General features: G+C 29.4%; 51 protein-coding genes, 1 long non-coding RNA gene and 4 other non-coding genes across 63 annotated transcripts; 29 read left to right on the forward strand and 27 right to left on the reverse strand.

Annotated features, from left to right (window-relative positions):
• Positions 1-3,196: 3,196 nt before the first annotated feature.
• LOC134828148 (histone-lysine N-methyltransferase trithorax) lies at positions 3,197-26,231 on the reverse strand. Its single transcript, XM_063841136.1, has 7 exons — positions 25,626-26,231; positions 22,499-23,243; positions 8,251-13,110; positions 4,267-7,111; positions 4,075-4,208; positions 3,839-4,014; positions 3,197-3,774 (listed from the first exon to the last, which is right to left on the reverse strand). Exons 1-7 carry the CDS (start codon positions 25,815-25,817, stop codon positions 3,601-3,603), a joined length of 9,126 nt encoding a protein of 3,041 aa, XP_063697206.1. The 5' UTR covers positions 25,818-26,231; the 3' UTR covers positions 3,197-3,600.
• A 2,138-nt stretch (positions 26,232-28,369) lies between these two features.
• LOC134826942 (zinc finger protein Xfin-like) lies at positions 28,370-30,569 on the forward strand. The gene is made up of 3 exons (XM_063839454.1): positions 28,370-29,425; positions 29,491-29,738; positions 30,247-30,569. The coding sequence occupies exons 1-3, from the start codon at positions 28,457-28,459 to the stop codon at positions 30,425-30,427; spliced, it is 1,398 nt and encodes a 465-aa protein (XP_063695524.1). The 5' UTR covers positions 28,370-28,456; the 3' UTR covers positions 30,428-30,569.
• Positions 30,281-33,065, reverse strand: LOC134826943 (nibrin). Its single transcript, XM_063839455.1, is given in 3 exon segments — positions 30,281-31,802; positions 31,805-32,835; positions 32,899-33,065. Coding segments are annotated over 3 exon segments (2,313 nt in total). The 5' UTR covers positions 32,927-33,065; the 3' UTR covers positions 30,281-30,548.
• An 88-nt stretch (positions 33,066-33,153) lies between these two features.
• Positions 33,154-35,077, reverse strand: LOC134837529 (cytosol aminopeptidase-like). Its single transcript, XM_063852912.1, has 3 exons — positions 35,069-35,077; positions 34,456-34,710; positions 33,154-34,392 (listed from the first exon to the last, which is right to left on the reverse strand). Exons 1-3 carry the CDS (start codon positions 35,075-35,077, stop codon positions 33,154-33,156), a joined length of 1,503 nt encoding a protein of 500 aa, XP_063708982.1.
• Positions 35,074-38,077, reverse strand: LOC134827115 (HIRA-interacting protein 3-like). The gene is made up of 4 exons (XM_063839666.1): positions 36,105-38,077; positions 35,717-35,847; positions 35,485-35,658; positions 35,074-35,422 (listed from the first exon to the last, which is right to left on the reverse strand). The coding sequence occupies exons 1-4, from the start codon at positions 38,069-38,071 to the stop codon at positions 35,286-35,288; spliced, it is 2,409 nt and encodes an 802-aa protein (XP_063695736.1). The 5' UTR covers positions 38,072-38,077; the 3' UTR covers positions 35,074-35,285.
• On the reverse strand, positions 35,943-36,015 carry Trnat-agu (transfer RNA threonine (anticodon AGU)). Its single transcript has one exon. It is a non-coding gene; the product is annotated as a tRNA-Thr (tRNA).
• A 119-nt stretch (positions 38,078-38,196) lies between the features above and the next one.
• On the forward strand, positions 38,197-41,365 carry LOC134827112 (ankyrin repeat domain-containing protein 27-like). The gene is made up of 2 exons (XM_063839665.1): positions 38,197-38,336; positions 38,400-41,365. Exon 2 carries the CDS (start codon positions 38,416-38,418, stop codon positions 41,110-41,112), a length of 2,697 nt encoding a protein of 898 aa, XP_063695735.1. The 5' UTR covers positions 38,197-38,336; positions 38,400-38,415; the 3' UTR covers positions 41,113-41,365.
• A 1,165-nt stretch (positions 41,366-42,530) lies between these two features.
• Positions 42,531-42,603, forward strand: Trnat-agu (transfer RNA threonine (anticodon AGU)). The gene has a single exon. It is a non-coding gene; the product is annotated as a tRNA-Thr (tRNA).
• A 189-nt stretch (positions 42,604-42,792) lies between these two features.
• LOC134827921 (D-aspartate oxidase) lies at positions 42,793-46,138 on the forward strand. Its single transcript, XM_063840811.1, has 4 exons — positions 42,793-43,010; positions 43,075-43,138; positions 45,159-45,368; positions 45,428-46,138. Exons 1-4 carry the CDS (start codon positions 42,884-42,886, stop codon positions 46,068-46,070), a joined length of 1,044 nt encoding a protein of 347 aa, XP_063696881.1. The 5' UTR covers positions 42,793-42,883; the 3' UTR covers positions 46,071-46,138.
• On the reverse strand, positions 45,581-54,605 carry LOC134827919 (protein polybromo-1). 2 transcript variants are annotated; one of them, XM_063840810.1, is made up of 9 exons: positions 54,162-54,605; positions 53,153-54,101; positions 52,803-53,014; positions 49,947-52,123; positions 49,089-49,890; positions 48,757-49,028; positions 48,072-48,367; positions 47,777-47,858; positions 45,581-46,543 (listed from the first exon to the last, which is right to left on the reverse strand). In XM_063840810.1, the coding sequence occupies exons 1-9, from the start codon at positions 54,273-54,275 to the stop codon at positions 46,321-46,323; spliced, it is 5,127 nt and encodes a 1,708-aa protein (XP_063696880.1). In that variant the 5' UTR covers positions 54,276-54,605; the 3' UTR covers positions 45,581-46,320. The 2 variants fall into 2 exon arrangements, with proteins under 2 accessions (XP_063696880.1, XP_063696879.1); XM_063840809.1 differs by having other exon boundaries at positions 52,803-53,026.
• A 796-nt stretch (positions 54,606-55,401) lies between these two features.
• Positions 55,402-57,979, forward strand: LOC134828348 (lipid scramblase CLPTM1L). The gene is made up of 3 exons (XM_063841294.1): positions 55,402-55,639; positions 55,792-57,028; positions 57,544-57,979. Exons 1-3 carry the CDS (start codon positions 55,594-55,596, stop codon positions 57,896-57,898), a joined length of 1,638 nt encoding a protein of 545 aa, XP_063697364.1. The 5' UTR covers positions 55,402-55,593; the 3' UTR covers positions 57,899-57,979.
• A 13,445-nt stretch (positions 57,980-71,424) lies between these two features.
• On the forward strand, positions 71,425-83,351 carry LOC134837530 (nose resistant to fluoxetine protein 6-like). The gene is made up of 6 exons (XM_063852913.1): positions 71,425-71,867; positions 81,753-82,009; positions 82,072-82,450; positions 82,659-82,727; positions 82,801-82,950; positions 83,017-83,351. Exons 1-6 carry the CDS (start codon positions 71,576-71,578, stop codon positions 83,349-83,351), a joined length of 1,482 nt encoding a protein of 493 aa, XP_063708983.1. The 5' UTR covers positions 71,425-71,575.
• Positions 83,352-83,450: 99 nt separating this feature from the next.
• On the forward strand, positions 83,451-87,334 carry LOC134838157 (nose resistant to fluoxetine protein 6-like). The gene is made up of 7 exons (XM_063853627.1): positions 83,451-83,556; positions 83,621-84,002; positions 84,209-84,277; positions 84,364-84,498; positions 84,563-84,987; positions 85,433-86,053; positions 86,789-87,334. Exons 1-7 carry the CDS (start codon positions 83,500-83,502, stop codon positions 86,915-86,917), a joined length of 1,818 nt encoding a protein of 605 aa, XP_063709697.1. The 5' UTR covers positions 83,451-83,499; the 3' UTR covers positions 86,918-87,334.
• Positions 87,335-87,514: 180 nt separating this feature from the next.
• LOC134829638 (methionine synthase reductase) lies at positions 87,515-89,120 on the forward strand. Its single transcript, XM_063842831.1, has 2 exons — positions 87,515-87,694; positions 87,751-89,120. Exons 1-2 carry the CDS (start codon positions 87,587-87,589, stop codon positions 88,963-88,965), a joined length of 1,323 nt encoding a protein of 440 aa, XP_063698901.1. The 5' UTR covers positions 87,515-87,586; the 3' UTR covers positions 88,966-89,120.
• Positions 88,976-92,245, reverse strand: LOC134829647 (serine/threonine-protein kinase PAK 1-like). The gene is made up of 2 exons (XM_063842843.1): positions 91,634-92,245; positions 88,976-89,281 (listed from the first exon to the last, which is right to left on the reverse strand). The coding sequence occupies exons 1-2, from the start codon at positions 92,231-92,233 to the stop codon at positions 88,976-88,978; spliced, it is 906 nt and encodes a 301-aa protein (XP_063698913.1). The 5' UTR covers positions 92,234-92,245.
• Positions 92,246-94,839: 2,594 nt separating this feature from the next.
• LOC134837532 (uncharacterized) lies at positions 94,840-97,357 on the forward strand. The gene is made up of 3 exons (XM_063852914.1): positions 94,840-94,968; positions 95,048-95,174; positions 95,238-97,357. The coding sequence occupies exons 1-3, from the start codon at positions 94,840-94,842 to the stop codon at positions 97,355-97,357; spliced, it is 2,376 nt and encodes a 791-aa protein (XP_063708984.1).
• On the reverse strand, positions 97,349-99,963 carry LOC134827147 (uncharacterized). Its single transcript, XM_063839705.1, has 4 exons — positions 99,921-99,963; positions 99,779-99,858; positions 98,459-98,824; positions 97,349-97,635 (listed from the first exon to the last, which is right to left on the reverse strand). The coding sequence occupies exons 2-4, from the start codon at positions 99,824-99,826 to the stop codon at positions 97,423-97,425; spliced, it is 627 nt and encodes a 208-aa protein (XP_063695775.1). The 5' UTR covers positions 99,827-99,858; positions 99,921-99,963; the 3' UTR covers positions 97,349-97,422.
• A 2,313-nt stretch (positions 99,964-102,276) lies between these two features.
• Positions 102,277-103,671, reverse strand: LOC134827148 (uncharacterized). 2 transcript variants are annotated; one of them, XR_010161750.1, is made up of 3 exons: positions 103,506-103,671; positions 102,866-103,448; positions 102,277-102,522 (listed from the first exon to the last, which is right to left on the reverse strand). It is a non-coding gene; the product is annotated as an uncharacterized LOC134827148 (long non-coding RNA). The 2 variants fall into 2 exon arrangements; XR_010161751.1 differs by having other exon boundaries at positions 103,510-103,524.
• Positions 103,672-104,977: 1,306 nt separating this feature from the next.
• LOC134838195 (autophagy-related protein 9A) lies at positions 104,978-109,819 on the reverse strand. The gene is made up of 8 exons (XM_063853669.1): positions 109,711-109,819; positions 108,900-109,375; positions 108,617-108,842; positions 108,437-108,561; positions 107,384-107,511; positions 107,141-107,325; positions 105,642-107,084; positions 104,978-105,577 (listed from the first exon to the last, which is right to left on the reverse strand). The coding sequence occupies exons 2-8, from the start codon at positions 109,271-109,273 to the stop codon at positions 105,389-105,391; spliced, it is 2,670 nt and encodes an 889-aa protein (XP_063709739.1). The 5' UTR covers positions 109,274-109,375; positions 109,711-109,819; the 3' UTR covers positions 104,978-105,388.
• An 822-nt stretch (positions 109,820-110,641) lies between these two features.
• On the forward strand, positions 110,642-111,031 carry LOC134837533 (uncharacterized). The gene has a single exon (XM_063852915.1). The coding sequence runs from the start codon at positions 110,642-110,644 to the stop codon at positions 111,029-111,031; it is 390 nt and encodes a 129-aa protein (XP_063708985.1).
• A 417-nt stretch (positions 111,032-111,448) lies between these two features.
• LOC134837012 (uncharacterized) lies at positions 111,449-112,923 on the reverse strand. The gene has a single exon (XM_063852317.1). It carries the CDS (start codon positions 112,805-112,807, stop codon positions 111,494-111,496), a length of 1,314 nt encoding a protein of 437 aa, XP_063708387.1. The 5' UTR covers positions 112,808-112,923; the 3' UTR covers positions 111,449-111,493.
• A 1,513-nt stretch (positions 112,924-114,436) lies between these two features.
• Positions 114,437-122,231, forward strand: LOC134828219 (ceramide synthase 6). The gene is made up of 5 exons (XM_063841248.1): positions 114,437-114,936; positions 118,835-118,955; positions 119,755-120,198; positions 120,268-120,528; positions 121,293-122,231. Exons 1-5 carry the CDS (start codon positions 114,752-114,754, stop codon positions 121,494-121,496), a joined length of 1,215 nt encoding a protein of 404 aa, XP_063697318.1. The 5' UTR covers positions 114,437-114,751; the 3' UTR covers positions 121,497-122,231.
• Positions 122,232-122,835: 604 nt separating this feature from the next.
• LOC134837534 (sorting nexin-29) lies at positions 122,836-124,688 on the reverse strand. The gene is made up of 3 exons (XM_063852916.1): positions 124,540-124,688; positions 123,536-124,477; positions 122,836-123,478 (listed from the first exon to the last, which is right to left on the reverse strand). Exons 1-3 carry the CDS (start codon positions 124,686-124,688, stop codon positions 123,049-123,051), a joined length of 1,521 nt encoding a protein of 506 aa, XP_063708986.1. The 3' UTR covers positions 122,836-123,048.
• Positions 124,689-125,654: 966 nt separating this feature from the next.
• LOC134836883 (protein-S-isoprenylcysteine O-methyltransferase) lies at positions 125,655-126,917 on the forward strand. Its single transcript, XM_063852154.1, has 3 exons — positions 125,655-125,981; positions 126,039-126,300; positions 126,364-126,917. The coding sequence occupies exons 1-3, from the start codon at positions 125,778-125,780 to the stop codon at positions 126,762-126,764; spliced, it is 867 nt and encodes a 288-aa protein (XP_063708224.1). The 5' UTR covers positions 125,655-125,777; the 3' UTR covers positions 126,765-126,917.
• Positions 126,918-128,609: 1,692 nt separating this feature from the next.
• LOC134827249 (uncharacterized) lies at positions 128,610-129,730 on the reverse strand. The gene is made up of 3 exons (XM_063839833.1): positions 129,580-129,730; positions 129,336-129,519; positions 128,610-129,277 (listed from the first exon to the last, which is right to left on the reverse strand). The coding sequence occupies exons 1-3, from the start codon at positions 129,638-129,640 to the stop codon at positions 128,719-128,721; spliced, it is 804 nt and encodes a 267-aa protein (XP_063695903.1). The 5' UTR covers positions 129,641-129,730; the 3' UTR covers positions 128,610-128,718.
• A 4,103-nt stretch (positions 129,731-133,833) lies between these two features.
• Positions 133,834-137,226, reverse strand: LOC134836857 (mitochondrial pyruvate carrier-like protein). The gene is made up of 3 exons (XM_063852110.1): positions 136,325-137,226; positions 135,849-135,889; positions 133,834-134,320 (listed from the first exon to the last, which is right to left on the reverse strand). The coding sequence occupies exons 1-3, from the start codon at positions 136,500-136,502 to the stop codon at positions 133,964-133,966; spliced, it is 576 nt and encodes a 191-aa protein (XP_063708180.1). The 5' UTR covers positions 136,503-137,226; the 3' UTR covers positions 133,834-133,963.
• Positions 137,227-140,370: 3,144 nt separating this feature from the next.
• On the reverse strand, positions 140,371-142,393 carry LOC134828662 (mitochondrial pyruvate carrier 2-like). Its single transcript, XM_063841647.1, has 3 exons — positions 142,000-142,393; positions 141,875-141,915; positions 140,371-141,177 (listed from the first exon to the last, which is right to left on the reverse strand). The coding sequence occupies exons 1-3, from the start codon at positions 142,094-142,096 to the stop codon at positions 140,938-140,940; spliced, it is 378 nt and encodes a 125-aa protein (XP_063697717.1). The 5' UTR covers positions 142,097-142,393; the 3' UTR covers positions 140,371-140,937.
• Positions 142,394-142,902: 509 nt separating this feature from the next.
• On the reverse strand, positions 142,903-145,972 carry LOC134837109 (organic cation transporter protein-like). Its single transcript, XM_063852431.1, has 6 exons — positions 145,658-145,972; positions 145,394-145,589; positions 145,075-145,333; positions 143,936-144,577; positions 143,611-143,884; positions 142,903-143,084 (listed from the first exon to the last, which is right to left on the reverse strand). Exons 1-6 carry the CDS (start codon positions 145,801-145,803, stop codon positions 142,976-142,978), a joined length of 1,626 nt encoding a protein of 541 aa, XP_063708501.1. The 5' UTR covers positions 145,804-145,972; the 3' UTR covers positions 142,903-142,975.
• A 7,610-nt stretch (positions 145,973-153,582) lies between these two features.
• LOC134837536 (larval cuticle protein A3A-like) lies at positions 153,583-154,556 on the reverse strand. Its single transcript, XM_063852917.1, has 3 exons — positions 154,545-154,556; positions 154,223-154,352; positions 153,583-154,106 (listed from the first exon to the last, which is right to left on the reverse strand). The coding sequence occupies exons 1-3, from the start codon at positions 154,554-154,556 to the stop codon at positions 153,583-153,585; spliced, it is 666 nt and encodes a 221-aa protein (XP_063708987.1).
• A 3,863-nt stretch (positions 154,557-158,419) lies between these two features.
• Positions 158,420-159,205, forward strand: LOC134837537 (larval cuticle protein A2B-like). Its single transcript, XM_063852918.1, has 2 exons — positions 158,420-158,431; positions 158,612-159,205. The coding sequence occupies exons 1-2, from the start codon at positions 158,420-158,422 to the stop codon at positions 159,203-159,205; spliced, it is 606 nt and encodes a 201-aa protein (XP_063708988.1).
• A 4,359-nt stretch (positions 159,206-163,564) lies between these two features.
• Positions 163,565-164,503, forward strand: LOC134837538 (cuticle protein 19-like). Its single transcript, XM_063852919.1, has 2 exons — positions 163,565-163,576; positions 163,721-164,503. The coding sequence occupies exons 1-2, from the start codon at positions 163,565-163,567 to the stop codon at positions 164,501-164,503; spliced, it is 795 nt and encodes a 264-aa protein (XP_063708989.1).
• A 2,665-nt stretch (positions 164,504-167,168) lies between these two features.
• Positions 167,169-167,850, forward strand: LOC134835756 (larval cuticle protein A2B-like). The gene is made up of 2 exons (XM_063850703.1): positions 167,169-167,180; positions 167,281-167,850. The coding sequence occupies exons 1-2, from the start codon at positions 167,169-167,171 to the stop codon at positions 167,848-167,850; spliced, it is 582 nt and encodes a 193-aa protein (XP_063706773.1).
• A 2,348-nt stretch (positions 167,851-170,198) lies between these two features.
• On the reverse strand, positions 170,199-171,708 carry LOC134836818 ((E3-independent) E2 ubiquitin-conjugating enzyme-like). Its single transcript, XM_063852052.1, has 2 exons — positions 171,583-171,708; positions 170,199-171,515 (listed from the first exon to the last, which is right to left on the reverse strand). Exon 2 carries the CDS (start codon positions 171,504-171,506, stop codon positions 170,289-170,291), a length of 1,218 nt encoding a protein of 405 aa, XP_063708122.1. The 5' UTR covers positions 171,507-171,515; positions 171,583-171,708; the 3' UTR covers positions 170,199-170,288.
• Positions 171,709-172,682: 974 nt separating this feature from the next.
• Positions 172,683-174,251, reverse strand: LOC134837086 ((E3-independent) E2 ubiquitin-conjugating enzyme UBE2O-like). Its single transcript, XM_063852400.1, has 2 exons — positions 174,135-174,251; positions 172,683-174,074 (listed from the first exon to the last, which is right to left on the reverse strand). The coding sequence occupies exon 2, from the start codon at positions 174,063-174,065 to the stop codon at positions 172,893-172,895; it is 1,173 nt and encodes a 390-aa protein (XP_063708470.1). The 5' UTR covers positions 174,066-174,074; positions 174,135-174,251; the 3' UTR covers positions 172,683-172,892.
• An 861-nt stretch (positions 174,252-175,112) lies between these two features.
• LOC134838103 (UDP-glucose 4-epimerase) lies at positions 175,113-178,325 on the forward strand. The gene is made up of 2 exons (XM_063853560.1): positions 175,113-175,742; positions 177,410-178,325. Exons 1-2 carry the CDS (start codon positions 175,503-175,505, stop codon positions 178,220-178,222), a joined length of 1,053 nt encoding a protein of 350 aa, XP_063709630.1. The 5' UTR covers positions 175,113-175,502; the 3' UTR covers positions 178,223-178,325.
• On the reverse strand, positions 175,736-177,295 carry LOC134838104 (endocuticle structural glycoprotein ABD-5-like). Its single transcript, XM_063853561.1, has 3 exons — positions 177,065-177,295; positions 176,806-176,997; positions 175,736-175,870 (listed from the first exon to the last, which is right to left on the reverse strand). The coding sequence occupies exons 1-3, from the start codon at positions 177,071-177,073 to the stop codon at positions 175,757-175,759; spliced, it is 315 nt and encodes a 104-aa protein (XP_063709631.1). The 5' UTR covers positions 177,074-177,295; the 3' UTR covers positions 175,736-175,756.
• Positions 178,326-180,751: 2,426 nt separating the features above from the next.
• Positions 180,752-385,540, reverse strand: LOC134831791 (dystrophin, isoforms A/C/F/G/H). 5 transcript variants are annotated; one of them, XM_063845617.1, is made up of 29 exons: positions 385,409-385,540; positions 370,764-370,918; positions 366,434-370,210; positions 364,905-365,057; positions 364,568-364,729; positions 363,587-364,398; positions 362,611-362,695; positions 361,341-362,177; positions 360,619-361,254; positions 355,687-356,758; positions 338,583-338,803; positions 336,556-336,661; positions 295,933-296,023; positions 295,709-295,829; positions 293,479-293,612; positions 291,464-291,557; positions 291,328-291,408; positions 228,769-228,941; positions 227,968-228,118; positions 212,173-212,296; positions 211,764-211,921; positions 185,342-185,601; positions 185,078-185,284; positions 184,058-184,191; positions 182,755-183,995; positions 182,565-182,693; positions 182,005-182,116; positions 181,681-181,872; positions 180,752-181,111 (listed from the first exon to the last, which is right to left on the reverse strand). In XM_063845617.1, the coding sequence occupies exons 1-29, from the start codon at positions 385,431-385,433 to the stop codon at positions 181,014-181,016; spliced, it is 11,541 nt and encodes a 3,846-aa protein (XP_063701687.1). In that variant the 5' UTR covers positions 385,434-385,540; the 3' UTR covers positions 180,752-181,013. The 5 variants fall into 5 exon arrangements, with proteins under 5 accessions (XP_063701687.1, XP_063701703.1, XP_063701678.1 ...); XM_063845633.1 differs by lacking the exon at positions 181,681-181,872 and adding an exon at positions 181,301-181,343 and having other exon boundaries at positions 361,341-362,204; XM_063845608.1 differs by having other exon boundaries at positions 361,341-362,204.
• Positions 219,242-220,317, forward strand: LOC134838420 (uncharacterized). The gene is made up of 2 exons (XM_063853949.1): positions 219,242-219,537; positions 219,589-220,317. Exons 1-2 carry the CDS (start codon positions 219,254-219,256, stop codon positions 220,298-220,300), a joined length of 996 nt encoding a protein of 331 aa, XP_063710019.1. The 5' UTR covers positions 219,242-219,253; the 3' UTR covers positions 220,301-220,317.
• On the forward strand, positions 221,547-222,846 carry LOC134827062 (cathepsin L-like proteinase). Its single transcript, XM_063839594.1, has 2 exons — positions 221,547-222,041; positions 222,096-222,846. Exons 1-2 carry the CDS (start codon positions 221,758-221,760, stop codon positions 222,796-222,798), a joined length of 987 nt encoding a protein of 328 aa, XP_063695664.1. The 5' UTR covers positions 221,547-221,757; the 3' UTR covers positions 222,799-222,846.
• LOC134831826 (cathepsin L-like proteinase) lies at positions 224,083-225,183 on the forward strand. The gene is made up of 2 exons (XM_063845651.1): positions 224,083-224,379; positions 224,433-225,183. The coding sequence occupies exons 1-2, from the start codon at positions 224,096-224,098 to the stop codon at positions 225,133-225,135; spliced, it is 987 nt and encodes a 328-aa protein (XP_063701721.1). The 5' UTR covers positions 224,083-224,095; the 3' UTR covers positions 225,136-225,183.
• Positions 352,787-353,755, forward strand: LOC134831833 (uncharacterized). Its single transcript, XM_063845661.1, has 2 exons — positions 352,787-352,986; positions 353,043-353,755. The coding sequence occupies exons 1-2, from the start codon at positions 352,844-352,846 to the stop codon at positions 353,656-353,658; spliced, it is 759 nt and encodes a 252-aa protein (XP_063701731.1). The 5' UTR covers positions 352,787-352,843; the 3' UTR covers positions 353,659-353,755.
• Positions 365,775-365,846, forward strand: Trnaq-uug (transfer RNA glutamine (anticodon UUG)). Its single transcript has one exon. It is a non-coding gene; the product is annotated as a tRNA-Gln (tRNA).
• On the reverse strand, positions 376,925-376,996 carry Trnaw-cca (transfer RNA tryptophan (anticodon CCA)). The gene has a single exon. It is a non-coding gene; the product is annotated as a tRNA-Trp (tRNA).
• A 5,976-nt stretch (positions 385,541-391,516) lies between the features above and the next one.
• Positions 391,517-392,101, forward strand: LOC134837539 (kallikrein-13-like). The gene has a single exon (XM_063852921.1). It carries the CDS (start codon positions 391,517-391,519, stop codon positions 392,099-392,101), a length of 585 nt encoding a protein of 194 aa, XP_063708991.1.
• Positions 392,102-393,122: 1,021 nt separating this feature from the next.
• LOC134837540 (snake venom serine proteinase 4a-like) lies at positions 393,123-393,945 on the forward strand. The gene is made up of 2 exons (XM_063852922.1): positions 393,123-393,268; positions 393,327-393,945. The coding sequence occupies exons 1-2, from the start codon at positions 393,123-393,125 to the stop codon at positions 393,943-393,945; spliced, it is 765 nt and encodes a 254-aa protein (XP_063708992.1).
• A 3,761-nt stretch (positions 393,946-397,706) lies between these two features.
• Positions 397,707-437,677, reverse strand: LOC134838145 (IDLSRF-like peptide). Its single transcript, XM_063853615.1, has 4 exons — positions 436,901-437,677; positions 405,772-405,900; positions 400,607-400,805; positions 397,707-399,136 (listed from the first exon to the last, which is right to left on the reverse strand). Exons 1-4 carry the CDS (start codon positions 437,019-437,021, stop codon positions 398,989-398,991), a joined length of 597 nt encoding a protein of 198 aa, XP_063709685.1. The 5' UTR covers positions 437,022-437,677; the 3' UTR covers positions 397,707-398,988.
• A 3,041-nt stretch (positions 437,678-440,718) lies between these two features.
• Positions 440,719-444,547, reverse strand: LOC134834452 (dynamin-1-like protein). Its single transcript, XM_063849123.1, has 3 exons — positions 444,408-444,547; positions 442,857-444,218; positions 440,719-442,030 (listed from the first exon to the last, which is right to left on the reverse strand). Exons 2-3 carry the CDS (start codon positions 444,193-444,195, stop codon positions 441,198-441,200), a joined length of 2,172 nt encoding a protein of 723 aa, XP_063705193.1. The 5' UTR covers positions 444,196-444,218; positions 444,408-444,547; the 3' UTR covers positions 440,719-441,197.
• A 1,949-nt stretch (positions 444,548-446,496) lies between these two features.
• LOC134826984 (arrestin domain-containing protein 4-like) lies at positions 446,497-448,792 on the forward strand. Its single transcript, XM_063839501.1, has 3 exons — positions 446,497-446,840; positions 447,796-447,889; positions 447,954-448,792. Exons 1-3 carry the CDS (start codon positions 446,570-446,572, stop codon positions 448,762-448,764), a joined length of 1,176 nt encoding a protein of 391 aa, XP_063695571.1. The 5' UTR covers positions 446,497-446,569; the 3' UTR covers positions 448,765-448,792.
• A 1,910-nt stretch (positions 448,793-450,702) lies between these two features.
• Positions 450,703-453,353, forward strand: LOC134837541 (arrestin domain-containing protein 17-like). The gene is made up of 7 exons (XM_063852923.1): positions 450,703-450,809; positions 450,961-451,083; positions 451,153-451,220; positions 451,280-451,355; positions 451,418-451,765; positions 452,201-452,688; positions 453,266-453,353. Exons 1-7 carry the CDS (start codon positions 450,757-450,759, stop codon positions 453,298-453,300), a joined length of 1,191 nt encoding a protein of 396 aa, XP_063708993.1. The 5' UTR covers positions 450,703-450,756; the 3' UTR covers positions 453,301-453,353.
• Positions 453,354-453,422: 69 nt separating this feature from the next.
• LOC134838166 (arrestin domain-containing protein 17-like) lies at positions 453,423-456,066 on the reverse strand. Its single transcript, XM_063853638.1, has 4 exons — positions 455,716-456,066; positions 455,474-455,646; positions 454,268-454,346; positions 453,423-454,208 (listed from the first exon to the last, which is right to left on the reverse strand). Exons 1-4 carry the CDS (start codon positions 455,769-455,771, stop codon positions 453,515-453,517), a joined length of 1,002 nt encoding a protein of 333 aa, XP_063709708.1. The 5' UTR covers positions 455,772-456,066; the 3' UTR covers positions 453,423-453,514.
• A 3,292-nt stretch (positions 456,067-459,358) lies between these two features.
• On the forward strand, positions 459,359-461,146 carry LOC134837542 (arrestin domain-containing protein 3-like). The gene is made up of 2 exons (XM_063852924.1): positions 459,359-459,696; positions 460,437-461,146. The coding sequence occupies exons 1-2, from the start codon at positions 459,359-459,361 to the stop codon at positions 461,119-461,121; spliced, it is 1,023 nt and encodes a 340-aa protein (XP_063708994.1). The 3' UTR covers positions 461,122-461,146.
• A 129-nt stretch (positions 461,147-461,275) lies between these two features.
• On the reverse strand, positions 461,276-462,853 carry LOC134838360 (uncharacterized). Of its 2 annotated transcripts, none has more exons than XM_063853875.1 (3): positions 462,416-462,853; positions 461,695-461,778; positions 461,276-461,621 (listed from the first exon to the last, which is right to left on the reverse strand). In XM_063853875.1, the coding sequence occupies exons 1-3, from the start codon at positions 462,660-462,662 to the stop codon at positions 461,380-461,382; spliced, it is 573 nt and encodes a 190-aa protein (XP_063709945.1). In that variant the 5' UTR covers positions 462,663-462,853; the 3' UTR covers positions 461,276-461,379. The 2 variants fall into 2 exon arrangements, with proteins under 2 accessions (XP_063709945.1, XP_063709944.1); XM_063853874.1 differs by having other exon boundaries at positions 461,695-461,781.
• A 1,440-nt stretch (positions 462,854-464,293) lies between these two features.
• On the forward strand, positions 464,294-466,847 carry LOC134827232 (arrestin domain-containing protein 3-like). Its single transcript, XM_063839816.1, has 2 exons — positions 464,294-464,863; positions 466,003-466,847. The coding sequence occupies exons 1-2, from the start codon at positions 464,617-464,619 to the stop codon at positions 466,752-466,754; spliced, it is 999 nt and encodes a 332-aa protein (XP_063695886.1). The 5' UTR covers positions 464,294-464,616; the 3' UTR covers positions 466,755-466,847.
• An 8,182-nt stretch (positions 466,848-475,029) lies between these two features.
• LOC134826908 (arrestin domain-containing protein 3-like) lies at positions 475,030-477,714 on the forward strand. The gene is made up of 3 exons (XM_063839414.1): positions 475,030-475,284; positions 475,420-475,575; positions 476,793-477,714. The coding sequence occupies exons 1-3, from the start codon at positions 475,167-475,169 to the stop codon at positions 477,650-477,652; spliced, it is 1,134 nt and encodes a 377-aa protein (XP_063695484.1). The 5' UTR covers positions 475,030-475,166; the 3' UTR covers positions 477,653-477,714.
• Positions 477,715-479,388: 1,674 nt separating this feature from the next.
• On the reverse strand, positions 479,389-483,517 carry LOC134837543 (protein PTHB1). The gene is made up of 6 exons (XM_063852925.1): positions 482,760-483,517; positions 482,044-482,177; positions 481,663-481,980; positions 480,257-481,074; positions 480,026-480,198; positions 479,389-479,971 (listed from the first exon to the last, which is right to left on the reverse strand). Exons 1-6 carry the CDS (start codon positions 483,515-483,517, stop codon positions 479,389-479,391), a joined length of 2,784 nt encoding a protein of 927 aa, XP_063708995.1.
• A 6,357-nt stretch (positions 483,518-489,874) lies between these two features.
• On the forward strand, positions 489,875-492,503 carry LOC134837544 (arrestin domain-containing protein 17-like). Its single transcript, XM_063852926.1, has 3 exons — positions 489,875-489,983; positions 490,147-490,278; positions 491,722-492,503. The coding sequence occupies exons 1-3, from the start codon at positions 489,875-489,877 to the stop codon at positions 492,501-492,503; spliced, it is 1,023 nt and encodes a 340-aa protein (XP_063708996.1).
• Positions 492,504-498,774: the final 6,271 nt, after the last annotated feature.

Raw genomic sequence — 498,774 nt, forward strand, 5'->3', positions numbered from 1 at the left:
GAATTTTTTCGAGAAAATCGGAGGGGGGTGACAAAAAATGGATATTTTAAATTTATTCGCCTAAATAAAATTAAAAAGATTTTTAAAAAATTTAAAAAACAATCAGACTTCTCCATCGCACATTTTCTAACAAGACATGTTCACTCTAATGCTGGTACCAATGGAACCAAATACCTTTTATTAAAACATCACGAAAGCTAGAAGAGATCTCTGAACACTGGCCAAGATATTTTTGGCATTTTCTTATAAAAAACGAAAGAAAAGAAAAAAATTACTTTTTTTTTGTTTCACGCTGCCACTATTTTTATTATTATTTTAATGTTCTGGATATTTTATGTATACACTTTTTTTATTGTCTCACTTTTTTTTGTTCCTCTGTATTCGTCTGAGTAATTTTTCCCCAACAACATATGACGAGCATCACGAGTTGTCTCTCTAAGAAAAATAATAAAAACAATAAAAAAAATCCCATTCCTTCCTAATTTACAAGACAAATTTATGTTTTCATAACAAACAATAGAAAATAGAAAATTGTCTCTTTCAGTTATATATTATAAATATTATTAATAAATACAAATAAAATATCCAAGACGTGCGATACAGAACACGACACATAGACGCATGCCATTATAATAATATGTCAGGTTGTCTACCGGCTGTTAAAAATATTTTTTGAAACAATTGTGTCGTTCATCGTCAATGCTCCTGTTATACCTACGCACACACGTTTTCTCATATGGATGGATTCTAATCTTAGACAGCCAGATTTTTGTTCCAGATTATAAATTTTTAGTATTTTCTTATTTTACTTATTTTTTGTTTCGGCAAGTAGCGAGCGCGACTTTTCACCAGAAAAATAATGAGACACGTTAATAGAAATTGAAGGAAACATGAAATAGAAATGCTATTTTAGTTTCGATGGAGATTCATTTGTTTCCATGTAATTAATTTAGAAAAGTCGTTTAAAATGTGTGTGTCAGCAGCGAGTGAGAGAGAGCAATAAGAAACAATTGACTGACAGATCGTTTTGGATGATGGTTTAAAATAAATGATGATCTTACGCTTTTTTTTATCTTTTGGCAAGTGTTTCATTTCGACCCTTTTGTCAGTGATGGAAAAACGATTTCGTTATCAAAACCAAAAACCGTTTTTAAGTATTTTTGATCTAAAAGGGGTTTTTGTTATGAAGACCTAAAATCGTTATGAGCCAAAAATTAATAGAAATGAACTTAAAGATGACTAATTATTCACTTTTAGCTTTTAAATTTATCGAAATTGGGTTGAAAATTGACTTGAAAAATTTATCACCATTTGTGAGTCAAAACGGTAATAAAATTTTTTCATCAAAAATCGACCAGATATTGACAGAAATCATTTTTAGCATGACAAATAATCAATTTCTTTTCAAATTTGGTCATTTTTTGATAAAAACGTTTGATGAAAAAATTTATTTTTCAGTTTTAAGCCAAAAATTTTTGAAAATATTATTTTAGGTTATAAAACCCAAAAATCGTTATGAGCCAAATTTGAAAAATTAATTAGTCACTTTTAGCTTTTAAACTTTTTGATCCACTTTCAAAATTTATCAATTTGTGGGGCAAAATTTTGACAGAAATGATCATGATTCAATTTTTAACCCATTTTTGATCTGATTTTTAAAAAAATTGAATAAATTTTCATTCTAAAGATGATTTCAATTTTTGATGAAATTTTATCACCATTTTGAAACGAAGGTTGATAAACTTTTCAAGAAAATTTAAATTTTGAATGTTCATAAAATCTAAAAATTCTTAAAATGATTTTAGTTAAATTTTTCTCATAAAACCCAAAAAATCATTACAAGCCATTTTTCACATGAAAAGTCCATAAAGTGCTTTAAAACTTACAAAAATTAGTAAAAATTTTATAAAATTTTTTTTTTTTTTTTTTTTTTGAAAATTTTAATTTTTAAAAAATTATGAAAATACACAAAAAACGGTCTTTTTTGATGAAATTTTTAACTTTTTTTTTATTTTGCCCCATTGGATTTTGGGCTTTTGAAATAGGGCATGGGACAAAAACATAGAAAAAAATTTGGAGCGGCCTAACTTGCAAAATAAAAAAAAAAACAAATTTATGTTTTATATTATTACTTTTTTGTTTCTTTATTCATCAATAATAATAATAATAAATTTTTCTTAATAATATTATACAGCATTTTTACTCAAATTGCATATGAGTTCTCCTAATCATTTAATTAATCATTACTTTACTTTATATTTCATTTCATTAATATTATTTATTTATATAAGCATTTTATGTGACATGCATCATATTCCTAGGTTCTAAGAATATTAAAATACAGAATAAAAGTATCATATAATAGAGAGACTCGTTCACAATAAAATTATTAATTCTTTGATTTGTAATGTTTTGATATTTTGTGTTGTTTGTGAATTAAATTTTTAAAAGATTTTTTAAAAGAAATAGGCCTGCGAATTATTTTACTATTACAAGGAGTTGTTTTGTGATTTTTTTATGGGTGAATTAAAATTTATTGGTTTTGAAATAAATTTGAAAAAAAAAATTTTTTACACAATTTTTTGCTCTACCCTACAGAATTTCCTATATAAATACAATTTTCTTTTAATTTAATTATTTAACATGCATCTCCATTTAATTTTTGTTGCTCACTTTTTTTTAGCACCCAATAAACAACTTTTAATTCATTCTATTAAATACTTTATATTTTATTAATTTTATTGTTTTTTTAGTACATACTTGAAAAATGCTATTATAATATTTTTTACGAGTAGAACGATGATGACCGAATTTTGTAGTAAATAAGTAGGCCTTACTTGTATAAAGATTAATAAGTTTAGAGTTTTTTTTTATAATTATTTTTTTTATTTATTTTTCTAAATTTGGTTTAATTTTGATTATTTTTCTTTAAATTTTTAAGAAATTACAGAAATGGAAAAATAAATTAAATTTTTTTCTTTAAAAAAATTACAAAAACTTAAAATTACGAAAAAATAATTGGCAAATTTTTATTTATATAAGGAACTACACACTAACAAATGATGATGAAAAAAATTAAAAATTTACAAATTAAAATACACTGACTTGACCCTAACACCTAATAAAAAATAAAATTCTTAAAATAATCATGGCGATAATTTGTCACAATATTTAAAAATAATTGAAAGCTCTCATTTGTTATTTATCAACGAGTGTGATAAACCAATTAAAAAATTATAACAAAAAATTTTTACATTCATGTCCTAAGTAGTTTTAAAAATCTAATGAAATGAAATGAATGCCATTTCATTGTTTACGTTATTTTGTAATAAAATACATATTCGTGTGATAAAAGGAGCATAAAAATATGCCAAAAAGTTTTTTTTTAAAGCATGATAAATATCTACATACAAAGCTGCGTTTCTTTGTTTTTTTTGTCTTGTGTTGCAAAACTTTTAAAACTATTTTTATCTCCAAGTAGGTCCGTATTAAGTTATTATTCTTTGTGTTAAGTATAAGTTTTTTTTTAAGTTACTTTATACTGATTTTTGTTGTAAATTCGAGAATTTTCCTGTTTTGTAATTTTTTTCGACCCTTTTTTTAGTTCAAATACTTGCGACACTTTTTGGCACCACACGAACACGGAATTTTGTCATCCTCAAATGGGAATTTGTAGTCATACGTCAACTCCTCTCCCTGTATAATGCGTCGCAATGCAAATATTATGATGTGTTTGTGTCCCAGGATGTCCACAACTTTGGAATAGCAGTTCGGCTGGATATGAAAAAAATATTTAATTTAATATTTTGGAAGATTTTAAAAAAAAATTGGCACTTACGTCGCACGAATGATTGATAAAACGAGCGGCATTGCCTCGCATGGTCGCATCAACGACAAAATTATCGTCAATTTTGAACATGTAACATCCAATGCCTTTGCTGTCGTAGTAACGTTCACGTTTATCGGTCAGCGTTGAGCGGATTAGCTCGCCAGCGTACTCGATGACCATTTCACCTACGAAAAAAAAATTAAAAATTAATATTTGATCGAAATTCAAGGCTAAAAGGACCTTACCTGCTTCAATATCTCGCACACAAAACAGTCCTCGTCCATGAATGCCACTGCGATAGACACCCACATAGTCCTTAGGTGACTTTTGGAGATTTCTATATCGCATCGCTAGAGGTAAATTACTTCCAGATCCTCGTCTATTAAAAAAAAAATAATTTTAATTTCAGTTTCATTAAAAAACAATAAAAATCTTACCTTGGAATCGCAATTTCGTCATTATTTTGCACGACAACCGGTGTCGGCTGTTTCCGGTGCCGCGACGCCAACCAACTAAACATGTCATATTCGGACCGCGTCGAGTACGGAATGAATCGCGCCACCTCATGCTTATTTTCGCGCATCTCCTCGTACTCGGATCCCGTCACATTCAAGTCGCATGCCTCACTTGGTCGATTTTTGTGGTACTTGAACTGATATTTCGTGCATTTTTCTGCGCCAGGCAGCTGTTCGGCGAGATATCGGATGGCATTTGTACGTAATCCGAGCATATTTAGTCCGCCAATTTCACTTAGCGGACCATCGGGAAGGGCTTTGAGGCCGTGCGATTTACGGGCGTGTTGCACCGACTCGAAAACTTTTTCCCAAACCTCGGAAATTGACGTGGATTTGTACGAGAAACCGTCTTGCGAGTTGATTTCGAAGAGAATTTTCGGCGTTGTGGTCCGGAGGATGTTCTGTTGCGGTTGCAGGGGTTTCAAGGGAAGGACATCCGTTTTGATATTTGGAATAATTTCCATGTTTGAAGCATTTTCCTTCAAAACTTCCACCGTGGGTTGAATATTTTCGATATTTTCCTTCTGAGACGCCGACGTCGAATCGAACATCATTTGTTCCGCATCTTCGACGACATTTTGCGGGATCAATGGTTCGTGATCGATTTGCATGGGAATTTCCTCACAAACGGAATGATGTGACGGCGACGGTTCGTGATGCTGTTGAACGGGACTAGAATGCATCTGATGCGGACTTTGGTGGATCTGATGCGGACTTTGTTGCATTTGATGCACGGGACTTTGTTGAATTTGATGAGCGGGCGATTGGTGATGTTGACTTATGTGCCTTATTGGGATGGGATGAATCTCATCTGGTTGCGTTCGGAGCAAATCAAAGGCATCGACGACCTTTTCCTGCATCGGAGACTTTTCAGCAGCCATGATTTCGTTTTGAATTGTGTTGCAAACCTCTTCGACCATTTGTTGTTTCTTATTTTCCGACGTTTGCATATCCATGAAGATATTTTCGTCAATAGCGCTGACCAATTTATTGATCGTTTCTGTGACTTTTTCATCATTTTCCATCATTTTTGTGCTGTTGAACTCATTTTCGAGCTGACAATCGTACGTTTCGCGACCCAATTTGTTGTTATTTTCCTTCACGTAGTCACTGATGTCACACAATTGCTCTTCCGTCTCGGACTGAATCTTCTCGGGAGACTTTTCGACGAAGGTCTGCATGGGTAAGACTCGATTTGTGGGACGGGTTGAAGGATTTGTCATCACAGTTTGTTGGATGGGTGACACAATGTTCGTGGGAATGCTCGGGGCAGCTGTCGTTGGAAGGACAATCGATGCTGGAGGGGCGTGATATTGTTGTTGTTGTTGCTGCGGCGTCGATTGCTGTTGTTGCTGCTGATTGAAAGAATACGTTTCTTGACGCGGTTGTTGTTGCTGCTGTTGTAATACTGTCGATTGAGCTGAAGTCGTGGTGTCAAAATAGACCGTGGGCTCATATGAGGGTTTTTGTGACGTTGTAGTTGTTGTTGTTGTATCACAAACTGCTGTGATGAAAGCTGGGGGATTTGTCTCCAAATTCATGTTCAATTTGCCGAAATTCATCGCTTGATTTTCCTCCATCATGCATGACTCGGGCGTGATAATTTTAATTTCTTGCGGTGGAGGCGGTTGGTGATGCTGGATTTGTTGTTGATGAACTTGCGGTGGCTTCACGACAATTTCTGGTTGCTGTTTGACAACGGGTTTTGCAATTATTTTCGGTTTGACAGCACTGATGTTTTGTAATTTTGCGTGATTTGTCGTTATTGGGCGAATTGCTTTCGCTTTTTGAATTGTCACGTTCTTCCCTTTTGGACTTAGCAACGCTGGTTTCGCTGGCGGTGCTTGATGATGTTCAATTTCTTCCAATTTACTCTCTTTTTCTTCGATTTTCACGACTGGAGCTGCTTGTATCGCCTGTTGCGTTGGTGCCGGAGCGATAGATTGCACATAAGTTGCTTGCTGAATCGCTTGCGGAGTCCCCGCTGGCATAATACTCTGTCCGTTGTCATTGTTGATCATCACATAGCCGGGCGGCACTTCGACAATCGGCTCAATTTTGCTCGTTTGAAAGACTTGCGTCGTTGTGGCGGAAAAACTGGCGTTCTGACAGACACTTTGCATGGCGGTCGAGACAAATTGCTGCGACGACATCACCGTGTTCTGCACAATTGTCTCTAAACCGTAGTAAACGGGTTGACTAGCTAAGTACATGAGACCCGAGGTGGGGTCTTGGACCATTTCTAGCGTCGACGTGGGGGCTCCCATGCCTCCCATGATCATTTGCTCGGATGACATGACGCCCATTTGCATCGCGGTGGCTTGTGGTTGCACGAGAGTGCCCAAAATTTGCGTTTGTTGCGGTTGGATTGCGGATAGAGGGATGACGGAATATCCTCCTTGCCCGTTTGAGACGAGAATATTTTGGTCCGTTGCTTGGGGCTGCGGAACTGCCATCTGGAAGGCGCCTCCGAGGAAAGTGTTGGGAGTTGTGGTCAAATATTGCGGCGTTGCTGCTTGCGTTTTGATGTCTTGCGGTAGTGCCATGTATTGAACCATGTTTTGGTTGTCAATGTACTGCACGAGATTGTTGGAAAGTCCGTTGTTGGTCTGCAACATCAAAGGTTGCTGATACGGGACAATTTGGGTCGCTTGTTGCGGAGTTGTTTGCATCAATGGAAGAGAATTGATGATTTGCACGGCGTTTTGTTGGTCCTTTTTGATAGCTGGTTTAATTGCAGCTGCCTTACTTTTGATTTGAGCATTGCCTGAAAAGAAAAATACATTAAAATTATTAGAAAACGAAATTTTTTTTAAGTTGATGAAATTTAATATTTAAATTTGACTGGTACAAAAAAAATCAAAAAAATGAGGAAAGAGAAAAAAAATCCAAATCATGCTCAAAATTATTGATTTTTATCCAAAATATTTATTTTTAGACGAGTGAATTTTTTTTTATCACAAAAAAAAATAAATTTAATCTAATCAGGGTAAAAAATAATAAAATAGTCAAATAATTAAAAATTGCATCAAAAAATTAAAATAATAAAATCAAGTAAAAAATCGATTTCACGAAATTTTTTCAAAGTAATTTTTTAAATGTTTGAAATTAATTACTTTTTTAAGTTTTTTTATGGAAAAAATTTTTTTAGAAAAATCGTCAAATTTTGAAAAATAAATCATTGAATAAATTGTTTTATTTTATTTTTAAAAATCTAGTTTTAAATGTTTTTAGTATTTTTATAATTTATAAAAATTTAAAATTAAAATGAAATTATAAACATTAAAATATTAGAAAAAATTACTGAGGCTTAAAAAAATTAAATAATTTTTGAGAAAAAATTTTATTTTTTTTTTTAAATTTTTTTATTTTTAATCCGAAAATCCAATGGGACAAAATAAAAAAAAAGTTAAAAATTTTATCAAAAATTACCGATTTTTGGTTTTTAAATAAAAAAAATTTTTAATTATTAGAAAAAAAAATTTTTCAATTTTTAAAATTTTTGAAACTTCAAAAATGGTATTTCGACATTAATTTTTTTTTGAAAAATGATTTTTATAATAATTATTGAATTTAAAAAAAAAACTTTTTTTCTAACTTTTTTTCCTAATTTTTTTTTATTAAAATAAATTATTTTTGAGATAAAAATTTATATTAGAGAAGAAAATCCATGTTAAAATTCTTATTTAAATTTTCAAAAAAAATCTGAAAAAAATATTAAAAAGGTAATTTTTATTTTTAAACAAATTTAAATTTTGGACTTTATTTTTGGAAATTTGCTTAAAGAAATTTTATTAAAAAATTTTTCACTAAATTTAAGATTTTTTTTTTATTTTTAAATTTTAGACAAAATTATTCGATTTTGATTTCGATATTCGATAAAAATAAAAAATAAAAATTACTCACCCAATCTCGGCAAAGCATGTTTCCGATTCGCCGGAATCAGAATTTTATTTCCCTGTGTCGCCAAATTATTTTGTACTATTGCTTGCTGGACAATTTGCTGCGTCTTCGATGCCTCATATTCGGGTCTTTGTTGCACTTGCTGCGCCGTCGTTGTTGTCGTTTGTGTCTGCATAAAGGGCGACGACGTAATAACATTCGCTCCCAACTGACTCAACGCTTGGAACGGCAACGACAATTGCTGCTGAAATCCATTCATCTGAACGGTCGGAATTTGCTGATGATTCGGCGCCAAAATCACATTCGCCATATTTCCCATGGTCGACTGCAAATTAACCGGCATCGAAGCCATACTTTGTTGCGACGTTCGACTAACAGCATAATTTGCACCCACCGTGATCGCATTTGTCGTCGGATCGATTGTGAGTTGCGGAAAAGCATTTCCTTGCGCCGCAAAGGAATTCAAGGAGAATGTTTGAACTTGATCACTGGCTTGTTGTTGTTGCACTTGTTGACCATCCATCAACATGCGGGGTGACTCTGGTTCACTATCTGACGTCGAAACCACATCACACCCGGGCAAATGCCTTTCGTAGGATTCCTGGGTGCGATAAGTGCATCGACACCGTTCACAACTGACGGGATTCTCCATTGACGGCATGAGTTGCGTCATTACCTGGTCATCAATGCCATCAAGTTGGGAGATTTTAAAGTCCAACGTGAGATTTTTCTTCCGTAATTTTCCAATAACTTTCCGCTTTCTCCGTTTCGGGTTCAAATCGAAACTTCCATCGAGTTGCGAGATCTTTAGACGTCCAAAAAGACTTTCATCTTCCTTCTTGCTCTTCATCGGCATCATAATTTCCTGCAATTTATGCGTGAGTTTTCGTTTTTTGCTGTTAATCGAGTTCACGTAATTCGCTCGAAGCAATTCCGATTTTGTCCTTTTGGAATTGTGACCGCTGCGAAGAAGACTTTCCTCGATAAAGTCCAGCGACGAGGAACTGCCGTTCGTGCCAAACTCCTCGAAGCGGAAGGAATCGTTGCTGTCGTTGTAAATGCTGTCTTTGAGCTGCTCGACATCGGTCATCGTCAACGGATACTCCTCCGTCATGAGTTTCGGCGAGAAAATATCCAGCATGGAAATACTGTTGAGCATATCGTGCGGAAGATCTTCGAAAATTGCATCTTTTATCTCGGGCGGCAGCAAATCCGCGTTATTTTGCGGCTCTTCGTCATTCGTTTCCTCCACTGGCGACGTAAATTGCGACGTTTCCTCGTCCTGGTTCAACGAAAGATGCCATTTCGAGATTTCTCCGAGGTTCGCTTGAACTGTCGCTGGATCACGACTATGATCGATCGTAAAATTCTTTCCGTTATCGAAACCGCATCCATTTGCCGTTAAAATGCTCGTTTTTATGCTGTATTTAACGATTTTCCAGGGTTCTTGCGTCGACCAGTACATCCGAACGCATTGAAAGTCCGTTGGAACAATCGCATCCGCGGAGTCACTCAACGACGGAACAATTCTCCCGAGTTTTTCGATCGACAACGACCCCAAATAGAAGCGAATTTTACTGGGATCTGCCATTTTCTTCTTTTTCCGATCGATTTCCACGTAAATTGGGCGATTTGGGTTTAACGAGTCCAAATCCAGCAATTCCGAGCCACTTGCTTCGCCCTTGTGCAACGGACAAAGTGTCGTTTGGTTATTCAAAAAGAGACATTCCGCTTGTTTTGCACACGGAAAGTGATAATGCTCCCCGCAATTTTTCACGTTACAGCCAACGGTCGCTCCTTTGTTGCCGCAAACGCTGCATTTTATCAAACGACCTCGATTGATGGCACTTTGCACATTTTGCAGCGATCCGTCGATCTCTTCGAACACTTCGGCGGAGTAAAGGGCGCAATTGACGTGAATCCACGTATTTTGCCCGCAAAAAATAAAACGTCCTTCGTCTTCGCCTTTACCGCGACACAAAACGCAGCAACGCGCATCATTTCGGGACCAAAAATCTTCGAGGCAGATTTCGTTTCGCACATCGAACATCGACGGGACTTGCCTTTCGAGACTTTCTTCATCGCTGGCGTTCATATCGTACGAATTTGCGTCGTACATGGACTCCTCAAGGGCATCTGTACATGCTTTTGTCTCATTTTGGAACCAGGGGAAAATTTCACTCAAAATTTCCTTGTAGATAACCCCGAGTTCGGACGAGTCCACGGACTGCAGAATTAAATTCATGTCGTAATGAAACTCGTGCAACGAATGATAAAGTTGTTTGGCGATTTTTTGCTTGACATCCAACAAACTGATGTTTCCCGTATCTGGGACTTGTTGTTCGGCGCACGTACATTCGCCTTTGACTTTTTTCTCGTTCCCGCTAAAGAGAGTTGTTTCTTCGTTCGTATCGTCATCGCCCGTGGCAAACTCAATGGCACGATTTGACTGCAGATTTTGCTGACAAGCGGCACAGGGAACGTAATTTTTCTTCCTCGGACTTAATTTTAGTAAAGCACATGCCTCGCGACTCTTGCTCAGGAGTTTGATGACAGACAGGAGACACGCGTTGAATTCCGTGGTGACAGCATCGCGCCACAAAACGGCTTCCGTGGGATTGTCTTTGGAGCAACGGCGACAAATGAACTCGATATGCTCCGGGAGGACGCTTAACATGTTGTACTGCTCATCCGTGAGACTTTCGCATTTGGCGTGGATCCAACGTTTGCAACTGCCGCACTCCATCATCTTCAGCTCGAGATTGTCGTTTTCGTAGCACTTCTGGCACACGGGACAAAAGTTGCCTTTTTGTCGTAATTTGAAGCAATTTATGCAATGCGGGAGATTTCCGACGAATTTACTGACATTAGTCGAAGAGCAACTTTTGCATTTTAAGCAACTCGAGCAAATCGAGGGACGATCTGTGCGATGGAGACGCTTGCTGATCCCCAAACAGGTGCTGTGAAAGAACTTTTCGCACTTTTGGCAACGCACTTTCGGACCAGCCGTCATGTTGCACGTGTAGCAGCAAGTGCACCGGGGACACAGCCAATTGAGACGCGACTTGAGGGACGACAGACCAGCTGTTCGCGACACCGTGGAATCGCCATCTTTCGTGGAGCGCACTTGTTCCGTAAAGCTCTTGTTGTTGTAGACGTCGTCGATGCAGTACAGGTGATACGGCTCGCAGCAACACGTGCAATAAAGCATCGGATCGTTACCCGCACTGCCGCACAGGAAACAAAGTGGCTGCAAACTGAAGGATTCCGTAGCAATAATTCCAAATCCGCTACGACTCACCTCCGCCGGATCATAGTTTTCCCAAAAGTCAATGGATACCAAACTGGGACCTTTTGCCATGCTCGGCAACTGTCGTTTCATAAAAACATTTAAATTCCGATGAATATTACTCGAAATATTACTTCCGCCCGGAATAGGTCGTATTTGATATTTCCTCGTTGCGGGTTTCGACTCGGAAGAAAGCTTTAATTCAATTTCCTTAAGACGTTGTTCACTCATGTCACTCGTTTGGGACTCTCCGATATTTATATCGAGCGACATTTCCGACGCCGGTGTCACCGAATTCGGTCTTGACGATGCCTCGCTCTCGTGTTCGGGCGTTTTATTCTCTTTGCCGCTCAGATTTTCATCCGTATCTTGCTTTTGGGCATCCAAAAGTCCTCGTTCTTCGTCCTCGGGTTCGTCGCCGAACGTAGCAAGGGGTTGCCCAAGCGCGATGGAGGCACTGCGACAAACGTGTTTCACGCGCGGACCTTTCAGCATGATTTTTTGTCGTTTGTCTTGGCGATCTGTGGTTGCCGGGGGCGCTTTTGGCGCCGACGAGGTACTTTCTTCGGACTTTTGTTTGGATTTTGTCGTTGTCACAGACTCTTCTTTCTTCGTTTCCTGATTTTCCGTTGCTTCTTTGAGGACTTTCGGCGACATGATTGACGGTTTATCGATGCCGCCGATATTCGGTTTGATCGTTAACTGACTGCCGAACTTGGAATTGTTCTCAGCCAGCGGATTCGGCAAGCTAATCTTGCTAATACTTTTCTTGGCGTTGCTGAACGACGTAGTTGCTGCCACAGGCGTCGTCGTTGTTGTTGTCGCGGATTCTTCTTCTTCCTTATCACCTACTAATATCTTATTGGAATGTACGGCGGTCGCGAATAAATTGCTGCTTTCGGATTTGCTCTTCTTTTGACAGCCATCCAGTTGTGCCTTGTCCTGCGCACGCAACGAATGCGGCAGCAACAAATGAATGCGATGCCGGAATTTCAGTGGCAATTTTGTGTAGGTTCGCAAGCATGACTTCAGCATGCACGCACTGCACCGATCCTTGCCCTTTTCGTATGTGATGTTGCAATTTCCGTCGCCACGAATGCACGAGACCGGCTGGACACGCGACGATGACGACGTCGAAGACGATGAACTCGACGAGGTGCCTTTTTTGAGCATCTTCGAGATAAATTTGCGACATGCCTCGCAATTGTACACGCCGAATTTCTTGCTGATTTGTGATGATGATGTAGTTTGGACTTTGCACACGGCGCAGAGGTGACTATTTAAGTTGCTGCTGTTGTTGTTGCACAGTCCGAAAGCTGTCGTTGACGACGACGACGACGTTGTTGTTGCCGGCGTTGTCGTCGATGATGTACGGAAAAGTGATGCATTTGTTTGATCGAAAATCGAGATACTGCCGTTGTTGCTGCTGCCAATGGAGCCAAAGGAGAAAGGGCCTGCGGGAATGTCCAAAAGATTGGGCGTGAGAGATGAGCCAGTGGTGAATTTCAAACGTGGTTGACGCAAGATGACTTTTTGCTGATTCCGTTCGCTATCGGCATCGCCACTGTCAACACCTGCAAATAGAAGAAAATGATTTGAATATTAATTTTTCTCCCCCATATTTATACAAATTTATTTGTTCAGAAAAGGATGTTCTAAAAATTTATTTTGTTTCGTGTTACATTTTTGAAATTTTTTTTATTTGTTTTCATAGAAAAGAATTACATATTTCATTTTCAAAATTTTATTTTTTTGTTAATTTTTATTTTAAATTATTTTTTTAAATCGTGCTATTTTTAAAAATTTCCTATTTTCAATATTTTTATTGAAAAAAAATTAACATGATAAAATTTGAATAATTTTGAACATAAATTTTTCACCTAAAAATGTTTGAAAAAAATATTTTATTTTCAAATTATTAAAAATTACTAATTGACCCTTTAAAAAAAATCACTCCAGAAATTTAGTTTAACTTTGAAATCTAAATGAAATATTTCACTTTTCAAAATTTTCATAAATAATATTTAAAATAGTTTTTTATAAAATACAAATTTTTTTTAAAATCATCTAAATTGTAAAAATGTTTTTTAAACTCAAATCAAAAAGTAAAAATTTTAATTTTTTACATATTTTTTTAATATTTTTAAAATTTTTATTTAAAATTTAATTTTTTTTTATTTTTTTAAATAAAATTTTATTATTTTTTTACATTTTAATTTTTTTGTGAATATTTTGTACTCAAGAATTTGTAAAAAAAAAATTATTTAAAATTGAACATTTTTTTTAGTTTTTTCATCAAAAATAATTTTATTTTTAATTTTAATTTAAATTGAATTGAATTAATTAAAAATTTAAATTGACACTATTTTAATTAAATTTTAATTTAATTAATTAATTTTTTTAAATTAAATTTTATTTTAATTAATTTTTCAAAAAAATGCAAAACGAAACAAAATAAATTTTTGTAACACCCTAAAAAGTAAACAGGTAAAAAAGAAATTATTTGGTCACGTCCATTGTCCTTTTACAACATTTTTCTTTTAAACAAACAACCCTCATCATATAAAAGCGAACCCCTTTCCGCACATTTCCTTGATATATTTTTTATAGTCTTACCGAATTTCACAAGGTCCCTCTCACTTAATTTCTTCAAAACGATTTTCAATTCTTTACAACAGCCGTATGGAAGTTGCGGAATAAAGGACCGCTCTTCATCCTTTTCGATGACGATTCTGTTATTATTATTATTATTATTTTCCACAGAACAGCACATGGCACACACCGGTCTCTCACTCCGCTTCGGTCTCTTGTTTAATTTATTCAACATCACAACTTAATGACCAATCAAGAATACAAAAAAAAGTTTAAAATTTAACACAAAACGACGACAAAAAAAATTATGACACCCGTATTGATGCTCTTCCTATTCAACACTAATAATCGGTCCGTCTGTGTTCTGCCGCACATCCTCCACCATGCCATCGTTAGAACGAAAAACGTGCACATACTCGTCGGAGGTAGGTTGGTAGAGGCATACGAATCTACGCTCGGCAAACAAAAATAAATAATATCGAAAAGATCAAGAATGAAATTTCACACTGGATTAAATTTAAATTCGATTTGTTCTTTTTTTTTCATAACATGCGCCTTTCAGCGTTTTTGTTGTTTCATTAGGTAAGTACTGTCTGATGTTTTTGTGAGTCACTCCTTAACAAGATGCGACGCAAAACAATCAATCCCTTATTTATTTATTTTTCGACGTCGTTTTTTTTTCAGAAGAAAAAAAAATTAAATACACAAAAAGACGTCGAGAGCGAGAAGAAAGACACATGTGTACATATAACATCATCAATTTTCGGAACTGTATTAATTTCATCTTAATAATAATATTTTTTACGAGCCGAGATGAAATGGGACTCCTAACAAGAGTCGCTTCTGTACAGAAATAAAAATAAAAATAATTTCAACGAAGGTGAGATGATTGACGACGTGCCATTGTTTGGTCAACCCCAGACATTTATTCGAGTAGAAGATGTTCCATGCCCTCTAATTATATCGCTGATGATGTGTTGATAATGTCTATTGATGCAAATAATATGATGCCGTGAGCAGTCACCCCTCTTCAATTATTACTGAATTGTTTGCGATACATCACATGAAAATAAAAGATTACTACAAAATAATAGAATATACGATCATGATATCACTTTTTAGTTTAAAATCGACAACAACAGCATGAATCATAACAATGAGCAAATTGAGTGAACTTTCAGTGTGTCGATGGGCGACGATGTAATAACGAGAACTGTATCAATTTCAGGAGATTACATCTGTTTTGTGTGAGAAAAAAAACATGGAGGAAGAGGCGTCAATTAAAACGAGTGTTTTTTGCATAACAAAGGATTACAAAATGCATTCAATTAGCGAAAAACATTTTTTCATTTTTTTTTTTAAATTTTACAATTGTGAACGAAATTTTCATGCCAATTTTCAACAAGTTTTCAGGAAATCTGGCCCATAAATCATTTGAAAAGCCAATAATTGGGCGTGAAAGTGATTGACACCCTTGGTTGCAGTAAATATCTATCACAAAGAGTTCAAATAAACATTGAATTTATCCGAATTAGCAGTTGTTTTGATAGGGGTAGTGAAAGTTTTAAAGAATTTTTATTTATTTTTTTTTTGACTAAAAAAAATAAATAATAAAAATAATTTTGAAAAAATATAATAAATTTTTTTCATTTTTTTAAATAGTATTTTAAAAATTAAATAAATTTTATTTTATTTATTTTATTTTTTTTTAAATAAATTTTTAAAATCTTTTATAAATTTTCAAAATTAAAAAAAAAAATAATAATAAAATAATTAATTTTCATCTAATTGAAATTAATAGAAACAAATTTAAATTATTATTTAATCAAAATTAAAATAATTAAACAATTATATAATTAATTACAATTTTAAAGAAATTTTTTAATTTATAATTTTAACAATATTTATATTAAAGACTTTACTCATATATTTTTTTGTTGGGTTTTTAAGAAAAAATTTTTAATCAATTTTTAGTTAATCAAATGCAAGTTATGAACTTAAAATTCATTAAAAAAAATTTAATATACTTTTTAAAAATATCATATAAGGCCAATCTAATTTTTTTTTTCGAAAAAAAAAGTTCTGAAATACCTTTTTATACAAAAATAAAAATAAAAACAATTTTTGGTCATTAATTAATATTTAAGTTGTTTTTATGCTAAAAAGATTGAGATTTGTAATTTAAAATTGATCTCAGAATATTTCAAGTTAAAAATTTAAACAAAAAAATTTTATTAAAATACATGTCAAAAAATTTTAAAACAATTTTTTTTGAAAAAATTTTTATAGAAAAAAATTCTTGTAAAAATATCATTTTTTCAACACAAAAGTTTGCAAAAATAATAAAAAATTAAAAAGTTTTTAAAAATTCCTTGAAAAATTATGAAAACAAATTTTTAGTTACTCAAAATTACAATTTTTCTGAAAACAGGTTATGGGACCTTTTTCTTAAAATTTCCTTTAAAATTCCACAACTTGTTTATTTATTTTTTTTTTTTGGTAAATCACAAAAAAATCTCCAATTTTTTAAAATAATAAAATAATGTAGGTATAAAATCTTTATAAAATAAAATAAAGTAATAAATAAAATAAATACTCAAATACTCAAATAAATACTCATAAATATTCCACATTTCAGCGCGCAACAGTTTTTTATGACCCTAACTTCAACAGTATCATGCCAAAAAAAAAAACTTTCATCTCTCACGAACACCATGAAAACTCAAATAAAAATATTTGGATTCAATTTTTCATAATACGATACAAATAGGATTTGTTTATAAAATAACCCGATGTCTACTTAGGGATTACATTTTACAACTTTAGTGAATAATATAGTAGAAAAATAAATAAAAATCCGTGATTGCATCTGATACAAAAAAGGAGTAAATAAAGTACATTTTTTTTATCACAAAGAAAAAAGTTAAATTAACAAATCCAAAAACAAATAAGTCATTCATTAGAGTTTCATGTGATTCATCTTTTGAGAAAAAACATTTCGCGGAAATGTTTTTATTAAAGTCTGAAGAGCAACGGAAAAGAGAAAAGTGCAGTTTTCTATAAATTTTCAACTTTTTTAATAAACAAACAAAACAAGGATGAAGAAAGGCAGATAATCCTTTTTGATTCTTCCTGCCTTTGTGTTTTTATTTGTTTTTATATTTTTTTTCCTTCAGCCGCACTAAGCCACTTCTTGTCAATGAACAAACAGCAGTTCGTAATGGATATGCTCAATTTCCTCTTCACTGCCTGCAAAGTGATACTTTTTCACTGGTTGTTGTGTGATTAGTAATCAATTTGTAACAAGAAATAACGATAAGCCACCATCTGTATTTATTTTTCAAGAAATTTTTCGAGTCGGTAAAAAGCAATAAAAGTTAATTGGGTGCGATTTGAAATGGATTATCAATACAAAATTTACGAGATTTTACGACGGTTCGTCGTCATTTATCGTTTAACAACGTCGTAAAACGAGAGAAAAAAAACAAAAATCTCGAATTTATCATCTTTGATGACGAGAATGTAGCTAAATGTCCCTGAAATTAGCTCACTTGGCAAGTTTTTTGCTTCTTCCTTGTAGTTGTCCCCCTCGTCATGCCTCTCGTCAACACACGGTGTAATGTAATAATAAAGCCAGCAACGCATAAAAGTTTGCATAAATTGAAAATGTTTACACGCACACACACAAGACGTCGACGATGGAGTAACGAAGTGCATTCAACAATATTTTTTCTGCATTTTTATCATACATTTCAATCAAAAATGCAAGCAATATGAAAGGAGGTTGTAAAATTGCAAAGAACGACGTTAAATATTTTGTAAAAGCGATGCAAAGTCAAAACTGCATAAAATCGTTTGTGAGGGCGCTACAAATGGAACTCTTGAAATTGTTTTGTCAAAAATTCCCATTTTAAAATTAAATCCCAATTAAATTAAAATTAGAAAAAAAAATTTACAGAAAAAAATCTTTTGGTCCTTTTTATTTTTTTAAGATTTTTTTTTCAATTTAATTAATTTTGATAAAAATTTTTCTAATTTTTTAACTTTTTTAACTTTTCCAATATTTTTAAATTTTTTAAAGGAATACATTTTTTTTATTAAAATTAAATATATTTTGAAATAAATTATATACAAGCGAATTTCAAAAAATATTGATCAAAATTTATTTAAAATTAATAAAAATTACTAACATAAATTAAAAAATTTTATTATTTTTTTTTCTACCTAATTCAAAATTTTTTATTTAAAACTAAAAATATTTAATTAAGCAAATTTCAATATAAAAACAAAAATATTGATCAATGCAAAAATTGAAAATTATTTATTTTTTTATTATTAAAATTTAATAGAAATTATTGCCTAAGAATAATTTAAAAATTGTATAAATTTGTATGAAAAAATTAAATATTTATTTTTTAAAAAAATTTGGACAAAACTGAGTTTCATTTGCAACGGCCTTAAGCATAGAAAAAAAGTTGTGAATATTATATTTATTTTAGTTTGCAACCTAGTTGGAATGGAACAAATCTCTCGCATGTACGTCGCACGTAGACAACATAAAAAAAGAAACACAGAGAACTGCTTGTTGTCATAAAGTGAACATGAATGCAATTGCACCTATTCAGGTATTTAATAAAATAATATTGCAAAGCTAAAAAGAAATAACAGCAAAAAACGTTGCATACAGCCTAGAAGCGAGCGCGCTGATTGTTGTGTCAGTCTACTTATAAATAGGTACCTGTGTGTATAAAGTCGTAAGAATACCTAACAACAAAGATTAACGATTACTGAGTTGTTGTTCGTCTTGAAAAAGTGGAAATTGATGAAAGTACATTTTAAAAGAATTTTATGTTTTTGACTTCAAGTACCTAATATCAATTTTTAATTTTCCATCATTTTAGAACTTTTTTTAAGTATTTTTTTTTTACTAAATTCAAAAATATCCTTCAACTTCAGTTAACCATTTTTGTTATTTTTGTTTTTTCGGCAAATTTTAAATTTTATTAAATAAATAAATTAATTAAAATTTTTAATTTGACGTTTAAGTAGAATATTTAATAATTTGTAAAAAAAAATTGAAAAGTTTTATTTTTGTCAACAAAAAAAATAAATTATATTTTTGAATAATAGAAAAAAAAATTAATTTTTAATAAATTATGTTCCTGTGAAAATTATTATTTTAATAATATTAATTTAAATTTAATAATATTATTATTAAATAAATATTTAAAATTTAAAAGACACTTTTTCAGAGCTAAACTGAAGTGATTTTGTCAAATTCATGAGCGATAGAGGATACTGTAATAAAATTAACGAAAAGACCAAATGATTTTTTAAACATAAGAACTGTGAAAAAAAATAAATAAAATAAAATAAATAAATGAAAATTAATTTAAAAAATTAATAAAAAAAATAAAATAAAATAATAATTAATTCGTTCGTTGATAAATTATTTAAAATTTTATTTTTTTTTATAAAAAGTCCTTGGAATGCACCCGAATGCTTCAGCCGGAATGTCATTTTCGGAATGCAGCCGGAATTTGCAAAAAATGTCAATTTATTTGCATAATATTTTAAAAATCATAATAATACTTTTTTTAATTTAAATTAATTTTTTTAAAGGACCAAAAATTAAAATGTTCGTTAAAAAAAAAAAATTATTTAAATTAAATTTTTTAAAGGTCAAAAAATTGAAAAATTTTTAAATAAAAAATCAAATCAAAAATCAATCCATTGATAAATTAATGAAAGACAAACAAACTCCTGATATCACCCTTTTCCAATATTTCATTCATCGTACAACGCACAACTCACAAAAAAAATCAGTATAACTGAAAAAGCTAGTTATGATACACCGAGTCTTTAAGTAAAACGACAACAACGCTATTCTCTGCATCGAACTCGTCGTCGTCGTTGTTGTTGCAAAAGTTATAAACTATGTTGTAGTTATTAGTGGTATGAGTGAGGTTTTCATGAGCGGTTGATAGATATGTTTGTTTGCTATGCACCAAACTTCAATGAGTGCAAAAAATTTCATCGCTACTAAACTTTACATTTAGGTACAAGAGCGCACAAGAAAAAGTTTAGCAAAAAAGAAAGAAAAACGATCGAGTAAAAGTATGTGGTTGTTTATTTTTATTTTATTTTATTAGAAAGATAGGCCGAGCACTGAAAAGAGAGTTGCATAGCTAATCGCGTTATTGTTGCTGCTGCTGCAAAAATATAATAGCGAAATTATTATTTTATTTTTGATTGGTAAAAGTTGAAATTAAATTATTATTAGATAAACATGGGAACAAACTCGTGACTTTCAATTCGTTTCGTTTCGTCTTGGAATTCGCTGCAATAAATTTTGCACACACACAAAAAAAAATCGACAAAACGACAATTAATCTAGAAGTTGCGTCGTAAATCCCGTCATTCGTTGCATTTTTTTATTTGTTTGTTCATCAACGAGCAAGCAAGCAGGCGAAAGAAAAAACAAACATGCCAGAAAACGTTGAAAAATATCAATTGTTTCGGTGAGCGAGTCGGCAAGAAGGTCGCGTGCTTTATTTTTGTGCATTTTTTCCTACAATTTTTTTTTCAATGTGCAACGTTCTCACTCTTACTTACACACTCGTGAAAAAAATGCATTTTATTTATGCTTTTTTGAAAAAAAAAAAAAAAATACAAAAAACCGTCTCAAATAATAGCAAAACGGGGTGACGATTGGTATGCGGCGCGCATATACAAACAAACACTCAAGCAAGCGACCGAGCATTGGAATACAGGTTTTAGCATTTCACTTTAGCACGAACACGTACAACGGCAACACGAAAAATGCACGAACATGCACTTCTCATGATCTTTTATGCATTTTTCTGCGCTTACTTACTCATTTAATGCTTATTTGTGGTAACAACACTAATAATGGTGATAAATTAAATGCATAATTTTTTGAAGGAATAAAGCGACACACACACACACACACACATGAAAAATGCATCACGAGTAATACGTCTTCGTCATAAAAGCGCGCACTGAATTGAAAGGTGTGCGAGAATTGTAAAGAGGCAAAGTAAGGGGACGACGACAACGATAAATATTTTTCATAAAACAAAACAACAACGAAAATAAAAATCGAGACTGGCACCTAATAAGTGCGTGTAAAAATGATTGTTGGTGTAAATTAAATGCAGGGATGGACATCTAGTGCTCTTGATGTCTCTTGAGATTTTTTTTAGTATTTAATTTAATTAAAAAAGGGATTTTTTTAGATTAAAATTTAATTTAATTTTCGTTATTTCAAAATAAATTTGGTGATTTTCAGTCAAAATTTAATTATTTTTATGAAATCTAAAGTGTTTTTTAGAATTTTTTTTTGCACCTTTTTCATTATTTTATCACACTTTTTTTTAAAAAAATTAATTGCTTTTTGATACATTTTAATAAAAATTTTGTCGTTTCAATATTTTTTCTCAATTAAATAAAATTTTCAATAATTTTTTTTATCTTGAAAAAAATTTATAGTCAATTTTTAGCAGGTTTTAGTTTTTTTTTTAAATTTTTTTACACCAAAAAATGTAATATTTAGTAAATTGTGCGTCAATTTTTCGGTTTTTTCATTTTCAAAATTTTTATTGAATTTTTTGAAAAAAATTTAATTGCTTTGAAATCCTTTTTTTAGACAAATTTTGAAATATTAAATTAATTTCTCTTTAGAAAAAAAAATAAATTTTCATAAATATTAAATTTAAAAAAGAATTTTCAGGTAACATTTTTTTAGCAAATTTAATTTCGTCAAAATTTATGAATTTTTCTAAAATTTTAATATTTTTGAGTTATTTTAAGAAAAATTTTGACTTTTTTAAATTTCAAAATACATATAAATTTTAAACATTTTCAAAAACTCTTGAATTTTAAGACAAAATTTGTGTAATTTTAGGTCAAATTTTTTTTTCAAAAATATTTTTTTAAAAATAAATATCCAAAAATTAACTAAACTAAAGCTATTTTAATTCTTTTTTTTATAAATTTTAGTAAATTTTAATTTTTTTCAAACAAAATTTGATTGTTTCTAAAAGATTTTTGTCATTTTAACAAAAATTTCTGTCAAATTTTAGCTACTTAAAAGGATTTTGAATCACCTTTCACACCTCTGCCAGAAGTGCAATGTGCAATTTTGACAAGTAAACGTTTGATATATCGTGAAGTGTGTAATTATAAAAAATATCATGTTTTCGAGAGGGGATTTCTTTCAATATTTTTTGTTTTTTTGTTCAAACGCACTCAACTAATTGAAATCGATACGCAGAATGAGGGCGAATTGTTTAAAAAAAAATCGTAAAATCGGGACAATAGAAGTGTCGTTGACAGAGTTCAACTTACCTCCATCTTCAATGCCATCCAAATGCTCTCCACTGTTCAAATACTGATTAATCTTTAGCAGTTTTCCATTCTTTATCTTTTTCAGCAATTCACGCGGATACCCGAGAAGTCGTTTGTTCGATTTGATGATGCGGCACGAGTACAAGCCCTTTTTCGGGGACTCTTGTCGCAAACCGGCAGCTGCGCGTTCATTCACATCCGACGACGTGTGCACGGCGGAGAACAAACTGGCTGCCTTCGCGAGACTGCCGCTACTTTCATTGTTCTTCTGCAGCACATCCGTGAGACGCGACGGACGCACGATGCACGTAAAACGACGCTTAATTATTGGCACTAACGGGGCATTATTATCCGGATTATAGACTTTCTTGACGATATTTTTGTCGTCACTCGTCTCGAGTGTCGCTTTGAAACTCACTGATTTCTTCTTATTTATCTTCACTTGTTTTTCTTGATTCGTTTCAGACACTTCATCACTAGTATTTGCTATTCTAACACTTTTCATTGTTTTGCTGCTGCTGCCTGTTTCTGCTGTTATTGATGATGTTGCTGTAGTTGTTGTTGTTGCTGCTGATGTTGTTGCCGCATTTGTTGATATTGTCACAGCTTTTGTCGCTGCTGCCTTGTTGTTGTCCACGGACGTTGCTGTCGACGACGACGACGACGTGTTGTCATCACTTTTAATACTTTCCTCGTAACTGGACTCTTCGTTCCCATCATTGTTGCCGATAGGTTTGACTTTGTCCTAAAAAGAAAAAACGAGAAAAAAAATTAGAAACACATGTGTCACAGATGGATTGAGCGCGAGACGATGACGCCGACCCAATTCGACAAGAAAAAAACAAATATTTATAAATAAATCATGAGAACAAAAAAAAAACAATCAAATTACATACTCGTCAAATATTTGGCAGAAACGCGCGAAAAGAATTAAATTCTTGAGTTATTCACTCAGATGGAGCCGACTGAGAATGTTTAATAATTATGATGATGGAATGACAATGAGACATTAATTTCCGTCTTTTATGTATGAAGGTAAATGGTTCAAGGCCCTTATCAAGGCGTTTATTAGGTAAAAATTAATAAATTAATTTGTCGAGTTTTTGAAGATTTTTATTGGGTCGCTCCAAATTTATTATGAATTTTTTGCTTTGTTTGAAAAAAGAAAAATCTGAAGGGACAGAATTAAAAAAAAATAAAAAATTTATTTAAATTAGCATTTTTTGTGCTTTTTTCAAGAATTTCTCAATTATTTTTTTCAAAATTTTTAACTTTTGTAATTTATCTCGCATTTTTTCTCAAAAAAAAAAAAAAAAAAAATTTAAATTTTAATTTAAAAAAAAAAGTAAATTCTAAAATTAAATGATTAAATAAACTCAACAAATGCCTCGATTTAAAATTTTTACATTTGTAAAAATAATAATAAATTTATAAAATTATTTTGGGATCAAAAATTAATAATCTGATTTTGAAAAATAAATTTAAATACCGGAAAAAATTCCATATCTTTAATTTTATTGATTTTAATTTTAACCTGATTTTTTATTTTTCAAAAAAACAAAATAATTAATTTGGATCGATTTTAATATTTATTTATTTTTAGGATTCTGCTTGTCGATGCCCTGCTGCATCAAAAAAATCAACTCCAGATCATATTAAGAGCCAAAAATCCTTTATTGAAATTTTTTTGAATATTTTGGGCTCCAATTTTTCATTTATGCTCCCAAGATTAACAACGGTGGGCGAATCACAACCTTACGACCTTCAAAGAAGAAGCGATTTTAGATTGCCAAACTATCTGACGAGAAAAATCATTTTTTTACAAAGGATTAAGTGAATACAACCGGTCCTGGAAAAAGTGCGGGAACCTCGTTCCCGGGAAATTTACAAAAATCTTAAAGAAATATTGAATTTTTAAGAGTAAAATGGGAAAATTTTATAATTTAAAAATTAAAATTTGTAGAATTACTTAAAAAATGTATAAAATTGACTAAATTTATGATTTTTTTCAATATCTTGGGGTAAATATAATTTTGGGAAATGAATTTGGTTCCCGGGAAAAAATAAACTTTTTCCATGTCTGAATACAACATAATGAAGCAAGGAGTAACACCATCGATTGACACAAGAAAATTTTTAGAGAACTTGAAAATGTATGTGAAATCCAATTTTTCGTCCCTAAAACAAAACTATTGGCCCTTTTAAATAATTTTTTGATTTTTTAAAAATTTTCCAAGAGCTCAAAATCATTTATTTTCCCATTTTAAGACACTCTCAGGTGGTCATCCATCATTTGTTTACAAAAATTCCTCTTCACATAAACAATCGATTAATCCGAATAAACAGAGAAGAGATATTTAAAGACAAATAAATCATAAAATCGATCACCAAAGTCGAAAATAAAAACCTTGTGGGACATTTAAATATCTTTAAAAATCATTCAAAAAACTCACGAGACGAGTTGTCGACACGCACACACAGACACAGACATCGATCAAATATCACACCGACAACAACGACGACAAAGAAGACGAAGACGAATTCTATAAATTCGCACATCATTATTGAGAAAAATTATACAATTTGTGTAAAAATTATAAGATATTAAAATTAAAATAATAGCGAAGATAAAGAAGGTGTCTCACATATTCTCCGACATCGACAACGACGACGACGACGAACGAACGAAGTTGTACATAAAGACCTTGTTGTGTAAATATACGCAAATTTATTAAATGAACACAAAAAAGATACATAATAAATATAATATTAATTGTACTCACATATCACACACGCACACAGAGACACAATATCGAGACGACGGAGCGTCGTGCAGATACAGACAGGTAAAAAACCTGGCAAAAAAAATCACTAAGACACACACATACACACATATCGAGACACCGAGTCAAACACACATACAGACAAGCGCACACGGCAGAGAGCGCAAAAAAATGGAAAAATAAATGACGCACAATATTAAAATGTATGTGAATGCAACATTTTTCGTGTGTATGCGTCGACCCGTACGACGGATCCTAAATAAAATTATATTTTTGTGTTGCTTTTTGGTCCCGTTTCCCCCGAATATTCGCCTGTGTAACATTATGCAATAATAATCTCTTACCTGTTCTAAAAAATTGGGCGAATTGCTGCCATTCGTGGTCGCTGCTGCTGCTGCTGCAGTTGCAGCCACAATCGCTCCATTTTGCTGCGGCTGGCTCGGTGGTGTCGCTGGCGCCTCGTCGCGCGACAAAATCCGAATTTTCTTCTTTCCGGCTAGCTTCGACGGTTTCCCAGGAAATTTTGACTTTCCCATGTTACGAATTTAGTGGTGGCTGCCAGCCACTTTGCATAGTTTTTCACTTTTCATAAACACGAAACACACACAATTTTAATTATATTTCTTTACAATTACACGCACACACAGAATATTTTAAATAATTATTATTAAAAATTATATATTTTTTCGTTCTTTCTTCTCTTGGTTGTCGTGAGCAAGTCTCCACAAATATAGATTCGTCGTATGTTTTTGTTGTGTGTTGCTTGCTAAAAAAATGGTCGATCCACTTTTGGATTTTGATATTTTGCCCATTTAAAATGAGTTTCACCGCTGAATTTTTAGCGAATCCGTCGCTTTACATGTTTATTCGTATTTTGCACACAAATTTTCCGGGTTTTTCACACGATTTCTACACGAAAATTGATTTTTTACGACGCACACACAATTCTTGTTTTCATTTCCGAAGTAATTTTGACGCTAATTCAAGATTTTCCGTACGTTCTATGGACGTACGTGTCTGCATTGTGCAATGGCGTAGAATTGTGTCTACTGGACTTGAAATTACTTTCAAATGCTCAATGGGACAGTGTTAACGGTTAAAATGATCTTTTTCACGATTTTTTTGTCATTTTTAATGGATTTTTAGATAATTTTATGAATTTAATTGAAATTATCGTAAATTTTCCATAATTTCTCTCTTTTTTTCCTTCAAAAATTTTAAATTGTATTAAAATAAAAGATTCCGATTGAACTGTTCAAAGATTTTACATATCGGAGGAAAATATTATGAACAGGGACGGACTTGGGCCCCAGAATTTTGATCAATTTCTTTAAATTTAAAGAAAAATAGAACGATTACATAATATGCCATATTTCGATGTTACAGCTCATATATGCTTTTGATAAAATTTTTTGAGTGTATAACAAATTTTCCATCAATGTCAATCAGAGTAAAGGTATTGAAATTAATGATTTATTTGAAACTTTGGACCATTCTTTGTTATAATCTTTTATTATAATAAATTTATCGAAACTTTGGAGAAAATAAAAGTTTTTTCATTAACCGACCCTAAATCAAATAAAAGACTAAAAAAAATCAAGCAAGGCGTTGTAAAGATAATGGAAACAAGCAAATATAAGGACCGCGATCTTCATCACGCGAGGAATCACCATCTTACCATGTTGTTGATGCTCTTACATTACATTATAAACTTTATTCATGAAACGATCAATTCACAACATGGAATGAAATTTTGAGTGGTCTAGCTTACTAACTACTTCAACTTTTGTTGGGATTTTTCATCAAAATAAATAGACGACATATAAAATGAGAGATTTTTGGAGAAATTTAGAGAAGGTGTTGATACTCTTGATACGAAGCTCAGTATCAAGCTCTGCATCATTCAGTTCAAGCGACAAACTAGAATCAAAATATTGATTATGAAAATAATTTTTCATGGAAAATGTTCTCGTGACGTCATCGAACTGACCTCAATGAGCCACAAGTATATGATGTTCCCAATTTTTTCATAGTTGCTCATCATCGTAATACGGGCAGATTTTTTTCGCGTTTATTTGCTATTTTGCTTAACGAGAATTTGTTGGCGGTTTTATGGCCTTTAATTTGTACGTTAACGTATATCAAATATTTTAGATTGACAAGTTTCAAACCAGTATAGGTTTTGAAAAAATGATTTTGTTTAAGGAATTTAGTATAAAATTTCGAACGACGAATAACTGAACCATTTATGAAATCATTAGTTTGTAAAGTCTAAAAAGGAAGGAGGAATGTGATTAGTGGGTTTTATGGATTCCAGGATTTTGTACCGAGACAGGGATTCGGAGTACGGAAACCGAGAACATAAAAATCTGTACCTCAGTCGTACTGAAGATCAAGTAATCCACAAAGAAGCTTTATTGCCCCCCCCCCATTTTGTAACTTGAAAATAAAGAAATTATACTTACCTGTACTTATCTGTACTTACCTGTACTGTACTTATACCTATCTGTAAAAAACTCCCGTTTTTCACTCCATATGATAAATTACGTATGTTTAAATGCAAACATGTACTAAAAATGTTAAAAAAAAAATATGGAACCCTCTTCGTCAAACCTTTGGATCCACCTCTGATTTAATTATTCACGAAGACATTTAGTACCGTTAAGAGGTGTTCAAAAATTATTATTTTTAATGATTTCTACGTGACTTTTTGGATTAATTGTTAAGCTTACATCAATTTTATATGAATTTTAATCTTCTATTTCATTCAAAAGTATAAAATTCCATTAAAAATTAGAATTCCGATCGACATTTTTAAAGGATTTGTATGTCGGAGGAAGACAATTTGAACAGGAACGGACTTAGACCTAAAAACGGCACAGGATTTTTAACCATTTTCTTCATTTTTGATGAAAAATAGCAAAAAATGTTTTAAATTGTTTAGAACAATATAAAAAAAATCATTTTTTCCGATTCCACAGTAAAATATCAAACTTTTTTAAGAATAAAAATTTCTGTTCCAAAATCGGCCCTCCTTTGAAATTTTCCATCTCAGCCACTGCGTCAAATAAAAACAAACAACAGTAGATAATAGCTCACGAACCCATTATTGGAGCGTAAATTGCTCCAAAAAACGCAGAATTTCAGTGCAATTTCTCTCAGTCGAGTGGCAAACATGGCAATGGACCAATGTCGCATCTGCTTATCCAGCGACGAAGAGTGTCCCGCAAAAATCACCGATCAAATAGAGGACCAACCAATTTTTGAAATCTTAAATTCCCTATCGCCAGTCGTCCAAATTGCCCTGGACGATGGATATCCACAGCAATTGTGCCAGAATTGCGTTGATCGACTCTCGGATGTCGTGAATTTTCGCTTAGATGTTGAAAAGTCCAATGAAATCCTGAAAAATCCATCTGTACGAGTGAAAATTGAGGAAAATCAATCGGAAATGGGAGAAGGAAAGACATCCGGTAGACGAACTAGGTCGACAAATGTGGTGTATGACACGGATTTCTTGATGGAAGAACAGGAAATCAAAGAGGACGAAGAAGATTTTTTAATGGAGGAGGAAGATGATGACACAGACGATGGGGAAACAAGTCCGAAACGAAAAAATCAAAGACCAGGAAAGAGAAAATCTCCAAAAAAATCACCAAAAAAGCTGGGAATCGATCTCGCAGCGTGTTGTTGCTTGTGTCAGACCAAAGTTAAAGATGAACACGAACTTCGATCTCATGTCGATTCCATGCATGCGACAGAAATTGAAAATTTCCTGCAATCTTCTGACTTTAACAAGCTCACTTTGCGACACAAGTACGAATGCGAATTTTGTCGACGAAGATTTTTGCGAAAAGGATCGTTGGACAAACACTTTTACACACCAAATTTCGAAGAACCACCGAGAAAGAGAAATCCATCGACGCCAAAGAAACGAACAAAGACCGGGGATCAAGGTGCTGTTTGCACAATTTGCGGGAAATTATATTACGACAAGTACGATTTGGAGTTGCACGAGTTACGGATGCATGCCACAGAAAAACCGATTGTATGTCCCCATCCGGGATGTGAAAAACGATTTGCAGCGGAAAAATTGATGAAAAAGCATTTTAGATTTCATGGAGAGAGAAAACATATTTGTGAGGTAAGTAAAATTTATAAAAAAAAGTTTGAAAAATTACGAAAAAAAAAAAATTTTTCTCGTTTTAGACTTGTGGCAAGGGCTTTATTGAGCCAAATGACTTGCGAAATCATTCCTACGTACACAAGAAAATTAAACCCCTGCAGTGTCCCTTATGTCCTCGTACCTTTACCCACAAACCAGTATTGGAAACACACATTTTATCGCATTCCGGTCAAAATGTGTTCGCATGTGAACAATGTGATAAGACTTACAAATGGAAAGAAGACCTAAGAAAACATTTTATGGCAGAACATCTTGGAATTTTTCCATACAAGTGAGTTTTTTTAAATGAAATGAAACTTAAATTTATAAAATTCTCTTAATTTGACCAAATTTTTTTATTTTTATGGATTTTTTTTATTTTTTAAGTAATTTTTTTAAAATTCAAAATCAATTTCATATAAAACCGAAAAAAAATGAAAAAAAAATTTTTTTTAAACTTTTGAAAAAAAAAATTTAATTTTGAAGTATTTTTGTTTTTAATTTAAAACAAAGAATCAAAAAAATACTCAAAAATTTTTCGAAGACAATTTATAAAAAATTTCCCAATTTGGTCAAAAAATCTTAAATTTTATTTAAAAAATTGACTAAATAAATTTTTGGTAATTTAATTTTTTTCACAATTTTTAAGTCAACGTTGAGAAAATAATTAAATTAAAATAAAAATTAATCGAAGAGATTAAAAATAATTCGACATAAGAAATTTTTTTCAAAATATAATTTTAATAAATTAATTAATTAAATTTTTCACTAATAAAAAAAAATAATTTTTGCCTTTTTAGGTGCAAACATTGCGGAAAAGGCTACACCGGCAGCTCAAATCGCACGTACCATGAAAAACGTTGTACCAATAACGTGCTAAAGGCGGAAGAACTGCCTACGATCTCCGAGGACATCACTCCTCACACAATAATTTTGACGTCAAACCATAACATGACGCTGGCTGACCTAACTGGCATCTAAAAAACCCCAAATTTAAGTCACTGTACGAAAATTAAATGAATTTATTACTCTTTGTATAACATTTTTCTGTGTTTTAACATTAACTTAACATTTAATCAAGGCGATTTTTGACAAAAGTTACTTAGAATTTAAGTTGCGTTAGTCCGATAATTTCAAATTTTTGTCCAATTATCTTGGTTTGTGGCTTGTAATTGCGTTTTTTAACAAATCCTTTGAAATTTTTGCCACGTGTCGAGTTTAAAGTGGTTTGAGGATGGTCCGTTACATCGCGACTACTCTCCAAACGGGACATCAGCAACATTGGCTTCACTTCAGTGATGAAACAATTGGCAACTTTCTGCTCAAACTCGGAAATATCCAAGTCCGGTTCGACTTTTATCGGTTGATGCGGAATATTTGAGGCGGAGAGCCAGCCCTCGGATGAAATTGTTTGATTTGCTGCGATCGAGATGTTGGGAGTTGTCGTTTTTTGTGGTCTTTCGTACTCTTTAGTGGCAGTTTGTGACAAAATCACAGGTTGCGCCGGCTTTGACGGTTGTTTGAAGAGTGCTGCTCTCGCGGGAAGCTGGAATAACGAGTCCAAGTCGTCCGTGTCTTCGCGATTTCGGGCACCGCGACTTTTTTGAGCGGCTTTTGGTGATTCGCGGAAACTTTCGAGACGAGATACGTGAGCAACGGGCGAACTGACGGTCTTTTGACGCTTTGGAGCGGGATCGAAACATGCAAAAGGGTCCAAAATGTCATCGTTATCGTCTTCAACGGCAGCTCGACGACGAGTGCGACGATTTTCCGATGTACTAGATCCGGAATTCGATTTTGCGGGAGCAGCTTCGTTGGAAGATGTGGCCGCCATGAAGGAAGTGATGAAAGATTGACTGTTACTGGCACTTAGAATTGCTTTTGGCTGACTTTCAGGAATTATTTCCTCTGCAACATGACTCGGTTGAACAACTTTTTCCTTTGCCGGTGAGGATTTTGATGATTTTTGACCTAAAAAGATTGGTGCCAACTGAGATTTTTCTTTAACTGGCTCATTTTCCTTAATTAAAGACGATTCCATGGCAGCTGGATCACTTTCAGGAACAATTTCTTCAACGATGGCATTTTCCTCTACCGGACAGTAGTCGACAGAAGCTTCTGGGACAGCTTTTGCCTTCACCGATGAGCGTCTTGTGGATCGACGACCTACTGGAGCATCATTTTTCTCCACGGCCTGCATCTTATTCGGTTCATTTTGCTCGGCAGCTTCAAGTTTTCGTTTACTTTGACGTGTACCTCGACTTTTTGGGACATCATCCTTCTCATTTCTGTTCGTTTCCTTCAACGGGATAGGCGGAACGGAATCTTCTAAAGACGCAGCTGGAAGACTTTCGGGAATAACAACTTCCGTATGCTTCGGACTGAGTCGCATGTCGATTGTGGCTCCGTTGCTTTCGCCCAAAGGTCACTTTTAACCATTTTAAGTGGCGCAAACATATCACTAAACTTGAAACGGGGATTGCAATATTTTTCAACGGAACAATGCAAGATTGCCAGTTGAATTTCTATCTCGGGAATCAATCGGAGCTTCTTTGATCGAACGTAATTTGCCACAGAATCGATACTTTGCGTCGCCTGTGATTGTTCGGAAGCTTCGTACTGAATAACGACAGCATTTTCTGCAATTAATTGACTTTTCTTCACGTTATTTGCGCGATTCACCAAGTCAAGAGCTCGTCCGCCAGCTGTTTCGATCGTCATTTTGTACGTTTCTGCATGCGATGCTCGGAAAAAGTAAAAAACTTTTCCCTCAAAAATTTTTCTTCGATTTTCGTTCACATGGAACAAGTGGTGACTTTGTGCCAGCAGCGGTTCTCCATTTTTCGGAAGAAATTTCTTCACATCTGGCAGCGGTTTGTGCTTTTTGATGGCTTTTGAGACTTCTTCCCAGTATTCGATGGTAACGAGAGGCACTCCAACAACCAAAGCTTGTAATTGCTTCGACGTTATCACAATTGACTGCATTGTCAGGTGAGTAAATTTGTCATTTATGGAATCTGTGACCTTGACTCCGATCAATTTCAGCTGATCCTCGAGTTCTTTCTTCACGGGAGGCGTCAAGGTCGACGTTAAAGTGCACATTTCGATTGTTTCCACGACAAAATTGTTCGAATACTGCCCGAAACGGATGCGATCACCTTTTTTCAGCTCAACTTCCTTCTTTTGCGGGATTCCAATTTTCGATTCGATGCCATCGTTGAGAAAAACTTTGTATTTGCTCGCTTCGTCGAGTATGAAGAGCTTGTTGCCCTTCACAATGAGACTTGCATGACGCCGACTGATGGTCTGGTCGCTTTCGAGGATGAAATCGGTCAAACTGCGACCGACAGAGAACGTTTTCTTGTCGGGAGTCAAGTAAAATCGCAAATCTACAAGAAAAGCAGCAAAAAATGAAAATGAGGAAATGTAAACAAAAGATGATGAAATCTTACCAGAACTCAAATGTCGCAAAATCCACATGATTAACACGCAAAACAGGTAACTAACAGGAAAACGAAGGACTTTATATTCCAAAATTTTACATTCCCGGCAAAATTTGATATAAAACGACGTAAAAATCGACAAATTTTAGATGGAACGATGTCGAGCGATGTCAATTTGTGTCACTTTTGGATTTCGTCAAGTCACTAAAACGCGCAAAATGATTTCAAACCAATTTTTAACGATAAATTTTAACAAAAAAAAAATTAATTCATTTCAGATAATTGACGAGCAGCTTCCTCGGGGCACGATAACTGATGCAAGAACTGGATTAAAGTTCTCGTGGGACGTCCTGTCATTCTTCCGTTCTCCAAATAGGGCAGTCCAGCTCCTCGTTTGAGTTTTGCCGTTCCATTGACGTCCAAATGCAAAAAATCCACGCAAGGCACGAATTCTTTGAGGAACGCCGCTCCCAGACACGGTTGACCTTTGCCATGTCCCTTATTGCTGAGATCGAAATTCGAGTAATTTTTGACTTTTGTCGTGAAATAATCCCACAATGGAAGTCGCCAGACACGATCACCGGTTAAAGCGCCCGCTTTACGAATTTGATTCCAGACAAAGTCGGAATTGCTGAAAACGCCTGTTGCACCGCCTCCGAGAGCTTCACGTATTTCTGCTGTGGCACTTGCGACATCAACTACCAAACGAGGCTTATGGGCTTTTTGACCGTACATCAAAGTGTCGGAGAGAACTAAGCGATGAACGTTACTCGTGTCGTGAACACCGATCGTTTTTCCAGTACAAGTTTGCAAAATGTCGCCTTGTTTGAATGCCATACCCGATGGCATGTTCTCGCACAATGGAATAACCCCGGTGATGTTAATCGGAAGAGATAACGTTGCTGCCGCGCGAATTGTTGCAACGACAATTGCTGCTCCAACCATCGATCCGCGGAATTCCGACATCGCTGAGCATTCTTTCAATCCTAAACCGCCACTATTGTAGGTAATTCCACTGCCAGCGAGCAATATAGGACGATCATTGGACTCATCGCCGCAATAACTCAGCTCCAAAAACATCGGAGGTTCACAAGAACTCTTTGCCACAGCGAGAAACGATCCCATTTTTTGTGTTTCGATCCAGTCGATGTTGTGTGCCTCAACTCCAATGCCACAAGGACACAAAACATCGAGAGCCATTTGTGCGAAATTGTGTGGCGTCATTTGATTTGGCGGTGCATCCGACAAAGATCGTGCCAAATTTTGAGCATCAGCTTTATATAAACCACGAGTCCATGCATCTTGTTCATCAGAGTCAAAAAGTTCGAGTTTTGGCACAGCAAGACGATTTTCCTTTGATTTATTTTCCTGGAAACGCCATGCAGCGAGAGAACTTCCTTCAGCTGCTTGCTCTGGATATTCCATAGGATCAACTTGGATACTCAGACATCCCTCGTCACGTAATTTGCGAGTTCCAACACCAGCAGCAACGCGAGCATTTTCCTAAAAAAAGGTAAAAATTTGATGAAAAATTTTTGTTGACGCGAACAAAGGCTTCTTTTTTACCATTCCTTCGTCTAGGGACTCAATTTCGCAATAACCAACTCCCTCTTTCCCCAATCCAACAACACAAACAGAACCAAATTCATTATCGATCCCGTTAAAAACTCGAGCTTCCCCGATTTTGCCACTTAAACCCGTTTGCTGAACGACTTCGCTCAATTTTCCTTCCAGACGTTTATCGAAAATCTCACCGCGTGATGTGAAATTGATTAAATCCGATTTTGATTCGTTTTCGTACAAGCCGAGAATGATTCCTTTCTAAAAAAAAATTTAAGAAATTTAAGAGTTTGGCAAAAAAAAGGCGAGGAAAAAACTACTTGACATCGTCCATCGTCACATCCAGTGGAGTAACTTCGATAATTTTTGAATGAATTTAAAAGTCGCAGAATTTTCCGAGATTTACTTGATAAGAGAGACATTTTCTTGCCAAATTTTAAAGAATTCGTCGGATGGACTGAAAAATTTAACGTTCTTGGAAAATTTCGTTTGACTTGTGTGTCAAAGGTTGCTAAAAGTTTTCTTTTTTATTTGACTTAAAAGAATCAAAATGATTTCGTGTTAAATTCTACACAATTTTATTTTCGTTTTTCGAATTTGGAATTCATAAATTTCTAACACTGTTCATTTTATATGACAATTTTGATATATTTACAATTTAGTGCACTTAGCCTACAAAACTTTCGAAAAGCTTATTTTAATTTTAACTTATCACTATTTTTTTATATTCTTTAATATAAGGGTCAAAATTTAAAAAAACAAAATGATAGTTATGCTGATTTTTGTTCATTAATAAGGAAAAAATATAATATTGCTGACTGACTATGGTCTCAAGATTAATCGCTATCGGTGTCAATGACTTTTTTCAATTTGTTCAGTGTTTGAACAGATTCCGGTGGAATAGATGACTGAGCTTCTTCTTCTTCCGTGTAATTTTTTCGCGCCGTTCTACGAGTGTGTATTCGACGATTTCCTAAAAAAAATCAAAAAATGAATTTCAATGAAGAAAAATTTGAATTTTGAGTAAATGCTTACCATCTTCGCTATCTGAATCGATAATAACGCTTGTATCGAGTTCATCGATCTCTCGTTTTGCTTGCATTTTCATTTTAAGTTCGCGACATTTGGCCATGGTTGGATCTCCCACAAGTCCCTTATCACGTAAAAGTCTCAGCATGGCGTTTGCTCTTTCGTTGTTTGATTTGCAGCCTGAAAAATTTCGATTTTTTAGTGATTTCATTTAAAGTTTTGAAAAAAAGCCACTCACCTTCCCATAGTTTGCTAAATTTTACTTTTTTGATTCCCGCTGCTTTCAGATAATTCTTCATAAGTTGGATTTGGGAGTCGCCACTTGGACTTACATTGCCTGCTGAATGTGACGAATATGATGTCTTGGGTCTGAAAAATTGAGAAAAAAAATAAAATAATTAAAATTTTAATTAAATTTTTTAGAGAAAAAAAATATTTAAAAAAAAAAAAATAAAAAAGTCACTTGCTCGTACGCAGATTCGAACTACGGATCTCCTGATTACTAGTCAGGCGCCTTACCAACTTGGCCACACGAGCGTTGAGTATACAGTGGCAAATTGCGATGTTGTTCCATCGTTCGAATGTGCGTCGTACGTTCTATAAATACAAGAGCTACGTGTACTTACTTGCTGTAACTTTTGTACGAGGAATATTTCGATTTGGATTTTTGTGGCATGACCTGCTTGAACCAGGCATCGTCGCTATCGGAAGACGTGAGAGCATCGCTGTTGTACGCATGCAAGACATGATCTGGCACTTTGGTGTCTCCAAAGTAGATGTCATTCGGGATCAGCAGCGAACGATCGAAAAATCTATCGTTCACCTTCTTCTTGATGTCCTTTTTGCTGTAACCCTTGATTGCCGTTCGCAACGTTTGATTTTGCTTATGCAGATAAATGGTCTTTTTGATGTGATGTGATTTCTTTCTTCGATTTCGATTATCGCTATCACTCTCCGACTCGGATGACGACGCGTAACGATCGCGTTTTCGTTTCTTACTTTTGTGCGGATACGTTGAATAGTGGTAGGATTTTTGTTTCTTTCCGACATTCGTCCACATGTTTGCCGTCCAATCTTCTTCCTCGGAACTCGATGAGGAACTGTCGCGACCCCAAAATGTCGTATTTGGATCAATTTCTGTCGTTGTTGGTGCCGTGGAGGCTTCGAGTTGCTTAATACTTGTTGGCGCTTGGTCCGTGAACTGCGCCCTGAGAGCATCGGCGAGAAATTGTTCGGAAGCCTTTTGATCCATATCGGGTTCTTTTTTGATTACTAACAGCTGAGGTGCTTTGTTATTGTCGGAAAGATCAGCAAGAATGGTAGGAGCGCCCGATGTGTCGTCCATAGAAAATTCCGTGACATTCGAGGGAGCACTCGGCGCAATCGGAGCTAGCGTCCCGTACTCTGGACTTTTATCGGGATTCAAGAAATTCTCTTGTTGCTGCAAATCAGCTAAATTTGGTTTAACATCTTCGACTTCCCTTTTCACCCTTGTAGATTCGACGCCGTCTTCTTCGTCGTTCTGTGGCAAAATTGGATTATCAAGTGGGATAATTTCCGGTATGGCATCTACTTGAACACCCTCGAGGGGTATGAAATTTGGATCGACAGAGTAATTTTCGCTTAAAAGAATATTCGCACCACTGAGACGTGAAGCATCATCATCCATAGGTTCTTCAATTCCAATCCCAAAGACATCTGGCTCTCGACTTTTCTCATCTGACTCTTCGTCTTCGCTGGCTAACACTCGTTTTGGTTTCTTTTTCTTCTTTTTTTCGACTGCCGGAATAATTATGGCATTTTTGAACAAATGCCTCGTTTCATAGTTCTGTTCTAACTTCAAATAATCGCTAGATTTTTTGGATTTTGGTCCGGGACGTTCTTTCGCAATGATCTCCGTCGCTGCAGGATCAATAATTTCCTCCACTGGTGAATCTTCGTCGTCTTTTTCTTCCTTTTCACTGGGAGCTTCCTCGTCTTCCTCTTCGTCACTATTGTTTGCTGAACTGGCAATTGGTTTTGGATTTTCTGGCGAGCAAGAACGCAATCTTTCGACCTCGGCACCGCTATCGTCACTTTCATCCACGACAATTCGTCGTCGGTTCTTTTTGTGATGATGCCTCGACTCAGATTCGGAATCTAACACACCGACATCACCTCCGATGATCATTTCGTTGCTGCTATCACACTCCTCAGGTTCTTCCAGCACTTCTACTTCGCCTTCGTGTTCTGATTCGGACTTCATTTCTAAATCACCGTTCGTTTCCTTCATTTCAGGATCTTCCGGAACAACAGCGTCTTTAACGATATTCGTATCATTCGTGATATCGGACTTCCATGCTTCGCCGGTTTCTGCTGCACTCGAATTCGAACATTCATTTCTCTCAAGAGCTTCTATTCCAACAGCGGATTTATCCTCGAAACTGGTTGTTGTTTGTTTTTCTTGCGTTTCCAATTGGACTCCTTCCCCGATTTCGTTTTTTTCATTATTTCCAAACGTTTGGTCCCCGTCAAGCGTTTTCCCGATGTCGTCACTGCTGATCTGCGTCTCCGTCGTCGTCATCGCGTCCACTCCAGCAAGGTTTTCGCTCATTTTATCTGTGAATTTTGATAAAACTTATTTTGAGAAACATTTGGGAACGCGATTCACAGTGGGAGGATAGTGACGTAACTACCACACGTCGAAATCCAGTTGCTGCGAAACGTAAACAAAGGCTGCTGACGACTCGACGACCCACGAAATTGCAACGAAATAGGAGAAATTGCTAGAAAAAATCAGTAAAAAAGTGATAAGAAGCATGTAAATCAACGCGAGACACAGAAAAGATTAAAATCTTACAAGAGAGTGAACGCGTAAAGTAAGTTACCTGCCTTGACGACAACTTTTATGGCTTCCGAAACTAACTTTTCTCTCATTTCAGCTGCTTTTGCGTTAAAATGGAGATCCAATACGATGAAAATCTGGCAGCAAATCCCTTTTTCAAGAAGATCCGGCAGGATCACTCGCACTTTATTCATCTGGCTTCCCTGCAAAATCTCGTGATTTGCGTGCCTCGTCTCGGATCGATCGCTTCCAAGCAACAATTGGACGAGCAATTGCTCATGACACACATTTTGGTGCCAAATGAAGAGCTTCCAGAGTCACATTTTACGTGTGCCAATGATGCGGGAAAAGTTGTCCTGACGACATCCAAGAAGATTTTGTTCGAAAACACGGTGGGAGGTCAACTCGAAGTCAACATTTTGTTCGAAGAAGTCTTTTACACGAAAGATTTGATGCGGTACAAGGTTTGGTGCATCGATCGTCCCTTCGTGGTGGACGAAAAATCGAGTCGGAAGAGCACGAAAGAGCTGGAATCGCCCAACGACTTGTTCTACGTGCAAAATTTGAACGATGCTGTACAGCTGATATGGACCGAGGTGCAGTCAAAGCAAATTCTGAGGAAAATTGACACCTCAATTGCGAATTTTCGCAAAAATAATCGATCATTCGGGAATACAGATCTCCAAAAATTGCGAAATAACACACATTTGTTGTACAATCACTGCGTCGATGTGCTCCTATTGAACCGGAGACTCAAGGAAAAGTGTCGCAATGACGCCTTTTTACTAAAAAATCTCAAAATCGCCGTTGAGCAATATATGATCAACGCACTTTATAGTCATTTGTTCGATGCAATTACACTGTGCACGACTGAAGAAAACGAAAAATTCAACAAAACCATTCGAAGTTTGTCCGAAATTCAATTGGCAGAGTTTAACTTGGATCCACGATTGTACGACTACATTCCCGTGATGAAGTTGGAAATCATGAAACTCGACAGTCATACAACAGTTTTGGATAAATTGAATTGTCTGAAAAGAGCTATTAACGTTATTAGCGAGAAATACAACAAAATGACGGAAAATGGAAAAATTCTTACAACAGACGACGTCATTCCTGTGTTAATTTTTGTGATAATCAAGTCCGGCATGACCCACTGGATGTCGAATTTGTACTTTTTGAAGGAATTTTCGTTCACGGATGTCGCTGGTAACAATTTTGGTGCGGAAAATTTCCTCGTAGCGACTTTGGAGGCTGCCATAACTTTCATTTTGACGCACGATTTTGCGGCCAAAGATATTTTAGGAGATATTCCCGCTGTGGATTGCGAAAAGTTTGAGAGTAAAGATCAATTTCTCGCACATTTCTTCCTGAAAATCAAAGAAAATGACGAAAAATCTGTCGAAAAACTGTTAAAGCCATTCAATAAGCTCACCGGGTGTATTGATCCGGGGACGACCAATCCTTATTACGAGATGCCCGTGCTGCAACATCACCCCTTATGTGCCTGTAGTGAGTGTGAAAGTAAAATTTCCGACTCCATCGCTTGTATTAATTCGAAAGGACCTCACGGACTTTCGGCGATTTTTATTCCTGTGATTTACGGACATCCCAAAATACTGAATTTGCTGCTGAGCTACTCGGCAGACGTCAATTGTTGTGATAGTAATGAGTGGACGCCGTTACATTACGCCGCAAGTCGTGGAGATCAAAATAGTTTGTTGCTACTTTTGCATGCGGGAGCAGATTTAAATGCCGCAAATGTTGATAAGAACAGTCCCTTGCACATTTGTTGCATGTACGGGTATGCGAATTGTGCCAAAGCCTTAATTTACTTCTCGGAACACATGAAAATCAAGTTGGCGTTGAACGGGCAAAATAAGCACGGTGACACGGCAATTCATATTGCCTCGAAATGGGGCTTCCTGGAGATTGTCAGCACTTTATTGGAGAATGGGGCGCGGATTGACATCCAAAATAAGTTTGGACATACGGCAGTTAGTGTCTCGCATAGCAGCAAAGTGCGGAAAATCATGCATGAAACATTTGTTTTGGTACCAAAGACTGTAGAACCGGAGTTGGGACCGTGCAGCGTGCAAAATATCTGCTTGACAGACGAAGATTTGATGGATAATGCCACTGATAATGTCGTCACGAAGATGGAAAAGGTCCAATGTTTGGAAAAAGCGATCGCCGATGGTGATACTCGTCTTGCACTGATGCTGCTGAACCTCCAATCAGCACTTCAAGATGTACCGTCGTGCAATTGTGACCCCTTACGCACATGCAAACGATGCATTTCGCACAAACAAGTCACGAACGCCAACAACAACAACGTCAAAAGCACTGCCCTCGACCTCAACGTACAAAATCCGGATGGAAATACACCTTTACACTTGGCAGCGATCCACGGAAATTTGAATTTAGCAAAATCCTTGTTGGAAAATGGCGCTGATACAACTATTTTGAACAAAAAGCACCAAACGGCACTTCATGTCGCTATCGAATGTGGTCGTTATCAAATTATAAAAGCCATTCTCAAACTCTCCAAAGTCGATATCATCGATGCGGTTGATTCCAATGGCGATACTGCGTTAATTTACGCGGCACTTAGCGGAGATACGAAACTTGTGGAGACAATTTTGGCCTTTGAGCCGCAGTTGGAGACGAAAAATGCGAATGGGAACAGTGCGTTGTGTCTGGCACGCGAAAATATGTTCATGGGAGTGGTAAAGTTGCTGGAACAAGCATCACTGAAGGCGTCAAAGGGAAGTGACGACGAAGGACTGAAAGTTAATGGAGATGAATAGATTTTAAAAATAATATTTTTTAGAAATACTCAGCACTTAATTACTCGTTCTCGAACAAAACGCACGTATCTCACACGAAAAAAAACTTATGAAGGCAACTAAAGCTGATAAAGTAGTTTAGAATCCAATTATTTATGGAGATTTATGTACCTTACTAAATATTTCTAAATATTTATTGTGTTAATGCCGTAAGATATTCGCTTGCTAAAACACTAACAAATTATAATTTAACGATTTTTTGTGCAATAAATAAATGAAGCTTTTAAAAATATTTAATTGTTTTAAGAAATTTATTCAAAATTTGGATATTTTTTATCTTGAAATTCGATTTAAGATTTTTTGATTTTATTTTTAAAATTTTTGTTCTTTGATTTTCGTATCCACTCTTTACAATTTTATTTCACTGATTTTAAAATCCAATGGGGAAAATAAGAAAATGTTAAAAATTTCATCAAAAAAATTCCGATTAAAAATTATTTTGATAATTTTTGGATATGACTGTCAACCGAATAATGAGATTTCAATTTTCAGTAATTTTTGTATTCAAAATTATTTCATATAAAACATAAAATTTTCTTTTAAAAATTTTTGAAAATTTTGAATTTTTTAAAAAAAAATCAATTTATAGAAAATTTTTGAGGAAGAAAAAAACCTAAAATATTCATTTTGAATTAATTAATTTTTTAAGAAGTATTTTCACAAATATTGGTAAGCTCACTTTATTTAAAAAAAATCAAAATATTTTTTTTGATAAAAATTTTACAAAACTTTTAAAAATAATTTAAAATATTTTTTTTTAAAATTCTACAATTTTAAAGGTTTTACCAATAAAAATTATTAAAAAAAAATTCTTTATATATTTTTCTGGGTCTTTTATGATTTTTTTTTTTTGATAAATATTGATACATAATGAGGTTGAAATTATTTTTTAAAATATGTATTTATTGTACGATAATTTATTAAAAAATTATTTTAAATTAAAAAATTGTTTTGCGAATAGTTTTAATTTTTTAAGCGAAATTTTAAACAAAAAATCAAAGAAAATTAAACAAAAAAGTTAAATTAAATTATTATAATATTTAAAATATTGAATTTAAAATATTAAAATTTGAATTAAATAAAAAAATTATTTCAGCAAAATGCATTCTCTTGAATTAAATATTTATCGAAAAACTTTTTTTTCAATAAAGTTCATAAGTTTCGTTAGATTTTTACTTTTTCGTTAAGTTTCGTTTAAAATTCGAATTTGTATTTCAAAACCATGCAATATTCCATTCACGCATCAATCACGCAAATGCCGTGCTATATTACACGCACATATACAACACGTAGAGAGATTCCATATGAAACACGTACGTTGATACGAACGACGAATTTTATTGTAGCATATATTAGCACTTAGCCACCGTATGCATAACGCTCGTGTGGCCAAGTTGGTAAGGCGCCTGACTAGTAATCAGGAGATCCGTAGTTCGAATCTGCGTACGAGCAAGTGACTTTTTTGCATTTTTTTTTGCTTTGTGCTAAAAATAGTTTTTTTTTTCTTAAATGAAATGTCTCGTTTGTGTCTTCAAGTCGTTATCTCAGAAAATTTTATTATCACTTTATTTAATCAGTGCGAGAGAGAGATACGTCATGTCTATAAGAAGGAACGACAAACAGAGAAACGTTCCAGTCGGATTTAATAATTTACAGAAGAAACATCTTCATCTTAGAAACAACAAGTGATTATCAAATTTTAAGTAGGAAATATTAAGTGATACAAGAAAAAATGAAACAAATTTTAGTCATCGGGGCAGGCGTGAACGGTCTGAGCTCAGCAGTAAAAATTGCAGAAAATTTTTATAATCAAGCACAAGTTACTTTAATCTCAGAAGAAACTAGTCCAAATACCACAGGTTCGCATTGTTTTTTTTATCTTATCTTGTTTTTTTTTTATAATTTTGGCAATTTTTTTATCAGGCGATGGATCAGCAGGCCTTTGGGGTCCATTTTTGCTCGGAGATACACCAGAAGAAAAGATTGTGTAAGTATTTGAAAGGGGAAAATTCCCACAGCGGTTATCATTAAAGTGAAAAAAAATCAGTGACCCCCTTCTCCGTGTGCCAATAAACAAAAATATTTACAAAATTCATGCAAATTCACAAGATTTATAGTCACATGAAATTATTTTGTTCTGATAAGAGAATTTTTTTGGATCAAGAATTAAGAAAAAATTAAAGTGAAGGTGATTAAAAGTCAGAGAAATTTTAAATGAAGTGATTTTCTTATTATTTTATTTATTCAGCAGAGTTTAATTAAATTTTTACTGATGATTGAAGCTTTTCAGCGGATATTCAGCAAATAATATTTTTTAAAAAACATTTCAAGTAAAATTAAATAACCTAAATAGTATCAAATTTTTTAAAAAAGAAAATTTTTCATTCACTTGAGGTGCATTGTGCTTTTTTAATTCAGCAAAGTTAAGAAAATAATTCTTTCAGCAAATTTAAAAAGTATTATATTCTCAGCAAATTTTCAGCAGTCAGAATTTTGATCATTGTTCTAAAATAAATTAATATAGATCGAAATCTTTTAGAATTTATCCAGAAAATTTTTTTCAGCAATTTATATTCAGCAAAATTATGAAATTAAAAACAATTTTTCAATTCAGCAAATTTTTACAACTAAATTTTAATTATTTAGCAAATTTTCAGTACTCAGCAGATTTAAATAAAAATATTTTCATGATAAAAAGAAATAATTCATTCAGCGAATTCCTTTAAATATTATTTTAAAAAATTTTAATAACATTTAATTTAAATATTCAGATTAAATTAAAAAAATTTTTGAAAATTGGGGGGGGGCAAAATAAAAAAAAAATTAATATTTTTTTTCATACAAAATCGAAAAATTTTAGAAATTTATCGTTGAAAATTTTTTTTTTTAAAATTTCTTCAGAAAATTTGATTTTCAGATTACAAAAATTCAAAAATTTTAAAATATTCAGCAAAATTATGAAAAAAATTTAAAAAAAAATTCAGTAATTTTAGAAAAATTTTTTTAAAAAAAATTAATGTTAAAATTGATTTTCAAAACAAAAATTAAAATAATTGAAATTTTTTAACTAAATTTTTTTTATTCTTGAGCAAATTATGAAAATTCAACAAAAAATTATTTTAATGAAAAAAAAATTTTTTTTTTATATTCAGCGACTTTTGACTTTAAAATTTTTATTTATTTTTTATTTAATATTCAGATAACTTTTAAACAAACTTTGAATAATTTTAAAAATTAATGAAACTCATTTTAATTCATTCAGCAAAATTTGTAAAATATTATTCAGCAATTTATTTCAAAGCAAATTCAGCAAATTTTTAGTATTCAGCAGACTTTAAAATAAAATTTGAATTTTTTTTTCAAATAAATTAAACTCATCTCCTTGTAAGCAAAAGATAGCATCACCAATCCCCCTTTAAATCACATACATAACAAAATATTCTGACGCGATTCCTATTTTTGTTTTCATCATAAAACGCATTGATAACTCAGTGAATAAATAAACTGCAATATAAAAAAAGTAGTTTGCACAGGAAAAAAAACTGCAAAGTAGATCAGAATAACAACAACTCTTGTAAACAACTGAACGAATGACCTCCCCTCATCATGCATTAATCATTGAACTTCTTTTTTTTTCGATGACATACCAGGAAAGTGCATTGACAAAAATTAATCAAGGTCCATGTTCCACATTTTTAAAACAAATAAAAAAAATTCTGATAACGCAATTTGGTCCATTGACATTGATTTTGTTCTACACTGATCTTTGTTGCTAAGAAAAAACGTGAAAAAAAATCTTATCTCGAGACTCGTTCAGAATGTTTGACAACACTCTTACTTTTTGTAAAATTCTCTCTGGCGACCCTTGGCACGATTATTTGAAAATAATTATTATTATTTATTGATGATTGCGTCAATCATTCTTCGTTTTGCAATCATATCCTACAATTTTTGTTATGTTTTTGTTCGTGAACACGTGTTTTACCGGCTTTTCGTTACTTTTACAGACAATGGTCAAAGGAGACACATGACTTTTTCAAAGAATTATGGATTCACGGCCTCGCAAAGGAAAGTGGTGTTACATTAATTCCCTGTTACAGACTCACAACAGAGCCCGGCACAAAAGAACCGTCGTGGAAACATGTCGTTTTTGGCTATAACTCGTTAACGGAACAGGAATTGAATCGTCTTCGGATGGAACATGGCAGAAATTACACGTAAGAAATTTAATTTTTCCTTTAAAAAAAATATTTTAATCGTTTTTTCTCATTTTTAGAGCCGGCGCCCAATTTATCACATTCACCGCTGAACCAACTAGTCTCCTGCCGTACCTCTACAAACGTTTCGAAAAGGCCGGTGGTCGTTTCATCCGTCGCAAAGTCTTCCAAATTGACGAACTAGCCAACGAAAATTACGATTTAATCGTTAATTGCACCGGATTAGGTGCCAAAAGTCTCCTAAACGACTCCCAAGTCAAACCAATTCGAGGACAAGTAGCTCGTGTATCAGCTCCTTGGCAATTCCATGCCTTCTTGGATGACAGCGATGACGGAAATTACGTGATCCCAAACACAGAAACTTGTATTATCGGCGGCACCCATCAAGAAAACGACTTCAACACGCAACCCTGCCCGAAAGATCGCGAATTTATCATGGTTGGATGTACGCGAATCGTGAAAGGTCTCAAAAATGCTCCCGTTATCCGTGAATGGGTCGGTCTCCGACCGGGAAGAACCTCCGTCAGAATTGAATTTGAGGACTACGAAACGCAAAAAGGTCATAAACTGCCAGTTATTCAAAATTACGGACACGGAGGCGCGGGAGTAACACTTTGCTGGGGATGTGCGACGGACGTTTTGAAGTTGGCAAGCCAGAAATTGTCGCTGCACAAAACAAAAGCAACGAATTCAAAACTATAAATTGTGTATTACTTAAAAATATCTTTATTTTTTCTTGTTTTTCAAATACAGATCACGTGATTAATGAACTCTGTTTCAATTTTGGCTCTCTTTCTCGTATCTAAAAAGTGTGTAAAAACGTATTAACGCGCGCCTAACTCAACTAATCAAAAACTCAAATATTCTCTATTATAAAAAAAAAATTGAACTAAATCTATTAACCCTTTTACGTCATAAAAATCTGATTTTTGTCTAGGTTTTTTGGGATAGTCTAGTAACTTTTGTACAGCTGTACGACATCTTTCATCATGTAGTTCCGTAAATTCCAGAGGGCATTTACGACATCGTCCGGTTTCTCGCGTCCTGCTTTGCCGAGCCAGTGTCCCGGTAAGCGCGAAACTGGCAATGGAGGTGCTGTCTCCATTTCGGTAGCCTCGATTGCTCGTTCATAGGGCGTTATGCTCGGCGTGTTCGCTTGGAGACCTTCAATGTATCTGTGGATAGAAAAAAAAAAAAATAAAAAAATAATTTTTTTTCTTATAATATATTTTTTTAACGAAATTTTGATTTTAGGTCGTTTTCGGTTTTTTGTAGAATTGATATCTGATTTTTTATTTCAAATAAAAAAATATATGTTTTGAAATATAAAATAAAATTGAACATTTTTTTGAAATGAGTTTTTTGAACTTATAAAAATATAAAAAAAAATGTCTATAATTTTTTTTAAAAATTCAGTATTTTAAAGCAAATTATTTTTTGAAGAATAGGTATAAAAAAATAAAAAGCACGTGATTAATGGTAAAAAAATTTTTAAATTTTGAAATGAAAAAGTTTTTTGTTTTCTATTCAAAAATTTTAAGAAATTTTGAAAAAAGGTCGAAAACGGTAATTTTTATTTTTTTTTTTGGTCCCATCGGGGATTTGAATTTTTTCTTTTCTAAAATAATTTCAAATAAATAACAAAAGAATTTCAATTAATTAATAATATTTTTTGCAAATTTAATTATTTTAAATATTAATGAAAAAAAAATATATCAACAATTAAAAAAAAATTAAAACGGTAAATTTTGATGAAATTTTTAACATATTTTTTTACCGATTTTTTCGATTTTTTTAATACAAAAAAATGTTAAAAAATTAAAAACAGATTTAGGCCGCTCCAAATTTTTTTCTATGCTTTTAATGCCCCATTTTAAATTTTAAAAAAATGGGGCAAAAAAAAAGTTAAAAATTTCATCAAAATTGACCATTTTTTGGCCTTTTTCCATAATTTACAAAAAAATTTTCAAAAATTTTTTTAAAATAATTTCGATTTTCAAAAATATTTTGATAAAAATTAAAATATTTTTTAAAAATTTTTTTATAAAAATTTTTGACAAAAATAAAATTTTTTTGAAAATTACTTTTACTTAAATTAATTTTAAATTACCAAATAGCAATGTGAATACCATAAAAACAATTAAAATATTCATAAAGGACCTAAAATTGTTTAAATTTTGTCATTTTGTATGAAAAAGTATTTCAAATTTTTTTTTTTTTTTTGAAATTGGAGAAAATTTAAAAAAAATTAATTGCGACAAAAACATTTTTTTCAAAAAATTTGGAACGGCCTTAAAAATAAAAAAAATTAAATATACATTTTTTTTAATTTTTTTATGTTAAATTTTTTGGACAAATTCTAATTTCTAACATTATTAATGGACTAAGCTCAAACCGTTAATACTCACTTGATATAGGCATCTGAATGCAAAACTCGCTGTGGTCGTGGAGGAACACTCACAAATAACGGGTCAGGTTGAGGAGCAGCAACTGTTAAAAAAATTAAATTCATTAAAAAACTTTTCTTTCTATTAAAAAAAATAATTAAACATTTAAATTCTCCCTTAAAAAAAATACATCGACATGCAAGTAAACATCGCAGCAAATAAAAACTATTATCTGACATTTTGTTTACAAACAAGATCCGAGCTATTTTTAGTGCTTACCCATAAAATAAAGCAAAAATTATAAAAAAAAACTTACATTGCAATAAAGACGGTTGTTGCATTTGCGGAGCGAATGCCGTTTGATTGGGTACTTGCGTGAGCATTTGCTGTCCATTGGCATACGGCTGATATGCAGGATGTTGCATAAATTGTTGCTGGCCCGGTTGTTGTTGCGGCGGATAGTATCCCATTTGGTTTGGTATTTGGTGTGTCATGTGAGGTTGCTGGTGTGGCGGCGGCGGCATGTATTGCTTGTGAGACAACGGCGACATGAGCAAATCGTTCTCGATTTTGGGCTTTGGTAAAAGTGGCGTTCGGCGTGGCACGAAATTTCTTAAAGAAGCAACAATCATGCATCATGCAAAAAATTTTATGAAAAAAAAGAAAAATAAAAAAAAATTAGTAAAAAAATAAAAAAAAAAATATTAGATTTTAAAAATAAATAAAAAACATCAAAAAATCGAAGCGGGAGACATGCCAATATGCGAGTAAAACTTCATTAACCTGGCATCTCCATCGGTTGCAACGGCGTTTCATCCGTACGATTTTCGAAAATGGTATCGAATCCATTCGAAATTGGCGCGAAACTCGATTTCGGTTCACAAAATTTCATTTTTCTTACAGGAAGAGGTTGTTTTCTCCTGACAAAGTTTCTTTTGAGGCAATTTTTAGCATAAATTGACTAAAAATTATTTTTACAAAAATATAAAACGTCAACTTACTTGTTCCGATCATGAGGTTTGACCATTTTTCCCATGTGTTTGTACACGTGAATGTCTCGTACGTGCTTCAGAAGTCGCATGGAGTTGGGGAATGGCGGAGCACCTCGCTTAAATCTTACACAACTACGCCAAAGGCAATAAAATTCAGGTTTTTCATCGGTTTGGTTCAGGTGTCTTTGCAGGCAGCCATCTTTCTCGGTGATACAATGATCTAACAAATCCGCCGGATCTTCGAACTGGAAGTCGCATTTGCGCCAACGACAATCAAATATCTAAAAAATATTAAAATTATGTCAAAAAAATATATTTTTTCGAAATTTTTCAAAACTCACTTGATTTGGTATCGGATTTTCACGATTTTGCAAGAATCCTTGTCCCGGTGTCAAGGCATTCGGGTCTGGCGGTTGATTCATCAAATGCGCATTCTCTTCGCGCCACTTAATTTTGGCAGCTTCATTCAATTTTGCCGCCTTATCTTCCCACACGGAGCGATCTTTCTGATCCATATTCCGCCATTCGTCGCCCAACATGCGCGAAATCTCCCCAAATGACATGCCTGGATTCAATTCGCATCGATCCTTCCGCTGCTCACTCGAGTACAAAATATATCCGGTGACAACTTTTCCTCGATTATGTCGTCCGCCGGGCTTATTTTTGTTGTTCGGCGTCGAAATGTATGACGATTGCGAATTATTTGGCGTATCGGGCAGACTTGCATCCAAATCGTCCTCCGTCGCTGACGTATCGTTCACGCATACCAACTCCCCATTTTCGATTTTCATGTCTTTTTGCGGCGTAATCGCCCGTTTGAAGTGATAAATTTCGTCGGGCGTCACACTTTTGGAGTGCGTAAACTTCCGAATGGCACCCGGTTGCGAGATTTTGTTAAGTTGCTTCTTCATTTCGTCGTAAATGGACTCGCAAATGAAGACATCTGACTCGGGGATCTCCGTGGCACGACGTGTCGAGTAGTCAAGGTACTCTAGAACGCAACAACGACCCACAATGGAGGCAGTTTGCGTGGTTTCCTGTACTGTCGAAAGCATGAGCTCTTGTTTGTAGCACGTCTGGATGAGTGACGATGGAATTTCCAAGGGATTTAGGAGCCAAGGTCCACGGAAGAAGGATTTTCCCCTAAAAAAATAAACAAAAAATTAATAAATTTACAAAAATTTCGCGAAAAAACTTACTCTTTTGACTCCCAAATGGAACAAATTTGAGCAACACATTGTTTTCCAGCTTCGGTAGCCACATAGACAAAATCTCCAGTCTTCACAACACCAGCAGCCACCGTATTAAATTGCTCATAGTACGTATTTCCATCTTCGGCACCTTCTACATTCAAAACTACGTTTGGTCGCTGCTTCTCGAGCGTATCTAAGGCGAGATCCAATTCAAAATTAATTTCTTCTTTGGGTGCTTCTTTCTCCTTTGACTTATTTTTGAACACAGATTGCACCCGATTTATCTCCAAAGGCTCCTCGCGTGTCGTGAATCGCACATCCGCATTGAAATTGTTCCAAATTTTGATTTTTTTGAAGGATCTGGCACGTGTCTGATACCGAGATTCGCACACATAGACATCCTTGTCCTCGAAACCCTCGGGTTTCTTTTGAATGTAGTCGCGGATGCACATAACGAAGCATCTGCCTTTGATTTTGCTCAGTGGCACCGAGAGATGTTGGTCCGTTTTGAAGACTTCTTGCTCCATAAAGCGTCGCGTCGGTATATGATATGTTTCGTACGGTCGGAAAAACGTGTTTCCTTCCATCATTTGGACATTTTCAGAGTCCGTATACAAGCGCGTTATGTAAATTATTCCAGGAACATCATTTTCCGGCAACTCGTAGTACACAAAGTCACCGGGCGAATACTTTTGCTCGTCAATTGTCATACTTTCGCCGGGCTCCTGCACATTTAGCGGTTCTTGCGACGTTTCTTCTTCCGTGGATGGCGCTTCGTCCTTTTGTTCTTCGAGCTGTTTGCTTTGACGCAACTCCTCGACGGCACTATTGAACTGTGAAATGGTGTACAAAAGGGCTGGTGACTGCAAAATATCTCCATTTTTGCATAACTCGTCTCGTTTTTTCAGGAAAACGAGCTGCATCTCGATCGAATCTTCGAAAACTTGCGAATCGGTGCGTGAAAGTCGTCGTGCGCGATCAAGCACCATGAAAAGATCTTCTTGAAATGCATCCAAACGTTTGTAAAGTCCCTTATCCAAACGACGTTTGATTAAATCCAACGAAATTGCTCGAACTTTTTTGTCACCTTCGTCCCCGTCTTGATCGTATTCAGGCAACTCGGCTAAAGAATCACTCAGGCAACGTCCCTCTTCGTCCTCCAAGTTGTAAACTGCCGTAAAAAGTGACAACAAAATCTCCTGCACGGCAGATTGGACGTCCGGAATCAAGTTATCCATGTCGCGCAGTTTTTGTTTGGTTTGCGCACAAATTTGCTGCAATGCGAGAGCATCTTTGTAAATTTGGGAGTCTGGTTCGTTGTAGGTGCATGCATTTTCGAACATCAATGCAAAATCCTGCACAATTTCGTCCAAGCTGTTGTACTTGTTGATTTTCGCCTGAATTCGATCCATGTCGATGGGATGCTTGATGATCTCATAATAATCCGGGTAGTCAGCTTTTGATGGCAACTTGAGGAAAATCGTCGACAATTGTCGTTTTGCCTTTGGTTCCTTATAATCGCGAATTGTCTCGAAAAGTTGTTGGCATCGTTGCGTCACAATTCTCGGTCGTTTTGGCGTTCGAGGCGATGACGGATGCGGTCGTTGAATAGATTTTCGCTCCGGGACCCCACTTAGTTCACGAATTTGTTTCTTCAGAGCTTTTTCTAATGTATTAGCGTCTTGATAAATTTGTGACTTGACCTCGTTATATTTGCGACAATTCGAAAACAAAAGTTGGTAATCGGCAAGAACGTCATCTAAAGTCTCGTATTTGTCTTGCGTTATGCGGTTTTCGATAATTTGCATGTCAATTGGCTCCGCGATGACTTTGTAATAGTCGGGATACAGTTTTTTCGATGGTTTTTCCAGGAAATTGATGCAAATGGCACGTCCATCGACTGTGAAGTCGATTAAATGTTCGTGAATTGCCAGTAATTTTTTCTTCATTGCGGGATTGTTTGCTACAGATTTGCTTCCACTAGCAGGCAAGAGGGGTTTTGCAGGCGTACTCGAGGCAATCGATGATTTTCTTGTTGGTTTCTTGATGATTTGTTCATCTTCTGATGACTCTTCTTCGCTTTCCTCTTCTTCCTCGGACTCGTTTTCCTCGTCGGAGTCGTCTTGATCGAGACTTCCATCGACGAGTTTTTGGTTCAAGAGTTTTCTCATCTTTTCTGCGTCCTAAATTTTCAATAAAAAAAAATAAAATTTTAATTCTTTTTGTATGAAAAAAATTTAAATCAAAATTTAATTAATTCAAATTTTTTATCCCAAATTTACAAATGGAATAAAAAATTTTTGCGGGCTTTTTTTTGGTAATTTTTCAATTTTACTATTTTTTATGATTTTTTTTATAAATTTTATATTTCGACAATAATTTTTTCAAAAAAAAAAATTCTTAAAAATTTTATATTTTTTAATATAATATTTTAAAATTGATATTTATTTAAAAATAGAATTGAATTTAATTAAAATTAAAAAATAATTTTAAAATTTTTTGCTTGTCATTCATCATGTAAGTCGATGATTTTATAAAATAAATTCTTCATAAAATTCTGAACTTTTTTAATTTTTAAAATTTGAACTTAAAATTAAAAAAAAATCCAAAAGTTTTAGTCACGTGACCTAAATTTTTTTCATTTGAATTTCAATAAAAGAGCAAATTTTTTGTATTATTTTAACGAATTTTTTAAATTTCCCATTTTACATTAATTTTTTTTTTGAAAACATCTAATTTTTTCGAGAATTTTTTTAAAAGATTTTGGTGATTAAAATTCTAATATTTGTAATTTTTATAAAAAATATTGAGAAAAAAATTTTGAAATAATTTTAAAACGCCCTAAAAGGTAAAAATTCTCACCTTGTAAACTCGATTAGTCGATGGAAACCACTTTTTCGCATTGTCCAACATCAAAAAGAGATCAGAAGTCATGTCGGTAATGTTCGCATATTCGCCTTTGATCATCTTATTCCTAATCTGTCCCATGGAAATCGGCTTTTTGATGGTTGTGTAGTAGTCCGGATTGAATCTCTTGTTCGGCAACTTCCAAAATGACTCGCCAAGTGGGGCGCCTGCATTAAGACCTTTATTATTAACGTTTCCAATACACAAAAAATCGAACGAAGAACAAAAAACATAAAAAGAACCAAAGAAAAACAAAAAAAAAACTAAAAATTTTGAAAATAAAAACACAAAAAATATGAAATTACCATTTGTTGTTGCTGTGTTGTACAAAATGTCGAACAATTGTCTCATGGGACCTTCATCTTCGTCTTCTTCCTCGTTATTTTCGTCATCAGTGCCATCTTGTTCGTCTTCCAAGGCGGCAATTTGAGCACTCAGCGCTTGACTGGGCTTCTTGTTTTGTTGCGTCTTGATGGATCTTCCGCTCTCCAACTCGATTTTCTTGGAAGTAAATATTTTCCGTAACGTCTTGGCGTCTTTGTAAATTTGCGATCCCGGTTTGTTGAAGAGACACGCATTTTTTGTCATTTGCGACAAATCTTTTTCCATTTCAGTCAAGTTCTCATAGGCATTCGTTTGGATTTTGTTGGCGATGAATTTCAGGTCGATCGGATGCTCGATAACCTGATAGTACTCCGGATAGAGCTTCTTCGATGGCAATAATTGGAACATTGTGTGCAACGGTCGATCGTCGGTGTCTGTGGCGGTCATCACAGCAGCGAAAAGTTCTTCATAAACATCGATATCGTCGTCGTCGCCATTTTGCGCGCTCAATGTTGTGGTCCTTCGAGGTCGAGAACTCGTTGGAGGCTTTGTTTTTCCCTTTGGCTCGTCTTCCACAGGCTCTACGGAACTTTTGCCACTGCCATTTGTCTCTTCAACTTTCTTCTTTTGCGTCTGGAATACTTCCCAGAGCGTTACGGCGTCCTCATATTCCTCGGAATCGGGTTTGTAGAAGGCCTTGGCGTTCTCTACCAGCAACTCGATGTCCGTTTGCAGTTCAGTTAAGCTCGAATATCCGTCTGTTTTGATTTTCTGCTGGATTTTTAGCAAGTCAATGGGATCTGTGACGACTTCATAGTACTCGGGCATCGTTCGACGCTTCGGCACACGAACAAAAACATCGCAAATTGTCGTGCCATCTTCCTTCTTAAAGTTCCGGATCGCGTCGTAGCACTGCTGACATTGTTCACTCTAAAAAAAATTTCGAAAAATTATGAAAAATTGTCTAAAACACTCGTAAAAGCCACTTACTCCATCGAGTTTCTTCCGTTTACGTGTCGAGGGTGCAACATCAGGTGTGATATACTCCTCCGATGACTCAGTCGCCACTGAACTAGCGCGACTCGCTATCCTACGCTTACTCATTCTTCTTTATTTTTTTTTTGCGATTCCTACTGTGACTTTTCCTTTTGCTTGCGTTCGCTGCCCTTCTCGGCACCGACACTCACGTCCACGTTCCGATAACTTATCAAAATAGCGATTGTAAGGACAATTACCGATCCCCAAAATATCAATAACAAACTGTTTGTGAGATTTTTCGCAGTTAATGTAAGATCATACATTTATACGAGTGTACACGTGAAACTTTGATTTGCAAGAGTTCGCGCGGCGGTTTAATCGCGATTTTTCACGGTAATTTCCTTTAATTTATTGTAAAACTTACGAAAAACGCGATTTTTAGAGAAACCCAAGCGCTTTATTTACGCGGATACAGTGACACATTTGACAGTTATGACATTTATCAATTTCAGTCGTCTCAATTTTAACGCATTCCTTTGGAAATTTGATTTTCAGTAGTGATTTCGGTGTCTGTCCGTTCAATGTTGATTTAATTTTAAATATTTTTTAAAATTAAAAAAAATTGAAAATATTTTTGAATCCAAAATAAAAACAATTTTAAAATTAAAAAAATGAATTTAAAATTTTCAATTACAATAAAATTTTAATAAAAATTTAAATTATTTCAAAACAACAAAAAATTCTTTTTTAAAATTTCTTCAAAACTTAATTAATTTTTTTAATTTAATTTTTTTTTTTTTTTTAAATTCTTTTTGAAACCTAAAGAAAGATTTAAAATTTAATTAAATAAAATAAAATAAAATAAATAAAAAAAATAATTAACTAATTCTTAAATTATTTCAAAACTTAATTTTTCGAATTTAAAAAAAATTTAAAATTTAAAAGCTAAAATTTATTTTAATTAAATTCTTTTTGAAACTAAAAAGTTAAAAATTCATTTTCAAATAAAATTTTTAATTATAAAAAAGTTAGATTTCTTCTTTTAATATTTCAAAACTTATTTTTTTCATTTTCCGAATTATTTTAAAATTATTTTTTGAATTAAAATAAAAAAAAATAAATTTAAAAAAAAAATCTGAAAAATATAAAAATTTTTAAAACTAAATTTATTTTTCGATACGAACAAAATGCGCTTACGTTACATGCCCTTTCAATCCTTTGCCCATTTTTAGAGCAATTTTTTATACCAAAACAAATACGTGGATCGGGCGTATTTTTTCCTCGTTATTCTCGTTTTATTCACAGAAAATTAGTTGAAATGTCTCAAAAGTGCTTAGAATAGACCAAAAACTTCAACGAAACATTATCCAGGAGATCAACAGAGCTGTGATTTACATTTAATTGTATCCATTATCGGCCAAAAATCAAAAGCGAGAAATCAAAAATGCAAATTCCGTCACTGTCGATGGTCTTATCAGGCGTCTTTTTGGGTAAAAATTTTGTTTTATGACAGAAAAGTCTCTTAATTTCTTATTTTCTGGCTAATTTTAAGCGATTTTTCATTTAAAATGACTGAAAATAAGAATTTTTCAATGACTGAACACGCCCATGATTAATTATCGTTCAATTTCTTTCATTGCAGCGTACATTGCTCACTCGATTTACACGCTGGCTCAACTGTTCAAGTCTCCCTCATGCAGCAGTTCACCGTGTTACACGTCATATCTCGCCAATAACCCAAAATTGCAGTTGTTGCTCTTCACATCGACGACAAGCAACCCAATTGCCAGTGAAGTAACGAACGTTTTGGTTTTGCGAGGCTTCAACTATCTCGAGCCGGTACAAAAATCCGTCGATATCGATATTCCATTGAAGACACGACGTAACGGAACGCTGTTTTTGCACGCTGTGCTCGCTGCTGACGATGGCAAAGCCGTCGATTGGCGCGAACTCAAACGCGATGGACCAACGGTGCTTCAACGCATTGCTCTAACGAACTACATGATCCCCAAAGCGGCCACTTTCAACTTACTTTCGTCGTCTGAGACTGAGAAACCGTCCAAAAAAGCATCCGCAACCACCAAAAGTGTCAAACCTGTGACGCATATCAAGCGAAAAATACACATCACGATTCTCACGGACCTCATATCGATGTCGCAGGAAGATATCCCGCCGGAAATGGCTCAACTGATACGCGTTAGTTACAAAAAGGAGTTTTTGCCAATAATTCAAAACGACTTTTTACGTACCCGGCTGTCAGATTTCGATGAAGTGACGAAAAATAGCACCAAATTGTCGCTCGAGTTCAATTATTCGCCCATTAGTTTCGGAAAATTACGATTAATTTTGCACGTGGAGCACGCAATGCGCTCGCTGGCTCACATGGGATTCACGGAGAAGGACATCGACGAGGTCAAGGGAATTTTTAGTGATACGAATGTTTATTTGTTGTGCGGTACCGTGATGATTGCCAGTGTTCACATGCTTTTCGACTTTTTGTCCTTTAAAAATGACGTCATTTTCTGGAAAAAGAAGAAAAGTTACGCGGGGTTGAGTGTGCGAACGACAATTTGGCGCGCCTTTTCACAAATTGTGATCTTCATGTATTTGTTGGACGAGAGCACGTCGTTGCTCGTACTTGTACCTGCGGGCATTGGAACCTTGATCGAGTTGTGGAAGTCAAAAAAGATCCTGAAACTGAACATTGGCTTTGGGGGCATCACGAAAAAATCGGATGCGAATGACAGTGAGACTTTGAAGAAGGCTGAATCGTACACGAGACAGGTGGATAAGGAAGCAATGCGATATTTGAGTTATTTGTTGTATCCGTTGTGCATTGGAGGTGCCGTTTATTCGTTAATTTATCAACCGCATAAGAGGTGAGTTAAATTTTTTGAAGGTCGTTTTAAATTTATTTCAAATTTTTGTCCCGAAAATTTTTTTCTGAAATTTTTAAAAAAATATTTGAATCTTTTTTTTTATTAAAATGACTGACTTTTAAAACTTAGTGATCCTTTATAAATATTTTTTGTTAAAAAAACATTAAAAAAATTTTTTCAAGATTTTTCAAAATTGAAAATTAAAACATAAATTAATTTTATTTATGTTTTTTTTTTTTTAATTAAGGCCGCTCCAAATGAAAATTTAAAAATAAAGTAAAATTTTAAATTTAATTTTTCTTTATTTTTGATTTTCATTTGGAGCGGCCTTATTACTTTTTATTAATTTTTTTTAAATTTAAAATTTAATTTAAATTTTTTTTAATTTTTTTTTTAAATTTTATTTAATTTTATTTAAACTTTTTTTTTTTTAAATTACTTATTAATTATTTGAACCAAAAAATTTGAACGAAAATTTTAAAATTTAAAAAAAAATAATAAATTTTTCCTTCCAGTTGGTATTCCTGGACAATAAATTCCCTCGTTAACGGCGTTTATGCCTTCGGTTTCCTCTTCATGCTCCCGCAGCTGTTCATCAACTACAAGCTCAAGTCGGTTGCGGCACTACCTTGGCGGGCATTCATGTACAAAGCGTTCAACACCTTCATCGATGACATTTTTGCCTTCATCATCACCATGCCGACGGCTCATCGGGTCGCTTGTTTCCGCGACGACATCGTTTTTCTCATTTATTTGTATCAGCGATGGTTATACCCGGTCGACAAGAATCGCATTGACGAAGGAACTCATATGGCGGAGGATGAAACGGAAGAAGTGACACACAACGATAATGACAAGAAAGACAAATAATAAAAAGCTATCGACGATCTTTAACATTCCAATCACACATTAAAAATATTTAATTAAATTCATTTTTTGAATAAAGACGAATGCACATTTTAGACACAGTTTTTCTTTTTTCGGCAATTGGAATTCCCTCGGATGGTGGTTTAATTAATAAAATTATTTTAGGATAAGTTTAGATTCATGGACAGAATATTTTTAATTGCTTCCTGATGGTGATCCAAAATAATTCTAAAGATAAAATTAAACTTCAAATTTAAGGTAAAGGTATTTAATTTAATTATTTTAATTTTTTTTTTAATTTAAAAAATGTTAATTAAGCAAATCATGAAAATATTTTACAACCTCCTTTATACGAAAAAATATTTTAAATAATTTTTAAAAGATTTTCTTTAAATAATTTTAATAAAAAACTAGAAATTTAATTAATTAAAAAAGTTGTACCATTTTAAGACAAATTGGAATTTTCTTATGATTTTTTTAACTCAAAAAAAATTTTTTTTCGCTAATTATTTATATCAACCTCCTTTTTACGAAAAAATATTTTAAATAATTTTTAAAAGATTTTCTTTAAATAATTTTAATAAAAAACTAGAAATTTAATTAATTAAAAAAGTTTTAAAAAAAACTTCATAAGGCCATTAAAAAAATTATTTCACTTTATGTCGCAAAAAGGATTTTTCCTTCCAGTTGGTATTCCTGGACAATAAATTCCCTCGTTAATAATTTTTATGCCTTCGGTTTCCTCTTCATGCTTTGAAGCTGTTCATCAACTACAAGCTCAAATCGGTTGCGGCACTACCTTTATTATTTTAAGTTCATGTACAAAGCGTTCAACACCTTCATCGATGACATTTTTGCCTTCATCATCACCATGCCGACAGCTCATCGGGTCGCTTGTTTCCGCGACGACATCGTTTTTCTCATTTATTTGTATCAGCGATGGTTATACCCGGTCGACAAGAATGCATTTTTAAAGAAGGAACTTCATATGGCTAAGGATGAAACGGAAGAAGTGACACACAACGATAATGACAAGAAAGACAAATAATAAAAAGTTATCGACGATCTTTAACATTCCAATCACACATTAAAAATATTTAATTAAATTCATTTTTTGAATAAAGACGAATGCACATTTTAGACACAGTTTTCTTTTTTCGGCAGTTGGAATTCCCTCGGATGGTGGTTTAATTAATAAAAGTTGATTGGCGCATCGTTAATTCATTTTAGAATAAGTTTAGATTCATGGGCAGAATATTTTTAATTGCTTCCTGATGGTGACTCAAAATTATTCCAAAGATAAAATTAAACTTCAAATTTAAGATAAAGGTCTTTAATTTAATTATTTTAATTTTTTTCTGTTAATTTAGCAAATCACGTTTTTTTTGTACTATTTTAAGACAAATTTTAATTTTTTCATGATTTTTTTAACTCAAAAAAAATTTTTTTTGAAATTTCTTAATTATTTAAATGACAAATTCCTTTTTGACCGAAAAAATATTTTAATTTTTTTTTTTTTAATAATTTTCTTTTAAATTTTTAAAAAAAAATTGATTTTAGAAGTTTAAAGTTAAAAATTAAAAAAAAATTTCATAAAAAATAACTGTGATAATTAATAATTAATTTTATTTTTGGGGAAGTGAAAATTAAAATTTTTAATAATTAAAATTATTAAATTTTATCGCTTTATACGAAGAAAAAGTTTTAAAAAAAACTCCCACATTATGACAAAAAATTTCGATTAATTTCGAAAAATTAAAGCTTTAAAAAATATTAAAAATTGCTTCAGCTTTTTTATTAAAAAAATTTTAAAAAAATTCATTGCATTAGTTTTTTTTTGTTTTGGAAAAGTACGAAAAAATAGTTTTAGAAAAAAATTTAAAATTCTATTTAATTGAAAACTTTCTCAACTTTTTTTTTCAAAAATTTTGCAAAAAAAAACTAAATATTGGTTTTCTCTAAATATTCGATTTTGTAGAATAATATTTACGCTTTTTGCCATTTTTCATTCAAAATTTGTAAAAAATTTTAAATTGACTAAAAAATTTCCCAAAAATAAATCGAAAAATCATTGAAACAGGTCAAAAAACTCCCCGCAGTTCATCCAGTCACGTCTCCTAATCGATTTCAACTCATAAAAATCAACATAATTGCGCGTCATTGGGACAACGACCTCAAGTTCATGCCTTTTTTCGATTACTTCGAACGAATTTCCGATAAATTTTTTATCCATTATCACGTCGCTCTATCCGAAATTCACACACAGCGACACTAAAAGTACTAAAATTACATAACGACGATGCTATGACTTCTTGTCGAAGAAGCAACTCTTTAAATCGGTCAATGTTAATGATGGCAACGAAAAATATAAAAATTTTGTACACAAGTCGTTAAGAACGTTCGCTGAGAAGTTGTGCGATGCATATTAAATTACGAATTTACCGAAAAAATTGTCAAATTTACTTTTTGAAACAATAAATAGATTGTTTGTGTGTGTCGTCAATAGATTTGGATAGATCAATGCCTAACAAAAAGTTGGCATATATAAACATTGGTTTCCTCTGTGAATTGTATCAGTCAAGCATTCGCTTCTAATTCGAAAAGAACTCCAATCCAAGTCAAAATGAAATTAATTTTTGTCGTTTTATGCGCCGTCGTTGCTTCGTGCTACGCTGAACCTCCTCGTCGTTTCTTCTCGGCGCGTCAAGAAGCTGCTCCCGCCAACGGTTATGGACCTCCGCCAACTCAACCACCAACTCCCAAGCCTTCCACGGGTTATCACTATCCCACACCGGAATACGGACTGCCCGAACCAGCTGAAGAACAGACCACTTCTTATCCTGAGTTGACCACTGAGGAAAATGAAGAGAACGAAATTGACGCAGATTCCGAGGCAGTTGATGCTCCCGCAGTCGAAGACACGCAAGCCGAACAATTTAGACGCGCAAATTTGAAAAAAGCCCGCAAATTGCCGCCTTTGAAGTTGGTTGCCTTGCCGGAACAACGTCAATTCCAGCAGTTGGTGTACTACCAAGTGCCCGTGCAACAAACTTTCGCACGCTTGGAACAACCGATCGCCGTGCCAGTAGCCGTCAATCAGCCCGCCGGCTTCTCCTACAGTACACAAGTCTTCCATCAATCCTTCTAAACACTCAACTCTTGAATTATAGACGAATAAAGTTAATTTTTTTACGAACGTTGATAAAACGATTTTTTTTCTGTTCGTTCACGAACGCATTCATTCATTAACTTCTTTTTTTATAATTATTTGTTTAATTTTTTTTTCGTTTCTTCATTTCACTTTCAATATCGATTTGTAACGGTCAAGTTCAGGTTCTCTCGTTGTGTAATCATTTTATTGTTTTTTTTTTGCTGTTAACAATAAATAAATAAATAAAAAAGACGAAAGCGGAGTGACAATAAATTAACCATAAAAAAATAAATCACGAAGAAAGTAATGTGGTTGCTCAATTTGAACTTATTTGTCATCCTTGGTGTGAAATTGGCTTCGTCAACCGCGATTTCGCACGTCGACAAGATTTTCGATGTTTTTGCGCCGCAATCGTTGATCCGATTTTTCGAGTTTAGTTCGGGCGGGTGGAATTTGACGGATGACTGTGCGAAAAAGTTGTTTCAGTATTTGGAAGCGTTGCAGGAGGACATGCTGTGGGCGGTGAAATGTAAGATTTTTTTTTTTGCATTTTTGGAATTAAACTAAAATGTAAAAATTTAATAAGGCCATTAAATTTAATGAGATTTCCAATGGGGCAAAAAAAAATTATTTGAAAAAGATCATCGAAATTAAACTTAATAGTTTTGTCCGATTTCCCATTTTAAAAATCAAAAAATTTTCAAAAATCTTAAAAAAGTTAAATTTTTCAAAACCGTTTTTGGTACTTTTCTAAAAAGGAATAAAAATTTTACTTTTTTTAAAATTATTTTTTAACTTTTTGTTTAAAAATGCATTATTTTTATCAAAATTTTTTTTCTTAAATTTTTGTTTTTTTTAAAAAAATTTTATTTTTGAAAAATTTAAAAAAATTTTTTGAAAATTTTGCTTAAAAAAAAAATTTAATGTAAAGCCGATTAAAAAAATATTTCAAAAATAAAAAAAAATTAAATTTTATAACTTAAAACACTTGTAATAAAAATTTATTTCAAAGATTTATTTTGACCCCCCATTTTGAAAAAAAGTTTTTGGGACACAAAGTTCGAGTAAAGGAGCCTAATTCAAAAAAATATAATTTTTCACATTTTTTAATTTTTTGCTTTTCGACTACTTTGAAATTAAATAGAATAATTTTAAAATTTCGACTTTTAAATTAAAAATAAAAATGAATTTTAGTAAATTCTTTGAAGATTAAATTTTTTTATGTGATTTCTGAAATAAAATTGTGAAGCAAAAATGTGAAATAATTTTGAAAATTAAAATTTTGAACTAAGAAATCCCAAAAAAATATTTAAAAAAAAAATAATAAAATAAAATAAAAAAAATGTTTCACTCCACTTCACTGAAAAATTTGTGGCATTTGAAATTTTAGTTTAAATTTTTTCCATTTCTAAAATCATTTCTAAAGCCTTTTTTTTTTAATTTTTTATAAGAAAAAATTAAAATAAAATGTTAAAATTCAGTTAAAAATTTTAAATAAATAAAAATAAATATTTTGCTTAAATAAACAAATAAATAAAAATTCTTAATACCTAAAATTCAATTTAAAAAATCGAAAAAAAATATTTTCCTCAAATTTCTAAATATTATTTAAAATAAAAATTAAATATTGGTTAAATAGAAATAGAAATTAAATAGAAAAAACAAAATAAGCCCAAAAACTAAGGAAAAATATTAACCTTGAAAATGCAAAAAAAAAACTTACTTTTTTAATCAAAAATTACTTTTTAAATCCTCATATTTTCATTTCCTCATTTTCCGCTCCTATAAATAATCTTTCCACCGTCTGATGATTCATTAAAATATAAAATTGCATAATTTTTCCTCATTATCTGCTCCGACTTTGCCTTTTGTGTCGGTGAATAAACTATCGGCAACATTGTACGTTAGATAATGAACATTTAAACAACAAATTACGCGTTAATCGCACTACACACAAGCATGCGAGTGATATATTTGTACATAATTTCTTCATAAGCCTCGTTCCCAAAGCACTGGTTCAACATACCTTTGTCTGGTTTATCGTTTACACGCACATGTTCACAACTCACTTTTAATTACAAATCAAATCCATACCGCATTTAATTGTTTGTTGTTGTTTTTCCTCGTTGTTAACAATTTTTTTGTTTGTTTTTTCCGCAGTGCTCGACGCCAATGGCTATTACAAAGGAGGAATTTTTCAGGGAGCTGGAATGCGGCTTGCGGACCCAGCGGAATGCTTTCGACTTAATCAGAAGGAGGTCTCGTGGTACTTTTTGAATGATTCTGTGATGCCGTTTACCGTTCGACCGGTGATCGGAAGTTACAGTTTATCGATCGAGGCATCGGTTTTTGAGAAACAGAAGATTTTTCAGTCCGTTTGTTTGCCGCAAAGTTGTACAAAAGAGGATTTGGCGCAGATATTGTCCTATAACTACGTTCCAAACGCAAAATATAATCGATTTATTAAAAATGTGGAGTTACTGAACGTTAGAATTTTGAAAAATGACTTTGATTTGTTCGAAAACTCGTTTTTTGTGGCATTTGGGTAAGAAAATTTTTATAAAAATTGATGAAAAATTATTTTTTTTCTTTTTTTTAGGATTTTGACGATTTCCATGCTTTGTATTCTGAGCTGCAGTTCACTTTGTGGCCTTACTAGAACGAAATCTCTGCACATTGATGAGTCTGAGTACTATGACGGACATCCAAGTTTGAGTGTCAAAGGCAGAATTAATCCTCAAGTCGTTCGTCGATTGTCACAGGAAAAGACAAATGTGTAAGTTTTCTCTTAATTTTCAATTTTTGACGATTTTCTCATCAAAAATCAATTTTTTAGTCCTCCAGTCGTCCAAAAAGAGGGCACAGAAGACATTGAAACCTACAGCAAACCTTACACCGCCGACGTAATATGCAAAGAAGACGAAGGCTCTTACACGAACGTCCGCATGGGTGCCAACGACCAACAAATGACAATCAGCAACTTTAGCGCCAACAATCACGTTAATTTAGTGAAAATCAAAAAACTTGATCCCGATAATCTGATAAGCTTGGATATCATTTCCGCCAATTGTTATAACGCATTTGTCTTGCAACAGCGGAAAAATGAGGCGCTAAAAGAGACTTCGTGCAGTAATCGGTTCCAGCATTTGTGCGGTTTGTTGTCGTGGGAACAGCAATTTGCGTCGCTCGATTACAATGTAATTGATTTGGATAACAAGGTGGATTTTGACCTTGATTGCTTGCATGGCATGCGTTTTCTCGTGACATGTTGGATCATTTTTATACACACTTGTTACGTTTTGATTAGTGTTTCAGGTAAGAAAAAAAAGTTTTTAGCTTTTTTATGCAATTTTTTGTTTTTTTTTTTTTCTGATTTGCAGATAACAAATTGTTTCGAAGTCAAATGATGAATTCTCCAGTTATTGGATTTTTGTTGAAGAATGGATCGTTTGCGATGGACTCCTATTTTTGGATGAGGTTTGAACTTTGATTAATTTTATTTCAAACTTTTTGTTATATTACAATTTTTTAATTTGGAAATCAATAATTATAAGACTTTTTTTTTTAATTTTTGGTCAAGAAAATTAAAATTTGTTCAAAAAAATAAAACCATGAAAAATTCTAATTTTTAATGATACAATACAAGAATTAATTCAAAAAATTTACAAAAAAAAAAATCATTAATTAATATTCTTCGATTTTCAATTCAAAATTTTAAATTGTTTTTAAAATTAAAATTATAAATAATTTAATTTAAAAAAAATTTAAATTTATTAAATTTTTTTGGTCGCTATATTTAAATGATTTTGAAAAAAAAATTTTTTTTAATTTTTTAAAAAATTTGTATTAAAAATTGTATTTTAGCATGGATTTTCTTCTCTAAAAATATTTTTCATAAAAATTGCTGTAATTTAAAAAAAAATTAAATTTTTTTTTTAAAATTCCATTTAAATTTAACAATTTAAAAAAAATTTTTTAAATCATTTTTCAAAAAATTTGTATTAAAAATTGTATTTTAGCATGGATTTTCTTCTCTAAAAATATTTTTCATAAAAAATTGCTGTAATTTAAAAAAAAATTAAAGTTTTTTTTTTAAATATTCATTTTTTCAATTTAACTAAAATGTTCTTAAATCAGTTTTAAATAAACAATTATCATTTATCAAGTAAATCATTTATCGTTTAAAGTTCAAAATATTTTTTTTCTTTTATATTTTAAAAAATTAATTGAATAAATAATCTCCAAATTATTTTTTAACTTTATTTAAAATTATAAAAAAAAAATAATATTTAAAAAAATATTTCATAAAAATAATTGCGAAAAATATTTTTAAAAAATAAATTTAAAATTAATTAATTAAAAAAGTCAAAATTTAAAACTTTACCAAAAAAATATGAAATTTTTGATAAATTTTCGACTTTCCCAATGAAACCAAAAGACAAAAAGTTTAAAATAAATTCAAAGGAACCAAATTTAATAAAAAATTTCTTACAGCGGCATCATCATGTACCAATTTTTTCATCGAACGGTCCACGTAAACTGCTCAGAAAGTGTCTACCGAGTCCTCCATCAGATGATATACTTTATCTCGACCATAATTTTCAAGTTGCTGAGACTATTGGTGCCTTATTTAGCGGTTTTGTTACTGCTGCAAGTATCCACGGAATATTTTTCGCAAGTCAGTGTCGTGGAAATCCCATCCAATGATCGTTCTTGTGCCGAAACAATGTGGCGAAATTTACTTTTTATCGATTTATTTTTTCCACTTTCGCAACGGGTGAGAAATTTTATCAATTTTTGATTTTAAATTTATTTTTTTCTCGTATTTTAGTGCATGACATGGTCTTGGTTTCTCTCGGTCGAAGCACATTTCTTCATCATTGCCGTTTTATTAAAAAACTCAAAATTTAAAATTTTTAAAATAACTTTGAAATCTTTTTCATAAATTCCTTTTTCAAACTGCCTTAATTAAAAACGGCGTCGAACAAAAAGGTTAAAATGTCAATGTCGTAACTTTTGCATGTCACATCATTTTTTATGTATCTAGTTTACTAAAATTTCGTTCGTCATCGTCGCCGTCGTTCGATACACACAATTTTGACCTGAGTCACGTGACTACGACGAACATGATCGATTTGCTAGAAAATCAGCCTTACGCGAATCAGCCCATACATAATTGGTATCATGTTTGGTTGTTTCTTGTGCAAGTTACGGGGCAAGTCCAGTCTGAATTTGCTGACAGCTTTCATGGGTGAGAAATTTTGTAACAAATAAAACAAAAGACTTTTTTATAAAAGCGACGAACCTTTTTTTTTCCAGGATGCTCTTGTATTTGCTCGGCATTCTTGTTACTGGGCCCGTCGTTCATTCAAACCAATGTCGATTTCCGCATTGTTTCGCAAGTCAGTGTCGTGGAAATCCCATCCAATTATCGGATCTTGTGCCGAAACAATGTGGCGAAATTTGGCGGTTTTTCGATTTATTGCACTTTCCATGCTCGCAACGGGTGAGAGATTTCATCAATTTTTGATTTTAAATTTATTTTTTCTCGTATTTTAGTGCATGACATGGTCTTGGTTTTTTTCGGTCGAAGCACATTTCTTCATCATTGCCGTTTTATTGCTGCTACTCTCGCAAATTCATCCGCATTTCGCGATCACTTTGTTTACATCTTTCTTCATAAGTTCCTTTTTCACAACTGCCTTAATTAAAAACGGCGTCGAACCAGTAAGCAGGTAAAAATGTCACGTATGTCGTAACTTTTGCATGTCACATCATTTTTTATGTATCTAGTTTACTACGAAATTCGTCGTCGTCGCCGTCGTTCGATACACACAAAATTGACCTGAGTCACGTGACTACGACGAACATGATCGATTTGCTAGACGATCAGCCTTGGACGCGAATCAGCCCATACATAATTGGTATCATGTTTGGTTGTTTCTTGTGCAAGTTACGGGGCAAGTCCAGTCTGAATTTGCTGACAGCTTTCATGGGTGAGAAATTTTGTAATAAAAAAAACGAAAGATTTTTTTCTAAAAGCGACGAACCTTTTTTTCCAGGATGGCTCCTTGTGATTTGCTCGGCATTCTTGATCATGCTGGGCCCGTCGTTCATTCAAACCAATGTCGATTTCCGCATTGTTTCGTTTTTCAGTTCGTTCAGTCACGGCATCTGGGCATGCATATTAACGTGGATTACATTCGCGACAATGGACAACTATGGCGGTAGGCTTGCAACATAACTTTACTTGCACTTTCCTATGCACATAGCGCGGTATGAACGCTGCACACAAGACGTGACCTAAATTTCTTCACACATTTTTCTAACAAATTGTTGCTTAAAAGGTGATTTTTGTTTGTTTTGCGTTGCGGTTGGTCAATCAATCACCGGAACAACTCAGAATTTCAAGTTCTTGGAAAATTCGCGTTAAAGTACATGGTGAACGGGTTGAAAAATGCAGTTAATGCGTGATATATTGGAGAGCGACGACGGTTGTTTTTGCAGAAAAATTACGTAACAAACTATAACGGTTTGTTTACAATTTGCTACCGTTCAGTAGATTCGAGAACGAAATTATCGGATTTTCAAGTCATTTTTCGTTCGCGAACTTATTTTATGGGGTAATCGACTTCTTATAAAAAATCTTAATGATCAAACAATTTTTTTCTTGTAAGGCCGTTTTAAATTTTTATTAAATTTTTTGATCCGCCTTATTAAAAATATAAAAAAAGTTAAAAAATTCAATAATATTTTGAAAAAGAATTTTTTTAATAATTTTATTTTAAATATTTATGATTAAATATTTTTTTTATTAATTTTTTGAAAATATTAATGTCATTTTTGTGGAAAAATTTTTTTAATTGCTTAGAAATTTATTTTTTTTCAAATTTGTTTTTTTTTTGTTATATTTTTGGTAATTTCATAAAATTTTAATATGTCAATTTAATTTAATTTCATTAAAAATTTTAACTGACAATATTCAAAAATTTGATAAAATAAATTCTCGCTGAAAAAAACTCTTGAGTTAAGGAAATTTTTTTTAAAACGTTAAAATAATTGAAAAAAATTATTTATTTTTTTTTATAAAAATTCATTTTTAAAAAGAAATTTATTGTAATTTTTTTTAATTTATAAATATACAATTTTAATTTATTTTTAATTAAAAGCAAAAAAAAAATATTTACAAATGGTCAATATTCAAAATAATAGTCAAAATAAAATTACTAAAATTCAGTTTAAATTAAATGTTTTATAAAAAAAAATATTTCAAAGCATTTTTTTAAATTTTATATCCCCGAATTTTGTATGCTAGAGATTCAGATAAAATAAAAAAAAAATATTGGAACGGCCAAATTTAAAAAAAAATGCTTAAAAATGTCAATTTTTACTTTAAAATTTTAACAAAACCGCAAATTTCCGCTTTTAAATCAAATTTCTTGTTACATTTCATCACTTGGTCACCCAGTCAATTCCATTAATTGCCCACTAACACTCCATAACTTACGGTCGTTATGTTATAACACACACTCCAAATTACGTTATTAACGTCAAATGTAAATAAAGTCATGATCTTACGTATGAAGCGTTTCTTTCATGCTTGCTCAGTTCACTTCACTTTTTATTTCATGTAAAAAAAAAATAGCAAAAAATATGAATTATTATCTAATATTCATAAGTAACCATTTCACCCATATTTCATTATACTTTTAAATTTAATTTTTTTTGCGTGCAAAATATTTTTTGTGGTTTCACCTCATAAGCTTTCATTGACGATCTTTTTTATTTATTTGTTTTTTTACGTGTCTGAAGATTTTTTTTTGCTTTGTCATTTCGGTCAAATTTCGAGCAAAAAATTAATTTTAAGACGATTAATCGTTGTTTATTCAATCAGTCAGCGGATATTTTACGTGAATTATGCGCGGAAACGAATAAAAAACAATAGAGAGGAAATATTTTTCACTTTCACGCAGTTTTGACTTCATTTTTTGCGCGTCTGGCAAAAAATTCACGCACAATTATGTCACTTTTGATTAATTTTTTTTAAATTTATTTGTTTTTCTCTTTTCAGGTCCCATCGGGAGTTTTTTGTCATCGCGAATTTTTTATCCGTTGAGCAAAATTTCGTACTGCGCCCTTTTGATCCATCCATTAATCATCCGATGCATGCTTATGAGTGGCAATGTTGTTCTTCACTTGTCCTGTGAACTTGTTGTAAGTTTTCACTTCCTCGATTAAAATGCCTGACGGATCTACATACCTTTAAATATTGACTTACTTCAAGTTAAGTCGACGTCGTTGCATACGCGAGACACTCCTACATAATAAGTAGCGTACAATTTCATGTGAGATGTACAAGAGATGAGTTTCGGCCTTGAATTCAATATGTAGTCTTTATTATTATAGAGCTGTGATGGCATGGCATGATAATTGTCAAATATTTGATCATTGATTGAATTTTTTCTCGACGCGTTTTTTTTTGTCGTTTCAGATGTTGATGTTTTTCGGATTCACAGTTGTCTCGTATTTGGGTGCTTTTGTCTTTTATTTGGTGTTTGAGTCGCCAGTTTTGTCGATGCTGAAGATGATCTATCAGAGGAATGGTGGTTATTGATCATTTTAGAGATATTTTGATGGAAGCACAATGGAAAAAGTACAAATTTGGATTGACAGATTTTCGGATCTCATTTTTTTTTTGTAATTTAAAAAAATATTTTATATAAATAAAATTAAATTTTACAATACCTAACCAATTTCGCGTGATTTTGTAGAAAAAAAAATAATTTAAAAAAAAATATATAATTTATGAATTAAAATGTCAATTTTAAAATGTCGAAAATAAAAAAAAAATTTGAAATACTATTTTCATACAAAGTGACAAGATTTTTAACTATTTTTGAGTGTTAAATATTTTTTTTTTTTTTTTAATTATCTTTTTTGAGATTTGCTAATTTAAAATAGATTTCAGAATATTACATATTAAAAATTAAAGAAAAAAAATTCATAAAAAATAACTGTCAAAAAAATTTGAAAAATAAATTCAGTTATTTTGTAAAAAAAAAAAAATAAATAAGAAAATTTATGTTAAATTACGATTTTTTTAACAAAAATTATTAAAAATTTAAAAATTTTCTGAAAAACTATCTAAAAACATCTTGAAAAATTATGAAAATACACCTAAAAACGGCCATTTTTGATGAAATTTTTAACTTTTCTTTTTGCCCCATTGGATTTTTGACTTTTAAAATGGGGCATCGGACTTTATTTTTGATAAAAAAATATTTTTTATTAAAATTAGGTATTTTTATTAAAGTTAGCTTTATTAAAATTTTATTTTTGTTAAAATATTTTTTTAATTTAAAATTTCAAGAAAAAACCTTAAAATACATATAATTAAAATTATTTTTTTTTTAATTTTTAAATTTAATTTATTTTATTTATTTAAAATTAATCTGACAATCTTTTGAGTAAAATTGAGTTTCAAATTTATTTATTATAATTTTTTTTTGTAAAATGAAAAAAATCGCCAAAAATTAATTCAAACCTTAAAAATGACTTCCGCACGTGAATATTTGACGATTAGTAATGCGTGCGTGCAATATTCACGTGTCATTCATTCATAAATCCAATAAAATAAAAAAAAGAAAGTTTAGCACGTTGCGCATGTAAACTAACGTCTTCTATAAATAAACACTTAATACAACGCAAACACATGTTCCATCGTTAAAACGAGCTTTAAAAGCTCAACATTTATTCAATGAGTGAGTGACTCCACAACACTCACAAAACTGATGAAGAGCGAATATCAAACGTAAATAAGACAGGGTGTTTAACGGTTTAAAAGTTTTAACCTGTTTGCTTGACTATATTTTCTTCAGGTATTGTCCGCATGCACAACAGCTCGTATGCTCGTTTGTTGCACGAGACAACGACGAACATAATTTCAGCAACAAAAATACTATTTTAACCTCAGAGATTCAGTTTGCTTTCATTCTTCGTCGGATAAAGTTGGAAAAAATTACGGAAATTAAAAAAAAAATAATTTAAATTTAAATTGAGTCCACCTAAAAAAAATACGGGAAAGGGGTGGATTTCGATTACCTGCGAAAAAAAATAAGGAAATAAAATTTAATTAATTAAAAAAATAAATAAAAAATTTCTAAAAAAATAAAAAAGTTATATAATCACAAAAAAATATTGTTACGTGATAAAATAATTGCTTGTAAAAAAAGTAAGACAACGATTGCGAAGAAATTACTTCAGAAAATATTTAAACAAGAAAGCAGGTTTTGTGCGTTATATTTGTTGAAACAGCAGCAGCAACATTGATGAAATAAAACGCAGACAAACAGTGAAAATTAGTAAGATCGATCAGTGTCGACGAAAAAAAAAACCCAAAATGTTCCGCTTTGAAAGTATCGATTTCTAACTTTTTAAACAAATTTAAATTTTGACACAAGACAATAAAAATCAGCGAATTTGCATAAAATTCGAAAAAACACAAAAAAGAGAAAAAAACAATCAAAAAAATGAAAGCCAAAATGTGCAGATTACTGCCATTCGTATTATCTGTGATTTTGTTTGCTTTAGCAAACGGTCAAGCTGTGACGTCACCCGCGACAATAAATTCTAATGTCACCGTCGTCGAGGAGAGAGATTTTACGGGAATTCGTTTAATTAATGACATGTTGGATATTTTTAATATGGCCTATTTGGGAGCTCAATGGTCCAGCGTTCAAGGAAAATTGACGAAAAAATGTGCCGCTGACATGACAAAATATTTCATGGGACTCGAGAAGCGGAAATTGTGGGCTTTGAAGAGTAAGTTGAATATTTTTTCTTTGAGTTATTTAGGTATAAAAATTGTAAGCCCTTGAGCTGATGCAATGAATGCACTTCAAATAATAAAATAATAGTAAAGCTAACAAAGCACTTGTTGTACTACAGAATAAATACACAATTTGTCATCTCATCGTTTTATGAAAAAAAAAATCTTAATTACTTTACTTTATTAAGTGACATAAGCAGCATTATAAAATGCAAAAATGACTTCGATCTGAGATTTATTGAAAAATTTTTAGAGTCTTGAGCTTACCTCATTGACTGTATTTTTTTAACATTTCTCTCATAATTGAAACATCACGCCTTTCGACGCATATTCAAGCAACTCTTGCGGTGACGAATATAATTAGTCAGTCATGAATATTTATTTTTACCGTTCTTCGGTATCATTCTAAATAACCTTCGTAACTGTCCATCCAAAAAATAAAATTCACCGTTTTCTCATTCAGATGCATTTCTCGGTATTTTTGAATGCAAACCGCTAGGCTGATCAAGGTTTCAATCAAAAATAAACCTTGAAATGCATTTCAGATTCAGCAAAAATGTGAAAAAAAAAATTAATAAAAATCCAAAAAAAAAAAAAATTTGGGCATTAATGACCTGACAATACATTCACTAAAAACAAGAAAAACTTGTTCGAGTCGATTCATCATAAAGTGATTTTCGGCAAAACAAAAAATTATGCTTGCCTGACCTATGTCGTGTAGGTACTTGTAATGTAATCGTCTGCAAAAAAAAAGAAACATATAATTTTACTTTCTTCTGTGGTATGCAAACAACAATAATGATGTGTCTGTGTCTGTTAATCGCATTGTTTTTTTTTCGAATCACTTTCGTTGAACAAGAGACCGTTTTTGAGCGTAAAGTAAGGCAAGTGCCGTAAATTTATTAAAAAAAGATGAGTTTCTTTCGTGTTAAAGTGTAATAATTTTAAAAAGTGATTTTTTTGTGTTACAACTTGCAAAAGTTTTACAAAGTTATGCGATTGCCCAATACAATGCCAAACAATTAATCATAAATTTTTGGCGATGTATTTCTACAAGAAAGACGTGTCAAAATCGTCCGTGATGCGTAAAAAATTATTTTTTAAAAATAGCCACCACACCTGAGTGTCTGTGAATGTGAATTTGATGAAAGCAGAGATGTGTGAAATATTTTTTTTTCACATAGAATTTTTACGAAGAAAATTTAAGTAAATTTATTTTTTCCCATATTGTCTAGTGATAGGATACTCAGCTTCAAAAGTATTTTTTATTTCCTGAAAATAAAAAAAAATATTATTTAGCATTAAAAATTTATTAGAAAATAAAAAAATATTTCTAATAATTTAAAATTTATTTTGCAGTATTTTTTATTTATGAAGTTATAAATAAAAAAAATAAAAATCAAATCGAAAAAAAAATATTAAAAAATTATTTATTCAATTTATTTTTTTTTAATTTTATTTAAATAAAAATTTAAAAAATTAAAAAATAAATTTTTATTAATTTTTTTTAATAAATTTTTAGCCAATTTAGCCAAAATTTAACTTTATTTTTTTTTTTTGCTCAAAAAAAAAAAAAAATATTTTTTTTGCAAATAAAATTGCAAGGGCCCTTTCTACCAACCGCCATCCCTGCAATTGCATTTTTGTTAAACGTTTTACACGTTACTTGGTTAACAAATACTCAAAGTAATAATTAACAGTGTTAATTGATGTCTGATTTGGTCACTTAAATTCAAACCTAAAGAGATTGTGAAAAAATAAATCCAATAAAAAACGGTTTCATGACCCACTAATTCATCAAATTTAACCACAAATGTTAAAAAAAATTTTTTTCGGTACAAGTGACTCTTTTTGTGTTTTCTTTCATCTAAAAGTACTTTGATGTAATAAAATTTAATACATATAATAATAACTAATAATAAATATAATGAGGAGATATTATAAAATATCTGTGGATCATAATAGCTATTACGACTTTTTATTTCTTTTTCTTCTCTATTACCCTTCACACGTGATTCCGAAGCAAGTTGCTATTTTTTTTTTACGAAACATACGTAATAATAATTGTACTCACAACATCATTCAGGTCTATTACTTTACTTACTTTACTCATAATAACTCTCCATGTAGCTGCGGCGTATCTCGTTGTGTACACAAAATTATTCAATCACTTTCACTCTCGCGCGCTCACTCGTTCGCAACTCGCGCGGAATTCTTGTTTTTTGCCTGGTTGTGTGTTGTCTCCTTTGCATTTGTCAGCAACGGCAGCAGCAGCTACTGCAAACTAGTTTTACGTCAAACGAAAATTGTGTGTGAATCGCACTTTAAAATGCATTGAGGTAGATTGAGTACATGAATGACTGAAATTTGATGAATGAATATTTTATTTTTATTCACAGCTGATTTTGAGTTGCCGCCGCGCCGCGAGAAACTATTAATTAAAAATGCATCAGCTGTGCATGACTTGGCCTAGAAAGCTCAACGCGAGTCTCTTTTGTGTTTTTTTCTCTTGTCTTCACGAAAAAAGAAGAAAATAACTTAAAGATAACGATCTTATTATTTGTTTTTATTGTTCAAAACTAACGAGCGGCTGTTAATAAATATTAACTTAACAGCCATTATTACATAAAAGGTGGTGTTTCGTGTTTGTGTGAACCACAGAAAAAAAAATGCGGAACGTGCCAGTGTCATTTATGCATCAATGCTGCATATTATCAACAATGGTGAACCACTTAAACTGCCAAAGAGAATCAATTTGCATACAAATATTTCCTTCGACGCTTCAAAAGTGGTTCATCAACGAAAATTTAGCAAAAATGTTAATTTTGATTTGTTTGACACCAATACAACTTATTAAATATGTAAAATTAATAATCTCTAATATTCCGCTATTTTTTTAAATAAATTCCGTTGTTTTTCTGCCTCTTGAATAGAAATTTCGTCAGTTGGTCAAGGTTGCTAATTCCACGCGTAAACAAGGAAAGTCGAAACATGTCAAGCAAGATGGTGTCAGTGTCATATCAGACAAAAAATTGATTGATTTTTTTTTTAAATTAAAGTTCGGCAATTGTCTTGAAAAATGTTGTCTTTAATTGAATAAGGTGGAAAGTTAATTATTTTTAATTAATTATGTTGGAACATAAATTGATTTAAATTCGTAAAATTAATTTCTTTGGCCTTTTGTAAATAAAATTTTGTAAAAATAAAATACTGATAAGTATGGCACATTTGACTTTGGAACGTCCGTAATATAAATGAAAGGAAATTAAAACAGGTTTTGATAAGTGTCATAAAAAAGTCACCTCTCGTTTTTGCGATTTTTACAATAAAAATGTGCGAAAAAATTGATTAATAAAAATTAAAATTTTGAAGTGCTTTAAAAATAATTTAAAATGGATTAATGAGCTTGATAAAATTAAATAAAAATTTAAAAAAAAAACTGAAAGTAATTTTAATGAGAATTATTTTAAAAATTCTATCATATTACTTTGGATCTCAAAGAATAAGAAGATGTGAAAGTTGAATAATTATAATTTTAGTTAATTAAGTTTTAGAATTAGTCAAAACTCTGAATTGTTATCCTAATTGATGTTCTCTACTACTACTACTACCGAAAACAGCAAATGCTGAAGTGGTAGTTTTAAGAAAGAAAAGAATAAATAATAATAATAATAATAATAAAAAAAAAAATAATAAAAGTTTTTTTTATTTAATAGAAAAGGTATATAAAAAATAAAAAAAAAATTTATCAATGCAAAAAAAAATTTAAAGTTTAAAAAAATATCAAATTATATTTTTTTAAATTTTAAAGTCAAATTTAGTCAATAAATGTGAAAATTTGAAAAAATTTGAATTTTTAGATAATTTTTAGCCAACTTTCGCATATTTTTAGCTATTGTAAATTTAAAAATTAAAGGAAAAAAAATATTTTAGAAATTTAATTTTAATTTTAATAGGCATTTTTTTTTAAATATTTTATTTTATTATTTTTATTAGTTATTTTACGAACAACTTTGAATTTTGTAAAAAAAAAACTTTTTAAAATTACGTTAGTTAAATCTATAATTTTTCCCATATTGTCTAGTGGTAGGATACCCACCTATTTTTTTTTATCCTGGCTAAGAAAATCCTGCAATGGTTAAAAATCGATTAAATGATATTTAAATTTCACTTTTCACTCAATAATTATTATTACATACCTTTAATCGGAACTGATTCCATATACTCGTGACCAACAACATTTAATTAATGTTTAAATCTGATTGACATTGAAAGTAACATAATATGCAATTTGTTCACAATTTGTAACGAAAATAACGCCAAGTGCTTTGCATATCAACAACATAATAAAGTCTTTCATTATCACGAACCTTTCAAAATAATGCACATAATTGCTGGTCGTCGTGCTCCGATCTGCAAAGAAATTATTACATTAATTTGCTCTTTTTTTCCTTCAATAAATAATAAATAAAATAATAAACAACAAATTAAGTTGTTGCTGGCAAAATTGACTTGTGAATTGGACAGCTTTACGGCGTAAAATATGAATAATTTAATAAATAAATTACAACATTGACATTGCAACACATTTGCCGTGATTTGACAAATGGTACCAATGAATGGGTTAATAACAAGAGTGATTTATCTTTTTTGTACAATTAATAATAAAAATAATTTATTATTTTAAGAATTGCTTTAAAATATGTTTCAAAGAAATTTCGCAAGACATCCTTATAATTGTAAGTCACTTGTTGCTGCCTTGAAAACAAAAATGCGCGTGAGATACATTCAAAATTTGTTCAAAAATTACTTTCTAAGCTTAATTTGCAAATGAAGCAAATAGGCGAGACAAATGAAACTAAAAATTAATGAAACAAAAGCCGTTTAAAATGCCCAAAAGAGATGCAAGGTCGCGAATTTTGAAATTTCTCCACGTCTTATTTTGTCATCTTTAGACATGTTTTGAAATTCGCATCCACAAATTTAAGAGAAAATTCAAATCTAAGAATAAAAGTTCATCTTCTATAAAAAAGTTTAAAATTTCGACACATTTACATATTTTTTTATGGATTTAGCTCACCTAAAATACAAACCAGTTTAGTAACTTACTAAACGCAAATGACAAACTGGTTTATTGCCGAAAATGACACGACAAAAAAGAAGCGTCTGCTTTTTTTTGCATTTTTTTGAAAACTGACTAACGGAACAAAAAAATTTCTGAAAAAAATTTCTTCACGTCATGCCGAGATGTTTTTTTGGTTGAAAGACGCAAATTTGATCAACAAACAAATATTTCTTTATAATTCGAACAATGTACGCGGTGCGCGGTGATGCAATGCCCTTATATGTAGTTACTAGCTCAATAAAAGTTTTGAAACTAAGCAAGATTATGTGAAATAAAGTTCATACACAAAGAAGTGATCAATCTCTTTTGTAAGTTACACACTTGTTCATTTCATTGGGTTTTTCATGTGCTTTGGACATGGATTTTAGCACCTTTGCACGAGCGTGCGAGAATTTATTCATTTTATACAATTTGTAATCATAATAATGAATAAAATTGATTTAGTCACAATTAAAAATTTTTATTTTAGAAATCTAGTGAGAAATTTAATTTTGCTTCTAGAGATTTCAATAAATTGTTTCTAATTTATGAGAGAATTTTATTGTTGAATAATTTTATTTAGATAATTGTGTTAATTCTTAAAATATTCAAATTTAATATTTTTAAAAATTATTAAGTGAGTCCTACAACCTTTTGCTAGTTATTGAGACAAATGGTCGTTAAAATATTTTAATAGTGTCAACAACACAATTTAGATATGACGAGTGGAAAAAAACAGACAAAATAGAACATAAATTATTTTTTCATAATACTTATATTTTTATTATGCCATTTTTTCAATGCTTGATTTTATCAGTAAATTCATGAGAAATTGAATTTTGTTCTTGATCAATCATAATTTTTATTGAGAAAAAAATGCTATTTTTTACTCATCAGTGTGCAAAATTTGGGAGAAAATATGAACATTTTTATTTAATGCTTATGCGAAAAACATTTTTGTTTCAACCCCTCCTATTTTGTAAAAAAAAAAATATTAATTATTAATGAATATAATTTGATATAATAAAAAAATAAATTAAAATGGAAAATATAAAATCAATTTTTAATAATATTAAATTTTTATTACATATTTCTTATTTTAAAAAATTTGAATAATTTCAATTTGTATTAAAATCATACGGCAAAACACATTAAACTTTTTAATAAAATATTTAGATTATTTTTTTGCTACATTGATAATTCAAAAAAAACTTTTAATTCCAGTTATTTTCCACTTATGTTTTATGTTTTTCTCCATATTTTAAAAAATTTATTTTATTGAAAATCCAATGGGGCAAAATAATAAAAAAAAGTTGAAAATTTCATCAAAAATTAATAATTTATTTGGTGTATTTTCATAATTTTTCAAGAAATTTCTCAGAAAATTTTTCAATTTTTAGTAATTTTTGTATTCAAAATCGTATTTCCTTTAAAAAAAAAATTTTCATAAAAAATTATTGAATTTTTTTTTTTTCAAAAAAATTTTGACAGTTATTTTTATGCCTAATTTTAATTTCAAAAATCAAAAATACACCTCCAAATTTAAATAAAAAAATCATGAAAAACTTTTAAAAATTTGGCATTTTGTAAAATGAATTTTAAAAAATTTGGGTTTTGTAGAGCTGAGTAATTTCAAAATTTTTTATTTTTTTTGCCCCCCCCCATTTTTATTTCAAAAATTTTGGACAAAACTATTGAGTTTCATTTGGAGCGGCCTAAACTTCTTAATAAAATATTTAGATATTTTTTTTTGCTTCATTGATAATTCAAAAAATTTACATTTTATTTAATTAATTTAAAATTTACATTTTCCACTTATTTTTATGTTTTTCTCCTTATATTGTTAATAAAATTTATTTTTATGTTATTAATTCATTTTTGTTTCAAAATAATAAAAAAATCAGTTAATAATTTAATTTACTTTATTTAAAGTTTTTATGATTTAAAAAAAATTTAGGTTTTGAAATAAATAAAAAAAAATAAATTTTAAATTTAATTTAACTAAATAAAATTAATTTTAAAAATTTTAAATAAATAAATAGTTTTATAAAAAAATAATTCTTCATATTTAAATTATTTTTAATAAAATTAATATTTAAAATTAATTAATGAATTTTAATTAATTTAATTAAAATTAATAATATTTTTAATTTTAAAAATTAAATATAAATTCAAATATTTTTTAGAAGAAAATGATTATTTTTCACATTTTAATTAACTTTATTTTTTTATTTATTATTTTCTTTAAATTTTATGCGCATCTTCATCATTTGACGTCAAGGACGTTCATCATTTCTCGTTTTATCTTACTCATAACCTTACATCAAATTTATGCTTGCTTCCTAGAAGAAGAAGAAGATGTCTAGATTTGATATATTGATGTCGTCCGAGAGTGCATTGCAAAATTATACCGCAATAAACTTTAAAAGGAGAAATGTTGAATGGATAATTGCTTCCGATCACAACAAAGTTTACAGTGGTTTGTCTGCTTAATGATCGTCATTTACCTTAACGATGCATTCCGTGCGCAAAGAAATGCAAAGAAAAAACACGCGTGAAGATGCAAAAAAGTGCAAGGTGATTCAAGGAAGGAGGAAGGTGTGATGAACATCTCACGTTATTATGGGTCCTTCCGCGGTCTTTGAACTGTGTCACCGCTAAAAATGAGGTTGATGGCTTTTGATTTACCTGCAACATGATTACATGACTTTTATTACTATGATCATATTTACTTACAATAGTCACATAAAAAAATGTCTGAGTAATTTTTATTTCTTTCACAAGACACATTCACGTCACAACATTCGCAAGAGTCGTTAAAACAAGACAAAATAGGAAAAAAAAAACTTTTTAATAACCCTTCATTAATTTATTGTTGTACCTTCGTCGTCGTCGTCAACACACGAGATTCGATGGGTTTTCTTAGATAATTATGCGGCAGACAGAAATGTTTTGCAATAATTGCGATAAATAATTAAGCCAACAAAAAAAAAGAGGTTTCACTTTCATTCGACGAATCTTCTCAAACTCGATCATGTAACAAAAAGTGGGGGAAGTGACTCATTTGGAATTTTTTCCAACAAAAAACAGCAACAACCTTGAGCATGAAAAGATAAAATATTTTTAGGTGGCTCGCAAACTCCATTCAATGATGATGCGAAAAGTGCTTGATTGAAGTGATTCAAGCCAGTGTAACGCAATATTTACATGACAAGAATAACTTTTTATGGTGTAGTTGAAGTACATTGTAAGCGATCGGTGACACAGTAACATGAATTGAAGGTGATTGATGGATGAACTCGAGTTGTATAATGATGAACTAACGCTTGAGAGGCCTTGTATAAGGATCATCTAACAATAGGATTTTTTTTAGTTTTGTTCGAAAGTTGATTTTTTATTTCAATGTTGAAATTTTTGTCAATGCATCAATGATAAAAAAAATCATGGGTCTCACCTCTTGCCATTTTTAGTTGATTTATCATCAAAATTTATGTTGATGGTAATAAATATCACAAGAAAGTTGAGAAGAAAAATCTCTAAAATTACAATTTTTGGATTTTTTTATGTTGCGCTCTCATAAACATTTATCAAACCACCACGCGTCTCCACCTTAAAAGCTCCAAAAGCAACAAAAGATCATAGAAATGAATAAAAAAAACTTTCAATTTCTACCCACGTGCCACTATTTATCAGATTTGGCACACACACAGACCGCAATAACTTTCTAGTTAAATATTGTCGGTTAATTTTTTTTAACAGTAATATTTTTTTATTGCACAATCAGTGCTTTAAGATATCACATAATAATATCCGTTAACTTGTTTTGCGTTAAATTTTTCTTTTTAATTGTTTTTTGAATGACTATTAAAGGACGTTAGATCATCTTTCTTCAGTTTTTATTTGAATTTAAAAAGGGCAAAAGTTAATTAAATCGACCTTTGGAGCCATCTGACGTCCTTCAATGAGTTTAATTAATAATGTTAATGATGACGCTTATTAACTGACGAAGGGATTTAACTAAATGAAGATGCTGAAATTTGTAAGTAAAAATTAACTGAGCTTATTTTTTATAAAAAGTTTTATTAAAGTTCAATCAAGTTACTTTAATAAAATTTATTTTAGGCGAATAATTTTTTTATTTCCATTTTTTTCACTCCCCTTACGATTTTGTCGAAAAAATTTAGGGGGAAAAATAAAAATTTTTGACATAAATTAATAATTGGAATTACATTTTAAAAATTTTTAACAAAAAAAAGTGAAATTTTTAAATATGAAAATAAATACAAAAAATAGGCAAATTCACTTAAACAAGACGTTTTCTATTGAATACAGGTGCAAAAATTTTTAAAGTCACGTGACCAAAATAATTTTTTTTTCGAAAATTTTAATTTTGTAAGATTTTGTTAGTTTTGTTTTCTTTAATTTTGAGTTCAAATTAAAAAAAATAATATGTTTAATTGATCAAATGTTAAAGAACAACGTTTAACATCCAAAAAATTAAACAAAAAAAAATTACAAATAAAAAATTAAAAAATATTTTAGAATTTTATTAAATTTATTTTTTAATTTAATTTTTATTAATTTAATTTTATTTTTTATTAATTTTTTTAAAATTTTAATTAACAATAAATTAATTATTAAAATGATTAAATCAAATAAATTCAAAAGTAAGACATATAAAAATATAAACTTTAATTTTATTTAAAAACTTATTATTGATTCATGAGATATTTAAAGTCTTGGATTTAATTTTTTCCTTTAATTTTTTTTTCAGTGAACGACGCTTCTGGCCATTACCAAAACGGCTTCTTGTACGGCAACAACTACTGGACCGGCTCATATCGCCTTTGTGAGAGCATCTACATCGAAGAGGGATCACATGTCCGTGATAAGCCACAAACTCGTCAATCGGAGATCACCTCAATTAACGGATATACCGAACAAACTGCTGTCAAACATGAAAATCCACCATTCATGCCGTCGTTTTACATTGTCAAAGTTCGCTTGAATGACACAGAAATTGCGCCAAATGTGAGTTTTTATTCTTAAATTAATAAAAAAAAAATTTTTCATATATTTTTCTTAATTTTTAGCCCCGTGTGATATCCGTTGCTGCCTGCTTGCCATTCGAATGTACCCAAAAGGACATTTCCACAATTGCTATGCACGCCGAAGTGGCCAGCGAAACTCGTGCCTTGGAAATTCTCGAAGTGAAAATCGGTCTCAAGGAGCCGTACGACTTCTGGAACGACTTTGTGTTCCAACTAGTCTTGGCAGCGACAATTTTCGTTGCATTCCTCGTGATTTTGGGCACGTCGTACGACCTGTTTCTTGCACAACGTTATGCCAAGAAGTGCAAGGCCACGTCAAACACGAACTCTGAGTCGTCGTCCGGCAAATGCACTACGTATGACCTCTCGAACGCCAGTCCAGACAAGAAGAACTCCGCTATTGGGATTTCCATTCCAACAGGTGAGACTTTTTTGCTTCTAAGTGCATGCGTAGGTCTCTTTTTAACAAAATTAGAACAAAAAAAATTTAAAAAATCTTTGAATTAACTGCTGCAAATTGTAAATTTAAGCACGCATAAACGGTACTTTTGCCTCTTTTGTACATTATTTTATTAACAAATTTTCCTTTTTCTTTTCCCTTGTCCTGTTTTTCTTTTTTTACTCAACAGGCGTGAATAATAACAACTCTGATGAGCATCTTGCCATCGAGCAACTTAGTGACGCTGAAGACAAAATGAGTCAGTTGGCAATTTTTAATTAATTTTTTTTTCTTTTTCCGCTTTTTCTCCTTTTTTTTTGCTTTTCTAACAGAATTTCTTGAATTAGGTATTTTTGAAGAGCTGATTTTATCATTTTCCGTCATCTCTAACTGGAGAACGATCTCCGACAAGAGTGTTGGTGGCGATACCATTTCCTGCATTCACGGTATGCGAGCTTTGTCGATGTTGTGGATTATTTTAGGTGAGAAATTTTTTTGATTTTTTGTTAAAAAAAATGAATTTAATTGAAAAAAATCACCTTTAACAGGTCACACTTGCATCATTCTCGCCAAATATGCGGACAACATGGATTACCGTCGTTATGTCGAAACAATTTTCGCTTTCCAGTTCATCGCTAACGGCGCCTACAGTGTCGATACCTTCTTCTTCATCAGTGGTTTCCTCGTTTCATTCATTTATTTCCGTTCAAATGCCAAAGGAAAGTTGGAAAAGCTCTCAAAGGGCTTAAATGAATTTTCTGCCGGCACATTGCACTTCTTCGGACTTCTTGCCTATCGTTTTGTTCGCTTGACCGTGCCTTATTTGTACATGTTGGGCGTTGTTGCTGTCGTTATGCGTTACTTGCAACACGATCGCCTTTGATATGCCAGCAAATGATCTAAAATTGCCCGAAATACTGGGGAGAAATATTTTCACATGTCCGTGATAAGCCATAAACTGTCAATCGGAGATCACCTCAATTAACGGATATACTGAACAAACTGCTGTCAAACATGAAAATCCACCATTCATGCCGTCGTTTTACATTGTCAAAGTTCGCTTGAATGACACTGAAATTGCACCAAATGTGAGTTTTTACCCATAAATTAATTAAAAAAAAATATTTTTTTCATATTTTTTTTAATTTTTAGCCCCGTGTGATATCCGTTGCTGCCTGCTTGCCATTCGAATGTACCCAAAAAGACATTTCTACGATTGCTATGCACGCCGAAGTTGCCAGCGAAACTCGTGCCTTGGAAATTCTCGAAGTGAAAATCGGTCTCAAGGAGCCCTACGACTTTTGGAATGACTTTGTGTTCCAACTAGTTTTGGCAGCGACAATTTTCGTTGCATTCCTCGTGATTTTGGGCACGTCGTACGACCTGTTTCTTGCACAACGTTATGCCAAGAAGTGCAAGGCCACGTCAAACACGAACTCTGAGTCGTCGTCCGGCATTGGATGCACTACGTATGACCTCTCGAACGCCAGTCCAGACAAGAAGAACTCCGCTATTGGGATTTCCATTCCAACAGGTGAGACTTTTTTGTTTCTAAGTGCATGCGTAGGTCTCTTTTTAACAAAATTAGAACAAAAAAATTTAAAAATCTTTGAATTAACTGCTGCAAATTGTAAATTTAAGCACGCATAAACGGTACTTTTGCCTCTTTTGTACATTATTTTATTAACAAATTTTCCTTTTTCTTTTCCCTTGTCCTGTTTTTCTTTTTTTACTCAACAGGCGTGAATAATAACAACTCTGATGAGCATCTTGCCATCGAGCAACTTAGTGACGCTGAAGACAAAATGAGTCAGTTGGCAATTTTTAATTAATTTTTTTTTCTTTTTCCGCTTTTTCTCCTTTTTTTGCTTTTCTAACAGAATTTCTTGAATTAGGTATTTTTGAGGAGCTGATTTTATCATTTTCCGTCATCTCTAACTGGAGAACGATCTCCGACAAGAGTGTTGGTGGCGATACCATTTCCTGCATTCACGGTATGCGAGCTTTGTCGATGTTGTGGATTATTTTAGGTAAGAAATTTTTTTTTTTTTTGTTAAAAAAATGAATTTAATTGAAAAAATTTACCTTTAACAGGTCACACTTGCATCATTCTCGCCAAATATGCGGACAACATGGATTACCGTCGTTATGTCGAAACAATTTTCGCCTTCCAGTTCATCGCTAACGGTGCCTACAGTGTCGATACCTTCTTCTTCATCAGTGGATTCCTCGTTTCTTTCATTTATTTCCGTTCAAATGCCAAAGGAAAGTTGGAAAAGCTCTCAAAGGGCTTGAATGAATTTTCTGCCGGAACATTGCACTTCTTCGGACTTCTTGCCTATCGTTTTGTGCGCTTGACCGTGCCTTATTTGTACATGTTGGGCGTTGTAGCTGTCGTTATGCGTTACTTGCAACACGAGTCAGTCTTTGATATGCCAGCAAATGATGCGGAAAATTGCCCGAAATACTGGTGGAGAAATATTTTCTATATTAATACGTTGTTCCCGGTTAAGGATATGGTAAGCATTTAAAAAAATTTTTTTTTTTATTCTTTGACATAATTTCTTCCGATTTTGTCGAAAAAATTAAAAAATTCTTCTAAAACTTGCGAAAAAAAAAGAATAATAAGAAATTAAAAAAAAATACAAAATGTAATTGAAAATCGATGAGAATTAAAGAAAAAATTAATTAAATTTGCTTAAAAAATTAAAAAAAAAATTAATTAAATTTGCATTAATTCAAAAAAAATTAATTTTAAAAAATTAATTCAAAATAAAATTAATTTAAAAAAAAAAATAATTTAAAAAAATAAATAAAAATCAAAATTCTTACAAAAATAATTATTTAATTATTTTTAAATAAATTTAATTTTTCTTCCCTCTTGTTGCGACAAACAGAGAAAAAATTAAATTTAACCACCTAAAAATTAAAATTTTTACAAAAAAAATCTTTTTTTCGTTTTAGTGCATGTTATGGAGTTGGTATCTCGCGAACGACACGCAATTCTACATCATCGGTGCCATCATCCTCATTGTCGCCGTCAAGCATTTCAAAATTGCCGCTGGTACAGTTTTCATTTTCCTCTGCTCGGCATGGGCCACAACGACCTACATTGCCTTCAGTAACGGTCACATGCCCCATTCGGATGATCCCTTTGCGCTCTTCGACAAAATCTACGACAAACCCTGGACTCGCTTGGGACCCTATTTCATTGGCATGGCTGTCGGATGGATTTTGTTCAAGACAAATTGCCAAATTAAATTTACGCGGATGCAAGTTTACGCTGGATGGACTGCGACAGGCGCCATTATGTTTGGACTCGTCTTTGGCTTGTATAACGTCGAATTGTCGCCATTGGTTGCTGCTTTCTACAGTTCCTTCAGTCACTCGTTGTGGGCCTTGGCACACGCTTGGATCACAATTGCTTGCAGTACCGGCTATGGAGGCGTAATTGATAACATGTTGTCAGCTCCCATCATTTATCCCTTCTCGCGTGTCACATATTGCGCATATTTGGTACATCCAATGGTTATTCGGTATTTTACTTTGACGTCGGATATTCCTATGCATTTGGGAAGTGGAACGGTAAGTTTTTTTTTATTTTTTAATTTTTCCAAATATTTTGTCCAAAAACCAAATAAGAAAAAAATTAATAAGGACAAAAGAAAAAAAAAGTTGGTTTTCAAAAAATTTTTGCCCAATTTTTAAAATTTAAATTTGTTGATTTCAAAGTTTTAGAATTAGTTTGCAAAAAAATTAGTAAAAAAAAATCAGGAAAAACTGATAGAAATTTTTAAAAATTAATTTTTTGAAAAAATTTTTGGGAAAAATTCCTGTGATTTTTACAATTTAAAATATTTTTATGAATTTCTTAGAAATTATTTATTTCTATTTTAAAAGTTAATCCATAATTAATAGTTCTTTAATAATTCTTGAGATATTTACTAAAAAAATTAAAATTGCTATTTTTCATAAAATTTTATTTTTTTTATAATTTTTGTCATTTTCTGTGATTTTATTGAAAAATGTGGGGGAAAAAATGCAAAATAAGAAATTTTTCAATTTTATTTTTTTTAAACATGAAAAATTATATTTCGAGGAAATTTTTTTAAATTAAGACACGACCCCAAAATTAATTAGTTTCAAAAATTTCTCTCTTAGGAAATTGTATTCGATGTTTCTTCAATTATTGTTTTAAATTTTTTAAACATAAAAAAATAAAAAAAAATTTTCCACGAAATTTAATTGAGACAAAAATTCAATTAATTAAATTTAATCACCCAAATTAATATTAATTAATATTTTTTTTTTAATTTTCAGATCATCACCTTCTTCGGACAAGCAATCATCTCGTACCTTCTTGCGTTCGCCTTGTCACTCGCCTTCGAGGCTCCCGTCGTAACTGCCCTGAGAATATTGTCGACACGTCAAAAGCATCGTGTGTCATAAGCATCTCGTTAAATAGAACAAATTTTGTAGATATTTAAAATTAATATAAAAAAAAAAATTAACTTTATACGACAACAATCAACAAGATTTACAAGAAAAGACTTTCCAGTGTTTTATACAGAGACAATAGAATTTAGATTTAATTGGTACCTTTGCACATAATTTTTTTTTTTTATTATTTTACATAATTTTGCATCAAACATTGTTGTATAATGTACTGTAATTTAACAATATTTATAAGACAATACTCCATGAGACAAGAAAATTCTCAAAAATGACATTATTATCCCGTTTTTCTTCTTTTTTAATGAGTTTTTTTGTGTGGCTGTGAATGATGAATGAATGGCTTTTCAAAATAGGGGTTTGCTGTTAATAAAAAGCGATGATTGTGTGAATAAAACTTGTTTAGATAAGTAATTCTGGAAACAAAAATAATAAAAATTTAATAAAAAAATATTTTTTAGTCGTTTTTCTTTAGTTGGAAGTCTCTTGAATGGCTTAACGGTAAGTAAAAATTGAAAAAAATCAAATTTTTGTACTCCTCGTTTTTCAAAACAATACAGAGCTCATACATTATACGACAATTCGTACAGAAATTCGACCATGTGAGTTGAGTCATTGACTGAAATCACTTTTTTTAAAGAAAAAATTGAAAATTCCCTTTAAAAAATGGAAATATCAACTGTGATAAACGCTTTTAAAGACGTTCCAACGTTGACGATCCCAAAAGCCTCTCAGGAATATTTGAAAATTACTTTTTTGGATGATGTTTCAAAGGTAATTCAACTTGTTGCTTCTTTAAAATTTCACAATTCATCAATTTCTTCTTTTAGAACCCTCCTTCGAGGCATCTTCAATCGACGTGCATGCAACCTTTTGGTGTCTCGCCAGTTATTGAAGCTGAAATCACCGGTCACAAAGTTCTTGCCTGTGGTGAAGACGTAAAAACTGTTCACGAACTCACTTTAAACCTTCCAGAGCCGGTTTCCTATCTCCCTGGCGACACAATCGGCATCTTAGCTCGCAATAAAACGAGTGAAGTGGATGAAGTCATATCGAAATTGGGATTTACTGAAGTTGCGGACAAGCCATTTTCTGTAGAAGTCACGGATCCGAAGAAAAAACTCCCGATTTTCATTCCATCGGATACGGTTTTGACGATTCGACGCGTTTTAACTGAGTGTTTGGACCTTCATGGCGTTCCAAAGAAGCTTTTTATTAGAGCATTGATGACTTTTGTAACTGACGAGCAGGAAAAACGCTTTTTGGAAATCTTGTGTTCGAAGGAAGGTGCGAAAAATTATTCAGATTTCGTGGAAAACAGTAAAAATGGAACATTTTTGGGATTAATTCGATTGTTTACGAGTTTGAAACCGGATTTTAGCGTTTTACTTGCACATTTACAACGATTATTGCCGAGACCGTACTCGATCACCACAAGTCCCAGTCATGGAAAACAAATAAAATTCGTGTTTTCCTTCGAAAATGGTCTTGTAACAACGTATTTGCAAGAAATTGTCACTCAATCGAACAAAAAAGTCGAAATTTACTTCCGACAGAGCACAAAATTCAGTTATTCTAAGGAACATTTTGATAAAAATCTGATAATGATTGGTCCTGGCACCGGAATTTCGCCATTTATTGGATTTTTGACTCAAAAACAGGAAAATGGATGCAAATCTCGAGCTTGGCTGTTGACTGGATGTCGTTACCGCGAAAGAAATCAACTTTTTAAAGATGAAGTTGAAGGATTTTTGCAAAATGGAAGTTTGACGAAACTTTCTCACGCATTTTCACGTGACCCGGACTCAAGTCTTAAATACGTGCAAGACTTAATTCGTGCTGAACAAACAGAATTTGTCAAATGGCTGATGGATGGCGACACAATTGTCTATGTTTGTGGCGAAGGAAAGAAAATGCTGCCGGATATTCAGAACACAATCGTTGCTTGCTTGGTGAATGTTAATTTAATGCCTGAGAATGACGCGATCGAATTTGTGAAAAATTTGAAAAAGACCGGGAAATATATTGAAGATGTGTGGATATAAATTGACAATTTTAAAACTTTTGTTTTTTGATTTTTTGCACAACTTTCACCAGTGGAATGACTGATTTGGCTTCTCCGTTGTTTTTTACGATGAATTCGTGGTTTAGAAGTTCATGACAAGGTGCGCGCTTGTCGACATCCACTTCCAACGTTCGATCAAGGAAGTCAGATAGCGGTGCCGACAATCCTGTGGTCTTGATTTGCGGTCTTCCATTGGCAGCGATCAAGTAGGCGGCACGGAAAGGGGTCTCGTTCATGTAGGGAGGCTCTCCGTCGAGCATTTCTATTATCATTATTCCGAGGGACCAGATGTCGACCTGAAATTTGAAATCATTAATAAGTTTGCTTCGAATGAAATTCAATAGTTTTGTCCAAAAAATTAAGGGAGGCACAGAAATTTTTCAAAAATTTGGGAAATCTCATGACCGTTTTTCTTCTTTTTCGAATATTCGGTCATGAAAATTTTTTTTTTATTTCTTCAAAAATCAAGGAGATTTTGATGGAAATCATCTTTAGAATGAATATTTATTTAATTTTAGCTTTGAAATCCATCAAAAGTTTGTTAGATCTTGACTTGAAAAATTTCATGACCGTTTTAATTTTTTTTTTCGAAAAACGGTCAATGAAAAAAAAATTTTATTTCTTCAAAAATCAAGGAGATTTTGATGGAAATAATCTTTAGAATGAATATTTATTTAATTTTAGCTTTGAAATCCATCAAAAGTTTGTTAGATCTTGACTTGAAAAATTTCATGACCGTTTTAATTTTTTTTTCGAAAAACGGTCAATGAAAAAAAAAATTTTATTTCTTCAAAAATCAAGGAGATTTTGATGGAAATAATCTTTAGAATGAATATTTATTCAATTTTAGCTTTGAAATCCATCAAAAGTTTTTTAAATCTTGACTTGAAAAATTTCATGACCGTTTTAATTTTTTTTTTTATTTCTTCAAAACTCAAGGAGATTTTGATGGAAATCATCTTTAGAATGAATATTTATTTAATTTTAGCTTTGAAATCCATCAAAAGTTTGTTAGATCTTGACTTGAAAAATTTCATGACCGAAAAAATTTTTTTTTCGAAAAACGGTCAATGAAAAAAAAATTTTATTTCTTCAAAAATCAAGGAGATTTTGATGGAAATAATCTTTAGAATGAATATTTATTCAATTTTAGCTTTGAAATCCATCAAAAGTTTGTTAGATCTTGACTTGAAAAATTTCATGACCGAAAATTTTTTTTTTATTTCTTCAAAACTCAAGGAGATTTTGATGGAAATCATCTTTAGAATGAATATTTATTTAATTTTAGCTTTGAAATCCATCAAAAGTTTGTTAGATCTTGACTTGAAAAATTTCATGACCGTTTTAATTTTTTTTTCGAAAAATGGTCAAGGAAAAAAAAAATTTTATTTCTTCAAAAATCAAGGAGATTTTGATGGAAATAATCTTTAGAATGAATATTTATTCAATTTTAGCTTTGAAATCCATCAAAAGTTTGTTAGATCTTGACTTGAAAAATTTCATGACCGTTTTAATTTTTTTTTCGAAAAACGGTCAATGAAAAAAAAAATTTATTTCTTCAAAAATCAAGGAGATTTTGATGGAAATAATCTTTAGAATGAATATTTATTTAATTTTAGCTTTGAAATCCATCAAAAGTTTGTTAGATAAATCATCTTTAGAATGAATATTTATTTAATTTTAGCTTTGAAATCCATCAAAAGTTTGTTAGATCTTGACTTGAAAAATTTCATGACCGTTTTAATTTTTTTTTCGAAAAACGGTCAATGAAAAAAAAAATTTATTTCTTCAAAAATCAAGGAGATTTTGATGGAAATAATCTTTAGAATGAATATTTATTCAATTTTAGCTTTGAAATCCATCAAAAGTTTGTTAGATCTTGACTTGAAAAATTTCATGACCGAAATTTTTTTTTTTATTTCTTCAAAAATCAAGGAGATTTTGATGGAAATAATCTTTAGAATGAATATTTATTTAATTTTAGCTTTGAAATCCATCAAAAGTTTGTTAGATCTTGACTTAAAAAATTTCATGACCGTTTTAATTTTTTTTTCGAAAAACGGTCAATGAAAAAAAAAATTTAAAATCAAGGAGATTTTGATGGAAATAATCTTTAGAATGAATATTTATTTAATTTTAGCTTTGAAATCCATCAAAAGTTTGTTAGATCTTGACTTGAAAAATTTCATGACCGAAAATTTTTTTTTTATTTCTTCAAAACTCAAGGAGATTTTGATGGAAATCATCTTTAGAATGAATATTTATTTAATTTTAGCTTTGAAATCCATCAAAAGTTTGTTAGATCTTGACTTAAAAAATTTCATGACCGTTTTAATTTTTTTTTCGAAAAACGGTCAATGAAAAAAAAAAATTTATTTCTTCAAAAATCAAGGAGATTTTGATGGAAATAATCTTTAGAATGAATATTTATTCAATTTCAGCTTTGAAATCGATCAAAAGTTTGTTAAAAATTTCATGACCGTTTTAATTTTTTTTTCGAAAAACGGTCAATGAAAAAAAAAAATTTATTTCTTCAAAAATCAAGGAGATTTTGATGGAAATCAACTTTAGAATGAATATTTATTGAATTTTAGCTTTGAAATCGATCAAAAGATTTTGATGACCGTTTTTAAAAAATACGAATTTACCTTTTTTCCATACTTTTTTCGCGTTACAATCTCTGGCGACATCCAATACGGCGTCCCACACACCGTCATCCGTTTCTCATCGCCTTGTACGTTCGCACAAAACCCAAAATCCGTAACTTTCACTCTGCCATCGAGTCCCATCAGGACATTATCCGATTTGATATCTCTGTGAATGACTCCCTTGTCATGCAGAAATTTCAGCGCTTTGAGCGTTTCTCGTGTCACATAGGAAATTTGATGCTCCTTCATCACCGTTTCAATGACAATGTCTGTTAATGGTCCGCCACTCATGTATTCCATCACGACCCATAATTGCCGCTTGAATGCCGTCTCAATGAAGAAAGAGTCCAAAAAATTAACCAAATTTGGGTGCGCAAAATCCTTCATGACCCGAATTTCGTTAATTAAAGATTCTTTCGATGGTTGTGTGTCGATATTCATGACTTTAATTGCAACTTGTTGCCGAGTTTGTTTGTCGAGTGCGATAAAAACACTTCCGGAAGCTCCTTTTCCCACTTCTTGCTGCATCTGATAGACCTCTTTCGGGTCCGAGAGACAACATAACTTTCGTAATTCCTCGAAAACTTCATCGTCGGTCATTACTTTGCGTTCTTTCTTTTCCGGTTGCGTCAATATCGCTGGGTAAGTCACCGTTTTATCGTCCTCCGTTTTGTTGAATAAGCTATTAAACATTATCGAGACCGAACTATCGTCTTTTTCCGTTATTGTTTCGAGATAATCCGAACTGACTTTGTCATACATCAAAGGCTTCAAAAATTGATCACTTTCTTGGCGCTCTTGACTCGCCAAAATGCTGTAATTAACGGCTTGCATTGCCGCTTCTGGGTTTTTATTTTGTTCATCCTTCGTCAGTTGTGTGTCAAGCATTTTTTTCCATTCACGCGGAAGACCTTCGAGTTCCCCAGTTAGGGCGTTGACGGTAACTGAGAGTTCGCGTCGCGTATTCATCGGATTACCGATTTCGAGACCGGTTGTGGGACGTGCGCCTCCAGTGAAAAAATTGGAGATCCAACTCATTTTTTGCTAGGTGTGTCTTTTGATGAAAAAAAGTGAGTCAGAATTAAATTGGAATTTTATTACGAAAAGAACGGCTTGAAAGAAATAAAGTAACTAGAGGAAAAGGGGGATTTTTTATGTTTTTATAGAAAAATTTACAGGATGTTGGCAGGATGTAAGATTTCCGTTAAGTCATGTGTAATTTGATAAAATGTTTCACAATTTTTATTCATTTTAGTAGTTTTAAATGATAGAAAATAGGAGAAATAACAGTTTTTATTTATTTTAGTAATACTTTTAAAGGGCTTAAATATTCAAAAGAAATATGGTTCCAAAAATTTTAGAGCTTTTGACTTTTTGAACGATTTTCTTCAGTTTTAATGTTTGTTTTATCAAAAATTGACCCAAAATCATCATCAAAAGATTTAGGCTTCATTTTTTGTCTCATGAGGATTTTCATGGCCTTGGGAAAACAAAAAAAAATAAATATTTGTATAAAAATTTTTTATTTGTAATTTTTTAACGTTTTTAGATGTTAAACGTTGCTTTTTTACATTTTATTTATTATTGAGGCCGCTCCAATTTTGTTTTTTTTTTTTTAACTTTTTGTCCCATGCCCCATTACAAAACTCGATAATCCAATGGGAAAAATACAATTAGAAAAATCTTTTTATGGAATAAAATAGAAAAAAAGATATATTTATTAATTTTTAATTAAAAACATTTATTTTGCATATTAAATTTTAAATTTATTATTTTTCTATTATTCTGAACATATCCTTTGACGATTTATTTTTTTTTGTTGATCTTTTAAGCAGAGCTGCAAAATTAATTAAGTCTAAAACTAATTGATTTATGATTTAAACTAAAGTTAAAGTAAAAGTCAATTTATTTGACTTAATTTGCAGAATTAAAAAAAAATTATCAAGAATTGGGTTAAAATCCCAAAAATTGACTTATTTATAATTTTTTTAATTTCTAAAAAAAATGTTCTTTTACTTTTTTGTAAGGGGCTGCAACTGAAAATGATTCAATCGAGATGCTATTTAAAAATCTAAAAGTAATAAAGAAATTAAATCCGAAATGTCATTTCTTTAAATGAACATTTCTTATAGAGTGATGACTTTCTAAGTTATTTTTGAGCTGTAAAAAAATGTTTTAACTTGAATCCTTAGATTTTTCATGTATCTTTTGAGACCTAAAATGAGAATTTAAACAGAACTTAAAATTCAAAAAGTAATTGTTGCCAAGCAGTGATGTTGGTTTTGTATTTGATAATTAATAAAAATGATTTAATGTTATAGATTCCGAAATGTCTGAAAATTTCCGAAGAAAACTGAAAATTTCTTGTTTCTAATATTTTGATATTTTTTCAGATCCTGAATTTTTTTTAACTTTCAGGTTATAAGATTCACAACTGTTTGAAATTTTAGTAAAATTTATGAATTATTTAGATCCTTGAACTGACACATCCTTCAATGTTAGTTGACAAGTTATTACTGAACATTCTTCTCCAATGTCTCTGATATTTAAAGCAACCAAAATCGCCATTTTCTCTTTAAAATGACTCATCAACTAGTTTTTAGGAAATTCCAAAATACACAGTCCAAAAATTTAGAAAAAAATCCAGAATTGACTAATCTATCAAATTTCGTCCGCTATACGTCGAGTAACTAAGATCAATATCTTATCAAATCCAGGAAATCACGTCTCGAAACAAGTCCAAGTCACGTCACTTAAATTTTCATAATTAAGCAATCAAAAAGTTGAAAATTTTGATATTAATTACAATGTTCAATGGAGTTCACGGTCAATCGCAATCAATTCCCGGTAAATAAATTAAAAACTTTTTTTCCACTAAAATTTCATCATAACAATTTCTGTTTATTTACTAAAAAAAACATCATTTTGTTACCGCATACTTTACGAAATTATATTTTTCTACCGGTTTCCGTAAACATCTTTCTTCTCCACAGTGCTTAATCCACAAAAACTCGACATTTATTTACAAAACACCGATGCAAAAAATCAACAATTTGACGAAATGCATTGTAAAAAGTTCGTCAAAGTAGTTGACCGACGACAGTTTACTCGGAAATATTAAAGGTTTAACACAATGAGCTTCCCCAAATGGATTTTAGTATCACTTCTTCTGGTTAGTAGATCACATTAAATTTTTAATTAAAAAAATGACTTCACAATATTGCCTGAAACGGCATTTTAGCACTTATGACGATCAAGCTCATAAACGAAAATGCATTTATTTTCTCGTGCTTATCGGAATTTTTATCGTTGCTTCAGTTGTTGGATTAGTGATGGTCAGCCTAGTTGAAAATTTATTACATAGTTTCAGGCGATTTTTTTTTATGAAAAATTAATTTTAATTTTTTTTTAAAGATATTTTTCGTGGATGAATCAGTTGTGGGTCAGAAATTCAGAAAAGCCACAAATTTTTTTGACATTAGAGGAGAGTTGTTCAACTTTGTTCCAGTAAAAGTTCTTTCGAAACCGGAAATTAGTGAACGTAAGTTATATTTTTCTTCATTTTTGGCTTTAAAATGTTCTTATATGAAATTTTGTTCAATAGATTTTAAGCCAGATGCGTATCTTTTTATAACTAAGCCGAAAGTGGTGACTGCTAAGCGTTCTTATCCGTCTTTGGAGGATAAATTTCTTGAAAAATCCCACATAAAGAAGAAAAATTTGAAGAATTTCCTGGTTGATGTTGATAATGAGCTGCCAAATGAAAGGTTTGAAGCCACAAGTGAAGCTTTTAAAGAGATACAACAAGTGGAAAATAGTGTTCGGGATGAAACGAAGGCAGATACTACTACAACAACGACACCTAAGAGTACCTCAACAACGATGACGACACCGACGACTACCACAAGTTCATCTACGACGACGCCGATGACGACTGCGAGCTCTTCTGAGACAACTTCGATGACGACTGCAAGCTCTTCTGTGAATACTGAGATGTCAACGACACAATCTGAGTCTTCTACGACCGTTTCTGAGTCTCTAACAACAGAAATTGGGTCTACGACCGTTTCTGAGTATTCTACGACAGCCTCCGAGTCTTCGACAACAACAGTTACACCTGTTTCTCCCTCAACGACATCACCAACACCATCAGAGACTCCTTCAACATCAACAACGACGACAGAAACTCCTTCAACAACAACTCAAACCTCCGATATTTTGGAAAAACTCGACCAAATAATCACTGACGAGGAGTTTACCGACGAAATTGCATCCGAAGTTGCCAGCGAATTGCTTGACGATGTCCCTTCTACCATTTTAACTGACGATCCAAAGGACTATTTACCGGATTACTCGGCAGAATCTGAAGAAAAAGACAAAAATGTAGTGATAACGGACACTTTCACCGAGGATAACGACATTGAGGAGTCAGAAAAAGCTGGAAAATCTCGTCGTTACATCGATACAGGACGAAGTGGCAACCTAATTGACAGCAAACCACTTGTTTCTGCTGATAAATTCTTCAAAAACTTACGAAAACAATTCGAAAAGGACATGTTGATACCAGTTGTAGCGGAAAAATCTGAAAAACCATCAAAAGAGGTTGTGACTGAGAGGAAAATGAACGCTTATGACGCTTTAACAACGACTTTGAGGCCAGTTGAGACAAAATTCGATGAAAAAATTAAACAAAAAACGTTAATAAAGGTCATCACTGAGCCAACTTTTGAAGAAACAACGACTTCTGATCCAAGGTTCAACTTTGAAACGGCTGAAAATGTTCAAACGACGACAACTGAGGCAGTTCCAACTGAAGTAGAGACAACAACTCTTACAAAAACGACTGAATTTGAAGAGATTTTAACAACTGAGGCACCAACAACGACCTTGAACCCACAATTAACGACCGAATTTTTACCAGAAACTACCACAACGACAAAATTACCTCCCAAAAAGCACAAAAAACGCGTCAAAAGTTCTTTGAATAATTTAAATTTCTTCGCAGACTTCACCGAAGAGGATATCGAAGTACTCAAATCGTTATTCCGAAGTGCCAAAAAGTCGTCACGCAGTAAAAAAGAGAAAAGAAGTCATCCGGATGACGTTGTCTATCCCTCATCAGCCTCCGATGACACTCAAACAACAATGACTGATGCCAATTTTGAAGTTACAACAACTCCGTTGCCCGAAAGTATGATCGCTGCCTATGACATCCCGCAACATGACCCCAGGGAACGCGAAATGACGTCAAATCACATCAACCAACCGTTGCATCAAAAACGCGCCGCTCAAGGATTGTTCTCAAAAACTTTAGAATCAAACGGACTTTTCTCGAAGCTCACGGTAAAAAGTGAAAAACCCGATTTGTTGGCCCTGAAAGCACCAAGAGCCCAACAACCGCCACCTTCCGACGGTTTATTCTCAAAATTGACGGAAAAAGAACGCGAAAAAGGCACTTGGCTGGATCAGGTCGGCCAAAATATGGAGAAAAAGAAGCCAGCGTGGGTGGAAAAGTTGGAAAATGAGACGAGCGAGGAGCGGGAACAACGCATCGAGAACGATTTACAAAAAATGATCAAACTTGTGGGAGTTTTGAGTAAAGTTGATGGCTTCTTAATGGATCGCACACGATCTGCCGTCCGAAAATTGAGTACTTTGCTGGATGATGACGTCGGCGGATCCGAAGCTAAGCGACGTAAGCGACGCAATCACTTTTATTATTAATTATTTTAGTAATTTTATTTTTTTTATAAGTTTTTGTAAATAAAAAAAAAGTCAGTTAAAGTGGTTTAGCTTTTTTGTTCTTCGGGGAAGTCGTGCTTTTGCTTGATCGCCATGTCAACTTTTTCCACGAGTTGGGTGGCGGTATTGGCAGTTTCTTGCACAATGCCCTTTACGGCAGTGTTGAGTTGTTCCGAGACGCCGCCAGCTTGTCCTTGCAAGGCAGTTGCGAGTTTTTGGGTTTCAGCGACGATGCCTTGGAATTGTTGGCCAACAGATTCCTGTTAAAAATTTAAAAAAAAAATGAAAATTATTTCTTTTTTTTTAAATTTTTTTATTAAATTTTCTAAAGAAAAATTTTTCGAAAAAAAAAATAATTCAAAAAAACTAAAATTTTCGTTCTGATTTTGATTCAGATAATAACGAAATTACACGATGAAAAAAAAATAAAAATTTTTAATGAATAATTTTAAAATTTTCATTCGCTTTTCAAAGTATTTATGGTCTTTTTAAAATTTTTACTTCAACGTTTTGTATTTTCAAGCCTTAAAGGTCAGAAAAATTTAATAAACTCAGGAACACAAACTGATTTGGACTCTAATTTTTATTTTGAATTAGCGAAAGAGCGATTTTCAAATTTTTAACGGTAATTTTTTGAATTGACATTTATAAAAAATTGGATGAAATTTTCATTAAAAAGCAATTTCGTGCCTTCTTCTGTACCATTATGTCTAAATTTGAACAATCTTGAACTGAAATACAATTTAAAAATACTCAAAGTGATAATTTTTTATAAGATTTTATGGGTTTTGGAATAAAAAAATCTCAAAAAGACCTTGACACAGTTCTTTGGTAAAATTTTGGTCTTGACATGGTTTTTTTATGTAAAATTTTACCTTGACACGGTTTTGAAAATAAATATGTCAAGCAATAATTTTGTAGAATTAAATTTTTTTTTAATGATTTTAGCGGTTTCATGACTCAAAAGACAAAAAAATTTAAAAAAATCTAAAATTCTTCACAAAAACTTTTTTTTAAATTTTTTTAAATTTAATTTGAAATTAATTTAAATCAGACTAAAATTTAAAATAAAAAAAATCTTACCTTGTATTGTTGTGTAGCTTTAACCAAATCCGGATTTTGTTCTTGCAACTTCTTGACGGCATTTTGTAAAGTAGTTGTCAAGCCTTGAACTTTCTCATTGACAGCACCTTGTTGGCTGGCCAACGTATCTTGGATGGTTTTAACGAACTCTCCGACCTTTGTGGCATACATTTCCGTTTTTGTCTGCACAGTACTCAACAATTGATCTTTGTTCTCAATACCAGCAGCTTCGAGGAATTTCGAGGACAAAGTGGCGACTTGTTGTTGCGCCTGTTGGAAAAGGTCAGCGAAGAGAGCATTGAAGTCCGGAGCAGCTGGTGGCCCTGACGCAGCTGTGTCACGCTTAACGATGCCAGCATAAGCGTTCTTGTTTGAAAAAAAAAAAATAAAATAAAGAAAAATTTGGACATGAAACAAAGAAGAAGAGCGACATTAAATTCGGAACATGGCATGTGACTTTGTATGGTTCTATTAAATTATTAATAGAGGAAGATGCGATGATTGTTATGCAAAATGTGTTTCAATTACGTTTTTGTCGTGGTTTTATTAAATCGTTACACACTTGTCTTGTTGACGATTTTGTGATAAAAAGCAGGGTCGAAAAAACTTTTGTGTCAAAAAAATGAAGCTTAAATTTTTGCTTGAAAATAATTCACGATAAAAACTTAAAAAGCATAAAATTGTTAAGGTAAAATTTTAATTCAAAACTCAAGTTTAATTTTAAAAAAAATTATCAAAAATTGATCAGTTAGTCCAAAACTTAAGAATTTTTGACTTAATCTTATGTTAAAGGTCAAACATATTTTTCGATTTTTTTTTAATTAAAGCTTTTAAGCCTTATATGTTTTTTAAGTTCATGCTTAAGTTTTTTAAGTTTCTTAAGTTTTCTTACGTTATTTTAAGTTTTCATATTTTTTTTTTAAGTTTATGTCATTTTTTTTAAGGAATTAAGTCGAAAATTAAAACTTTTTTAATTTAAAAAATTGCTTTACTTTTAAAGAGTAAAAAAAAATAAAGTTGGTAGAAATTTGTCATGAAGTTAAAAATTTTGACTTAATATTTTATGCACAAGTTTAATTCAACTAAATTTATTTTTTTAAAATTAATTCTCAGAAGTTCCATTAAGCAAAAATGAAATTATTTTTTTAACCCTGATAAAAAAAATCACACACAAAGACAAGTCGTCTCCTCTGTGACGAAAAATTCACAAAATAAAATAGAATCTCGTACAAAGTGATAAGAATACGGATGCTCTTCTTATCAGTAATTCTCGTCACAAATTTTTTTCACTCGCCTTCAAGTTCTTTCGTAATTTCTTACCTGCGCAAGGAACGCAACACAGATCGTAATCAACAACTTTGAATTCATGACGACGACAAACTTTTTACTATTATTCAATACTTTGATAAAAATAATAATTAATTAGACAAGACACGTCCAAGTCAAAGAATCAACTTTCTACCTGAGACTTCTTCTTCGAGCGACGACTAAACGACAACTGACTTACAAATTTTTTTTTAGCTATCCTTAATTTTATTTTTCGTGCGCGCACGACGAAACGAACAATGGATAGACGAAGGTAGGCAATATAGGCACGTTAAATTCTTTAATAGGTAATGCGAGAGCTTTGAATTGAATTGGAAAAAAAATTGAAGAGAAAGAGAGTCGCATTTCAAGCAAAAGTCACAGAGGTCAGACATTTTAATTTTTTATGACCAATTTTTGACGATTAATTGGTGATCGAAGTGACTTGTTAGAATATATTTACAAAACAAAACAAAAAATCCATGAGAAATTCTAGCGAGCAATTATAATTAATTAGCGTTGTGATGATAATTAATTGATGCAAATTACCCAGAAATATTCAAAACGAAAAAAAAAACGTTACAATGAAGCAATCGTTAGTATTTATTACAAAATCAGTGAATTTAAATTCAATTTAAAATGTAAAAAAAAGTCTAACTAGATTTTTCTCTCTGATTGTGTTGGTAAATATTTTGATGGCATAAGGTCAAGAACATTGTTATCATTTTAAAGAAACGTAGAAGCTTAGCGAAAAAAAGTTTAGTAAAAAATAAATGATATTATTAAGTTGATATGTTGTGATTAGAGCGCATTTTTGTTTGGAAACACAATTTAAAATTTATTTTAAAAAATCTTAGGATTAATCTTAAATATTTTAAGACCTTAATTATTTATAAAGTTCATAAGAATACTTTGAAATTTAATTTTTTTTGACCAATATTTAAAAACTTTCAATGTGGAAAAATTATTTTAAAAATTTTTTATTATTTTTAAATTATTTATTTTATTTATTTATTATTTATTTATTTTATTAAATTAAAATTAAATTAAATTTAAATTAATTTATTTCTTATAAATTAAATTAATTAATTTAATAAATTAAAAAATCTTTATTTATCTTTAATTAAGTATTTTTTCGATTTTTCTCCTAAAATTTGTTCATAATTTTGGTTATTTTTTTAAACGTTTTTTAATTGTTTTCCAATATAATTTTTGAAAATAAAAAAAAATTATTTATTAATTTTATTTATAAAAAAAAACAGAAATTAAATATTATGCGCTTTAAAATAAAATTAAGATAACAACTTATATTCAATTTCAATTTTTAAAAATTAAAACTTTAAATTTATTATTTTTTTCACAAAACTTTTAAATATTCAAAAAGAAAAAAATTAAATTTTAATTAAACTAAAAAATAAATTCAAAATATTAAAAAAAAATAATTTAATTTAAATAATTAAATTAAAATTAAAATATTAAAAAAAATTGATCATATTTAAATAAAAGTTCTAAAAAATTATAAGAATTTATTAAAATAAAATTTTAAAAAATACATTAAGATACAAAGAACTTTTAAAAACCCGGACAGATTCTTATTTCTCACAAAAAACGAATTTTTATTCGCAAATCAACACAAACATTAACACGTAATCGATATGTTTTCAAAATAAAAATCTTATCCACTTCTCACAAAACTTGTCACATCGCATAATACATCTACTCATCACCCAAAACATCAACAGAACCTGTTTCTTAATCCAATTTTTGGATCAAAGGACCATTGAACGTTCATTTACCTAAACTACGAAAAAACTCCTGTTGTTGTCTCTGTCCCACTCGTATTTTTATGTTTTTTTCATTAACACAAAGACACGAAAAAAACACCCGAAAATTGTTAATCTGTTCATTCTTCTGCGCAAACAAGAATCAGTTGTTAGAGAGACGTTGTCAGTTTTGGACCAACAAAAAAAAATCTTTTGTAAAAAAAAATATCACAAAAAAATCAGCATGGCCAAATTCACACTTTTGTTTGTTCTTGTTTTGTGCGTCGTCGTTCAGGTAAGAATTTTTTTTTAATGTTTTGTTTTGAAAAAAAAGCAAAAGTTTAAAGTGCAATGCGCTGATGAAAGTGTCAAGTCTTATCAAGTTATTGAGTAAACATGTGAAATAATCGTCCGGAAGCTTCTTCTATAATATTTAGTTGATAATGGTCCCTTTTTTCATTGTTTCATCATCATTGTGTTATTTTTTCAGATTGCTTTTTGTGCTCGCATCAAGCGTGAAGATGAGGCCACCACCGCTTCGTCACTCGATGTTGTTGGGCAAAAATTGAATGTTGGTTTGGATGCCACTAAGCAAGCTTTTGAATCGACTTTTACACAAGAAAATGCTGAGGTAAGATTTTTTTAAATTTTTTCACGACATTTTTAAAAATATTATTTTTTGTAGAAAATCGGAAATGCTCTCAAGGACGTTGGAAACCAATTTTTGGACAAAATTAAGAAAGCTTTTGAATAAAAAATGAAAATTTTATCCCATTTTTTTATTAATTAATATTTTAAGCAATAAAATTTGTTTCGCACACATGATAGTGATTTCTTCTCTTCTCGTATATTCTAAGATAAAATTATAAAAAACAATTAAGAACTTCCTTCAGCTTCAGCATCTCCGGATTTTGTAGCTTTTTTGAAAGCCTCACTGAGATCACCAACGCCCTTTGTCAATTTATCCTTGGCATCATCAAAAAACTTGGAGAATTCCTGATTTTTTATGTAAAATAATTTTTTTTAGTAAATTTAATATTTTTTTTTTTTAATTTAAAAATAAACTTAAATCAACAAAATTTTATTTAAAAAAAATATAAAAATATTTTTAAATTTATTTTTTTTTTAAATTTTAATAAAATTTAATAAAAATATTTAATAATGATTTTAAAAATTTAAATACATATTTTAATCAAAATTTTAAAAGAATTAATTCACATATTTAATAAATAAAATTAAAAATTCAAATTCGTTTTTACGACAAAAGATAGATTTTTACGATAAAAAGTACTTTTTTATGAGGAAAAATAGCTTTTTACGACGAAAAATTAATTCTTACTTGTTTTCGTTCGTCGGTCAGCTGTTCATTGACGAAATCTTTCGCTTTTTGGGACACTTCGCTAAACCAGTTGCTCACATCTTCCAGCGTTACAGATTTTGCTGTTGTCGTTTCCTCTTCTTCGCGCTTTTGCCGCGCACCAAGTGAGAGTGAAATGCAGCAAACTGCTAAAATTACGAAAACTAGCGATATTTTTGCCATTTTACGAGCTCTTTACTAGTCAACTGATGCCTTTGTAATGATTTAAAATGCATGATCATCGCAAATTACTACTGAGAAACGTTTTTTTATTTTGTTTATATAAACATAGTTTATTGCAGTAATGAACTACTATTGTAAATAAATAATGAAATGATAAGGTGCAATTATTTACCCTTTCAATACTGAGAAAAAATTTAATCTACTTTCACAATTATTCATTTTAATTTATTAGAATTTGTGGGATTTTGTACTGAAATTGATTAAAATTTAATTTTTATTGCATATTTTCTTCCATATTAATTGCTTGGTCAATTTTTTCCCTTAAATCGCGAGCTCCTTTCATCATTTGTTCCTTTATTCCGGTCATTGCTTGCTCGAATTGCTGATTTATAAAATTAATTAAATAAAAAATTAATTTTTTAATTAAAAAATTTTTTACCTGCTTATTATCGGTGACTTTTTGTGTAAAATTTTTCATCATTTCAGGTTGTTGTCCCATAAAATTAAAAAATGACATGGGATTCATCGAAGTTTGTTCTTCCCGTTTCACGCGATTGATCGAAGAAGCACTCGATGTTGAAAGAAAAACGCAAAAAATTGTTAGGAGAATAAAAACTTTTGCCATTTTAAGGTTTAATGAAAGACTGAAGTGAGAATTTACTGGTTTTGCATTTAAATAGCTCTCAATGCGTGCCTCGATTTCAATAAGTTCTTAGATTGAGATCGGATGAGGAACAAAAGAAAAAAAATTGTAAGGAAATTGTTTAATTAATATTTAAATGAGGTTTTTATGGTAGCACGTGTTAAAAGTGCATCGCGTGCTTCCGTCATTGATGGAATTTAATTCGTTCTGATATTTTCTGATAATTTAATGAAAAATTCTAATAATAAGGAACAAAATATAAAAAAATAATTTAAATAATATTTTTGGTGATTTTTTCAAGTAGAAAATTTAATGAAAAATAATAAAAATTAGTTTTATAACACGAATCGCTTCAAAAAAGTTACTCATGTTAAAAATTTGCTAGATTTGGACCAAAACTTTCGTTTTTTACAGAAATTAAAAAAAATAAATAATATACCTAATTTTCATATTTTTTCTTTTAGTATAAAAATTTTGAAAAAAATATTAGTAAACTTCAATGTATTTATTTATAAAATATATTTAGTTTATTTTTTTTACTATAAAAATTTTGAATGAATATTAGGCCGCTCCAAATGAAAATCAAAAATAAAGTCCGATGCCCCATTTAAAAAGTCAAAAATCCAATGGGGCAAAATAAAAAAAAAAGTTAAAAATTTCATCAAAAATTGCCGTTTTTAGGTGTTTTTTTTTATAATTTTTCAAGATGTTTTTAGAAATTTTTTTTAAAAAGTTTTTAATTTTTAATAATTTTTGTTTAAAAAATCGTAATTTAACATAAATTTTCTTATTTAATTTTTTTTTACAAAATTATTGAATTTATTTTTCAAAATTTTTTGACAGTTATTTTTTATGAATTTTTTTTCTTTAATTTTTAATATGTAATATTCTGAAATCTATTTTAAATTAGCAAATCTCAAAAAAAAATAAATAAAAAATATTTAACACTCAAAAATAGTTAAAAATTTTGTCATTTTGTATGAAAATAAAATTTATTTTTCAAAAATTTTGGACTTTATTTTCGATTTTCATTTGGAGCGGCCTTAATAACAAACAAAAAATTATTTCTCATTTTAAAAAATATTTAAAAAATAAACAAAAAAAAATAATATCCTATTTCTTAATATGATTATTTTTTTTTTGCTTAAGAAAATTATTTCTTGGATTTAAATTTATGCGGCATTAAGTTTTGTCTCGCTAGAAAAAAATTAAAACAATTCGACTTTAAAATTTTATTTCGTCAAATAATTATTTTTTTATCACATTTCTAGAAATGAATGATTCAAACTCACTACCTATCTACATAATAATATAATAATTATTATAATATATTTAATATAGTTTTCTTAGATATAATTTAAATTTAAACTTAAGTTTGTGTTTGTTAGTCTTTAATTTTTTTTTGTTTTCTTTTCGAAATTTTTTTGTTAAAATATTTTCCATTATTTGGTATTTGATAAATTTGTTCAACAGTAAAAAAAAAGAAATTTTCAACCAAAAAATAGTTTTGAAGCGATAGAAAAATAGATAGATATCTCTCTATGTACAGTTTTTAAGCTTAAACGTCTAGTTTTTGAGAAAATATGGCGTTAAAATAAAAAAAAATTTCATCTCGTGTGGGTCAAAAATCTCCAAAAATAAAGTTATGGCTGCAATCTCTAGACCCATTCAGCTTCATGCTATGACTTTTTGATCAGGGGCGTGCGTTCGGCTTGGCGTTCTTGACGTGCGGCAGCTGACATGGACGTGCCAAAGGGATGTTGAATGATGGGCGTCGACGACTGTCTCGCGGGCATTGAGCTTTCTTGGTGCGGACGTTGCCAGATGTGACGTTGGCTTTGATCGAGACGGATGCCTCGGCGTTTTACCTGAAAAAAAAATATTTTTTTTTATTTTTTGATGAGAAATTTATAAAAAAAATGAGGATCTTACATGTCTTTGGTGTAATTCGTGAAGGTACAACGTACTCAAGCACATGTCGGCAACTGTGAATTCCGGCGAAATAACGACATTTTCCGTGTTATTGCCATACAAGCTGTAGAGGATGCCATTTTGCGATCCACTAAGTGGTCCTTCGCGACGTCGCAAGCCACCACGAATGCTCATGCTGCTCAATGCGCGATGATCCAAGCTGGCATGACGATTAATTGTCTCGTCATTTTCGTGCTCCGACTGATCCTCGTCCTCGGTGATGTTGTGCAAGTATCCACTACGCAGGGGAGGTGCCGTGCTGTTGTCCGTCAAATTTTGCTGCAACATAAAGTCAAAAGATTGCGGTGACGTCATGTAATTCGCAGGTGCGCCTTGTTGCGGCGAGACAATCGGATGAACGGACCACGGATTATGCGAAGTGCCCGACGTTGGAGCCGCGTGATTACCAAACATGGACATTCCCATGTGAGATGTCGTCAAATTGTGAGTGTTTAGTAGCGAAGAAACGATGGAAGAGTAATCGCCACCTAAGCAATCCATGGCGATGAGACTTTGACCCATCGCTGTGGTGTTTGTCAAGTGTCCGCGATTCTTGTTGAGATCTTGATATGCATGCCGTTTGATTCCCTGCACGAATTGACGCGCATCGTTGGGCATTTTCCAGTCGGGATTGGTTAAGGTGAAGTGAACAAGCGACAATTCCGTCTTTCCGTGCTCTCCTTGTGTGTATTGGTTCGTTTCGGGCGGTGCCATTGACTCGCCAGTGCCATCATCTCCGGCACTTTTCGTGATTTGCCAGTCGACGTTGCCGTGTTTTCGCACATCCATTTGCGCAAATGAACAAACATCCCCTACACCGACGACAGTCACCGTAAAACTGCGGAAAAAATCGACAATATCCAGTGCTTTTGGTCGCAAATGACTCAAAAGCACAAATGGCGTGATGAGAGGACTCAACAATTCATTTATAATGAACATTGCTTTCAGCTGGAAAAAGTGTTCAAAATTATTTCGCACCTCGGAGGTATGTGCCTTGCCACACCAGGCAGACGGTAAGTAGTGAACATGCGCCAAAATATTCAGAAGCAACTGCTCGGGACACCAAATCAAATTTTCGTCCGGGATTTGGGCACGAGCTACCATCACAAGGGCCGTACAAACAGCCAACACCGTAATTACATGCTCGACATGCAACACTTGCTCGTTGTAACAACTAAAAAGCAACAAAATTCCTCCAATTCCGCCGAAAAAGAAAATTATTTGTCTCGCAATGACGGTAATTAAGGGCGACGAGAAGGAATTCATGTATTTAACGGCAGGACGATAAGCGCGATTCAATCGGGCATCTAACTCGTGATCCAGTTCGTTGAAATGACGCAAGAAAAGCTTTCCGTATTGTGACCAGCAGCGCAATCCCAAAGCTCCAGGCTCGCGTTTGATGATCTGTTGAATTAAAAATCGTAAAAATTACGAAAAATTTGGGAAAAAAATAAACTTACATCAGCGTAATTGAAGAAAAAGTACATCAACTGCCACAAAAACAAGAATGGCGAGAAGAGTAAGTTGATAATTGCTAACCACGTGATTTGCGTGGATAATTTCCTAGCTAATTCTATTCGTTTATTGTTTCGCTTGTATTCCTCCTTGAGGTTCCAGTTGTTCTCAAATGGTGAGAAAGGACCCCCTGAAAAAATTTTTATTGAAATAATTTAATTTTTAATGAATTTCAGGTAAAAACTTACAAAAAAGGATTAATTCAATGTTGTATCGCAATCCCCGACTCAAGATTGCGTACTCGCCAATGAATGGGAAGCTCATCGTTGATGGAATCAGTCCTTTGTTCATCATTGCCACCATGTAGTTTTTGAATCTGTTAAAATTATTAAATAATTTTTAGGAAAAAAAAAAATAAGAAAAAGCTTTGAATTTATTTTAAACTTCTTGTTTTTTGTCTTGTTTGAAAAATCAGAATTAAATAACAGGTTTGAGAAACACGTCGCTTTATCCTTGAGATTTTTTTTCATAAAAGATAATTTTATTTTTAAATATTTTTTAGGGGATAATTTAGGATTTTCACAATTTTTGAACATTTTTTTTTGATCCAAAAAAATTTTTTTTTCATGATCGAAGGTTTTTTTCCTTTTTTTTAATTAAGTTTTTTTTAATTATAATTTTTATGGTTTTTTAAATTAGTTTCCACAAATTTTTTTTCACGAAGAACAATTTTTTTCAAAACAAAAAAAATAAATAAAATAAAAAAAAAAATTAAATAATAAGGCCGTTTTTCCAAATTTGTTTTGAACTTAAAAGTGAAAATCCAATGGGGCAAATTTTTTTTTCAAAATTTTTTTTGGGTTTTTTTCTTATTTTTCAAAGAATTTCCCTAAATTTTTTTAAAAATTTCAATTTTTAAGAATTTTTGCATCAAAAATCGTATTTTAACATGAATTTTCTTCTTTAAAATTTTTTTCAAATTTCAATTTTCCTCAGGTTTTTCTGAAAAAAAGTTTTTGGGACAAAAAGTTCGAAATAAATTTGGAGCGGCCTAAATGAAATTTAAAAAAATAAATTGAAAAACACCTAATTTAGTTTTTCATCAGTAAAGATTAATTTTCAATAAACTTGAAAATAACAAAAAAATATTCAAAATTAAAGTAAAAAAAATCAATTGGCTTTTTTTATATGAAAAAGTATTTCAAAACCATTATTACAATTTTCCTATTTCCGCATTTGGAAAAAATGTGTCAAAAAGTTTAAAATAAATTCAAATCGGCTTAAAATAAAAAAAAAATTACCTCAAAATTCGATGATAGATATCCAATTCAGTCAATTGTTCCTTATGGATGCACATTTGTTGCTCAGACTGGACTTCTCTTACTCTCTTTTGCACCTCGTGCCACGTGAGATTATCCAAATCAGCCTAAAATTATAATTTTTAACATATTTCCCTGTCATAAAAGGCAAAAAAAACTTACATCGGGAATTTTAAGTGCTGTATTGAAGAAAAGTTTAATGTCCCAGTACTGAATAAAGTGATACAGGAACTTGATAAGGCGAAAAACCCACACAAGGGCCGACAAGAGAATCGTAAACCACGTAAAAAGTCCAATCGTTGGCAGGCATTGGGATGGGGGAATAATCACATCGGGGATTGTCACACGAGTGTGATTTTGATTTTGGTTCGGGGGTGGCGGGAAACCACTAAAATAATAAAAAAATAAATATATTGAAGAAAATTAAGGAAAATCAAGAGCTTACTTGAATAAAATATCGTAATTAACGCAATGCAGCAGTCCAATAAGTAGCGTAATCACAAAGGGAAATTGCAGTAAGCCAAACATCTCTTGCAGCATCATCACACTAAAGCCATGTCGCTGATGGTAGTTGTACATTCGCGTGAAAAACGAGTCGAGATTGTCGATATGGTTCCAGCGTGCGCCCCGACTCGCCTCAGGTACAACGTGTATCATCACGCCACTATTATGCGGCTCGTAATCCTCGTTGTCTGTCTCCCGGAAGACGTCTGCCTCATTTGTGGTGGCATTTTCGCGATTTTCCGCCTCGCTGGCCATCGCAAAGGGATTCGCGTCGTTTTCGTTCAACGCGTTGTAGCTCACTTGGGGATTTGCCATCTTGCTATTTTCTTCCAGATCCCGAAAATCGACAAAAACAACGAAATATCAAGTCACTTGTAACACATGAAGAAGAAGAAGACACACGAGCAACTAGAAAAACTGCAAAATAATCTCTCGAATTAGTTCACGATACAGGTCAGAATTGCGTCGAACGCTATTTTGTGTAGGAAATTGATGCAAAAACAAAACAAAACCGAATTGGAGCTTGTATCGACAGGCATAAACACCTGAACTGAGCTCACGAAACTATTTTTGAACTTGAACAGACAAATTATACGCAATATTCACACGATTCCCGTGCACGCTACGTACCAGCTGTTCAGGTCTGTACGGAAAAAACGAAACAAAGGAATTTTGCATAAGCTTTTTCCCTGTTTTTGGGCATTTGCATCAATTTTCTTCGAAATTTTTTATTCTGTACGGATGCGACTCACCTTTATGTACATTTTTTGCGTATTTTTACGTAAACTAAGGCGATATTTTGCAATAAAATACTCTAAATTCTAGGAGTAACACTTTTTTCGCAGTCAATTTTGTTTATTTGTGTTGAGGAGTAGTGAAATGCCCTTGCTTGAACGCCACCGATTCTATTGCCGTTGTCCATTAACGAGGTTTGATGTTTGAATTTTAATTTTAATTTTAATTTTAATTTTAATTTTAATTTTAATTTTAATTTTAATTTTAATTTTAATTTTAATTTTAATTTTAATTTTTTTTTAATTTTAATTTTAATTTTAATTTTAATGTTTTAATTTTAATTTTAATTTTAATTTTAATTTTAATTTTAATTTTAATTTTAATTTTAATTTTAATTTTAATTTTAATTTTTTAATTTTAATTTTAATTTTAATTTTAATTTTAATTTTAATTTTAATTTTAAATTTTAATTTTAATTTTAATTTTAATTTTAATTTTAATTTTAATTTTAATTTTAATTTTAATTTTAATTTTAATTTTAATTTTAATTTTAATTTTAATTTTAATTTTAATTTTAATTTTAATTTTAATTTTAATTTTAATTTTAATTTTAATTTTAATTTTAATTTTAATTTTAATTTTAATTTTAATTTTAATTTTAATTTTAATTTTAATTTTAATTTTAATTTTAATTTTAATTTTAATTTTAATTTTAATTTTAATTTTAATTTTAATTTTAATTTTAATTTTAATTTTAATTTTAATTTTAATTTTAATTTTAATTTTAATTTTAATTTTAATTTTAATTTTAATTTTAATTTTAATTTTAATTTTAATTTTAATTTTAATTTTAATTTTATTTTAAATGATTGGTTCGAAAGTACTATAATAGGTATGAATGAATGACGCCATCATATTTTCATTGCTAAAACACCGAAAGCTTCAAAAATGAAGTCAAATAAACCCTTTGAAATCATCTACGAAACGGAAAAAGTAGCAGACAAAATTATCACAAACAAGCGACACATCACAGAGCTGAGCCAGAAGAAGGAAGACACACGAGAAGCCATTCGAGAGCTACAGAAATCCACACAGACCAAGGCATGGACGAGCGTTTCGGGAATGCTCGTGAAAACAACGAAGGAAATCGCACTGGAACTGCTAAAAAAGGATCAAAAGACGTTAGAAGATGAAATAAACAAATTACGAGATGAGAATAAGTTGCTGGTTAAGAAACATCGCGACCTGGAACAGAACTCCCCACTCACCGGTTTCGACTTGAAGCCACTTTCTTCGAAGGAAATTGCCGGGTTGAGAAGTAATCTTCCGTATTTTTGAAGTTTTTCGTTCGACTTTCGAAAATACAAAAAACCTGTGACGAAAATCTTGGAAATTTTTAAAAATTTTCATAAAATCTTGAGAAAAATGAATTTCATATGTGAAAAAATTAACATAAAATATATTTTTTAATGAAAAATTTCTGAATTTTGACCTTTTTTATTTTAGAAGAGTTTTAGCTTCAATAAAAATTCAATATTAAGATCCGAAATTTCTCGAAATTTTTTAAAATGGCAAAATCAATTTTTTGGAATCAAACTTTATTTTTGACTTTCATTTGAAGCAGAAATCCATATTCGAGTTTTTATGAATTTTTCATAAAAATCAACTCAAACACTAATTAATGATTTTTTTTTTCATGATTTTTCTTTCAAACAAAAAATATTTAAAATCAAAAATAAAATTTTTTTTCCATTTTCAGATTCTCGTCAATTTTTTAATGTTTATTTTTAAAACAAAATTTTAATTGTAATACCGTTGGTTGTTGAAGCACATTTCACTGTTATACGGAGTATTTTGCACGATATCTGTGTCTGCTTGTGTTACTGCCCCGTAAGCTTCTCTGCCTCCCATGAGCAATGTGGGGTTTGTCGCTAAATTATTTGTTGCGGCAAATCTCTTGTGGGATGCAATAATGTCCTTTTCCAGTCCCAAGCAATGATCGAACTTGACAACGGTGAATCTGTAAAAAAGCTTGAATTTTTCTCGTTCCAGGACATCGAGAGAGGCATTGTCCATTGCGATAATTAAATGCAGTGCTGTTCCGGGAACAACTTCGGAAATGACTTTCCAATTGCCGGTGAAGATTTCGTAGTTTTGCGATTCAATCATGTCGAGCACCGTTCCCGTGGACAACTCCGAGCTCAGGGGGAATGTGACTTCCATGACATTTGTGAGGGCAACGGTGCTCATATCGACCACTTGCAAGTTCTCCGACTTCCAATTGTACAAGTTACCTAGCCAATTAACGGTTTGCCGATCGCGACAAATGAACATCATGTAGCCAATTTTGTGGATGCACGTCAGGAAACCCGGTTTGACGATCGAATGTTTCTGCAAAACGACTTTTTTGAGTATTTGTTCTTCGATTTCCTTCATTTTTTCGTTCGTCAAGAGGTCTACGGGGTAATTGAGGGGCAAGACACCCACACGAATCTGCTTTGGATTTCGTCCGTCGGCGATTTCGACGAAATTTCTCTCGAAAACCATGCGATTGGAGTTTTGTTGGCCATATATGATGCGAGCATTCGGTGTAAAGTTATGTGGTGGCGCGTTGATGTCCATTAACGATCGAATAGATGTCATTTCTCGTCGTTGCTTGTAGGTGGAATGGTCATATTGATTGCGATTCATCGGTCCAGGTCTCGGTCCTATGCCGCGATTATTTTGAGGCTGAAGTCTCTTTGGAGGTTGGAATCGAGTTTGCTGCCCCATCGGTTGTTGTTGTTCCATTGGAACAACTTTTGCTGCTAGTCGGGCTTCTTCTTCCGGCATTCCAGTTGCCAGCAAGACTTTGTATCGCTTCATTTGACCTTTGGTGAGTTTCGGTCCCCTGGGTCGCTGGTCTCCGTTATTCGAGTTGTTGTTTTGAGGAGTTTCGGGAACATTGTTGGGTACAGAGTTGTCGCCGCTGCCGGGATTGTTTGTATTGTTTTCATGGTTTTGCTCTGTAAATTGGTTCTCGGGAGCGTTGCCGATTTGAAAGTTTTGATCATGCTGCATTTCTTGGCTATTTCTGCGCGAAAACATGTCGTCGTTCGCAAAGTTTTCGTCCATTTTTGCGATTTTTCAACACGATTTTGTGAAATTTTATAATGAGAATTGAAAACAATTGTGGATTTTTATCCGGCGAGCAACTGCATTGAGACGAAAGAAATTGATAACGTAGCCCTACGAATTAAAAAAGGGTGAGATTGACCCTTCGAGTTAACTAAATGAGTCCTTTAAGGATAAATTTGATACTTTACGAAAAGTTATGAAAAGGGGTAATATTATTATTAATTTTTATTTTATTTTTGTCCTAATTCTCGTTTTGGAAACTCACAATTTTTGTTTTATTTTTTTCAAATTGATTTAAAAAATTTTTTATCAGATTTCATTTTGATTGTCCACCAGGGAATATGATAAGAATACCTATTAAAAAAAAAATTATATTTATTTCAAATTTCTTCTAGTGAAGACCAGTATCATTAAAACTCTTCGTTTTTCCTTAAAAATAGAACCGCTTTTCTTTTTTTTAGGGTAAACTTTATTAGATGTAGGTAAAACATTCTTTAGAAAAACAGTGATATCATCAACGTAGATCAAAAATAACAATGGTCCAAGATTTCGACCAGGCGCGCTTTGTTTTAGATTTCGCAATCGTGCCTTGGTTGTCCATACGACATAGACGTTTCCTCCAAGAAAGGTCGAAAACTTGAATGACTGAATGCTTAGGGCCCCGTTTTGCGATATCTTTTTTTTTTTGGATTTGACATTTTTAAGCAAATAAAAAACAGTGATATATCAATAGATCAAAAATAACTTGCCCTTTGTTTTACCTCGTCTGTAGTTACGACAGTTTCCTCCAAGAAAGATCGAAAACTTTTTATTTTCTTTAAAAATGACTGTATGTTTAGGGCCCCGTTTCGCGATATCTTCTTTATTAAACTTTTTAAGCATATAAATCGTATAAATGTTGCCCTTCACCTCGTCGAAGCTTTAAATTTACAATGGAAAACAAAAGTTCTCTGCTGCGATGGATCTCCATTCATGCGATATTCTTCTGGCGAACCAACGTATTGGAAACTCATTCGAGGTGGGTGGAAACTCGTTTGAACCCGAGCTTGTTTCGTTACCGCTAGCACCTGCCCAAATGACTTGGTTAAGCTTGGTTTCGCTTGGTTTGGATTAAAAACACCAATAAAAAGTAATCCTGCAATAGTTTTTTTGTAAAAATCCTTTTGTTGTTGAAATAAAAAGCAATCGGAAAAAAAAAATTTAAACGAATATTTATCATTTTCATCATTTTCCCATCATTTTCCCATAATTTTCAATTTATTGCGTAAAAAAAGAAAAACTGAAAATTATTTGCGCTGAAAATTTTGAGTTATTTTTCAACCCCCTCGTTTTCGCTGCATGCCAATTAAAAATTAAGCTTAAGGGATCAAATTTTAACTTTAAAGTGGTCAATTTTACCCATTTTTTCTCCGTCAGGAGGTTTCAACTGAATTAGCATAAGGCAATCAGCTACCCAGTATACTTTGTATAGACGTATGACGTATATCTCGTACACGAATGATACCGTAAAATGCGTATATTCCATACAGACATGAGACGTACGTCGTACCGAGCCCGTACCGTAAATCCTGAATTAGCGGACTGCAATTTTGATTACCGTCCAACGTCTTTTCAGTCGCTCGCCTCACTTCGTCGAATAAATTGTGTTTTTTCGCGTGTGTTGCTTCTGTTGCTTTTCCCGTATCTCTCTCTCTGATATCAGGCGTTATCGGTGCACCATGATGCGTACCTGAAAACCTCTTGTCGGTTGTTTTGATTGCAACAAGAGCCGAGCAAACAAATTACGCGAAAAGAAACCTAAAACGACTTCATTGACGACGGGAAAAATATCGATTTTTCCGCAAAAAGTACATCAAAAGAACTGCAGTAAATTTGGCACAGAGCTGTGACCGCGTTAGAGTGACGGCAAGACAAAAAAATAAAGAAAATCCGTGAAAAATCATGGGAATCCTCAACACAATCTCCGAAACCTTCTGGTCGACAGATGTATGGTTGCCGCCGAACACAACATGGGCCGATATTGCACCAGGATCACGACCGGATGTTCAACACACAGATTACCGGCACCTCGTTTGGCCACTACCGATGGCCGTTGCCATGCTTTTCATTCGACACTGCCTCGAAAAGTAAGTGAATCATGTGGATTATCAGTTTTCGGAAGTTGAATCATTTTTCGTGGTAGTAGTAACAGGAGAATTTAGATACATTACGTCACGTTACTATTCTCGAGTAAGGCCGCACCAAATGAAAGTTAATAGTTTTGTATCAAATTGTTTATAAGCAAAACTGGGGGAGGCTTAAGAGAAAATTTTAAAAATTGTGATTTCGATAAAAATTGATTTAAATCAAAATTTTTAATTTTTTTTAAAAATTATGTTTAAAAAAAAATAAAAAAATGTAATTTTTTAAAAATTTTAATATGCTTTAATTTAAATTAAATTAATTTAATTATTTGAACATTTTTAACAATTAATTTTTATTTAATTAATTTTATTTGAACCATTTAATCCATTTAAAAAATTAATACAATTATTTTGTTAAATTTTATTGACAATTTAAAAAAAAATAATTAAATTTCAATTAAAAATATCACAAAAGATTAATAATTCTGGTTACAATTTAGATTTTTTTTAAACTCATTTTTTGATTTTTTAAATATGATTTTTTTAAAAATCAAACAAATCTATTGACTTTCATTTGGAGCAGCCTAATGTGAGCGAATGTGTGTTTGGGGACTATAACTAAGTACGATATGGCGTGATCCACCTTCTACTAATGCAACGTTACTTTTTGTGTGACTCGCGGGCGGGCTCGTTCCGACGTCGTTTTCTTACAAAATCAGTCAAGGCCACGCGCAAAGTGATGTCATATGAAGAATGCAGCGAGAGGAATTCCATATATCTCTACCTGCTACACAGACAATCAGCATAAAAGACGATTCTTGTTTAGATTTATATTTTGCGAGACAATCAAAACATCAACAGATTGTACAAAAAAAGTCGACGACGTCTGTGTATTGGTTGATTGAAAAAGAATAGCAACAATTTTACATCTGCTACCCGTTTTCGGAGTGTTTATTCATTTCACACTTCCTATATAAAAATTTTATTTTGTCATCAATCATGCAAAGAGCGCTGGTAGTCTAGCAATCAATTGATGGACTTTTGATAAACCTGTTTAATTGTTTGTCGTCTCGTACGAAAACTTTCATGGGGCAACAAACGAGACGAGTTCAAGAGGTTATCTCGCGTTACTTTCTTCTCCCTTTCATAATTTTTAAAATATTTTTATTTTTTCAATGAAAAGAAATTACGATGAAGGTCGATCATCGTTCTTCATGCGGGCTCTTAATTGTCCGGGTGGCGTTAACCAGGCGTTTTCATAAATAAATAATTGTGAACATGAGAATTTTATTATTTTATGTTTTTATTAAAAGCCGTAAAAAAAATGATCTCGTGCCGAAATTACGAAAGATAATTTTTTGTCGTACAAACTTATCTCTTGTTCACGCAAATGTTAGAAAAAAAATGAAAAGTTGTCTTTACCGAGCTAAATCGGCAAATAAATTGTACATAAGACAGACAATCGTTTGATAATAATGCAGATAATACATCAAAATTTCATGTACAATTGTACGAAAAAAAAATTGAGAATTCACGTCGTTCAGTCGTTTATAGTCTAATAATTATACTACAGACGTGAATTTTTTTTCTCGTGCTGATTGTGTTTATTTCTTGTAAAAAAATATGTGAGAAGGAATGAATGTAAAAAAAATATTTGTGTGAATTTTTGTAATATTTTTCGGTTTTTAAAAAATTCTTCTAAAAAGAAGAATTTTAGCATGTCTTATCAGTAGACGGTTCTTATCTCGTAAAAAATTGTAATAAATACAAGAAAGTTTAACAACTTTAAAAAAATGCGTTTTAAAAAATTAAAGGAATGTTTTTAAAATTAAATTATCAAGGGACATTTAGATAATATTAATCTGTTGTGAGTCATGAGAAAATGATATTTTTTTCAATAATCGTCATTAAGTATATTGATAAGATTTCAAGGAAATTTGACGTATTTTATGAATAACATCTTTATCATAACGGTAGGAAATTTGAGTATATTTTATTTTTATGCTACATAATTTTACTCTCATTCTGATTATTTAAAAAAAATCCATATTATAACGTTAAAATATATTTTCACCCTGGAGTATTGAGCCAAAAATGTTAAATTTAATTAAGGCCGCTCCAAATGAAACTCAATAGTTTTGTCCGATGCCCCATTTTATTTTCGAAAATCCAATGGGGCAAAATAAAAAAAAGTTAAAAATTTCATCAAAAATTACCGATTTTTGGTGTATTTTCATAATTTTTTAAAAAATTTTCAAGGATTTTTTCAATTTTTAGTAATTTTTATATTGAAAATCGCATTTTGACCTAAAATTTTATTTAAAAATTAATTTTCATGAAAATTATTGAAATTTTTTTTTTCAAAAAAATTTTGACAGTTATTTTTATGATATTCATTTTTTTTCAATTTTAATTAAAATATTTTTAAATCAATTTTTAATACAAAAATATCAATGTAAAAAACTCAAAACAACAATTATATTTATTAACGATCAAAAATTTGGTATTTTGTATGAAAAAAAGTATTTCAAAATTTTTTATTTTTTTTGCCCCCCCCCATTTTTATTTCAAAAATTTTGGACAAAACTATTGGGTTTGATTTGGAGCGGCCTAAATTAATTTAATTAATTTTTTTTTAAACATCAATTTTTTATAAAAAATCTTTTTTTTTTCCAAAAAAATTAAAGTCTGAACAAAATTAATCTAAGCTTTACTCAAACGAATTTCAGGAAAACAATGTTTTTGAAAAATTAGATTTTAATTTAGACTTGATCAGTTTTTACTTTTGAGTCAAAAATCAACACTAAGTATTAAGCTCTAAGTTTTCAATTAAATTTCGACTTTGATCAGACCTTTGTTTCAATCAATCAAATATGTAATAAAATTTTAGAGCAAAAAAAGATGTTGTCAAGTAACTTTTTGTAACTTTTTAATAATTTGTAATCTCAATTGACTGTTAATGAAGTTTTTGTTTTGTTTATGCAGAATTAATTAGACAATCCAGTTTAAGATCGCAATTATTTTATTTGGAGATTGTTTGAGCGATTGTTTAATTTTTATTTATTTTTTTCTAAAATATTCCAGATCTGTTCAAGAATGACGCACGAAAAAATTAAGAATTATTTAATTTCTTAAAAAAATGGTTTCAACCTTTTTAAGGCAAACTAAAGCCAAGTGGACTAACATTCTGATATTTTTTTTTGTAAATTTCTTCAAAAAAAAAAAAAAAAATCAAAAACTGGGAAAGTTACGAAATACTTTTTTCAAACAAAATGACAATAAATGTTAACAATTTTTTACCGTTGAATAAAAATTTTACTTTGAGAATTACAAATTTAAAATTGATTTAAAACTAATTGGAGTAAAAAATAAAAGATTTTTATGAAAAATAGTTACCAAAATAAATTTAAGAAAATTCTGTAGTATTTTTGAAAATATTATTTGGGAAAAAATGTTAAAATAATTTTTCAATACAAAAGCCGAAAAAAGTTAAAAATAGACTAATAACCGGTAAATTTTACAACTTTTTCTAGTTTTAAAAAAATATATTTTGAGTAAAAAGATGAAAACATGAAACATTACACCTGTAATAATTTGTTTTCTAGCTTAATTTACTCTTAATCTAAATCTTATTTGCTTTTTTAAATTTAGGAAATTATTTCCAAATATTTTTTGTTAAGCCAGTTTGTAATTCAGCCTCTTACATCAATAGTATTTCAAAACCCAAACAATGACTTCATTCAATTGTAACATTTTTACTCGTGTTTGATACGAATTTTGTAAAAAAAAAAATATAAAAGATAAAAATAGAATTAGGTCAAATTACTCTTCTTCTTCTTCTTTCGAGTATTTAATCAAGTGTTTAATGATATTTTTCACGTGTTCTTCATGTTTTTTCTAGATATTGGTTCGCTCCAGTGGGACGATCGCTCGGAATCCGCAGCACTCGGCCCAAGCCACCGCCATTGTGTGCACCACTTGATGCTGCGTACAATCAATGCACCAGATTAAGTCACAAAACTGTAAGTAAAAGGAATTTTTCGTGCCATTTGAACTTTTGTCTATAAATTGAGGTGAATTAATCACAGAAATAATTCACAATTAATAAAATATGAATTCAATTGTTACTTCGATCGAAAAAAAAAAAATAAATAAATTGATAATGAATGAACACTTGCTGCTCGTCACTCGTCGATGTCGTCGTCACAAGTTACTTAAAATTCATCACATGCCTCCGTGGTACGGTTTGAATTCCTTCTTCTCAACTGTTGAATCGTTAAAAAATTTGGTTTCTATAGAAATTCTGTGAAACTAATGACGGAAGATGTCGATTTTTGGGTCATTTTGCGCTAATTTGAACCGCATTTTAGCTGTTAAACCTTTTTATGGCCTCTTTTCGTGCATTCTTATCCAGCGAAATCTCAAATTACTCGTGAATTACATAATGAGAACGACACATGAGACAAAATTATTAGCGTGTAGTGCATAAATTTGTGTTGTTAACATATTCTAATTAATAAAAAGGGGGTCATTGTACTTTTTTTCTACGGTACTCGTAAAATTTGAAGACGAATTTCGTCACGAGTGTGTGGAAAAAGTGAAGCGAGGTGATTTATTGGTGCATTGCGTGATAAAGCTCATCCCTAATTACTGTTATTTACACAGTTTTAATTAAATCTGATGACACTGCTAACTAGATCAACGAGATTTTGATCGAATGTGACAATTGAATGACTCTTAATGACTCTATTTTTATTGGAATTTCGCATGAAATTGATATCCGGTAAATTTTTTATCAATTTTTTCCTTATCTGATTGCAGGTCGTCGCATTATCTAAGCAAACGGACTTGTCGGAACGCCAAGTGGAGCGATGGTGGCGCCGAAGACGTGCCCAAGACAAGCCCACGACGCTCGTAAAGTTCTGCGAAAACTCGTTCCGGTGCGTCTACTACACGTACAGCTTCATCTTTGGCATCGTCGTGTTGTGGGACAAGCCGTGGTTGTGGAACATCAAGGAATGCTGGTACAGTTACCCCCATCAATCCATCTCAAATGACGTCTGGTGGTACTACATGATCTCAATGGCATTCTATTGGTCCCTCATGGCGTCGCAGTTCTTCGATGTGCGTCGCAAAGACTTTTGGCAAATGTTCATACATCACATCATCACGATTGCTCTCATTGCCTTCAGCTGGATTTGCAATTTGCATCGTGTGGGATCCCTTGTGCTCGTTGTGCACGATTGCGCTGACATTTTCTTGGAGGTGAGTGACCCATTTAAAACTTTTTTTTAGATGAAATTTATTAAAATTCATTTTTTTGTGTAATTGTAGGCCGCAAAACTGACAAAATACGCCCAATACCAGAAGATATGTGACGCGATATTCGCCATTTTCATTCTCGTATGGGTCGTTACGCGTCTCGGCATGTATCCACGCATCATTTACAGCAGCTCGTATGAAGCCACGAAAATTTTACCAATGTTCCCGGCATATTACATCTTTAATAGTTTGTTGTTGCTCTTGCTAGTCCTCCATATTGGATGGACTTACTTGATTTTTCAGATCGCTCGGCAAGCGTTACGGGCAGGACAGGTAAATTTTTAATAAATTTCATTGCTTTAAAATTTTTCATTGTTCAATTTTTCTTAAAATAATTTTTGATAAAATTAAAGAAAAAGTTTTTTTTTTTTAAAATTTAAAATCCAAAAATAAAAAAAAATTGTTGCATAAAATTAAAAATTTTTTTTAATTTTTGATAAAACTTTTTTTTAAAATGGGGGGGGGGGGGGGGGCAAAAAAAAAAAAATTTTGAAATACTTTTTTTCTTACAAAATTTTAGCAGTTTTTTTTGTGATTAATCATTATTTTAGTTGTTTTTTATGGCATCTACTTTGAAACTTTCAAAAATTACTAAATTTTTTTTTTTTCAATTTTAAAGAAATAATTTAAATATTTTTGAAGAAATTTAAAAAAAATAAACATTAAAATTTAATTTTCAATACAAAAATTTTTTTGATTAAATTTTTTTTTTTGATTTTTTGAAAAATTATTTTTTGATGAAATTTTTAAAATTTTTTTATATTTTAGCCCAATTTCAGTCTGGGACAAAACATTTTTTTTTTAAATGAAATTCCTTTTTGAAAATAATTTGTCAGTAACTTTGGTTGAATTTCATTTGAAAATTTTCAATTTTTCTAAAATTTTTTTTTTGAAAAATAACTTCATTTTGAAAAACGAAAAAAAATAAGTTTTTTCTTTAAAATTTTCAAATAAAATATAAATAAACTGTTATTTCAAATTAAATAAAAAAGCAATTAAAAAAAAAATAATTTTAACATTTTTTTTCTCAATTCCAGATGGATGGAGATGTTAGATCGAGTTCAGACGAAATATCCGATAGTTCAGTGGATAATCCGGCGACGGCCGCGACAGCAAATGGCAACGGAAAGCATCTCGCCAACACCCAACAAACAAATGGAACACCAAAGAGAGAAGCGAATGGAAATGCAAAAGCAACATCGCTACAATCAGACAATCCGACGCCGCTTACGGCTCAGTAGTGTAACGGGCACCCCGACAAAGGCTCCGCGTCTCACGAGTCGCGAGAGATCTGTATTATTAACCAGTACCAGTAACAGCAACAGCAGCAGTGAATAAAACGGACCATCTACAAATTGCTACAATTACAAGAGAAAAAGTGTACAATATGAGAGAAAAACTAACAAGTCCTAATAATTTTAATCGACAGAAAGATCAAACAACTTCTTTTTTTTTAAAGATAATATGCTTAGAAACTACAATTACAAACAAAGAATAAAATAAAAATGGAATCAAAACTTTTAAAAAAGAGTCTTTTTCACAAGATTCTTTCATTCCCGTTACTACTTTTAGCTTAGATTTTTTTAAAAAATAAATAATGGCCACGATCTGATGAAAAAAAATGATATAAAAAGAAAAATTTTAGATATTAAGGTGCGGTTACCGCTTAAAAAAAGTTTTTTGTTTACTTTTAAAAAAAAATTATCTCGTAAGCTGAGTGGATTTTCACGCTTTTTAAATGTAATTCGTTTATTTTTTTTTTACTTTTATTCCACTCGTGACCTAATCGATATTTGATGCCTTGTTAAAGCTACTTAGGTTAGGATTGCTTTTTTAAGATGATGAGAAAAAAAAATTTCAAGGAAGAATTTCACCAAAACCTAAATTTTTGAGCATTTTTTGAGTGAAAAGCTTTAAATTTAAAAAAATAAATGAGTTGAAAGAAATTTATTTATATAACGATAATTATTTTTATTAGAAACTAAAGTTTATCTATAATATATAGTGAAAAATATAAGAAAAAAGTAAATAATAAATGTTGAACAAAGTAGTTTTGTATATTTTTTTTCTCCTTTTTTGGAGGTTGAAGTATTGAATATCACATTTATTTGTCTATTTATTGTTTTTATGAGAGTTTCGAAGAAAATTAGCGCGATCAATGCAAGTTTTTATTTGTAAAATAGTCGAAAAATTTGCCAAACGTCGAAAATGTAATGATTTTCTGTTAAATATTTAATTAATTTTTTGAATTAGGTTATAAAAAAAATTAAAAAATTTAATTGAATTTTAAAATTTTATTAAAAATTATTTTTTTTAATTTGTTTTTTTTTTTTGAAGTTTAGAAATTTTACAAACTGAAATTTTATCGAGTTTTTCTTTAATTCATTGGATAATTTTTTTCAGTTTTTTTACTATAACTAAATTTACTTTTTTATTTAATTTTTTAGTAATTTTGATTTTATTAATTTTAGACCAATTTAAATAAATTTAATTTTTAATAAAACATTAATGAAAAAAATTTTTTTACGAAAAAAAAAAATTTTTTTACGTGTTTTTTTATTTTAACTCAAAAAAATTGTAAATAACGTAAATTAAATTAATCCATTGCAGTAAAAAAGTTATAAAATTTTTGAAAAAAAAACAATTTTTTTTTCTGTCAAAAAATTGTCCAAAATTTTCATAAAATATTGTTCGTAATTAATTTAAAACGCGCTCCTGTCGCTCGAAACTCTCATTAAATTTCTATAAAAACTGCACAAAAATATTTTAGAAGACTCTGTTAATATAAATATCTTACGAAAACTTAATATCTGGCTCCAAAAACGGAAACGTTCGTGTCAGCTCAGTTTTAGTACAACATTCCGCTACGTCCGGCAAAATCGTGATCAAATGTTTCAAATAAACTTGCAGTCTTTGTCGTCGTTGTTCCACAAAATTTGCATCCATGTTCCCGAATTTTTTCTTTGGCGGAAAATCCAACGTCTTCACCGTCAGATTATTTATGCTCTGTTGCTTATGCAGCTCATAAAATTCACTATAACGCCTCTTTACGATCCACTCTTCGCCAATTTCGTTGGAGGGTGTCACATGAATCTCGTAAATGTAGTATTTTTTCATGGTTGGCACCACGGCTTCGAGAAAGGCGCGCGGAATGGAAACGTTGAAAAACATCTTGGAGTTGCGAGATGCACTGCTACTAAGCATTCGAAGGCGACAATTTTCCCTAAAATTGGTTAAAAGTGAGAAATTTTATAAAAAAGGAGAAAATTCGAAAACTTACAAACTTAATTCGGCGACTTGCGATTCCAGAACCGCCACACGTTCCTCCTTTTCTTTGAGTTTTTGCTTTAATTCTTCAATGTCGATGGTTTCGTTGAAATTCGGCGAATAATCGTCAGATTCGCTGTTGATTGAGCTGCCTTTTGACGATAAAATACTGTCTTCACCGACTTCGATGCCTGTTTCTTCCGTAATGACTATTGCAATATTTTCCTTACTTTTAATTATTGAGTTTTTCCGTTCGCGATCATCCAAACTGCAAATTGACTCGTTCATTAAGCTGCCAATACTACTTCTGCCTTGACTGCGATCACATGCGAACATCAATTGTTCTTCAATAAACCCTCGATTGACTTCCACATGCCCGTTTTCCTCGATTGGCGGTATGACGGAGGGACTTGGCGTGCGATTTGGTCTCAAAATGACCTCTTTTTCCTTTGCGGTTGGCACTTTTTCCTCAAAATCAATCACTTTTCGCTTCACTTTTGGCACACGTTTATGCACTTCCAAGTTATTTGGTTCCGTCACCGGAATTATCGGTTCTTCCCGTTCAAGTGCATGAATTTTCCTGTCATTCACTTCCGGCGAATCTACCGTCAGGGCAAAAAGGATGTCATTTAAGGCATTTGCGAGTCGCGGAAGCTCATCAATGGTCTGTTTATGTAAAATGCAAGCGTACGGCTCGTATTTGTCGAAAATTGTCGGATCGTTAATCCACATGAGCACGTATCGTTCGAGAGATCGCTCGTTCAAGGCAGCACGTATTAAAGCTCGACACTTGCCACGATCCGAATTTACGTGACGCAAGCCATCGAAGCGTTCCTTTTCGTGTCGCGTCAAGTGCTCGTAAGCAATGTCCCAGAATCCGTGAGTTGGTTTGAAGATGTTGGTTTTTAAGCCGTGGAAGAGAAGCAGCTCCCAACAGTCCAGCAGTCGCATTATTCTGAAAAAAAAATTTTTTTTGGTGAATGATGAAATAAAGATAAAAAATTTCACAAAAATTACTTGGAATCATTTTCTGTCGCAAGTTCTGTTCGAAGTCTGCTGTATTTTTCTTTGCATTCATTGACGATGCTCACCAAATCCTTTGTGATCTGTGAACGTTCCGTGTCGTAATTGCGATTAAGAATGTTATTCACGTTTATGAAGGACATAATTTCACTTTTAAACCACAAAATTAATTAAATTATCTGCCTTTTCATTGTGCAAATTTGTCTCTTTTTGTTTATTTACGATTTTTTCTTTGCAGGGATGTTGCTAGTGGAAGGTTTTTGAGGGCCACAAAAAAAAATAACTTAAAACTTTTTTGAAATCCTTTTAAAATTTTTCTACAATTTTTTTTTTCCAAAAATTAAAAATAATTTAAAAAAAAATATAAAAAAATAGTTTTGAAATACTTTATCAAAAAAATAAAAAATACGGATATTTTGACTCTTTCTAAAATAATTTTTGTTAATCAAGAATGAAATTCAGAAACTTTTAAAATTTAATTAAATATAAAACTTAAACAAAGCATTTTCAAAAAGTCAAAAGAATTAAAGAATTTCAGACTTTTTTTGGTTAAAATTTTTAACTTGAAAAATCAAAAAATATTTAAAATTTTCTTTTTTTTACAAAAAATTAAAATTTAATTATTATTAAAAATTTTAAAATATTTTTATGAAATAGATTTACTGAACATAATTTTTAAAAAAAAGTTTTTAAGATAAAAAAATTTTAAAATATAAATTTTTATTTTGAAATGTCTGATATTCTGAAATCGTTTATGAATGAACAAAAATTTGGAAAAAAATAAATTTTATATAAATTTTTGTATAAAAATTGTTCTAAAATTTTGAAAAGCCTATAAATCTGTAATTTTGGTGAAATTTGTAAATTTTTAGTTTAATTAATTTTTTGACTTTTTTCGAAGTTTTTAAGGAACAAAAATGTAAAAATAATTTAAAGCGATCTTTGAATATTTTTTTTTTAATATCTGAAAAAAACTAATTTTGGGACAAAAAGGTGCCACATGAAGCCACGGACCTGAATTCATAACAAAACAGCTGACTCTGGTCTTTGTCATAAATGTCGTCGCATAAATATTGAATTAGCAATTGGCAATTTCTTTACCAATTACATCCAATATTTTGACCGACGAAATGAAACATCCAATAAATTAACGCAAATTTTGACGAAAAATACGGAAAAACTTTAATTGGGAATGTGATAAACGGAAACTTTGACTATCGATCAAGTGAAAAATGCATCAGAGAACTTTGTGCCATGAAGGATGGATCAGCATTTACGGGTTTTTGAGCACAGCTGGTCCTCCAATTATTTTCAGCTCGTACGACATGTTTTCGGACAATGAAAACGCTTTTTGGAACCAATTCCAGTGGCTGACAATCTTTTATTTTGTCGTCAATTCAATTTTGCGCCTCCGGACCAGTGGAAATGACTATCAGGTGAGAAATTTCCAACTTTTTATTGAAATTTTTTTTAATGTTTTTGTTTTTTTGTAGATTTTGTGGCGAGCAGCTCTCCTGGGATTTGTCTTTTCCACCGGATTTTACGTGATGTTGTATGCGTCAACACAATTTAAGGCATTCGGCATCTACGGAATGTTTTTGGCGGTCTTCCATTATTCCGAGTATCTGGGAATCGCATTTAGTAATCCGAGTACCTTGAGTGTGGATTCGTTCATTTTGAATCATTCGCTGCATTATCACATCGCAGCTGTCAGTAGTTGGATCGAATTTGGACTTGAATCGTATTTTTTCCCACGTAAGATTTCATCTAATTTAAAAAAAATCGTAAATTTTATCAAAATTTTCTTAATTTTTCCAGAAATGAAGGAATTCTCCATCATTTGGATCATTGGTGCCCTCATCTGCTTCAGTGGCGAAGTCCTAAGAAAAGCAGCCATGATAACAGCATCCCAAAGTTTCACGCATGTCGTTCAATTCGAAAAGGCACAAACTCATCGCCTCGTAACAAACGGCGTTTTTTCGCTCGTGCGGCATCCTTCGTATCTCGGTTGGTTCATGTGGAGCATCGGGACGCAACTGATTCTCGCAAATCCAGTTTGTATCGTCATTTATGCGGTGGCGTCGTGGAAATTCTTCAATGATCGCATCTTCATGGAGGAAATTACGTTGCTCAACTTTTTCGGCGAGGAATATTATCAGTATCAACAAAAAGTGCCTACGGGATTGCCGTTCATCAAGGGATACAAGACAGACTTATGAGAGACCGCTAGTCAACCCACGGAGGTTTTTACAATTACTACTTAACTTTAATTTATTTAATTTTGACGCTTATTTAATTTTTGGAAGCACACAAATGTTACTAACACGCGAATAAACGCACTTTTTGATTTTCATTGGAAAAAAATTGTTTTTCAGAATAAAAATATGTTTAAGAAAGAAAAATATCAAAATTTTTAATTTAAAATGGATTTTTGACCAGGAATAAATTTTTTTCCGGTCTTGAGTTTTTGAGGTTTGTAAAAAGATTCAAAAATCGACAAAATTTAAAATTGAGAAATCCAGCCAATTTTTCTATTTTGACAAAATCCGTACAAAATGCATTTAATTTTCTTAATTTAATTAATTTGTTTCGAAATTTTTAAACTTTTAGTCAATAAAAAAAATTAATTTTTAATAATAAAATAAAAAATTAAATAAAAAATTCAAAAAAATGTTAAAAGTCATTTTTAAACTTTTAGAAGAAAAAAAATATTAAACATGTGAAAAAATTTTTGAAAAAAAAATCCATATCAAATTTTTTTGTAATTTAAAAAAAAAAAGAATTAAAAATAATTTTTTCTGAATTTTTTGGAAAAGATTTTTGAAAATTTTTTTTTTTCTAAAATTTTTTTGAAAATTAAAAAAAAAAATTTTGAGATATATTTTTAAATTCAAAACTTAAAGAAAAAGAAAAATTAAAAAAAAAGAAAAACTTAAAAAAAGAAAAAGTTTTTAAAAAAAATAAAAATTTAAAAAAATTAAATTTAAAAAAAAGTTGAAAAAAGAATGCTAAAATTTTTTGGAAAAATTAAATTAATTAAAATTTTTAATTATTTGAAAAATTTGTTTAAAAATCAAATGTTTATCAAAATTCTGAAAATAATACAAAGAAAATTAAAAAAAAAAAAATATAGAGTTTTTCCCTTTGTTTAATTTTGCCTGAAAAACTTTTAAAAAAAATTATTTTTTATATGCGTTCCTGTTTTAAAAAAATGAAAAATAAAAAATTTACTAACAAAAATAATTTTTTCATCGCAAAAGTCCTGAATTTCCATAAAATTTTCTTCCGTAAATTAACTTCTTACTTCATGCCAATTTTATTATCAACTCACAACTTTCATGCATCGTGACGCAATTAGAAATTTATTCAAGATCACGGTCACATACGCCCATTAACCACTCTACGCATGATGACAATTTAATCTGATTATTCAATTGAGCATATTCCATGATTACAACTATGATAAACTTGAAAATTGTCTTCTAATCACATTATGTAATAACGAACAGTAGGTCTTCAATTATGATGTCGTTAGTTATGTCTTGTCCAGCAATTTCATTACATGCATACAAAATTATTCTAGAAAGATGACAAATGCGCTTTCAGTCAATTTAATTGATTTTTTTTCGTTTTTCAATTGAAATTGAGAATTCGAACAACATTGTATGCCAATTGAAACGCTTTCGAAGACCTTCAAAGCGAAATTTAGGCAAACAAAACAATTAAAAAGTGCCAAAAAGCTGAATTAATGAATGTGAGGTCAATAGTCGACCCACATGTTTGTTTGCTTTTTTACTTTAAAATGCACGATGAATAGTTTAAAATACGTGTCGTCTCCACACCTCCAGTAAAAAGTTGCCTGGAAACTATTTTAAAAAAACGAATAAAAACGAGTCTTTCACAATTGTCTTTAATTACTCAATTATTACGTTGCGTTTATTTTTGTGTGTGAAGCTAAATATTTTGATAGACTGTCGACGACAAGTGGTTTCCGTGACATCACACATTGAACAAAATGAAACGATAAGTGCAGTTAATGCTGTAATTTTCTAATTTAATAGTTTTGCTCGATTTTCATTGGAATTTTTTCCGTAGGAAATAAAAATGTGGTTTTGAAATATTTTTTTTTTATTAAAAAATTGATGTAAAAATCAAAAATTCCTCATTTTCAACTCATTTCTTCTTCTTCGAAGCGGAATCTCCATTTTCTGACGACTTACGTTTCTCTCCTTTTCCTTCCTTCTTTTCCAAGTAACTCTTGACCTTGTCCGGTTGTGGCGAATATGCCCAATAAATGAGCGATAAATGTTCTTCTGTCGGTTTTCCATCGTCATCGAAGTATTTTTTGCCCTTTTCCTTGATGACTTTTTCCAAATCCTTCACGTGCTTGTTCCTTACAATGTCCCACGATGTCTCCTCATCATCTTTCGGATACAAAGTTCGAAGATGTTTGTAATTTTTCTTTTCCGTATACACTTTGACGAACTCTGCGCTCAACTTGTCGCTCGGTTTCGGGAATTGCGCAACGATGTCAGCTGCGAGATATGCTCGATTGAGACGCGAACGATTTTCCGAGTCGAATTTCTCGATGAAATCTTCGAGGACTTTGACACCTTCCTTGATGTCTTCGATTTTTTTCGGGTCTTTTGTGCCGGACAACACGCGTTTCGAGCTGCCGATGAGACCTTTGACTGCAAGGCGTTGATAGTCGGGGTCACGTCCTTCCAAAATTCTAAAAAAAATAGTTTCAATAAAAAAATTTAAAAATTTTTTTTTAATAAAAAATTTACTTTAACGACTTTTCAGCAGCAGCTTTGTCTTTGAAACCGAGTCCCGGCACCGTTTCGACTTTTTCCTCGTCTCCGGATGTTTTCGCATTTTTATTTGCAGCTCCGCCGCCATTTTCTTCCAACCAATTTTCAAAAACTGCCATTGCTTCTTCGATATTTTTGATCTTGTCCGGCGCTTTCGTCACTAAAGCAACAAAAAATTACGTCATTCACATGAAATTTCAAATAAAAATCGAATACTCACTTGTTAAGACTCGCTTGGCACGTCCAAGTAATCCGCGAACGGTGAGTTTTTGATATTGCATCTCATGTGATTTTAGTAGTTCGATGGTCTCCTCGGCCTTTGCCTTGTCCTTGAATCCGAATTGGGACTCGCTTTTCTCGGAATCTTTTCCCATAATTGTCTTTTTTTGATTTTTTTCTCTTTAAAAATGATTCGTTTCTTTGACTGTCTTAGCTAAACTGAATACCTTCTCACAACACCGACACGCAGAATGTCTCATTAAAAAATTTTTTGTGCTATTTACGAAAGAGCAGATCAAAGAAGAATACCAATGGATCAAAACAGTTTTTTGGGACTTATGTACTAAATACAACGGCTGAATTATGATGTCACCGATTATTAAATACGTTAGAAACATATGGCAAAAGATGTGTGCGCATGACATACACTCACAACTCGAGTCAAGTCGTCGCAAGAAAACGGAAGGTAAATAAGTCGAAGGCACAAAAAATCATAATTTATACAGTCAAAAAGTGATATCATTTGCTTTTATTTTTATAAAATTATCATTTTTTGAACTAAATTTGTGATAGAAATAGGTTTAGGCAAGAATTATTTTATTAAAAGCGTATAAAATTGACCATCGGAGTGAATTTGTGTCAAAACAAAATATTGCGTAGCGTGATTCATAGAAAAATACAAAAATATTAGTGTGTGTTACAAACGATAAATATTAATATTTATGTACAACGATGATAGAATCTTAAAATTAATTGTGGAATTTTTCGGAGCTCTTTGTGTTTTATTAAAATATGATAAAAAATGAGTGAATAAAATAGCTTAAGAATATGAACGAATAATTTTTGGAAGTCTTTAAGTTAATTTAAATAGCAAAAATTAATAATTAAAAATAAATGAAATAAAAAAAATACTGGATTTGGTAGATAAGAAAAAAATAGCTACCTGCCCCAGAATAAATATTTACATTAAATCAAGTAAAGATAAAAGGTTCTGTTTACATAAAATATTGTGGTGTATGTGATAAAAATTTGAATTGAATGAATCAAATGAAAAATTAAAAAAAAAATTATTTAAAATTATAATTTAATATTTCCAGTTTTTATATTTTTGAATTTTTTTATTGTAATTTTTTAACATTTTTAGACTTTAAACGTTGATTCTTAACATTTATTTAATTTTACTTTAAATTATTTTCAAATTTGAACTCAAATGTGAAGAAAAATCAAACAAAATCTCACAAAATAAAAATTTTTGAAAAAAATTATTTTGGTCACGTGACTTAAAAAAAATTATTTTTCTACATTTCAATTGGAAACGTCTGATTAAAGCCAATTTCTTTTGTTTTTTTATGATTTTAACGATTAAAAAATTCCAAAAAATGTCAAAAATATTTAAATTTTTGATATTTAATTAAAATTAAATAAAAAATAAATATTTAATTTTTCCCCCTAATTTTTTTCGACAAAATCGGAGGGGGGCGACAAAAAATGGATATATTAAATTTATTTAATTATTTTTTTAATTTATTTTATTTTAATGTATTTATTTACTTAAATTTAATTCGTTTAAATATTTTATTTTTTTTTTTATTTTTACCTTTAAAAATTATTTTTTGAGAATCTCTTTTTTGAAAAATTTTTAAATTTTTGTTAAAAAAATTTGTTTATTTTTTTGTAGCTTGTCAACAAAAGTCTAATCAAGATAAAGTGCAATTAAAATAAATTATTTTTACAATTAAAAAAAAATAAAGAAGTATTAAAAATAAAGAGCAAAATGCAAGCTGACAACGAAAATAACAAAAATACATCAAAAACTGAAGAAAATACTACAAAATCAGCTGATGTATCTAAAGACGGTGAAGCCACTGCAACAACAGCTCCAGTCCGAAAACCACCAAAATCCTGTATCGATACACGAAAATGCAAAAAACGAGCTATCTTGGAGGTCAATGCACAAGAAAAGCAATAAAAATGTGTCTTTTTATGGCCTTTTTTGGATATTATGTACTTGAATAATTTAAATGCAGCAATTAAAGTAAATTTAAAAATATTTATTTATAATTTTTAGATATCTATAATTTTTAATAAAATTTAATTCAAAATAGAATTCTTCTGATTTTTTAAAAATGAGTCAAACTATTTAATTGATTTTTAAAAATATTTTATTTTTCACTTGTCAGCTTTTGTTTAATATATTGAACAAATTTCTACTGTAAGTGCAAATGTATTTTAAATTTTTGCTAATAAAAAAAATAAATAAAAACACCTACCTCAATAAAACTCTGTAGAACAAATGATTTATATCAATCAACTTCAACATTCCATATGAGCATTCAGAAATTTATATAAACCATAATGAGTGAATAAATGATAATAAAACACTCGTTTTTATTTAAATTTTTCTTTTTTTTATTTAACAAATTTTTTTTTCATACATAACTAACAATTACACGTTTTTCTATAAATATATATCATATACAATATCACTTTATTCATATTTTTTTATTATTTTTTGTTTACTTAGCTGCTAATATGTATACTTCTTTATAATATCTTCTCTATAAATAAAATTTGATTTATTTAGATTTTATTTATTTATATTTTTGATCAGTCCAGCTTCGTACATTTCTTTATTGTTCTTTCTGTTCCATTCAATTTTTGATCCTTAACCTTTTAATTTGTATTATTATCAAACATCACTCTACTTTACTTTACTCACTAAAATAACATTTTTTTTATTGTTATCTTTATTTTTTTAAATTCTTAAAATTGTTTATAAGAAACCTGATCTTTTTTTTTTAAATTTATTTACAAATGACGTAAATGTGTTGTCTATCAGGTTCAAAACCCTACGTTTTTTTTCTACTGAGTTGTTGTACATTTATGGTGATTTTATAATATTTCTTTTTTATTTTGTATTCCAAAATAAATATATTTCTTGATTATTTACTTGTTTCTCATTATTTGTCCGTTACTTGAACTTTGGATTTGTTTATTTTTGATTTATTTTAAATTGAGTGACGAACGAAAAAAATTCTAGAATTGCGAAAGAATTCAGACAGGATTCAGACGGTGAGATAATAATTTTTTGTATGTCAAAAAAATAATAAAAATTAAATTTTATTGATTTTTGTCATTTTTTTTAAATTTTTTTTCTTGACCTGCATTTTTTTTTTTAAAAATTTAATATTTTTGTTCCACTACAAAAGTACAGTCTACGTAAATTTCTACAATTACTTCGAAAATAATTTCTATAAATAGAGGTAGGTTTGAATATCGTGTCATTATTGCCTCTGAATGATAAATATTTCAGTGTTTCGTTCAATGTTGGTAAATAAATTATGGAAATTAATCGAAAAATTTACAGAAAATGTAATTTATTGTTTATTTCACACAATTAAATTGCAGAACAAACATTATTCCAAAGTATTTTAATGGCTGCCAGATAAGCTTAACATTATTTTCATTCATTGAAAATCATTAAAAAGTTGAATAGTCAGACTTTTAATGCTCATAGCGGGTTTATCAGTATCAGACTACGATTTTATGGCCTCATTTATTAATATTACAATTTACAAAATACATTTCTGTTCTCTTTTTTGTAGAAATAAAAATTCACTTTCAGTATTTTCGGTATTTTTGGATCCCACATTACGGTTAAAAATAAATCACCGGACGTCTCCACTGTTTTTTTTTATTGAAAATGAGTTCGTTCACTTTGAAAAAATTATTTCTTATCTGCTGTATTTTTCGCATCTGTTTTTATTTTATTTATTTCAATGTAACCGCAAGTTGGATGCAATGTAATCAATAAGGTCATCTAATAAATGAGCAGTGAAATGCAGTTTTGCATACAATTTTGCACACATAATACGCGGCAAAAATTCTAGAATTAAAATTACGTAAATAAATATTCGCGATACTTTGTTATGGTCGCACAGTTAGGATTTCATGGAAGATTTTAAGTTGCTTGTCATTCATTTTTAAAGCTTTCGTGATATGATTTTTATCGATTTTATTTCTTACTAAATATTTAAGGCAAGTGCAATTTAAAAAAAAATCACATTATTTTTCTAAATATTTTAAATTACATTGAAATTTGGTGCTTTTTTGGACAATTAAAAAATAATTATTTTTTTTAAATATAAAATTTTAATTTATGAAATTTATTTTGACAATTTTAATTTAATTTTTTTATTAGAAAAAAAAATTAAAAAAATTAAAATTGCTAAAATTTTTTTAAAATTGAACTTGCCCAATAATGATAAAAAAATACTCGTACCTATTTTTTTTTCTCGTAAAAAAATAGTGTAAGCAACATTACAATAATATTTTCTTTTTTTGCATTGGTAACTTTTCTAATTTTTTTTTTTCTAAAATTAAATTCAAATGACGCCATCGTGCTCTATTGCTCCAGCTGTGAGATTTCCCATCAACGGCCCATACCCACTGCCGCCGTCACTCGTAATAATGTCCGCCAGTGATATTGATGAATTAGTCGGTAATATCAGATCACCATCCGGATGATCCGTAAAATAATGATAATGAATGGCACGTCCCAGTTGCACCATTTGCGTAAGTGCCACAAAGGCATTCACGGCAAACAGCGACCAATTTTTCGGGATAATAACGAGAGAATAACGGGACCAGATGCATCCGGTGAAGAAAAGGGCGATAGTTTGTGCGATTGAGAGAGATGCGGCAGCACGGGCCAAATCTTTGAGACCGGCTAATACGAGACCCTGAGGAATTTTTTTGATAATTTTCTTTTAAATTTTGATTTTCTTTGAAAAAAAGTTGCTTTAAATAAAATTCAGTAATATTGTCCAAAATGTTTAAAAGGCAAAAAAAGGTTTTAAAATTCTAGAAAAACTTAAATTTAAATAAAAGTTGTAAAAAAATAAATAACTTTTAAATTTTATAAATAATAAAATTTAAAAACAAAAAATTTTTAATTTTATTATTTTTAATTTTACAAAAAAAAAAAAAAATAAGTAAATAAATTACTTTTAAATTTAAAAAAAAATAATTTTATAATTTTACAAATTAAAAATGTCAAATTAATTAAATAAATTACACCCCGGTACAATGAAAATTCAAACCTATGGGGCATTGCTGAAGTTAAATTTTTCTAATAATTTATGAAAAACCTGCTTTAAAATTTTTTAGATAAAGTCTGGCGCGTGGTTCCTGAGTTATTGAGGTTTGAAGTTTCTATGGATTTGTATGAATTTCATTTTTAGAATAAAAAGGTTTTCAAGTAAGCTACACTGACAAACGATACCTTTTTGGAAAGGTAAAAGAAATAGCAATCTAATAAAAATATTATTAGACTTAATTTTTAGGCTCTAATTAGGCTTTTGGAGGCTTTTAGTATAAATTTTTTAAAATTCTTTCGATTTTTTGTTGTTTTTTTTAAATTTATGTAAAAAATATATTTATTTTTAATTTAAAACTACTAAAATTTTGTTAATATAACTTGTCCATGATGATTAATGTTACAAATTGTCCAAAAACATGTAAATTAAATCATCAAATAAGGTACATGAGTCATTCATGCGTCATTCAGGCTCTAAGTATGCCACATTTTTGTCAAAAATTTATTAAATTTAAAAGATGATGCTTGGTTAATAAAATTTAATCAAAATATATAAAAAATTAAAAAAAATCGAAAGAATTTTCCAAAATTTCATAGAAAAGCCTCCAAGAGCCTAAAAGGATGCTGAAAATTGAGCCTGATATTATTTTTAGCAGATTGCTATTTCTCTTACCTTTCCAAAAAGGTATCATTTGTTAGTGTAGCTTAATTGACAACCTTTTTATTATAAATTTTCCGCCGTGTGTTTTTCGTAGCTCAAAGCTTATGAGCACTGAAATTCATACAAATTAAAACTTTGTTTTTTTTTTATTCTATTAGAAAAGTTTAACTTCAGCAATGCCCCATAGGTTTGAATTTTCACTGTACCGGGGTGTTATTATTTTTTTTAATAAAATTATTAATAAAATAAATTAAAACCTTAATATCAAAAAATCAATTTATTTTATAAAATTTGATCATTTTTTTAATTCTAAAAAATTTTTTTAAATTTTTAAATTTTTTTTTAAATTTTATTTTTATTTAATAGTTTTAAATTTATTTAATTTTTTTTATGATGAAAAATTCATAAATACCTAAGTTGAAATTTTTTTATTTTTTGAATTTCCCGCCGGACAATATTATTTTGAATTTTATTTAAAAGCAATTTATGCGTAGAAAAAATTATTATTTACCCATTTAAACGCCGGAGCCCAAAAGAAAATAGTTTTCGGACCTGAAAAAACGGTAAATGTCAACACACTTAATTAAAAATTTAAAAAAAAAATCTTGTAAATATCAACAAAGGGCAGTCAGTCATGTATAACGGGAATTTAGATACAAATACGTCGACGTCCTTGACAATTTCTACGTCACACACAAACATAAGAAGAATGTTTTTTTAATATCAAAGTTATTTTTAGAGGTGAAGAGACCCGATTCTTTGCATTATTACAACAAAAAAACGTAAATAAAAGACAAAGAACTTTTCTCTAAGTAGGTAAACGTAGCGTAGAGAACACGAGAGTGTTAATAAAAATCGATACCATGCTCTTCGTGCATAAACGACAGAGGTCATTACCGACTTTCGGGGGAATTTCTTCTTCTTTTTCTCGTGTATTTGTGTGTGTGCGTCACAAATTACGCAATTTTCCATGGAATTGTGAATTACCTGCCGGGTGGTTCCAAAATGATCCCTCCTCGAGCCATGATTTCGGGACACAACTATCAAAGATGGATTTCTCGGCGGTTTTTGGTGCAGGTTTGTCTGCTTCTCCGCCCTCCGACGATGACGATGGATTTTCTTGATCTTTGCCACTTTCAACTTTGTGTTCTGGACTTTCTTCCATTTTTTTTTTTAGATAAAAATTATCAACTTTGATGATAAAAACAAATGCAAATTATCACAAAAAAAAAACAACAACAATTAATAACAGGAAATTCAATGCAACTTGCTGGTCGTAAAATTTTTTATTAGATTTTTTTTTCAATTTTTTTATTACAAAATTTTTCACTTCACTCGATCGTCGACGTGAAATCGTAAATAAAATAGACTCTCTTGTGATAAAAATTTTTATTCGATTTTTCTCACGAATTTTTTCTCAATTTTTATTTTTATTTTTTCGACCGAGTAAACAAGACACACGTTTGCCGACCGCAAGAGCTCTAGTAACACTGAAACACAATAAACAAAAATTTTACACTGAAATTGTAGATTTTTTTTTATTTCTCTTTCGTGTTCGTAAATGCAGTTCTAGTGATTTGTCATTATTATCATATTATCGGCTTTTCTATTTATTTATTTTTTTTTATTTTTCGTTGCACTTTTTTTTTCTTTTGACATTGATGAGTCTATTACAAGACGTTTATCGACCCAATAAATTCCACACGATGTAATTTTTTTTTATTTTTGCTGAATATTGATTTATTTTTGTGGATTTTTTCACAATAAAAATTTTTTGTTACGAAAAACGGTCAATCAACTGAATTTTAATTGCAAGACTGGTTCAGCAAATTACACGAAAAAAATTATTTTTTAAAATTATACACGTCTTGCTTTTACAAAAGTTGCTGTCTGACTGGTAACGTGTTTCGTACCGCTAAATATCTTGCCATGCAAACATGTCTTGTGCATGTCGTTTGTTCGCGTACGCCGGAATTATGAATGAAATGTGTGTGATAATCTAAACTTTTTTTCTGTTGTCTTTCACGTACACGACATGCAAGAAATATTCAGAAAAGGGGTCTAATATCTTAGAGAAACACACTTTTTTTGTTCGTCAACAACTACCTACTTGTAAAATGAACGTGTTATTGTGCCAATTGAAGTGATTTCAATTGAATTGTCTCTCTTTATTTCGTCGTTTTTTTTCTCTTTTGAATTGCGAAAAGAATGAAATATAATGGATGTGAGCCACGCGAATATTTTTTAAAGAGGTGTGTATACGACGTCGACGACGACGATGGAAGCAGACGAGCCCCCTGTCATTTCTGAGATTGCGCGTTATTATGATGTTGTTCATGGATAATGTGAAATTCCGTGGAAGGACGAAGTTTTTGTGCAAACAAGGAAGTGATAGTGAAAAATGCCAAGTGACGTCAATTGGTCAACTGGAATGCATGTAATATAAAAATTTATGGTTCGTGCCATGCTTTGGAAGTTAAAATATCTGCGAGACATAAAAAATTAGAAAATTCTTAAATTTTTTAAAATTATTTTTCCAATTTTTTTTTTAACTTTTTTAAGTTTTTTTTTAAATTAAATTAAAATTAAACATTACTAAAAATACAAAATTAACGAAATAAATAAAATTTATAAAATTATTGATGTTTGATCTTTTTTTTCATTAATAAAATTTTTTCAAAAATTTATTATATTTATCAATGCAATGAAAAAGTAAAAAAAAAATAAAATTTAAGGTTTTGCAAATAAATTTTTCAAAAATATTTTTTTCCTATAGGTAAAAATTCGAATTGTAAATTGAATTTTTGAAAAAAGTGCAAAAAATTTATTTTTTTTATAATTTTTATTTTTTTTAAATTATTTTTTTTACCAAGTGAATTTATTATAAAAAAAATATTTAAAACTAAAAAAAATAATTTTTAAGGAACATAGATTTCTAATTTTTTAAGATATTTAATTTTTATTGAATTATATTTTTTCTCATTTTTAAAGGAAAACAAAAAATTTCTTATAAACATCGATTTTTGGCGATTTAATTTTTTATTTTTATAATTTCTCACGAAATCTTCGTTTTCTGAGTCACAAAAGTCTTCTTTTACATAGAAGCAATTCGACGCAAAATAAATTCAAAAATAAAAAAAAAAACCTCGAGTTTTGAAAATCATGAGAATCATAAACTTTTTTGGTTGCGAAACACCAATTTTTTATAATGTGCCTTTCGAAAACGCAACAATGGACGCTAAATATTTAATTAAATCGACTGGACTGCGAGTTTTGACCACCTGCTATGTACCTGTATCGACAGAAAAATAGCTGAAATGCAATTCACGTTCATGAACAGTAAAAATGCACTTGCACTTGATGCAATTGTTGTAACGTGGCAAGTCGCCAACTACATAAATTGTGCATGCAAAAAACTTACTATCTATGCAAATTTCTTTTTATTGAATTTTTTTTTCAATTTCATTTGCAAATAAATAAGAAATGACAAACAAACAGGTTGATTATCTCCATTTATGTTCAACGAACGTAAAATGCAATTTACGATATTGCAAATTTTTTTTATGGTTGTTTTATGGTAATAAAACATGCAATTGTATCTACTTACAACACACAACAAAATAAATCACTTTCGATTTTCAGACCATCTCGACGACGACGACGACCTTGAAGACGTGCACGTTAGTCAGGCGAGCTGTCAAGGCGGCAATTTAACGGCGCTTATAAAAGAAGAAGAAGCAAGACTCCTGCAGTGAAGTAAAATGGTAGTGATTCAAAGTGTCAATTACTGTCACGTTTCGCTTTTAATTAAACAAGAGAAATACAGTTGATAATTTAAGAGATGGCTTAGCAGATTGGCAGGTTGGCAAATAAACAACTCTTCGTGACAACTTGGTGGTTGTTGAAGTGATGGCGATAAGATAAGGCGCGGTAATGACATGAAACTTCAATAAAATTAGAGTAAATAAGTTGCGAGACAATGATTTACTCGGGGATTTGTTGAAGGATTATGGAGCTTTAATTCAGTTTTAATTGGTTGTCATCATTATTTGAAGAGGTTTTCTTATAAAATTAACGAAAAAAATAAGATTTTATTAAAATTTAAAAATTTTGCCCAAAAATAAAAAAAATCAAAAAATTTTGAATTTAAGAGAAAAAAAAGCATAAGATCACAAACTTTTAAGTAAAAATTATTTAATTGGAGAATAAATAAAATTCTTGCCGAGATGAAAAGTTGAAAATTTCACCAAAGTTAACTACTATTTTGTTTTTTTCATAATTTTTATGGACTTTTCGCATTCATAATTTTTTTTAAATGATTTTGATTTTTTTCTGAATTTTTCAAAATTATTATTGAAAGATATACAAAAATTTTGTTTCTTTGATTATTCAAATTCATTTCGACAAAATAAAAATTTTCATAACGAGATAATTAAAAGATACTAAATTAAGCCTTTAAATGTATGAATATTTTTAAAAAATTATTTTAAAAATTTAAATTAAGTTTTTGATCTCGTTTTTGATTTTTTTAAAATTTTTAAATTAATTTTTATAATACGATTTTTTTCTGATTTTTTTAATTTTTAATTTTAAAATTTTAATTTTTTAAAAGTGTTCAAAAAACTACGTAATAACTTAATTTTTAAATTTTTTAAAATTTTTAAAATTAAATAAATTTTTAATTAATTTTTTTGAAATTTACAAAAACTTGAAAAAATCAATTTTTTCAGATTTTTGTAATTTTTTCTTCTAAATCCTCTGATTGTTTTTATAAACATTTTTTTAAATTAGAAAACTTTAACGTACCTACATTTAAAAAATTTTTATTTTTTTTTCGCTAAGAAATCTCGACACCTTTTTACTTCATGGAATTCTGAAACGACATTTGAATCATATTTCTAATAAAGAAAAACAACTTCATCACTAAAAATATTCTATTACGATTAGATCCAAGGCCACATCCAAGTGTAATTCAATCCAGATGCCAAGCGTAACTTGATGATCTCTCGACAAACAAACAAACAAATAGACAATTTATTTTCTTTTTTGTTCGTTTTATTATTTATTTCGTTACATTCTATTATTATTTATATGATACAACTTTCATTTTATTATCCTCATTATTTTATTAAAAAATAAAAATAAATTATTTTTTTTTAAATCTGTCTAGGACAGAAATTTATTAACAACCAAAAGGAAAAATTATTTTTTTTTTAAATTATAATAGTTTTTTACCCGTGCTGATAAAGCAAAAAAAAAAAATAGGAATTGACTGGTGTTTTCAGGTCAACTTCGATTAAATTATTAAAAAAATAAAAATTGTGATATGTGCGTTACTGGGTCGTCTCTTTTTTAAGTACGTCACATTTTCACAACTTTAATCTTAGTTCTTTGAACTAATCACTGACAAAAACTTTTCTTTTTCACATCATTTTTTTTTTGCGCGCGGTGAGCATTTTTTTATGTGTAGAAAAGCGTTTTTTTTTAAATGATAATAAAAATAAGTAACAATTGGTAATTTTCTGTTTCTCCTAAATATTAACAATATTCGTAGTCTATTCTAAGTTTTATAAAGTTCAACTTTGTCGAATTCAAACTTATCACGGTTTCGTTTCAGCGGGTTTGGGGTTTTTTCGCGAGTAATCAAAGGCGCGGTACAGTTGCACCGCTTGCACGGCCGCCACAAAGACATTCACCGAAAAGAGTGCGTAATTCTTTGGAATAATTACTAAGCTGTAACGGGACCAAATGACGCCAGTTGCGAGCAATGAAGCTGATGTGTTGACGGAAAGTTGGTCAGCTGGTCGACGCAAGTCACTCAAGCCAGCAATCACGAGACCCTGAAAGTAATGAAAATTTATTTACGATGTGATAAAAAAATATTAGTTAAAGGTCGTTTCAAATTGAAATAAAAATAGGTGAAAAAATAAATAAGTTTTTCAACAAATTTCGAAAAAATGTCATTCGAATATTTTTTTTTTAATTCTAGAAAAAATTTTTAATTTTAAGAAAATTAAAAATTTTGGAAATTTTTTTTAAATTTTAGAAATTTTTTAAAAATCTCTATGCAACTAAAAAAAATCAAATTTAAAATAAACAAAATTAAAAAAAAATAAATTAGTTATATTTATTAAAATAATTTTTCAATGTTTTTTGATTTTTTTTATCTAAATTTTTTTGTTCTTAATATTTTTAAAAAATCTTAAAAATTCTTATTTTAATATTTTTTTATGGAAAATTTTCAACTTTTTTTTTGTCACCGTCAATTTTTTTTTAAAATATATTTTTTTAATTTTAGAATTTTTTAAACTTTCGTTGGAAACGGCCTTACGAAGAAACAATAAAAAAATTGCTGCGTAAAAAGTTTGTTTGTGCCCACTGTTTAATCACACACGTGAACAAAAAAAAAATATTTATATTAATACACAAGCAAGGTAAAAGGCACTTTTGCACTGATTATGCAACTTTTCTTTTTTTCCTTATTCGTCGTTCTGCGAAATTTGTTTGTTCTGCGCCTCATACGACGCAAATTCTTACCCATTTGAAGGCTGGAGCCCAGAAAAACACCGTTTTAGGACCTGAAACGAGAGAAAATTACACGCAATTACGACGGTTGTCAACCTTGAAATTATCTGCACGTCAACAGAATAAATTATTTTTACCTGCTGCATGGTTCCAAAGCGATCCTGGAGCGTGCCACGACTTCGGGACAACTTTGTCTGCCGAGGCAATCATCGCTGTGTACACTTTGCTGGCCATTGTGTTGCTTTCGCCTTTTCTTTTGCGTCTCTGGGAATTTTAAACTAAAATATTTACACTTCCAATTTGATCTGCCTTTTGTGCTCTACTGACACTTTTTTGCCTGGCACACTATTTACTCAGCGTTTTTGTTTGTGTCTCTCCGTATACGTTCTATTTGCAAATCGTCTAAATTTATCGTGCTCTTGAAAATTTTATGCAGGAAATGTTTTTTGATGAAACCAGGAGAAGAAAAGATAATTTTAGCAATTTCATTCAACTTTGAGCTAATCTCTTCTCTTTCGAGTGTGTGTCCACGACGACAACGACGACGTATGACGAAGTTCGAATTTTTCGAGGACGGCAGTGGTTTCGAAAATAACAGCCGTTTGGGACGAATGAAAGTGATTACAGGTCGGGCTCGATAAGATGGAAAAACAGCTGATACTTTAAAAGGAAAAACGGGAAAATTTTCTATTAACGAGACTCCAAGGACCAAGGAGGTAAGTTAAAAACTTTTAAAAAAATTCAAAAATTAAATTTCATTAAAAAATTTGTTCAATTATTCAATTTAGAATTCAAAAAATATTAAAAATCGTGCCTGAAAAAGCCCATTGAACGAAAAGTTCGAAAATTAATTTGAAGCATGCGCGAAATTTTGTTCGTTTCATTTTTAGTTTCAAATCAAATAAATTATTTGTTGTTACTAAAGCGAAACTGGAAGCAAAAGAAAGACACAAAAAAATTTTTTTTTGTATAAAATAGAATTTTTTATTTAAAAATAGTTTAACATGTATAAATATTTATGTATTTATATCAATTTGGTATTCAATTCCTTTGGTAATACTTGCGTTGTCTTTTAATTCATGTAAAAAAATTAACGATAAAAGCTTTCTTTGGTTACGATAGGTTAGTTTTTGATTCTGTCGGTTTATCAAAACAAGAAAAGTAGAAAATTGGTTCATCTTTTCCAAAGTTTTCTCCGTCTTCTAATGTTACGGGAGTTGATCTGAAACGAAAAATCAATTTTTTTAAAAAATTGCTTTAAATTTATTTTGAATTTTTTATCACAAATTAAAAAAAAAATAATAATTAAAAAAAAATAATAAATTTAAAAAAAAAATAAATAAAATAAAAATAAATAATTTTTTTTTTTTTATTTATTTTGATTTTTTTCAGACTAATTTTTTTAAAAAATTCTTGTTAAACATGATTTTTTTCTTCCATAATAAATATTTGGTACTCTTAAACTTGATGAAATATTTTTTTTTTAATTTTTTAAATATTTTTTGTTGTTTTTAAGCTATTTATAATAAATTTAATTTTAAAAAAAATAAATTTTATAAAATTTTAAAATGAAAGAAAATTTTTCATTGAAAAACAGAAATAATAAATTAAAAAACATTTCAGTAATTTTGTAAAAAAAAATGAAGAAGAAATTAAAAAAAAAACATTAAAAATAATACGAATTTTTTTTTTCATGAAAATATTTCATAAAGGACAAGTGATAAAAAGTTAAAAAATTAAAATCTTACCTATTTAACGTTTCTGGCAACAAAAGACACAAAAATGCCCCCGCTATGGATAATGCTCCCAATATCAAAGGAGGCATCGCTGGAAAGAAATTTCCCGTATACAAAATATACGAACTGAAAAACGTCAAGGCATATCCAGCGACATGAGCTGCCGAGACGCCTTGTGCTCGAACACACGTTGGAATCAGCTCCGCTGCGTATTGAGCTCCAGAGTTGTATGCTACAGTGACACCAAAGCGGCCAAGCATTGCGAGGGATGCCAGAAGAATCGGGTCTGAAATTTAAAATTATTATTTAAGAAGAGAAATTATGAAAAAAAAATTACTTTTGTCATTTTGTTGATAAACAATTGCAATTCCAGTTCCTGCAGTGAAAATTCCACTAACAAAGAGCGATCCAGATGCCATTGCTTTTCTCCCGATTTTATCCTGCAACGCCAAAAGTACCAAACATGCGGGAAAAATTGTCGCCGAACTCAGTGTAAACATGATAAAAGGTGATAATCCAAGTCCTTCGACATTTTTCGAGATCGCATCGTAGCACAGTGTGATGACCATCGATTTGAAAAACAGAATTAACGTATTCCGTCTCAACCGGGGGGTCTTAAAAAGACTTAAGATATTGACATTTTCCGATTCAGACACTTTTTCGATATTTTTAGCGTTTTCACGGAATTCGTCGATTGTTAGTTGATCCAGAATTTTGTTGTTCATTTTTGCGATTTTTTGAAAGCTCTGAATCGCACGATCGGTTTTGTGCTGCGATATTAACCATTGGGCACTTTCGGGAATGAGGAAGTAAAAGGAAGGTACTAAAAGTGAAGGAATGGCAACTGCTAAGAGGAAATATTTCCAGTCTCCGAGTGAGGCGGCAATCCATGGAGTTATCATCGAGCCAAGGCAATAAAATACTCCGATGCACAAATTGAGGCCGAACGTTCTCATTGATGGGCGAATGTATTCCATTACTAAAAAAAATAAATAAAAGAGTACGATATAAATTTGGTTATAAAAAAAATTTTAAATAAATAAAAATTAAATTTTATTAATTTAACTATTAATTTAAAAAATATTTAAATATAAAAAATAATTTTGAAATACTAAAATAGAATTAAAATGTTTTTTTAAAATTAAAACTTAATCAATTTTATTTAAATTTTAATTTTTTCAAAAAATAATTTGAATAAAAATTTTAAAAAGAAAGTTAAATTTATTTTATTAATTTTAATCATAATGTTTGTTAAAATTAAAATATTTAAAAAATCAATGTAAAAAAAAATAAAATTTAATTTAAAAAAAAAATTGAATAAAAAATTAAAAAAATTAAGTTTATCAATTTTTATCAGAATTATTTTTTTAAATTAATTAAGTTATTAATTTCCAAAAAATAATTTAAATAAAATAAATTAGTAAAAATAAATTTTACAATAACCAATAAATAAAAGCTCAACATAAAAAATCTTACCCAAAATGTACATCAGAACAAAATTACTATCAGTTGCCATTCCCGCAATAAACCGGCACAACGAAAATAGGTCAACACCTGTTGCGAAAATCGTCATGGAATTCCCGACGAACGAGATGACATACACAACAACGAGAATCGGCAAGCGCCCCACTTTGTCAGCCAAGATGCCAAACAACAACGTACCCACCACAGAACCAACGAAGAACATGGATTGACCTAGATACGATTTCCATGCGTCGTCGCAAATCCAATTCAACTGAAAGTGAAAACAGATGATTAGACGGAAGAAACGTACAACAAATTAAGGGAGACACACCTCACTCGTCATACTTTTGTATCCAAAATCATGGTCATAAATCCATTCGTTGCAGGTCGAGGTTTCTTCAAGTGACTTCCTTGAACGATGACTTTCTTCTGTGAAAATATGATCGACCGGGAAACAGGAAAAATTACTACTAAGCAATCTTAAACTCTCAATTGGAACGTTTTGTGGCAACAAATTATTGAAGCACCTGGAAAGTGTGGAAAAATTTGAAATTTTGCAATAATGATAAATGACATGCGAATATTTTTGTCTTACCAGTGAGTCGGCACAAAACTAATCATGGTCTGTGAGTAATACTGCATGGCCGAGAGGATGTTTATGATACAAAAGAGACCCATCAAGAGCCATTGGTAACGATGAAAGTCCCCACATTTGGACAACATTAAATCTATATCCAACATTTTTGCTCTGAAATTTTATTTTTTATAGCGAAATCTCTGTTTTTACTTTTGTTTAAAGATTATTTTTAGATTTTTAGATTTTTCGACCTCGCCCTTGATTAGATATTTTTTTTCACGCACAATTTTTCTGAAATTTTCTATTTTTTTTTTACATTTTTCTTGAATAATTTCACAAAAATGAAAAAAAACTTAAAATCGCAAAACACGTCTTGTCGCGTAAAATGATAAAGCAATTCTGACCCTACTTCAATAAGTTCTGTGTTGCGTTCTATCTAAACATTTCCCTTTTTTTCTACACAACTCTCACCGTATAGACACAAGTTCGCATGTCATCAAAACGATGATCATTTCTACGTTCGTTACACATCATTTGAGAGCGGTCTCGTGAGTTTTGGGTATAAATCAAAGCGCGGGAGTGAGATTTTTGATGACAAGAGCAAAAAAAGTGTAAATTATGATGAATGAACTCAAAAATGGGTCAAAGAGAGAATTTTTTTAGCACATTTTCGTCGTAAATAAGTGCATTTTAATGAATGAATTGAAATTTTTTAAAGAATTAAATCTTCGAGAAAAACCGGAAATGACTCACCAATTTCACGATAATTTCTAATTCAAGTCAATCAATCACGTAAGTGAAAGAAATTCAAATTCTTTATTAAAAACATGTGCTTTTGTTTTAAAATTGCAACTTTTTTGTTTGATGTAAGTGAATTTGATGATAATCGTAGTAATCAGACAAACTAACAACAACAATATGATGATTGACTAAGAAAATAAAATTTTTGCAAGATGATCTTGTCTGATAATAATTTTAAACATGCAAATTTTGAGTCTCGATTGGCAAGATAGTGTCTGAGAAATTTTTTTTTAATTGTGTGACAATTCGCTCAAAACTTTTGAGTAATTTTTATTAATTTTGATAGATTTTACGGAAGTTGATGATTTTTCTAGGAAGCTGAAGTTATAACTAAATATGGTTTAAATTAAAATATTTACTGTTCTAATGCACTTTGAAATTTCTACTAAATAATTTTTTTTTTTTTACTTTGTTTCATATTTTTTATGCAAAAACAATAAATAAATTAATTAAAATTCAAAAGAAAAATAAAAAATCAAAAGCTATAAATATGTCACAATTTCTTTGAATTATTTATTTATTTTTTGATAAAAAAATATTTTTTTTTAATTTAGTTTTGTTTACTTTTTTTCAACGACCTTCAATTTTCACAGCTAAAAGAGATTGATTGACAAAAAAAAACTTTTCACTGTCAAGCTCAAATAAAAAAAAAAAATGAAAATTCGCGCGCTAAATTCTAAGCGCAGGTACTCAATTACCTCACAAAACACAAACTGCAACAGATTTGTTTGCATTCTTGACGAGAATGTCGCGATGTGACAATATGCCTTTTCTGTATAAAAACAGTTTTTTTCTGTGTACAGAACGAAAATGAAAACAATGAAAAACTGTCTCATGGCAATTGTACGTACATTTCTACAGTATAGAAAGAAATTCGCGTCTATTTTATTTATAATAATAAACAATCAACAAACCTGCCGTGCAAGTAAGTGAAATGAAATGTAGGTTTAGGTTGCGGTAGACACAGGATTGTGATGTAATGTTGATAAGAAAGTAACGATCAAACAAAAAAATTTTCCTTGTTTTTTTTTTATTTTCCAGTTAAAAGTATTTTTAAAAATTTTTGATGAGTTACTGACTATAAAATTACATTAATTTTTTTAATTTTTTAAAATATTTTGGTTTGGTGTCAAAAGTCACGTTTATTGAGAATGACAATTAAAAAATAAATACAATAAAGTTGTCGCAAAGTAATGATAACGGACAATGAAACACGTGTCTGAATAATTTTGAACGATATTTTAGTGTGCAGTTCATTGCATAACCTTTAAGAGATTTTTTAATCTTAAAAATTTTCTTGAAGAATATAAGATCAAAAGGATATAATATGTCAAATGTCTAGTAAATCTCCCAAACAGGACGGATTTGCTTCGGAACACCATACATGGAACCTGTATGAATTACACGTTTCCATTCGTGTACTGCTTGGCAACAAGAAAAACTCCACTTTTTTACACAAGATTGCTTACACATTTACAGGATCGAGCCTCTGAATTCAACATGTTGTTCAATCTTCAATATATTGAATATCATTTCAAGATATATATATCATTTCGGATTTTGAGAAAGCCTTTTTAAATGCCTGCCATGAAATATTCCCAACCACAACCGTGAACGGGTGTTTGTTCCATTTTACGCAGGCCGTATGGCGCCACACGATACTAAAATAACTGAAACAACAGTACACCGAAGATGCAAATGTGCAAAAAAGTCAGCAACAAATAGAACAAATTGTTTCGTTCATAATAATTGTAGATTATTATTTTTTTCTATAAATTTTCTACAAAGACAAAATGATTATTATTATCGTATGACTTTATTATCAAATTTTTTCAAATGAAATTTAAAATTTTAAATTTGGGTTTGCCAACCATAGTAAGGCTTCTTCGGAAAGGTTGTGAAGGTCTAGCTTTGTCCCGTTAAAGCGAGTTAATGAGCATTCAAAAATTAAATGATCCATTGTTTGTATTATTCCGCATTCGCAACTTCCATTATCTGCCATTCCCCATTTATTTAATAGATATTTACATCTTCCATGATTACTTCTGACACGGTTCAATTTCACCCAAGATTCACGATTGAGGTCAAATCCTGCAAGTTTTTTATTTGGATCGCTTATTAAGCTTTTATTTATAATGTCGCATTTTTCCATTCGGTAATCCATTCTATTGTTGGGTTAAAGATTTGTTTTTCAAATGACCAGGGGGGTTTTCTTTTTATTCTTGTACTATCAGGTAGATTTTGACGGAAATTATATAGAAGTGAATTTTTATTTCTTTCACATTTAGCATATGGGTCATTTCACGACGAATCACGGAAAATCACAACTTCGTCAAATCAAAAATCTAAGATATATTCCATCTAGAGCATGAAAAAATAAGAAACTTTTGTTCTAGCGAAACTCTCTGGCGGTTAATTTTCCCAGTTTTTCTTCAAAAACCGATTTTACTGTAGAGTAAAATGTATGAAAATCGACACATTTTTGGATTTTCTGATGCAACGGTCCGTTTCCGACCATATGTTTAATGGAGAAAAATGATCTACTCGACATGACAAGCAATTCCAGTGAAAAAAATTTTTTCGAAAAAATTCAACCTGAACCTATGAAAATTGTCAGATTTTCACGTGAGCAAATCGTCAAAATTTGAATGTCAATTTTTTTGAAATTTTTTTCACTAGGATTGTTTGTCGTTTCGAGTACATTATTTTTCTCCATGAAACATATGATCGCAAATGAGCCGTTGCGTCAGGAAACCCAAAAATGTGAATACAAGAGAAATATGGAACAAATTATTGTTTTGAATTACAATAATTACAAGGAAGAAAATACAATTTTAGCATATTTGAAAACATTTAGTAACAAAATAAAATTAAATTTAAAAGAAGCACAAGAAGAACAAGAAGAATGAATGAAATGAACAAATGAATGAGAAAACGAAATTGAGAAAAAAAAATCTAAATCCTGAAGGGAAATTGATTTAACGACGTCAAAGTTGGCGGCGACTGAAATAAATGTTATGGCAAAGAACCTCGAATCCTACTTTTAAATAAATTTTTTACAGGTCATCGCCAACTTCGACGTCGTTGTTTTATACCAAAAGTGTACAAAAATGTCAGAATTACATTTATCCTTACATACAAAAAAATAAAAATAACTTCAACATACTACGAAGAAGGATTAATTGCTGATTTATTGTTCAGCCGTAAAAAAAAAACATTATTTTAGTTTTTTTCATCCGCTTTTAAAATATTTCATGACAAACCAATTTTATGATTTTTTTCAAATCTTCATAATCTTTAACTCACAAAGAGTTTCGTGTGAAACGTCACTCCTAAGCATGTTTATTTCATCACCCCAGCTAATCTGAATTCTTTCGCGTGACCAACCGCATGTCAAAATATCGTTACTTGATTGATGCTTTGTACACAACGATTGCTGCGCAAAGTGTCCTTGAACATCCCTTCTCAGCTGCTCTTGCTCTGATCCATACGAACCTCACTCAACTTCATGCGATGTGACGTGTCTCCTTTCAAAAAATCATCATCAACAATGATCGAGTCTTGTTCACAAAAATTATGACGTCGTCCCGCGTCAAATATTCAACTTCATTAAACTTAAATTAAAATCTCATTTCAATATAAAATATTTTAATTTCTTACACATTAACCTTGATTCATTTGCAGCAGCAGCAAAAAAAAGTAGAGTTCCCGTTTACACCTTGCTCTGCTTTGCATTGTAAAGTCGAGCAATGTCGACGAAAAAAAAGTTGTTACAATAAACCTCAAACAGGAAAATTTTTTAAAAAATTGAGTTTATTGCCAGCTCAATCATTATCTTGTCCTGGACAACTTTTTTTTATATTTGTCGTTGTCGCGCAATGTTGAGGCAGGGCACTTTCATTTTTTTTTGCTGCATGGCTTGACCTTGAATTACTTTTGGACAAAAAAAAAGTCTGTAATGGGTTTGTATGCAGCGGCAATAATTGGAGTGAGGAGATAAGTGCATTGCTTTGGATAAATGGAACGAACGGTGGGATGATGTAAAACAAGAAAAAAAAACAGAGAACATGAATAGCGGGAAGGTGTGGATTTATTGATGTGTGAGTGGATCTCATTATTTAACAATTTTTTTTGCTCCTCATTATGAGACACCCAAACAACTTTTTTTTTTGTTTTAACATAGGATCCATTGAATAGCTGTATATGCAACGAGTGCTTTGATTAGGCCAAAACAATAATATAAAATTTTTTGGTTTACTACGATCGAAAAACTAAAAAAAATCATGTAACTAATTAATTAAGTTTTGAACTAAAAAAAAATTGAAAACAAATAATTTGACTTTAAATTTTTAATTTAAGCTTATTTTTAGACGAAAGACAAAAGTATCATTTTTAAATATTTTAAGTAAATTTTATTAGAGAATAACTAAATCAAGTAAAAACTGAAGCAAGCGAGGGGTTTATATTGTGAGTCCGAATCCAAAAAAAAAAAAAAAAAATGTATCTGTAATTGTACTAACCATTGCATGAAAAGAATGCATCCCCATTTTTACCACTGTCTCTCCCAGTTTTTTTAGGGACAATTTGTGCCCAAAGCCCTTAAATTTTGTCACTTAGTGGGTTAAAACCGTCAAACTATTGTTTAAACATAGTTTTTTTCAAGCCAAACTAAATCACGGTAAGTCATCCTCATATTTCTGGGTAGGATGACTTACCGTGATGAGCATTTTTGTTCGTGATTTTCAATTTTTGTTGAATATAAGAAGTTTTAAAGCTAAAATTTTTATGTAAAATGGCATAAATTTATCAAATAATTAAAAACTTGTTTAAAAAGATCTTGATTTGAGTCTAATTAACCACAAAATATTGAAATTTTAAAAACACTTATTTTCTTCAAATATATTGAGCCTATACTTTGCACACATGTTTAGCCATGCTAAATAAGCTTTATTACATTGTTACAGGCTTCTAAAATCATCAAATCGATAAAAACTAAAAAATCGAAAATTTTGATTTTTTTCGATTTAGTATTTCAAAACCAACCATATTTTTGAAGCTGATTTTTTCTATGAAAATCCGGATAAATCATAAAAAGTCTTTATGGAAGTGTTAATTTACTTCTTATATTTTGCAATAACATGCACTAAAGCGTGCAAAACAAAGATTTTAAGCAATTTTTGGTGTAATTACTGTTATAACAAAAGAATTTTTAACTTTACAATGTATGAAAAATTCTTCAATGAACTTATCAAAATTAAAATATTTTGTACAGAAGAAAATTACGTTGTTCATTTTGAATTGACAGAAAAAGATTTGACGAACTTGATAGGAAAAGCAATGCACTTTGTCTTCTTTAATTAGATAATTTCTTGAAAAATTTTTTATTGTGAATCCATTGCGAATCCATTCGAATCCATTTGAATCCAATGTCGATCCATACCTAAAATTGGATTCAAGACTCACAATATAAACCCCTCGGAAGCAAGTAAACTCTCCCAGTTTACTATTATTGCTCAACAATTATTATGCTGGTTAATTGTTGATTCCAAGAAGTTGCATCATGTTTATGTGCTTCACTTTGCTCAATCATTTTGTTAAAACGTCAGCTGTTTGTTCATTAGTTGGTATGTACTGCAATTTTAAAAAATCCATTTTGATATTGCCCATAACCTATAACCATATTTAGTTATTGAGTCTATCAAAAAAGGATAAAATTTTTTAGCTAAATGAAGTCTTTTAATCATCCAAAAAGTACCTTATTTCACGTGTTTCCTCCAAGAAAACTGAAAGCAATAAATTCATAACTTCATTAAATAATGGTATAAAATTTAATTCTGATGATTTGTTTTTGTTTGCATGTCATGTCTTAATATCGCATACTTGAATGTTCAAAAATCATCATTTTTGTTTTAAGTGAAACTCAATGCGTAAAATATAGAACAAAATGGACATTTGAACAATAATTTAAATAATTTTTTTTCGATAAAATTGTCTAAATTAAAATATTTTGTCACGAAAAAAGTTATGTTGTTCATTGTGAATTATTTTTTGCGAACTTGACAGGAAAAGCTAAAAAAATTATTTACCTCTAGCCCGTGGATGTTCAATAAAATTTTCCAAAACTTTTGAATTTTGAACTAGTATAAATATTGGAAATATTTATCAAAAAATGAAAAACTTTAAATTTTTTTAAATTTTTATTGAAATAATTTTAAAATTTTTTACTTTGCAATTTTTAGTGAAAATTTTGTAAAGAAAAATATTCATCCTTCTTTAATTCCAAAATTTTTTAGAAATTTTTAAGAAAATTTTTAGATATTTGATAAACCTTTCCTGATATTTTTTGAAAGTTAATAAAATCAAAAAACATTTTCGATATTTGTATCCGCCTCATTTGTTTAATTATTATTAATTTTATTGGTATAGCACGAAATTGACTTGTCTCGTTCTTAATTTAGCAAGATTTGTTTACGGATAAGAAGAGTAAGAAGGGCATTAACGATCCAATCAATCAAAAATTAAATTATTAGGCACTTCAATAGGTCATTTACCTTGACAAGCGCCTTCGACTTATTTTTCATCTTGTTAAACAATTCGTTGATGCAATTTCAGATAATCAACGATGTTTGTTTCAACGAGAGGACCCACTTTAATTGCAAAATTCCATCAAAACTTATCTGATTTCGCGCTGACCACAAGTCGCGAAAAACAATAAATACTGCAGTTTGAGTGACTGATGAAATAATTGGACATCCAAGTCGAAAAGTAGTTCAAGTTTTCAATAATAATTTTGCGAGATATGTGAGAATTCATGACATAAATACATACAGCGCAAGTCGAAAATTAAAGGTTATTGTGACGAAATATGAGTTCACTTTCGGATCATGTAATTTTTTGGTGCGTGTCTGGTTATTATGTGTCTTTAAATTAATGTGTGCAATTATGACGCTGATGCAGGTAAAAAAACAAGAAGTATCTTCAATATATACGCAATTAAGCGTCTTTTTATTTTTTTACATAAATATTTACAATTTGCAAATAATTAAAAAAATAAATATAGTCGGAGAATTTAGGAACAGATAAAGATTTTTTTTGTGTTCGCAGGCAATGATAGGGCAGTTAATTCAAATTAAGTAAAAAATTTAATGATGGTAGTGGTTGTATGCTGGGGCAGCGTACGACTTGACGACGGCAGCTGGTTGATGGGCATAGACAACGGGTTCGGCATGATGGTAGGCATGGACAGCGGGTTGAGCGACAACAGTTTTGTGGACAACTGGGGCAGCAGCAACGACGGTTTTGTGGACAACGGGAACAGCCTTGGCAACAACGGCATGACCTTCCTTGCGGACGACGGCGTTGAATCCGTGGTGTGGGTCAGCGGTGTAGTCAACAATACGTTTGGTTCCGTCAGCTTCAACGAGGGAATAAGATCCTTCGACGGTTCCGTCGGCATGGCGGGTTTCGTGTTGGCTCTTGGCGTCACCGGTCAAGCTGTCTTGAACACCGTATGAGAAGGAGTATTCTGGGTGTGGGTCATACTCATCAACGACTTTGGTAACGGGGGCAGCGACGACGGTTTTGTGGACCACTGGGGCGTGTGCGTAGACAGCGGGTTGAGCGACAACAGTCTTGTGCACTGGAACGGAGTTGTATTGGTGGTAAGCTATGTGCGTTTTGGATTGGAAAAGTTTTGGGATACAAAAGTGTTTTATGGGACTGCGATTCGATTCGAAAGAACTTTTGGGTCCCATTTCAAAAAGAACGAGAGAAGATTCTTACCTGGGGCAGCATAGGCGACGGTCTTGGCGTATGCGGGTTCAGCATGAGTGTAGACAGCTGGTTGGTGATGGTAGACTGATGGGACAACTCCGGCTTGAGCAACGGCCAATACGGCGCAGATAGCTAAGAACTGTGATGAAAAATTTATTATTAATTTTTTTTCACATTTTTTTTTGAATTAAATTTTTAATTTATTTTTATTTTATTCTTTTTAAATTTTTTTCATTTATTTTTTTTTCACTTTAATTTTTTTTTTATTTATTATTTTTTTTGTAATTATTTTAAATAATTATTATTTATTTTTGAATAATATTCCACTCACTTTGAATGCCATTTTTCAGGTAGATGCTTTGTTGTTTACAGAACTGAAGAAATAATTGAACTGTGCCTTATTCAAAAATTGCTCGCCTATTTATATCAAACGCTTAATGGCTACAAAGAGAATAGAAATACCAACATCAACGCAGCTACCGTCAGCTATGGACCAACAACAAAGTACCAACATTGTCTGTATGTACGCTCATATTTTCTCAAAGCTCAGTCAAAACAAGAAAAAAAAACGTGAAATACAAAAAAAAACATTAAAGGGCTGTGTGAACTTGAAATCGATTAGATTTTATCTCGTCTTAAATTTAATTTCGATTTCATTTGAACTAATAACCTACCTACCTCCGTACATGCATTAATCACTTTTAGGGAAGTGGGTGACTTTATGTAATACTAATTAAAGGTAATTTCGCGTTCAGGTAAATTCAGTTCAAAACGCAAATTTGTTTTTTTTTTTGCATATTCCTCATCAGATTTAGATTTCAAGGAAATTTTTGTAGCTGCAAAATGATGAATAAGCATGAATTACTTGAGCAAGATTGAGGTCACTGTCGTACAAGACAAAAATACAACGAACCGCTGCACAGCAAGCTTCCATCAAACAAGCAACGAGTGATTGATATGACAAGACTCGTTGTTACCAACATCCTACATCCCAAAAAGCAATAATCCTAAAATATATTTTAATTAATTTTTTTTCCTCGCATAGCCAAGTTGTAGCTTTATGCGGCAACGCAACCCAAATTATGATCAAAGAGGCTCGTAGAGCAAAGAAAACAAAGAATTTCAAGTACAAGTTCAAGCACAATTCACGATTATTGTTTCGGCGATAGAGATATCCGCTTAGCTGGACAAATAAATAGACAAATTGCGATCATTTTTTACGTTCGTTAGTGAGACATAAACATTTTTTTTTTGCACACGTGCATAAATCAAATATTTAGACTAGTTTTGTGGTAAATCCACATTCCGCGCATAAAGCAACAAAAAGTATTTATTTAAATTGAAGCCAATGTCCAAAAAAATTGCATAAGGCAGTAACATTGTAATGTGTACGACGTGTAGTACATTAAACACTTATGGACAGATGAAATTACTTGCATATGTAATTTTTATGTCATTATTTTGGGTTATGCGAATGTGATAATAATAGGTATTTATAAAAAATAAATATCGAGCAATTTTTGCGTGTAAAAATGACATGAACGGGTTGCAATATTGTGACACAATCTTCATGTAGGTACAAGTCGTGTTGAAGTGCTTTTTTTTGTTGCTTTGTTTTCAGCCAAACTACTGTAAACGATTAAAGAAGATATTGCAGTTAACATGTATCCCGAGGGCAAAATGGAGATGGAAACAGTGGTAGGTAAAATATTTTGAAGTATGTTTCAAGAGAAAATTTTATTTATTTATTAAGTCATCTGGGATTTTATTTTTGGCGAACGTTGTCAAGGTCAAATTATCAGGTAATTGTTTTTTTTATAATTTAATCATAAAAATATTATTTTATAATTCTTTAAATTTTTTAAAATTTAAATTATTTATTATTACAAAAGGTTTTCAGTTCCTCCGATCACGTCGTAAGACATGTCTGCTTTCGCTTTATTAATATATTAAATATTATGGTGTGGTGCATCAACGTAGTAGGCAATGCAGTCGACGATTAGGTAATAAAATACTCTTCAAGTATTGAGTCCCCTAATAAAGACGTCAGAATTATGCAAATGAAAGTAATGCAATGGTTACTATGATTTTTACATGAATGCAAGGATTGAAAGTCGGATTAGATGTTATATCTGTAAATTTGCTTTGATTGGAAATTTCAGAATTTTTGGATTTTACGTGATGAGAATTCAACAGTTTTGATAAGAAAGAATATTTTTTTCTCTCTCATGAAAAAAACTAAAGAAAGTTAATGGTTGCCATAAAATTATTACGGTCGTTAACAACGTGACAGCAATTATTCGTCGTATGTGGACAATTCGCGGTTCACCAAACTGATTGTGGTTCATAGATGTTTATAAGGCTTTTTATTTTTGAATTGAGGATTTTTTACCTGTATGAGGCAAATTTGGACTATTTTTGTTTTCGATGTTTTCTTCTTGAAGGTTGAGGGCATAATGTTTTTTTTTTATTTTTTAGGAAAACTGTTTTAACCTGGTTTTTTTTTGCCGTATAAACCGTTATCTAACAATAGAAATTGTCAAATAAATATTGGATCAAAATGCAAATCTAATTGAGTCAATTACGAAAATTAATTTTACGATTTCAATTAAGTTTTCAATGGATTCTGCTAATGCACGCATAGTCATTTCTAACTGCGGTGGTCAAATATTGGAGTTTGCAGGATATACATAGAATCGGAAATTGTTATACCTGCAAAGGCAATTGGGACTATTTTTCATTTACGTTGTTTCTACTTGATGGTTGAAGAAAGAATGAAATTAAATTTGATATTTGGAGAAAAGACTGTTAAACCCAGATTCCTATGATCAATTTTTTTCGCCGTTAGTTGATCGTTAAACACGTAAAAAGTTCAAAATCTTCGTAAATTGTCTTTAAATACGTTAAATTTTTTTTTTGGATTTTGATGATTTTTTTTGATTTCAATAAATTGTTTTTTTTATTTATTTTTTTTTTGATTTATTGGATTTTAATTGATTTTTGTTGATTACAATGGATATTGATAGATTTTTTGGATTTGACTTATTAGTACAAACCCCTCGGATTCTACAGATATTCAGCAAATTGTAACCAAACTAGGATCTATTGGAGATGTACTGAAAGGGACGCAACATGCCAAATGAGTTATTTCATATTTAACGTTAGAAAATTTTCCATTAATTTGGTTTCCATTAATCCGAACTGAATCAAAAATAAAATTCCTGATGTTGCGCCCTTATTCTATTAAATTTTACCTAAATATTTCTCTTCTACTCAAAACCAGGCAATTTCTTTGATAAGTCACCAAGAAGGCTCGAACATTTAGAATTTGTTTTATTCTGTTCATACAAATTGTAAGATCGCATGATTTCTTCATCTTAAACGCTTGATAACTTTTTTTAAATCAATAACTAAAGTAGTGCAAGAAGCTAGAACAAGAAGCATTGTAAACATGTTTTGCATTTTATCTCAATACTAGATCGCAAAAAATTTATTGTATTATGCTCACCATTAAATTCTTGTAAAGATCATCTTTTTACAAAAAAAAAATGAAGGGGATCAATAAGAGAATGTTTTGCAGAACAAGTTTCTTTTTATAGTCTACAAAAGCTTTTAAGACAACAATAAGGTCGAAAAAAACTTCTAGTAATTTTCAACGCCTACTTTATAAATTTACGTCAACTTTAATGTATTTTTTTCTGAATTATGTTCTATAAGTTTTTTTTCTTCTAAGAATTGTTTGCATAAAAAAATCAAAGGGAACTAAGATTTCAACAAAAACCATGTCAGACATATTATATTGCAAATACAGACTAACTTGTTAAGTAATCAGCAAATTGTGTGAGTCATAAATTATATTTATGATTTGTGGTGACAAATTTTTGCTGACATAAATATTTTAATTAGCGAAAAGTGATTAGAAAGGGCAGAGTTGGTCAAGAAACGTCCTTGACTTTGGTCTGCAAGTCATTTATCGCAATTAAACCGCAATTTTACGATGAAACGCATAGAAAAGTGGATCAAAAACAGGAATCGCGCACACACAACTGTACTTTATTTCACAAGCGGCAAAAAGACAAAAGTTGCGTATTTGCCATTCCATTTTTTCAATAGGGTAGTTTTGATATAAATAGCCAAGTGAATTTTAATTGAAGCACAGTTCAATTATTTCCTCAGTTCTGTAAACAACAACAGTTATCATCAACAATGGCATTCAAAGTGAGTGGAATATCAATTGGATTATGTATTAAAAAAAAAATATTGAATAACAAAAAAGTCAATATCGATTAAAAAAAAAGTGAAAACAATGACAAAGAAAGAAATTTTAATCAAAAAATCATTTGAAAAAGAACAAAACTTACTCAAAATGTGAAATTAATTGAGATTTTTTCTCTTCAGTTCTTAGCTTTCTGCGCCCTTATCGCAGCCGCTCGTGCTGGAGTCATCCAACAAGCTTATGCAGCCCCAGCTGTTTACGCACACGCCCAGCCCGCCCTTGTTGCTCAACCAGCTTTAGTTAAATCGTATGCTGCTCCATTGGCCGTCGCTGCTCCCGTTGCCAAACTTGCTGTCGATGAATACGATCCACACCCACAATACACCTTCTCGTATGGCGTTAAGGACAGTTTGACCGGTGACGCCAAATCCCAACACGAAACTCGCAACGGAGATGTTGTCCAAGGATCTTACTCACTCATCGAAGCTGACGGAACCAAACGCGTTGTTGATTACACTGCTGATCCCATCAACGGATTCAACGCCGTTGTCCGCAAAGAAGGAATCCCAATTGTCCAAAAAGCCGTTGTCGCTGCCCCAGTTGTCCAAAAGACTTTGATCGCTCAACCCGCACTCGTCAAGTCTTATGCTCAACCAGCTCTTGTTGCCCATGCTGCCCCAGCGGTTTATGCCCATCAACCAGCTGTCTATGCTCACGCTCAACCAGCTCTCCTTAAATCGTACGCCGCTGCCCCAGCGTTGGCTTACCATCATTAAATTGAATTACTTTCATTACATCTTTAAACTTTTAGTCTGAACTTTAGTCCTATTCTTGTCCTGTTAAGCTATTTTTTAAGCTCTTTTGTATGTTATTTAAGTATTTACTTGATGTAAATAATTATTTTTAAAAATAATAATATAAAAGGCGTACTCATGCGTGATATGCAACAACATTAAAAACATTTCTTTTATTTCACCGAACAAATTGGTATCGATTAAAGTTTGTCCTTGTTGGAACAAAAGTAAAATTGAACAAAAGATAATAATTTTAAAAAGTAAAAAAATAATAATTTTTGGAATAAAAAAATTCCCAATGAATATAAAAAAAATTCATTTATTTTACAAATTTAATTTAATTTTTTTCAATATAAAAACACTTTAGAATAATAATTTACTTTACTTAAAAAAAAATTAAATTCACTTGGATAATAAATCATTAATTTTAATTCTTTTAAATTGTGTCGAAATATTGTTTTTTGTCAATCTAAAAAAATTATTTTACAATTTCACCATTTTTCGCTCATGAGTTCGTGTCTTTATTACAATAAATGACAAGTCTTTTGTCGCTAAATGACAAAATCTCTGTCTTAAAGTCTCTTTCATGTCCAAGTACATTCAAAAAATAATTTTTTGTTTTTTATAATAAGGTCAGTGCTATGTTGTGACGACGAACGACGTCGTCGAATTATGCTCAAACATGAAAATAAGCCCATAAACAAACTCTTTAAATAATTAATTATAGAGGTACCAATTTTTATTTTTTGTTGTTGTCTTTCACAACTCCATTGGCACGTTGCGAGGAGGTGCGGTGTGTGATGGTGGAATTCTTTCACAGTGGTTATTTAATTCAAAAAGTCAGCGTGAAAAAAGAAGTCGATCATCCATCTTAATACCGCAACAACGACGACAATAACAACAACAAAAAAAAAACGAGCAAATTTAGTGTCAATGTCTGACATGTGTATTTACGCGTCGTCGCTGTTTGCGTAAATTGAACCGCACTCAAATTTATTTCATTTCATACAAATTGCATGAGTAGTAAATAACATTAACAATTTTTGAACTCGTTTAAATTTAAAGTGAATAAATTGCAGGTACAACTCTTTTTCTTCGTCGTTTATTAAGATTATTAAAGGTCAAATATTTTAATTGATTTTTATGTGATATTTATTGACTCTTTAGCATTTTTTATGCCACCTGATTGTTTTTGCTACTTTTTTTTTGTTGCCAAATACCAGACACCCGCATTTTGATCTGAATTTCAAAGGAAAAAATCGTCTAACATAAAATGCGTAACTTTTGATAGTAGATTTCCGGTTACAACTGAGACACACCAAAGACATGACTTGGCACAAGTTTTATTGTTCCTTCCTTCTTGTAACAAAATCTAATTTTTATTTATTTTACGAGGTTCATAGAAATTGAAAAAATGTAAAAAAAATGACAAAGGCCAACAATGGTAAGTATCTAGTGGCATGCTGGCAAAAGAGCATCTTATGGATGAAAATTGGGTGATATTGAACCTTTAAGGGGCTAATTTAAATATTGTCCAGCAGCAGCCAACTAGGGATATGAAAATTACTTTTACGAAGTTGATGTCTTTTGTGGAATTATGTAGGCTTGTTTTCGGTTTATCTAGCTGAAATTTGCAATGTTGATCTTCAACATTTGGACCAGTGAGACGAATAGAGAAAAAAAAATTCACGATAAAACCTTTTGCCTCCGTGGTGTCCATAACCTATTATGTGTTGTTGATTTCTTGAGATTAATGACATATCTCACTTTAGTAGGACGAATACAAGTGCCGCTGACCTAAGGAATGACGTGCTGTTGTAAGTTAGATTAACGGTGACATAATATCTGTCGATAACTCGGCTGATTCATCAATTGTTTTTCAATATACAAAAAAATTTGAGCTCTTGTTAGTTCTATAAGATTTTTCTATTCTGTCCTTTTCGCTCTATATCCTTTCCAAATATTTTCTTTAGCACACATGCTTTGTGGAGTGTGAGCACTCCATTCTTATTCCTCACTTCAATAAAATGGGTTGATCCGTCTTTAGCCGGAAAAGTCTTAGTTAAAAGTTATCCTCTTAAGTTTTCTACAATAAATCAGTTCATTCTTTCCATCATTGAGAGATATGGTTTCATTATTATTTTAAAGCAATATATTCAATTTCTTTAAATAATTGTTGGTTGAATTAAAATGTCTTCACTGTTCTTCTTTTGTGATGCTAAAAAAGAAGTAAAGAAAGGGATTAAAATAAAATTTCAAGGGATAACCCTAAAGGTATTGAAATCCGTACCATCTTTATCAAATTCTCCCCTTAAGGCCTGAGAGGGGCAATATCAGCACTTTTCAATCCGCAGGGCAAGTACCGAGCAAAAAAGATGAAATAAACGACCTTGAACTATCACGTAACGAAAAATATTGTTAAGCACTCGTATCGATTTGATGGTTATTTTAATAGTTTTTTTTTGTATTTTTCGCTCTCTCAAATAACAATATGACCATCGAGGAAGTGCGTAGATTTTATCTAACATTTTTTTTTCGTGTACATGAACTTTGTTTGTAAATTGTAAGTGAATGACTCATCAGTCATCAGACATCGTCTGTAAATGCCAGACAACGCGTCAATTACAGTGTAACCGTTATTCAATGAATTGAGTGGTGATCCAATTAAGTATTTTATAACAATATCGAATTCAAAGAAAGGCTTGTCGTGTCATATTCATGTCATGTCACGCATTATTTTTGTTTTAATTAAAATAAATAATAAAATTTATCGAAAAAAAAAAATTGTTCAAAAATCTGCTTTAAATGTTATCGTTTATTGTTATTTAAAATATCACACTTTACTTTTTTATGTGTAATTGCAGTAATAATGGAATAAAGAGTGTCTCGTATGACATTTTTGCGACAAATTCGATGATTTTTTGACAAAAATATTAACAAGACAGCCTAATGGTATGCAAGTAATGAACTGAATTTATAATTTTTTTTATTTCGCTAATTTTTGTAAAATATTTAAATGAAACAAAAAGCTGTGAATGTGTCAAAAAATTGGGCCACGGCAGGAATTCACAACAAAAATAGTAATCTTGACTTAATTTTTTTCGAAGGAATAATTAATCAGGTGGTAGTCGTAAAAATTCGTTTAAAATAATTGCAACATGAAGTTAATCGTTTCAGGCGGTAATGAAAAATCAAATATTTTGCAATTCACTGCCTCTGCAATAAAAAAAAACGAAACAGGGCCGAAAAAGACGAAAGTAGGTGATTGATTCTTAAAAATTAGAACAAAACTTAATTTTCATTTTTTAAATTGATTATTTTTTTTTAATTTTAATTAATTAAAAAAAAACTTATGAAAATGAGAAATTGAACTTTGACTTATTCTTACTTTTAACTAAAAATTTTACTTTTACAAACTTAAGTCTCATGACTTAAAAAAAGTTTAGTCAAAAGTTTTTTCAGCCCTGAAAAAAAAAGAAAATTAAACAGAAATGAGAAAAGAAATGCATGAAGGTCGTGTGTAACAGACGTTAACAAAAGTGTAAGCGTTCTCAGTTCCAGACGTTTTTTTGTGTGCCTTTCACTTAAAAATTCTGCATGTTCCTTTTGTGTGAACAAACATGCGTGATCGAATTATAATAAAAAAAGTTCTGCGACCTTGAAGTAATTTTTTTTCTTCTTGCTGCTATTATTGTCGGTAATAGTTGAACCACAAAACTTTTAAGAAATATGAGAACACTACATTAAAGAAGAAAATAAAGACAAAAAGAGTTGCCGGAAATTGAAGTCGGTCTTTGTTTTTATAATCCGCAGACCAATGGTGTGGTGTGGTGAGCCTGAAATTGGATAACTTTGGATTTTATTGCTTCTGTTAACACGATTAATTATGTGTTGAGATAAAATCCAAAGTCATGATTTGCGAGACGCCTTCCTTTTTGTGAGTCGCATCGTTGTTTGTAAGATTCGTTCAAGGTTTTAGAACATCCTTAGATCATTATTGTCACACGATTTTTGCAAGTTGAGTATCTCTCGGCATTACTCAATTTTTTTTTTATACAAACATAAGGTAGATCAGTAGTAATGGTCAAATAATAAGTACGTAGTAGATATTAAAGAGAAAAAAATATCGCAAAAATTTTGTTACACTTACGTACTCGAATTATTGAAGGTAGGCAGGATAAATGAGTAACGTACAGAGAGCGGCAAGGTGTAAGTGCGAGAAAAAGTTTGCCATTCTATTTTTTCGAGGGTAGTTTTGATATAAATACTCGGGTGAATTTTGACAGAGACACAGTTCAATTGTTTCTTCACTTCTGTAAACAACAGCAGCTCTTATCAACAATGGCATTCAAAGTGAGTGGATTACCAATATCATTGGATTACCTACAAATAAAGTGATAAAAAAAGATTAAATATCTTAAAAAAAAAAAAAAAAAATATTTAAAAGAAAGAAATATCGATAAAAAAGTGATTAATTAATGATTTTTCTCTCTTCAGTTCTTGGCATTCTTCGCTCTCGTAGCCGCCGCCCAGGCTGGAGTTATCCAACAAGCTTATTCAGCTCCCGCTTACTATTCTCATGGTCATCCTTATGGCAATGACGCCCTTCATGCTACACCAACTGTCTATGCTGAACCCACATACACAAAGACCATTGTTGCCCAACCAACTCTCGTCAAAGCCTACGCTCCAGCCTACGCCAAGGCCGATGAATATGACCCCAACCCACAATATGCCTTCTCATACGATGTCCATGATAGCTTGACCGGTGACGCCAAATCCCAACACGAAACTCGCCACGGAGATGTCGTCGAAGGATCTTACTCGCTCATCGAAGCTGACGGAACCAAACGTATTGTTGACTACACCGCTGACCCACACCACGGATTCAACGCCGTTGTCCGCAAAGAAGGTACCCCCATTGTACAAAAAGCTGTTGTCGCTACCCCAGTTGTCCAAAAGACTTTGATCGCTCAACCCGTTGTTCAAAAGACTTTGATCGCTCAACCCGTTGTTCAAAAGACTTTGATCTCGCAACCCGTTGTTCAAAAGACCATCGTCTCGCAACCAGCTGTCTATGCTCAACCCGCATACGTCAAGTCTTATGCTCAACCTGCCGTCTATGCCCATGCTCAACCAGCTGTCTATGCTCATGCTCAACCAGCAGTCTATGCTCAACCCGCATACACAAAGACCGTTGTTGCTCAACCAGCTCTTGTCAAGTCTTATGCTGCTGCCCCAGCTTTGGCCTACAACGCCTATGACAACTACCATCATTAAATTCAATTGAACCATTTCCCCGATCCTCAATCCTATCCAAATTTAGTACTATTCCTCTGTTAAACTATTTTTAAAAGCCCTATGTTGCAAAATTTTATATTTTTGACGTGAACTTGGGATGCTTAAGTTCATAATTATTATTATTTAACTATTTACTCCAATGTAAATAATTATTTAAGAAAAAAATAAAAGGACGCATTCAAGCGATATACAACAACAGCAAAAATTTCGTTTTTAATTTAAACTTTCTTACTTTAATTTCTCTTCATTATTTTTTCTTTCAGGCAAGTACAATTTCAAAAAATGTTTCACATTATTTTGAACCTCAAAAAGTAAGGAGGTGGGAGTAATGAATAATGATAATGGACTTTTTTCCATATTTTTCACCATAATTTTTTTTTGAATTTTTAAAAAAAAATTTTAACATTATTTTTCTCTTTTTCTCTTGATAATTAAAAAATTGTTTAAACGAATTTTTGGATTTTCGAAATTTTTTAAACGATATTTTCTAAATAGATGATAAAATAAAAAATTAATAGATATTAAAAAAAAAAATAAATTAAATAAAAATCTGTTGAGTATTTGAAATTAAATTTAAGCCCCAAACAACGCTTTTTAATTTAAGCTTTCTTTCAATATCATTTCAAATAATTAAAACGTGACTTGTTTTCTTCTGGTTGTGACACTGTTTTCGTCACAAAATAAGCCTTTACAATGATTGTCAAAAATGTCGTTGATTTTTCGAGGTTAAGCAGTTTTTAAAACTTTTTTAACATTAACAAAAAAATATATTTTCATTGAATATTTTGTAAAGTCATAAAGACAAGCACGTGCACTCGAGTTAATTTAATAATCTGTTGAGCTTTTTGTCAATATTTTGAATAAATATTTGTTGTAAATTGTACTTACAAGTATTTTGTATTAAAAAAAATATATGTTTTTTAAAGAAAATTTTAGTTTTTTAGAAAATTATAAATTTTTTTCTTGAAATATATTCGAGAAATTTCTTTCGTAAAATTTATTTCAATTTAAAGCTGAAATATGCAAACAAATAAGGCACAAAATAATATATAAGGTTAAAAATTTTAATTATTTAAATTTAAGGTTTTAAAATCAACCAATTAATGAACCATTAATCACTTAAATTATATAAAATATTTTGAGTTTTTAAGTTTTTTTTCAAAATGGCAAAAATAAAAAAGAAGTTTTGAAATACTTTTTCATGCAAAATGACAAAATTTTTACAAATTTTGTTCCTCAATGAATATTTTAGTTTTCTTTATGGTATCTACATTGAAATTTGATAATTTAAAATTGATCTCAGAGTATTTCAAGTAAAAAATTTAAACAAAAATTTTCATAAAAATAACGGTTAAAAAATTTTGAAAAATATTTTTTTGATAATATTTTTGAGAATGAATTTTTTATGTTAAATTTCGTTTTTCAATACAAAAATTCTTGAAAATAGAAAATATTTTAAAAATTTTTTGAAAATTCCTTGAAAAAATATGGAAAAAGACCAAAAAATGGTCAATTTTGATGTAATTTTGAATTTTTTTTATTTTGCCCCATTGGATTTTCGACTTTTGAAATGAGGCATGGGGCAAAAACATAGAAACAAATTTGGAGCGGCCTTATTATTTTAAATGAATTTTAATATATTTTTAATCAATTAATCATTACGTGGCGGACAAAATTATTATTTTTTTTAAATTATTATTTGCACTTAATTAATTAAGTCGAATATAATGAAATGTCAATTTCACGATTTATCAAACTCAAAGGAATTGGAATAGAATTTCATTCATATTATGCACAATTTAAGAAAAATTTTTAATCTACAAAATGTTGCATTTTTTAACGTATTGTGCAAAATGCGTTTTTAATCTAGACTCTTATGAATTTTTTTATTATCTCTAAAGACATTTTGATATTAAAAATTAAATTCATGACATTAAAATATTTTATTGCCATGAAACTTTTTTTAATTTTTTATTCGTTGTGGATTTTCTTGATATTTCCTAGAAAATCATTGACCTAAATTAATTTCATCTTCTCAGAAAACCGCCAAGTCTGTCAAGTTTTTAGTCGATTAAGTACACCTTAATTCACTTTCAAAAAATTAAAAAAAAAATAATTTTTTGACAACTTTGTTCGCAACTCTGAACTTTTGTTGCATAATCCAATTTTGCAGTGTCATGCCACTTTTGAAGTCGAATGAAAATTAGAAGCCGGAGCAAATTGTGTCCTTAAACGTCTGTCCTTAATTCATTTTCGGGCACAAGTTTCAATGTAACACTTCCTAATTTTTTTCGAGATTGATCCACTAAACTTTGTTAATGACATTTTTTTTGCAACCTGCTTGATGCGTGTTTACACATTGCATGCGAATACGTATTGTTAAAATGTGAATATTTAATGTAAAGTACCTACGGAGAATATGTATTGTTGTTAAGGCTAAATGATTTTTAAAGCTCACGTTGGGTGTAGTGAACATAATTGCGAATGTGAGATGTATGCGTGGTGGAAGTGTGTAAGGTACGTCTTGTATGTGCAATTTTTCTTAGGCCGGTCGGTATAAAAAGGTGAGTAATTTATGAAAAAGGTACAGTTCAATTATTTCTTCAGTTCTGCAAGCAACGAACAATCATCTTTTTCAAGCAAAATGGCATTCAAAGTGAGTGAAAGGTTTAAGAAAAGTTTTCTCTGGAAGTGAAAAAACTTTAAAATTTAAGAATTTTTATGTGAAAAATATTAAAAAATTTCTCTTTCTCCAGTTCTTGGCTTTCTTCGCTCTCGTAGCCGCCACTCAAGCTGGAGTCATCCAACAATCATACTCAGCTCCTGCTGTCTATGCTCATCAACCAGCTGTCTATGCTCAACCCGCATACACAAAGACCGTTGTTGCCCAACCAACGCTCGTCAAATCCTATGCCGCTCCAGTAGCTGTCGCTCAACCTGCCTACGCCAAGGTCGATGAGTATGACCCCAACCCACAATACGCTTTCTCTTATGATGTCCATGATACTTTGACTGGTGACGCCAAGACCCAACACGAAACTCGCAACGGAGATGTCGTCGAAGGATCTTACTCCCTCATCGAAGCTGACGGAACCAAACGTATTGTTGACTACACCGCTGACCCACACCACGGATTCAACGCCGTTGTCCGCAAAGAAGGTACCCCCATTGTTCAAAAAGCTGTTGTCGCTACCCCAGTTGTACAAAAGACATTGATCGCTCAACCTGTTGTCCAAAAGACCTTGATCTCTCAACCAGCTTACACCAAGACCATCGTTTCTCAACCATCTGTCCAATATTCCGCTCCATTGGCCTACCACCACTAAATTCTCGTCGTTGAGAGGGATCGCATGGATCTACAAAAGACTTTTTTTTATTAAATTTTAATCTTTTTGTTAAAACTTTACTTGTTATTCGTCTGTTTTTTACACAGATGTATCAATGTACAATTTATTAAAAGAGCTCTCGAGCAATTTTATACAACAACATCAAAAATTCAATGTTTCATTGATTGAATGTCTTACCTTGTCATTGAAAATCATCTTAAATGCTGTGTTTACAAAGTTCGAAGCATGAAAATTTTAAAATTTTGACAAAGTGAAAAAAAAATTATTCAACTTTTGCCTTGAAATTGGTCAAAAATGGGTTGAAAATTGACTCGAAACCTTTCGTGGGTCAAAATGGTGATAAATTTATTTCATAAAATATCTACCCAATATGATCAGAAATCATCTTTAGAATGAATATTTATTCAATTTTAGGCTTAAAACTGGTCAAAAAATGACTTGCAAAAAAAAATCAGAGTTTGAACCTCTAAACTCTGATTTTTTTGTTTCGCCAAATATCGACCCAATATGATCAGAAATCATCTTTAGAATGCATATTTATTCAATTTTAGGCTTAAAACTGGTCAAAAAATGACTTGCAAAAAAATCAGAGTTTGAACCTCTAAACTCTGATTTTTTTGTTTCGCCAAATATCGACCCAATATGATCAGAAATCATCTTTAGAATGCATATTTATTCAATTTTAGGCTTAAAACTGGTCAAAAAATGACTTGTAAAAAAATCAGAGTTTGAACCTCCAAACTCTGATTTTTTTGTTTCGCCAAATATCGACCCAATATGATCAGAAATCATCTTTAGAATGCATATTTATTCAATTTTAGGCTTAAAACTGGTCAAAAAATGACTTGCAAAAAAAAAAAAAAAATCAGAGTTTGAACCTCCAAACTCTGATTTTTTTGTTTCGCCAAATATCGACCCAATATGATCAGAAATCATCTTTAGAATGAATATTTATTCAATTTTAGGCTTAAAACTGGTCAAAAAATGACTTGCAAAAAAATCAGAGTTTGAACCTCTAATTTTTTGTTTCCCAAATATCGACCCAATATGATCTCTGATTTTTTTTTTTTTGTTTCGCCAAATATCGACCCAATATGATCAGAAATCATCTTTAGAATGCATATTTATTCAATTTTAGGCTTAAAACTGGTCAAAAAATGACTTGCAAAAAAATCAGAGTTTGAACCTCCAAACTCTGATTTTTTTGTTTCGCCAAATATCGACCCAATATGATCAGAAATCATCTTTAGAATGAATATTTATTCAATTTTAGGCTTAAAACTGGTCAAAAAATGACTTGCAAAAAAATCAGAGTTTGAACCTCCAAACTCTGATTTTTTTGTTTCGCCAAATATCGACCCAATATGATCAGAAATCATCTTTAGAATGCATATTTATTCAATTTTAGGCTTAAAACTGGTCAAAAAATGACTTGCAAAAAAAATCAGAGTTTGAACCTCCAAACTCTGATTTTTTTGTTTCGCCAAATATCGACCCAATATGTACAGAAATCATCTTTAGAATGAATATTTTTTTGTTTCGCCAAATATCGATTTTTTTGTTTCCCAAATATCGACCCAATATGATCAGAAATCATCTTTAGAATGCATATTTATTCAATTTTAGGCTTAAAACTGGTCAAAAAATGACTTGCAAAAAAATCAGAGTTTGAACCTCCAAACTCTGATTTTTTTGTTTCGCCAAATATCGACCCAATATGATCAGAAATCATCTTTAAAATGAATTCAATTTTAGGCTTAAAACTGGTCAAAAAATGACTTGCAAAAAAATCAGAGTTTGAACAATTTTAAATATCGACCCAATATGATCAGAAATCATCTTTAAATGACAATTTTAGGCTTAAAACTGGTCAAAAAATGACTTGCAGAGTTTGAACCTCTAAACTCTGAAAAAAAATCAGAAATCATCTTTAGTTTGAACCTCTTGTAAAAAAATCAAACTCTGATTTTTTTGTTTCGCCAAATATCGACCCAATATGATCAGAAATCATCTTTAGAATGCATATTTATTCAATTTTAGGCTTAAAACTGGTCAAAAAATGACTTGTAAAAAAATCAGAGTTTGAACCTCCAAACTCTGATTTTTTTGTTTCACCAAATATCGACCCAATATGATCAGAAATCATCTTTAGAATGAATATTTATTCAATTTTAGGCTTAAAACTGGTCAAAAAATGACTTGCAAAAAAATCAGAGTTTGAACCTCCAAACTCTGATTTTTTTGTTTCGCCAAATATCGACCCAATATGATCAGAAATCATCTTTAGAATGAATATTTATTCAATTTTAAGCTTGAAATTGGTCATTTTTGAACACGTATTAAATTTTATTTATTAAACAGTAAAAAAACATTAAATTATTTGCATAAAAGGAACATTATTTTTTTTGTAATCGATTTCAAGTTTCGTAGACGTTAACTCCCAATTTTTTCCTAATTGCCAGCTCAAGAACCTTCAGAGCTATTTGATACTCGTTTTTATGTTTCGACATATCTATTGGGAATGACGACTCCTTAGCGTTTTGCCGAATTAATTTCTTAAATGTAGCCTTTGCTGTGGTTCGATAATACTCGAGGATTTTGTCGCGAAACATTGCCGGTGGATTGTTAATTTGGTTCGTCATCGACTGGAGGACCAATAAAAGTGTTTTGCTGTTGTAGAGTTTTGATGCATCTTTAAAGGCGCCGGTAAGACGTGCACTGTGGTAAGCTGGCTCGTTGTAATATGGCTCCGGTACGAGTATTAAACCCTGAATTGAGATCAAAAGTTGGTAAATGGTGCTGTTGGTGCTCCATCGTTCGACACTCGACTGCCCGGCCCAGGTACCAAGTAGCGAAAGACAAACGATGCCCGTTGTGTACAAATTTGGGTTTAATTTTGTGCGGCAAAATGACCAATAATGCACTTTTGGAGGCTTTTTCGGATGTTCTTTGTGCAACTGAATGTCGAACATGAACAAACAACCTTCGTACGGAGTGTCGACGGGTCCTTCAATTAAGGCACTGATGAGATCCAGACGATTTTCGAACGTTTTAACGAAAATTCCCGGCGGCAAATCGTTTTCCAGGAGTTTGTGTTCCTTGCCGATGGCCGCTAAAAAGGTTTTGTTTGTTGGCGTAAACGGAGAATAAAAATATTTTTGACAAGCTGGAGCGACGTCGATCATTTGGAACGTTTTTGGCGCTGATAAATTGTTATTTGCGTCACTTTTGCTGGTACTGGGAATGCTGGTATGAGCTCTTGATGTTGAAGGTTTTTCGACTTTTGTCACTGGAACAGGCTCTACGACCGGCAAAGGAGCTGGTGTGTCAACAAAAAGAACATCGTCGTCCATTTCCTCGAATTCCTTGTTAAAATCATCTTGCATCTTTTGCAGTAATTTCAGGTACTCCTCACTTTCAAACTCGAAATCGCCCACCATCGTGGAATTCATTGGCGCAGATGCACTTGATGTTCCCGGAATTTCATCATTGTGTGAAATCGAGTGACTAGAATGTTGGTGCGCAGTTGAATTTCCCGTGGCATATCCGCTTTCTGACCAAATTTCCACCCCAAGTGACTCCACATCGTCATCTGTGAGGTCGATTGTCAACACGGGACTCGATTTGCCTGCCATTGCCGAATTCTGTGAAGAGCAAAAAGTCAGGAATTAAGAGAAAAGTTTAGTTTCTGTGGAAAATTAAATTACTCACGTATTTCTGGTCAACTTTTTGGGAATAATTGAATTATTTTGACAAATTTTTATTAATATTTTTGCGTCAGAAATGTTAAAAATTTCACAACAAAACGTGCCGCTCAACGACTTGTAAACAAAAATTACGTTTCAATGATGATTGATAAGCGAAAGCGCATTTTCGTACACAAAGAAAGTGCAAAAGTGATTACGAACGTAATTTTTATTTGAAATGCAGTAAAATTTGAATCGTACGGTGACTTTATTTAAGAATGTGGAGTTAAGGTTATCGATACAAAAATTAAAAATAAAAAAAAAATAATAATATTTATTTTAATGTCACACATAAAATTATTAGAATTTTTTAATGATTTTTTTTAAATTTTAAGTTCAGTATCATGCGTCTCCATTAAATTTTTTAATCAAAAGTAAATAAGTAGTAAAGACTTGATAGTTTCGTTTAGGAATTACCTGACAAATTAAAAAAAATAGAAAAAATACAAAAATTGGTTTAAAAAAATAAAAAAAAATAGCCGAAAATTCATATGAAAATATGGAATTTTTTGAAATTATTTTATTAAATTTTGATCAATTTTTTTAAAAAATCAAAAAATAAAAATTATTAATAAAGATTTTGTCTGATTTTTTTTTAAATAATAAGGCCGTTCAAAATTTGAATATTTTAGTAAAATAACTAAATATTTAGTTTTATTATTTTTAGATATTTACATTAAGATTTAATATTTTAAAATTGGTCTTAATTGATTTCAAGTTAAAAATTCAGACAAAAAAATTTCATGAAAAAAAATTTTGAAAAAAAAAATTTTTTTTTAAATATTTTTATAGAAGAAAATTCATGTTAAATTTCGTTTTTCAATACAAAAATTCTTGAAAATCTAAAATATTTTAAAAATTTTTGAAAAAAAAATAAAAAATTAAAAAAGACCAAAAAATGGTAAATTTTGATAAAATTTTTAACTTTTTTTTTTGCCATATTGGATTTTTGGCATTTGAAATGGGGCAGGGGACAAAAACATAGAAAAAAATTTGGAGCGGCCTAAAGGTTTAATAATAAAAAAAAAAAAATAATTAAAAAAATTAGACAAAATCTGTAAAATATAAAAAGATTTATTTTACTTGAAAAATTTTAATTTTTTTTTTCAGCGATGATCAAAAATGTCAATTTGGTGCTAAAATTCTATTTATTCATCATAATACTTTTCTCATTAAAACTCTTACAAACATTAAAATACTATCATTAAAATTTCATTTATCTGAAATTTAAACTTTCTTTGATTGAATTTAATTCTTTTCACTTTTATTTGGTTTTTATGATTTACTTTTTAATTTTTTTACTGCACTTTCAAAACTCTCCAGAGCCCTTTTATACATTGACAGGTCACTCCAAAGATATAACGGAAACGGAGGTACGCATTTAAGGTAAGAACATAATTTTTGATGTGTAGCGATTCCTGTTGCCCGATAATAATCAAGAATTTGCTTTCTAAACATTGCTGGTGGCTGTTCAATGTGATTTGTCATCGACTGAAGTACCCATAAAAGTGTATCGCTGTTGTATGTTGCTGATAAACTGTAGCAATGTGGCACCCCTTCAAATCCTGGTTCGTTAAAAAATGGTTCTGGCACCAGAATTAACGATTGAATTGAAATTAATAACTGATAAATTGTGCTATTTTCAGTCCATTGTTCAGTTTTTGACTTTCCGATCCAGGTTCCAAGCAACGAAAGACAAACCATGCCGTTTGTGTATAAATTTGGGTTCAACTTGTTTTCGCAAAATGACCAGTAATGCACTTTTGGAGGCTTTTTCGGATGTTCTTTGTGCAACTGAATATCGAACATGAACAAACAACCTTCGTACGGAGTGTCGATGGGTCCTTCAATTAAGGCACTGATGAGATCCAGACGATTTTCGAACGTTTTTACGAAAATTCCCGGCGGCAAATCGTTTTCCAGGAGTTTGTGCTCCTTGCTGATGGCCGCTAAAAAGGTTTTGTTGCTTGGCGTAAATGTTTCAATAAAATATCTATGACAAAGAGGAGCAAATTCCTCCATTTGGAAGACAGGATATGTTTTTGACGCTGTTAAATTGTTTTTGGCATCACTTTTGCTAGTTCCAGCTTTGGGTAAGGCATAAACTTTTCGATCACTTTTTTTCCAGAATTCGATATTAACTTCGCTTTTGATGACAGGATCAACTTTCGGTTTGATTCCAGGAAAAACTTTGATGGTTTTTATGGATTTCACGGACCGTATAAACGGAAATGATTCAACGACTTGCTGATTTTCTTTTGTTTTAATTTTTTTCGAAGAAGGTTCACTTGAAGGTCCCGCAATTTCATCATCACTTAAAATCGAATAATTTGAATTTTGGGATGCAGTTAAGTTTCCTGATGAATATTCACTTTCTGAAAAAATTTCCATATCATTTGAGTCCACGTCATCTGTTATTGTCCATACAGGAATCGAATCTCCGGACATTCCAATATTCTAATAAGAATAAAAAAAATCGAATTAAGGACAATTTTAGGGCTAAAAGATATTACTTACGTGTTTCTTGTTGACAATTACTGTGCTGACTAAAGTTTGAGCTAATTTTTATTTAGATATTTTTGTTAGAAGTGATAAAATTCTTTACTTAGCCAGCAACAAGTTTCATGATTCGACTCGCAAACATAAACAAAATAAATATTTTCAAGGTTACAGAAAAGCGCATTAGGCCGATAAAATAAATTTTTTCATTTTGTGTTATTCCCCTCTATTTTTATTGAAAAAAAAATAATTAAAACAATTTTTGTTATCGTAAAAATCATTAATTAAAAAAAATAAAATAAATTTTTTTTTAAAAAATATTAAAATTATAGCAAAAAATTTGATCAAAATTAAATTAAAAAAAAATATATAATATTTTAATTTCATCATTTTAAAATTCATCAAATTTAAAGTTAGTTTTATTAACTTGAAATAAAACTCAGTTTAACGCAAAATTAAATAAATTTCTTATTTTAATTTTAAATTGTTCAATATTTTTTTTAAAATTATTTTTAAAAATTTATTTTCCTTTTTTATTTAATAATTTATTTTATTTAATTAAATTTAATTTTTTTTTTTAATTATTTTAATTCAAAAATTTAATTAATTTAATTTTATAAATATAAAATTTCCTCGTTAAAAAATAACATAAAAAATTAGGCGACCAAAAATAAAATAGTAAAATTTATTCGCCTTAATATTGCACACAAAAAAGCGCAGAATGGAACTAACGTCTTTTAATTTTAAATTTCAAATTCGAATTTCACGGTGACTTATAGCTCTAAATAATAAAAATGAATGAAATAACTAAAAAATAATTTTATTAGAAGAAATTTTTAATTAAATTTAATTTTAAATTAATAAAAAAAATCACCGAAAACAGCTAAACATGTTATTTTCAGTTGATATTTTGCATTTTCGAAATTCGAACATCAGGTCACCGCACGAAATTCCATTTTCAATTTTCGAAATTATTTGACAGCGGTTTGTTTACCATCGGAAAATGACGAAAACTCGCACGAATTTTCACGATAACTCTACAGTATTTATTTTTAAGATATAATTAGCTAAATTGTAAGTTTTAATGTGCAAAATTAGCGAAAATTGTGTTAAAAATCGTCCCCAAAGCCAGATGCTGTGAATAACAAAAAAAAAAAACCCTCTCGAATCCACGTCATTGATAAGAACTTTTTTACTCTGTCGTAGCAAGTTTTGTGTGTTATAAGCGTCGCGCTTTGCATTTATCACTTAGTTCTGACTTGCGTTCCAACGAAGAGAGAGATACGTTCTAAAGAAATCTATCACAAAGTTTGCGGACGTGGAAAAATTCATTTAGTTAAGAAAAAAAAATAATTTATTTTGTAACTAACAAAAAATTACGAAGAGATGCCTTTGACTGTTCTCGTGTCTGGTGGCGCAGGATACATCGGGTCACACACCGTACTCGAACTGCTGAATGCCGGACATTCCGTTATCTGCTTGGACAATTTGCATAATGCGTATTGCGAGGATGGCGTCAAGATGCCGGAAGCGCTGAAACGTGTGCAAGACATCACGGGCAAGTCGGTGTTGTTCTACAATGTTGACATACGAGATAAGGAGGCATTGAGTGAGGTTTTTAAGAAGGTAAGTTGATGTTTTTAGGCGATAACTGGTTGTGGGAGATGATCTCCGACGACTTGGAAGCCGTTTTCGTCGGCGATGTAGTTTACGGTGTAGGTGATGCCGTCGTCTCCGATGTAGGAATAAGCTCCCTGTTGAGAAAAGAATGCATTTTATTTATTTTTTGTGAAAACGTGCGTTATCGTGATGTTTTGAGTGTAATCACGAACATGCAAGAAAAGTTTTGTCTACTGACTAAAAATAACATCAATTTAGATAAGAATTTTCAAGTTCAGAAATTTTTTTATCTGGTGTGTTAAAAAAGTTCATAAAATCGTAATACTCTGGCAAAAATTATCGATTTTTATGGCATTTTAGCATTTTCGAAAGATTTTCAGTTTTCTAAAGATTTTTTTTTAAATTGTCGTATTTCAATTAATAACGACTGCAATTTAATTTAATTTAAATCAAATTAAAAATATAAATTAAAAAAATCAAATAAATTTAATTTAAAAAAAAATTAAAAATTGATTAAATTTTTAATTATTTTTTTTAATCCATAATTAATATTTTTTCCATAAAAATTTTAAAAATAAATTAGAAAAAAAAATTTTAGTTAAAAAATTTTATGAAAAAAAAAAAATAATTTTTTAATTTAAAATTTTTTGATATAATATTGAAATTTATGAATGAAATATTTATTTTTAATAATTAAAAAAAAAATCTTTTAAAATTCATATTTATAATTTTTTGTTGTTTTTTAATAAAATTGGAACTTATGTTTGATTTTTATTAAAATCGTTTTAAAATATCAAATTTTTTGCAATAATTTTCAAAATTTTTACTTAAAATAAAAAAATAAAAATCCATTTGAAAACTTTTTTGCTTTCAAAAATTTTTAAATTTTAAGTTTTTGAGAACGGCAAAATTTTTTAATATTTTTAGACAAAGAATCCCGCCTTTCGTCTCTTTTGCCCTTGAATTATATCACAATTAGTTCGTAATTCGCACTTATCAATTTAATTTTTTGTTATTATTCCGATGATGCATTTTATAAACAAAACAATTTCTCAAAGATAAGACTTACTCGTTGCACAAGAATCGCCCGTCCATCGGCAGTTCTCTTAAAGGAACCTTGTTCGGTTCTGGCGATGCCATTTCCCGTCGCATATCTCAACGAAAATTGCCCGAAATCGTCACGAACTTCTTCTTGCGTTAAAATTGGCACGACTTGACGACCGAGAGCGACAGCTACGCAAGCAAATAACACAACAATTGTCTAAATATTTGAAAAAACGGGGAATTTAGTTGATTGAAGGTTTAGTTTTAATGACAAAGTAACTTACGAGTTTCATTTTTTTTTGTTTTTCGATGTTGATTGTTCCGAATTTAAATGAAATTTGATAATTTTTTCGTCAGTGAAGGGACTTTTTATATAAAACCCTTAGACTTCCGGTTTTGAGTTGAGTTGAAATATTTCCGGAGTCGATTTTCGGGAACGTTATGCAATTTTTAGTTGCAATTGTTGAACAAGTTTTTATTAGAAACGAGAATGACGACAACAATAAACCTTGTTATCTATCGGAAATTAATTACGACTTATCGTAAAAGTGCTCGATAAGCTGACAATCGACTGTCACTGTTAATTGATGTCAATGACTGATTTTTTTTGTTTTTTTCTCTCGTTTCAGCACAAAATCGACTGCGTCGGGCACTTTGCCGCCCTGAAAGCCGTTGGCGAGTCATGTCAAATCCCCCTGCAATATTATCAGAACAACATCACCGGCACAAATATCTTGCTCGAAGTCATGAAAGAAGCGAATTGCTACAATCTCGTCTACAGTTCGAGTGCCACGGTCTACGGCGATCCACAATTTCTTCCAATAACCGAAGATCATCCCACGGGCGGATGCACAAATCCCTATGGCAAGACCAAATTCTTCACCGAGGAGATTTTGAAGGATATTTGTGCGGCAGACAACAAGTGGCATGTCGTGTCGTTGCGATATTTTAATCCAGTTGGCGCCCATCCATCGGGAAAAATTGGCGAAGATCCCAACGGAATCCCGAATAATCTCATGCCGTACATTTGTCAAGTGGCGGTCGGGCGTCGCAAGTGTTTGCAAGTTTTTGGCACGGACTACAATACGCCCGATGGCACGGGAGTACGTGATTATATTCATATCGTGGATTTGGCTCAAGGTCATTTGAATGCCTTGGATAAACTCGGACGTGGTGAAATTCAGGGTTTTGTCGCGTACAATCTCGGAACCGGAAACGGGTATTCCGTGTTGGATGTCGTAAAAGCATTCTCGGAAGCGTCTGGGAAAGAAATTAAATATGAATTAGCAGCAAGACGACCGGGAGACATTGCAAGTGCCTATGCCGATCCAACGTTGGCAGCAAAAGAACTCGGATGGCGCGCAAAATTGGGATTGAAAGAAATGTGCGTCGATGCCTGGAGATGGCAGAGCAACAATCCAAACGGATATATGAAGAAATGACTAACCGACAGCTGCGGTGACCAAGAAGAAACGAATATTAAATCGAATACATCGATTGCGGTTTTATCCAATTTGTGAAATATGAATTCCTTTATTGACATTTTTTTTAATTTTTTTTCTTAAAAGCATTTCCAATTAAAATCTATTTTAATTTAGTGAAATTCTGTACATTCGTGTCCATTTTTTTTCTTGTTTTCGAAACAAAAATTGGGCATTTCTTTAAATATGTATTTAAAATTATCAATTGATGCAATAAACCAAAGCCATAATCTTAGCCTGTAATTTAATTTAAAAAAAATATTTTATTAAATTAAAAAAAAAGAAAATCATTTATTCCTTAAATTAATACAAAGAATATCAAATTATGTTTAATTAATATAAAATAAAGAAATATAACAATAAATTTAAAAATAATAAAAAAAAACAAAAATTTTAAATAATATATTTTTTTAATAAAAGCTTTGAATTTTTCATCCTACAATTCATCCTACATTTAAAAAAAACTGGAAAATATATTATTATTATTTTTTGAAGGTAAAGTTGGTAAAAATGCCTATAATTTTTATTAATTTTTTATATTTTCGTGTTTTTTCAACTGGTTTTTATTTATTTTTTTTTAATTTGAACAACATTTATTAATTTTAAAATTTTAAAAATTAATTTTTAAAATTTAATTTTATGATTTTTTAAAATAATTTTAGAAAATGATTTAAATTTTTTTCTCAAAATTATTTTTTTTCTCAGAGAAAATTTTAATGAAAAGTATTCAATTTTTTTTTCGCAAAATTTCAATAAAAAAATAAATAAATAAAAAAGCACAAAAATATTATTTATATTTATTTTAAAATTTTCGACTAATATCTAAAAATGTTTTAGGATCTGAAATAAAATGAATTGTTTTTTGTTGAAAAAACTAATTTACTTACCAAAACTGCTGAAAATTCAAATAAAAACTCATTTTTTTAATATTTACGATTGAATATTTTCTGCTTTATTGACTTATCTCCATTTTTTTTGTTAATTTTTTCATGTTTATCTATGTTCATAATTATTTCCGATAATAATTTTGCCTTCATTAGGAATTCTCTTGATTTTAAGTTCTTTTCTACTCATATTTTATTTTTTTGATATTATGAAATTGTCTAGTCTACAAACAAATAATAATTAATTATTTATCTGTCGAATTAATTTTTTTCTCTTAAAATTCACTAAGAATATTTTTCACCTGTTTTTTTGTTGTCTTTTACAAGAATGATGATCTACGAATTATTTACTTTCGAGAATGAATTTTTTTATCTACGAATTTTGCTTGGAAGAATTTTTTTTAAAAGTTTTCGATGGTATGAAAGTTATTTTTTTGCGATAAAATGATAAATAAACTTGTGAGAAAAATGTGCTAAAAAAAGTTTTTTGATAAAAGCTTTAATCGTCTACTTTTTTCTATTTTCATGAAATATTTAATTTATTCATATAGTTAATAAGCGTAGTTTTTACTGTTTTTTAATACATTTTTTAGTAGTTTTCTTAATATTTATATCAAAGATTCACTCAATCAATTTCTTTACAAAGTTTCTGTCTTCATTTCTCTTTTTTTATTGATTTTTTTTTTTTGACTGACAATACTTTTAATTTTTTTTCATAATTTATGGATATGTCCATATTCTTCATTTTTTTCTTAAATATTTTTTATCACTACAAACTTTTCTATATAAACCCTACTTGATGATGTCTATGAATGTTCTGATGAAAAATTCCTTGATTTCGATATTTTTTTTTAATTTTTCTACATCAAATTCTATTTTCTACAAATTTTTAAATTTATTCTTTGCAGTAAATTCGTTTAGATTATTTTTCTACCTAAGAGTAGTTTTCATTAAGAGAAGGTCTTCAAGAGGTGTTATTTTTTTGTTAAATTAAAATTTTGGTTCATTTTTTATTATTTTACAAATAAACATGGTTCATATTACTTTAAGTAGGTGGAATAATTTCTTGTGATAGAAAAGTTTAATTTTATTTTTTTTTAGAAAGATATGAAAAAGTTATGAGAGATAAGCTTCTAGTGTGAGATTCAGATATGAATAGAGTCCGATATGTACAAGTGTGTAGAAAAAGTTCTGTTTTCAATATTTTTCTATAGCAAAAGTAGATAAAAAGTGGGTTGAAAGTTGGTTTCGGACCAACACGCACAATCAAAATTCAGACTGTGCTCACAAATTTTCGTTTTTTGTATAAATAACAACTTTTTTTTTATTATTAATAAACATTTACATGATTTGTTTTATTTTTAAACATCGATGATATGATTGTTTTACTGTGAGTACGAAGTCGTCTTTGGTCAGTTATTTTTTTTGTGCATTTGTTGAATAATTTGAAAATAAAAAAATGAAGCAAAAATTAAAAAAAAGGAAAAAATAATAAAACAACAATTTTTAATCATGGAAGAACTGAATTTTATTTCTGTATTTTAATAATTAATAAATTTAATCGTTAATTAATTAAGAGTAATAATAATAATTTTTAATAGTAAGTATAACCCATATCTATAATAACATAGTATAATATAATATTATTAGCTACAAAATAAAAATATAAATCATACATTTGTAAAAAAAATTAAATATGAAAAAAATCATAAATTTTAATGGATTTTTAAGGATTTCTTTTTAAGTTTTTTTTGTTTCATTTTTAATTTAAGGTGTTTGTTGGAAAACATTTATTTATTTTTGTTTGAAATAATTTAAAAAAATAATTTTTTAATTGAAAGTTGCTTTCAATTTATATTAACATTGCTTTACTTGTCCAGAATATCATCGAGTCCATTGCTGTGTTGCTCAAGTTCCTGTTCTGTAATTACTGTGACCAATTCTTCGACGGCTTTGTTTAAGTCACCTATTATTAAAAAAAATAATATTTTAAAAAAATGTTAAAAAATTTTAATTTTATGAAAAAAATATTTTTTTTTAATTTTTGTTAATTTTTTATTTTATAGAAAATTATTTTAATTTATTTTATTTTATTTTTTATATTTTTTTCTAAATATTGTTAGTTCACATTTTCATGCAGCATCAAAAATCTTACCTTATAAATATTTTTTTTTATAAATTATCTATTTACATTCGGCCTGTTTCCAGTTTTAGAAATTAGAAAGCATGTCAAAGAAAAATCGTTAAAGTTAATTTTTAAGTTTAAATAGTTTTTAAGAAAATATTAGAGATAAAAGCGAAAAAAAGCAAAAAATGAGAGAAAGAAATAAACAACATCAAAAATAAAAGAATCTACTGACAACAAAAAATGCGAAATATTATAGTAAAAGCAAGAAAAATTTTTGAACCCTTTTCAAACAAAAATTTAACAAAAGAAAAGTTGATACCACAACATTAAATGATAAGAAAGCACAAAACTTTTAAACCAAAATAACAAAAAAAAAACTTTTCACAACAAATCTGAATGAAATTTACCGGCCATGTGCAGAAGACTTGAATGCGGCGGAGGTGGTGGCCGTGTATCGCCGTTATTTTGTAGACCATAACCTATGTTATTAGTACCAACACCAATGCCGTTACCGTTACTACCGTTACCAGCAATGTTATTTAAATGTGTCGATTGTCCTGCATTATTTTGATTATTTTCTGCTGCTTGTTTATTGTTTACTGATTTTTTTTTCGTACGAAAAGCAAGACATAAAAGAGAAATTTACGGAAAAAAATGGTTGAATATGACGCGGGACTTTACAAAATATGGAAGGTTTTTCGGGGAAAATGTTTAATTTTTAAGATACTCACTCGAATTTTGGTCGTAATGACCATTTTGTTGCAATTTAGCAGGAGACTCGGTGTTCAACTGCGATGCTGTCACGGATCGCGTTTGGAGAGTCGATGCTTTGTTGGAAGATGGCTAAAAAAAAAGAATTTAATTAAAAAAATTTCATATGAAAATATTTAATTATTTAAGTTCGACTTGGGATTAAAAACTAAAATTCAGTAAAAAAGTAATTTTTTTGACATTTTAAAAAGTTTTTGATTGATTTAGAAAATTTTAAAATTAAATAATTTTAATTTTAAATTTTTATTTTATTTAAACTAAATTTAAAATTTTAAAATTTAATTTTATATTTTTGAAATTAATTTTAAAATTATTTTTTTAAAATTAAAATTGAAAATAATTTTTTATAAATTTCAACTACATTTTCTTATTTTTTTAATTAAAAATTTGAAAATATCGTAAAATAAAATATTTAATGTTCTGCAAAAATAAAATAAATTAATTTTTTTTGAATCTTCTCTCATCAAAATCTTTAAAAAGTCAAATAATTAAATTTAATAGCCCAAAAAAAAGGACTTACCTCGTCAAGGAGTTGCCGTAATCTTTGGAGTTGTGCTTCAAGTTGTCTGTTGTGGTCTTCCAAAATTTGCATTCTCGCTTCGAGACGTCCTTTGTGTTGTCTCAGGAGTTTCGCTTCGGCTATCATGTCCTAAAATTCAAATAAAATTCGATTAAAAATTAATTTTTATCGAAAAAATCGAGTAACTTACCGGTCCTCCCGACATTTGCGACTCGGCATCGGGCGTTGTCGAGGGCGTTTGTTTCGACTTGAGTCGTTCGTATTCGGCTTGCAGCGCGTTATTTTCCTCCTCCAAGTCTTTGATGATCGCTTCCAGCTCTTCCTTTTGTTCGGCATCCATCGCCGCCATTACCTGTATCGGTGATTTTGGTCCATTGCTCGGCAGTGACTGGCAGTATTGCGCAATCAAATGATGTTCCTCGTCGCTATCGGGCGTCGAATTGCTTCGGGTGCCCCCATACTCGACTTGCGCCAAACGCGACGCATACATTTCCAATCGCGAATGCATGTCACTCTGCAACGTATGTGTCGAATGCTGGGGACTCGGAGCGGGACTTTCGAGAGCATCACCTTCCAAGACACTCTGCACCGGCAAATATCCGACTCTGGGATGTTTCTTGAAATATTTGCGACTTTTGAATTTGTTTCGGAGTGCGCGAGTAAAATCGCGAACATCTTCCGTGGATGTCGTCGTGGTGCAATATTCGTGCATCGGATGACTTAGTTTGTGATTTTTGGCATTGCGTCCGAGGAAGAAGCACTTTTGACACATGTCAAAGTTGAAGCACTTCAAGCAACGATAACGGAACCCAATTATCGGGTATTCCTTGCAAATGTTGCATTTGGCTTGATGTTTCGCTTGTTCGGCCGCTGCGAGGCGATGCAATACCGGCAACCAAACTAAACTTTGGGGCTCGTGTTGCAACCATCCGAGGAAGTGTTGTGCCTCAATGGAGCTTTCCAGTAACTCGCCATTGGCATTTAAGCCGCCAGCTCGCTCAAAACAGGAACGCACAGACGGTTCAATGTTGGAACCACCAAAAGCCGCCACTTCTCCCAATTGACGCGGAACTTGAATGCAATCGTGCAACAACAATCCAAGCTTTCGCTGATCAACTTTGCCATCGGGATCAGCAATTAGTCGGAAAAGAAAACGATATTTCTCATCCAAATGTCCCTTGCACAAAATAATTAAGCCGACTTTGAAGCTCAGCACGCGAATCTGACCCGTTCGCTGCGAATCGTACACATTCAGTATCCAATTGATTGTTAAGTCAAGCATGAGTGGCAAATCGATATTATCAATGGTGACATATAACGAATGCAGCACCGTCGTCATGTCCGGGATATCGATCAATTTATCATTTTGTGCCCGCAAGCCATGACGATCGAACGATTCGATAGCTGTGTTCATTGAAACCCGATCAAATGCTGAAAAACGAGACTCTCATTAGAAAAAAATATCAATAAAATGACCAAAAATCAATTCTTACCTAAGCGTTTTTGAACAGTTCTCAGTTTCATGGCTGTTCGGTAGGCCGAGAATCGGACTTCGTTCAACTCACACAACGACTTCATCAATTCAATCATTTCTGGATGGTCCCAATGGGTGTTTTCGTGTTCGTGGCTGGTGAAAAAAAAAATATAAAAAAAAATTAATTAACGGGTTTCACTTTCAAGTCCAGTCCTTATATGTAAATTAGAGGGATTTAATTAAAATGTAACGTGGAATGATATGGGATGAAGGTTAATCTCTTAATTAAAGGGAATCACGCGAGTTTTTAAAAAAAAGTTGCTACAAATTTGTTTAAATTTTTTTTTTGAATCAAAAAAAAAAGGAGGACAAAAAAAATCAAATTTTCAAACCAAAAGGATCGATTTTTTAGTTGTTTTTAGTGAATTTTCGGTTAAATTAGAGTTAAAGGTTGATTTTATTTAATTTTTATGTTGAAGTTGTCACATAATTTTTAAAGGAATTTTTGTTCTCTTAATGATAATTTTTTTTAAAATGCGAATTTATAATAAATTTCTTCTTTAAAATATTTAATTATTTTTATTTATAATTTAATAATAATAATTTTAATAATAATTTAATAAAATTTTATTTATAATTTTTAATTATTTTAATCAATTAATTTAAATCTAAAAAATTAAATTTTATAAAAAAAAAACAAAGAAATAATTTATATAAAGAAAATTATTATTTTATCAAAAAAAAAAAAAAAAATAAAATAAAATAAAAAAATAAATAAAAAATAAAAATAAAAAAAATAAAATTAAAAATAAAATTTATTTATTTAATTTAAAAAATTTATTGAATTAAATTTATTTTATTTTTTTAAATCATTATTTTTAGAAAAAAAAAAATCAAATAAAAATACTTTTTATTTTAAAATAATTGAACAATAATTTTTTTTTCTCTAACCCAAAAAAAAATTTTTTTTTTAATTTTGAACATAAAATTCATTTAAATTCAAGTTCTATCAATTTTTTTGTAAATTTTTTATACTCACTTGATGTAGTAAGGCACATTTGCCGGTGTCGTTGCCCGTTCCCACGGTGGCTTCACGCTGACTGACAAATTCGGCACGGGTCCAATTGTGCCAGTGCCTGTTTGCGAAGATCTTCCACTCTCGGACATGCTTTGGCTGATTGCGCTGCCGCCCGTTGCCACGAGCACTTTGTGTCGTTCATCCATGGCGATTTGAAGTAATTTCATTCTAAAAAATTAATTTTTTTTAAATATTTGATCAAAAAATTTTAAAAATTCGTCTTACCTTGTATTCAAATCTTCCAATTTCGCGAGACACTGATTCGGAACGAGCACGTGATTCGCTGTAAAGAATGCCTGTTGCTCGTTACAGTCATCGAGGAGGGCGCCTGCGGTCGTCATTTTGTCACGTAACCTCTGTAAATGTTGCATTTGGTCAACAGCGTCAGAGGCAGTTTGTGGCGCTTGCCACGATTGGATTGTCGTTTCGGCAGATGCGACGCGGGATCCCAAGTCTTCAAGTGTTTTCTGGAATTGACGCATTTTCTGCAAAAGAAAAAAATAAATTTTTATTAACAAAAAACGTTTTGATACAGCAAATTTCGTTAAAAGATCGCATCATCATCAATTAAAAAAATTAATTTATCTGCAATAAAATTTTAATTTAAAAAAGTTGAATGAAACCTACAAAAAAAAGTCAAAATTGCAGGACATGAATCATCGTTCGTTAAATTGACTTTCAATTATTTGTCCATTATTCGTTTGAAAAAAAGAGTGAAGATTACAGTTAGTTGACATGACATGACGACCAAACAAACACGCTTCAGTGACTTTGTGTCAACACTTGAGTGAAAAGAGGCACGCTTCTTCATTTGAATTTTTTTTCACAGCACTTTTTTTCTGTCGTGCAGCAATTAAATAAATTAAACGCTTTTTAACTTTTTTTTCTGTCGACGCTGCATCGTTGCATGTAAAAAATACTGGAATTATGTTTTGCCTCCGCCTTCATCATCGACGTCAATTATTTTGTTGTACTTTAGTTGTCGACATAATGTCAAAGTATTTATTGGTGCGGCTTTGGAACGATGTTCTAAAGTGCAGTTTTGAAGTTAATTTATTGCATTGTTGGAATTTTTTATTTATTAGAAGTTTGATGATGCCACACGGAACATTGATTTCAAGTTATTTCCATTGAAACTATTTTTTTTACCAAGAAATTCAATAGAAAGAAAAATTTTACTTAAGAAAATTTTTATTTTTTTTAACTCTAAAACTTTAGATGATTTTTTTTCTTGCGAAAATTGTTAAAAAAAAAAGTAAAAATTAATTTGTTTTTTTTTTGTCAGGAAGACATTTTAATTAATTTAATTCATTTTTTATTTATTTACATTTTGAATAAAATAAAACAATAATAAAAATTTTTAAAAATAATTAATTAAATTAAATTAAAGAATTAATTAAAATAAAATAAATTTAAAAACTTAAAAATTTTCTTAATTTTTTATTTAAACTAAGATTAAAAAATTTTGAAAAAATTAAAAAAAAAAATAAATAAATAAAATAAATAAATAAATAAAAATATAAAATAAAATAAAATAAAATAAAATAAAAAAAAATTAACAAAAAAAAAATTTTTTATATAAAATTTCAGTGAAAAAAAATATTTAAATTAAAATATTAAAAATTTTAAATAGAAAATTAAATAAAATTTAAAAATCGATGATTTGGAAAATTTTTTGGAAATTTTTAATTTTATTTTTTTAAATTAAAAAAAAAATTTTTTTTAAATAAAAATTTAAAAAAATTCCATCCATTCCAGCACGAAACCAGTTTTCCGCGTCTCCAGTACATTCCAGATCATTTCCCTATCAATCCCATGCAAATATTATGACACACTCGAGTGTCTCTCTGTAAAACATGATCGTTCGTCACACAAGAGAGTTCATGCCAGAGAGGCACCTTTTCCGTTTCTAATAACTTACAACATTTACTTCATTATTATTTACTAGCTTAATCAACTAGAAAATAATGAAAGCAAATCATCGTCGTAAAGTATGGATTTACCTTTTGTATCTAAGCTCTTGAGCATTTCATACTTGACTGATAAGCAAACATGATACGTTCCGTAACAAAACGAAACGAACGACGAGACGAGAAGAGGATAAAGTTAATTTGAATAAATTTATCATCTACGATCGTTGTAAGCAAGTAATTGTACGATAATTTGTCATCTAAGCGGTTTATGGCAATTTCTCTGCCGGTTCGAGGGGTTTTTGTAGCTCAGAGGGTGCCATTCATCATCGGAAATTGATTGAAATTTATGTTTGATCTTATGACCAAACAATTATTTGCGGAATAAAAATCTCGCGAGACAATTAGCTGTCACGAGTGATTTAAAGATTTTATAAATATTTAAACAATAATTCTTTCGTTTTATAATTAAACAATAGTCACGAGTCACGAATTTGGCTAAAAACCCAAAAATATTTTTGAAAAAATAAACAATTAAAATTATAAAATTTATGATTTATGTCAAATGAGACCTCACCTTATGTTTCGTCTTTGTTCATTAAAACAATTAATTTTTCGGCTGTTTGTCTGAAATGTCTAGAGGTTGCTTGAAAGACAATCAACCGAACCCTTTTCCACCGAAAATGAGGTCTAATTTCAATTTTATTGACGACTAATTAACGATTTCCTCGAAGAAATGCGGTTTTTTTCGCTGATTTGCTTAAAATTTTTAATTGCGATGCACGAGAATGGAAGCGTTCATTCATGACTTGAACAAAAAAAAAAAACTGCAACAACATGATAAATAAGTGTAATAAAATACTTGTAATTTAATATCGTATTCTTCTTTCTCAAGAATGCAAAGTGTCGGAGAGAGGTGGATTTGCACTACCGTAAGCCGAACAAATATTTAATATAGTTTAGTTTAAGGGCATGTAATAGTAATAAAAAAATAATGTAAATTTTTTTTTCTCGCAAAAGGATTTTTCGCTTGTTATCGTCTAGCGCGTCGCTAATGGCAAAATCGCTTGATCTGGAGTCAAGTGATGAATTTTTTCTCTTCGATACGCCCAGGAAATTGACTGTCTGAGGAAAAATGTCATTTATTGTCTCTCACCATTGACAGAAGAGAGAATTTTTAATTGCTTTTCTCATGTAAAAGTCGTAAAAATTACATCTTTTTAGAGACAAAGCCATATTTTTTTATTATTTTTTTATCCATTAAGCAATAAAATTTTATAATATTTATGTGGCATCAACTACATAAATATCGAGGCATGTTAATTGTGTGATGCAGGGTCGAAAAAACTTTTAAAACTAATTTATTAATTTTACTTAAGCCAAGACACGTTAAGTCACATCAGGTCAAAAATTATTATTTTTTTTTATTTTTTAATTATTTTTAAGAATTTTTTTTTTCCTCCATAAAGAGTCAAAAATGCAAAATTTACTTATTTGTATGTTAAGTTAAAGTTTAAGTCAGGTTAAGTTAAATTAAGTCGAAATAAGTCAAAATAAAAAATTTTAATTCCTAACATATTTTTTAAAATTTTCAAAAAATTAAATGTTTTATTTTTCTTAACAGAAACTTAGTGACTTTTTAGCTAAACTGAAGAATAAGTTAAGTTAAGTCAATTTAAGTCTTTTAACTTAAAAATTAAATTAAATGAAGTCAGAATATTATCAAATTTATTTTTTTTTTGTTGAATTTTTTGTAATTTTTAAGAATTTTAATAATTTATTTTCCCATAAAAGAAGCAAAATCCTAAATTTAATTGATTTTTCTTTTAAGTTGAAGTTTAGGTCACGTTAAGTTAAATTAAGTTGAAAAGATTCAAAATAAGAAAAAAAATATTATTTAGTGAACATTTAAAATTTTCAAAAAAATTAAATTTTATTTTTTGACCTTGTGAGTTATTACTTAAAAAATAAAAAAAAATAAATTACATTTGATCAAAATTAAATTAAATAAAATTAAGTGAAATTAAAAATTTTAATTATCAAAATATATTTTAATATTTAAAAAAAAATAACAAAATAGTAATCATTCAGGAATTCACTGATTTTTAAACATTTTTTATTATTTAACTTAAGCTTAAATCTGAGTGTTTTGTAAAAAATAAATATTCAAAAAAAATGTTAAAATTTTCTTAATTCAAATTTAGGTCGAAATTTTTTTCCGGCCCTGTTGTGGACATTGACGATGATCTCTCATTTCTGGTTTTATTTTATTAAAAAAATGTTTCTTTTAATGAATGTATGTTTAAAATGCTGCATCACCTTGAACTTGCTTGCACACGAACAAATTTGAAATGCAATTAGACACACTTTGTTATGTACGTCGTTCTAATTGACAAGTAAACATAAATAAAATAAAATAAAATTTATTTATAATGGTAAACTTGCATTTCCTGTTGATGTATTTGCCTCGCGTGTCATTCACTTGTATATTTTTGTATGAATTTGGGTTGCTCATTATGCAAGGTAGTCAAAAAGTTTTTTTTTTAAATGCATCGTGTGAGCGTTGCAGCACCTTTCGGAATACAAAAGCAGGAATGCAAGTGAAACTTTATCATTCAGTTAGCATCCTTCTCCTGCTGAAAAAATATGACGATCGACGCTCTGATAAAATAAAACTAACAAATCTCGCATTTTTTATTATTTTTTATAGTTTGAGCGATGATGCTGATAAAAAATGCATCTCTCGTAGGAAACTTTGCTTGCAGCATACAAACATGTACTTTATCATGATATTCAAATATTTTATTTTTTTTGCGATTCTTGTTAATAATGCAAAACTATGTCAGTAGAGGGAGTGAGATTTTTTTTTTTATAAAATAAAATTATATATTGGTATATTTATATCACGAGCAAGGAAGATCTGCAATATTAATAATAATAATAAAAACACAGTATCGACGGTAGAATCGTGGCTCGTAGATGCATGAAGAGAGATGAGAAACGAGATAAAAATTTATCCTTTTTTTCAATCCATTATTATTATTTTTTATTGAGAGAGAGAGGAAAAAAACTGCATAACATCAGTTCGACAATAAATTCTCTGCGAAAACAGGAGTTTATCTATTTTTTTTATTTTTTAAAAATATAATAAAAGCGCATTTCAATAATTTTTTTTTTATTTTTTTAATAAATAAATTTTTAATTTTTATTTTAATTTTTTTCAAAATATTTGAATTATTTTTTAACAATTTTTATTTTTAATATTTAAGATTTTTGTCACATATATATATTTTTTTTTAATTTTTGATCAAATTTGACTAGAAAATCAGTAATTTTTTATAATTCATTATTTTCAATGAAATTAAATTATTTATTATTTTTTGTTAATTTATAATTTTTTCTATGTTTTAACATTTTTCAAAAAAAAAAATAAATAAATAAATAAATATAGTTAATTTTAAAAATTATTTTAGAAAATAATTAAAATTTTCAACTATTAAAAAATTATTAATTTATTAAATTAAATTATTAAAAAAATTAAAAAATATTTATTAAAAATTTTGAATTTCTTTCAAATAAATTTTATTTAAATTTTATCAATAAATTGGTAATTTATTATTTTTTATTAATTTAACAAAAAATAAATTTTAATTTTTAAAAAATTAAAATTTAAATTATTAATTTTTTAAATAAAAATTTTAAAATTTTTCAAAAATTTTAAAAAATAAAATAAATTTTGGAAATGCAAAAAAAATAAAAAAAAAATTATTTGGGAAATTTTGAGTTATTAAAAAAATGTTAATTAATTAAATTAAATTTTTTAAAAAATATCTAAAAATTCTTTCAATCAAAACTGAGATTTGAATGATAAAATTTTAAATAACGGACAGACACAAATTAATTGGAGTTAATTTTATTTCCATGAACACGTTTTCAGAAATATCCAATCATCACTCCACTTTTTCATCGATTCATCGCTGGCGCGTTGTTCAAGTTGAATAAAAATTGTGTGCCAACGCTTTTTCAATTAACAAAAATAAAGTTGAAAAAAAGTTCGTGCTTTCCTCGTACTTTAGCCGGCATACTTTATTTATTGCTTCAACTTTATTTTTATTTATATTTATTATTAACTTATATTATTTGGGAATTGGGAATACATTTAATTATTTAGTCAAACAAACTTTAAACTTTTTTTTTTATTTTCATCTAGAGATTCTTTGTTACGTTAAAATTTGTCTTTTTTTATTGATTGCTGCTGCTGCTGCATCGTCTCGAATTACAAAGTTGGACATTGTGTGCAATTAAATTAAATTTTTAAACAAATAAACAGATTTCTGCATAAATACTTGCACAATTTAAATGCAATTTGCGCTGCATTACTTTTCCACGCAGATGTTTATGTCTGTATTTAAAATTTTAAAATAACATCGTCAGTCGATCGTCGTCTAGGCAAGGAATAAATAACCAGGCAGCAAATTGTTCTGTTATTTACTTATGATTATTATTACATTTTAAGTAAAGACATTAAATCCGTCTACAAAAGACTTGCAAAAAGCGAGAAATTGTAAGAAAAAAAAGGGTAACGACCTGAAAAAAAAACTTCTTGAAACTATTTATTTATTATTACCGCAAAGACACACGTACCGAACATAAATAAGGTGTAATCCAATTAATGAAACCATAAATACTTGACTCCATTTCTCCACACTCGTTTTACATGACTTTTGCCGTCAGAAGTGTTTTAGAAGAACCACAACTCCATGCAAAAAAAAGTACGTCATATTTGTGTGTTTAAATTAATTTTATCATGTTTCACGTTACCGGAGACCGGGACGTCGTCGGAATGATGAATGAAAAGGAGTGTCTAGTGCATTGCGATGTTTGTTGCACTTTGTACACTTATCTCTCCGTTCATTCATACGAGATCTGTTTGTTTGTTTCCGGGAATTTACATAAAAAATTAAGTTTTTTATGAAATTTTTGTATGAAAGAACGTCGTGTTTACATCATCTTCATCATAAAAAAAATGTTCTCAATCTTCATTTTAATACAATTTTTTGTATTGAATAAGTGAGTCACTAACAATGAGATGGGTTAACAACATTACTTGAACGTACAGAAAATATTTCTTTTTTTTTGAAAAATGATTAAATTGAAAAATAAACAGACCACGCCAGACAAACATTTTGTTTTGTTTAGGTTTGTCGGTAACGGGAAGGTTGAGATGTTTGATGAATGAAGTGAAGTTCATGAATTTAAGTGAAGAAAGAGTTCATATCTTCCTGTCGTCACTCAAGATGAAGATTTTTTTCTTCGTGTAACAAAATAATTAGTTTTATTTTGAAATTTATTTCTCTTAATTTATTTTTTTTGCTTTAAAAAAATATTTAAAATATTTTTCAGTAAAAAAATAAAAATAAATTTAATTTTTAAAAATTTAAAATTTTTTGGTTTTAAAATTATTTTTATTTTTTTTTTAAATTATTTATTTTTTTTAAAATTACTAATTAATTAAATTTATTTAATTTTTATTATTAAAATTTTTATTTAAAATTATTTTATCAACTATAAAAATCGTTGATTTTACGTTTAAAACTTTTAGAAAATTGTAAAAAAATTTATCTTAACATTTAAAATTTTTTACTGCATTTTTTAAATTTTTAAAATGTTAAAAAATCGAAATGCGTCAAAATTTAATTTTTTAACATTTTCCAAAATTTTTAAAATATTTAACATAAAAAAATTTAAACGACATCCGAAAAATTCTAAATTTTTTTTTACATAATTTTCCACCATTTTGCTATAATTTCTATGAACTGGCGGCGCTTTCATAATTGAAAATAGTTCATTCCAAATAATATTTCTTAATTATTTCGCATTTATTGTAAATGAAACCTATTTTCAATTAATTAGCGAGAACGTGCCATATTCCGCTATAAATGGGTTACTAAGCACACTTCTCGTTTTTCTCCGTTCATTTATTTCCTTCTCCACAAGAAATAAATACAAAACACTTAAATTGTGTTATAATTTTGAATAAAACGAGTTGTCGTGAAAACAAAGCAAGCTTAATTAAAATATCGCATGAGACGTGTAAAAAACAAGCAATTTCGGAGCAACGACAAACAATGGAGCGCGCAGAGAGCCAAAGCAACAGGCCATCGTTGTCGCGTCGTGTTTTAGTTTTTTTTTGTTCAATTCAAATCAAACAATAAAAGACCATAAAATACGCCTCCTTAATTTCTTTTCACACCATTTTCACCTACTTATAAGGAATAAATGTTCTTTTTGTTCTTCGTTCGTTGCTGCTTGTTGTGTTATTTGTACTTTTTTTTTTGCTCTACACACATACCAATTATTGTTGTAATAAAAATGTTTTCAGCCACAATTTAATGAATAACACGAAAAAATAAAAGAAGAAATAAAACAAGGAGCCATCATGTAGCTCGAGCGCATTATATTTCGCTCCAGAAAATATTTCATTGTTCATTGTTTGGAGATTCACACGCGCATTGTCGTCATTAAGAATCTCTTGGTTGCTCGCCTGCCTGCCATTTCACGAATGGATGAATGATATAAAAAACGATTTTAATGGCTTTTTATTGTTATTCCTCGTTAAAAATGTGGCTCGTCCTTTTTCCTCAGTGCGCTACTTCCTAATTACTTTACACATCGTCTCATTATAAATTGTTGCAAGAATTGTTTTTTGTTATAAATAATGTCTTGTGGTTGTCTAAATCGTTTCTTTTAATTTATTAACAGAGCTAACGAGAAAACTTTTTTTTTGCTTTGCGTTCCTGGGAGGGAGCAGCGATAAATATCTCGGAATCATTTCTGTCATCATTGTCGTTTTTTTTTTGTTTTCTTATGCAAAATGCAACAATACTCGCTGGAAAACATGAGCTAATATTGCACGATCATCGGTCATTTATGTCAAATTCAAATGAATGAAGTCGTGGATAAATATAAAATTTCTGATCTGATTCGCATGTCATTACTCATTTTGTGTTCAGTTCGGAGATAAATGTTTCTTCTTTTACAACGAATAATATTTTGTTTCTTTTATTTAAAGAAGCATTCAACATTTCATCGTACTTGCAAAGTAATTTATTTTATTTATTGAAAAGAAAAAAAAATATTTTAGAAATTATTGTCAGTTTGAGAAAAAAGTAAAAAGTATTTGGAATTTAATTTTTTAAATTTAATTTTTTTTAATTGATCAAATTATTCAAAAATTAATAAATTCGTGTTAATTTAATTTTAGAATTAAATTAAAAAAAAAATAATGTTTTAAAAATGATTTAATTAAAAAAAATAAATAACAATTTTAATTATTTTGAATATATTTAATTTTCACAAAAGAGTCTTTATTTTTTTAAATTTCTCAAAGTTTTTTTACGAATAAAAACAAAAAATTTTTATTTCGCGACTAGTTTCGAACGTTTGTTCATCGTCAGGCGAAGGAAGACTTATTTAATTTAATTTAGTGAATTTTTATTTTACTGAATTTAATTTTTTAAAATAATTTTTAATAAATAATAAAAAAATTTAAAATTAAATTTACAAAAAAAAAAAATAAATAAATAAAATAATTATAATTTATTTTAAATTTATTTTTTAAGCAATTTAATTTTTTTTCTTTTTATAAATATTTTTTAACCAATTATTTTTGTTGAATTTTTATATTATTACGTAATTTAAGAAAAAACTTATTTACAAAAAAAAAATTCTTAAAGACCTTTAAAAAAAAATCTATAAATCAGCTAAGTTAAATATTTGTCTTTTTAATTTAAAAATTAAAATTATTATTAATTTTTTAATTATCAAATCAATTTAATTTAATTAATTATTAAAAATAAAATTATATTTTTTTTTATTTTTCATGAGAAAAAAAAAATTGTAACACCTTCAATGCATTTCATTTACATCAGAAAATTATTTTTTTTGTTACAAAACTGAATGATTGCTGATCTCTTATGACATTGTTTATAAAATATTGCCTTGGTACAGTTAATAAATTATCTCAAATGCTCGCTCTTGCTCGAATAAAATAAATGAACAAAAAAAAATCAACGAGTAAAGAGATTTATTACCTCGTTTTCGTAGCGCAACACTTCCATCACTTGAAATAACATTTTCTCGGCGTCATTACTAGGATCGCACTTGTAATCGATATCATCGACTAGCGTAACGTCACAATCCGTGTATGACAGCTCGCTGTCTGTGTCGGATATGTTTGACGAGATATTACTCTGATCACCATTTTGTCCGCTATTGTTACTGCTGCTGACCATCGATGATGTCGAACAAAGCGTACTGCTGGATTTCTTCTCCATCGGCGTTATTAACTGCATCATCTTGTCTCGCATTTGAAATATTTTTTATTTATTACGTTTTTTTTCTCTGTATTCCTGACTTGTATTCGAGTTTGTAACAAACTATTGTTTGATAGATTTTTTCGTGTCGATTATTTATTGCCTTGTTTAGATTAGAAATTTCTCACTTTTGTACATTATTTTATTTATTATGATAAATGGAGGCATCTCCTCGGAAGACGAAGTGCACGTGATGAGTCATTTATCAATATCTGTTTGTTTTGATGGATTTTTGTCCATCATTTGACAACTTTATTGATTGTGCCCTTAATTAACTCTCTTTTCCGCATTCCAGGCAGCCGAGAGAGCATCCGAAACAACCTTGAGGCTGTCTCTGCGTCATAAATGCTCCGAAGATTGAACTAAAACGCTTTATCACTCACTTTAGTTCGTATCGTATTTTATTACACAAATCCATTAACCCTTATCTTCAGTCGTCTTTCGTTCTTTCGAGCTTCTCAATAAACTTATATTTACAAAGGAAGAGGATTCTTGCCACACATTTCCACCTACACCGAAACTTTTGAGGCACACGATAATGTCAATCAATTTTTTCCCTCCTTGTCTTTGCCGCAAACAGATCCTTCCTTTGTTGTTCGCACACACATCGCACATGACAACTTAATCTAAATAACAATACATTACGAACAAATTTATTATTTTAATACTTTAGTTATCTATCGTTTTCTCGTTAAGTCGCAGCGCAAGGTGGGTAAGACGAACATATTTTACATAATAATCGTTGTTATTATTATTTTCATTAATTACGTTCGGAACATTTTTAAGATAATAATTAATGATAAGTAATTTTAAATTAACATTTTTCACTGCAGAGTGAATCACGCTCGAATCCATTATTATTTCATCTGGTAATCAGCGAGTAAAAATATTCTATTTTATTATTTTAGAAATTTAATGGAATAATATAGTTAATTATTGTAACTGAACGCGGTGGCAGCAGATGTTTATTATTTATTTATTAAAAAAGGAAAATAAGTCAATGAACGGCAGTTGGTTTGGTGTTGATAAATTGGGAAATTTTGTTAATGAAGGTCTTTGGGATTTTATTGGAAAATAATTAGAAAATTAATTTCCTCAAAAATTTTTATATAAAAAAAATTAAAAGAAAATTTAATTTTTGATATTTTGGACAAAAATTGATTTTTCTTGTAATTAAATAATTTTTGAAATTGTTTAAATAAAAACTGATTTTTTTTTAAATTTTTATTTTTTTATCACAAAAAAAAATATTAATCAAAAATTAAAATCTTGTTGAAAAGGTCTCAAAAATTTTGCCAAAAATAAAAGAAAAATAAATTTATAAAAAATTATTTTTTTTAATAATTAAATAATTTTATTAAAAATTTTAATTAAATAGCTAATTAAGTTATTAATTAAATTTATTGATTTTAAATAAAAAAATAATTTTATTTAAAAATTTAATTTTTGGCTTAAAATAATAATTTTTAAAATTTTATTTTTTGAATAATTATTTTAGATTTTTTTCTGAAATTTTATATTTAATTTTCTGGAAAATTATTTATTTATTAATTTTATTAAAATAAAATTTCGTGACGAAACATCCAAACATTCAATTTAACATTTTTTTTTGGAAAAATAACTGCATAAAAATCCCATCAATTTTATAAATAAATTCTCTGTTGACAAAGCTGCCACGCTGATTTAGATCAAAATTTATTAGAACATCATTCAAATATGCACAAAAACGATCCGACATAAATTCCTCAACATTAACATATTTTTTTTTTAAATTTTCCATGCAATTCATTGATTCGTGGCAGTTCATTCACCAGGTAGGTACCCCGAAAAAATCTCATGTAAAAAAATGTAAAATAAAAAATAAATCAGAATTTGACTGCATGTTGTGTCAGGAACATGCGACAAAATAGTTTTTGGATACAGAAATAGCATGGGCGTAAATATTATTCTGGATGAGTCTTTTATTCAAAGTTGGGAATTGATTCGACTGCCAAACACAAATCAATGAATATTTAATGTTATGATGATAAAACGGTCGAGCTCATTTAGTCGTAATAGCGAGCAGTTACTGATTAAATTTATTGTTAAAAATTATACAAAATAACAATATTATTCAATTTTTCGTTATTTAATTTATTTGTATTTATATTGGACCAGATGTTTTATTATTATATTTGCCGTAATGAAAAAGCAGAACAACACAATTGATCGGGTTCAATGACTCTGTTTGGCATCACTGCTCTACATATCAGTGGTTCGGCATTCAAAGAGTTCCATTGTTTGTTATGTCAGACCCTTTTTTCACTAGACACAAAAATAAATCTATTTTATCGTGCTTGTATTTCAATTTTCTTATGCTAATTTTCACTAATCTTTTCCCTTGTTCGTCTTCGTCTCGTTTTCATCACAAGAGAAAAAATTTATATTTCCCCACGTGGTTTGTTTAGGTTTTGTTTTTTTTTCAGCATATTTTTTTTTGTCGGTTTTCGTATCATTTCCAACGTAATTTATCAGTCTCATTTGTCATTCATGTGAAATAAAAGGTGAAACTGTTGTTTTACAAAATTTTTAAATAAATAAGCATTTTTTGCCTTTTTTGTGTGGAATATTCAAGCAAGTAAAAGTGAATCTAAAAATACATCCATCAACATTCTTCTTGCCTGTAATTGATTTAGGAAATCGTGTAATAATAAATAATTCCATGTCGCTTCAATTTTTTTTTTACTTTTTGTCTGTAATTGGCTTTGCATACTAATGACACGAAGACAAAAGTGAAGAGGAGCGTGATTATTTTATTTTTGGACCTTTCGTTCCATTCGCCACTTTGTATTACAATAAGGCGATTAATTGGTTCGTCGCTCACTGAGAAGTATTGTTTGCATTTTAGAAGGCGATGATTCATGACTTTATCGCAAGAATCGGATTAAAAACACTCCATTAAATGCCGGAAAGTCAGTGTCTAATCCTATTACTGCCTGAAATTGGCCAAATTTGAGCATTTTATGTGAAAAAAAATAAAAGTTTTTTCTTGTGTGTGATATATGGAGCAGTGTCATGGTAAACGACAAAAACAATAAATAATGCGACGGAATGTTGAGAAAAACAGACTCCTGCTCTGAGGTTCAGTTGTGACATGTTTATCTCACCCTCTCTCTCTCGTACGGTCTTTCACATGTGGATCGAAAACGTTGTTATTCAAGATTTTATTAACCATGTTCGAGACATCTGTTCAATTTCTTATGATTTTTTTTTCTTTTGGAACGTCGCACGGTGGTCCAAAATAAAAAAAATAATCAAAATTTTATTCTATTTTTTTTTTTTTAAATAATAATTCAGAGTAAAGTTGAACTAAATCTACGAAATTTATTAAGTCAAAATTATTTAACTTAAGACTTAAGCTAAAGTATAAGTGAGTTAAGTTTAAATTAAGTCAAATTAATGGACTTAACCAGGTTCGAAAATAATTTAGAATTAAGTTTATTTTTGCTTAAAAATCAAATGTAAAAGCTGATAAGTCAATTCTTAATTAAGTCAATTTCTTAAGTCAATTAAGTCAAAATTCAAAAATTAATTTTTCCAAACATTTTTGATTTTTTTCTTAAAATTTCGTAAATGAATGTTCATTCTTGCCTTTAAGATAAATTTTTGACGAAAAAAAATTTTTTTTTCATACAAAAATTGATTTTTTTTAAAATTAAATTTTTTGTTTTGACTTAAAACTTAAGAAAAAGCAAATAAAACTTAAGCTTAAGTCAAAATATTTTTTAGACTTAAAATTCAATTTCAGCCCACTGTGCATCGTTAATGGCGTTCAACAGACACACACAACATTGGTCCGAAAAAAAATGCGAAATACCAGCAAGCAAGCGACAAGTGTGCAAAAATAAATTCTTTCTGATTCATCACTATTATAATCCTTCGATGTGTGTCGTACACTTGTCGTCTTACTTGTCCTTATAAATAAATATTTGCTTATGATGATAAACGTTTTTTCTCCATTCAATTCTGTGGCTGGGTTCATGCGAGAAAGAAAAAAAAGGAAGATGATGGAATTGATATGAATAATAAAGTTGTGATCTCATGGAAATTGTCCTAATAAAGAGTAAATGGATGTCGAGAGCAGTTGTTGTTCAAATCGTTACAACAAAAAAAAAAATAAGTTCGAATTTTTCGGGGGTATCCGTAATTCGATCCTTTTTCATTCATCCTTGACGTGACGAATATTTCGAAATTTCTCGGAATTTTTTTAATTTCAATTGACTTTGACGGGATTAAGGAGTTAAGAAGACAGATTATTCAATTGATAAATAAGTTCATGCTACTTTTGCCACACCTCGAATTTTGAACCAGTTTTTTTGTATTATGTGTACTTTTGGAGTGTCAGTAGCTGTTATTAACGATCGAGGAACAAAAAAAAAACGATTCCAGACGTTCATGCGGTGAAGAAACGAGAAGAAGGTGACGAGTCCCACTCATTTCTTCCCTCGTTTTTCTTCATTCTTTCACGTTCTTTTCATTTATTGCAATTTTGTATCCAAATCCGTTCATCGTTGTGGAATTTGATCGAAGAGAACGAAAAAAAATCAGTAAATCTCAAAATTAGGTAGAAAGGAAGGAATTTGATCGAATTCCTTATCGAATGTCCCACATAACTATATAATTTTACTGCCACAAGCAAATATTTATTCATGATTATGACAAGGTTTTGTGTTTTGCTTGTTTGTCGCTTTTGTGTGAGAAGTCAGGCATGTCCTGTCACAACTTCTATCTCGCTGTGATGTTTCAAGTATGCAGGCAAGTTGCAGAAAGTTACGTTTCGTAACTTAAAATAATAATTGCGATAGGAATAAAATAAAAAAAAAATTATTAAAACAAGTTAATAATTAATAAAAATTAAATAAATTAAATTCTAGAAATAAAAAAAAAATTAAATTTTAATAAATAAAAAATTATATTAAATTTTAAAATTAAAAAAGTTTGAATTTTAATACCTAAATAATTAACTTGAATTTTTTTTAATTAAATTAAATTAAATTAATTTTTTATTTTTTAAATTTATTTATTTAAGAAAATAAAGGCTTGAAAATTTAAATATAATTTTTTTATGAATTTAAATTGATTTAAATTCATTACTAGCCTTAAAATTATTTTTTAATTTAAAAAAATCAGAATTTAAAAAAATTTTTTTATTGTTAAAAAAATCATTTTTAGTCTCTTTTATAGTCTAGAAAAAAATTATTTTCGTTGCTTTAAAAAAATTTTTCGCAATTTTCTTATATTTTGCGAAACTCCAAATTTTACAATGCAGAAAATTCGTAAGAGATAAATGTCACCTGAGTAATCTCCATATTTATTTAAATAAAACATGAAATGTTCAATAAATGTTGGTTTTTTGTCTGTGTGCCTTCGTGACGACGAAGAAGAAGAGGAAGACTCTTTAAGTAAATCGTCTCCTACACATCTTGCACACGAAAGAGACAGTAAATAGTATAAAATTTTATTACCGTCATCATCATCGATGCAACATTTATTCTGTACAAAGGTGCTTTGTTCGAAGCAACTTGTAAAATAATGTAAATTTTCTGGTTTGTTCTCAATTTCGAGTGTGTGTGTGTGCAAAGGACTGGCTCGGAGTGTGTCAATATGATAAACTTCTTGTAGCTGTTCAATCACATTTATTGTTACAATTTAATTTACTGAACACACATGCCGAGTACCTACGTAGACGAGACAAAAACAACGTCTTTATATCCCCATTTGAACAATTTTGTTATCCATATCGTTCATTCAGGCATGTATAAGGGCATATTCGGTAAAGTTGTTGTATAGTGACTTGACTCGTGTAACCATTGTACTTATCATTTTGTCGTGTTTCTTGTTCATGTCTCTCGTTTTCTTCGTTACACGTTGCCTTATGGACGAAAAAGGGATCAAATTAACCAATCAAGGGGTCCAAATAATCTCTCAAGGGGTCAACTTAACCTCTCAAGGGATCAAAATAACCTCTTATCGGGTCAAATTGACCTCTTAAGGGTACAAATTAATATCTTGAGATGTTAATTTGACCCCTTGAGATGTTTTTTGGGCAAATTAATTTCTCTTGAAGGTTTCTTGGTCAAAATAATTCATATGACCTCAAGGAGTCAAAATAATATCTCAAGGGGTCAAAATAACCTCTTAAGGGGTCAAAATAACCTCTTATCGGGTCAAATTAACCTCTGAAGGGTACAAATTAATATCTTGAGATGTAATTGTGACCCCTTGAGATGTTAAATTGACCCCTTGAGATGTTAATTTGACTTCTTGAGATTATTTTGACCCCTTGAAAGGATATTTTGACCCTTGAGAGGTTTCTTAGACTCCTTGAGATAAATTGACACCTATTCATAATGACCTATCAAGGGGTCATAATGACATCTAAAGGGGTCCGTATAACCTATCAAGGGCTCAAAATATCCTTTCAAGGGGTCAAATTAATCTCTCAAGAAGTCAAATTAATATCTCAAGGGGTCCAAATAATCTCTCAAGGGATATTTTGAGCCCTTTAGATGTCATTGTGACCCCTTGAGAGATTTTTTTGACCCCAGGAGATGTTAATTCGACCCCCTTTTTGTCCATTGGGTGGTATGATTCACAGGTGAATGCACAATTTATTGATGTGTGTGACGTTTTGGGACTCTGATTTGATTAGATTTCTTCTCGTTGAACGAGGAGACAGTAAGTCTCTTACTTTCCTCAAGTATTATCACTCAATCAACAAAATAATTGAGTAACTTAGGAAGTTCCTTAAGCACATAATTGACCGTGTTAAATCAATAATAAAGAAGAAAAAAAGCCAGGTCACTAATATTTACAAAACACTTGATAATAAAAAAAAGTTACAATAAATATTTTAAAAAACACACTTGACTTAACGGTCTAACCTTGCATTCTTCAAAACACTTATGAAAAAAAATAAAAAATAAACAGAAAGTGCTTTATGAGCACTTTTCTACCTGAATATTTTTTTCTCTATACGATTATTTACTTCTAAGAATTTTTTTCTGTCACTATATGAGAGACTTTCTGACGTTCGTAGTTGCCTCAGCATTAAATTTCAACATAAAATGCTGACTTTTTGTTTATTAGTTTCGTTTCTTAATGAGGCATGGAGTTACTCCTCGATTCACACCGAACCAATAATTGCTCCCGAAGTCAATTTATGTGACATTGGACACACTTTATGCAATTCGACGTTACTCCAAACGCCAAAATGTCCCAATTTTCGTCACATTGCCATGACAGAGGAGAAAAAAAATCTCATCTTAAATGGACACAACGCTTTACGTGATCGTCTGGCTTATATCGATCAAGCTGCCAACATGATAAAACTCGATTGGGACCCACAATTAGCTCAAATGGCCAATCAGTGGATTCTAAATTGCAAAATTGGAGAAAAAGATCCGTGGACAAATTTGACGAAAATTTTAAATGATCCGCTTATGAAATATTCGCAAATCCATCAAAACATTGCGTTCATTAACAGCAAATTTCTGCCGCAATATTACGAGTTGCAAATTTTCCGTTATTGGTACATCGAGAAATTGGATGCGAATAAAACGGACAAGCGAATTATTGGGTGGATGGATGGGTATGACGCGGTATTTTTTCAGAGAGAAAGTAATTATTCGATGATTGCATGGGCACGGATTCAGCGAGTTGGATGCGCACTTGGACATTATCGTGGGGGATTTGCGATGGTTTGTAATTATTTTCCGTTTCAGGGGTATGATCACCCGGCGTATTTGATGGGACCACCGGCGAGTTATTGTCCAAGGAGTTTTCCGCTGCGGAGTGAAATTTTTCCGAATTTGTGTACAGCGAAGGGCAGCAGAGTTAAGCCGATTTTTGTCATCTTATTTTTTGTGCTCATCAATTTTTGAGTAAAAATATGAGATAAAGAACGTAAATGTAATTTTTTTAATATTTTTTTTTTTTAAAATATGTCACAAAATCATTATCACAAAAATATTATTTTTATTTCCGTACACAGAAAACTGTAAAAAATTTGTGTTTCGCAATCTAAAAAAGTATGCGAGATTTTTTTTTGTATGAAAGTTTCTTTTTCCTAGGATAAAATATTTTTTTAGACTTTTTTTTTAATTTTAACTAAAAATCGCCAAAAAAAAATTTTATGGAAATTTTAGCTCTTGTTAAAAATAAAATCATTTAAAAATTATTTTGACAAAAAAAAATCGATTTTTCAATTTTTCTTGCAAAGAATAAAAAAATTAAATTTTTCAAAATATAAATAAATATAATAAAATTCTTTTTAGGAATTTAATAGAAAAAAATATTTTTAAAATAAAAAAAAAGTATTTTTAATAATTTTTTATTTTATTAAATTTTGATTTAATAATTAAAAAATATTAATTTCTAATATTTTATTATTTTTTTTATAAAATTTTTTATGAGTTAGAGCCACTTTTTTAAAATTAAAATTTTAAAATTTTTAGGCATTTCAATTCTTTTTCTGTTTGTTTAATACATTTTTCATTGTTTTTTTTTTATAAAAAAAAGTTAAAAAAAATCTCGTAAATATTTTAACTGACGAGACACCAATTTTTTATTGCTCAAGTAACTCTCAGCATGAGTAAGTAAAACTCCAGCAGATTAAAAAAAAGTGACAGACATGAAAAGTCACTTCTTTTGAAATTCTGCTCTGTTTGAATTCTTAAATTCAAATCACAGACAATTTTTATTAAAATGGACAGAAATTAACTTTCGTTATCTTTGGATCATTTTTTATTTAAAAAAAAAATATTTGCCTTCACTTGCACAAAAACGGCAAGCAAACAAACACATGTGCCTCCGTCTTCCGAGAAGCGCGATATGAGCTCATAACTCACTGTCAAAAAATTTTTTGGTGAGAAATTTCTAATCTGTATAATTGTAATGTGAATCAAGGCTAATGAAGTCTTAGTAAGTCGCGCACAAAATTAATTACTTCTATTTAAATAACAGAACGCGTCGTCTGTTATTCAGACTCATTTGTAAATCACACTTCATTTATTACCCGTTAAGGCATGTATTTTACTTGTTACACTTCTTTTTATTTTTTTTCCTTTCTAATCTTCTTGACTTTTCATCTCTTCTGATCTTTAAACAATTTATTTTTTTTTTTCAAATCATCACAAATATTTTATTTGTTACAATTTTTTAATCTTTTCATTAATATCGAACAGCGGAGAAAGAGAACACAATACACAATAATTGCACGATCCAAGATTTATTTGTTTTGTATTTTTTTTCTTTTGAAATCCAAATACGGAAGCAACAACGGTTCAACAAAAGAAAATTATTCCAAGATATCACGGGAGTACGGGTTAGATTATTTTTTTTCAAAGTTGCCGGTTCGAGCAGCGCGTAACCGATAGACGTCCGATTCGTCGTGGAGTTAAAAGTAAACTAAAAATCATATGGCGAATAATGAGAGAGAGAAAATAATGAATTTTTTTGTACGGGTTTATATGTTAATAAGACCACACCAAGAATTTAATTCATCGTGCGTTCATTCCCGACCACGTACGTTCGTCTGGATGCATTTTCGAAGTTACTTTAGGACGATGCGTCAATGAATGAATTTTCGAAAATGAACGATCTTCGGGTTTAGTTTAGAATGATCATGGATGGATGGATGACTGGAGGAGACACAGACATAAACATTCCGTTGTAATGAAAGAAAAAATATGCAATGCAAATGATGTGATGTCATACATTTTTTATGCAGGGCATGCATATCGAGCGCACTCTGCATAAATAAATCAAACGTAGATTAATGAAGAAAAAAAATTATTTTTTTTTGTCTTAGTTGGTTTTATCACAAAGCAAATATTTTCAAGTCAACTTTAATAATATTTACATTAAACTTTGTCATTCCGTACGAAAATTTCAACCCAAAGTGTAAACCCATAAAAATGACATGTCGAGTGTTTGTGAGTCTTTCTGCCTTGCAGTTATTTTAAAATATAAACAAAATTACTTTGCATACAAATGCAAAAATTTTCATTTAACATTATCATGATGGGACGATGATGAGTGAATGTGTGGCACGGCATGACATAAAGTTGGTTGCAAGCAAGCTGTTTCATCGTGTAATTGATACGAAAAATGTAATATAAATAATTTGATTTAACACGCAGCGTAATTGATTTAAATAAAAAAACGGGTATGTGTGTTCGTCCTGTGAGCGTTTTTGAATGGAAAGTGGCTTAATTAAAGTAACGATTCACCGGTGATGGATGGAATGGAGTGTCCTTCATTGTAGGTTACAAGTTTATGGTAGATTGATTGATTTACCGCAGTTCGATGTTGTTAATCAATCAATTTGCGGTTAACATATTTTCGGGTGATGGTACGTGATATTGGGATTATTGAGAAATTTACGAAATTGTTTCTTGTGGTAAGTGTCAAAATAAGAAATTTGGGATGGAGTTTGGTATTTTTATGTAAAAATATTTTTTTGTGAAATAATGTTATTTTTATCAAAAAAAAAAAAATAAAAAAAAATAAATAAATAAAAAAAATAAAATAAATAAATATACCTATAATAAAATAAATGAAGATTTTTTTTAATTAAAAAAAAAAATTAAATCATTACGAAAAAATCATTAATTTTACTTTCATTTTATTTTAATTGTTTTTCAATTTAATTTTAATTAATAAATATTTTTCAATAAAAATATTTTTAAATTTCTTTAATTTGCGAATATATATATTAATAATTTTATTTTTACTTTTATTAAAAAAATAATGAAAAGTAAAGCAAGGTAAAAATTATAATGATCTAAGTTTTGCTTTATAATTCGATTCTTATATGTATATAAATATTTGGATAAATTTGTAATTAATTTTTTTTTGTAAAAATATTTTTTAACATATTAAAATAAATTGACTGAATGAAACTTAACATATTTTATCAAAAAAATAAAAATATTAAAAATAAATAAATTCAATTTTTATATTATAAATTAATTTATTAAACTTTAGAATTTTGAAAAAAAAATAGCAGAAAATTTATTTTGCTAAGATAAATGCAATTTTTGTTTTAAATTTGTATTTTTCTCTTGATACTACTTATTATTTTTTTTGTCGATTTAATATTTAAATAAAAAAATTTTTAAATTTAAAAAATATTAAAAAAAATAAATTAAATAAATAAAAATTAAATTTAATTGAATAAAAATTAAAAATTGAATTAAATTTAATTAAATAAAAATAAATTATTTTTTAAAAAATATTTTGAAAAGACGATGATAAACTCAATTGTTCTTAAATTTATTATTCCGTATAATTTTTTTCAACCAACAAAATAAATCACCTTAAAATTTTTCTCAACAAACCATGAATGATATATTGCCTAAAATGCTCACTAACGACGACAAACACTTTCCCAATAAATATAAAATATGAATAATCATATTCAAATTAATGATGCTGCGTTTCGAGTAAAAGTAAAAACAACACATTTGCACGAGAAAATTCTTCCGTCTGTCGTCCGCACATAAAACATGCGCCAATAATTCATCTTCTTGTGTGAGTATGTGTCTTCTTCTTCCTCCACTTGCATGAATTATATCACACGAATCTTTTAATTTCAAATTAATAATTTTTGCGAATAATAAAATTTTTGCGCACACACGAGAAGAAAAGTGTCATGTGATGCATGCAAATTATTGGCCATACAAGTCGCTTGCATGTCGTATAACTCACTAAATAAATAATAAAATTTTCTGTCAAGTGTCTGTAGCGACATAGAAACTTTATAATTATTATTATAGTTAATAAAACGTGAGACGTGTTTAAACACTTTGCATCATAAATACATCAGAATGGCACTACAACATGTGCATCGTGCAAGATAATGAAGATATTTATATTTTTAGTTGGTTGTAAATAAATAAAAAAAAAATAAAGAAATGAGGAATAATAATGCGCTTTCAAGTTGTCATGATATGTCGTTCGAATGTAGATTAAGTAATTATGAGCATTTTTTTTTTCGAATATTGTGTGAATTTTGTCACTCACTAACCTTCTGATCTATTTTAATTAATTAATTTACATTCCACTGCATTTTAATTGAACTTTTGTTCGTTCGTCGTCGCGTCGCCGCTTAGAAAACAAAACAAATAAAAATCTAATTTGTTGCGCCCCATGCAATAGACACCTCTGAAACGCACCTATTTCGTATCAAATCTCTTGAAATAATCTTAAATGAATGAAACTTAAGCTATTTAATTCACATGCAAGCTTAATTCCATTCAATATTCACGCTGCAAAGCATCCAGCTGATACAAACGAGGAATACAAAAAAATAAAAACAAATCAATTTATTTATGATCGTTTATAGTTTTTCATTTTTATTTATAAGACAACGGCGCCAAATGCAGTATTTACTTTACTTAGTATGCCGTCTGTTTCTTAATTTTTTATTTTATTTCTCTTGATAAATGACAACATTTTGCGTCGATTAAAGTAGTGAAAGTCAATTCTCACACACTTTAACTGCACCGTCCATCGCACCCACGATCGGTGTTTTTCTGTGGCTTATTGGAACGAAAAAAAAACCGTTTAGTTGTTGAAAAATTGAGGAATTTGGATAATTTGTGTCTTTTTATGGTGTTTGGTAGCGAAATGTTGCGTTGTTGATTTGAGTTATTTATTTGGACGATAATGAGTCTGGTTTTGAATTTCACTTTCAGTCTTTGAAGAGTTTGAAAGCTAAAAAAATATTTTTTTAAAAATTTAAAAAAATTATTTTTTTTAATTTAAGTTAAATAATAATTTTAATAAATTTATTTAATTATTTTAAACACATAATTTTAAAAATTTTTAAAATATTAAAATTTTTAAAAAATATTTGAATTTATTTAATAAAAACTTAATAATTTTATATTTTTAGGTTAAGTTTTTAATTATTAATTTTTTTTGAGAATTTATTTTATTTTTAATTTAAATTTTTTTACCTATTTTGTTTAATTTTAATTAAATTTATTTTATTTTATTTTTTTTATTTATTAAAAATATTTTTAAAATATAAATTTAATTTTTCAAATATAAATAAATCCATTTTTTTTTTATACTAAAATTATTTTTTTAAAATCAAAGTTTGAATTTAATAAAATAAAATTTAAAAAAAAGAATTAAAATTTAAAATTAGAATCAAAAAAAAAAAATAAAATAAAATAAATAAAATAAATAAAAAATTAAAAAAAGTTAATTTAAAATAAATAAAAATATTTTGGATTTTATTTAAATTTAAAGATTAATATCAAATAAAAAAAATACATTTTTTGGCTCTTCTTAAAAAAAATAAAAATTCAAAGTTCACAGATCAAAAACCGGATAAATCTTTGAATTATTTGCTCTATTTGTGTCACTCATTGATTGTCTGAGTCACACATGCCAACAACATTAAATATTTATTTATTTTCTCTCCCATCTTTTTGTGTTTTTATTTCGACAAGTTACTCGAACAGCGACTTACTGCAACTAACAACTTGTAAGTCTGAGTAATTCTCCACTAATGACATTCTAAAACAACAATCACTCTGAAGTAACTGTGTTAGAAAAATATCGAAAGTGAAACATCCAGAAAATATTTGGATAGAATATCAATGCATCTGAACAAGTTACATCATGTATAATGGCAATAAAAACAATAAAACGTCCGCTTTTCGATATTTTTTGATGAAAAGTGAGAAAAAGAGACAAAAACTGATGGTTGAAAATTAATTTTAATTTGTTTACAAAAGCAACGATCGCTCGTAAAAATAATAAAAAAGATTTTTTTTACCAAATTTGGTTAGAAATTAAATTTAAAAGTATATAAAAGAAGGGTTCGCCCACATGTATTATTTTTTTTATATATTTTTTGAGGTTCTTTCATAAATCTTTCTTTTTGTTTGAATTTGAAACATACGAGAAAGTTTATTCTCGTTCCACCTGATGCTTTGAAGATATAATTTTTTATTAAATTAAAATTTATTTTCGTATTATGGTCATGACCATACCTTCTTATATGTTAATCTCATTGACTTTCTTGATGCACAGTGAAAAAAAAATTTCCTGCTTTGAAGTACTTACAAGAACACTCGTAACAATAAAATAATAATAATATGTAATAAAAATCCGCCTTTTATGATCAAACCTCATCAACATCATCATCGTCATTGACGTCGAATGTGGTACTTAGATGTCTGTCTAATGATAAATTAAAAGACACTCCATAATAAGTTGTTAATATTCACACAAATACCCGACAATATAATCAAATTATTTATATCTCTGTTCATTATTTATCATTATTATTACTATTATTGTTGCGTCGCGCTGCAAAATCCGACAAGTAATTGTATTAAAAGTAAATCTCCTTACAAGTTCATCACGATGAACGACAAAAATTAGTATTACGGAAAGTATCAACAATGACATGACACGTAAAATCGAGGAGAATGGAAGAAGTGACACAACAAACAGACATTTGAACGACTGCTTGATTAATTATTTACAATTGCAACAATTCTCTCTTTCGTGTTTTATTTATTTATCAGGTTTTGCGAGTGAAAAGAGCCACCGCATCACAAATAACGAACAATGAAAAAGCGAACAATGTTCTCATTAAAAAGTAAATTCTTATCAAAATTTAGATTAGATAAAATTTTGCACCGAGTTTTATGGACTGACAATTATTCATGTCTTACTAAGAAAGGCAAAACTTGTCTCGGTGTCTTACTGACACCCACAAAAGAACGATTTATTTATCAAGTGAGTAAGTAAATAACTCGTCGTTTAATTAAAAGATACAAATTTTCGTAAAGTTTGAGCAGGCGATTTAGCACCCACTTGACAAACATCTTGATGGGAAATCAAAGGACGACATGTTTACACCTCAAGCCGCAATGAAACTAATTTTGAATGAATTAAAAAAGAAAACACTCTGGGAAAAAGTTTTCCGTTTTGGAGTGATGTCATGATCCTCTTAATATTCTGTGTGGTGTCATGTATGATGATGGTTAGCAGTGACAGTGGTGTAGAAATTATAAAATTGTCAAATGACTTTGAAATATATTTTGAATAAATTTTATTATTTTTAATTTAAAAATCACATGGAATAAAAATATTTTTTTTTAGAAATTTCATTAAAATTTTCTTAAAAAAATTTTTCGGAACGAGATCAAACTTTTCAAATTATTTCGAGAAGTTAGATAAATTTTAATAAATTATATAAAATTCAATTTTGTTTAAAATTTTAATTAAAAATTATTATTTTTTGATTTTGTTAGTAAACTTGCTTTTAAAAATTATTCAAAATAATTTAAGAATAAATAAAAAAAAATTAAATAATTATAATTTTGTCAAAAATCAAAAAAAAAAAAAAAAATTTTAAAATAAAAAATTAAAACAAATAAATACAAAAATTTTTAAATTGTTTTAAAAATTACTAAAATGAGATTATTAATTTTTTTTAAAAAATTAATAAAAAAATTAAATAAAAATAAAATGAAAAATTAATCAAATAAAAAATTTTAATTTTTTTTTTGGCAAAATTTTTGGTGTTTATTCAAATTTTTTGGCAAAAATAAATATGACTTTTGAATTATTTATAAAAACAAAGAAAATTAATGAAATTTTTAAAAATTCCTTCAATTTAAAAGTTTTAATTTTTAATTTAATTTTAATTAAAAATTATTTTTCTGATTTATTTTTTCCTATTTTGATTAGAAATTTAATTTATTTTTTTGCCCCTTATGTATTTAAATTTAAATAATTAATTAATTTTTTAACTTTCAAATAATAATTTATTTTATTTAAAGAAAATTTACTTCAAATCCTGTAACGTCACTGACTTCCATCTCTAACTCATCATTTTCTTTTCGTTAAAATTTTCTGCCATACGATAAGACACTCGTATCACTCTCGTGCAACCACTCTCTATTAAATTATACAAGTGTTTAACATCAACAAGAACAAGAGCAAAAATAAACACAAGAGTCGGAGGAACGCTTGTGTGTAACTTTGGCATAAAAAGGTTTAAAAAGTTTTCTCCGTTTTTTTTACACATTTTTATTTTATTTTATCATCAAATATGTCAAGCATGAACACTCGTTGCAAGGATTGGAATCCAAAACCACAACATTGCCTAAGATAAGAGCGAAAGAATGTTGTGTGTGGAAATTTATGAGATTTTCATACAAATTAAATATGAAAACAATATGGGAGTGTAATTGAGTGAAAAATTCATTTTTTTCTTGTTTGTTGAATTTCTCGGATAAAAACTGATGCGATCTTTTAATGAAAAAAATAAAAAAAAAATCGACTTACCGTCATGTACTCGTCTAAACGATGTTGCCAATTATCGGAACGACCAATTAAGTGATTCCACTGTTCCGAAAGTTTCGCTACTTCTCGTCGAATGCTGCGTGTCAATTCTCGATTCTGTTCCTCGGTCGATAAATATCGTGAATCGCCGTCTGTGAGAGCTGCACGATTTTTCAACAATTTTGTGCAAACGGAAAAAGTGTTGAAGTCCATTTTTAAACATCATTTTGACGTTTGATTGATTGATTGTGGGATGCGAAAAAAAAGGAAAAATACAAAAAACATGAAAATAGTGCCAAATAAATAGAATATCATCGGAAAAATTTGTCGGAAAAGTGTTTATTATTTTTTTCTGATGATATCGATGTCGATTCCAGAAAAACATTTCCGAATATTTGATAGACTGACGTACCTTCCGTATCACTTGTGTCCGATAATGGGGGTTCATTAGCTACATATTGTCGTCCATTGATTAAATTAGTCTCAATTATGGGTCGTTTATCTTCTAATTGACGTCTAAATGCCTTGTGATCATCCTGTAACGAAGAAAAAAAAAACATAAAAAATTGCAATAAAAAAATATTATTAATGATAAAGACGCGTTTTTAATTAAATAACGTCGCTCTCTGACTTTTTCAAGTGGATTCCACTACAAAATGCATTTCCACATATTTCTCCCCAATGCGGATGTTTTTTCCCGTGCTGTAATAATTGAACTATAAAGCACTTGTTACGCTTCTTTTTAATTAACGTTTCATTTATCGCTGGATTTTATTGATTATTGCGCGAACAAAAAAAAAAAAACGAAAAAATCGCTCAATCATCATTTCATTTAATTTATTTAATTATATAGTTGGTGTGTGTGTTTTGAAATCATATCAAATTAGCAGATGATCTCACATCACACATAATCACATTTTCAAATGCAAACTGCCAGGGCACACCACAATAATCAACAAGCGTAAAAATATTTTCATTATTATATTATTTAGTTTTATATTATTTTATTATCTATGTTTGATTCCACACCAGAAGTGTGTGTGGAAATACAATTCTTAATTCAATTAAACTCGTTTTATTGTTTCATTTGATCTCTTCTCTCAACTTTTTGGTGTGTTTGTTTGTGTGTTTTATTTGTTTAATTAAAATAAACATAAAATTACATCAGAAAATGGAGTAAAATGAATTAAAATTAAGGTTAAATCATGGAGTAAGAAAATCGTTCCCCAAATGGGAGGTTGGAGGGTAGAAAATTTAACAGTTGAATAAATTAGCAAAATATTTTGATTTAATTATTATCGAGTAAGGTGAACAATTATTATGATTTCTGAAATAATTGATAAATAATTAATTATATAATTTAGTTTTTAATTTTATTTAAGTTTATTTATATTATTATATTTTATTAAATATAATTAATTTTTAATTTCGTTTAAAAAAAAAAAGATAATTTTAAATGAATTGTTTTTCTTATTAATTTTTATTTTTTAAACAAAGTTTGTCAGTTATTTTTTAAATTCATTTAAACTAAAAAAAAGTTTAAAAATAAATATATTTAAAAAATATAAAAATATTGAAAAATAATAAATTTTAAATAAAATTTTAAAAATTGAATAATTTAATATTTTTAATTTCGAAATTTAATTAATAAATTTTATTTTTACGAAAACTGACTTATGAACTCAAAGTTTGTCAGGCTAAGTATTTTTTAAATTCATTCAAAAGTTATAAAAATAAATATATTTAAAAAATATAAAAAAATTGATAAATACCTAAAATAATAAATAAAATAAAATATGAAAGAAAATCTGAAAGAAAATAAATAAAAAAAATTGATTTTCATAATTTAATATTTTTTTAATTTTAAAAAAATCAGAAAAAATCATCAAGGAGTTTTTCCTAAATTATTAGGGATTTTTTGATTTTCTTTTAAAATTTTAAAGAAAAATACCGAAAGTGATAACATCAAAACTAAATAAAAAAAAAATAAATAAATCATGTAAAATTTTGTTGAAATTGCTTCGATTAAAAAAATATTAAAAATTAAATTTTAAAATAAATTTTAAATATTTTTAACGAAGAAACAACTTTTTTAAACTTTTTTTCAAAAGTAAAATTTGTAAAAATATTTTTTTTTATTTTTTGGATTTTTTCTAAACTTATCAGATATTTTTTTATTCTTTAAAATAATATTCTATCAATAGTTTAATTTTCAAACAAATAAATTTTTATAATGTTTTCATATGTCAGAGTCACCCTTCTCAATCAATTTATCACATAAAAGTATAAATTTATAATTGAATCAGGACCTATCCTTTCATATTAACAACACGATGTGTTTATTTATTTAATAATTATCGCACAATAATGTACAAAAAAACATGTTTTTGTTATTATTTTGTTTATTTATTCTACATGCGGAGAAGGTGATTTATGTTAATTTAATAAAAAAAATATTTTTGTACCTATTTTTTGACATAAATGATAATGAATATCAACAAAGCCATGTATCACATAACGAGGCATTATTTCCGCGACTTTCCTGTTTTTTTTTTTTTTTTTTTTTGTTAAATTTAATTAAATCATGGATAAAAGCTTTTCACAGAAAAAAATGATAAAAAAGCAACAACGAGACATAATCTCGAGATATCTTTTTTTTTTTGAGGAAATCCTATCAAAAATTCTTTCTGTTAGATGCATTGTTTCTTCTTCTGCATTTGTCTGCGAAAAGATAACTTTCTTCGTCTCGTTCCCTTTTTTTTGTGTGTGCATCACTTTTTGAAGCGAAAGCGCCTTCTACACGTTTTATTTTATTATGCAAATAATACAATCTACCTAAATCCAGCCTCAGACATTTTAATAACATAACAGGATAAGCATTGCACAATTTCTGAATTCATTGAATAATGAACAGGATGTGAACAAGGAAGATTGTACAAGAGTAGCTTGTGCAGCAGTCACACGACAAAAAAAAAGTACTGAGAGAGAAAGAGAGCGAGAAACGAGAAATACGGAACAATTTGAATAATGCAAAAAATTTTTGTTCATAATAATTTGTTTAAATATCTCTCGGTACGGAACGGAGGACGACTTGCTGTGCGCGCGGGAATGACTTTCCACACACACACACACAGGAAATGAGAGATAAGGCATTTCACCTAGAATTTGAAGCTACGGCTTTCGTTGTGCATGAAAATCAGCAAATAACGTTATTATGATAAAAGATTTAAATAAATTTTTGAAATACTTTTTAATTTTAATGTTTTTTCATCGTTTTTTTCTTTGTTTCTTCTGTTTGAATTAAAAAAAAAGTGTTGCATAATTTCATGGCATTCATTAACTTTTTTTTTTGTAAATTTCTCTCTCAAACTTTAAAATAATAGCCAAAGGGCTCCAAAAAGGATTTTTTTTGTTATGAGTTAAAAATTTGCAAAACAAAAGTTTTATTTTTTTCATACTTGACCCGGTAAATTTTTGTCATTATTTTATGTGTTTTTCATAGTTTTAAAGGTGTTTTGCTAAAAGAGACGCAAACTTTTAAAATATGGAGTTATTTAAAGTTTTGCGCCGGAAGTTTCGGAATCCTTTGAGAGAAAAATGCAATTTTGCTGAAAATTTAAAAGGGATTTAAAGCTCGTTTTATTTAAATAGGTCGAAAACCTTTGCTGCGGCATGAAAGACATCCTTTTATATTAAGGGAGATTAGAATCGGAACTTTTTAAAAATTCCTTTTGTGAGGTGAGTGTCACCCCATTTTCAAAAGACAAACAAAAAAGTGTACAAACATGAATAAAAACCGGGTTGAAGCATTTTTTCGTTCCTCCGCGTTGTCGGGTAAAATTATTATGTCAATTTCTCACAACGCACGATAAATGTATTTTTTATGTCAAGTTTACATATTTAGATTAATGTTTTTTAATGTTTGAAAATTACACGGAATATGCGTGTTTTGTCGTAAATGAGAACTGGTTGCGAGTATGACAAACGATAAAACACCTGACACACGCACACACACACACAAGAGTCAGACACAATTAATTTTCTACCGTGATATTTTTTATCTCGTCCTTTGCTGCTTTTCCACTGGTGCAGAGTGGATTTAGCGAAAAAAAGAAAGCTTTCAGACAAGAACAATTTTTATGAAATTTTCATGAAACAAAAGCAGCAGAAAGGTTATTTGTGTTGTGTGTGATGACTTTAATTTGACATGCAGATGAGCAGACGGATAATTTGATTGTTGCTAAGGGTGACATTTAGGCAGATATTTTCATCTGCTGATCCACGTTTTCCAGCTATGCACGAAATTTTTAGATAAATTATATGAAAAGTCATGATTTTGCATCTGAACAGCTTTTTGTTGAAATATTTAATTAAATTTATTAATTAAATTTTTTTTTCGAATCATAATAAAAATTGATTAATCAAGTCCGATACAAATATTTAAAAAAATTACGAATAATCAAATTTAACAAAAAATTCCAATTTTTCTTGTGATTTGTTAAATTTTTGTAATTTTGTAAGTGATTATTTTTCAATTAAAGTTTAAAAAATTAAAGAAAACTTGAATTTATTTTAAGAAAAATTTTGATACTTAGAAAAATTTTTTAAAATTATGCTAAACTATTATAAAAAAATTCTTAAAATATTTTGGAAATTTTTTTCTGTTAATTTTTTCAGAAGATCAAATTTAGATAGAAGAAAATTGAACAAAATGTAACATCAAAAATGATTTCAAGTAAAAGCAACTATTTTATATTATTATCGATTGCATACTTTTGGGTGATTACTATTAAAGAAAAATTATGTAAGCACATTTAAATGTAAGCAATTTTTTCTAAGCAGAATTAACGACTCATTTTCAACAGCGTAGCAGGAAGCCTTTTTTGGTTGGAATTTATTTCCTTTAATTACCAAATTTATATTGTATTTTTTTTATTCAGAAATGAAAAAAGATCTCAGAGAGTCTATTAAAATTAAATTAATAAAAATGACAAAAATCATTTGAATGTTGAAGTATCCTGTTCAGAATTTACCTTAAACATTAATTTGTTTTCATATTTTTTTTAAATTTTTCGGTAAACTGGAAGGTTCTCAATTTTTCAAATATTTTTTTATATTTTATTTAATATTTTTTTTAAATATTTTCTTTTAAATATTTTTTATCACCAATTAAAATTGAATATCCTTAAAATTAGCAATTTTTTTTAAAGATATCAGTTGTTTTTTGCAGTGAACTTAAATTACAAGTCATCCCAAATTATCACATAACTTTGATTAAAAAAATGGAAAATGTAGCTTGTTCGTTATTTTGACATGTATATTACACTTGTTTCACACAATTTTATGTTTATTTCTGTCTCGTGTGCGAATGTGTCTCTGTTGTTGTTGTCACTGATGTTGTTGCATTTTTATTAAAACGTTGTTCATTTTTTTTTCTCTCGCAACAACCACTTTATTTCCATCATATGTGGCTCCATTGTATCTGTCACAGTCCGCAAAAAAAAATGAACCCACTCAAATAAAAGCATGATAAATACCATATTGCCTTCATAAGTCGAAAATACGTTCATCGTCCGTAATCTGGACGATTATTTGGCATTCATGTGACGACTATGTGACTTTGCTGTGACATAAATATGACATCTGCAAGAAATATAAAGAAAAAGATTGGATTGCTTTTCACATCCAATGGATTGCATATGGCTTCGTCTGGCTTTTAACTAATTTTTACTTCGACTTTGTCGTTCACTGAGCAGTGGCAATAAAAAAAAATAGTTCAAGTGATGCATTTTGATCGTCTTAGGTGTTCAACTATGTGATATTTTACATCACGCTTGAATTATTTCTCATACATGTTTAATGGTTTTCTCTCGCTTTATGAAAAGGACTCGCATGACACACACGAGAAAAGATACGCTTGTCATAAATAAGTCCAATCAAGTAAAAAAAAAATATGATATTATAAATGTCTTCATGCGCCGCCCGCCCATGATATTACATTACAAAGAAGGTTGTTGGACATTGGCATAAAAATAAATACATTGTGGGTTCGAACATGAAACTACTGCTGCGGCGATGGGAAATATGAGAAAAATTTAGTTTCATGCGTTCAATAGAGAAGAAAATGTTGGCCTAGTATTTGATTGCAAGCGGAGTGAAGAAAAAAAACGCGGGAAATGGTTTCGTGCTGTGTAATAAATGGAGGACATATGAGTTGTTAGTTGTGTTATTTGTGGCGAGAGAAGAAAAATCGATTTCATCTATTTCATTATTATCGTCATTATTATTATGAAACGACAGAAAATTTTCTTATCTTGGCAGAAACAGAGAATTTTAACAATTTTTCATCATTTTCATGTTCTTTGGAGGAGCTTTGAGAACTTTTTGTCTCATCACTTATATGCTTTTTTTGAATCTTGATTTAAAGTTTTAAATGGACAACAAACATAAAATTTATCTGATTTTTCAATTTACTTCTTTTTTTATTTGGTAATATTTTATTGACCTTTGTTTGACTTTAAGTATCTTGAAAATAAGGGTATTTTTTTTTTACCTATCATCTCAGGCAGGCGCCCTCAATTTTGAGCATGATTGGAGTCAGAAAAGTTTTTCATGATTTCGAGTCTCGAACCGACGACCTTACGCTCATCAGTCAGATAAGCTGACTCTAATGGTCAGGGACTTAAGAAATGGCCATATTTTCCTGCGAACGAAGAACGGCCGAGAATGATACCTTTGAGCAACGGATCAGGTTTGCCCTTTATGATAATTTTCTGATACTTTAAAGTTTGGAAATCAATCTGATCTCTTCAAGAGGATAAATTAATTACCTCGTAAGGGATCAGATTGGTTCATTGAAGAGTTAAATAACTTTTGAAAAGGTCAGGAAATTCTCTTAAAGGGGTAAATATGATTTCTTCAGAATGGAACCATGGAAATTGACCCATGTTAGAGACGAGTTCCAAGTTTGACAGAAAGTTCAGTTGTTAGATTACCTCTAATTAATTTTTATGTTTAAATTTTCTTTTGGCTGGACTTAGGTTAGGTTTGAGGATGCATCACCGCGGTCCGAAGACCTATTGTGATCGTTATGACAAAATGTCGTTATGACTGTTGGACAAGCTTTGTTGTTTTTTAGAAGTTGATTAATGTTAAAAAGCTCAAGAGTTTCTTTGAAACGTTATTTTCAGTAATATTCCGTGTTCCATATTCACTCTTTATCTCTTTTTGTCTTAAGCACTTCATATAAAACCTTCAATGGAATCCGACTCCTTCAAAGGCTAATCCAATCGATTTATGACACTGATTGATAAGGAAAACTTTTACTTCGATATCAATCGAGTTCAATGTTGAGCCGCGGCAGCTTATCAGTCAAGATTTGAATAAAATAATCATTGACCCATAATAAATCGCTGCACCGATATTGATTCCGATATAAATAGCGCTTGCAAATAGCTGCAAGGAATCAATCGCCAAGCAAAGCGAGATAGAAAATGAAGTCGCTCTTTGTGTTTGCAATCATCGCCGTTGTCTCAATTAGTGCCCATTCAAGTTTGGACGAGAAATGGGAGGAATTCAAAACGGACTACCGCAAGGTGTATAGCTACTCGAAAGAGGAGCAAATGCGCAAGCAAATTTTCAGCAAACATTTAGAGGAAATTGAGGAACATAACGCTCGCTATGCCGCTGGCATTGAAACCTATGAAAAGGGAATTAATCAATTCAGTGATTTGACTTACGAGGAATTTGCCGCGCAATTTTTGGGAGAAAATTCACTGTGAGTTTTTTCCACCTTTTGTAAGAAATTTTAATTGATTTCTTTTTTTAGTATGGCTGAACATGCGACAAAAATTGAAAAATACATCGAGAAGCCATTGCGACGAGAACTTGCTCCCGAGTCATTTGATTGGAGTGACGTCGATGTTCCAGTGAAAAATCAAAGATCATGTGGATCTTGCTGGGCGTTTGCCAGTGTTGCTAGTGTTGAATATCGTTACAAGAAGTTCTTTAACAAATCTTACACTTTAGCTGAACAAGAACTTGTCGATTGTGATGTTAAGGTGAATGGCGGATGTAAAGGCGGTTGGTCCGATTTGGCTCTTGAATATGTTCGCGACAATGGATTGAGCTTCGAGAAAGATTATCCCTACAAAGCTGTTGATGAACAATGTCACGTGCCAAATAACGAACCAAAAGCACCAGTAACCGTGAAAAATGTCTGTAAAACCGCAAAAGATGAAGTTTCGTTCAAGGATCATTTTTACCAATACGGGCCCCTCGTCGTCTATTACTTTGCCGATAAAAACTTCCAATCGTACAAAAAGGGAGTTTTTATGAGTGATACGTGCAACCTCCCCAGTGGCGCTATTAATCACGCAGTTGTAGTCGTAGGATATGGCAACGACAACGGATTAAAATATTGGCTCGTCCGTAACTCCTGGGGCAAGAATTTTGGTGAAGATGGTTATTTCCGCATTTTACGAGACGCAAACATGTGCAATTTGTCTAAATATCCTGCTATGTACCCAGAAGTTGCATAAAAAATGTAATTTCGATATTAATCAATAAAAAGTTTTAACTTTTGTGAGTTCTAATCCACTCTGTTTAATTAAAACTCGAGGTAGTATTATCGTCATTATTATTATGGAACGACAGAAAATTTTCTTATCTTGGCAGAAAAAGAGAATTTTAACAATTTTTCATCATTTTCATGTTCTTTGAAAGAAGCTTTGGACTTAATTTGAAAACTTTTGGTCACATCACTTAAATATTTTTATGAGGCCCGCATATATTAAAATTAAGGCAAATAAGGAAAAATTTTATTCTTTGAAAAAATTAAAATTTGGAAAAATCTCTGGTAAAAATTTTAAAGTGCCTTATTTTCAAGATCTGATGAACTGAAAAAAGATCAAATGATCAGGGAATTAGGGTACGATTTACTAGATCCTTTTCTATTAGGGCTCACACTGCGGTCTCTAAAGGGTGAGCGCTCTCGAAATTCCATCAGCTCTCCCAGAAGGTCCCAAAGGGTTTCTAAAAAATCTTAGTAAATTTTGAGCACGATTGGAGTCAGAAAAGTTTTTCTTGATTTCGAGTTTCGAACCGACAGCCTTACAGCTAAATCTAATGGTCAGGGACTTAAAAACGGGCCATATTTCCCTGCGAACGAACAACGGGCGAGAATGATGCCTTTGAGCAACGGATCAGATTTGCCCTTTCAGAGAATTTTCTGATACTTTAAGGCTTGAAAATCAATCTGATCTCTTCAAGAGGATAAATTAATTACCTCGTAAGGGATCAGATTGGTTCATTGAAGAGTTGAATAATTTTTATAGAAGACAGAAAATTCTCAAAAGGGATAAATATGACTCATTAAGGCTAAAGTGATCAATTTGACCCGTTTTTCGTCCGTAGGGTATCGCAATAAAAGGGCCAAGACCCATGTTAGAGACGAGTTCCAAGTTTGACAGAATGTTCAGTTGTTAGATTACCTCTAATTAATTTTTATGTTTAAATTTTCTTTTGGCTGGACTTAGCTTAGGTTTGAGAATGCATCACCATGGTCCGCAGATCTATTGTGATCGTTATGACAAAATTTCATGGACTTAAGAGTTTTTCGTTCGACTGTTAGACAAATAATGATGGTTTTTTCAAGTGGTTGATTTATGATAACTAGTTCAAGGGTGGTTTAAAATATGGTCTAATCCGCAATTTTCAGAAATGTTCCGTGTTTACTTTTTATCTCTTATCATTTTTTGTCTGGAGCACTTCATATAAAATCTTCAGTGGAATCCGGCTCCTTCAAAGGCTAATCCAAACGATTTATGACACTGATTTATAAGGAAAACTTTTACTTATTATTTCAGCTTATCAGTCAAGATTTGAATGAAAATAATCATTGACCCATAATAAATCGCTGCACCGATATTGATTCCGATATAAATAGCGCTTGCAAATAGCTGCAAGGAATCAATCGCCAAGCAAAGCAAGATACAAAATGAAGTCGCTCTTTGTGTTTGCAATCATCGCCGTTGTCTCAATTAGTGCCCATTCAAGTTTGGACGAGAAATGGGAGGAATTCAAAACGGACTACCGCAAGGTGTATAGCTACTCGAAAGAGGAGCAAATGCGCAAGCAAATTTTCAGCAAACATTTAGAGGAAATTGAGGAACATAACGCTCGCTATGCCGCTGGCATTGAAACCTATGAAAAGGGAATTAATCAATTCAGTGATTTGACTTACGAGGAATTTGCCGCGCAATTTTTGGGAGAAAATTCACTGTGAGTTTTTTTTGCCACTTTTAGTGAGAAATTTTAATTGATTTCTTTTTTTAGTATGGCTGAACATGCGACAAAAATTGAAAAATACATCGAGAAACCATTGCGTCGAGAACTTGCTCCCGAGTCATTTGATTGGAGTGACGTCGATGTTCCAGTGAAAAATCAAAGATCATGTGGATCTTGCTGGGCGTTTGCCAGTGTTGCTAGTGTTGAATATCGTTACAAGAAGTTCTTCAACAAATCTTACACTTTAGCTGAACAAGAACTTGTCGATTGTGATGTTGGCGGATGTAAAGGCGGTCGGTCCGATGTGGCTCTTGAATATGTTCGCAACAACGGATTGAGCTTCGAGAAGGACTATCCCTACAAAGCTGTTGAAGAAGAATGTCACGTGCCAAATAACGAACCAAAAGCACCAGTAACCGTGAAAAATGTCTACAAAACCGCAAAGGATGAAGTTACGTTCAAGGATCATTTTTACCAATACGGGCCCCTCGTCGTCTATTACTTTGCCGATAAAAACTTCCAATCGTACAAAAAGGGAGTTTTTATGAGTGATACGTGTAATTTGCCCAATAGCAAAATCAATCACGCAGTCCTGATCGTAGGATATGGCAACGACAACGGATTAAAATATTGGCTCGCCCGTAACTCCTGGGGCAAGAATTTTGGTGAAGATGGTTATTTCCGCATTGTACGAGACGCAAACATGTGCAATATGGCTAAACATCCTGCTATTTACCCAGAAGTTGCATAAAAAAATGTAATTTTGATATTAATCAATAAAAAGTTTTAACTTTTCTGAGTTCTAATCCACTCTGTTTAATTAAAACTCGAGGTAGTACCAGTCAAATGAATGTATTTAATTATCAATGCATGTTATTTTGAAAATTTTCAATTAGTTCGTGCCGCGTCTCGACAACGGTGGTGGTGATGATGATGATGGCTCAAACATAATAATAATAATGATCATAAAAGTACATAACAAATTGCTTATCGTGTAAATGATATTGCATCGGATTATACTGGTTTATGGGGAATTTATCGAGATATTCCATCATTTTATAACGGCACAGCAGTGAGTGTTGAATGGATTTATGCAAAGTGAGAGTCACGGTGAGATGATAATTTATGAAGTTTCTTATTTTTAAAACTGATGAATTTTATCAAATGATATTAAAATTTACTTTATTTTTTTAGATTTTTTCAAACTACGAATCTTTAAAGGGTGAGCGCTTAATCAGTCTCCCAAAGGTCCCAAAGGGTTTCTAAAAAATCTTTAAATTTTGAAAAATTAAATTTGGTAAAAAACGGGAAATATTTTTCAAACATTTTGAAAACGGATCAGATTTGCCCTTTCAGAGAATTTTCTGATACTTTAAGGCTTGAAAATCAATTTTCTTCAAGAGGATAAAAATTAGCAAATCGTAAAAAATAATTGAATTGAAATTTTTTATAAAAAACATTAGGGTATTAAAAGGGCCAAGACCCATGTTAAACGAGTTCCAAAAGAATATTTTCTAATTAATTTTTATGTTTAAATTTTCTTTTGGCTGGATTAGCTTAGGTTTGAAAATGCATCACCATGGTCCGCAGATCTATTGTGATCGTTATGACAAAATTTCATGGACTTAAAAAAAAATTTTTCGTTCGACTGTTAGATAAGTAACGATGGTTTGTTCAAGTGGTTGATTTATGATAAATAGTTCAAGGGTGGTTTAAAATATGGTCTAATCCGTAATTTTTAGAAATATTCTTGTTTTGTGTTTGCTTTCGTGTTTACTTTTTATCTCTTATCATTTTTTGTCTCGAGCATTTCATATAAAACCTTCTGTGGAATCCGGCTCCTTCAAAGGCTAATCCAATCGATTTATGACACTGATTGATAAGGAAAACTTTTACTCATTTGAGTTAATTTCAATGCTTATCAGTCAAGATTTGAATGAAAATAATCATTGACCCATAATAAATCGCTGCACCGATATTGATTCCGATATAAATAGCGCTTGCAAATAGCTGCAAGGAATCAATCGCCAAGCAAAGCAAGATACAAAATGAAGTCGCTCTTTGTGTTTGCAATCATCGCCGTTGTCTCAATTAGTGCCCATTCAAGTTTGGACGAGAAATGGGAGGAATTCAAAACGGACTACCGCAAAGTGTATAGCTACTCGAAAGAGGAGCAAATGCGCAAGCAAATTTTCAGCAAACATTTGGAGGAAATTGAGGAACATAACGCTCGCTATGCCGCTGGCATTGAAACCTATGAAAAGGGAATTAATCAATTCAGTGATTTGACTTACGAGGAATTTGCCGCGCAATTTTTGGGAGAAAATTCACTGTGAGTTTTTTCGCCACTTTTAGTGAGAAATTTTCATTAATTTCTTTTTTTAGTGTGGCTGAACATGCGACAAAAATTGATAAATACATCGAGAAACCATTGCGTCGAGAACTTGCTCCCGAGTCATTTGATTGGAGTGACGTCGATGTTCCAGTGAAAAATCAAAGATCATGTGGATCTTGCTGGGCGTTTGCCAGTGTTGCTAGTGTTGAATATCGTTACAAGAAGTTCTTTAACAAATCTTACACTTTAGCTGAACAAGAACTTGTCGATTGTGATGTTGGCGGATGTAAAGGCGGTCGGTCCGATGTGGCTCTTGAATATGTTCGCAACAACGGATTGAGCTTCGAGAAGGACTATCCCTACAAAGCTGTTGAAGAAGAATGTCACGTGCCAAATAACGAACCAAAAGCACCAGTAACCGTGAAAAATGTCTACAAAACCGCAAAGGATGAAGTTACGTTCAAGGATCATTTTTACCAATACGGGCCCCTCGTCGTCTATTACTTTGCCGATAAAAACTTCCAATCGTACAAAAAGGGAGTTTTTATGAGTGATACGTGTAATTTGCCCAATAGCAAAATCAATCACGCAGTCCTGATCGTAGGATATGGCAACGACAACGGATTAAAATATTGGCTCGCCCGTAACTCCTGGGGCAAGAATTTTGGTGAAGATGGTTATTTCCGCATTGTACGAGACGCAAACATGTGCAATATGGCTAAACATCCTGCTATTTACCCAGAAGTTGCATAAAAAAATGTAATTTTGATATTAATCAATAAAAAGTTTTAACTTTTCTGAGTTCTAATCCACTCTGTTTAATTAAAACTCGAGGTAGTGCCAGTCAAATGAATGTATTTAATTATCAATGCATGTTATTTTGAAAATTTTCAATTAGTTCGTGCCGCGTCTCGACAACGGTGGTGGTGATGATGATGATGGCTCAAACATAATAATTATAATGATCATAAAAGTACATAACAAATTGCTTATCGTGTAAATGATATTGCATCGGATTATACTGGTTTATGGGGAATTTATCGAGATATTCCATCATTTTATAACGGCACAGCAGTGAGTGTTGAATGGATTTATGCAAAGTGAGAGTCACGGTGAGATGATAATTTATGGGGGTTTCATTGATTTTTAAAACTAAATTTTTAATAAAGATAAAAAATATTAAAATATTTTTTTAATTTCTACGATTTTTGAATTGTTACTCTAAATAAATTAACATTTTAAATTAATAAAATATTTTTATTTAAAATAATTATTATTTTAAAAAAATGAAAATAATTTTAAATTTTTAATTTATTTTTGTTTTTTTTAACAAAAATTTAAAAAAAATTTAATTTTAAAAATTAAAAAAAAAAATTAAATTTGAAAAATAATTTTATTTTTTTAAAAAAAAAATTTACAATTAAATATAATTTTTGTTTTTTTAAAAAAAATTTACATTAAAATAAAAATTTTTTTTTATTTTGCCCCATTGCATTTTGGACTTTCAAAATGGGGCATCGGACTTTATTTTTGATTTTCATTTGGAGCGGCCTTAAAATAAAAAAAAAAAATTAAAATAAAAAATTTTTTAAAAAATTTTTAAAAATTTAAAATAATTTTTTTTAAATCAAAAAAAAAATTCTTAAATTTAAAAAATAATACCTATTTAAATTAAAATAATTATTTTTCAATGAAAAAAAAATAAATTTGATTTAAATACATTTAATGAACACTTAATAATTTTAAAAATCCTAATTAATTTTTTTAAAAATATTTTTTTTTATAAATTCTCATAAAAGTCCATCCCGATATTACCCTTAAATTCTCTTTTACACGGTTACATTTTCACACACTCACGAAAATTCATCATATTTTACCGAAAAATAAACTTTATAGCAACCGGCTGCACAAAAACACTCACAAAAACGACGATGAACGGTGTGATGCACTCTTATAGTCCCACATCACACACACGCTGGATTATACAATTATGGTTTCCAATCTAACACGCAAACAAATTTGTAATCCGTTTGGTGTTATCCAGGGATTTTAAATACAGATTAGCACGTTTTACGATTGCAGTCCCCGTGCGAGACAGCGAAACTGCACGATAAATCATCCAATTTATCAATTTTTGGGTGAATGGATTGCGAATTTACTGCTACTTTTTTTTATCATAGTGAACCAACCACAAAAGTAAAAATATTTCTTTATGACAGAATTTAATTATTGAAAAATTTTCCATTTTGTGTCTCGTGTTCGCCGGCAATGGAGTTGAAATAGTTGCCAATGGTCGAGAAGTGACACGGACTGGATTTGAATTGATTTAAATTGGAAATACAAAGTGCATGGCTTATGAAGCGGAGGAAAAGAAGGAAATCTACAATAAACATGTTGATTCAATTATCGAAACCAGTGAATTGCATTTATCGTGTACGGCAGACAGACAGACATTTACACGAAACGGAATAGATTTGTATGTTAATTGAATAGATTTTGAATAAATAAACGTGTGCGAGTCCGTTTCGTGCGTGTCCAGACGAATTTTCAATGCGACAACGGAGTGTTTCCGATCAGAAAGAGACACATTTGTGTAAAATTCTCGTACAATTATGGTCTTTTTGTCATCGTCGTCGTCGTTCATGCGGCGTCACTTCAGACAAAGAGAAACCTCGATTGAGATTAAATTAAAATCCAATAACATTGTCTGTTCTTTAAAGAAGTCATTCATTCATTGTCTACATATTTCTACCCTTTGAGTCGAAAAATGATGAAGGTAATTTTTTTTACAATTTTTCTATTTGAGCTTTAAAATTTTTAATATCACCATAATTGAATTATTTATACTTTATTTAAATATTAAATTAATTAATTTTTTAAATTTTTTAATAAATTTAATAATTGATAAATTTCTTTAAATACTTAAAAATAATTTTTAATTTAGAATTTAGTATAGTTAGAAAAAAAATATAAATGATAATTAAAATTATTTAATTAATGAATTTTGAACATTAAAAAAAAAATTAGTTAAAAAAAATTTATTGATTAAATTTTTTTTAATGTTCAAAATTCATTAAATAAATAATTTTAATTTAATTTAATTAAAATTAAATTAACTTTTAAAAATAAACAAAAAAAATAAAAAATGCCTCAATATTTTTAAAATAATAAATTTTTGTAATTGTCGTAATTCTTCTCGCTTTTTTCTTTTATATCTTATATATTTAATAATTTTTTTTATAATACTTTATTGATTTAAAATTTATGTGTTTTATTTATTTTTTTTAAATTATATATTAAATTTTCATTATTTTAAATTTTTATTAATTAATATTTAAAAATAAATGAAAAAAAATCAATGAATACCAAATAAAATAATTTCAGTAATTAATTTTAATAAAATATTTTCTTGTTTAAAATGATTTATTTTAATTTAAAAATAATTAATTATTTTTTTTTAAGTAAATAATTTTTAAATTAAAAAAAAAATAAATCTATTTTTTCACACAAAATTATTCCTTTTTTAACCCGCAGGACAGTCAGAGAGCAAGAAACATACAGAAAAAGTACAATGCAGTTACTTACCAATTGCTTCTGTAAACTTGCTGCGTCACCACGCACCGGACCTAATCCCAACGTTGACAATTCCGTGTCTTTGCGTATTACCCACTCCGTTAGTTCCCGCAACGACAACAAAAGTGCATTCCAGTGTTCCGAATTTGATTCCAAGCGATTTCTGAAACACGAGGAAAAACGTATGAAAGGAAGAAGGAAGGAAATTATTCTGCATTTCGCAACGAACGACGACGATGTGTGTGTGAAACGATTTATAAAACATAAAAGGATTAATTTAGCCTGGATTCACATAGGACGACATTTTTTTTGTTCCTTGGCTTCCTTGACCTGACACACTTTCCTCATCATTTCTCATTAGAAATACATGAGTAAGTAGCGCAAAATAGTCATGAAAGGGATTTACCTTGCCCCGGGCATAAATCTTTTTTTTTTTTAATCTCGTTGCAGTTTTATGGCATGAGGCGAAAAAAAAAGTAACATCATTTTAAATTCATGCACGAGATTAACGTGCATTCACGATTGTTTGTTTTGACAGGAATTGGCTTGAAAAGAGTCCTTTATCATCCATGTGACGTCTAATTAGAAAATTTTCTTCCTTTTTACGGTACGAGAAAAAAAGAAGAGCAGGAAACGTTTCTGGGTTGATGATGATTAAAATGATAAACTTTTCCCAACCACACACATCGTCGGTCTCTCGTTAGGATAAATTAATTGTGTCGTGAATAAATAAATTATTTTAATCATATTTAGCATGAAAAAAAAATTTTACGTCGCATTTTAATTGCGAAAATTTATGCAAGCGACACTTACCTGATTGCAATACTTTTCGTTTTTAAATGATTCCAACGTTGATTCATCTCATCGAGACGCCGTTGTAGCATGACAGCATCCTCTTGCGACGTTAATGAACTTAATAGTTTTCTGCCGGTACCGTCAAGGCGATCATACACAACACGATGAGTTTCAATTTCAGACTGCAAATCCTGCGAAAAAAAAATAAAGAAAAAAAAATCATTAAATTTTTTGTGTCACTCATTAAAATTTAAAAATGCAACGAAAAAAGTGATGAAATGTTTGGCAAGTAAGACACGATTTTTTTTTATTTTTTTTTTTTTTTGTGAATGCGATACAAAAAAGAACCAACAAAATCCAATTTCCTCCAACAAAAATATTATTAATGCACTTGGAACGTATTCACTTTATTATCGCGTCATAGAATCGTATGCCAGGCGGAATAAAAGGCGCTATTCGAGCGCCATTGAGAATTCAAGCCACACACTCACACTTTCTGGTGCACTACATTCGACGCGGCTTGCAACATGAAGAAAAGTAAACAACATGTAGTTTATTTTACTAACAACATTGCTGCGAATGTTTATGTTTGACGTTGCTTGGCTTTGGTTGCTTTTTTTTGCGCTCTTCTCTATCTTTCGCAACTCTTGCCTTTAACACATGTGTGCAAGCTGCATTTTATTTGCATAAGTCTGTTGCTTCTCGGAGTTGTTTATGCAATTGGCGATGTTTTTACGTGCCAGTTTTCCACTTTTTTGGCTCGAGATGCAATGGAGCTGACTGGTTGGACATGTTCGACAGAAATATTGAATATTATCTTGTACCAACGATAATGTATCATCATATTATTGCTAGGACATGACTTCATGTATTTGTACTTTTCACAACTATTTTATTTTCGAACGGGAAATTTTTTAACATTTTTATTGAATTTTTTTTCTGTTAGAAAAAATTTGATATTTTTGTCTGTCTGACTGAAAATACTAAGAAATTTGGGAAATGAAGTAAAAAAATAATAATTTAAAAATATCTGTAATTTTTTATAAAATTAATATTTTAATTAAATGCTCCACATTTTTTTTTTAAATTATGAAATAACTTTTTATTTTATATAACAAAATCAAATAATTAATGAGAATTTTTTAATTTCAATTTTTAATTGATTTTTTTAAAAATTTCATAAATATTAAATAAAAATTTTAAAATATTTAAAATAAAAAAATATTTAAATAAAATATTTACCAATATTCAAGATATTGTTAATTTTTTTTTTTGAAAAACGCTAATTTTATAACAAAATTTGTTCAAAATCAAAATTTTCTTTAGAATGTCATTGAAATAAAAATTAAATTGACTAAAAAAGGAAATTCTTTTTATTTTTAACTTTGCAAATAAATATGGCAAGGACTTATGAAAAATTTAAAATAAATCTGGAATGGATTTTAAAGATAATTTTTAAGTTTTTTTTTTAATTTATTATTTTTTTGATAATCATTGAAAATAAAATTTAATAAAAAATTAATTCTTTTAATACTTAATTAATTAAATTTATTTTTTTTTAAATTAAACTAATATACCTAACTAAAAAATTCGAAAAAAATATTAAAATTTAAAAGTTTAAATAAAATTTATAGAAAAATTAAAATAAAATTTTTATGCAATTTTAAAGCTTTATGAAAAATTTAAACTAAAATTAGATTAAAATTTTTGATAATTCAATAATTTTGTATTTTTTTTTATTTTTAAAAAATGCGCTAAAAATAAATTGAATTTCACAAAAAAAAAAATATTAAGTTTTTTGCTGCTTTCGTTATTTTTTACCGTTTCAGTTGAATTCCGTATGTTCCGGAGTAAATATTTCGGACTCAAGTGTCTTATTTTAATATATATTTCACAATGGACCAACTATCCTCAAATCGAACAAATACGTTTTTCTTTTGGCATTGGCGATAATGCCATGCCCGACCATGTCTGCTGATCAATTTGTGACTAAAGAATATGTATGACTTCATAAGTGGATGGCAGATATTAAATTCTCCGATATTTTACTCCTATATTTGTAGTTGCACAGCAGTCAAGTGGAAGGATATTGAGTGTCATAAGTGTGCTCGATATTTTTTTTTTCATTTCAAAAAGTAGTCATGAACACCAAGTGAACGAGAAGCAAATGATACATTTTTCGGATAGCAATTCTATCTCCGCATACACTTATATTTATCGCTTCAAGTAGTAATGGAATATTATCGGACCGAGGAGAGAGTCGTAAATATTATTAGGCAAATATGTGGCAGTCGCACGGCGACGTTGAGAGTAGTATTTAAAACGAATGTCTGTGCAATTGAAATTTATCGCAGCTGCCGGTCATAATTTTAAATAATAATTGGAAAGTTTATACGACGATGTGACTAAAAGTTGTGTTTTTTTTTAAATTCTACGAGCAAAATGTTATCGCAGGAAAAAAATTTTTGCAGGACACGAGCAAAAGTCGCATATTTTTCACACTTCAACCATGCTTCAAACCACGAATTGGTGTCGTCCCATTATCTTTATTGGCATATCGATATTATTTTTAATTGATCTCTGCAATGCATCCATTTGACATAAAACAATTAAAAGTTTATGTGTGTGTGTGGAACAAATAAAACCTCATAAAAAAAAGTTGGGTTGACTGGTTGAATGGAGCAACGTTAGCAAATGTGGAAAAAAAGTGTTGGGAAAAAAAGTGAGAATTTTATTTTATTTTATTTTAATGCAATTTAAACTTTTTCCCAGCAACTACAGGAGATGCGAGAGTATGTCATTCAAATAAAATAAAATAAAATAAATATTTTGATAGATTCTGTCGTCGAGCTACGCCGATTGGCATTATTACACCATTTTATTGTTTTATTTCACCTTTGTTCGGATCCGTTATGCAGCTCTTTTAATATTAATGCCAATCTGTTTACATTTGTGATCCGATAAATACGTAATGAAAGGACAATCAAACACACGAGGTAAACAAACATCATTTGATGGAATTTTTAATGGCTAATTATGTGACAGTAATTTCGTTTTTTTTTATTATTTTATTTTATTTTGTTTTTTTTTTTTTGCAGGACAGTTAATTAAAGTAACAAGATGATGATGATGAAATTAATTAAAATCGATGTCGTTCGAATAAAATTCTCGTTCACTAAAGGACAGAGAGAGGAGAGAGATATCATCAAAATACCACTAAATTCCCTGCTAGAAACCGAAATGTTTTGCTAATGTTTGTCGCAGCAGACATAAATAGACAGGATGGCATCGAATAGTTTTAATGTATTGATCTTTGCCATCTATTTGTGGTAAACATAAATGATGACAAGAGATAAAGCATGAACATGAAATTTTAGTTTCCAGTGTGCGTGTGCGGAGACTTGGTGCAAAATAATGTTGATGAGATTATGGTAAACCACAAATTAGTTTGCCGACAAAATATACGTGTGTATTTCAGGAAACAAGCTATTGAAAGTGGGCCACTGCTGTGTGTGTGTTTGTGTTTATCGAAAAAGGATGAATTGCCTGTGAAATTTAGATGGTGATCAATTCATGTAACATGGATGCTACTTAGTTTTCAATCAAATGGTTGTTTGAAGTTGCATCTGTTTGATTTTTTTTTTTGTAACAAAATTTATAAGCCTGATTGAAATAATCTATGAAAAGCTGTTTAATTAGTACCTAACTAGTATTCAATTGAAAAAAATATAAATGTGCTGAGGGAGTCTTTAATAAAATATCAATAAATAAAATAAAATATCGTTAATTCTAGAATTTGCATTGATTTAAAATTTATTGAAATGAAAAAGTCAATTAATCAAGTATCTGAAAAAATAAATTACAACAAATCAATTCAATTAATTAATTTAATTCTATTTAATAAAAATCGAATCGAATTATACTTTAAACTTTAATATTTTTGTAATTTATTTTATTATTTTGATTTTTTTTAACTTTGTTTGTCACAAAAAAAATGTAAAAAAATATTTATTTTTTATTACAAAATTTATATTTCGAATAAGTTTAATAAGTTTTAATCAGATATTTGACTAAGCATTAATTTTTAATTGAATTTTATTTTTTTTTTCTATTTATTTTTTTAGCATTCAAACATAACAAGCAAGTTATTTTTTGTTTTATATAATTTAATGACCTTGTTTTGTTTTAATTTATTTGAAAAAATGGTATTTTGGTCAATGAAAAACGATTTTTAATTTTTTGATTTTGCCAACGTTTCGAACAATTTAATTGTTCATCATCAGGGCTAAATAATTTTTATTTTTTAAATTAATTTATAATTTTTAAGAAGGAATTTTAGATATACAATACACATACTTATTGTTTTAAATATTTTTTAAAAAATGATTTTTTAAGACAAAAAATCTTTTAGTTATTTTAAATTTTTTTTTGAATATTTTATTTTTACACGAGATTCCGAGTTTTTTTCAAAAAAATTAAAATTTTTATTTTTCTAAAAAGTTGAAAAATTTTTATTAAAATATTTTTTCGTTTAATTTCTATTTTTAAAGCAAAAATTAATTTAGAATTGAAAAATTTTATTTAATTGTTTTAAATTAATTAAATTTTTTTTTTTTAATTTTAATTTTTTTTTTCGAATTTCTGATTTTTCCATGAGATTTAAAAATATACTAATTTCCCCGTATTGAGAAAAATTTATATTTTTAAAGTACAATATTTGCAGACGTCAAAAAAAAAATTAAAATATCACAAAAAAAAAACAAAGTCAAAAAGTCACGAATCTCACCATAGTTCAAAACAATAAAACCTAATTTTCTTTCAAGTTCCCTTCTGTTGCTCGTTCTCATGTCAAAAAATGGGTCACCAGCAATTTATGAACAACGATGTTAATTATTATAATTCACAAATTATAATCAAGATTAAAAGAACTTTAACATTTTCAACATTTTACCTTTTTTTTTGTCGTCTGAGGAAAAGACGGAAAACTTTCCATTCAACGACAGAGAATGAGTGAGTGAGATGTACGTTGATGGCAATAACAATAACGACGCCAAAAAGTAGGTAAAGTTTCATTGTGTGTGTATTGTTCTTTTGAAAAGATAAATATTTGAGGAAAAAATGAAACTGAGGAAAGGATAGTTTGTGTCCCATTGTGCAACGGGAGAAAAAAAAACTTTTTAAACTTTTAAATAAAACTTAGTGGCATGTCGTTTAAATTAAATACTTTTTGTTGCGTAAACTTTGTGTCTCTCGTTTGCGGCGTGTACGTTGGAACGTAATAAGCAATAAAAAATAAAATAAAAAAAAATATTTATAAAAGACAAAATAAGAAACATGTGTTTGTGGAATAAATTTTTTGGGCAGCAACTATGCAGCAGCTATTTTCCACATAATTAATTTTAAGCAAAATTTTCTTGTGAGAACATAAAACTTACATTTATCTCTGATGTGCTTCTTCTCTCCGGTATGACTTGAGAAATATTTTTTGTGCACGATGAGGAAGCAAATATGTACTCGAGAGTGTGGCGAAAGATAAGAAACAAGTGGTGCTTGTAAAATCTTTTAGTTAAATAGAGAATTTAAAAGTCATGAGGATTTCTTTGCATGCCAGCCGAAACTTGTAGCGAGACGAGAACAAGAAAGGAAAAATATTTGCATTTTCTCAAACAAAGTAAGTTAAATACAAGAAATATTTTTTTTTGTTGGTCTTTACTTGAATTTTATGTTATTTAATGAACAACGAAAGCTGGCAATGTGCAACACAAGGCTTACTTACATCTCTGTTGACACAGTTTCAGTTTAAAATGTAAGCCCGATATAAATTGTTGTGGTAGCCGGGCTGGTAAAATGCAACGCAACAACCACGAGCAACGAGCGTGCTTTATCTTTTAATCTTGCGAACAGATGTATCCCGGCAAGCCGGGCGGCAAATCGCACACACGAACAGAGCGACCGAGATGAGTTAAGGTTGTTAAAAGATTTTTCGGATAACCGAAATGGGTTCATAAAATTGTTTTGCATGTAGGTCAGGAGTAGAGAGATGCTCTTGATAACTTGTCCAATTTTGCTTTCGTAGTCCCAGTATCATAAAGGAGAGAAGAGGGAGTGATAAAATTAGTGTCGTATAATGATGACAAAATTTGTTCGAACAACTCATGTTGAAGTATGTAACGATATTTTAACTCAACATGAGATGATACAAGAGCTTGAATTAAAAAAATCAATGGTTAAAGTCATCGTTAAACGGAAAATTGCACCTCATTTTAATATTTTTTTTTTCTATTTTTTTATAATGTTCTATTTAGTTTTAAATCTATATTTTAGTTTTTTTTCAGATTAGTCAGCGAGTTAGGTAAGTTGTTTTTATTGATTTTTTTTTAAACTTAAATATTATTTTTTTTTTTGATCTCTTTCATGAACTTTGGGAGCTTCTGCTGGGTGCCGTTTCAACAATACAATATTAAACGACTTAATTCCGTTCAAAAACAGTTCTTATATTATTTTCTGCCTGTGAAATTTGGGTTGAAGCATCAACTTATGGCGCCATCCATTTATGGCGTCGGATAAAAAGGGACACTTTTTGAGCCCCACCCCCCTATAATCGGAAACCGTCGGAATTTACAAACCCCCCTAATTTACGACGTACTTTTTATTCACGTTCATATACCCCCCCCCCCCTTTTTCTGTCTGGTTATTTGTGCAATGATGCTATTTAAATTTATAAAATGATTTGAGAAAAATCTCAATAAATTGCGCCCTTTCACTCAGTAAGTTTACATTTTGTCGAAACAGATCGTAAAAAGTTATGAAAAATCCTTAAAAGGACTCAATTATTTCAACAAAGAATCTTAACATCCGAGACCGCTTCATTTACCCATTTAACAAGGAAATTACCTCGACAATCCCCATCGAAAAAATTGCATTAGATTTTATTGATAGTTTTCTAAACATTTTAACGCCGTTAGGCGCCATAATAGTGATTAAGGGTCGAATATAAAAAGAATTGTTAAATTTTGAGGGGAAACCGGGTTTAAATGAAAAGATGAGGTTTTTTGTGGCCCTTTTGAGAAAAAAAACAACGTGATATTTTTGGAATATTTTAAGTCTTTATTTGTATTGTAATTAAAATCAAAAAATTTGAAGCGCTTAAATGAAAGTTAAATTACAACAAAAATCTTAACTATAGAGAATTTATTTTCATTTTACCCCTCCTCCCCTACATCGAAATCCATCGGAAATTCATGGACCCCCAACCCCCTTCTCAAACTTCCGACGCCGTAAATGGATGGCGCCTTAAGGCCTTTTAAAAGGGTTTCTATAAAATTTTAGTAACTTTTAGGCGTGATTGGAGTCAGAAATTTTTTTCATGAGGTCTCATACCTCAAGCTCGACAATTCGATACACTTACCACTGAGCATAACTGACTCCTCCTCAAAGATAAGCAAATTTTTTTAGATGAATTGACGGACATTAAAACGGATCAAAAATCTATTTTTCTCATATTTCTTTTGAAATGCTGTAAAAAAAATCGAATCAATAGGATGACATGTAAATTTTTCATACACGTATTCCCTCCTATGTCCAATAATGGTGATTATTATTAGGCTCAGCTACATGATGTCGATAATTACATCGGATAAGGACAAATTTGGGGTCATTTTCCTTTTGTGCGTTGACCAAAAATAGCAAACGAGAGAGAGATAGATAGAAGAGAACCCAAAAACACATGTAGCTTAATTGTGTAATTTTTTATGTAAATATATCATTAATCATCCTTTACAGCGTGAAGAGAGCCTAGCTCACGCTATTGTTTGTGTATTCAATTAATTTATATGTTTACACAGATTTTTATCGGCAACAACAAGCTTTGTGCCATGTGAAGCTATAAATATCTCGGAATTTATTCATGTTTTTTTTATTTGAGATTTTTTCTTTTTTCCGATAGAGGAGTCGTGCAGCGCGGCGATGGAAGATTTGCACAACAATGAGCATTAATTTACATTTATTATTACTAATTACTTCCAACAAATAAATTTCCATCAACATTTTCGGGGATACACAAAAACAATAAAAGCTAATAATTGTATGCTTTTCCCCATAAAACAAAAACTTTTCGTATGCGGAATTTATGATGAAAAGCTGAAAACTGAACTCATGTGTGTTTGTTGTTCAGCTCGCACACATGTTGGCAAGTGAGAACGAGTGTGTTTCGCAATGGATACAGCAACAACATTTATATTGTTGTAAAATCGACTACTAAAGTGTTACATTGTTACTTGCACACAAATTTTCCCTCCGAGTGATACTTAAAGCACTCAAATTTGTAATATTTGAAAGTCATGTATGTTTCGTTATTGTTGTTGTTGTTGTAAATTTTCGGATGATGATATGTTGCATGTTTACTTTAATATAATATAAAATATAAATTTAAATTAATAATTACATGGATGCTGCTGCCGCTGTTTCTGCTACTGAATAAAATTAGGACACAATACGTTTTAGGCGTCATTAAATATGAATTAGTGGCGATAATAATTATTCAACAGGGCATTGAATTTGACGACAGACAGGAAATTTCGGGTACAATTTTGATGATGTGAGAGAGGTTGGGTACAATTCATTAACATTTTATTAAAATATTGACGAAAAGTTTGTCGAAATTAAGCTCAACTTATAAAATTATGATTTTAATCAATTTTTGTTAATAAAATTTTGCAAAAATAAATTTGAAAATTCGTTTAAGAATTAAGATGTAAAAAAAATTATTTAAAAATTACAAAATTAAATTTTTCTGTTCAAAAACTCTATAGATATTATTTGCAGAAATATAAAAAAATTAAATAGGATCCAAACTTGAAAAAATTAAAAAAAAAAAATGAAAATTAATTCGTTAATAAAATAAAATTCAAAATAATAAAAAAATATTGATTTGTTCAAAATGAAAAAAAAACATAAAAAATTATAAAAATTAAATAAGGCGAATAAAAAATTTAATTAAATAAGGCAAAAAAAAAATTCAGGGGGAAAAATAAAAATTAAATATAAAATACAAATATTTTTGACATATTTTGGAATTTTTATGTTAAAAATCATGAAAAATTACTGTTTATAGTAAAATTATACAAAAACTAAAAAAAAAATGCTTAATTACGACATTTTCTATTGAAATGTTGAAAAACATTTTTTTGAAAGTCACGTGACCAAAATTATTTTTTTTTTAAATTTTTATTTTGGGAGATTTTGTTGATTTTTCTTTACTTTTAAGTTCAAATTTTAAAATAATATAAACTAAAATTAAATAAATGTTAAGAATCAACGTTTAACGTCTAAAAACGTTAAAAATTACAAACAAAAAATTCAAAAATATTTATTTTTTTATTTCCCCCCTCAAGAAAATCCTCAAGGGACAAAAAATGAAAATATTAAATTTAATCGCCTAAGAAAAATTTATTATTTTTATTTATTCAATGCCAGATAGACAAAATAATGTTTTTCTATGATTAAAAAAATTTTTTTTAACAAAAATTAAAAGATTTTATAGAATTTCTATTATTTTTAGAAGAAATTAATGAAAGAAAATAAAAATATAATTGGATATAAATAATTACAAAAAAAAATCATAAAAAATTGCAATTTAAAATTTTTAAAAAATTCAAAGTAGTGCTTTAAATTTGCAAAACATTAAAAATGTGTCAATTTTAATCAAAGCTCATCCATTTTTAATTTTGATAAATGTTTTATTCATCCACTTACCCCTTTCTCAACTATTTTCTCCTTCTCTCTTTAATTGTATTATTTTTTTAAAAAAAAGTTTCCGTCGTCAATGATCCTCTCAACATTATTTGTACATTATATTGCATTAAAAAAGAGGCACTTGAAAAAGATTATTCGTTACCTTGACATTTTTTCTGCGACTTTTTCTTGTTCACAAGTAGAAAAACACTGAATATCAATGCAAAACGCAAAAGAAAAAAAATTGCAGAAAAATCACGAAGAAGAGGAAAATTACAGTGTCCATTGAACACCGAATGAATGAATAATGAATATTTTTACTTTGTGCCTGACACTTTTTCTGGCTCTTACGAATACTGTCAGGTAACTAATTGTAATGCAAAGCCTATGGAGATCTCCGTGTGTATTGACATAATTGACATCTACCTGACATTCCAGTGAATGTACATGAAAATATTTTGAGAGAGTGGCTCGAGTAAGAAGAAGACGATGATGATGCAATTCATTGAATTTATTTAATTCAAAGACTGATCAATTTAGAAATAATCGAATTTATCGTAGAAAACTATTAGGGAGGAGGAACTTGCAACATTTTCTGCCTCTTCTTATGCAATATGTACGACGAAGGAAATTATACAAGACGAAGATTGCATGCATGTGTGCATCGTTAGTGAATGAGAAACGGATTTTACGTGATTCGAATGATATTTTTTTGTTTGCATGGACTAAAGAAGAGCTTCGAAGTAAGTCCAGAACACTTCTTTGACAACAAAAAGGAAGGAAAATTGAGTTAATAACAAAATATTTGCATGTTTCTCGTTTTTTTTTATTTTTCAATCAATTCCAATGGTGATGAATTCAACGACGTCGAACGGCGACGCCTCGACAGATAAATCATCACCTAAATTTATTGAACAATTTTTTACGCTTCTAGCTATTTTTTTTTTCAGCCAAAAAGTATGACTAAAGAGTAAATAAAGCAACTCTTGAAAAATAAAAAAAAATTCACACATTTCATGCGATGTCAATGTTGCTTGTTTTATCAGCTGTACTCAATTTTTTTCGTACATGAAAAAAATACGAAAACATTGCTTCTATTTTCAGAGATGAACAACACAAAAAAAAATTGCACCCGAGTAACCACTTTTATATTTATGTGATGCATCCAATAAGATAATAACATCATACATTCATACAATTTTTTTTGTCCATATAAATTTTCGTATTATTTTGTGTTTCAAATCAACAGACTGAATGAAAATTTTTAATATTCATTTTGGTGGAAAAGTGGTTTCTCTTGCTCATTGTTGTCCGTCCAGTGGATCGACAACAACAACAAAAAATTGTTTATCGGATTTCGGTTCTAATAATAACCAACTGCGAAAATACCGGACTTGACGACCTGGAAAACGACGTTCATTGATCCACAGTCGCGGGTGAATTTGAGTTGAAATTTATGTTATTTTTTTTTGCATTTAAAACTTACGACATGAAAGGGAATTTAAGTGGCTTTTGACCTCTTTTCTTGCGAGCATGGCGAAATTTTTGTAAGGTACTTGGCTGAGAGAACATCAAAGGGTTTGTAAAGGGTGTTGCTCTGAAATGGAAGTTTTTGATGATTTTTTTTTTGTATTTGTAAGTTTTTAATAAAAAAAAACTCGTTTTGGAATTAGGTTGCCTTTTTAACTCGGGGTTTAAAAAAATTAAAAATAAATCCTCAGGTTTTTTGAGTTTCTAAAGTTTTTTGCTTGCAATTGCTTTAATTTTGTTTTTTTTTTTAAATAAAAATTTCAAGGTTTTAATATTTAAAAAAAATAGGAGATTTTATACTTTTTTATGGCACCCCGTAGACTCCATTCTACCCATCGAAAGTTTTTTTTCTTGATTTTTAATAAAAAAAAAATTCTTTAAAAATAGAATACCGTAATGTAGATAATTCTTATGGAAAAAAATAATCCGTTCTATTAACAAAAATAGGTTTTGAAATTCGTTCTATTAACATTTTTACGTAAAACTTTTGAATTTTTAAAGAAATTTCGAATTTTTTAAATATTTTTAACAAAATTTTTGAGAATGAATTTTTAATAATTAATTTATTGATTTTATGGCAAATATTTTAAAATTTGTCTGAAAAATTGCTAAAAAAATAAAAAAATTAATGGAAAAATATTGTTCTATTAACTTCAAAATTGATGTTCCATTAATTATTAGCATTTTTAAAATTTGTAACAAATTTTTTTCCATAAGAATTATCTACATTACGGTATTTATTTTTTTGGTAAATTATGCAATGAAAATTTTAATTTCAGATTTTTCCCAATTTTCAACGAATTTTCTGATTATTTTGCCGATAGACCTTCTCAAAGCTAATTCTGATAAAATACATAAATTTTTAAAGAAATTCTTGAAGCAGGATTGAAGTTATTGCGTTACAAAACTCTTTAGAATTTAAAGTTTCGATTTAAAATCTATAGATCGACAAGACAATTTTTCAAAAATACCGAAAATATTTTCACATTTTACGAAAATTCCATTTTAGTTCAAGGCTTCTGAAAGAAAAACATTCCCTAGAGACATAATTCTCTAAATTTATCACTCAATAAATGATAAACTAGCGATAATGTCACGTCTCTAATACTTTTACACCTTGTTAAACTATCAAAATGCGACAATGTTCGACACAAACTAAAGACAAATCATAGAAAATTGCAAGTTTATTTAAAAAGTTAATGTTCATCCTCACATCTTTCAGTGTGAATGAGAGAAGAAATTTCTCTCAAAATATTATTTTAAAGAACTTTCTATCTTTTCAATGATCTGTATCTGTGTGACATTTACGGGATTTACCACAAAAATATCTTTCTTCGTCGTCGTCGTTGTCGTCTTATCTCGTCTTGGTTATGTTTTCTTTTGATATTTTGTGCGAAATGCGACAGACTGCCAGCCAGCAATTCAACCGAAAGGTGGTAAGAACGACAGGTTTTTAGTTTAATTTGATAATAAACTGTTGAGGATTTTAGTCACGTCGCTGCTAATGTGGTAAATGTTCGTTCCTTCATGCTCAGTTTGATATCGTTCTTCTTAATCTTTTAAAATATGTTAGATGACTTATTAGTAAATTCGCTGAGAAAAATAAAAAAATTAAAGTCACAGAAGGAGAAATTTTGTGGCATCGTTAAAATTTGAGGTAAGGCCCTAAAATGTTTTTCTAATATTTGATTCGCTTCACTGGATTTCTTTTTATGATGCGGCCAATAATTTCATTTTTATTGCCATGATGAATATTTAAAGGCCGTCGGAGAACAAAGGAAGGGAAAAATCAATTCTTCTCCAAGTTTTGCAAAAATTTTCGAAGGAAAACAGCAAAAGTTATTGATTTCGAGAACTTTCACTTGCTTCACCGAGAGAAAACAAACAAAAACTATCGAGAAGACATATAAAATTTTAACATTTCGATGAATATAATACCCTCGATTATTATGCAAACTCATGTTTTGTCGATAAACAAGCGGCAATTTCATTTGTTTGCAGAAAATTTAGTCAAAGTAAACTTTATCCTCATCCACACACCTGGCAGTTAAAACTAAAAACTCCAGTTATTCTATTAGCCATGATGCAAAATTCTCCGTAGATTAATAAATCAGGTGTTATTTTGTAAAACGTACGTACATTCTAGAAAATTGATAAAGAACACTCCACCTGGCATGCTGCTCACACATATCCACTTTACCTACTTTTTCCCCGTATTTATGCGATAATAAATGCAATATAACAACATGAGCGAAGAACAATAAAGGATGATGCAACTTTTCTGTGTACACAAAAAAAAACACATACACATAAAAGTTGGAGATTGTTTACATATTTAAAGCTCTCTTATGCAACTCTCAAGTCAAGTTGTCTCACAAATGTATCTTTTTTTAGTTGATAAATACGCTTTTTAGGGGAATCTACATAATAATTTTTGCGTCGCAAAAGTCCCTAACTTTACGTAAAGTGCTTTTTTTGTATGTGGATGGGGAAAAAAGGTGGATAAAAGTTTTGAAATATATCTTTCAGGAAGGCAGCATTGAAATTTATATAATAATATTATGGTAAGTGTTATGCTTTTTTGTGTCTCTTTAGTGTTTTTTCATAATATTTATGCGTTTTGTGACATGATCTTTTAAATAATAATTTTATTTTGTTTGCATTTTGTGGAAGAAAATTAGCGTAAAATGTCGTGATTTTTTTGTTTAAAAAGGCTGAAGATAAAATAAATGATTTAAATTAAAATTATTTTTATTAAATTTAATTAATTTCAATTAAATAAAAAAAAAAAAAATAAATTAATTTGAAATAAATGAAAATTTAAAAAAAAATAATTTAAATAAAAATTATAAACAAAATTAAATAAAATTAAAATAAAATAAAATCATTAAAAATTTCATTTAATTTATTTTTAAATTTAATTTAATATTATAATCGTTTTAAGCTTTTTAGAATTTTTTTTTATACATCAAAAAAAAAATTATTAAATTTAATTTTTAAAGCTTGAAGGTAAAAAAATAAAAAAAAAGCTATTGAAAAAAATTAAATTATTTATTTATTTTAAAATAAATTTAACTTTGATAAAAATAAAAATAAAATTTTTCAATCAAAAGATTTTAATTTTTTTAATTAAAAATAATTAAAATAAAAATAAAAATAATGAAAAATATATAATAAAATATTTATAATAATAATATACTCAGGAAATTTTTAAAATAAATTTTTTTTCAGTAAATTCCAAAACATTATAAACAATTAAAATTCTTTAAATAACAACAACTTTTCCACTAAAAAAAACTTTTTCCTCTAAAATTATCTTCCACTGCAATAAATGGGCGTTAAAATAAATGCGTTTAATTAAATTGTAAACACCATCAAATTACAGAAACAACAACAAAAAAAAAGAATTGAAAAATATGCTAATTTTTATTATCACATTTTATCAAATAACATAAAATTTTATAAAATTTCCACATAAACACCAAACGGCACTTTAGGGCAAAAATAACAACATTTTATTATCGCATTTATTGAATTTATTTTATTCGATTCGATAAACAATCGCCGCGCGATAAAACGATTGACAAATGATCAAATTTATCAATTTCTGCCAAAACGCCAAAAATACACATAATATTATTTTGGTGATATAAATTTTTTTTTGGCGAAAAAAGGCGGAAACAACGAGACACTGCGTTAATAAATGTCTTCAATTTGCGCCCAAAGCTACGACCAGCAAGTGACTAACGAGAGGATTGCAATAGATAATAAGCGTCATAAATTTAATATTTTATTTAAATATTGGCGAGAGAGAGAGAAAGTAGTGAAAAAACGACACAGAACAAATGAATGATGATCTTTTACGTTGGCTGGCTGGATGTCTCGCAGCATGAATAAATGATGGATCTGAGTGTTTTACTCGTTTACTTTTTAAGATTGTGAGAGAAAAAAGAGGATGAGACGAAAAATTAAGCTGTAATAATAATGGAAACGATCAAAATAAATTGTTCCTTAAATGGATTGAAATTTATAATTTTTTCCTCGTGAACATTTTTTTATTCGTTTAAAAAAATTATTTAAATTCCAGCTGCTCACTGAAAGAAAAAACATCATTTTCACAAACGTTTTAATTTTTCGAATATTTTTGTGTTATTTTCGTATGAAAACGCACATTGCAAAAATTTTTATTTAAAGAATATTTTTGTGTTGCACATATTTTTAAAGTTATTTCCCTCTCGGATGCGCGCACATTGCAAAAAAAGGAGGCGGAACGTACTTTGTACTCTTGAATTTTTGCCTTTCATGAACTCGCAACATTTTTCAACTTTTGCGAGTAAATATTAAAACGAAGGCAAAGTGCGGAGATATGCAACATCTTTCATTTTGTTTATTCAGACGCGATGCGATGATATAATAATCTGAGCGAACATTATCTTATTCCGAACGAAACACATTTTTCATGCGGAAAAAAAATTTACTTTAGTGCATTTAATAAATCGTCGAGATGTTTCTCTTGTAATAATTCATCGTTCGCTGCTAGGAGAGAGACTGCAGACTGTTGATATCGCGCATTGTGGTTGGGTTTACGTGCAACAAGGAAAACCGTCTCTCAGCATGATGCGAAGATAGATTTCGCTTTTTCATCATTTTCAGATTTTTTTCCTCTTTTTCTTCGTCTTTGTCGAAAGATGTGTCAATAGTAACGGATTGATTTTCGCAACACTTTTGCATACCCGATGGATGAGAAATGGGTGAGATTGATTCCTTAAGAAATCAGATAGACCCCATAGGAGTCAAATTTATCCTTTAAGTTAGTTTTATGATCTCTTTAAGGATAAAATTTATCATTAAAACTGAAGAAGTCAACTTATTCCCACAAAAACTAAAATGAATCCCTTGAAAATGTTCAAGGTCATTAAAGGTCAAATTAGTTCCTATAGTTTTAATCTTCCGAGAGGTTCATTTAACTGTCGAAAGTCTGAAGGAGATATTTAATTGAATCCCCTTTGAAGTTGGTCATTTTTAGACCCGAAAAATTAATCTCTTCAAGAGGTTAATCTCAATCTTTAAGAGGTTCAAGGTCGTTGAAGGTCAATTTGATCCCTCAAGGAAGCAGATTAACGAAAAAGGAACCAGTGTAACCTCTCAAGCTTTTTTAAGGTTCATTTGGTCCTTTTTTGTTAATCTGCTCCCTTGAGAGATTCAAATTGACCTTCAACGACCTTGAACCTCTTAAAGTCTGAAGTCAAACGATTAATGGATGGATTAAACCTCTTGAAGATGCGAACAAGAAACTTCAAAGGGGATCAAATTGATCTTAATCGGTTAGATTGATTCCTTAAGGCTCAAAAAGTTTACTTAAGGGGTCAACTTGAGCTCAATGGGCTCAATCTGATCCCTGAAGGTATCTATCTAACCCATTCTTTATCCGTAGAGTAAATTTCCTCGTGGCACACAGTTGCGACAAGACGAGACGAGACGACAAACAAGAACGAGTGTGCCTCGATAACAAGAAGATTATTTTCCTATTTGTTATGATTTTGAAATTGATAAATTGAGTTTTAATGTTATATGTGGAATGTGTGTTACGAGAAAGAGCTCAGGTGGGTTGTCACAAGAAATTTCTTTTCTTTTGTCGGGAAAAATTCTCGACTTTGATATGAAACGAATTTAATTCCATTAAAAATTTCTCTTCTACTTTTTTTTTTGGCAAGACTTTCAAACGCTTGCGTGCTCAAAATTATGCAAATTTAAATAATAATAACAATTCATAATTAACATAATCTTAATTAATTGTACCGTTGGATGAACGTTATCGTACCGGCATGTGTGAAAGAGGGTTTAGACACGCTTTGTGGAGAACTATGAAAATTTTTCGGGGTAATAATTACAAATAAATTGTAGACGAACCCTTTTTCCGTTTATATCCTTTGTTTGAGTTTCAAAAGTTTTTTAAAGGGATTTTACGTCAGGTCTTTCGGATTAAAAGTGACCTGGACAAAGGGGTGAAAATTTCTTCGTCAATTGAGTGGAATAGAAAAGAAAAGTTTTTTTTCAAACAAAAAAAAAGTTTTTGAAATTCATAGAAAAAAATTTGCGTGTCATAAAAGACTGTTAAAAGCTTTTTTTTTGTTCTTTTTACGGGCCGACTCGCAATTATTACAATTTTCACAATTTCTATTGTTTTAATTAAAAGTATTATCGCACTTAATAAGCATTATTATTATCTTCAAGTTGAAAGTCAATTATGGAGATTACCGTCTCTCACTCAGTGTTTCGTACAATTGTTGTGTGTTGAAATAATACAAAGATCACAATGTTAATGGGATACTTTACACCACATTATGCTTCATTTGAGGCTTAACATATTATTTAAATTGGCACAAAAACATGTTTTGGAATACGAAATTGATGTGTGGTGAAGCAATAAAATCAGAGTTCAGTTCAAGAGGGGGGAATCTTTTGTGTTTCAATTTTTAAGACGGATTTGAGGATAAAACAGATTTTTTTAACTTGTCTTTGTTCGAATTTTTAAATTTTTTTAAACAATAAAAACGTGATAAATGTCGATTATTTTTTTTTTTTCAATATTTGTACAATACTCAATTGATAATAAAAAATCTCAAAATCAATATTTTTCTTTAAGAAAACAATAATGTTAGATAAATTTTTTTTTAATATTTTAAAAATTTTGTTTTTTTTGATGTAAAATTCAAAATCAAAAATAATTGTTGAAAATTTTTTTCCTAATTAAGGAAATTAATTTGGATTGTAAAAATTTTGCTTAAAATTTTTAAATAAAAAATGGATTTAAAATTAATTTTAAACTGTTAAAAATTATATTTTTCATTGGAAAACGTTTTTGTTCTCCCATCAATTTTCAAAGTTATAAAAATTTTAAAATAATTATTTTTTAATAAATATTTTATTTTATTTTCTATTTTGAAATAAATAAAAAAAAAAAAAATTACAAGAAAAAAAAATTAATAAAATTTTTTAAATCTGTAAAATTTGAAAATTTCTTTAAATCTCTCAAATCTAGAAATTTCTTCAAAAATTTGACCTTGTCTATCCTCGTTCATTGTTTAAAGAAACACGAGAAACCCGGTCATGTGATGAGCCTTCACGCACCCGTCATCACATCAGACCCATTGAATATCATTTTAACACAATCGCATAACAAACAAACAAAAAAGGAAATAATCGTGCATGCATTATAATAATTTTAGAGAAATTTTCCAAATAATAACAACACATATGACGACGTCTGCAATGCGTGCGTGTGTGTAATGTACCAAAATAATTGAATAAATTTTCTATACAAATTCTCGTTTGATTTCCTCCGAAACTTTATTTGTTTGCCAGTGGCAGCATTCGTGCCTCTTACCTCCTTGTGACGAACGGAGAGCCAACTCAATCGTTGTCAATGCGCGTTTTGATTGTGCCAAATTGTACATGTTGAAAACAAATTCAGCTTCCAAATGAACAACTTTTCTATGTCGGAGAGTGAAATGTTTACATTTTATTGAAAAGCCATTGAGGATAATTTTGCGGTGTTGTAGGTTCACAAATGGCAACAACAACAACAAGGAAAATGCAAGCAGCGTAATTGAGCGTGCATTTTTTTATTGCCCTCTCTACAATTTTCGGTTGATTTGCATAATTTTCTTGATTTGCTTTAAAAAGCTAATGATTTAAAACGATTTCTAACTGTTAGTTTTGTCGTCTGGCTTGGAAAAAACATGATTTAGCAACTCGTCTGCATAAAAAAGCCTCGAGGATTAGAATTTAGCACGCAAAAAAATAATAATCATAATTCTTTAATCGCATTCGCAGTGTTTCGTTGTCATTTTCTACAGCAGAAAAAAGCAGTCAAATCCAGTCAAGAGCGCACCATGTCATAAAAAGTGACTTTTATGATGGTTATTACATGTCTTGATGCGCTCCAATCGTTTTTTACACACACACAACTAGTGATTACCATGCATAAATGTTTATTCTCGTAGCTTAGCGGAGAACAAGCCACATTACCCAGTTTTCATCATCATCAGCATCATCGTCGTCGTCGTCGTCGTGCCTTGCATGGAACTAAAGGGGAGTCGGTAAAAATATGTTTTTTATAACGAACCAGGGATGGAAAAATTATGTGAAAAAATTTCGAAAAAAAAATTAAATATTTTTTTTAATTTTTTAAAAAATGTTTAGCTTTTGGAGTCAAATTTTTATTAATTTTAAAATAAATTAAACTTTAAATTATTTATTTTTTTTAAATTTAAATTTTTTTAATAAATTTTAAAATTTAGACTTAAATATTAAATTAATTTTAATTTCGGTAAAAAAAAATTATTAAAAAATTAGTTTAAAAATTCTATTTCTATTTTTTTTTACCTATTTAAATTATAAAAAATTAGAAAACTACTCAGAATTTAAATTTTTTTTATTTCAAAATATTCAGAAAATTATTTAATTTTGTTAGAAATTTTATGTAAAGTGAACATAAGCTTAAAAATTCTAAAATTCATGAAAAAAAAAATCATGCTTTAAAAGTAAAAAATAATATTTTCATCCCTGGTAATAACAAAAGCATCTCTCGTTAACATTTTTTCCATCATATCACATCACATATTTTTATTAAATTTCAAGACCTGCAAAAAAAGCGTACAAAGCCTCTAACAAAATAATGATAAAAATGGAATTAGGTATGTGTACTCATGTTTTTATAATAAACTTTTTTTTTATTCTACACGAAAAAAAAATTCTGGCTCGAGCACGAGTGTGAATTGAATAAAGATTTAGCAGGTTGTACCGATTGTTGTATAAACAAGACACAAAGCTGCAAAAGCCTGATATAATGGTTTTAAAGTATTTGTTATCCTATCCCCCTTTGCTTTGTGCATGCTACGGTTTGGCTTGCGTTTGATAAACTTTTTCCGAGAGATTTGCAAATATTAGAAATTCTTTTATAATAACAACAATGAAAATTATCGCACACTCACACAGAAATAAAGTAACCACAACGTTAAGTCACACAAAATATGTTTAAAAAGTTGCTGTGCACAGAAAAAGAAGAGCAAGACGAAGAATGAGAAGAAAAATGTCTCTCATGACATGAACTTTATTTGCTCGCTCAATTATTTACAATTCCATTAAACTAATGGCTCGAGTAAGTTAACGAAGAAAATACTTCTAATTTTCGAACAAAAGTCGCAATATTCACAAACTAAATAAACTGCTCCGTACCGAAAGGAGGAAAGATAAGAGTTTCCACCGCAAAATACAAACAAAAATTTTGCATTGTGAGGAATTTGCGTTTCGCATGTTGTTGGTCAACAAAATTGTGAGTTAAATATTTTTTGTTTTAAGCAGATTCTTTGAGTTAAACATTTTGAAATAAATCAAATTTATTTCTTTTCTTAAAATTTTTCGTTTCGAAAATTTTAGAAGAAAATAATATTTTTTTTACACGAAAGAATTTTTTTGTACATATCTTGAAAAAAAATATAATTAAAAAAATTCTAAAAATATTTCAAAATTTTTTGATTCAAAAAACTTTCAAAAATTTATTTTAAATTATTTTTTTTTTTTCAATAAAAATAATAAAAATTTTTTTCCATTTTTTTTTAATTTAAAAAAAAAATTTTAAATTTTTGCCTTTTTTAAAATTTTTGTTTTTCAATTTTTTTAATCATTTTTTAATAATTTTTTTAAAAAAAAAGTAAATAATTCACATATTTTGACCAATATTCTTTTCAAATGATTTAAATATTTTTTGACATAAAATATTTTTTTTTTTAATTTTCGGCGAACCACAAAATTTTCACAATGTCAGTCAATGTTATTCATAGTTTAATACATTATTCAAGGCATACTTTAATGAAGTACTGGAAAATTGTTCAGATTTGTGCGTTGCTTACTTGCCATTTTAGTACATAAATACCTGAGTAGTTAACTTTTTGAACGGATAGACAGACTCGCTTACCTGCAACGAAAGAAAGAAGACAAATAAATTATTAATTTACTTCAGACATCAGTTAAGATAAATTTATTAATGACGAGATTTTATTCATTTAGTAAGTAAAAAAAAGTACTTTTTCTTGTTTTTCTCTGCTGCGTCAAAAATTGTTAATGATTGCCGCTGGTTTTTGGAAAGAAAAAGAAAATCACGAAAAAATACTAATGAATTATGTTTTTGACACGAATATTGATTGTTCCCAGTTGTAATCTTAATTGTGATAATTATTATTATTTTTTTTCTCCCTTTTCACAATGGAAAAATTTTGCACGAAAATCAGCAAGGATTGTTAATCCATTTTCCATCAACTCTTCGGATGTGATGTCGACCAAAACAAAGAAGAAAAAAAAAAATAAATCGGGTCGATGGATTGATTGCGTGCTTCTTAATTCATCGTCAACATGCGATATTAAAGATTGGCTGATCCAGATTTCCCTTAATGACGAAGGGAGAGCTTTAAGTGCAAATCATTGCAGAATCAACAACTCACACACGTCGCAAGTCAAAATGTGGGTGGAATCGAATAACATTATTAAAATGAAACGCATCACTGAGCTAAGAGGCAATTCATTAACCATGTCAACAGTGAGATAACACACACACACAAGGTCTAATCAAGTTACAGCAATAAGATGGCAATTAAGCACTTTTGTAGTGCTTTATGTCTACCCACATCAATGTCGTTGTTGTCGTCACTGCTGCTGCTGCGTAAACAAAATGGGGATCTGGGCTACTGGTTGTGCAATAAATAAGATTCTGATTCGATGAAAATGTTACAAATATTACTTCATCAACTATTTAGGTCGATACAACTGAAGAAAACGTTTTGGATTTCAACATTTATATTTTTGGGAAATTTTTGGAGGTATTAAATATTGATCAAAAGAAAAAAATTTTGAATAATGACTATCTAAAGAATCTGTTTCAGCTGAAGATGCAATGTAACTTTCGTCGTTTCTTTTAGGTGAACGAATTACGGGCAACATGAGCAGTTGACGTGGATGTGTCGGCTCCTGAACAAAATAATCAACTTTTTCTCATTTACAGTTTCACTGGACCTGGAGGGCAATTATAATTTTTGAGTCTCGAGAAGCAGATTTAAGGCAACTGAACTCGAAATTCAACCGTCTTTGAGGTAAGAGAATTTTTTTTTGATTTGGCTGGCCCAATCGCTGGTGAATTTGTGTCCTTCTTGTATCTTTTTATGTCTTATGTGATATCAACTGTAACTCAAATCGCACCACCAAACTGGGCCAAAGAAGCAGCACTCTTGAACTCCGAGAATTTATTGATTCATTGTATTTTATTTGAAAAGATGGGTTTGTTATGCCGGAAAACGTTTTTCGATGGCTTTTTTATCCCAAAAAAATGTGACTGCCAAGGGCTTTTGCCTGTTGAGCATTTGACAAATAAATTTATGTCATCAGTTTCATGACCGTTGATTGACTTAAAAAAATTATTTGTTTTTGGCGATGATAATTGTAAGTAAAAAAGTTTAATACGATCAAGAAACGAAGTCGTTTGAAAATCTATGAAATCTAAAACATTTTCGCCTATTGTATCATCCTTAAATAAGTAACATGTAACGCAGATTGATGCAATAATGTTCGAGAGACAACCAATAAATAATAAAGAGCTCCAAGATTGATTGCATCGAAATGTTAAACATATTTCACTTGTTCAACACACATCGATATCTTATCGTATCCGTTTCTACGCAGGATAAGAGTGGAAGCAAAAAAATCTAAAGACATACCACATTGTTGATTGATAAATGTTGTTCAAAGATCGATATGCCGGATAGATAGACAGATATTCAATTTTTAGTGAAGATTGATTTAGCAGCGAATCGGCGTGAGAGAACGTGCAGTTGTTCTCTCTTCATTCCGTCGGTTGTCGGGCAAAGTGAGCGATAAGCTGTTTTTTAAGGCCGAATGATGAATGTTCAGGGATTAACGAGACATTTCTTATATTTTTTCGAACTGGTTGTTTATCGTGACACAATGAAGTGAAAGAAAATGAAATGAAATTCAGTCAAAGGTCAAGCACTTTCGATAACAATGGCGTAAGTGACATCGCTCAATGACGATAAAAGTGTGTCAAACACTTGATGACACTTTAATTGTGTTATTTTTGTTATTTACTGAGACGATATTTTTTTTCAATTCCTTAAAAAACTTTGAAAAAGTCAATAATAATGGTTTTAACCAGGTCAAATGTCAAGATTGGCAACAAAAAATATGAAGAAATTTTTTTAAGATGATACTTAACAAGCTGAGATTGCAAAATTTATTCATCCATTGACATTTTTCTCTTATTCGTTGGATTTTTCTCATATAACGGGCAAAAATGCATCCCATTCATCTTTTGCTCAACGTGTTGGCAGTGTGAAGACAATTGAATAAGTAAAGTGTAGAAAATGTTGAAAAAGAAATTTTTATTTCTACCTCACAGAAAAAAAAACAAGTGTCAGAAGTAAAGTGCCTAGGTGTGTTCTTGTTAGTTCAGAGCAAGGAAAAAATGTTCGCAGCTCACTTTTGAACTTATGAGTCGAGATCAAAGCACAAAAAATGCATTTTTGAAAGCTTATTCTTGCTTTAATGACTTTATAGTTCGTTGATTTCCAACTTTTAATTTATTTTTTATTTTTTTTTACAATTACAATTCAAACTAAATAATCCGTAAATATTTTTGCTTGAAAAACTCGCCTTTGCCAAAATAAAAAATTATCACATTATTAAGGAACAATAAAATGCAAAAAAAAATTTTATTGCCCTCTCTGAACAAGTTCATTTGCCACTTAACCCAAACACTTCATAAAATTGTAATTTACAAAGAGATTGGCAAAGAGGAAAAAAAAGTTCGCACGTCACACCGAAAAAAGCGTTAATAAATAATAAAAACAACAAGCTGGCGTTAGTGTACTCGACTATTTTAGGATGGTGATAAGAACGCAGAAAAAAACGAGGAAAAAAAGTCATAAAAGTGAGGGAAAAAAATTATGAGAAGTTTATCATATATTTTTGCGAGAAAAAATGATAGAAAAACATTTTACGTGATAAAATAAATCGTAAATCAAACGAGAAATAAAAAAAAAATGCCAAAGGCTAGTCGGGATCTGTGCGTGTATTCTCAATCTAATCATGGAAGCAGTAAAGAAGTCACTTGTGTTGGACAGGAAACACCAATAATGGTCCGTAAATTGGGTACTTTCGAGAAATATAGATTTATATGCTAATTTTCTTGTTTTCCCTCTTCTTTGACAGGGATACACACGAAGGAGAAAATAGAGATTTAAACGAGATGAGTTTATCATTTATTCCACTTGACCACAAAATGGAGAAGAAGTTGAGGAGTTTATAATAAAAGACCTTTTGATTAATTACGGTCTTATTATTTTCTTATCAAAAAAGTAAGTAAGTGGAAAAGTTTTCTCATAAAGTACCTTTTGTTCCTGAAATTGATTTTAATGAGATTTCGTTATAACCCCAAAAATTTTCTTGCTAAATGAGAAAAAGATGTAACCGAAACAAAAAATTGCTGAAACACTTTTGAATGTGGAGTAAAAGTTGAGTGGTTTTGTAACTGATGTTTTTGTTTCATCTTCCATTCATATTAAAATCAAACAAACTTTTACCTATTTCAGCTGTTTGTCTCTGTTTGTCTATATGACACACAAAAAGAGTAAAGTGCAGGACCATTATTTACATGTTGTTTTGCATTCTTCTGTCCTGTCGCTCGAAAGTGACAAGCAGTGGTGTAGAAAATTTGTGGGGAGCATATTTTTTAAAATTTTAATTGAGATTTTATTTATTTGTATTTTCTATTTTGGTAGACATTATAACAAGATTCGGGGTTCTGCAGGGAAGGTTTCTTCACAAAATGAAAAGACTAAAGACCGGTGATTGTATTAAGTGCTCTTTATTCAGGCGTTCAGCATCAACTGAACTCGTGTTTTTCTCTTCTTACGTTCATGTTCCTTGTGTGCTAAGTGCTCTTTATTCAGGCGTTCAATTTGTCCTTGGAAAATTCAGATACCATTGGACAATGCAAACTGCAGCTTTTTTTAAAAGGATTTAGCCAGTCCTGCATCTCAAAAATGAGGCCCTCAAACTTTTGCATGAAAATTTTTTCGAAATTTTTATTTTTTTGACAAAATAAAAAAAAATATATTTCCAAAAAATAAAAATCTCGAAAAACCTCCATGTAAACGTTTGAAAGCATTCTAAAAAAAAAGCTCCTCAAAAGCCATCATGACACGTCACTGTCTATCTTCCTCTCATATCCTACAGTCACTATTACACACGACAAAAAAACCTTTATATTTACAATTACACAAAATAATTAAAACAACGCTCGAGTTTTGTCGTTAGATTCCCATTGTACACTTTCGTGTTTGTTTTATAGTAAAACTTTTGCCACCCTATGCCTTTATATGCCACTATTATCATCAGCACATATCACCGACACTCTCATGGCTCGTCGTGCCACACATGCAACTCAATTCATTTATCTCAATTGTTCCATAATTTGCATACCAAAAAACGTATTTATTTTTGGAGGACGACGGACACGAAATGAACAGCTCCATGCCAAAAAAGCGGTATTTTATTTTAATGTGTGTCAGATTCTGCTGGTTTACGTATTTCAATAATGTTACTGTGGTTTTACGGGATTCGCTTGTACATCTTATCATGTGTGTACTTTTTTTTCGGTGGTTTTTTTTTGCTAAATGATAAATAACGTTCTGAGGCTTTCTTCTTGTACACATTTACTCACACGACTAGACGACTAGATTAAACCCTTATGAGGGTACATGACCGACGCCGACGAAGAAGAAGGGAAAGACGCAAAAAGCAACAAAATTCCATTTCCACTTGTTTATTTTCACTTTTTGAATATTCATGCGTGTTCTATGTGACGATTGCCAAGTTGCTGTTGTTGTTTTTGTGTCTCTTTACCCGCAACACGAATGTTTTTTTAAAACTATTTAAACATTATCTTCGCATCGCATTCCTCTCGATGAACGGCAGAGACACGTTAGATGTGCGGCAATGTTTTTTCCGATCATGTTTGATGACGATGTGTATCAATTCGCTTCCTCCATTCGTTCCATTCGCATTTGAAATCTTCTTCCCGCAAACAACTTTTTTCGGTTGCAAACTTTTTTTTTGCCCGCACGAAAAGTGTCAATTTTCTCTGTGTCTCGTTGTTTCCTTTGTTATTTGTCATTTGCTTAGACAAACAAGACAAGTCTCTTATTTACAACTTTACAAGTGAGATGCAGTCAGTCAGAGTGTCATGTAACAAAGCCACGATTCTGCGGCGGCAAATTTGTCGGAAAACTCGCAAATTTTCGATTAAAGTTGAGCGTCTGTCGAGGGAAAAGCAACTCGACGCAATTTAATGAACAAATGTGCAAAACAAAAACAACTCATTAGCGATGGCCTGAGGTTAACATGCACTTTTCCAGTACATAAAAATATAACGAAGTGCAAAAAAAAACCTTCTAAATAAATCATGTTAATGTAATTTTTTTTCTGCCGCTGTGAAACCCTAGTCGTTTACTCGTTTTCTGCGTCATGCGAACGCACCATATTCGTAAGTAACTTGTCCTTTTGAACGTTGATGCAAATTATGTGCGAGAAAATAAATTAAAAATGGCTTCAGGCAAACTTTTCATTGTTCTTCGAAAGAAGTGCAGAAAGCAAAGTTCGTGTGAAAAGGTTCCGTAATTTTCCTGTTTGTGTTTGGTACTTGGAGTGCTTTTTGTTCTACATAATTTTTTTTCTTGCTGAAGAATTGCAAGCAGCAAAAATGGAGCAACTTAATAATAATTATTATTTTTCATTTCTGAAAAAGGGCAAAAAAGAGTAAACTGAAAACAAGTAGAACAAAAAATGACAAGGGAATGACGCAAATTCCATATAAATGTCACTCGTTTTCATTTTCATTGAGATAAATCTCGCTGCATGAAAAGTGCACACATACATATACACTAGAATTAACTCATCCAGACAAAAATGTATCTCTACGTCTGTCTGCCAATTTCTGTTTGAGCTTGAATTATTTTTTGGCACAAAAAAAATAACAGGATTTCAAAGTCCTTTAAAAATAATTTAGCTTGGGCGTATTTTTATTTTTTTTTTTAATTTTAGAATAAAATTTATTTTTTTATAAAATAAAAAAATCAGAAATCTCTAGAATCAAATTTAGTTAAAACTAAAACCTCTAGTTTTTATTCAAAAAGAAATAAATAAATACCTAAATAAATAAAAAAAATAAAAAATATTTTATATTTAAAAATAAAATTGGTGAATTAAACTGAATTAAATTTCTAGATTTTTTGTATTTTTTTATTAATTAAAAAAATTAGTTTTTAATTTTTTTTAAACTAAAAATAATATTACGTAATTAATTAAAATTAAATAAAAACTATTTTTAAAGAAAAATTAAAAAAAATCTTTAAAAAAATTAATTTTCAATTTTTAGCGACCCAAAAAATCGTTTTTATTTTTAAAACACATTTTAAAAAATCAACGAGAGGAATTTAATACAACACAGTACCTCTACATAACGACGATAGACAGCCATAACTTCGGTACAGTCAAAAAATTATGCATCATAAATGAAATACAAATGCACATAGCTTGCTCATTGCTACCACTTCTCATGCCCTTTCGTGCGAAATTTTAAGAGAAAAGGGTAAAGTGAGCTGACTATCATGTTGTGTGTTCTGTGTGTGAATCAAAATGCATTATTTATGCCGTGTGTACGATGATCATCTAGCTTTTTGCATGCATCCGTTTGTTCGTAGGTACACATCGGGTCGATATTTGTTGAATTAATAATTGACGATGAAATGAAAATAAAACGCAAAAAGGATGTTTCATTGTCCGAAATTTTTGACCTTTCTTCGTTTGTTTGTTTCTGACGCATTTATTTTTTTGTTCGGGTGACAATTATTCGAAAAAGGAATGTGTGACCTAAACTAAATTGTGCTTTAATTGAATTGGAAAATCCACTTGAAACGAAATCGCATTGTGAAAAGTTTTCAAAGGCGGCGAGCATTACAACATTCAATTTCCTCATTTCCCGTCTTTTCAATTCAATTTCAATTTCTCTCGCTTCCTTTTACTGCCTATAGCTTTAATTCAATTTCAGCCTGACACCACCGAGAGACGACGAGAGCATTTATGAACTGAAAACAATCGTTTTAATACCCCATTGCCATTTAGCGCAAGTACATTTCTAGTTTTCTCCATAGAAATGTGTTTTATTAAAAGAATATAACTTTAATCACTGCCGTTTAGAAGAAAGAAGTTGCTCTGGAACGCAGTGATGCAGTAATAAAAGCAAAGAAAAGAAGTTCATTTGCAGTGATGGTGTTGAATTTTCTAAAGACGGCAGTAAAATAACATTCAACTTAAATGATGATGTTTAATTATCAAGTATTATTATTTCTATTGCCAGCTGCGAGCGAGCGAGTGAGCATCAAAGTGAAGGAGAGACTACAAGTCTCAAAGGAAATTAAATTGAATATTCTTTTCATTTCTCATTATTGTTATTATATTTCTTCCATAACTGTCTCTTTTTCCCAGCAAGCAGGAGACTTGTGCAGCAAGAAAAGCCATCACGTGCATTTGACGCCCAACTCTTCATTACTGCGCTCCTTTTTGATTTATCATTTCTCTGTCCTTCCGAGTTTCAAACTCTCTCATAAAATAATTGGCTCCGTGCCAACAACTTCTCATGAAAAAATAAGTATTTTAATATTTAACACATTTAAACAAGTGTGTAGAAAATTGTCAACTCTGTTAAATAATTAATAATAATAATAACGGCAGCCGGCTGGATGCATTAGCCGAACAATATTTATGAATGATTAAAATTATTGTTTGTAAGCCCGAGGATAATCCTGTGTCATACTCGAATTAAAATCAACAAAAAATGACGATAAAGAATCGACTTTGATAATGAAAATAATGTTAGGTTGTTTTAATTAAAATAAATCCCTCCATAAAGTGCGACAGGAAGGGAAAATTATGACGAAGTCGTTGCACCAGTCACACAAGTCAAGCTATGAAAATGTGTAGCTGCACAAATGATGATGATAATAAAAGTGTCTTGTGAGCGGGTTTAATCTTCTTCTTGTTTTCGCCTTGGTTTGTTACCATTTCTATGCGCACGAGGAAGAAGAAGACGCTCCTATGACATAACTAATAGGATTAAAATAATTTTGCATACATTTAATAAATTTGTGTGATTATAATCTTTATTATTTTATTATTAGTATTAGAAGCACGAAGGCGGAGATGGGACACAGACTTCTTTTGAGAAGTTATGTTCTCATTGGCTTAGAAGAAATTATTTTTTCTTATGTTAATCAGCCGTGTTGAGAAAGTTTAAAAATAAATTAATTCAGTGGTGTAGTTTAGTTATTGGGGTCAAAGGGATCTATGTTAAAAATTTTAAAGGCTACTAAAAACTATATTGTCATGAAAAATGTATTTTTGTTTATCTAAAAGACACGTCTTAATCCATTTAAGAATTATTGTTTTAATAAATTTTTTATCCAGCTAAATTTTAAACCGGAGCCTTCACTTTAAAAGACGAATTGGCTTTTGAATATGACTTTTCAAGCATAACTTGGTTTTTTAAAAAATGCATCGTGGTCTTACTTAAGATTCTTCCAAAGCTTGTACGGTGGTAGTATTAATTTATTTTGAAGAAATTAGAAACTATAGTGATTCCACGAGGTAAAAAAGATGCAAGCACATAACCTGAGGAAATTATGTTAGAAATAAAAACACAGATTTGGTTCATGTAAGGTTATTACAGATCCATGCTTTTTTTCATACACCTCACTCACACCTCTGTACAATTAGCGGTGGCCGCAGAACGAGTTCAGGTATCCTTATCTTTGAAAGGCTTGTTTTTGTAGTGCCTGTTAATTTAATTCCTTGTCAATCGAATTATCTTCCTAAGAAAAAAGTCATTGGAGCCTCTCGTAAGTCTTAATAGTTCAGAAACTTTGCTATGAGTTGCTTGTTAGTGAAAATTGGATCGGCCTTAGACTAGATCAACATTTGTTGTTTCCGGTTTAAGATGAATCTACTTAAATGTGAATCAGATAGAATTTTTCCTTAAAACTTGTTTATGTTAACATTCCTTCTTGGATCTGTTTTCATGGATGTATTTCGATCAGTAAAACAAGACTTGAAGTTTCTATTAATCAATTGCTATCACCAATTTAACTAATTTTTCGATTCACCATTATGTCAGTGAATTGTACATTCTGCACCCCTTTTAAAATAAAGGTACGCCACTGATCAAAATCACTATGAAAAAGAATAAAATTTTTTTAGCTAATTAATTATTCACTTTTTTAATATTTCACTATTGCTGATTAAACTAAGAACTTTTTTCCGCACTTCATTCATTAAAAAAATAAATAAAAACTTACACAAATCATCCGTAATATGACACTAAAAAGTACTTTTTTGCTCGCAAGTCAAGTAAATATATCACTTGCCATATTGAGTAGATACAAAAAAAAAACAAACTGTCTTCCTCGTTTTTCTTGTTGCGGTAGTTGAACAAGTATCGCTGGATGCCGTAACAAGACACTAGATAAATAAATTGCAGAAATCTAATAAATTCCCTTATAATTTCACAATATATTTTTCTCGTTGTAATTTTATTTTAAAAACAAGCTTCTTGCAGCGATTCCAGCAAATAAACAGCGTGGCATACAAAAAAATCTTCTGTGCGGTAAATGATACACTTTTGCACTCTTATTTCTTTGCATTTCTTGTAAATATTTCTTACGAAGGAAGAAACCAAGAGGAAATTGTCACTGTTATTATTCTCATCATTGCCAAGAAGAAAAAACCTAGCAGGTGTAGCTAAAGTGCATTTTCCAACAAGTTTCTTAGTGTTAAAAAAAATGATATTTTTTTTTTCAGAGAAATGCATAAAGGAAGTAAAGACACGGAAAGTACATGAAAAAAAAAATACAAAATGCAATAAAAATTGCAATTGCAAAGGTGTTGCCAGTTTATGTGTGGCAAGCAAACAAACAAGGGAAGTCTTCTTCTTATTTATATTGTGTTCATGTTTATTGCATGAATAATAATCTTCTTGTTGAATAATAAACGCAAGCAATTTTTTTCCCTTTTTCTTCATAATCGTCATCATCTTCGTGATCATCATCACCGTTGTGTTCGAAATGCTTCTCATCTTTTTTTTTTGCATAAATAACAACAGAAATGTGTCACCTTAAGGAGTTTTGTTGCATATTTCGAGTGTAACTGTAACATTGTTATTCCGGTTGTTACAATTTTGATGATGCGATTATTATGTATTGTTATTGCAATGCCATTATTATGCTAAATTGGAAGTACGTGATAATGATCATCTTATTATTTTTGAATGCCAAGTGGAGTCGTCAGGTATTTTACAAAGAAAAAACTTTCAAAATAAGAGAAAAAATCGTCAAAGAACGCAATCTCTTAAAAATAATCAAATTAAATAATTGAATTATTTGTCCGTCTGACAAAAAAAAAGTTTTTCTTGCAAAGAGTTTTTTTTTGTACAGAAAAAAAACATGAAATATCTTTCGGAAAGTGCATTAAAAGAGATTCGTTGCATTTTATGGTAGAAACCCATAGGCAAATGTTCAACTGGAGATTTTTTCTCTGCTTGAAAAAAAAATAATAATAAAATGTACAAACAATTTACGAAAAAGACCCGAGCGACACACGGAGCAATAAGAAAAATACGAGCGAAGAGAGAGTGACACTGAAGAAAAACATAAATTCATCTTCTCCTTTTAATATTATGTCTTTTTTCTTCTGTTTTTCATGCATGTTGTCTTCTTGTCTTCGGTGCCGTTGTCATCGTCTCGTTGCTCCACTCTCTTTCGTCGTGTGAAATGAAAAGCTGTTTTCATTTTGTTGTTATTATATTTTATTAAATGCAGCAAGTCTCATGTTATTTTATAGAAATTTATATACATATTGTCGTTAAATTGAATTCGTTTTTTTTTGCGTTGTTCCCAGCACAGTTTTGATAGTTTTAAGTTATTTTTTTTTTTGCTTTCATGTGAAGGGAGTGTGTGTCAGCTTTTTGTTGTTGTTGTTCTTTTTTTGTTTTTAAAATAAATGTTGCTTTTGTCATGATATACGAGAAGACATTTTCTGGGCAAAGAAATTCAATTTTAAGGAAATTAGATGAAATTTGTTAGGAAAATGTGTTTATAATGTTTTCTTATTATTTTAAATTTTTAATAGTTTGAGTTACTTAAGTTACATTTCATTTCAAAAGAAATTCAGTTTTTAAAGAATTTTTAAAAAAATTAAAAAGTATTACAATATTTATTTTTTTTTAATTTGAGATTTTTTTATTTGTTGAAATATTTTTTTAAACATAATTTAATTCAGTTAAAAATATTTGATTTTATTAAATAGAAGGTTAATTTTTTAAATGAGTATTTTTTTAAAAAATTTTTTAAAAAAATTTTTTAAAAATTAATTTTAAAAATTTTAATTTTTTTTTTTTAAATTAAATAAATTACTATATCAATTTATTAAAATTAAATTTAAAATTAATAAATAAATAAAAAAAAAGTTGATCAAAATTGACCGTTTTTTGGTCTTTTTTCATATTTTTTCAAGGAATTTCCCTAAATTTAAAAAAAAATTCAAATTTTTAAGAATTTTTGTATCAAAAATCGTATTTTCTCCTTTAAATTTTTTTTCAAAATTTTTTGACAGTTATTTTTACGAAATTTTTTTTGTTTAAATTTTTAAATTGAAATACCCTGAGATATATTTTAAATTATCAAATCTCAATGTAGATACCATAAAATCAACTAAAATATTGATTAATGACAAAAAACTTTTAAAATTTTGTCATTTTGTATGAAAAAGTATTTCAATTTTTTTTTTATTTTGCCCCCCCCCCCATTTTGAAAAACAGTTTTTGGGACAAAAAGTTCAAAATAAATTTGGAGCGGCCTAATTAAAAATTATTAATATTTTTTTTTAATCTTTTGTAAAATTTTTATTTATTAAAAAAAATTATTAAAAATTTATTATTATTAATTTTACAACAAATTTATTTTTTAAAATTAAATAATCTCAAAATAACAAAATTTAATCAATAATCCAGAGAAAAATAACGTTCCCTGGATCACAAGTAGATATTTTCTGACGAATCCTTTCAATTATGTAACTCTTCTTATCTCGTGCTTAGATGTCTAGTGATACATGAACAAACCACGGGATAGAAGAACAATACCGTACACTGACACAAAAGTTTCCTGTCAGATTTATCGTTTATTTTTTGTATTTTTTTTTCTGCATTACAACTTGAAATATGACGATAAAGTAAAGCTCTCGTAATGTTTCCTCTTCATGACTTTTTGTTCTGCCTGTCTTGTCTTTCATTTTTCGTGTAGTGAATTTTTCTGCTGTGTGCATTATTATTATTTTTCTCTCACTCTCTATATTTATCATTATTTTGTAGTGCTTTGTATAGTTAAATCATAAGTGAAATAAAAATAAATAATAATAACGTAGAATGATAAAAATGGAGGAGATTCTTTCATTCGGAGGAGAAAAAAGAGAAAAAGAACACACACACGAGAAAAGAAAAGCACAATAGGTGTCATTTGTATGGGAGGTCCATTTTAGAGAACCGTAGGATAAAAGTGATGTATGAAAAGAACACACACACGAGAAAAGAAAAGCACAATAGACATAAAAATTGCACAAAATTATGATGTGAAATATATGTTGAATGTTCTTTTATGAATGTGCAGCAATTTTTCAAGGCATTAAAAGGAACAATGAACCTTAAATACATGTCTCTGTTTTATTTATTTTTTATTTTTTTCACTTTTTCTACATTAACGACGAATGTGTAAAAAGGATGTAGGTGAAAAACAGAGAGTTTTACGAAAAAATCAATATTTCAACCCATATTTTAACATTAATCGGCATTTATCTATACAAAAAAGACAAGACATGAAAAAACAACAAAAAGTAACAAACAATCAAAACATAAATTTTCTTGCATTTCCGCGTGCCGCTACTAAAAGTCGAATGCATTGGAGCAGCAAAACACACAAACACTGAGAAACATTCACAAAAGAAGAGGAGCAGAAAATTTATATGACGACGTTTTATTTTACACATGAAATCACAGTAAAATGGCACGAAAATGTTTATCTTTCATGTTTTCGCCCGTGTTCTTGTGTGTGTGCATGAATTTTCATTGATTTTTTGTCTTTTTTGATCAAATCCCACATGAGAACATCTGTTTGAGTCAAGTTTAACACGCAAAACTGGCAAACACAAAAAGCGCAGAAAATAATCATAAATCTCGCATCGCTTTTCTCCAAAAGAGGCGGATTTTTGCTACGAATGTTTACAACAATCACAATAATAAAGAAAGCGGAAATACAAGAGGAAATTAGGAAAAACTACGTGAACATTTCTTGAAGGACGACAAAACTTTTTGATGAAAGTTTCGGATTTTTCCAGAAAAAAACACTAAAAATCCAATTTTATTCAAATAAATCACGACAAAGCTTCCAATAACAATAAATAGGGGCCAATAAATAACGGTGATCACATTTATTAACCATAAACTGCCTTCATTTGGTCTCCACTAACATCGTTCAGTCACTCAATAATAATGCCGTTGAAAAAAAATGTGGAAAAGCCACAAACCAAACTAAAGTTTACTCGGCTACAGAAAGAGAACGAGAGACCGCCTTTCCATTTATTTATAATTGTATAAGAGGATAAAAAATTGTTCGACTTGATATATAATGGAACGCAAAAAAAAAAAAAAAAAATATTGAAGGAAAAAAATTTAATATATCGAATCAATAATAGTCGGTGTGCTAGAAATGCTTCAATTGTGCAAGCAAAAAAAAAATAATGTCAAGTACCATGAGAGGAGAAGACGACGAAGAAGACAAATAATTGGCAACATAACATTTTTTCCCCATCGCATCGCCGCCGAACAATCGCAAAAATATACAAGAGCAATTTATGTCAATTTCCAGTAAAAACTTTTCCTTCACAATAATTGTTTTAAACTACACTCCATTTCGAGAGCAAGAAAAAAATGCATCGCCGAGAAAGAGATTTTTTTCTTCGTTTGCTTTCTAATTAAAAACTATAAATTTTAAGGATGAGAATCGTAATTTAGTTTGCCTTCTTGCTACACACAAAGAAGAGTTATCAAGAAAAATTGTCACACGAATTGACAGTTCATGGAGGCAGTTACGGATTTGTCCTTGTGAATAGTTGATTTACAGGACTGGAAAAATTTATAACGGTTTTGTTTTGAAGGAAAGAAAATTAGTTAAAAAATCAAATTTAAGTCAAAATTAAAAATTTAATTATATTTTTTTATAAATTAAAAAAAAATATTTTCTCCTAAATTTTGATCGAAAAGCCATTCAAGACCCAAAAATTTTTACTACATTTCGTTCAAATATTGAGAAAAAAATTTTTTATCAATTTTTTTTAATTAAAAATTTAAAATAATTAATTTTAAAAATTATTTAATTAATTAAATTAAATTAATTTAAATTTTAAAAATCAAATTTAATTTTTTAAAATTTAAATTTAGTTAAAATTAAAATCACTTTTATTAAAAAGAAAGATTTAACTTTTTGCCTTAATTTTTAAGTAAAATTTTTAGTAAAATTTTTAAATAAAAATTTAAAGATTCTGTCAACTTTAAAAAAGGCCTAAAAATTTTACAAAAGGCCTTTTCAAATTTTTTTGTAATTTTTCTAATTTTGCCAAATTTGTAATAATTTTTTTTTATCTTAAGTCTTAAGATTTTACTTAAGTTGGGATTTAACACTTAACAAATTTTGCAGTTTTTTTTTAATTTTCAGTTCTCTTCAAAAAAAAATTATTTTTTAAATTTTTTTTAAAAGTTTTAAAATTGTGTAAATTTTTTTAAAACTCAAGTCTTGATTTTTTATTTTTACAAAAATAATAATAATTTTTTATAATTTTGACTTTTCATATTTTAAATTATTTTTCAAAAAACAAGTCAAAAACGCTTCTTTAAAAATTTTTCCAATTAATTCAAACCAAGCAAAAAATTTTACCATTTAAAAAAAAGTCCCCAAAATCTTAAACCCGCCACTGCAATGGAAGTAAAAGACAAGAAATCCGAAGCTAAAAAGAAAATTAATAGAGATGACATTTCGAGCAATGAACAATGCAATACGATGGCAATTTGAGAAAAAGGATTTTTTGTTTGTAATTTTTTTCTTGCTCTTTTTTTTGTTTTAAGGCACGAAAGCATTAAGTGAACATCCATTGTGTGACGAAATGCGAGTCCACGCATCGCTATTTGCATTTTTCTTCAATTCAGAGCAACAATAGACTTGTTTTTGTTAGTTTTGTTTGTTTTTCCTCATTGTTTGAAAAAACAATTTGCTAACAACTCACATGTCAATAGCACACACCTGAAAATTTTGTTGCTGTTGCTGCTGGTTGAAACGATGAATTGTTTCAGGATTAACATGTGAGACAAGAAAATACGATAAAAAAAATTTTTGTTGTAAATGTAGAGTAGAGACTCTGGTGTTTACATGGGTAAATTTATCCAAACAATGAAAGTAAATCCTTGATGAATATTTGATGCGAGAACGGATTTTTCAAGGGGACTTGTTAAATATTAATGAGACATTAATTAATCTGGTAGTCGCACCTTCGTTAAAGTTTTTGAGTGAAATTCGATTTTTTTTTTGTATAAATATTTTACTTACTAAATGAAGCAATCAGGAAATTCAAACATCAGAAAAACGTACCTGAAACGAGAAAAAAACGAAAAAAAAATTTAGTTAAATTGTGGCAAATATTTAAATCTAATAATAAAAAGTCTCTCAAGCATCACAATTCACATTCGAGCATCATCGTTTACCCTGCATCTCATCCGATATATTTGCTTGAATTCACAAAATCAATAAATGTTCCGTGCTACAAGCAAAGGAGGAGAGAGATGGCAAATTTGCAAATTTGTCAAGAAACGAGCAGCCTCAATTGTTTGTTACCTAAACAAGTTAATAATATTTATCGAAGGAGACAAAATGTACATTGAGGCAAAAGACAAATACCCCAAAGGAGAAATGCATTTTGTATATTTTGGATTATTTAAAAGGCAGCAAACGACACACAAAATAGAGGCAAATAATCAAATTTTCGCATTTAACTGGCATTTATTTGATGCAAATTACATTTGAGAGAAAACTCTCGGACCGCATCGATTCATTTTGTTATATTTGCTAAAGGAATGCAATTATCGACGGGAAATTTGAATGATGACCAATAATAATGGGTTTCTTCGTATAACGACGACGACGACGATGACGAGGGAATTTCATTTGATTTTCCGTTCTGCCTCTTCCTTCCAACCAAAAACAAACAAATTGCTCCGCTATTAAACAATCATTTTCTCTCAGGACGTTCGAATGTCTTTTGTTGGATTTGCGGTCGAAATTCAATACAAATTAATGCCGGAAACGACAAAAAGAGGACGACGCTAATTAACCAATAAATCAATTTTTCGAATCAAGAAATTGCCGCATAATCCTCGATTTGGATTAGAAGACCTTGAAAATCGCATAAAAGTTTGTTAACCACGACGACAAATGATTCTTTGAATGAAACATCTTTAATCTCTCCGGTAATCCAATTATATTTTTCAAACGATTTTTCTTCTTCCTCTTTTTTTTCAGAAATTTTTTATTCGTTCATTCATTTTGCGCCAAGTACTATAAAATTGTTGTAATGTCGCATAATCTCGTTTTTATCGCATTTTTTTTGTGTAAGACTTCAATTTATTTAATGGGAAACTTGTTGGAAAATTGAGGATGGAAATTCTAATGGATGCATGAGAACTTCTGGTTTTCATATATTTTTTTTTTGAATTATTTCTGTTAACTCAACCATTTTTTTCATAATTTTTTTTTTATTAATTTTTTTATTAGATTTTTTTAAAATCATGAATATTGAAAATTATTAAATATTTTTAAATAAAAAAAAAAAATATTAAAAATAGTCAAAATAAAAGTTTTAAAATATTTAATATTTTTAAAAGTAATTTGATTTAATTTAATAATTTTAATTTATTATTTTATAATTTTAAAAAATATGAAAATCCAATATTTTCATATTTTTTAAAGTTTTCATGGGTCAATAAAATTAATAATTTATATAAAATCAGTATAAAATAATTTAATTTATAAAAATTAAAAAATTATTATTAAAATTAGGATGATTTAATTAAATATTTTTAATTATTATTTAATTATTTTTTTTAATTTTCCTAAAATTTTTAAATTTTTAAATACTTTTTGATAAAAAACTCAAAAAAATTTGAAAAAAAAAGATACAAGGGAAATATTTTTTTAGAATATTTTTTTTTTAAATATTTCCTAGAATATTTTTAAATATTTTAAATACTTTTTGATAAAGAAAAAAATAAAAAAAAAAAAATACAAGGGACCTAAAAACATGTAAAAAGCTGAATTCCTCTGAATTCTATTGAAATGTGGTTTCACACTTATTTTCACTAATTCCATTAATACACCATCATCATCATGCACCTCTTACAGCATCATCATCGTGATAATAATACCTCTCTTATGTATTTATTTATTTATTGTTATTTTCCTCCTGTAAGTGTTCCTTCCTCCGTGCAATTTTCACGAAGCACACCGTTGTGAATGCCAAAACGAACGAGCAGAATAAAAGAAAAACACATTGAATTCCGTGTCGAACAAATAAAATCGTAATCGTATCGATGAATGGGGAACAATGTTTTGAAAAGAACAGGTGGATTGTGTGCTGATACTTAGAATCCAATTCATTCACGTCGTCATTGTAACTTTTATTTCATTCTATTTGGTTAACATGCCTTATAAAATTTATTGTTCATGCTCTCGAACAAATTTCAAAGACGAAAAGAAGGAAAAAAATTGGAGCAGCGAAAGTGGCTTTAAACAAACTTTATTGACATTTTTTCCGATAAATTATATTTTGTTTAGATATTTATAATTAATTAATGAGAGTTTAATAGAAAAAGTTTATAAGCCCAAGGTATTCCCAAACTCCGGTGGTGTACGTGCTTTTCGCTTGAAAAAGTCTCATTTTATGGAACACCCACTTCTGACAAGGGAATTTATCGAAAAAAAAGTGATTTATGTTGCTTACTGGCTCCCACAAATAACGAACGGATCGACTAGCAATTTAATTTTTTTTTTTGCAGGACATTCTATCAAACTTTTTGACAATTTTATGCGTTTCAATTTGAATATAAATGAAGTGAATTTCCTCCATCCCTGCATATTTTTCCAAAAAAAATCTTAACAATAGCCCATATCACACATTCACGACTTTATTCAACGAAAATTTCAAGCAACATCAAAAATTTTATTGAGGTCGTGCAACTAATGCGCTTTAATTTATTTTTTTTTTAATTTTTCTTCATTTTTTAAAAATTTTCCACAATTTATTTTTTTTTAATATTTTATTTAATAATTCATTTTTTTTAAATAAAAAAATTTAAAAAAAAATTTTAAATAAATTTTAAAAATTAAAATTTTAAAAATAATTATTTTAAATTTAATGTTTTTAGGTTATTAAAAATACAAATTAAATTAAATTTTAAATAAATGTAAACCTGATTTTTTAATAAATAAATTTAGTCTCCTTGCCTTCATTTTTTTTTTCTTATAAAAGTAAATAAATTTTGAATAAATTATTTAAAAATTTTAAATTAAAATTTAAATAAACTGTATTTAAATTTTATTTATTTTTTTAAATTAAGTCAGACAGACAAATACAACCAGCTCCATCATTTTTATTTCAAAAAATGATCAAAATGCGATAAAAAAAATAAAAACCACACAAAAAGTTTATTTCTATTCATTCGGATTTCTTTATTTAATATTTTTTTTATATTATTAGATTGGTTTCCCAGCCGTTTTTTTCAACATTTTCCTCTCAAGTCAATTTAACCATCACACACAACCACAAAGGCCATATAATGCGATTATAAAAGCACACATTCTTTTTTGTTGTTGCTGCTAATATGCGTCGTCGTCGTTTTTTTCTGACCATATCTTACGTATTTTTATTATGAAAATCGTTTAAGACGAAACCTTTGTTGATGACGACGCGTTGGTTTGTCGGTCGTGCCAAGCAGCCTCGAGCTATTGTACTTTTTTTTTGCTACATGCTTTTGTTAAAGCAACACTTTATGAGAAATATGACGTGGAAGCGTTTTCCTAGCTGAGGACCAAGAGAAAGAAGGTAGTCTCACTTTTTATCATTGTTGTTGTTATTATAGAAAAATGAAATTTAATGGGAAACAACAATATTTTCCATAGCTCAGTAGAATTTTAGTGGAGGCGTCCCACAAAATTGATTATTATGCTAATATTCATAAAAAAAACTTTTTTTTCTCGATGACAGTTTTTTTTCGGTTATGTAGAAAAAAGCCATCAAAAATAATTGAATTTTGTGTCGGAAATCTCTTCGATATTCATTTTGAGGCTTTCTGCAAAAAAAAATATTATCAAATATTACGCATTTGCAAGATTGAATTAACTTGCGAAAATATTATCTTTTCATCAAATTCGTTTAAAAAGATAAATATAAATAATAATCATCATCATCATAAGATTTTTTTTTCTTGTAAATGGAGTCCTCCAAGGACCTCATTAAAGACTTTCTTTTTTTTCATGTCGTATTTATGACTTTGAAATAACTCTTCTTTTCATCCATTTGATACTTTTCACAAGCACTCACACAAAAAAAAAATGTTGTGAAAGAAATGTCGTTTCAAGAGGCTTTTAAGCATCACATTTTCCATTCAAACATTTATTATGATGATTATTATTATTATTTGCTGTAATATGCATTTCACAGACACTTGGTTAGAAAATGAAATTTTTGCTTGCCTCACACAAGAGTTGCCATTGTTGCGGCAAAAAGTCTTGATTGCGTATCGGCAGGGGAATTTTTCGTCGGTTGTTAATTCTGAGGAAAAGTTTGGCACGAGAACTACAAGATTTTTTCCGGGAAAAAAAGATTGACGACAGAAATAAACAAAAAAAAAAACACAAAAAAAAATAATGTTAAAATAAACTTTTCAACTGATTTTTAACTTTTTTCTAGAGCACTTTCTTTTATTGTGTTAAAGAGTAGCACTTTTTGCTCACTGTCTTATTCTGTTTCTTGAATAGTTCAGTGAACAATTTTCTCTATTTTTCCATCATCGTCTGTACATAAAAAACGGGGAGAGTCTTTTGAGACATCATGGATGAATGAAAAGTTTAAACGTTAACTTTTTTCTTGAATATTTTCATGTTTTTTGTCTTCAGAAGGATTGTTTTTGTTGGAAAATTCTTTGATCTCTTTATACTTTGCCAACTTCGTCCATTTTATTATTATTTTAAACAAAAAAAAAGGAATTTGCTTCATAAACATTTGATTTCATAAGAAAAAAATTACTTGTGGGTTGTGATGCGATTAAGTTAATAAAAAATAAAAAAAATTAAAATTTAAGGAAAACAAAAATTTTGTTTCAAATTTTGTTCGAATTCTTAAATATTTTTTAAAATTTTATTTTTAAATTTTTTAAATCGTGAAATAATTTATTTTAAAAAAATATATAAATTTTTAAGCGTAATAAAATTTTTAATTAATTATTTCTTTAAAAAAAAAATTTTTTAAATTCCGAACCTTAAGAATTGTCGAAAAAAAATATAGAAAAAAAATTATTAAAAAAAAATTAAAAAATATTTTTTTAGCGTCCATAAATAAAATTTTTCTAAGGTTTAGATGCGACAACAAAACTAGAAAATGTGTCAAAAGACCGAAAAAATAATGTAATATCGTAAAAAATTACTTGAGGCGCACTGGATGCAACAGTTTTTATGTTTGTGTGTCAAATTTTCACCCAGAAGCCATTACTCTCGTAACTTAATAATCCTAAAAAAAAAATAATCATAAAATTTCAACTCAACTCGGCAGAGACAGGAAAAAGACGAAACTTTTTTCGACAGTAAATGAAAATTTATTAGGCGAACATCGCCATAACAGTTTCATGGTCAATTTACTTCGGTAATCACCCAACACGTACAAGTTTTATAATTTTGATTTATGACATGTGGTTTCTCATCGTAATTTTTCTTTTTTTTTTCGGGGACTAGTCGTAAATTTCATGCAAATAAAGTTGTCACTCTACTCTACTCTACTTCTCAAATGGCAAAGTTTTGTTAAATTTAATTTTTAAAATTGGGACAGCAGTTTCTTGTAAAAGAAATTCCTTGCAAGAAATTGGCTTCAAGGCATTAATTACATTAAAAATTAAATGTTTTTCTTCACAAAAATTTAATTCAATTCATAAACCGCACGAATCTTGTCCCTTGGGGCGATTATCATCTTTTACATTCATTTAAATTTCTTTTTGTACAAAAAAAAATCATCTACGATTCAGCGTTGCGTTTCCAAAAACCAGGTATCCGGTTTAACCATCAACCGAATTTCTTTAAAAAAAACCTTTTAGATTAGAAACATTTTGCAGAAAAAATAAAAAATATTTATATTTTATAATAAATTTATTAAATTTAATAAAGATTTAATTTATAAAAAAAATGAATTAAGAATTTCAGATTTTTACACTTTTTTTATATTTTTTTTTTGACTCGCTGAATTTATAAAAAATTATTTTAAATTTAAATTAAATGTCTAAATTTATTTTTTTTTAATTATTAATATTTATTTGATTTAATTTATTTTGTTTTAATTTATATATTTTTATTAAAAATTAATTCAAAATTGCATTAAAAAAAAATTGTTGAAAGCCGTTAAGAGTTTCATAAAGAATAAAAATATTTTTAAAAATTTTCTCAATATTAAAAAAATATTTTTTAAATTAAGTTAAAAATTTAAGCGAAAGTTTAAAAAAATTATTTTTTTAATTCAAAAATAATTAATTTTTTCTCACCAAAATTAATTTTATCTCCATTAAAAAAAATCACCTAACCAAAAAACCACTTACTGAAATTTGTCGGTTAATTGAGATCCTCAACTCCACAGAACAATTTCAACGACAATGATTACCTTAATTTCCTCACTTAACCATCACTTCAATCACCGCACGTACCTTCTTCATAACGAGCCACACCAAGCGATAAGGAACGTATCAAAATCATTCTTGCCTGCTCTTCTTCATTACAAGCAAATTATGTGTTTCCTCCCTTTTACTCTAGTTTTCTCCTCAGACAATTTTCTTGTAACGACCGAACATTTGTTGATACTTTCTTCTCTTCTATCTTTTTTTTTATTTCCTAGAGGCGCTACCTGTTGACATTTTTGTGGCGAGAAAAAAAGCAAAGAGTAAATGTCAAAATAATTTCTGGCAATCACGAACCATGGATTCAGCAAAAAATTAACGACAACGAACGATCCCCGTTAGCATCAAATAATCAAGTTATGTCCATTTTCGGTTCAGTTCGGTTCAAATGCGCGGTGATTTGGTCACGAGAAATCAAGAGGCAAACAAAAATTATTTAATTTACTTTTCTCGTCCGTGTCAGCAAGTGTTTCACTCGTTTATTAATGTGTGACATGAATTTATTTTATTAAAACTGCGTCAAAGGCTGAGTTACAGCGTTAGAGAAGAAAATGAACGAAGCCATTCGTTATGTAATCATAAAACGAAAAACTTTGCCTTTTTATGAAATTTATGAAAGTAACTGCTTTTCATGCTGGAGTAACTGAACCAGAGAGAAAAAAAAATAATTAAACACCTATTTAATCAAAAAAGTACGGCGTTCGTTCGTTATTAACACTCACTTCCCCAGACAGGCAATTTTCGCACACACACACAAACCAACTCCTTCCATAGATATCTTCAATCAAAACTTTTTAATTACATTATTCATAATTAATTGAGTATATGGTTCTCTGTGCAAAATCGGCTCGACTTCATACAAGCTACCGATGTGGTGGCATGGCGTCGGTTTTTCGGATATAGATGACTGATGACTCGTGGTTTCGAAAATTTTCTCCGTTAACTCGGCTCGACAGTCGTGTGTTTGTATTTTTCATTAAAACGAACGGGATTTCCCCGGAGTGCCGTTCCGTACCTGCTTCGGGTTATTAGAGCACAAAGTTACGGCATTTTAGCCATGGAAAAATGTTCATTCCTCGTGATTGACACGAGCAAGGAGGAAAGTGTAACGAAGGCTTAGAAATGTCACACAGCGTGCAATGTGTTGTTATCCAGTAATGATTATTGCACATAAATCAAATTAATTGCCTTATTAAAGTACTGATCTGTGTTACGGTTTTTGGTGAAAGGGGTAGAAATTTATTTGTTTGCATTGTCGCACTGCAACTTGGAAATATCTGAGAAAACATTGCATGATGGATGTGCGTGCAATATTTTGTCACATTTTGACTGAACGACGTTGAGATGGGGGAAAATAATCACTTCCGGATTTTATATAACGAGATTAAGGAGGTTTTGGTTTTCGTGAGTAATTTTTATCTTGATCGCATTTATTTTAAGAATTTTTAAAAATTATTTATTTTGAAAATTTTTAATTATTTTAGTTTTTTTTCTAATTTTAGATAATTAATTTATTCACATTAAAAATTCACATTTCATCCTATAATTTTAACTATTAAAAAAAAAATTAGGGGAAATAAATATTTAAAAACGGCCAATTTTGGATTTTTGAGGTTCATTTAATTTTTAATTTTCTTATTTTTTTTTTTTTATTAAAAATTATTGAAATTTTATAGAAAATTTAATATTTTTTTTTTCATATTTTCTTATTATTTTAACTTTTTTTTTTAAATTAATTAAAATAAATGAATATTACATATTTAAATTAATTATTATTTAAAAGCACGCAATAGAAAGTTTTCCACTTCTTTCTGTAATAAAATTGAATCTTTTATAAAAATATTTAAAATTGTGAATTTCCAGAAAAAATTTTTAAAGTCATCATAAAATTTGTTGTCTTATTAAATATAAATTTAAAACTTTTTCTTCTTTTTTTGAATTTTTTTGTTCATATTTTTTAAAAATTTTTTTAAAAAATTTTTTGTTTAATGTTTTTTTTTACTTCAGATTTTTTAAAAATAATTTTTACTGTTTGTAAGAATTCAAGCTTTATTTTATTATTATTTTTAAAAAATTGAGAAATTTTAAATAATTTTATTTAAAAAAACAATAAAAACAATTTTTTGACACTTTCTAACATTATAATTTTTTCAGAATTAATTTTGAATTTTTTTATTTTTTTTTTTAGAATTTTAAAGACTGACACAAAAATCCATTATCATTTTCATCAAAATGCGTTAAAAAAAAATTAAGGAAGAAAATCAGACATTAAAAAACTAAGCGTCAGACACGCACATTGCAGATATTTTTAACGAAGAGAGCGATAAAAAGAGAAAAACGAAGGAAAAACCCGAGTAAATCCAAGTAGCTAATACATTTTAAACGAAAGACAAGACATTTAAAACGCAGCCCGAAAATTGTTTGCCTTATAAGCTTATGCGAAATTTAAGTTTAAGACAGAGCGCAACGAAGAACACACAGACAACACATTCGCTTTGGTTTGGTTTGTTTTGGTTAGGCTCCGTTGCCTGCGTTTGGGTGTGTGTGTGTGTGTATTTGCAGGGAATTACGGAATTATACGGACCGAAACATGCCGCAAATTTTTTTTCTCTGTTTGCTCTTTTCATGTTTTTTACTCGTACATGTGGGCTCGCAACGAGGCAAAATGAAAATGATTTTTCCTCATTTCTGGTTGTAAAAACTGTAATAAATTTACTTTTGCGAAATGTTAGACGGTCATACGGCAACGTTAAAGGCACCACGATTTTAACAAATAAAATTGTTATTCCAGCTATGAACAAGAGAGCAAGAAGGAGGAAAAACATTGTGTTTTAAATTTGACCGGATATGAAGATATTTTCTTACAAATTGAATATTTTTTTTCCTTCTTTTCTTGTTTTTTTTTAAAGCCTGTGAACTTATTTATGCGAGTGGCTGGCAACGTTGGTTGAGAGAATTCGTGTTTGGGATTTGTACATTTATTTTTGTGAGGATGACAATGTTCTTAAGAAAAAAAAAACGAGAAAAAAGGACAACAAAATGTTTTAAAGATGTTTAATGGGGTGAAATATCATCACGAATGTACTAAATTTCACTTTATCATGCTATTTAGCTGTGGAAGGGGCATCGCATGGAATTAGCTAAAAAATATTGCTGGATCACAAATTGAGTATTGCACGCGAAACTAACCGCAAAAACTTTATATCTCTTTTTTTTGTTCAAAGAGGCTTTTGGTTGTGATGTAGATTATAAACCGTGAATGTTTTGAGTGCATTTCAAAGATGAGCGAACAAAAAAACCACAAAGCTCTTTTTTTTGCACTAAAAAGATTATCTGCTTCGAAAATGTTGTAGCAGACAGCTACAGAGTGGAACGACAGGCAAAAGGAATTAAAAAAAGTCAAAAATATAATTTTTCGATTCAACTCTGCGTGTTAAATTAACGTTCTCGACCTGGTTTGTAGTACAAAGTTCATGAAAACCGCATACAAAAGGGATTTTTTTTTGCGAATTTACTGAGGCTTGAATTAAAATTTAGAGCGAAAAGTTAACTAGCGTATTTTTTTCTGTGGTTTTTTTAATCAAGTCCCGAAGAAAAAACGTGAAATGTCTGTATTTGAATCAAAGCCGTTTCAAAAAAAAATATTATTTTTGTCTAAATTTCTTGAAAAAATATAAAAAAAAATCATATAGAAATTTTGGTAAAAAATATACATCAATGAAAATTTTTCATAAAATTTACTTTAAAAATATTTTTTATAATATTAATCAATTTAATTACAAAAAAATTTCAAAAAAATATTTTTATAATTTTTTTTTGGTTAAAATTTTTTAATTAAAAATTATTTAAATATCACAATTTAAAAATTTTAATTTTTAAAAAATAGTAAAAACTCATTACTTTATTCATTCGTAAAAATCTTTAGAAATATTTGACATTTAAAAAAGAAGTTTTGAGTCCGAAAAAAATTAATTTAGTTAAAAATAATTTTAAAAAATTAATTTAGATAAAAATAATTTTAAAAAAATTATTAAAATTAAATTTATTAAATAAATGATAAAATTATTTTTTTTTATTTAAATATTAGATTAATTTTAATGAAAATATTTATAAAAAAATTATTTAAAAAAAAAATAAAAATTTAAATCGATTTTTAATGCGAAATTATTTTCAACTTTGGCAAAAATTAATTTTAAAAAATTATTTATTGATATTTGGAACAGCCTAAAATTAAAAAGAAAAACACAAAACTCACCTGACTAAATTTTTCCTGCGCCTCAATGATGTCAATGAAGACTTTCATGCGATCATCCATAATTTGGAAGCCGTTGCGTGGTTGCGCGAGCAAATGTTGCACTGCCTCGCGTATCGATCCGGGTGTCGTGGAGCACGAACTATCGTCATGAGAATCGTAAAAATTGCCGTTACCATTATTGGCAGCGCCATTATTCACCGTGCCTGCGTACTTTTGTGCATTCAAGTAGCGTATCTGCTCGGTCGTTTGCTTCAGTACTTCCTGACATTTGCGCAAATACTCGACGGAATTTGTCGTTTTCAGATGACTCGCCATCTGGTAGAAGTTATCGAGCACCTGGTCCATGTTGTACTTGGTGGTGCGTAAATTGGCGAGAGATGTGGCACTCGTGGGTGCCGTTGTCGTCAGATTTTCCAGCTGCTGATTCATGATGTTGATGTTGTCCGTGACTTTGGAGAAACTTTCGGTGGTGTTGGGACTGTGCGACAAATTTTGCAGTTCTTTCAGTTTGGGCCGCAAGCTATTGGCACTTCCGAGTCCCGGAACTGTGGCAGGTGTTATTTTGTTCATGACGTCAGCTGGATTGGCATACGGGTTGGGCGGTTTGGGAGGCTCTTGATTGGATCGGATGGCATCGAGGAATTGTCTCAGTTGATCGGATGGAGTTTTGGGGTCGTGATGCGGGGGCGCAGGACTTGGAACTTTATTCCGTTTCGAATCGATTCGACCACGTTGCGAATCATCGTCCTCCGAGTCGTCTTCTTCACGCACGGAAGACGCATCGACGTCAGATGGCTCTCGCATCGAACTCCGAATGCTATCGAGGAACAACTTTAATTGGTGGGAGGGGGTTTGAACGTCGTCTGGCACGTTACTGAGTTTCATCTCCGTCGCTGCTTGTTTCAAACGTGGTTCACTCCGAGAATTTGTCATTTTGGGTGTCAATTGTTGCTCCTGGTGTCGTTGTCGCTTCATTTCTTGCAACAATCGCGTTTGTTCGGAATAACGACGCACCCCCTCCGTAATTGTCCGTAACTGATCCGTGTAAAGTCGCAATTGGTGCTCTAGATAAACCTGTTCAGGAACTGTACCGTAGGCAAATGACATGGGACGCTCGGTGCGTTTCACGTCTTCGACATTTCCGACATCGACATCGGACGTGTTTGCAGCAGTGGCAGCAGACGGGAATTGGTACATGTCGGAACGCATTGGTTGCCCGTGGAATGTTGCTGATTGTCGCATTCCGCCAATCGTGGGGACATTTTGTCGCGGATTGGCGTAGTGAGATTGAACCATTCTACGGGCAGCCACTGGCGGCGGTTGACTAGAGACACCGTTGACGCGATCCAAGCTACGGGGACGCGAAACTGTCATGCTCCCATTACTGGGTAACGTTTGGTTGATCGTTTGGCGCGGGATCGATTGGGAGCGACGTGCAGGAACGGCGGGCGGAGTCGGTTGAATTTTGTTCGGTTGGGTCACCTGCGGCGACGATTGTTGCGAATTTTGCTTCTGAAGCGTATTCGCGGGGGATTGTGGGGCGAAATACTGATTTGCCTGACGCATGGACGGAGAATTAAACAAAACTGAGGGATTCTGGTAGATCGATGCCTTGAGATCGTTGTTGCTGTGCGATGCGGTCATCAGGGGCGATGACACCGCAATGCTATGAGGTCGATTATTAGGCCGTGTCAGGGTGCTGCTATTACTATTCGACCCGTTTCCGTTCTGTTCTTCCAAATAATTTCGCATACTTGCGCGACCCAGCGTATTATAACTCGTCGAATTCGGAATCCCGCCATTGCCAACGTAATTAGCTCCTCCCGCAAACGGATTGTTCAAGTGCAGCGAAATATTTTTCTCGTCAATTCGTAACTCGTTGCCACCGTTGAGTGCAATTTTGCGATTCATGATGAAATTCTCCAAATGGAAATCGATATCTTGCTTTGATAATGTCGCCACTTTCGGTTTGCCGCCTGTCGCTGACGGCACTGCGGTTGCATATCCATTGGGAAGTTGTTGGTGGTTGTTCGCGCCATTGGATGTCGTTGAACCGTTGTTGCCGCCGCCGCCGATTGAGTTGCCCAAATTATTGGCAGCGTTGTACAGCAACGATGACGGCTTGAAGTACGTTTGTGGTGAGGTGTTGTTGGACGTGTTTTGGGAATCAATTTTTGATTTTACGCCGCCATTCTGCTGTGACGGCGTTGTCGATGTCATTTTTTGTTTTACTTCACTCTCTTTACGTGTTTTTTTTTTGCTTGTATGTACTTTTTTTTTATTTTATTATCTCAAAACCCCTGTTATAACCATTATTAATATAACATTTTTTTTATTATTGAAAATAAAATAAATATGAAATTTATGTGCGGTGGTTTCATGGCGCGACGCGCAAGAAACAACAAATAAATTCCCACATCGGGGACTTGATATCACCAAACACATTATTTTGTGCCATGTTTTTGTGTCTGATGCCCGCTTCGTTCGTCGTCGATGCAATATTTTAACGGACACGCCGCAAAAAATGCAAAATAATTTAATTTTAGGAGTCCATCGAAAAGGGTAAGGACGTTCCAAATTTATTTTTAACTTTTCGTCTCACAGAATAAAAAAAAATATTTTTTTCGGTTTAAACAAATTTGTTTTGGTTTTAAAGATTCCATGACTTGAGAGAAAAAAATAAATTAAAATTCAATTAAAATATTTAATTGATAAAAAAAAATAATGAGGCAAATAATTTTAATTTTGTCAAAAAAAAAATTCTATTGAAAAAAATCAGAAGAAAAAATACAAAAAAAAAATAAAATAAAAATTATAAAAATTAGCTTGTTTGAATAAATGAGCACAAAACGAATTGAAATGCATTAAAATTAATAAATAAATATTATTCACAAGTCTAAAATCGATTTTTAAAATAAATTAAATAAATTGTTTTAAATAAAATAAAATAAATTTCAATAATTAGCTAAAATTTGAAAATACGTTATTTAAACATAAATTATTTTTAATTTTGGATAAAATAATTGATTAAATTATCAAAATAAATTATTCGACTAAAATTAACGAATTATAAGTAATTTTTTTTGCAATGAAATTTAATCAAAAATTATAAATTTTTTTAATAAAATTTTTTCATGATAATTTCTCCAATTTAATTTTTTTTTAAAAGGAAAAAAACCGTTAAAATAAATTTGTAGCGGCCTACACGAAAAAAAACTTCTCTTCCACATCAATGATAATAATAATATTCCTTATGTTGCTCAAATCATTCCACCTCACTGCAGAAATTCAACTTTCAAAGAGTCACTTTTACCAACGGCAGACAACAAAAACAGCAAAAAAAAACGCATGGAACGACAATAAAATTGATCACATTAAAACATTCCACTGCCATTGCCAATGAAGCAACGTAGCAGCGCACGGAACATATGGCCGTCGATAATTTTGAATTATAAATGAATTCAAAAATAACTCGTGTGTGCTCGTCTCTGGAAAATATTTGAATTTATTGGATGTACACGAGTGTCTCTCTTGCCGCGCGAGTAATGCACTTGTACCAAATTTTAAAACTATTGCATTATTAATGAATACGACATCCAGAAACGAGAGTCGTTGTTTTGTTGTTCTGTTGTTGCGGTCAATAATTTTATTGATTGTCTGTGTTGCAAAGCCACTTTTGCAACGGAAAATTGATTCAATTCAGTTAATCGGTGAATTTATTGCCGCAAAAGTAGCGGACAAGTCGCCTCCATCCACTTCTTATATTTTCATAAGAGACAATTCAAATTCAAATTTCGACTATAAAAAAGCAAACAAATCTCAAATAAATACTTGTTGTTTGCATAGCAAATATTTTTCCTTGCCATCCGAACGAAAAAGAGATTCGGTGTGTGTAAAATTATGATAATCAAATCCTTTGAATCAGAAAGACGTTCGTTCGCATGAAAGCAGAGGAAGAAAAAATTTTTTTTTGTTATTTTTCATGTTCAACAACAAAATGAAATTGAAAAGTTGGTGTTCTGATTGTGTTTTGGAGGTGTATTTTATGAATACATATTTTTGCATCTCCTATTTTTCTCTTGTGCTGACGACGACGTTACTCAGTGGTATGAAAAGGTATTTTTTTCTAAATTTTTTAATTTTTTTTTTTTTTGAAAATAAATTTTTTATTTTTCAAAAATTTAATTCATTTTTAGAAAATTAAAAAAATCTCAAAAAATTTAAATTTTAATTTTTTTAGAAAATAAAATTAAATTAAAATTAATATTTTAAAAATTTAAAAAAATCTCAAAAAATTAAAATTTTTAAAAGTCTCGTATTTTATAATAATTTTTTTTTTTCAAAAAAATGTTTTCATTATTTTTTGTTTTTTTGATAATTTTTTTTTAAAAAATAAGTTTTAATTAAATCTAATTAATTAATTTTTTTTTGTTGAAAAATTAAAACATTTTCAAAAAAATAAAATTTGTGAAAAAATTATCTATAAAAATTCAAAATTTTTATTTTTTTATTAAAAATATTTTTTTCTGCAAAAATTATAAATTTTGGATTTTTTTTCAGAAATATTTATTTTCACAATTTTCTAAAAAAAATTAAAATTTGGTAAAATTCCATTTAAAAATTAGAAAGCTTTTTCCTCAGAACCCTCAGGACGTCAAATAATTCCCATTTCATTCCATTGGATGGATGATGCAAAAAAAAAAATGTATTGTGTTATAAGGATATCAATTTAAAAATTTTATTAAAAGAAATTTAAAAAGAATTCGTTTCCCATGAAAAAAAAATAAAATTGTATCTCTTGTGGAATGAAAATTGCACACACACACAGCTCGAGATTTATTTTTCTTGTTCCAAAGTGATAATTGGACAATTTTTTACCATCCGTGTTTCCCCGATAACGATCGATTCCTCTTGCATTTGTCATGCTGCGTCGTCCCTTGTGACTCTCGAGAAGGAAGAAAATTCTCGTGAATTTAATTATCTCTCATATTTTTTCATTTTCGTCGCAAATAAAATAAAACAAACAGTAGAAATTGATTTTTACTGCAATTTACTGCCTTTGCTAAAGTATGGCTGAGGGCTCTTGGGGATAATTTGAGCTGGTTAACCTAGATTTCCTCTTTTTTCTCTCTTCGGTGTTCGTCAAATCGTCTCACCACATTATGAATGTTTCAGTAGGTAAGATATTAAAAAAAAGTGTCGGTCCTCAACTTTGTTTTGCGCGCAAAGAGGATTTTGCGGACCCTTTTTTCGCACCTTCTTGCCGTGTAATAAAAGTTCGCTCGTTGTAGCACAAAATACATTAAAACATGAATATTTAAAATAAAATAGTGTTCGTGTGTGTGTGTTTTTGACGAGTGACGCGTTAAGGGACAATGTTACCACATGAGGTGAGGAAAGAAGTTCGCAAAGAAATTTTAACATTTCAAGGAACTGCAAAATAGTTTGTTGTCACATGCAGACAAGATTTTTTTTCCTAAGTAACTCCCGTTGGAATATTTAAAAAGCATTTTGCTCGAATTTAACACACACACACAAAATAACGGAGACACACATCAGGACAAAGCCTTTTCACCGAGCAAGAGAGCTTGGCATGGCATGACGAAACACAAAATAATGGTAAAAGATTGTGTATTTTGTATTAGAAAAGAAAACAATGGAATAAATTTAAAGTCTGACAGACATGAATATGCATTAGTTATGTGTGTGTACGTTCATTTATTCTCGTTTCATGCATAAATATTCACTCACTCACTCAGTCAGAGGAGAAAGATTGAAGGTAAAAGGCATTTTACCAGATTTACGGATGATGATGACGATAATAATGCTGATGAAATGTGCGAAGAAAAATAAACAAACGCTAATACGAGCTCTTTTTCACACCGAAAAATCATCAACACAGCAGTCGGTGGTGCAGAGGTGTACAAAAATTATTTTTTTGAGGTTTAAAAATTTTTTTCGTAAAATTTTAATTTTTTTTTATAAAAAAAATAATTAAAAATTTTAAAATATTTCAAAAGCATTAATTTTTTAGTAAGTTTCATATAATTTAATTTTCTATTTTTATCATTTTTTTGAAATGAAGTTCGAATACTATTTTTTTTATTTTATTAATTATTTTTTTTTATTTAATTAATTTTTCACTTTTTTTTCAATAAATTCCTTTGAAAAAATTTTTTAAATTTTTATTTAATTTTTTTTAAATAAAAAAAAAACCTGTAAAATGCATGAGAACATATTCAAAAAATCAAAATTTGTCGAATTTTATCTTTTTATTAAGGAAAATAATTTTTGTATTTTCTTTTATTTAAAAAAATTCGTATTTTCTTTTAATTTTAAAGAAATTCAAATTTGTTCGTTTAAAAAAAAATTAAAAACTTGAAAATTAATAATTTTTAATTTGCTTAAGAAAATTTTGAAAAAATATTTTTTAATAATTTTTTTCATTCACTTCACATAAGCAATTTTTTATTTATTAATTTTTTTTTTTAAATTAATTTATTTATTTAATCTATTTTTTAATTTTTTTTTTCAATTTATTTGTTTTTTTTATTTTTATATTTATAACTATATTTTTTTTTATTTTATTTTATTAAAAAAAATAATTTGGATCCCAAGTAAAAAAATCCTTCTCCGCTTTCTAGCAGAGGGAAATTCTAGCGGAAAATTAATGAATTAAATAAGATAATGTGCACTTTTTCTCCTCTTTTATTCCTCGCCATTTGAGATAATTAAACAAAAAATGTGTCAATACAGTGACAACAACGGCGACGACGACAACTTTTCATCATCATCGCTAATTTGTCCTAAATAATTTTCACTTGAACTGAAAATTTTGGATTGTTGTTTGGCAATGAATTCCGTATGTTTGTGACGATTATTGTTTATTTATTGAAAGAAATATTTTTCTCTGCGATGTATCCGAGAGGGAACATTTAATGATAAATTATTATAATCTGTTCGTGTGTTTTGTAAATCATCTCTGTTTTGGCACATGCACATCAAAAATTTTCGTTATTTTATGCATCATTGAGTGTATAGACGGCCAGACAATTTTTTTTTGGACCAGAAACAAAATTATTTTTTTTTTCGGTTCCAACGGTGGCGTCGTCGTCGTTAAAAAACTATTAGTAAACACAAGAAAATATAAAAATATTTACAATGATAATAAAAAATAACATTTTTCCGATAATAATAATTATTTTTATTTTAAACGAGTCTTTAGAGAGAAACAGATGTTCACAGAAAATTTTGTTTAGCAATTTTTTTTTTTTCGTTGAGTAGGAGGATGAAATTTGTGCGAAAGTTAAACACACAAAAAATTTGTAAATGCCAGATTTTATTATCATCATCGTCGCTCAAAATTCGTCACAGATGTTTTTTCCACTGAACAAACGAACTTTTTCAAACCGAAATCAAAGAATTGCTTTTAAATAATTATTTTAATGTTTACTTTTTGTTTTAATGTAAATTTTAGGAAGAATTACGCAAAAAACGAGGTCGCTCAATTTTTTCATCTGCAAAAGCAGAATAAAAGAGTTTACTGTTTAAAAGCAGTAAAATTATTATTATTTTTTTTTATCATGTCAGTAGGTCGTTTTCTTGATCGCACAGATTGCAGTCATAATAATCATGTAAAAAAAATTATTATTCACATCCACAAAGAAAAAATCGTAAAAGCGGAATTTCTTTCTGCATTTGTCATTAAAGTAAGTTCAAAGGAAGTGCCCTCTTCATTTAATCGATTTTTTTGTTTCCATATTTTTTTTTTCATAAAAAAGAAAGCAGAAGAAAATTCATGACATCAAGAAGCTTTGTTATTAATTTTTTTTTGTGTTAAAAAATAGTTTTACGACAGAAGCAAGCAAGCAGACACAAAAAATGGCATTTTATTAGTTTTTAAGCGTTTTTTCACACATTTTATCATTAATTTTATATTTTTATTTTATGACAAACTGTAAAAAAGCGTTTTTCACTATTTTTAGGTTAAATTCTATCTCTATCCAACTAACACATTTTTTTATTATTTTATTTTTTTTATTGGATTAATTTCCAGACTGATATCGGTTCACCTTGATCTGCTACTTTTTATTCATTTCTCGGTCGGTTCTTGGCACGAACAATAAAGTTTATCAATTTTTACGATTTTTCAATGGCTTTTAAAATATAAATCAATAAATCGTTCGTTCATATTTTTTCTTTCACTGACTTTATGACTCTTTTTTCACGGGTGCAATATTTTTCTCATCACCCATTCATTAATTTAATGCACAAATGTTAATAAAAGTTTAATGAAACGTGTGATTTAATAACAAATAATATAAATTATAATAATGCAATTATCATTTATTGCACACCTCACACGCAATAATAATCACTTTTTTTATTTTTTGTATGTGTACTTTTTGCACTTTTCGATCGAATTTTACGTTTATTTTATATCACTTTCAATTTATTTATTTATTTTAAATTTTTTTTTCGTGTTCGAATGAATGCTCTGGCTCAGATTGATTGAGATAATTTTTTTTCTAGGTACACGTTCGTTGCTGATGATGATCAAAAAAAAAAGTCGCCTTTTGATATGATAATTTTTTTTGTGTAGCAATTAATTTCGGGTCAACGTAAAAATTATTTTTTATTATGTTTAATTATTATTTTTCATTATTTATTATCGCGAGCTAATTAAATTATTTGCATAAATGTCTCGAATGTTGAATTAATTGATTGAGGGATAACAATATGGCATAACAACGGTAACAAAATTTTTCATCAATAAATATTGTTTTTATTATTTAACGTGATTCCGAATAACGATATCGTTTCAATTAATTTTCCGTGTTTAGATAAAATTAATTTTAAATTTATTAACAATCACAAACTAATTTTTCGATTAATTTTCGTCATTTTTCGCGTTGTCGCGTATTTTGTGTGTGTATGAAAATTTTTCCATTATTTATTTAATGAATTAGTGTACCCTTAAAAAATTTTTCGTATGTCGAGTGTTGACCCGTGTGTGTGTGACTGTCTGCGCTAGTGACTGGCATGCACAGCACAGTCACATTTAAAGTTTTTTTTTCGGAGGATATGAGCTAAAACACGATGTGAATGTAAGCGATGCGGCGCTACAACTAAATCATCTTACAGCGGAAAAGTTTTAAATTTTCATACTGCATTCCGGATGCTGTGTCTGCTCCGTGCTGTGTATACGAGGAATTTGGAGAGAGAGCGAGAACTTGTCTCTCTCTTTTTACGGATTTTCCTCAATAGTACGCATGCAGCGTGCAATGTTTGTGTGAGTGAAAAACATGCGGCATTTCAGATGGAAATGGAAAATGAAATCGTTCCGGTTAACATTTCGGTGTGTGTGGCGGAGGTATGATGTAAACCTGGCTTGTGTGTAGGAGAGCATTAAATGAAACAGTAGGACAGGAATTTTGATTGTTTGTATTAAAGTAGCGCGAGAATTTGTTTTAGTGGCAAAGTATTTCAAGTTTATCAAATGTAGAACAGGATTTAAATTTACAATTTTCTATAAATTTTCTTAATTTTTTGCATTCTTTTTTACGTCAATTTCAAAAAATTTTTAAATTTTACAAGGAGGAAAAAAATTATATTTCGTTAGAAAATTAAATTCTTTAATTTTTCATTAAAAATTTTAAAACAACAAAGAAATAATGGATTTTTAAAAATATTTTTAAAAAAAAAATATTTAGAAAAAATTATCACAGAATTTGGGATAAAATTTATTAAATTTTGTAAAAAATGGAAGAAATCATAAATTTTAGTCGCGTTTTCAAAAATTTTTAAAAATGTATTTTGAATTAATTTCCCTTAAAGAGCAAAATTTGACTCTTTTGGTTTTTTGGGCCTAGAAAATTTTTTTAATTTTTTTTTATATGTTAGTTCTTAAAAATTTGATATTATTTTATTAAGAAATTTTTTTTAAGATTTATTTATATTTTATTTTATCAGATCAGGAGTTAAAAAAAAATAATTTTCTAAATATTTTTAGGAAAACCCTTCTTCAAAACTGAAAATTATTCAATTGTCTGGAATGACTAAAGGTGAATTTATAAAAATTTTTCTTAAAAAAAATATTTTTTGATATTAAAATAAAGTAAAAAATATCAGATTGTTTTTTAAATTGTCTAAACTTACATTTTTTAAAAATAATTAGTATCCCTTATCTGGGTTTGTCTGCATTTAAAAATTTAAAAAAATCAAAAAAAAAAATTCTAATTTTACAAAATATTATTTTTTATTTATTAGTTTAAAAAAAATTTCGAAAAAATTCACAAAAAATCGAAAGAAAAATTTTCTTTTCCTCAGAAAGGGATATTTTTCTATTTTTTTTTTTCTAACACACGTCAGATGATAACGATGATAATACGATTATTTTATGCACACATGATGCAATAAAAATTATCAAAAATTCATGAGCTTCATCGTTAATGTGTGAAACAAATGGTGCTTCGAAACAACATCTAGACAGGAAAAAAGATTAAAATATGATAAAAACACGAGAAAAAAGGGAAGAATTTTTATCGATTGATGCAAAATTCAAACATAAACGCGTTATTTACTCAAAACGAGACATCAACGCGCCAACTCTCCTCGAAAATTAGAACAAATTCCGATATATTTATTTAAACAAACTAAACCGAGAGCGAGAGACAGATAAGTAAATTATTTAAATATATCCTGCAGCTAATAATTGTTGTCATTTCTAGCGAAATTGCATGTTATTTGAACTAAAATATATAATAATAATCCCGATAGATACGAGTTAAATACGAGCGACGTTATTTTGTTTGTTTTAAGTGTCATTCGGGGAAATTGATATCCGATAATTATTATTTGCCGTGAAAAATATTTTCGGTGCCGTTGTTGATTGATCGGCTCACAGCAAGTGGTGTGCTGAAGCGTGAAAAAAAGGCTAATCCCAGTGTAAAATCCTTAATTGAATGGCATTTACAGCGGATTTGGAGTGTCATTGTGTGTCACTTGACGCCCGAAAATGACCAACGAACTTTTTTATTTTTTCAATCAAAACCCTGAATAATGGCACAACAAAACCAATTAAGCGCTCGTGTGTGCCGTCACAAAGGAGCACAAACCAAACTCGGAAATTGGAATTCAAATCTTTGTTTGCTCGCTCTCTATTCAAACATCAGATTTTTAGATAAACATTGTTTGTCACAGTTTTTTCTCCGATATACCGAAAACCGTCGACAACGACATACAAAGGGAATTTTTTATGGAAAAGCATGGACAAAAAACAGGCAAAGACAAATTTAAGTTGAACAAACAACGTTCTTTTTATCGCATTTCGAATTAATTTTGAGAATAACGTCGTTTTGTGTCCGGGATTGTCCGTTTGTCCGTATGTCGTGTCATTTTGCCATTTGCTAATTCAACATTTTTGTGTATTGAAGTATAAATTAGCTGTGAAGGCAAATTTTTATTTTAAAATGTCAAATTTGACAGCATGAATTAGCAGAAGGCGAGTCTTGAGGCCAATTTTTTATTTTAAAAAATTGACCGTTGGAAAAATTTAAACAGTTATTTTTCGTGGAAACTGTGTAAAAATTAAAATTCGTGGTAAAATTTGGAAAAATTGGAGAAAATTTGGGAAAACTTGAAAAACTTTAACATCTTAAAATGTTCAGGAGAGTTTCGAGCAACGTAAAAATTATTTTTTTTTAAATCCGAAAAAATCGTGAAAAATCGAAAAAAATTTCTTTGAAATGCGGTTAAGCTGCTCGTTCTGACAAATGCTTTTCATTATTTTTTCCTGTTGTGTCCCACATTCGCACCTTGTTCAAGTTAGATGGCGAAAAAAAAGGTAGAAGAGAGAACAACCAGCTGTGTAATCATCACCACGCATTCTCTTTTGACCTGCGAACATGAGCAACGAACACACACACACAAAAAATATACGCCTCGATTATCACTCACTCAAATTAATGTTGCCAACACTCACAGGCTTGACATGATGATATTCTATTTGCCACCTATTGTGCCACGACGACGACAACCGTAGTTCATTATTATTACGAGAAGAATCCATTTTGGTCGTATGTATGTGTTTATAATTAGATTATTCTTGTCCGAACGCACGAGAGATAACAAAAAATGTGCAGAAAAAATACATGAATTTGTCATTAACCGTGTCACAGATGAAAAATTGACTTGCAACGAAATTCCCTCCACATGTTTGACTCAATTTGGGTTACTTACTTGCACAAAATTTATAGAGCAAACCGCAGATTGAAACACTCAATTTCCATATTTACGATGTAATGTACACAAAAGTTGGTAAATTAACGTGAAAAGTTGCATGTAGCAACATTTATGAGCAAAATTCCTAAACAAAGTTACATTCATCAACAACAAGTGAATTTTGTGTTACACTGCAATGCAAATTCCATCCAAAATGTAATTTTTGGCATTTGGACGAGATTACAATTTTGCATTCGATTTTAGTGTTTCGCTGCGAAATAAATAGCTCAGTTTTCGACCGAAAATTATTTTAGTTTAGGAAAGTGCAATTTTTATATAGTTTTTCATGATGAAAAAAATTTAAAAAAAAAATTATAATTTTTTCAACTTTTATATTTTTAAAGAGTTTTTAAGCAAACAATTTAAAAATAATTTTTTTGAATTTTTTTAAATTTGTTTGACAAAAATTTACGAACTTTTACCAAATTAAATTAACTAATTAAATTAAATTAAATTAAATTAATTAATTAATGAATCAAACTAAATTAAAATAATTAATTTTCCAAAAAAATTTTTAAAAAATAATTTAAAATTTTAAATTAATTTATTTGTTTTTTTAGGAGTTTTAAATTTAAAAAATTTTTATTTTTCAAAATTGTTTTTAATAGAATTTTTTTTTTTGAATTAAAATTTTTATTAAAAAAAAAATAAATTTTAAATAATTAAAATAATATTTTATTTTGAAAAATTAAAAAAGTAAAAATAAACTTTCAATTAAAATCTGGGGCCTTATTTTTAGACCCAAGGAGCTCTAAAAATCAACATATTATTACACTGAATTAACTTTTTAATAAAAAAAAAGTTAACCCGGAAATATTTTTGATTACTGCACTTGCCTTATTACAAATTTCCCTGAATTACTTAGGTGAAATAAATACCAAAAGTGCAATTGTGGAGGATCATTAAAATAATTTTACAAGTGTTTAAACATTTTAATCTGATTTTAAAAGTGCTGCTCACACAGCAGAAACAACAGACAACAACAACACTCACATAAACAACATTGTTAACATTGATAGGTCGTCGGAAAAAGTGATTTAAACATCGTCGTACATGTTCTGTTGTTTACCGAGTTTACTGATAAAGTTTTTTCTCTCTCCGTATTTTCGTTGAATTAAAGCGTTAACCGGATGCAGGGAAAAACTTTCCTTGTAAAGTGAATGGTGCATTGCAGTTGTTAATTTACTATTTAATATTGAAGACTGAGGAAGATGAAGAGGAGGAGGAGCAGCGTATATATGGGTAATTAAGTCATTTTACTACTCTAAAATTTTTAGTGCAGCGGAGTTTGTTGAATAAAATGTTACAACAGTCTGTCACTTTCCTTCCGTATTGAAATAAAACAAAAAAAAAGAAAGATTGTTGACCTTTTGATACAATTTCTGTTTCCGCCGCGTAATTTAGATAAATGCAGTGAAGGTTAGGTAAATTTTGTAACAGACACGCGTCTTCTTGAGGTGATAAGAAAATCTATTTTTAGGGTGTTTTGTGTTAATGCGATTCGTAATTAAAGGGCCATGTGTGTAGTTGAATGACAGGCAAGCGGTGTTGAAAAAAGTCAATATCGATAAGGATTTTTGAAGAATTTTATTTATTTTTTTAAATTAACGGATTTTAAATATGATTCATTTTTTCAAATTACTTAAAAAATATTTTTTTTTAATTTTTCAACAATTCTTTAAATAAATTAAGTAGATTTTGAATTGTAATTTTTTAATTCGATTTATATTTTGAATCGATTTTTTTTACTTAAAAAAAATAATCTTAAAATTTTTCTTAATATAAAATTAATTTGATTAAATTAAATTAAATTATTTTAAAAATTTAAATAAATTTTTACAATTAGGTAAAGTAAAAAAATAATAAAATAAATGTTAATATTAAATCGTGAAATTATTTTTTAAAATAAATTTAATTTTTAAATTTATAATTAATTAAATTAAATTAATTAAAATTAATTTTAAAAGTTAAATAAAACAAAAAAAATAAATAAATAATTTTGATATAAAATCGGGAAAAGGAAATTTTCAACTTGATTTTTTTTTTAATTTAATATTTTTATTTAATTATTTAATTTATATTTTTAAATTTAATCATTTTATCTACAAAAACTCATTATTTTGTTAAAGTTTAATTTTTTAAGTTAAAAAATATTTTTTGTTGTTGTCCATTTTTTCATTTAAAGTTATTAAAAACATGAATAAAATCGCATCAAAAAATAAGAAATTGTCGAAAAAATAATTCCAAAAGAAAACTGCCAATAAAAATTAAAATTCCTCCGCAAAAATATCAGCAAAAGCTTCTTCCATGATAAGAAAAGCACGCAAAAAAACCTTTCCATAATGAATTTTTCCTACTTCCCCACTCAACTAACAGATGTCGCTTTTTCGTGTATTTCAAAACATTTTTCCCCTCACTTGAATTTTCACAAAATTCACCACTTTCACATTTTCCAACTGCCAGAAAATTTCAAAAAATAAAATTCACCAACACGAAAAAATTGTAATAGATTTTCACCACAAACTTTCTTTTTTTGTTTCGCTCGAAAGATAAACAAGAAATCAAGTACTGCACTTACCTTAACTCCCAATGGATTTCGTTCGATTTCCGCTTCAGTATTTTCACACAAAGACTCTGCCTCGCTCAGCCACGCCAAGAACTGAAGAAAAAAAGATTTAAATAATCGATGACAGGTCAAGAAAAGTTTCTCTTACCTGATCCAGGTGTCTGTCGAAGGACTGTAATGAATGTACTGCAGCATGCAACATTTTTCCACGTGAAACTACGGCGTTATTTAAATTGTTGTATCTGTAAGAGACATCGAGAGTGTGAGAACAGGGAAAATATTAAAAAGACACACACACACACACACGTGTGTTGTAAACCGGGCGGAAAAGGAACAAAAGGAAGAAATATGTGAAATCAATATTCGCTTCTTTCGGTTCTTTTTACACGTTTCACGTTCAATTTTTATTATTATCTCTTTTTGCGAACGCGCGGGAGAAAGAAACAGCCAAAGTTTAAAACATTTTCCATAAAACGAACGAAAAAAAACAAAAGAAAATTAAAATAAATAAGAGCGATTATTTTAGAAAACAAAGTTGGTCGTTTACTGCGGCCGAAGGAGAAAAAGTAATAAAACTGCAGAAACTACGGCGATGAATCAAATCAATTCTGCATTATTAAATCCATCACATAACATCACTTTCGATATTTTATTCTCCTCCTAATATATTGATTTCATCGTCATACAAATGGGCAATAAATGCGAAAAAAAAGTGCAAAATCTGCAGGAAAACAATGAATCAAACGGAGAGCAAAGTAGTGTAGTTTACGACAATGTCTGCCATCAATATGAACATTAATGTCTTGTACACATGAACTTATGTCGAGATTTTTTCTCCTTTGTTTTGTTGCAAGAACGCGATTGAAACGAAACGGAGTGAACGAAATTGAATATTTTATTGAATTTCTATCATATTTTTTGCTGGTGTTGCCCAAACACGTGAAGAAAAGACAAAGAAGGAGAAAAAAAAGAAAAATATCGATAAATGAAAAGGATTTGTTGAAATGAAAAGGCTTGACCGCATTTCACAGTAAAAATTTAAATTTTTGATTTTTCCGGTTTTTCATGAATTTTTAGAGCGCCTCCCAGATTTTCCTCCATAAAATTTTTAAGATTTTGAGAATGAACGAATATTTTTTAATTTTCGACGAATTTTCCTGCAAATTCTCGTTTTTTTTAATATTTCTTGGTTTTTGTGAGGTTTTTCCGAGATTTTTATTTTAAAATATATAACTTTTCAAGTTTTTCCGATTTTTTTGAAAACTTTCCAAAAATTTTCTCAAATTTTTACTTTTCATGAAAGCTTAAAAGATTTTCACAAATATTCAAAGTTCTAAAAATTACGTTTTTACGATTTTCTATGAATTTTCCGAAAATTTCTATGAATTTTCCGAAAATTTCTATGAATTTTCCGAAAATTTTTATGAATTTTCCGAAAATTTCTATGAATTTTTCGGAATTTTCAAACACCATGTTGCTCAACAGATTCTTGCAAATACTTTAAAATTTAAAAAATATTCAAAATTTCCCGGAATTTTTTTGTTTTTCGAAGTGTTTTCTCAGTTTTGCAGAAATTTTCTATGAATTTCCCGAATTTTTATAATTCTAGTTGTGAAAATTTATTTTAAAAAACTCCAAAACTTTACATCTCATCAAATATTAGAGTTCAGTGCAAATGACGGACCTAAAACCACATTTTCCAAAATAAACTTTGAAATGCGGTAAAAAAAAACGAAGAAAAACAACTGACACTTTATCAATAAATATCTTCGATCCCTTGGTGTTTTTAAAGACATGTTTCGTAGGAAAGAAAAAAAATGAGTTTTTCACATTTTTTCTCGTCTAAAATTGGAGACAAAAGCGCTCGTGTCGTATTTCATCGTACAGCAAAAAGTCTCGCCAATTGTTTATTAGTAATATTATTTATGCCACACTTGTGTGTCTTGTGCCGCACATATCTGACTGCTAGAAGACAATTTAATTCTGCCATAAGAACATTGATAAAGCATGTTAAGGATGACGGGTGTGTGGTTTGCTTATCTAACAAAAATGTTCGGATGTCACCCGATTTTTGTTGAACGATGACGATTAGATCGACAAATGGGATTGTAATGAGGGGACGAATTAATTCAAACCTCAATTTTTTCGTAAAAAGGGACTCACCTGAGATTAACAGCTTCCGTCATGCGTTTGATACGTGACGTATCGTCCGTTGGATAAACAGCAATTAATTTCTGTGTCAATTGGTTGAATAATTCAATTTGATGCTTGTACTGATGGAGTTCGGCATGGAAAGACTGCAAAAGAGAGAGAGAAAAAAAAGAAGAGATAAAAATTAACAAAATTGAAAATACATTAAAAGCAATAATAAAAGGGGTCAAAGTGTGTTTTGCATATCAAGCAGATGAAAATTACGGGATTCTCACACGTACCACAGAAATTTTGCTGCGATAATCGCTTTTTAAGCATTCACTCGCAAATTAAGCAATTTTTAATTTAATTTTAACTTTTGACCACAAAAAAACACGAGGTATGTGTGTCAGATAGAGCAACTTTATGCAAACATTTTTTCATTTTTTTTTTAACATTTCACCTAGTCAAAAAAAAAACAGAAAAATGTTTATCTAGATCTTGCTCAAGTGGTCATTTAAATGGAATTTCAAAGGTTGTGCATGAGTAAAATAAAATAATAAGAAGAAAAATGGAATGAAAAGCAAAGTATCAGTTACTCTTTTGCCGTAAAAAAGGCAGTTTTCATTGATAAATAACAAAAAAAGAAATGAAAAAGATTAGACGAAAAACGTTAAAAAGGTATCTACAACAAAAAAAATATAATAAACTGTTTTTTTTTTGCTGTTTTGCATATTTTTTTGCTTGTAAATTTTTGTAGGGGTGACAGAAAAAGGTCAGCAAAGTTTTCTTGTTTTTTGTATTAAAAAAATTAATTTAAAAAAAAACATTAAATCAAAAAAAGAAAAATAAATGTTTGTAAATTATTTTTATGAACAGAATTATTTAATAAAATTTTAATAAATTTTATTTATACTAAATATTAATTTTAAATCACAAAATTTTATGAAATTTCAAAAATATTTTAATTTTTTTTCCTTGATACATTTTCAAAAGAATAGAAGTTTGGAATTAGATTTTAAAAAATGTATTATTTTTTACTATTTCTATACTATAAAATAGGTTTTCAAACATTTTCTTGAAATAAAAAAAATAAATAAATATTTTTTATGAAAAAAAAAATCAGCAAATCAAAATTGAATCAATTAAAAGTTTTAATCACATAAAAATTTTAAATTGATGTTTAAAATTTAATGTTGATTAAAAAAATTTAGTTTAAATTAATTCAAATAATTCTTAATTTTTAATAGTTTTTTCAAAGCTTTCTTTTTTTTGTAACTCCTAACATCAGAGTTAGCTTTCACTTTGTGTCAGAGTCCATCGCAGCAAGTGAGCGAAAAAAAAAAGAATTTTTTTCCTTGTTTAATAAATAATGAATATTCATTTAAAAATGATGCTTTCAAATTATTCAGAACTCATCACAGCATGAAAACGCTTCCATGACGAAGTGATGATGATAGAAACACGAAAACATTTATCAATATTCGTTGAAAAATATTTACAAAGTGGTTTTTCCTTTTATTTGCAAAATAATAAAATAATTTTAAGTCCATGAAATTTAATTTTTAATAGGATTTCTCTCTCGAACAAAAAACCACACAAAACTTTATTTTTACTACGAACGAAAATTTTACTAGTTAACGTGCGAGAATCTGATCAACTTGCAACGTGTGTGTGTGTGTTTTTGTGTAAAATTTCATATTTAAAGTTTAAAACATTATAACTTTTTCATGGTTTGTGTGTGCGATTGTTGAATATTTCAATTAAATCAAAAAATATATAAAAACATTCTGTTGTGTCTCCTCTCGGAGGAATCATCATCACATTAATGTGATTATGGAAATTTTTATTAAAATATTTGAAAAATTTTTGTTTTCGTATGGGGCAATTTGTTTGAATTGTTTTGCAATTCGCCCCAAGTCATCAACATTAAATCATGAAATTAAGAGACTTGACTAAACATAAAAAAAATCATATTTTCAATGTTATTTGATAATTTTTTCAAAGTAATAATAAAAATTTGAGAAAAGTCGAAACCGTTCAAAAATTGAAGATTTGAGGACATTTTGGAGACAAAATTACGCCAAAATCACTTTCTTCGATGCATCTTAATTTGACCAATTTCTTAAATTTTTCAATAGGAAAGTTTACGACATCTTCTGTCAAATCATTGTATTCCGTCAGGAGATCGCAAAGTAACCCAAATGGGTTCAGGAGCAGATTCTTGCATGTTTATAAAAACTGAGTTAATTAATATCATTACCTTTTGTTCTTTTTGTTGGGCTTCCAGGACATCCGCTGTGGTAGCAACGACACCCATGCGTTCCGAGCGACTTTCCATCCGTGTCAGCCATGCTTCGATCTCCAAGCGTTTCGCCTCGAATCTAGAAAAATATTTGCATTCTTGACACAAATTTCTCTCAAAGGCATGTCGCGTCGACGTTACTGCGACAAAACGTAATATGAAATGAAGAGAGTGCCACTTACCTTTGTGAATCACCCAGCATTGCAGCTAATTGTGATTTCCTTTGAAGTACGGCTTGTGATGTTTCATCCCAATGTTCGCGCAGCCGGGAAACTGTAATGAAAAAAAAAATGTAAAAACACGAGTTAGTTGGTTGTTTGATGCTGATGATAAGAGACAACGAGGCATTTGAAGCGTTGCGAAAAAACAACATGAATGGAGTGGGCCTCAGTTCGTTGCATGCGATGGTGAAAAGCAGAAAAAACAACAATATGTAAAATATTTTTCGTTTGATATGATGATGATGATGATGATAGTGATGATAAAGTTAGTTACACGACGCACTCAAAGCTGGCAAACAAAAATTGTGAAAATGTTTGTTGCTTCGTTTCATAATTTTTGTTAGCTTTGAATGAACCATTTTTATTGATGATGAGTGTCTCTCGAATTTCACATTCAATTTGTTTGTAAATGGTGCTCTTCATTTTTTTTTTTCAAAATTTCACATAAAACTTCAAAGTAACCACTTTTTGCTCCTCTTTAAATTTTACGATTCATTCGTTCGTCGAAAGAGATGGCAAGAGGTGAGAATTACAAGTACATCACACATCAAGAATGATGTCGAGAACGACAGTTTTAAGGATGTAAATGAACAGTGTGCGCCTCATCTGTGCCATTATTTTAAGGATAACCGACATTTTAACGTTCCATAAGTTGAAGGTTACTGACAAACGTTCACTATGCCGGTGTAATGGTTCTCAATGTGATAATAAAACAGCAGGTAATTGACTATAAATTTAGCTCTGTTTTTCCATTCGCTTTCTCTGTTTTTTTTTCATACGCACACTACAAAATCAAATCTTTAACGCATTTCACAGAATTTGAGGAAAAAATTTATATTTTACGTTTTTTAGTCGTTCATTTCAAATTTTATATCCTGAAAATGGGGCAAAATTAAAAATGGGGCAAGATTAAAAATGGGGCAAGATTAAAAATGGGGCAAGATTAAAAATGGGGCAAGATTAAAAATGGGGCAAAATTAAAAATGGGGCCAAATTAAAAATGGGGCAAGTCAAAAATTGACTTAACCAAAACTTAAGATGCTTTAAGTTAGTTTTAGTTAAATTAAGATGATTTAAGTTTAATTTAAATTTTATAGATTTTTGACTTAAGATGAAGAATAAGTTAAATTAAGTCAAATTATGTCACAAAAATTGATTTTTTCCCAAAAGCGGTCAAAAAGTTGAAATTTTTCTTAATCTGGACTTAGACAATTTTAAGGTCAAAGTATTTTTCTCATTTTTTCCCAAAAGTGGTCAAAAAGTTGAAATTTTTCTCATTTTTTTTAAAATTACAGCGCTTAAGTTAAAATTTAAGAGATAAGTTAAAACTTAAGATTTAAATTTAAGTTAAAAGTTTGACTTAAAATCAATATTTTTCATATTTTAAATATTTTTCACAAATATTGAATTTTATTAATTTTTTTTTTAATCTTAAGGGCTTAAGTTTAATTTGAAAAAAATTTTGGGTCTAAACTTAAGTTTAAATTATTTTGACTTAAGGAATTTTTAGCTTTTTTCAATAAAAAAATATTTTTTAAGTTTTTTTTTAATTATTTAATTAAGTAATCCATAAAAATTGAAAATCTCAAAAAGCGCTTAAGTCCAACCCACGCAACTTTTTTAAATTTCATGTTATTTTTTTCAATTTTCCTGATTTCCTTTCTGTCCTTAACGTGAACAATAACTGTGTCAAGTGCATGCGACGCTCTTACATAATAAAAATTAAGTGTTTGATGCGAAAATAAAGTTAAAAATGTCCAGAGGGGAAAGCAAGAAGATACAGCTTGTCGTCAAAAGGCGAAATTGCGTGTGCCTCAGCAATGCCAGTTAGAAATTTTTCAATGAAAACATTTTTTGGGTACACGCCAGAACGGAGTGATAAGCGTCTATATTGTGTTACGGTTATTGTTCACTGCGAGTTCCGGCACACAAAGCATAGAGATAATTAAATTTTTGAACAAATTTTGAGTATTTGTGTTAGGGACTGGATTATGTAAAATTAATTTAGAGCAAAAAAAGGAAAAGTTTGTTAAATTTTAATAAAGTTGTTGTGCTTTTTTTTCGGTTAACTTTTATCTATGTTGCGAAACCACGCGAAGCATAACGACGACAAAAATCGATTGAGAAAAGTTTTACAACATATTTTACATCGGACGTTTCATTTATTGATGACCTGTTTTCGTTTCTAATGGTCAAAACATCACTTTTGTGGCCTTGTTCTTGATTTTTTTTGTGTTCTCTTTTTTATTTCCATTTCGCTTGATTTTATGTGTCTGTCGAAAAGCTTTTACTTTGAGACATGTAAATGGAAAAAGGGAGATTTTTGAACAAACAAACGTGAAATAGTAAGAAACAAACGACATGGAAAAAGTAAAAAAAAAGAAAAACGACGAAGAAAAGGTACCCTAATCAACTATAATTTATTTATAAGTCAGTTATTTGTTTTCCTTTTTGTGCTGCCAGTGCGGTATACGGGACCGTCTTGAATGACTAGTAAAAATGAAATAACATCGTCGTTTGAATTTATTTTGTGCGTTATAAATATAAATATGATGGTTTCGTTGAAAAGTTAATAAAGTACGGTAAAATATGGACATGGCTAGACAGCATGCTCATTTGCTTATCTGTCATGTCGTTAGGTCACGTGTCCGGAAAGTTTTTCTTAGAAACATTTTTTTTTCTTCAGACAAAGATGGAAAATTCTTTGTCTTCATTTTTTTTAGTCAAGCCGTCAAGAAAAGGAAGCGTTCCTTATTGAATTTTCTTTCTTGACATTTCTCGGTATCGCCAATGCAATAAAGGAAAATAGTAGTAGTGCTAAATGTTTCTTTTTTTTTACTAAAGAACATATTCGTTCCAAGCCAACAAAGTTTTGTTTCTTCTTTGTTGTAATCTCATTACACGCTACAACATTGCAGATACATATCCTTTGTTGTCGGATGTTTACCTAAAGTGAAATTATTTTTGTCCCAACACAAAACATTGTTATAGTTTTTTTTTTCTTTCTCTCTTTTTCACAAGAAAAAATTGTTTAGCATTTTTCTCTGTACTTTTAAAGTAGACAAGAAGTGAACTAAGATGAATGCACCTCATTTAAATGATATTACCGTACTTTTTTTTAAATCGTTTGTGGCAGTGAAACTGTGAAAAATTCACGTTTCTCCGGAAAAAAAATTAGGAAAAATCAGCCATAATTAATTATCAAATTTAAGTGAAAGATTTTTTTAAATTTCAAGGCTACTCATATCAAAATTAATTTTTTTCAAAGGTTAGTATTAATAAGGCGAAAAGCCGATTTTGCTATTTTTTTTTTAAATTTGTAAGTTTAAAAATTAATTTAAATTTAATTAATTTAGAAAAGGTCTCACAATGTATTATTTTCCCTGAGGAAAAGGGTAGGAAAATAACTTTATATTTCTTTGATTTTACCCATTAATTAATGGGTTAAAACGAAGCCTAAAATATATATATTTTTTAATTTTCTTTTTTAAATTAAAAAAATTATTTTTTCACAGAAATAAAAACAAGATTTAATATTTGAAATAAAATATTTTTTTTTTTTTTGACTTTCAACTTGATTGGCTGAAATTTGAAATTAAGAAAATTATTTTTTCACTAAAATAAAAAAAATCGAAAAAATTTTAAATCTCCCAAAATAAAATTTAAACAAGTGTACGAATTAGAGAATTTTTGTTCTCAAGTAAGGCATCTCCAAATTGATGAAAATATCGAATTTTTCGAGAAAATTTTTAATTATTGACCAGTTTTACTAAAATTTTTGATAAATTAGCCAAATATTTTATATTTTACAAAAAAATCATCAAAAACAGTAATTTTCTTTGAAAATTAAAAAAAAATAATTTCCTTTGAATTTGTCTGTTTTATAGGTTTGTACTCTTTTTTATGAAATTTTACATAATTCCAATCCAATTTTTTTTTTGAAAATATTAAAAATAAACATAAAACTTGAATTTTTGGTTAAAACCTCGAAATTTATGCTTATTTTTCAAAAATTTTCTTTAAAAGAATTTCAATTATTTTTTTGTGTTTTTCAGAAAATTGTCCCTTAAATAAAATTCTCGCGTGAAACAATAAAACTCCACAATTCATGTGTGTTTTTGTTTGCAAATTGTGTTAAAAACAACAAAAAACATTGTGAAATCCAGACATTACATATACTTTGATATCTAAAACCATTTTATTTACAGACTGTTAGAACAAGATAAATTTCGAGAGAACAAAAAAATCCAGGTTGAGTTGATTGTGGTTCTACGAAAGGATGCAAAACGATAAAAAAAAAGCAAACTGAATAGAAGTGCAATAAAATAAATTCGAATTTATATTAAAAGACTGGCTTTTGTGGTTGTTACTCCTCTTTCTCTCATGTAGATTTTTTAGAAATTTTGTTCAATAAATTTCTGAAAAACTTTCAATATTTTTCTGTTACAACGTGCATCGTACATAATTGCGCGCATGGAGCAACATGTAAATGTTGAATATTATTTTTTTTTTTTTTTGTAAAATATGTCGATGCCTTGTCATGAAAAGTCAGTGCAATATACGAACGATGTCAATCAGTCTGCCAAAAAAAAAAGTGACGTGATATATTTTTTGATGAATTTTAATAAAAAAACAGGCGTTTTGTCTGGCATTGCAATTGAATTAGGAAATTATTTATGAGAAATTACAAACATTTTTGCCGAAAGCGATCGCTCTTTTGCTCCCAAAAATTAGAGATACACAATTTTTTTCGATAAAAAATATAAATTTATGATGGAGACACTTTTGACAAGTAACCCATGTGATTTTATTGATTTATGTGGAACACCTTGGGGATATTATTGACACTGTTCGTCCAAATATTGGGTTAAAAGTCTTTTATTACACGTTCCATCAGTTTCTATTGTGTCATTTATGCTCACGTCTCTTCATTCACCTAAATTGCCATTTTGTGTGGAGCTACGAGCAGGCAAGGCAGGAGAGAAATTTAAAACTGCCTGAACAATAAATAATAAATATTGTGATGGATCGCCTTTTGTTGGATGGCAAACGACTATAATAACAATGACGAGGGATATCGGCTCGAAAAAGGCGGACGAAAAGATAAGGTAATCTAATTTAATTTAGTTTTTAGCTAAAATCACATATTTTACGGATACAAAAACATCCGTTTGTTGTTACATGCCCTTAAAACAATTAAAAAGAGGTCTTTTGTGTCAATCAAATATTTTTTTAAAACATTTAATGAAGACGGAATACCATTTCCCCATCCTTGCCGCAACAAATAAATTACGAAATACGGAAAAATCAACAAGAATCATTCGCCCCGAGGACGTTTGGACAACAACCGACAGCGAAATTGCTCATTAAATTAATGAACAACTCATCAAATTGCGTTTCAAATAACATAAAAAAGTTTACCAAGAATGCGTATCGGATCGCAAATCACTCAGCAGTTCGTGCAAAAGATAAATATTTTTGTTTTTCTTCATTTTCTTCGGCGAAAAAAAAGACAAAACAAGAAAAAATTACAAAAAAAAAAGAGAACAATCTGAGTCAAGTTTGTCGCCCCATACTCTTTGAAGCACACTTTCTGGGCGAAAAATTTGAATAATTTGCATACATTTCACCGAGACAAACAACAAAAGAAAGCGGCGGAAAATCAGAGCACTCATGTCGAGGTAGAAGCCAAAAAATTGAAATTTGACAAGGTAAATTGCGTGTGTGTGGATAGAGGTAATTGTTTTTACATATAATTTCAGGCCTAAGGCAGAGTGTTTGAAATATGAGAAGTTACGAAAAATAAAAACAAAACGTTTAAAGAGATAGAAAATAAAGTTTTCGTAAAAAAGTTTAAATTGTTGAAGTTGAGACGAAATTTGATCCTTTAGGTAGAAAAGTTGATGAAATGGAGGAAAAAATTTAATTGACAACATAATTCCAGGTATGTCATTTGTTATTTTTTTTCTTTTTTTTTTTTGGCAAAAACATGAACGAAGCATGAGATTGCATTTTCTTTGTTTATCAAGAAATATTTTTTTGTCGAAAAAAAACCTAATTTGTCACTCTTTTTTTTACTGAACACGCAATTTTTTCTCACACGAATCACATAAAAAAAAATAACGAAAATTATATCCAAACCGCATTTCAAGATTTCAATTCGCAGTGAGGACTTTTTAACAAAAAAATTAAGTAAAATAAACATTTTTAACCGATTTGTGGAGTTTTTTTCAAAGTTTTTCCAAAATTATTTAAAAATTTTCATTTTATTTTTGTTTACGAGAATCTTATAAATTATTAAAATTTTAAAAACTCTTAATTTTTCATGAATTTTCCGAGTTTTCCCGAAATTTTCCACGAATTTTCATTTTCAACGAAGCTCATTTTCTAATTTTTTCGATCAACTGATTGTATGCAATGCTTTATATGATTTTATCAAAAATATGTCACAATTGCGCCATATCTTGAATTAGCAAAAACAATTTTATATAGCATTACGGACAAATGACACAATGGACAAAATACCATATTTTTTTTCAAAAAATAAAAAATTTATGCGATAAACGTGAAAAAATAAACAAAAATTAGCAAAAAAGCATCTTAAATTTTGCGCGCAAAAATAACAAAAAAAATTCAACGAAAAAAGCAAACGATTACCTTTAAGACACATTCGTAAATTATCCATATCAGTTTCACATTGGAGGACTGGTAATGCAAACAATTCGCCTATAATACAATATATATACATTTGAGTATTTTTGTCTTTATCTCTCGTTTAAAAAAAATAATAAAAAATCAAATAAAAATTTTTGAAATATTTTTCCATCGTTTTTTGTCATATTTCATAAATTCTGCGTTGGTACAATTGTTGTTTGTCGAAAATTGTGTGAAAATAATATTTTTATTGCCAAAATATTTCTTTATTTCTCGCATGAATCATGTTGAATGGTTTATTTGGAGAGGCGGATGCATTGTTGATATGCTTGTTGTTAGATAAAAAGCAGACCTTGTTTGCAAAAGATGAGAAAAAAAAGACGAAGAGTTTGATTGTTTTTCGAGTTAACGGATTTAATATGACAATCGGATTTTTTTTATGAAATCAAAAAAAAAAAGGAACACAGACAGAGTTGATCTTTTTGATGTCTGTTTCATGAAAAAATATACAGAAAAAAATGTGTATCAATATTTAAATTACCACAATGTTTTTTTTGTGTGTCGTTATTGTCATGTCGTTAGTTTAGTTATCGATTTTTAGCGTAATTTTTTGTTTCGAGTGGAATGATTTATTTATCACACAATCATCAGCAGTGAAACAGTGAAGCAACATTTTCCGAATATTTATTTAAATTTTTATTGATTTTACATTTTCGGGGTGTTTGATTGATGATCATGTTCGTTTTGTGTATTTTTCAAGTGAAGAGTAGGCGTTAGAAGTAAATATAAATGATTATTATCATTGATGAAATATTTTTTAGTTGAAGATAAATTTTGTGGTTTGATGAAAAATCGATTGGAATTGGGGACCTTGATGAAAATTTTATTAGTTTTTGGTTTTGGAAGAATTTTTTAAAAATGTACATAATTAAAATTAGTTTTTTTTTTGAAAATTTTAAAATATTTTTTAAATATTATTTAAATTATTTCAAAAAAGCTTTAAAAAATATCGTTCGAAAATTTTTATTTTTTTTTCTTTAAAAACTTATCAGAAATTTACATAAATATTAAAATTTATCTTAGTAATTTAAAAAAAAGTGAAAAACATGAAAATAAATTAATATTTTTTTTGAAATTATAATCTTTAATTACCAAAAAGTTTTATAAAATTTTTCATATTGCTTTTACCTTGCAAAAAATTTACATTAAAATTTTGTAGAAAAAAAATCAAGTCAAAAAAACGTCACAATGTACAAAAAATCATAAATTTGGAAAAAAGGTAAAAACTCGTAAAAAGCGCATTGCTTTCTCTGTTCATTCACAAACAAACACACGCAACAACAAGAAAAAAACTTCCTTTTCCCCCCTCACCCTGCCTTGTTTGTCCTCTTTATTGTATTTTGGCATTTTATTAGGTGTGCTACGTTACATTAAGGTGTTAAAAGTAAAATCGTTACCGAGAAATTGTCGAAAATACAAAGAAACTCTATTAAAAATCATGAGGTTGCACTTGTTTGTGAACATGCTCCAATCTCTCGAATATTGATTAAAATTTCTAATCGTTTTTTTTTGTCTCTTTGTGTCAACTATCAAAACTGTTCCAGACAAAGAAATCTCCCAATTTTTAATTAAGACGACGACGAAGAAAGAGTTCGCTTTATTATTTTATTTTATCTGTTGGATTTCGGTGTACGCTCTCTCACATAATAACTGGGGATGATGCCAAAAAAACGTTTTTATTGTCTGTCGTTGCTTACGTGCGGCTACGTGTGGGAGCTCTAATTACACTAAATATCTTGATATTAAAGGGGTGTATGTCGTGTCGGTGTCGCCGTTTTCTTCTTCTTCGTCTTCGCTACTGGTGCTCCGTTAATGATTTTATCTTTGTTTCATTACAAAATTCTTCGTACCTTTTAATTATTTATGTTTATGCCATTTTTGTGAGAGTTGTGCGCGACGAGAATTATTATATGCATTGTTGAACGTTTTATGGTTCTCAAATGTTTTTTTTTTGTTTGTTGCTTGGTTTTGAGTTGCACGAAGAAATGTGAAATATGTGAAAAGTCTCAACTTTTACCTCTGTTAAATTTACATGCGGGAGACGAAATCATTAGAGAAAGTTGTAAGCAAGTTATTATCCTCCTTTGTTCGGCTGCCGCAATTTAATTGCATTTTGCAGTTTGTTTGGCTTCCTGCACAAAACTTTTTGAGAATATTTCGAAATTTAAGATGATAAATGTTTCAACTGAGTCAATTTCTCGGTCATTATTGTGATTTTTTTTTATAAAATTTCTTGTAGTTGCTTTTCACTCTGCTTGTCAGGAAACGCCAGATTACGAAGTGTGAATGATATGACTCGAGCACAGTTGGAATGATGAAAAAGTGAAAAGGGTTGCGACTGTTATGCGACATCTTATTTACGATTTGAGTGCTTTTGTGTAAGTAAAACGAACTAACAAACAAATTGACAGAGGTGGAAATGGTGCGGGTTCATGTGGCCGCATGGTGTCACTTTATAAAAACAAAAATTTTTTTTTTTCTATTCACTAAAGCTGATCCAAAGATCCATTTCAGAATCTCAAAATATGTTAAGCTTCTTGAAAAAATTTTTTAAATGATTTTTTACTAACACTTTTTTTCTTTTAACAGGAACATCGGACATGAGGATTTGCTGTATAGAAATAGAAAGCTTACAAATCTACAATTTAATATTTTCAATTAAACATCTTAGACGATACAAACGTTTGCAGAGTCAACTTTTCCCTTGCTAATCTTGGGATGCCAATATTGTTATGGACTTGCGTGAACCAATCAACCAATCGATGTAAAATGCTTTATCTAATATTGTTCTACCCAACAAACTACCCAACGAACGAACATCACACAGAGTTCTCTCGGACATCAATAATACAAGATCGAGCAACTTAATTTGAAAATCGGCATAAATGAACCCAATTCAACAGTCTTGGAGTTTTTCTACTGCATATTCACATAAACTGAGTGAAGGAGATATATTTAAGATTCCCGAGGACGGACATACAATGGATCGGAACGACTCCAGAGTGTACAGATGATGAAAAATCTTAAAAATTGTTAACTTCACTTCAAGCTTTAAAACTTCATAAATTAAATTTGGTTCACATCCACGTTCTTAAAAACGTCATGACAAGCGAAAGAACGGTGCAACAACAATGATTGAAAATATTTATTGAACGACTAACAAATCAATATAGAGTCTATATTATAGACTAGCATTAAACTTGAGCTAAAGCTGAGAGAGAAAAATAAGAAAATTAATTTAATCTTGAAAAAGAAAAAAATATGTGCTTGAAGCTGAGAGAGAAAAATAAGAAAATTAATTTAGATCCCGAAACACAAAAACTCACTTTCTCCATCTCTGCAAAAAGTCGGCAACAGTAAAATATGACATGAAAATGATATTTTTCTTACAAACGAAAAAAATAAAGCTCGTCTGCGTCAAAATGCGTGTGTTCTGTTACGATTCTTTTATTCAATATTGAATCAAGTTTTGCTTCTTCTCCGGTATTTTTTAAGTAAAAGACGAAAACTTGTGATTATTTTTATTATGTTTGGTGATACAAGAGGGACTTCAGTAGGCCTGTAACTTGTTTTCGAAAAGTGGTTCTTTGAAGTGTTTGTTATCTAAACACGCTCGTGCTGCGGACGATCCTTTTGCCCAAATCCACAGAGAAATTGGAATAAAATACGTTTTTAGAGTGAAAAAAAAATGTAGGCAAAATTTCCCAGAAAAAAGAGCTCAAAGTCTCAAAAGGTACATTTTTCAACCGACCAAAAAATGGGTCAACGAAATTTCATAAGCCATTTAACGACTTAGGCGTCTTCATTCGTTTTCGCGTTCGGAAGGTAGAGTAAATATAAATAAAATATCAAAATTTTACCATAAAAGCTAATGATGTGCAAATAATGGATCAGATATTTGAATTTGAGGATGATTGAGTGAAGTGGCATGTTTACTCAGCATGTCGGTCCTTTTTTTCCCCGTCTTGATCACGTCGAATCAAAATCAAGTGTACTTTGCATGGATTTGCGTTCGGTAAACACACCAAAAAAACGGCTTATGCGGGTTCCTTTCCAAAAATTTTATAAAATCTAGCACCTATTCGTAGTGCAAATACTTTCCAAACAAAGACGTAGTTGAATGGTAGCATCATCATTACCGTATGTTAAAACAGCAAGTCACCGGTAAAATTTTTTTAAAACTAAACACATTTTCTCTGTCGACGTCTTATCATGTAAAATTTTCACGTTTCCCCATTTTTTTTTATCAATGACAAGTTTTGCTGTGTTTTTCGCGTCGTCGTATGTCGTGTCGTACCCCAATCATGCTTAGGCAAGTTCCACGGGGTAGACATATTGTGGCGAGGAAGTTGCTTTGTGAATATTAAAATGTTTGTCACGTGATTGTTAGCACTCCACTACGTTGTTTTTTTTCTCTCTGATGGTTTTTCCGGTCTCTTTGGTGCTTTGCATGCAGAAAAACACTGTGAGAGCCACAAAATTTTACAACAACAACAACAACAAGAATCGATGAAAATGTTGATTAAATGTTGCGACTTGTAAATGACACATTGAAAGTGGTTTTTACTTTGTTTAAACTTTGACCACGAGAAACTGTGGTCGAGAAAATAAGATGGATCAAGTCCAGATAAATGAACTGACATTATTTGTTCACCATCGCATCGTCTATCTGTCCTGTCGACGATTTAAACGAGAAAATATCCGGAAAGCTGTCAAGTTCTTCTCGTGTCGTTTCTGTGAGCGTTTCTCGGAAATGAGACAAAAATGGTAATAAAAGTCAAGCAATGTTATCCAAGTCGAGTGCAAATGTAAGCGACATGTTTGTCCTTGTGTCTAGACTACAGAATAAATATAATGATCGAGTAACATACATTGCGAACAACATCACAGAACAATAAAACATTTTTTTAGTGCATTTAAGAGGAAAAATTGCACAAATGTCTTATAGTAATTTTTATTTAGAAAATTTACACAAAAAAAAAAATCTGGAAATATTCAAAAACTTTGTTCAATTCAGAGAATAAATCAATTAAAAAATCGAAATATATTTTTTCAAAAATATTTTTAAAAAATTCAAAAAGAGGAAGATCAAAAATATTTTGTCTTAAAAAAATTGGGTTACAAAAAATTTAAAAATTTCCAAAAAATTGGAAAAATTAAAAAAAAAATAATGGAAATTACAAATAAAATGCGCTTAAAAGTCAAATTTTGTCCAAAAAAGGCAATTTTTTCCCAACAAAGCATGAAGAGATAGATATCGAACAGAGACACATCAGATTTATTACCACACACTTCACTTCACAACTCACATGTTCCAGTGCTATTTGCAAAAGACACTTTTAACAACTAATATGCAACATATCACGAGCCAAAATGAATTGCTTGCAGTTAACTGATGCATGTCGGAGACCAATCCACAGGCAATATATATTATTAACACAAACACAACCGACCGACATGCGACCGAAAAACATCCAAAGAAGAACTCAACGTAGGGCAAAACGGTAGAAAGAAGTCATCTGAAGTGGGTAATAAATTTGTGGTAAAATGGCTGCTCGATTAATTTAATTGGACACTCATTGTCTCCGTTTTCTTCTTACGATGCGTCTCGTAATACTTGACATTGTTGTAGATAATATTTAATGAAAATTCTCTACAAACATTGTTTTCCGAGAAATACCACAACTCACAATGTATTTTTGCATCGATGCGGTGAGGAATGCTCTTCGTCGACGGCATGCAGCCACTTTTTGTCAGCAACAAGACAATACATCATCCACACACACACACATGCCATTACAAGAATTTTCCTTCGTGGTCGTTAACCTTTTGTTTGAGTCACAAACAACGACAAGTCGCAATTACTTGTAATTAGTTTTATATTTTAGACAAGTGCCCGTTTAAGCAGCTTAAGCGTTCACTGTAATTTGGTTGAAAAAGTGGCAGTAAATTGCTTAATCGCCCGAGAAAATAACAACATTATTCAAATGTTTCAACAAATTGACGTGCCAGACACTCCTCAATCACACATATTAGAGTGGAAACAAAAAAAAAAACGAAAATTATTCGTTAAATCAAATAGCTTAATCGCATTTTTAAAGGTTTTTATTTTTACAATGTTTCCTAAAAATTTTTACGGTTTTATAGCTTATGGCACGAGATTCTTAGAAATATTTTAAAAAAATTTAAAATTTCTTGACTCATTAAAAATTTTCCGAAGACTCTCTACAAATTTTCTTTAAAAAATTAAGATTTTTTTTTTGTTTTTCACGACAAAATTAGTCTAATAAAAAATTTTACTTTTTCATTTTTCTTTTAAAAAAATCTGGAAATTTTCTGAATAATTTCTTAAATATTTTAAGATTTTTAAACTTTAGAGATTTTTTAAGAATTTTCCCACAGATTTTAACATTTGTAATTTAATAATTTTTCCGGGAATTTCATAATTTTTACTAATTTTTGACATATTTTCCATTTTTAACAAGAAAAGTATCTTTTTCGAATCTTTTTAGTGTTTCCCGAAAATTTTTTGTAGCAAAATTTATTAAACTTAATGTTTGTTAAAAATGCATGAATTAGCAAATAGCAACTTCTAAGTTACAGATGGACAGACGGGCATTCAACCGAATTTTTTCAAAATAAATATTGAAATGCAGTAAAAAAAATCTACTTTAGCCCACACACACACTTACTTTAATGGGACACATTCCACAGGGAATGAATTAACACAATTTTACATACAAATATTTTCCTTTCATTTATATCCTCTGCCGCTCACACACATCTACTTTACAAATATATTGACATGACATGAAAATTTGTCGTCGTCCAACATGTGCATGATGGGATTGTAAATATTCCAGCTCTGGTCATTCATTCACATGTTGTTCAATTCACTCCTTTATGGATAAAATTTGATTACAGGATACTTTCATGTTAATAATTGAAATGAAAACATCGGGACGACGACATGTTTATATGTCCGATGATTATTTTGAGTCGTTTGTTTGCGTTGCGTTCGGTATTTGTGCAGCAAGACGGGGAACATCAACTAAGTAGTTAAGTGCAGATCAGAGACGAAGAACGACGACGAAACAATTGGAATTTTATGTGGAGGAAAGTTATTGCGAACAATAGAATTTTAAGAGGTAATTGAGTTGTATCCGTTTGCTTGAGGTCGAGCAGCGTGTCGCCTGTTGTGTAAGATAGGATTATGAGATTATGGTATTATTGCTTGCTTTTCGTCATAATTTCATTGTGATTCGATTGAGTGTGGAGCCAATATTCGGACAAATGAAATGTTTTTTGGGTGCAAAGATTTCTACAGAGCAAAAGGTGAGTTTTGTTTTTGTTCAAATAGAGACTTGACTCTGTTTTAGTTGAATTTCTGATTAAAAGGAATTTTGATTTCGTTTTGTAGAATTTTAGCTTTAAAGCTTTTAGCTTTAGAGCTCAGGGCAATTGAGAGCACATCAAGCTTCATTCGCGAGACAAAATCATACTTGCTGCGCCAGGAGTCAGTGCTGAGATTTTTAGGAAATCAATGAAGGAATGAACGGATGAATGAATGAAGGAATGAATGAAAAAAAAATCTGAAACTATTTTAAAACTATCTTTCTCTATACTTCTATTGCTATTCTATCTTTATTTCTTAAATGCGCTCTGCAACGCCTTTCTTTTCGTGCCAGTTGGTGGGTTACCGTGAAAGCCGGTGCTTGGCTCTTATCAACGACTAACCGCTATCTTTTCTGCCAGTTGGTGGGTTGCCGTGAAAGCCGGCGCCTTATCAACATCTACCTTTATTTTCTGATCTTTGACAAAATGTGTGAATGAATGAACTGAATGACATCTCAGATTGTGTGGAGAATTGGAATCACGCGAGAGTAATGTCACCGAGAGTTTTTAAGCCAGAGATTAAAAAGAAATGGAAACAAATTGAGTTTGTTTCTAGTCACTCCACTTGAGAGGCTTCCCAAGCCACTGTGGGTGACTCACCTTTTTTGTAAATTTCCCCGGAAAACTAGAACTAAGAAATTTTGAAATAAATAAATAATAATAATAATCAAATAAAAGTTTTTGAACCTAAAATCCCCAGAAAATTCCCCATCCCCAAACAAATTTTTGAATTGAAATTTTAGTTTTTCATCATTATTACAACGATAAAAAAAATTGATTTTCTGAGGATTTTCTTTGCATTTTTTTTAATCTTGATATAAATTTTAAATTTAAAAAAATACTTACTAAAATATTATATTTGATTTTTAAATTCATGAAAATCAATATTTCCCATTCAACCACAAAATCTTTGTCATTTTAACCAAAACACTCTGACCAAACAATGTGTCTCTTCAAATCGTCTCCAGACCCTTTTTTCCGTGAGAATTAACTCTGCCTGATTGCATTATGTGGCAATGATATGTTTTGTTTACGTCCGCGTTAAACTAAAACCTAATATTTGCCACACAAACACACAACATTTTAATAGGGTCACACACGCCCGTTGACACGCCACACAGGAGTTGGAGAGTAATCCATAAAAGGATTCATTTACACAAACTGGAAATTTACGACATACTCAAAATAACAAAAGGCATGGATTTATGCCTATATTTTGTTGATAAATAATTCATTACGTAACGTGTGTCTCCTGTGGATGTTTCATGTGTCCGCAACACAACATTAAAGCCCCAATCTATATATAAATATCATAATCCGCATATATTATTACGTTCACAGGGCAGGACATTTCTTACCTCTTCGGAAAAATTACATGTGACTTAACACATGTGTGGACGACGACGACGACGACAATCTCAGTTAATTGTAAATATCAGACGTATCATGTTTACCTTGGGTTGTATAATTTTATGTGCTCGTTGATTCTTTATGGCTTTGCCCAGTGGGTAACGGCGTGCGCTATATATGGCCAACTGGCAATAAAACACAACAATAACGAGTTAAATACATGTAGTTAATTAAAGTGGTGGCAACTACACACACTTCACTTGCTTTGAAGTCATTAACCCTCGGTGTCACAGATTTTAGTGAACTCAAATGAAAAATGATAACATATTTTTGTCGTCTAAATTATCTATATATATTTTTTTATGGTATCATCATCATCATAGTCGTTGTCATGCCACGAGACAACTTATGTGATTTTTCATTTATTTATATATTACTGCTGCTAGATTTTTTTTTGTTCGTCTAAAATGGCAAAAAAAAAACTTCCGAATGAGTCAGCTTGTGTGAAAAATGTGAAATTTTTATAAACTTCGATGGAGAAATTTGCTGGCAAATCATCAGCAACGCTATTTTTAGAGCGAGACATGCACTTTATTGCAATTTCTATTTAATCCTTTCTTGTGACATTTTTAAGTGCCTTCTATCTTCGTAAAACGTATCATAACAACAAAATGGGTTGTACGATGGAAAAATATAAAAATTTTATCATGAGATACTACTAGTAGATTACGGGAAGAAAAAAAAATGTGAAGCCGCAGCTTTGCTTCATAAATTGAATGTAGATTTAGAGTTCAAGAATATAGAAATTTTTAGAATCATTTAATCGATACCTAAATGTTTTTTTTTTTAGAAAGATTCAGGCTCTGAGAACTTAAAAGCCTTAAATTTGATTTAAAAACTTATTTAAATATTGACATAATTTTTAACTAAAATGGATAATGTAATAAATATTTAAAATAAAGAAATATTTTCAATATTGAAGTAAAAGACAAAAAACACATTTTTTTCACAGAAAAAAAGTAAAATTCATAATAAAAACTCATGATATGATAAAGTTTAAATAAAATCAGTTCAAAATATTTTTTATTACCTGTAACTATGGCTTTTGAAATCAGATAATTAAATAATAACTTAGATCTAACTGGAAAATTCCTATAATTAATAACACGTGGAATAAAATTTGATTCAGTGAAACAGATAAATTTGAATTATAAATATGCAAAATATTGTTTTCCACATCAGAAGTAATTTACCCTTGAATTTATTATAAACCTAACTTTGAACTTAAGATGAAAATTTGTTTAATTTTATTTTTACTTGCCATTGGATGGATTTACATGGCAAAAAGTGCAGTTCCCATCACTCAACTCACTTTCAATAGCTTTACTTGTAACAACTCCCTTCCAGCATTTGAATGCTATGTACGTGTTCAACGCAAAAATAGGACGACTCAAATGCTTACAGGAAATTTGACAACAAAAATTCTGTTCACAAATGAATATTCCGTGCTTATGGCAATCTCATATCAGAACTATTCTGGAAAGGTCTTAATATGAAACATTATCCCAGAGTTTGTGATACTGTTTTGGGAAAGAACAGCATTTTCAAAAATCAAATGAGCAAATATTTCAAGGATCAAAAACCTTGTGAAGAAGTACCATCCTTTACGGCGGTTGGACCAGCTTTTGTGCAACGCTATCGAAAGGATTGGGATCCCTTGTGCTGTAATTGATCGATTATTGTAGCGTTGTATGGATGCCGTACTTTAAATGTGATTTGCATCGCTTTGAATCCATTCAGAAGCAGGTTTTGTTGTTCTGCTTGCGGGATCTTGGGTGGCATGATCCATTCAAACTGCCCCCATATGTGCATCGTCTGAATTTACTTAACATGACAACTATTGAGGACCGTTTCCGAATAAATTGCGCCATTTTCACTCACGACATACTTAGCTGCAACATTTTGTCGAGCGTCTTAAAAAACAAATTCGTTGAAAGAAACCTCCAGTATGTCCTCAGAAATCCGAGACCGCTTCAACAGTCAACCACAACAAGGAAATACCTCGACAATGCCCCAATCCCGCGCTGCATTAGATTTTATAATGACTTTTCTAACGACATTGACTTTAACGCACTTCAGAGGAGATTAGTGATTAAGAACGAATTGAAAAGAATTGTTAGAATTAAGTATAAATAAGAAAAGATGAGGTTTTTTGTGGCCCTAGGCTTTTTCCTCCAAAAAACGTGATATTTTTGACTAAATAAATGAAGTCTTTATTAGACGTATTAATAATAAAATTAAACCCGATCTTAAGTTTCTAATTCCTATGTACTTTATGGAAGCTGATAACTGGGCATTGGATTTTAAATATTATCATAAGGATGTCCCGAATGAGTTTATTGGAGTATTTCGGGTTGAGTATCGTTTGTTAAATGAACAAATGAGTCAATAATTATTTTTTTTATGTTGCAACAATAATTAATAAAATGTTAGACACAAAATCTTTAAAATTTTACATTGAAGCTTTTTTATATCTTGAAAAAAATAGAAAATAAAAGTTACTTTTTGTCTCAAAAAATTGTCACTAAAAGACACCACTTGACAATTACAATCAAAAAAGTAATTTTTTTCACAACCCTTTCGAAAACGTAGTAAAAAAGTTACTTTCACAACTCTTATCACGTTCTAATATTTTTGCCATTTTTATTTGATTTGCCATACATTGACTTTTAGTGCCAGTCGAGTGCTCAGTATGTTGAAATAAAATAAAACATAAACACGAAGTCACACAAGAAAAACTCACAACTTTTTTGCCGATCAATATTGTGTTCAAATATATCGGAAAAAAGTTGTCGTATGTCTGTTTTTTTCGTCGTATGAGTGAAAGGAAGGACTGACACAAATGTTGCCATTTGATGAATAAAATGCAAATCCTCGATAAATATTCTGCCGCTGTGTTATTTCGAACAAAACATTTCAAACGTGTATGATATTTTGTTGATATTTTTAGTTGGTGGCTTGCCTACAAGTGAGTGGATTTAGAGCAGCAGCAGCAGCGCGATTTTGCGACATCATTAATGGATTGTCAATGTTGTTAGTTTGACTTTTAAATGCGATTATCCGATGAGAAACAAGAGAACTTGGAATTTCCCTCGAGTTCAGCGGCGGCTTTGGTCGCGTTGTGCGAACAAAGAAGTAAATTAAAATTAAATTTTCATCGACGAGAGTTGTGAGATGTGATGAATGGACGACTGCGATAGACGAGAGATAGACAAGTTTTTCATTACTTTTCAGTGCACGGAGCAATTGTTTATTTTATTTTGAATTCAGATGCAAATTCGATTCGACTCAGACAACACGACAATAATTATGTATCCTCCGAAACACTCGTCAAACATGCGATAGATGAGATCAGGGTCGACAAAAATTTTTGACTTTTACTTTGCTTTTACTAAATACTTTTGCCTTAATTGAACTTAATCTGAGAAGAAAAATAAGTTTATTTAATTAAGGCGCCATCCATTTACGGCGTCGGATAAAAATGGACCCCCCCTAATTTACTAAGTACTTTTAAGTAAAATACCTCCCCCCCTTTTTCAAGAAAAATTGTTAAAAATTAGCTCAAATTTATATGGAAATTTTGTGAAAAATTGTACATGTTTACTCAGTAAGTTAAAAAACAGATCGAAAAAGTTTGAAGCGCTTAAATATTAGTGACAAATTGAAACAAAAAATCTTAATTACAGAGAATTTATACGACGTCGTTTTATACTTTTACCCCCCCTCCCCCTACGTCGAAATCCATCGGAAATTCATGGACCCCCAACCCCCCTCAAACTTCCGACGCCGTAAATGGATGGCGCCTTAAAGGAATTTTAAAGCCATTATTTATTCTCAAGCAAAAGCATCAAGTCATTTTATATTAACTTCTGACTCGATAACCTTTTCAACCCTGACTGGAATAGACATCGGCAGCAAACAACGACGCACCGAACGATAAGAATTGCATTTAAATTGCTTGCCTTTATTCAAATGTGATGAAGCTTATTGTCATCGCAACTCATTTGCATGCAAATAATATGGATGAGATTTTAATTAAGCGAGAGGCCCGAACTACACACGAAACAACTATAAAATATATAATATTATAATTACCGGCAGCTGCGGATCCCTGTTGGGTGTATTGAGTCTCGTCATGCGACGAACGGCGTCGTAACCGCAAGTCGTCACGATTCAGTGATCCCTGTTGCTGATTTTGTTGCTGCTGGTTCTGTTGTTGCGCCTGCTGTGCTTGTTGCTGGAACGCTTGTCTCTGTCTCAAAAACTGTTCTTGCGTTCGAGGATCCATATTCCGGATAAAATCAATTTCCGTGCGATGGCGACTGTATTGTAGTTCCAAGGGCAAATGACGGTCAAGCGATCTAAATTGCTGATAAGGTCCCATATTTGGTGGGATGCCAGCAGAAGTTGTTGCCGCATTAATACCTGCTGTGTATTCCTGACTCCCGGTCATGCCTTTGAGCTGTTCGCCCATCCCGCGAATGGAATTCTGCAAACTTTCGAGTTGCATTTGATCCATACTCAAATTGCGACCCATTTGTCGCATACCCATCGAAGCTTCGAAATTCAATCGTAAATTCTCCATAATTCGTAAATTACTCTGACCAGAGTCCTGTAGGCGGTCCATCGACCCTATCCCACGAATGTTATTTTTGAACTCCAACGGATTGAATTGTCGTTGCATCTGACTGGCAGCTTCCATGGAACGCATATTCATCTGTTCCTGCATCGCTCTTTCCATGTTTCGCAAACCAGATTCAATGCCACGTAGGGCGTCCTCCGACCCTAGTTCTTCGCTAGGGGAAATCGTCGTCTTACTCGAGGACTTGGATGTCTTGAGATTTGGCAGTGGAGAATTTGTGAGACTCGAAAGGGTACTCGACATGTTCGAACGCTGACTAAGTTGCGGCGAGGCTGTGGATGATATGTTTGCCGTGGTCGAGGAGATGCTCGTGTTGGCACTCCTTAACGGAACCTGAGGTGATGCTGTCGTCGTCGTGGTTGGAAGTGATGTCGGATCTGCTGGTTTGATAAGACGTTGTGGCAGTTGCGGCGATGCGTTTCGCGAATTCAATAAAGGTGAGTTGGGTAGTTTGTCCTTGAATTTGGGCGCCATTAGGGGAGAATTGACGGGTTTTTGCGGGACCGGTGGGGCATTTTGCGGCAAATTTCGCTGAGGTATTGGCACGGGAGCTTGGTACGTGGCATTCGCTTCGACACCTGTTGCAATCTCCTGCGGTGTAAAAGTCTTTTTGAGACTTAATCTTTTGGGCGGGACTTCGGGAGCTTTTCGTACTTCACCACCGCGTGCCGGAACTTCGGGAGCTTTGTTCTGTGGGGGTGTGGGAGGGGCATCACCGCCTTGCGAAGCACGTCGAATCATCTGTTGTGCCCTGAGAGCTGCTTGAGCAGCCAATTCTTGTGTGTTTTTGAGCACTTCTGCTCCCATTTCGCCTTTATCTTGATTGTTTGCCATTTTGTAGCGTACTTTATTATCAAATTTTTCTTTTCTCTCTCTCTCTTGATATGAATTAAATTGTTTTATGGCACTGTACACTGAGCTATTTTGAAACACTAGCGCATTACTACGATGTGCGTGACTTGATTAAAAATTGTATGGTATCAATTTTTCCGAGTTGCCTGTATTGAATATTATTTTTGGTATTTATTGATATTGTAGAGGTTAGATGAGGAAGCACACACACATATAAATATTCCACTATATAATAATAAATTAAGCCTTTTTATTGGTTTTTCTGCACATTTATCTATCTTTTTATCTTATATTTTATTATTTTTTCGGCATGTATTGGTTAAAAAGCTTTTTTTCTGTATAAATATTTATATTTTATAAATTTTTCATTCAGTTTACTAGCGAACTGAACAGGAAGCAACTGATATGTTGATATGAATATTTTTAAGCTGTGTGTCGGCCACAATTATTTTCACACTTTTTATTCACTTTTGCCTCTCTGGCATAATTTTCATTTTATTTTTTATTAAATTTTATTTTACTTGATTAACTTTTCTGATGACCATTTATCCATTTATTGTTATTGCACATTTACATCCAAACACGTTATTGTGTCAGTGCACGTTTTGTTGTTTCATCATTTTTCTTGCATTTGTTTCTCGTCTCGTTATGAAGTCAATTCTAAAGTCGCAATCAATAAAAGCAAAATAAAAGATCCGTATTTTTTCCTCATTTTCTCTCATCGATTTCCATATTTATTGTATGCAGATATTTTTTTTATCCGTGTTTCGCCGAAACACACATTCACACAAGAGAAAAAGAAGAGAAAAAAGATATCAACTATATCTTCATAACAATAATAATAAAAATAATAATATAAAAAGAAGACGGAATCCTGAATAAATATAAAGAACGGTTGTTGTCCTATAAACCCATTTCTGTTGTTATTTGCATGTGCTTTTCATTGTTCACGAGGCTTTGTTTAATATTTTATATTTATTTGTAGGTTGTGACACAAGTCGTAGTTTCTCTTCTTTAAATCGAGGCAAATTTCAGCAACAGTCATTTGGAGAGATTATATATGAAAAAAGAATGGGACACTGATTTTAATAAAAAAAAAAAAAATACAAAATGAAAACACAGTTTGGGCCAAAAAAAATAAATTTTGAATTTGAATACAACTTGATTGAAGAATGATGGGAAAATCTTTTGTCTGGAAAAGAATAAAGCTCTAAATGGTGAATAGTCAGGGGTGATATTTTCAATTTAAAAGGGATTTAAATTTTATTAAATAATTTAAAATTTTTTATTTTATTTATTTATTTTATTATTTTTTATTTATTTTTTTTTTTTAATTTTACTTTTATAAAAATTATTAAAGGCATTAAATTTTTTAATTTAATATTTTAAGAAAAATGTTTTCTTATTTTTCTTAAAAAAATATTTATTTTAAAATTTTTCACTGAAAATTTTGGTAGAAAGTATTTTTCAACTAGCTTAAAAATTTTATCATTTTAAAAATTTTGTAAAACAGGAATAAAGAAAATATTGAAAAAAAAATATTTTCCATGAATTAAAGCATACAAAAAATATTTTTATAATATTTTAATAAATGTTTTGAGTAAAATTAAAACATTTTCAAAAAATTTTAGAAGTTTTTGAAAATTTTGGATTTTTTCTTAAAATATTTGTTCAAAAAATTCAAAGAGTTAAAAATTTGAACTTTTTTCTACAGTCCAATAAATTAATTAATTTTTTCCAAATGTTTTTTTTTTTAATTTAAAAATTTTTCAATTTTTTTTTCTTAAAAATTTTCATATTTTTTGCCTCTATAAAAAACAATATGAATATTTTTATTTATCATCCCTGTATTTTTTATTTTTATTATTTTTTAAATCATTCTGGATTTTTTTTTAATTTCTTGAATCAAATGATTTATTTTGTATTTTTTTTTTGTTATTTTACTTTGTTTATTTTTCTCTGCACGTCACTGAATGAATAAAAAACATAAATAAGAGAGAGACTGGATAATATTAACAAACAATTTTTTCTGTCTGTGTAGCTTTTAAGTTTTTCATTGAAAAGAGGATCGTCTCTCCTACTTTTATTTCAACAAAGAGCTCAACAAAAAAGGCAAATATTTTGAACAAAGAAAAATATAAAATAGAAGCTTTTAACAAGATTTTCTCCTATATATTTTTCACGTACACGAAATATTATTAAAACAATTTATGATGGATTTATGTCTTTTTCTCTCTCCGTACCTTCTCCACTTGAGCAATTTTATTGCCATTTTCAACAAAAAATTTATTAGGATAGCACTTAAATATTTTTAACATTAATCGTCGTTAATCAACTTAATTTAGCCTATTAAGGAATCTCTTCTCTGTTTGCAGCTGTGTATATTCTAAACACACATATCGTCCCCTTCCCCCTTTCTTTCACCAACAAATTTTCGGCATCGATTTTCCATTATTTTCTACCAAGAATATTTTACACAAAGATAAGGAGAATATTATATTTCACTTGTCATTATTCTTGTAAGTAATGTTCGGCATGCTTGTCATTTTAAATAAAATCTACTAGTTTCTGGCTGTCAATTTTTACGACATGCACAAGAATTTCTTCCGGTAATTTCTTTCTTTCTTCGGAACGTTATCCAGTTTTTCTAACGTTTTTACTTTGTTTGGCAGTTCATTAAAAAGTCCGTCCATCAAATGTGTCAAAAGTCTCGATTAATATCGATAATTAAAAAAGTTTTTTTTTTCGTGGAAATTTATGATCCAAAAAAAAATTTTTTATGTAAATATTAGAACAAAAAAAAAAGGTGAAGGGCGGACAGACAGTCAATAAATCGATCAAAAAATGTAAAAACGCGTAAAATTTATGTTTTTTATGGCTTCACCGCCAATGTTGTAACAATTTTAATTGCTGTACTATTATTTGCAACAACAAACATGACAGACAGGAAAAAAACATAAATAAATCTATCGTACAAATTATAATCCATGTTAGTTTTTGTGCTGCCACGACGATGTGTTTTTATTGCATGTCATACAAAAACAGACAAAATTTGCACCAAAAACTTGTCGTTTAGTGTAAAAAGCTTGAAACTACGAATTCGACATGAAATCCAGTACTTTTTGATAAAATTTGTTTTTTTTTGTGTCCACTCAAATTTCCGTAAACGAAAAAAAAATCCTTAATTCATTTCCTTTTCGGCAATTATTTTCGTCATTAATCACTCATTTGTGGTGACATTTTTTGTGTGGAAATGCGAGTTTCGGACACTTTTTTTTTCATGAAAAATTTATTTGACTCCTGATTTGGTTTCAAATTTTGAGTTCTTCGTTGTTGTCACTGTCAAGTAGATCATAAAAAATGGTTTTCATTTCAATTTTTTGTGTTATTTTTCTTTTTCTCTTGTTTTTGTTGTTGTTGTAGTACACACAATATTTATAAATATGGCTTGAATGTGTTTGTGTCGATGCACCAACACAGGCGCATTCGTTACACATACTCTTGAGGCGCTGAGGAAAATGAGGAAAAACAATCAACTGGAGTCGGCGAATATTTTTCTCTTATTTTTCTTCAAAATTTTCACTTTTCTCGCGTTTTTGCGGCGATTTTTCCCGATAAAATTTGTTTTTCCGCGTTTTTCGCGATTTTTTACGTGATAATTTCCAATAAAATGTCCAAAAAATTTTTTTCTGTGATTAATTCGATGCGAACACGGACTACGACGTGCTACGTTTTCCAAATCTATCAGCCGACTGGAGAGGAATTTTCACACATGATATCTAAAAGTCCTTGTAGCGACAAGAAATTTCTCTGTGTGAGTGAATTTGGTACCAATACACGCGAACGAACGACGAACGCCACCCGGAAAACATGCAGTCGGGCGCAGGCAAGTCCTCGTACATATACGGAGCAACAACAATCAAAATCAAAGTACTTTGATAAGAGTTCGTCTCGTCGGTCGTCGGGTGATTGTGTCGCGACCGCTTTCATACAAACACACATAAATATTTACTTTTTTTGTGCTTTCGAAATAAAAAAAGGGATCCCTTTGGACACGCACACCACGATAGATTTACGGTAGTATTGGACATGCGCAGTGCACAGCGGCTCGACATGCACCCCATTTATGTTTGTTGATACTCTGAATGGGAAATCTTCGCTGCTTTTCATTTTCGGGTGCTTCGTACGGGCACGAGTGATGTGAAGAAATGCATTTCCCGGAGTATTAACCGGCACATATTCACTCATATGGCGTTTCAGGTAGAACGAAATTTTTTTTACGAGTAAAATATTCATGTTTATGCATATTAGCGACATTTCGCGCGAGCATAAGAGCAATAATAATTTGTTCATAATGTATTTAAATTAGATTAGAGAGACAACTTCAAAGTGAAGTCTCTTTCAATTTTTTTCCTCCGTCTCACAATAATCGCAGTAATAATATCCAAAGTTTATCCTATAGCAACTTTTGAGTGAAAAAAAGGAAGAAAGGGGAACCCATACAAGGCGTGCATGTACAATAAAAATAATAATAATAATCACGAGAATGTGCATGGATATGAATTCCCATTCAACTTGCCATATAGAATTGAATATTAAATAGGAAAAAACAGTTTCCACTTTGGCATAAAAGGAGCGTGAATGAATGCTCGCAACGTACAATGAAATATTGTAATTAAAGGAAATCTCGAGTATTGTGTCGTGGTGTGTCTGTTGTAACAGTAAAAAAAAGTGCTTTTTATTGCGATACTAATGATTATTATTGTGAAAAGCGAAAAAAAAATTATAATGGAGTTACTTTTCTTTGTTCATAAAATGCATGTCTGGAAGGTGTTTGCAACGAACAGGGAATTACTTCAGAAAAAAAAGTTTGTACTAATAAATTTTCATAAAATGGTCAACTTTTTAACAACTATAAACATATTTTTTGGTCGGTTTCTTGTCTCGCATGCAACAAACATTTATAAAGACATCGAGGTGAGTTAAGTACAGGAGGCATGATGATTTAGCATGTTTTTATCTCCTTTTTTTGGATTGTGAAAATTTTGTGTTTCGTATCGATAAAAAAAAAAGAATTATAAAATAAAAAAAAAAATGAATTAAATTTTTTGATGATTTTAATTGGCTTTTATTAATTTAATTTAAAAATTTTTAATAAAATATATTTTTATTTAAAAAAAAAATTATTTATTTTTAATTTAATTAATTTAAATTTTTAAAAAATTAATTTTTATAATTTGAAAAAAATTTATTAATTTAAGAAATAATTAAATTATTGATTTTGTAATATTTCTGGATTTTCAAATTTTTTAAAATTAACTTTTTAAATTATTTATTTATTTATTTTATTTATTTTTTTTTTTTTTTTTTAATAAATTTATGTTGATTCAATTTAGTAAAAAAAACATTAAAATTTATTTTATTTAATTCAAATATTTTTTTTTAAACTTTTAAAATTCGAATTCGAAAACATGAATAATAATTTAATTCACCTCTTGATAAATTGCAATAAAATAAATTTTTATTTTAATAAAGTAAATTCATTTTAATACCATTTAAATAACTTAATTTTAAAAAAGTAATTTACCTTATTTATAAATTGAAATAAATTCTATTTTTATCGAATTTTACAAGCCAACTTTAATTTAACTTGCAAAAAAATATTTATAAAAAATTAAAAACAATTTAAATTTAATTTTTAAAATTTTTAGTAATTTTTTAATTTCCTGAAAATCAATTTTTTTCTTGTAAATTTTTCAAAATTAAGGTTAAAAATATTTTTAAATTAAATTTTTACAAAAACACAATTTTTCGAGACGTTAATTCTCCATAAAATACCTCTCGAGTTCCAACCTTGTGGAAATTATTATTATTTGTTGCATTGAAAGCACTTTTCCAGACGCTACACACACCGCACACACCAAAGTTACTCACATAAAACAGACATATTTATTTGTGAAAATCCAGCGCGCTCAGGCATAAGACAAAGTTTTTACACGTTTTTCATTATTAACTAGGAATTGTGTTCCGTAACGTGTGACGTCGTTCGGTAGGTATGTATGTATGCTTTGAGCAAAAAAAAGTCAAGCACACTATTTGTAGCTTAAATTTATATTTCCTATAATAATATATAATATTTTTTTCTTCTTCCTTCATACGAGGTAAAATATTTCATAGCCTCAAATTAGGTTCACAAAACATATGAAAGTCTGTGTCATGCTGCAGAAAAATTATCTCTTCGGGGAATTGTTGTGTTGAACTTTTTTTTTGTCGGTTCGTACGACAATTACGAGTGATTTTCTGCACTTTTGTCAAAGGTCTCCTGATAATTTTACGGATAAATAATTGAAATGTAACGTCGGATGTGTCGAATTTCTTTTACGAACTTTTGAACTAAAACATTATTTATAAAAAATTTCTGTATAAAAATAAATAAAAATGAAGAGATTTTCTTGTTTTTCGGATAAAAAATATTTTGCAACTAAATAAGATGAGATTTAAAGAAAGAGTTTAAATAAAAATAAAGAAAAAAAGTTTTTTAAACGAGAATTTATTTTTGATCTGCTTATTTAGTTTTTTTTTTATTTCAAAGAGGATTTAAAGTTTCATGAATTTTATTTTAAAGAAAAAAAAAATAAAATAACAAGAAAATGAACGTCGATGATTGAACCAATAAAAAAACAAACTTTATCTATTCATGATAAAATGACAAAAAAAAAAAATAGGGAACATTTACCAGACCTTAAGAAATGTGCCTTCTCACCACATTTTCATTCGAATCGGAAATTGAATTGGTTCGTCGTCTCCAGATGTATGGAAATGACAACAATAATAATAAACGACATCGATAAGAAATTGATAATGATCAATGACATCGTCTTCTATTTCGACTCCGACACGATGATTTATAGATAACGAAACCAAAGTTGATGATGAACAGGATACTTCATTTGTTTCATTCGCTTCTCGGTTTTGAACTTTAATTTTGTCTCGTGCAACTCACGAACAACAGACGATGCGAAAAATCAATTGTGAAAATCATACCATAACGTTTGATTAAATGATATTTGATACCCAATTAAAAACTAATTTGTCACTTGAATAATTATGTTGTTTGCGCACAGCTTTTGCGAAAAGTGCACTGCTTTCCCAGTTGCATTTTTACTCGACCAAGAGATACAAATCGCCTGCGAATTTTGCATTTATTTTTGCAACGAAACCATAAATGCAATTCCCAAAACGAAACTCATTTCGCAAACAATTTGAATTCATAAATATTTGAATATGGGAAATTTCCAAAGGGATGCGAGACAAAGAGTGAAGTGACAATTGATTCAGTTGAGTTTGGGTTCAGCAACAGGAGGATTTTCGATGTGATGGGGGAAATTGTTGGAAAAGAGTTTTTTTATTGTTGTAATTTGGCATGCATGCAACAATAATAACCACTCATAATAATTTCATTTTTACAAATTAACAAAAAAAAAATGTTTTAAATTACGGAAAAATGTTTTCATTATGTGAAATTATTTAATGGTTTATTATGTTTGTGTATGCGGATGAATGGATTACGGTTGTTTTTTGATCTCTTTATTTTTGTTATAAATTATTTTTTTGTAACGGATGAAAAATGTACATTGCTGAAATATTGGGTCTTTCTCGGACAGGTAAAAAATTAAAATATTTTTTCATCAAAATTATTTCATGATCTTAGAGTGAAAGTGAGAAAGACGTTTTTGGAAAATTGAGAAAAAAAATAATTAATAAAAAAATTAAATTCAAAATTTAAGTGAAAGAAAAATTTAAATTTTCGAGTTTTTATAAATTATTTTAAATTTTTTAAAAATATTTATATAACTTCTTTTCTTAATTTTTATAATTTAAAATACATATTTTTTATTTTAAATTTTTACTGATCATTTAATTTTTAAATTTTTTAATTGAGATAAAAATTTTTATTAAATTAATTTAATTTTTTTAATTTTTTTTTTGAATTTTGAAATTTTTAATTTTAATTTTATTGTTTAAATAGGTCGATTAAATAATTTTATTCGAATTTGATTAATAAAAAAAAAACTTTCCGATTAATTCAAAATTGTTAAACAAAAAGGTGGAAAAATATTTTTTTTTTTTTTTCGAAAATTCTAATTTTTTTATTTATTTATTTATTTTATTTTATTTATTTATTTTATTTTGAGAACATTAATCAAAAATACGCTCAAATCACACATTCATTTAACGCTCAATTAGTACCTGAATACCTCACTTTAATCAACCAAAAAACCTTTTTTTTGTGTTCCTGTTATTTACTTCATAATTATTTAATTATCGCAATGTCAAACATTTTCACCTCATACACTGTCGGGAATAACGGATCCCGAGCTGTTTTAATCAAGCAAAGTGATAATGAGAAAGGTAATTTTGTGTATGTTTATAAATTGTGCGATAATTATTTTTTTTTATTTCTACGTTAATTTTATGGCAACAAGGACGAAAATAACTACGAAGATGGAAACGACAAGGCAAAAGTGTGGCATCGCAGTGAGAAATGGTAAATATTTAAAATAAATATCCTGAATTAAAAATCATTAACCTGTAAAAACATAAACAAAACATTTCCAAGTAAAGGCAAAGACAAACAGAAAATTCTTCGAGGCAATGTTTGCGAGAAAATATTTTCCTTGAACTCTCGCTCGCATCATTAAATAATTTTTGGTGTACTTCCACTTGTTGTTGTCGCCTCATACACTCACCAAATAAATGCTAACAATTATAATTGATTGATGCCCGTCATTAATTTAAATGTTAACGATAAATAAAATAATTTGAAAGTTTGCGGTGAGAGACGGCAATAAAATATAGTTTGGGAATTAAATGTCCCTAAATACCAAAATAATGATATCTTTATTTTATTTCATTTCATTTTTGAGTGGATCCCTTTCGGAATTGAATATTGAATGTTTTTGTGGCTTCGTTGTCATCAAGTGGAATTATTTTGCTGTTAAAAGCGATTGTAGGTCATGAAAAGTAATCGCTTTCTATTAAAACGAAAAATCAATTTAGAGACGAACACGAGAAAATTCTTTCGCATTTTTATGTAAATCGATTTGTTAAAAGACAGCTTATCGATAGTTTTTTTTTCAACACTTGACCGTTTCTTAGTAGTTGCGCATTTCATTTCATTTATATTGGCAATAAAATTTAATGTGAATGTGATTGTCGTCGCACTGTTCAAGTCAATGAGGATGATTATTTTCTATGAAATGGAGTATCTATTGTTTCGATGACTGTCATTCAGGTCGAGAGAGTGCAATTCAGAGTTACTTTAATGATACACTTCGAAAAGTGGGTTGAGAGATGCGTTACTTGAAACTGATCGTAGAGAAGACAGAGCTTTAAATTTATAATTTCTCATCTTTCGTTATGCAAATCATTTGTTATCTGCCTCATTCTGTCTCGTTTCTTGTTCGAACATCCAAGGGATGAAAAACGGGTCAGATTGATATCTTTAAAGGGATCAGATGGACTCCTCTTGAGGTCAAGTTGACCCATTTAGTGAATTTTCTAATTTATTAAGATTAGTTTAAACTTTATTTCAGGAATCGATCTGATCCCATGAGCTTAAGGAATCATCCTAAACCCATTTTGAGTTGGTCATCCGCAGGCCCTGATAATCAAAATTAACATTCAAGAGGTTATCTGATTTCTTTATGAGGGAATTGACCTCTCAAGTGATGAAAATAACCTCTTGAATGCATACATTTCTTAGGCTTGCGGATAACCAACTCGAAATGGGTTCAGGATCAAGTTCATGGGATCAGACTGATTCCTGAAATGAAGTTGAATTAATCTTAATGAATTAGAAAATTGACCTCCCGAGAGATAAATATGATCCCTTAAGGAAACAATCTGACCCGTTTTTCATCCATAATGTAAGAAATGTTTGCTCCATTTCCTTTAATTTGTTTATCTATCGTTATCAAGTGTTTTCCTTGGCTGCACGACATGCACAGAGCGCATAAGCTAACAAGCTTAAGGCTCAATTTACAGCAAGAAAACAACAACAAACACAATTAGATGTTTTCTCATTCTCTGCGAAATGCATTGTACTATGACGATAACTATGGGAGACGTTGCAAGCAACATTTCATTCAATTATGCACATTTAATGATCTAGATATATATTTATCTCTCATTAGTTTTGCTTGTTTTATCTCAACTGCTATAATATTCCATCATCATCATCTTCGTCTTCCTCAGCGTCTGACATCGTTTCGAGGAATTGAAAACACTCTACATTAAATTTTAAAATACATTTCTAGCACTAAATTCACAACTTTATAATTTTTGTACCGAATGTTGCGTTGTGCGCTTGCATGTCTTCGTCGTGGTCTCCTGAATAAAGTGTGGGGTGTGGTATTTTCTTTCCATTTTTCCACCAACTTTAAATGTTGTTTATGTTCACAACTTTACTTGAGGTTTCTTTTTAAAAGCAATAGTTAACGCTGCATGCGTTCCTTTCGCTTGTAATGTTCTTGCTGTTGACTGCCATAAATTGCACGCAATAATCGCCGTTTGAACAAACTTTTTTTTTTACTTTATATTTATTTCAAGAGGGGGGATGAAACGATGAAACGCCGAACGAGCACCGAAAACAAGGAAAATAAATTAATTTTCCGAGTGTTTGATGAGCAAACAAGTAAATCTCATGCAATTTAAATGAATTTTTCGACTTTAACTTACGACTCTTGAAAAAAAAAAAAGAAATCACAGAATACTGTTTCCAGTAAAAGTTTGTTCATATTTTTATTTCTGTGGTTAATTGCAGACATGCAACTTTTATTTTTGTACTTTTTTTTTTGCTTTGCAACAGATTGTCAGGAGAAATTTATGTCCCAGACTGTTCAGCCATTTCTTAAATATCTGTTGGAAGGCAACTCTGTTACTTAAATTAAAGTTCTGGTAAAGAAATGTGTTTAATTTCAAGCGATTTTCCACTTGAGAGCGTAGCAAAAGGTTAAGGGACACGAAGGCAAAAGTATAGATAAGTTTTTGATTAAAAAAAAAGAAAGTAACGAGAAAATCGGTTTACTTTCAATAATAACAAAAAGTATTTTACTCATCTCACAAATTTTCCACAAACACGATTACATGGTCGTTTAAAAAAAAAGTCAGGAGAGGTAACATGTTCCTCAATTTATTTTCTTGTTTATCTTTTGTGCCAGGTTTGTTTGCCATTTTGTCATCGTCATAAGTACGTGAATGTCAAGGGGTAGCTCACGATTTGTCAAATGTTAAAAATAATATTTTTGACACTTATTAAGTCTTTTTGTCATTGATAAAAAATACTGATACTCCAACTTCTTACTAAACGAAAATGTTTTATCGTTTGTGACTTCTACTTTCTAGTAAGATAATGACTTAGGCGTTAAGGATCCCCCGCAAAAAGAATTATTTGGCGTTTTAAGAAGATGTACCAAACGCGTGCTTTCTGTTTATCTCGAGTCTTCTTCCACAAGCTGACAGGTAGATCTTCGTATTTCGAAGCCGATGAGCTTGCACAATCATATATCGTCGATGGTTATATTCTTATCAAGTGGTTCACACGTAGTTTAGCAGTGAAAACTTACGCACACTACCTGTCCCACTTAAGTTTTTAACGTAGCCAATAGTTTTTTTTTATGTTTTCTATCAATTAAAATCTCTTTGTTTGGAAGTTAATTAAATATTTCGGCGTTTATATTCATACTATTCAAATAAATTTTGTGTTGTTCTAATCAGAATTTATGTTGTGAAAAATACACTGACATTATTTTGTGCTATCAGAGAGCTTTTAAGACTTGCGTTTAATATTTCAGAGCCGGAATCATATCAAATAATTTTGTTGTAAAATCAGAGTTGTAGATCCTCTTCTTTCAGAAGGTTATTTTGTAGGATACATCTTTGCTGACAGTAACTGGGTGACTTTAAAAAAAAACTTTGCTCTTTGATAGATAAACCGAAGTTTCAATAAACGTCATTAGGATCTTAGTTTTAATTTATTTTTCGTTGAAAAGTAGATTTGAACTTATCCATGAATTAAAGTTTTTGAGTCGTCTATTAATAACGTTCATTCGTGATTACATGAGCTACCCTTTTAATCCAATAGTAAGAACATCAACATTTTGTGTCAATGATGACGACAACATCAAACTAACCAGGAAGCAGCAAAATTCACAAATGTGTGTGTGAGTGTTTATCTCCTGATGATACAAAAAGGAGCACGTCAGGATCAAGTTCATTGAATTGTAAATTAAAGCAGGCATCAAGAGACTTGTATCTATCTAAATAAATAAACAAAACAAAGTGAAAAGACATGTGGATGAAAACAGATAATTTCATTTGTACGAATTTCATCACGAAAAGTAACCAAAAAATGTACAAGAGAAACTTTTTTTCTATTTCTGTTGACATCACTTTCAAATTAATTTAAATACTTGGTTTCCGTATTTCTTTTGTTGAATGACGTTGGCATCAAGAACATCCTCTCTCTCTCATGCCATTATGATGATGATGAGGATGTTATATCGCAATCACTGACTATGAAATCTTTCTTTTCTTCACTTCTGAGAATTTTTTTTCACTTCCTTATGAGTTTTGAGTTAAATGGCGATGATGATGATGATGTGGTTAACGTTACTTTTCATTCTTTAACTTTTTTTGTTCGTTTTTTTCGAGCAAAAACACAAATAAATTTTGGTTTCCTTTTATTTTGTTGTTTTTCATTTAATTTTTTTGAATGGTCTCATTTATTATTTAGGCACACAAAAATAAAAACACGAAGGAATGAGACCTTTTGTGGTATTTGATTTTAATGAGCACTTTACATCTGATGCTTAGTTACAGACAAGCTTTTTTTTAACAACTAAATAATGAGGGAAAAGCGGTCAACTTGCCATGAAATATCTTAAAAGAAGCAGTCCTTAAGTGTTTGTTAACGTAATTCCTCCGGGGAATTTTCTTTTTTGAGTGGAAAAAATAATTTACTTTGATTAATATTTGCTTACGGACAACTTTCTCTCAAAAGAAGTTCCTTTTTGCATGATTTTCCCAGTAAATTCAGTCACATTTTCGACATTTATCTCCACTGACAATGACATATGAGTGAGTCAACAACGACGCCTGGTTACTTGAAAATCCGTTTTTGTAAAATTTCACACGTGCATCCATTAAATCACTTTAATGAGACTCCGGCAGGCAAAGAGTTATTCCTCTAAAGGGGGAGATTTCCGGACGTGAAACTTGCTTGGTTCTCATTAAACATTAATTTTCCGACACAAAACACCTTTCCAGGTCAGAAAGCAGGTCTTTTTAGCGTTTTATATTAAACTTTTTTTTTTATTTTTGCTAGATAAAAACTATCACGTCTCACAGTAGAAAAAAGAGCGAAAAAACATCATCATCATCCATATCGGAGTAGCTCCATGCCAACAAACAGACACCAGCCACACTCGATGATGAACAGTATGAAAATTGCTGCAATAAATCAAAACACTCGCAACATATATAAGAACCACATGTACCGCTATGCCGCCTTTTGTTTCGTAGTGGAAAAGTTGTTCGTTAAAGGCACGCATAACGTGTGGTGTGATGATAGTAAATATGTGTTTGGTTCAGGATATTGTGATACAAAAAAAAAATATATAAATAAAAAGTGAACATGAAAGAGGAAAAATCGAGTGAAGTAGACGATTTATTGGATAGGACTCCCTTTTTAGGTTGTTGTGGATCAAGGTAGGTGTTTCACCTTTTAAAGTGCTTTAGGTCGACACGTCAGAAGCACTCACAGCGGGTGAAGATTTCTTTTTTTATGATAAAGGGTCGTTTTTATTATTTATTATGATATCAGCGGACACTTGAATATCTTATGGTGCAATTCTGTACAAAGTGAAACTAATTTGATACATGAAAAGATATTAAAGTTACTGTGAAATGAACAACGCAGCAGAATTTCAATGAGATTTGCCACTCGCATAAGAATTTTCATTAGTTTCTAATTTTTTATAAAATTTTATAGAAAATTAGTGGACCTGTGAACTTCGTCATACCCGATGAAATTTTCTTAGCTCTAGAAATTATGCAATCAATATTACATTCAAAGCAAATAAGCATGTTTGCCGTCCAATGAAATAAATTTTATTCGTTCTAACGAATTTCTTTAAAATATTTCTGATTTTTTTGTTCCTAAACCTTCTCAAAGATTATTCTGACTCACTACAAAAATTTCTTAAAAAATTCGCAAAGCAGGACTTGAGTTATAGCGTTACAAAATTTGTATGGATTTTACAATTAATTTTACATACTAGCAGTTTTTCATAAGGCTTACAAATCTGGACTTCAAAGCAACCAAAATACCTTCCTTTCACAAAAAAAGAATCCGAAACGCAATAAAAACTGTTTTCATACCTAATCATGGTCGAACAAATCTAAAACAAAAAACCCAAAAAGACGTAGGTAGGTAATAAACTTTTTCATACGTATTGAGCTTCAATGATTTATTTTCCGGTTAACTTTTTGGTCTTCTAATCCAAAAAACAACCATAAAAAGTTATTGATTAGACGAAAAAAAAAGTTTTATGAGTTCTCTTTTTTGTTTGTAATCCACCTTCTCACTGAAATTCGATTTATATTTCAAAGCAAATCGAAAATGAAATGAAAATCGTCGATAAAACGTTATTTCTACTTTAATATTTTTCAACGTTGTTAGCAATTCCATAAAAATAAATATTTTAATACTTTTTTATTTTCATTTATTTAAACTATAATAATTTCGTTTTATATAAAATTCTCTTTTCTCATTTTTCAGCTTCAATCACCGACGAAAAAAGGATTTGGAAAAATGAATGCTCGTGAAAAGTGGGAGGAAGGAAAAATATACAAAAGGAAAATTATTATGAAACATTTAGCGTTTATATTCATCCTTTTATGCTCATTTCAAGTTTGTTAAAGTTTATTTTTTTGCACTCGTTCAAATATTTAATTTATCTACGCGTCAAAAATATCTATAAGGGTGGAAATACCGCGCAGAATGGTGGTTGCCATGTCAAACGGGGTGGTAGGAAATGTAGAAAAATCTTAATCACTGTAATTAATCAATTAATCACGTAACATTTAACTTCATTTACGGCCAAGACAAAAAAAAACTGAGACGTTATTTTTTTTCTGGCACGTTAATGAATCCGTTTTGCTTGACGACGACACCAACTGTGCCTTTATTTGCAAATCAATTGGAAAGAAATCAATAACGGACACAAATCCCAGTTATGCCGGGCAGCATGAGAAAGAGTCAGAGCAAGGTGATTACAGGACAGCGAAAAATCGAACATTTACCAACAATTTAATGTTGCAGTAGTGTAGCGACTCTCTTTCATTTCAATTTTCCAATCAATGAGCAATTTTACGCTGGAAAGATGTAATTTTTTGTGTAAACATTGTTTGTTGTGAAAATTGATCAAGGCTCAATTCAATTATTTTCATATCACGGCAAGCATGATGTCCGATTTTGTCACGCAAGTGTAACCTCAGACTTCAATTAAAATGAAACTAACGGTTCTAGCGGTTGATTTTTGCCTGAGCTCCGTTTTTTATTTGAGATCAGGAAAATTTTTCTTATTTTTATTTGAAGAGAAAAAATTTTTTCAGACAAATAAAAAAATCCGGGGATAGTTTGCAGTTCATGCAAGTCACAACAGATAATATTTCACAAAAACACACAAAAGAACACTGAAGCACACAAAATAAATAAAATAACAATGTTGATCACCTAAAGGCAATCACGTGTTGAATTTTTATGTTTATGCCACTTCACTTCCATTTCAACTGTTTTTACTTCATTTTTTCCGTTTAAACTCACGTCGTCGTTTATTTGGTACCGACGAAGAAGAAAGATTATTTATTTGCTTATTCAAGGCAAAAAAATAAATAAATAAATAGAAAAATAGTCGACCCAACGAAGTATGAAAAGTAGAAATAAATTGTGTAGCCTGCCAAGTTAAATATTTGTAGGAAAAAAAAGCTTCTTTTCTATGATTAACGATCCACTTTTTGAAAGATGACTATCGAGCAAGCCACTATTTCCCCCTTTTGCCACCAAACTAATGGAATGGCAACAAAGACACATAAAACACAGAAAAAAAAACACTAATTAAATTTGTATTACATGCAATTAAGGCGATAAGCAATATTAATGAGAGTGTGTCAGAAACGTTTTCACTTACGACATATCTTTACTTTATGTGGATGGCAACATCATGATTACTATGAGCATTTCCATTAATTTTTTTTTCGCATTTTAAGCTCTTTTTTCTCTCCTGTGTTACTTTTACGACATTTACATTCATCGTCATATACACTGTCGATGTCATTTTTGTTACAACAACAACAACTACCGACATGAAGACACAAATTTTCATGAACTCGAGCTAGGTAAAAGATACCTAATATGTTTAAGTATGATGGATGGATTATGGTTCTTATATATTTTGTCAGCTTCATCTTTTCTCTCGCTAACTTTTCTTTTCGTCTCTTTAGTAAAAGGCTCTGCTCTACGGATTGCAAAAGGGGTGAGTTTCGTCTGAAGAAGCATTTTTTCATCTGTGCATAAAAATAAGCTGCATAAAAATGAGCTAAAAATAAAATGTTGTACATCAATTTGACCTATCGCTTATGGCATACTTGGTCTAGTGAAAGGACGAGGGCAAATAAAATTTTTAGGGACGACATTTAAATAATTTTTCTGTTCTCCTTCAAAAAACAGGCGATTATCGGAAAAGCGTCGAACTTCCTGAATCCAAGGATATCACGTATGGGGTTGTTTTTGTCGATTCTTGCTTGTTGTAGTTGGAATGTCAGGTCGCCTATCAGCAGGTGCCAGTTCCAAAGAATATGGTCGATCGTTTCGTAGCTCCTTCAGCAGTCACATTTTGACGAGCCTACGATTGTGATGCGGTTTAGATGGTCGTTGATGCGGAGGTGGTTTATCCGTAGAAGCCTCAAGTAGTCAAATTGATCTTTAAGAGTGACGTTAACTCTTTAAGGTCACTTCAAGGTCAATAATCAATTAATAGGTTAAATTGACCTCCTTTGGAATGGACTATATCTCCAGCCCCAAAATATTAATTTCTTCAAGAGGTTGATTGATTCCTTATGAGGTTAGATTCAAAAAGGAATCAAATGAACCTCTTGAGGCAATTAATTATTTTGACCGGGAAATGATCCATTTCGTCAATTCCAATGGAGGTCAAATTGATCTCTTAAGGAGTTATTATCACTCCTAAGGGATCAATTCGACCCCATTGAACTTAACAGATCAATGTCATACCTTTTCAATCCACAGGGTAAAAATTTGTCGTTCACTCACATCGTCACAAAAGAAACATTTTTTTATGCGATTGTAATGAATGTCATAACACTTTTCTCTCGTAAAACGTCGTACTTTGTTCTAATTTGGGTGAGACTTGCGACTTGGGGAGATGTAATCGCGAGAACGAGGTTACTCATAGGGTACAAAATTCTCAACAACTCTCAGCACAAAAGGAAACAAATGATAATTTTAAACAAATTGGTCACTTGTTTGTGCTTTATTTGTGTCAAATGTCATAATAAAATTTCTGTAGATCCCTTTTCATCTTCTCACCATTTGTCTTCTCTGTGTCTTCATCACCGTCGTCGTTTTATTCATTTGCCAAAACTTGGCATCTATGTAAATGCCCAAAAATCTAATAAAACTGAGAATCTTCATTATTATTTATTACTACAAGTTACGACGAAGACGACAAAATACTTTTATTTTATTTTTTTTGTGCAATAAAGTTTTTCACTTCCTCACCAAAATTGCAGCACAGAAAAAAAATCTTTTCTTTTTGCTCATTTTCTTCTGTATAAAAAAAATTTTGTACGATGAATTTTTCCAAAGTATTTTAATTTTAAAACTTTAATTTGCATAATTTATCCACGCGTTGACGTTGTCCTTTACACAGAAAATTTTCCAAATAAAAGCTGGAAAGCAATTCAGAAATTAAATAAAAAAGAGCGAATAATCATTATTATTGCAAGTGTAATGAATATTTACCGTTCCAGCATCCAGCAAAGGAAATGATGAAAGGACAGCAAAAAAAAAATGCAAATTTCACACCAACATGTTTTTTTTTTTTGCATATTTTTGTGAAATGCTTGTAATAACGAAATAAATATCATAATAATAATAACAACATTTTTTGTACATTTTCTTCAGCACGAGACAACAAAATGCAACGCAAACACAACAACACCTGAGCAATTTTGTGCCATTTCTCTTTGTATTTAGCAATCAACCCCCCATTATTACTTTTTGTGCTGCCTGTGAATGCAAGGTACGACACTTTGTAATAATAATAATAGCAACAACAACTCAACATACAAAAAATATGAAATATTTTGTGTGCAATTTGTGAACGCAGTAATTGTTGTTACATGTATCACTTTTCCGTAGATTTTAATGCAAAATGAAGTTTTGAATAAGGGTATGAAGTCATGGGGGCTCAGTTTTGTTATTTATTTGAGGAATTTAATTTTTTATTGAATTAACATCAATTTTTATTTTAAAATTTAATTGACAATAAAATTTTTAATTTATTTAAAAAATATTTTTATGTAACTTTTTCGTTATTGTCCATAAAAATAAAAAATAAAATAAAAAGAGGTAAATAAAAGATTTTTGAAGATAAAAAAATATTAAATAGGTATGTTTAATAAAAAATTAATTATTTTAAAATTTTTGACATTTTTTTAAAGGCCAAAAGTCAAATAAAGATATTTTGAGCTAAAATTTATTTTATTTTAGAAAATTTTTCAGAAAAAAATGATTTCAGAGAAAAATCCAAACTAGGTGATTTTTTTAATTTTGCAATAATTTTTTGACAAAAAAATAAAAGTTCAGAATTAAAAAAAAATAATTTTTATAGTTTTCTATTGCTCTTTATAATTTTTCATATTTTTTTTTTTTTGAAGTGATAGGAAAAATTAATTCAAAATAAAAAAAAATCTCATAATTTTTCCAAATCTGTCGAAAAATTTTTCCAGAGCCACATCCACTCCTGATCAAAACGCAACACAATATCACCCAACTGCTTCACAGACAAAACAAATGTCTTACCATGTAATAAAAGACATCGTCTCATGCAAAAACAAACTAATAATTAGTTCAGTTCAGGCAGTCACGTCATTACGATAATAATTTTAGTGATTTATGGTTCAATTATTTCATGAATATGGGAGCAAAGCGGGAATTTTTGTTGGCATGAATGAAAAATTTGGTGCAATTTAGTGGTTTTTTAAGCGCAGTTTTTTGCAGCGATGAGATATTTTTCATGAATGAATAGCAAGCAGAGTCGACATATGGCAACGTTGGTTATAAATTAAATATTTTATGGCTAATTGGTAAAAATAGTTTCCTGTATGCACTAAAACACGATGAAATATTGTGAAAAGTGATCCTTGTTGTTTTTTTAATCGCATTATTTTTTTTTTTAAGAAAAAAAAATAAAAAAATGACTTACCTTTCGTTTGGAGTTGCTGCCGATTAGCGTCAGTTTTAAGCGCTTCCGCTGTGTGTACAAGCTCATCCAGTTGCGGCTTCTTGAATTCAAGTTCACGTAAGACACTCTGTGAAAAAAAGAGGGAAATTTTCCGTTTTTTAATGATGTGTGTCTAAATGTCGTCTGCGTAAAATATGTTCGGGTTGATTGTCATTCTAATTATCGTTTTGCCGAAAAATATTCCAAAATAAAATAATGTTTATTGCGATATAATCCCTTTTTCCACATCACATATATATTTTCGGGAAGGTATCCCCATCCACATGGTTAGGAGCGGAGTGCACAAACATTTTTGAATTTTCATTTTATTTTATGTTATTACCTCTAACCATACAAATAAATAGCGTCGTATGCGAAACAATAACAAAATAGTAAAATGAAATGAAACGAGGGGGTGTCCTTGTGCATTTTCATTCACCTATCAGTCGTACGAACGTGCCTGCGTTCGGGACACATAATCGAAGGGTGTCTGTCTGTGTACTTATTTGTAGATCATCATAGGCATTCAGACAGTCGTTACTACTGTTACAGCAGCACACACGTTGCCGGTCGGTATATTAAAAGAAAATAAGAAAAATCGATATTTTTCTTCTACGACATTCTCTCGTTAGTTGTTTGGCTTGAAAAGTGTAAAATAATATCTGCTTCCGTGTGTTTGACATACACTTGAGAGCAGGACCAAAAGTTAAACAATTTTTTTCTAACATTTTTTTTTTCGTTCGGTGCAGATACGTCGGTAACATATGTTCGGGCACGCAAGTGCTTCTAATATCTTTCAAAAGAAACTTTTAAATAATGAATTGAAATGGAAAAAAGGATAGAAGAGAATCCTTTTTTCATCGTAAATTGTAGGAATTTCATATTAAAGAGGATTTTTTTATCGTCGTTTTTGATGTCCATTTAATAAGGAGAGGTTCGTGTCCTTGGTAAGGATACGTTCCAGGACTTCCAATATCACTTCCATTATTCCAGGCTGGATGCCGGTTTTTATACACGTACACGGTACGTTGTCGGAAATTATTTTTTTTTTGCACTGGGATTTTTCGGAAATTATTTTTTGCAAGTGGGGTTGAGTGACGTGAGTGCCATGAGTGACGCGAGTGACTGCGAGTGCAACAGGTTATTTTGTCGAATATTTTCGCAGCAATTGTCCTTAATTTCGGGTAGTTTTTATTTATTTTTTAGTTTTTCACCTTTAGAAATTTTTTTAACATTTTTTATGCAAAGTCTTTAATAAGGATAATGAGTAAAAATACTCGATACATATTTTTTTCTATTAATTTTTTTCATTAATTCATTGGCAAATTGGGTCCTTTTTTACTAAAGACGTTTTTTCAGTTTTTTGATAATTTTTTTCTGAATTTTTGATAAAAAGTTATTTTTGAGATTTTATAAAAAAAAATCTGAAACAAATTCGTTAAAGTCGAAAATTCTTTAAATTTTTATTTTATTTTTTGGCTGGCAGAGCCATTAAGTAACACAAACAGGCAGTGCCCAATTACATGTGTTCACATATGATTAAAAAAAACTATTATCAATACAAGAGAACATTAAAGAGATTGAAGAACATAAATATCAGACAAGATAGACATAGAAGGTAAAATAGTAATTTCAAGTGTACGTCTCAAAGCTTCCGTATCCGTGCGCCAAAATACTGACGATCCATTGCTTCTTGAACACATCAGGAGTACCATCAAAGATGTTGCATCCTCCAAAAAGATTTAAAAATTTTTTGGTTTTGAGTTTATCAGAATAGTTTTTTAAGTACCTATTTGTGACTTTGAAATCATTTTTGTTAATTTTTTTTATTTAATTTTAAAATTAAGTAATTTTAATTATTTTTAAGTCTTTGTTGAATTTTTTATGTTATTCTTATGATTTTTCAGAATTAATTTATTTTTTAAGAAAATTATCAATTAAATATGATTTTTTTTTATAAAACGAACATCTTAAAAAAAAAATATTTTTATAAAAATCCAATTACTCACCTTTTGCTTCTCGATGGCTTTCAAGATGCCATCGATGTCACCCACGGTCGACACCTGTTTTCGCAACATTTCTTTTTCCGCGAGCAGCCAATCAGTCACTTGCAAAATGGATTTATCGAAGCTGGCGAGAAGTGTTGCTGTGGGTGGCGATGACTTAAGTTGCTGTTGCTGCTTGGTTCTTTGCAAGAAAGATCCCGGAACATATGGCTCAGATGCTGAATCTAAAAAATTGTAAGAAAAATAATGAAAAATTGAAGAAAAAAAAATTAAATAACAAAAAAAACATTGCACAAAACTATCCTGAAAATCCCAAATTGTAAAGCACACTTTGCATCGTAAGTAGCAAAAGAATTGTCATGAGTATGTCAGGAAAACAATGTTCCTCTGATTGTTATGAGAATTGCAAGGATTCCAAAACGAAGGATTTTTTTTTGCGTTACTACAAGACTTTTCTTGTTTGTTTCTTGTTATAAAATTGCATGAATATAATCATCATATACACATCAACACACACTTATCCTCATTTCACTCGCTCTCTACATAATGGATTGAGGATACAATTGCAAGTAGGTACAAGCTTCAGTGCATTCTCAATTGCTGTTATTATTGTCATCGTCGTTGTTGTTGTTGTTGTTATTACTGTCTTTGTACAAAAAAATCACAACAAATTGAGAAGGGAGGCAAATTTTTTTTTTACCTACAAAATACGACTTTAAACACGTTTGTTTACAATAAAATAACAAAAAAAATAGTCTTTGTCTCGTCGTCGTCGACAACGTACCTACGAGAAGAATAATCAAATGCAAACACTTAAAAAATCGTATCAAGGAGGAAAAACGGATGTAACTTATTGTTCATGTCTTGTCTTCCGATCCTTTTCATTCCTTTTGCTGTGGAGGCAAAGCTTTAAAAGGAAAGTTTAAACCGGAAAAATATTTCATCATGTCAAATTTCTGGTCAAACAAAGGCAGTAAATTATATTTTTGATGTCATTTCTGAGGCATTTCTAATCTACAACAGCAGCAAGCGACCGACAATCGTTCTCATATTTATTTATTTTCCTTTAAAAATACAAAAGTGAGAGACAATTTGACATTATTAAAAACATTTTCCTGCTGAGAGAGGTACCTAGTGGGAAATTTTTACCTTGTTCTAGACTTTTAGGGTCTGAAATCAAGGGTCTTAAAAAATTTTCTTAGCTGATTTTTAATTTATTTTAAATTTTTTTAATTTTTTTTTTCAAAAAATTTAAATTTTTTTAATTAATTAAGATTTTTAATTAATTTTTCTTTTTAATTTTAAAACTTAATTATTTTAATTATTTTTTTTATTTTTTAAAATTTGTTTTCAATTTTTTTATTTTTTTTTTTATTTCAAATTTTAGAAAATTTGTCGAAAAAAATTTTAAAAAATTAAAAATCTGGCAAGAAAAATTTAAAATAAATTTAATTTCAGACCCTGAAAGTCTTAAAAAATCTTTCCAAACATCCACTGGGTATTGATAAGGTTATGAGCCAAATGTTCGCAGCTATGTCTCTGTTGTTTTTTGTTGTTCCAGTTACACGAAAGACACAGCTGTTTCTGATCTCATATAAAATTCCTGCAAAATTTCCGCATAACTAGACACATAAATATTATTTCAAACTCTCTTTTCTGTGTGTGACTCGTTTACTTTTCCCTCCTTAATATTCATTAAATGAGACAGAAGACAGATTTTTAGCACAGTTGCGTTAACATTAGCGAATGAATTCATAAACTGGATTATGATAGTTAATAAACCCCTAAACTGACAAGAAAATACAACAACAACAACAACAAACAAACGAACGAAAAAATAAATAAATAAAAGACGGTAATCGAAATGTCTTGTAATGCTTTTTCACTGCGTGTTTTTGTCCAATTTCGCCCAGTTTTTTTGGGTTGTTTTGTGAATGTGGTTTAATATTTCATATGACCTAATAACCGCGCGCGTCCCATATCAATTCTTTATTACTACATTATTGGCGAGAACATGCTAAGCTGCTGTTATTGCGGTGCGGCTCTTTATAATTATCGTGTATATTTATATCGGAAAACAATCCAACAAGTTTGGAAGACGATGAAAAGAAAAGTGAAGAAAATTATCTGTGCAACGAGGGATGGTGGATTGAGATGAAAAAAATTACCAGGGCTAATTAGTGCGAAATCTACAAGAAACATACAAAAGAAAAATTATTGAATTGATTAAGAACAATAAATAATTTTTTAAAAATAATTTTAAATTAAAAATTTTTTATTAATTTTTAATGTTACCAATAAAACTTTAATTAAACATTAAATAAATATATTCTTTAATCTAATGAAATTTATCAAAATTTTATTTAAAAATTCATTTAAATTTTTTAAACTTTATTTTACCCTACGGATTGAAAAGTGTTGAAATTAATCCCTTATTTTTAATTTTTTTTCGTAAAAGGGATTAATTTAATCACTTAAGGGATTAATTTCAACACTTTTTAATCCGTAGGGTATGTTAAATTTTTAATATTTTTTTCATCAATAAAATATTGTATTATTATTATTAAAATTTATTTACAATTTTGTGTTAAAAAATTAATTAAAAATTTAATTAATTTTCTAAACAACAAATTAAAATTAAATTATATTTTTGAAATTTTTAGCCCATTCGTTTTTTTGAAATTATTTTTTTTTATTTACAAATATTTAAAAAAAAAATTTTTTCTTCAATTCCTTTCAAGTCCCTTTGCTTAATTGTCATTAATTGTATAAATTTAAGTTCTGGTTGAATATTTTTTTAGTTAATAATATTTTCAGCCCAGTCACAGTTCACCACTGTACAAAGCCCGTATGCCGTAGTTGTTAAAGTAAATATAAGCTTCTTTTCTTAACAAGAACAATCATCAACTTTCTTTTCGAACAGAGAATGGTAAGATAAGTTCTTGTCCATTAAAAGTTTTTGGTGTGGTTTCAATTGATTTCTAACCGCATTTATGGCGGATGGCAGCTAGATACTTGACCCACTTCGATAATTTATCAAAATTTAACCGGTTTCCTTTTTTTTCTTTAACGAGCATCTTTTTTTTACACTGTAAAAAAAATTTAAGGGCAATTGATATAGACGCAGCTTTTAATTTTAATTTAATTTAATTTTGTTCTAAAAGTTGTAAAAAAAATATTTTTTGAGACAAAATTTTAATTTATTCATAAAATAATATTTTTTTATTAATTAAAAAAAAAAATCTTAAAATAATTCAATGAGTAAAAATTTATCATTTATCTTAAATTATTAGCTATATTTTCAGATAAAATACCAATAATTTCAATAAAAATTTCTGACAGTGTAAAAACCACAAAAAAAATGCCGAAAAACGATCAAGAATCACGTAACACGAAAGAGGTGAAGAACGTTACGTGACACATCCTGAAACGCATTTCAATTTTTCATCATCAAGTCCCTTTTTTGGTCCATTAATTGGAACAACAAGAAAAAAGTTTCCTGATAATCAACAAGAAAAGTTTCGTTTCTTCGGTAGGTTAGCTTTTTAATCCAATCTGTCAAAACAAATCCAATTATTCACTTTTCAATTTTAGATTTAATTAAAGTCGGTGAAAGGGACGTTCCCGAACAGCTGACATTTGATACTTTCATTCGGAGCACCGAACATCATAATCCATTTTTGCTGGCCTTTATTTAATTTTATCAACCATGAAAATGCTTTTTTTCTTCTTCTTGTTCATCTCTTTCATGACAAGGGAGCAAAGTGAAAGATGAATAAAAATGAAAAAAAGGTCACTATCTCCCTAAATAATGGTATTGAATACTTAGTATTGATTACTCTGAGCCTTTTTTTAAACAACTTTACATTACATGGAAATTCACACATTTTTCGTACATTTCCGGTTTACATGGAAATTTGTCTTTTTTTCTCGTAACACTTTAAGAGTTTCCTTAAAAACGGGTGAAAAACATATTTTAAGTACTTTTTTGTGTGACAGGCGGCACATTAACTGAATGTGTGGAAAGTCATAAAAAAGATTGAAATCAAGCGAGCGAGCGGAACTCGATTCAAGGTAAAAGGATACGACGACTTAAAATCCAGATCAGCATTTGTAACACACACGAACGATGCCTCCTCTCACATTCCTTTATAATAATAATATTATATTATGTTCTTTTATAAAAAAAGAGGCAATCGTAAAGATTATTTCCGCAATAAAAAATAAAATAAAGTAAAAATCCGCCACACACAAACCGCAACAACGACGTCAGTCACATCGAGTTGATATTTTTCATCTTCCATTCACAAACCAACCCGCACAAAGATTCTGCCTCTGTTGTTAATGTTTAACTCAAATATCGAATTTGCTCGACATTCATGCAAAAATCAGAGACGAAACATCAACAACAGATGAAAAGCCAATAATGTCGTTGATATTTTTCCGTGACGTGTATCGTCATGGTGGTCTCGTTTGATGTGACGAGATACAGACTCCAGAGTTATTAGAAATATTGTGTAACCGCGATTGTTTTGCTGAGCATGGATGATGATGCAAAAATCTCCTGGGAATGGATCTAATTTCACGGTGTACCAATAACAACATCAGAGGCCGGTGTGGTGCGACGAGGCGACCATTGTCGCAAATTTTGTTCAATATTAATGAATGGAAAAAAATTTTTTTTTTATCACAAAAAAAAAAAAATAATTTGAACGTAGGTATTTCAGATTTATTTACATAAAAATTCAATTTTTTCTTTTTTTTTTGTTATTTTTTTACGAATGTATTTGAATAATTTTTTAAGACTTTATTTTATTTTTTATTTAGGTATTTTAATTTATTTTGTTGAAAAAAAATATTATTTTAAAAATTTATTAAAATAAATTTAGAAAATAAATTAAATTATTTTATTTAAATTTTTATTTAATTAAAATTATTTTCTTTTTTAATTCAATATTTATTTAAATAAAATATTTTTCAATAACATAAATTGAAAAAAAATTATAATAAAATAATTTTTTGAAAAATTGAAAAATTTAAAAAAAAATTATTTTTTTTTTATAAATTTTTTTTAAGTTGATTTTTTTATATTTTTACTAAATTTTGTATTTTTTTATTTAATTCATTTTAGTGTTTATAAGTTTTAAATTTTTTTTATGTATTTTTTGTTTATTTTACCTGAAATTGATAATTTGCATTTTTATTTATTTTGATTTTTTCCATTTGCCAGAAAGAAATTTTTATTTGGTGATTTAATTTTTTATTTGATTTTTTAATCAATTTGAGCCTTTACTTATTTTTTTCACTATTTTATTTTTTAAAATTTTTTAATCAATTAAATAAAATAGTGAATTATTTTTAAAAATATTGAAATTGAGAATTTAAAAAAATTAAGAATTGCTTCTAAATTTCCATAATTTATTTCTTTTCTTCAATAGTGCACTTTAAAATTTATCAAAAAATTCATAAATAAAAAATTGAGGCCAAAAGGCAAAAAAAACACAGGAAATTCCAACACTCTGGAGACATTGACATTGAATGAATATATCGATGTCTATTAAGGAAATTTAATGGGCCCATAAAAGAAAATCTCAAACACATGGTGCCAATATTTTATTGCACCCACAAGTCGAAGTCGAGAAGTTACGAATTGCTCCGCAAAACAAACAAGCAAACATAGACAAATAAATAAATTGTGATTTTTTTTTATTACATTTTCCGGGTTCTCTCGATTAGTAGTTGTGAACGACCCAGCGCGAAAAAGGGAAAGTGAATGAATAAAAAAATATTGATGCAAAATCGATATTATTGACAATAAAAATGTTTATATTTAAAGGCACCACCGAAAAATTTAATCGTACACGATTTGAATACACAAAATAAAATTGCACGTGCTTCACCAAGTTTTTCCACTGTTGTGAGCAGCTTCAAACGCGGCAACACCACCGACCGTCAATATTTGAGTTGTTGTCAGTTTATTTGGAGCAATTATGTGTGTTAACGGTGTGCATTGTTCGAAAATCTTTTAATCCGTAATCCTATGCAAACATTTAAAGGGAAACCCTTATTTTTACTTTTTTTTTGCACACACACAGCTTTGGAGGACTTACTTTTTCATCCTTTAACAAATCCTTTCGTTTGCGGGAATTAAAACTTCAATTTTTTTTTTGCTTTGTTTGAATAAATTTGCATTCACTAATTAACGTCAATGACAACGGATGATGTTTTGCTTTATTTTTTGCTTTGTGCGGCCTCACTTGACAAAGACGGAAAGCGAAACCACAACAAAAACGGGTTAGTTTAAGTAATGATGATAATTATTTATTTTTCTGTTTCTTTTCTTCCTTTTTGTTACTTTTCACTCTTTTTTTTATTCTGGTATTCACTGAATGATTAAATTTTTCGTGATGATGTGATGTAAAAACATTTAAGTTAATTATTTATACAAAGCACGCATTTCTGTGGTGGCACACCGAAAACTTTTTCTCCCACTTATTTTTTTACCATGAATCCTTATAACAACAAACAAAACACTTTTTCGGCGTGTTCCTTGGAATGTACGTGCGACTTGTGTCGAAGGGTGTCGAAGAATAATCCGGAGAAAGTGAAAGTTTGTTTATTATTTTTTTATTTTAATTTACTCTGCGAACATATTCGTCATCCGATTAAATTATGACTTTTTGTGGGTTTTGTATGGAAATCACATTTTTTTTTATTTTATAAGCTTCCTGGATTTTTTTTTTGTTTTTTTTTACGTATTTGAAGATTTTTCTATGTGGCACTTTTCACACTGATTTTTTCTTTTTCGGAAACAATCACGATGACGACGAGGATACCGCTCAGCTTCAGTATTTGTTTGTACATGTGCGCTCAGAAACACTTTTCACGATAAACTAAACAGAAGAAAATTCAACAATATTGAATGAAGGTATGAAAACATCCTGTTTCTGTAGTGCTTTGGTGTGTGTACGTAAGGACGATGCCGGTATGGATTAGGATGTCTTTCGAGGAGATGGAAAAAATTATTAATATTTTTTCGGGATGAAAATTAAATTAAATTTTATTTAAAATTTAAATAGATTTTTTCAACCAAAAATATTTAAAAAAAAATTTTTTTATACTTATTTAAAAATTCTAAAAATCATTCAACCATTCAAAACGTATTTTTTTATTTTTTTTTTTTTTTTTTAATTTTTGAAAGATAATTTTGTTAATAATCAACGGAATTTGGATTTTAATTAAATTTAAAGCAAAAGATTTTTTAAAAAAATTGTAGGTCTTAATATTTTTCCTTCAAATGAATAATGTTGATTATTTATTTGATGAATTAATAAATAAACTGGACAAAAGCGTCATTTTTTATTTTTATATGGAATTGTTCAAAATCTTTGTTTTCTTAATTATTTTAACTATTTCAGCCCATATTTTGTAAAAAAATTAGAAGAATTAAATAAATTAAAAAAATTAATTTTTCATTTATTTAATTTTTTATTGTTAAAGATTCAAAAAATAAATAAATAAATAAAAAAAAGCAATAAAAAAATATATTTATTTGAAAACACAATTTTATTAAAAATAACAAAAAAGTAATTTCCCACTATTAAAAATTTCATTTAAAAATTTGACGTGGTATTAAAGCATGTCAGTTTGTTAGACGATGTATAATTTTAAAAATTAAAATATTTCTTAATCAATTTTAATTTCCTTTAAAATTATTAAAGTAAGGTTTGTCCAGTTTAATTATATTTTATTAAATTAATTCATAGAAAAATTTTAAAAATAAAATTTTTTTAAAATAAATATTTTAAAAATTTTGAAAAAAAAATTAAAAAAATGAAATTTAAAAAAAATATATTGCGTCACCCTAAAAAGGCTCTTTTTTCTCCGTACACGAGACGTGCTTTAACTTTACACGTAGTCATCGTGCGTGCATGCCACGAAATCTACGTCACCGTTCGACATTATTTTTTCTCGGCTCAACCAGCTGTGCGAACGTAGGCACATACACACGATCAACTGTGGGGAATCCTTTTCCACTTAGGTGCCAATTTGGCTAGTTGTTTTACAGTAGAAAATGTGTATTTTATTATGCTTTAGGGAGTTCCACACACACACACGACGAAACGCAAAAGAATGAAAGAAAGTAACAGTGTGTGTTTGTTTGTCTGTGAAATGAATGGAACAAGATGCATATTTAGGATATTTAACCGGAGCCTACCTTTGTCACGGAATTTTTCTCTCTTTTTTTTGTGTGTGTCGGTTTTTTTTCATGTGTTTCAATGATTTATAAACCTTTTTTATCATTTTTTTCTTTTGTGTATCTTATGACGATTTGCGAGAAAAAAAAAGATGGAAGGACAAACAAAAATATTTACATTAAATAAAATTAGAAGACGTCCGATTTTCGTGCCCGAAAGATTTGTTGAATAAATAAAATCCTTGAGGAGAACAAAGAAAATTTTTCGTTACAAATTTCTTGTTTCCCGTCATCTTTCATCTTTCTTGCAACAGCAACTTACATGCCAAGCAAGCAACATTGAATTCAATTTTTAAACGAAAATAGGAACAATGAGACATTTTTAACAAACGTGACGTATTTAGTACTTTGAAATAATTTTCTCTGGTACAATAACCTGCTGCTTGACACATCTTGTTTTCATTTTTGCCTCGAACGAACGAACGATGTCATATATCATCATACTTAACAACAAACAATGAGAGGCACTTTTCGAGAGTTGTCACAAATTAAAAGAGTTTTCATTCTCTTTCTTTTTTTCGTTCGAAAAACTACAAACGATTGTACTGCATTTCCAATTTTATTAATTATTTCTTTACCTCAAACCACGTGACCTGAAATTTTTTAATGATCACGTGATCTAAGATTATTATAAACCACGTGACTTAAAGTATTTTTAGATCACGTGGTTTAAAAATCTCTCAGGTCACGAGCTTTAAAATAGTTTCAGGTCACGTGGTTTGAAGAAATAAAATATTTTGTTCAAACCACGTGACCTAAAAATTTTTCAAAAAAAATCAAACCATGTGACCTGAGAAACTTTCAAACCACGTGACTTGTAATATTATCAGGTTACGTGGTTTTAGGAAATAAAAAAAATCAGGTCACGTGATTTAAAAATTTCACAGGTCACGTGACTTTAAATTTTTACAAACCACGTAACTTAAGAAATTTATTAACCACGTGACTTGTAATGTTCTCAGGTCACCTGATTTGAGAAAATTAAAAAAAAAAAATCAAACCAAGTGACCTGAGAAATTTTCAAACCACGTGACTTTACAAATTCTCAAACCACGTGGTTTGAGGAATTGCAAAATTGAAAATTTTACAAACCACGTGACTTAAAAAATTTATTGACCACGTGACTTGAAATTTTTATTAACCACGTGACTTCTGAAGGCATTTTTTCTCCGAAATGCGGTAATAATGCATTTGAAAAAAAATCTAGTTTTAGTGCCACTTGCAAATCCACTAGAATTTGTGAAAATTTGATGTTTATTATTATTGTTTTAACGGGTGGTTAACCCGACACAACAATCACTTTATATTTATTTAAATATATTACGGAATCAATATGTGGAATATAAATTGATATTAACCTTAATTTACACGAAAAGCCACACAAATTCCCGTACATGGGACCAGGTCAACAATCCCATGCACATAAATTTTTCACATATCTCAAATTGAATAGTTTTGTGTCCCCCTGTCGGTCGTATGTATGGTAGGTACGTGTGCACTCTTTTAGGCAATTGGATTCAAAATTATTTTGGGGTTTAATTAATTAAATTGGATGAATTCAAATGGAATTTGATCGTTATGCTGTTTACGAGAACGGCAGAAAATTTTCGGTCCATCCTAAGAATCGAACTTGCTCAATATTTATAAAGTGGTTGAAATTTAAAACAAACTTTTGGCTATTATACCGGCTGTCGTTCTGTCGAATTCTCAAGTTTTAAGCTGTTTTTAATGAAAGAAATTGTTTTTGAGCCTGGTGCCTGCATGCAAAACTAGTACAATAGATTTTCTTTTATTTTCTTTCATTTTACGAGTTTATTGTCCTTTTTATTGTTAAAATTTAAATTTTCTTGAATAACTTTTCGTAAATGGATACGATGACCTTCGACAAAAGAAAAATGATTGATCATTAAATTACTTTGAAACATTTGTTTATCGACGAATTTTATATCGGCGTTACTCGTTGTTAACAATTAGCTTTTTTATCACCTCCATTTTTTATTGCCCTTATAAAGGACGTCACAGCCGAAATCTCACAGAAAAATACACAGCGAAAAATTTCTGGGTTACCCGAGATAAAAATGTTTATGCAAAAATTTGGTACTAAAAATATCATCTCCTCGCTCCGGTTTATGTGTTTCATTTTGTTCAGTACATAAATCTTCACTCTCCATAACGAATTGAATGTAACACGCCAAAATACAACCAAACATGATAGAAAAATTCAATTGGTGACATATGAAAAGAATTTTCGGTAAAAGCACATTTTTGTGGATTTTTTTTTATAAAAATATCTAAAATTTCAAATTAAATTAAAAATAAATTAAATTGAGTAATTTTTTAAAATTTATTATAACATTTTTTTGTCTAATTTTTTTCTGATTTACAATTTTAAGTTTTTAATTTTTTTAATTTAATTATAATTTTTTTATTTTAAATGCAAGGATTTCGAATTTATTTTGAAATTAAATTAATTTTTTTTGTAACCTTATTAAGTTTTCCAAATTTTATAATTTTTTTTTATTGATTTTATTTCAATTTACGAATTTTAGATTTTTTTTCTTATTATTTTTTTAATTTATTTTCTTTAAAAAAAATCAAATTTAATTTTTTAAAAAATATTTAAAATTTTTTTTAGCATTTTTTAAACTTTTTAATACAAATTTTGAACATTTCGGATTTATGTAAAAATTTATTTAAATTAATTTTATTAAATTTAAAAATTAAAAAAAAATTATTATTAAAAAAAAATCAAAGACAGACCACAAAAAAGCTTTTTTTCTCGAAAAACTCCAAAATGTATTCACCTAAGGACATTCCATCAAAATTTTATCTACGGAAGAGAATATCATAAAAAACTACACCGAAAACATCGTCATTCGTCCTTGATATCTTGAGAAACATTGCCAGTAAATTGTTGTTCTTGCTGTTAAGAGTTGACGAACATGCAACGATGATGAGATAGGAGATGATGAAATGGCAACATAATTGACTATTTCATCATAGGCCATCGAGAAGCCTTCAATTTTATACAAATTACATCAAATTACGGAAAAATACTAAAATATTGATAATAATTTTTCTCTCACATATGAATTCATCGAATATCGGAAATGAAGAAAAATAACCTTTTCTATTCACACATTCACTCCAATAATTGCTTTTAAATAAAGTTCTGGCATCCTAATCGACCGAAGTCAATTGTCGATAAAAGTTGCGTAGAAAAAAAGAAAGTCAAAAAGTATTTAACGGAACGACGACACTCCTCCAAAGCTGTCACATGCATGAAAAAACACTTTTTCCTTCCGTTCTTTGCTGCTTTCTTCTTCTCTTGTGACTAAACGATGTACAATAAAAGGCAAGAGAAAAACAACGAAAAAAAAATTTTTTTTTACTGCAATGTGTCAAGCGGCAGCAGCAGCAGAGAAAAAGAAAATCAAAACAGAAAAATACGGAAAATGGTATTTATTAGTCCCATAAACGAATCAATTTCAGTCATTCAAGTCGTTGGGAATGAAAACGAGTCGAGACGTTATGATGTGGTAACTCGCCTATCATTACTACGACGACCGCCAAAAAGTAAGGCAGCAGCAGCAGTAACCGTAACATGGAATCTAAATGACTTTATTATGATGTGTTCTGTTGTTTTTCTTTTATTTTTTGCACAAAAATTTGCCTTTTTGGAGAAATTTGCGTCGTCTCTTGAACACTTGCCAAGTAAATTGCGATGAAGAAGTAAAAAAGATGTAAGATAGTGGCAGTCAGTAATTTATATGCAGTGGTTTTGCTGAATTGCACTTTCATGGCGCGCTGTAGAAGTATAAAATATTGCTGCGTCTCAGGCAACACACACAAAAAAAATTATTTTAAATGAATACAATCACTGATTGCTAAGCAATTCCCTGGAAAATAGAATTTGTTGTTAATTTTTTCGATGAAACAAAAAAAAACGTTCGTGTCTTCAATTAAATTCAACTTTGTTTTAATTTTGTTCGTACGACGCGGCAAGTGTTGAAACACGAATAAATATAAAAATGAAAAAAATATTTTAAAAATGTTTTTTTTAATCAAAAATAGCATTAAAAATTTTTAATTACATAAATGAAAATTTTTGACCCAATGCGAATTCTAAATTATTGTCCCAATGCACAATTTGAAATTATGTCAAATTAACAATCTAAAATTTCGCCCCAAAGAATATTCTGAATTTTTGTCCCAATGCACTTTTTGATTTTTTTTCCAAATACGAATTCTGAATTTTCGCAGAATTTAAATTAATGCCCAATCAACAATTTCAAATTTCGCCCCAAAGAATATTCTGAATTTTTCCTGTATGCACATTCTGAATTTTTGTCGCAATGCAAAATCTAAAATTTTGGAACAATGCACAATCTGAACTTGTGCCCTAAATAAAATTTTGAATTTTTGCCCCAATGCACATTTTGATATTTTGTTCTAATACAAATTCTGAATTTGTGCCCCAATGAGCATTTTGAAATTTTGTCCCAATGCACATTTTGAGTCTCAATAAGTATTTAAGATCGTAAAACGGTGACAAATGACGAACAGACAGACAACATTGAAAATTCAATGAAAAAGCAAACTCACACGAAAAAACATAAACGAGAAACCAAGAGAAACATTATTTGGCTGTTGATCTTCAGCGCGCACCGCAGGGAATCCGCCACGAAAAATGTTAATCGTGCCGGGAGTTCGGACAGACAATCGTCAGTGAAGCGCATGAAAATCACTTTCCACGGTAGGTTTTTAACATTTCTCTCTCTGATAAATATTAAAAACTTTTTCATTGCAGCAGCGTACGTGATACAAACACGAATAAATAGAAAAAAAAGAAACAATAACTCTTTTTATTTCTGTTCATTGTAAACACTTTGTATGTCTCTAAGCTATTTTCCCCACAAAACCATTGCTTGTTCTTGTTTATGTGCATTATTAGTGGCTAATCCATTTGGGAAAATAAAACAATTGGCAAGGAGTTGTTGCGCTGTTAGGGCTTCATTAAAAAAGTTTATGATTGAGTTTGTGAATGGAAAATTAAAAATATTAAAAAATGTTTTATTTTGTGGAAAAGGCAACAAAGTTTGCTGAGGTGAATGATTTCCATCGAAGGGAGTGTGAATTAGATCAAACGGAAGACTTTTGACATTGAGAAAATGCAGTGAGCTAATAATTATCAATTTGTTTATGAAATTAATTATTGCGACATTCTCATTAAATTTCTTCTTGTGATGATAAGAGTAATTGATGGTGACCTTCATGCGACAATTTTGTGTTTTAGAGTAAGTAAATAAAGGACGGTGCAACAAGAAATGCAAAAAATTATTAAATATTTATTTATTCAAAAGGAAAAAAAAAATTATGAAAAAAAATATTAAAAATTAAAAAAAAATAATTAAAATTTTTATTTAATTATAAAATAATAAATTTTATTTAATGAATATGAAATATTTTTTTTAAAAAAATTCATAAAATAAAAAAATATTTAAATATAATTAAAATATTATTTTAAATATTATTTAATTATTATTTAAATATTAATAAAAAAAAATATTTTTATTAATTAAAAATATTTAAAAAAAAATTATTTGATTTAAATTTTAAAGTTTTTTTATTTAAAAATAATTTCAAAAAATAAAATAATTTCTATTTATTTTTTATTGAAAAAAAAAACTATAAAAAATAGGAATATTGAAAAATTAGCAAAAAATGGCCTTTAATAAACCATATCAGGAAAATAAAGGTGAAATTGAATTGAAAATAGTAAATTTCATTTGACAAATATAGAAATATTCGCTAAAAAGGTAAAATTATAAGGAAAACAAACTTTTTACACTTTTAAAAACACCGTTTTTCATGCTAAAGTGTCTCTCATGATGATAATAATCATCGTTGATAATCCGCTCGATTTCAATACTAATCAATTGTTGATCAATATTGACTTCAGTTGTTTCTAGACCATTCAGACAAGTGTTTCTCTACAACATTTAACATGAATTTTCTCATGTTTTACATTGTTGCGATATTTTGCGCATATTTTCAGACATCTGTCGGCTTCTTATTGTTTGACGGAGAGAAAGTCTACCTCTTCAACGTTGATTCCGAGTACAGACTTCAGCAGAAAAATCCTATTCGGTAAGTTTTCTTTGCATTTTTTTAATTTTTTCCTTATTTAAAAAAATTTTCTTTAGAAATGTTGCCGAAAAATCATCCGCTCTCTTGTCAGTCCGCACAAAGCACAGCGAGTTGCTCTACAGTTTCAAGGGCACACGGGAAAAAATGTTGCAACCGAAGAACGTGCCACCACTTGACATCGCCACAAAAGATTACAAACAAAATTTAGAAGATAATGCTCTCGCAATTCTAACGTACGAGTTGCGATCGTATCGTAAATATTTGCTAAAAACCGACACACCTCCAGTGATGCTCAAGAAAATCCGTCTGCCGATGGGAACTTGCAATGCCACAATTGTCATTGAGCGTCGCTCGCACTTGACGTCGCTGACGGCAACGGCTTCCGCGAAAAATTGCCTGATTTCGCGGAAATTTATGGCAGCACTGCGACTCGGGCACACCAGCAACACCGTAATTGATGACATCCAGAACGAGCTGTTCATCGAATATTCCAATCGTGAGCGACAAATTAAGGAAATGAAAGTAACGTCTTTCGTCGACACGCACGTGAGAGACACCAAAATCCACACGGTAAGGAAAGTGGCGATGAAATATGTGGGAGCCGTACTCGGTATCACAGACTGGGAGCAGGCGTTGTTGATGACGGAACTTTCGAAAGATCGACGAGCTTGAGAAATTGTTTTTTTTTATATTTTTTTGTTTTTTTCTTGGTAAATGGGAAAATTGTAGTAAACATTTTTTTTATATTTTTGGATATTGACGATAAAAATAGGGAGTTTTATTTAATGTAGAAGTCTAGAATCACGCATCAACACCCTGTCACTCGAAATATCGAAAAAGTGATGTGCACGTGATGAATTATTTTAGTGTCCCGAGGAAAGGGAGAAGCAATTTTTTGCAGTCAAAAATATATATCGTCACAGCTTTTTTTGCGGTGGTGGAAAAAGTGTGAGTATCACTTTTTTGGAAATTTTTAAAAATTAAAAACCTATTAAAATATTTGAAAATTTAATTTTTTTTTTGGTTTTTAATTAAAATAATTAATTAAAGTTTTAATTTAATTTTAGATTAATTTAAATTTTTTTTATTTTTTTTTTAAATTTTTTATAGCTAAAATAATTTTTTAAATTTTTATTTTTCAAATATTAATATTGTAAAATTTTTAACTTTTTTAATTTCTTATGATTTTTTATAAAATATTTTTCTTTTATTTTTGTAAATTTTTTTTTCTTATAAAAATATTGCTTTGTTTTCCTCAAAAATATTTTTTATGCACATAATGAAAAAAAAAACCTTTAAAATTTATTTTAAAAAAGTTTTTTAATTACAAAATTAAAGTTTTTTTTTAAATTAAATAAATTCAATTATTTTTTAAAGTCGCTTAAAAATGTAGATTTATAAACTTGATTAAAAAAATTAATTTGGATCCCGGTAACAAATAATTTTTTTCCATCTCCGACTTTAAAAGAAAAACGGGTCACTAGCAAGTACGTGCCAGACCATTTTTTTCTATATCCGTCAAAAATCTAATTTATATGACGATGAGTGTCTCGCTCCTCACCGTTAATGCTCCTAATAACAATAATCTTAGAAACAAAAAGTTACTTGATATTTCGTAACATTGACAGACAAGACACCGCTCGGTATTTAAATTGGGTATAAACACGTTTCGCCATAAAGTAAGCCTCGTCATACAAATAAAATCTCATGCGAGGCGGCCGTTTCGCGAGTGTGTTGTGGCATTTATTTGTCATTTGATGACACCATGCCCCCAGCCAAGTGTTTTTTTATCGTGAAATCGATAAAGGAATAAAAACTTGTTGAAGCAGAACCTTCTTCGTCGTCGTCGGTTTTTTAAGTGATTCGCTGTAAGAACATGTGTGAAGTGGAAAATTTATCGTGTCTAGCAATTTTTATCCTGTTTGCATTCCGGTAATAAATTTACAAAACAATATACTTAGAACAATAAGTCTTGAGTCAAGTCGAGCGTTTCTTCAATTTTTGTACGGAGATGAAGAAATAGAACTTTTTTTGTGGATTCAAATTTAAAATCAATCTAATCTTGAAATTTACGACTATTTTCAATGCTAAAAAAGTTAAAAAAAAAATTAACAAATCAATGCAGTTTCAAAGTAATTTTAACAAACATAATTTAATCGGAGGTGAAAAAAATCATAGAAATTTCAAATTTTTAAGAGAAAAATTAGAAAAATTTATATTTTTAAAATTTATATATTTTTAAATAAATTTAAAAAAAAAATCAGTTTTCTAAAAAATTAATTTTCATCAAAACTACTTATTTTTCTTTCAATTTTTTTTTTAATTTTATTTAATTCATTTTTTAAAAAAATCAGTTTCTCAAAAATTAATTTTATTTCATCGAGATTACTTATTTTTCTTTCAAAAATTATTTTTTTTAATTTAAATTTTTATTTTTTTTTTAAAAAATTTTATTTTTTTTAAATTTTTTTTTAAATTTTTAAATTTTTTCATCTCACATAAAAATTTTTTTTCTCAAAATTAAACGATGATCTATACAAATTTTGAAAATATTCCGTGAACGATTGTCGATCTTTCAACCATTTCTGTGAATTACGACCTTAACAATCGATAAACAAAAGGAATAAAGGACGACACGTGTGATAGTTTTGTGCAAAAGTTCATCAAAAAAAAAAAAAAAAAAAAAAATGTGTGACTTACCTTTTCGTCCATTCAAGGGTGAATCGGTGATGCTTTGTTTACGAATACTTTGAACGATTGTCGGTGGTGGTGGCGGCGATAATGGCTCCTTTTCCACGACATCAACCACTTTTGGCGCAGTTTCCGCCGGACTTGCGCTCTTTGGTTCATTTTTCACTTCGACTTTCACTTTTTCATCTTTTTTCGTTTCAACTTTAACCTCTTCAACAGGTGGCTTTTCTTCTTTTTTCTCAACATTTTCTTTCTCTTTAACTTTTTCACTTTCACTTTTCTTTGCTTTTTCATCGGCTTTGTTATTTAAATTTATCACAACGTCTGTCGGATTCAGCGTTTGACTGACTTCGGTGCTAACGGACAAATTTCTCACTAAACGCGCTTTTTTGTTGGGAGCTGCTGTAGGTTTTTGCTCTTCCGGCGTAGAAACAGGCTTTTCCGCGATGGGAGTCGACGTCGTTACTGGCATTGGAATTTTACTGACCGGCGTTTCTACTTTGGGCTCTGCGACGGGTTCGGGCGTTTTTGGCGTTTCCTTACTTTTCGGTATTTTGCTCGGTTTTGCCTCCGTGGCATCCGGAATTTTGCTTTTCTTTTGCTCCGGTTCGTCTTTGTTGTCAATTTTGACTTTTAATGCTTTCGGTTTTGTCTTTTTGACTTCTTCTTCTTCTTTTTTCGGTTCTTCCGGGGTTTCCTTGGTTTTTTCATCTTTTTCCGTGACTCCCTTTTTCGCACTGGCAACGACTTTTTTCTTCGGCACCGTAATCGTTTTGACAGCTTTGGTCGTTTCCGTCGTTGTTTCGGTCTTCACAGTCTTAACTTTTGGCAACGAAGTGCGTCTCGGCGTCGGTGACTTGGGAGTCGATGAAGCAACTTCCTCATTCAAATCAGACAAGGCCGAGGTAACGGCGTCACATTGTTCCGACAAATCTTTCTTCGATTGCTCGAATTTTTCAATGATGGATTTCACTTTGATGGTACGCTTTGGTGGCTTGATGAGTCCCAGCGGATTGGGCTTCGTCAGGGGACTCGGTTTACTGGCCATGCTTATCGCTAAATTCAAGTCTTCTTCCTTTTCCTGCGAAAAAAACGAGAAAATTAAGAGATTAGTATCAAAAAAAATTGAAGAAAAACCTCTCATGCAAGTAAAATTGTCGTAAAACGACACAGGAAGACATCACTAAGTTTAACAAGAAATAATAAAATCTAGACATAAATGTTCTAAAATGTTTTTTTGTTCGTGTCTTCTTATTAAAAATAAATATTTTTGCATATGAGACCGAAAAAACGACATGTACGATGACTAGAGGAAGTTGCAAATTAAACAAATTTAATTAATCTGTTAGATTTTGTTAGTAAATATTTTTCTTTTTTTCAAAAACACAACAAAACTTGTCATCCCACGTGGCGTGCATCATTAGTTCTGCAATCTGGTAAGTAAATTAATATTTTTTTGTGTTTTTTGTCTTGTCAATTAAAAAAAATGAGGGAAAATATTTACAAAACTCACTTCGAGTTCACTTGAGGTTGGTTAAATTGACCAATTTCGAATTAAAAAAAAAATTAACAAAAATTGGCGTTAAAATATTTTTTTCGCAGGGACAAAAAACGGCAGACATTGACTTACAAAAAGGTGTTTTAACTGTGAGACAGGGAGTTGTTGGTCTTCTTGCTCCGTTTTCATTGTTTAAATGTGTCTTTTATTTTTTTACGTGTAATGTGTGCAATTACTAACTACTATTTTTTAACATTTTACTACAAAAAAAAATAAATAAATAAAAAATTAGGCGATTTTTAGCCTTTTTAACACTCAAAACACAACAAAAAAATTAAAACATAAATTTTCTAATTAAAATTTAAATTTTTTGTCTAATTTTTTAATGAATGTCATTAATTTTCATTTGCATCCCAAAATATTTATTTTTATTTTTAGCACAAAAAAATCTTTTTTTTTCAACTATTTCTAATTTTAAAAAAAATATTTGTTCAACACATCAAAAAAATCGTAAAATTACACCTTTTGAACGCCAATCAATTCATCATTCACTAAACTGCCAAAAAAAATTGTTTGTGTGTGAAAAATATGATATTTTGTAAAATATGCAAAACATGTATCAAATTATGAAAATATTTCAATTAATATTCGTAAAAATGCTACAAGTTGAAATACAACTACCGCCCACTAAATCATCATCACTAACCAAGAATTTTCTGCGTTTTTGTTTTTTAATTTTTTTTTACACTCTGGATGTCGTCGACAACTATGAAGAAGGCGACGCGACGTGCTGCTGCGTGTCAGACGAATATTTTTCGAGAGTCAATTGTGAGGTGATGCGTAAAAATATTTTTTTTTTTTGTAAATTTTATTTTGAGAGGCACTTTTACGACACTTTCATTGTAGACGACGAACATTAATCAAATCGCGTCCATGCATAGTTTAGTTGCGATTTGTTGTAGTTTTCGGTGCAGCTTCTAATTAAATATTTTTCGTGAATGTTTGTACACATATAAATATGAAGTGGATTGGACGTTGACTTATTATTGCCACTGTTTTAATTTTTTCTCTCGTTTTTTTCTCGTATGAGTCACTGAGAAAAATCTTTCGCACCTCGCGTGGAAGTCGATGAAAAGCAAAATTTATTATTAAAATTTTATTATTTATTTTTGGGATTATTTTCTTTTGATATTTTTCGTACTAGCTTGGGCCAGCATTCAATCACAAAACATATTTCACAGTACAATAATTGCGATATAATTTGTCATCATCTCTCTCCGCCGAGATATTTCATGCACATTTTTCCACTACTAGCGACGTTATGCTTTAAAGAGTAAAAAGATATAGTGCAAAATTAATTCAATTAAATTAATTAGTCAACTAATGTGACGTGTCTGCTATATATTTTCCCCGTTTTTTTGTCGTATGTGACATTTTTTGGCATATTCAATGCAACAACTTAACTTTTCTTTTCTTTCGTTTGTTTAAAAATATTTTCAAGTCTTGATTAAAAGATAAATGCAAACACATAAATTAGGTTAAAATTTTTTTTCGGGCCATTCATGATTTTTTTTGTGTTTAATTTTATTTATTGTTACACACTTTTCTTTTTTTCCGTATTTTCTTAATTTTTTTCCGACGTTTTTAGAAGAGTTTCAATTAAAATGACATCTTCTTTCCGACAACGATCGCGATTCACTGAGCGAGAATTTCCACTTTTTCAAAAGAGACATAACACACACACACTCGAGAAAATAAAAATCTTTTTCTTTTGTACGGATTTTCACTGAAAAATTTTTCGGTTTAATCGTTTGTTTGTGTAAATTGTCTCTCTACATGGGGCATGGCGCATACATTAGAAATGTCATGCACACCCAATAAAAGTGTGTTTCTTCTTGTATTTTTAGCATACTTTCCATGTCATTTGTTTAGAATGTTGAGACTTTTTTTTATTTTTAAGAGATTAGTGTGTTTCTTAGATCATTGACGGTTGTTACATGACCTTTAAGATGCTCCAAGTGAAATTTGATAATGTTGTCCGATGTTTCATTTTAGAATGAAAATATCGTTCATTAAATTTTTTAAATTCTTTTCAAAGTTATTGATCTTTATAGTATTAAAATAGTAGTTAATTTGATTTATCATTTATTTTAATTTGATCGATTTAATTTAATTAATTAAATTCTTAAGTAAAAAAAAATAATTAAATATTTTAATTTATTGAATATGATTTTTTTAAATCCAAATAAAAAATAAAATCCTAATAAAAAATTGATTTGAAAAAAATCTTGAATTAATTATTAAAAATTAAAATTAAATTAAAAAGAATAAATTAAAATCAAAAATTAATTAATGATAAAATTGAAATATTAATATTTTTCCTGAAATAATTCATTGAAAATAGCTTGGAAAATTTTTATTGAAATTTTCATTTCAAAATTAAAATTTAAAAAAATATATAAAATTAAAATTGTTTTAATTATGTAAATTGTATTTAAATTATAAAATTGTTCAAATAAAATCGTAAATGAATTTTTATATTTCATTGAATAATTTTAAATTTGTTTTAGAAAAATTACAAATGAAATACTTCAGCTTTTTTATATTATTATTTTCATTCAAAAATAAAAAAATTGTTTTGATTTAAAATTATGAAAAATTATTTTTAGAAGAAATTTTTAAAAAGTCTTCTCAATTAAGTGAAACTTGACTAAAATTTTTACTTTGAAAAATATTTTTCTCCATAAAATATGAAAATTAAAGTTTAAAAAAATATAATAATTTTATAAAATAAAAATTGCGACTTTCATGGTCTTTGATTCGTTAAAAATTTAATTAAAAAATTGAAATGAAATTTTTTTAAAATTAAATTAAATTAAATTTTTAATTAAAATTAGAAAAAATCACAATAAATTAAAAATACGCTTATGTCACTTCAACCACCCGCCAAGTCATTCCAACTTTGTCACAATAGCGTCGAACACACGTGGAGAAAGTGATGCAACGTGGAATGTGGTTGTGCTATTTAGAATTTTAATTGAGAGCGAGCGCGATCAATTAGTGACGAAAAACGCTAAAAATGACATCAAAAATTTCCCTCTCAGAGATTTTTTCTCTTTTTAACATTTTGTTTATTTACTGAAAGTTCGTTGCATTTATTTACGTTGAAAAAAAATCTTAAACGATAAATATTTATTGTCCGTATTTTTATTTCTTGTTTGTCTATTTAAACAAACGATGAACGACCATAAAGATCATTTTATTCGAGTAAAAGCGAAAATTATGGGTGTTTTAACAATCATAAATTGACTGAATGCTAAATGGCGTTTATCGCCGTTGAATCATCGCCAATCGTTTGGCAAACTGACATGACGGCGCTTAATAAGCATCGCACTGTTGACAAATAAATCTCTTCAAAAAATAATAAAAAAAATTCTACTTACACGAATGTCGCGCAGCCTATTGACCAATTCGTGTTGCGACCGGTAATTAAGTGGCTTGTTAAGCAAATCATTGACACGTTTGATCAACTTTTCCGCCATTTCTTCCAAGTCGATGGGCTTGTTCGCGATCAAGTCTGTCGGGAATTTCTTGTCGCCGCAGAATTTTTCCTTCGGTTGATTCTGATTTTCGTTCTCGGGGTGATGCGAACTGTCTTTGTCCAGGACTTTTGGGTCAATAAATGCCTCCATGTCGGGTTTTGTGTGTTGAACTTCCTTAAATTTGTCCCGCAACGTCGTTTGGATGTTAATTAGGCGTTTTGTGAGGGCATTTGATTTGCCATGTGCCTCGAAGACGAGAGTATCGCCTTGAGAAATTAACGTAGCGGCATCGGGAGTGATGGAAAGTTTCAATTGCTCGACTACGGGTTGTCCGTCGGTGCATTCTCGGATCATATCGCGCGTTTTTTGAAGATTTTTCACCATGTAGTTGGCGGCTTTTTCGAATTCAGTGACTCGTTGCTCCAGGGAGATCATAAATTTGTATTGCTCCGGACGATGATGGACTTCGGGTGTCTTTGGGAGACATTCGAGCTCTTTTGGGGTGACTTTCGACACGTTCGGGGTCTCGATGCGACTCTATAAAAATAAAAATTTTATGAAAATTCAAGAAAAAAATTAAAAATATAAGAAAATAATTTTTTTTGGGATGGGAAAAATTTTACCACATCGCTATCGGAATCGGTTGCCATCTCCATTGAGTATCTTGGAATGTCTTCATCTTCGGAAAATGCCAAAGGTTCGTCATTTTCGTTGTCAGTATTGTAAAAACTATCTCTTTCCCAAATAATTTCGTGTGGCTTTCTCATATTTTCTTGTTGCGGACCACTTTCGTCATCCAACAAGTCTCGATCTTTCGATCCTCGGGGATTGGATCCACGTTCTTCGAAGGAAATTCGTTGTTTTTCCACCGTAATCACTTTTGTCTTCCGAATATCGACTTCCGACACCGAGCTATAAGGATTTAACTTGTTAATTGACTCCAATTCTCGTTCCAGCTCATATTCCAGTTCATCTGGACTTTCATCGGACTCGGGAACTGCTGCAACTTTCTTCCGTTCCACCAAATTTGGGGTCGATCCGGTATCAGTGTCGGACGAAGCGTCAATTATATTCACTGTTTCCACGTATTCGGGCTCAAAAGTGCGACAACTTTCCAAAATGTGATGTTGCACTCTCGAATTTTCTCCATTTTTGTCAACATTTATGTTCTGCACGGTCATTTTCGTGGAAGTTAGTTCCGTTTCGCGGATCTCTACGACGGAAAAATCGTTTGTTTCATTTGAGGAGTTGGGAGAACGCAAACTTCTCTCGTTCATCATAAATGTTTGTGGTGGCAGGAGGTCCGGCATGACGTTTTGTTGTTGTTGCTGCTGCACCATTGCTGATTCGGACGAGACAGACGAGGTTCGCGATGGAGTTCTAGCCCGACGTTGCCGTACTGTGTCACTCACAACGACGATTTCGGTGTCGTCGTGCTTGTTGGTGCCGGAAATTTTGTCCTGTAAGTTACACGTGAGGTTTACATGCTGTTTGATTTGAGTTACCATTGCCCAGTTTTTTTGTTTTGGATAATTTTTCATTCAGGATATAAGGAGAAAAATTAAAAAAGGGTCGAGCTGTTAGATTTTTATTGATTTAAATTTTTTTTTTGACACATTGTTAGTAAAAAACTCACAAAAAAATATTTTTTTTAGCCAAAAAAGGGAAAAAGGACATTCCTGCACCAACAACAACAACAACTTCTTGTACATTACAACACAAATATATAGAAGGACAAGGTGAAGACATTCCAAAATTTACCCAATTCCAACATATATAACAGGATTGATTAAGCAACCGAGTCCCATAAAACAAAAAAAAATATTTATAAACAGGATTACATGCAAAAAAGGACAAAAAATAATTTCTTATAAGAATTTTGCCGGTACGTACCTGAATCAGCTGATATACTTCGTTGTGAAGAATTTCAATTTCCTTCGTTTTAACGTCCATCGATTTCAAATCTTGTTCCATTTCCCTGTTAGTGGTGAAAAAATTGTGGTGAATTAAATTTGAAATTTTTGTAGAAAGAAATTTCCGTTAAATTTTAATTCGAGATTTTTTTTATTTTAAGGTTTGATATTTTTTTTACACCAAAATTGTTGAAGTTGTTAAATTTTCATTAAATTTTTTAATTTTTTTTTTCTTTAAATATGATGCAACTTTGAAATTGGACTTTTAATTAGGCAAAAAAAAGTAATTTTTATATTTTTTTTTGTCCCATAAAGACTTTAAATTTAATTTTAAAAAATCAATTTTAATTTAATTTAAAATATTTTTTTTTTGTTTTTTTTTTATTATATAATTTTGGAAGTTAAATAATAATTTTAAAAAATTGCATTGTTATTCTTATTGTCAAACTTAAATTAAAAAATTGAAGAAAAATAGTTGGAATTTAAATGGAAATAAAAATTAAAAAAAAAAATAATTTTGGTTTTATGTTATTAAATTTAATCTCAGTTTATTTTTTTTTTTTTGTAGTTTTAATGAAAATTAGCGGAAAAAAATTTTTCATTTTTTTTTATCAAAAAAAATCCCTTTGGATTTTTCGACAAAAATCAAAGAGGTGACGAAAATTGAAAATGAATAAAACTTATCATCTTAGAAATTTTTACGAATTTCAGCTTATTTTTTAATTCAAAATTTTACTGTAAAAATAATTTTTACCAAAAAAAAAAATTTAAAATCAATTTTTTATTTATTTTAAAAATTAAAATGGTCAAACTTAGGAACAATTTTTGAAAATTTTTTAAGAAAAATTATGAAAAATTTATTTTTTCAGCTCAATTTTCAAATAATTTAGTGGTTTAAATATTTTAAAGAAAACTGTGTGAAAAAATGAACAAAAAAATTTAAATTTTGTACTTACTTGAGTGTCTCTGGCGATAAATTCTCCAAATTTTGCAAAGTACTGCGCATTTCTTTGAGGACTTTTTCCACATCGCTCCCCAAAACCCCCAAAAGTCTCTTATTACAGCCATCTACTTCACTTTTGAGCTCTTCCAAATAAATGCCGTCACATTTTTGCTTATATTCTTCAAACAATTGGTTCGCTTTAATGAGCGACTCTTCCGCTTCTTGCACGGAAACATTATTTTTATCACTTTGCGGTGCCGTATTCTCTCGCTCATCCAAAAACAGCCGGACTTTGTTCAAAGACTCCCTCAAAGTTGCATTAAGTTTTCGTATTTCCTCCAATGCCAGCTTTGATTTCGTCACATGTTCACCCAATGCGTTATACAAAAACTTCAGGGCATCAATTCGCTGATGAAGCATTTTCGGATTTTTCGTATTTGGATCCTCACAAAGCTTCCGACCTGTTTTAATTACACTTTCTGTCTCGGATTTCACTTCGGACAAAAGACGATATAATTTTAGGCAATGCTGATATTGGTCGTCGACATGTTCCGGACCCGCTGAAGTGGCATCCAAGATGCAAGAATTCCGTTCGATGCTCCGTAATTCGGCCATGGCTCGATTTAGTCGCGACTCGTAGGCTGCTTGGGGTGACGTAAATTCCTCGAGTTTCGTTTGAAGTGACTCGAAACGAGTTTGCAGCAAATTTATTTGATCTTCGTAACGTTTGGCAGCCTCGATTTTTCCATCGTTGCGATACGTGGATACCTGACCGCGCATTTCCTCGAGGACAGTTTCATTCGCTTTGAATTCCTCATTCAGGCGCTGTGTGTGGGAGAAAAAATTAATTTCGCATTCCATTTGAAGGATTTTTTTCGTTCTTCTTTAGACAAAAACGGAACAAGCAAGTTTTCAATCAAAAAAATGTTTACTAACTACTTTTGTCGTTCAGAAAACTAATTACTTTTGTGCAAACAAGATTTTTTTTCGTTACCTGAAAATCATGCGGCACATCTTCAATCGTCGTGTCATTCTCATAAAATTCATTCAACATTTGGTCGACATGATTTATCCACTTTTGGAAATTGGAGACACGTGATTCAGAGCTCTGAGCTTCTGTAATTGCCTTTTCTAGTATTTGCGTTCTTTGTTTCGCCTTTTATTGTCGTATTTCGAAAGGATAGTGAGGAAAATAAAATAAAAAATTAATATTCATGCCGTTTATGCTCGCTCAATGCTCGTCGTTGCATGCTCATGCAATTAGGATGATGCATTCACGGAAACATAACAAGAGAAAAGCGGAGCAAAGAAAAATAAAACGGATGACTTACCTGATGATTTAATTGATTGTACCGGTCAAGGACGTCACGGATTTCAACGTCAATCGATTCCGACATGAATTCCAGCTGGATAATCTCGTTGCCGATTTCCTGGATGCGTTCGAGACGGGAGTCGGAGTGATTGCGAAGGTAGTTTTCGAGATCCTGTTTTGGTTTTTAGGATTAATTAAAAATTATTTTGGTCAAGGGAAGTGCAATTTAAAAAAAATGTTTCATAATTTTTTGAACCTCTTATTGAATAAATTCATTAAAAATTAGAAAAAAAAAAAATTTAAAACCCTAAAAATTGAACCGTATTAAAAAAAAATTTTTTTTTATTAAAAAATTTAAAAAATTAAATTTTTTTTTAAAAAAATTAATTAAATAAAATTTAAAAAAAATGATTTTTAAATTTTGTACATAAATAATTTTTTGATCTTTTTTTAATTTTTAAATATTTTTTTTATTATATAAAAAAAAAAAAATTAAATATTTAAATTTACTTTTTTTAATTATTTTAATTTTTAGTAATTTTAAAAGTTTAAATTATTTTTTTTTTTATTTTTAAGTCAAACGATTATTTAAAAAATATTTTGATGAAATTTTTGTCAAATTTGTACGAAAAATAAAAATTTTTTGAATTTTTAAATATTTTTATGTCGAATTTTATCATAAATGCTAAAAAAAATTTAAAAATTTTTAGCGCTTGCATTTCTTTGTTTTGAATGATGAAAAATAAGTCAACAATGACGAGTTTTTTTTACAACTGATATCGGTTACCTATGCAAAACTATGCATTTATTAACATAAATGAATAAAATAAACTAAAGAAAGAGATTAGTGAGAGCTTCATATGAGACAAAATCGAAAGTAATGTTATGGGGTCCTATAGTATAATGGCCAGTACATTGGACTTTGAATCCAAAAATCCCAGTTCGATCCTGGGTAGGACCTGAAAAAAATTTTTTTTTTGCTTCGATCGCTTTAAATAAATTAAAATTTTTAAAATTAATAAAATTAAATTAAGAATGACGGATTTTAAATTTTTTTTTTAGCAGATGATGTTTGAAAAAAAAAATTTTTAAATAAATTAAACTTTGTTTTATTTTTTAATGAAAGTTAAACGTTTTTTCCAAAATTTTTAAGAAAAAAAAATTTAAAAGAATAATTTTGAATAAAAAAAATAAATTAATAATAATTTATTAATAAAATTTAATTTTAATTTTTAATTCAAAAAAAAAAAAATTTAAAAATTTAAATAAAAAACTGCAATAAAAATTATTATTAAAAAAAATCTAAATTTAAGGATTTTTTTAAAATTTTGTTGAAGATATAAAAACTTATCTCAAGATAAGAAAAAGTCAAAAATCAACTGTTTTTTTAAATAATAAAAAAAATAAATCAATTAAATTTCTATTGTTTTTTTTTTGACTCAAAAGCTTTTTTAATTTTATTTTTTTTTTTTGGCATTTTTGGAATAAAATAATATGAAACATTTTCTAAAATTGCACTTTTTTAAATTCAAAGAAAAAATAACTTACATCAAGCTCTTCCGATATTTCCTCAGCATCGGCAGCATTTTCTGGACTTTTCCTCAAAAGTTTCTCCAGTTTATCAAAATAACCTGTTTCTGCCGCAATCAGCGTCTTAAACTCCCCAATTTGCCCCGCAACATGCTCCAGAACGGCAGTTCTCGTATAAACCTTCGACGTCACCTCGTTCCATCGCGCATTTAATTTCGTAAATTTCTTCGCCAAATAAGACGCTTTTCCATCGACATTTAAATGAATAACTTCATCAATTTGCAACAAAATATCGCTTCCCGTCTCATTCAAATCGCGAAATTTGATCGTCATCTGTTCACATTGCTCTTTAAGCGTTTGAAACTTGGATTTTATCTGGAACAGCTCATTAATGTTATAAATTTCGGAATTTTGATTTTTCGGAGTATTTTTCTCCAAGTCATTTAACCAAAGTTCCATTTCATTAACTCTTCCTAAAATTTCTTCCGAACGCGCGGTAATTTGGTCTAATTTCACGACATTCGTTTCAATCAAATTTTTCAATTCCATTTCTTGGTCTTTTAAATTTTTAATTTTGCCGAGAAGAACTTTCTTGTATTCGTCATCGCTGTTTTTGATAAGAATCTCATTGAAATTCTTGATGCTAATTATGTCGATTTCGATCTTTTTGAGACTTGTACCGTGCTTTTCGTACTCATTCGACTTCTTTTGCAGCGTTTTAATTTCGCCAAAGATAAAAACGTCGCTTGTTAATGTTTTTTTCAACTCGTCAATGCTCGCCTGTATCGACCGGTACTCGTTATTGAAGTGATTCAAGTTCTCGATCGCCGTCTGCTGCTTAATGACTTTTTCGTGTATTGTGTTGACAGTTTTTTCCCAATTCACGATCAGATCGCTGATGGTCTCGACGGCACTTTTGTCATAGACATGCTCGAAAATGTCGTTGAGCTCATTGTATTCCGTCGAAAGGCTTTGCAGACGTTCCAGGTTCTCGTTCATCGTTTCCATGTTGGAATAAACGACAGGTGAGTCATTAACTTTCGCAATAAAAGCTTCCAATTCCTTCACCTTGGCATTTACGTAGTCAAAACCGCCTTTTTCTTGAATCAGTCGCGTTATTGCTCGTTTCATGTCGTTCCAACTTTCCTCGAATTGCGAAAAATCTCGTTGCCATTCGCGATAATCGGAGGAATTTTCGGGCGTGCAAAGCGATCGCGTGTTACTGATGTCCGGCGAGAGCGATTCCATGTTTTTTAAGCGCTTTTCGAGCTCATCTTTGCCCGAATGACGCAAATTGCCGTTGAACCAGTCGCGCATGTCGGCTAGTACGAGCTTGAATCCCGTTAAATTCTTGTAAAAATTTTCTTTTTGCAGGTCTTCCTTTAACCGGACATTCAAGCCTTCCAGTTTGTGACCCAAATTCTCGTATTTGGTGGCGATATCGGTGATTTGCGTTTCCTCGATGGACAGATCGGCATTTGGTTCGGTGCGACATTTCTCCAGTAAATTTTTCGCATTGGAATAAATGTCGCGTTTACGGTGAATTTGTTGCGATAGCTGGTCCAAATATGACGAACGGGTTTTCAGATCGTGCCGGTAGTAGTCGTCAAACTTGTATTCGATGTCTTGGAAGAAATTAATTAGCTCGTTGATGCTTTCGTTGAGTTGCACCACGTTCTCGGACTGTTCCAATTTGCGTTTTTTGCTTGACGAACTCTCATTTTCGTACTGATCGAGTGAAATTGGCTTCAATTCCGCACTTTCCATGTTTTCGTTGGCGGCATTGAGGTTTTTATACAACTCCGTTTCGAAATCTTCCCACGAAAGGGGGCGTTGAATGGATTGTTTTCGCGTTTTTTGTGGAATTTGGAACCCAACTGACTCGATTCGGCTCTGTTGGACCTCCAAAATTTCTTTTAAGGCATCACAACGGTCGTTTAAATGCTCGATTTTGTCGGTGATGTTCGGGGCGGTGCATCCACTTTTCTGTAACGAGCTCACAACTTCGTCTAATTCGTGTAATCCTTTTTGCAGGGCGCCCAAATCCTTCGAACAAAACTTTAAGTAGTTGATTCGTTCCATTATCGCGCCAACTTCTTTCACTTCGTGCCCCTCCAGGGAGATTAAACTCCGTTCACGGGCCTCAGTCCATCGACAAATGATTTGGTAATAAATTGAAAGCTTGATCCAACAAACTTTTACTTTTTGAAGTTTATCCCAACGTTTGGCGGTCCATTTGAGAACATGGGACCAACGTTCCTCCAGAGCCGCTAATCGATCCTCCAGGTCGGAAAAGTTCTCGGAATCGACAATTACCACCAAATTACTCAACCCGTCGACGAGTTTTTTGAGCTCTTCCAAGTCAGATTGGAGTTTTTTGTGTTCCTCGAGTTGAATTTTCAGCTCTTCCGGTCCCGGTCCAATTCCGCCCATGCGTGAAATGCGATCTTCCGTGACTGTAAGAAATTTTTTGAGCTCGTCGATTTTTTCGAATTGCAATTCCGCGAGTCTCGAATGGATTTTCGCCTGAACATCGAGTGCTCGGAGGCGCAAAGTCTCCCATCGCTCGTTCAGCAGAAATAATTGATGCTTAATTTCGTTTTGCTCCTCCAGCGAAAGGCCATTTTGACTGGTTTGCGATTCGGAAATGAGTCGGGCGCCTTCTTCCAATGCCGCGCCCACGTAACTTTGGTGCTCCGAGAGTTTCAGCATGAAATCTTCGTGTTCGTGGAATTGTTGACGCGCTTCGGTGAGATTTGTGGCGGTTTTTAGTTCTTTGGAGACAATTTCCTCGGAGCGCAGGAGTAAAGTGAGGACTTCTTCGACTGCCGTTTCGTAACTGGTAATTTCGATGGAGAAATTTGTGGCTGTCGAAACGGGTCGCGATGATTTTTGTTCCCAGTAGAATTGGGTGTCGCCCTTGTTTTGCGGTAAAAGTAACTCTCCCGTGCTTAAACGGGCTTCGTTTAGCTTAAAATCGGAATTTACTGTTTCCGCGTGTTCAATACTGCGAACAATGTTGACGTTGGAGTCGATATGCACGGAATTTCGTTGGAACGGGAATTGACGGAGATCTTCAATCGACTTGGCGAGTGAAATTTCATCCAATTGCGTGAGATTTCCGGCGTGCATTGGCAAAATATTACCTTCGTCGTCGTAATTTTGCGATTTTGTGACCTCATCTCGCACATCCATGTCTTTTTCATCCAACAATTGCATTTCTTCGGTGCTTCCCGCATGTTCGGCCAGTTGTCGCATCTCGCCCAGCTCATGCTTTTTCGAATCTATCGCATTATAAATGCACATCACATACATCAGGACACTCTTTTTATCGGGTTTTGTCGTATTCACGTCTTCGGGCTCCAAAAGTTGTTCCACTTGCAAGTGGCGACTTGCCAAATCGAATGCCATGCGAAGACGTGCGATCGGATGTAACTTGCAAGCCTCCGTTAAATCGAATTTTGGAATGTTTTCGTATAAAATGTAGAGAAATGCCAAGCCATCGGACCACGATGAGGAGAAATCCGTTACTTTGAGACCATGTGGCTCCGTGAATTGACAAACCCAGGAGAGGAGGGATTTTTCGATGCCACTAACGGCTTGCGAGCTGACTAGTTTTTGGCCGTCGAAGCTGAGGGCGATGAGCCAAATGAGACCAAGGGTGAGTTTTTCATTGCCGGACTCGATGTCGTTACTTGAGATATTTACGAGTTTGACGCCATTTCCGCGGATTACGTCAAGTGCTTTGTTGATGTTGTTGATGTGATGAACTCGCATCCGACCTTTTTCGCGTTTCTGGATTTTTGGAAATTAAAAAAAAAAATATTAGAAAAATTGTTTTAAATTTATTTCAAAATTTTTGTCCCAAATTTTAATTTAAATAAATAAAAAATATATTTTTTAAATTAAATGATTTTTCATATAAAATTACAAAAATTAGATAATTAAATTATTATTTAAATAAATATTTATTTTTAAAAATTAAAAACTTAATTAATAATTAGGTAAAAAAATTAAGCAAAAATTGAAAAAAATATTTTAATAAAATTAAAATTTAATTAAATTAATTAATTTATTTTTTTTTTAATTTTAAACTCAAAAAATTTAATTCTTTCTTTTAAAAATTATTTTAAAAAAAATGAAAATTGAAATTGAAGATGAAAAAACAAAAATATTTTTTTGATTTAATTTTATTTAATTTAATTAATTAATTTAAATTATTACTTTTTTTAAGAATTAAATTGAAAAATCTTAGAAAAGAGTCAATTTTTGATGATTTTTTTTTGGATTTTTAACTTTGCAAAAATTTTGTAATAAATTTAAAACGACTAAAAAAAATAAAACTTACATATTTTTTGTTTGTCATCACCTCCAACAAGGACAAAAGACGATTTCCGTCACGCAAGTCCATGAAAAGATCACGGACTGGTGTCGCATTTGTCTTTGACAAGTATCCATTTATCCACTTTGTGAAAGTTTTCTTCTGTACATCTTGGCGTTCATCTAAAAAAAAAAAATACAGAAAAAATCCATTAGGTCAAATTTTCAACAAAATTTCACGAAATAAATGCGTTGATTACGTTTATCAAACCATCCTTTTAAATAACGCTCACAAAGAAAACTTTTATCTTCACTCGAAAAACGCACAAAATACATACTTCTCATCTTGACTAACAATTCCGTCTGAAATATGAATGGCAAAAATGTCACCATGTATCTCCACTGAACATGTCTGGCTCCGTAGAACACGAAAGACATTGAAATTTCGTTAAATTTTATTCTTTTCTATCCAATCAATCCACGAAAAATTGTTGATCGATGGTAAAAAAATTGTGTTCGAATTACAGCAACAACAAGTACACGCGCAATAAATAAATAAATATTGATGAATAAAATTAATATATAATCGTAAAAAAATCAAAAAACAATCAAATTTAATAAATGTGTATCACAAAGCTGTCAACTGGCCACTAAACATTGTATTGACAATATTTATTTGCATTAAAATGATCGTTCTTTATTTTTTAAAAAAATGCTCCAACAATCGTTCGTCTTTAATTTTTATCGATGAAAAAACGCTCAAATCCAATTTTTTGTTAAATTTAGATGAAATCACGAAATTTACATGGTAATATTAATTAAAAATCAACGCGATTACGAATAAAATTTATGAATAAACACAAAAAATTGAATTTTCTTTGAAATTTCTACATTTTTTGTTCGTTAAAGGAATTATTGTAATTTAGCGTTTTCATGTCGCATCAGATTATGAATAACAAAACACATAATAATAATAGTTCACCGAAAGCTCTTTTCTCGTTTAAGTTGCGATAACAGCGCGGTTTTTTGTGTTAAGAAATATTTATATTTTAATATCATCCGAATCTACACTAATGAAAAGTGACATGCATGTGTTAAATATTTCATATATAATATTAATAATAATAATATTATTGTTTCCAGTAAAATTTAATTAACAGTATATTTGTACAAGATCGTGTTGTGCGATGGAATTTATGGGAAAGAAACCCGCAACGTCTTTAATTAATGTGGATGTATCGCAGTAAAAGAAGAAAAAATATACAAATTGGTTGGGAGAGAGACGTTTTTGTGTCAACTTTAAATTTTTAGCTGGAAAGCTTAGTTAAGAAAGTTTTACGTGAGAAATTTTGTAAAGGCAGTAAATAAATTTTGTTCTGTGAATTATTTATTAATTACAATAAAATTCTTAAAATTTGAGACAAAAAAAATAAAGTTTAATAAAATAAAAAAAAGAAATAAAATTTTAAAAAATAATTCAAAAATAAAAAATCCAATTAAAATTATTTTCTAAAAAATTGAAATAAATTAAAAAATTAAAAAGGATAAAATGAAAAAAAAAATTAAAAAATAAGCTAAAAAAATTTAAAAATATTAAAATTTTTAATTTAATTTTTTTATTTTTAATTTTGAATTTAGAACAATAATAAATTCGATAGCTTTAATATTTGAATTAAGTTAAATTAATATAAAAAAATAGTTTTTCAATAAATTTTAAAGGACAGAATCAACCAAAAATTGAAAAAAAAATTATTCAAAATCAAAATTTTTTTAAAAATAAAAGAATGATAAACTACAAATATTTTTCATAATTGGTTTTTTATTTTATTTTTATTATATTCGTTTTAAAAACTTTTTAATTAAAAAAAATAATAATTTTGATTTAATTTTTTAACAAGCAAGGCTATTTTTTTAAATATAAAAAAATTTAAAAAATGTTTTTATTTTAAAGAGATATCAAAAAGGAGAACTTTGAATTTAAAAAATTATTTGTAAGCAAGGCTATGTTTTAAAAATTGAATAAAAAAAAATTAAAAATAAATAAAAGAAAAATATTTTAAAAAATTACAATAGTGAGATAGGAAAATTTTTATAAAATTTATTATTTTCTCTAAAATAAATCTTTTTTGAACAAAAAATATTATTTGTGAGAAAATGCGCTATTCATAAAATATTTTTACATACAATTTGTAAAATCTTATTTTGAAGATCAAAATTTTCTTTGGAAACTGAAATTTCGTCTTATTGAAAAAAAAATTCTTTGAAATAAAATTTCATTTAAAAATCAAAATATTAAAAAAAAAATTGTACAAAAAATTACATGAAATAACGCAGATTATAATAAAGATAAAAATCAAAATTTTCCTTCCAAGAACATTGATCCTCAAATTTTATTTTTAGATTCAAAAAATGTGTTTCACCAACACAAAATCTATTTTTACATCAATTTATTTATCTAAAAAAACTTAATTTAATAAATTAAAAGAAATGACCTTGAAATATTTTCTTCCTTATAAAACATGCCAACATTCTAGAACTTAGTATTTAATTAAAAGTTACGTTTCTTCTTTTACATCAGTCGCTCCAAATATAACATTACGTAAAACACGGCAATTAACAGTTTTATGTAACTTTACATCATCATCATCACCATCAGAAATTCACAAACTAATAATGAGTAAATATTTAGCAAGTGTATGCAATTTTGTTGAAATTTCAACGAAGATTCCGCAAAACGAGTAAAAAGTTCAAATGAAACACGTTCGTCCGGTTACCGAGTCACTAGGTCAAAATCTCCCGTAAGAAGATTTTAACAAAAATTTTATCATGATCTCGCAAAATTACTTCTTTCATCACACACGTCTATCATCAAAGAAATCAAACGAGCCTTTATCACTTTTTAGACTTTGTCTTGCTTTCGCATGCATCCATCCATCCATCACGTAAACGCAACTAAGTACGATAAATTGTTTGCATGCATTATTTAAAAGGTGTAATATGCTCATTCAGAAAAAAAAACTTTGTCATATCATCCATTTAAGGCAGCATGTTGCATTTATGCTTCAATGACTTTGCACAAGTCTAACACTTTTTGCATAATTTTTTGCACGTCATTCATAAATAAATAAAAAAAGAGAAAGATTTTGCGGTTTTTCTATCAACAAAAAAAAAATAGTTTTCTCTTTTCTCGTGTCTCATCGATTGAGCAAGACGTGGTAATAAAATTGTCTGTATATTTGCACATTTAATCAATATTATCATATCAAACTAAGGCGAGAGTGTTTGACGACGCACAATGCAATGACATCAGTTTCACTTTAAAATATTGATCCAGCTGCCAGTTTTGATCATAAAATTCCATTTTTATTTGAATTAATACTCGAGAGATTAATTACCAAACATGATCATCAAATACGAGCGAACACAAAATATTTTTGCGATGCGAAAATTGATCCCACAAGAGTTTCTAATTTGATTTTTTTTTTTGCTTTTTTTAAGAAGTTAGTTAATTAAAAGTTGCAAAAACATTTGATTGGTTCATTAATTCCCATATGGACACTAATTAATGGTCGCACAAGACAAGCTAATCATGTTTTCAGTTAATTTTTGACATTCTTGGAGAATAAAAAAAAAATAATACGAAATATTTTGTGTCTTTCTGTCAGTTTTTTTTTTGAATTTTTTTCTTAAAAATTGTTTTCATTTTTTAGAATTTTTTTTTTTTTTAATAATTTATTTTATACCATTTTTGTCAAAAACTTTTTTTCAAAATGGGGGGAGCAAAATAAAAAAAAAAAATACTTTTTCATTTAAAAAATTTTTAAATTTATTTTAGTCATTTTTTGATCTAAAGATTTGATAATTAATTAATAAATTTATAAAAAATTTAAACAAAAAATTTTCGTAAAAAAAACTGTAAAAAGATTTTGAAAAATAATTTTTTTGAAAAAAATTTTAAAAATTAAAATTTAAAAATAAATTTTTAATAAGGAAATTCTTAAAAAAAAAAAAATTTTAAAAAGGTTTGAAATTTTTTAAATATTTCAAAGACCAATTAACGATTATTGATTTAAAATTTTAAACTTTTTTTTTAATTTTGCCCCATTGGATTTTCGACTTTTGAAATGGGGCATGGGACAAAAAGTTAAAAAAAAATTTGGATTTTTAGCTTATTTTTTACCATTCATGGTCAATTTAATTTTATTTGCTTAATTTTTCTTGATTTTTATAGAAAAATAATACTTTTCACAGGTTTATTTTTCCAATTTTATTTTTTTGAAAATATTTGATTAAAAATTGTAAAATATTTTTAATTAATTAATTTTTCTGTCTTCAATTATTTTTGTTTGAATTTTTAAAAAAATATTTTTTTTTTTTTAAAATATTTATTAAAAAAAAATATTTTTAATTAATTAATTTTTCCGTCTTCAATTATTTTTGTTTGAATATTTAATTTTTTTTTTAATTTTAAATCGATTCTGTTTTTACTAAAATTTAAGGCATTAAATTATTAATTTAAGTCAATTTAAATTTTCTGAATAAACTTTCGCTTTCAACAAGAAAATAAATCTGACAGATTTCCGACTTAATCCCGATTATGGTTGAAAAATGTGATCAAATCTAAATCCCTCGATGAGCTTTTAAAACTTGTTGTCGCAACTTGCCGAGTTACTGAGTGCCGTGGGCGAACTAATCATGTTGGTGCGTTATTTATCTTTGTCTTTAAAAGTAAATAAATTTCATTCACAAAAAAAAACTGTTAAAAAATTTCGACCAATTTGTTTTGTTTATACTCTCATGTCACTCTCAAGCAGTCGAGCCGCACTTTACTTAATATTCATTGAGCGTTTTTTTATTTTATTTTATTTATTTCGAACGATAGGATGTCTCTTCTGCCGTTTTCGTTGAATTTTTTATGTCATGCAACCGAAAAAAAAAATGCACAAAAATTCGTGTCAAATTCACACTCTACTTATGAATGAAAAGACAAAACGTGCGTAGGCGAACCGGTCTAACGTCACTTATTTTTAATTCATTCATGCTTTTCTCAGCCGCAAGACAAATGACGGTGTCTGGCGCGGCTTGGCGTGCATGCAACTTTCGTTTCGAACAAAGAAACCTTTTGAACGGCGTTTTTTTTTATGTGATATAAATCTCTTTTTTGAAAGGAAATTTATTGCTTACAAAACATCATCATCATCAATAAATATTTAATAATAATAAATATTAAAATATTCCGAGATCAATTTTTTTCTACATGATATCAGATAAATTGACTCAATGATCATATCATCATCAAATGACGCGACTGGTGGTTCAAATCGTAAAAAAAACGAATAAAAATTTACATATTTGGTAATAATTTCGGCTCTTTTCGTTGTAGTTTTTTGATGTTTTATCAAAGATGGTCACGTACAAGCTTTAATGAACAAATGTCGACATGACTTTTGTCTATTCCATTGTTTTTCGGCTTGACTGCGTTTTATTACTTATTTAAGTTTTTGTCATTATTTTGCGAATTTTCGGTCTAATTGTAGATTAAATGTGACTTTGTTTAAGATTTTTTAATTTTTGGCAGTGAATTTTGATTAATTTTGTCAAAAAAAAATTTTTTTTCGTACAATTTTTTAAAACAAATAAAAAAATTTCTTTACTAATATTTTTCAATTAAATTTCCATACAAAATTCGATAAAAAAAATTTTACATGACCTAAATCGAGTTCAAAATTTTAGTTATACATTTTTTTTACTTTTGAATTAAAATTTAAAATAAAGTTTAAAAAATTAGTTTTAATAAATTAATAAATAGTTGGAAAATTAAAATCAATAAAATAAATCAATAAAAAAGAAAATTATAATATTTTTGATCAGAAAAAAATTAATTTAATTTAAAATTTAATTAAATAAAATATTGAAATCATTAATAAATTTTATTTTTTTTTTTTCAAATAAAAAAAATATTTTTTATTTAAATTAAAAAAATTAAAAATAAAAAAAAATAAATGTTAAAAATAAATGAAAAAATTTAAATAAGTTTTAAATGTTAATGTTGACTAAAAATATTTATTTTATTTGATTTTTTAAAAAATATTTTAAATATTTTTCAATAAATATTTTTTTTATAATAAAACGAAAAGCCAACCTTTCAACTTAAAAAAAATAGAAAAAATTCTCTAAAAAAAAATCTGCTGACCCCGACGTGATTTGAACACGCAACCTTCCGATCTGGAGTCGGACGCGCTACCGTTGCGCCACGGAGTCATATGTGTATGGCACGCTTATAATCTGCCACACTGTCATGAAAGCGAGAATAACTGTTCGTCATCATCATCATTCTTATTTTATTTTTTTTTTTGCTAAACTAAAATAGCTTGCTAGACATAATCACCGTGTGTCGATACAAAACTTCAAACGTACAAAACGAGTATTTTATTTTATTTTTTTTTTACTCAAAAATAGACATTGTGTATAAAAATAACAACAAAAACAACAAGAATGACAACAACTAAGTAAGTTTCCGATATGAATACGCAACGCGATGATATTGCGGTAGGTTTGCTTTTTTTATTTTATTGAAAGTGCTTCATTTCTCGTGAGGTGGGAAAATTATCGAGTTGCGTAAAAAATAAAATAAAAACAAAGTAAATATTTCTAATATCAATATAAGTTTAACGAGCAACGACGCGTTTCTTATCAAATAAATAAAGGTGCATGTTCAATATATAGCCAATAATAGTAGAGGCGTATCGATGTCTGTTTGTGTGATTGCGGCGTGAATGAAATGAGTACTTATTCGTGGAGAGTGAGAGAAGAGTTTCGCCGGCTAAAATAAATACCGCAAGTCGTATTATTTTACTATTAAATTAAGTGAGTTTGTATTTGTTTGCGATGATATTTAACCAGTAGATCTATTTTTCCTACAACGACGATGCACGGTGGTTCAAAAATTAAAAAAATTTAAAATTAAAAAAATAAAATTTAAAAATTTTAAAAAAAATATTAAAAATAAAAATTTAAAAAAAAAAAAAATTACAAAATATAAAAAATTTAAAAATATAAAAATAATTTTAAAAAAATTAATAAAAATTATTCACTTATTAATATAAATTTATTTTTTTATTCCAAACCAAAAACAGTTTTTTTTAAACTGAAAATAATTTTGAAATATTTTAACAATAATTTTTGTAATTTTATTTTTTTTTTTTGACCCGAGGAATTATTTTGGGCCCACTGTGCAACGAATATCTGTTTCTTGTTTGTTCATTTTTTTTCTCTTCACATCGAATTGCCTAGTTGTAACACAGAGGACCGTGGAATGAAGAGAAAATGTCTATATAATTAATTTTAATTTAAGTATTTTAATTTGATTTTCAGTTAATTTTTAATGGCGAGGAGAAAAAGGTAAAAAGTTTTGTGATGTACCCATGACTGCGTTTTACTCTCGGACTTAATGGGTCGTTAAAAAGTTGTTTCATTGTAAGATGCTTGTTCGGAATGAAGTGAAAATCGTTTAAAAGATGCTTTAATAAAAGAAAATATTATCAAAGGATTGAGTGAAGGCATTATCTAGCGAAGTAAATAAATCATGCAACTGGAAAGGATGTTTAAAGATTTATTTATTTTTCTTCGGTAGTGAATAGGAAATAAACATGCAAAAATAATGTCAGTAAGTTTCAATAACAAGAATTCGTTAGAAAATTTTCTGTCTATTGCGGCGTTAAAAGCAATATTACTTAAAGCAAAATTGATTGCAGTATTTTTTTTTACAGAACTCCTTTGCATGTGAAAAACTAATTTGATTGGATTAATTTTTATTTTCAAATTTTTTATTTATTTTTTTTTTCAAGCGCATATTTTTTACAAATTTTAAATGCAAAAGACATTTCTTTAAAATTTTCTAAAATTGCTTTAAAATTTTTAATTTTTAATTTAAATTTATTTTTAAAAAAAATTATTTTTTTTAGTTATGTATTTAGAATTTTATTTTTTTTTTTGCAATTGTTAAACAAATTTTTCAATTCAAAATTCGTTATATAGCAACATTTGCTGTATTATTTTTTTTTTTTTTCCCCAATTATTTTTTTTTTGATGCATAATTGATTTTTTTTAAAAACACATTTTTTAACATTAAACAATATCGTCCCAATGCACATTTTTCACTTCACCCTCCAATTGAAGCCTCTTTGCAACAAATTTTGCTACTCAAATAGAGTTGTTTTTTATGCACAATTTGGTTTCCGTTTAACCCTGCTCAAAATGAAATAATACAGCAACGTTGTTTTTCGCTAAATAGGGATTCGTTATTATTTAATAAATTTTACGTAATATTTTTTTTTTCATTTTTCATAATTTTTAATGTTTTTAAAATTTTTATATAATTTTGAGCATTTAAAAAATTCAATTCTCTTGCTCTATAGACTCGAGTATTGCTTTAAATTAATTCTATTTAATAAGAATAATTTTTTAAAAAATAAAAACCGATTAAAAAATTATTTAAAAAAAATTTCTACAAGTTTTATAATTTTTTTTTCCATTTTTTCTAGATCAAAATTAATTAACCATTAAAAAATTTTGAGTTCACTTCATCACCTCCAGTGTAAAATTATGAAGCCTCTTTGCAAAAAAGGCAATTTTTGCTACTCAACTAAACAACTCTATTTTTACCAATTTGACATGTTGCGTCAAAACAAACATCCCATTTTAAAAACCCATTTACTCGTACTCAAAAGCAATATTACTAAGTAAGAGGGCAAGGCAAATATTTAAATTAACATCCAAACTACAAACTCGTCACATTAACACACAAAAAATCACTCAAAATTTTACAATAACGAGCACTGATGTGGGCAAAACTAATATTTATATTAAAGTTTGTCATTAATCGTAATAAATAATTTTCAACACTCAAAGAGTTCGAGTGTCGATGGAATAAATTTAAAGGTCAGTAGCAGCGCCGGTTCATAGTAGCATATGGTTGATGAAATTATTAATTAGTCTTCTAGAGTTGGTGTCATGCACCAAATACTGGAGAATTGAGTTTCTCGCAATGAATGCGGGGAGTAAGTTGTTCAAAAATAAATAATAATAATTTCAAGAACGGAATCAGTTGAATCATAATAAAAATAATTGTTTATTGTGTGCCAGAATGTAATATGTCAGTATTGTTATTATTTCGTTAAAACCAGAGCATAGTGTCGTGTGGTGCTGTATGTGGAGTTGAACGAACGCTCAAGCATGAAACGCGCTCCGTGCACTGTTATAAATGCCATTCTTGAACACACAACGACGACGACGACGATTGTATTGTTCTCGTTCTCTCTCTCCGTGTGTTTGACTTGTATCATTCTTTTTTAATGTTTTTTTTCTTTTGCTGCGCTTGTTTATGCGATCGATGTTGCTGCTACGTCAGTTTTATTTACATTGAACATTTTTTGTTGTGTTCAGTTATTTTGTCATACTTTCCGTGCTTGTTACCCAAGTTGCATTCGATTGCCGGCTTCATGCCCTACAGTACCTTCGAGCAAGAAAACCACAAAAAATAAAATAAAATGAAACGTGAAAGCATATTATTTGCCCAATAAATGTTAGAGACACACAAAAGTGTGAAATCTTGGTGTTTCGCGTCATGTTTTGAAACGTAAAATATCTGCGATGCACGAAAAATTAATATTTTAGTCCAATTTTTGAGAACAATTTTTTTTTTTGTTATTCAATAATTTTTAAATTGTTTAATTTTAATTTTTTGTTTTTAATTTTTGTCATTCAAAATTTAAAAAAAAAATAAATAATTAAAATTAAAAAAAAAAATACAAAACAAGTCGAGTTTAATACCGCATTTTTTCTTCCAAATACGGTAAAAAAAATTTTTTTTAATAACAAAATAATTTAAAAAAAAAAAAGTTGATAAATTCATTTTAAATTAAGTTTAATTTAATAAAATAATTTATTTAATTTAAATAAAAATAAATAAATTTAAATTATAAAAAGTTGAAAGTTTTACACAATTAAATATTTTATAATAATATTTTCTAAAATAATTTTTTGTTTTTATTAAAACTATAAAAAAAATTTAATAAAAATTATTGTTAACTTAATTAATTAATTATTTTTTTACTATTAAAAATCCAATCAATTTTGAATAAATAATTATTTTTTTTACTATGAAATTAAGTAAAATTAATTTTGACGAATATTTTAAACAAAAAAATTATATTTTTTAATAAAACATTAATTTTTAAATTATTTTGTTATTTTTTTTTTTTTAATTTAGATTTTAAATCATTTTAAACAAAATCAGAAAGCTTTCATAAAAGTTAATTTTTGAAATTTTTATACATTTTTTTTTAATTTTGCAAAAAAATCAAAAAATTTTGAGTCAAAAAAAATTTATCTTCTTCAAAAGACAAATTTACGCCATAAAAATTGAAACAAAATTAAAAATTTAAGAGCTTCAAAATTTTTATCTCGTGAATTTTTAAGTTGCGAGACACAAATTTTTCATAATAAACGGAGAATGTTATCCGGAAAAGAACGAAACGAAGAAACAAGACAAATTTCTGATGATGCGTGACCTTTATTGGATATTGTAGGCATTCACTGCAGATTATTTGGCCTACTTTTGGCTGTTGTTGTTGTTATTATTTATCATATATCATCATCATCATCAACATTTAAAACGATGTATTGTTTCCGCATCTCGTCTCATTCCCGGATTATTATTGTCTTTTGTGAGTATACTTTTTGAAATTGTATGCACTAATTTGTTTTGCTTGATTGCACGTTTCTCGTTGAATTGTTTCGATTTCGAACAACATCAAACATCGAACGACCTCTTATCGATCAATTAGCAGCAAAGCAGCATCAACAAGGCACGTCCCGACAAGAGGCTGGATATTAAATAATTAAACAACAAACTGCTACAAATTTGTTTATGAATTTCTAGGCTTTGCGTGTGTGTGTGGGTAGCAGCTTGCTGTTTGCAATAAAAGTGAAATAAATAAAAGGAATGTTTATGAAATGGAAGTTTGTAGGAAATTTTAGTTTATGATTGAAAGTACAACGTTGTGGCTTTTGATTAATGTTTTAACACTTTTTAGTAGCAATTTTTACAGCAGAGTGAGTTTTTGTGCTTTTTCAATCGACGCAGTCGAAAGTCGACACCAACGCAGTAACCTTGTTGCTTGGTAGTCGTTGGAAATGCTTTTAGTCGTAAATACTTTGAATTTTGATGCAAATTGCAGTTTAATGGCAATTTTATGAGAAAGCGAGGCATTTTTTAGCTAACGTTTACACGTTTTGTAATTTTTTATGATTTTGATCTCGAGTCTGTAAAAATTTTATATCTTAGATCAAGAAATATTTCATGAACACGAGTTTTTTTAAATTTCATTTATTTTTACATTTTTTACAAAAACAGCAATGTGCGTGTCATAAGTAAAAAAAAAGTAAAAGTCAATAATATTATTTAAAATTTAAAGATTTTTGTATATTTTTTTTTAAATGAAACATCAATTTAAGCAATTAAATTTAAAAATATTTTTTAATTGTATAAAAATTATTTTTACAAAAAATCCACCAAAAGTTCGTTAAGACTACTTTAAAAAAAAATTTAAAAATTCTAACAAAAAAATTTTATACCTAATACATATATTTTATTATTGAGGGGAATTGAAAATATTTAATAAAAATTTTGAAAATTTCTTGAAAAACTAAGGAAAAGAACCGAAAAATAGTCAATTTTGATGAAATTTTTAACTTTTTTTTTTATTTTGCCCCATTGGATTTTCAGCTTTTGAAATGGGGCAGGGAAAAAAACATAGAAAAAAATTTTGGAGCGGCCAAAATTGTTTTGATGTAAATTATTTAATTGATTTTAATTTTATTTAATTTAATTATTTGTTTCAAAATTATTTTTTTTTTTCATTAATTTTATTTAATTTTTTCGTTTAGGAAAAAAATTATAATATAGCTTCGGGGAAATTTTTTTAATTTAAAAAATGTTGAGTTGATAAAACGAATCGTTTTAAAAATTATATATTTGAAACATTTTAAATTGAATTGTGAATTAAATTAAATTAAAATTAAGCGATCTCAAAAATCCCAAAATAAATCATAAAATTTATTTTGTCACAAAATATCAGTTAAAAGTGCATCAAACAAATATGAAAATTCTTCATAAATGACGACACGACAAACTTCGTCATTTGGAAAGGAGGAGGAAAATTTCACATTCTACACATGTCACAAAATGAATAATTTAAAAGGATTATGATTGAGTGTTGAAACGTCAACCGTAAAAAGTTTCATGTAATTAAAAGATATTCCGTTTGCAAACGATAACGAGAACTGACAGTCATACCATGATGGCAGGCAATAGAAATGCAGTGCGGACTTTTATTAAAAATACAAACGCAGAAAAAAAGATCTGACTAACTAAGCGACTTATAAATTAAATTTTTATACCTAAATGCATCAAAGCTCCAAGGAGAGGAAAATAAAGAAAGAAAAAAAAGTAAAAACAAGAAGAATGCGCGTGATTTGATTGTGCAATATAATATTTATCTATCCACGACGATGACGACGACGGAGATGATGACTCGAAACAACAACTTGGTAATGAAAAGACTCTTAATTAAAATTCTTATCAGAAAATTTCAAGACGAACGCACACAGCTATAATAAGTGTGGAAGAGTGAGAGAATGACGGGCAGCAGACGTGTTGGAATAAAGTAAATATCTCTCTCAAAAGACTAAAGTTTATGTATTTTACAAAAGATAGTAGCAGAAAAAACATATCTTTGTAAGTAAAATAGATAATAAATAATAAAAATACAATATGTATTTTACAAAAGATAGTAGCAGAAAAAACATATCTTTGTAAGTAAAATAGATAATAAATAATAAAAATACAATTGGGTGCACTGGCACAGGTACATAATCAAACAAAACACAAAAAAGGAGAGATAAGAAAAATTAACAAATAATAATTTTTATTATTAGCAGGTAGATAAAAAAACCGCTTGTAAGAAGATTAAGAGACATTTTTAAAATGAGAATCAGCTGAAAGTAAATAAAGTGGTAAACTAATTTAAGTTTTATGTGTAGTTTGAAGATTTTGTGGTTTCTTTCTATGACAAATTTTATTAAAAATTTATAATTTTTTTTTTTTAATAAAAATATTGTCAAGGCTTTTGTTAGTCATCTTTCATTATTATAATTTAATAAAAATAATAAAAATGAGATAAAAATAGTCATGGAATGAATTTATTTTAATATAAAAATTAAAATTTTTTTACAAAACTTAATTTTATAAAAATTAAATATTAATGTTTTAAAATTCTCTGTAAATTTTTATAAAATAGTGAATTTATAATTTTAACAAGTTTGCTACTTTTTAATTATTTTTTTTATTCAAAATTTATTTTTTAAAGTTAATTGTTAACAAAAAAATAATATTTTTAGGTATTTTTTATTTCTTAACAAAATTTTATTTAAATTTAGAAAAATAATATTTTTGAACTTCTGAGAATTTTTTATTAATTTTTAACATTAGGTAATTAAAGTTAAGTATGTAACTTTCTTAAAAATCAAATTTTCTTTAAATTTTTTAAGCAATTTTTTTAAAATAAAATATTATTTATTTTTAAATATTGAAAACTTTTAATTTTTTTTAATAGTTTAAATTTTTTAAATATTTTTCTTTAATGAAAAAAATATTATTATTTTGATTTTTTATTTTTTGAGAACTTCAAAAATTAATTTTGATCAATTTAATAATTTTTAAACTTTTTTTTTCGAATTTTTTAACCTTTAAGAATTTTTAAACCATTAAATTTAACTTACTTTAATATCAAAAATATTTTTTTCTTCTATTAAATTTTATCAATACCTCAATAAACCATCATCACGCTAACTGACAGCAGGCCAGACAACATGACAATGAAACAAATTCTTCGAAAAACGATGAAAAAAATTACTACCTTCACTTTACTCATGCACATAAAGTACACAATAAAAGCTTTATGGGATAAACATTGACTACATAAAATTGTTTTTATTGACAGACAAAATAAGTGACTAGAGTAGACCCGAGATGCGATGCTGGGGTAATGCATTGGGAATTGGACAATGTTTGAAAAATAAATTGAATTTGAATTATTTTTATAAAATTTTCATCTCACGTTACTTTTATTTTCATTACAAACACATCATCATTGCAACGTTTCGATGGCAACAAAAAAACTGAATAAAAGATATATTTAAATGGAATTTCTCGTGAAAAATTTTTTTTCGCCTCAACAAGTTAACTTGATACACGAAAAATAAATAAAATAAAAGGAATTCAATTTTAAAACATGAATTTAAAAAGATAAACAGCTCTTTTAGATAAGACAAGCTTATCATGAACTTGCTAGCGACAAGTGGTGTTTGTCGTCATTACTCATCATCATGTCGCCAAAAAAAAATTTAACTACTCATATTTCATGATTTTACAAATATTTTGTCTTGAATTTCCTTTCTAGGTAGTACTCATTTATTTTTAAAAAAATAAAAATCACAATGAATTGTAACATAATCCATTCATACATTTTTTTTTGTTTTTGTTTAGTTCTATTTGAGCTTTATTTAAAAACACGAGTAAATTATTTATAAAAAAAAAAATTTGCTACATACCAATGAAGCCCGTTGCTGACTCCATTTTTTATCGTATTTTTCTCGGTAAATTAATCCAATATTTTATTTGTGTTATTAACTTGTGATTTTTTTTTATTTTTAAATAATAATAATAAATGATATAGAATTCTAATCCGTTCCGTATATTAATAATAAATATATATATTTATTTATATATTATGTATGTATTTTGCCGCTATATACTTTAAATGATTATTATTATTTGAATCGTTGATGAAGTTGTCTGCTGCATGAATATTTACATTTTTAAGTAATTTTTTGCTATTTTGTATATTTTTATTTTTTTTTCTTTCTATTGCTTCACTAATACGTTTCCAATGAATTGGTATAATTACAATTTTTTAATTTTTACTATTTATGACATTGATATAATATTGAAAATGAACTTTTTTGTTTGTATTTATTTATTAAACATTATTTTATGTACAATTTTTATTATTATATAGGTAGAAAAATATATAAAATCTTATAAGAATTCACTTGTTTTGATATTTTTTCACATAATTTCTATTAAATTTTGATTATTTTTACTTTTTTAATTGATATTTTGTATTATTTTTGTGTAATTTTAACTTTTTCACTCATTTTTTTGTTAAATAATATTTATTTACACAGATTTTTTGTTGTTTTATATATATTTTATGTACACACACACCTACACGACACACTCCGATACATTTATAACATGAATGAAGCAACAGGTAGTTGTCAAGATTTTCAAGTTTTCACAAATTTTTCGTATTTTTACGCGATTTTTATCGATTTTAACTATTTACATTGATAAAACGTTACTTTAGACGCACGTTAGACGCGAAATTCCGAATTAAAACTACCGAAAAACACTTAAAATCGAATAAAAATTAGAGCGAAAGAGAAAAACACGACTTACATCGAATTCAATAAACACGGAACAATGAGGTGTGAGTGACTACCATTCAGTAAAATATATAAAATTTCTCGTATATCGTTGAAAATGGAATTGATGTGAAAAATGGAACTGCCGTTGTTGTTGTTGTTGTTGGTGCATTGAAAGTGAATGTTTTATTTTTTAGACTCACCATTGATGACTTTGATAATTGAATCCACCGAGTAATTTTTCATAATTGTCGGCACTAGATTTTCCTCGTGCACGAATTTGTATTTGACGAGACCGTTCATTTTTTTTTTCGCTCGTTGATGTGATAACGAATTGCAATCAATTATTTTTTTATCTCAAGAGACACGATTTTTGTCGTTCACTGATTGAAAAAAAACTGCGGAGAAAAAGAAAAACTTTTTAATGGGAATAGCAAAGTTTTCTCCTTTTTTCTGTCTCTAACGAACGTTGGCGCACGAAAAAAAAGTAAAACAAAACATTGACAAATGAATTTAAAAACTGAAAAACAGGTAAAACTTTTGCTTCTTCACTCGTTGATGTCACGTTCTGCTACTACTTGGCATCATCTTGTGCTCTACTAGGTAATTGAGAGAGACGACGATTATGAGGGAAGAGCGAACTAAAAGTTGTTTAAATTTATTATTATTTAATTTTTTTTTCCTCGTCATTATCAACGGAGAGCGATTCTGTCATAACATTTCACTCTGTACACTTTTATGAGGCCAAGAAAATAATCAAAAATATTTTTTTATTTCACCTTTTCGTTTTTTTTTTTGAGAAATTTTCGAGTTTTTTTAATGTAAGAAAATATTTGAAATTTCGTATAATTTTGTGAAAATTTTTTTTGAAAGATCAAAATTTTTCAAAATCAAAATTATTAATTTTTTTATGATTTTAAAATTATTTTTAAAAAATTAATAAAACATTAATAAAAAAATATTTCACAAAATTAAAATTGTTCAATTATTTTTAAAAAATATTTAAAAATTTATTTATTTTTTTAGTTATTATAAATTGATTTTTTTTTTTAATTTTTTTTTATAATTTATTTAAAATTTTAAAAAAATTATTCTAAATTTAAATTTTTAAATAAATTTTTTTTTCTAAAATTATTGTAAAAAAAATTAAAAATTGCTATTTACAAAAATTTTTACCTTTAGAAAAAAAATCGTCAAAATCTTACCGAATTCTGAAAATTATCTTAAATTTTATTAACTTAATTTACAAATTCCTAAAAAAAATCGAAAAAATGAATAAAAAATATTTTTAAAACTTGCATTAGCTTAAATAGCCAGTTATCTCTTATCAATTTGTTTTCAATTGTGGGATTCAATTCGACATCAACCGAGATCGGTCGTCTACTACTTTCCTAATGACATTATTCTGCTATGTTGCACGCATTAGATCATTATGAACCCATTATCTATGAGTTTTTTTTTATTGACTCCTCTCTGGCTTCTTATCACTTAATTTTTTTTTCTTTTCAATATTCGCTCATGTTATTTAATTTTATTTAAAAAAAAGCTGATAAGAATTTATTATGAAAGAGAAATTAAATTACTCTTTCAGCACTCAGCCTGTTACTACTTCTGGGAATTCCCTTGAATGGCCGACGTTTCTGAAATAATGAAAGGATCGGAAAAAAATCAATAAACTAGAATTTGAAATGGATAGCAATTATTTCTAAGCAAAATCCTTGTTCTTGAATTTCCGTAAATTAATGATGAAATTACTTCGGTGGAATTTTTTTCTTTTCGCTATTGTTCAATTTCACCATGACTCACTCCGAAAGTGTAGAGTAAATTGCATACTCAATGGCGATGCGTCATCGGAAATTTTCTATCCCTTTCAGTGTTTGGTCAGCATTTATTTTTTATGAGGCGAGTTATTTAAAGTTTGTCTTTTAAATGAGTTTCCGTTCGAAAGAAAAGAGGTCCATGGGAAAGGATGCGAAGTAAAATATTTAAACAAAAGAAAAATTTAACTTTTTTTTCTTTACACCCACCACTGAGCAAATGTTAATTCAAAGAAAACCTACAGAAAATTCAATATTTACCGATGATTTGTCTTCACATCACATATACCTACGGAGAAAGCATTTGACGAAAAAAATGGGATTTCAGCTTTTAAGTTGCTGTCTTTTTGGAAGACATTTTAATTAAATATAATTTGAATTATTTTATTTAAAAGTTTTAAGCTGATTATTAAGTTAAGAATATTTTGTTCATTAGATTTTTATTAAAATTTAATTTGAAAAAAAAGATACAGATAACTCTTTTAAGCTCTTTTTAAAACTTTTCAACTTTATGACATTTTAATACCTTCTTGTCATTACCATGTTTAATTTTCATTTTTTCAACGATTTTGTTCTTTATTATTTTTTTTTTTGTTTTTTTTTCTTAGACTTAAAAATCATTTTTTATTCAATGTTTTTTAATTTTTTTTTCAAATTTTCTTCACAATTTTTTCATTATGCAAATAATTCCAATTTCAAATTTTTCAATTTTTTTTAAAAAATAGTTTTTGTTTTTATAGATCCTTTATATTTAGTCAATGAGGCTTCTATTACTCATTTCGTACACGTCTCACGGCTTTCCCTTAAGAGATATCTCTTCTACAGGCCATTTTTTTGCTCAACTTATGTGGAATCATATAAGAGTTCGAAATTATAACGGAAAATAAACTCTCGTCGATTACTCACTTTTGTCTTGACACCTCGGCTTCTATTACTCATTTCGTACACGTCTCACGGCTTTCCCTTAAGAGATAGAAGGTTCATCTCTTCTACAGGTCATGCTTATTTTGCTCAACTTAGGTCCCATTTGTGGAATCGAGGCATGATCCCAATGCACAAAAAATTTTCCCCATATAAGAGTTCGAAATTATAACGGAAAATAAACGGAAAATTCAAATTTAAACCGAATCCCAGTGCAAATTTCAAAAATCTAATGATGCAGAAATGTTTGTCTCGTCGAGATGCACAACATTGCCATACATCACTTTTGTCCTGGGGTTCTCTAAAATGGACCTCCCATACAAATGACACCTCTTATTATAGATCCTTTATATTTAGTCAATGAGGCTTCTATTACTCATTTCGTACACGTCTCACGGCTTTCCCTTAAGAGATAGAAGGTTCATCTCTTCTACAGGCCATGCTTATTTCACCTGATGCAGTATTTAGTCAAAATTACTCATTTCGTACCTGGGGTTTCATCTCTTCTAGGTCCCATTTGTGGAATCGAGGCATGATCACAAAAAATTTTCCCCATTAAGAGTTCGAAATTATAATAAACGGATTTTGCAAATTTCAAAAATCTAATGATGCAGAAATGTTTGTCTTGTCGAGATGCACAACATTGCCATACATCACTTTTGTCCTGGGGTTCTGACAATGAATTTTCTGTGGATCATTTTTTTAGTTTTTAGAAATTTTATGATTAAATAAATGTTAAAAGCTACTTCTGTACAACACTAAAAAGCAATAAATAAAAAAATATATATAAAAAAATATATTAAAAAATATATTTAAAAAAAATATATTAAAAAAATATATTTAAAAAAATATATAAAAAAAAATTATTAAAAATTAATTATTAAAAAAATACCTCAAAAATATATTTAAAAAATGTTATACAAGAAGTTTTCAACTTCGCTTCTTGAGCCTTTTTTTCGAACAAATTGCCAAGTAAATAAAGTTAAAAAATTTTTGAAAACAAAAACTTGAATATAAAGGATTTATTTCAGAATAAATATGAATACTGACGTAGACTGAAATAAATCATATTAAGTTTTGCCTTTACAATTTATACTTTGTTAAAAATATTTTTTTAATTTTTTTATGAAAATAGATCTATTTTTGAAGTTGAAAACTTCTTGTATAACATTTTTTTAATATATTTTTGAGGTATTTTTTTTTTTTCTTGTTTATTGAATAAATTTGCTTCTTGATTTTTTTTTTAAAGAAGAAGAAGGAACAATTTGTTTCTTTAGTAAAAAAAATCAGTTAGTTTTGCCACAATTTATACTTAAAAATATTTTTTTAATGATGAAAAATATATTTTCATATAAATTATATTTTTTTTAGAAAAAGGAATAAAAAGGAAAATACTGAAAGGAAACATTGTATTTATTTTTTAAGATCGCATGATTTTTATATTAAATAAAAATTATAAAAAATGCACTTTTATATGCTTCAAACTTTTATTTGTCTACATCCCACACGCCGTCACATCGAGACAGAACATGAAATAATTTTTTTTCATAATAACATGTAATTTAATATAAAAAATCGAGTAACATAACTAGCTAACTTGCTCGTGGTGTGTAGTCAAGGTATATGCCAAACATATGAAAACTTTAAATTCTCGGAAATAAATAAAAAGAGAAAAGTAACTACATGAACGTTACGCTTCTACTATTTCCAAGTAGCTAATATTAATGCCTTCCTGCGACTGTACGTGTGTTTTTTCTTCCACTTTTCCATTTTTAAAGAATGCAAGACAAATATAATGCTTGAGAAAAAAATATGAAAAAGAAGAATATTTGCCTTGTTTCGTCTCTAATGCAGGGCGAGAGGAACATTATAACTTTTTTCTTTATTTTATGAAAATAAATTGTAAAACAACAATGATGATGTAAAAATGTACCAGAAATTCACTGAAATGCCAAAGTTTTTTTATGCAAAATTTGTTGCAAGGACAAAAAACGGTGAAGGTCGGAAAAAATTGCTGGACCTTTTTTTAAAACGTTTATAAAAAAAAGTTTGTTAACTTTAAAAAAAAATACCTCGATAAATGAAATTTTCTCGCTGTTCCAGTTTTCACTAATATCCGTTGTTAATTCATTAGTTGCGATAATTGTGAATAATAAATAAAAGAGGTGAACATTGTTAGAAAATTTTAAATTTTTCAAAAGTTCTTCAATAAATAATGAAGTATTTTTTAATTTTTAGCAGTTTGACCCTTTGTAGTGCCATATTGCCACCAAACAATGAGGTCAGTCTCGGGGAGGCCCCATTTTATGCATTTTTTTCTGATGGCTCATATTTTTGTGGTGCAACTTTAATTCAACCTGAGTAAGATTTTTTTTTATTATTTCAAAAAAAATAATTAATTAATTAATTAAAATATTTTTTTTTATTTAAATTTATTTATTTTTTATTTAAAAATTCCAGCATCGTGATTTCCGCAGGTCATTGTGTCGATAGAATGAAATACGGAAGTCTTACAATCGGAATGACCATACATTGTTGGATCTGCCTTCCGCAACCCGAAGTTCAAGAACGTCGTATCAAAAAAAGTCGTATTCATCCGGGTTACAGCGTCGATATCAATGGAATTCAGGCATTTCATGATATTGGAATAATTTTGCTTGATGAACCCGTAAATATTACGGAATTTGTGCAGCCAATTGATATTGGTAATTTGGATCCATTATCACCTGGAACGATTTATGGGTTTGGCAGCATCAATGCAACAGAACAAGAAATTCCTGACACTCTTCGTTCGAGAGAAATGGAGGTAATTGATGATATTACTTGCACTTTGATTTTACGAGAAACAAAGTATAAAGTTACGAAAGAATGCCAGAATTTTTGTATTAGTACAGCAAGCTGTTGGGGAGACTCGGGCGGGCCATTTGTGCAAAATAATAAACTTGTTGGAATTAATTCGTGGGCCGCAGATGATATTCTGGGATGTAAAACGGAGCCGGGTATGTTGGTGCGAGTGACGGATTATTATGAATGGATTCATGAGAGCATTGAAGATATGAGAAATGAAGAACTAAAATAAATAATTAAAAAATTTGTAAGATAAATTTTGAAATTTTTTTAAAATATATTTTGTCATTTGCAAAAAAAAAATAAAATTTCGAGGTAATTTTAATAATTTAAACAATTAAAAAAACAATTTAAATAATTTAATTAATTATTTAAAAAAAATATATACTTGATTTATAAAATATTTTATGATTACAGTAAAATAGTTTTAATTATTTTTATTAAATTTTGTTCAAATTTACCAAAAAAAACTTTAATTAAAAGTGTATAAATTTTTTTCATTATTATTTTATATTCTCAACCATACATTCTCAAATACTTTTGTTAAGAGTCATGTTTAATAAAAATTTCTATTAAGGCGAATAAATTTAATATTTTCATTTTTTGTCCCATCAGGATTTTCTCGAAAAAAATAAATATTTTTGAATTTTTTGTTTGTAATTTTTTAATGTTTTTAGACGTTAATCATTGATTCTTAACATTTATTTAATTTTAGTTTATATTATTTTAAAATTTGAACTTAAAAATAAAGAAAAATCAAAAAAATTTCCCAAAATAGAAATTTTTGAAAAAAAATAATTTTGGTCACGTGACTTTTAAAAAAATGTTTTTCAACATTTCAATAGAAAATGTCGTAATTAAGCAAATTTCATTAGTTTTTTCTATAATTTTACCATAAACAGTAATTTTTCATGATTTTTTAATATAAAAATTCCAAAATATGTCTAAAATATTTGTATTTTATATTTAATTTTTATTTTTCCTCCTGAATTTTTTCGACAAAAAATGACAAAAAATGGATATATTAAATTTATTCGTCTAAAAAAAATAATTTAAAAAATTTGCTCAGTTTTCAAGACATTTATAAAACTACTGGTCTTTAAATCAATTAAATATTAGTTTCGCTTATCATAACGAGGACTTTTTCTAAAATCCATCGGAAATTAATTTTCTACGTTAATTAAAAATAATTTTAATAAAACTGCTTGCACTTTATTCAAAACGTTTAGTTATCAAATGAATTTTTAAAAAATATGAAATTAATTCCAATTATTGCAATTTTAACTCTTTGCAATGCTATTTTACCACCAAGCAAAATTGTAAATCCCGGTGAAGCCCCATTTTTCGCTTTCATTGACAGTTTCATAACATTTTGTGGTGGAACTTTACTTCAAACAGAGTAAGATTTTTTCATTTTCTTTAAAATAAAACTTTTTTAAAAAATAATTTTTTTTCAGCATCGTACTTACCGCAGCTCATTGTATCTCAGCCATGAAAGACGAAGAATTTTTATGGGTAGATTTGGGTCTTACAACTATTCCTGAGAATGGTGACGAATGGGATGCTGACGAAAAAATTCAATCACGTCAAGTAAAAAGAAGTAGAATTCATCCAGAATTCGTTCCGGATGAGAATGGAATTCAAGGTTGGAATGACATTGGAATAATTTTGCTGGATGAGCCAATAAATATTACGGAATTCGCGTATCCGATTGACATTGGAACATTGGACCCATCAATAAGTGGCGCAGTTTATGGCTTAGGCAGTATCAATTCAACTGTGCCCACTTATCAAGAAAATCTGCGATCGAAAAAAATTGAAGTTATTGATGATATCACATGCACTTTAATGTTGCACCACACAAAATATAAAGTTACGAAGGAATGTCAAAATATATGTGTTCGCAAAGGCATGTGCTGGGGAGATTCGGGCGGGCCATTTGTGCAAAATAATAAACTTGTGGGAATTATATCGTGGGGTGTGGATGATATAGAAGGATGTGATTCAGATCCCTTCATGTTGGTTCGTGTGTACGAATGGATTTTTGAAAATATCGAAAGCATTAGGGTTGAATAAGAAAATTTTGATAAAAATATCTTACATTATTTTAGACCTAAAAACTAGAAAAAATTAAGGAGATTTTAATTTAAATTGCCAAAATAAAATTTAAATAAAATAATTAGTTTTATTTAATTTAATAATATTAATTAAGGCCGCTCCAAACGAAAATCAAAAATAAAGTCCGATGCCCCATTCTAAATGTCAAAAATCCAATGGGGCAAAATAAAAAAAAAGTTAAAAATTTAACCAAAAATTACCGTTTTTTGTTGTATTTTTATAATTTTTCAAGACATTTTCAAAAAAATTTTCAATTATTTTGATTTTTCTATTGAAATTCATATTTTAACTTGAATTTTCTTCTCTAAAAAAATTTTCATTAAATTACTGAATTTTTTTTTCAAATTTTTTTGACAGTTATTTTTTATGAAATTTTAATTTTTCAATTTTTAACTTAAAATGATCTTAAATCAATTTTTAATTTGAAAGTTTCAAAGAATTATTATTAAGATTATTAAAAAACAACAAAAATGTTGATCAACGATCAAAAATTGTTAAACTTCTGTCATTTTGTAAGAAAATAAGTATTTCAAATTTTTTTTTTATTTTGCCCCCCCCATTTTATTTTCAAAAAATTTGGACTTTATTTTTGATTTTCATTTGGAGCGGCCTAAATAATTTAAATTTAATTTAATTTTTGATTTTTCAGTTTTAACATCAGATTTTTGTGTTTTTTGGTTGATAATATTATTTGAAAAAATTTATTAATTTTAAAAAAAATTATTTAGAATTTTATTAGAAATAATTTTAACATATATCTAATACATTAATTAATTAAAAATATGAAATAAAATTTTCAGCTGCCTCATTTCAAATTTCAATAATAATTTTAATTTTTTTGTAATGTTATGGAAAAAGCTTATTAAAAGTAGAGCAGAATAAATTTGGTTTTTATTAAATTTAAATTAAATAAATGAGTATATTAAATTCAATATTTTTTTTTAAATAAAAACTTTTAAAAAAAAATAAATTTTTGTATTGAATATTTTAAAAAATGTTGAAAATGATATAATTTTATAAAAGTTTTAAATTTAATCATCGTTATTAATTTTTACGCCTTTCAGAAAAATCAGATGGGATAAGATTTAAAAAAATTGTTAAAAAATCACTTACCTTCTTCACAAAAAATTTTTTATAAATAAAACACTTTTCTTCAGTTTTTTAATGAATAAAAATCTATTTAGTTTTTCTAATATATTTTATAATATAATTTAATGTAATAATTTATAATTTAATAATAATCATAAAATTTTTTTTCTTCGTCATTTTTTCCACTCTCATGATTTTTTTTTTAATTTTATTTTTTGTAATATGTTCTTCTTTATATTATTATGTTTAAAATTTTATAACCATCATCATATTCGTCACTAATTTTTGTTGTTATTTGCAAACAAGATAGTTACAATAATAATAAAATATGTATTTTTTTTTTGGATAAGTAATGTGTAGATCAATCAACTCCAATATAATATTCACCAATTTAAAAATTATTTTATTAAATAATTAAAAAAAAAAATAATATAAAAAATAATATTAATCTTATATGATTTCGATAAACGTTTGGAGTGTGCATTACATAGACACGTAACATTGGTTGTAGGATGGTGTGTGTGTCACAAAGGTGATGGTGTGCATTGTTGTTGTTGTTGTGGGATCAGATGGCCAAACGTTTATTTTTGTCATATAAGATCATTTAAAAAATTAATAATTCTTTTTGTTAAATTTATATTTTATATTGTATATGATGTAATTAACAACAAAGATTTACCCTCAAAATTTTAATCCTATTTGTTTTAATAAAGTAGTGGTCTCTCTATTTTCATACTGTCTGTTGAATAGATGTTGTTGTTGTTGTTTTTGTGGTAAAGTTAAATCTCCTGTATTGTTAGTTATTTAATGTTTGTATATAATAATAAGATATATCCTGTTTGTTGTAAATAACGGTGTGTATATCACGTTTCCTATGCTTGCCATATAATACTCTTAATTATGAATTTTAAACACTCGAGCAGGAAAGCTTATCATATATATTTATATAATTTTTCATATGTTTTATTTTTTTATATTAATATTGTAGAAGAGAGAAAATCAAAAGCTTGATATGTTTTTTTTATTATATTTTTACGCACTTTTTGATATGTTTTGTTTTTTTTTGTTTATTAATATTTTTTTAATTTAAACTGTGCAGGAAGTACATTAATATATATTTTTTAATTTTATATGTATGTATCAAGATCATCATCATCACACAGCTAGAATATGAAAGAACTGGCAAAGTACGTTTAAAACGTTTATTTTAGTTAATATATAACATTTTATGTCAGGAAAGTTGTATTTTTTTATTATTTTTGCGATAAATGGAAAAAATTAAATATTCATTCGTTGAAAATTACTAGGACATGTCAACATATAATATAATATATTCGTCACTAGCACATAACCTGCATAGCATTTTTTTACACATGAATTTCTTTCGATACATTTGTAAGAAGTTTTATTGTTTCATAAACGAAAATTGAGTTTTGCACATCAATATTTTTATTTTTGTTAAAGACATTCGTACTTGAGTACTTTTTTGGTTGTTTAATAAGTTTTATGTTCTCTCATTTTCCTGTTATATTATATATATGTATAATTATCATTAATTTTTTTTATTATTATTAAATTTTTAGGTGCTTCAAAAATTTTAAAAAGTATTATTTTTTATTAAAATTTGATATGTATGTTTAAAAAATTTTTGATGACATTTTTTTAATTACTATAATGAATAGCTTTTGATAAAAAGTATCATTTGTAACATTTCATTAAATTTTTGTATGATGTTATCCAGCCGCTTTTTTAAATATTTATTATTAATTTTAATGAAATGTTACACGAAACTTTTTTTTTGCTCTTCATCATCATTAGTAGTTGTCAAAAACTTTTTTTTTTTTTTTGAAAAGGAAATATTCATAGAAATAGTTGAATGAAAAATTTATTATATATTTTCAACATCTAGAAGATTTTTTCTTTTTAAATATATATGTTGGGATCATTATCGCAGTTCTCACAAAGAGAACGTCTTATTATAAGGTGCTGAAAATGTTTTTCTTCTTTTTTTTAATATAATTGTGTAAAAATAGAGGATTTATCATATCGCAACAATTTTTATCTGATTTATATTTTACACTTTTTTTTTGGTTTAAATATATTTTTAATATATATGATTGCTGTAAATATCAATCTTTTTATCATCTTGGGACTCTTCATGATATGTTTTAGTTTTTTTTATTACTTATTATTATTTAGTAGAATTTTTCCACTTTTTTCCACATAAGATCATTTTTTGAGTGTGTGATATGTTTAAGTTTCCATTATATTAGTATTACTTTATTTTATATATTTTAGGACTAATTAAGACTCAATTAACGTAAAACCTAAAAAGTTATTGGATAACCTAAAATTTTGAACGATACTCGAGGCAAAATGAAACCACGAACAATTTTAATGACTATCGGTTTGCGGTTTTCATTTTACCTCCGGTAAACAATTTTTTTACACAAAATAATTTTTTTTTAAACAAAAAGTTTTTCAATTTTTTTTTAATATTTTTTTTTTATCATTATCATCTGAATACATTTAATATTTAGTAATAATAATGATATGTTTGTTCATAAAAGGTACATTAACTCCATTTTTTTCAATTACATTTCCTCGTTTAGTTTTTTATTTTATTTTATTTTTCGCTACGTAAATATTTAATGATTATTTTTCTTTTTTTGTATGTTTTTACCTACGGTTTCCTAGACCTCGTTATTTTTGTGTTTTTTTGTCGGTTTCATTCTTCCGGGGGATGTTGTTAGTACGTTGTCGGAGATGGATAAAGGTCGATTTAGGTGTAAAATTTCTCAAGAAATTCCGGAAAAGGTAAGTGAAGACTTTAATTGACATACAATTTATACATCAAAAAATAGGGATTTCATCATGTTTTCTTCGTGTCATGTATAGAAAATGATTTTTTTGGAATGGTGAAACCATAAATTTCACAAGTCAAATGAGAAAATGATTTTGTGCATGAAAATTTTCAAGGTTAGTTAATTTTAATGTCTTTTTTGGGGCTCTTTTCGTAATAAACATAAAAAATTTTTGCTTCGAATAATTAAGTTTAGTATAATGGTCAACCTGAAACTTTGTATCGATAAAATTAAATTGACGTTATTTTCCTTCTTCTTGTCATTTTAATGAGAAAACGTTCGGAGAATGCACAAAATCAGTGTCTCATGTTGAAACCACATTACCATAAGATACGTTAGAGTAAAGTTAGAAGCACGACAATAGGAACATTGAGGAAAATGTAGTAGTGCTAGTGTAGTGTAGTGAAACAGCGCATGAAGAAAGAAAAAAACAGAAAACGGAAATGAGGAAAATATTTTTCTCTCGGTTCTGCGTTTTTTTTTTTCGTAACAAATCCCTAACTGCGTCAGTTTTTAATCATCAATGTTTGTGATTTTTGTTCAATTTCCGAATTAAAGTCCAAAATGTGTGTCACACTTTAATTGCCTTGGGAGTAAAATATTTGTACAGGAGTGTTTATTTTGTATTTTCAAAATATTTATATAGAGACAGACGTGGCTTGGCATGCAAATAGGAGAGACTCATACTTTTGGTTCAAAATTTTGAGTGGTTTAAATTAAATTTGTTCATTTTAAACAAAAGAAATTTTTTAAAAAGCATTTTTTTTATTTTAAACCTATTCTTGCTTAACTGCTAGCTATTTAAAGTCAATTGATTTACACATCACGATATTCCTAAGTAAGATTTTTCGCTACTTTTATTCATTTTTTTTTGTCTTTTTTCGTTTTTTTTCAATTTCAATCCAACTGAAAGATTTTTTGGTAAAATTTAAATTTTTTTTTTGCGTTTTTAATAGTTGTAACCGTCAAAATTTGAACCCAAGTATGAATAAAATTGAGGATTAATTGGTACAGAGTAATAGAAAGGAGAATTATAGTCCGGAGCTACTCAGTCTAGGAAACCGGTGTTCACTAATTTTTCGAGGAAAAATTTCACATCACCCAATTCCGAATCTTTGATACCTAAGGACTTAAGCATACCTAAATCACCATTTTCAACAGCCATGAATACTGATCGGAGATGCTCGAGGTCGGATCTGCAAAAAAAAATCAGAAAGTGGTATTTGTTTTAATGAAATTGTCCAAAAATATTAAATTTATGGTTTGGTTGTAATTATAGCGGCGGGCGGCATGACACCAATTTTGTATAGCATTTCAATTGTAATTTGATATGACAGGCAAGGGGTGGGCGATTCAAAAATTTTGAGGAAGTAAGTATATTTTATACCTAACGTCTCTGGAATTTTTCCAGACGAAAACGAACAAATTTGAAAGTTTGCAATTCAAAAATTTAGTCGTGTCAAATTTATCATTTTTTTTAAATCAAATTTATAAATTCTGAAACTTTATTACTGAGTAAATAAAATAATTAAAAATAAATGAATTTTTTAACGAATTGATCGATTAAAAATTAATAAAAAATTTGAAAATAAAGTTTTCAACTTTTAATTTTAATTTAAAAAAAAAAATAAATAATAATTTTTCTTCACTTCTTCAACAAAGTTATGAAAAAAATCTTTGGATGAATTTTTATTCATAAAATCCTTGTTCAAGAAAAAATAAAAATATATTATTTATAATTTAATGTACAAAAAATTTTAATTAAAAATAATATTTTTTTAATTTTATTAATTGAATAAAAATTTATTTATTCTAATATTCGATTTTTTATCAGAACAAAAAAATATTTAAGGAAGAGAATTTAAACAAAAATATTTTTTGATTAATTATTTTTTTTATTTATAACTATTTAAAAACCTTTTTTTATTTTAAAAATTTTAAATATATAACAATAAAATTTAATTTTTTTAAAATTTTTAAGGGTTTTGAAAATTTTTAAGATCAAAAAAAAATTTATTTAATAAAAATTATTCATTTTTTTTTTTGAAAGAAGCTAAAAATGTGCAATAAAATTTGCGAAGTAATGCAAAACATTAATTTGAAATTTAAAATTTATGCACTTGCCACCCCTTGATGTCATAAAAGATGCAGCGCGACAATAAATGCAACAATTATAATCCTTTTAATAAACGAAACAAGCTTTTCCGTACACACGAACCGAGCAACATGTGTGCAAACGCATTATTTATTTAAAATTTGGTTCACCAATTACTCGGTGAATGCATTCATGAGCCATTCATTAGTTTAAATTGTCGTGTCTCGCGCATAAAAGGCAAACAATGTTTCCACTAATCATCATAAAAATTTCTATATGGGATGAGCAACTTCCACGCCTTGCTTTTTACTCCCACTCACTGGCACGTTTTCAGCGAAACGAATGCAATCAAGGAAAAATAATTATTCATCCGCATCAGCGCAGGGTAAACAACATAAAAGAGACACGATGACGATGACAACTTGTTTCAACACCCATTAAGGGTTTTTTTTATCGGATTTTGTGTTGCATAAATTTGTATGTCAAAGTTCATTCGTTGTTGCTCGTTTTTTTTCTGCTTTAATCCGATTACAAGCGATGATACGTAAATAAAGAGCTAAGAAGTACTTACCGCATCAAATGTAACGCCGCACCAAAGTCCTCAATGGTTTGCGACTCACTGAGAGCGATAGCGACCTTTTCCACGCCGCCCAACGGAGCTAATGCGTCGCGTGCTTTGCTGCCAAAGAGTTTCTCCAGGTAGTTGGGCCCGTGCGACGCAATCAAACTTTGCAGGAACGATGCTGTTTCCTCCACAGGTGGTCGTTTAGCTGAAACGAAGCAAAAAAATTTTAAGGGTGAGTAAATATTTTTTTTGTTGATATTCGCAAAGTGCCACATCAATGAAATGATTTATTGACTCACTCAAACACTCATTTTTGGATCTTTTCGAGAAATCCATTGACAAAAAGTGTCGTAAAATACGATTGGATAACAATAATAATGATGATCCGATTTTATGCTTGACTTATGGTTTTTCTCACAAACTTTTTTCTTTGCTTTTTAGTGGGTGTTTCCGCTTTCTCATCAGAAGATGATGATAAAAAAAGATGGGAAAATCAAGTCGGTCAGGTATGAAAAAAAGGTTAATCATCGGATAAAAACGTCAATATTTGCCGGTAGAAAATACGGTGAGCGAAAGAAAAAGGGTCATCAGGTTAGGATAATAATAAAACTTAAAGACGGCTCAAAATTAGATTACAATTTGGAAGCAAAAAAGGTTGCCACGATTATTCGATATTTTTTTCTATCAAAAATGTGTGTTTTTTAATATTTTTTTTTTTACTTTTAAGCTTTTTCTACAATTTAAAAAAAATCTCCCACAAGGAAGCCGCAGAAGAAATCGCCCTAAGACACCTGGCAACGCTCCAAACTCTCAGAAGCCAACATCATCAGAGAGGGTGAAGGGCAACTAACTAACCTCTGGGATCTGAAAGACCTTGCGAATCGACGAACCAGATGGCGACAATTCGTGGACCGCCTTTGCTCAATATGAGGACAGTATCGAATCTTGTGACAAGAGACAAGGCGTAAAGTAAATTAAGTAAGTTGCTGAACACGTTTCGGCAAGGCTTTGTGTGCACTTTAAGCATTCGAAATATGAAACCGAAGACAGCTCTAAACACGAGAAGAACAAACCAACCAGGTATCATCGAATCAGTAACCTCTTTGTGATTTTTGATCACAAGCTTTATGCTAGTGAGCATAAAGTCCTTTGCTCTTCGAGGTATCTAAGTGTATGGTTTGCTATTTTTAAGCATTCGAAATATGTTGATTATAGGAAAATTCGTGATAGCTCGACGTTTTCAATGTAAATATGTAGTAATGGGGAAATGCTTGCCTTCAATGAATAGATTCTGAAATTAATTTAATACATATTCTCTTTTTTTCTTTTTAAAATTAAATTTTCATTATTTTGTCTTTGTCAATTCCTTCAACGACTTTGTTTCACTGGAATGACAAAAAAATAACGTAACAAAAAAACGTTAGAAAAAATAAATAAAACACAAATCAACCTCTTGTACGTATTTTGCCGGCAACGGTTTCTTGTAGAGTCCCGGGGCCCTCCCATACGTCCTATGTGCGTTTTTGAAATACAAAATCGAAAAATTTTTTCACCGGTGAAAACTTCAGACTCATAAAAATTATTCCACAAAAGCTTTAACAAGGTTTAAGCTCTTTTTGATAACATTGGACGATTGCGTGCTCCCACCTACTTGAAACTATTTATTAGCTACAACAATAGATAGATGGACATGACATGACATTAAATTAGATCATAAACATGATACAGTCCATTTGTTATTACATCAAACTACGCCTTAATCATTACAATCATCATTACGACAAACCATTGTCTTGCTAATAAAATTTAATGTCAAGTCTCTTCACTTCATTCACACATCAACAGAACGACGGACGATGATGATGACGGTTAGCAAACAAAAACAGGTGACTGACCGAAAAGCAACATGTTGTAAAATGGCAAAAAAAAGCGGGTAATCTTGTTAAGTCCCTTTTTATCGAATTAAGAGCAATATTTCAACGATGATTGAATAAAACCCACTTGACACGATACTAGACTGCTGCGACGATGACACATTAACTTTCGTTGCCAGGATCATTTTATCAGCATGTGTCATCAAACAAGATACATCGATCAATAATGTCTCTCGGATAACATCAAGGTGATTATATGACGGCAAAGGTACGGCGGTAATTATTGTCAGCATTTAATTAAGGATATTTGAATGTGCTTTTGAACATGTCGCGATGATAATCTGCTATACAAACAATCAAGCAGAAATGCGAAATGTGGTTTTAACGAGAAATTTAATTTTCCGGAGTTAATACGGGGAAAGACGTGAAATTTAATTGCATAACTGGGCGTTCTTACGTCAGCCAAGGACGAGTACGAGTCGTTATATGATATTTTAGTTCAACTTTGAACTCTTTGTTTAAAAGGTGCTTAGCACTAATTATTATTACAAAAAAAAAGTTTGAGAAAGTGTAAGATGAAAAGTTTGCTCTTTGTTAATAATTAATTAAAATGGGTGGAAAATTTTATTTTTCATATTTTTTGTTCTTGAGATAAAGAAAAACCTACGTAAATTAGGTAAAGTGCTTACTAGCTTATCTGCCAGAAGTTTTTTATCTTTAAAAAAAACATATTAAAAATAGATTTTTAAATTGAAAAAAAAAATAATAATAATAAGGCATCCTTTAATAATGAGTAAGATGGGGGATGACAAAATGGATGATGTTTCTAAAAGCAAAATGGAACCTGAATTAAACGTAGATGAAATTTTCGAATTAATGTTGAAGTCAAAATTTTTTTTGTACCTATAATCGAGAAATAGAAAAAATACGTGTTCATGTGTCTATAGTTTCTCTTAAAGTTTGGAACTCGCACTTAATTGTGACTTTCTAACATTATCAAGATTTTTAAATGTTAATATGGAAAAATTTTAATTTTTTAGCGGATATTTTTGTTCAAATGATATAACGAAACCAAAAAAGGAGCGTGGGGCGTCGCACAGGTGGATATCAGATTGCTGCAGATGTTACAAACGTTGCTCGAAGGTGCCGAATTGCAGACGGAAGTCGCTGGAAACTGAATTCGAATGCATGACGAAAAGCTAATCTCATCATATGAGACTTAAGATTCTAAAAAAATGACTTGTATTTAAATCTTTTGAAAATATTTTGTTTCAATTTTTTTTGTTTAGGTTGTTGGCCATTCTCCGCTTGGTAGATATTTGGAAGAGTTTTGGGCCTTGCAAGGGTGACAACTGTCCGGGTTACGTTTTCAATTTTTAAATTTTGAATGGAATTCTGTATGTAATGGCTTTTCCCCCTGATCGAGTAATTGGAAAATATTTGTTAAGCAAACTGAATAAATGTTCAATAAAAATGAAATTTACTATTTTACTACAGTATAATCTCCCAAAATAAAAAAAAAATCTTCAATAAAAATGAACCCCATTTACTAAAATTTTTTGACTAAAAAATCGACATTTTCTAAAATGAAAATGTCAGAAAAAGTTATCTTTGAATGACATAACATTTTGAATGCCAGAAAAATTATCTTTGATGACATAAAAAAAACATTTCATTACACTGAAACACTGAAAACAGAAGCTTCAAGTCGCTTCTCAAACAAATTCTAGTGTATCTTCCGAATATTTAATTTTAGACACGAAAATGTTCTTGACAACAACGAAACGCCCTTAGCAAAAGTCTAGCCTATGTCATAATTTTCTTTGCAAATGCGTTAAGCGCCTTAAAAGAACGACGAAAATAAAACTAAAGTTCACACAAAGGCCATTAAAATTACAAAAGCACGCAGTCAAGTAATAATTAATTCCGAAAAATTCGAAGAATTACCAACCGAAAATTAACTTACTCATGTTCTTGTCTGACGCACAAAACCGCACCAAGAATAATTCAATAAACAAAATATAATTTAGTTTTATTATAATCAAAAAACCAATTATTGACTGATGAAAATTTACGATTAACACATTTTCACAAAATAAAAAAGAAACATTTCGATCTGTTGTTATTTTTGTTAAGAGCTTTTTAAATGGTGCAAACTATCCCATTTTCCCCTAAAATGCTATAAAATCAACCAAAATAGCATTTTTCGCTGGCAGTTCACAGCACCATTAAAAATAATATTTTTAATAAAAACTAATAGTCTGTGTAGTGTCGACATGTCGGACCAAACCACAGGTTTCACTATTCACACGTGTGTTATTTTTTATATCAAATCCTCCTGCTCTTCTATTGTAAAAAATAAATATTTTTATAGAGAAATGTTAAAAAAATAAAATTTAAAAAAAACTTTAGTTTAATTACAATATTAGCAGAGTCATTTACGGCATTAGTTTGTTTTTTCCCATCCTACAACCCATTTTTTAATAAAAAGTAGGACAGGAAAAAATGTTTTTGAAATAAATTATACTTTTTAATACACATCACAGAAGAGGAGCAGTGACTCTATGATAAATGATCTTTGTTTGACAAACAGCAAAAAGGCTAAAATGATGCTAATTAGGGAAATTGTTTGAAGAATCTCTCTCCAGTGTTCTAGCAAGGTACAAAAAATGAAAAAAAAAGCAAAAACGACACAAAAACAACATTTTTCATAATTATCGCTATTGTGTTTTTTTTTATTATTTTTGCGTTGTGCCTTCGAGGAATATGATTATACGTTTGCATTGTTTAAATGAAACTTTTTTTTATCTACTTTAATAAATTAATGGGGATGGGATGAACAAAAAAAAAGTCATTCCAACTGGAAAAATGACACGCACTGATTGTCAAAATATTTGCATGGCGTGCTATTAAATTTTTTGTTTGCGTCAATGTCAACATTGTATCTCGAGTTTCTCAGTTGAAGAGACATGAACCGCATAAAAAAGCAATATTGAACATGTTTTTCATATCTTTTGACGACAAAAAAGTCTCTTGACACTGTTTTTCCTCAAAAGATGCAAAATAAGTAAACACATGAATAACGGCGAGAAAAAAAAAGTAAATTTCCTTATCCTTTAAATCCGCCTCGAAAACAAAATTTTTCGCGATATTTTGAAAAGATAATACAAATTCGACACTTTGTGCATGATGATAATAATAATCTGATGAGGGCGCGCACCAACTGTGTGTCACAATAATCATTATCGTAAAAAGGTTTTGTGGCACATCATGCAAAATACGCGAGAAAAAACTTACCTGCTGTGCATAATCTCGCATCTTCGTCATAACCGTCGGAGCAATCTGGAGCGCCATCACACAAGTACTGAATAGAGATACAATTTCCATCGCCGGGACATTTAAACGGTTCATACGGATGACATGGCTCTGTAAAAAAAAGAGGAGAAAAGATAAACGTCAATTAATTTAAATCTCGCATAAAAAAATGAGGTAAACTATTAATGTTGATTGCGTGTGTTTTGCCATGTTTTTTTTTTTTTTTTTTTTTTGTAAAAAAAACTTTTTTGACAGATTCACGAAAAATAAAACGAAGAAATCCCCGTTGGCTCATTTGTATTCCGAATTTGGCCTGGATCCGTGATTCGTTGTCAACTTTGTACCCACACAAAACATTTCCCTCTGTTTATCTGTCATGCCTTTGAGCTATTTGTGCCCTTTTCAAAAGAAACTTTTCTCTCTAGTTTGTGTTATTTTTATTTATTTTCTTTACTCATGTTAAGATTGCCTACAGAATAGAGTGAAAAGTGTCTTTATCTTCTAATCTAATAATAGAGGAGTGTCTGAACTTTGTTCAAAAAAGAACCTTTTTAGTGACTGTAATGACATTTTAATGAAAGGCATGTGTAACTGAGGTGCAATTTGAGTGGGTGAGACTGACAAATTATTTGTTAGTAACACGAAAAAAAAATTAATCGGGGAGAACATCAAAAAGTCAATCAAGTTTCAATTGGGAAAGTAATAAATTCATTAACGAATGAATCATAAATAATCAATTTTCCTTTTTTGTTCGTGTTGCTAGCTACTGTTTTCAATAATTTGTCCATTGATTGTAATTTGGTATTTTTCCATACAAAAAAATAATTGTATATTTTTTGATTAAATACATATCAATTTAACAATTATTAATTTTATTAAATGAAAATGTAGGTATTTATTTTTAAATTGTTCATAAATAATTATTTTAAAAATTAAATTTATTTTTTTTGGGCCATTTAAAATTTATATTGAACTTTTTGTTCCTCACAAATTAAAAAAAAAATTATTGAAAATCCACAAAAATTAAGGTTTCTTAAGTTTTTATTTTTTTATCGTTTGCTATGAAATTGAATTAATTTAAAAATGATTTTTTTTTATTTAATTATTAATTTATTTATTAATATTTATTTATTTGTTAATTAAAAATATTTATTTATTAAATAAAAATAAATTATTTAAAAATGAAAAATATTAATTAAATAAAAATATTTTTTTTTAATATAAAAATATTTTAGAAAATTACTGAACATATTTTTAAAATTTTTTTATCGTTACTTTTTATTTATTTATTTATTTTATTTTTTTTTTTGTTTTTATTTTTTAATAAAATTATTTTAAATTAGAAAATCTCGATTTAAATACTGTGTTTAAAATTAATTCAAATATTGCTAAACAGGCGAAATTTGATAATTTCATTCACATAAAAAAATATTAACTTTTTCCTATTTCGAAAAATTTTCGAAACAAAAAATTATAAATTATATTAATTAATAATTATTATTAAGAGTAGTCTTAATAAATTTATTTAAATAAATAAATTATGTAAAATACTGTATTTAAAATTTTCTTTTATAATAATTTTTAAAAATTAATTCTTGTATATTTTTTTATCAAATATTTTTTTAAAAATTATTTCAGGTATTTTAAAAATTATTTATAGAATATCATAAAATAAAAACCTTCATGAAAATGCAAATTTTCATCTAAAACCAGTAGATTTTTAGTTGAAATTTATTTGCCACATCAACGATTAAATAGCAAATTTAATAACACTTTCATTTTATGTTCTAATTCTCTTCACATCCACATTCCACAAACTATTCTAATAACATTATTATCATTATTACATTAAAGTCCCATATCCCATTCAAGCCAAAGCTATTTATGGTATCAATAAATTTAGCCACTTTTTTATTCAGATAATGCCGTAATGGCACAAAATAAATTGCATGCACGTTCTCTTGTCCGACCAGACTAGAATTTGAAAAGAAATGGTAAAAAAAAAATTCTCACATGGATCGACACACATTTTTTATTCAGCTATTTAAGGTATACATACGAAAAATGTCTTATGCATTACGAACATTTATTTTATCGTCATTTCGATTGTGGAAAGAGGTGAGAAAAAAAAATAAAATGTCACGAAAAAAGATTCTTTTATTTTATTATTTCTTTTTCTTTTCTGTGTGGGCAATATTTGGGAGGCACATGTTGCTTTCTCACGTTCTTGGCATTGGCAATGAAAACGAATCCTCGTGTTTTATTCATTCATTAATGACCATTATTTTTATAAAACAAAAGTAAATATTGGACGTCAATAAGTGGAGGCGACTGGTTTTTTCCTCTAAATTATAAAAAAACGTGAATATTTTTCGTTACCCGTGAACTTTGTTTCACCCGTCGATTTTTTCTATTTTTTTTTTTTTAAATTTAAAATAAGCCCAAAAAATATGCAAAACAAGGTGACTTTTAAAATAACTAATTAATTAATTTAAAATAAAAAAAAATAATTTTTTAAAATATATTTATAAAATGAAATTTGATTAAGTATGCAATGAATTTTACATATTTGGAAAATTTTCTTAATTTTTCACGAATTTTTGTTCCTAAACCTTCTTTGAGCTGACCTTGACACACTACAAAAAACTCCAAAAAGATTCGTAAAGCAGAATTTGAGTTATTGCATTTCAAAATCTGTATGGATCTTGAGTTTTAATAAATATAATAGATAAATAAATGCAGAAAAAATAATATTGAACTGACGTGAGTGAAATTTAAATGTCAGTTCTCCACATCGTTAGGCAGCATTCGAATTTAATTATCTGAATTATTATTATAAAATAAAATAATTGTGTTATTATACAGATTTATCATTCATTAATTTAAATAAATACTACGACCAACGCGCCATAATAATAAAGTTCCGCTTTTATCATCGTCATCATTATAACTCTCTGAATTGCCGTATTGTTCAACAAGAAAAAGTACCATTTAAAACTTTTATTTTATTATTATGGATGGACGTGCGGATTTATTATTTTTATTATATGGCATTAAGCAGATATTGCTCTGTCTTTTGCGACACAGATTTTCCGACTATAAAATAATAATTTTGCATGTCATTTAAACTTTTTTCGCACCGCTTTTTCGTCCACGAGGGGAAATCAGACCAAATTTTTCGTTTCACACTTTACCCACGACTGAACGAAAAAAGTTTTCGTATCGTTAATTAAGCACTTCTTTTTCTGGAAATAACGTCGAGCCATGCGACTGAGACGGTTAACTTAATTACATGAAAGCTATCAAGGATCACAGCAAAACTTTAATAAAAATTAACATTATAAAAAAAAGTCTAAAAAAGCAAACTTTTTTGTCATGCAAATATGATATGCAAAAGTTTAGACAAAAAGTTTGAGAAACGAGATACTTTTAATTAAGAGACACATATTTGAACTTTAATGAATTCATTCGAGACGACACCAAAGAAAGGAGAGACATCTTTTTTTAGCCTTCGTTCTGTCGCATCTTCATATCAAGTCATATTCACTCCTTAATTAAATGTTTCTAATTAATTAACTTTTGGAATATTTTCTTCTCGTTTTGTGTCTCCACTCTCGGCACAAAGTGATGAAAAAAGTTTTCTCCTTTAATGTCTCTTATTATTTCATTATGACAACGAAGAAGGCGGCAAAGAAATTAAATTAGCAAAGAAAATTATTGAAAAGCTGAATAATAATTAAATTTCAATTATGCAATAATGGAATTAAAGATACTTGATTGAGATCATTGTCATTGCGATTCACGGAGGAAATCAATCTGGTAAAAGGATAAAAGATAATTGAATCAAGGTCAGTTATTTTTATTTTCTTTGTTTTCAAAAAAAATGTCAAGGTAACTTTTGACTTCTTGGCTACTAATTATTTACTAAAATAATTATTCAATAAATTTAATTTTAATTTTATTAATTTTTTCAGAATTATTGATAAATAATATTTATTAATTAATAAAAACAAAATATTTGATTATTATTTTTTTTAAATATTTAAAGTAAAAATTAATTTTTTAATTAAATAATTTTAAGTAATTAATTATTAGATAAATAAGCTTTCACTTAAAATTTAAATCAATATCATTTTTTTTAAATAAAGTATAAAAATATAAAAAAAATAAATAAATTAAATTTTTTACCTCGAGATATTTAAAAATTGTAATTTTTTAAATTAAATCAAGTTTTTAGAAAATCGAAGAAATATTTTTCTAATTTTTTTTTTCTTAAATTTTTTTTAGTCCTAAAATGTATGAGCAAATTAAGCAAATCGCTTTTAGAAAAAAATTTGCTAAAAAATAATTATTCTTATTTAATAAAAATATCTTTTTTCTCATTAAGTGAAATTTATCCTCAAAGTAAAATGATAAACAGTAATTTTACGATTCACCAATTAAATTTTAATGACTTCATTATATTCTAGAGTTGCTTCTTGTCAACAAATAAATATAGACAACAACCGTGACTTATTTATTATCGAATTATCTTAATTAGCGCACATAATTATTATTTATAGAAATCGGAACTGCTTTTATCGCTTTCAACGGCAGCATAAAACATCCAATTACGGTAGCTTAGCGGTAAGATTTATTGCAATAGTGGCAAAATCCACCTCTAGCGAAATGCATTTTAACACAAAAATAGTTTGTGAGAGTAATAATTGGAAGCGTTTGAATTAAAAAATAAATAAAATTAAAGTTTTATCAAATTGAAAGGAATTTCAGAATTTTATTGAAGAAGTTTTGCTCGTCAATAAAATGCAAGATTTTCTTTAGTCCAACTTTTGTGTGAAGTCTGACATCAAAAATTGATAACGTCATTCTTTTATAGGTCAAATATGGGTTGATCAAACTAACTTGTTGAAACAGAAGCATAAAGGCAAAAAGTATAGAAAGATGAAAATTTAATAAATTCTATGAAACGACTTTACTCAAATATTAAAAGGAAATTGATTGACTAACTAACTCTTCCTTCTGTGCCGTTTCAGCAACTTTTTGTACGTGCAACAGAAGATTTATTGCATTTGCATGCATTTCCCGGTACAAAACGACACAAATATTTTTGCGAGAAAATTCTCATAAATATTTGTTCAGAATTTTGTTCGTGCAAGCATAAAATACGAATTTATGCTAAAAATTGCAATAAAACAAAAACATTTTCAGCACTTTATTACCTACAGTAAATGTTCTAAAACCAAAGTCACAGTTGTGCAATTTATGAAAGTTTATTGCATTTTTTTTTCCAAAAACAATTCATTTTAGAGCAAACAAGCAACATTTTACAAAAATGTTTTCATTACAAATTAAATGAGAAAAAAAATATCTCCGAGGAATGAAAAGTCATATTTCATATTTTTTTCCATGTTTTGCAGGGAGAGCAACTTGGAAAAAACACAACAGTCAACATGTTGTCGAACGACTTGAAAGTTCTATGAGGTAATCTGGTAAGTGCAAAGCTGTAAGCAAAAATTTATTAGTTATTGTAATTTGATGCTAGTTTGCCTAAGGTTGCACATTTACAAGCAAATTGGAAAAAGTTCATGAAGAAAAAAAAGTGGAGCGAAATTCAAGTTTAATAAACTACTTAAATTGTTTTAATTTAACACGGGGGACAGTTTGGAGACAACAATAAATGTTTCTAGAGGAGAGATGAATTTTCTTGAATAAAATTGCAATTATTCATCGTCGTAAAATGAAAAATGTTGGTTGATGGTAGAATAATTTTGAATATTTTATGGAAGTAAATTAAAGTGAGAAGCAACAGTGAAAGCAGTTAAGAGTTTTTAGTAGAAAAATTGTTATTTTCATGAATTTTAAGGTTTTCATTGTTTTTTGATATCTGATATTTTTGACGATTGAAAACTTGCTTTAATTTATTTTATAAGCTATTTTATAAAAATAGCTTTTTACTTGAAAAGTTGCTTTAGTATATATTTTATTATTAATATTTTTTGATTTATTTATTTTTTTTTTACATAATTTTTTATTTACAGGAATCATGGTTAATGGCAAAATCTGACGAGAAACTACAAGCTTTCGAGAGAAAAGTTCTTCGTTTCATATTTGGTGCAAAACTTAAAAACGGGATCTTCCAAAGATGCTACCACTTTAAGCTGAAGGATTAATGACTCCAAGACTACCCACCTAGAAATAATGTGGTAAATAACCCCACAGAAAGTATGGTAAAATGTATGAAAAAATTTTTCTTAACAAAACTTCACAAAAAAGTGTGGTAATTTGTATGAAAAATTTTTTCATGAGCAAATTACTCAAAAATTGTGGTAAAAATGTTCACAAAAAGTGTGGTAAAATGTATGGAAAATATTTTTTTGCAAATACACGAAATATCAAACAAATATCATTTTTTTAAAAATATATTCTAAATTTTTTAGTAAATCTCATTAAATTTTGGTATTATATTCAAGCGAAAGTAAAAATTATTAATAAAAAATATTTTTTTAAAATAAATTAAAAAAAAGCACGAAATTTTTTTTAAAATCAATTTAAGAAAAAATATTTGATATTTCTATAAATTTATTTTCCATACATTTTACCACACTTTTTGTGAACATTTTTACCACAATTTTTGAGTAATTTGCTCATGAAATTTTTTTTCATACAAATTACCACACTTTTTAGTGAAGTTTTGTTCAGATAATTTTTTCCATACATTCCACACTTTCTGTGGGGTTTTTTACCTCATTATTTCTAGGTGGGTAGATACCAAGTTTTGACTTGGATCGCAATTAATGGGTACAGACTTTTGTCAACCGCTGTCTACGACGAGTCGTATTTTCGTATTTACGAGCGTATTTTCTGACCAAACCGGATTTCCAATCAAGATCTACTGAGAAAAGTTAACATGACGAACATTGAAAATACGCAGGAGAAATTTCGGTTGAATCGGGCATATTTTTCGCAAAGATCCCGAGGAAGTATACAACAGGGCCCTTGTATACAACCCACAAGGAAGCCATAGAAAAGGCTCCCCGAAAAACACCTGACGATGCTCTGGACTCTCAGAAGCCAATATCATTAGAGAGGGTGAAAGCAAGTGACTAACCTCTGGGATTTAAAGGATATAGCGAACCAATGAACCAGATGGCAACGATTCGTGGACCATCTTTGCTCAACTTGAGGATAGTCTCGAATCTTCGGACAAGCTTAAAGTAAAGTTAAAGTAAAGACTACAACAAAGTATATAAAATTTCTACTAAAAAACATAAAATTTGCTCTTTGAAAAAAAAATTTGATATAGCAATTAATCTACAACAACACGATAAATGATTTTTCACCTATTAAAAATTTACAGATATTGTAAATGAGTAACAAAACCAATTACGTATTATGATTGAATCATAAAAAGTGAAATGTAACGTCAGAAATTATGATAAGGGTTTTCACTTTGAATCCATTAATGAACCTATGTAACTATTAAGCTTCATTTCCTGAAAATACCCGCTTTAGTGCTATCCAAAGGTTTCAAAAATTTTCAAATTTTTTAAGATTTGTTAAAAAGTTTCTTGAACTCGTTTTAAATTATCTTAACTTAACTTCAACGTCCTCATGTTACACACGAACAAAAATCTTAAAAAGCAACAAGATACTTTAATCAGATACTCTTCGGTTAAAGCAAATATTTCTGTTCAAAAGCACATGTGGTTCCAATGAAATGTCAAACAGTGACTGAAAACAAAAAAAAAGTCGAAATAACCTGTCGGTCGTTTGTGAAATAAGAAAAAGGGTCAGACAAAACTTGACAATTTTCTCCCTTAAAAAAATAAATCTCCTTATAATCAAGCAACAGACGACAACGACATCGATGACAAAAATCCCATTTGATAAGATAACCTTTTTTTTCTCTCACAACCCAACTCAACGTAACATCCTTAACTTTTTTTATTTCTCATGTTCATGCATCAATATTTCATTGTTTTAAAATCCTCCTTTTGGTTCAATAAATTTCAAGAAAGATACATCACAAAAGATGCAAGTAATTGCAAACTAAATCCCGTTTTTGTCATTATTCCATGAGTAACAAAGGTAAAGAACGAGCCACATCAATTGCATGCTCAATTTCACAATTTTTCCCTTCGTTACGTTTTTGCATGACTTTTTTTTCCATACATGTCCTCCTCACATGAATGATGATCAATTGAAAAAGGTAGAAAAAAAAATCATGTTGCATTTTGTATTTTTTTTTTCGTTGTCTAGCTTCGTGACAATTGTAAATTATTGCTTGCTGACACACGATCGGTCGGTGCAACTCTGCAGAAAAGCCAGAAACGTGTAAAGAAATGTTCGACAATATTTTTCGTGTTTCAGGTTTATTTTTCACGATGAATAATGTATGTCGTAATTTGATAGAAAACAATAGTGTAACATGGTTGACATAGAAAACGAAAATAGTTTTTTTTGTTCTGCTGATGACAAGCAGCATCATCGTGATGTCATGGAAAAAAGTTGGACATTAGTGGACATGTCAACGGTGGATGTAATTTATCGTAAAAACTGGTTAGAACATTAATTTTGGTTTTTTGGGTGGAAACGCCTGGCATTTGTCTTTTTTTACGGGATTTGAAAATAATGATAATAAATGGTTTATATTTGTGATGTGTGTAAGAATTTGATGTTTCGCAATAAAATCGTTGCAAAATGTCGGATTTTTATGAAAATTCTCGAGATTCAAATAAATATTTGAATTTAAAAAATTTATTTAATTCATCAAAATTTTTTTTTTATATTTGCAAATTTTCTGATTTATTTTTTTTTTTTTGTTATGCACCATTAATTATTTTCATATCGTGATTAATTTTAAGGGATTTTTATCAAAAAAAAATATGTGATTTAAATAAAAAATAGATATGTTTTTTTTTAATAAATTTAAATCTTATAAATTTTTAAAAACATTCAGATAATTTAAAAATTTTTTTAAAAATTTATATAAATTTTTATAAATTTTTTTTTCAATTCAGCAATAATTTGAAGTTAAAAAAACGGTAAAATTTTTAAAAGTAATTTTTTATTTTTATTAATTTTTAAATTTTATTCATTAATTTAATTAATTTTATTTATTTCTTGTTTTTCATTAATTTAAAAATCAGTAAAATTTCCAACCAATAATTTTTGCTAAATAAACATATTTTTTTTCTAAATTTCTCACTTCAAAAGAAACGCCCGGTAAATAACAATTTACTTCCATATAAATAAATAATCCATGACAAACAACTTTTTCACTGAATGAATTTCCAGCTAACACCATATTGAATTAAAGCTGCAATTCATCCAAAGAACAAACACCCTTTTCTATGCCAAGCCATTATATTTACTTTTCCTCATTAAATTCCGAGATAGAGAAGCATTTACTGAATTATTACGAACAAGCCAGCCATTCATCCCATAAAAGCATAAACTGTGTTATAATGACCTGACCCTTCCACCTTTTCTTCTCTTCTTCTTCCTTTATGACTCAACCATTTCGCCCTACTTTGAGATCCAACGTGCCTTAATGAAAAGCGTGGGACGCTGTAACTGCGGTTAACATGAAAATACGAATTAATTTAATATTTCTGTCTCAGCTGCCGTAAAAATTTTCGTTTATTCATACTTTGTGCTCTTTAGTATGATTTTATGAATGTTGTTTTTGCGAAAAGCACTTAGGGAAGCGGGTCGACGCACAGACAATTTGTTACAATTAATTTATAACCAACGTTTTACGTGGCAAAGAAAATAAGACATCTTCTGTAAAGTCTTCGTGTTAACAAATATTTGTCAGCACGGCAAGTTAAGACATGTGTTAATTACAATGTCACTCGTTGCAATGTTTTTGTTTGCATCTGTTGCAAGCATGGCCCATTACTTAATTATTATTGAGCGAAAAACGAAATGACGCAAACAAACACGATTTTTTTCGAAACCAAGACACGAACAGACGTCACGCTTTGCCTAGCTAACGAACCAATCCATGTTAAGCTCGCTTTGGGTTAAGTGAAAAACAAAAAAAAAATGTAGAAATAAAATAAAAATAAGCATAATTTTATTACTCTCTCGAGACATTTGAAAATCAATAAATGTTTTGTTGTTATTCCGAACCACCACTCGACTCGAATCCCATTCTAATCTAAATAACAGACTCGAAATTTTTACCGCATTTCGAAGAAAAAATGCGGTTTCATCCTGAGATTGATGGTATTGATGTGTAAAGTCACGTGGTTTAAATTTTTTTAAGTCACGTGGTTTGAAAATTATCCAGGTCACGTGGTTTAAAAATCTCTTAAATTTACAAAGAATTCGTTGAGTCACGTGGTTTGAAACTATCTTAGACCACGTGGTTTGAGATAATTTTAAGATTGCGGTTTAAATTTTTTTTCAGGTTTGGTGGTTTGAAGGTTTCATAGGCTTAAAAAAATTTCAGATCACGTGGTTTGAAATATTTTTATGATTGAAGATGTGTTAGTTCACATGGCTTTAAAATTTTGCAAGTCACGTGGTAAGAAATTTTCAGGTCACGTGGTTTATATAATTTTATAGGTTTCAAAAAATTGTCAAGTCACGTGGTTTAAAATTACACAAGTCACGTGGTTTGGAAATCTTTCAGGTCACGTGGTTTGAAAAAAATAAATCAAAAGGTTAAAACTTTTTTAAAGAAATCAAAAATGCGATCCCATCGTTTGTTATTCCTCGAACTTTACATTTATATTTTTGCCTCCTTTATTGTTTGCCAAAGATGTCCGAAATTGTACGAGGCAAACAAAGAAAAATAAAATAGAAAACACATATAAACACAGCCCAGAAGAGACCATAAACATGATGATGGTGTTATAAATGAGCTGGGTCTACGTTTTTTTTTCCAACCACTTTTGCTCCTGCGGCAATATTGACAAGACAGAAAGCAAACAAGAAGGAGAGGGATAAAAACCAGAAAAAAATAAACTTAATTTAATACAAATAAAAGTATCAAGAGAACGGCATAGCTATACAATTCGTTCATTTGCAAAATACACAAAGACCGACAAAAGCGAGAAAGGGGAGACACACTTGATGATGAGACTACTTGTAAAAATACCATAAGACCAGAAGGTGACAAGACAATTTTTATTATCATCAGCTACGAAATAATAAATGGTTTTGTTTTTTTTTTCTTGTTGCCTTTTATCTTCCTCTCTATTTCCTATTTATCATTTTTTTTTTCGTTTCGACTAAAATTGCGTGGGCTCAAGCAGATACTTGATTGTGACTGATGGTTTATTGCATAGCCCATATTTTGTCGTGATCGTAAAGGATTCCATAAATTTTTATTAGATGAATGAGTTTTCTTTAGTGGGAGCATCTGCAGGGAGCATGACAGGACAAAGACTCAGGACAGGAAGGTTTTTGAACCTGGTCGATAGATTTATCATTTTTATGAGTAAAATTACAGTTTTTATCTCGATGGGAATAAAAAATTAAATGACGTATTGATTTATGGTTTTAGTGAAAAAAAAAGTTAATTTTTATGATAATCTTAATTTTTTTTAGAACAAAAAATTTTATTAGTTTTTCTAAATTTTTTTTTATGAAATTTTTTTTTTAATAAATTTTAGAGTTTTCGATAAATTTTACCATTTTTATCTTTTTTTTTTCAAAGATAAATTTAAAAAATTTAAATACATTAAAATTAAAGGCCCCATGAATGGCGTTGGGATGCGTAATACATTGAAAAAACCCTTAAACAGACGCATTACGACGACGTCATCTGGGGCGGACGTTAAAGCCAAGCACCAAGCAAAATTGCTGAAGCTCGACGGTGCGATGTCTCTTGAATTTTTGCAGAAAAAAGATCGGATTTTTATTGATTATTTGATCTTAAACTCTCAAACCAAAAAAAACATTTTATGGTTTGGCAAACGTAATTTTTTGGACTATAAAATTTTAAAAATTTTTTTATTTTTAAGAAATTTTTAATTAAAAAATCTATTAAATTTTAAATTATTTTTTTTTATAAATTGTGAATTTTCAACTTTAATAAATTTCATAATTTTTATTAAATGTGTGATTTTTCATAAAATAATTTTATTTTTAATTTATTTTTTTGATATTTAAAATATTTTAAGCATCCAAAAATTCAAGTTTCATTTTTTTATTTTTCAAAGTTTTTTTTATTTTTTCAATCATCTCATTTTTAAAGAATTTTCTAGAAAAAAAATCATAATTAATTGACCGAAAATCACATCATTTTCTGACCAATTCTTTCATATTTGATCAAATGTACATCTGGTTCACAAATGTCTCAAAAATCACATACATTTCATGCCATTTTTTATTCATGACATCTTTTCCAATGCATGTTCAAATAAAAAAAAAATTCTCATACAAAATTCATGGAATTCAAGAACATGAGACGAATGCACAAAAAAATCGAAGCAACAATCCAGAATTCAACAATTTTCATCAAAAAACAAAAACTTCCCATGGCAATCATGCACTCGAGTCGAGCAAAAGTTGCCTTTTCTAATGATTTATTCAAGTAAATTACCATATCAATCGATATATTTTATTAGACAACCACTCAATCAATCACATGCAATGAAATTTTCTCACTCTATTCATTCACAACACTCACGCTTGCAATATAAGCAATAATCAACTTTTTTCCATAATAATAATAGTTTCGAATGCAATAAGTGCGATTCTTCACTCGTGCCTATAATTTGTAGCGAAAAATCATAAATAAAAATGTAATTGGTACTCGTAATATTTACTTTTATTGTTCGCTCTCTTTTGTTTTGGTTGCATACGAAAAACGCGACGATTACGACGACGTTTTATATCCAGCCGTCAGGGGAACGTCGTCGTTGAATGTAGGTCATGAACATCGTGTAACCTATATTTTTTTTTATTTTTTTGTAGGAGTGTATGGCTGGCGTATTTTTAATTCATGAAATTCGTTGCACTTTGCTCGTCTGCTTGATTTTTTTTTTACTTTTTTTATTTATCTTCAAAACGTGTTTACTTTTTTTATTTTATTTATTTTTAGCATTAAACTGGCAAATTGAAGCTGTAAAAATAAAATGAGGTCGGAAAAATTCCATTAAATAAAATAAAATAAAGTAAAAACCGCACGCAGAGCAGTTTCACATGGGAACGTAACCCCAAAATGTCCTCAGTTTTCACACTACAAGTGCACAAAAGGAGCCACAACTAAAAACCACAAATGTCAAAGAGTGTTAAAATAAACAAACTTTAAGGCTTTTGCAGGAAAATAAACTTGGAATAGTAACGACATGAAATTTTTGGTCTCAGTGCTCGTGTTCTATTTTATCTGAAGTTATTGTTATCCCTTATCGTGTTTGTATAAAGAAGTGGAGCATTTCATAAATGAAAAACTGAATTTTTCATAAATTTGAGATTTTCTCTAAAAAAAAATAAATAAAATTCAATTTTAAAGAAATTTAATTAAAGTGTCACAAAAAAAATTAAAAAATGAGAAAATTGATTAATTTTTTTTAATTTATTTTTTTTTTATTTTTATTTTATTATTTTTATTTTATTTTTATTATTTTTATTTTATTTTTTCGATTTGAAAAAATATTAAAATAATTTTAAATAATTTTTTAAAAAGTTATTTTATGAAAAATATTTTTAAAGAAAAAAATACATGAAAAGCTATTTAAAGCTGCACAAAAATGTATTGACGAAAAAAAACAATAATTTTTTTAAATTTTTATTTCTAAAAATTTTTTTGATGTTTGCCTTTTTGATGTTTTTTATTTCCTTATTTTAAATTGGTTCAGAGAACAATTTTTTTTTAAATAAAAGCGGTAAAAATCAAAAAATTAAATTTAATTTAAATTTAAAAGCAAAAATTGTAAAAAAATCGCTTTTTAAAAATATTATAAAAAAAAATCGTGAGAAATTGAAAAAAAAAATCGCCATGAAAAGGGATAGAAAAGAAAAAAAAATATTTTCATAAATCTTCCAATATTACTGCAACGACAGAGCAATAATCTAAAATTATCTGTCACTTGCCCTGCACTTATTTAATGATTATTTTCAATTTCACTCGTCTCCTTACTTCGTCCTTTCCTGCATTCACATCGCGCAACCGACATATATTGTGTCGTAAAAAAAAGTAATAATATTAAGTCATCATGTTTTATAACAAAACACATTGTCTGTGTCACAAAAGACGAGCTACAGGTATTTTTGTTTGTGTTTCTATTCCAGCTACGCGACGACGACGATGATGACGGCGACAACGAGTGACGACAGGGACACAAAAAATCAATATTTTGCACCATAAATGTGTCCCTTGACGATATTTCGCTGAAATTTTCAACGTTTTTACAGAAAAATGCACGACAAAAGCGAGACTAGTGCGAGACAAAAAGCGATGAGCGGTAATTGTCAATGTAATTTGTTAATGGCTTGCAACCCTCGTCACTGCAAATGACACGTGATGTAATCGGTTTTACATTCAATAAGCCGGACTTGACCTTGATTCCGTCTGAAATACGTGAAAATGTGGGGAAAAAGCACTTTTGTTGATTTAATTTCCCAGCATTTGTCAAAATTCAATGGGAAAAGGGCCAAATTTATGACAATCAATAAATTTTTTTGGACATTTTTCATTTTTTTATGATTAAGTGTCTTCTCCTTCTTTAGTTTGAACAACGCACGCAAAAGCCTTTAATCACTTGCTTTATACCAAATTTTATTACCCCACAAAAAGTAACACAGACACCAAAAAACATTTGATTGATTCTATAAAAAATTGATGTATATCGGAATTACGTGAGCAGAATTCCGGATAATTCGGCAATAAAAGGAACAAAGATTCAAGATAAAGAAACGGATAAGGAGAGGAAAAAAACAGGAAAAACTGATGTTTGATTAATTTTTGATTGGCAAATTATCATTTTAAATTGAAAGGAAATCGCTTTGAGGTGATGAATTTTCAAAAAAAAAAAAAAAATATTAAAAAAAGGTTTAATATTTCTTTCACGTGCTACATCTTATTTTAGTTCATTTCCTGGAGGTACAAAAAAATATTTAAAAAAACACAAAAATTCCATCTGTCAAAAACTAAATTTTCACACAAACCAAGACACTTTTGACAGCATGCCTTCTTTTTGTTGTCTTTTTGTTTTTTAAAACTTTTTGAAAACTCTTCCCCAAGTAATTATTCATCGGAAAAGTTGCAAAACTGTTTTTCATGTGGCTGGAAATTATTTTACTCAATTTTCTTGGCAAACTTTATCTCCTAATAAGAAGAAACCTTTTTACAGACTAATTTGTGTCGTGTCAAGAACTCGAAAGCGCATTGTGCGATAAAGAGTGGTGAAAAGTTTTTCATTTTCATAAAATGATTAAATAACTCTCTTTTTATTAGGCATCCCTCAAACAAAAAAAGAACATCTTTAACCTTTTTATTACTAACTCAAAGCGGTTTTTTTTTGTGCAAAAGATAAAACGCAAATTCCCATGAAAACAGCTTTTTATAGTCTTATGCACATCCACATGATATTTTCCCTCACTTTTTTATATGGTCGTAATAAAGAAAATCATCTGATATTTACCCAGGAGGACAAAATGGATTTATTTAAGGTACTTAAAAATTTCATTACAGTTATAAAAAAAATTAAATTTTTTGAAAAATATTTATTTTTTAATTTTATTAAAATTTATTTTAATAAAAATAATTTTAAAATAATTATTTTTTTAAATTTTTTTTTTTTTAATTTAAAAAATTAAATTAAATTTTATTTTAATTTTTTTTAAATTAATTTGTGTCGAATTCTTCCTATTTTAATATTTAATTTATTCAAAAATGAAAATTTGAAATAAAATAATTTAAAAAATTAAAGGGCCTCATTTTTAGACACCAATGGTCTTAAAAAATCCATTTTATTTCACTGGGTAATTTTAAACATGTGTGTTTATATGACTTCGATGATGCTGTTGAATGAGAATACTAACGTGGCTGTTGCTCTGGTGATGATCATGCAAGTGTGTGAGTGAGTCATTTATTATTTGATACTCTGCTTTATTTTGCTTCTTTTAACCAACTTTCTATGTTTTCAGCTGTTTTAAGGTTACAAATGTACTTGTAAACCTTTTTTACATTGGTAACCAAATTATGGTACTTTAGCGATGTGGAGTGCGACTGTTATACTTGGAAAACTATATGGTTCAAAATTTGTACATATGAAAAGTTGTGAGAAACGCATGTCTTGTTAGACAGGAAAACTTGACAAAAGTTGCTCCTTGACTATTTGTTACAATGAACTACTCTTGGCACCTCATATAAATGTATAAAATTGGACTGAAATACCCATTATTTCAATGCCTTTTCTTAGAAATAAATACTGAAGAGACACTACTGACATGATATGCCATTTTGAAAGTTGAATTTAAAAACTAACTTCAAGCATTAATTTTAGGAATGTACCAAAGTGAAAAAAATTGCATAAAATTATTTTTTCGAGATTCGATTAAAAATTTGAAGCAAAAAAATTACATAGAAAATTTGAAAAAGGATAACGAACTTGAAAAAAAAAACAATTTTATATAGCTATAATGAGGTCACTAAAATAAAATAATTTTCATTTTTATGGTAAGAATTTTCTCTTAATTTTTTTTTTAATTTTCAAGGTTTTTGTCAGTAAAAATTGAATCTCAAACTAACAAGTCTAGATCGACAAGCCATTGAATTATCGATTGATATAATTGGTTGAGTTCTGCTAATCCTCCGGAGAAACAACGTACTTGGCAATCTTCAACGGCATGTGTCATTGTTTGAATCTCGTCGCATTCGCATAAAGAGAATGGAATATTTTGCCTCAAATTCAATTTTTTTTTTTATTTTAGGCCGCTCCAAATGAAACTCAATAGTTTTGTCTAGTGCCCCATTTTAGATTCCAAAAAGCGCGTGGGGCAAAAAAAAATAAAAAAGTTAAAAATTTCATCAAAAATTACCTTTTTTTTTGGTCTAAGTTCATGTAATTTTAAGAATTAAAATAAAAGAATAAAAATTTTTGAATTTTTTTTTGTAATATTAATTTTTTTCAATTTTTTTAACTAAAATATTCTTAAATCAGTTTTAAATAAGCAAATATCAATGCAAAAAAACTTAAAACAACAAAAATATTGATTAACGGTCAAAAATTCTTTGAAAGTTGGCATTTTGTATGAAAAAAGGTACTGCAATTTTTTTTTGTTATTTTGCCCCCCCATTTTTTTCTCAAAAATTTTGGACAAAACTATTGAATTTCATTTAGAGCGGCCTTATTTTAGATTATGAAAAACACTTAATTATTTTCCTTAATTTAAATTTTAAAAAATTACTTACGATCAATAAATTTGTAGGTAGGTACGTAATTTTATTGTTTTTTTATTGTTTTTTATTGTTTTTTTTTATTTTTTAATACACGAAAAAATTTCTTTTTGGTATTTCATAATTGAATAAAATTATCATTAGAACCTCGAAAATTTTCTTTTATTTTAAAATTGATTTTTTTTCAATTTGAAAAAAAACCATTTTTTATTTAAAAAAAAAACTGCAAAAAAAATCTGACTTTTCAACTCCAAATCACCAGGGAAAGGACACTGCTCGTATCTAGCAAAAATTCATTCATCACAAGCTGTAAATTTTTCATATAAAAAATGTCCTGATACTCATATGGTACACGAAACGGATAACGAGCAACAAGCTTTTTGTTCTAATGATATCTCTTGTCTCTGTTGCTGCTGCTGCTGCTGTAAGACACTTGTTGTACTCATTCACTCTCCCTGCCATTCATTTACATTACTTGCATCGTGTGTGTGTTTGCTTGTAACATTTACAAATGATAAATAAAATTGGAACAAAAGCAGAAAAGTCCCATATTGCGAGTGATGTTGCACTACTTTTGCACTGCGTAGAAAAAAAAACGGCACGAGAGAAGAACAAGAGATCGTAAATGAGTCTGTTGCTCACTTCATAACCAACGTTGTGTGTGTGTCAGAAAAAGAAGAATTAATTTACATTTATATACTTTATCTCTTCCATTTGTTGTGTTTACTGTTCAGTTGCAGGATTTTCCTTTTAAATAAAAATTACTAGAAAATGAGGATTAAAAGTTTTTAAATTGAGTTTTTTTTTGTATCGCTCCTTTTGCTAATTTTAGTAAAAAATTTCTTTGCAGATAAGAAAAAATGTAAATGAAAAAAAGTTTTTTTTTTGTTTAATCAATTTTAATAGAAAGAAACAAGTCACGATAAGAGAAGATAAGAAAAGTAAATTTCCGTTCATGCCCTTTTCAGATGAATTTCTCGGAATTGCACCTTCGTGCGTGAGTGATCACAGACAATTTCATACAGAAAAAAAACTCGTTCATAAAAATAAAGACGTTCTATCTATCATGGTATCGAATACCAGATGCTCGGAAGCTAACTCAATTTATTTAATACTATCATGAACAATTTTACACTTCATTTATTTTCTCCCGTATGAGAAAAAAGCCGAGTAAGAAAAAGTAAAAAGCTAGAAATAGACAAGAACGAATTTGATATATGAAAGTTGCTTCTGTCTGCACACATAAATTGAGAAATGCAATACCAGGAAAAAATATTTTAAAAGCAAATGACAAGAGTATCACTCGGAAAAACACGTGTAAGTAGGAGTTTTCGGTAAATTGAGACACATGATGACATCAAAAAGCTTCTTTTTTATTTTTTTTTTGCCTTCTTAGTGCTTGTGTGAAATTGATGCCGAAGAAAAAAAAACAAGTTGTCTGAAAAATGAAACCAAAAGAGTTGTGTCATCATCATCATCATTATCGTTTATATGACACGGAAGACAAAATTTCTTAACCCTGACCTTTTTCCTGTCATTTTCTCTTATTTAACAGTAGGTCGTTTAAAATCGGCTTATTTGATTTTTTTTTCGACTTTTTTTTTAAAAAAAAACGAGTAATATTTTATTTTATTTTTTTTTTTGTGTAGATGATAAAAAAAATCTTGGAGTAGTGGGCGGATGATCTCTTGAGTCGGGTCATAAAAAAAAATATTTTGTTGAGAGGATTACATTTAAGACTGGGACAATAAAAGGAAAATTAAATTAAAGGTGGTTGAGTTCAGAATTAAATTTGATTTTAATATTTTCTTAGTGACAGTTGAAAAGAATTATTTTATTTTACTCATCTCTGACAAAAAAAAATATTTAGTGTGTTAAATTTTGCAAAACATTTTTTTTTCAATAAATTATAAAAATTAATATTTAAAAATTTTATTTAAAAAAAAATTATTAAAAATAAAAAAAAATAATTAAATGAATTTATTTTTATTTAAAAAAAAAATCATAAATTAAAAAAATAATTTAAATAAAGTAAAATAAATTTTCTTAAATTTTGAAAAATTATAATGTATCAATAATAAAAATGAATTAAAAATTTTCGTGAACTCATTTTATAAAATTGTTTTTATTCAATTTAAAAATCTAAAAAAAATAATTTTATTAAAAAAAATTATATTTTAATGAGTTATTTATAAAATTTAATTAAATCATCACTTAATCATATTAATTTAATATTTTTCAGCCAAGTAAAAATTAAAAATCATCAAACTAAAAAATTCAAATATAAATGGTCAACTTTTTTCCATCTAAAATAAAACAAAAAAAAACTAATCCTATTAAAACCTCTCTGAATCTACTTTTTCATCAATATCAACTGTTAATCCAATAACAATCAACAACTCTTTCCCTTCATGCAGTCTCGTGATACGAGAATTTAATCATGTTAAAAACACGAGCCTGTCACCCAGCTCAAGGCTTGACATCAACTGGAAAAACATTGAAACGTCAACACTCCTTGACAACTGAAGCTCTAACAAAACCCAACAGAATGCAGCGCAACATTTTCGAATAACCACTAAAAAGCAACATCATCATCGTCATCGACTTTCCGGGAAAACAATAGCATTTTAATTAAATTTAAGAGCAAATAGAGGAAAATATTTGTTTTTCCAAACGCTGTCATCATCATATCAATTCGTGTGTGCGCGTGGGAGACTTATGCACATAAACACAAAAAATCGTTTAATTTTGTTTCGTTTCGTTGTCCGCACACGCTCGCTGCAGGTGGTGTCGGTGTTGTTGTTTGGTGTGGAATTACTGTTGATGATGAGACATTTATTTAAAATATTTAAATTTTCGTAATTATAAATTGTTGTCATTTTTGATTAAATGGTAATTTTGCGAAACGAGATGCGAGAAACCAGAGTTGAGAGCAAATAAATAACACATTTTATTTATTTTTCATTTTAAATCAACTTTCGTACACCTGATACCTCCGACAATGTCTTTTTTTTTGTTTTGCTACAAAGTATAAAATTTCTTTTTCTCCTTTTTCTGTCTTTCTTTGTTGAAAATTCGTTTTGTATTGAAAATAAAGGCTTGATAAAATCTCATTTGATAGCTGGCTTTATAAATTTTTGTTTTCTTTGTCATGCAATATCGTGTCAGATATTATTCAATAGACTGCGACATTTTAACTTTATTTTAGAAAATAAACTGAGATAAAAGACTCTACTTTATTATTATTGTGCACTCAATAATTTTTCTCTGTTTGTTTTTATGCGACAGAAATATGTTTTGGTATTTTTTTGATTTATAAAGCAATTTTCTCTATTTGTTATATTTTTGTTTCCGGTTTAAAAATAACTGAGATAAAATTGAATAAATGGGAAGGAACGTGACTAATAAAGTTTTATAAGCTTGGTTAAGTCCCAGATGCAGTTTACCGTTGATTATGTTTTGATTTTTCGTTTCTTTTTTGTTGCGGGTTTCTGTTAAGTTTTAAAATTTTTTTTTATTTTTAATTTTTTTTTATTTGCCAAATTTAACTCATCTTTGGTTTTATGAGCTTTTCTCATTCTTTTCTGTTTTTTTACAATTATTTTTAAAAAATTAATATAAATTTCTAAATTATTTCAACTATTTTACTAATTTTTTATTATATTAATATTTATTTTATTATTATTTTTTTTTTAATTTGAAAATTAGTTATTTACAAAATTTTTGGAAAATTAATTAAAAATATATTTTTTTTAAATTTTTGTTAATTCAAAATTAAATTTTCTAATTTTTTTAAGTTAATTTTTTTAATTATTTTATTAGTTTTTTAAGTTAATATTTAATAAGTTATTTTTAATAAGTATTATTTTTCAATTATTAATTTTTTTCCTATTTTTTTTAAGTTTATGTATTTTAAATTTTTTTCTACATTTAAAAAAATATTCGAAAGTTCTTTTAAAAAAAAAAAATATTTTATTAACAAAAAAAAAATTTTTTTTTCAATTTATTTTCCGTTTAAAAACGGAAAACCGTTTAAAAATAAAAAATTAATAAATAAAAAAACTTTTATAAACCTTTCTTTTATAAAACATTTAAACAAAAAATTGAATACGTCCCGCAACGCCCGGTAATTTTTCATATACCATTTCCGATCAAAAGCCATTCATATATTTTAAGTACCACTTAAATAAAAAAAAATGTTTTATATCTAACTCGATTATTCCGTTTTATTACTGCCAATTCCAACTGAATGCATTTAAATTGCCCTATTTATAAACGGAAAATCCCTCCTAACACGCCCTTGAATGCCTATTGATATCAAAACATTTTGTTGCAACAACAATTTCCAACATTTATGCAACCAAGTCAGCAAATATCGCATCGATTTTTGAGCAAAAAACATTTTTTTTTTCACTTGTTTATAAATATATTAAGCTCGAACATTATAAAATGTTATCGCATGTAGGAACATACCGCAATATTTGCACAGGAATATTTTATTTTATAAATAAAGCCAGCAATATTCAATGAAGCAGTTAATTGAAATTCTATTTTGTTACACTCGTTCAAAATGCAATTTGCAAAATTCATTCATGCCGATATTTTGCGAATTTTGTGTGTGTTTTTTGTGTTGAAGCAATTTAAAATTGAATTTCGCTTATTTCCAATAAATATACAAGACAGGAACTATTAATGTCCTCACATGACGCATTTTCATGAATTTCATTCAAATTGTTCCGAGTGACGAAGATTGAGTTGTTATTATCGCGAAAAGGCGATCAACTTGCTCATTTATTTTTTTCTCGTCGTCGTCAACCGACATTCATCAAAACAAACTAAATAAAAGCTAGAGCAGAAAAACGTGACTAGAAAATATTTTTTTCTTCATTTTCGTGAACGAAAGCGGCCCCAGGTGATATTTTCCTCGGTAGATGTGGAAAAAAATGCTCAATATTTAATTCACACATCATGTTTATTTACTTGCGTGTGAAGGTGTGACAGAGCGTGATGTTGCCTTCACACATCCCATGCCGCATCGAATGACACGGCGTCGCAAAGTGTAATCATTAGGCGGCATGTTCAATATTTGCTCGAAGAAAACATACCGAAGAACTGGGATCCCTCCTTAACAATATAAATCGTGCGAAATTATTACTTAGTGATGGATGTTAATATGCAAGGAGCGATCGAAGGTGTTACGGAAGGTGTTGAGTTAAGTCATCTGAGTCGTACTTAGTGATTACTTCATTTCCTGTTAATGTTGAAGTTAAATTGATACTCAGTAGTAATTTTTTTTTTAATTTTTGTGAAATAATTCGATTTTTTTGTAGTTTTAAAAAAAATTAATATGTAATTTTTTAAAAAAAAATATTTTTTATTAAATAATAAAAAAAATTATAAAAAAAATAAAATTAGGTATAAAAATTTAATTATTAATTAATTATTAAATTTTATCGCCAAAAATATTTTTAAAAATTATTTAGTTTAAATTAAATTAATTAATAAGCGAGTTAAAGTTAAATTAAAGTCAAAAAGAGTTTGTTCTGATTTTTTTAGCTAATTTAGCTACTATTTTTTTTGCTACAATACAATAATTTATCATATTTAGAAAAGAAATTTCTAATTTTAATCATTTTTTGTTAAATTCTTATTTAAAAATTATATTTAAAAAAAATAAATTTTCAACTAGAAATTACTTTTTTTTTTTGAAAAAATTTTTATTAATAAATAAATTTTATATAATTTTTTTATATTTTAAAATAAATTTTATTGAAATATTTGGACTTTTTTATTTATAAAAATAATTTTACATCGATATTAGGTATATTTTATTTTTTATTTTATCGAAATAATAAACTTTTGGTTTTAAAAAAATATGCCCCATTTTAAAAGTCAAAAATCCAATGGGGCAAAATAAAAAAAAAGTTAAAAATTTCATCAAAATTGATTGTTTTTTGCTCTATTTTTATATTTTTTTCAAGACATTTTCAAAAAAAATTTATAAAAAATTTTTTATTTTAAAAAATTGTCTGAATTTGTTAACATTTTTATTAAATTAAATATTTTTTTTACATATTTTTTTTTTTTTCAAAATTTTAAATTAAATGTTATTGAAATTTTTGGACTTTTTTATTTTTAATAAAAATATTTAAATCTATTTTAAATATTTCAATCTAAAAAAAAAATTTTTTTTAAAAAAATTTGGACTTTATTTTTAATTTTTGGTTTTAAATTTAATAAAAATAAATAATTAAAAAATTAATTAAAAACAACCTTAAAAAAATTTTTAAGTTCTCTTTATTTATTTTTTTTTCAATTTTTTGCCCCTTTCGTTTATTTTTTGGGCATCAGACTTTATTTCAGTAAAAAAAACCTAATTTATTCAAATCTCATCCTCGAACACTGAAAATTCCAACAAATTCAAATTACTTTCGTGCGTTCCATATTTCCAATTTCCTCCCAAATTTCCTCCGAAAACTTTCATTCCAAGTACCAAATCAGGCAATTTTCCTCCCACGATCGCGTAATTTCTCACGTAAACGTCTCATAATTCAATTTTCGGTGAAATATTTGCGCGCAAACCATATTCAAAACAACAAATACATCAAGAGAAAAAATAACATAACAAGAGATTAAAGTGTCTAAATTACACCTAATAATAACCATAATCTTGATGGCAACGAACATCTCTTTCACCACTTTTACGCGAAGGTGCGTGTTTCGACGCAATATTCCTCATTTTTCTCTTGTTTTATTGTGTTATTGTTGTCGTTGCTGCTTGTTACTTTTTTTTCGGAATGAACAGCGCACGATATCGATTATTATTCTAATTTGGCGGAGAAAGAAACAGCAAAACTAGAACAATGAAAGAGGGTTCTTAATTAAGAAGTTTTGTGTTACAAACAACTTTTTGTATGTTGGGATACAATTGTGTCCCAAGTGGTTGTCTTTGCTTTCGTCTTTGACGCATGAGAAAACATTTTTTCCCTTTTGCAAAATGAGAAAAACAAACAGATTCAGAGAATTAATAAAAAGGACGAAATGTTGTTTTTGTCGAGTTTCATCAAGAAAATGGGAAGCTGATAAGAAAGCAAAACGAGGTAAATTAAAACAGGACTCTTTCGTCGTTTCTGCTGTGATAAGATAGCAAAATGTTGTTATAAATGAGTGTTTTTGGAACATTTATATTCATGAATATGTATCTCTCAGTTGATATGAACTTGTTCAGACATTTATTATAATTTAGTCATAATATTAAATTGTAAAACATTGTAACAGATTAGGATTTTGCTTGATGGTCATGGATGATGATGCTGATGATGATTATGAAAGATTGTCCTTCTACCTTGATGTAAAATGTGAAAAATGAGGAAAAAGTACTTTTATTATTAAATAGAATTTTAAAAGGCATTTTTAAAATTTTAAAAAAGTCTGAAAAGTCTGTCTGACTTTAAAAAAAATTCTCTAATTAAAAAAAAATTAAAATAAGTTCGAGATTTTTAGAATTTTTATAAAATCATTTATAAATTAATGTATTTTTTAAAATTAAAATTTATTTATTTATAATTAAATAAAAATTATTTTTTTAATAATTTTAATTTTATTAAATTTTTATTTTTAAAATATTTTATTAGGTAACTTTTTGTTTTTAATTTTCTAAGATTTGAAAAAAAAAATAAGATTCTCGTTTTTCAGCTTTTGATCATATTTTATCTGAAACTTATTTTTATCAATTATTTTATGACATTTTGGGTAAAAAAAAATTTTTTTTCAAAATTTCCATACAAATTATGTGAAAATTTACTGATGAAAAAAATTATTTTTTACACTTTTTTATAGATGTTTTGAAAGTCTAATTAAAAAAATATATATTTTTTGTTTTTTTTTTATTTTCAATTTATAAAAAAACTAAAGTAATTCTAAAAATTCAAAATAATTAATTTAATTAAAAAAATAAATTAAAAAAAAAATTGGTTAAATAAAAAAAATTAAATTAAAAAAATGTTAATTAAAAATAAAAAAATTAAAATAAAATAAATTAAAATTAATTAAATTTAAAAAATAGAACCAGTAAAAGACAAGACAAAAATGCGACTTCGTAATTTCTTTAAGGCATTTGCTACTCTTTCCTTTTTACTATAAAATTACCCATCAATTTTTAATACGAGACACTATCCCTTAATTAGCATTTATTTCTGTCCGTCTCCTGTCTTTTCTCCAGGATCATAAATTTTTAATACTTTAAAAAAAAGACTAACAAAAAGGTTGCCAGACCAAGTAGCACCACGACAACTGTCAAGCAGGAGGACAAATTGCCAAACTTTTCACATTTCATGTAAAATTTATGCAAATTCTGTTATATTTTTAGACATTTTATGACATGCTTCATATCATATGAATTTTCTTGTCAAAATATCTCAATTACATCATCATCATCAGGAGATTACTATGCTTCAGATAAACAACTTTAATTGCTGAGAAAAAAGTTTCTAAGCTCCTTGCTAACGACATTGAGTAATTGCCAGGATAATTCCGTCGTCGTCAAAATTGTCACAAATTTCGGGTGGAATGGTAAGTAATTCAAAAAAAAGACGCAATTCACCAGTAGCAAAGACGAAATTTTATATTTAGAAAAGTTATTCTCTTCAAATATTGTGTCAAAAAGTTGAAGAAAGTAAAAGTTTTTCTATTTTGGAGATTATCTCACTTTGCTTCTTGCTGTGTGCATCGCGATTCTAACTCGCCAGGCACAAAAAAAAAGTTTTTATATGTTTTACACTCATGATTTATTTATTTTGGAACGTTTCGTGTTAAACACCATGAAGAATAAGAAAAATAGATAATGTTCCCTTACTGCTGGTTTTTACCAGAAAACCCATTAAAAGGATGATTCATAGAATTTTCTGGTAATTTCCTTGATGAGGAACGGGAAATTGACACGAAAACCAGGCGTTTCCATTTTTTATTGCTTGATATTTTAACGACTTGTGTTTTTTTTTTTTGCTGATATTTATTTTTCACACACATTAAACAATAAACTGCGTCAGTCAATTAGAGAGATAATTACCACAGGCGAATGTAACCAAAAAATGAAATAAAAAAACTGAACAGATGTCATCGAAATTAATTAATTTTCGTCTGGACAGTGGTCAATACAGTCTGTTTTATTATAGGAATTAATGACGGCCATTAAATGACTTCTGATTTTGGAAAACTCTGATTTTTCTCTTTCTCTTTGGGCAAAGTTTTTTGACGGTAAAATTCAGTAAGGCCGTTTTTTGAGGTAGACCATTTTTTTTAGATATTTTTGTCAATTAAAAAAACTAAAAAAATTATAAAATCACACAGTCGTCGACAAGGAATCGCTTTCATCAATTTATAAATTAATCCCCGCTAAAAAAAAAAAAAAAATTTTTTCTTTGGAATTTAATTAAAAAAAATAACAAAAATTGATCAAAATGAAAATTCAAATAAATTGTTAATAAATGATTTAAAAAACGATAGAACCGTAAACAGACAAGACAAAAATTTTTCGTAATTTCTTTAAGGCATTTGATACTCTTTCCTTTTTACTATAGAATTACCCATCAATTTTTAATACGAGACACTATCCCTTAATTAGCATTTATTTCTGTCCGTCTCCTGTCTTTTCTCCAGGATCATAAATTTTTAATACTTTAAAAAAAAAGACTAACAAAAAAGGTTGCCAGACCAAGTAGCATCACGACAACTGTCAAGCAGGAGGACAAATTGCCAAACTTTTTACATTTCATGTAAAATTTATGCAAATTCGGTTATATTTTTAGACATTTTATGACATGCTTCATATCATATGAATTTTCTTGTCAAAATATCTCAATTACATCATCATCATCAGGAGATTACTATGCTTCAGATAAACAACTTTAATTGCTGAGAAAAAAGTTTCTAAGCTCCTTGCTAACGACATTGAGTAATTGCCAGGATAATTCCTTTCGTCAAAATTGTCAAATAATAATGATGGCTAATTCAAAAAAAAAAAACGCAATTCACCAGTAGCAAAGACGAAATTTTATATTTAGAAAAGTTATTCTCTTCAAAATTGTGTCAAAAAGTTGAAGAAAGTAAAAGTTTTTCTATTTTGGAGATTATCTCACTTTGCTTCTTGCTGTGTGCATCGCGATTCTAACTCGCCAGGCACAAAAAAAAAAGTTTTTATATGTTTTACACTCATGATTTATTTATTTTGGAACGTTTCGTGTTAAACACCAGAAGAAAAAGAAAAAAATAGATAATGTTCCCTTACTGCTGGTTTTTACCAGAAAACCCATTAAAAGGATGATTCATAGAATTTTCTGGCAATTTCCTTGATGAGGAACGGGAAATTGACACGAAAACCAGGCGTTTCCATTTTTTATTGCTTGATATTTTAACGACTTGTGTTTTTTTTTTTGCTGATATTTATTTTTCACACACATTAAACAATAAACTGCGTCAGTCAATTAGAGAGATAATTACCACAGGCGAATGTAACCAAAAAAATGAAATAAAAAAAAACTGAACAGATGTCACCGAAATTAATTAATTTTCGTCTGGACAGTGGTCAATACAGTCTGTTTTATTATAGGAATTAATGACGGTCATTAAATGACTTCTGATTTTGAAAACTCTGATTTTTCTCTTTCTCTTTAAATTTTTTGCGGTAAAACCGCAAATCAAAAAGTTTTTTGGATATCATTTTTGTGTAAAAAAAGCAAAATTTTTACGATTGTGCATATTTTTTAAATTAAATCATAGAAAAAAAATTATTTAAAATTATGAAAAACCTATATTTTTGTTAGAAAAATTTAAAAGAAAATTAGAAAAAATCATTTCGAGAGAAAATTTGAAAAATAAAATTTTCAAAGTAAAAATATTTAAAAAAATTCAATTAGTAAAAACACAATTTCTGAAAAAAAATTTGCTTTAAAAATGAAAATTTAAAAATTCATCATGAATTTACTAAGAATTTTGATTCAAAGACAATTTTTCTTCTAAATGCAGTAAAAACTGAAAATTGTAGAGTAAACATTTTTCTTAACAAAATTGATCATTTTTCACTAAAAATTCAAAAATTTATCAAAATCTTAAATTTTTAAACAATTTCACGAAAGTTTTATTCTTTCCATTCCATCAGGTATTCTTTTTAGATGGAACTTTAGACAAAAATGTACTAAGGTTTGAAAATTTTTTAGCATTTTCTTTTCTGAAAAAATAAATAAAAATAGAAAAAAAAAATCTTGATAATTTTATGAGCCTAAAAAAATGAACTGCAATTAAGCTCAATTGATATTTTGACCTTTTGCGGTCGCTTTTCACATTTCCACCAACTTTTTTAGCTAACTTTTGACATTTCCACCTGATTGATGATGCAAATTAACTCATTTCGTCTAAACGTTTCATCAGAAATTATTTCCGCAATTTCATCTCTCACTGATTTCTTTCATTTTATTTTTGCCAAAGCACGATGAAAATGCTAGATTTTGCGTATTTGATTACCGTTCATCTCATTTACGTGAAAATTTGCATAATTTGAATGTTGTTTGCGTAATTTTTAACGATCGTCTATGAAAAAAAAGGTTTTTTTTTTCGTTAATTAAGAGAGAGAGAGAGCTACCTCTAAGTTTGAGTCATTATGCGGGTAAATTACGTCCATTTGTCATTTTACGGTACTTTAAGCGGTTCTTTGTTACAGATTTGAAGCGAATCAATCAAGTATCAAGTTAATGCGAGTCAATCGAGAGGAAATTTATCATCTGCAGTTGCGGTAGGTTTGGTTAAATATTTTTTCTTGGATACGAAAAACAATTAGAAATTAACATAAATTGCGTTACGTAGGCGGCTTGTTTCTGTTTAACGCTAAATTGATTTTCCAAAACTCTCAAAACAATTTGTACAAAATTTGGGAAGCAATTATTTTCCTATTTTGTTATTATGTAAAAATTTTTCATATGTGTGTCGGAAATTGGTTGTAACATTCGTCAATGTCAGTTCGAATGAATGCGCGGAAAAACAATTCTCTTGGGGAGCGGTGTGTGCGAAGTTGAAGTGTATTTGTCTGTACAAAATGAACACAATATTTTATTCATAAGCTTTTATTCAAAATCTGCGTCACTTGTGACAACATTACGTCAAAAATGTTGATGGAAATTGCTTTTAAAGCGATATTTTGGTGACAAGAAATTTTCATTTTAGTGCAAAAAAAGTGAGAATTTGATGATTTTGAAATTTATTGCCGATTTTTTTTATTCAATAAATTTTATTTTTTCATGGAAATGTCTGTGGTTAAAAATTAATTATTTAAAAGCTGCAATAAAATTTAAATAAAAATTAAAAGAATAAATTATAATGAAGAACAAATTATTTAATTTTTATATTAAAATTTTTTCTAATCTACAATATTTATTCAATTGAAAAAAATTGACGAAATTTAATCAATTTAAAGCTACTAATTAGAAAATAATAATATCAAAAATTTCTTGGAATTTGAACAAAAATGTTGCGCATTATTCGCATCCCTTCTATTTTTTCCAAAAATCCATGGAGGAAATTATGATAATGAAAATTTTCAATGTCAATTATTAAAATTGGTTGTTTTTGTTGTTTTGGCAATTTGACATAAAAATATTAATAAATTTAAAATTAAAAAAAATTACTTTAAAATAAAATTAATTTAATTATTTTTATAATTAATTTATTTTAAAAAAATTTTAATAATTTGTTTTTCAATTAATAAAAAATCAATTTGAATAAAAAAGATATTTTTAAATTAAGAAAAAAAAAGAAATTTAAGGAAAAAGAAAAATTAAGGAAATTTTTTTAATAAAAAAAAATATTAAAAAATTTTAATAATAATATTTTTCCCAAAAATATTCTGTCGATTTTTCAAATTCTTAAAAATGATAGAAAAATTAATAAAATATTCTCAAAAATTATTATTAATTCTAATTTAACTTGACTTTTTTTTATTGAAAAAAAAAAATTAATTAAAAATTTTTCCAAGAAAAAACTTCAACAACATTATAAAATTTATTTTTTTCTTAACTGTCAAACTTTTTATATAATTTAACGTCATTTTGAGTGACTTTCATCGATTTTACCTTCATTCTCACAAATTTCATTTACTCACACTGCCACTTGAACATGCGATTAAAAAATTCATTTTTACAAGGCACACCGGCATGTGCCACCAATCCTTTTTCAATCAACATAAATATTTATTTAAAAATAATGGAAACAGGTGTTACCGTCTTTAATCGTCTCCCCAATCATATCAAGACGACAATTTTTTTTTTTTTGCTGAACATAAAATGCAAATTTTGTCGTCATTAATCGCTGTCCCGCATACGTGAGACTTTTCCAGGAAACAAGTAATTTTTCTTTCGTATGACCTATTAAATATTCATTTGCGTAAAACCGTATCACGAACAACTTTTTTTTTTTATTGTTGAACGCCACAAGCGATAGGAAACCGACATTTAATGGGAAAAATTTATTGTTTATTTTATTAAAAAAAAACAAAAATTCATAAATTTCTTGTTATTGTTTTTTTTTTTTGCGACCACCCAATAACATGGTACAACAACAATAAACATAAAAAAAAGTTTTTCTTGTCTCGCACAAATCAAGTTGCTGCGTTGTTATTTCTAATTTCATTGCGAACAAAACACAAACAATCAACAACGACGAAAAGGTCAAAGGCGGTTAAATAAGCAAAAAAAGAAAACTACTCACCACTTCGCTTTACCGGAGTCTTGTAATGTCCGTAGAGACGACTCAAGTCGATGCCAACAACTGCATGCGGAAACGAAGCACAAAGTACTCCAAAAATGGTAAACCAATAAAATTTCGACATGATTTCACTTTTTTTTTCTTTTTTAAATTTTTTCTTTAATTTTTTAGATTTTTTTCTAATTATCACTTGAGAAATTCAAAAGAATTTTCAAAAGAAAATTTTATAACAGAAAAGAATGAGAATTTACACTTTTTCGTTATTGTACTAAATCATCAACTTTTGGTCTTTAGTGTCTCGTTGGCGTTCTCTTGTGTTTTCTTTTTCTTTAAAAACCAAGAAAATAAAGAAGAAGAAGGAGAAAACTGAAAGTAAGTTCACTCGATTTTTTTATTTTTTTTTCTTGCTTTTACACCTCTTTTCTTGTGAATTCCCTTCTTCGTTAGAAGATTAGACAAAAGAGACGTTTTTTACGCCAGTAATTTGTGACTGAAGAAAATTATCTTTTTTTTTTTTATTTAAATTTCTTTCACTTCACTTTTTTGTTGTTTTGTATTACAAGTCGTCTCAAAAAGCACGAGAGAAATGAAAAAACTGAAAAAATTATCGGTTAGACTTTGCTCTTTCGCTGTGCACAGTCACCACCACAGAATATCTCGGTTCGTATGTCATATACAGGGAAAATTGTATATGATATTAAAAAAATATGTATATTTCACAACAACTGAGGGGAGACCCAGAAAATGCGGAAAATTGTACAGTTCTTTGCGCTGCACAAGTTGTTTGCTAACTGTGACGTTTTCCGTTTACTACGGGAATTTTATACTGAAAATGCGAGAAATTGTGTGCGCAGGACGCGATTTACGTGTGGAAGCCACTCCTTGAGGTGCAACAAGGAAGGCAAGAGCAGCGTGTCGATGGCAGGTATGGAGTCAAGAAGGTAGACTAGAGTTTCTACGGGAACTTGTGTCGAAAGGAAACCTACGCCAAGGTAAAAAGAGCAACCTGTTTGCGTCGTTGAGAGGAAATTCTGTGTGAAATGTGTAACATTTGTTGCTTCTCCCGCGTAGACTGCGACAACGACACGACAACGAAGCTTCCGAATGCAAGTCATGAATGGAAAGCTCCCGCGAATGATGAATAAAAGCTCGAAATGTGTGGGACGTTAACTGGCAAGTGGATGCACCTGGTTATTTTTCAAAGAAATGCGCGCAATTTTTCTTTTTTTATCGTTTTAAAATAATTTTGTATGAAATAATTTTTAAATAAACTTTAAAAAAAAAAATATTTTTTTATAAAAATAATTTATAATAAAAATTAAAAAAAAATTGTTTTTAAATGAAATTAGTAACTTTTATTAATTTAGACCGTTCCAAATTTTTTCCGACGTTTTTGTCCGAAAACAATTTTTTTAAAAAGGGGAGGGGAAGGCAAAATAAAAAAAAATTTGAAATACTTTTTTATACAAAATGACAAAATTTAAACAATTTTTGGTCCTTTATGAATATTTTAATTGTTTTTATGGTATTCACATTGATATTTGGTAATTTAAAATTAATCTTTGAGTATTTCAAGTTAAAAACTTAAAAAAAAATTTATAAAAAACTCTCAAAAATTTTGAAAAATATTTTTTTTTTTTTATTTTTTTGAAAATGAATTTTTTATGTCAAATTTTGTTTTTCAATACAAAAATTCTTAAAAATTGAAAATATTTTTTAAAAATTTTAAAAATTTTTTGAAAAATAATGAAAAAAGGCCAAAAAAAGATCAATTTTGATGACATTTTTAATTTTTTACCGCATTTCAATTTTTTTGAAAAAAATGCGGTATTGTGCTCGTGATGTCGTCCGTCCGTCTTTTCCGTCTGTGTGGTGTGCCATTTTTTTTGAATTAAAATTCTTAATTGACAGATTTGAAAGCATATTTAAAAAAAAAAAATTTAAAAGTTTTGGAAAATGTTAAAAAAAAAAACAAAATTCATGGAAAATCGGAATTTTGAAAATATTTTTTTCGGGAAAATTTTTTTTTTATTATTTTCAGGGGAGCCTCGCGAAACATGGAAAAAAAATGATGAAAATTTTCGAAAACTTAAAATCTTGAAATTTTAAAATGTTCAGGGGAGTCTCGCGAGTAACATGGAAAGTGAAAAATGATGAAAATTTTCAGGAAAACTCGGAAAATTCATGGAAAATCGGAAAATCTTGAAAAATTTCAAAATTTTAAAATTTCAAGTCTTGCGAGTAAAAAATTGAAAAAAAATTTTGAAAATTTTCGGGAAAACTTTTTAAAATAAAAAAAAATTTTAAAAATGTTCAATCTCGCGAAACATGAAAAGTGAAAATTGATAAATATCTTTCGAAAAATTTATGAAAAATCATGGAATTGAACACATTGAAATGCGGTCAAGTCATTCGTTTTATACACGAATGCAATTCATTCTCGTTTTATTTTGACCCATTGGATTTTCGGCTTTTGAAATAGGGCATGGGACACAAACTTTTGGAGCGGCCTTAAAAGAAAATTAAAATTTATTTGTTTTTTTTACTTTTTAAAAATTGATTTAAAAATATTTTAAAAAATTAATTAATTGTTTTTCAAATTAATTAACAAATAATTTATTATTTAATAATTAATAACCAATAATTAAACATTATAAAAATTTAATTTAAGAAATGAAAAATTAAACGTTAAATTAATTAATTTTAAATCACTTTAAAAATGTTTTCCTCTTTTGAAAAGTCCAAAATCTAATTTGTAAACTTTTCATAAAAATTTTAGTTATTTTGGTTTTTGTATAATTTTTTAAGAAATTAAAAAAAAATTGTACTTAAAATTCATTTTTTTTCACAAAAACAGTGAATATCATTCTAGGATGTTTCTCAATTTTTAAATAATTTTTTTGTTTATTTTTGAATTTAAAATTAAATATTGTAAAATTAACACAAATATTTAAAGTGCTCAAAATTATCGAAACCCAGTAATTTTTATTAAAAAAATTTAAATATTATTATAAAAAACCGAAATTTTACCTATAAAAAATCTTATTACCCTATCTTGATGTCCATCCGAAAATAAGAAAATTTTGCTAAGACAACATTTATTTTAGACTTATTTTAAAAATTTTTATCAATGACTCAAAATTTTTTAAAAACCCAAAAATATCACATTTTTGGCTTTTCTGACCAAACTGTTCGTTTCCAACCATATGTTCCATGGTAAAAATTTTACTCGAATTCCTGGTGAAAAAAATTTTAAAATAATAAAGTTGAAATTTTGACCTTTTGTAGTAACAATGGGAAAAAAAAAAAAAAGTTTTCGCTACACGGATTTTTCGATAAAAATTTTTTAAAACTATCATAAAATTTTTAAAAATAAGGGTAAAAAAATTTCGCCAAAGCAAAAATTTCTTCTTTTTTGATGGACATCACAATAAACTATTCAGTTTTTCATTTCTATAACTGTTTTATGAAGAAATCGGTAAAAATCAAAACCGTGATTTTGGTATTTTTTAGAATGGAATGCACCATTTATTATTAAAAAAAAGTTTTAAATCAATTTGAATCGTCCTAAAAATTTAAGAAAAAAAAAATATTAAAATGAACAAAAAGTCCTATAATTGAAAGAAAGGAGAAAAAAAAATAAAATTCATGATAAAATAATAAAATTTAGAAAAAATATATTTTTTTTAAATCTTAAATTTTAAGATAAATAGGAATAAAAAATAATTTTTAAATTAATTTAAAAACTTTGAAACTTACTTTGAAAACTTAACTTAATTAACATAAAATTAAAAGAAAAACAACTTTTGAGTTCTAATTGTTCATTTTTTTCACTTTATTTCAAATATTATTATTAATAATAATATAATTAATGTCTGGATCATTCAACGAGTTTCCTTTATTTCATAATATAGGAGGATATTTTCTAACTAGTAGTTTGCATTTTTTTTCTTGTATTTTTTTTTATCAATAAAAAACATTAACAAAGTGAGTCTACCCTAAAATTGTATATATTCCGATTGGTTTGTAAGCGAATTCGATGGAAAGCGTAAGAAATAAAACAATTTTATGGATTTTAGTAAAATTAATTTTGGTAATAAAAATACTTGAGCTAAATCGTTAATCGTTATAAAAAAAATATTGATACTAAAAAAAGCCATGCAAGAATTTTTTTCTGAGTTTTTTGGTTAAGTAACGGATTCTTTTTTGATCTATGAAAAAAATTGTTAGTGTTGAAAGGGAATTTTCACACTGCAGCACATCTACAAATTATTTGATACTATCGTTTCGAGTTTTTTCTTTACCACATGTGCGTTTCGCGGATCTCACTGATGATGTGATTGGCGCGCGTTAGTGCCTGCAACATGTCGGCCGCCTCCTTGCGACGCACCGCAATGTGGTCCGACTCGTTGAGTAACTCTTCAGCCTTGTCCGATTTGTAGAGATGCGTCACGAGCTCCGACTGCAAGTTGTCTTTCACGAAGTTCACCAAGAAATGCATGATCGCCTTCGGGACGCTGTCCTGTATGGATTTGCGGATGATGTAAAAGTAGCTCTTGATGAGCCGTTCGATGACATCACAGTCCTTTTGTTCCTTGTCCGTGAGTTTTCGCGACGAGTGGTTCACTGGAACGTCCGGGAGTAAGTTGACAGCTTTTGCGGGACTTTGCACGGCATGCGGCACGTGTGTCGGAGTACTGGCAGCCGATGACTCGCTTTCGCTGGGCCGTTGTTGTGGTTGCGTGGGTGGCGGCAAAATATTCGCGAGCCAACTGTTGGTTGCTTCGTGGTTGTTTTGTACGACGCTGTCGGCGTGATTTGTGGCGGCATGATCGCCAGTTCCGTCGCGAGGACCGGAGGGCGTGACAGTACGGTGACTTGCGTGACGTTGCTTTTGATGTTGCATCTGTTGCCAGGCCTCGTTCTGTTCGTTCTTCAGGAGACTTGGGACGAGCGCGGCGTCTTTGTGGAAATCCGGATGTTTGGTGTTGACGTACGCCAACTCGATGGCCACTAAATTCTCGACCATGTGATTTGTCGTGGGGAGACGACGACGCAAAAGTTGCGTTACAACATCGACAATTTTTTCGTGTAATTTTGGGAAACGAAGCATTTCTTGTTGCACTTCAGTACCTAAAAAAAAAATAAATTAAAATTTAAATTATTTTTTTTTTTTTTGAAATTCTAAAAATATCAAAATGCTCTAAATGAAAATATTTTAAAATGTCCCATTTTTTGAATTCAAAAAATATTTTTGAAAAAACTCCTGATTTTTTTAGAAATAAATTATTTTTACCAAAATTTACAAAATAAAAATTTTATATTCGAAAATAATTAGAAATATTTTCAGTTTTTTACAAAAATTACTAAAAATTGAAAAATTTTCTTGAAAGTTTTATGTGTGAAAAATTTAATTTTTTTTTATTTTGCCCCATTGGATTTTCGTAACAGTATTTTGATGATTAATAGAAAAATTTTATTTGAGCAATTTTTAAAAATTTTTGAGCCTGTAATTTAAGCTCAAAATAAAAAAAAGTATTTGTTTTCAATTTTTTAAAATTTTTAGCTTTAAATTAAATCAAAATTAAAAAAAAGTTTTCAATAAATAAAATTTGTCAAAAATATGAAAAAAAAATCTAAAAAAAATTTACGAATTATTTTTCTATAAATATTTTTTGAAAATATTGGAAAAAAATCAAACAAAAAAACTTTATTATAAAAAAAATAATAATTTAAAAAATTTATAGATTATTTTTGTTAAATTTTTAACTGATTTTAAGCTTAAATTTTTTAAAAATTAAAATTTATGAAAAAAAAAATTTCTAAAGATTTTTTAATTTTTTTCATCAAATTTTTACTTGAAAAAATTTTTTCGCCTTTCTATTAGATTATTTTTTTAAATTTTGTATGATATTTATATTTATTTTCTTCAAAAACACTTCAAATATGAAAAACTTACCACAATGTTGAATTATCCGTTGCATCTCTTCATGAATCAACTCCACGCATCTCAACGACGGTTCTTCCAATCTCCGAATTTGCCGTTTTACCAACAGCTCAAACGAAACTTCCGGCACAAACAACGCCGGACGTGGTCCCGTTGCATTCCGTATGGCTGTCAAGATATCCATTTTGGTCAATCCCGCTAACGGATGAATCGAGTCGAGCGTTCTGCCAAACGTTTCGTGGAAAATGTAACAAATGCGAGCACCACCACACAATTCCGTCGTCTCGATATTCCGCGAAGTGCCCTCAATCGTCGAACAATATGCACTTGCGAACTTTGTGATAATTTGGAGCAATGTCTGACTCTTGTCTGTGACATCTTCGCCATACGAGTTAAGCAGAGACTGAAATTGTGACGACATCACATTCACACGTGTTTTGAGTTCGGGCAAACAATCGCGAATGTGATGCATCAACAAGCGATTTAGCGTTTTTGCCAAATACGGTGTGCCGTTGCGTGTCGCGAGCGTCGGATATTTCCGCTGCAAAAATGCCGCTTCGTCTTTCAATTGCTCCTCAATGGTTTTCTTGTCCTTAATGTCCTGCTGCGATCGATTCACGACACCAATTATGCCCAATTTGACGGGAATCACGCGTCCACACAGAATATCAATGGCATCTGTTCCGGCATCCATCAGATCGAGCTTCGTTACGACCGCCAAAGTACGTCGTCCCTCGGGATCGACATCTTTTGCCATTTTCAAGGCCTCACTGGTTGCCATGTCTGTGTTGGCAGCAGTCACTGCGAGAATTATCGAATTCGGATTCTCGATGTGCTGATACACGAGATCACGAATTTGCTTTTCAATGTCTTCGGGCTGATCGCCAACCGGCACCTTTGTGATGCCCGGCAAATCGACGAGTGTCAAATTCACGACGCGCGTCGAAAAAATCTTCAAATTTATCGGTTCGGGGCAAATTCCTTTGTTGCTACCTGCCATTCGGTCCGTTTCTGCCTCAATTTCCTCCCGAATTTCATCGAAATCCGCGAAAATTTTATTTTTCGTGTGTAAAAATTTGCCCCATTCCTCGAGTTTGGCGGTGCCTTGGTCCGAGGAACGGTGTTCCCTGTCGTCGAGCGGACAATAAACGAGTTGCAGCACCAAGGGGCGCCGTGTGACAATTCCTGTGCCGCGTGGCAAGAAACTTCGGCCCACCAAAGCTTCAATTACGGACGATTTGCCGGATGATTGGGTGCCAAGCACCACAATTTGTGGCAACTGAATCGAGTCGCTGCCCACTGTATTGAATACATCTTGCAATTTATTTACTACGGGTATCAATGCCTCCATGCTGACGATGCTGGCAACACAGTCTGAAATGCGAAACGAGAAAAATGATGAATAATTTATGGAATTTCTGTTAAGGAATGTGCAGCTTCATGGTCTTTGCCCTTTTGTCCGTTTTATCACAAGCGAAAAATTTTTTCGCAATATTTATTCCGTACTTTCCGACAAAAGTTCGAGAGGAAGGAAAAAATTAAAATGACATGAAAAGTACTTACCAATTAATTTAGCGAATTGCGATGTAAATTACTAGAAATATTGGTGAAAAACTTTGTTAAATAATCATGAAAAAATGCACAAAGTTATCGATTTTCCGTGGTCGTCTAATAAACCCAGTGCGTCCACGAGCCGTTGTACGTCGTACACTCGTACAGCCCATGTAACTGTCATTCCGGTCCGTTGACAATCAACAGAAAAATTCGCATTGAGTCAGTTGCAAAATTTAAATTTTAACCGTTTTTAACCCATTTTGGACTTGTAGCACAATTTTTTGATATTTTTTATTGAACTTGAACTTGAATTGACTAAACGAGAAATGTTTTATAAAAATAAATATTTTTAGTAGGAAGACGAATGTTTCATATGTTCCGTGATTTATGGTGCAAAAGTTAAACATAATAATTTAAAATCAATATTAAATCCAATTTCAATCAAAATCTGTCATATATGACATCATTCATTCTATAAATCAAATAAAAATATGCAAAGCCAACACAATAGGAGTGATAATATGATTTTTTTTATTTTTTGCACACATATGAATAACTGGTTTCGATACTCTTTATTAAACTAGAAATATTTGAAACCATAAATTTTATGACAAAGGTGATTTTTTGGGTTTTTTTCCTTAACGGTAGAAAAAATGGCACAAGATAAAAAATTTAGTGTTGGTTGATTTTTAATTTGAGAATAATTAATTGAATTAAATTAAATTGAACTTAAATTTTAATTTAAATTAAATTTAATTTTACTTTTCTTTATTTTTTTAATTAATTTTCATTTTTTTATTTATTTCTTAAAAATTAATTAATTAATTAACTTTTTATTTCATTAAAAATATAATTTTTAACAAATAATTTTTTTTTAATATTTTTTTTTTTTTTTTGACAAGACTCAGTTAAAATTAAAATAATTTTTATAAAATTTCGATTTTTGTTTTTTATATTTTGAAGAAATTTTTTTGCAATTTTAATTTTTTTATATTTAAGGCATTTCCCGCCAAAAAATTTTAAGGTTAAAATTAATTTAAAAGAGGATCAAAATATATAAATGATCTCTTTTAGTTTAAAATTACTACTTGAATTTTTAAATTATTTTATTTTTTTATGGATTTTAAGTGATTTTTATCAATTTTTATAAACAAAAATTAAAAATAAAATTAAAATATTTAAAAATTTATTTAAGTACAATTTTCCCGCCAAAAATTTAATTTAAGTGAGGTTAGAATTTAAATTAAAAAAAATTATTGAGTTCTTATAGCCTAAAATTATTTTTTATAATTCACAGAATTTGAATTTTATTTAATTTTTCGAGACAAGAAACGACAAAAATATGCGAACTTTGACCACCATTGCACCAAAATAGTCAAAATTTATAAAGGCGCCAATAAATAGAAAACACCGACCGACACTGATCGACACATCTCACGATCGTCTCACAACAACAAACACAACACAAAGTAAGAAACAAACTTTTCACGGCTCTTTTGCGAGAAAATGAATGAAATGCATGACGACATTTTACGATGCAATTAAACGTCGTCTTCCACAATAATAATCACAATCACATGTGCACCATTTATTACATTTGTCTCACTGTGCGAAAAATATTATTTTGTTTCTCGAACACTTTTCATGTAATTTTGACATGCAATTTTTTGTTTTGAATAATTTGATGTAAAAATCGATTGCAGGTGAAAAAAAAATATTTGTTGTCTGTTTTCAAAGAGATTTTTTTTGTGTTTTAATGCTTCGAGTAGTAGAGAGACAAGAATTTGAATGGAATGTTTATTTACAAATTTTAGCGCGCGCAATTACTATTTGAACGTTTTTCGCGTTCAACTGTGCTACAATTTTTTTTTTGCTTCTAATAATACATACGGTGGATGTGATAAAAATAAACAGCAGAACTCTCGTGAATTACGCTCAATGAGCCCGTAAGTGATATCGTGGGTTGCCCGTCAGCAGATGATTGTTTAAAAAAAACACATTTTTTTTCGCTTTCTTGCAATATTGTATCGAGCGAATTTATTTTGAATTTCGGTGTGCTCAGTCCTCTCACAACCGTCGTTCGTTCGTGATAGATAAATCATCGCGCGCGTCTTTGTCGTCGTCGTCGTTGCGTCTCTCGTCAGTAGTTGTTGTTACTTGGTCGCGACGCGATGGTCACATTTACCATCGAATTCGATAGGCCCGATAAGAAATACAGGTCCGGCGAGACAGTGCGGTGCGATTTGTATGTTCGCGTCGCGGAAAAGTTCACGGCACGATATTTAGCATTCCATTTCAAGGGGTACGCGCACACAGAATGGATCAAGCCCGAACGCCAGAAAGTCGATGGAAAGACAATTGTGACGCAAGTCAAATACGTCGGGCACGAGGAATATTTTAAGCATTGCGAGTATTTGTTGGGTTCGATCGATTCGAATGATGGTGCGTATTATAAAGGCGATTAAATTTGAAAATTGCAATTTTTGTGCCAACGAAATGAGGGAGAAAAATTTTATTTTGTTTAAAAATGTTAAAAAATTAAGAATTTTTTCAAGAAATTTAAAACTTAATCTAAAAGTTAAAAATTAAAATGAATATTTTAGTTAAAATTAATTAATTAAAATTTAGAAAAAATTAAAGAAAATTTTTTTTTTGTTCAAATTTTAGTTTTGGTCAAGTGATTGACTTTTTTTTATTAATTTTTTAAAAATTAAATAGTTTTTAAAGCAAATTTTTTATTTATTTATTTTTTTTTTTTGTTTAATCTTTTTAAGAGAAACTTGTTCTTTTAAATTTCACGATTTAGACCAAAAAATACGAAATTTCGAAGTTTTTTTACCTTAACTTTAATTGAAAAATTGTGAATCCAATCAAATTTTAAATTTTTATGATTTTTTACTCTTTTTTTAATTTTTTTTTTATTTTTCAAAAAAAAAAAATTTTTTTTAGTTTTCGATTATGATCAAAATTAAATATATTTCCATAAGAGTTTTTTGCTCTAAAATTTTTAAATAAATATTTAAAATATTAATTAAAATATTAAATATTTAAAATATTTAAAAATTTTTACTTTTTATTTTTATTTATTTATTAATAATTCGATTTTTATTTATTCAATAGTTTTAAAATAAATTTTAAAATTAGAAAATAAATTTTAATTTTATTTTTAAAAAATCTTTTATTTTTAAATTTTTTTTCTCGAAACTCAATTTTTCGAGACAATAATTGTTTTAAAAAAAAAATTAATTAAAAACTTAATTATTTAAATTTCGGCAAAAGTTCGAGGGGGAATGACTAAAATTGAAATAATTAAATTTAATCGCCTAACATAAGAAAATAAAATAAAAACAGACACAAAGCGATGAGAAATATTTAAAAAATGAATTGTTTTCGACAGACAACAGTGAAAGCAGTGGGGGAGAGGACATCGAGGTCGGTTACTATCACTATAAAATTGCGTATAAACTGCCAGACGATGATCTTCCTTCAAAGTAATGTGAAAAAAAAATTTTTTTGTTTATAAAAATGACAGTTAATTTTTTTTTCTCTCATTAGCATTGAGTGTCGCAACGGAAGTGTCCGATACACGGTAAAAGTGAAATACAGTGTCATCAATGGCCCTGACAAGTCACTCACAATTCCCTTCTTGGTGACGTCCGAAGTGAGCAAAATTCCCGATCTCCTGCAACCCATCCAAGATGTCACCGAGAGCTATTACGGACTTTGCTGTTTCCGTCCTCGTCCCCTGGAAATTACACATTATTTGCCGCGTCTTGGTTTCTCGCCGGGCGAAACGCTTCCCGTGAAAATCGAAATTAACAATCAGTCGTCCGTGCGCGTGGAATTTATCAAAGTAGAACTGCTGAAAAATTTAATTTTCATGACGACGTCACCAGAAGTCGATAAACTCACGGAAACAAAGTTGCTGAACGAACATATTTTTTATACAAAAGTCCCAGCGGGCGAATGCAAGGAATTTAAGACGGAATTTTTTCTCGATCCAAGCTACAATTGGAAGTTGTTCAATAATTGCGAGATAATAAACTGCGAATATTACGTGAGGTCGGAGGCGGAAATGAGTGGATGCAATAAAAATCCGCACATTATTACAAAAGTCGTAATTGGAACGATAAACCACGATGCGATTATGGATGAGGAAACGCGAATCAAATATGAGAAGAAACCAGATGCGAATTCAAATCATATCAACAGAGAAGATCGACCGATCTTGAATCGAATACAGACTTTAGAAGACTTTAATCGGATCCCGCCTTTGGTTAGTGTTAAGGAAGAGTCGGATACGCCGACGCCAAGTATATTAGGGTTGCCGTTGGCGGACGAGGAAGTGTTCAATTTTAAAATTTAGTGCCTAATAAATGAATTTTTTGATCAAATTTGAGTGATGAAAATTTTTTAACCTGAATGAGGCTTAAATTATGACTGGAAGTAAAATTGGAGTATTGGAAAATTTTTTTAATGAAATTCTTTAAAAGAACTTTGAAAAATCGGACTAAAAATAGTTTTAAGTGGGTTTTAAGCTTAATTTGCTCTAAATAGACTCTAAATGTATTTTTAAAAAAATTTTTACAACTTCAGTTTAAACTTTTTGCTCATTTAAAAAATGTTTAAAATCAAATGAAATTTTTTAAAATGAAATTCTTTAAGGTTTTTTTTTTACTTTAGCTTTGAACGAATTCGTTTAAAATAGGTAAAATAAATCGAAGGAATAAAAAATTAAAATTCAAAAACAAGTAAAATTAAAGTGAAAACTCAATAAATTCAGCAACTAAAAATTAGTAGAAATTTTGGTTATTTTTTAAAATTATTTTTAAATTTTAAATTTTATTAAAGAGTATTTTATTTAGGCCATTAAATTTAATTATTTCACTTTATGTCACCCCGCTCCGATTTTGCCGAAAAAAATCAGGATGAAAAATATAATATATTTTAAATATTTTTAAAAGGGAAAATTAAAAAAAAATTTAATTTATTAATTTATTATTAATTTATTTATTTTAATTTATTTTTAATTTAATTTTTAATTTAAAAAAAGGGAAAATAAAAAAAAGTTTTGAAATGCTTTTTCCTAAAAAATGTAAATTTTTACCTAGTTAGCAATATTTGAAGTTAGTTAATTATTTTAAATTTTTTTTTTTTGAGATGAAAGTTTTCATTAAATGCTTTGCAAAAAATATTAATTGGTCATTTTTGATGAAATTTTTAACTTAAAAAAAAAATTAGAGCGGTCTTAATATTTTATTTATTTACTTTTAATTATTTTTTTAACAAAATATTGATATTGGCGTCAAGAGAGACAAACCCAAAAACTTTTTCACTCTTAAAAACATTAAAACCCAATTTACTTTCTACGCAGAAATATTCTCTAAGGACTAGCGAGTAAACAGGTCGTAACTCAACGAGAAACACGGCGCCTCCATCCCACATTGTTTTTCCGCGTAAACGTGTCAAAACAAATAAAAACACAACAATAAATTTGTGGCTCACCAGAAACGACGCAAATTCGGGTCCAAGCAGCAGAGAAAAAAAAAAGAAAAATAATAAAAAGAAAAACAATATAAATGATTTTATTGCCGCCGCACATTTATTTACATCGCACATCGCTGAAACAATCATTTGACGGTCGGCTTCAGCAGCAGCAGATGCGCGATGGGATAGAGACATCCTCCTCTCGTCGATGCATGATTAAGGTCCTTTCGTGTCCACACACACACTGCTCGTTAATAAATCATATCCAATATATTTATTTTGCATGTCATCATCGGAGGGAAAATATTTAGTTTGAACGCAATTTATTCATGTGGAAAATGTCTCCTCTCACTTTCAACTCAAACCCCTGATCCTGCTTTTTTTTGTTGTTGCCGACTGTTGCCTCTCACTCATTTCCATTCGAACGAGGCAAAAATTCACGTAGATCTATGGAAAAACGGTAAACAACTCTTCGAATAAATTTATCATGAGACAAATTTGTTCCTTTCTCGTAACTTCGAAAACGTAAAATCTCAAAGGACTTGTAAAAAAATTGAACATTGCCTATATTTATATATGGGTAGTTTGCCTCCCTTCAGTTATGGAGAGGAATTTCTCTCACAAAAGCTAATTTCTCTTTTTTCCGTACGTGCGAAGCACTTTTGTTCGTTTCTGGCAACAACACGGACTTCATTGTGTAGTTGCCAGTCGTCACCACCCCAGTGCTACTACCATAGCGATAAGAAAATGTTTAGCTACTTTTTTATTTACTTCGCAGCCTTATAGAAAGAAGTAACAAAATTGTGCTTGAACCAAATTTTATAAATAAAATATCAAAAAATTCCTCGCAAAAACAACTGAAAACGCAAAAATGGTGATGGTCACGTTCGTTTTCGAGTTTGACCGTGCAGACAAGCGGTACAAGTAAGCATAAATTTTTCCGATTTTACGACGCTTCGTCACTTTTTTTTTGTCGAATTTCAACTGCAATGCCTACAAAACAATTGTTTTACTGAAATTTCTTCTTCTATTTTTTTTCTCGCTACGTGGCATCAACGCATGTGGCATGGCACAGAGCTGGTGACACAGTTTTCTGTAAGTTGCATGTGACAGTTCACGAACGCTTCAAAGCACGTTCCCTTTCGTTGAGATTTGCGGGAAAAGCCTACACACAGTGGTCGAAAACGGGACTCGGGCGGTAAGAAATTCGCATTTTTTTGATAAAAAAAATCGAGCAACGTCATTTCCTTTCGATTTTTTCATAAAGTTATACCGTTTACAAAGGGAAGGAAGAGTACTTTCGTGAATATCAGTTTTTCTTTGGATCCTTGAATGGTAAGTAAATTTCCCTTCGCTATCATAAATGCCATCTCTAGCCGTAAATCCATCATTAGGACCGGCAGAGGACGTTAAACCCGGCAAATATCAGTACGAATCAAGTTTTGTGTTGCCCAAATCGCTTCCATCAAGGTAAAAATATTTTTTTTTTGTGTCATCAAAATTTTTTTTTCAAAGAATTTTTTTTTTGATAGCATCGCACATCCTTATGGCTGTATCCGTTACACGGCAAGTGCTCGTTACGAAGTGGCATGGGACTTTAATTTTAAAGGTGCCGAGGAATTTTACGTGAAAACGATTGTCGATCTCGCCGATCAACCGGAACTCAAGAATTGCGTGAAAGAAGTTTCCAAAAAGGGATATTCGTATTTTTCGGGTTGCTGTGATGCTGGTTTTGTCTATTTGAAAACCATTTTGCCTCGAGGTGGCTGGCTGCTGAACCAGCCGATCTCCATCGATGTCATTGTCGATAACAAGTCGAAGTTGAATGTGAAGTTGATTAAAGTCAAGTTGAGGGAACGGATTACTTTTCATTCGAAAGAGTGAGTTTTTGATTATTTTTTCTAAATCAAAATTTAAAAAAATATTAAAAAAAATATTTTATTTAATTAAAAAAAAAATAAGAAAATAAAAAAAATTGTATTTTTTTCCTGTTTTTGAGTAAATTTAAAAAAAAAATTATTAAAATTTTTTTTTAGTTAAAAATTATTCAGTATCAAATATTAGCTTATTTTTTTAAATTATTTAAAATACATAATTTATAAGAAAATTCATTAAAAATAATTTAAATTTTTAAAATTTATCCAAATAATTAAAAATTTTAAAGTTTTTTTTTTTAAATTAAAAAATGAAAGGTTTAATTTTTAAAAAAATTAATTAAATATTTAATTAAAATTTTTTAAAATATTTTTTTTTTAATATTTTAACTCTAAAATATTTTTTTTTAATTTTTAATTATTTTTTTCTAATTTTTTTAGACCAAAGCCTTCAATCAAAGAAACAACAAAAACAATTGCCAAATACTCTTTCGACACGGTAATTCCGCAGTTCCAGGACAAGCTCTTTCAAATTCAGTTCGACTACAATCCGCTCCAAGAATGGAAATTACTTCAAGGATGCAGCATCATTACATGCGAATATTTCATCGAATCCCAAGCATTTGTCAATAGTTGTCGTTTACCGACGGTAAATGTCACAAAAATTACTTTCGGAACAATTTCCAGTGATGAAAATGGAAGTGCGACAACTCTCACTGCAAAGTCCATTAAAGATGTCGATCTCACGGAGGAACATCCTGTTCCGGCAATTTTGCGAGAAACTCCAATTTTGATAAGGGAGCCACCCAAGTCGAGAGAATTGAGTCCGATACCGTCAATTGGCAGCAATATTAATTGGTCATCGGATTTGGGAGAAATTCCCGATGTGGATGTGGAGATGGCGCACTTGAGCTTTCTCGATGATCCGCGTGAGTATTTGAAAAATTATTATTGGAAGCTGGTCGAAATTTATTTTTAACTTTTTGTCGCGCAATTTATTTTATTTAAGTATTATTATTTTTTTAAGTATTAGTTTTTTTTCGTTTTAAAGTAATTTCTTGATGACTGATTTGAAGCAATTTTTACCATTTTCTATATTTTTTGTTGTTTTTTTTTTTTTTTATTTTAGTTAAAAAAATTAAGAAATAAAATTTTCTTTAATTTTTTTGCGTGAACTGAACATGTAAAAACATTAATTTTCCTAAAAAAATTTTTTTTGTAAAAAAAAATTTAAAATTTACCTTTTTAATTAAATTTTGAATTTTTTTGAAAAAAATTTATTGAAAAATTTCATTTTTTTTTATTTTTTGTAAAAATTAAAATAATCTCACTAATAATTTCGATTGAATTTTTTATTTTTTTTTTCAATTGAACTTTTTTTAATGAGATAAGCGACAAAAAGTTAAAAATAATTTTAAACAACTTTTACCGAATTTTAAAATTAAAAAAAAAAAAAAATTAAATTAATTAATTAAAAATTAAAATTTTAATTTTATTTTTTTTCAGCGACGGCTTTGTTTCCTGACCAACCAAACAGCTAAAAAGGTTTCAACTTTTTCCATTTCCATTAAATACTCCATTTTACAATTTTTCCTACTACTCTAAATTAATATTTAACAAAAAAAAACTTTGATGTTTTCCATATATAAAAATATGTTAACAAACTGCCAAAAAAGCTATAATTTTATTATTGAACTATATAAAAATGCATTTTCAACATGTACAAAAATACTTTTCTATTTCTAAAAATAATTTCTAAGGCCTCTCAAAGTAACGAAGATCCTCTTCGGGATTTGTGTGCGATTGGCGAGATTCTGGACGTGGTGCATTTTCGTCGTCGTCTCCTAAGCGATCTCGGACCATACCAACAATAAATTGCGATCGATGTCTCAAATCTTCCCTAAAAATGCCATTTACCGTAATAATTGACTCCACATAATACCGACACACGAAATGCTTGCAATTGTGGAAATGTTTAAAGTCAAAATCGGGTGCAAGGAAAAAACATTCTTTGAATAATTTTTTCTGCATGGGAGCAACTCCGATTTTGATGTCTTTGGTAAAAAGTGTTTTTTTCACGACTCGCGGTTGCGAAAAATTCTTCAACGAACTGAAGGAAAGTTCTTCCGTGATGCGCATTTTGAGACTTTTTACTCCAACGTCGGAATAATTTTGGATTTCCACGGTGAAAGGTAATGTATCGCCCGGTTGCCAAACAGTTCGTGGAAGAATGTGAGTGATTTTTAGCGTGTCTGACTCATAGCACCGACATCGCCAACAACAGAAGGAAAATGTGGTTTCGCGACTGTCGTGCAATGGATCGCCCACATTTTGCATTAACGGAAGTTTATTTTTGCATTCGACGAAGAAATCGACGCTGGATGACACATTAATTGGATCAAATCGCGCCTTAACGGAATATCGTATGTTGCCAAACGGATGCTCGTAACTAAAAATAGAAGAATTTATTGTTGGATTTTCAATGTTAAATGGGTAAGTTTTTTTTACCTTGCTGGTATTTTGAGCGGCAATTGATATGTGGCTTGATATGTATAATTTTCGGAAACCTCAAGAAGTCGAACGTCATCTAAAAAATAAAAATTTTTAATAAAAAATTAAAAATTTTCGCTATAAACAAAGTTTTAACCACTAAAGTCAAAAATTAAGAATTGTACGTCAAAAAAAACTTCAGCTTGATCAAAAATTTATTAAAAATATTTCAAATTTAGATTAAATTAATTAGTTTAGCTGTTTTAAAAAATTTTTAAAACCAACTTAATTTTTTTCCAAAAATTTGCATTTGACTTAATAATTGTTTGTAATTTGTAACTTAATCTCCAAATGAAGTAAAAAAAACAATTATTTTTTTCCTTGTAATTTTTTTGTCCGATGCCCCATTTTAAAAATCAAAAATCCAATGGGGCAAAATAAAAAAAAGTTATAAATTTCCTGTGTTTTCAAAAAAAAAAATCAATTTTTACTAATTTTTGTTTTGAAAATCATATTTTATCATAAATTTTCTTCTCTAAAAGTATTTTTTATAAAAAATCTGAAATTAATTTTCAAAATTTTTGACAGTTTTTTTTTGTTTTTTTTTTTAGTTTTTAGGCTTCTTAAAAATTTTTTTTTTCTTTTTTGCTTTTTTTTCTGTTAAAATTTGTGTTTTTTAAAAATTATTTCGCACTAAAATGATGCATTAAGTAAAATGTATAAAAGACTAAATTTTTAAAGGCTTTTTTCATTGCTCTTGTTAAATATAATTTTGGCGCTAAATGCAATTTGGTCACGACCAGGGATAGTTGCGAAAAAATATGATGTTCACTGACTGAACTGAACTATGAATATTATTTTATAAAAAATCACTGACAAATAAAAATTGACTGTTTAAAAGAAAAAAGTATATCTCAAACCAAATAATTAAAAAAAACATCAAAAATTGTTAAAATTTTGTCATTTTGTATGAAAATATTATTTTAAAATTTTATTTTATTTTAAAAAATTTTGGACATAATTTTTAATTTTCATTTGGAGCGGCCTAAAATATTTAATACGAATTTTTAATTTGCAAAAAAAATAATTTTTTAAACAATTATTTTTTTTTTTCAAAATTAGAAAAATTTTGCTTTATGTACTTCAAATTTTACTTATGAGTTAAAATATTTTAAATTATTTTGCCTTAGTTTAAATTTAATTCTTTTAAGTAAAAATTCTTACCATCACTGCTCCGTAAAATCGAAATGGGCTCCTCATGCTTGAACAATTCCACCGTTTCTTCCGACTTGCCTTTGCCAACTCTCAATTTGCCCGAAAACCGTAATGTCAGTGTATGAGCACTAAACGCTTCTCTTAGCCGGACAACGACCCGACACGTCACTGCTTCCCCAGGTCTGTTAAATCCCCATTAATCAGAATCTGTATTTTCGGCATGAAAGTAGAAAAACAAACAAAACTCTTACCGATAAATCTTATCGCGTTTATCAAACACAAATTTAAAGTCAGCATTTTGGACCATCCTCCGTACACGAGCGAAGATACATTCGTGCAATTCTCTTCGAATCACATGAAGAGAGAATTTTACGACAACAAAACACTTTTTTTTATTAGAGGCTGTGGCACTTTACTTACTCACATAAATAAATCACTTGTTCCACAAACAATTTTGTTGTTTTGTTGCTTTTGTTTTTCGCAGGATTCAGAGACGCAGATAACGGATTGACAATCGACGGATTCTCCCTTTTTTTTCGGTGTAAACAAAAATAAAAACTTTCACTTTTTAGCAGACGACGACGACGAAGACCGATATAGGCGATAGATAGATGTTAGCAGTACTAGATGGTAAACAAAACAAAAAAATGTTTGAAAAAGAGAAGAAACAGAAAAAATGAGAATCGGCTCTCTCTCTCTCGGAAACATTTACGACGTTCCCGTACATTTCGTAGGAAATACTTCTCCAGCATTGTGAATGTTTACACGAAATGTGTGACGTCACGAAAACCCGCACATTGTACGTTTGGAGAAAACAATTGTGTGGAAACGCCTGACAAATTACGGAAAATTGTTAGTTTTTATTTATTTATTGCTCTCCATTAATCTTTCTCACGTCGTTTAATTTTTATCAAAAATTTATGATAATTAGCCCAAATTTTTTTTTTCTTTTTAAGGAAACTCGAGGAGAAAAAAAATTATTGATGACGTCGTTTGTTTTGCCTTGAAGGTTAATGTCCCAATTTATAGTTTTCCTTTTTTGCGAGACTGGCGCCACAAGTCCTCGTAATGCAGAAAAAGTGTTTACTCTCAAATTGAGCATGAAATAATTTCACTTTCAAATGTCTCCCTTGTGGTGTGCTTTCTGTACATTTGTTGGAACAATGCACAAGGACAAATAAAGAAAAATATTGTTGGAAATAATTCGATTTTTAAATGATGAGAATTCAAGCAAAAAAAAAATGTTTTATACGGGTTATCATTTATTTTTAACCGGCTAGACGAGAATTATACCGATTTTCTTGTTTTTTCGGTATGTTTATTGTTGCAATTCTTTATGGGTCTTGTCATTATTGTTGTCTACGACTGATTGCTGGTCATTTGTTTGTTCTGTGGATCGGGAGAAACAAAGGAATGAAATATTGAAAATTTAATCTCCAGATTTGTGGAAAGAAGTTCAATGGTCGATTATTGGGTTCATGAATTTTAAAAATTTATTTCTTAATTTTTTTTTTCATTTTTATTTTTTCATTCGTTTTCATTCAAAATTTAATTCGTAAATCTGAAGGATAATTAATTTTAATTTAATAAAAAAAAAATTAATTTAGTCCCTTAGGCGAATAAATTTAATATATCCTTTTTTTGTCTCCCCCCTCCGATTTTGTCGAAAAAACTCAGGGGGAAAAATTAAATGTAAATATTTTTGACACTTTTTGGAATTTTTTAATTGAAAAAATTTTTTAAAATTATTTAATTTTTTTTACTACTTTTTTGACGCTTTAAACGTTAATCGTTGATTGAACACATTAAAATAATTTTTATGTTTATTTTTTTCAAATTTTTAAGTCAAAATTTTAATAAAATTTCACAAAATAAAAATTTAAGAAAAAATAAAAAATTTTGGTCACGTGACTCAAAAATTTTTTCATTAAATTTTCGATAGATAATACGTTTTTAAAGCAAAGTTAAGTTCTTATCTAATATAATTTTAATGTTAACTGGACATTTTTATCGTTTTTTAATCAAAAAGTACCAACAAATGTCAAAAAATTTCCTTTTTTTCTAATTATTTTTATTTTTCCCTCTGATTTTTTTCGGCAAAATCCGATGGGTTGGGTGACAAAAAGTGAAATAATTAAATTTAATGGCCTAATTTCAATTTTTAATTAATATATATTTAAAACTTTTATAGTAAAATAAATTAATTATCGATTAAAAATTGCACAGATTAAGTTTAAATAATTAATATTTTAATAAATTTTGAATTATTTTTTGTTAAGTTGAAATTTCAACAAACAATTTTTATAAAATTATTTTTAAAGTCGTTTTTTATCAATAAAAAATAATTTTTGTTTCACAAAATTAAAATAAAAAAATTATTTAAAAAAAAAAAATTATTTTTCTTTCAAATCTAAATTCACAAAAAAATTTCAAAATACTCGGGAAGAAAATAGTTTTTCGATCATTTTTAATTTTTTGGAAAAAATTTTTTTCTTTGATTAAGGTAATTTTTCAGTTTTTACACTCTAAATTTTTAATTGTTCTTTCTGTATATTTCTGATTACGATTGCAATGAAAAAAATAACCTAAGTTTTAAGAGGTAACCAGTTCAATTATTTTCTGTTATTTGGGACGTTATTTCTACATTTTGTAAGAAAACATATGAAAATTGCACAAGCAATGATATTGTCCATCTAAATTATTTCGAAAATTCTCAAGAAGGAAAACTAGTATCAATCTATTTTTTTTTTAATTTTAATAATATTTTTTTTTTATTTATGAGAAATTATTTTTAAGTTTTGAGTCAAAAATTATAACAATCATCCTTCCGATTTTTCAAAATTGGTGCAAATTCTTTAGAAAATCTATCTTTCGATCTTTGAAATTGAAGGTCTTTGGAATTCAAAACATTTTTGACAATTTTATCGTAAAAATTTTTTTTCAAGATTTTCTGTTAAAGTAAATAAAAAACTGACAGTAAAGAACTAAATTTTAAGAACTTTTTTTATTTTTAGGCAGGACAAATGTTATGAATGTAAAAAAAAAAGAACTATTTTTTTGAATTTATTTTTTTTCTCTAAAATTCTTTCAAATCTAAATAGAATTCTAGAGTGAAAAAATTGTTATAAAACATTTTTTCACAAGTTAAATTAATTTAATTTTTTACACAAAAGAATTTTATTTCTCTTGTCAAAACTAAAATATTTTTTTTGTATTTGCGGAAATAAATCTTTTAAAAAATTTGTCAAACTCATTTTCATCAAAATCTAAAAATAATAAAATAATTTTCTCACATGACTATCATTTTATCAAAGCTTTGAGCTATTTTTGTCTCTATAAATAATTAAATATCAAGACGTGACAAAATCGCTACAAAATTCATTCGTTTTAAAGCTTAATTAAAATCTCATTAACGTTTGTTCTAAATGTTTACTCTTCAAAGTGCATCTCATATATTAAATAAAAATGATGAGACAGAATTCTCTTAACTCGTTAAAATTATGTCTATAGAATAAAATGCACAATTAAAAACTATTTAGGTACAAACCTGTTACTACTTCTTACTTCATGTAACATGCATCGCCAGCAAAACTATGTGTCAAGTTCTCATTCACGTTTAATAATAAAAAAAAAGTTGAACAAGCCGAAGAAATAAAATTCTCTCCCTTTTATGCTCTCTTTGCGCAGACATTTGTATGCAAGGCCAGACAAGACCAAACATTCCGACCGTCATTCATTGTTCGGTATCCAAGTGCGTTGCGTAGTCTTGTAGTGTTTATTTATTCTTCGATATTTTTTCTTTCTTTTTTTTTTGCTCGCAAAAACAGTCTCACTTTGTTTATTCAACGCAACCAGACGCGGAATCTCTGCTTTGACTAAAAATCGGACCGCAAAATGGTCACTTTAACTGTGGTGCTCGACAAACCCGACAAAAGGTATCAGGCAGGCGAAACGATAGAAGCGAAAATTTACATTTCAGTTTTCGAGCCATTCAATGCACGTTCGCTGTCGGTGCGATTTCTTGGCGTGGCATTTACGGAATGGACTGTTTCGAAGACGATTTCGCAAAGTGGGACAACGAGACATGTGCAACAAAAGTTCGTGGGATACGAGGAGTATTTCAAAGATGATCATTACTTTTTTGGCGGAGACGAGGCACCGATAAAGGAAATTCTTCCGGGAAGTTATGACTATGAAGCGACTTTTACGCTGCCGAAAACACTTCCGACGAGGTAATTTGAATTACATTTTCGCCGTATTTCAAATTTGGATCGTCATGTCCGTCTGTCCGTTATGATGTGCCTTTTTGCCATTTGCTAATTCAAACTTTGCTAAAAATGCATGAATTAGAAGAGGCAAATTGAATATAATTTGCTTCAAATAGCTTATGGAATATTTTAAATTAAACTAAGAAAATTCAGGAAAATACGTGAAAAACCTCGGGAAAAATTCGTGGAAAATCTGGCAAATTTGAAAAATCTCATAGTTTCAAAATGTTCAGTTTATGGAAGTCCCGCGAGTAACATAGAAATATTGAAGAGTTTTCTCCAATTTTTATAGAAAAATTTTAGAAAATCCTGAAAATTGAAGAATTTTTGGAAAAGATCGTAAAAAATCTTGAAAATTAGGAAAAAAAATTAAATTTTTAATATTTTTTTTATGTTTGTGGGATCTCGTCAGCAAAAAAGCTTTTGGACCCTTTGGAAAACCCGGAAAATTGGCAGAAATATTGGAAAAACTCAAAAAATTGAAAATTTTCAAAAAAAGGCAAACAATAATATCTTGAAATATTCGTAAGAGTATCAAAAGCAACATGAAAACGGAAAAATTTGAAAATTTTATGAAAATTTAAAATTTTGCGAAGAAAACTGCGATTTTGAATTTGAAATGCGGTTAAGCTATTTGGTCCAAAGTATACTTTTTTCATTTACGCAAGTTTTGTCAATAATGTCAATCAATTTTTTTCTTTTAGTTTCGATCACACTCTCGGTCACATTCGTTACGAAGTGCAAGTAACGTACGACGTTCCATGGGAAGAAAACTACAAATGTTCGGAGCCATTTCACGTGACTTCGGTGCTCGATCTCAATATGTTCCCAAATTTAAAAGAACCCATCAAAGCCATGGAGCAAAAAACCTTTTGTTGTTGGTGTTGCACAACGGACCCCTTGGATATCATCACAATTCTGCCAAAACGTGGCTTTGTCCCTGGCCAAAATATTCCAGTCACCATCGAAATTGACAACAACTCGAACGTTCGCATCGATTACGTTTATCTGCAGCTACAGGAACGATTGACGTTCCAAACGAATCGTCCGGACAACGATGTCAAAGTGGAGCAAGAAATGATCAAGGACCACATGTTTGACACTCCGGTGGCGCCCTATCAAAATAAATTGTTTCACGTGAATTTGTACGTGGATCCGCTCTATCAGTGGAAAATTTTTCCCGGATGCGAAATCATCAAGTGCGATTATGTGTTGAAAGCCGTTGCGGGAGTCAGTGGATGTCACATGAACCCAGAGAATCAATTATCGGTGACGATTGGGACAGTTCCATTTTTGGGCGATGAACGAAGTCCCAACGATCTGCCATCTTATCAAGAAATCACCGCTGGAGATGATCCACCAAAATTTGAAGATCTGAAAAATTTATAAATTACAAAAAAAATCTAGTCGTTAATTATTTTGTGTCGTCTTGTGAAGAAAAAGTGAGCTTAAAAAAAAATGAAACTTTCCAATGTGCCTCTGACTGCTGCAAGCACACCGTCCAAAAAAAATTAAGATAAAAAAAAAACTTTCCAACGCACATTCTAAATAAATAACTTTGTAAAAAAAATATTTAATTTTTTTTTAATATCTTAATTTGGCATTAATTCACTTTTGTTACGTAAATATATAAAAAATCAATTAAATTCATTTCATCGTGTTCGTTCTTCGCATGTCACGAAATTCTTTCCTCGGATCACTATTACGAGTTAAGCTCCGAACTTTTCCGATACTCTTCATCATGTAATTTATTCCAGCGTCAATTTTGTCCACAACGGCTTCTGTAACGGATGCTGGATTCAAAATGAACCAATCCAACACGTGTAATTTTAGTAGCCAATTCAGCTTGACTGTCACTTTGAAGCTGCATCGCAAGACATCTTTATATTCTAGGTGAGTGTAAAGGTGATGAAAATGTTAATTTTCTGAAGTCATCGAAAAATGCAATTGTCGTAAATTTACCTTTAAATGCTTCCGAAGGCACATCTGGAATTTCAACTGTTACGACAAAGCGGTTTCTACCCTTTTTTAGCTTGAAGTTTTCTGCTACTTTAAATTAATTTAAATAAATTAATTAATTTTTTGTTCATTTTATGAAATTAGTTAAATGCTTTGAACAAAATTTTTGACGGGAAATTTTAAAATTTACAACTTTTTTTTTCAATAAAACAGGATTTTTAAAAAAATTTTAATCAAAAATCTTTGTGAAAATATGTCTTTTTGATAAAATCTTTTATTTAACTTTTAACCCTCAGAGTTTTTTTTACCACGAATATAGTTTTTAGCAATCTTGATTAATATTAATAAAAGAATTATTTTTTTATAACATTTAAAAAGAAAAAAATTTTAAATAAAAAAATATTAAAAATAATAAATTAATAAAAAAAACCCGAAAAAATCAAGAAAAATGCAAAAAAATTTAAATTTTAATTTTATTATTAATTTAATTTATTTTTTTTAACTTATTTATTTTTTTTTTTTTAATTATTTTTACGACTCTAAAAAAAATTGCTTCAGATTTAATAAAAAAAAAAAACAAATTAATAAAAAAAAACGAAAAAATATAACTTTTTGTAAAAAATGGCGCCAATATACCCTCAATCTTTTAAAATATTTTTTTTTTTCAACTAAACTGTCAAATTTTTTCTTTTAGTTTCCATATTAAACATTTTCTTCTACAAACCTTCTTCTCCAACTTCTTCCTTCAAAGTCCCATTCGTCCTCAGCGACGTTTTTTTCAGCTTTGCCACTCGATACACGCGAAAATACTCATTTTTCGAATTTTTGTATGGCGCAATTAGGCGCGCCCTCACAAATTTGCAGTTCAAATTGAATGCCGAATGGACGACAATGTGACAGGTGAGCACATCACCCGGATGATAAACTTTTCCGTAGCTGTCGAACAACAATTCCACCACATCGACAAACATAATGAGCGCGACTGAGACGTTAGACAAATAATTCTGCTAATTTATTTGAATGAACAATAACACACAAAATTTTACAAAAGAGGCAACGATAATGAACTACTGATTTGGAATAGTTGATCGTTAAAAGGTCAATTGAATTTATTCATTTTTGTTATTTTGATGTGATAAGTATCTTTCTGTGTACGATCGTTTTGAACTTTAATGAAATACTAAAATGAAATTCTGTTTGAACAGTTGTAAATGATCGTCGTGCAACAATCAAATGATGTCATTATCCATAACTTGTTGACGATTTTTATCTTGAACGTGCACGTACGTTGCGTAGATAAATCACGTTCATCGATAGCTGCGAGCAGCTTAAGAATGTTCAGAATAAATAGTTTCGTGTTATTGAGTTAATTTATAGACTGCTTGTCTGAGTCATATATTTTGCAAGGTGTTGCGTTTTTACCGCAATTTTTAAAAAATAAATAAAAAGTACAAGAAATCACGTAGTCCTTATAATAAAATAAACCACGTGGTCCAAAATTTAATTAAATCACGTGATTTAAAAAAAATAATAAATCACGTGATTTAAAAAATGAAACAAACCACGTGGTTTAATTTAATTAATAATTTAAATAAACCACGTGGTTAAAAGTTAATGAACTACATGGATAAAAATTAATAAACCACGTGGTTAATAAAATTTAAAGTCACGTGGTTTAATAAAAAAGCCACGTGATTTAAAAAAATTAAGAAGCCACGTGATTTGAAATTTAAACAAGCCACTTTGTTAAAAATTTGAAGAAATCACATGATTTTAAAAATTAAATTAACCACGTGGTTAAAAATTTAAAGAAATCGCGTGATTTTAAAACAATAATTAATCACGTGGGTACTAAACTAACCTTTTAGTTAAAATAATCTCGTAAATAACAAAATTTAAATAATATATCATCTCGAAATGACATTTTTAAATATTTTTTTCAACGGTCACAAATTTCAAATTCAAATCGGTTCAACCGATAATTCCATTCCAACCGAAAGGATACGATTCCTTTTTTCATGGGATTCCGTGCGTGCGTGCGTTTCACTTTTACGCGGTTTCGTATTCCGTACACGTACCCTGAGAACAGGACTCCCTCTCAAATGTGCGCGAAACAGGACAAAAATTCTGCTTCAAATGCATCCGTATACGGCACAGCTCATCATACAAAACGGGGGAAAAGGAATTTTCCCGCGCGTTAATGCAAGCGATACATGTCCATGTGTGTCATAGAGACATAGTAGTCCCGTGTCTGTGTATCGCGCATGTAATTGCACGGAGCAACATAGACACATGTACGAGTTGAATGCGAGAAGAGGCAAAAAAACGTAGAACAAGAGACTCAACGAACATTACAAATTTTAGTATTCATTGAAATGTTGACAAACAAAGTTGCGGGAGCCGAAGAAACGGAATTTTAGAAAAATATTTATTTTATTTTTCCATCATATACATTATCGCATATAGACATATAGAGACTCCATACAGGACACCATAGAGACCGAGAGACAGAAAAAATAGAACATAGAATAGAAGTTAATGATATTATTGTAGCGTTGTAAAAAAGCACGAAGAAACAACAACAAAAGTATTTTTTACATTCTTACAAATAAAAAAAAATCGTACGAAAATTATGTTGTGCACACAGCCAGCAGATACAACGACCAAGAACTCGAGTGTATGTGAATAAAGAAAGAAGAAGAAGAAAAAAAAAGTTAAACAGGAATATCGATTTTTACATACTCCCCCTCTACATAGTAGTATACACAAGGATATAATACAAAGTGTGGTGTGTGTAAATTTTTCGTTCCGAATGCAGTATTATCTACTCTATTTACTACAATAAATATCGGTTAATTATATCTCACTCGCCCGTAAACAAATAGATAAACTCGAAAATATAATTAAACATAAAACAAACGAACGATGTCTTTCATCATCGAATTAGATCGTAAGAACAAGACCTACCAGCCAGGCGATAAAATTACGTGCAAAGTCGAGATAACGTTTGAGGCGCCCGTAAAAGTGCGTTGCATTGCCGTGCGTTTTCACGGATTCGCGGCGACAGAATGGACAAAAGTCAAGTCGGGTCGCGGCAAGAAACGAATTAAGACTTATGCTGCCTACGAGGAGTACTTTCGAACGTATAACGATTTGACGGGCGAACGTGGAGGTAAGTGTTTTTCACGTTTTTTCCTTTTTTTTTCAAGGTGTGTCTTCTTCTCTCGTTTTTGTTGTCTTTTGTTTACAACAAAAATACTATAATGTGTGCGGTTTGTGTAATTTATGGGCGGCTTACGGAAATGCCTTTGTAATTTATGATCGCATCGCAAAAAAGTCTTATAAGAAAAAAGTTGTTGAAAAAAGAACTATCCTTGCTCTCTGGAGTTCTCGTTTTCTTAAAAATTGATACTAAAGTGATATTGCTGAAACACTGGACCAAAACAATTAGCGTATCTGACTGATGAGCATGAGGTCGTCGGTTCGAGACTCGAAATCATGAAAAACTTTTCTGACTGCAATCCTGCTTAAAATTTACTTAGATCTTTTAGAAACCTTTTGGAATAGCTCCAGGGAAAGCTGAGTGAATTTTGATGGCGCCTGCTTGGAATGACACGTCAGATCAGATTTTGCGGGTGAGCTTCTCATAGTGAGAGCTCAGCACTAAGATACAACGAACAGATCCATTGTGCAACCAACTTCTGATTGTAAATACGACACTCAAAGCCAGTGCCTGAGTTCAGGAAAGTTTCCACAGATTCCCAGGAAACTTTTGATGTCAAGCTAAGATCCATTCCTCAGCGTTTACTGAAAAAGGTTACGATTTCACAGTATGAATTACAATAGGACTCTTTAGAGACTGCAGTGCGAGCCATTATATACCCTACTCTACCATAAGTCTCGTTCATTTGCTCTTATTGAAATATTCGAATATTTGTTCAATTATTTTAGCCCTTTTCGAAGTCCTTTAAGACAAAGATACAAAGACCTTTAAGATCAAATTAAGATTACAGCATTGTAGTTGGAGGAAAAAGCATTAAGCTTAAAAAACCTCATCTTTTCTTTCACATATCAATTTGGTTGGTCGTGCGCCATTTAATCCGTTGCCATTGAATATATCACAGTCCTCCCTCAGGCCCAGTTGGAGTGTTTTATTTAGTTAGGGTGATCACTTATCAAGTTTTTCTTATGAATTACCTTTCCTACCAAAAATAGGTTGGCTTTTTTGACTAAAAATAAAAATTTGGCGACATTAATCTTCAAAAAAAATTCTTACCTAAATATCGTTGTTCATTTTTCATCCAAATCTAGGACCCGAGCTAGAACTGCCCGCCGGTCGAAACGTTTATCCCGTGGAATTCACACTGCCTCTCTGTCTGCCAAGTAGTTTCCAGGGTCTGCATGGCGGCGTGCACTACACAATTAAGGCGAAAATCGAGGCAGACGGCGATTTTTGCAAGTCGCTCAAGGAAGAGTTCCACATCGAGTCGCCGCTAGACCTGAACTTGTACCCCATGACAAAGGAACAGCAAAAAATCGAAGAAATCAAATATTTCTGTTGCTGGTGTTGCCGTTCGGGCCCGCTGACTCTCGTAACGACAGTGCCGCGTACCGGCTACTTGCCGGGCGAAAAAGTAAACTTTTTAGTGGAGTGTGATAACGTAAGTAGGATAGATGTGTTGTCGATTAAGGTGTTTCTCAGGGAGATACAGACATACCGGTCGACGAGTCCGCGCATCAATACCAAAGTGCACGAAGAACTTGTGGCGGAAGTGGAGTTTGACGAGGGCGTCAAAAGTAACGACACCAAAACGTACAAAGGCGAGCTCGCGATTCCGCACGAAAAGGTCAAGAACCTCAAGAATTGCACACTCATCGATGTGGACTACGAGGTGTATGCCATTGCGGAAGTCAACAAGTTGCACATGGACTTGGAGAACAAGTTGCCAATCACGTTGGGAAATATCGCATTTGCCACGACACCGAGTGACGTCATCGTATCCGGCCACAAACCCAAATCCACGAAATCCGGCAGCATTCCATTCATCGATTCCACCGACTAATAATAAAATGTAAAGTGAAACAAAGCGAATAATAAGTCAACGAAATATCAAGCAAACAAAATCATCATCAAAGTAATTAGATAAAAAACGAACAAAAAAAAAATGAAAGAATATATCAAAAATAAGTGTAATGTAACGAAACTACCGATCTCAAGACAACCAACACTCTCTGAATGCAAATCAAATAGAATCAATATTTAAAGAACTATATATACATAAACAAATATATTATACAACAAACTGCATATTTTACGCGCTATACAAATATTTACTCCTCCTTGATTAAATTTTGACTTATTATTAGTAAAAGCACATCACTCAATGTTGGACTTTCATAATAAATTGACGGAGATTGATGGTGATTTGTGATTTAAAGGTGCTGAAAAATGAAAAGTAACTTTTAGTGTTCGAAATTAGCAAAAATTTACGGAAAAAACGCAAAATTATTTCCCAACTGAAAATTCAAATCTTTTAAAGTCGATTCATTTTAGCATCAGTGCTATATGTTAAATGTTAATGTTGCTAATTTAATGAATTTTTGGATTTAGAGAAATAATTAGTAAAAATCTATTGGTTAAATCCGAGTTAATCTGACTGAAATGAAAAAAGCCCCTCGTGTTTTAAAAGTAAGGTTCTTTAACTTTACAAAGGAAAACTTTCCATATTTTAATTTTTCTAAAAAAATGAAAAAAAAAATTTTTTTTCAAAAAAAAAAAATAAATTTTGGAAATTTTCTCTTCGAAAACTTTAAGGACATTATTTTGAAGACACGAGGGCCTTTAAAAGATCACAAGGTTTATTATTCGATTTAGAGACTTCTACTTAGTTAATAAATCTCTTCAAAATTGTCTTTGGGAAGGGCACGAAGCTTTCATGAGCTTGAAAAAAAAAATTTGATAAAAAAAAACCAAAAAAAATATATTTAGAAAACAAATAAAAATCTTAAATTACAGTTAAAAAATATGCTATGAATTTTTAGTAAATTTTTAATACATTGTTTTAATAAAATTTCGAAATTTATTTACGTTTAAAAACACAAAAAAAAATCCAAATTACCAAAAACTCATGACCCGTTTGCTTTTTCATGCAAATGTCAACATTGATTGATGTGCCAAATATTATGAAATGATGCATTTATAACTCAAAAAAAAAAACTCTATCAACTATCGACAACTAACAAACATGCAACTAGACTAACAAAACATATTTAACGCCCAAATATTTAACAATGCAAAAACCTTTATATATACAAAAACCAAAAAAATCAACTCCTAACAAACAAAAATATTTATAAAATAATTATTAAAAAAAAACTTTCTGTACTTATAATTAAACATTTTTGTGTGAAGTCTATACTCTTTCCTTCTACTCTCTCATCATATATTAAAAAAAAAACATTTATCGATTATATTATACATCACCAAAAAATATATAACAAAGCATTATAATTGTAAAAACTTCTCTAGCATTTAAAATGTACTTATCTTGCACACTACGAATTTCGCAAATTCGCAATGAAACTTACTAAAATCGCAAAAAGTGAAAAAAAGGCATTTATTTAACCAACAAATATTTACTAAAAAAAAAATCTGTAAATTGTTTATTTATTTATTTATAAAGTTATGAAACTTATTATTATTATGACGATAACTATAGCGATAAGAAATGTTATAAGAAAATAATAAATAATAAAAAAAATGAAAGAATTTAAACTTTTCTTGTCAAAAAGTCGTCGTCATCGTTGTTGCTAAATTATATAAATAATAAGCAAACTATATTAAAAATTCTATAATAAAAATAAAAATTGCTACATTCTAGGACTAACTTATTGCGAGAATGAGAACTTACATAAGAAAAGGGTAATAAACTGCCTCAAAAAAAAACGAAAACAACAACAACAAATTGTATTATTAATATTACTGAATAATGATATTAAGAAGTAAGTAGAGTTAAAGTAATGAAAAATAAGTTTGTTGCATCACATGAAAAAAAAACGTTTGAATTGCAAATAAAGCTTTTTTTAATTGACAAGTTATTTTTTCTATTTTAACAGAAAATCATTTGTAGGATAAAAGGTTTGTATGTTTATTTGGCAAATAAAAATAATAAAATTTTTGTCTAAATTTGGTACTGACGTCACTCGCATAACTCGCTCGAAACACGATACCAATGTGAAAATAGAACTTGTCAGGGAATATCAGCAAAATTGTCTTATTAATATTTAACGACAGACACGATATTCGTGTAGTAATTTGTTTTTGTTGTTGCCATATTATTGCGTTAATTATGCCTCGATATATTTTCTGTTGTTTTATTTTGCTGTATTTTCGGCCGAAAATCATATAATTAATCTGCTTTATCGATGCGGATAAATTATTAAGCCAAAATTCATTCATCAGAACAGAACAATGACAAGTTCCCGCGCTAAAATTTCCATCAATATTTAATGGTAGGTACATGCATGGTAATATATTCATTTGATGGAAGTCATTATTAATGCATAATAAAACAAATATAAAAAACGGTAATAAGATTAATGTGAAGAATATTCAACAAATGAGGTTTTCACAACCGTTTTACGTCGTTTTCTATTTTCCCTGATTAATGTATTGATTTATTTTTCTTTCTTTTTTTTTGATATAGTTATACAAACATTACGATTATAACAAATGGGTATAGTTCTTTATTAGCACATTTTGATTTTTTTAATGAAAAAATTTGATTTTTGTATCTGTCTGCCAATTTTATTTTTCCTCATAAATTTTTGATTCGCCTAATAATAATTTTTATTTTGTGATTTTATTTTTTTATTATTTTTTATGTACACGCAATTTATTTAATGAGTTTTTTATTTAATAATTTCATGGGTTAATATTTAAAAAAATGTATTTAACAAGAAAAAATTGTATTTTAAGCAAATTACAATTTTTTCGAAAGAATTTTATCTTTTTTTTTTTATCAAATTTTGCCTAAGTCAATTTTTTTTACATCTTCCCAATTTTTTATCTGTTTTGGCTTTAAAAAAGTAATTTTAATTTTTGAAAGTAATTTTAATTTGTAATTTTATTTTTAAAATTTAACAAATAAATCTCATGAAAATAATTAATTTAATTTAAAAATGATTTATTTTTTTTTTAAGATTGCCCTATGAACAATTTGATTTAGATTTTTACGCTAAACGTCACAAAAATTGAAAAAAACCTCACTGTGAAAGAATGAGCGAACGAAGAAACATGTAATTTTATTCTTCTAGGTGAGGATTGAGAATTAGAATTAAATTTTAGTACTTGATTTCATTTTATTTTTTTATAAATTAAGGTAAAATTTAAGAAAGAGAACCATTTGTGACTTTGAGAATCATCAATTAAAACATTAATTTTTGTTATCAGGCCATCTTGGATCCAGTGTGGCATCCATTTCATCCCCCATTTTGTTTTGTCCAAATTTATTATTTTTTAAATATTTAAATTTTAACAAAAAATTTAATTTTTTATACAATTTTTTAAAAAGTTTAAAATATTAAATGAAATCGAAATAAAATAAAATATTCTAATATTTTTTTTTATTAAATTTGAAAAATTTTAAATAAAATATTTTTTAAATTATTTATTTAGTTATTTTTAAAATTATTATTAATTTTTTATCACAAGATTCAAACATCAAAACAATAGAATAACCCATTTTTGGTTCAAAATTATTTTTTTTTTAATGAAAAACGTAAATAAAACTTAAACTTAATTAAAAATGCGCTTAACCTCTAAATTCCAACGAAAAATTCCAAAATTTTTATTACTATTTAACATCAACTAACAACAGCTGAATAGTATTCCATTCGCTTTTCTATATTTATCCAAAGCGAAGATAATTTTATTGCTTACTACGAGTACGTAACTCGTCATAAAACTATTTTTGGCAATTGTTTACATTGTTAATGACTAACACACTTCATAACTTTTTTTTTCGTCTTTTCTTTGTATTTTTTTCGAAATCTGTTTGTAAGTTGGTAATTTTCTTTTATGGGATCGTCATCATCATCATCACCATTACTGCGGCTTGTGTCTGCTCGTGTATGATTATCATTTTTCATCACATTTCCGATATCCTCTCTCCGTACTATTTATCTGTCACAAAATAATCATCACAATCATATTTTGCTTGAATTGCAAATCATTTGTCATTGAAGATGTATGAAAAGTGGGTTAAATGATGAGGTTGAAGCCAATCCATCAACGCACCGAACGAAGATAACTAATTTCCAATTCATCTATTTTATGCATACGACGAACAAAAAAAGAGTAAAGTAAGTTCGAGATAGTAAGTTTCACACGCGTGTGCATTTATTATTATGATTTTACATAAAAATGTGTGCGATCCTTGTAGATAATTTATCGCATGCGCAACACGAAGTCACTGCTCTTTAATAAAAGTTAAAGCGAGCATAAGAGAATGATATTTTTTGCTCGTCGCCATACAAGTGGAATGAAAGGAGCAATCAAATCACTATTTATTTGATGTGCGAGAGATACGTGGTGGCGGCGGCAACAACGATGACGGTGATAAATGTGAAGCCAGTGGAAAAATGATTGCGACCGGTATCCAAATGGAATAATGCATTTCCTGTTATTCATCTGCGCCGTGAGGTAAGCACGTGTAATCAAATCCTCCATCGTTCGTTGGTCTGTCACGTGAAACGTGGTCCTTACCACCAACATTCATCAGACTTCTGTTCCCCTGAATTCGCTATGCAAATCAAATATTCAATTATAATTTTTACAACAACAACAACAACAACGTGTGTAAATACAAAGTTCTAATTGCTTTTGCACAAGTTAGTCGCCAGTTTGACGTCGATTCGTCGTCCTCACACTCACTCATTATAATATTTGCAACACAAACACCGATAATATTTAATGAAGTGGTGAAACATGTTTTTGCGATATTTGATATGGTTCGTACAATTGAATTTCAATTCAACCCCCTTTTTTTAAATCAATTATTCGTTTTTAATTTACAGGGAAAGTTTTGAAATTTTTGACTTTATTGATTTACCAACGGAGTAGGGACCAGCAAAGAATGACAAAGAAAAAAAGCATTTTTCGTTCCGTATCAGTTAATCTCTAATTACGTGCTAATTCCAGCAAATTTTCGTGATCCCATACAATTTATTGGACTTGACATGCTTAGCAAAACTCTTGTACATGTGAAAACGGATGAGAAAAAGAAGACGAAGAAAATTAGAGACAAGGTCAGAATTAATTCCGAGTTTAATGCAAAGTCGATGTAAAGTAAGTAAATTAGTTCTCATGATGACCATTAAATTATCGCATTACGCTTTAATTGAATGACTAATGGAAGGGAAAGCACAAGTTTTTCTCATTCTTATCCAAAAGTGGATCCAAAAGTGGAAGGTAAGTAAATAAATGAATAAAAAGAATTTGAATCCACTTCTTCCTTCATTAATGAAAAGTTAGTTGATGAAAAGTTTTTTCATTAATATCGAACTTTTTTTTCTAGTTGTAGCCTAGTTTCGTTCTCGTGTATTATAAAAAAAATATTAATGAAATATTGATAAGTATGAGAATTTTTTTCTATGTCAGACATACAATGATCATTTTTTTGCTATTTGTGTTTTTGCAGAGCATTGTGAAAACTTAACGTGTCGCAAGATAATAATGACTTTATAAGATGTAAAAAAATTCCTTAAAATAAAAATATTTTTCTATTATTTTTTAGGTCACTTAATATTTCTTTCATATGATGATGATAGTGAAATTATCGAAACCAGTTGTGAAAAAAAATGTTCTTAAATGAAATTTTTAAAAATGGTATTAATTAATGGCGTCATCCATTAAAGGCGTCGGCAGTTTAGGGGGGGTGGGGTTCATCAAATTTACGACGGATTCCGACGACGGGGGGAGGGGGGTAAACGGCAATGTACGACGTCGTAAAAATATACCATTTTCACGATTTGAAAATTTTTCGTTTTGAATTAATTAAAATAATTTTGAAAGTATTTCATAATTTGAACGTAAGCTTTTTATTTAATTGATTTTTTTTTCAAATTTTTTACGAGTTTCTATTGAAATTTGAACTGATATTAAAAATTTCCTTTTCAATGAGAGGGGGGGGGGGTCATGTTAAAAATGCGTCGTAAATTTGGGGGGGTTGCTGGATTTCGACGGTTTACGATTATAGGGGGGGTGGGGGCCAAAAAATGTCTAACTATGTCTAAAAAGAAACTATTACAAATTCTGGTAGAGAACCTATCGTCAGTTCTTTGCGGAAATTTATTTTATTTAGTGAATAATATTAAGTTTTAACTGATGATTTTTAATTTTAGCGTATATTGTCGTTTTGGTTGAAAATTTCTAAAAGTGCAGATTTTTCAAAACTGCCAAAAAAACTGCGACGATTATCAATTTAAACCAACTCAAAATTGGAATGTTATTTTGTACGATTTTTTTGGTTTTTTTTAAAGAGCCACATAAAAAACTAACGTAATTTTATCCAGATGTTAATTTAACACCTTTATAATGCTCAATTGATCGCTGGCAATGTTAAATAAACACATTGTAGAGCAAAACAAGCTTCCCTTAAATATTGATTATTTACCCTGAAAGGCATACATCAAACTTCTTACGCTGTGAAATTCACCTTCCTAAAGCTTTTAATGATATTAATTTAACATCTGAATTGAATTTTGTTAATCATTTCATTGATTATTTAAGTTTTTAAAAATGTAAACAATCAACTCAAATTGTTAATTCAACAACTGGAAACTGGAAGTACTGAGTTGGCTAAAATTGATAAACAGAACTGTCAGTCGCACTTTTTTTCGTCGCGAAATTTTTGCGACCTTTGGGAAATTTGGTGGTGCGACGATAATACTTCACCTCGATTAATAAAAGTTCAAGTGACAATAAAATTCAAAAACCGAGATGTTCATGAGTGATCACCCGAAAACCGACCTTTGGATATTTCGTTTACTAACATGGCAAACTAACATGAAATGTTTCACAACTAATATCGCAGACCTAAACAGTCAGATAAACAGAAAATTTGCTTGACAGGCGAAAGAGGAAAAGGCTAACATGTAAAATTAAGAAAATATATCATTCCTTGAAAAACTTTTTATGACTGGAGGATGAGTAATTGTCGAATCAGACAAAAAAAATCAAAGATAACTTTTTGAAAAGTTAAATAGTACCTTCTTCAGGATAAAAAAATATTTCTCAAAGTTTTTGAAAAAAAAAAAATACTTTTAATTTTACAGTTATTCATGCTGCGAAATATTTTTTTTTTTAAGTCGCAATATATTTTTGGTTTGCGAAACGTAAATTTTTCACAGTGTAGAAAGCACGTTGAAAAGAAGGATGAAAGAAATTTCCTATCATTACCTTTTCTAACATTAACACGCAAGTAAATTTTTTATTCTGGCAAATTATTGATGGTTTTTTGCCGTTTTGATGTCTGTCTGTGCTTTCAAGTCATTTTAAGTCACCCAAATATAATTTTCAAAAAAAAGTTGTTTATAAAAGAAGTTTAATCTTGTCAAAAATCAATTAATCACGACTTTTAACATATTTTTAATGGATCCTTCCTACATTCTAATAATTTTAAAAAACAAACACTACAAAAGGCTTCTCGTTTACCATTTAAAATCCATTTTCATCCTTAATTTATGCCTACACTACTCGTCAACACACTCAGAAACTAGGCCAAAAGGCCACTCAATTTCCATTTCCTTTTACCTACAAACACGACTAACTGTTTGCCGCACATGCAAATGTTCAATTTGTCGGACTTTTTACCTCCTTCTTGCCGTTAATGCCATTTTTACACGAAAGGAAGACCTACAGAATTTACAAATTAACACGACATGATGTCAAGGCCACCAAATTGTGACTCACATCTCGCTAGCATCTCTGTGCGGAAATGTAATTTATTACGCACTTGACCATGCATGCAGCGGGTCTCTATTCCCGTCACAATTGTAAACCGGCTCCAAAACTCGAATAACTCGACTGTGACGTCTCTCTGTTGTTATTTTAGCTGCACGTAGCGTGCACGTGAACGATCGCAACATAATTTAAAAGCTCAAGAAGAGTAACTGGTAACTGGTATGCATTAAAACAGACAATCGTATATTTTTCTCTATAGGTATTGACAACGCGCGCGTAGGTATGCATTTCAACAATTTTGTTGTTATTGGTGCTCGTAGAGACTTACTCACGTAGTTTAAGTTATAGTTGGCTTTAGTTTTGTGTCACACGTTGCTTATAGCAGACAAGTAACTTTTGTGCTGCTCGTGTAAATAACTTTTGATAAATCTTTTAAGAAGTTTGTTTTTGCCAAAAGCGGAACGGAAGGAAGGAATTTGCCAACAAAATAAATAAAAATATTTTTAAAAATATGAAAATGAGCATAAATTGTGATATTGTTTTCGATAACGAAGCCAAATCGTATCTCTCTGGAACCCCGGTCACGGCACAGATTAACCTAACGTTCAATGCAGCGACAAAATGCCGATGTAAGTTACGCAATTCCTCAACAAACCAATTCCAAATGGAATTATCTTCCTTCAATTAACTTTATTAATTTTACCTTGTTGTCTCTTCTTCTCTTCCTTTTTTCCGATCTATCTATTTGTGTCGCGCCTGCCTAGGTGTTTACGTGAAATTTATTGGCGAATCTAATGTTAAATGGACAAAGCGGCGTCACCGTAAAGGCAGACGTGGTCGTAAAGAGGAAATAACGACAGATTTCACAGCGCACGAAGATTACTTTAGCATCAATCGAGACGTAATCCGGAGTGACGATGGTAAAAAAAAATGACCTCAATTTTTTTTATAGTTTTTGCTATTATTTTTGCTGAAATTGCAACTTTAATGCAGTTTTTGTGCATTACACTGCGAGACACATAACAATCGATGCAAACGTCGGGCATTTACCTTTGGCCTCGACTACTTTAATGCCGCTCTATACACGAAAAAAAAAATAATTTCACTTTCAAAAATTTGTATGTAGTTTCCTCATGAATGGCTTAACCTTCATGTGTGTGTAAAAAATTGAATCAAGTCCATTAAAAAAAATGTGACGTCACATTGTTATTACTATTTTTTGTGATGTTATGCAAGTGAATGACTCACGTCTCGTAATTACGAGACACTTGTTAATTGCTGTGTGTCGAGCAATGTTTAATGAGCAGCATTAGGCCGTTTCAAATTTATTTTAAATTTATTGTACCCAAATTTTTATTTTATTTATTAGTCATTATTTTATTCATTCATTTATTTTATTTTATTTTATTTTTTTTTTAAATTTAGAAATGCAAAATTACTTTTTCATAAAAATTGGGAAAATTTGATTTTTTTTATAAATAATTTTAATATTTTTTTAATTAATATTTTTTATTAAATTTTGTTAATTTAAAATTGATTTCAGAACATGTCAAGTTATAAATTAAAACAAACTCACAAAAAATTATCCAAAAAAATAAAAAAAAAATCAGTAATTAAAAAAAAATTATATTCAAACAATAATTTAGAACGAAAAAATTTTAAATTGAAAATTTTTCATAAATTTCATTAAAAAATATTTAAAAAAAGGTTAGACTTTATTGACCTGTATTAATTGTGAAGTTTATTTTTATTTCTAAAGGATTTACGAACGGAGAACATAAAATTTTCTAAAAATCTATTTTTTGTGTAAATAAAGGGGAGGGGTAGATACTCCCTCATAAAATTTAGTAAAAATTTTTTAAATCGTTGATTTGATAATTCAGAAAATTCCGGAAAATACGAGTGAAAAATAAAAACCATCAATTTGTGAAAAATATAATTGGAAAAAAATCCGTGTTAAATAAAAAACAAAAAAGATTTTTTTAAATACAAAAAAATCCCCATAAAATTTTTCAACTTGGGGCAATGAACAATAATTTAAAATAAATTTGAAATGGCCTTTTTAAAAATTAAATATTTACCTTGGAAGTCATTAACTATCCATTAACTATTTTTAATTTTTTATTTTTTTCTGTAGGTACAGAAATGGAAATGGAACCAAAACGCTACACCAACACTGTCACTTGCACTCTTCCCCACAATCTTCCTTCGTCATTTTCGGGTCCTTACGGAGCCGTGCGTTACTCCGTTCATGTCTTCGCCGATATCGGCGGAAAAGTTGAAGAAATTTGCGAATCCGAGTTCAAAGTTTGGACAATTTTGAACCTCAATGACTTTCCACATCTCATGCAACCAAAAACTCTCGAAATGACTCGCAACTTTTGCTGCTGGATTTGGCGAAATGGACCTTTGAACATCTCCGCGTACATTCCATGCACCGGTTTCACGCCAAATTTACAGATTCCCATCACAATCGAGTGCGAAAACGGCAGCAACGTGGATCTGAGTGCCGTGCAAGTTTACATCAAGCAAATTGCGACGTTTCATTGCAACGATCCGAAACGCGAAACGCGCGTTGATGAACAAAAGTTGTGCGAAGCAAAGTTAGATGGCGTTCCAAAACACACCACAAAAACGATCCAAGGCGTTTTGGTGATTCCCGACGTTAAACCAACAAATTTAACGAGTTGTGCGTGCATCGAGATAAAACACGTGCTCAAAATGAAGGGGGTGACAACTGGAGCGAACGCAAATCTCTTTAATGAAGTACCTGTAGTTCTGGGTACCGTGCCTTTTCACAATTTCAATTATAACGCGTTGCCAGCGACGACAACGTCATTGCCAAGTACGAGTGTCGGCATCGAAATTGGAACCGTGGCAGGAGACGCAAATGCCAATACTAATGAGAAACAACAAGGTCCACCGCCGTCATATGCGGATGTCGTTAATACCGCAAGCAGTGTGGAAATTGGTTGGAACGCAAATATGTCTTCGTAAATTTACTGTGAAATCGCTTAGCTTCCAATGTGTGTAATTATTATATTTTTGTACGTCAATGTGAACAAAAAAAATAAGAAAAAAGAATAAACGAGGGTTAAGTGGTAACCGATCTTTTTTAAATCCCTTTTCGCAAATCCTCTTGTTGTTGTATCACATTCATATTTTTTTTCTTCGACCTAAAGCTTTGATTAACGTTCAAACGAATCAAGATATTTTTTTTTTCAAATCGCACAAAAAAAAATATAAATAAATTTGTCATCCGAATCGCTCTCAAAAGCTCAAATTGAAATAAATAATTGGAGGCACGTGCACGAAAAATATTTCAATTATTTTACGATTTATGAGGGTTATAGATTAAAATTTTGTCGTATCCCACTCGTGACGCACTCAAACACCGAAAAAAAGGGATTCAGCACAAAAAAAATTAAAATTGTTTTGTTTCCGTTTTTTCTCCATTTTTGCCAAATGCTAAAAACATGTTTAGTAATTAATTCTGACAAACAAATGACTGAAAAGTGAGTTATTTATGTATCCCCAAAAAAATTTCTGTCCTGATCCGAATGGTAAAATATTTTCTAGGTCATGTCAAATAAATGACAAAAATGGAAGAAAAATATCACCTGAGAGAATATAAAAGTTATTTGAGCGCTTTTTTGCTGTAAATTCGGTCGTAAAAACAATGAGACAGAAAAAGAGCAGCAATAAAATTTTTTTCCTCAAATGAAATTTTTTCTACATTTAAAAATAAGACTGGATCAATCATTGTTGATTATTGTCAAGAGGATTTAATTCGTTTAAAAGCTCTAAAGCTTTTAATGTGAAATTCAATAAACTCGTGCCGAATGGGAGATAAAAACCGATTAGACCTATCTTCGTCGTTCTTTTTTGCTTTTATTTTACGTGTTGCAAAATTATTTTGTGTCTAAGTTGGGATTTGACTTTTTAAAAAAAATAAATTTTGAGTATTGAATTTAACTTTATCACATTTAACTTTCTCATTGCTTTATAGTTCAAAAAAATTGAAAATTGTTGCTAAAAATTTTAAATTTGAAAAAATCCTTTAAACTAGGTTTTTTTTTGAAAACTAAACTAATTTTTGTCAACTGTCTCGAAGCCAATTTTGCCAAATCATGCTCTAAATGGATAAACTTTTGTGGATAAGATTGTATTTCAGACATGGAAAAAGTTTATTTTTTCCCGGGAACCAAACTCATTTCCCAAAATTATATTTACCCCAAGATATTGAAAAAAAAATCATAAATTAAGTCAATTTTAAACATTTTTTAAGTAATTCTAAAAGTTTTATTTTTGAATTATAAAATTTCCCCATTTTTCTCTTAAAAATTCAATATTTCTTTATGATTTTTGTAAATTTCCCGGGAACGAGGTTCCCACACATTTTCCAAGACCGTTGTATTTTATCATTTTCATCCATTTTGTAGCTCGAAACTGATAAGAAATTGAAACTAAAAAATTTTTCACAATTTTTCTCAAAGATTCTTAGATTTCATCAAAAAAATGAACACGGTTATTTTGACTTTTTGACAGATTTTCCTTTGCAATCTTTGCATTTTTATTGATTTTAAGAAGTTCAAGAAATTTTTCTAAAAAAGTAAATTCTTTTGACTTATTTTGATTTTATAATTCTATTTTCGTTCAAGTACTTTAACTAATCACGTAACCAATCATCGCTTCAAAATTTCCATATTTCGACTAAAAAAAGCGGTATTTTTTTACTCAGGGATTGAATTCTCTACACTAAATTGATCCTCAATACTAAATTCACTATCTTCGTGTATTTTAGGGAGAAATTCAGTATTACTTTCCACAATGTTGTCTTCTTGTTTTATTTGTGGAGCTTCTTCATATTCTCCTAATAAAACAGAAGCTCCAACTGGCAGCGTTTCATTTAACCATTCACTCTTTTCCATTAATCCTTTATCACTATCTTCTGAATTTCCGAAAAATTCATCATATTTCTCCCTTTCAGCATCGTTTACCGTATTAGACATTTGAATTACTCTAGTCAATATAGTTTTCACATGAGTTAAAAATGTTTGAAAATCAAATTCAATACTTTGTTCCGATGTGGTGCCCTGAAAATAATCTTTCAATTTTTCGTTTTTGTTAAAAGATCCAATGTGATTTAAAAAGTCTAACGAAGGATAAATCGCTTCTTCCCACGATTGTTCAAAATAATCGTAAATACAGTGATTTAATGTATTTGAAATTGCTTGTATCACTTTTGTATGAAGTCCAATGTGTTTAACCACAGTTTTTATCAGAAGGACAGTGCTTGAGAGACGTATTTGAGTGCTAAAAAAAAATCTTATTTAATTAAAAATTAAATTAAAAAGTAAAAAATTATACTTTAAAAGATCATCCAGCAATAATTTAGCAAATTTTTCAGCCGTTGCGATTTTATTGTTTGTTAAATCGATCAAATACTGAATACCGGATAACTTGGCGTTCTCTTCCTGTGACTTTACAATGAATCGAGATTCAAAGAGTCGCAGTTCAGCATTCCTTCTATCGATCTCCAACTAGAAAACAGAAGTTAGTGTCAGTTTTTTGATACTTTAATTAATCTCTTTAAATTACCATCAAATTATTGTATTCTTGTCGCTTTTGATAATGTGCATTTATATTGCTAACTAAAAACTCAATTGGAATGAATGGTGGACTAATAGTTACTTTTGCAGCATTTTGTATATTTTTCTTTTCATTGGTCACTGGTTTAGTCAGTTTTTCAATCAAGTGCATCAAAAAAGGTGTAAGAATCTCAATTGAATCCGCCTGAATCCGATATCTATTGGTGTTCTTCGAAACAGCAATACTAACAATATTTCCAGAGTAAATTGATTTGAATCCAAAGGCATGAATATTTGGTTCCTTTTCCTTTGTAAAGAATGCTTCTGAAAATATCGAGCCGAAATGTTTGATATGGTTAAATTCAACGTTACTATCACATGTTAAGGTTATTTTATATTTGGCTTCTCGTTGGGGCTGCATCTCTTTATAAATCATCTCGTGTGCAACTGGTATTTGTCGTTCAATTATTCGAACAATGCTTTGCTTATTGATGCAAGTAAAAAATACTTGAACCACCATAGATGGGATGTCTGTCATATTTGTCACATAGATGTAAGTATCAAGATGTTCTGTTTCATTAACAGTTGGCTCCTTAAAAACATAACGTTCTATGCTGCTTTTTAAAGGACGATTCACGAAAATTGTAACTTGAACTTGTTCAAAGGTTCCTAAAGGCTTAAAGGCTATACTTAAACGAGCCATTCTTTTTTGATCGTCATCGACTGTTGAGCAGTTTGGTGCAGTGAAGGCACATGTTTCGAGGTTAGGGTTCATTGTCAACTGAATTTTAATGTCTCGTTCTGCTGCGGCATTTTGAATTTTGACATCTAATAAGAGAGAAGAGATAAATAGACTAATGAATTAAATACTTTACTTTGCTTATCACATCACCCGATATCAGCATTTCATCAAAAAAAAAATGAGATTTTTTGATGGTTTTGTATTAGTTAGGCCTAAAATATTCCAAAAAACCTAAATTCAAAATTCTAGAACGAACCAAAGTGTCTCTATGCATTTTAGTGTAATTGAGTATGTCAAAGAGGTACTTGAATATACCCAAATGCACTAAAAATGTCTAAAGTCCGTTTGGTTCGTTCCAGAATTTTTAATTTAGGTTTTTTCGACTACTTTAGGCCTAACTAATACAAAACCATCAAAAAATCTCATGCCATTTTTTTCGATGAAATACTGATATCGGGTCAAGTGTTATTGAAAAGGTATGAGATTGACCTTGAAAAGGTCAAATTGATCCCTTACGAGTTTAATTAACTTCCTAAGTGAATTTTTCAATATCTTTCCTTTTAAAAGGATTAGAATATTCACTTAAGAAATGCATTTAAATCTTAAGGGATCAATTTGACCTGTTATTAAATCTCATACCTTTTCAATCTCTACGATTTGTAATTAAAGCTTACCACTTATATCAACTCCTTTTTTAATGCAGGTTTCCAGTTCATTCAACTCTATATATGCTTTTTGAAAGTCCAATTGTTGTAAATTTAACAGCGGAGCTTTAAAAATGTATGGATCAGAGCCTAAGTAACCCACGTTTAATATTCCTTTGTTGTTTAAAGTAACTATTGCTCCTCCCGGCAGTCCTTGTATGTTAGAACGTTGAATTGCAATTGTGTCGGTAAAGCTTAGTTGGGCAGCCCACATAAGTATCATTTGATCGTAAATTAATAGAGTACCGTTTTCCGATAAAATTGTGATTATCATGCGAGCATTATTTTCTAAAATTACAGGTTCAAAGTTAATGAAATTAGGATAGGAGATCTTATGAGAATGGTTCATACCCCAGTACCATCCAATGACAAATGAACATAAACAAACCGGGACGTAATCCAGTCTTTTGATAAATTTGATTTTTCCAGTGTCTGATGTGCAAATTAAGTTATTTTCTCCTAATAAAACTATCACACTTTCGGTTCTGTAACAAAAATAAAAAATAAGAGCTTTTTGGATTAGAATGAGCAAAAATAATTTCTTTGAAGCAAGCATTAGGCACCATTAATGGCGTCGGCAGTTTAGGGGGAGGTGGTAGGGTTCATCAAATTTACGACAAATTCCGACGATGGGGGAGGGGAATAAACAGAAATGTTTGACGTCGTAAAAATATGCCAAATCAGGATTTAAAAAATTTTTCGTTTTGAATTATTTAAAATAATTTTTGAATTATTTCAGACTTTGTAATCTTTTTTTTCAAATTTTTGTTTAATTGAGTTTCTTTTTTAAAATTTTTCACGAGCTTTCATTAAAATTTGAGCTGATATTAAAAATTTCCTTTTTGGGGGGGAGGTGTCATGTTAAAAAAACACGTCGTAAATTAGGGGGGTTTGTTGGATTTCGACGGTTTACGATTATAGGGGGGCTGGAGGTTAAAAAATGCCCTATTTTAGCCGACGCCATTAATGGATGGCACCTTAACCTGACTCAATAAAGGGTCAATTTAATTATTAAATGAATTAATCTGAGCTCTTTTGAAGATGATCGTCCTCAGCATTATACTTACTTGCTCACTTGATTCACATTCATATCTAAGATTCCTTCTCCGATGCACAACGTCCATATTGGCACTATATTCTTATTAAGTTGCTTCGCATCAATTATATCTTGATATCTAAAACACTCCAAGACCCACGAAGATGATAACGTTACAAAACAATCTATCCTCGGAACGTACATAAATTTCGAGGGAATCGTTAACTCCTTCAAAAGTTGACAATCGACCACTATTCCATCTTGTTCAAAGAATTTTAATGTGCCATCTAAATGATAAACACACAAAAATTCACGTCCTTTATATCCTCCAAAGTGTCCTTTACACATGTCGAAAGCGTGACTTTGCAGCGAATGTTCTTGAACAATTTGTAACCTTGAGGAGTCACCTAGCTCAGTATTGCTATCTGATGGGGTGATGGCATAAATGACAAGTTTAAGTGGATGTAAAACAGCTAATAAATTTCGTGTTTCGTTTTTTCCACAAGTCGAAAATTTTCCTGACGCCAAAGCAATTATCGGTGCATCTAATTTAGCTTCGAGAACTACATTTGATGCTGAAAATGATGGAAAATTTTCATTTTCTTCTTCGGCATTAAATATCGGTTGGTAAATAGATAAAAATCCATTGTGGGAACCAATGATAATGTAATCTTTTTCGTCGCTATCCAAGACATTCAGTCGGCAACAATGAAGCGAATTGGAGTCGTAACTTTTTGTAATGTCACTCGATTTAATCGTCCACAAATTAAAAATTTTAAATAAAGACATTATAAAAAATAATTTTATGTCGATTTTTTTTATTTTTCTTTTTCACACAAACATTTTTGTTTGTTTAAATATTGCCATAGTAACCAAATTCCGTTGAAATATTGTTCGTTCGTTCGGTTCAAAATATAAACAGGGGTTGGTAGGTCTGTACGATTTGTGTAGATTTATACGTGTGGCGTACACAATTTTTAGTTTTCGGAGAAAATTCAAATTGCACACTGGGTAGGAAATTAAAATGTGAATTGGCCTAAAATTTGAAATGTGCTTTGGGCCAAATTTTCAAAATTTACACAAGGACAAATTTTCAAAATATGCATTGGGTAAAAAAAATTAATGCGCACTGGGTAAAAAATCAAAATGTGCATTAGGTACAAAATTTCAAGCTTAAATTAAGGTAAAAAAAATCAAAATGTGCATTGGGGTTAAAATTAACCAAAATTTAATGAGAAAAATAATTATATTTGATGAACATCATCACAGTATACTTACCATTTTCTTGATTTTTGAAAAAAAATATATTCATTCTAATTCATATAATTTTTTATATGACTCAAAAACAAACGACAAAAAAAATAATTCATAATTTAAAAAAATTCCCGAGTATTTTCAAATCCTTTGATCTCTCGTCTGCCTCTGTTTATCTCTTTCTGTTTCATTCGCAAACAGATTATTATGTCATTTAAATAGACTATAAGTAACTTTTTATGTAGACTCATTTTTTTTGGCATTGGTTACAATCAAATATAATTCTGAAAAATGCAAGCGAAAAAAAACTCAGAAAAATATGATTTTCCACTTGAATAAAAACCAATTTTTTTCTCCAATTCGTGTTCACACACACAGTTTTCTCGTTTGATTTTGTTCTTCATTTTTTTTTGTCGTCGGTTTTTTTTTCATTGTTTCTTCACTATACACTACTGATATCTGTGTGTTCATAAGAAGAGCGACTGAAAGAAAAATTGTGATTTTAAGCGAAACGACAAAGTTACTCAGTCTTCTGAATCGACAAACACGAAGAATTCGAAAAATTGGTAAAAATGGCATGAGATAAAAGAGAAAAATACGAAAAGCAATCAAAATTGATTAAGATGAAATTTGTGTGATTTAAAGTGGTGCACAAAGCACGGCAACGGCAAAAAGTTAAAAAGGGAAATGAGACGTTAAAGACATATTTTTCTCGGGAATTTCTGTAATTACGGGAAATGTAATTTGCTGGAATGTATTTTTCGGTCCCTTTTATATCAATGTCATGAAAATTCACCAAAAAGAATTTTCCGAGAATTGACCTGATTTCAAAGAAGACCCGTATGTCCGTAGATAGCTTCGTACGTACTTATAGTTTGACCTAAATAATTCCCTTTTTCCATCCATCTCTCTGAACATATTATTTCCCATGAATATATGTCTCTGTGTGTGAAATTCGTTTACACACAAAATGAAAAACCGCTGCACAGTAAAGAGAGATGTTAGATACGAAAATCACATTTTTGGCTTTCGTGAAGCAATGGTGGGTTTGTGAGTGTATGTTTGTGAGTTAAAGTATCATGGTGAAAAATGATTTTACTGAGACAACAAAAAATCCTACTGAAAAAAATTTTGAACTAATTCTTTATAAATAACAAAATTTAGACCGAAAAAACTTCAAAAAAGCTTAATTTTTAATTTCAGTGAAAGTAAAAAAAATTTTTTGTCTTAAAAAATTTTTTTGCTTCAGCTGAAGTTTGAAAATAATTAAAAAGTCAATTTTGATCAAATTTTAAGAAAAAAAATTATTTGAAAAAATTGAAAAATTTTCTAAAATTGTCTCAAATTAAATATTTGATGATTATTTGAGTTGAAGTGATTTTTACCGATTTTTACTCAAATTTAAGTCAATAGTTAAATTTCTTTTCAAGATCCATTTTTTTTTTTAAATTCCAATAGGAAAAAATTGATTTCCAGTAAAATTCAGAAAATTTTTCACAAAATAGTCCTTGTTCCCAGCAGGTTCAAAAATACTTTGAGTCATAAGAATTTTTATAGCTTTTCCTTAAGAAAAAGTAAAAATTAAGTTGAATTTCAGCTTAAAAGGCAAATGTAAAAGGCAAATGTTAAAATTTGAAAAAAAATGAAAATAAAAAATTCAAACATTGAAAGATTTTTTTTTATTTTTTTTTATTATCTTTTTTAATATTTGCTAATTTAAAATAGATTTCAGAATATTACTGTCAAACTGCCACAACTGTCAAAAAATTAGAAAAATAAATTCAGTAATTTTATAAAAAAAAATTAAAAAATTGATTTTTATTTTTGAAAGTTCAAAAATTTGAAAATACATAAAAACGGCCATTTTTAATAAATTTTTAACTTAATAAGCTTTTATTTCAACATAATTTTGACATTTTTACAAGCAAAAGTATTTTTTGAACTAACTATTTCTTGGTTGTAGCCATTTTGTAAGGTCATCGGCCTTTTATAAAAAAAAAATATTTTTTGATCAAAATTTTATCAAAAAAAAAAAAAATAAATAAATAAAATAAAATAAAATTTAAATTCAAGGCCTTTCTTCGAGTTGTTTTCTCCTAATATAAAAATTTGAACTTTTCACTTTATGAAAATTAAACTTTGCTTTTGGGAAAAAAAATTACGTTTTTTCCCGGCACGCCTAATAGTTTTCCATTTTATGTGTACCTGTACCTATTGTGGTATGAGGTTTTATAATTTTTCCTTCTTGATACATCAAACACGAACGACACCATTGCCTGCTTTCTAGTGCTAGGTACTCTCTCGCAATAATAATAACATTTTCCTATCATCATCATCGTCATCGTGTCGTGTCAAGTCACAGTAACGAGCACAACAACAACAACAACGACACAACTTGTATTACATTGGGATCGACAATATTTTCAATAAAAGTCCTTTGTTTGTGTTTCATGTTTTTTTAAAATCATTTATTTTTGCGTTGTTGTCCCATGATGTGCCTTCGCGTACCTGATAGCATCGCTAACTCGCTTATTTGCCATTCGCAAAAAAAAAGTAATATCGATTAAATCGTGTAAAATTAGGACAAATGTCTGTTCATGCCCAATGAACTTGAATGGTAGCTTGCCGAGTAGGTGGATCCGAGAATTACGGTGTAAGACGATATCAATTATTCATTGTGACAAGATAATGGAAAAGAATTCTTGCTTCTCCATGGAGACGCCTTGTTCTTTTTTTTAAATTTTTTTTCTCTTGTCTGTCTGAGACTCGCGAGGAATAAAACATCATTCATAAAGGTGTTTAAAAAGGCTTTTACTGTTATATTTAACATCGGCATGGAATGTCGGTTCTTATGGAAACGAATCTCCTCACGCTACGCTCATAAAAGAGATATAAAATTTTCTGTGCACAAGGAGATTTTTCTCATTTTCTCACAATTTTCAGCATGCCACGTACACGCTATAGCGCCACACGTTGCACGGGATGATGGAAAATGATGTAAAAACGGAATACAACTCGTGCAGTCGAAAACAGATGAAACTTTGTGTGTGTAGTGAACGAACGCGCGCGCGACTTTTCCTCGCAATATAATCACATTATCGCAAAAATATAAATAAATATTTGCTGGGAGAACAAAAAAAAAATAAATAATAAAAAAAATAATATTATACACAAATAGTAAAATTTTCATATTGAACACAGCTGTCGATCGTGACCTTTATAAAAAAAATATTTCATTACATTGCCTTTTGACACAAGAAAATTTTTACAAAAAAAAATCAAAGCAGCAAAAAAAAAGTAAGAGCAGAGATGAATGAAAATAAAGGCAAACACATGCCAGCCAACGAAATAAACTTAGACTAGTCCAATACACAAAAAAAGTGCAAAAAAAAGAACGTCGAAATTATGCCATAAGAGTGCTCTCCAGAATAATATTGTTGAACATACTTGTTTGTAGTGTTTTAGTGGATGTGTTTTTTTTATTTATTCTGATAAGCTTCCAAAGTAAGTTACACGAGAAGAAAAAAGTGAACAATCTTAATATTATTAATAATTATTATTGTTTTTTTCTTCGTTTTTTGTCGGTTTCGGTTTTCTGCTTGATGCGAATGATGCAAAACGTGTGTGAAATGTAAATAAAAAAATAAAAATAAATAAAGTAGAAAAAAAATGTGGAACATTGTTGTTGGTAAATTCCTCAGTTCGCCACACAACACACAGTGTCAAGGTAAATTTTATATATTGAATGAATTATGGGATGTGACGAATGAGGAATTGAGGTCAGCTCAAAAAGACAAGAAGAAAGAATAAAAAAAAAGAAAGCAGGTGCAAGCAATTTTTTAAATGTGTTTACGAGATTTTTACGAGTGCCACAGTTTGAAAAATGCGATGATGACGGAAGGTCGGGGTCGGTGTTTATAAAAATTTTTTATGTGGTAACGAAAGAGATTTAGCAGTTTTTTTTATGGGATTTTGAAACATTTGATCCCGGTTTTCATCGTAAAAGGTCTGGTAATAAATGTTTGGGAAAGGGGAGTTTGTGGTTTTGGTTCAAAAAATTTTTTACCTGTTTTTAAATTAAAATTAAAAATTATGTTTTAATTTTTTTTATTTATGGTTATTTATGGTTATGGAACCTTTTTTTTATGGTTATTCATTCATCAAATTAAAAAATTTTAAAAAATATAAATTTTCAGTATTAATTAAAATTAATTTTTTGAATAAATTTTGCTGAAAAAATTTTAAAATTAAAAAAAATAAAATTTTGGGACAATCATTTTAATATAACTTTGCAAAAAAAAATAATTTCTTAATTAATTAATTTAACCAAAAGTAAAATACTAAACTATTTAAAGTTCTTTTTTGAATATTAAAAAAATTAAAAATATTTTCAGAAATATTTTTTTTACGAAATTTAATTTAAAATTTATTTTTAATTTATTTAAAAATTTAAGTAATTTAATTATTTTCTAAAATATTTTTTTTTTTAATTTATTAAAAATAATATAGTTTAGTATTTTTTTAAAACTTTTGGTATAACTAACTAGGAAATTATTTTTTTTCTTGCAAAAGTTATACATAAATGATTGTTTTAAGATATTATTTTATTTTTTTAAAAATGAAATTTTAAAAAATCAGGTACCTAATTCAATTGACAATTTTAGTTTTTTCCATTAATTTTTTAGAAGAAATATAAATTTTCATCTAAAAATATTTATTTAAAAGTCTATAAAAATAAAAATTAATATTTAAAAAAAATGTTAAAAAAAATAAAATTAAGTTTCATGATCAAAATAATTTTTAATTAATTTTTTTTAAAATTAATTTCTAGAAAAATAATCAATTTTCCACTAAAACTCAAATAAACAAAATTTTCTAATTACTTCCATCAAAAATAAAATCTCAGGAAATTTCTCGCGCTTTCATAAGATTTCCTATCAACACCAATTCACTTAACAAAATAATTAATATTGAAACCTCTTAAATGCCCTAGTTCAATAAACGCCGTAATGAACGTCAAAAAAGACAATCGAATCCTTTCAATAATTTTTCTTCACCAATCATCTCGAACCATCTCATCGATTTCAAGAAACAACAACGCAAACAGCTGCACAACGAAACCTTAACGATGATCTAAACAAACATTCCATCAATTTTTTTTTATCTCAACTAACTTGTGTGTCCCACATTTTCGCATATTTTGTTTTGATAATTTTCTTGCTGGTGGCGAACATATGTGCGATATTTTTTTATTATTTTATTTTCTTTTTGTAAATTCCTGTCTATATCAACAATATTTATTGTTCTAGCGGCGTTACGTGTTTTTGAAGAGAGAAAAAAAATTTTTTCTGCCTCAGTAGTTGCTCTTTATTTTATAGTTTGATAGAATTTTCCTGCTGTAAAGATTTATTTTTTTATTTTATTAAATCAAATAGCGATGTATGTATTTTTTTCGTTTTTTTTTTATTATTTCGCTCGGATAAATGAAAACATTTACAAAACGCCTCCGTCTTTACATTGCCAGAGAGGTAGATATTGCGAGTGTTTGTGGCAGGGCATGGCATCGCAACGCATTGTACCGACAATACCGGGGAGCAGTAAATTTATTAAACAAGACTAGAGACGATTTTATTAGCTCTCTGTGCGAGCGCGTTTTTTTTTATTATTTTTGTTTGTGTGTTCCTTTCATGCGTTGTATAGAGAGTATTTTTTTTATTTTAGCATCAAACGGTTACTTACACAGATAATAAAGCAACAACCATTAGTAGGAAAATGAAAATCATGAAAATCGGACAACTTTGTGGATTAATGTGATTTTTTTTTGTTGATAAATAAAAGAAAAAATTTAAAAAAAAATAGTGAATGAAAAATCAATTAAGAAAAATTGCAAAAATGGGAATAAAGTGCGACATCAAAACAGACCAAGTAACATATTGTCCAGGACAAACAGTAAAATGTAACGTTCAGCTAGATTTTGATAGTCCGGTGAAAAAAATAAAAAGTAAGTGACAGTTGTTGTTCAACCATGAAAATTTGCTTTATTGTCAATTTTAATTAATGCTGTCAGTCGGTCCTTAAAAAAAATCTCTTTCATTAGAAGAAAAAAAAATATAAAAGAAAATATTTTAATTACATAAACTTTTTATTTTTTTCTTTCGGCACAGACATATCAGTACGTTTCAAAGGCGAAGCTGGCACAAAATGGACGAGAGGAGCGGCAAAGAATTCAATTACTTTTACAGCGGAACAGGAATACTTTAGACATTATACGTACATAGTTGGCTCTAAGGATTCCGGTAAGCAGCAAAAAAAATAACAATTTTAATTTTAAATCCTTGAAAGTTTAGAAAAAACAACAAAGATTGAAGTTGTTTGTTGAACATCAACATCATTTTTTATTACAAAAACAATCATCGGATCGAAAATAAATTTTAAAAAATTGTTTGATGGAAGTTATTGTAATTTGACGTTTAAAGCGCTTTTTTGAACAAATTTTTTAATTTTAAAAATAATTTTTTCATTTTAATATTTTTATAAAAAAAAACAATTTTTAATACCTAGCTAATAAATTTTTATTTTTATAAAAAAAAATAATTTTTTATAATTTTTTGTAATAATAAAAATTAAATTTTTGACTTTTGATATAACAAAATAATTTAATTGATTTTTTTATTTTTTTTTAAATTTTAAAAATCAAAATAAATTTCTAAAAAATTTAATGGGTTTAATTTTAAAAATAATTTAATAATAATGATGAAAAAAAAATAAATTAATAAAAAGAAAAATAGTAAAAAAATTTAAATAATAAAAAAACTATTTTGAAAATAAAAAAAATATAATTTTAATATAAATTTTATTTTTTTTTTTTAAATTTATTAAATCTTTTACCAAACAACTTAAATCTAGAAAAAAATTAAAATATGATTTTTTTAATTTTAGAATTTTTTATTTTTTTTATTATTTATTTTTGTTTTAATTTTTTAATTATTTGAATTTTTAATTTTTTTTTATTTTATTAAAAAATAAAAAAAAAGTTTTTTAAGGTTTTATCAAAATTTGATAAATTTTCTGCTTTTTTTTAAAATAAAATTAAAATTGAATTTATTTTAAATTAATTAAATTGTCCAAGTAATTCTTTTATTTCACAAAAAAAATTACCAACAGACAGACAAAAAATTACCAAGAGACTCCTCAAATAAATTTTAAATAAATATTCATCTAAAAAACCAATCAAAAAGGAGCAACTTTTCAAAACAAGTAAACATTTTGCTGGAACAATTTCACAATTTTCATTCTTCAATGAACCGAACGCAATCATCATTTTTCTAATATTTATTTTCATAACTTGTGATGCGAAAATAACTGCTGACGCTAAAAAACACAGACGGAAAATTTTCGCAAATTGATGCAAATAAAACGAAAGAAAATATTTTTTGTGACAATGTTTTCGTCTACATCACCGAAAGCTATCCAATCAATCAGAATGTCTTCATTTTCGAAATAAACAAAGAAATATTTTTTTTCTGTGTAGCGAACATGTGTAAAAAAATTTAAAAAAAATTCCATCAACACATTTGGTTCGTTTTTGATTGGCATTTTGACACTTATTTGTAATAATCGGTAATTCTGACGCGCCATTATTTCCCATTGAGACGCGGTGTTAATTGAATTATCGTAGCATATGTGGCGTTAACGAGCTCCTAATTAATACAACATTTCTTAATTTGTTTCGTTAACAGGTAACGACACCGAACTATCTGCCGGCACGCATAATTATTCCGTGCAATTTACACTCCCAACGGCGATTCCGTCGTCATTTGTCGAGCGACATGGCTACATTCGGTACACGATTAAGGTACATGTGGATGTTGCGTGGGCGTTTGACAGCAAATTCGTGGTCGAGTTCAACGTTTGTGCTCCCTTGGATCTGAATAAGATGCCGGAAACGCAGTTGCCCGTCTGCATTGAGGAATCGAAGCGTTTCACAATTTGCTGTATTCCATTGGGTGGCATTTATCGCTTGACCTTCAGTATGCCCTACAGCGGTTTTTGTAACGATCAAAAGATCCCGATTTGCCTGGAATGCGTGAATAACAGCAACGTTTACGTGAAAGGTCTGAAAGTGGCGTTGCGGAAACTCATCACATATCACTCGGAAATTCCGCATGCCGAGACAAAACGCGATGACATCAAAGTGGCTGTACTGAAGTTCCAAGTGAGTGTCGATAAGCAACAAACGAAGCAATTTAGCGGTGAGCTAACGGTGCCTGCCAAAACGGCCACCAACCTGGCCAATTGTTCAATTATCCAAATTAGTCATCGGCTAGAGGTAATTACCGAGCTTAGTGGCTGCCACTCCAACTACGTGTTCGATGTGCCCGTGACAATTGGGCATGTGGGTCCCGTCACGAATGGCAGCCTGCCAATTTACATGCCTTCGAAGGGTGCGATGGGACAGGGTCCGCCCTCGTATGACATCGCGATGCGCAGCTCCACGTCTGTCGTGCCGCCGAACATTTGATACGCCGTTAGATAGTGATAGGTAGTTTGTAGTTTTTAAATTAGCGACTAATTCTAAGAAGATGGAGTCGGGTTTGTCGATGAATCGCAGTGCTGGTCATTGCTAAAGTCATGCTCAAAGTCACGATGAAAAACCACGTAAAAGAGATAAAATTCGTGCATAAACAATGTGGATCTATTTTTAAAGTGCGCGGCATACAAAACAAACAGATTTTTTCGTATTTTTATTTTCTTCGTGAGGCTGTTCCGAAATTAATTTCGAACTTTTTTTCTAACAATTTTTTTAAAATACGAAATTTCGGTAAATTTTTAAAAAATTATGAACTTTTAGCAGGAAGATACAGGAAATGTAACAATACTTCAATTTTTCAAATTTTTTAGATTTTTTGATTAAAAATTTTCAAAAATTGGAAAAAAAATGAAATCAATTTTTCTGAAATAAAAAGAAAAATTATAAAAAAGTTGGAAAATTAAAAAAATTCAAAATTAATTTTTTTTTCAATTTTTCTTATATTTCAAAATCATTTTTTTAATTTTTTATTTAAAAAAATTTGAAATTAGATTTTTTATTAAATTTTATTTTAAAAAAGTTTTAAAATTATTAAAAAAAAATCAAAATAATTTTAAAAATTTAAGTATTTTATTTTTTTTTTTTTTCGTTTTTTCGAGTTTTGGAAGATACGGAAAATGTAAAAATACTTCAATTTTACAAATTTTTTAGATTTTTTGATTAAAAATTTTCATAAATTGAAAAAAAAATAAAATCAATATTTCTGAAATAAAAAAAAAATATATGAAGAAGTTAGAAAAAAGTTCAAAATTAAATTTTTTTTTCAATTTTTCTTATATTTCAAAATCATTTTTCTTAATTTTTTTTTTAATTTTTAAAATTTTTATTAAATTTTATTTTAAACAAGTTTTAAAATTATTTAAAAAAAAATCAAAACAAATTCACATTTCCCGCATCTTCCAGAAAAAATGTAGGAAATTCTTAATTTTTGACCTTTTTTTGCGAAAAAAAATTAAGTATTTTATTTTAAATTCAAATATTTTTAAAAATTTTTCTAAAAAAAAAATATTTTCAAATAAAATAAAAAGAATTGAGCACAAATAAAAATTTTCTATTAAAATTTTAAACTTTTTTTTCGAATACTTTTCGAGTTCCTTACAAACGATGAGATAATTTTGAAAATTAAAAAAAAGTTTAAATAGACCTTAATTAACAAGATCTTAACCTTGATATTAAGGAATCGATTTTTGAAAAAAATTAAAAAAAAAATTCTTTAACGTTTAAAATATTTTCGTCAAGCTAATTAAAAAATTAATGATTAAAAAAATAATTAATTAATTAAAAATTCAAAATAAAAAATATTTTAAAAAATTTGAAACAAATTTTTTGATAAAAAAAAAACAGTTACAAAAGTACTTTTTTTTATCAATTTAAATATATTTTAAATTTAAGTTAATATTAAAAATATTATTTAAATAATCAATTTAATTTTTTAAATTTTATTTTGAAATATTTAAATTTCTTTAAAAAAAAAAAAAATTTGTTTTGAATTTTTTTACGGCTAATACAAATTTTTTAAACACGTCAAATAACAAAAAATAGAAATAAATTTGAAACAGCCTAAACAAAACGAGAGAAAAAAAAACTTTTATATCAAAAGTTTAAATTCAATCTGTAACTCACGACATTTTGCTTTGATGTCAGCTTCTAACCTAATTCTACGGGAAATTTTCGGCTGGTCCGAAACCAACTTGCATGCTACATCACGGCAAAACTTTTTTTGTTTAGATTATCTACATTTGTACACATTACATTATTGAGCAAGTATTTATCGATTCAACACCATCTATCTCTGCCATAATATAGCAAAAATGTGTATGTTGTATGTTTTTTGTGCCTAAATGTTTTCAATACATAAAAAATCTAGAATATATCTAGAAACTCTACTTTATAAACAAAACAGAAATGCACACGTAGATTTTTAGGAAAAAAAAACTGTCAGTTAATTGATAAACCGAGTTAACAAGTCTCTGGAAGAGAAAAAAAAAGTTTTAAAATTTTTTTGTTTAAATTTTATGAAAAACATATCTTTTCCAAGTGCCCTCTTTAATTATTAAAATTATATTTAAAAAAAAATATTGGAACAAAGAAATTAAAGTCAGACTTGACACACATTAACTGGCAATGAAAGTAATGTTTGCTAGAAATAATAAAAAAAATATTTTAAACACATTATGTCATGTTTTGACACACACAATAGAATAGCGTTAGTTTATTTTTTTTATTTATTGTTATGTTATGAAAGATACGTCAAGTCGTAATTTGATCAGAACCGAAATTTATTATGAATTTAAATTAAACAGATGTTGAAATATTTAATCTATGAGTAATTTAGGGGATTATCATAATTTTTTGAGTGTGGTAGGTTATACAATACATTAGTAAAAATATTTATCTTAGAAGATAATATATAGAAAAAAAAAACATATAGATGAAAAAATAAATATATATTACTAAAAAAAAAACAAAAAGTTAACACTGAAACTTATAAAGTAAATAATAATTAGAAATAAAGTGTTAGAATACAAAAATGTGTATCAATTACTAAACAATTAGAGGGCTTTTTGAAAGCAGTTTATTGATAAAAAAAAATGTTGATGATATATAAATAGTTTGATAAATGTTGAGGACGTTGCCTGGTTGTTTACTTTTCTCAGGACTTTTGAGCTGTAAAAATTTTTTTAAAAACTAATTTTTGATTTAAAAATTAAAAACAATTTTTGTATTTTTTTTATGCAAAATTTCATATAAAAATGAGATTTTTTAAGTTTTTCAATTTCAATATTTTTCCAAATTTTTTGGTTCAAGTTGAATTTTTATGTAATAACAGAGCATTATAAACACAAAAATCAGACGAAGAAAATTGTTGAGAAAATAGAAAGTAATATTGAATGTGTAAAGAAAAATATTGATTAAAAAAAAGTCATGAACAAAAAACGATTTGGAGAACTTTTTATATTTGACTTATTACCAATTTTCATGCATTTGTGCGATTTATCCTTTTCGTCTATTCTTTCTATTGAAATAAAACTGGATTTTTTAAAAATTTTTGAAAACCTCTCAATGTATCTTAAAATACTCGTCTTCAAGCACATTTTCTCATTCTTAACTCAATTTTGACAAAAATGTCAGTTGTGCGATTTATCCTTTTTGCCCGGGAAATAGTTTGATAAATGTTGAGGACGTTGCCTGGTTGTTTACTTTTCTCAGGACTGAAAAAAATTTTTAATTTAATATTAATTGATTTTTTCTTAAATTTAATTCAGATTTTATTAATAATTATTATTTTTTATTAAAAAAAAATGATGTTAATAAATTTAACGAAATTATATATTTTTAATAATTGTTAAAATTTATTTATTCTATTTAATAAATAAAGAAAAAATTTTTAAAAATTCATTTTTTGAAATATTTTAATTTTTTAAATATTAAATTATTATTTTAATATTAAATTTTTATTGTATTAAATATTTTTTTTTTTAAATAAAAATTATATTTTTCGAAATTTGTTTTTTAAAAAAAAATTAAAATTAACATACTTTAGTAATTTTTCTCAAAATTAAGATAAGGTCTCTAAAAAGTTTAATTTTAAAACAAAAATTTTTTCGGCCCTGAATTTCTGTTATGATTACGAAGAAAATTGTTGAGAAAATAGAAAGTAATATTGAATGTGTAAAGAAAAATATTTATTAAAAAAAAGTCGCCAAAGTCTCTATATAATAAATTAAATTAATTTAATAGTAAATTAATATTTTATAGGTTAAAAAGGTCGTAAAATGAAATTTAATAATTTTAGTAAAAAAATATAAAGGAATTTATTAACCAAAATTGTTCAATAAATATTTTAGGAATTTTCATGAAATTTGATCACAATCCAGAATATTTTAATTAATCAAAAAAATATCATGAAAAATTTGTAAAATAATATATAAACGTAATTAATATTATTTTAACCCATAATTCGATGTCTGACATTCTCTCAAAATTATTTGCATATTATATTGTATAAATTTTAATTTAATATAATAATACAAAGATATCAAAAGAGAAATATTTGCAAACCTTATCATATTTTATCATCTTCATCATCATCATTATTACTGTGAAGCGACCTTAAATTATTATCTGTATTTTTATTTACCTTTATGTTACCTAAGAAATGATGCATTAATTAGAATTAAAAAAGATAAAAAAAAACAACAAAATGAAGCGAATAAACAAGAAAAATGAGACTTGATGTGAATTGAACCGATAATTTTATTTATGAACCCAAATATTTCTCTCGAAAAAGTTTCTTTTCTACTTGAAAGATAAAAAGGTACAGTAATTTATCTTTTTTGTTATTCTCTATTCCCTCTCTATCTATAAGTTTTCAATGTATAGCATCGCCTGAAAACCTTAAGAAACACAATTTGCAACAATCCAACCAATTTTTTGGGGTAAAATCGCAATAAAAGATGGAACGAAGGCAAAATTATTAATATTTCTATTGAACAATCATAAAAGAAAAAAAAATAAAGTTTTCTGACCTTTTTTCTTTGTAAAAAAAATATTTAAAACTTTTTACAAAAAAAAAATAAAATTCAAGAAAATTTTTGCAAAAAAAATCTAATAAATAGAAAAAAAGGTTTGTCAAATGTCTGGTGTCAAAGAAAGTTATTTTTACTATGAGATTATAATAAATCATTAAGACAGGCAACAACCAGACGCTTCCATTTTCGTGTCACACACGTGTCGCACATAAAAATTTTTTTCTCGCGTTCCGCAAACAAAAACAATGTTCCTAAGATACAAAATAAAAACATTTTAAAGTAAAATATAAATAAATAACTAACAACGCGACGCACACCAACACACATCACTAACATGTTAAAAAACCGAAAAAAAATAATTGCCATTATTTATTTACAATTCACTTTCAAAGTCAAACTATATGTTCTCACACAATTTTTGTACAAGTTTCAAATAAAAATTTATACAAAATAAAAACAAAACGACGACTAAAAAGTGATCAAACCGGACTGACCGAACTTAACTGCGTTCTTGTTGTGTTTATTATTTTATTTTAGGCGAATAAATTTTATTATTTGAATTTTTTTCACTAATTCTTTTTTTTTTTTTTTTTGACAAAAAATAAAAAAAAACTAAATCAAAATTTGTTGATTTAATTTTTATTTTTTTAAAACTTGCTTGAATTAGAAATTCCAATTGATTTTTTTTTATTATTTTATTTTTTTATAGGCGAATAAATTTAATTATTTGATTTTTGTCACTAATTCTTTTTTTTTTGACAAAAAATAAAAAAATCATTAATTCAAAATTTTTTGATTTAATTTTTTTAAATTTGCGTGAATAAGAAATTCTAATATATTTTTTTTTTATTTTAACTATTTTTTTACATTCCTTTCTTTACTATTTTGATAAGAAAGAGAAAAAATAAGGTTTAAATTTTTTTATAAATTTTTACATTAAATTAATTTTTGATTGTATTATTTTCAAATTTTAGTTTTACTTTTAATTTAAAAATATTTTTTTATTTATTTTATTAATCTAAATTTAATTTAAAAAAATAATAAGATTCCTTTTAAATTTTTAAAAAATATCAACAAATTACGTCACTTGTTTAATTTTTTTTTAATTTCTATATTTTAAATAATTATTTAAAACTGAAAAAAAAAATAAAAATCAATTTCCAAAATATTTTTTTTTTAATTAGATTCGAATTTTATTTTGAATAACTTTATAAAATTTGACAAAATAAAATTTTATTTTAATTAAATAATATTAATATGATTTTAATTTTTTTTTTCAATTTTGAATTTCCAAAATTTATAAATTAATCATTAATCAAGTGACGTAATTTTTTTTTAATTTTTAAAAATTTTAAAAGGAATGTCTTATTATTTGTTTAAATTAAATTTAAATTAATAAAAATAATAAATAAAAAAAAAATATAATTAAATTAAAAGTAAAATGAAAATTTGAAAATAATATAATCAAAAAATAATTTAATGTGAAAATTCATAAAAAAATTTAAACCTTATTTTTTCTCCCCCTTATCAAAAAATTTGTAGAACAAAAAAAAAACAAAAAAAAATGTTTGCCTTCCTAACGTTGCAATTATATCTTTTGACAAATTTGCGAGATTTTCGCTACAAAAAATGACAAAAAAATCCTTGATAAAAATTTTATTTTTCCACGC

This window comes from Culicoides brevitarsis, chromosome 1, assembly GCF_036172545.1.
Source record: "Culicoides brevitarsis isolate CSIRO-B50_1 chromosome 1, AGI_CSIRO_Cbre_v1, whole genome shotgun sequence".
Lineage (NCBI taxonomy): Eukaryota > Metazoa > Arthropoda > Insecta > Diptera > Ceratopogonidae > Culicoides > Culicoides brevitarsis.

What these genes read in the sequence shown, in the direction of transcription:
- LOC134838103 (XM_063853560.1), top strand. Translation starts at nt 175,503, where the DNA reads ATGCCTTTGACTGTTCTCGTGTCTGGTGGCGCAGGATACATCGGGTCA. An exon ending in TGAGTGAGGTTTTTAAGAAG is followed by an intron (nt 175,743 to 177,409) that starts GTAAGTTGATGT and finishes CTCTCGTTTCAG; the next exon opens with CACAAAATCGACTGCGTCGG.
- LOC134828148 (XM_063841136.1), bottom strand. Translation starts at nt 25,817, where the DNA reads ATGGGAAAGTCAAAATTTCCTGGGAAACCGTCGAAGCTAGCCGGAAAG. An exon ending in CGCCCAATTTTTTAGAACAG is followed by an intron (nt 23,244 to 25,625) that starts GTAAGAGATTAT and finishes TTTTCTTTTTAG; the next exon opens with GACAAAGTCAAACCTATCGG. An exon ending in GACGAAATTGCGATTCCAAG is followed by an intron (nt 4,209 to 4,266) that starts GTAAGATTTTTA and finishes TTTTTTTAATAG; the next exon opens with ACGAGGATCTGGAAGTAATT.
- LOC134829638 (XM_063842831.1), top strand. Translation starts at nt 87,587, where the DNA reads ATGGAAATATCAACTGTGATAAACGCTTTTAAAGACGTTCCAACGTTG. An exon ending in TTTTGGATGATGTTTCAAAG is followed by an intron (nt 87,695 to 87,750) that starts GTAATTCAACTT and finishes TTCTTCTTTTAG; the next exon opens with AACCCTCCTTCGAGGCATCT.
- LOC134837012 (XM_063852317.1), bottom strand. Translation starts at nt 112,807, where the DNA reads ATGGACGAAAACTTTGCGAACGACGACATGTTTTCGCGCAGAAATAGC.
- LOC134827919 (XM_063840809.1), bottom strand. Translation starts at nt 54,275, where the DNA reads ATGAGTAAGCGTAGGATAGCGAGTCGCGCTAGTTCAGTGGCGACTGAG. An exon ending in AACGGAAGAAACTCGATGGA is followed by an intron (nt 54,102 to 54,161) that starts GTAAGTGGCTTT and finishes AATTTTTTTTAG; the next exon opens with AGTGAACAATGTCAGCAGTG. An exon ending in CAACACAGCAACAACAAATG is followed by an intron (nt 53,027 to 53,152) that starts GTAATTTCATAT and finishes TTAATAATAAAG; the next exon opens with GTCTTAATGCAGGCGCCCCA.
- LOC134826908 (XM_063839414.1), top strand. Translation starts at nt 475,167, where the DNA reads ATGAAAATGAGCATAAATTGTGATATTGTTTTCGATAACGAAGCCAAA. An exon ending in TGCAGCGACAAAATGCCGAT is followed by an intron (nt 475,285 to 475,419) that starts GTAAGTTACGCA and finishes GCGCCTGCCTAG; the next exon opens with GTGTTTACGTGAAATTTATT. An exon ending in CGTAATCCGGAGTGACGATG is followed by an intron (nt 475,576 to 476,792) that starts GTAAAAAAAAAT and finishes TTTTTTCTGTAG; the next exon opens with GTACAGAAATGGAAATGGAA.
- LOC134836818 (XM_063852052.1), bottom strand. Translation starts at nt 171,506, where the DNA reads ATGGCAGGCAAATCGAGTCCCGTGTTGACAATCGACCTCACAGATGAC.
- LOC134837533 (XM_063852915.1), top strand. Translation starts at nt 110,642, where the DNA reads ATGAAGTCAAATAAACCCTTTGAAATCATCTACGAAACGGAAAAAGTA.
- LOC134827115 (XM_063839666.1), bottom strand. Translation starts at nt 38,071, where the DNA reads ATGAGCGAAAACCTTGCTGGAGTGGACGCGATGACGACGACGGAGACG. An exon ending in TCGTACAAAAGTTACAGCAA is followed by an intron (nt 35,848 to 36,104) that starts GTAAGTACACGT and finishes TCAATTTTTCAG; the next exon opens with ACCCAAGACATCATATTCGT. An exon ending in ATTTAGCAAACTATGGGAAG is followed by an intron (nt 35,659 to 35,716) that starts GTGAGTGGCTTT and finishes GAAATTTTTCAG; the next exon opens with GCTGCAAATCAAACAACGAA.
- LOC134831833 (XM_063845661.1), top strand. Translation starts at nt 352,844, where the DNA reads ATGAATTTTCTCATGTTTTACATTGTTGCGATATTTTGCGCATATTTT. An exon ending in CAGCAGAAAAATCCTATTCG is followed by an intron (nt 352,987 to 353,042) that starts GTAAGTTTTCTT and finishes AATTTTCTTTAG; the next exon opens with AAATGTTGCCGAAAAATCAT.
- LOC134831826 (XM_063845651.1), top strand. Translation starts at nt 224,096, where the DNA reads ATGAAGTCGCTCTTTGTGTTTGCAATCATCGCCGTTGTCTCAATTAGT. An exon ending in TTTTTGGGAGAAAATTCACT is followed by an intron (nt 224,380 to 224,432) that starts GTGAGTTTTTTC and finishes TTCTTTTTTTAG; the next exon opens with TGTGGCTGAACATGCGACAA.
- LOC134838157 (XM_063853627.1), top strand. Translation starts at nt 83,500, where the DNA reads ATGCCGTCGTTTTACATTGTCAAAGTTCGCTTGAATGACACTGAAATT. An exon ending in ACACTGAAATTGCACCAAAT is followed by an intron (nt 83,557 to 83,620) that starts GTGAGTTTTTAC and finishes TTTAATTTTTAG; the next exon opens with CCCCGTGTGATATCCGTTGC. An exon ending in TGTTCCCGGTTAAGGATATG is followed by an intron (nt 84,988 to 85,432) that starts GTAAGCATTTAA and finishes TTTTCGTTTTAG; the next exon opens with TGCATGTTATGGAGTTGGTA.
- LOC134837539 (XM_063852921.1), top strand. Translation starts at nt 391,517, where the DNA reads ATGAAATACGGAAGTCTTACAATCGGAATGACCATACATTGTTGGATC.
- LOC134837530 (XM_063852913.1), top strand. Translation starts at nt 71,576, where the DNA reads ATGAAAGCCAAAATGTGCAGATTACTGCCATTCGTATTATCTGTGATT. An exon ending in ACACAGAAATTGCGCCAAAT is followed by an intron (nt 82,010 to 82,071) that starts GTGAGTTTTTAT and finishes CTTAATTTTTAG; the next exon opens with CCCCGTGTGATATCCGTTGC. An exon ending in TGGGATTTCCATTCCAACAG is followed by an intron (nt 82,451 to 82,658) that starts GTGAGACTTTTT and finishes TTTACTCAACAG; the next exon opens with GCGTGAATAATAACAACTCT.
- LOC134838360 (XM_063853874.1), bottom strand. Translation starts at nt 462,662, where the DNA reads ATGTTTGTCGATGTGGTGGAATTGTTGTTCGACAGCTACGGAAAAGTT. An exon ending in GGAAGAAGTTGGAGAAGAAG is followed by an intron (nt 461,782 to 462,415) that starts GTTTGTAGAAGA and finishes ATTAATTTAAAG; the next exon opens with TAGCAGAAAACTTCAAGCTA. An exon ending in GCCTTCGGAAGCATTTAAAG is followed by an intron (nt 461,622 to 461,694) that starts GTAAATTTACGA and finishes ACACTCACCTAG; the next exon opens with AATATAAAGATGTCTTGCGA.
- LOC134838104 (XM_063853561.1), bottom strand. An exon ending in GGGCGATTCTTGTGCAACGA is followed by an intron (nt 175,871 to 176,805) that starts GTAAGTCTTATC and finishes TTTTCTCAACAG; the next exon opens with GGAGCTTATTCCTACATCGG.
- LOC134826942 (XM_063839454.1), top strand. Translation starts at nt 28,457, where the DNA reads ATGGCAATGGACCAATGTCGCATCTGCTTATCCAGCGACGAAGAGTGT. An exon ending in AGAGAAAACATATTTGTGAG is followed by an intron (nt 29,426 to 29,490) that starts GTAAGTAAAATT and finishes TTCTCGTTTTAG; the next exon opens with ACTTGTGGCAAGGGCTTTAT. An exon ending in CTTGGAATTTTTCCATACAA is followed by an intron (nt 29,739 to 30,246) that starts GTGAGTTTTTTT and finishes TTGCCTTTTTAG; the next exon opens with GTGCAAACATTGCGGAAAAG.
- LOC134837532 (XM_063852914.1), top strand. Translation starts at nt 94,840, where the DNA reads ATGACTTCACAATATTGCCTGAAACGGCATTTTAGCACTTATGACGAT. An exon ending in CAGTTGTTGGATTAGTGATG is followed by an intron (nt 94,969 to 95,047) that starts GTCAGCCTAGTT and finishes TTTTTTTTAAAG; the next exon opens with ATATTTTTCGTGGATGAATC. An exon ending in GAAACCGGAAATTAGTGAAC is followed by an intron (nt 95,175 to 95,237) that starts GTAAGTTATATT and finishes TTTGTTCAATAG; the next exon opens with ATTTTAAGCCAGATGCGTAT.
- LOC134837540 (XM_063852922.1), top strand. Translation starts at nt 393,123, where the DNA reads ATGAAATTAATTCCAATTATTGCAATTTTAACTCTTTGCAATGCTATT. An exon ending in GGAACTTTACTTCAAACAGA is followed by an intron (nt 393,269 to 393,326) that starts GTAAGATTTTTT and finishes ATTTTTTTTCAG; the next exon opens with CATCGTACTTACCGCAGCTC.
- LOC134831791 (XM_063845608.1), bottom strand. Translation starts at nt 385,433, where the DNA reads ATGGAGTCAGCAACGGGCTTCATTG. An exon ending in AAGTATATCAGCTGATTCAG is followed by an intron (nt 362,205 to 362,610) that starts GTACGTACCGGC and finishes CAAATCAAACAG; the next exon opens with CATGTAAACCTCACGTGTAA. An exon ending in TTGGAAGATTTGAATACAAG is followed by an intron (nt 185,285 to 185,341) that starts GTAAGACGAATT and finishes TTAATTTTTTAG; the next exon opens with AATGAAATTACTTCAAATCG.
- LOC134827232 (XM_063839816.1), top strand. Translation starts at nt 464,617, where the DNA reads ATGTCTTTCATCATCGAATTAGATCGTAAGAACAAGACCTACCAGCCA. An exon ending in TTTGACGGGCGAACGTGGAG is followed by an intron (nt 464,864 to 466,002) that starts GTAAGTGTTTTT and finishes ATCCAAATCTAG; the next exon opens with GACCCGAGCTAGAACTGCCC.
- LOC134827112 (XM_063839665.1), top strand. Translation starts at nt 38,416, where the DNA reads ATGGAGATCCAATACGATGAAAATCTGGCAGCAAATCCCTTTTTCAAG.
- LOC134837534 (XM_063852916.1), bottom strand. Translation starts at nt 124,688, where the DNA reads ATGTCCTTCATAAACGTGAATAACATTCTTAATCGCAATTACGACACG. An exon ending in GCGACAGAAAATGATTCCAA is followed by an intron (nt 124,478 to 124,539) that starts GTAATTTTTGTG and finishes TTTTTTTTTCAG; the next exon opens with AATAATGCGACTGCTGGACT. An exon ending in CAAGTCGCCGAATTAAGTTT is followed by an intron (nt 123,479 to 123,535) that starts GTAAGTTTTCGA and finishes AACCAATTTTAG; the next exon opens with GGAAAATTGTCGCCTTCGAA.
- LOC134836857 (XM_063852110.1), bottom strand. Translation starts at nt 136,502, where the DNA reads ATGGAAGAAAGTCCAGAACACAAAGTTGAAAGTGGCAAAGATCAAGAA. An exon ending in ATTTTGGAACCACCCGGCAG is followed by an intron (nt 135,890 to 136,324) that starts GTAATTCACAAT and finishes CCGTTTTTTCAG; the next exon opens with GTCCGAAAACTATTTTCTTT. An exon ending in GGGCTCCGGCGTTTAAATGG is followed by an intron (nt 134,321 to 135,848) that starts GTAAATAATAAT and finishes AAAATTCCTCAG; the next exon opens with GGTCTCGTATTAGCCGGTCT.
- LOC134837109 (XM_063852431.1), bottom strand. Translation starts at nt 145,803, where the DNA reads ATGTTGGATATAGATTTAATGTTGTCCAAATGTGGGGACTTTCATCGT. An exon ending in ACAAAAGTATGACGAGTGAG is followed by an intron (nt 145,334 to 145,393) that starts GTGTGTCTCCCT and finishes TTTCACTTTCAG; the next exon opens with TTGAATTGGATTTGCGACGA. An exon ending in TGTTCTGATGTACATTTTGG is followed by an intron (nt 144,578 to 145,074) that starts GTAAGATTTTTT and finishes TATTTTTTTTAG; the next exon opens with TAATGGAATACATTCGCCCA.
- LOC134826984 (XM_063839501.1), top strand. Translation starts at nt 446,570, where the DNA reads ATGGTCACATTTACCATCGAATTCGATAGGCCCGATAAGAAATACAGG. An exon ending in TTCGATCGATTCGAATGATG is followed by an intron (nt 446,841 to 447,795) that starts GTGCGTATTATA and finishes TGTTTTCGACAG; the next exon opens with ACAACAGTGAAAGCAGTGGG. An exon ending in GACGATGATCTTCCTTCAAA is followed by an intron (nt 447,890 to 447,953) that starts GTAATGTGAAAA and finishes TTCTCTCATTAG; the next exon opens with CATTGAGTGTCGCAACGGAA.
- LOC134836883 (XM_063852154.1), top strand. Translation starts at nt 125,778, where the DNA reads ATGCATCAGAGAACTTTGTGCCATGAAGGATGGATCAGCATTTACGGG. An exon ending in CCAGTGGAAATGACTATCAG is followed by an intron (nt 125,982 to 126,038) that starts GTGAGAAATTTC and finishes GTTTTTTTGTAG; the next exon opens with ATTTTGTGGCGAGCAGCTCT. An exon ending in TGAATCGTATTTTTTCCCAC is followed by an intron (nt 126,301 to 126,363) that starts GTAAGATTTCAT and finishes TAATTTTTCCAG; the next exon opens with AAATGAAGGAATTCTCCATC.
- LOC134837544 (XM_063852926.1), top strand. Translation starts at nt 489,875, where the DNA reads ATGGGAATAAAGTGCGACATCAAAACAGACCAAGTAACATATTGTCCA. An exon ending in TCCGGTGAAAAAAATAAAAA is followed by an intron (nt 489,984 to 490,146) that starts GTAAGTGACAGT and finishes CTTTCGGCACAG; the next exon opens with ACATATCAGTACGTTTCAAA. An exon ending in AGTTGGCTCTAAGGATTCCG is followed by an intron (nt 490,279 to 491,721) that starts GTAAGCAGCAAA and finishes TTTCGTTAACAG; the next exon opens with GTAACGACACCGAACTATCT.
- LOC134837529 (XM_063852912.1), bottom strand. An exon ending in AGTCCCTAGACGAAGGAATG is followed by an intron (nt 34,393 to 34,455) that starts GTAAAAAAGAAG and finishes ACCTTTTTTTAG; the next exon opens with GAAAATGCTCGCGTTGCTGC.
- LOC134838195 (XM_063853669.1), bottom strand. Translation starts at nt 109,273, where the DNA reads ATGGCAAATCCCCAAGTGAGCTACAACGCGTTGAACGAAAACGACGCG. An exon ending in AATTACGATATTTTATTCAA is followed by an intron (nt 108,843 to 108,899) that starts GTAAGCTCTTGA and finishes TTATTATTTTAG; the next exon opens with TGGTTTCCCGCCACCCCCGA. An exon ending in CAGCACTTAAAATTCCCGAT is followed by an intron (nt 108,562 to 108,616) that starts GTAAGTTTTTTT and finishes TTATAATTTTAG; the next exon opens with GCTGATTTGGATAATCTCAC.
- LOC134838145 (XM_063853615.1), bottom strand. Translation starts at nt 437,021, where the DNA reads ATGTCGAAATTTTATTGGTTTACCATTTTTGGAGTACTTTGTGCTTCG. An exon ending in GACTCCGGTAAAGCGAAGTG is followed by an intron (nt 405,901 to 436,900) that starts GTGAGTAGTTTT and finishes TTTTTTTTACAG; the next exon opens with AGCCATGTCATCCGTATGAA. An exon ending in TGCGAGATTATGCACAGCAG is followed by an intron (nt 400,806 to 405,771) that starts GTAAGTTTTTTC and finishes GCTTCGTTTCAG; the next exon opens with CTAAACGACCACCTGTGGAG.
- LOC134828662 (XM_063841647.1), bottom strand. Translation starts at nt 142,096, where the DNA reads ATGGCCAGCAAAGTGTACACAGCGATGATTGCCTCGGCAGACAAAGTT. An exon ending in GCTTTGGAACCATGCAGCAG is followed by an intron (nt 141,916 to 141,999) that starts GTAAAAATAATT and finishes CTCTCGTTTCAG; the next exon opens with GTCCTAAAACGGTGTTTTTC. An exon ending in GGGCTCCAGCCTTCAAATGG is followed by an intron (nt 141,178 to 141,874) that starts GTAAGAATTTGC and finishes CATTACTTTCAG; the next exon opens with GGTCTCGTGATTGCTGGCTT.
- LOC134828348 (XM_063841294.1), top strand. Translation starts at nt 55,594, where the DNA reads ATGCAAATTCCGTCACTGTCGATGGTCTTATCAGGCGTCTTTTTGG. An exon ending in CTTATCAGGCGTCTTTTTGG is followed by an intron (nt 55,640 to 55,791) that starts GTAAAAATTTTG and finishes CTTTCATTGCAG; the next exon opens with CGTACATTGCTCACTCGATT. An exon ending in ATTTATCAACCGCATAAGAG is followed by an intron (nt 57,029 to 57,543) that starts GTGAGTTAAATT and finishes TTTTCCTTCCAG; the next exon opens with TTGGTATTCCTGGACAATAA.
- LOC134838166 (XM_063853638.1), bottom strand. Translation starts at nt 455,771, where the DNA reads ATGGTCCAAAATGCTGACTTTAAATTTGTGTTTGATAAACGCGATAAG. An exon ending in AAACGCGATAAGATTTATCG is followed by an intron (nt 455,647 to 455,715) that starts GTAAGAGTTTTG and finishes GGGATTTAACAG; the next exon opens with ACCTGGGGAAGCAGTGACGT. An exon ending in GATTTTACGGAGCAGTGATG is followed by an intron (nt 454,347 to 455,473) that starts GTAAGAATTTTT and finishes TTTATTTTTTAG; the next exon opens with ATGACGTTCGACTTCTTGAG.
- LOC134827249 (XM_063839833.1), bottom strand. Translation starts at nt 129,640, where the DNA reads ATGCAATATCAAAAACTCACCGTTCGCGGATTACTTGGACGTGCCAAG. An exon ending in TGCCAAGCGAGTCTTAACAA is followed by an intron (nt 129,520 to 129,579) that starts GTGAGTATTCGA and finishes TTGTTGCTTTAG; the next exon opens with TGACGAAAGCGCCGGACAAG. An exon ending in GCTGCTGAAAAGTCGTTAAA is followed by an intron (nt 129,278 to 129,335) that starts GTAAATTTTTTA and finishes TATTTTTTTTAG; the next exon opens with AATTTTGGAAGGACGTGACC.
- LOC134837542 (XM_063852924.1), top strand. Translation starts at nt 459,359, where the DNA reads ATGGTCACTTTAACTGTGGTGCTCGACAAACCCGACAAAAGGTATCAG. An exon ending in CCGAAAACACTTCCGACGAG is followed by an intron (nt 459,697 to 460,436) that starts GTAATTTGAATT and finishes TTTTTCTTTTAG; the next exon opens with TTTCGATCACACTCTCGGTC.
- LOC134838420 (XM_063853949.1), top strand. Translation starts at nt 219,254, where the DNA reads ATGAAGTCGCTCTTTGTGTTTGCAATCATCGCCGTTGTCTCAATTAGT. An exon ending in TTTTTGGGAGAAAATTCACT is followed by an intron (nt 219,538 to 219,588) that starts GTGAGTTTTTTC and finishes TTCTTTTTTTAG; the next exon opens with TATGGCTGAACATGCGACAA.
- LOC134827921 (XM_063840811.1), top strand. Translation starts at nt 42,884, where the DNA reads ATGAAACAAATTTTAGTCATCGGGGCAGGCGTGAACGGTCTGAGCTCA. An exon ending in AACTAGTCCAAATACCACAG is followed by an intron (nt 43,011 to 43,074) that starts GTTCGCATTGTT and finishes TTTTTTTATCAG; the next exon opens with GCGATGGATCAGCAGGCCTT. An exon ending in ACACCAGAAGAAAAGATTGT is followed by an intron (nt 43,139 to 45,158) that starts GTAAGTATTTGA and finishes TTACTTTTACAG; the next exon opens with ACAATGGTCAAAGGAGACAC.
- LOC134837086 (XM_063852400.1), bottom strand. Translation starts at nt 174,065, where the DNA reads ATGTCCGGAGATTCGATTCCTGTATGGACAATAACAGATGACGTGGAC.
- LOC134837536 (XM_063852917.1), bottom strand. An exon ending in CGTCGCCTATGCTGCCCCAG is followed by an intron (nt 154,107 to 154,222) that starts GTAAGAATCTTC and finishes AAACGCACATAG; the next exon opens with CTTACCACCAATACAACTCC.
- LOC134834452 (XM_063849123.1), bottom strand. Translation starts at nt 444,195, where the DNA reads ATGGAGGCATTGATACCCGTAGTAAATAAATTGCAAGATGTATTCAAT. An exon ending in ACGGATAATTCAACATTGTG is followed by an intron (nt 442,031 to 442,856) that starts GTAAGTTTTTCA and finishes TTTTTTTTTTAG; the next exon opens with GTACTGAAGTGCAACAAGAA.
- LOC134827062 (XM_063839594.1), top strand. Translation starts at nt 221,758, where the DNA reads ATGAAGTCGCTCTTTGTGTTTGCAATCATCGCCGTTGTCTCAATTAGT. An exon ending in TTTTTGGGAGAAAATTCACT is followed by an intron (nt 222,042 to 222,095) that starts GTGAGTTTTTTT and finishes TTCTTTTTTTAG; the next exon opens with TATGGCTGAACATGCGACAA.
- LOC134828219 (XM_063841248.1), top strand. Translation starts at nt 114,752, where the DNA reads ATGGGAATCCTCAACACAATCTCCGAAACCTTCTGGTCGACAGATGTA. An exon ending in CCAGATTAAGTCACAAAACT is followed by an intron (nt 118,956 to 119,754) that starts GTAAGTAAAAGG and finishes ATCTGATTGCAG; the next exon opens with GTCGTCGCATTATCTAAGCA. An exon ending in GCGCTGACATTTTCTTGGAG is followed by an intron (nt 120,199 to 120,267) that starts GTGAGTGACCCA and finishes GTGTAATTGTAG; the next exon opens with GCCGCAAAACTGACAAAATA.
- LOC134837543 (XM_063852925.1), bottom strand. Translation starts at nt 483,517, where the DNA reads ATGTCTTTATTTAAAATTTTTAATTTGTGGACGATTAAATCGAGTGAC. An exon ending in AAAAGGAGTTGATATAAGTG is followed by an intron (nt 481,075 to 481,662) that starts GTAAGCTTTAAT and finishes CTCTCTTATTAG; the next exon opens with ATGTCAAAATTCAAAATGCC. An exon ending in TTGCTGGATGATCTTTTAAA is followed by an intron (nt 479,972 to 480,025) that starts GTATAATTTTTT and finishes ATTTTTTTTTAG; the next exon opens with CACTCAAATACGTCTCTCAA.
- LOC134837541 (XM_063852923.1), top strand. Translation starts at nt 450,757, where the DNA reads ATGGTGATGGTCACGTTCGTTTTCGAGTTTGACCGTGCAGACAAGCGG. An exon ending in CGTGCAGACAAGCGGTACAA is followed by an intron (nt 450,810 to 450,960) that starts GTAAGCATAAAT and finishes GGCATGGCACAG; the next exon opens with AGCTGGTGACACAGTTTTCT. An exon ending in GAGCTTTCTCGATGATCCGC is followed by an intron (nt 452,689 to 453,265) that starts GTGAGTATTTGA and finishes ATTTTTTTTCAG; the next exon opens with CGACGGCTTTGTTTCCTGAC.
- LOC134827147 (XM_063839705.1), bottom strand. Translation starts at nt 99,826, where the DNA reads ATGAATTCAAAGTTGTTGATTACGATCTGTGTTGCGTTCCTTGCGCAG. An exon ending in GTGTTGCGTTCCTTGCGCAG is followed by an intron (nt 98,825 to 99,778) that starts GTAAGAAATTAC and finishes TTTTCAAACAAG; the next exon opens with AACGCTTATGCTGGCATCGT. An exon ending in AAGCTACACAACAATACAAG is followed by an intron (nt 97,636 to 98,458) that starts GTAAGATTTTTT and finishes AATTTTTAACAG; the next exon opens with GAATCTGTTGGCCAACAATT.
- LOC134829647 (XM_063842843.1), bottom strand. Translation starts at nt 92,233, where the DNA reads ATGACCGACGATGAAGTTTTCGAGGAATTACGAAAGTTATGTTGTCTC. An exon ending in GAAAAAAGTATGGAAAAAAG is followed by an intron (nt 89,282 to 91,633) that starts GTAAATTCGTAT and finishes TTCAAATTTCAG; the next exon opens with GTCGACATCTGGTCCCTCGG.